The 529545-nt window shown below is 44.6% G+C and overlaps 14 protein-coding genes and 1 long non-coding RNA gene across 20 annotated transcripts; 7 read left to right on the top strand and 8 right to left on the bottom strand.

Annotated features, from left to right (window-relative positions):
• Positions 1 to 4988: 4988 nt before the first annotated feature.
• LOC124127355 (violaxanthin de-epoxidase, chloroplastic-like) lies at positions 4989 to 5804 on the top strand. The gene has a single exon (XM_046490753.2). It carries the CDS (start codon positions 4989 to 4991, stop codon positions 5802 to 5804), a length of 816 nt encoding a protein of 271 aa, XP_046346709.2.
• Positions 5805 to 8404: 2600 nt separating this feature from the next.
• Positions 8405 to 18207, bottom strand: LOC124127354. Its single transcript, XM_048384840.1, has 5 exons — positions 17741 to 18207; positions 10355 to 10676; positions 9625 to 10208; positions 8569 to 9261; positions 8405 to 8501 (listed from the first exon to the last, which is right to left on the bottom strand). Exons 1-5 carry the CDS (start codon positions 18205 to 18207, stop codon positions 8405 to 8407), a joined length of 2163 nt encoding a protein of 720 aa, XP_048240797.1.
• A 1171-nt stretch (positions 18208 to 19378) lies between these two features.
• Positions 19379 to 34875, bottom strand: LOC124127350 (2-aminoethylphosphonate--pyruvate transaminase-like). Its single transcript, XM_046490745.2, has 9 exons — positions 34730 to 34875; positions 29948 to 30095; positions 28909 to 29046; positions 28518 to 28618; positions 26739 to 26979; positions 24697 to 24861; positions 24145 to 24304; positions 22312 to 22472; positions 19379 to 21734 (listed from the first exon to the last, which is right to left on the bottom strand). The coding sequence occupies exons 2-9, from the start codon at positions 30072 to 30074 to the stop codon at positions 21583 to 21585; spliced, it is 1245 nt and encodes a 414-aa protein (XP_046346701.2). The 5' UTR covers positions 30075 to 30095; positions 34730 to 34875; the 3' UTR covers positions 19379 to 21582.
• Positions 34876 to 66639: 31764 nt separating this feature from the next.
• LOC124127167 (muscle-specific protein 300 kDa-like) lies at positions 66640 to 337312 on the top strand. Of its 3 annotated transcripts, XM_048384845.1 has the most exons (142): positions 66640 to 66753; positions 69472 to 69749; positions 93897 to 93958; positions 99533 to 99628; positions 106275 to 106358; positions 106535 to 106627; positions 109769 to 109893; positions 110187 to 110383; positions 111088 to 111176; positions 111586 to 111732; positions 111899 to 112492; positions 112662 to 112755; positions 113634 to 113839; positions 114086 to 114403; positions 114711 to 115487; positions 116487 to 116648; positions 116884 to 117104; positions 117460 to 117568; positions 120912 to 121232; positions 123303 to 123479; positions 124658 to 124798; positions 125532 to 125852; positions 126021 to 126347; positions 126743 to 127054; positions 128893 to 129213; positions 129455 to 130096; positions 130435 to 130755; positions 131325 to 131486; positions 131872 to 132048; positions 132274 to 132591; positions 132747 to 133237; positions 133859 to 134015; positions 134305 to 134457; positions 134587 to 134751; positions 137092 to 137418; positions 138798 to 138938; positions 139421 to 139585; positions 140020 to 140343; positions 141133 to 141279; positions 141417 to 141581; positions 141786 to 142112; positions 143816 to 144133; positions 144456 to 144779; positions 145089 to 145406; positions 147313 to 147639; positions 149623 to 149775; positions 150197 to 150361; positions 150859 to 151182; positions 151544 to 151606; positions 154872 to 155024; positions 156738 to 156902; positions 157348 to 157674; positions 158186 to 158338; positions 158445 to 158609; positions 159057 to 159065; positions 161419 to 161583; positions 161845 to 162003; positions 162144 to 162296; positions 162522 to 162686; positions 163667 to 163993; positions 164299 to 164451; positions 164934 to 165279; positions 165452 to 165597; positions 165803 to 166120; positions 167637 to 167960; positions 168814 to 169131; positions 179096 to 179422; positions 179675 to 179827; positions 180001 to 180165; positions 180542 to 180556; positions 182163 to 182489; positions 182936 to 183076; positions 183600 to 184091; positions 184447 to 184599; positions 185961 to 186125; positions 186311 to 186637; positions 187157 to 187309; positions 188201 to 188368; positions 190840 to 191016; positions 199045 to 199206; positions 199318 to 199488; positions 203889 to 204065; positions 206751 to 207056; positions 239345 to 239463; positions 240114 to 240306; positions 242234 to 242560; positions 242674 to 242794; positions 243529 to 243734; positions 244200 to 244523; positions 246143 to 246448; positions 249899 to 250225; positions 250529 to 250678; positions 251081 to 251254; positions 251557 to 251769; positions 256272 to 256388; positions 256746 to 256931; positions 257331 to 257471; positions 258727 to 258872; positions 260883 to 261063; positions 261175 to 261483; positions 271507 to 271833; positions 275262 to 275567; positions 280073 to 280387; positions 284465 to 284938; positions 287390 to 287461; positions 291048 to 291251; positions 292139 to 292321; positions 293724 to 293888; positions 294742 to 295089; positions 296340 to 296558; positions 296754 to 297038; positions 299491 to 299703; positions 299805 to 299909; positions 300158 to 300184; positions 301654 to 301800; positions 304892 to 305062; positions 306412 to 306884; positions 307267 to 307429; positions 307754 to 308404; positions 308889 to 309221; positions 309433 to 309566; positions 309712 to 309904; positions 310000 to 310632; positions 310782 to 311108; positions 311375 to 311695; positions 312193 to 312507; positions 316943 to 317109; positions 317259 to 317421; positions 317707 to 317894; positions 320122 to 320272; positions 320517 to 320837; positions 321360 to 321554; positions 325233 to 325277; positions 325560 to 325731; positions 325879 to 326054; positions 326864 to 326978; positions 328678 to 328883; positions 328969 to 329298; positions 331108 to 331320; positions 331449 to 331586; positions 331916 to 331968; positions 336175 to 337312. In XM_048384845.1, exons 2-142 carry the CDS (start codon positions 69542 to 69544, stop codon positions 336398 to 336400), a joined length of 32304 nt encoding a protein of 10767 aa, XP_048240802.1. In that variant the 5' UTR covers positions 66640 to 66753; positions 69472 to 69541; the 3' UTR covers positions 336401 to 337312. The 3 variants fall into 3 exon arrangements, with proteins under 3 accessions (XP_048240802.1, XP_048240803.1, XP_048240804.1); XM_048384846.1 differs by lacking the exons at positions 66640 to 66753; positions 159057 to 159065; XM_048384847.1 differs by lacking the exons at positions 66640 to 66753; positions 180542 to 180556.
• Positions 68261 to 83042, bottom strand: LOC124127168. Its single transcript, XR_006859884.2, has 2 exons — positions 82489 to 83042; positions 68261 to 72945 (listed from the first exon to the last, which is right to left on the bottom strand). It is a non-coding gene; the product is annotated as an uncharacterized LOC124127168 (long non-coding RNA).
• Positions 337313 to 344183: 6871 nt separating the features above from the next.
• LOC124126360 (tubulin-specific chaperone C-like) lies at positions 344184 to 346010 on the top strand. The gene has a single exon (XM_046489782.2). It carries the CDS (start codon positions 344323 to 344325, stop codon positions 345334 to 345336), a length of 1014 nt encoding a protein of 337 aa, XP_046345738.1. The 5' UTR covers positions 344184 to 344322; the 3' UTR covers positions 345337 to 346010.
• Positions 346011 to 350396: 4386 nt separating this feature from the next.
• On the bottom strand, positions 350397 to 353270 carry LOC124126362. 2 transcript variants are annotated; one of them, XR_006859772.2, is made up of 2 exons: positions 353167 to 353270; positions 350397 to 351042 (listed from the first exon to the last, which is right to left on the bottom strand). XR_006859772.2 is itself a non-coding variant. In XM_046489785.2 (2 exons), the coding sequence occupies exons 1-2, from the start codon at positions 352353 to 352355 to the stop codon at positions 350719 to 350721; spliced, it is 342 nt and encodes a 113-aa protein (XP_046345741.1). In that variant the 5' UTR covers positions 352356 to 352370; the 3' UTR covers positions 350397 to 350718. The 2 variants fall into 2 exon arrangements, 1 of the variants encoding a protein (XP_046345741.1); XM_046489785.2 differs by lacking the exon at positions 353167 to 353270 and adding an exon at positions 352338 to 352370.
• A 6-nt stretch (positions 353271 to 353276) lies between these two features.
• Positions 353277 to 367418, top strand: LOC124126361 (photoreceptor outer segment membrane glycoprotein 2-like). The gene is made up of 4 exons (XM_046489784.2): positions 353277 to 353916; positions 359050 to 359278; positions 364045 to 364213; positions 365144 to 367418. The coding sequence occupies exons 1-4, from the start codon at positions 353354 to 353356 to the stop codon at positions 365467 to 365469; spliced, it is 1287 nt and encodes a 428-aa protein (XP_046345740.1). The 5' UTR covers positions 353277 to 353353; the 3' UTR covers positions 365470 to 367418.
• A 1406-nt stretch (positions 367419 to 368824) lies between these two features.
• LOC124126363 (uridine diphosphate glucose pyrophosphatase NUDT22-like) lies at positions 368825 to 378277 on the bottom strand. 3 transcript variants are annotated; one of them, XR_007218506.1, is made up of 4 exons: positions 377507 to 378277; positions 373132 to 373337; positions 370909 to 372073; positions 368825 to 370539 (listed from the first exon to the last, which is right to left on the bottom strand). XR_007218506.1 is itself a non-coding variant. In XM_046489786.2 (3 exons), the coding sequence occupies exons 1-3, from the start codon at positions 377981 to 377983 to the stop codon at positions 371875 to 371877; spliced, it is 882 nt and encodes a 293-aa protein (XP_046345742.1). In that variant the 5' UTR covers positions 377984 to 378277; the 3' UTR covers positions 368825 to 371874. The 3 variants fall into 3 exon arrangements, 1 of the variants encoding a protein (XP_046345742.1); XR_007218507.1 differs by having other exon boundaries at positions 371245 to 372073; XM_046489786.2 differs by having other exon boundaries at positions 368825 to 372073.
• A 125-nt stretch (positions 378278 to 378402) lies between these two features.
• On the top strand, positions 378403 to 381387 carry LOC124126364 (radial spoke head protein 9 homolog). Its single transcript, XM_046489787.2, has 5 exons — positions 378403 to 378724; positions 379389 to 379554; positions 379666 to 379795; positions 380608 to 380754; positions 381090 to 381387. Exons 1-5 carry the CDS (start codon positions 378498 to 378500, stop codon positions 381248 to 381250), a joined length of 831 nt encoding a protein of 276 aa, XP_046345743.1. The 5' UTR covers positions 378403 to 378497; the 3' UTR covers positions 381251 to 381387.
• Positions 381388 to 381884: 497 nt separating this feature from the next.
• On the bottom strand, positions 381885 to 388644 carry LOC124126365 (28S ribosomal protein S18a, mitochondrial-like). Its single transcript, XM_046489788.2, has 5 exons — positions 388479 to 388644; positions 387778 to 387809; positions 384358 to 384462; positions 382777 to 382900; positions 381885 to 382355 (listed from the first exon to the last, which is right to left on the bottom strand). The coding sequence occupies exons 1-5, from the start codon at positions 388600 to 388602 to the stop codon at positions 382249 to 382251; spliced, it is 492 nt and encodes a 163-aa protein (XP_046345744.2). The 5' UTR covers positions 388603 to 388644; the 3' UTR covers positions 381885 to 382248.
• A 23825-nt stretch (positions 388645 to 412469) lies between these two features.
• Positions 412470 to 495122, bottom strand: LOC124128217 (ribosomal protein S6 kinase delta-1-like). Its single transcript, XM_048384889.1, has 14 exons — positions 495080 to 495122; positions 439954 to 440149; positions 434642 to 434677; positions 432900 to 433017; positions 431088 to 431203; positions 430217 to 430443; positions 427376 to 428301; positions 426878 to 427002; positions 426256 to 426411; positions 419712 to 421204; positions 415918 to 416045; positions 413959 to 414041; positions 413632 to 413727; positions 412470 to 413076 (listed from the first exon to the last, which is right to left on the bottom strand). Exons 2-14 carry the CDS (start codon positions 440047 to 440049, stop codon positions 412963 to 412965), a joined length of 3714 nt encoding a protein of 1237 aa, XP_048240846.1. The 5' UTR covers positions 440050 to 440149; positions 495080 to 495122; the 3' UTR covers positions 412470 to 412962.
• Positions 495123 to 495311: 189 nt separating this feature from the next.
• On the top strand, positions 495312 to 504843 carry LOC124128216 (ADP-ribosylation factor-like protein 2). The gene is made up of 5 exons (XM_048384890.1): positions 495312 to 495484; positions 496203 to 496313; positions 498756 to 498918; positions 503352 to 503432; positions 504480 to 504843. Exons 1-5 carry the CDS (start codon positions 495420 to 495422, stop codon positions 504612 to 504614), a joined length of 555 nt encoding a protein of 184 aa, XP_048240847.1. The 5' UTR covers positions 495312 to 495419; the 3' UTR covers positions 504615 to 504843.
• A 120-nt stretch (positions 504844 to 504963) lies between these two features.
• Positions 504964 to 513952, bottom strand: LOC124128215. The gene is made up of 7 exons (XM_046491587.2): positions 513792 to 513952; positions 513545 to 513641; positions 511420 to 511719; positions 509152 to 509319; positions 507946 to 508098; positions 507597 to 507731; positions 504964 to 506957 (listed from the first exon to the last, which is right to left on the bottom strand). Exons 1-7 carry the CDS (start codon positions 513905 to 513907, stop codon positions 506826 to 506828), a joined length of 1101 nt encoding a protein of 366 aa, XP_046347543.1. The 5' UTR covers positions 513908 to 513952; the 3' UTR covers positions 504964 to 506825.
• A 13673-nt stretch (positions 513953 to 527625) lies between these two features.
• On the top strand, positions 527626 to 529056 carry LOC125374084 (mucin-5AC-like). Its single transcript, XM_048384839.1, has one exon. It carries the CDS (start codon positions 527626 to 527628, stop codon positions 529054 to 529056), a length of 1431 nt encoding a protein of 476 aa, XP_048240796.1.
• The last annotated feature ends 489 nt before the right edge of the window (positions 529057 to 529545 follow it).

Raw genomic sequence — 529545 nt, 5'->3', positions numbered from 1 at the left:
TAATGAACACGTTATAACTAAACACGTATGTCGGCAATGTAATGAACACGTTATAACTAAACACGTATGTCGGCAATTTAATGAACACGTTATAACTAAACACGTATGTCGGCAATGTAATGAACACGTTATAACTAAACACGTATGTCGGCAGTGTAATGAACACGTTATAACTAAACACGTATGTCGGCAATGTAATGAACACGTTATAACTAAACACGTATGTCGGCAGTGTAATGAACACGTTATAACTAAACACGTATGTCGGCAATGTAATGAACACGTTATAACTAAACACGTATGTCGGCAGTGTAATGAACACGTTATAACTAAACACGTATGTCGGCAATGTAATGAACATGGTATAACTAAACACGTATGTCGGCAGTGTAATGAACACGTTATAACTAAACACGTATGTCGGCAATGTAATGAACACGTTATAACTAAACACATATGTCGGCAATGTAATGAACACGTTATAACTAAACACGTATGTCGGCAATGTAATGGACACGTTATAACTAAACACGTATGTCGGCAATGTAATGGACACGTTATAACTAAACACGTATGTCGGTAATGTAATGGACACGTTATAACTAAACACGTATGTCGGCAATGTAATGAACACGTTATAACTAAACACGTATGTCGGCAGTGTAATGAACACGTTATAACTAAACACGTATGTCGGCAATGTAATGAACATGGTATAACTAAACACGTATGTCGGCAGTGTAATGAACACGTTATAACTAAACACGTATGTCGGCAATGTAATGAACACGTTATAACTAAACACATATGTCGGCAATGTAATGAACACGTTATAACTAAACACGTATGTCGGCAATGTAATGGACACGTTATAACTAAACACGTATGTCGGCAATGTAATGGACACGTTATAACTAAACACGTATGTCGGTAATGTAATGGACACGTTATAACTAAACACGTATGTCGGCAATGTAATGAACACGTCATAACTAAACACGTATGTCGGCAATGTAATGAACACGTTATAAATAAACACGTATGTCGGCAATGTAATGAACACGTTATAACTAAACACGTATGTCGGCAATGTAATGAACACGTTATAACTAAACACGTATGTCGGCAATGTAATGGACACGTTATAACTATAAACACGTATGTCGGCAATGTAATGAACACGTTATAACTAAACACGTATGTCGGCAATGTAATGAACACGTTATAACTAAACACGTATGTCGGCAATGTAATGAACACGTTATAACTAAACACGTATGTCGGCAATGTAATGAACACGTTATAACTAAACACGTATGTCGGCAATGTAATGAACACGTTATAACTAAACACGTATGTCGGTAATGTAATGAACACGTTATAACTAAACACGTATGTCGGCAATGTAATGAACACGTTATAACTAAACACGTATGTCGGCAATGTAATGAACACGTTATAACTAAACACGTATGTCGGCAATGTAATGAACACGTTATAACTAAACACGTATGTCGGCAATGTAATGAACACGTTATAACTAAACACGTATGTCGGCAATGTAATGAACACGTTATAACTAAACACGTATGTCGGCAATGTAATGAACACGTTATAACTAAACACGTATGTCGGCAATGTAATGAACACGTTATAACTAAACACGTATGTCGGCAATGTAATGAACACGTTATAACTAAACACGTATGTCGGCAATGTAATGAACACGGTATAACTAAACACGTATGTCGGCAGTGTAATGAACACGTTATAACTAAACATGTATGTCGGCAGTGTAATGAACACGTTATAACTAAACACGTATGTCGGCAATGTAATGAACACCTTTTGACTAAACACGTATATCTGTGATACAAGTGGAGATACAGTTTCATGATTTGATTTGCACAGAGACGATGATTCGAGCCTCATTATGCAGACATGCTTGTCTGTTTTCTGAATTACGCACGTCAGCACGACATGTTTGGGCTGCAAGAGGCATGGGTGGCCCAGTCGTCGAAGGCGCCGCAATTCGCTGTGCCTATCATCGTGGGTTCGAATCCCGGTTCGCCCCGATAATGTTTCTAGATTTGTCAGCACCATACCCGTGCTCGTGGGTTTCACCAAAGTGGTAAACGTATGAGACCTGCATCACTTCGGGCTTTCCTCCCAAATAAGCTGACACGCCGCGATATAACTGGAATACAGTCCAAAGTGGCATTTAAGCTAACTGACAGAGTGACATTGACTCACTCACTCACTCACTCGCTGACTTGGTTGATGCATGTCATTGTATCCCAATTGCGAGGATTGATGCTCATGATGACAATCACTGGATTGTCTGGTTCAGACTCGATTATTTACAGACCGCCGTCATATAGCTGGAATATAGCTGAGTGCGGCGTTAAACAAAAAACAAACCAATACCAGAGACCCCTCTATTATATGGTCTCTGCCAATACCCACTCACTCACTGTTGGAGGGTCACAGTAACACACTCTGCCCTGGTGAGTGGTATCCTTCCAGCTTATTCCTGACGGTTACGGAACTCGTCCGGATGTTCCAATATGGCCGAGGTGTTATACACATTCCTAGTTATTACACACTGTGTTGCGATACGATGCACGGAACGGTACATATGCACACGTCACCTAATGTCAGGGGAACCAAAGCTTTCTTCATAGATGTCAATCCGAACCTTATTCAAATGCCAATGTCTTGAGGACTCTTAATTGTAAATATCATCAGCAAATAGTATATAAATTCTTTACGTACACCATTTAACAAGTTTTCCTTAACGATCAGTACCCACGTATGTCCTCACTATACCATCACATGTCCTCACTATACCCTCACATGTCCTCATTATACTATCACATGTCCTCACTATACAATCACATGTCATCACTATACCCTCACATGTCCTCACTATACCCTCACGTGTCCTCACTATACCCTCACATGTCCTCACTATATCCTCACATGTCATCACTATACCCTCACATGTCCTCACTATACCCTCACATGTCCTCACTATACCCTCACATGTCCTCATTATACTATCACATGTCCTCACTATACCCTCACATGTCATCAATATACCCTCACATGTCCTCACTATACCATCACATGTCCTCACTATACCCTCACATGTCCTCACTATACCATCACGGGTCCTCACTATACCCTCACATGTCCTCATTATACTATCACATGTCCTCACTATACAATCACATGTCATCACTATACCCTCACATGTCCTCACTATACCATCACATGTCCTCACTATACCCTCACATGTCCTCACTATACCATCACATGTCCTCACTATACCCTCACATGTCCTCATTATACTATCACATGTCCTCACTATACCATCACATGTCATCACTATACCCTCACATGTCCTCACTATACCATCACATGTCCTCACTATACCCTCACATGTCCTCACTATACCATCACGGGTCCTCACTATACCCGTACATGTCCTCACTATACCATCACGGGTCCTCACTATGCTATCACATGTCCTCACTATAATATCACATGTCCTCACTATACCATCACATGTCCTCACTATACCCTCACATGTCCTCACTATACCATCACATGTCCTCACTATACCCTCACATGTCCTCACTATACCATCACATGTCCTCATTATACTATCACATGTCCTCACTATACCATCTCATGTCCTCACTATACCATCACATGTCCTCACTATACCATCACATGTCCTCATCATACCACCACCCTCACTATATCCTCACAAGTCCTCACTATAGCATCACATGTCCTCACTATACCCTCACATGTCCTCACTATACAATCACATGTCCTCATCATACCACCACGGGTCCTCACTATATCCTCACATGTCCTCACTATAGCATCACGTGTCCTCACTATACCCTTACATGTCCTCACTATAGCATCACATGTCCTCACTATACCCTCACATGTCCTCACTATACCCTCACATGTCCTCACTATACCATCACCTGTCATCATACCACCACGGGTCCTCACTATACCATCACATGTCCTCACTACCATCACATGTCCTCACTATACCCTCACATGTCCTCACTATACCATCACCTGTCCTCATCATACCACCACGGGTCCTCACTATACCCTCACATGTCCTCACTACCATCACATGTCCTCACTTTACCATCACATGTCCTCACTATACCCTAACATGTCCTCACTATACCATCACATGTCCTCACTATACCACCACGGATCCTCACTATACCCTCACATGTCCTCACTTTACCATCACATGTCCTCACTATACTATCACATGTCCTCACTATACCATCACATGTCCTCACTATACCATCACATGTCCTCACTATACCCTCACATGTCCTCACTTTACCATCACATGTCCTCACTATACTATCACATGTCCTCACTATACCATCACATGTCCTCACTATACCATCACGGGACCTCACTATACCATCTAGGCTCACAGCATCTGCAGAGATCTTACAAGCATCTCCACGTGGGGAGTCGGGTCAGATATGGTGTCCAGCAACCCATGCTTGTTGTAAGGGCTGTCACAAATTCAGGATTTTTGCTGCCGTCCTTGACAGGACCATTCCCGATTTATATTTGTCAAAAGTGTGATCAAGATCCTGTGATTTGTGGCGGGAAATTCACAAATTTGTAGAAACATTTATTTAATATAAGATTTCATAGACTAAATGTAAGTCTATGCGCTGACGAGCTGTCATTTCGGCTTCAGACCCAGTCTTTCTGTGAACAAAACACATGCAGCTTATTTTTATTTGCAAACACCGTGTGACATTGTTTGAGAAACTGTTGGATTCCAGGTTAGATAATATTTAGATAACCTTACACTATGAGAAACATCACACGCCAGTGTACTGATAGCCTGAAGATTGTCAACCCTCAACAACTCTAGGTCATCATTTCATGAACTGCTTAGTATTGGATCTACTACCGCCATGTCTCCGACGACTCCCCCGATGCTGCTGCTGCTGCTGCTGTTGATGTTGATGTCCTGCCAAGGGGTTACCGGGCAGAACGTGGCGTGCATGACGCTGCGTTGTTTCAGCCAGATGACGAAATGTTTCAGCGATCACGACTGTAGGACAGCTGTCTCCTGTCTGGGCGGGTGCGGCAGCAACCAGTCTTGCGCTCTGCCCTGTCTCGCTACCTACGAGAACGACCTCCTCGACAGCTTCCTGTACTGCGTCATCACCCAACATCACTGCATCACCCTCCCAGCACCGACCCCGCCAGTAGTGTGCTCGCCGCCCACAGAAAAACCCCTCAACAATTTCACTCTGTCCATGTTTGCTGGCGACTGGTACGTCATCCTAGGCCTGAACCGGAACTACGACTGCTTCGCCTGCCAGATGACGGCATACGCTGCTGTCCCCGACACCAACAACTTTACAATGACGGAGAAGTATTTGGCGCCAACACTCAACCAATCACTCCGGGTACGAGTTGCCAACATGAGTGGCGAGGTCAAGGACATCCAACATGGCGGAATCGTGACCTTTTCTGGATTAGAGAACGGTCTGATCCGTGATGAGCAATGGCGGATAATGGTTTACAACAAGGACGCTGGCTACGCCGTCATCTACTACTGTGGGACAACAGGGTCATGGAAATACGAAGGAACGCTGGTGTACTCCCGAACCCCCTCCGTCAGCCTAATGACCATGACTAGTCTCCGAACGGACATGGAGAGAGCCGGCTTCAATGTCAAGGACTTCTGCTCTCCCAGGACCCACAGTTGCGTGTATGCATAAAGTTTGTGACTATCTGACAAAACAATGTCATGTATGTTGAATAATGTTTGCCGTTAGGACACATTGATATTAAAATATTATCTTTGGAATGTCTGTAAAATTGTATATCTAGGGTATATATTCCGCATCTGAACTTCTATAAACATCTGCGTTAACGTATAGATTGAATAGTTGTTAGATACATCTCTGATATGATATCCATCTTAAACATGGAGTAGGCAGGTAGCGACTTTCAACACCTGATATCAGCTGACAGGTCTTGGGCGTGGTCTGTAATCTTTACATCGTTACGTAAAACATTTTTAGGAAAATTTTTGATTTCCGACATCCTGTGATATCCACGCATATGTAAATCCATGCGGAGTCAGAATGTCCCTGACCGCGGGGGCCCAGTACATATCGCCAAAGTAACCAAGGCGTTTTAGCATGTTCATAGCATCCTCTGGAGTATCGTGTATCTGGTTGTCTAGGCAACCGTATCCAGTATGAGACAACTCCTCACTGATAGTTTACAAATAGCGTGTACTTCTGCTGACATTGCCTTATTTGGCGACAGGCAAAGAACAGCGCTTGGATTTTATCGCAAGAAATAAAATTGTCACAGAAAAAACTTGAAAAAAATATTCAGACTGTTGAAAAAAAAGAAAGAAATTCTAAAAAAATAATATTAAAATACAAATATAGTCTCCAGACTACAAAATCCCCAAATTGTCCTTTACTCCAAATTACAATCCATGAAAACACGTTTGGGCAAGAAGACCACCTATGACACATGCTTGAGAAGGAAAACTCTTTCGTCTGGACTAAATAATAAATATTGTACGTTTTGACATATGATCGTATGGGGGCACGGGTGGTTGGTTGTGGATTGTTGGGATGCCGTACACTGCCTGGATCCTATGATAGCGGGTCTGAACCCACATTCGACCCGATAATAATCATAGGTCAACCAGCACCACATCTGTGGACGTGGGATTCACCAAGGTGACAAACGTCAACATCAAGCTAACACCGTGCTTGTTTAACAATAATGGTGTCAATAGAGCGATATACACACTGACAGGTTTTACAGATGATCAACCACCATATTTAAGTCGTTGATGCGATACATATCGATTCATTGCGATCTTCAAACTGGTTTAAGCTGATAATGTTTCCGTATTTTTGTGTAATGGTGTTGTAAGGTTAACGAAGACTCTCCGACCATGGTCAGGTAGATAGAAATCTGGACATCACAAGAGACATGGAAGTTTATTCCTTTCTGTTGGGACGTCAGCATAATCAAGGTTACATGGAATGTCATGTACGGATACCGGGGTTGTAGCCCGTTAAATATATTTCATTATCAGTGACATGGAAGCATGAGTTCATGTCCGGCCAACGTGATCCAAACGGTCCTTAAGATTTTGTACAGTATCAAGTTACACGTTCACTAACAGGAAGATTGTCATGTAGTTTCATTGGGTATTTCATTGTGTATGTTCGTAAAGAAGTAATGCTACGTCTGGTGTGTGTTCCTACAAAACAAATGCTACGTCTGGTGTGTGTTCCTACAGAAGTAATGCTACGTCTGGTGTGTGTTCCTACAGAAGTAATGCTACGTCTGGTGTGTGTTCCTACAGAAGTAATGCTACGTCTGGTGTGTGTTCCTACAGAAGTAATGCTGCGTCTGATGTGTGTTCCTACAGAAGTAATGCTACGTCTGGTGTGTGTTCCTACAGAAGTAATGCTACGTCTGGTGTGTGTTCCTACAGAAGTAATGCTACGTCTGGTGTGTGTTCCTACAGAAGTAATGCTACGTCGTATGTCTTTCCACAGAAGTAATGCCACGTCTGGTGTGTGTTCCTACAGAAGTAATGCTACGTCTGATGTGTGTTCCTACAGAAGTAATGCTACGTCTGGTGTGTGTTCCTACAGAAGTAATGCTACGTCTGGTGTGTGTTCCTACAGAAGTAATGCTACGTCTGGTGTGTGTTCCTTCAGAAGTAATGCTACGTCTGGCGTGTGTTCCTACAAAACAAATGCTACGTCTGGTGTGTGTTCCTACAGAAGTAATGCTACGTCTGGTGTGTGTTCCAACAGAAGTAATGCTACGTCTGGTGTGTGTTCCTACAGAAGTAATGCTACGTCTGGTGTGTGTTCCTACAGAAGTAATGCTACGTCGTATGTGTTTCCACAGAAGTAATGCTACGTCTGGTATGTGTTCCTACAGAAGTAATGCTATGTCTGGTGTGTGTTCCTACAGAAGTAATACTACGTCTGGTGTATGTTCCTACAGAAGTAATGCTACGTCTGGTGTGTGTTCCTACAGAAGTAATGCTACGTCTGGTGTGTGTTCCTACAGAAGTAATGCTACGTCTGGTGTGTGTTCCTACAGAAGTAATGCTACGTCTGGTGTATGTTCCTACAGAAGTAATGCTACGTCTGGTGTGTGTTCCTACAGAAGTAATGCTACGTCTGGTGTGTGTTTCTACAGAAGTAATGCTACGTCTGGTGTGTGTTCCTACAGAAGTAATGCTACGTCTGGTGTGTGTTCCTAACGAAGGATTGCTACGTCTGATGTGTGTTCCTACAGAAGTAAAGCTACGTCTAATGTGTGTTCATACAGAAGTAATGCTACGTCTGGTGTGTGTTCCTACAGAAGTAATGCTACGTCTGGTGTGTGTTCCTACAGAAGTAATGCTACGTCTGGTGTGTGTTCCTACAAAAACAAATGCTACGTCTGGTGTGTGTTCCTACAGAAGTAATGCTACATCTGGTGTATGTTCCTACAGAAGTAATGCCACGTCTGATGTGTGTTCCTACAGAAGTAATGCTACGTCTGGTGTGTGTTCCTACAGAAGTAATGCTACGTCTGGTGTGTGTTCCTACAGAAGCAATGCTACGTCTGGTGTGTGTTCCTAACGAAGTAATGCTACGTCTGGTGTGTGTTCCAACAGAAGTAATGCTACGTCTGATGTGTGTTCCTACAGAAGTAATGCTGCGTCTGGTGTGTGTTCCAACAGAAGTAATGCTACGTCTGATGTGTGTTCCTACAGAAGTAAAGCAACGTCTGGTGTGTGTTCCTACAGAAGTAATGCTACGTCTGGTGTGTGTGTCCACAGAGGTAATGCTACGTCTGCTGTGTGTTTCCACAGAAGTAATGCTACGTCTGGTGTGTGTTCCTACAGAAGTAATGCTATGTCTGGTGTGTGTTCCTACAGAAGTAATGCTGCGTCTGGTGTGTGTTTCCACAGAAGTAATGCTACGTCTGGTGTGTGTTCCTACAGAAGTAATGCTACGTCTGGTGTGTGTTCCTACAGAAGTAATGCTACGTCTGGTGTGTGTTCCTACAGAAGTAATGCTACGTCTGGTGTGTGTTCCTACAGAAGTAAAGCAACGTCTGGTGTGTGTTCCTACAGAACTAATGCTACGTCTGGTGTGTGTTCCTACAGAAGTAATGCTACGTCTGGTGTGTGTTCCTAACGAAGGATTTCTACGTCTGATGTGTGTTCCTACAGAAGTAAAGCAACGTCTGGCATGTGTTCCTACAGAAGTAATGCTACGTCTGGTGTGTGTTCCTACAGAAGTAATGCTACGTCTGGTGTGTGTTCCTACAGAAGTAATGCTACGTCTGGTGTGTGTTCCTACAGAAGTAAAGCTACGTCTGATGTGTGTTCCTACAGAAGTAATGCTACGTCTGGTGTGTGTTCCTTCAGAAGTAATGCTACGTCTGGTGTGTGTTCCTTCAGAAGTAATGCTACGTCTGGTGTGTGTTCCTTCAGAAGTAATGCTACGTCTGGTGTTTGTTCCTACAGAAGTAATGCTATGTCTGATGTATGTTCCTACAGAAGTAATGCTGCGTCTGGTGTGTGTTTCCACAGAAGTAATGCTACGTCTGGTGTGTGTTCCTTCAGAAGTAATGCTACGTCTGGTGTTTGTTCCTACAGAAGTAATGCTACGTCTGATGTGTGTTCCTACAGAAGTAAAGCAACGTCTGGTGTTTGTTCCTACAGAAGTAATGCTACGTCTGGTGTGTGTTCCTACAGAAGTAATGCTACGTCTGGTGTGTGTTCCTACAGAAGTAATGCTACGTCTGGTGTGTGTTCCTACAGAAGTAATGCTGCGTCTGGTGTGTGTTTCCACAGAAGTAATGCTACGTCTGGTGTGTGTTTCCACAGAAGTAATGCTACGTCTGGTGTGTGTTTCCACGGAAGTAATGCTACGTCTGGTGTGTGTTTCCACAGAAGTAATGCTACGTCTGGTGTGTGTTTCCACAGAAGTAATGCTACGTCTGGTGTGTGTTTCCACAGAAGTAATGCTACGTCTGATGTGTGTTTCCACAGAAGTAATGCTACGTCCGGTGTGTGTTTCCACAGAAGTAATGCTTCGCAAGGTTGACGACCCTCGGCCTTTCAGTTGTCTTCATCAGTAGAGTTCAAAGATGTCTGCTCAGTTTTCATTTTCATGCCGGCTTTTTTCCTTTTAACCGCCAATTCCGTGAGCGCCTTCTTCACTTCCCGTGCAGAGAAACGGCTGATGTCTTTGCACACGTCTTCGCCTATGCTTACGACAGCTCTGCTCGGGTCCAGTACGTGCAGGTACTGCATGCAGCGTTTGGTCTGCTCGTCGGGCTCCCGGTGTCTACGTGCCTCCTGACTCCGCCTGATGGACAGCTCCACTGTCAGCAGGATCAAGACACACACAGTGCTCACACAGGCTGCAACGCTGAAGAAGATGGCGGCGAAGTAGTAGTAGTTGGCCACTGTGTAGTGCCCATGCCGTGTGAGACGGAGAGCCCGGTGGTTGGCCCCGAGGGCGAGAGGGCCGAGGACGGGGTTGATGCACGTGGCAAACACACAAAGACTGCCGTACGTCGGTGGGAGGAGCAGCCTGAAACACAGGGCACCGGGTGTTGGAGTGAGTGAGTGTGTTCAAATTTAACGTCGCATCGGCATTATTTCAGCCATATAGCGACGCGAACAAGTTGATATATACACAAGTGAGTCATCAATACAAAGTTATTGATCAATACAAATTTGTCAAACATATTTTGGCATAACAATATTATCTTCAGTTTAAAACACGGGCTGTCCGCCACCAGTAACCACGGCTTGACCACGTCGCTGGGGGTCACGGTGACTTACGGTACCGGGTGTCGGAGAAGACTGTTGTACAGTAACAGTAACACTGAACTATACGATGCAGAGTTTATTATTGTATTACATTGTTGTCATAGTTACTTGCGTTATTGCCCGTGTAAAGTGCCACATTCCCACCTGCAGCTGGGCCCTGTAAATAACAGGGTCAACCTCAGATAAGACATTGATTGATGACTTGTGCATTAGCACTACAACGACCACGCCACAACATATGCATACAATAGTAAATAGGACTGGCGTAACCCCAATATATAGACTTCCGCTAATAGAAGAGCTAGAAAACCGTTTTATGGATGGAGGCCACATAATTTAACCACGAATCCCATTTCAAGACGCTCTTACTGCACGTTAGTCCTGACTTTGGAATTTATATTTTATTTTTTAGGTATTTCTTTTTACTAAAAGCCTAGGCAAGTCTAGTTTGCTTAATTCCACATTGCAGAAGAGGAAAAGTTCTTCCGAAAAGAATTTGTTATATACTCAACAACAAAAGTTCCTGTGACATCAATATTTTAGTGTATTTTAGTGTAGTTTGGTTTTCAATATTGTAGTACTGTAGTATTGTATTGTCGTGGAATCAAGTCACAAAAACGCAACTGCTACAGAAAAGCATGCATTCCATGCAAAATTGACTTTTATGCAAGCCCCATGCATTTCACTACCCAAGAATGGGTATAAAAACATGTGCGTTAACGGGTTCCATATGCATTGTTTAGCATCGTGCCGACAACCACCACTCAGAAAAACAACAAAATTACGCAATAATTTAACATTACGAAATGCCACGCCTGTCCGAAAATGAGCGTCCGCAAGCCATTGGTATGCTTGAAGCAGGATCGAGTCAACGTGATGTTGCAAGACTATTTAACGTCCACAGAAACACCATTTGGTGTTTATGGCAACGTTGGCACTATACGAATGCAGTCAGAGACCATCCTCGGAGTGGCAGGCCACGCGTAACCAATAATCGACAAGACAACTGGATTCGAACAACCTACGAAATCGATTCCAGCCACCAACAGTGACCGCAAGAAGCATCACTGGCCTTCGACGAATATCTTCACAAACCGTACGTCGTCTCCTCAGATGTGCAGGGATTGTCGCCAGAAGACCCGCCAGACGTCCCATTTTGACAAGAAACCACCGCCAAGCACGTTTACAGTGGTGCAGACAGCGTCTACGCTGGACGGCCATGCAGTGGGGACAAGTTCTATTCACTGACGAGTCCCGTTTTCACCTCGGCCACAGCGATGGACGGATTCGAGTGTACCGACGTCGAGGTGAACGTTACATCAATCACTGTGTCATGGAAGAAGATCGGTTCGGGGGCGGCAGCGTTATGGTATGGGGTGGGATTACAGCAAGACAGGGGACCCTTTTGATAGCGGTAGAGGGAAATCTCAATGGACAGCGCCAACGCGACGAGATCATCGGCCCTGTTGTTCTACCGTTTTTGCGTCGTCATGGCCCATGCATAACCTTTCAACATGACAACGCCCGGCCTCATATTGCTCGACTTTTCTTCAACAAAACAACGTGAATGTCATCCCCTGGCCGGCTCGCTCCCTTGATCTCTCACCAATCGAGCATTGGTTGGATGAGATGGATCGGCGCCTTCGACGTCAACCACGTGTTCCACAGACACTCCAGGAACTTCTAAACATGCTCCAGCAGATATGGACCGATATCCCACAGAACTTTTTGCGACGCCTGGTCCATTCCATGAGACGAAGATGTGCTGCTTGCATCGCAACCAGGGGTGGACACACATGCTATTGATTTGTAAATTGATATTTTGGCATGTTCATGTTTATTTTATGAAATCACGCATTTTCTGAAGTCAGTATGGCAAATTAAACCATTTGAACACTTACAGGAGTCTTTTATCTGTTGCAAACAGTCAATGTTACAGGAACTTTTGTTGTTCAGTATATTATTTTAGAGACATGTTGTCACTGACTAAGTGTTAGTCTAACTGCACGTATAATTTACTGAGGGTCTGTTGTGACAGGGGAGACTGGAGTTTGATGGTCATGATCGGGTCACGTGTTGCACAATAACACTACCGGTATAAAGTCAGGACGTATTGTGGAAGTTGATGTGATTTCTGACCCAACACATTCAGACTTGCATCCATGGTTTACATTTTCCTAGTCCTAATTATTAGCTCACCTGACTGAAAGTAAAGTGAGCTAATGTCCTGTCCTGTTTGTCCAGGGTCAGTCTTGCGTCGTCCTTCCTGAACATTGTGTTCTCCGACACCGCCGGGGTGAACTGAAACTTGACATTGTTCCCGCCCCGTCTTCACAAGAGGTTCTTAAATATCCTCTCAAAATTCATCTGTGGCACTCTAAACCTCAGCTCTTCCGAAACTGCTGGACTGAGGACTGATATTTTTTCTCATGGAGACATGTTTTGTTCAACAGTCGAGGCTTTTATAGTATGTTTTTCTTAATAATATTTGAAAATTCAAATATTTGAACAATATTCGAACACTTATTCTCAAGTACCACAAGACTTAGAAAGCTGCACTTTGTATGTGTGATAATTGACAAAAGAAGATTCAAGGCACCAGGAACGGTCACTTTGAGGAACCGTGCTTTTATCTCATGTGTATAGAGGTCAGTGCATGAACACGGGACTTTTATCTCATTTGTATAGAGGTCAGTGCTTGAACACGGGACTTTTATCTCATTTGTATAGAGGTCAGTGCTTGAACACGGGACTTTTATCTCATTTGTATAGAGGTCAGTGCATAAACACGGGGCTTTTATCTCATTTGTATAGAGGTCAGCGCATGAACACGGGACTTTTATCTCATTTGTATAGAGGTCAGCGCATGAACACAGGATTTTTATCTCATTTGTATAGAGGTCAGTGCTTGAACACGGGGCTTTTATCTCATGCGTATAGAGGTCAGTGCATAAACACGGGGACTTTTATCACATGTGTTTAGAGGTCAGTGCTTGAACACGGGGCTTTTATCACATGTGTTTAGAGGTCAGTGCTTGAACACGGGGCTTTTATCTCATGCGTATAGAGGTCAGTGCATAAACACGGGGACTTTTATCACATGTGTTTAGAGGTCAGTGCTTGAACACGGGGCTTTTATCACATGTGTTTAGAGGTCAGTGCTTGAACACGGAGACTTTTATCACATGCGTATAGAGGTCAGTGCTTGAACACGGGGACTTTTGTCTCATGTGTTTAGAGGTCAGTGCATGAACTCGGGGCTTTTATTCCATGTGTATAGAGGTCAGTGCTTGAACACGGGACTTTTATCTCATGCGTATAGAGGTCAGTGCATGAACACGGGACTTTTATCACATGCGTATAGAGGTCAGTGCATGAACACGGGACTTTTATCACATGCGTATAGAGGTCAGTGCATGAACTCGGGGCTTTTATCTCATGCGTATAGAGGTCAGTGCATGAACACGGGACTTTTATCTCATGCGTATAGAGGTCAGTGCATGAACACGGGACTTTTATTCCATGTATATAGAGGTCAGTGCATGAACTCGGGGCTTTTATCTCATGCGTATAGAGGTCAGTGCTTGAACACGGGACTTTTATTCCATGTGTATAGAGGTCAGTGCATGAACTCGGGGCTTTTATCTCATGCGTATAGAGGTCAGTGCCTGAACACGGGACTTTTATCACATGCGTATAGAGGTCAGTTATTGAACATAGTACATGAATTGTGGTGGAGGTACGACGGCTGTGGGAGGCATGCAAGAGCCTGGACTGGCTTCATGGTGCCGTCACGGTCATTTTCCTCGGACTTTTGTATGATATTCGAGATTATATTTTCGCGACCGTTTCATATCAATTGGACAGTTTATATGCCAGAGATACCATGGCAACATGGTTAACATGTAGGAGACACACAACACTGACCATCACATCAAGGTCGACATGTAATTAGAGTAAGCTGCCCTACCTGGTGTTGTGAGAATTGGTCTGGCATTCTGGCCAGGGGGGACAAGTGGTTCTCTCCACCAGCATGGCGGCGTCAGTTGTACACCCAACACCACCAGCACACCATACGACGTCCTGTTGTTATAACAATGTCAGCCGAGCACCATCACTGACAGGCAGGTCGGCGGGGCCATCAGTGCAGGTGCGTGCTCCACAATCACTCCAGCCAGTCATTGTCCCATCCGTATTATTGCAGAGTGCGCACGTCACTCCTGTCATCACTTTGTCAACGAGCTTGCTATAAACACCGCTAATGTAACGCAAACTTAGATATATCGTTTATATCGAGATAAGTTTACTAGTACGTTGAATAAAGAGTTCCCTGAAGATTCAACTGTTGACGACGCGGAGACAACCCGAGACATATATATATGTTCTGTAGCTCACTTACATGACCTTCGCGTGAAGTAATGTAAATCAACACTATGGACTGTGAAACAAGGACTCAAACACGATCAGAATGAACATTCACAAGTAAAGATTCACATAGGATCCGTGTATATTTGTTTAGTTTGTTGTTTTACTCTACACTCAACAATATTCAAGCTATAATATAATCGAATAATATTCGAATCTGGACCAGACAATCCAGTGATTGCCATCATGGGCATCGATGGGATGCAATGACATGCATCAACCAAGTCAGCGAGCCTGACCACCCGATCCCGTTAGTCGTCTCTCACAAACATGGGCTGTTGAAGACCCGGATCTTCACGGGTCGATTCGTGTATTACTGAACTTAGATGGATCAGGCCCATTGTGCATACTTAGCTTACGTGGTTGTATTGTTTCCTAAAACCAGAGCCTGGTGAATCTACAAGGCGGTAAATTTAAGTAGTTAGATGAACTGTTTGACTGGCAATCTAGAAGTTGGTGTGTAAGTAAGAAAGTGTACAGCTTTCTGGATAACAACTTCTGGTTTATTGCATATAGCGACGTTTCGTTATCAAGCTGGAGTGGAGTGGAGTGGAGTGGAAGCTTGATAACGGTGTAATAGACTCTTAGAATCTACATCCAAACGTCCAAATATAAAATTCACCAGAAGTTGTTATCCAGTCAGTTTAACGTTTTCTAACCATTACGTTGCACAACAGTAGCTTAGCAGCATACATTCTGAGATCATCTGAACAAGTTTTAGGCATTTATTAAATGGCAACAATTATAGAATGGCTATTGATTGGCTGGATTGATTCGAGGAATTCATCTATCAAAGGTATACGCTTCGTACACTGCAGTTTCACATGACACTTCAAACTGTGAAACACGGCAAATGACGGCTGCTGTGAGAGTAACAACCCACGATGATGTCACACCATACATATTCATCGCCCTACATCTTCCCGAGGCAAGGGAGTTAACTGACTATAAAAGTCCAGTTTCCACCATTGCCGAACTAGGCTGGTATTATGGAGTTAAATTTTGGCTGGACTAACGAGTCTCTGCATAGTCCAATAAAAATCGCGCACTGAAATCGAAATCCGGTTCGTAAACTGTCATGCAGATTTCGGTCGATTGCAGGATTTGCACAGCATGTGAACCGCCAACTCGTTGTCAACAGATATTTTCCAAATCTTTTTAAGTTTTTAATCAAGGTGCTCACGTGTTGTATTTGGCGATGTAAGACCTGTTTTCTCACAATGTAGATTTTGATTGTCGGTCAGATCGTCTTGACGGGGCGCCGCCATTTTGTTTGAAGCAAATGCAAGCGATACGAGAGGTGGAATCTGATTGGTCCATAGGAGAGGCATAGAAGGGACTTAACTCGTAACAGCCATTGGTGGCGCTACGATCGAGCCCAGGAATTCCAGCCTAGTTCGGCAAGGGTGGAAACTGGACTTTTAAAGTCTGTTAACTCTCTTGCCTCGCGATGATGACACCCTACTGCACATACACCAAATGACAAATGCATACATAAATGTTCAGTCCATGCGTCTAGATGTTCCCGAGGCAGGGGTGTTAACCGACTATAAACGTCTACTATAAAGTCAGCCGAACAAGGCTGGAATTTCGGAGTTACATTTTGGCTGGACTAATGAGTCTATGCTTAGTCCAATCAAAATCGAGTTACGAACTATACATCCGTCATGGATTTCAAGTGCAGGTTTCAGTCGACTGCAGCATTTGCAAAGCATGTGTACCGTCATCTGGGCGTCGACAGATATTTTGTAAATCTTTTCATGTTTTTAATCAAGGTGCTCAAGTAATGTTTCGGCACTTAGCGGGATAAGACCCGTTTACAATATAGATCTTGATTATGGATCAAACCGGCTTGACAGGGCGTCGCCTTTTTTTAAAGCAAATGCAAGTGATATGAGAGATTGAATCTGATTGGCCAATAGGAAGGACTTAGAAGGGACATAACTCGTGTTAGCCACTGGTGGCGCTACGATCGAGCCTGGAAATTCTAGCCTAGTTCGGCAAGCGTGGAAACTGGACTTTTACAGTCAGTTAACGCCTTTGCCTCGGGAAGATGTGCGTCTTGGGCGTCGGATTTCGCTGACGTGGCAGAATGATGGTGGGTTTCACCAAAGTAGTAAATGTTGGAGACCTGCATCAGATCGGGTTTTCCTAAAAGTTTCAGTGACAAGGTGTGATACCACTGAAAGACTGTGCAGAGCGGCCTAAACATCTAACTTATTCACTACAGCTCAGTAATGAACCAAAAGGACTTTTCAATATGGTGGCCATGTCTAGACCTCGATTTGAAGTGTATGAGGGGAGAGAACCACCCCTTCATGTTGGAAGTGTCACGGACCACATCAGATGTGGATAGGTGAACTGTGGCTAGTTAGCAGGGCAATGTGGGGTGCTGACTGTCTGAATGCCCAGAGGGTGATGACCAATGTTGAATGTCCTGAGGATGCTGTCTGAATGTCCGGGGGTGTGTCCCAAGTCTGAATGACCTGAGGGTGCCGACTGTCTGAATGCCCTGAGATTGCTGACTGTCTGAATGCCCTGAGGGTGATGTCCCATGTCTGAGGGGGGTGTCCCATGTCTGGGTGCCCTGAGGGTTTGGTCCCATGTCTGGGTGCCCTGAGGGTTATGTCCCATGTTTGAGGGTGCCCTGAGGATGATGACCCATGTCTGTGCCCTGGGATGATGACCCATGTCTGAGTGACCTGAGGATGATGACCCATGTCTGAGTGCCCTGGGTTGATGACCCATGTCTGAATGACCTGAGGGTGATGACCCATGTCTGAGAGCCCTGAGGGTGATGACCCATGTCTGAGTGCCCTTAGGGTGATGACCCATGTCTGAATGGCCTGAGGGTGATGACCCATGTCTGAGTGCCCTTAGGTTGATGACCCATGTCTAAATGGCCTGAGGGTGATGACCCATATCTAGGTGCCTTGAGAGTGATAATAAATGTCTGGGGGCCCTGCAGGTGATGGCCCATGTCTGGGTGCCCAGAGAGTGCTGACCTATGTTGAGTGCCCTGAGGGTGATGACTCATGTCTGAGTGCCCTGAGGTTGATGACCCATCTGGAGTGCCCTGGGGGTGAAGACCCATGTCTGAGTGCCCTGAGGTTTGATGACCCATCTGGAGTGCCCTGAGGGTGAAGACTCATGTTGAGAGCTCTGAGGGAATGACCGATGCCTGGGTGCCCTGAGGGTGATGACCCATGTCTGAGTGCCCTGAGGGTGAAGACCCATGTTAAGATCCCTGAGGGTAATGACCCATGTATGGGTGCCCTGTGGGTAATGACCCATGTCTGAGTGCCCTGAGGGTGAAGACCAATGTTAAGATCCCTTAGGGTAATGACCCATGTCTGAGTGCCCTGAGGGTGATGACCAATGTCTGAGTGCCCTGAGGGTGATGAGCCATGTCTGAGTGCCCTAAGGGTAATGACCCATGTCTGAGTGCCCTGAGGGTGAAGACCAATGTTAAGATCCCTAAGGGTAATGACCCATGTCTGAGTGCCCTGAGGGTGATGACCCATGTCTGAGTGCCCTGAGGGTAATGACCCATGTCTGAGTGCCCTGAGGGTGAAGACCAATGTTAAGATCCCTAAGGGTAATGACCCATGTCTGAGTGCCCTGAGGGTAATGACCCATGTCTGAGTGCCCTGAGGGTGATGACCCATGTCTGAGTGCCCTAAGGGTAATGACCCATGTCTGAGTGCCCTGAGGGTGAAGACCAATGTTAAGATCCCTGAGGGTGATGACCCATGTCTGAGTGCCCTGAGGGTAATGACCCATGTCTGAGTGCCCTGAGGGTGAAGACCAATGTTAAGATCCCTGAGGATGATGACCCATGTCTGAGTGCCCTGAGGGTGATGACCCATGTCTGAGTGCCCTAAGGGTAATGACCCATGTCTGAGTGCCCTGAGGGTGATGACCCATGTCTGAGTGCCCTGAGGGTGATGACCAATGTCTGTGGCACCTGAAAATGATGACGCGGGTTAGAGGGCCCCTAGGATGGCAACCGCTAAACTACAACAAACACTAGTCTTGTAGGAAAAAGTTGTAAATATTTAATAAATCATTAATATTCAATGACATTAAATTTGTAGAAAATATGATTCTGTATAACAATCATATAATGCAAACATGAATATTTATTTCAAAGAAATAAAGACTGATTATACAATAATGGAAAAAACAACATGATCTTTGCTTCATGAAGAACTGAAAATTATGACATGATTCCTTAAAACTCCATACTGGATGTTGTATTACAACAATATTTGCGTCTGGGCAAAGCAACCCAGTGGTTGACAGCATGAGCAGCGATCCATATCATCAACATACACTCACACACAATCAACCAGGTGAAATCCTGTGTCGTCCACATCATCAGTGAACACACTCACACACAATCAACCAGGTGAAATCCTGTGTCGTCCACATCAACAGTGACCACACTCACACAATCAACCAGGTGAAATCCTGTGTCATCCACATCATCAGTGAACACACTCACACAATCAACCAGGTGAAATCCTGTGTCGTCCACATGCTCCATACCACAACCATAATCTCCAAGTGGGCAACCCATAAAATAAAACTGCCGACCACCTTTTAAACTGATGCAATCTATTTGCCTTCACATGGCAGAAAGTATAGTTCCCTGACTCATCCTTCCCTGAAGGGGATTTGCATATGGCAAACTCGTCAGTTACCATAGAAACAAATTGTGTCTTGCTTCTTAGGAAAACAACATATCATGTAACAGACATGCTGGTAACTGATGTTCCGGTTTAATCTTTGCCCTCATCTAACATTAAACCATTTTACAGAAAGATTGATAGACAAGTACTGAATACTTGTAGTAAAGCTTGCCTTGAACATAGAGCCTTGTCTACCAGGTTTGGCTGGGACATAGAGCCTTGTCTACCAGGTTTGGCTGGGAGATAGAGCCTTGTCTACCAGGTTTGGCTGGGACATAGAGCCTTGTCTACCAGGTTTGGCTGGGAGATAGAGCCTTGTCTACCAGGTTTGGCTGGGACATAGAGCCTTGTCTACCAGGTTTGGCTGGGACATAGAGCCTTGTCTACCAGGTTTGGCTGGGACATAGAGCCTTGTCTACCAGGTTTGGCTGGGACATAGAGCCACCTCTACCAGGTTTGGCTGGGACATAGAGCCTTGTCTACCAGGTTTGGCTGGGACATAGAGCCACCTCTACCAGGTTTGGCTGGGACATAGAGCCATCTCTACCAGGTTTGGCTGGGACATAGAGCCACCTCTACCAGGTTTGGCTGGGACATAGAGCCATCTCTACCAGGTTTGGCTGGGACATAGAGCCTTGTCTACCAGGTTTGGCTGGGACATAGAGCCATCTCTACCAGGTTTGGCTGGGACATAGAGCCATCTCTACCAGGTTTGGCTGGGACATAGAGCCACCTCTACCAGGTTTGGCTGGGACATAGAGCCACCTCTACCAGGTTGGGCTGGGACATAGAGCCACCTCTACCAGGTTTGGCTGGGACCTAGAGCCACCTCTACCAGGTTTGACTGGGACATAGAGCCACCTCTACCAGGTTTGGCTGGGACATAGAGCCTTGTCTTCCAGGTTTGGCTGGGACATAGAGCCACCTCTACCAGGTTTGACTGGAACATAGAGCCTTGTCTTCCAGGTTTGGCTGGGACATAGAGCCACCTCTACCAGGTTCGGCTGGGACATAGAGCCACCTCTACCAGGTTTGGCTTGGACATAGTGCCACCTCTACCAGGCCACAGAGGAGACAGCATCAGTGTGCCACTGGTTGATTCAACAAACATGTTCAATGGCAATAAGCTACAATTTACAAAGTTGTACACCCTGAAAACATCCAAGTGAACACCCAATTGAAGCCCACATGTATGGCTACCCCTCCACCCCTGTGATCATATTAATAGCCTTACCAATTTTGGGTGAGAGAGTGAGTGAGTGAGTTAATACTTAACATCACATTGGCATTTTTCAGCCATATAGAAACAAGAACAAGTTGATATATACACAAGTGAGCCATGAATACAACTTGGTACAAAGACACGCATGCACCCTTATAGAACTGATGGACAATTCTAGGTACAAAGAGGCACAGAAATATCTCTGTAATAACAGAATGACAATAGTTGGCACAAAGACATACAAATACATAATGCCCACAGAAAGTGTCATCTACATGCAGACATTTCCCCTTGGTGCCAGTAGATGGTTGTCATCGCAACGTCTAGTTCTCCAGGGGGACTTGCATGCCCATATCCCTACATACAACTTCTATATTCCTCAACAGTCGTTCAACATCTTCTGGAAACAAATGCCCGATTGTTCCAATACGAAAACAGTCTGCTTTGAGCAACTTGCCTGGGTAAATCACATCATCTGGAAGTCAAAACATACACATTTTGTATTGTTAACAATCCTGAAAACATCATTCATTCAAGTAAACACACCCTACATTTTCCCAGAGACCAGAAACAGGGAAGCAAGGTCTGACAAGAATTTAAAATGTAAATGTAAACTTAATCAGAAAATCACAACATATTATTTGACGGACTACAAACTTACAAGTAACCACAACACCACACAGCACCACCATTCTGCACATTCTAATAAGTGAGTGAGTTGGGTTTATAGAAATATTTCAGCAATATCACAGGGGGGGGGGGGGGGGGGGGAACACCAGAAATTGGCTTCACACATTGTACCCATATCGGGAATTGAACCTAGTCTTCAGCTTGACAATCGAACGCTTTAACCACTAGCCCACCCGACCTCCCTGCAGCTTGCAATCAATGAGGAGATAACAACAAACATCGCACACATGGAAACATATTGAGATATTGAAATTTACACACAAAAAGTCAACCTACAAAAGGATTTTTCATAAAAAAGTTAACCAGGAGATAAATAAAGGTCTGGCCTTGGGATGTGTAAGTCAAGGTTAGACAAGACCCACCTTTGTCATTTAGGCGTCTGTAGAACTCTGGAAAGGAGAAGTTGGGATGTTGCGGGTAGAAGTAGGAAGTGATAATGTAGCCAGCAACGTCGTCCTTCAAATATGGACGGAAGCCAAGACGTGTCATTCCTTCACGTAGGACCCTGCAGTTTTCTGTGTATCTGGAACAGAATAGTCTTTTTCACAAGACTGGAACACTAACCTCACCAGTACCTCCTACTACCTCCAGCCCTCACAGACATGGAACACCTCACTACTACCTCCAGCCCTCACAGACATGGAACACCTCGCTACTACCTCCAGCCCTCACAGACATGGAACACCTCGCTACTACCTCCAGCACTCAGAGACATGGAACACCACTACTACCTCCAGCCCTCACAGACATGGAACACCTCGCTACTACCTCCAGCCCTCACAGACATGGAACACCTCACTACTACCTCCAGCACTCACAGACATGGAACACCTCCCTACTACCTCCAGCCCTCACAGACATGGAACACCTCACTACTACCTCCAGCCCTCACAGACATGGAACACCTCGCTACTACCTCCAGCACTCACAGACATGGAACACCTCGCTACTACCTCCAGCACACACAGACATGGAACACCTCTCTACTACCTCCAGCCCTCACAGACATGGAACACCTCTCTACTACCTCCAGCACTCACAGACATGGAACACCTCTCTACTACCTCCAGCACTCACAGACATGGAACACCTCTCTACTACCTCCAGCCCTCACAGACATGGAACACCTCGCTACTACCTCCAGCACTCACAGACATGGAACACCTCCCTACTACCTCCAGCCCTCAGAGACATGGAACACCTCGCTACTACCTCCAGCCCACACAGACATGGAACACCACTACTACCTCCAGCCCTCACAGACATGGAACACTTCGCTACTACCTCCAGCACTCACAGACATGGAACACCTCTCTACTACCTCCAGCACTCACAGACATGGAACACCTCGCTACTACCTCCAGCCCTCAGAGACATGGAACACCTCTCTACTACCTCCAGCCCACACAGACATGGAACACCTCTCTACTACCTCCAGCCCTCACAGACATGGAACACTTCCCTACTACCTCCAGCCCTCACAGACATGGAACACCTCTCTACTACCTCCAGCCCTCACAGACATGGAACACCTCGCTACTACCTCCAGCACTCACAGACATGGAACACCTCGCTACTACCTCCAGCTCACACAGACATGGAACACCTCCCTACTACCTCCAGCCAACACAGACATGGAACACCTCACTACTACCTCCAGCCCTCACAGACATGGAACACCTCACTACTACCTCCAGCCCTCACAGACATGGAACACCTCTCTACTACCTCCAGCACTCACAGACATGGAACACCTCCCTACTACCTCCAGCCCTCACAGACATGGAACACCTCTCTACTACCTCCAGCCCTCACAGACATGGAACACCTCGCTACTACCTCCAGCCCTCACAGACATGGAACACCTCACTACTACCTCCAGCCCTCACAGACATGGAACACCTCACTACTACCTCCAGCCCACACAGACATGGAACACCTCACTACTACCTCCAGCCCACACAGACATGGAACACCTTGCTACTACCTCCCGCCCACACCCTCATGTAGAATATGACCAACATGGGTACTATTATTTCAAATCCTGCCATTGCATTCTGATGTTGTCAATAGTCTTGTGATATTCATGATATTCTAATCTCCATGAATTTGACTCTCAAGATTCTTAATGAATAAAAGAAATATAACATTAACAGAGGTACCATGGACTGCCAGGTTGCCAAAGTAACACTCACCTCTGTCTGCGGCCATGGACTCCCCCTTCTTGCCGAAACTCATCCAGGGCCTGACTGAACGCCAGCATTGTGTGTGTGGCCGGAGTGAACCGGAACTGACTGGTCTTGTCCAGAGCATCACACTGGTCATACAAGTCCAGACTCAGACTCCGAGAGTTGCCTGAAACAAATCAAGGTCCAGGACAGTTGAAGTCAGTGAAAGTTAAGAGGTAGAACATTGTGAGTCTGAAACATAGTGGACTACTCCCATGACAAGTTTCAGTCTCCATCTTGTCTTGTTCCAGATGAGTCAACTCAGGATGTAAGAGAGGACATAGTGGATATATATCCTGCTAATGCATACCTAATTAATGGGGTAGTTCACTCATAAATTGTATTCAGACACTGTTTCTTAAATCATTTTTAGTGTCTCTAACTTTTATTATCTTAACAATGATATCACATGATAAAGAGATCATAACCCTCACGTGTTTCGTGTAATTATCATAATTAAGAATTGATTATATTACTAATTGATTGTTATATCCGGAGGTGAAGCAATGACTCTCCTACCCTTGCACCGACTGAGCGTGTCCTTCCTGATGACTGCAAACCCAAAACCTGGGACCCCCTGCAGACACTTGTTGGCAGAGCTGACCAAGACATCAATGTTGCCCGTGCTGAAGTCAACTGGAACTGCCCCAAAGCTGCTCATGGCATCCACAAAGTAGGTGCAAGCTGGAACAGATCTCTCAGTGTATGTCGTGCTGGGATCCTCTTTGAAGATATGTATTTATCACTGAGACAGTGTCAGTGTTTGTTGCTTAACATCAACACATAACTCTCTCTATACAGGAGGACTCTCAATATACAGGCAGACTCCCTACATACAGGACACTCAATATACAGGTAGACTCCCTACGTACAGGAGGACTCTCAATATACAGGCAGACTCCCTACATACAGGACACTCAATATACAGGTAGACTCCCTACATACAGGAGGACTCTCAATATACAGGCAGACTCCCTACATACAGGACACTCAATATACAGGTAGACTCCCTACATACAGGAGGACTCTCAATATACAGGCAGACTCCCTACATACAGGACACTCAATATACAGGTAGACTCCCTACATACAGGAGGACTCTCAATATACAGGCAGACTCCCTACCTCCCTACCTACCTACCTACCTACCTACCTACCTACATACCTACCTACCTACATACTGTCTGGCGCTCGGCATTAAGGGGCTAAAACAAGGACTGGTCGGCTCGGAGTCAGTATACTGTGTCTGAGTGGGGTATACCAGTCCGGAATAGTACAAGCAGCCACACACACACACTTGCATGCACGTCGCTATATAAGTGCAATAATCTTGGACCAGACGTTAAACACCATTTCACCTCACCTCACCCTATATATGGGTGAACTCCCTACATATAGAAGTACTCCCTACATCTGGAAGGGCTTCCTACATATGGAAGGACTTCCTACATCGGGAAGGACTCCGTTCATCTGGAAGGACTTCCTACATCTGGAAGGGCTCCCTACATCTGGAAGGACTTCCTACATCTGGAAGGACTTCCTACATCTGGAAGGACTCCCTACATCTGGAAGGACTTCCCATATCTGGAAGGACACCCTACATCTGGAAGGACTCCCTACATCTGGAAGGACTCCCTACATCTGGAAGGACTTCCTACATCTGGAAGGACACCAACATCTGGATGGACTCCCTATATATGGAAGGATTTCCTACATATTGAATGACTCCCTACATCTGGAAGGACCTCCTACATATGGAAGCACTTCCTACATCTGGAAGGACACCCAACATCTGGATGGGCTCCCTATATATGGAAGGACTTCCTACATATTGAATGACTCCCTACATCTGGAAGGACCTCCTACATATGGAAGCACTTCCTACATCTGGAAGGACACCCAACATCTGGATGGGCTCCCTATATATGGAAGGACTTCCTACATATTGAATGACTCCCTACATCTGGAAGGACTTCCTACATCTGAAAGGACTTCCTACATATGGAAGGACTTCCTACATCTGGAAGGACTCCCTACATCTGGATGGACTCCCTACAATATGGGTGAACTCCCTATATATGGCTGAACTCCCTACATCTGGAAGGACTCCCTACATATTGAAGGACTCCTTACATCTGGAAGGACTTCCTATATCTGGAAGGACTTCCTACATCTGGAAGGACTTCCTACATATGGAAGGACTTCCTACAGCTGGAAGGACTCCCTATATATTGAAGGACTCCCTACATCTGGAAAGACTTCCTACATCTGGAAGGACTTCCTACATCTGGAAGGACTTCCTACATCTGGAAGGACTTCCTACATATGGAAGGACTTCCTACATATGGAAGGACTCCCTACATAATGAAGGACTCCCTACATCTGGAAGGACTTCCTACATCTGGAAGGACTTCCTACATCTGGAAGGACTTCCTACATATGGAAGGACTCCCTACATCTGAAAGGACTCCCTACAGACTGCAGCAAAACTTGCTAGAAATGTGGGAAACTTTTTCTGAATTGGTCACATTTTGGAATTGGGAAACTCTATTGAAACTCACAAGGAACGTATTTCTTCACAAGTTTCCCAACACTCTCTACATCGTTGAAGAGTCCAGAGGTTGTTTCGCACTGCACAATTGCGACATGAGTAAAGGAGATGTCTCCCTTTAGGACACTCTCTACACGGCCCAGGTCCACCCTGCTGTCTTCAGGGAAGCTCTCCATGTGAGCCGGGATGGCCAGTGTGTCACAGATTGTCTTCATCCTCCGCCCATACACACCATTCTCCAGGATCAGCACCTGAGGCAAAACACAGTGATACGGTCTCACATCCCTCAACAAGTGATCCCAACAAAGGAACTCTTATTTGAAGATTGTTACACAAGTGGGTAATTTATACAGATATTATGAACATTAGTGTCATAAAAACAATTATATTCCTGCATGTTCCATAAACTTACTAGGCTACACAAACAAACAAATACATCTCTGCCTTGTACATAGTATTTTAACGAACAATAGTGAAGATGTAGTGTCTTAAATGCAAACTGTGTCACCATGACTTCAGAATTGATAGGCTGCCCCGTCTGCAATATTACTGCTACATCATAGCAGCACCTAAATAACTGAGACTGGGCCAGACAAACCATATATTGATTGGAGTTCTTTCTAGAAAACTACACAACAAACACAGAAGCACTCTGGCCCTAGTGAAGCTATCATCTCACCTGTCCCCTAGTGAAGCTATCATCTCACCTGTCCCCTAGTGAAGCTATAATCTCACCTTGGCCCCTAGTGAAGCTATCATCTCACCTTGGACCCTAGTGAAGCTATCATCTCACCTTGGCCCCTAGTGAAGCTATCATCTCACCCTGTCCCCTAGTGAAGCTATCATCTCACCTTGGCCCCTAGTGAAGCTATCATCTCACCTTGGCCCCTAGTGAAGCTATCATCTCACCCTGGTGAAGCTATCATCTCACCTTGGCCCCTAGTGAAGCTATCATCTCACCCTGGTGAAGCTATCATCTCACTTTGGCCCCTAGTGAAGCTATCATCTCACCTGTCCCCTAGTGAAGCTATCATCTCACTTTGGCCCCTAGTGAAGCTATCATCTCACTTTGGCCCCTAGTGAAGCTATCATCTCACCTGTCCCCTAGTGAAGCTATCATCTCACCTTGGCCCCTAGTGAAGCTATCATCTCACCTTGGCCCCTAGTGAAGCTATCATCTCACCCTGTCCCCTAGTGAAGCTATCATCTCACCTTGGCCCCTAGTGAAGCTATCATCTCACCCTGTCCCCTAGTGAAGCTATCATCTCACCTTGGCCCCTAGTGAAGCTATCATCTCACCCAGGTGAAGCTATCATCTCACCCTGGTGAAGCTATCATCTCACCTGTCCCCTAGTGAAGCTATCATCTCACCCTGGTGAAGCTATCATCTCACCCAGGTGAAGCTATCATCTCACCTGTCCCCTAGTGAAGCTATCATCTCACCTGTCCCCTAGTGAAGCTATCATCTCACCCAGGCGAAGCTATCATCTCACCTGTCCCCTAGTGAAGCTATCATCTCACCCTAGTGAAGCTATCATCTCACCTGTCCCCTAGTGAAGCTATCATCTCACCCAGTCGAAGCTATCATCTCACCCTGGTGAAGCTGTCATCTCACCTTGGCCCCTAGTGAAGCTATAATCTCACCCTGGTGATGCTATCATCTCACCTTGGCCCCTAGTGAAGCTATCATCTCACCCTAGTGAAGCTATCATCTCACCTTGGTGAAGCTATCATCTCACCTGTCCCCTAGAGAAGCTATCATCTCACCCTAGTGAAGCTATCATCTCACCTTGGCCCCTGTGTGAGGGACAGTTGTCTGGAAGATGGACTCCACAGCAAATGTTCCACTTCCCTGAAGTAAGACTGACGTGAACTCTGAAGGAGACACCTCTGAAGACAAATACAGCATACAATACTGAGGACCAGGATTAGAGGGAACTTTGTGTCTCAGTAACATCTTGGGCAAGGTACTACTGCAACTACCATGTAATGTTCTTTACAACAGGAGTGTTTATTCATCACGTAATATTGTATATAATATTATGTGGGCAATGTTTAGCCGATCTTACATGGCTTAACAAGACCAATTGAAGTTTTACTTGACTCAATTTTCAAACAATTGAAAGTTACAGTCTGTCATGAATACATGATTCTTAAATGTCAAATCATGGCCACCTTACCTGCTATGTTGAGCAGGTCTGCTCGGATCTTCTTGATGACGTTGATGAAGTTGACATCCCGAGAGCCCAAGTCCTGCAGCATGGCCTGTCTGACCGTCAGCGACGTGCCCAGCGGGCCAGGTGTGAACAGCTTCTTCTCTGAAACAAATTTTCAGTTGCCAAGGATGTACACAAGTTGTGACATAACTAAACCCTGTCAGTACTCACTGGCGATAGATCACTACATTGAATCTTTTGTGACAAAAGAGGCCATTTGCATCTGCTTACCATAATCGCTTTTATTTACAGTCACCATATTGGAACAATATTTTCAAAATGTTGTTTGTAAGTATTTTTTAATAGTTTTAGTATGGTACTTGATTGGGCGGGTCCTGAGTAGGACCCGGGTACCCACAGGACTTCCCGGGCCCGTGTCTAGTCAAGTGATATATTGTTTAATGACAAATATCTTCAGTACTCACCTGCTTTATGTGAATGGGACGTACTCAAGTTGTGATATAACTGTGCCCTGTCAGTAATCACCTGCTTACAATGTTATGTACACTTGCCAATTACCCAAAGCATGCATCCGGAGTGTGCATCCGTGCCTATTTATTGAATGAGTAAACATTATGTTGTACCAGCATCTTGTTTTGTTCCATTTATGAACTTCAATTCATTGTTTCAAATTTCTTCTGAATTCTAAATTTAGAATTATGCAATATATCATGGTACGTATCGCAATACGGCCTTGAGCATCGTAAAATATTGCGATACACTTTAAACCTCCATTACCCATCCCCAGTCAGTACTCACCTGCTTTATTTGAATGGGATGTACTCAAGTTGTGATATAACTGTGCCCTGTCAGTACTCACCTGCTTTATGTGAATGGGATGTACTCAAGTTGTGATATAACTGTGCCCTGTCAGTACTCACCTGCTTTATGCGAATGGGATGTACTCAAGTTGTGATATAACTGTGCCTTGTCAGTACTCACCTGCTTTATGTGAATGGGATGTACTCAAGTTGTGATATAACTGTGCCCTGTCAGTACTCACCTGCTTTATGTGAATGGGATGTACTCAAGCTGCGACATAACCGTCCCATCTCCTCGCTGATGCCAACTTGTGGTCGAAGCAGAGGGACTGACCTCCTTGCTAATCTCACACACAGTCTGAGAGACATGCTTTATCTGATGTTGTTCAACTGAAACATGATGTGTCACCATATCAAGCACTGCCTTTAATAATAATTTGTTATTTATGCAAGTCAGCAATAATTCCAGTTCTATCAATATATTTTGTAAATAATCAAGTCCAGGCGGACAAACCAGTGGCTGATATTATGAGCAACACGCCATGGTGTCAGGGTACAGTGACATCATTAGGAAATTATTCCTCAACATTGCTTCTGTTGAGTAGTAACAGTGTTTTCTGGAAGAATTGAGAAAGGACGCAAATTATTTTCTTTAAAAGGCCTGGGGGATACAAAAATGTTTATCTGTAAAATAAGATCTGTAGATTGCATATTCTATACATAACTGACACTTCGATTCATGTAAGAAGTACAATCAAATGCCAGCATGTCAGATGTTGATGTCCTTCAATGTAACTCCGAGATCCCTATCTATAACATGACCGCCTCCGTGGTCTAGTGGTAGAGCGTCCGCCCGGAGAGCGGAAGGTCTGGGGTTCGATCCCCGGCCGTGTCATACCAAAAGACGCTAAAAGATGGTACTTGTTGTTACCCTGTCTGGCGCTCGGCATTAAAGGCTAAAACAAGGACTGGTCGACTCGGAGTCAGTATACTGTGTGCGAGTGGGGTATTCATGTTAAACTGCGACATGGTATCTCAGTGAGCTAGCACTATAAATCGGCATCAGTCCGGACTAGTACAAGCAGTAACAAACACATACACGTGCATGCACGTCGCTATATAAGTGCAATAATCTTGGTTGCGACGTTAAACCCAATTTTATCTCACCTCACCTATCTATAACAAGCTACAGAGTTCTGAGCGCAATGACATGACAGGTAAACTCACGTGACACATGGCTCCAACCCAGGCCACCAGGCTTTCAACTCTTAAATTATTACTAAGTAAATTAATAATTATAGTAAATTATTACTAATAGCCCCTATGACTCAAAAATAGACGACCCAAATAAATCTGAGAGTAGTGTACAACCTTTTTTATTGAAGGGCATCTGATGGTCTGTATCTGTCAAAACATTTACCTTTATCTAGGCTAGATATTTAGAAACGTATAATCTTCATGTAGCTTCTTCATTTACAGATATATGGGCAATGGTGTGAAATCTATAGTGCCAGGGTGTCAGGAGTCACTTCATAAATTACAAGGCTAGGTAAACAGCTGATGGATGACGAATGACTGGAAGTAAATAAAGTCTTGTGACAAACCACAAAAGACAATTTTGGTGTATCATGCCATATACATAACTGCTCATATGGTATTGATTAAGCAACAGCTGGAAGATAGACTCAATACACGCATGGGAGCAGTAATGCAGAGAGCTATAGGTACTGACACAGCCTTATGGAAAAGGAGGGGAGCATTTCTACAAGTTTAACAAGTGTAAAATGAATGCACATAAACCAGCAAAAACCTTTAATTTGGTTGTCCTAATTTGTTGTAAATATATCCCCAAAGACGTTACAGTATATCCCATCACCTCTAAGTATCAAACTTCCAAAGGAAGAGTTTGCTTGAAAAACAGTGAAAAAAAGACATGTTGCACAACCAATCACAGGTGAGTGTTTTATTTTTTCAGGTAATCATTTTCTTGAAACTATTGTGGTTGTAACCCTGGACCCTGGACCTCAGTCAGCAACCTCTAGTGACCAGAAAGTAGAGCTATGGAGTCCATGGACCCTGGACCTCAGTCAGCAACCTCTAGTGACCAGAAAGTAGAGCTATGGAGTCCATGGACCCTGGACCTCAGTCAGCAACTTCTAGTGACCAGAAAGTAGAGCTATGGAGTCCATGGGCCCTGGACCTCAGTCAGCAACCTCTAGTGACCAGAAAGTAGAGCTATGGAGTCCATGGACCCTGGACCTCAGTCAGCAACCTCTAGTGACCAGAAAGTAGAGCTATGGAGTCCATGGACCCTGGACCTCAGTCAGCAACCTCTAGTGACCAGAAAGTAGAGCTATGGAGTCCATGGACCCTGGACCTCAGTCAGCAACCTTTAGTGACCAGAAAGTAGAGCTATGGAGTCCATGGACCCTGGACCTCAGTCAGCAACCTCTAGTGACCAGAAAGTAGAGCTATGGAGTCCATGGACCCTGGACCCCAGTCAGCAACCTCTAGTGACCAGAAAGTAGAGCTATGGAGTCCATGGACCCTGGACCCCAGTCAGCAACCTCTAGTGACCAGAAAGTAGAGCTATGGAGTCCATGGACCCTGGACCTCAGTCAGCAACCTCTAGTGACCAGAAAGTAGAGCTATGGAGTCCATGGACCCTGGACCCCAGTCAGCAACCTCTAGTGACCAGAAAGTAGAGCTATGGAGTCCATGGACCCTGGACCCCAGTCAGCAACCTCTAGTGACCAGAAAGTAGAGCTATGGAGTCCATGGACCCTGGACCTCAGTCAGCAACCTCTAGTGACCAGAAAGTAGAGCTATGGAGTCCATAATTTTGACCTGATTATAATATATAGTGCTACTCAGCTGTATATAGCAATGCAACCATTATTCAGCCAATAATCAACCAAAATTCAACACTTATATCTGATGTTGTATCATGATATAACATTTATACTAAGTTTTCCTAAAATAATTAGATCCACATCAAGTGCTTAAAAAATTATGAGTTATCATGGTGTAATATTTATACATCATTTCATAGAGGTTATCACGCGAGTGTGTTTGGGGATGGTAAATATCCTGCATTAGGAACAAACATTGTATTTAGCGAGCCTTGGCGAGCTAGATACATAGTGTTTATTCCTAATACAGGATATTTACCATCCCCAAACACACAAGCGTGATAACCTCTTTATCATATAATGTCATTCTGTAATTCTGTGCTTCAAAGTCGCTTTCCCTCTCTCACAAACATTACTGAAACATTGCGAGTTTTTCTGGAATGCGCGCATTAATATTTATTACGTCACTGGGTAATTGATGTGTCAGTCGGACAGTGACAGTAGCCAATATAGTTCCAACTAAAATCTGTTTCTTATACAGTGGCGAAGCAACATATACGCAAAACAACAATTGTTTTTAATTGCCTTTCGCGGCAATCCATCGGTCTGTTCACTAGAGTAACTGCCCTTTGTCAAAAGGGAAGCTACTCTAACCCTAGTCTATGAGACGTCACGGCCACAGTCAGACGTTGTTGACAGTCGGTCTGTCCCGTCATAACGTTAAGAAGTGTAGTCAGATGTACACACAGCGACAAAACGAAACAAGGTAACAATTCAAACATATTTCGGCCAAATCAAACTATTTTAATTTGTGGAGAAGGTTTCGAGCCGCAGAGGTCTACAAGCACAGATATGGCTACTGATCCCGCTTGGCTAGGCCTCATGCCCTCGCAAAATTGTTTCGAAATTTATATCTCCAAAGTTGCCAAAACATATAAAATGCCATAGTTATGTCACAGTTAGAAACTGATTTTCAGTATATTAGACTGTTCTTTTGATAATGATAGCAATTATCCCTGTAGTTTATCCAGATTCCAGATGGTTAATTCTGACTCGATCGCCGAATGACGTGGGCAACGCCATGTTTGTTTATAAACAGTGAAAGTAGTCCCTGCTTGACCTTTGATATTTGCATCTCTATCCGCATATGACCCCAACGGATATCGTTTTTGTCCGTTGGCTTTATCTTGCCGAGAAACCTTCCCATTATATGATAAATATAATTATATGAAATGATGTATAAATATTAAACCATGATAACTCATAAAAGAGTATTACTTGCTAAACTAATTATATGAAATGATGTATAAATATTACACCATGATTACTCATAAAAGCACTTGATGTGGATCTAATTATTATAGGAAAACTTAGTATAAATGTTATATCATGATAACTGATTCAACGTCGACGATTCAACATCATCACAACTTTCAAATCCATCCAGAGATCAATGTTATTACTTGTTGAACCTTGAAGCACGACAATCCTTCAACGTTGACATCCGATGTTGATTAAACACAGACAACTTAAACGTTGTGCCTGCTGGGTGGCGCTCAGAACCAACCATGCAGCCACAAAGTAGTAGTGAGTGAGTGAGTTGGGTTTTACGCCGCTTTTAACAGTATTCCAGTTATATCGCGGCGTGTCAGCTTAATGTGGGAGGAAAGCCCGGAGTGATGGTGCTGACAAACCTAGAAACATAATTGGGGCGAACCAGGATTCCAACCCACAATCATAGGTTTCTGTCGTGCCCAAGGGACGCAACTCTGCACAGCGAATCGCGGCGCCTTAGACGACTGGGCCACCCGTCCCCCCCCCCCCCCCCCCCCCCCCCCCCCCCCACAACGTAGTAAGATGGGTCGGGTGGGCTGGGTGGGGTTGGGTGTGGTGGTTCGTACTGACTAGAACAACCGTTCTAATCTCCGGAAACACTGTTGATCACCCTCCCGGCTCTCAGCTAGGCCACGCCTTCGACCGGTAGATCCGATAACTTCGGCAAACCTCAAATTGAGCTGTGACACGTCGTTGGGTACATGACCTGGGGTATAAAGCTTATATGTCCTATTGTTCGAGCCACGTGTAGAATAGTTGACATGGACATATCACGGCGTAGTCAGCCCGCCTGTCCCCATAGCGTATTGAGTGAAACAAATCAGAATCAGACCCTACCTTACTCGGAAACCCGTTCTACGTTGCCGGCAAGCGTTAGCCCGAACTGGTGCCCGTCGTCTGCTTGATCACATGCAAAGCTGCTGTTGCCTGCACGTGTGAGCACCGCTGACTCAACAAAATACCCGTTTACTATGGATAACTCTTCATAGACTTGCAATTATCTCCCTTTGACCATCTCCTAGTCCTGCGCCGTGTCTGTGTAATTTTAATTGATAATTAAAAATCATAATATTTCGAAATGAGTATGAAATGAAATATTCAGCTCCCACCCGACCCGCTAAATTTAATGATTTAAGGTCTAAAGGAGGGGTAGGGAGGGGAGAGGAGAGGAGTGGCAGGGGTGGCAGCTAGGGGTGGCTGGGAGGGGAAGCGAAGGCCCTGAAAAGGTGGGATGAGGTGAGGGAGGGTGTGATGAGCAGGACAGGTGAGGTGAGGCAGTGAAGAGAAGATATGAAAGGGTGAGGTGAGAGTGAAGAGAAGACATGAAAGGGTGAGGGAGTGAAGAGAAGACATGAAAGGGTGAGGTGAGGTAGTGAAGACAAGACATGAAAGGGTGAGGTGAGGTAGTGAAGAGAAGACATGAAAGGGTGAGGTGAGGTAGTGAAGAGAAGACATGAAAGGGTGAGGTGAGGGTGAAGAGAAGACATGAAAGGGTGAGGTGAGGGAGTGGAGAGAAGACATGAAAGGGTGAGGTGAGGTAGTGAAGAGAAGACATGAAAGGGTGAGGTGAGGGAGTGAAGAGAAGACATGAAAGGGTGAGGTAGTGAAGAGAAGACATGAAAGGGTGAGGTGAGGTAGTGAAGAGAAGACATGAAAGGGTGAGGTGAGGGGGTGGAGAGAAGACATAAAAGGGTGAGGTGAGGGTGAAGAGAAGACATGAAAGGGTGAGGTAGTGAAGAGAAGACATGAAAGGGTGAGGTGAGGGAGTGTAGAGAAGACATGAAAGGGTGAGGTGAGGTACTGAAGAGAAGACATGAAAGGGTGAGGTGAGGGGGTGGAGAGAAGACATAAAAGGGTGAGGTGAGGCGTGAAGAGAAGACATGAAAGGGTGAGGTAGTGTAGAGAAGACATGAAAGGGTGAGGTGAGGGAGTGTAGAGAAGACATGAAAGGGTGAGGTGAGGTAGTGAAGAGAAGACATGAAAGGGTGAGGTGAGGGGGTGGAGAGAAGACATAAAAGGGTGAGGTGAGGGTGAAGAGAAGACATGAAAGGGTGAAGTGAGGGTGAAGAGAAGACATGAAAGGGTGAGGTGAGGGGGTGGAGAGAAGACATAAAAGGGTGAGGTGAGGGTGAAGAGAAGACATGAAAGGGTGAGGTAGTGAAGAGAAGACATGAAAGGGTGAGGTGAGGGAGTGTAGAGAAGACATGAAAGGGTGAGGTGAGGTACTGAAGAGAAGACATGAAAGGGTGAGGTGAGGGGGTGGAGAGAAGACATAAAAGGGTGAGGTGAGGCGTGAAGAGAAGACATGAAAGGGTGAGGTAGTGTAGAGAAGACATGAAAGGGTGAGGTGAGGGAGTGTAGAGAAGACATGAAAGGGTGAGGTGAGGTAGTGAAGAGAAGACATGAAAGGGTGAGGTGAGGGGGTGGAGAGAAGACATAAAAGGGTGAGGTGAGGGTGAAGAGAAGACATGAAAGGGTGAAGTGAGGGTGAAGAGAAGACATGAAAGGGTGAGGTGAGGTAGTGTAGAGAAGACATGAAAGGGTGAGGTGAGGTAGTGAAGAGAAGACATGGAAGGGTGAGGTGAGGGGGTGGAGAGAAGACATAAAAGGGTGAGGTGAGGGTGAAGAGAAGACATGAAAGGGTGAGGTGAGGTAGTGAAGAGAAGACATGAAAGGGTGAGGTGAGGTAGTGTAGAGAAGACATAAAAGGGTGAGGTGAGGGTGAAGAGAAGACATGAAAGGGTGAGGTGAGGGTGAAGAGAAGACATGAAAGGGTGAGGTAGTGTAGAGAAGACATGAAAGGGTGAGATGATGGGCTGAAGAGAAGACATGAAAGGGTGAGGTGAGGGGGTGGAGAGAAGACATGAAAGGTTGAGGTGAGAGAGGGTGAAGATGAGACGTGAAAGGACGAGATGAGAGAGGGTGAAGAGAAGACATGAAAGGGTGAGGTGGGAGAGGGTGAAGAGAAGACATGAAAGGGTGAGGTGGGAGAGGGTGAAGAGAAGACATGAAAGGGTGAGGTGAGAGAGGGTGAAGAGAAGACATGAAAGGGTGAGGGTTGAAGAGAAGACATAGAAGGGTGGGGGAGGGGGGGGGGGGGATAAGATATGAAAGGATGTGATGATGGGCTGAAGAGAAGTCATGAAAGGGTGAGGTGAGGTAGTGAAGCGAAGACATGAAAGGGTGAGGGTTGAAGAGAAGACATAGAAGGGTGAGGTGAGAAGACATGAAAGGGTGAGGTGACGTGTGAGGAGAAGATATGAAAGGGTGAGGCTAGGGAGGGTGTGAGGGGTGAAGGGAAGGAAATGAAAGGGGGAGGGGAGAGGGGTGAATAGAATGACAAGAAAGGGTTGGCTGAGGTGAAGAACATGATAGGGTGAGGGGAAGAGATAGGGTGAAGAGAAGACATGAAAGGGTAGGGGGTGGGGGTGGGTATAGTGGAGGGGTAGAGGGTCGGGAGGGAGTGGAGTGAAGGACATGAAAGGACATGTATGTGTACCTCTTTACACCTACATTCACCTATTTTACAATGCGACAACTGCCATTATCTACATGCTCTCCGTGCAACGGTAGTGACAGTGGAGGGCGAGTCAGTCACCGAGTCCTACCACTATCTCAAGATACACAGGCAGTCAATAAGAGCAGGTATTATTGCTGCGCGCGTACAGCAGCTCCAAGTAGCTTGTACACACAGTTAATTACACGCCATGCATTCTCCACGGCCTTGTGGAATATAAAGTTTATCACTCGGCCATTGTGTGGTTGAATAGCCTCACTATTGCCTGACGTGTATCTATAATTCCCTTGTTGTAGTTAGGAAGGAGGTGGTCTGAGATCCTCGGTCTTCAAGTACGGTCATTCACACAAACAGGGGCCATACACACAAACAGGGGCCATACACACAAACAGGGGTCATAGACACACAAACAGGGGTCATCCACACAGACAGGGACCATCCACACAAACAGGGGCCATACACACAAACAGGGGTCATACACACAAACAGGGGTCATAGACACACAAACAGGGGTCATCCACACAGACAGGGACCATCCACACAAACAGGGGCCATACACACAAACAGGGGTCATCCACACAGACAGGGACCATCCACACAAACAGGGGTCATCCACACAGACAGGGACCATCCACACAAACAGGGGTCATCCACACAGACAGGGACCATCCACACAAACAGAGGTCATTCACGATATGGAACCGGATTGACGTAATATGTAGATATAATGACGTTCCCTCAAGCGCTGTTACATGTCGGAACTAGAGACCGCCTCTGACTGACGTGTAGTGTAGATATCATGACGTTCATGACGTTCCCCATAGCACCTCAAGCGCTGTTACATGTCGGAACTAGAGACCGCCTCAGACTGACGTGTAGTGTAGATGTCATGACGTTCATGACGTTCCCCATAGCACTGTTACATGTCGGAACTAGAGACCGCCTCTGACTTACGTGTAGTGTAAATGTCATGACGTTCCCCATAGCACCTCAAGCGCTGTTACATGTCGGAACTAGAGACCGCCTCAGACTGACGTGTAGTGTAGATGTCATGACGTTCATGACGTTCCCCATAGCACCTCAAGCGCTGTTACATGTCGGAACTAGAGACCGCCTCAGACTGACGTGTAGTGTAGATGTCATGACGTTCATGACGTTCCCCATAGCACCTCAAGCGCTGTTACATGTCGGAACTAGAGACCGCCTCTGACTGACGTGTAGTGTAGATGTCATGACGTTCATGACGTTCCCCATAGCACCTCAAGCGCTGTTACATGTCGGAACTAAAGACCGCCTCAGACTGACGTGTAGTGTAGATGTCATGACGTTCATGAGAGAGAGAGAGAGAGAGAGAGAGAGAGAGAGAGAGAGAGTATCCAAGTAGAGGGTGAGATTAAGTCATGTTTGATCCGCTAGAAAGGGTATGTAATCAGTACATCTGAGGCTCGCAAATCCGCGGGAATATCCGCCTCAGTGGCCTCATTGTGTAAAGCAACTCGGGAACGAGGTGCCCTTTCATAATGTTATTTGCGGCACGCGCCCACACGCTGTCATGCATACCTGTGAGACTTGAATTTTAATTACAGGCAAATACGTTAGCTGGGACTTCCAAGGAATAGCCTGGATATAGCTGCCCATATCTGTCGGACTTCCGAGGCTCACGCTCAGTTCAGATTCTGGTTTCTGGCGCGAGAGCAAACACCTGTAATTGAGAGCCGACATGAAAGGTGGTCAGGTGAGACGGGCAGGTGTCAATGTAAAGCAACAATGCGTTATCGAGGTGTGATCCGACAATTTGATTGTAGCCTTAAAAACCCTGACTGTAGCCAGTGGCGTCATGCAGTGACAACTTGCACTGGGAGAAAGATCTGCAGTTACACTGCCACATTTGCCAGCCAGACAACTCATACCTAATTCGTTTTTTTTATTGCCAATAATTACAACAATCAGACTCGTTCTATGTCCCACAGACTAACTCGGGGGAACCATCTGTGTGTATGTCTTGTGTTGTAGTACTGGATAGAGCTGGTGCAATTATTGGCCAGCTTTCACACTGTGCACCAGTGAAGATCCAGGGTAGAATTGGGGATGCTTGTCACAAGCGGCGACACTAACGGGATCGGGTGGTCAGGCTCGCTGACTTGGTTGATGCATGTCATCGAATCCCCATTGCGTAGATCAATCGATGTCAATCAATGGATTGTCTGGTCCAGGTTATTTACAGACCGCCGTCATATAGCAGGAATATTGCTGAGTGCGGCGTTAAACAACAAACGAACAATTCACACTGTACGTCATTTTACAACCATGAAGTAAACTCATTCCAGAATAGCTTTTAAGCTTACTCTCACGCAAAAAGCTTTCTCTATCAGCACAATTTCAAAGTTTACACATTATCTTTTTTTCCGCATTCAAAACTGTGCACAAATTGAATGATGAATTCCGCATGGTGTGGGAGTCAGCGCTGCTGTGTGTGGAGGCCGCCTTGCCGTGCCCTGGCAGGCTGTGTGCTGGTCGGGCTATCTCTGTACGGATACATGCACACAGTGCACCGACCCCGAAAGGTCGACTCCAGTCGCTGAAGCCAGTCTCCCGGAACTGCTATCATGGGTTCTTTCTCATAATAAAAGTTTCAATTTAAATGTTCCACATCACACCATCCCGCTGAGAGACGGACTAGGGTATTCTGCAACCAATATGTTTCCATGTGAAGATTCTCCTCATTGCTTTTCCAGCTCACTTGCCCACACAGGATATTTGTTAGACTTGTTATGAACAATAATGTCCGTGTTCCTGATCAGCTGACAAGAAGTCTGTCAGACTCCATGTTGGTGACGAGTTGAATTTACACGTGAAGTCCGTGATATCTGCACATACCTGTTTTGTGTCGCATTGTAATCAGTATTATATGTAGGTGAAAATAGATGTTTTATATAACAACATTCTCAGTTATGAAATGCCGTTGACAAGAGGTGACGTGTGATGTGGTCAATATCTACTATCCGTATTCTCATGCATGTCCTCCTGTGCTTCACGATGTATATGCAGGTCTGACAATTCACGAGACCAACGCATCATATCAACATGCACATGTCACAAACACTCACTAGTATACGGGGCGGTCGGGTAGCCTTGTGGTTAAAGCGTTCGCTCGTCACGCCGAAGACCCGGGTTCGATTCCCCACATGGGTACAATGTGTGAAGCCCATTTCTGGTGTCCCCCGCCGTGATATTGCTGGAATATTGCTAAAGCGGCGTAAAACCATACTCACTCACTATCATACCCTCGCCAACTACAGACAATGAATATTTCTCGGAAGAGGATTGATTAGATTGTACCTTAGTGACAGTGTGTGTTGCAAACCTGGGACTGCGTCCTCTGTATTCCCCGGGCTTACATCCAGGTAACCCAGGTACTGGAGCTCACATCCAGGTAACTCAGGTGCAGGGACTCACATCCAGGTAATTCAGGTGCAGAGGCTCACATCCAGGTAACCCAGGTGCAGGGGCTCACATCCAGGTAACACAGGTGCAAAGGCTCACATCCAGGTAACTCAGGTGCAGAGGCTCACATCCAGGTAACCCAGGTGCAGGGGCTCACATCCAGGTAACTCAGGTGCAGGGACTCACATTCAGGTAACCCAGGTGCAGGGACTCACATCCAGGTAACCCAGGTGCAGGGGCTCACATCCAGGTAACCCAGGTGCAGGGACTCACATCCAGGTAACTCAGGTGCAGAGGCTCACATCTAGGTAACCCAGGTGCAGGGGCTCACATCCAGGTAACTCAGGTGCAGGGACTCACATCCAGGTAACCCAGGTGCAGGGACTCACATCCAGGTAACTCAGGTGCAGGGGCTCACTTCCAGGTAACCCAGGTGCAGGGGCTCACATCCAGGTAACCCAGGTGCAGGGGCTCACATCCAGGTAACTCAGGTGCAGGGACTCACATCCAGGTAACCCAGGTGCAGGGACTCACATCCAGGTAACCCAGGTGCAGGGGCTCACATCCAGGTAACTCAGGTGCAGAGGCTCACATCCAGGTAACCCAGGTGCAGGGGCTCACATCCAGGTAACTCAGGTGCAGGGACTCACATTCAGGTAACCCAGGTGCAGGGACTCACATCCAGGTAACCCAGGTGCAGGGGCTCACATCCAGGTAACCCAGGTGCAGGGACTCACATCCAGGTAACTCAGGTGCAGAGGCTCACATCTAGGTAACCCAGGTGCAGGGGCTCACATCCAGGTAACTCAGGTGCAGGGACTCACATCCAGGTAACCCAGGTGCAGGGACTCACATCCAGGTAACTCAGGTGCAGGGACTCACATCCAGGTAACCCAGGTGCAGGGGCTCACATCCAGGTAACTCAGGTGCAGGGACTCACATCCAGGTAACCCAGGTGCAGGGACTCACATCCAGGTAACCCAGGTGCAGGGGCTCACATCCAGGTAACCCAGGTGCAGGGACTCACATACAGGTAACTCAGGTGCAGGGACTCACATCCAGGTAACCCAGGTGCAGGGACTCACATCCAGGTAACCCAGGTGCAGGGGCTCACATCCAGGTAACTCCAGTGCAGGGACTCACATCCAGGTAACTCAGGTGCAGGGGCTCACATCCAGGTAACCCAGGTGCAGGGACTCACATCCAGGTAACTCAGGTGCAGGGACTCACATCCAGGTAACCCAGGTGCAGGGACTCACATCCAGGTAACCCAGGTGCAGGGGCTCACATCCAGGTAACCCAGGTGCAGGGACTCACATCCAGGTAACTCAGGTGCAGAGGCTCACATCTAGGTAACCCAGGTGCAGGGGCTCACATCCAGGTAACTCAGGTGCAGGGACTCACATCCAGGTAACTCAGGTGCAGGGACTCACATCCAGGTAACCCAGGTGCAGGGGCTCACATCCAGGTAACTCAGGTGCAGGGACTCACATCCAGGTAACCCAGGTGCAGGGACTCACATCCAGGTAACCCAGGTGCAGGGGCTCACATCCAGGTAACCCAGGTGCAGGGACTCACATACAGGTAACTCAGGTGCAGGGACTCACATCCAGGTAACCCAGGTGCAGGGACTCACATCCAGGTAACCCAGGTGCAGGGGCTCACATCCAGGTAACTCCAGTGCAGGGACTCACATCCAGGTAACTCAAGTGCAGGGGCTCACATCCAGGTAACCCAGGTGCAGGGACTCACATCCAGGTAACTCAGGTGCAGGGACTCACATCCAGGTAACCCAGGTGCAGGGACTCACATCCAGGTAACCCAGGTGCAGGGGCTCACATCCAGGTAACCCAGGTGCAGGGACTCACATCCAGGTAACTCAGGTGCAGAGGCTCACATCTAGGTAACCCAGGTGCAGGGGCTCACATCCAGGTAACTCAGGTGCAGGGACTCACATCCAGGTAACTCAGGTGCAGGGACTCACATCCAGGTAACCCAGGTGCAGGGGCTCACATCCAGGTAACTCCAGTGCAGGGACTCACATCCAGGTAACTCAGGTGCAGGGACTCACATCCAGGTAACCCAGGTGCAGGGACTCACATCCAGGTAACCCAGGTGCAGGGGCTCACATCCAGGTAACTCCGGTGCAGGGACTCACATCCAGGTAACTCAGGTGCAGGGGCTCACATCCAGGTAACCCAGGTGCAGGGACTCACATCCAGGTAAGCCAGGTGCAGGGGCTCACATCCAGGTAACTCCGGTGCAGGGACTCACATCCAGGTAACTCAGGTGCAGGGACTCACATCCAGGTAACCCAGGTGCAGGGACTCACATCCAGGTAACCCAGGTGCAGGGGCTCACATCCAGGTAACTCCGGTGCAGGGACTCACATCCAGGTAACTCAGGTGCAGGGGCTCACATCCAGGTAACCCAGGTGCAGGGACTCACATCCAGGTAACCCAGGTGCAGGGGCTCACATCCGGGTAACTCAGGTGCAGGGGCTCACATCCAGGTAACCCAGGTGCAGGGGCTCACATCCAGGTAACTCAGGTGCAGGGGCTCACATCTAGGTAACCCAGGTGCAGGGGCTCACATCCAGGTAACTCAGGTGCAGGGACTCACATCCAGGTAACTCAGGTGCAGGGGCTCACATCCAGGTAACTCAGGTGCAGAGGCTCACATCCAGGTAACCCAGGTGCAGGGGCTCACATCCAGGTAACTCAGGTGCAGGGAGTCACATCCAGGTAACCCAGGTGCAGGGGCTCACATCCAGGTAACTCAGGTGCAGGGACTCACATCCAGGTAACCCAGGTGCAGGGGCTCACATCCAGGTAACCCAGGTGCAGGGACTCACATCCAGGTAACTCAGGTGCAGAGGCTCACATCCAGGTAACCCAGGTGCAGGGGCTCACATCCAGGTAACTCAGGTGCGGGGACTCACATCCAGGTAACCCAGGTGCAGGGGCTCACATCCGGGTAACTCAGATGCAGGGGCTCACATCCAGGTAACCCAGGTGCAGGGGCTCACATCCAGGTAACCCAGGTGCAGGGACTCACATCCAGGTAACTCCAGTGCACGGACTCACATCCAGGTAACCCAGGTGCAGGGGCTCACATCCAGGTAACCCAGGTGCAGGGACTCACATCCAGGTAACTCCGGTGCAGGGGCTCACATCCAGGTAACCCCGGTGCAGGGACTCACATCCAGGTAACCCAGGTGCAGGGACTCACATCCAGGTAACTCAGGTGCAGGGACTCACATCCAGGTAACTCTGGTGCAGGGACTCACATCCAGGTAACCCAGGTGCAGGGGCTCACATCCAGGTAACCCAGGGGCAGGGGCTCACATCCAGGTAACTCCGGTGCAGGGGCTTACATCCAGGTAACTCAGGTGCAGGGACTCACATCCAGGTAACTCCGGTGCAGGGACTCACATCCAGGTAACCCAGGTGCAGGGACTCACATCCAGGTAACCCAGGTGCAGGGGCTCACTTCCAGGTAACCCAGGTGCAGAGGCTCACACCTAGGTAACTCAGGTGCAGGGGCTCACATCCACCTACCGTACCCACCGTATCCATTGTACCTTCCGTACCCACCTTAGCTACTGCACGTACCGTACCCACCGCACCTATCGCACCTACCGTACCTATCAACGCTGGTACATTTTCAATCCATTATACTAATCGCCAAACAATGTAAACCAAAACAAACTAGCACCACCCGTGCCTACACTAACCTGTACAATACGGCAGCTCCACCACCACATCCTCGACAAATGACTTCACGTTCTCCTTATTAGCCTCTGGCACGTGACCACAGCTGTAACTTACGTGTTTTGGTCACCCTGTCGTGTGGTGTTTATCATTTGTATTTGTACTTCAAAATGTGTGCCCCGTGTGCGCTGCATGCAGGTAGACTCACATACAACGCCAGGTGCTGGTGACGAGAGTGATGCATGCAGGTAGACTCACATACAACACCAGATGCTGGTGACGGGTGCGCTACAGGCAGGGAGACTCACATACAACACCAGATGCTGGTGACGGGTGCGCTACAGGCAGGTAGACTCACATACAACACCAGGTGCTGGTGACGGGTGTGTTGCATGCAAGTAGACTCACATACAACACCAGATGCTGGTGACGGGTGCGCTACAGGCAGGTAGACTCACATACAACACCAGGTGCTGGTGACGAGAGTGATGCATGCAGGTAGACTCACATACAACACCAGGTGCTGGTGACGGGTGCGCTACATGCAGGGAGACTCACATACAACACCAGGTGCTGGTGACGGGTGCGCTACATGCAGGGAGACTCACATACAATACCAGATGCTGGTGACGGGTGTGCTGCATGCAGGTAGACTCACATACAACACCAGGTGCTGGTGACGAGAGTGATGCATGCAGGTAGACTCACATACAACACCAGGTGCTGGTGACGGGTGTGCTGCATGCAGGTAGACTCACATACAACACCAGGTGCTGGTGACGAGAGTGATGCATGCAGGTAGACTCACATACAACACCAGATGCTGGTGACGGGTGTGCTGGATGCAGGTAGACTCACATACAACACCAGTTGCTGGTGACGAGAGTGATGCATGCAGGTAGACTCACATACAACACCAGATGCTGGTGACGAGAGTGATGCATGTAGGTAGACTCACATACAACACCAGGTGCTAGTGACGGGTGCGCTACAGGCAGGTAGACTCACATACAACACCAGGTGCTAGTGACGGGTGTGCTGCATGCAGGTAGACTCACATACAACACCAGGTGCTGGTGACGGGTGTGATGCATGCAGGTAGACTCACATACAACACCAGGTGCTGGTGACGAGAGTGATGCATTTAGGTAGACTCACATACACCACCAGGTGCTGGTGACGGGTGCGCTACAGGCAGGCAGACTCAAATACAGCACCAGGTGCTGGTGACGAGAGTAATGCATGCAGGCAGACTCACATACACCACCAGGTGCTGGTGACGGGTGCGCTACAGGCAGGTAGACTCACATACACCACCAGATCCTGTTGACGGGTGCGCTAGCTACACATGCAGGTAGACTCACATACACCACAAGGTGCTGGTGACGGGTGCGCTATACATGCAGGTAGACTCACATACAACACCAGGTGCTGGTGACGGGTGTGCTACAGGCAGGTAGACTCACATACAACACCAGGTGCTAGTGACGGGTGTGCTGCATGCAGGTAGACTCACATACAACACCAGGTGCTGGTGACGAGAGTGATGCATGCAGGTAGACTCACATACAACACCAGGTGCTGGTGACGGGTGTGCTGCATGCAGGTAGACTCACATACAACACCAGGTGCTGGTGACGAGAGTGATGCATGCAGGTAGACTCACATACAACACCAGATGCTGGTGACGAGAGTGATGCATGCAGGTAGACTCACATACAACACCAGGTGCTGGTGACGGGTGCGCTACAGGCAGGGAGACTCACATACAACACCAGGTGCTAGTGACGGGTGTGCTGCATACAGGTAGACTCACATACAACACCAGGTGCTGGTGATGAGAGTGATGCATGCAGGTAGACTCACATACAACACCAGGTGCTGGTGACGGGTGTGCTGCATGCAGGTAGACTCACGTACAACACCAGGTGCTGGTGACGAGAGTGATGCATGCAGGTAGACTCACATACACCACCAGGTGCTGGTGACGGGTGCACTACAGGCAGGCAGACTCAAATACAACACCAGGTGCTGGTGACGAGAGTGATGCATGCAGGTAGACTCACATACAACACCAGGTTCTGGTGACGGGTGCGCTACAGGCAGGCAGACTCAAATACAGCACCAGGTGCTGGTGACGAACGTGATGCATGCAGGTATATTCACATACACCACCAGGTGCTGGTGACGAACGTGATGCATGCAGGTAGACTCACATACACCACCAGGTGCTAGTGACGAACGTGATGCATGCAGGTAGACTCACATACAACACCAGGTGCTGGTGACGAACGTGATGCATGCAGGTAGACTCACATACAACACCAGGTGCTGGTGACGAACGTGATGCATGCAGGTATATTCACATACACCACCAGGTGCTGGTGACGAGAGTGATGCATGCAGGTAGACTCACATGCAACACCAGGTGCTGGTGACGAACGTGATGCATGCAGGTAGACTCACATACAACGCCAGGTTCTGGTGACGGGTGCACTACAGGCAGGTAGACTCACATACACCACCAGGTGCTGGTGACGAGAGTGATGCATGCAGGTAGACTCACATACACCACCAGGTGCTGGTGACGGGTGCGCTACAGGCAGGTAGACTCACATACAACACCAGATCTTGTTGACGGGTGCGCTAGCTACACATGCAGGTAGACTCACATACACCACAAGGTGCTGGTGACGGGTGCGCTATACATGCAGGTAGACTCACATACAACACCAGGTGCTGGTGACGGGTGTGCTACAGGCAGGTAGACTCACATACAACACCAGGTGCTAGTGACGGGTGTGCTGCATGCAGGTAGACTCACATACAACACCAGGTGCTGGTGACGAGAGTGATGCATGCAGGTAGACTCACATACAACACCAGGTGCTGGTGACGGGTGTGCTGCATGCAGGTAGACTCACATACAACACCAGGTGCTGGTGACGAGAGTGATGCATGCAGGTAGACTCACATACAACACCAGATGCTGGTGACGAGAGTGATGCATGCAGGTAGACTCACATACAACACCAGGTGCTGGTGACGGGTGCGCTACAGGCAGGTAGACTCACATACAACACCAGGTGTTAGTGACGGGTGTGCTGCATGCAGGTAGACTCACATACAACACCAGGTGCTGGTGACGAGAGTGATGCATGCAGGTAGACTCACATACAACACCAGGTGCTGGTGACGGGTGTGCTGCATGCAGGTAGACTCACGTACAACACCAGGTGCTGGTGACGAGAGTGATGCATGCAGGTAGACTCACATACAACACCAGGTTCTGGTGACGGGTGCGCTACAGGCAGGCAGACTCAAATACAGCACCAGGTGCTGGTGACGAACGTGATGCATGCAGGTATATTCACATACACCACCAGGTGCTGGTGACGAGAGTGATGCATGCAGGTAGACTCACATACAACACCAGGTGCTGGTGACGAACGTGATGCATGCAGGTAGACTCACATACACCACCAGGTGCTAGTGACGAACGTGATGCATGCAGGTAGACTCACATACAACACCAGGTGCTGGTGACGAACGTGATGCATGCAGGTAGACTCACATCCAACACCAGGTGCTGGTGACGAACGTGATGCATGCAGGTATATTCACATACAACACCAGATGCTGGTGGCGGGTGCACTACAGGCAGGTAGACTCACATACAACACCAGGTGCTGGTGACGAGAGTGATGCATGCAGGTAGACTCACATACAACACCAGGTGCTGGTGACGAGAGTGATGCATGCAGGTAGACTCACATACAACACCAGGTGCTGGTGACGGGTGTGCTGCATGCAGGTAGACTCACATACAACACCAGGTCTTGGTGACGAACGTGATGCATGCAGGTAGACTCAAATACAGCACCAGGTGCTGGTGACGAGAGTGATGCATGCAGGTAGACTCACATACAACACCAGGTGCTGGTGACGAGAGTGATGCATGCAGGTAGACTCACATACAACACCAGGTGCTGGTGACGAACGTGATGCATGCAGGTATATTCACATACAACACCAGGTCTTGGTGACGAACGTGATGCATGCAGGTAGACTCAAATACAGCACCAGGTGCTGGTGACGAGAGTGATGCATGCAGGTAGACTCACATACAACACCAGGTGCTGGTGACGAGAGTGATGCATGCAGGTAGACTCACATACAACACCAGGTGCTGGTGACGAACGTGATGCATGCAGGTATATTCACATACAACATCAGGTGCTGGTGACGGGTGCGCTACAGGCAGGCAGACTCACATACAACACCAGGTGCTGGTGACGGGTGCGCTACAGGCAGGCAGAATCACATACACCACCAGGTGCTGGTGACGAGAGTGATGCATGCAGGTAGACTCACATACAACGCCAGATCCTGGTGACGGGTGCGCTAGCTACACATGCAGGTAGACTCACATACACCACCAGGTGCTGGTGACGAGAGTGATGCATACAGGTAGACTCACATACAACACCAGGTGCTGGTGACGAACGTGATGCATGCAGGTAGACTCACATACACCACCAGGTGCTGGTGACGAGAGTGATGCATGCAGGTAGACTCACATACACCACCAGGTGCTGGTGACGGGTGCGCTACAGGCAGGTAGACTCACATACAACACCAGATCTTGTTGACGGGTGCGCTAGCTACACATGCAGGTAGACTCACATACACCACAAGGTGCTGGTGACGGGTGCGCTATACATGCAGGTAGACTCACATACAACACCAGGTGCTGGTGACGGGTGTGCTACAGGCAGGTAGACTCACATACAACACCAGGTGCTAGTGACGGGTGTGATGCATGCAGGTAGACTCACATACAACACCAGGTGCTGGTGACGGGTGTGCTGCATGCAGGTAGACTCACATACAACACCAGGTGCTGGTGACGAGAGTGATGCATGCAGGTAGACTCACATACAACACCAGATGCTGGTGACGAGAGTGATGCATGCAGGTAGACTCACATACAACACCAGGTGCTGGTGACGGGTGCGCTACAGGCAGGTAGACTCACATACAACACCAGGTGCTAGTGACGGGTGTGCTGCATGCAGGTAGACTCACATACAACACCAGGTGCTGGTGACGAGAGTGATGCATGCAGGTAGACTCACATACAACACCAGGTGCTGGTGACGGGTGTGCTGCATGCAGGTAGACTCACGTACAACACCAGGTGCTGGTGACGAGAGTGATGCATGCAGGTAGACTCACATACAACACCAGGTTCTGGTGACGGGTGCGCTACAGGCAGGCAGACTCAAATACAGCACCAGGTGCTGGTGACGAACGTGATGCATGCAGGTATATTCACATACACCACCAGGTGCTGGTGACGGGTGTGCTGCATGCAGGTAGACTCACATACAACACCAGGTCTTGGTGACGAACGTGATGCATGCAGGTAGACTCAAATACAGCACCAGGTGCTGGTGACGAGAGTGATGCATGCAGGTAGACTCACATACAACACCAGGTGCTGGTGACGAGAGTGATGCATGCAGGTAGACTCACATACAACACCAGGTGCTGGTGACGAACGTGATGCATGCAGGTATATTCACATACAACACCAGGTCTTGGTGACGAACGTGATGCATGCAGGTAGACTCAAATACAGCACCAGGTGCTGGTGACGAGAGTGATGCATGCAGGTAGACTCACATACAACACCAGGTGCTGGTGACGAGAGTGATGCATGCAGGTAGACTCACATACAACACCAGGTGCTGGTGACGAACGTGATGCATGCAGGTATATTCACATACAACATCAGGTGCTGGTGACGGGTGCGCTACAGGCAGGCAGAATCACATACACCACCAGGTGCTGGTGACGAGAGTGATGCATGCAGGTAGACTCACATACAACGCCAGATCCTGGTGACGGGTGCGCTAGCTACACATGCAGGTAGACTCACATACACCACCAGGTGCTGGTGACGAGAGTGATGCATACAGGTAGACTCACATACAACACCAGGTGCTGGTGACGAACGTGATGCATGCAGGTAGACTCACATACACCACCAGGTTCTGGTGACGAGAGTGATGCATGCAGGTAGACTCACATACAACGCCAGGTGCTAGTGACGGGTGCGCTACAGGCAGGTAGACTCACATACACCACCAGGTTCATGTGACGAGAGTGGTGCATGCAGGGAGACTCACATACAACGCCAGGTGCTGGTGACGAGAGTGATGCATGCAGGTAGACTCACATACAACGCCAGGTGCTAGTGACGGGTGCGCTACAGGCAGGTAGACTCACATACAACACCAGGTGCTAGTGACGGGTGTGCTGCATGCAGGTAGACTCACACCACCAGCTTACCCGTGAAGATCCGGGTTGGAATACGTCTTCAGCCACCCATACTTGCCATAAAAGGCGACTACGCTTGTCGTAAGAGGCGACTAACGGGATCGGGCGGTCAAGTTCGCTGACTTGGTTGATGCATGTCATTGTATCCCAATTGCGTAAATTGCGTCAATCACTGGGGTGTCTGGTTCAGTTTCGATTATGTACAGACCGCTGTCCTATAGTTGGAAGATGGCTGAGTGCGGCGTTAAACAACAAACAAACAGTTGGTGCGGTGTGATCAACTTGTGGATAACCGGATAACCAGTGAACGAGCTCGTCATGAGAGTGATAACGTCATGGTCCCTCAGCTGCCGCGATCTCGGACGCCATTTCCCATGGCTACCATACTTCCCGTTACCAACTCGGCTTAGCAGCGGGGTCTTGATGTGTGCTGCAGACCACAATGCCCATTGTCTACAGTGTCCGCCCTCCCCACACAGCGTGCACTTGAAGGACGTTATAAACAGAGTAGGCCTTTATTCTACCCATACAGCCGGGGTGGCCACGCCGCTCAGACAGCTAACGTGATTGATTATATATTATATTTACCTCGCCAACCGCGAATGTCCGGCTTCTATGCATGCACACCTGGGCACAGGTCCGGCGTCCGGCACACGGACATGCAGAAACCCGCCCCTTGTACCGGGGTGGTATGGTGGCTTGTCCCACTGACCGGATACGAGGGCTGGTCAGAAAGTTCTAAGCCTGACTAAGTTTCAACTATGGGCCATAACAAAGTGAACGAGTCAATGTAGTACATTGTTCGAGTACTTCATTGCAAGTGCATGGTTGTTTGTCTGTTGAGGCCGTTTATATTTTAGGGACAGCAAGCAGAACGTGATAAGGTTCCAAATGGACACAGAAATGGAAAAGAATGAGAACCGAGCAGTCATCAGGTGTTTTTGACTTAAGAGAAAAGTACTCCCCAAGAAATTCATGACCGCATGTCACAAGTGTATGGGGGGATAAGTTCCCTAGTTATTCCACTGTTAAACGTTGTGCAGATATGTCTAAGGCTGGGAGAACAAGACTTGATGGTGACGCTAGGTCTAGACGTCCCTCAACTTCCATCAGTGAAGATTCAATCAAGGAGACGTATTAACACTGCTGAACTTAAGATAGACACAGGCCTAAGCCATGGATCCATTGAACCTATTATTAATGAACATTTAAAGATGAATAAGATATCTGCTCGTTGGGTGCCAAAGTCTCTAAATTCTGATCTTAAGGGGGAAAAGAACTGACATTGCCAGAGAATTTAGAGCTAATTGGGGAGGATTTCGTCAAATTCAAAACGGGATTAGTAACGGGTGATGAAACATGGGTCTACCACTTTGATCCCGAGTCAAAACGTCAATCCATGGAATGGCACCATTCCACTTCTCCGCCACCAAAGAAACTCAAATCCTCAGTCAGTGAAGAAAGTTATGGCCACTGTATTCTGGGATGGAAAGGGTGTGATCCTTGTTGATTTCTTAGAAAGTCAAAAGACGATCGCCTGAGATTCTTTCAAAGAAAAGCTGCGAGGAATGCTAACTGCTGGAGTTATTTCATGGCAATGCCTCTTCTCACACCTCTCGACCTGCACAGGCTGGTGTACGGCAATATGGGTTCGACGAGCCTCATCACCTCCCATACTCGTCAGACCTGGCACCAAGTGACCTCCGCCTGTTTCCCAAACTGAAAGAGCACCTTTGTGAAAAGCGCTATGACGACAACGATGACCTCAAAGCTGCGTGAATATGTTTTACATGGTGGCTTCAGAAAACGTCTTCCTGACTGGAATTACAAAGCTTCACTGTCGATATGAGGAGTGTATTGAAAAGCAGGGAGATTATGTTGAAAAATACAATTAAAAACACTTTCACAAGTGTTGGTTTTGTTTGTTAGACTTAGAACTTTTTGACCAGCCCTCGTATATCAACACTACAGTGACCACTCCAACCTCAGTGTGCTATACCTCCCTTACGCCACAGAACCGAACTGTATTTACACTCTGGCCGTGAACCACGGCACACGAGGATCACAATACATATGAACAATGTGTGTAAACAAGTTTGCGGACGTCGTGTACCTTGGGTACAATAGCCACAGAAATTGAACTTATCGGGAGGACTTAAATTGTTTTAATATATAGTGCAAAATTTACACAGATTTTTAAGTTTGCTAAATTTTGGGCTCAAGAAGAGAGAACGGAATTTCAGGACATTTGGAAGATATGTGAAGTATGCTGGCAGATATCTAAGGCGTTCGTTACTGAAAAACGTACAGACAAAAATATGGTGGAATTCATCTCCACAAAAATCCCACAGTGGACAGCTTCTTTCATACAATGGTATTTCTTTTACATCTGCCTTTTTCTACTGGGAGCCGATGATTTGATAATCTACATCCAACATATTAAGGTATTGTTCAAGAGATATACAAACTTTACCTAATCTCATAGGAAGAGGTTCTTGATGAGTTTGTAAACGTATTGTTCCAGACATGTAAATATGGACAGGACATAAAGGATCTCTGGTTATTAATATCGAATCCACTTCGTAACAACCACACATCACCAACTCCCAGATCTGCTGGTATTGATTTTACATTAAGAACCCAATTATTTTTACATATACCAGAATTCACCTCATTTAGTAATATACTCTTTAAAAAAAAGAAACGCACAGGTAGTTTTTAGTAAATTTATTGTACCTAACGAAGTCGATATATTTAATTTAATATAATAGATATAAATATGAACTTTTGGAACTCGATAGTCACGTGTTGTCGTTGTACAAAGGCATTGAAAACTGTTCATTGTCACGTCACATAAGGCCACAAAGTTGCGCTGAACTCAGTATATCGTGTGAAAGCCCCGGGCAGCAATCACGGCTCTGCATCTCCTCGGCACTGACTGGATAAGTGTCCGAATTCTGTCCTGCGGAATTCTTCGCCAGTCTGCTTGTAACGCGTTGGCCAGTTGTGGGAGTGTCTGCGGCGTGTTCTGACGTTGACGTACACGTCGATCGAGTTCATCCCAGAGGTGTTCGATTGGGTTGAGATCTTGAGATCTCGACAGCAAGGGCAAGACGTTGATGTTGGCATTATGAAGGTAGTCTACCGTAACACGAGCTGTGTGCGGTGGAGCGTTGTCCTGTTGAAACATCTCCCTCTCGCGGTCAGTGATTGGAAGAAGGTGAGGTTGAAGAATTTGATTCATGTAGCGATTTGCTGTCAAATTTCCCTGAACCACAACCAAGTCAGATCTCGTGGTGTAGGAACAGTCGAAGGTAGCGATCCTGTGCAGGGGTGGTAACTCTTGGTCGGCCGTTTCTCGGACGGTCTGCAATGGAATTGAACTGTGTGTATCGGTCACAAAGGCGGCAAATGGTGGACGTTGAAGTTGCGTGCAACAGAGGACTGCGATTCCCTTCTTTGGACAAGTCCTATGGCGATGTTCCGATCGGCAGCGCTGAGTCTCGGCATTTTCGAACTTGAAATATGTTGACAATCAAATGACTAATTATTGGCTTATGCTTGCCTTTTTATATCCACTACCACAAATTGCGAATGCCATTACTTGCACGTGCATTTTGCTTTACTGTTTTCCTCCAAGATATGGCGACAGATTTTCGTGGGGGTGGGGGTAGGGGTGGGGTGTGGTCGTCTAATGCGCCGCGATTCGCTGTGTAGAGTTGCGTCCCTTGGGCACGCCAGAACCCTATGATTATGGGTTCGAATCCCGTTTCGCCCCTCTTATGTTTCTAGGTTTGTCAGCACCATACCCGTGCTCGTGGGTTTCACTTAAGTCGTAGACGGATGAGACCTGCATTGCTTCGGGCTTTCCTCCCACATTAAGCTGACACGCCGTGATTGAACTGGAGTACTGCTAAAAGCGGCGTTAAACCCAACTCACTCACTCATCCCCAATTGAGAGGGGGAAGAGGTCAGACTAGTTACTTGTATTAAGCACACGTGATTTGATATTTCCAAATAATAAATAACATTGTAACACTTTCCAGAAATAGCATAGGGCAGTAGTTAATGCCAAAGTACAACTCGCCACACATAGGGCAGTAGTTTGTGCCAAAGTACAACTCGCCACGCATAGGGCAGTAGTTTATGCCAAAGTACAACTCGCCCAAACATAGGGCAGTAGTTTGTGCCAAAGTACAACTCGCCACGCATAGGGCAGTAGTTTGTGCCAAAGTACAACTCGCTACACATAGGGCAGTAGTTTGTGCTAAAGTACAACTCGCCACACATAGGGCAGTAGTTTGTGCCAAAGTACAACTCGCTACACATAGGGCAGTAGTTTGTGCCAAAGTCCGACTAGCCACACATAGGGCAGTAGTTTATGCCAAAGTCCGACTAGCCACACATAGGGCAGTAGTTTATGCCAAAGTACAACTCGCCACACATAGGGGAGTAGTTTATGCCAAAGTACAACTCGCACACATAGGGCAGTAGTTTATGCCAAAGTACAACTCGCCACACATAGGGCAGTAGTTTCTGCCAAAGTACAACTCGCCACACATAGGGCAGTAGTTTATGCCAAAGTACAACTCGCACACATAGGGCAGTAGTTTATGCCAAAGTACAACTCGCCACACATAGGGCAGTAGTTTATGCCAAAGTACAACTCGCCACACATAGGGCAGTAGGTTGTGCCAAAGTACAACTCGCCACACATAGGGGAGTAGTTTATGCCAAAGTACAACTCGCACACATAGGGCAGTAGTTTATGCCAAAGTACAACTCGCCACACATAGGGCAGTAGTTTGTGCCAAAGTACAACTCGCCACACATAGGGCAGTAGTTTATGCCAAAGTACAACTCGCCACACATAGGGCAGTAGGTTGTGCCAAAGTACAACTCGCCACACATAGGGGAGTAGTTTATGCCAAAGTACAACTCGCACACATAGGGCAGTAGTTTATGCCAAAGTACAACTCGCCACACATAGGGCAGTAGTTTGTGCCAAAGTACAACTCGCCACACATAGGGCAGTAGTTTGTGCCAAAGTACAACTCGCCACACATAGGGCAGTAGTTTGTGCCAAAGTCCGACTCGCAACACATAGGGCAGTAGTTTATGCCAAAGTACAACTCGCAACACATAGGGCAGTAGTTTGTGCCAAAGTACAACTCGCCACACATAGGGCAGTAGTTTATGCCAAAGTCCGACTCGCAACACATAGGGCAGTAGTTTGTGCCAAAGTCCGACTCGCAACACATAGGGCAGTAGTTTGTGCCAAAGTCCGACTCGCAACACATAGGGCAGTAGTTTGTGCCAAAGTCCGACTCGCAACACATAGGGCAGTAGTTTATGCCAAAGTACAACTCGCCACACATAGGGCAGTAGTTTATGCCAAAGTACAACTCGCCAAACATAGGGCAGTAGTTTATGCCAAAGTACAACTCGCCACACATAGGGCAGTAGTTTGTGCCAAAGTACAACTCGCCACACATAGGGCAGTAGTTTATGCCAAAGTACAACTCGCCACACATAGGGCAGTAGTTTGTGCCAAAGTACAACTCGCCACACATAGGGCAGTAGTTTGTGCCAAAGTACAACTCGCCACACATAGGGCAGTAGTTTATGCCAAAGTACAACTCGCCACACATAGGGCAGTAGTTTATGCCAAAGTACAACTCGCCACACATAGGGCAGTAGTTTCTGCCAAAGTACAACTCGCCACACATAGGGCAGTAGTTTATGCCAAAGTACAACTCGCTACACATAGGGCAGTAGTTTCTGCCAAAGTACAACTCGCCACACATAGGGCAGTAGTTTGTGCCAAAGTACAACTCGCAACACATAGGGCAGTAGTTTGTGCCAAAGTACAACTCGCCACGCATAGGGCAGTAGTTTGTGCCAAAGTACAACTCGCCCAAACATAGGGCAGTAGTTTGTGCCAAAGTACAACTCGCCACGCATAGGGCAGTAGTTTATGCCAAAGTACAACTCGCCACACATAGGGCAGTAGTTTGTGCCAAAGTACAACTCGCCACACATAGGACAGTAGTTTATGCCAAAGTACAACTCGCCACACATAGGGCAGTAGTTTGTGCCAAAGTACAACTCGCCCAAACATAGGGCAGTAGTTTATGCCAAAGTACAACTCGCCACACATAGGGCAGTAGTTTGTGCCAAAGTACAACTCGCCACGCATAGGGCAGTAGTTTATGCCAAAGTACAACTCGCCACGCATAGGGCAGTAGTTTATGCCAAAGTACAACTCGCAACACATAGGGCAGTAGTTTATGCCAAAGTACAACTCGCCACACATAGGGCAGTAGTTTATGCCAAAGTACAACTCGCTACACATAGGGCAGTAGTTTCTGCCAAAGTACAACTCGCCACACATAGGGCAGTAGTTTATGCCAAAGTACAACTCGCCACACATAGGGCAGTAGTTTATGCCAAAGTACAACTCGCCACACATAGGGCAGTAGTTTATGCCAAAGTACAACTCGCCACACATAGGGCAGTAGTTTATGCCAAAGTACAACTCGCTACACATAGGGCAGTAGTTTCTGCCAAAGTACAACTCGCCACACATAGGGCAGTAGTTTATGCCAAAGTACAACTCGCTACACATAGGGCAGTAGTTTATGCCAAAGTACAACTCGCCACACATAGGGCAGTAGTTTATGCCAAAGTACAACTCGCCACACATAGGGCAGTAGTTTATGCGAAAGTACAACTCGCCACACATAGGGCAGTAGTTTGTGCCAAAGTACAACTCGCCACACATAGGGCAGTAGTTTATGCCAAAGTACAACTCGCCCAAACATAGGGCAGTAGTTTATGCCAAAGTACAACTCGCCACACATAGGGCAGTAGTTTGTGCCAAAGTACAACTCGCCACACATAGGGCAGTAGTTTATGCCAAAGTACAACTCGCCACGCATAGGGCAGTAGTTTCTGCCAAAGTACAACTCGCCACACATAGGGCAGTAGTTTATGCCAAAGTACAACTCGCCACACATAGGGCAGTAGTTTATGCCAAAGTACAACTCGCCACGCATAGGGCAGTAGTTTGTGCCAAAGTACAACTCGCCACACATAGGGCAGTAGTTTGTGCCAAAGTACAACTCGCAACACATAGGGCAGTAGTTTATGCCAAAGTACAACTCGCCACACATAGGGCAGTAGTTTGTGCCAAAGTACAACTCGCCACACATAGGGCAGTAGTTTGTGCCCAAGTACAACTCGCCACACATAGGGCAGTAGTTTATGCCAAAGTACAACTCGCCACACATAGGGCAGTAGTTTGTGCCCAAGTCCGACTCGCTACACAGAGTCGAACGCTTTGCTAAAATCAATAAAAGCACAAAACATATTTTTCTTCCTTGCTCTTAACAACTCAATTTGCCCGTACAGTGTTAATATATTGTCTGTGGTTGAGTAATCTGTTTCAGAATCCTGCCTATGTTTCACTAAGGAGCAGCTTTGTTTCCATAAAATTTTAAGTCTATTCTTGATTACTGAAGTTAATAATTCCTCACTCGTCACAAACTATACTGATGTGAAGTCACGGCCGAGGATGTCACTCCTCACAAACCATGCCGCCGTTATCCCCTTTTTAACTGACTGTGTACATGTCTATAAATCAATTACGACTGACATGCAGTTACTTTCAAGGTAGGAACCCCGCGTCAATCTATATGTATGAGCTAGGACCTTCGGCGGTTTACCCGACACCCAACCCACACTTGAAATCAATATGTAATTATGGGTTGTAGATTCCTGACACAATGCTGGTTAACTGGCCCCTGGTATGGTTATAGCTTTTGTAAACAAGTGACACTGCCGAGGAGAAAAGACTAGCATATATCACATCTGCACCCCACACAAACTGGGCCGGGATTGGACGTCATGAATACAAAATGTGGCATTAAGATTTTATCTGAAGAAAAGTCAACAGATTTCTTCAACTCGCGGACAGAGGTGTGTTTACCTGGCATTGCAAACATACCTGTCAACACTGGAGGGCAGCAATGCTCGCCCCTGCCATACCACGTGACCCAGGCACACGGAGATCAGTTGCTGTAAGAGTGAGACACACACTAACATGCCACTTCACCCGTGTACACAACACCACACACGTGTTTTAAATTTCCAAAATAATTCAAGTATATCAAACCAAACACGTCCAACAATCAGTCAAGTATTCCACTTGATATAGGCCTTTACGTTTAGTTTCGCGGCTGTGGCGCAGTGTACAGGCAAGTCGATGTTGGTAGCTCAGTTGCCAGGTCGTTCGCTCGCCAAACGGGAATACCGGGGTCGATTCCCGATATGGTTGCAAGTTTTTCTGCCTCTGGCAGATGGTTAAATAGCTGCATCTGTCTCATATCCGTAGTTATATTGCTGGGGTATTGATGAATGCAGACGTTATATACCAGGGATATTGCTGAGTTCAGGCCGCTGTTATATAGCAGAGATATTGCTGAATGGAGATGTTATATACCAGGGATATTGCTGAGTTCAGGCCGCTGTTATATAGCAGAGTTATTGCTGAATGCAGACGTTATATACCAGGGATATTGCTGAATGCAGACATTATATATCAAGGATAATGCTGAGTTCAGGCAGATGTTATATAGCAGAGACATTGCTGAATGCAGACGTTATATACCAGGGATATTGCTGAGTTCAGGCCGCTGTTATATTGCTGGGATATTGTTGAATGCAGACGTTATATACCAGGGATATTGCTGAATGCAGACGTTATATATCAAGGATAATGCTGAGTTCGGGCCGATGTTATATAGCAGAGATATTGCTGAATGCAGACGTTATATACCAGGGATATTTCTGAGTTCAGGACGCTGTTATATATAGCAGAGATATTGCTGAATGCAGACGTTATATACCAGGGATATCGATGAGTTCAGGCCGCTGCTATATAGCTGGGATATTGCTGAATGCAGACGTTATATATCAAGGATGATGCTGAGTTCAGGCCGCTGTTTTATATAGCAGAGATATTGCTGAATGCAGACGTTATATACCAGGGATATCGATGAGTTCAGGCCGCTGCTATATAGCTGGGATATTGCTGAATGCAGACGTTATATATTAAGGATGATGCTGAGTTCAGGCCGCTGTTTTATATAGCAGAGATATTGCTGAATGCAGACGTTATATACCGGGGATATGGATGAGTTCAGGCCGCTGTTATATAGCATAGATATTGTTGAATGCAGATGTTATATACCAGGGATATTGCTGAGTTCAGGCCGCTGTTATATTGCTGGGATATTGCTGAATGCAGACGTTATATACCAGGGATATTGCTGAGTTCAGGCCGCTGATATATAGCAGAGATATTGCTGAATGCAGACGTTATATACCAGGGATATGGATGAGTTCCGGCCGCTGTTATATAGCAGAGATATTGCTGAATGCAGATGTTATATAGCAGAGATATTGCTGAGTTAAGGCCGCTGTTATATAGCAGAGATATTGCTGAATACAGACGTTATATACCAGGGATATTGCTGAGTTCAGGCCGCTGTTATATAGCAGATATATTGCTGAATGGAGATGTTATATACCAGGGATATTGCTGACTTCAGGCCGCTGTTATATTGCTGGGATATTGCTGAATGCAGATGTTATATATCAGGGATATTGCTGAGTTCAGGCCGCTGTTATATTGCTGGGTTATAACTGAATGCAGATGTTATATAGCAGAGATATTGCTGAATGCAGACGTTATATATCAGGGATATTGCTGAGTTCAGGCCGCTGTTATATTGCTGGGATATTGATGAATGCAGACGTTATATACCAGGGATATTGCTGAGTTCAGGCCGCTGTTATATAGCAGAGATATTGCTGAATGCAGACGTTATATACCAGGGATATTGCTGAGTTCGGGCCGCTGTTATATAGCAGAGATATTGCTGAGTTCGGGCCGCTGTTATATAGCAGAGATATTGCTGAGTACAGGCCGCTGTTATATTGCTGTTATATCGCTGAGTTCAGGCCGCTGTTATATTGCTGGGATATTGCTGAATGCAGATGTTATATACCAGGGATATTGCTGAGTTCAGGACAATGGAACTCTGTGGGTTAGGCTGAACGCCGTCGACTGTCCACTGTTGGTATCGTGAAGACCGACATTCTGTCATGACCATCTGTAGCTCTTCCCGACTGCATCAGATCAGACCACAGCAGGACACTAGAGCATCTGCAACATGCACCTCGTGCCCATCACTGGGGTTTACCGACTGCATCAGATCAGACCACAGCAGGACACTAGAGCATCTGCAACATGCACCTCGTGCCCATCACTGGGGTTTACCGACTGCATCAGATCAGACCACAGCAGGACACTTGAGCATCTGCAACATGCACCTCGTGCCCATCACTGGGGTCTACCGACTGGGATCAACGTTATAGCAGGTTTATTACTGACATCAGTGTCACCCTGACCCGAACCCAACGAAGCAGAGATGCCAGGCGCTCGTCGGCAGATTTGATTCTTCGCTCTCGAGTTACAAACAACGCTCACTTCCTTGAGTGTGGCACCTAGCTTCCTGTGTCGTCTGCCGCCGGGCTTGCTTGCCAAGATTCGATTCACTTGCCCTCACTTAGACTAACATTTAGTCTCTGAAATCTTATATTACACAATATCCTTCTTGACTCTAAAAGTAAAAAACATTCCCTATGCTGATTTCAGAGCTAGCTTGAGCTGGCTAGACTTGCTTTTGTGTGCATTTCTAGATTATTATTTTTTCATAAAATAAATATATTCCACGGTCATGGTGCTGGACTAGCCCTCACTATAAAGTATCGTCTCCAGATGACGTGTCGTCTGTTGCCGCAGTTCTCAGTGTCATGTCTCGCCGAGCCCCATCACTCCTGGTATAACCCCCACTTGTCGGGGTGCACCTAGACTTGCTCCAAGGCCGTTCCAAAAGAAGTCCATGGATGTGTAGTGATTCTATCCTCCTAGTATGCAAGTCTAGATTTGTGGACATCTAAAGACTCCAGTCTCTTATAGGGACAGCTTGTTCTTATTATATACATAATCTAGAAATTATGATTATGCCAGTCTAGGGTGCACCAGTCAGCTGCCGTACACCAGCCAGGTAGTATATCCTTGTGGTAACGGCCGAGTACTTGCGCATGTACGTAACAAGAAGGAAATTAACTAATTAAATTTCTATTAACATTTGGTACTTAATTCAAACTAAAATACAGATAATAACACTCCACCATAGGATCCCACTGGTCGGTGTTACAGGCTGGCGTACAAGGGCAGCCTGTAGACTTACATATTGCCCCTTAATACAAATACAGCTATGTATAAGGCTAACTATATCTATAAAGGGACCCTCAAAATCTGTTTCGAGTAAAACTGATCCAGCCCTTTAATTAGAGTTGAAAGGGGGAGTGTGTGGGCTGTTGGAGCTGAGATAGGGATGAGAGTAGAATGGGGCGAATATCGTACTATGCTACATCCTCCCGTCGTGCTTATCCCCTCCCCCCTGTGCGAGATGAGGTACGTGCATGCCTGACTGAATCCGACCTGTGACGTCACAACGTGTTGTAGACCCTTCTCGTGTCTATCACTGTCTATTACTTACTTACTTACTTACTTACTTTGGAGATTTAACGTGCGCTTTCCGACTGATGCAGTGCAGTATCATTGATATAGCCCGATGAATACACACACGGCGGGGTGCGTCTTGTAACGGCCACGTATGTATCACAATGTTACCTATCTGTTTAACATGGTTAATGAAGGCAGTTGGATTCAACTCAGCTATAAACTCAGGTTTATTTCGGCCCGTGCACGGCCTGTCTACAAACTAAACCCTGTGCCTGTGTTAACTCGTTCTGGTACAGCTGTGACCCGCCCTGCACTGATGCAGCTGTTCCTCCTTGGGTGAAGGGGTCATAGCTGACAGCAGGGGTGAGGCCCGGGGGGGTGTCTGTCAACATACCGAGTGAATATACGTTTACGCCGCTGTTACGTGTTCTTCATGTACATAATTTTATTTTTGTATAAGTTATTATTTTGTTGCATTTTTATTTTGCAGTTGCGCATATTACACATACAGTTACTGTACATTGAGGGAAGAGTAGATGGCAGCTTGACCAGTCTTGTTGAATATCCAATATCATAATTTACATTTGCAATATATTTTGTTAGTAAGTAGTACTATTGAGTACTATTGAGTATTTTGAGTAGCCAGTTTTCCACAGTGGACGGGATGACTTTCTCAAAATAGGTCCGAAATAGTTTCGTTATCCTTTGAGCAATAGTTACACAAGTCACTGTCCACGTATCCCATTTAAAGAATTGAAGTGCAGGTAGAATACGATGAAATGTACATTGCTTTGTGCACCTAAACGGTACAAGATTGTAATGTGAACGATCTGTGTTCGCAGATTTCACTCCTAGCAGGGATTCCCACTTTTGAAAGTGTTGATTCTTGGTAATTTGTTTATTCCATAATTATGTTATAGAAATATTGAGAACCTGTTCTAAGTTTTTTCAGCTTCAGAATGCCCTGTTGCCGACAGTATTGCTGAATAGACTGGATCGGACTTAGATAGTTAATACAATTACTTTAATGTTGTACATTGTATTTCTCCGTGAATTGTACAAATGAGAGAAAGTGTCCCTTTTCATCAATAAAATCTTTAATAAAGATGATGCCTTCTGCAGACAAAGTAGACACAATTTATGGACAACAACTTCTTTAATTACTGTAAAGGCGACGTTTCGGTATAATTTACCGTTGTAAGGATCTATACCGAAACGTCGCCTTTACAGTAATTAAAGAAGTTGTTATCCATAAATTGTGTCTACTTTGCCACCCGTCAACTTCCAAGTAATCAAGTAATGCCTATATAACAATTCCCCCTCTGCAGCCCATGTGGAAGACAGCCGATTCCTTCCCCACATGCATGTTATCATTACTAGACATTTTGTGAAAGAATACCCACGGCAGGAATATTATTATTTTCTAGATCGTCCAAGAAAGCCCACCAAGACATCAGTACATCTTCATAGAACGTGTTGTTACTCTAAATAATATATATGGCTTTTGCCTCAGGCTATTGATCTGGTACACATTTTGACCATTTATTCCTGGGGTAGTTAAAAAGAATAAAAAACACCATTTAGACTGGGTTCTACAGGCTCGTCTTATCGTCGAAATCTTTTGAGATTGTATGACTTCTCTTAGTTTAGGTCATTTAATCCCTCCATCCACAGTGTCACATATTATTTGTGATCTTTTTATTTTGTCCGGTTTACTTCCCCGCAATATTTTGAAACATTTTGTTTGAAATTTATTTATTTCTGTTTAAGGTGGATTTGGAATAGATGAGAACATGTGGTTAAGTTTGGGCAGAACTAGTGAGGTAAAAATAGTGTTCCCACCAAAAGAGGTTAGGTGTCTTATTGACCAAATTGACATCAGCGTTTCACATTGTTTGTACCTGTTTTCATCATCTTCCCGAGGCAAGGGAGTTAACTGACGTGAGTGTAGAAAGTGGGCTTATAAAGTCAGTTAACGCCCTTGCCTCGGGAAGATGGTTTTCAAAGTTTATATCCACCATAGCATTTACTTCAAAACAGATTGTGTCGTCTGCTTATTGTGTCTGAAGATACTCGGTGTCACCAATTTCTACGCATAGGATGAATATAGAAGTAGGAAAGGGATCTCCATGACGGCATCCTCTTGATATGTCAAAGAATGAGGAACTAAAACCATTGACAAGAATGCCATACACGAAGGTGGGATCTAACACCACGTGACTAATATCACTCTGGCGTATAACAGAAACTGAACAAATGAAACTCGGGTGCAGAGAATGACTTCTTTCTGAGCAGACAGACCAGTCCACTCATCTGCGACGACTGTCAGACTACTCGGGGCTATAGCAATCACTGGATTGCCTCGTCCAAACTATGTTACGTGAACGGCTAAGATCCGCGTTATAATTGGTCTTCAGCAACCCATGCTTGTCGTAAGAGGCGACTAACGGACCGGGTGGTCAAACTCGCTGACTTGGTTGATGCATGTCAACTTATCCAAATTACGTAGATCGATTCTCATGATGCCAATAACTGGATTGTCTGGTCCAGATTCGAATATTTACTGACCGCCGTCATATAGCTGGGATATTTGGGATTGCGGCGGAAAACAACAAACAGACAACTTGAACAGGCAATCCTGGTATATATAGCAGAATACTGCTCGCGACCACATGACACATCATTCGCTGTATTCCATTACGTTGATGTGAATAATTACCAGTAGCAGTATGCTTGAGATAGCATGTAACTAAGGCTCCACTCATCGATAATCATCCATCGTTGTGCCTGCTGATGGCGGCGTGTGTTGACCAAGGTGGTCGGTATTTGAACAGTATCACTGTCAGTATTGTGCCAGCGAGACATCAAAGCCTGTGGTCCTGGCGAAGCGTGCCGATCGGGCACCATGCTGGGTTGCTGCAACTGATGCATCGATATCTGATGTCTTCTGCAGACATCCGCCCATGACAGAAACTTGGAGTGGTGGATAGGTGTGCCTGCAGCATAATATACCTTAAACACACCACGTGGATATCTGGCGCAGCGCTCTGAACCAGCGACACCAGTTGTTTCCCTTGTACATATTGAGACGTCATGACATCTGACGACGTCATCATTACGACGTAAATACTAAAGAATGTACCAGGCATTGGGTCTGGACAAGGTCAACCGATGGTCGAAAGTGTGAGCATTGATCGGCGATCTACCTATGTGTACAGAACTACTCAACCAGCTCCATCATACCACCTGTATACTTTATATAAATCCGGGGTAGAAAAGGTCTTCAGCAACCAATTCTTGCCTTAAAAGGAGATAATGTTTGTCGTAAGAGGCGACTAACGGGATCGGGTGGTCAGGCTTACTGACTTGTTTGATGCATGTCATCGTATTCCAATTGCGTGGGTCGACGCTCATGATGTCAATCACTGGATTGTCTGGTCCAGACTCGATTATTTACAGACCGCCGTCATATAGCTGGAATATTGCTGAGTGCGGTGTTAAACTATAAACAAAAGAAAAAAACAAAACAACAACATTGTATATAGTCAGACGTCTCCTACCACACTGCACACGCACAACTACCCGCTCTCGGGGAATATGATTTGTACCCTGAAATAGGTACACTTGTTTGTGCCGGATGTAGGTGACATAACGCTTGTTTGTTGTTTCTGTTGTGAACATGGCCAGATACGAAACGTTAACGAGCTCGGAAACAAGGTAGGTTGAAAGAGACTTTAAACCCTTTGGCATCGAAAACAATCTCTAGGAACTGTGTTTGCAGTTATTTTTAACTACCCCTTTCATATTGAAATAGTTTGAGCAAGTGGTTATACAAAACGCAGCCATCTTTGTGCATTCATGACATGAAATACGCACAAGGTGTTTAAAAGCCTTCCCTTGCACGATATTGATTGACATTGTCAGGTCTGGATCAACCAATACACTATTGTCGCACTTTCCACCACTCGTTCTTCACCCCCCACGGAGTCTATGTAGATGGCCAGCGTTTAGTGCTGGACAACGCTCGAGCTGGACTGACCCATGACACAGTGGGAAGGGGCGACCTATAGAATGTGCATTAGTTTATATTAAGTGTCATATACTGGAGTAAGTATTCATAAAAACTCCCTGGCGCGCTTCCAGTATCACCGCTAGATGGCGTGTTCACGCAGTGGCTAGCTGTTCGGCTGAGCGCGCACATTGAGTTATTTACAGTTGCTAGCGACAGGCAGAAGGCGATAAGGTGAGTTTCTATGTGGATTTAAAACCAACACACGGATTAAACTAGTTATACTTGTAGTTCATGACAAAATTACAATTTACGGAATATCGCAGTAGCGTCGTGCAAGTGAGCCATGTTTGTGAGGTGCATGAAATGTGCACCGCCTCTGTGCATACGCTCTGTGCTTGTGACTCTCAACTGACAAGTGTCTCGGAACATGCACCTGGGACGGGTGGGGCTATGTGGACACATCTATGTACTGTCTGAGACGTGCCAGCTAATACTTATCAGTCGATGGTAGATCCCCTGGTTCTCAACTGACATTGCCGAAGTTAGACAGCAACACGAGCGTTGACAGGGTTAGATTTAGAGGGGCAATTGTCGAGCGTGCCGGTACTTGTTGTCAAATGCCAGCCATTCAGAAAGTATTTACAACTTACATAGGGGGCATCCGGCCAGTGACTTGCACAACTACTTTACACTTAAGTACTAACAACTTCATCAAACGTCAGCCACAACTGATTATGGTAGGTTTTGGACGAAGTTTACATAGTTAGAAACTTGTGTATATGAGAGGGCATACTCCATTGAGACTGGAACATTGTGTATATGAAACAATTATGCACCACTAAGACTGGAACATTGTGTATATGAGAAAGAATACTCCACTAAAACTGGAACATTGTGTATACGAGACAATTATACACCACTAAGACTGGAACATTGTGTATATGAGACAGTATACTCCACTATTACTGGAACATTGTGTATATGAGACAATTATACTCAACTATGACTGGAACATTGTGTATATGAGACAATTATACTCCACTATGACTGGAACATTGTGTATATGAGACAGTATACTCCACTATGACTGGAACATTGTGTATATGAGACAGTATACTCCACTAAGACTGGAACATTGTGAATATGAGACAATTATACACCACTAAGACTGGAACATTGTGTATATGAGACAATTATACTCCACTATGACTGGAACATTGTGTATATGAGACAGTATACTCCGCTATGACTGGAACATTGTGTATATGAGACAGTATACTCCACTATGACTGGAACATTGTGTATATGAGACAGTATACTCCACTATGACTGGAACATTATGTATATGAGACAGTATACTCCACTATGACTGGACAGTATACTCCATTAAGACTGGAACATTGTGTATATGAGACAGTATACTTCACTAAGACTGGAACTTTGTTAAGTGACTTGCAACTTTGTATATGCAAAATTCTATTTTACTCTATTAATCATGGCTATTTTGTGCTGGTATAACTTGTACTGTGTGCATTAGTTAATGGTTAGAGGGACCCAACACTAGGGTTGGTTATCGATATAGATCAAAGAGATTGATAATCGCTGACTAAATATCAATCAAATATCGATAAATATCAACAGATTTCACGCCTCTGGTGAGCTGTGACACATTTAAGCATGGATTACTTTGTAAAACGGTGGCTTTCCGTCTTTGACAATATTGACAATAACAACTCTGTTTTGGTAAATCTAAACTTTATTTTTCATCGCAGTAGTTTATATGAGTTATTATCGATGACAGCAGTTTCATACGATAATCGTTGATATTTCTTCCCATTGATGATAATTTCGATTATCGACTTTTTAGCCAGCCAGACCCAACACTATACATATATATATGTAAGTAAAACAACCTTGATGGGTAGCAGTGTTGGATACTATTCTCAGCAGCTTTGGAACTAACCACTTTGTGTTAGCTGTCGTTGTTGCCAGCATGATCAAGGGACGAGAGACAGGTTACACAATGCTCTGTTGTCCAGTCAGGAAGTGCTGTGTACGTTGCACCACAAATAGCATGTCTGTATTGTACGTGGATATAGGTAGTCATGTGGCTGAAATAAATGTTGTCTCTCATTCCCACCTTGATTGTCAGTCTCCTTGCATGGCTTTTACTTCCATGCGTGACTTTGTTGCACTCTTCGACTTCCTTGTCATCTTTCTCTGATGTCAATAGTTAGTGTGACTTGGAAATACTGGATCCAGAGTGATAGAACATAGACACCTGGTGTTATGACATACCATGTATACAATAAAACAAAACATTATCCAATCATGGCCATTGTTTTATTATTTATGGCAGGTTAATCAACATGAATAAGATGTAAATATATAGCTGAGGTAACGCAAACTTGCCACTTCCAAGTTGTGATCTGACAATGTATGGAGGGCATGGTGTGCCTGTCACGGTACAGAACATGCTCACTATTGCATACAGTTGTCAGTTTCAGGAAGTTAGTTCTAGTTTAGCAAGTGTTAGTGCATTGAATATTTATAAAATAATGGTATTCAAACTAGCTGTTGTCAATCAATTTGCTCTTTCGTGTTGTTGTACATCATAACAACGCAGCTGCAGGGGAGGGGAGTACAAGACGTACCCGACTGGCAACGCCAGGGTAGAATGTTGTATGTCAGTTAACCATGACTGGTTTTGTATTTCCTTCTCCCTGCAAAAGGGGCGGTCGGGTAGCCTAGTGGTTAAAGCGTTTGCTCGTCAAGCCGAAGACCCAGGGTCGATTCCCGACATGGGTACAATGTGTGTCCCCCGTCGTGATATTGCTGGAATATTGCTAAAAGCGGCGTAAAACCAATGTCACTCACTCACTCACTCACTCTCCCTGAAAAGCATGTGAATCCTGGCATCTGGTTGTGACGTGAGTCTGTTTGTTTCAGCCACGTAGAGTAGCACAAGACAGGACGACCATGTGTACATATCTCCACAACTCTCACTGACAACAACAAGATGGCGGACAAAAAGGGGCGTGGCATGAGCCCTGCCAGCTCCTACTCTTCCCTCACTGGCAACTTCAGCCCCCGCAGTGGCAGTCCCAGCCCCGGGATGTCACCCCGGGGCCAGTCCCCTGCCCCAGGCCGCCTGGGGTCCAGTCTTCCTTTGGATGGGCGTGGCATGCCAGGAAAGGGGATACAGATGGCCATACAGAACTTGCAGCGTGAGTACCATTCATTGTTACAGGATGTATACTATTTACCTGAACACTTTTGTCACTTCAGGACAATATGCTACTTACCTAAGTACTGTTGTCATTATAGGAAAATATGCTACTTACCTAAGTGCTGTTGTCATTATAGGAAAATATGCTACTTACCTAAGTGCTGTTGTTATTATAGGAAAATATGCTACTTACCTGAACACTGTTGTCTTTGCAGGACATATACTGCTTATTTGAACACTGTTGTCATACCAGGGCAAGCGTTACATACCTAAACACAGTACCATGAAAAGGTGTTCATTAGAAGTATTTGCTGAATAGAAAGTAACATCATGCAATAGAAGATCCTCACTATGTGAAAACAAGACCAAACTGACCATAACTAACTAACACAAATAGATTTGTGATGGCACTACAGTGATATTCCATTTCTTCTGTCCTGATCACTTCTATGATAACAGATATTATCTACCTGACACCGATACCATGGCAACAGGATCTGCAACTAGTGATCAGTATGGAAATAAGGATGATGTTAGAAGAACATCACTTGTCTGTCAGTGATTCATGGTGACATATTGATGATGGAGAATTATGAAATATTCCTTAATGAGTATGCAACACTACCTCTTTCAATCAATTCATTATTGTATGATTCAAAAGATAATACTGATCCTGTATTTGAATTGCTGAACCTTCATGTAAAATATTTTATATATGTCTCATTATGCAACTACATGTATTAAGTTGTTGGTAGAAAACTATATTACTGATAGTATATAAATATGCAAAGAATATACAAAGAAACAATATCACTATCTTGACAGGTTATTAACTGACCTGCACATTTATTCCTTGTTTTATGTATCATTTGGAACACCAGTTGTCGCTGACCATGTGCACTTGTATACTGTGTTTGAGTAACATGTGAATAAAAATAATTTTTAAAAAAGATACTATAAGGGTTTGGAAAACAAATGGTGACGTATTGTGTAATGTCCTGTGAGTGTTCAGCTCTGACTCATACTGAAACTGAGAGACTGGTGGAGAGTTTCACATGCCGTTTTCGACAGGAAAATGACCTGTTTGTTCTGTGAAACATGTATAACTGATGGTTTGACTAAAAAATAAACTGCTGGTTTTCAGACTAAAAGTTACCTGGTCAGGATTCAGTTTCATGTGTGTCAGGACCGAGGGTCATTGTCATCTTTCAACCAGAAATTGCCTTCATTATGTTCATGTGCTGGTGTAATGATCCAAGAATCCTTCATTTTATGAGATGTTTTGTTGTTGTGATTTGTTGTGTTTGTCACGTTTGTCACATTACCAAATGTTGCATTGCAGATTTGGAACTGTATGTGAAACTTGATTTAGCAATGTAATCGCATGCATAAGCTTGATAAGGAGCCCTTACAGCATATCAATCAGTGTGCTCAATGTGGCTCAAAAGGCAATATAATTGGAAAAAACACAACCCACAAAATATGACATCTCATCCCCTGATTTATACACAATGTAGGGAACCACTTGCATGTGTGTGGTTTGGTTCCTCATGGCGTCTGGCCTTGGTTGGTTTGGAAGTTAAACTACGTCACTGTGGTTTTGTTGGGTGTGACTCCAATTAACCAACCTCGTGACAAGTAGCATGTTCTCCGTCAACACAACATCACCGGCTTCCTGATCAAGGAAGTACTGGCCAGTGTTTTATATTTTCTAACTGTACCACACACCCGTGTGATCTGTCCTTGATATTGTGAATGGCTGTGACTTGTAAATACACTGGGGCAGTGCTTCAACCACTGCCTGTAAGGGAGGCAACTCTGCTTGCCTTGTCCTCCAAATTGTTCAAGAAGTCTGGTTTAACGGGTCATGTCATTGAGAGAATCCTGGCTTAACGGGTCATGTCATTGAGAGAATCCAGGTTTAATGCTATCATGGTTTTATGGGGGTGGTGGGTTAAGCCTAGTGGTTAAAGCTTTTGCTTGTCACACGAAAGGCCAGGGTTTGATTACCCACATGGGTTCAATGTCTGATGCCAATCTCTGTTGTGAAATTGCAGGAATATTGCTAAAAACAGTGTAAAACTCAACTCAACTCACTCACTCACTCACTCACTCCTATTAATTTATGGGATTTGAAAATGCACTGAAAGGTGTTCTTTGATCTTTTTGATTTGGCTTGAACTCTCTGTGAGTTGTATTGTTGGTTGTTTGTGAAATGCCAGTTGTGACTGGTGTGTATTATTGCTGTGTGAGGAATTCCTGGGTGTGAAAGTCAACCAATCGTCTGTAATCATGCCAAGCTTAACTCAAAGCCTTCTCAACTGTTTAAGTATCTCTCCGATCTATGCAAGTAAGTATTCCGCCTGGAGCTTTATGGCTGTTTTTGACAATTTGAATCATTCTAAATAAACATGAGTTACGAGGGAAGGCACTGGGTCACATGAAGAGATCACGGGGTGGAGGGCACCTGCGGTAAGCGTGTACGAGTAAGATGTGACACGGGAGATTGATCACTGCCAGCTGGTCATGTGACCTGTTTTCAACAGCCTTATTTGGTAGTATTGTATAGACCTTGGCATGGTGCCAAGTATTTATACAATGCTTGATCTGTTAATGACGAGAGGTTTATACTGTCATTGAATGAGATACTGTTGTGAATACATTCCTGTAAGTGGCCTCCTTCCCCTGGTCGTGCTTTCAGAAAGTTATAATTGTTGATCTTGGGAAAAAATAACACCTACGGACCAGCACTAAATCAAGTGTTACATTTTTTATAACCCTTTTTAAATATAAATCAGTGAGCTCGATTCAAGTCATATCATAATCATTATGAGTCTGTCTTTTTTCTGTGCTTTCATCAGCTAGCATGGTTGGAGATATCAATATGGCAGATCTAAGCTTTTGCTCATGATACACTTTGAAACAGCTGGTGAGATAAATGAAGTCTGAAAGACACTCCAGTCACGGCTAAGCTGGTTGTTGAGGATCGGTGGATATGCTGCATTTACCTTGTTCTACTGCATCCAAACAGGATGTAGTTAGTGATGGATGTTCAAGGATCTGGCCCCTCCGATTCCTCTGTTTGCCTGGGAGCTACGTCTATGGCTTGGCTCCCCCTCTATGCTTAAGATCCATCTCTGTCTCTGTGGCTCCAGCATTGCATGTAGACACTCTTCAGGGACTCCTCGGACTGTCTGAAAATAACAGAATGCTTATGTTTATAGATAGTTACATAGACATTATTGTTTGTTTGTTAATTTGTTGTTTAACGCTGAACTCAGCATTATTCCAGTTACATGACAGCAGTCTGTAATAATAATAATAATACTAACAATAATACTAACAATAATACTAACAATAATACTAATAATAATACTAATAAAAGTCGGCCATTTATAGTGTGCATATTTCCACACCACACAGGGGCATGTTCAAAGCGCTATTATTATCAAGGTCACTGGATCAGTGTGCACTCAACAATCATTCTCAGCTCCCTGGGGAGTATGCAACCTAAGCTGCCCGTCAGGCGCTAGAAGGTTAACACCCACACTGCCATCTCATCCTACTGGGTACCCATTCACTGCTGGGTGAACAGAGGCACATTTGGGACAAAGACAAAGTATTTAGCATTATGGGGTTTGGTGTAATCATGGTAATAGATGGAACTTAAAACATCATTCAGTGCTTACGTCTCTTAACATCATCATTCAACGGTCATTACGTCTCTTAACATAATCATTCAACAGCAGTAAAGGCTCATAACATCATCACTCAAAAGTGATTATTGAAGTTACAATTGTCTTATCACTAAGATTTTTTTTAAGGAACTGGAAATTTAAGAAATTTATTAATGAGCAATTGAGAGCAGTGGTTCCAATCTTGAAGCTCCTCAGTAGCCTATAATTCAGCATTGTTTGTACCATGGTTGCACAGATTTGGCATTGAGACTATTGATTGTCGAAGGCAGCATGCAACTACACAATCCTGATCGTGACTGCTTATGTTTTAGAACATGCAACCTGGCTCTGTCTTGTGCTGCAGTGTTCAGGTATCACCAGACCCAACGGTTGTGTTAGAATGGTATATAACCTCATATCGTCCTAGCTTTGACGACTACAGGCGGGTTTAACTCAGTGGCACCAAATGTACAGCTGACCGACTCCGTGGGTTCCAATGTGAATGAAGTCAGGCGTGGAAGAATCAGGGAGATATGTCACATTGTCAGGAGTGAGCCTTGTCACGACCGTGTTGTCTCTCTTGACCTCCCTGACCTCTAAGGTAACAATCAGCCGCAATCAGTTTTGGCTCTTGTCAATATTGGGCCGATTTGTTTACCTTCCATACCTAATGTAAGTTTCATTAGGTGACCACTGACTGACCAGCTTGACCGAGCCACACTCCAGGTAGTGATCGTGACTCGCTGGCCACTAGCAGATATTGAAAGTGTGCTTCACAAGGACTCTTGCCCAGGTTTATTGGACCTGGTCACAATATGTGTATGACCGATGGCAATATGAAACAGAACTGTCACTGACAAATTTGTTTGTATCTAGGTTATATGATTAGCCTCTCATAGTAACAAGACCAGGCATCACCATCTACTCTTCCCCTCGTGGTGAAGAAGCAAGCATAGCTACAAACAATCAGATTCCTGGTGGGGAGATGGCTGATGAACCTTCATGGAAGGAAGTCTTTGAGATCAACTGACCTGCGGTGATGGTCTGAGCCAATTCATTTGTTGGTCCAAGATTCAGATAGATTCCAGTCACACGACATCTGACAAGTTCAGTGGCTCCACGTGTGACACCCACAATGGGTGCCACCATGAGGCTGTTCTTGTCATGACACCGATGTTTGTCCAGCAGTATGGGCAGTGGCGACTGAGCATGCCAGGCCAGGCAGTGTGACACATACCTCCCTGTGATTCTGCTGCATCACCATCATGGCTGGAGAGTCGGATACTGTCACTTCACCCCGTCATTGTTTGTGCATGACACTGGTTAATTTTCCAGGAGAGGAGCAACAGTTGCCGTAGTGTGTCCCACAGCGAAGCAGGTCGACATCTTAGATATCACTGGTATTAATTATTCAGACACTGAAGGCTGTGACTGAGGCCGTTGTGTGAGGAGCGTAGGTCTGGGATCCCTAGTGAACCCAGCATATGTCTGGTGCATGTTTGATATTTACCTGTCCTGTACAAACACTGCCCCCCATGCAGACCCTGACCATCCAAGCCTGATGCTGGCACCAGCCTCCACCCCACACAGCCACACAACCATTGGCAGCTCCTCAGCTCTGACACTATGGACAGATTTGTGTGTATCTACACTGGCACATGTATATTTAATGGGTGTCAGACATAGACTGCTGGAGTAGGATGGGATGCACCTGTGGTCAGTCCGTGTGTAGTGTGGTCTTGCTGGCCAGGCCGAAATGATGAAGAGAAATGGTGGACATCGTGTGCAAATATGGACGCTACTTCAATGCAGCATGGGGGGACATTCATCTGTATCAGGGTAAGTACCTGGGTTCAACATACTGGATGGGAGGTCAGGGTGGATGTCCAGTATATGTGGGTGGGAGAGGGTTGGAGGTTGTCAATATGCAAGGGTGGGGGGATCATGGGGTGTTTTATATACCAGGGTGGCAGGATGTTAGGAGAGTTTAATATATATATATACCAAGGTGGGGGATGGTCTTGTGTTTTAAATATTAGCATGGCAGGATGGTAGGACAGTTTAATATATATATACCAAGGTGGGGGATGGTCTTGTGTTTTAAATATTAGCATGGCAGGATGTTAGGAGAGTTTAATATATATATACCAAGGTGGGGGATGGCCTTGTGTTTTCTATACCTGGGTGGCAGGATGGTGGGGGTGTTTAATATACCAGGATGGTGGGGTGTTCAGTATACCAGGGTGGTGGGGTGTTCAGTATACTAGCGTGGTGGGGTGTTCAGTATACCAGCATGGTGGGGTGTTCAGTATACCAGGGTGGTTGGGTGTTCAGTATACCAGCATGGTGGGGTGTTCAGTATACCAGGGTGATGGGTTGTTCAGTATACCAGGATGGCAGGATGGTGGGGTGTTTAATATACCAGGATGGTGGGGTGTTCAGTATACTAGCATGGTGGGGTGTTCAGTATACCAGCATGGTGGGGTGTTCAGTATACCAGGGTGGTTGGGTGTTCAGTATACCAGAATGGTGGGGTGTTCAGTATACCAGGGTGGTTGGGTGTTCAGTATACCAGGGTGATGGGTTGTTCAGTATACCAGAATGGTGGGTTGTTCAGTATACCAGGGTGGTTGGGTGATGGGGTGTTCAGTATACCGGGGTGGTGGGGTGTTCATTATACCAGGGTGGTGGGGTGTTCAGTATACCAGGGTGTCGGGGTGTTCAGTATACCAGGATGGTGGGGTGTTCAGTATACCAGGGTGGTGGGGTGTTGAGTATACCAGGGTGGTGGGGTGTTCAGTATACCAGGGTGGTGGGGTGTCAGTATACCAGGGTGGTGGGGTGTCAGTATACCAGGGTGATGGGGTGTTCAGTATACCAGGGTGATGGGGTGTTCAGTATACCAGGGTGGTGGGGTGTTCAGTATACCAGGGTGGTGGGGTGTCCAGTATACCAGGGTGGTGGGGTGTTCAGTATACCGGGGTGGTGGGGTGTTCAGTATACCAGGGTGGTTGGGTGTTCAGTATACCAGGGTGGTGGGGTGTTCAGTATACCAGGGTGGTGGGGTGTTCAGTATACCAGGGTGCTGGGGTGTCCAGTATACCAGGGTGGGGAAGGGGTGGGGAAGGGGTGGGGAAGGGGTGGGGATGATGAATGGTGTGTCTATGCCTTGTGTTCCATGCTGGACATGAGGTAAAAATGGTTTACATTTTCTGACATCCTTGCACTGTGGACTTGTGATGTTTGCAATCATGTTGCACATTATATCAACCCTTGGTTTGTCAGACCAAGACTGTTAATTGGCCTTTATGATACATATGGAAGATTGTTGACTGAGGCGTTAAACAGCTTTCACTCACTCACATGTGCAGAAAGGGTGAGATATATGCCTACACATACAGTGTTTTATTGGGGTTAGATGGGTGAGATATATGCCTACACATACAGTATGCCATAGTGGTTAGATGCGTGAGATATATGCCTACATATACAGTGTGCCATTGGGGTTAGATGGGTGAGATATATGCCTACACATACAGTGTGCCACTGGGGTTAGATGGGTGAGATATATGGCTACATATACAGTGTGCCATTGGGGTTAGATGCGTGAGATATATGCCTACATATACAGTGTGCCATTGGGGTTAGATGGGTGAGATATATGCCTACACATACAGTGTGCCACTGGGGTTAGATGGGTGAGATATATGCCTACACATAGTTAGTGTTTATTGGGTTTAGATTGGTGAGATATGTGCCTACACATACAGTGTTTTATTGGGGTTAGATGGGTGAGATATATGCCTACATATACAGTGTTTATTGGGGTTAGATGGGTGAGATATGTGCCTACACATAGTTACAGTGTTTATTGGGTTTAGATGGGTGAGATATATGCCTACACATACAGTATGTCATTGGGGTTAGATGGGTGAGATATATGCCTACATATACAGTGTGCCATTGGGGTTAGATGGGTGAGATATATGCCTACAGATGCAGTGTGTCATTTGGGTTAGATGGGTGAGATATGTGCCTACAGATGCAGTGTGTCATTGGGGTTAGATGGGTGAGATATGTGCCTACATATACAGTGTGCCATTGGGGTTAGATGGGTGAGATATGTGCCTACACATACAGTGTGTCATTGGGGTTAGATGGGTGAGATATGTGCCTACACATACAGTGTGTCATTGGGGTTAGATGGGTGAGATATGTGCCTACACATACAGTGTGTCATTGGGGTTAGATGGGTGAGATATGTGCCTACACATACAGTGTGTCATTGGGGTTAGATGGGTGAGATATGTGCCTACACATACAGTGTGTCATTGGGGTTAGATGGGTGAGATATGTGCCTACACATACAGTGTTTTATTGGGGTTAGGTGGGTGAGATATATGCCTACATATACAGTGTGCCATTGGGGTTAGATGGGTGAGATATATGCCTACAGATGCAGTGTGTCATTGGGGTTAGATGGGTGAGATATGTGCCTACTCATACAGTGTTTATTGGGGTTAGATGGGTGAGAAATATGCCTACATATACAGTATGCCACTGGGGTTAGATGGGTGAGATATGTGTCTACTCATACAGTGTTTATTGGGGTTAGATGGTTGAGATATATGCCTACATATACAGTGTGCCATTGGGGTTAGATGGGTGAGATATATGCCTACATATACAGTGTGCCATTGGGGTTAGATGGGTGAGATATATGCCTACATATACAGTGTTTATTTGGGTTAGATGGGTGAGATATATGCCTACACATACAGTGTGTCATTGGGGTTAGATGGGTGAGATATATGCCTACATATACAGTGTTTATTTGGGTTAGATGGGTGAGATATATGCCTACATATACAGTGTTTATTTGGGTTAGATGGGTGAGATATATGCCTACACATACAGTGTGTCATTAGGGTTAGATGGGTGAGATATATGCCTACATATACAGTGTTTTATTGGAGTTAGATAGGTGAGATATGTGCCTACATATACAATGTTTATTGGGGTTAGATGGGTGAGATATATGCCTACACATACAGTGTGTCATTAGGGTTAGATGGGTGAGATATATGCCTACATATACAGTGTTTTATTGGGGTTAGATAGGTGAGATATGTGCCTACATATACAGTGTTTATTGGGGTTAGATGGGTGAGAAATATGCCTACATATACAGTGTTTATTGGGGCTACATGGGTGAGATATATGCCTACACATACAGTGTTTATTGGGGTTAGATGGGTGAGATATGTGTCTACACATACAGTGTTTATTGGGGTTAGATGGGTGAGATATATGCCTACAGATGCAGTGTGTCATTGGGGGTTAGATGGGTGAGATATGTGCCTACTCATACAGTGTTTATTGGGGTTAGATGGGTGAGATATATGCCTACATATACAGTGTGCCACTGGGGTTAGATGGGTGAGATATGTGTCTACTCATACAGTGTTTATTGGGGTTAGATGGGTGAGATATATGCCTACAGATGCAGTGTGTCATTGGGGTTAGATGGGTGAGATATATGCCTACATATACAGTGTGCCATTGGGGTTAGATGGGTGAGATATATGCCTACATATACAGTGTGCCACTGGGGTTAGATGGGTGAGATATATGCCTACAGATGCAGTTTGTCATTGGGGTTAGATGGGTGAGATATATGCCTACACATACATTGTTTTATTTGGGTTAGACAGGTGAGATATGTGCCTACTCATACAGTATGTCATTGGGGTTAGATGGGTGAGATATATGCCTACATATACAGTGTGCCATTGGGGTTAGATGGGTGAGATATATGCCTACATATACAGTGTGCCATTGGGGTTAGATGGGTGAGATATATGCCTACAGATGCAGTGTGTCATTGGGGTTAGATGGGTGAGATATATGCCTACATATACAGTGTGTCATGGTGGTTAGGTAGGTGAGATATGTGCCTACATATGTGGTATGTGATGGCGGTATGAGTGATGTTGAGACATATTCACCTAAGACTGGTCAGTGAGAACAGAATCTTGTGAATCTCTGTTTGAGATATCAGTCAACCAAACCTTGAATGTTGAGTGCAGATGTTGGGAGTGTTTCTCACTGAGTGGTTTTAATACCAATTATTTACTCATCTCCCATACATTTCAGATAGTGTTTATTTGAGGAAGTAGAGTTCTGTTGTTTACATGAAACTAACAGGATCCAATGTAAACATGTACGGCTGACTGTCTCATCACCATCCTCACCAGCACGCATTAGGGTGAGGACTGAGGTGCTGCTAGAGGTGTGGAGCAGCTCGCTGTGTCAGTGCGGAGGACTGAGGTGTCGCTGGAGGTGTTGAGCAGCTCGCTGTGTCAGTGCGACACTAAACAGTCCACTGCATATTACCTCACTGAAATAGATCTCTGATCCATCAATTAAGTTAACACAGTCACGTGCTGTAAATAGCTTGGTAAATGTTGTGTATTAAGGGGTATGTGTGGTTGGAGATATTGATGGCACATTGATTTCAGTGGCAGTGTTTGACAAGCACGTTTTTCTTTGTCACCTTCATGTACCTGACATTCTTGTGTGTGGGATCTATGGGAACCGGCAAACACAGCCTGGTGGGGCAGTCTGGATGTGCAGGATGGGGCAAGTCTCCTCCCATGAACAGCTGAACATTGATATGTGATGTACCTTGAGTCTGTGCAACATGGATAGCCAGTGGGATACGTGGTGTAAATTGTGCCTGGACAGCCGGTAGATACGTGGTGTACCTTGTGTCTGGACAGCCGGTAGATACGTGGCATACCTTGTGTCTGGACGGCTAGCCGGTCCATATGTGGCATACCTTGTGTCTGGACAGCCGGTCCATATGTGGCATACCTTGTGTCTGGACAGCCGGTCCATATGTGGCATACCTTGTGTCTGGACAGCCGGTAGATACATAGTGTACCTTGTGCCTTGACAGCCGGTAGATACGTGGTGTACCTTGTGCCGGGACAGCCGGTAGATACGTGGTGTACCTTGTGTCTGCATCCTGGACAATCAGTAGATACTTGGTGTACCGTGTGTCCGTGCATGATGTCATGTATGTTCCCATGGCGTCAGCTCTGCAGTGGGTCAAGTCAGGTAATACCTTACACACATCAGGACTTAGCAGGTGGGAAGGTTAAATAATGGGAAAATGTCCATGACGGGATGCTGACTGGGGTAGCTGGTGTAAGCTGGATCATGGTATTCCCGGTCTTGTGATTCTCGGAACTACCTTCATGGGTGTCTCCATTGATAGGCTGGTATGTCTGCTGGTGGGGTAAGTCTGTTGTTTGGGGTAGGTCTGTTGGTAGGTCTTTTGAATGGGGTAGGTACCGGGTATATTGGTAGGTCTGTTTGTGGGATAGGTCTGTTGATAGGGGTAGGTCTGTTGGTGATTTATACTTTGTAGCCAGTAATATATGGTCAACAATGAAACCTCATCTCTTAGGGTTTTCAGCATGTCATTTTTCATCTCTTGTGACTGTTGAGTAATTTATGCCTGCTCATGAGTGACTTGTTAGCCTTCGTATCGTTGTTGATATACATTTGGGTGGGTAATGGTGCAGCATGTCGCAGACAACCAACTGGTCATTGCCTGGTCATAGCTCCCCCGATTGTCATCATTGATCAACATCAACCCTGTGTGATAAGGCCATGATGTTGGACAAGTCTGGGACCCAGTAGCTCCCCCCGATTGTGATCATTGATCAACATCACCCCTGTGTGATAAGGCCATGATGTTGGACAAGCCAGATATTCGGGGCTTTCCTCCTGCAGTGACCTGACATGCGCTGGTTTAATTGCATTAACACTGTTGACTGTTTCCTTCCTGCCCTCTGTTGTGAGCTGTGTTTTAACCCTGATGGAGGGGTCAACACCCACCAGAGGTCAAGTGTTACTGCTGTTTTCCTGGTCACAGGGACAGACTAATGATGTATGAATTTCAGTGAATGTGTTGATGTGTGGTTCAGTGATCTACTTTACACACACAACCGAGACGCACCACCTGGTGTCAAGTCCGGACATAATCATTCTTGCCACACAAGGCAGGGAGGTGTGAGATGCTGGTCATGGATTATCGTGGAGGGGTTGAGTTCCTGGGAGGGGAAGGGGGGGATCTCACTGTGTGAAAGAGGGATTACCTCCCTCCACAAAAGGGATTGGGCGGCAGAATATGTCGGGAGCTGAACTCGAGTACTGGCACATTGACTGAGATAATTTGATGTTTCATAGGAAAACGGATATTATTGATGAATGATGCTAAATTTATACTCCACTCAGGAACATATCTCAGAACAAACTTTGTGAAAGGGTACATTAATAACAAAAATACTAATAAGAATGAAAAGAAAACTTATATGAATTCTTGTCTTGAACATCTGTAAATATCAAACAGAAGTCAAGCCCCCAGTACGTCCTGTGTTGTATTCTCAGTGAAGGACATTTCTCTTAATCAGGATAATGGGGTGTATTTTTTATGTTGCTGCTGTGCATTACATGGAGGACTCGCCAGGCTGTGTGCCTGCTGGGATCCAGCTCATCATCCCCCTCCACACAGCACTGCTCCATCTGTCTCTGTAGCTAATGAAGGGTATGCGGAACAAAGACCAACGAGCGCACAAGAAATGATACCTGTCACCCCTACTGACAGAAACCCTCCACGTTGCTGTCCCTACTCGGGCAGCAGTCTCACCATGTACATGCAGACAATTATTAGCAACTGCCATCTTCTGTATGTCAGTGAGTCATCAATGATTATTAAAAGTGGCATCTATTATTCAACAATCAAATGATACTCTTTGTGTTCAGGGTTCAGAGTACGAGGAATCAGCTCGTATCACTGAACTTAGAAATGTCACATGTTTAAAAGTTCAAAGTCAAGGTTGTGACATTTTATGCGCATCATGGCTACTGGTAAATATCTTGTGTGTTACTGTAACACAGTAACACTGTCTGTTCAGACAGCGTGGTAGGGGAGTGACATGATGTCTGGCTAGTTGTAACATGTGACTATTAGAATGATAACAGACTTACTGTCTTCATATTGTTGCCAAGTTGATGTCAATGGGACCGCCTCCGTTTGATGAAGTCACCTTTGTAGCTGAATCCAGCGGCGTCTGTCATCTGTGTCGAAGGGTGACTTCTGAAATTATCATCCCACGTGACACGGTAATTGGTTCTTGTTTCCTATGACCAGCGAAGCATGAACACTGAATATATTATCCTAATAAGCAGACATGTTAATGAAGACTGACAACACTTGAAGTGGGAGATTACTGTAAGACAATCCCTGGTAATGAATCCTGTCAGTATTGATTGTAATGATAACATGCTGGTCCCCTGGCCGGTGGCCGTGAGACTGATGTGATGACCGAAGCAACAGGTGGTGCAGCTTCTGATGTAGGTGGACAATAGGAGGCCGGACTTGTTTGCCTGACCACATCTCTGACAGTCACATCTACAGGAGAGGAGTCCTGCTTGAGGAGGAGTGGGTGTAGTGTGACCCTGGTGACACAGGGCCAATCAAGTGTGCTCCCACCACAGGCAACCCTCCCTCTGTCTCAGCCAGGCCTCTCCACGCGGGAAGACCACCGAGTATTGATCCTGCCCAGATCTGGCAGACGACAACCAACACTTCATGGTTGACTGCCCTACCCTGCAGCAGTGGTGCAGCAGACGTGGAAGATAGTCAGTCTACTTGAGGCGGGCTGTGTTGACGCACCGGTCACACACTCTGGTCACACACTCTGGACACACACTGACTGGACACTGGCCTGGCTGTACACCTGTACATGTGGACGCTCAAAGACTCATGATGTAGTGGTACTCACTGGAGGATACTTACTGTGAACAGAATGAGGTAGCACTGTCCTCTACAACCTGGGATGGCGGGGTACAGGTCTGGGTTTCAGTCCGAAGAGTTCAAAGCAAAAGCCTTCTATGATAGGCTTCACTGTCTGAAAGGTAGGCCATGCATCATTTACCAGGGAGTTGAACATCTCCTAGTTTGTGACATGTCCAAAACGGCCTGCGTTTAGGCGGGTGGCTGCTTTATGACGGGCATTATCTGATCATTAAAAACTGCAGCAGGCATTTAATGACACAGTGCCATGCAGCAGCGACATCAGCAGGACGTACTCATCCTGGTCACTGACACAATACACATATGCATGGGCTGTGAGTGGTGGGGGAGGGGGAGGGGGAGGGGGGAGGGGGAGGTATCTATTGGAGATACTGAACACAGGTTTTGATCATGACTTTCAGTCTGTAAGTCAGTCCTGTCTTCATTAATACCCCAGCTTCTAAATGCCTGATGACATTATGGTAGACGTTGTTATTTGTTATTATGATGCTAGGTGCCATTACTTGTGTGTTGTCGGGAGGCATAGGGCACATGTGTCACCTGTGTAGTGACAGGGCTATGGAAGGTCAAAAGGGACACAAACTATAAGTATTACTGTTTGAATCAAGGTGGTGAAAATATGCAGAAGTGATTAAGTGTGAGTGCATCAATCACACTGTGTTAATTCTGCACTGCCACCGTGACAGCCTGTGAAGGTGGGTTGTCTGTGTTGCAGATCTGGTTGCCATGGAACACAGTGCAGGGGGTCGTGGCGTGTCGCCGTGCAGTCAGTGGTGGACCACAACCTGATATTACCCAAACTTTACGACTTGGGGACACTTTTCAGTTGTCTGGGACTGCCAGCAATAAATCCCAGACCAGTCCAACCTTCGTCTCTGGTTGTTCACCATCACCAGTTTATCATGTCCTCCTGAACATAGACGCCAGATTTCTCTTACGTAATGATCGGTGTTCCAAGTGATTAGCTGCTCATGACTAATTAGTCAATTATAACTGAGTTGACCGCCTGTGTTATCATGGCTGCCTGTGTTATCATGGCCCTGTGGCATTAAGTCTGAAATGACATAAGCTTTAAATTGCTTGATTTGCCGATGTAATGAGGTGAACTGTGGTATTGTCTTCATAAGATCTTGTTGTGAAACTGACCTTTGACCTGTGACTGCTGCCATGAAGGACACTGTCCCATGAGCAATCATAGGTCTTGCTTGCTGTGAAAGGCGACTTTGCTTGTCGTAAGAGGCGACTAACGGGATCTGGTGGTCAGGCTCGCTGACTTAGTTGATACGTGTCATTGTATTCCAATTGCGCAAATTGATGATCATGATGTCAATCACAGGATTGTCTGGTCCAAACTTAATTATTTACCGACCATCGTCATATAGCTGGAATGTTGCTGAGTGCGGCGTTACCCAAACAGTGGAGGGCATATTGACATGATGTTACTACACAGTCCCGGCAGGTTCCTGTTCAGCCCTGTTGTCTGCCCAACAAGTTAAACTTTGGGTATCATAAAGCAATTCTAAATGGTTATGTTGACACAGATATGTGTGGATAATCTGACAAGGAGAGTCTGTAAGTCCCCCTACACACTGATCCTTGGAACAGCTCTGCAGTACCAGCCACACCCCTGCAGGCAGCCACATATTGTACACGGGGGGGGGGGCTCCACGTCCACCACTCTATTTAATCAGGCTATTGGTGGCACTCAGATAAATGTCCATGAACATCATTGGCCATGTGGTACAGAGTGTTGGGTATACCATGTATACCAGACCCCTGCTTATCAGAATCACATTGACCATCCACCCGTCTCTCTCTGTGTGCCTCCCTGCTTCACTCACTCACTCACTTTTTCCTTCACTTACTCTCTCACTCACTCACACATAATCGGAACTACTTTCACCACGGTTTGTAAACTTCTTTCATGTTGTAGCAATTAGGCATGTTTAGTTTCCTCCAGGCAGGGTTGTCTCAAGTATTGCCTAGTCCTGCCTGCCCACGTAAAGCCCTGCCAGTGTCCCCCTACATGTTGTGTGTCCCTGTATGAGACTCGGGACTGTAGGAAGTAGGAAGTGAAAGCTGTACGCTTCCTACTTCATTGGTGTGGTGAGGTTGGGTGAGGTAATTATCCATCCAGCTTCCTTTGAGGAGGCATCACACCTATGTTCTGAATGGTATACCAAGTGTCTATGGTGTCCCCTGTACCGACACACATTGTTTATTTTCTAGAAGGCTCCAGCTCCATACTGATGATTGTCTAATGTTTGTTCATTCCCTCTGAAGACATTGTTTTAATATATGAGTATCTGAAGGCAACCTATTCTGTATGACCTCTGAAATCACTGCAGTGTGATTGACATGCAGCCATGTTGTCGGGAGATTCTCTTCAACAAATGCCTGTTTATTACTACTCGACTTAATCACCTGTTAGTTGGGTAGTTGTCCACGATGAGCACCTGAAGAAGTGCTGATGTTCGTAAAAGCTCTATTCTATTCGTTCATTGTTGTGATCACCTTGCTCGTGTTCTGGTGATTGTCAGGGTGAAATATGATCAGCTATGCCTCTCACTAAACAAGACTATTGACAGTGATGACAGGTATCTAATCACTAACGATGCTTTGAGTAGGATTACCTGTGGATTACCTGAAAGGTGAGAGCCGATGAACCGGCTCTGTTATGCTGGGTGTTGTGTAAACAGGGGGCTTATGTCAATAACAGCCAACATTAATGAGCTCTTGAATGTGACATCAATATGGCACAAACAACCACACATTCATGGGTCATTACTGCATGCTTGACTAATATTTGTACAGGTAATGAAAGTGTTGAACACACTGTGCTGTAGTGTTAGGCCGTATTTACAGTTGTGCGGTTACATCACCTTGTGTCTGTGTGTAGCTGGGAGTTAGCAATCACACGCTGTAATTAACAGTTTGCACATGTTATTTGACTACGTCCCTTATAACCATAATACTAATATTTGAGGAATGTGAATGGTGTTATGAGAAATTATCTAATTCCTCTAATTGTAATGCTCCATCAGTCAACAATTCTCTCTCTCTCTCTCTCTCTCTCTCTCTCTCTCTCTCCTCTCTCTCTCCTCTCTCCTCTCTCTCTCTCTCTCTCTCTCTCTCTCAACTGCATGCATAGTTAGGGAGCTGCCTACATCAGTGGTAAATCAAGGCAACTGAGGTGGCAGGTGCTTCTTCATTTAAGATGTCCAGGTCACAGTGGGAAATGTAGGTCATATGGATTATATTCCCTTTATATCGGCTTATGTTCCCTTCAAGTTTAAGGGCACTCAGCTGGAACCAAACATTCAGGTGATCTGGAGTTTCCATGATCCTCACAATGTCACAGAATGTTTTAGAAATATATGAGGTTACCATGGAGACATCCTCTATAGACCAATACGTTGTCATGGTGATGATTGATGTGTTTCTTCTCAATGCTGAGTGCGCATGTTAGTTGAGGGTGGTTCCGCCTGGATGCACATCACTGACCCGTGTGGGTCGATGTTGCGGAGGCAGGTGACTGAGACACACACGCTGCCGTGCATGAGTAGTTCCGGGCCAGTGATAGACATATTTTTTATCCCCTTATCTGCATCTGTTGATCCAATCATTCATATTTTATTGGCCTCTGCCTAAGAGGTATATTTATCTCAACAGAAGGCTGATGTATATTGCATCAAGGCAACATATTGACAAATAATAATTCCTATTTTCCTGTGGGTTTGGTATCAGTAGTTGGTCCTGACAACCTATTTGCAAGCAATGAACATGGCGCTGAACACTGGGGACAAACATATAATTACTATGTTACTAAGTGAGCGGAACAAAATACTCTGTAAATAGCAACAAACCAGCTTTAGTAACTGATATACTGGCTTCAGTAGACTGGGATATTTATCCCCCTAATAATTTGCCATCCTTGACAATTCTACACATTGATACTGATGGTCAGAAGTCAAGCAACATCAGTAATTCACATTTGAAAATTGCTGCGTGTTTTCCCCATGAGTAGTACAACATGTAGTACAACATGTAGTACAACATGTAGCACAACATGTATGAGGAAACTGATGACCTCAGGAAGTCAGTTAGGAAAGTATGGAACCGGGTCATGTTCAGGAACATCTAGTTGCTGAAGGAATATGGAGTTGAGATGTTGTCAATCATTCAGCTTTCAGGCAACAGTGAAAAGTTCTCTATCTGCCTAGTCGCTCAAAAGTGTCCCAAGTTGGGATGCTGCTTTGTCTGAGAATCAATATGCCCACATTGTCTGTGAAGACAGCCAGGCTGGAGTCCCATGAATGGATTAATTATCTTAGACCCAGGCTCTGTAGGCCTGGATTGACTGGCGGCAAGGTGGGCCTTTTATGGGCATCGCGGGCCTGTTTTCATTGACAGTATCAGTGATGATTTGTTTATGTGTCCTAGGAGAAATCCTGCTGGATGTGCTTCAGTGACAAGTCACATACCATTTTTACTTGTAATGTGCTCCAGTGACAAGTCACATGCCATGTTTACTTGTGATGTGCACCAGTGAAAAGTCACATGCCATGTTTACTTGTAATGTGCTCCAGTGACAAGTCACATGTCATGTATACTTGTGATGTGCACCAGTGACAAGTCACATGCCATGTTTACTTGTGATGTGCACCAGTGAAAAGTCACATGCCATGTTTACTTGTAATGTGCTCCAGTGACAAGTCACATGCCATGTTTACTTGTGATGTGCACCAGTGACAAGTCACATGCCATGTTTACTTGTAATGTGCTCCAGTGACAAGTCACATGTCATGTTTACTTGTGATGTGCACCAGTGACAAGTCACATGTCATGTTTACTTGTGATGTGCACCAGTGACAAGTCACATGCCATGTTTACTTGTGATGTGCACCAGTGACAAGTCACATGCCATGTTTACTTGTGATGTGCACCAGTGACAAGTCACATGCCATGTTTACTTGTAATGTGCACCAGTGACAAGTCACATGCCATGTTTACTTGTGATGTGCACCAGTGACAAGTCACATGCCATGTTTACTGTTGAAGTGCACCAGTGACAAGTCACATGCCATGTTTACTTGTGATGTGCTCCAGTGACAAGTCACATGCCATGTTTACTTGTAATGTGCTCCAGTGACAAGTCACATGCCATGTATACTTGTAATGTGCTCCAGTGACAAGTCACATGCCATGTTTACTTGTAATGTGCACCAGTGACAAGTCACATGCCATGTATACTTGTAATGTGCTCCAGTGACAAGTCACATGCCATGTATACTTGTGATGTGCTCCAGTGACAAGTCACATACCATGTTTACTTGTGATGTGCTCCAGTGACAAGTCACATGCCATGTATACTTGTGATGTGCTCCAGTGACAAGTCACATGCCATGTTTACTTGTGATGTGCTCCAGTGACAAGTCACATGCCATGTTTACTTGTAATGTGCTCCAGTGACAAGTCACATGCCATGTTAACTTGTGATGTGCACCAGTGACAAGTCACATGCCATGTATACTTGTAATGTGCTCCAGTGACAAGTCACATACCATTTTTACTTGTGATGTGCTCCAGTGACAAGTCACATGCCATGTTTACTTGTAATGTGCACCAGTGACAAGTCACATGCCATGTTTACTTGTGATGTGCACCAGTGACAAGTCACATGCCATGTTTACTTGTGATGTGCACCAGTGACAAGTCACATGTCATGTTTACTGTTGATGTGCACCAGTGACAAGTCACATGCCATGTTTACTTGTGATGTGCTCCAGTGACAAGTCACATGCCATGTTTACTTGTGATGTGCTCCAGTGACAAGTCACATGCCATGTATACTTGTAATGTGCTCCAGTGACAAGTCACATGCCATGTTTACTTGTAATGTGCTCTAGTTACAAGTCACATGCCATGTTTACTTGTAATGTGCTCCAGTGACAAGTCACATGCCATGTTTACTTGTGATGTGCTTCAGTGACAAGTCACATGCCATGTTTACTGTTGATGTGCTCTAGTGACAAGTCACATGCCATGTTTACTGTTGATGTGCTCCAGTGACAAGTCACATGCCATGTTTACTTGTAATGTGCTCCAGTGACAAGTCACATGCCATGTTTACTTGTAATGTGCTCCAGTGACAAGTCATGTGCTGTGTTTACTTGTTGTGCACACCAGTGACGACTTACATGCTGTGTTTATACCCGTGTTATGGATTTTCGGACGCTTAAGAAACATTCATAGATTTCTCTCTCATCACATGAACGACTGTAAAACATCACATTCACTTATAAGAGACAACTTTCTCTTAAAGACAAGCCATCATCTGATTATTTAAAATGTCTGTGTGATGCTACACCCCCTGTTATAGCGTGAGTAATAGCAATAAACATGGTCATCCGAAAATGTATGTCCGAAAACCTATGATCCGACAATACTAGTAATGCACACTATTGACGTGTTATGTGCCATGTGCCATGTTTACTTGTAGTTGTAATGCACACTATTGACGTGTCATGTGCCATGTTTCATGTTTACTTGTAATGCATGCTATTGTGTCATGTGCTGTGTTTACTTGTAATGCACACTATTGACGTGTCATGTGCCATGTTTACTTGTAATGCACACTATTGTGTCATGTGCTGTTTACTTGTAATGCCCACTATTGGGTCATGTGTCATGTGCCATGTTTACTTGTAATGCACACTATTGACGTGTCATGTGCCGTGTTTAGAGCGCAGCTCACCTCAGCATGGTCAGTACCACATCAGCAAGGTATTAAGTTGTGGGTGTGATCGGTTTCCATAGAAACGTGGTGCATGATTCACAACATTTGACATTTCGGTGTAGGGTGGAGTTTTATCTACAACTGCTGTGCAAATACCGGAATCAGACAGAAGCTGCATCCATTGTTGCATCCATTGTTGCCTCTGTCAGACAGGGCTGTGTTCTCAGACCTGCCTGCAGCAGTAGGCTCACCTACAGGGCTAGGGTAACGTGATGCCTCTTTAACTGCTGTCTATGATTTATTGACAAAATACACACACACAACCCTGCTTTCTGATTTCATGCCTCCCTATCTCCCCAGTTGTATCACCACTACCCCCACCGGCAGGTGACCTCTCACCTCCCATTGAGAGAGGAGGGTAACAGTAGTACAATAAAGGTTTGGTGGATCTGGTATGAAAGTGTCCTCCAGGTTTCATGTTAATGTTCACAGAAAGGTTGTTAATGAGCTTTTGTAACTGAATGACAATATTCTTGAAGGGGTCTCAGGATTAAGTAAAGAGATTACCTGTAGAAGGGTGTAATCCAGTTGTTTCAAGTCCGAGGGCCAGGAGCTGTTAAAACTGTGTGTACGACCTCTGTCTCCATCACTATCCCCAGCCTTTATGATGGAGACCTGCTCACAGATTCATGTAATGTTTGCGGAGTAAATACTCCCGGACTCCACACCATACAGGTTTTGTTTGGCCCCTCATTTAGAGGTTTGCATCAGGTTGTGACGAGCATTGGGAGAACATGTTGTATGGAAGCAGTGCTCCTCCACCCCTCCTCGGCATCCCAAGCTGGTCTATCTATAGCCAAGTGTAAACACATACCCACTGACATCTGTGGAGGCAGAGGAAACACACACAACTTCTACACTGACGTGATGGTGTCTGTACCCCAACTCTAGCCTCACACCATGCACACAGATTCAGGTGGGTCTTACAACATGTTGTCTTGTCTTCGTGGGAGATAGCTGCTACATCGGCGACCCCACGTTACGACACCGCGGTCAGGTGGAGACCTGGTGGGCCAGGCTGGACCTTACATCGGGCATTGTTAAAAGGTCGATGCATGATTCAGGCCACCTGCATGGAATTCCTTATAGTTCCGTGAATTTCAAGATTGAGATTTGTTTGTGCTTTTGTTGCAAGTAATGTTTAGGTGTGTGAACGCACTGCAGCCATTGTTTTGGCACCTGCCCTGCCTGTTGTCGTGGATAAACCAGATGTTTTCAACATAGAAAACCACTCAGTGTACATATTGCACATATACTGTGTTGCACTGGGTCTGTGTTTTGGGTTATCCTTTTAAGTCCTCGTCAGTCCTCGTCAGTCATTGTCAGTCCTCGTCAGTCCTCGTCAGTCCTCGTCAGTCCTTGTCAATGCGTGTCAATGCGTGTCAGTCCTTGATATTCCTTGTCAGTCCTTGTCAATCCATGTCAGTCCTTGACAGTCATTGTCAGTCCTTGTCAGTCCTTGTCAGTCATTGTCATTACATCCCCTGTAGTCAGTAGCTGGGTCGACCGCCTCAGTGTTCCAGTGGACCAAAAGATGTGATGGTACTTGTTGTTTCCCTGCCTTCTCACCCAACCTCATTGCATCCCATCATTTTAGTTGTTTGGTCATGGTGACCTGTTTACAGTAGTTGGGTCAGGGTGACCTGGGTTTTTTTAGAAGTTGGGCCATTGTGACTTTTTTTCAGTGTGTAGGTGTACTGAAACACACTGAAAACACAGAATCAACTTAACTTGAAATGAATGATGAGAAAATGATTTTTGCAGTACACATTGAATGAGATTTGAACCTGTACAACGACATCGCTGTGTTTGATTGCCTCATGCTTAAATACCCAGAACAACTTATTTTCACTTTTGTGGCCATAGTGCCAGATATTACAAAAAAATGAATATGCACTTTCAAAGTGTGTCAGTATAGTATTAAGAGTGAATGAAGATGGGGATTGTGTGGTCAAGATGGCTGCTGAATATGAAGGGATGGGTGACCTCCAAGAACAAGAACTGGAAGCTTTCTGGTGTAGTAGCAAGGAGTGTTCCTCACACTGTTGACCACCGGCAGCTCTGGGGTTGCACAGATGTTACAGCAGTTGCTTGAATCACACAATTTACATTAATTTACATTCACCTCCATACATGGGGACGATTCAGAGTTCATGGAATGTTTGTAATGTTAAATATTATCTCTGAAGCATTGTCACATTTCCCAATGTGAATCAAGTTTGAAGTGAAAGCAGTCGATTGACAGATGCTGGTGTTGAGACGTGATGTCAAGGGTGATGCTGATGTTGAGGGGTGATGTCAAGGGTGATGCTGATGTTGAGGGGTGATGTCAAGGGTGATGCTGATGTTGAGGGGTGATGTCATTGGTGATGCTGATGTTGAGGGGTGATGTCAAGGGTGATGCTGATGTTGAGGGGTGATGTCAAGGGCGATGCTGATGTTGAGGGATGATGTCAAGGGTGATGCTGGTGTTGAGACGTGATGCTGGTGTTGAGGGATGATGTCAAGGGTGATGCTGATGTTGAGGGGTGATGTCAAGGGTGATGCTGATGTTGAGAGGTGATGTCAAGGGTGATGCTGGTGTTGAGGGGTGATGTCAAGGGTGATGCTGATGTTGAGGGGTGATGTCAAGGGTGATGCTGGTGTTGAGGGATGATGTCAAGGGTAATGCTGATGTTGAGGGGTGATGTCAAGGGCGATGCTGATGGTGAGGGGTGATGTCAAGGGTGATGCTGGTGTTGAGGGGTGATGTCAAGAGCGATGCTGATGTTGAGGGGTGATGTCAAGGGTGATGCTGGTGTTGAGGGGTGATGTCAAGGGTGATGCTGCTGTTGAGGGATGATGTCAAGGGTGATGCTGGTGTTGAGGGGTGATGTCAAGGGTGATGCTGGTGTTGAGGGGTGATGTCAAGGGTGATGCTGGTGTTGAGGGGTGATGTCAAGGGTGATGCTGGTGTTGAGGGATGATGTCAAGGGTGATGCTGATGTTGAGGGATGATGTCAAGGGTGATGCTGATGTTGAGGGATGATGTCATTGGTGATGCTGATGTTGAGGGAGGATGTCAAGGGTGATGCTGATGTTGAGGGATGATGTCAAGGGTGTTGCTGATGTTGAGGGATGATGTCGAGGGTGATGCTGGTGTTGAGACGTGATGTCAAGGGTGATGCTGATGTTGAGGTATGATGTCAAGGGTGATGCTGGTGTTGAGGGGTGATGTCAAGGGTGATGCTGATGTTGAGGGGTGATGTCAAGGGTGATGCTGGTGTTGAGGGAGGATGTCAAGGGTGATGCTGATGTTGAGGGGTGATGTCATTGGTGATGCTGATGTTGAGGTATGATGTCAAGGGTGATGCTGGTGTTGAGGGAGGATGTCAAGGGTGATGCTGATGTTGAGGGAGGATGTCATTGGTGATGCTGATGTTGAGGGGTGATGTCAAGGGTGATGCTGGTGTTGAGACGTGAGGTCAAGGGTGATGCTGATGTTGAGGGGTGATGTCAAGGGTGATGCTGGTGTTGAGACGTGAGGTCAAGGGTGATGCTGATGTTGAGGGGTGATGTCATTGGTGATGCTGGTGTTGAGTGGTGATGTCATTGGTGATGCTGGTGTTGAGGGATGATGTCATGGGTGATGCTGATGTTGAGGCGTGATGTCATTGGTGATGCTGATGTTGAGGGATGATGTCAAGGGTGATGCTGATGTTGAGGGGTGATGTCATTGGTGATGCTGATGTTGAGGGGTGATGTCATTGGTGATGCTGATGTTATCCTTCTTTGTTACAGATGAGCAGGAGAGGGTACAGAAGAAGACTTTCACCAACTGGATGAACACATACCTCAGACAGGTGAGTTACAATGAAAAAACCCTCAGTGAGTTCCTTATCATTTGAATCATTGAATATGCTTAAAATATGGTAAATAAAAGGTACTCCCAATTTCAATTTCAAATTAGTTCCTCATAATACCGAAGTTGACATCCATAAATTCTCTTCCTTAACTTTGTAGTTGATCACTGTGGATGTTCTTTGGAAGACTAGCTCTTTACATGTTTGATTTTTTCATGGTAAAATAGTTATTGATGTTATGAGACATCAATGTGTAATCATCTCTAATGGTTTGCATCATAATGTCGACTTAGAACAGGTTCACGCCACCGTGTAAGAGACCCTGATACCATGTAAATGACTTATTGATCCCTGCAGCTACATGCCATGAAATACCTGCCTACAGTGTTCCCAGTTTGTCAGTGATATGCTTTTTGTCATGAGACTAATTTGACAGCTTTCCCAATCTCGACACTAATGATTTAAATCAGTGATAAACCAATGGTGTTAGGAAGTCGTCAGTTCAGGTAGAATAAGTGAAACAGTTTCTGTATCCTGTGATACCTGTGCTGGGATTGCCGCGTTCACCTGGCCTGTACTGTAATTAGCAGCCCGGGATTACGTTATTGATTGCCGATGATTGGGCACTCAACAGTTCTCTGGGAGAAATTGGCCAGGGTTTTTATTGATGTAGGGACTGAAAGAAAGCCTCTTTAACAGAGAGTAGATGTTGGTTTGAATATGTTCAGAATAAATCACAGGTATAGTTAGCCTCGGTCACCAGTCAGTCAGGAGTCTATTCACTCATCTCATCACTCAGTGTCAGTCATCCATTCATAAAAGTAGCCACATGGGTCGATCACCTGTGCCAATCCACATCCTCCCGTCCTGCAGTTTCAAGGGTTTATGGTGCTGAAGGAGGGAGATGGGTCTGCAGTCATAGTAAAAGCAATATGGGGTCTCCAGTCACTGTGGAGCTATATGGGGTCTCCAGTCACTGTGGAGCAATATGGGGTCTCCAGTCACTGTGGAGCTATATGGGGTCTCCAGTCACTGTGGAGCTATATGGGGTCTCCAGTCACTGTGGAGCAATATGGGGTCTCCAGTCACTGTGGAGCTATATGGGGTCTCCAGTCACTGTGGAGCTATATGGGGTCTCCAGTCACTGTGGAGCAATATGGGGTCTCCAGTCACTGTGGAGCTATATGGGGTCTCCAGTCACTGTGGAGCTATATGGGGTCTCCAGTCACTGTGGAGCAATATGGGGTCTCCAGTCACTGTGGAGCTATATGGGGTCTCCAGTCACTGTGGAGCTATATGGGGTCTCCAGTCACTGTGGAGCAATATGGGGTCTCCAGTCACTGTGGAGCTATATGGGGTCTCCAGTCACTGTGGAGCTATATGGGGTCTCCAGTCACTGTGGAGCTATATGGGGTCTCCAGTCACTGTGGAGCTATATGGGGTCTCCAGTCACTGTGGAGCTATATGGGGTCTCCAGTCACTGTGGAGCTATATGGGGTCTCCAGTCACTGTGGAGCTATATGGGGTCTCCAGTCACTGTGGAGCTATATGGGGTCTCCAGTCACTGTGGAGCAATATGGGGTCTCCAGTCACTGTGGAGCTATATGGGGTCTCCAGTCACTGTGGAGCTATATGGGGTCTCCAGTCACTGTGGAGCAATATGGGGTCTCCAGTCACTGTGGAGCTATATGGGGTCTCCAGTCACTGTGGAGCTATATGGGGTCTCCAGTCACTGTGGAGCTATATGGGGTCTCCAGTCACTGTGGAGCTATATGGGGTCTCCAGTCACTGTGGAGCTATATGGGGTCTCCAGTCACTGTGGAGCTATATGGGGTCTCCAGTCACTGTGGAGCTATATGGGGTCTCCAGTCACTGTGGAGCTATATGGGGTCTCCAGTCACTGTGGAGCTATATGGGGTCTCCAGTCACTGTGGAGCTATATGGGGTCTCCAGTCACTGTGGAGCAATATGGGGTCTCCAGTCACTGTGGAGCTATATGGGGTCTCCAGTCACTGTGGAGCTATATGGGGTCTCCAGTCACTGTGGAGCTATATGGGGTCTCCAGTCACTGTGGAGCAATATGGGGTCTCCAGTCACTGTGGAGCTATATGGGGTCTCCAGTCACTGTGGAGCTATATGGGGTCTCCAGTCACTGTGGAGCTATATGGGGTCTCCAGTCACTGTGGAGCTATATGGGGTCTCCAGTCACTGTGGAGCTATATGGGGTCTCCAGTCACTGTGGAGCTATATGGGGTCTCCAGTCACTGTGGAGCTATATGGGGTCTCCAGTCACTGTGGAGCTATATGGGGTCTCCAGTCACTGTGGAGCTATATGGGGTCTCCAGTCACTGTGGAGCTATATGGGGTCTCCAGTCACTGTGGAGCTATATGGGGTCTCCAGTCACTGTAGGACTTCAGCCACTGTAGGTGCTATTGGGGGACTTCAGCCACTGTAGAGGCTATTGGGGGACTTCAGCCACTGTAGAGGCTATTGATGGACTTCAGCCACTGTAGAGGCTATTGATGGACTTCAGCCACTGTAGGGGCTATTGGGGGACTTCAGCCACTGTAGGTGCTATTGGGGGACTTCAGCCACTGTAGGGGCTATTGGGGGACTTCAGCCACTGTAGGGGCCAATTGGGGACTTCAGCCACTGTAGGGGCTATTGGGGGACTTCAGCCACTGTAGGGGCTATTGATGGACTTCAGCCACTGTAGAGGCTATTGATGGACTTCAGCCACTGTAGGTGCTATTGGGGGACTTCAGCCACTGTAGAGGCTATTGGGGGACTTCAGCCACTGTAGGGGCTATTGGGGGACTTCAGCCACTGTAGGGGCTATTGATGGACTTCAGCCACTGTAGGGGCTATTGGGGGACTTCATCCACTGTAGGGGCTATTGGGGGACTTCATCCACTGTAGAGGCTATTGATGGACTTCAGCCACTGTAGGGCTTATACTAGAAGACCAACCTGTAGGTCCTGTGACCAAATCATGAAAAGAAAGGTTTGAAAGTGTTTTTGAGTTTCCTGATTTTAAAAGTAAAAAGGGTTACTTTGGCCTTGAAAATCGAAAATGGTTGGCTGCATGAAGAATTGTAATGCTTCAGCAAAGTCACAGGATCCTTGGCCAATAATGCAGCATATTTCAGAATCCATTGTCCAGTCATGCTTTTCTAACCTTACTTAAGTGCACAGTTCATCATCCTACTCTGTGTCATACCGATTAGATGCAGAGTCGGAATCACTTTCACTATTACTTGAATCTAGAATCTGCGTCCGATTCTACAGAGCAGTTTGCTCTGGCATCACTCAGATATTGAGGCAGTGCTGGCTGTGAATACTGTATTGGCAAGGAAGCATTTCTGGACAATGGATTCTGAAATATGCTGCGTTATTGGCCAAGGATCCTGTTTCCAATGACTTTACTGAAGCATGGCAACCATTTTCGATTTTCAAGGTCAAGGTAACCCTTTTTACTTTTAAAAGTTGCTTTGTTGAAATTGTCATGTCAGAAAACATATTATTAGACACTAAAATCATGACTATCGGACAATGTTAACTGTGTTTGTGAATTTCACCGACTGCCAAAAGTGCGTTGACCTTTCAACGTTTTTGGCCATAGCTCCCCCATTTAAGGTCGGAAGTATAACAAACTATATATTTCTAGGTTCCCTATGACTGGACGTGTAATTTGATATGCATATTGACACAATTTTGAATTTTGACCCCTGTTTGACCTTTGTTGACCCTTCCCCAAAATGCCCGGGATTTTCAACCGGGCAGCCCAAGTCAAAATTGTTCAGTATACATCAGGAAGCTCAAAAACACTTTCAAACCTTTGTTTCCATGATTTGGTCACGGGACCTACAGGTTGGTCCTTGACTATTATTGGGGGACTTCATCAACTGTAGGGGCTATTGGGGGACTTCAGCCACTGAAGGGCTATTGGGGGACTTCAGCCACTGTAGGGGCTATTGATGGACTTCAGCCACTGTAGGGGCTATTGATGGACTTCAGCCACTGTAGGGGCTATTGGGGGACTTCAGCCACTGTAGGGGCTATTGATGGACTTCAGCCACTGTAGGGGCTATTGGGGGACTTCAGCCAATGTAGGGGCTATTGATGGACTTCAGCCACTGTAGGGGCTATTGGGGGACGTCAGCCACTGTAGGGGCTATTGGGGGACTTCAGCCACTGTAGAGGCTATTGGGGGACTTCAGCCACTGTAGATGCTATTGGGGGACTTCAGCCACTGTAGATGCTATTGGGGGACTTCAGCCACTGTAGATGCTATTGGGGGACTTCAGCCACTGTAGAGGCTATTGGGGGACTTCAGCCACTGTAGGGGCAATGGTGGACTTCAGCCACTGTAGGGGCTATTGGGGGACTTCAGCCACTGTAGGTGCTATTGATGGACTTCAGCCACTGTAGGGGCTATTGGGGGACTTCAGCCACTGTAGGGGCTATTGGGGGACTTCAGCCACTGTAGAGGCTATTGTGGGACTTCAGCCACTGTAGGGGCTATTAGTGGACTTCATCCACTGTAGGGGCTATTGGTGGACTTCAGCCACTGTAGGGGCTATTGGGGGACTTCAGCCACTGTAGGGGCTATTGTGGGACTTCATCCACTGTAGGGGCTATTGGTGGACTTCAGCCACTGTAGGTGCTATTGGTGGACTTCATCCACTGTAGGGGCTATTGGGGGACTTCAGCCACTGTAGGGGCTATTGGGGGACTTCAGCCAATGTAGGTGCTATTGATGGACTTCAGCCACTGTAGGGGCTATTGTGGGACTTCATCCACTGTAGGGGCTATTGGTGGACTTCATCCACTGTAGGGGCTATTGGTGGACTTCAGCCACTGTAGGGGCTATTGGGGGACTTCAGCCACTGTAGGGGCTATTGATGGACTTCAGCCACTGTAGGGGCTATTGATGGACTTCAGCCACTGTAGGGGCTATTGGGGGACTTCAGCCACTGTAGGGGCTATTGATGGACTTCAGCCACTGTAGGGGCTATTGATGGACTTCATCCACTGTAGGGGCTGTTGGTGGACTTCAGCCACTGTAGGGGCTATTGGGGGACTTCAGCCACTGTAGGGGCTATTGGGGGACTTCAACCACTGTAGGGGCTATTGATGGACTTCAGCCACTGTAGGGGCTATTGATGGACTTCATCCACTGTAGGGGCTATTGGGGGACTTCAGCCACTGTAGGGGCTATTGGGGGACTTCAGCCACTGTAGGGGCTATTGATGGACTTCAGCCACTGTAGGGGCTATTGGGGGACTTCAGCCACTGTAGGGGCTATTGGGGGGACTTCAACCACTGTAGGGGCTATTGATGGACTTCAGCCACTGTAGGGGCTATTGGGGGGACTTCAACCACTGTAGGGACCAACTCCTCATCTCAGAATAAAAGTCTTGTTTTCCTTAAACTGTTGTCTAATCTGTCAAGAAATGCCTATGAAACAAAACTTCTTTATGGCATCTGTGAATGCTGTAGACTTTCTACATGTCTCATCCTGTAATCTTGTCGTCATGTCATGCTTAGAATGGCCAACTATTGTTGTTCCAGAGGGATCAGCCATTGAAAGTTGACAACTTGTTTGAAGAGATCAAAGATGGAGTGGCGCTGCTGTCTTTACTGGAGGTGCTATCAGGGGAGAAACTGGTAGGTGTTTAGTAGACGTGAACATCGGGTTCCTGCGAACCTGCACCAAGATGTCCCGGGGTCGTGTACCACGACGCTTACCAGCATGAAGCGCACGGGAAATGTTCTACGATGAGAAACATAAACCACAAGATGCTGCCGAGATATCTCGCATTAAGCACCAAAGGATCAGTTATACTTGTCACAAGGCATCGTGAGACCTTGGTATTGTCCTCTACTCAAAATCCAGAGTGACCTTGATTCAGCAGACATCTGACAAGAAGTGTCTCAGTGTCTTGTCATACAACTGACTAGATGTGTCTTGTAGTACATTTGACTAGATGTGTCCTGTAGTACATTTGACTAGATGTGTCCTGTAGTACATTTGACTAGATGTGTCCTGCAGTACATTTGACTAGATGCGTCCTGTAGTACATTTGACTAGATGTGTCCTGTAGTACATTTGACTAGATGTGTCCTGTAGTACATTTGACTAGATGTGTCCTGCAGTACATTTGACTAGATGCGTCCTGTAGTACATTTGACTAGATGTGTCCTGTAGTACATTTGACTAGATGTGTCCTGCGGTACATTTGACTAGATGTGTCCTGCAGTACATTTGACTAGATGTGTCCTGTAGTACATTTGACTAGATGTGTCCTGCAGTACATTTGACTAGATGCGTCCTGTAGTACATTTGACTAGATGTGTCCTGTAGTACATTTGACTAGATGTGTCCTGCGGTACATTTGACTAGATGTGTCCTGCAGTACATTTGACTAGATGTGTCCTGTAGTACATTTGACTAGATGTGTCCTGTAGTACATTTGACTAGATGCGTCCTGCAGTACATTTGACTAGATGTGTCCTGTAGTACATTTGACTAGATGTGTCCTGTAGTACATTTGACTAGATGCGTCCTGCAGTACATTTGACTAGATGTGTCCTGTAGTACATTTGACTAGATGTGTCCTGTAGTACATTTGACTAGATGCGTCCTGTAGTACATTTGACTAGATGTGTCTCAGTGTCTGACTACATGATGGCCCTGATAGTGGTACTGTTTAGCGTAAAACAACTAAAAACTTTTGTAAACACAAAATGAGTCAAATTATTTGCGGAAAAGCTTACTGTAAAATGTCCATAAAAAACAGCTTAGCGTAAATTAATCGTTGTAATGTTGATCGTAATTATGCTAAATTCTCATAGATGTCATACATAACAATGAGTATTTAATTTGTATTCGGGTGATGGACTCACAACAGTTCTGGTTTCCTTCGGGCAGATGTATTCTGCTGCAGTACAAGGAAAATGTTACTGCATCTCTATATACACTTGTTCATGAAATATTATACCTTTTAGGACACCCTTCAAATTTGCTGACTAAGTATGATGCAGAAAACACGTTTCGCGGCATTTTTACTGACTAAGCTGAAAATTTAATGCCTACAGACGAGATGTGTCTCCATGTCTGCTAATGGGGGAACCTGTGCAACAATGACCCTCCATGACGGGTAGCATTTCACAGCAGATTACAGAAACTTGTCAGGCATGTAAGGGTGTGTTTATTGTAAGTGTACACAGCTCGGTCTGTACAAAGAAAGGCTTGTACACCTGAGTGAACTGTTGGTTTTATACCAAGCTCCCTTCAGGGCTGTTTGCCTCCAATGCTGTAATGAGTTGTACTTGCACTGGGAGTCCATGTGTTTTGACCTGATATCGAGTCAGGATTAGAGAGTCAATTGAAATATAAGCTAGATGAATTCAAGTTCTTGAAATATCACTCTGTGAAGATATCATATGTTGACCGGCCATTCGTCATGTATGTACATGGACTCCTGCTGGAGTGTAGCAGGAGGATTAGACCTACTGATACCATCTTCCTGAGTCAAGGGAGTTAACTGACTGTAAAAGTCCAGTTTCCACCCCTGCTGATCTTAGCATCACCAGTGGATACTGACAATAAGATTCCACCTCTCATATCACTTTCATTTGCTTCAAATAAAATGGTGGCGCCCAGTCAAGATAATCTGATCGATGATCAAGATCTATATTGTAATAAAGCAGGTCTTATCCTTCGAAGTGCATAAAATCACATGAGCACCTTGATTAAAAACATGAAAAGATTTGTAAATATCTGTCAATGCCCAGTTGACGGTACACATCATTTGCATATTCTCGACCGAAATCTGCACGTTGAAATCCATGTTTACGAACTGGAAGTCGATATAGTTATATGCATAGATTTCAGCCTAGTTTGGCAAGGATGGAAACTGGACTTTTATAGTCACTTAACCCCCCTTGGGAACATGACTGATGCCAGTATGTGTGTAGATGGCAGTGTCCCTCATTGGGCCACAGGGACCCGTGTGATGGCAGTGTCCCTCATTAGGCCACAGGGACCGGTGTGTTGGTGAGCAGTATGTGAGTAGATGGCAGTGTCCCTCATTGGGCCACAGGGACCCGTGTGATGGCAGTGTCCCTCATTGGGCCACAGGGACCGGTGTGCTGGTGAGCAGTACGTGTGTAGATGGCAGTGTCCCTCATTGGGCCACAGGGACCCATGTGATGGCAGTGTCCCTCATTGGGCCACAGGGACCCGTGTGCTGGTGAGCAGTACGTGTGTAGATGGCAGTGTCCCTCATTGGGCCACAGGGACCCGTGTGATGGCAGTGTCCCTCATTGGGCCACAGGGACCCGTGTGATGGCAGTGTCCCTCATTGGGCCACAGGGACCCGTGTGATGGCAGTGTCCCTCATTGGGCCACAGGGACCCGTGTGCTGGTGAGCAGTACGTGTGTAGATGGCAGTGTCCCTCATTGGGCCACAGGGACCCGTGTGATGGCAGTGTCCCTCATTGGGCCACAGGGACCCGTGTGATGGCAGTGTCCCTCATTGGGCCACAGGGACCCGTGTGCTGGTGAGCAGTACGTGTGTAGATGGCAGTGTCCCTCATTTGGCCACAGGGACCCGTGTGATGGCAGTGTCCCTCATTGGGCCACAGGGACCGTGTGCTGGTGAGCAGTATGTGAGTAGATGGCAGTGTCCCTCATTGGGCCACAGGGACCCGTGTGATGGCAGTGTCCCTCATTGGGCCACAGGGACCCGTGTGCTGGTGAGCAGTACGTGTGTAGATGGCAGTGTCCCTCATTTGGCCACAGGGACCCGTGTGATGGCAGTGTCCCTCATTGGGCCACAGGGACCGTGTGCTGGTGAGCAGTATGTGAGTAGATGGCAGTGTCCCTCATTTGGCCACAGGGACCCGTGTGATGGCAGTGTCCCTCATTGGGCCACAGGGACCGTGTGCTGGTGAGCAGTATGTGAGTAGATGGCAGTGTCCCTCATTGGGCCACAGGGACCCGTGTGATGGCAGTGTCCCTCATTGGGCCACAGGGACCCGTGTGATGGCAGTGTCCCTCATTGGGCCACAGGGACCCGTGTGATGGCAGTGTCCCTCATTGGGCCACAGGGACCCGTGTACTGGTGAGCAGTATGTGAGTAGATGGCAGTGTCCCTCATTGGGCCACAGGGACCCGTGTGATGGCAGTGTCCCTCATTGGGCCACAGGGACCCGTGTGATGGCAGTGTCCCTCATTGGGCCACAGGGACCCGTGTGATGGCAGTGTCCCTCATTGGGTCACAGGGACCCGTGTGATGGTGAGCCCTGCTTTGGTTGCTATGGGGATTGGATGGTCACATGGTGCTCATTGGGTGGTCACACGGTGCTCATTGGGTGGTCACATGGTGCTCATTGGGTGGTCACACGGTACATTTTGTAGGCTTCTGTGATGACCTTGGCATCAAACTGCATTCACTAGATCCTCCCTCAATACATGCCTGTCCCCAGGCTTCACGGACATAGTGAGTCCATGGTGGGATGTAATTCACTCACTTACACAGACACCCACTCCCCAGCCCACTTTTACGCATATGCGCATACTGTGCATATGCCTGCTTGCACACATGCATGCACACGGACACACATACGCTAGGTTTCAGTTACTTCAAGATGTCAGTGTGTCATGTCTGTTCCCACTTACTAAACCTTTGACAGGCAAATTAGATGTAGTCATATTTTAATCAAGTATTTGGCTGTCCATAACACTTGTCCTTAACCTGTCCTTCACATGCTGCTTGGAAGAGAGTAGATTATAGTTTAATGTTCCAGGAGAGCACTGTAAGTGTCAACAAGTCACAAGCGTGGAAAATGTGATTAATCCCAGGTAGGCAGATTAATCAATAACCTTGGGGGAAAACCATCTTCGTCTCCTCCAGTCATTTAATTATTAAATATCCAAATGATAGTTTCCCGCTGTGGAGAGGACGGGTCTCATCGTGTTGTTGGTGTGGCGGCTGGGTACCTGGTGTGGGTCTATCTGTCCGATAGTCTACACCACACAGTCCACGTACCTGGATTTCTACCACTCACCTGCAGACAACTGGAAACAAGATAGTGACATTGTTTTGTGTGGCAAAAATCACGGAGATTGAGTGAGCATGGAGTGGTTGGCAGCTTGCCAGAGGGGCCAGATTTAGAGGGGGACATTATCACGAAGGGAAACTTGATCTCTGATATCAGGTTCATAGTTATTGATTGTGACAAATCACGACTCACTTCACCACATTCCAGGTCCCCCCCTCAAGTCTAATCACATACCCCCACCTGCCCGATCCAACCAACTGACCGACTTGAGGCAGATTAATGACGGTGCTGATAACAAGTCCACCCCCTTTCAGTGTTCAGTAAACTGCCTTGTGTGTACTACAGCTTGTGTTCAGTAAACTGTCTACCTTGTGTAGTAAACTGTCTACCTTGTGTATACTAAAGCTTGTGGTCAGGAGCTGCAAATATAGCTTGAGCAATAGATTCTTACCATGTTTAAATAACAAGCTTTGTTTTGTGACTTACGTGGAGTTAGATCTTGATAATAGAAGCCAAAGAAAAGCTTTTGTGTTGTTAAGTTTCAAGGCCACAGTATAGAAGCAGTGGCACTAAAACAAACTTATTGTTGACTAATCTCCCCAGCACAATCTTGTGTACCTCAGTTGTAGGACTTTGAAGGCTTAGCTGAGTATAAGCGTTCTGATTTTTTGTGGAAGTGTGAGAACAAATATAGTCATTTTTTTTGGTGTATTCGTCAAAGGTTGAAATTTTTTAATTTGCATCTGACATGTCTTATGATGTATGTTATTTCAAATTCCTGGACTAGTTAATGGTGTTCTGCCTGCAGGAGTGAGACAGATGAATGTAACGGGGAAAGCATGACAATCTGTTTCTGGGAGTAGGCGAGGTGATTCTAATCAACAGATTCGAGTGATTTCTTTGACTTCACCATGTTATGGTTTAATGTTTTCTCTGATAGATTTAATACAGTTTATCAGCTTTACTTGTTAAAATGAATTCCTGGCTCAGAATTGTCTGCAGTAACAATAACGTGCTGTCATCTTCATGGTTTCATGCTTGGGGAAGACTCACGAAGCAGCCTTGGAAATCCCCGCTCAGTAAAACGCCAAGGATGGAAGTCCTCATTGGCTAGAAGCATGAGAGGGCTGCAATCTGAACCAGTTCACAGTGCTATTTTTGTTACAAATTGGAACTGGATAAAACAGAAATATAGACATAGTGAGCGGTTTTGTCTTGTGCAAGCAGGATTTGCTACAAAGACCGAGTGAAATAAAGTTTCCACTAGCCGTCTGGACTCTGTCTTAAAAACAAACACCTTGCTACTGCTGCTGAAGGCCCCAGTGCCCCCCTCCACCGTCACTATTCCGGGCTATATATAGGACAGCACAGAGGGTGTGACACAATGAGTCAGACAAATTCACACTTCCACTGTGGAATCAAGATGGTCCATGTTAGATCTCCCTTTTCTAGTTTCAGCCCCATTGGAAACTTATTTACAGTGTGTCCTGGCATAGAATAGGAACCTGAAAACTATAAAATAACTCGGCTGCATTACGAACATTGTATCAAGATGCAAGATGAGACTAGTGGGACAGGGAGGTACAACTAGATTACTGCAGAATACTGACTTACCAGAATATCACTTTAATTGTGATCCTTTCATGCAACTAATTCTGAAGGAACACTTCAATCCATTTAAAACATATTTGTCAACCATCTTACTTTTGTATCGTATTTACTATCCAAATATTGTATCCAAATATGTAAATGTGTAATGTATCAATGGCAACTAGTGTTCATGTGTGTGATGTATCTATGGCAACCAGTGCCCTGTATGTGTGATTTATCAATGGCAACCAGTGCCCTGTATGTGTGATGTATCTATGGCAACCAGTGCCCTGTATGTGTGATGTATCAATGGCAACCAGTGCCCTGTATGTGTAATGTATCTATGGCAACCAGTGCCCTGTATGTGTGAATGTATCTATGGCAACCAGTGCCCTGTATGTGTGAATGTATCTATGGCAACCAGTGCCCTGTATGTGTGATGTATCTATGACAGCCATTTTCCTGTGGTGATGTATCTATGGCAACCAGTGTCCATGTGTGTGATGTATCTATGGCAATCAGTGCCCTGTATATGCGATGTATCTGTGACAACCAGTGCCTTGTATATGTGACGTTTCCATGGCAGCCAGTGCTTTGTACGTGTGATGTATCTATGGCAACCAGTGTCCTGTACATACATCTGCTTCTGTTCCAGCCAATGGAGAAAGGTCCCCGACTCAAGCGTCCACATCATCTCAGCAACATTTCCACAGCATTATCATTCCTCACGAAGAAAAATGTGAGTTGCTGTTTCCATGACAACATATCTACTTGTTTTCATGCCTATTTGTTACTTTCGTGAAACAATACAATGTCATTGGAAGATACGTCTTCGACCTGAGTGTGAGTGATTGAATGTCACAATATGTATTGGAGATGAGGCTCACTGATCCTGTATTTACCTTTTCTCATCAGATCAAAATGGTCAACATCAACTCCACTGACATCGCAGATGGGAAGCCTTCCATTGTCCTGGGTCTCATCTGGACCATCATCCTGTACTTCCAGGTCAGTGTCCCCTGTGGGGAGTCGGTGATAGAAGTGGTCCCCCGTGGGGAGTCTGTGATAGAAGTGGTCCCCCGTGGGGAGTCTGTGATAGTAGTGGTCCCCCGTGGGGAGTCTGTGATAGTAGTGGTCCCCCGTGGGGAGTCTGTGATAGTAGTGGCCCCCGTGGGGAGTCTGTGATAGAAGTGGTCCCCCGTGGGGAGTCTGTGATAGAAGTGGTCCCCCGTGGGGAGTCTGTGATAGAAGTGGTCCCCCGTGGGGAGTCTGTGATAGTAGTGGTCCCCCGTGGGGAGTCTGTGATCGTAGTGGTCCCCCGTGGGGAGTCTGTGATAGTAGTGGTCCCCCGTGGGGAGTCTGTTATATAAGTGGTCCCCCGTGGGGAGTCTGTGATAGTAGTGGCCCCCATGGGGAGTCTGTGATAGTAGTGGCCCCCATGGGGAGTCTGTGATAGAAGTGGTCCCCCGTGGGGAGTCTGTGATAGAAGTGGTCCCCCGTGGGGAGTCTGTGATAGTAGTGGCCCCCGTGGGGAGTCTGTGATATTAGTGGCCCCCGTGGGGAGTCTGTGATAGTAGTGGTCCCCCATGGGGAGTCTGTGATAGTAGTGGTCCCCCCTGGGGAGTCTGTGATAAAAGTGGTCCCCCGTGGGGAGTCTGTGATAGTAGTGTCCCCCGTTGGGAGTCTGTGATAGAAGTGGTCCCCCATGGGGAGTCTGTGATAGTAGTGGTCCCCCGTGGGGAGTCTGTGATAGAAGTGGTACCCCGTGGGGAGTCTGTGATAGAAGTGGTCTCCCGTGGGGAGTCTGTGATAGTAGTGGTCCCCCGTGGGGAGTCTGTGATAGTAGTGGTCCCCGTGGGGAGTCTGTGATAGAAGTGTCCCCCGTGGGGAGTCTGTGATAGAAGTGGTCCCCGTGGGGAGTCTGTGATAGAAGTGTCCCCCGTGGGGAGTCTGTGATAGTAGTGTCCCCCGTGGGGAGTCTGTGATAGTAGTGGTCCCCCGTGGGGAGTCTGTGATAGAAGTGGTCCCCCGTGGGGAGTCTGTGATAGTAGTGGTCCCCGTGGGGAGTCTGTGATAGAAGTGTCCCCCGTGGGGAGTCTGTGATAGTAGTGTCCCCCGTGGGGAGTCTGTGATAGTAGTGGTCCCCCGTGGGGAGTCTGTGATAGAAGTGGTCCCCCGTGGGGAGTCTGTGATAGTAGTGGTCACCCGTGGGGAGTCTGTGATCGAAGCGGTCCCCCGTGGGGAGTCTGGGATAGGAGTGGTTCCCCGTGGGGAGTCTGTGATAGGAGTGGTTCACCGTGGGGAGTCTGGGATAGGAGTGGTCCCTGTGGGGAGTCTGATATCGGAGTGTCCCCTGTGGGGAGTCTGGGATCGGAGTGGCCCCTGTGGGGAATCTGGTATTGGAGTGGCCCCCATGGGGAGTCTTGGATAGGAGTGGTTCCCCGTGGGGAGTCTGGGATAGGAGTGGTTCCCCGTGGGGAGTCTGGGATAGTAGTGTTTCCCCGTGGGGAGTCTGGGATAGTAGTGGTCCCCCGTGGGGAGTCTGGGATATTAATGGTCCCTGTGGGGAGTCTGGTATCGGAGTGTCCCCTGTGGGGAGTGTGGGATCGGAGCGGCCCCTGTGGGGAATCTGGTATTGGAGTGGCCCCCGTGGGCAGTCTGGGATCAGAGTGGCCCCCATTGGCAGTCTGGGATCAGAGTGGGCCCACGTGGGGAGTCTGGGATCGAAGTGGTCCCCCGTGGGGAGTCTGGGATCGGAGTGGTTCCCCGTGGGGAGACCTGGGTCGGAGTGGTCCCCTGTGGGGAGTCTGGGATCGGAGTGGTCCCCATTTGGGAGTCTGGGAATCGGAGTGGTTCCCTGTGGCGAGTCTGGAATCAGAGTGGTCCCCCATGGGTAGTCTGGGATTGGAGTGGTTCCATGTGGAGAGTCTGGGATCGGAGTGGTCCCTTGTGGCGAGTCTGGGATCGGAGTGGTCCCTTGTGGCGAGTCTGGGATCGGAGTGGTCCCCCATGGGTAGTCTGGGATTGGAGTGGTTCCGTGTGGAGAGTCTGCGATCGGAGTTGTCCCTTGTGGCGAGTCTGGGATCGGAGTGGTCCCCCGTGGGGATTCTGGGATCGGAGTGGTTACCCGTGGGGAGTCTGGGATCGGAGTGGTCCCTTGTGGCGTGTCTGGGATCGGAGTGGTCCCTTGTGGCGTGTCTGGGATCGGAGTGGTCCCTTGTGGGGAGTCTGGGATCTGAGTGGTCCCCTGTGGGGAGTCTGGGATCGGAGTGGTTCTGTGTGGGGAGTCTGGGATCGGAGTGGTCCCTTGTGGCGAGTCTGGGATCGGAGTGGTTCTGTGTGGAAAGTCTTGGATCGGAGTGGTCCCTTGTGGCGAGTCTGGGATCGGAGTGGTTCCCCGTGGGGAGTCTGGGACCGGAGTGGTTCCCCGTGGGGAGTCTGGGATCGGAGTGGTCCCCCATGGGTAGTCTGGGATTGGAGTGGTTCCGTGTGGAGAGTCTGGGATCTGAGTGGTCCCTTGTGGCGAGTCTGGGATCTGAGTGGTCCCCTGTGGGGAGTCTGGGATCGGAGTGGTTCTGTGTGGAAAGTCTTGGATCGGAGTGGTCCCTTGTGGCGAGTCTGGGATCGGAGTGGTTCCCCGTGGGGAGTCTGGGATCGGAGTGGTTCTTTGCGGAGAGTCTGGGATTATAAAGTGATGCCCTGCAACCTTTGCTGGTTGTGAGGGTCTACCAAGTGATCGGGTGGGCTGGCTTTGTGACATTGTTGATAGCTTGCCATCGTTTGCCAGTGGCGTGGATCGATCCTCACAATATCAAACCCTGGATTGTTTTGCCCAGACTTGATCATTTACAGGCCTCTGTCATATAGCTGGAACATTGCTGAGTGTGACGTTAAGTGACAAAAAATTAAACAAGCACTCACGTGCACACACAAACCAGGGGTTTTATCATGTAACCATGGTAACCCTACACTGTAACGCCAATGTGCTACTGAGTATAACTGCAAGCTCCTGTGATAATTTGAAATCAACCTGACTTCCTCTGATGAAGCTGTTAAGTAACTTTCCTACATTAGATATGGTAGAATTTTGAAGTGTAATAGAGACGTCTGTTATGTAACACCTCAGATCATGTGTTCATGTCTATGCAGATTGAAGAGACAATGTCTAATGTGCCAAATATGGGAGACATGGACGGAGATGGGCCGTCCAAAAAGAAGAAGCCTACACTGCCAAAGCAGAGCCTGCTGGCGTGGGCGGACAGCGTGCTGGCCAAGTGAGTGGATGCAAAAACTCATCTCAGTGATGATCAGCATAGGGTAATCGGAAGTGCAGTTTGGATCAGATAGAAATTGCAACATTTAGGAGCATTAGTCAGTAGCTATGAGGCACATACAATCATTGATGGGAGTCAGTCTTCCTTTAATAATAAAGTTGGGTCTGCAGTGAGCGAAGAACTTTCTGCCAGGGAATTCTACATCCTGATTGGTGGAATGGTATGTGTTGGGGGGTTCCTCTGTGTTGTGAGGTATGAGGATGACGGGGTCTGTGTCTGTATGATCATTGCAGGAAATATGGTCTGAAAGTCACCGACTTCGGGAAGAGTTGGCGAGATGGAGTGGCCTTCAACGCGATGATCCACAACATCCGCCCCGACCTGGTGGACATGGAGGAGATCCGCAAGCAGAACGCCCGTGTTAACCTGGAGCATGCCTTCTCCACGGCCGAGAATGAGCTAGGCATCCCCCGGCTGCTTGACCCTGAAGGTGAGACGCTCGTCGTGACACAAGACTTCTGTAGTAACACGAGTCTCCTTTAGTAACAAAAGACTCCTGTAGTGTCACAAGACATCTGTAGTAACACAAGACTCCTGTAGTAACACAAGACTCCTGTATTAACACAAGACTCCTGTAGTGACACAAGACTCCTGTAGTAACACAAGAATACTGCAGTAACACAAGACTCCTGTAGTAACACAAGAATACTGCAGTAACACAAGACTCCTGTAGTGACACAAGACTCCTGTAGTAACACAAGAATACTGCAGTAACACAAGACTCCTGTAGTAACACAAGACTCCTGTAGTAACACAAGACTCCTTTAGTAACACAAGACTCCTGTAGTGACACAAGACTCCTGTAGTGACACAAGACTCCTGTAGTGACACAAGACTCCTGTAGTGACACAAGACTCCTGTAGTGACACAAGACTCCTGTAGTAACCCAAGAATACTGCAGTAACACAAGACTCCTGTAGTAACACAAGACTCCTGTAGTAACACAAGACTCCTGTAGTAACACAAGACTCCTGTAGTAACACAAAACCCTCACATGAGATATAATCTGTAATTCTGATTTTCGAGTAGGTTATTCTGTATATTGTAATCTTTGATTAATCTCATTGAGAATTGCTGAAAATTATTGCAATGATATCCTTGCCCCTATGAATAATATATCAATGATTGTTTTAGATGTTGATGTGGAGAAGCCAGACGAGAAGTCTTTGATGACGTATGTCGCCACCATCCTCAAGGCATACCCCGAGGCTGGCGAGGCCAATGTGAGTAGCTGTCTACATCGTTATGCCTTATTAAACAAAAATATAAAAAAGTATAAAACAAATTAACGGCTGTCAACATGGTCAAAAGTTTTGTTAACTCAGTTTCTCCAAGAAAGATCATTAGAAACTCGCTGTCACAGTTCTTGTCAACAGTTTCTTCAGCTCTTGCCTGAAGCCCGCTGTTTAGAAGCCCGCTGTTTAGAAGCCCGCTGTTTAGAAGCCCACTGTTTAGAAGCCCGCTGAAAGTGAAAATATGGCTACTTATATGGATGATTCCCATTGTACTATTGATAAACAAAACAGACATAAACCTGATAGTTACGTGCATACTGCCGGAGATATGTGTGGGAAGAATCAGATAGTGTCCTCTACATCAGCCAGCTTGCTTCATGTCCCGAGCATGTTCCAGTTCCAGGGTGTTCCAAGTCTGAAGCTTGACACAGCGGACCAGGAGATGCAGGCCTACAGCGCCCTGATGAACTGGCTGAACCAGGACGCCAAGGACACACTGGAAGCAGCCAAACAGCCCGTCACAGACAGGCAGGCGGAACTCAAGGTAGGCCACAAGCTGGCTTCCCACATAAGTTTGACAGTAAGAACTCCTCAATAACTTGCTCCTTTTAAGCATAGCAGCAAGTTTGTTGAAGGTGACACTTTAAAGTTTGTGAGTTGACTGGTTGTTGAGAGCCACATATTTGATTCTGTTTCTCATATTGTTTCAGGATTATTTGTTATTCAAAGCCGAGATGGACAAGCGAGAGCCAGTTTACCGGAAGATTGGGGAGAAAGTGTTGTCTGGGAAAGCTGCCAAGTTGAGCATGTCAGACTGGCAGAAGCTGGACACCAAGTGGCGTGAGGCAGAGGACTTGACCCAGCGCTGGCTGCTGAAGTTGGACTTGAGTTTGCCAGGCCGACTCGGTCAGTTCGGTCAGTGGCTGTACAACGCCGAGCGGCTGCTGGAGAAGCGGGAGCAGCAGGTGGATGAGGCGGAGGAGATGGCTGTGCAGATGAGAAACTTGTTAGGTGAACACAAAGTATTTTTTAAAGACTTGGAATCACAGAAACAGTTCTTCCAACAAATTAAGAAAGCAGGGCGCTATGAGGGTGAGGTTCTGCACCCGCCCCATATGGACTTACTTCATAAGCGGATGGAGCAAGTGGTGAAACATGCGCCAAGACGACAGTGTCGCTTGGAGTACTTGGAAGTGCGGTATCTCCTACTGGCATACTTGCTGGCAGCCGAGGAGAAGGCAGCACTGTGGACAGTCCAATATGGCCGCCTTGAGGAGGTAGAAGCCATGGGAGAAGACTACCAGGTCAGTGATATAGAGAGTTTGTCCTTGTGCATCAGATTAAGTCAGTGATGCTATGTTTCTGTCAGATTAAAACATTCTTCCTATATTGGGCGGTCAGCAGTGGAGAAAGATAATTCTCCATCAAATTTTCTGAACAAACAAAATTGTATGATTTTGATTTCCTTTGCAGGATTTTGTTGTGAATGGGCAACTGTTTGACAACTACAAGAAGACACATGATGATACCAAGAAGAAGGCAGAGGCCTACAAGAACAATGGTGGAGGTTAGTTGCAGAGGACTGGTCCGCCCTTGTTGTGCCCACAGCCCTTGATGTACCCACAGCCCTTGTTGTGCCCACAGCCCTTGTTGTGCCCACAGCCCTTGATGTGCCCACAGCCCTTGATGTGCCCACAGCAATTGTTGTACTCACAGCCCTTGTTGTGTCCACAGCCCTTGTTGTGCCCACAGCCCTTGATGTGCCCACAGCCCTTGTTGTGCCCACAGCCCTTGTTGTGCCCACAGCCCTTGTTGTGCCCACAGCCCTTGATGTGCCCACAGCAATTGTTGTGCTCACAGCCCTTGTTGTGTCCACAGCCCTTGTTGTGCCCACAGCCCTTGTTGTGTCCACAGCCCTTGTTGTGCCCACAGCCCTTGTTGTGCCCACAGCCCTTGTTGTGCCCACAGCCCTGGTGCTGGTCCCTACCTCCACACCTCATGGGTTTCTTTAATGTCTATCGGGGCGGTGGGGTAGCCTAGTGGTCAAAGCGTTCGATCATCACGCCAAAGATCTTGGTTCGATTCCCCATATGGGTACAATATATGAAGCCCATTTCTGGTGTCCCTCGCCGTGATATTGCTTGAATATTGCTAAAAGAGGTGTAAAACTGTACTCACTCACTCACTCACTCACTCACTCACTCACTCACTCACTCACTCACTCACTCACTCACTCACTCACTCACTCACTCACTCACTCACTCACTCACTCACTCACTCACTCACTCACTCACTCACTCTTCTATCTCTATCCCTGTTCAGTTGTTCCTTTTGTTTCACCCTGACACCAAGAACTAACGGTCCAAATGGCAGTGAGCCACTCTCTTACTCTCCTGCTGATTTGGGAAGTTTATGAATTAACGTTGCATGTACATCTCATTCCAGACCCTATTGAAATGAATGACTTGACGAGATTCCTTGGCGATGTGACTGGACGTTGGCAGAAGACATCAGGGGAGATCCGCAGTGTTGGGCAGAGCCTCGGTCAACTCCTGGACTCCTGGAAGTCCTACAACAGCAGTGTGGAGGTGCTGACCGTGTGGCTGACCGAGGGGGAGAAGGTCATGCAGAGGTCACCGGAGGAGAAACAGGTCAGGGTGCACTTCTGTCCAGATTCTGTCACAATTGGTGGATAACTCATGTTATGAATCACTGTATTGTCTGGTCCAGACTACAGAAAATTGCTGACTTGCTGGTTGTAAGAGGTGACTAAGTGGATTGGATGGTCAGGCTCAGTGACTTTCTGTTTTCTTTGACCCTGATTTCATATTGCTGTAATATTGCTGATTATGGTGTTAAGCAGCAAGCAAGTAAACTCACTTTCCTGAATGTTGCAGCTCTACTTTGAGGACCTGGCTGAGTATGAGGACAGGCACCGGACACTGAACCGGAGCGGGGACTACCTGATGGAGACCACCCGGCCGGAGGTGGCGGAGGAGGTGAGGCAGACACTGGCCCTGCTGAACCGGCGCTACACGGAGCTCACCGATGGCTTCACCAACTTCCAGCAGGTGGAGGTTATTGGCCGGGCTCGCGACGAATACTCAGAGGGCATCCGACATATCGAGGGCTGGTTGCAGACCACGGATGAAATAGTGGGGCCCCAGATTCCCTGTGTTCATGCTGCCCTGAAAGAACACTTGCAGCAGCTGGATGTGAGTAGCTCCTCTTCCCTCCCAGCTGACAGAGGTAGAACTGACAAGCTGGTCAAAGCGGCTGACTTACTGACTCGGTGACGGACTCTCCCAATGTCATTACCTTCATAGGCTTGATGTATGTAAGGCACCAGTCTTCATCCTACCAGGAATAGGATGTTTGTTTGCACCCTGAGAACAAATTAATTCACCTTATCTAATTATCAGAATGATTTTTTTCATCTACTCTGAGAGAATGATTTCAGTTTGACTTCAGCAGTCAGTTCTTGATTATTTCCCTCATAGAAAGCTTGGTTTTATGTTGCAGGTGCTTGGCTCCCAAGTGTCGGAGATCGAGGCTGTGTTCAAAACTACAACGAAGACAGCGCAGTCCTTGGTGAAGGACAGCTCCTCCGATGTTGTCAATGACATGTTGAAGACGCTTAATGATCATAAGGAGGTCATCCTGAAGCTGAGGAAGGAGTTGCCTGACCGGAGCAAAGCACTCAAGGCCATCCTGCCCAACGTGGAGTCCCTGGAGACCGGCATCGCTGATCTGGGCCGCTGGCTGGAGCAGGGGGAACAACTCCTACAGACTCACAGACTGGATGGGTCAGGGGAGGCAACTGAAGCCAGACTCGAGAGGCACAAGGCCTATTTCTCTGAGATCACCTACCAAAAATCAATTCTTGAAAGCAAGAACAAAGTCTATCAGAAAGTGAACAGTGCCAAGGGTAAGCTGAAGTCAGTGGACTTCACTCCAGCAGATGAACTGATGAAGTCAGTAAATATGAGATTCCAGAACTGCGTCACATCTGCCAAAAATTGGGAGAAGCGTCTTGAGAATCTTGCACGATTGTGGCGCTTACTTCAGCAGAAGCAGAATGCATTGTCTGAGTGGATGGACAATGCAGAGACTGTGTTAGAAGATAAAGAGGATGACCCTGAGAGTCTCATCCGCAAACACAAACTGTTCTTTGACAGAGTAAACCAGAAGATGCTGCTGGACTATCTGAGTGTAGGGGAGGAGATCCTTGTTCAGTTGGAGGAACAGGACAAGGCAGGGCTCAAGAAGGAGATGACGGCAATAGAGAACCGATGGAAGGTGAGGTCGAGGAAGTCATGTCAAGGGATTGTGGAGAAAGGAATGTCAAGGGATTGAGAAATGAATGTCATGGGGTGGAGAAAGGAATGTGATGGTTTGGAGGAAGAAATGACAGGGTTGGAGGAAGGAATGTCATGGTTTTGAGGAAGAAATATCAGGGGTGGAGAAAGGAATGTTATTGGATGGAAGAAGGAATGTTATGGGGTGGAGGAAGGAATGTCAGGGGTGGAGGAAAGAATGTCAGGGATGGAGGAAAGAATGTCAGGGGTTGAGGAAAGAATGTCATGAGTTGAGGAAGGAATGTAAGGGGTGGAGGAAGGAATCTGATATTCCTTTCTCCACCCTTGACATTCCTTCCTCAACATGGTCGGAGGAAGTAATGTCAGGGGTGGAGGAAAGAATGTCAGGGGTGGAGGAAGGAATGTCAGGGTCGGAGGAAGGAATGTCAAGGTTGGAGGAAAGAATGTCGGGTGGAGGAAGGATTGTCAGGGTCGGAGGAAGGAATGGCAAGGTTTAGAGGAAAGAATGTCAGGTTGAGGAAAGGAATGTCGGGTGGAGGAAAGAATGTCAAGGGTGGAGGAAGGAATGTCAGGGTTGGAAGAAAGAATGTCATTGGGTGGAGAAAGGAATGTAAGGGGTGGAGGAAAGAATGTCAAGGGTGGAGGAAAGAATGTCAGGGGTGGAGGAAAGAATGTCAGGGGTTGAGGAAAGAATGTTGGGTTGAGCAAAGAATGTCATGGGTGGAGAAAGGAATATCAGGGGTGGAGGAAAGAATGTCAGGGATGGAGGAAGGAATGGTATGTGTGGACAATAGGCAGGGTTGAAAGCCTTCCTTTTGGGGTTTTTGCAGTGCTCTTATTGAATTTCTTTATCTTTGTATGGAATTGTCTTGTCATTGATCTTAGAGGCCAGTGTACCAAGTCTAGTTCTGTTTTTATGTAGTTGTCAAAGATGTTTGATAAAATGAACACATAAAAGTAACTTTTTTTCTGTTTTCAGAATATACACTACCATGCACCAATTAAACTCCTCAAGCTGGAGTTTGCAGTCCCAGAAGACAAATTTCTACAGAATGTGACATCGGCGGAGAAATCCATCAAACACCACCAGGAACAGCTTGCTCGGAATGAGGATGTGAAGGCCGCCTTGCTGAAACACAGAGTGAGTCTTAAGCACATTAGTATAGATAACCCAAGGGTATAGGGACAGGGTAGGTCTTAAGCACATTAGTATAGATAACCCCAGGGTATAGGGACAGGGTAGATCTTAAGCACATTAGTATAGATAACCCAAGGGTATAGGGACAGGGTAGGTCTTAAGCACATTAGTATAGATAACCCAGGGGTGTGCAGTAAATATAAGGTGGCACTATACTAACTGTGTCTGTTGTGTGCAGCAACTGTTCCATGAGAGTGACCTGGTCCCCACCTGTGAGAAGTGCCTGGGCAGCATGGACTCCTTGTCCAAGCACCTGCTGGAGCTGTCCCAGGATGAACGCAGCTTGCGGAACCGGTATGACGACCACCTGCAGCGGTGGAAACGTCTCCACTCCATCTCCGACACCACCCACGAGCAGCTGAAGCAGCTCCCGCAGCGATGGAAGGACTACAACACAAAGTGAGTGTGATGTGTGTTAGAGAGAGGTGATACCTGCTGTGTTTTGTCTCTTTGTGATGACCTGTGAACATTCCATTAGAAGCCTTCACCAACTCATGCTTGCAGTAACATGCGACTTTGCTTGTCGTAAGAGGCGACTTACGGGATCAGGTGGTCTGACTTGGTTGTTGCATGTCATCGTATCCCAACTGCGTAGATTGATGTACATGATGTCAATCACTGGATTGTCTGGTGCAGACTATTTTCAGACCGCCGTCAGCTAAGTGGAATATTGGTGAGTGTGGCATTAAACAACAAACAAACAAATGTGTGTGTCATACAGATGTTCCATACACTGCTTGCTTGGCTGTGACAGGTTGGGGGAAGTGAGTCGCTGGATCATGGACGTGGAAGGGCTGATGAAGGAGATGCAGAAGGAGGACCTGACCAGTGACGAGTACAAGGACATGCTGGCCCAGTTCCAGGTGGGTGCCTGGGGCGCGCTTCTGAGGGTAGTGGGGGGGTAGTACCCAGGTGGGGGGTATGGGGGTGTATGGATGTACGCAGTGTGGGTAGATGAGGGCTGGGGGTTCAGAGCTATGCTTGTGGTTGAGTGGATGATTTGCTGAGCTTACGTATTTGGTGTCCAGAAGTGTCCAGAAGTTGGATTTGGAAGGCTGGAGAAAAGCTGTGTTGAAATTAAATAGTCCACACAGAGTTAAATGGCACCAGTTTCTGAAGCCATTTTGTCAGTCAATGTTTATGCCTGTGAATGTTTGTTAGGCCATGAGTGCATACTTTATGCATCAGGTGTTATAAAACTATATATCAGGTCTGTTATAAAGTACATCAGGTGCATTATGGAGGTATGCACCAGGTGTGTTATAATGCTATATATCAGGTGTGTTATAAAGCCGTACATCAGGTGCATTATAAAGCTTTACATCAGGTGTGTTATAAAGCTATACATCAGGTGTTATAAAGCTATACATCAGGTGTGTTATAAAGCTATACATCAAGTGCGTTACAAAGCTATACATCAGGTTTATTATAAAGCTATACATCAGGTGCGTTATAAAGCTTTACATCAGGTGTGTTATAAAACTTTACACTGTGTTGTCTTGCTCCTGCTGGGAATAGTTCAAGGTAATCTGTGTGTAGACTTAGACATAGAAACCACCTCCTACCATTGTTATAAAACTTCATCACTATATTTGGTGTCATTTTCTAATGTGACAGTTTAGACTTCCTTTCCTTCCCCCTATTCATGTCCCCCCAACATCCATTCCTAACTCACCCCTCCCTCTACCTCACCCCTCTCCTACCTCACACCTGCTCCTACCTCACCCACTCCAACCTCACCCACTCCAACCTCACCCACTCCAACCTCACCCACTCCAACCTCACCCCTGCTCTCCTACCTCACCCCTGCCCCCTTTTTCTCCCTCACCCCTGCCCCACCTTTGATCCCTCACACCTGTCCCTTATTGTACCTCACCCCTGCCCCTACCTCACCCCTGCCCCTGATTCTACCTCACCCTGGCCCTGGTTCTACCTCACCCCTGCCCCTGGTTCTGCCTCACCGCTTGCCCCTTATTCAACCTCACCCTACCCCTGATTCCATCTCACCCTGGCCCTGATTCTATCTCACCCCTGCCCGATTCTACCTCACCCTGGCCCTGTTTCTACCTCACCCCTGACCCTGTTTCTACCCCACCCATGACCCTGTTTCTACCCCAGCCCTGACCCTGATTCTACCTCAGCCCTGACCCTGATTCTACCTCGCCCCTCATTGTGCCTCAGTACCCCACCCCATCACCACTGCCCCTACCTCACCCCTGGAACTGCCCCTACCTCATCCCTGGAACTGCCCCTACCTCACCCCTGGAACTGCCCCTACCTCACCCCTGGAACTGCCCTACCTCATCCCTGGAACTACCCCTACCTCACCCCTGGAACTGCCCCTACCTCACCCCTGGAACTGCCCCTACCTCACCCCTGGAACTGAGCCTACCTCACCCCTGGAACTGCCCCTACCTCATCCCTGGAACTGCCCCTACCTCACCCCTGGAACTGCCCCTACCTCACCCCTGGAACTGCCCCTACCTCATCCCTGGAACTGCCCCTACCTCACCCCTGGAACTGAGCCTACCTCACCCCTGGAACTGCCCCTACCTCATCCCTGGAACTGCCCCTACCTCACCCCTGGAACTGCCCCTACCTCACCCCTGGAACTGCCCCTACCTCACCCCTGGAACTGCCCCTACCTCATCCCTGGAACTGCCCCTACCTCACCCCTGGAACTGCCCCTACCTCACCCCTGGAACTGCCCCTACCTCACCCCTGGAACTGAGCCTACCTCACCCCTGGAACTGCCCCTACCTCACCCCTGGAACTGCCCCTACCTCACCCCTGGAACTGCCCCTACCTCATCCCTGGAACTTCCCTGTCCCTCCCTTCCCCATCCCTCCCTACCTCTGCCTCTACCCCACCCTTCATCCCCTCCTCCTCTACGGTGTAACTTGTACTTCATGTTCTAGTTGCCTATCCCTATTAGTGATTTCCTGGCCTTGCCTATGAAGGTGACAGCCAGCTGTAAATAGAAATAATAATAACTTATTCAAGAACCAACATAAATGGAATCCCCATCAATGTTTATCTCGCTTTGGTAATACGTTTGATGACTAGATACATAAAGAGGCCTATTCACATCCTATGTCACTCGTCCATGTCATTAGGATGTCATTTCAATTTCATATCCAGATTACGCAAGTGTTGTTATATGCCAATCCAGAATACACAGGTGTTGTTATATGCCAATCCAGAATACACACATGTTGTTATATGCCAATCCAGATTACACAGGTGTTGTTATATGCCAATCCAGATTACACAGGTGTTGTTATATGCCAATCCAGAATACACAGATGTTGTTATATGCCAATCCAGAATACACAGGTGTTGTTATATGCCAATCCAGAATACACAGGTGTTGTTATATGCCAATCCAGAATACACAGGTGTTGTTATATGCCAATCCAGAATACACAGGTGTTGTTATATGCCAATCCAGAATACACAGATGTTGTTATATGCCAATCCAGATTACACAGGTGTTGTTATATGCTAATCCAGATTACACAGGTGTTGTTATATGCCAATCCAGATTACACAGGTGTTGTTATATGCTAATCCAGATTACACAGGTGTTGTTATATGCCAATCCAGATTACACAGGTGTTGTTATATGCCAATCCAGAATACACAGGTGTTGTTATATGCCAATCCAGAATACACAGATGTTGTTATATGCCAATCCAGATTACACAGTTGTTGTTATATGCTAATCCAGATTACACAGGTGTTGTTATATGCCAATCCAGAATACACAGATGTTGTTATATGCCAATGCAGAATACACAGGTGTTGTTATATGCCAATCCAGAATACACAGGTGTTGTTATATGCCAATCCAGAATACACAGGTGTTGTTATATGCCAATCCAGAATACACAGATGTTGTTATATGCCAATCCAGATTACACAGGTGTTGTTATATGCTAATCCAGATTACACAGGTGTTGTTATATGCCAATCCAGATTACACAGGTGTTGTTATATGCTAATCCAGATTACACAGGTGTTGTTATATGCTAATCCAGATTACACAGATGTTGTTATATGCCAATCCAGATTACACAGGTGTTGTTATATGCTAATCCAGATTACACAGGTGTTGTTATATGCTTATCCAGATTACACAGATGTTGTTATATGCCGTCACCTATTGTGTTGTGCCATATTCCCCATGTCTTCTTGTGGATGCAGAAAGCGATGCGGAACAAGAGCAAGTACATGGATGACGCCAAGTGGCTGTCTGAGAACCTTGACCAACTGCTGAAGGACGAACCAGGTGCTGATGGCAGCAAGGAGAAGAGTCGGCTGAGGGAAATCATGGACAAGTTTGGGAAGCTGGACTCCGGCATGAAGAACACGTCAGAGAAGTCCTCCGTGTTCACGAAGAGCTTTGAGTACCGAGACAACTTGGAGCGCCGTGCCAACTGGCTTGACGAGACTCAGAGGCAGGTGATGGAGCATCCAGCTATAGACAGTCTGGACGACGCTCGGGCGTACCTGCAGGAACATGAGGTGAGATGGGGTCGTGTGTTGTGCAGGTCTCACTGATAGTCTCTGTAACAGCATGGCTTGTCTGTGTCCCGTCACCATGACAACATACACAACCATGGCTACATATCATTGGCCATATGACTTGTGGTTTGTAAATATCCTTCCTGAAATACCCTGAGTTAAGAACTACCTGTGTACGGAGTGAAACTCTGAATGTGTCTTTCTGACATCATCTACACCTCCCATGTCAACTGTCCCCACGTTCCACACGCACACACCATCCCCATACCCCATAATTACACCTCTCCTCACCCACACCCTTCCTCCACCCCAAACCCTCCTCCACCCTCACTTCTCCTCCACCCCCATCCCCTCCTCCACCCCCACCCCACCTCCACTCTCACTTCTCCTCCACCCCCACCCTGCCTTCACCCCCACCCCTCCTCCACCCCCACCCTGCCTTCACCCTCACTTCTCTTCCACCCCAGCCCTGCCTTCACTCCCGACCCTTCTTCACCCACACCCCCCCTTCAACCCCACCCCTTCTCCACCCCCATTCTTCCTCCACCCTCACTCCTCCTCCACCCTCACTCCTCCTCCACCCTCACCCCTCCTCCACCCTCAATCCTCCACTGTCCCCACCCTTTCTATACCCCCCACCCCTCCTCCACCCTCACCCCTCCTCCACCCCCATCCCTCCTCCACCCTCACCCCTCCTCCACCCTCACCCCTCCTCCACCCCCATCCCTCCTCCACCCTCACCCCTCCTCCACCCCCATCCCTCCTCCACCCCCATCCCTCCTCCACCCTCACCCCTCCTCCACCCCCATCCCTCCTCCACCCCCACCCCTCCTCCACCCTCACCCCTCCTCCACCTCACCCCTCATGCCCGACTGCCACCAATGATGACTCTGCTTCTCTACCCAGGGTCGCGGCGTGGGCATCCTGGTAAGTTCTGGCTACTTAACCTGAGTGCGTTACTGTAACCATGTGAGCCGTCCACCTTTACTTATTCCTTCTTGTGTTGCTTGGCCGTCCGGGGCCGCGGTATAGCTGTCTGACATCCGTCTCGTGTTAGCGTGGGGGTGGGATACGACTGGGAATAACTCCTGTGATGTCTGCAGTTGCTTGTTCATTAATCTTAATTCCATCATATTCACCATCATGATTAATAGTACAGGCCACATGGGACAGTCTGCTATGAGTGATGTAGCCATCATATCACCCACAGGGATGTGGCTGCTGTAGAGAGGCACATGGCCTCCATATCAACCATTATACATATCAGCTGGTCTTTTTTGAAGTTGTGTAACTCTCTTAGATAGGTATTTTAATATGTTTATTTTTTCTGAATAAAGTCAGATGTGGTTATTGATTTATTGACGTGTCTTTTCACCACGAGCTGGACACACATGCAGAATGAAGGAGCCAACAGAGCAGCACACTTCTACATATTAGCACAGGCGTAATTGATAGTTAAACATATCATGACCACTTAGTTCAGCAACTGGACAAAACAGGCATTTCCCTTTATCTTCAAATTTCAGTGATTTGGTCATTATGAAAGTGATCTCTCATTAACTCATTGTATCTTAACATCAGGGATTTTTTATGTATGTCACCTGTCCTAAAATTTCATAAAATTTTATTATAATAATTACTATGTTTTCTAGAAAAGCCATCCCTTCAAGGATTTAAGTTTAGTCCTATCCTTCCTGTCTACATTGTTTCCTTTGCTGATATGATGGCTTGACAAGGGCGCTACTGAACCCTAACCCAGCCATCAGACGTGTCACCAGTCCTGCCGTACTTTACAATCAGGATTGTCAACACCAAATATGTAGCCAAGCAGAAATGAGAAAATATGTTAGATCCAAGCATAATAATATATTACGAGAGATTTAGAAATTAATTTTCTATATTTGTAATTTTTGTAAGATAAGTGGCTGTTGTTTTGTTCTGTATTTTACCTGCATGTTGTTTTGTGACGTATGTAGTTGATGTTGTAGACGATGTAGTTGATGTTGTAGACGAGGTGGCAGTGATGTCTACGTGTAAGAGTGGTACTCTCACCTGGGTTGTCTGTTTCAGTCTATCATGAGTCGACTAGAGGCTGAGGCTCCCAACATCAACGCCGACATTGAGGCTGGGAAGAGGCTGCAGAGGGAGCGTAATGCACCGTCCTTCGTCAGCAAGACTGTGGACGACCTCTCACGGAAATGGAAAGACACAAATGAACTAGCACGAGCCAAACTAACCAAACTACAGGTACTGAACTGTATAGGTATTGTCTCACTCCTGATAAGTCCAGACTGTCCATGTGATACATTAACGATGCATCCTTACCTGGCATCCCCCCTCCTCCCCACCCTGGTGCTACAGGTGAAGTTATTGATCTGCTGTAATCACCAACGATCTTGACTGGCAGGGATTATCTCCCTTACATGGAGTCGCAGTGTTTGAGTAGCATCAGGCAGATCAGGGCCCCACTCAGATAGCCAACTTCCAGTGCATGATGACTGCAATGCTAACATCTACAACAGGCAATAGGATGCTGTGGGTTAAGGAAGCTACCTGAATGGGGGAAAATTATCCTTCGGTACAATTGCTCCTGACATAAATAGCTGCCTTGCCGATGGTGCAACACACTGGCAATGACACCGGAAGGTCACACAAGGCCAAGAGGGATATGTCGGGACATTGCTGGACTTGGATAAGCTTAGACTATTATATGTAATGATTCTCTTGTAAGAATTCTAATATTTAGTTTCTCAAGCTGTGCAGCATATGAGGCCGTCATAATGATTGAGTGCTTTCCTGTGATACACTATCAACTGTTAATGGCAGTTAATGGCTGACAATGGCTGACTTGGCTGTACCGTAATGCTGTTGTTGTTTCTTCGAGTGTTGTTGCCTGTACCACTGTTGTTGTTTCTACGAGTGTTGTTGCCTGAGAAAGTTATCCCAAATGTGACAGTTGTTACATTTGACTGCTTTCTAAAATGGCATTGTGTGTTCATAGCTTTCAGCCATGGGAGCCGTGGGAATATACACAATGGTCAGAGAGGAACACAAAGTATGTGATCTAGACTTCCAGTTGTCAGACTTTCATTTTTGTGGAAGCCTCGATGGCTGAGTGGGTTACATCGCTGATTTTGTGTGCTGGCGATTAGGTGCCTCACTCTGGCAGTATGGGTTCGAATCCCGGGTGGAACTCAACCTGAAAAAGTACAAGAATCTGAACCTTACTAAGAAAGTGTTATCCCAAATATAACATTTGTTACCATGGCTGACTTGGCTGTACACCATGGTGCTGTTGGTGTTGTTGTTTCTACAGGAGTTGTTGCCTGTTTGGCTGTTGTTGTTTCTACAGGAGTTGTTGCCTGTTTGGCTGTTGTTGTTTCTACTGGTGTTGTTGCCTGTACGGCTGTTGTTGTTGGTTGCAGAAAACGGTGCACGACTGGGAGCAGTACGAGGGTGAGAAGGGGCAGCTGATGCAGTACCTGAAGCGGGCAGAGGCTGAGCTGGACAAGCCGTCCATCGCCACCGGCCAGGACATGGCTCAGAAGGACCTCCAGGCCAAGAAGGTGGGTGCTTTCTTTGATAGGCATTACTTAAGAGTTGACTGATGACAAAGTCGACACAGTTTATGGATGACAACTTCTTTGTTAACTGTAAAGGAGAGGTTTCGGTATAAGGATCTAGACTGAAAAACGAGGCTGACAATGGCATAAAGATCTATACCCAAAAGCGAGGCTCACAATAGCATAAGGATCTATACCAAAAAGCGAGGCTGACAATGGCATAAGGATCTATACCGAAAAGCGAGGCTGATAATGGTATAAGGATCTATGCCCAAAAGCGAGGCTGATGATGGTATAAGGGTCTATACCGAAAAGCGAGGCTGATGATGGTATAAGGATCTATGCCCAAAAGCGAGGCTGATGATGGTATAAGGATCTATACCAAAAGTTGTTATCCATTAATTGTGACTACTTAGTCAAGAAGGTGGGTGCTTCGGCTCAGCACAGTCAGAACTTGATTACACACAGATCAGAGTTATCAAGATTTAAGATTATGTTATGTAGATGAAACTTATTCTTGTAATTAATTAATGGTTGCAGTAATAATAACAGTATGTCACAGTGTAGGATATATTTGTACCAATCCAAATATTATTCTAAAATGTCAAATAAAACAACTGAATTATCTATATGAAGTGTGTTGTCTCGTGTTCAGTGACTGACTACCAGTGTTTCATGTATGGAGTATGTCTCCCTCCCTGAGCATCAGATGTAGTAGAATGTTGCTTGTCCCCAGGAACTCCACTCGACCCTCAACAAGCTGAAGGGCAGCATCTCTGAGATGCAGAAGCTGAACGCTGCCCTGGTGGAAGGAGCTAGTCGAGAACGTCGTGGACCACTCAAAACTGAGATGTCGGATATTGACAAACGCTTGGAGAATGTATCTGTGCGTCTCAATGCTAAATTGGCTGACCTTGAGGCAACCATTGCAAAGTGGTCAGAGTACTACAAGAGACTAAACAACTTCTGTGATTGGCTGAATGTGAAAGAGACCAGACTTAATGAAGTGTACGAGAATAAGCGGGACTTGCCGGAACAGCAGCTGACGAAGGCCGAGGTAAGGACTACCAGACACACATATATTTAGGAGGGTTACTTACTGTGGGGTGGTTACTTACATTCGCATGGTTACTTGTTATAAATAAACCCAAGATGTACTCTTTCATTGTGTCCCCTTTCTACCTTGTTGGTTATACTGAAGTAATCACCTAGCGCTTGCTTCCAGGCGATCGCGTCAGAGGTGTATGAGAACCACATCACCCTGGAGACACTGGAGAAGGATGCCCGCGGACTGTCCAACAACTTCCGATCGCGGGAGACAGCTGCGCTGAAGTCGAAGCTGACAACCCTGCGGCGGCAGTGGGAGAGTCTGTGTGCCCGGGCCAAGGACCGCAGTACCACCCTGTCGGGCAACGTCATCCACTGGCAGGAGTACCAGCGCCTGCAGGAGCAGCTGTTGCCGTGGATCGTCAAGGCCGAGAAGTACTGTGCCACCGAGCCGCCCAAATGTGGGTCACTGGAGGAGGCGCGCCAGCTGTACGACGTCCACCAGGTCAGATACGTTGCTTCTCTACATGGGGTCTGTTTTATAAATTCAGTTCATATTCAGAAGGGGCGGTGTGGTAGCCTCGTGGTTTAAGCGAGCGCTGGACACACCGATGGCCCAGGTTCAATTCCCCACATGGGTACAATGTGTGAAGCCCATTTTGGGTGTCCCCGCCTTGATATTGCTGGAATATTGCTATAAGTGGTGTAAAATCCAACTCACTCACTCACTCAAATTCAGAAGTATGTATTTATGCACAAGCCAAATCAATCTAGTAACTATCTGGTTTGGTAAATACAGCCTCAGTATGAGCAAGTAAATTAGTTGAAGCTGATGGTGATCACAAATAATCTTCCGTGGACAGGTTTGTGATATCCCTATTCATCTTTTTATGTAACCAGAGCTTCCTTCAAGAGGCGGAGGAGCACCTGCCTCTGTTTGAGAAGATGAACACGGAGGCCGGTTACCTAATGGAGCAGCCCGACATGCCCCGAGAGCTTGAGGTCATTCAAGGTCGATGGGGGAACATTCTTGTTGCCTCAGAGGAACGCACACACCGCATGGACAAGATGTTCGGAGCATGGACAGCCTTCGATGAAGAGCAGGACAACTTCATGGAGACACTACAGAAGTTTCAGAACCGACTGGCCCAGGATCCCAACACATCCACCACAGACATCCAGGTGCTGGAGCACGAGCTGGCCCTGGCCAAGGTAAGCAGTTGACTACAGGCAGCCACAGGGAGGTCTACAATGATGGTGTTTACTGGGGGGATGTTTACTGGGGTGATGGTTACTGGGGGGATGTTTGCTGAGGTGATGGTTACTATGATGGTGTTTACTGGGGTGATGTTTACTATGATGGTGTTTACTGGGGGATGTTTACTTTGAGGGTGTTTACTGGGGGATGTTTACTATGATGGTGTTCACTGGTGTGATGTTTACTATGATGGTGTTTACTGGGCTGATGTTTACTATGATGATGTTTACTGGGCTGATGTTTACTATGATGGTGTTTACTGAGATGATGTTTACTATGATGGTGTTTACTTGGCTGATGTTTACTATGATGGTGTTTACTGAGTTGATGTTTACTATGATGGTGTTTACTGAGGTGATGTTTACTTTGATGGTGTTTACTGGGGTGATGTTTATTATGATGGTGTTTACTGGGGGAATGTTTACTATGATGATGTTTACTGGGGGGATGTTTACTATGATGGTGTTTACTTGGCTGATGTTTACTATGATGGTGTTTACTGGGCTGATGTTTACTATGATGGTGTTTACTGGACTGATGTTTACTATGATGGTGTTTACTGAGGTGATGTTTACTATGATGGTGTTTACTGGACTGATGTTTACTATGATGGTGTTTACTGAGGTGATGTTAACTATGATGGTGTTACTGGGTTGATGTTTACTATGATGGTGTTTACTGAGGTGATGTTTACTTTGATGGTGTTTAATGGGGTGATGTTTACTATGATGGTGTGTACTGGGGTGATGTTTACTATGATGGTGTTTACTGGGGTGATGTTTACTATGATGGTGTTTTCTGAGGTGATGTTTACTGGGGTGATGTTTACTATGATGGTGTTTACTGAGGTGATGTTTACTTTGATGGTGTTTACTGGGGTGATGTTTACTATGATGGTGTTTACTGGGTTGATGTTTACTATGATGGTGTTTACTGGGCTGATGTTTACTATATTGTGTTTACTGGGCTGATGTTTACTATGATGGTGTTTACTGGGGTGATGTTTACTATGATGGTGTTTACTGAGGTGATGTTTAATTTGATGGTGTTTACTGGAGGGATGTTTACTATGATGGTGTTTACTTGGGGGATGTTTACTGAGGTGATGGTTACTTTAATGGTGTTTACTGAGGTGATGTTTAATTTGATGGTGTTTACTGGGGGGATGTTTACTATGATGGTGTTTACTGGGGTGATGTTTACTGGGGTGATGGTTACTGAGGTGATGGTTACTTTAATGGTGTTTACTGAGGTGATGTTTACTTAAGTAATGTTGACTTTATGGTGTTAACTTTAATGGTGTTTACTAAGGTGTTGTTTACTTTTATGGTGTTTACTGAGGTGATGTTTACTTTATGGTGTTTACTTTAATGGTGTTTTCTAAAGTGTTGTTTACTTTTACGGTGTTTACTTTAATGGTGTTTACTGAGGTGATGTTTACTTTAATGATGTTTACTTTACGGTGTTTACTTTAATGGTGTTAACTAAGGTGTTGTTTACTGTTATTATGTTTACTACAATGCTGTTTACTGATGTTATGTTTATTATAATTGTGTTTACTGAGGTGATGTTTACTTTAATGGTGTTTACTGAGGTGATGTTTACTTTAATGGTGTTTAGAGAGGTGATGTATACTATTATGGTATTTGCTACAGCTTTGGTTGCTACAGTTGCCATCGCTACAGCTGGGTTTGCTAAGCTGAGGTTGCTACAGTTTGGGTTACTACAGCTGGATTGGCTACAGTTGGGGTTGCTACAGTTTGCTACAGTGGTATGTGTTTTCCTGCTGCAGGCACTACAGGATGAGGTCCGCAGTCAGCAGCCGCAGATGAATGCGTTGCAGCGGCGGTTTGAGCAGGTGCAGCCGTACGCCAGCCCAGACGGCCTCAACAAGCTCAAGCACAAGCAGGATGACATCAAACAGACCTGGAATGACATCAACACCGGGGTGCTGGAACGGCAGAAGATGTTGACTACAGCCGTACAACATCGACGTGACTTTTACGGTCGCATGCAAGACTTCGAGAAATGGGTGAAGAAAATTCAGAGGAAACTAGATACTGGGAGTGAAATATACTCTGATGAGGTTGCTGATGAACTTGCTAAGCTACAGGTGAGTGTTGAGTACCAACTCTGTCGTGTACCATCTCTGTCGTGTACCATCTCTGTCGTGTACCATCTCTGTCGTGTACTATTTCTGTCGTATAAGGATAAAACAGTTGACATTGTTCAGGTGTGTCATGAAGGAACAGTGGGTGATAAGTGCTGATGATTAGATGCAGTTTCAGATGAGGATGAATGACAATGTTCTACTTTTGTTGGTGAGATGTTGAATGTCGTGTCTTGTGTTCCAGGGTCTGCGAGGAGAGTGTGGTCAGCACGACCCTGTCTTCCAAGCCCTGCAGCAGGAGTTCAAGGAGATGGTGCAAAACTGCTCCAAGGATGAGGCAGCTGTGCTCAGTGACCGGTTTGACCGGATCATGGAAGGTTACACAAAGGTTGAGGACCTGATTCAGAACCGGGAAAATCTATGTGACAACTGGACAAAGTACAACGACGACCACAAGGAGGCCCAGGCCAAGCTGAAGTCTCTTCAGACCCGCCTACAGTCTCCTGACCTCACGGAGGCAGAGGTCAACAATATCAAGAGGGAGATCGCAGAACTGAAGGCCAGCATGAGCGGCTGGAACAAGCAGGCAGACGGGCTGGATGACTTGATGGGAGCTTCCCAGATGATCATCAAAGACCGAGCCACTCAGCGGACGCTGCACTTCAACTCGGAGCTGCAGAGCCTGGAGCATCTGTGTGACACAGTGTCGGAGGCAGCACAGCAGAAGGAGAATCATCTCGGGGAGCTGGCACATCTCAGTGATGACTTTGTGGTCAAGAAGGACAAGCTGGTCCTCAAGCTCCAGGAGATCCAGGACAGGATCGCCTCAGCTGCTGTGGACAAGTCCAGCCTACAGGGGCTGAAAGAACTCATCAGAGAAGTAGAGGTTCGTGTCAGGTTATAACATTAGCATATTTATGATGGGCCAAATCCACACCCTATGGTCAAAGCGATACATTATAACCCTGGTCAGTGGAACAGCACGCAATTTGCATTCCCTGCTCCCTTGGCAGTATACAACTAAAGTTGCCTGTGAGGCGCTAGAAGGTTAATAGTCACATGACAGAGCATCTTACCTACCAGTTCCCATTCTCTGCTGGTGAACAGGCATATCACTGATAATGAGTTCCTGGTATAAGAACAGTAGTTGTATAAGTAAGTAGTTATAAGACAATTATGTCTTGGTACTAACCCTTAGTTGATCATTGATCTTCTTTTTTCAAGGATATTCGAGATGACATGTACGCAAACAATCCTGAGTATGAACAACTGCGCGAACTAGGTCGGCAGATCATGCAGTCTGACCCCAGCAAAGCCGCCGCCCTTCAGACTCAGCTGAGTGAGGTGAACCAGGTATGGGAGGGCGTGCAGGCCACCATCGCTGAAAAACACCAGTACCTCAACTCCGTGGGCAGTCTGTGGCAGCAGTACAACGAGGCCAAGACAGGTGTGGTCAGAGTGTTGGACGACGTCAACCCACTAGTCAATCAACAGATCGCTTTCTCCAACCCAGCAGATGTCAAAAAGAGTCTGGACCAGCACAAGGTAAAGTCAGTTGGGACGGGCTTCTTCTCAGTCTATAACCATACAGGGTACTCATGGGTCTCAGTACATGGGGTGGGCTTCTTCTGAGTCTGTAACCATACAGGGTACTCATGGGTCTCAGTACATGGGGTGGGCTTCTTCTGAGTCTGTAACCATACAGGGTACTCATGGGTCTCAGTTCATGGGGTGGGCTTCTTCTGAGTCTGTAACCATACAGGGTACTCATGGGTCTCAGTACATGGGACGGGCTTCTTCTGAGTCTGTAACCATACAGGGTACTCATGGGTCTCAGTACATGGGGTGGGCTTCTTCTGAGTCTGTAACCATACAGGGTACTCATGGGTCTCAGTACATGGGGTGGGCTTCTTCTGAGTCTGTAACCATACAGGGTACTCATGGGTCTCAGTACATGGGGTGGGCTTCTTATGAGCCTGTAACCATACAGGGTACTCATAATTAGGCCTCAGCGTTTCTTTGATGTATCAACAAACATTACTATCGGAAGAATACTTGCAAAGCAGTCATGTTGTTGTGGTTTCTGTTGTTACTTGGTGTGCTGTGTGTTCCAGAATGCAGAGTTTGAGCTGCATGCCAACCAGACCCAGCTTGACCAAATGAACACGAAGGGCGTGCAACTCCTGGAGGAACTGGCCAAGGTCCCCGGCTTCCAGTGCGAAACTGTGGAGGCCGACCTAGATGATGTCAACCACAAGTGGGAGACTGCCAACAGGGTGGGTCATGGAACAGTCAATAATACAAGACTACCACCATAGGGTAGTGTTTCGCTATGGCGCATGGTCAACACAGGGGAGATAACTCTAATCTACTGAATGAAGTCGTATTCAAATGACTAGGATGTCACTATATATTTTTCACAGTGTGGGTCGTGGAACACGCAGGCTTAAACAGGAAATTAAATACAAGCTACCACCATAGGGTACTGTTTAACCATGGCGCATGGTGAACATAAGGGAGATAACTCTTATCTCCTGTTGAAGTCGTTTCAGATGACTAGTTCATGGCTGTCATGTCACTATATCTTTTCCTCAGAATCAGGAACATGTAAGATTTGTATATAAACTTGGAAATATCATGACATATTTGCCGTTGTCTCAGACCATCATTGATGATCACCGGGAGAACCTGGAAGCACAGCTGGTGTGCTGGGACCAGCTGCAGTCCGGCAAGGACGAGGTTGCAGCTTGGGTCAACTCAATGGGCAACAAGCTGGACGACAGCCTCAAGAACTTTGATGATGCCGTCAGCGTGGAGAGCAGGTTGCTCAAGTTCAAGGTATGTTGTTACATCATGATCTCACTACTAGCCCAATTACTAGACCCAGACACGTCTACATTGTCATTGAGACATGGAGGAAGAGGAATACGATTTATCTTACACTGACCTGGCCTTGAGCCTTGACATTTGTAAAAGATGCTGCAATGATCTCGCTCGCTCGCTCACTCACTCACTCACTCACTCACTCACTCACTCACTATCCCATATTTCATGTGACTGCAGGAAGAAGCTCCCTACTTTCAAGAGGTCCTGAAGGAGATCAACCAGAAGATGAATGACCTTCGTGAGTTGAATGGAGGTCATGACTTGCCTGGCATGGAGCAGGAGATGCGGGATATCATTGCCAAGTTCGAGCATGCATCGGAAACAGCTGGTCAGTTGGAGTCTGTCATGTCCAATTTCTCTGATGAACAAAAGCAGCTACAGGAAGCCATTGATGCTGAAACCGAGTGGATGAACAAGATGAAGGAGAGACTAGCCAAATGTGACGATGTGACTGGCAGTGACGATGACATCATTGCCAGATTCATGGAATCAAAGGTAAGCAATGATTCACTGACAGATTCATGGAAGAAGGTGTGAATTGCATATGGATTATGATTTTGTGTAGATTAGAAACTCTCCAATACTTAGACAGACATAATTATTTGAAGACAATTTTTTCCCTCTTAAGATAAGTATATGTTTGGTTTTAGGAACTACAAGAAGAATTTGCACAGCACAAACAAAGAATGGCTGACATACAAGCCAAGACACGCTCACTTCAAGCCAAATACCCATCCTCAGAAATGTCAAACCTAGCCAAGGATGCCAACGTAATGTCAAAGAAGTTTGATGCTCTGTCAGGCCGCGCTGAGCGGATAGAGGACTCCCTGCAGGGGACTCTGGAACAACACTGTCTAGAGGCCCAGCAGCAGCAGGCGCGATGGCTCAACCAGGCCAAGGAGAAGGTCTCCTGGTGCGACGACATCGGTGGAGACCGCTACAGTGTGGAGGCCAAGCTGTCTACCATCAAGGACCTGATGACAGGACTGGAGGAAGGGGAGGAGAAGAGAGCATCTGCAGCTGCTCAGCTTGAGAAGATCAAGGCCGTCCTGCCCAAGACCAAACAGATGGAGCTGGAGGCCCAGAAGAAGGCCATGGACAGAGAGTGGAACTCCCTGGCGGGACAGATCGGCCAGACTCAGTGAGTACCAGGCTCTGGTGTGGGCGGCCATTTGGTCAAAAAATACAAAGTTAAAATAAAGGACAACAAATTACGGCGCCATCTGGTGTTCTTTATTGTTAACATTGTCCTTTTGTAGTTCGGTGTCCTTTTTGTGAACTGACGTTCTTTGGTACACATTGTTCTTTACATGTGACGTCTTTCGTTTGCGGGTTGTTGTTCGTATTTTGTATTTTGGATTCATTATTCGTGTTTAAATAATGACCTTTATTTGTAACATTCATTCTTTATTGGTAACATTTTACTATTAATGCATACTTTTGTACGTTATTTCAACTTTGTACTTTTTGACTGAATTGCCGTCCATACTCTGGTGCTTCTCATGTTGTTGGGAATAAAAGGTCCTTTTATTGCCCTCTGAGATTGATTCCAACATGTTGTTTTAAGATGGCTGGTTGCAAGTTTACAGGCAATGATGTTATTTATGATGTTATCTCACCAACAAAAGCACAATTAATTTTTCTGGAACCTTATTTTAAAAATATCATTCATATTTGTTCAAGCTTTTTTCAGTATCTTTAAGGCACTGTGAACGTTTAAGTCTTAAGATCCAAGAGTATTCAAGGTGTGTTCTCTGATCAGGAATAAGCTGGAGACATCGATCGACCAGTGGACGGACCACGACGGCCGGTATGAAGAACTGAGCCAGTGGCTGAAGGATGCTGAGTCCCGGATGAGGAACCAGTCAGCCTTGAGGTCAGACCTGGATGGCAAACATGAACAGCAGCAGAACTTCAAGGTCAGTGAAAGGTCACCAAGCAGACAAGCATGTTACCAGATTGTCCTGACCAAGTTACTTCAGACAGTCTGTAATGACACAGTACATGTGTTTTATCTGTCATTTATATAGCAAAGAATCGTTGTACCTTACCCTCTAATTGTTGATAACATGGGTTTTCCGGCTGTAGCCTATACACAATAATCCATCCCTACACAGCCAGGGTGATGAGCCAGTCATGGAACTCGGGCCTGAAACGCCACCAGATGTTGTGTTGTGTTATCTTGATGTATTTGTTTGTCTGTGTCAGGAACTGGAGGCAGAGATTGCAGCTAAAAGGAGAGAGTTTGAGGAACTCCAAGATACTGCTGGTCAGATCTCTCGCTCCACTGGCGACAACCGCACAGCGTCACATGCAGCACAACTGCTCAACAGATTCCAGACACTAACTGAGTCTGTCAAGGTAAGGCCTGACTAACAGTGCTACAATATCTCCTTGTTCAGAACATACCTACTATTTCTATCTACTGAGAACAGTAAAGCATCGACACGACGTGCGGCCACTGACTGCTTGTTTGTTTGCTGTGTTCAGGACCAGAGTGAGAAGTGTGACAGCAACATTGCTGACCATGAGACATTCTCCGACAACATGAAGGATGCGATGGGGTGGCTGGAAGATGCCCAGCGGCAGCTGGAAGACTGTGTGTCCGGGGTCGGAGATGAAGAGGCGCTGCGCCTTAAACTGGCCAAACTAAAGGTACAAAAAGTCTCTTGCTACTCCGAGTTCCTGGATCCACTGTGATAGGATACTGGTATTGCACTCTCGTATGTGCTGCAAGGTATCCTTAGCTTCCTTCTTATGCGGAATGACATCTGTTTCAACTCAAGAAGTATTTTCTGATTTCAATGCAATACTCTGCCTGATGTAACAATAATTTATGAATTATTTGATAGGCATTTCTTAGAAGTCGATGGATGACAAAGTAGACAAAATGTTTGTGTAGTAGCGGGCAAGGCTCCGGTTAGTGCAGTAAACACAGAACAGGCTACTGGGGTGTGAGTTGACAGTTGATTTTATTTGCGCACACGCTAGTTGTTTCTGAACTCTGTACTCTAAAAATACAATGAAAATATCTAATAAATGAAATAAAACATATCATAGTATCAACACACCAATGTATAAACGGCTCATCCAGTTTAATATGCTATGCATACTATAAACATTTACACGTGATATTTTACATTAATGTATCAAACATGCTGAGCAGTAATTACACTTACCATTGTGGTTTTAAGCCAAATTACATATAGAAATACTTAAGACGGTTACACAAATACCGCCTCTACAGATTGCCATGATATAAATATAATATAAACACAATATACACAAAATGTACACATAACTTACCACTGTGTGGCAATGAGCTGGCAACTATGTCAGCGTTGGCAGATCACAGGCATCAATTGCCATATTCTAGAACAAATTTAAACAATAAGGCCGCATAAGAAAAAAGAAATGGCCAATAAAATTAAGAACATGTAAAATGACCTTTTCATATGTATCCATTCAATCATAATCTACACACATACATACTGCATTCACACATGTAGTTAGATGGTATTTCAGTAGTGATTAATAGTTAAATTAGATTATAGATTTAGTTTAGATTTAACTGAAGTGTTTAACAAATTAAGAGGGAAAGTATGGAATATCTGAAGATATCGAGATAACATGTATACTTATGATGAAGTACTAGTTTATGTTTTTAAACTATTTTCAGTTTGACATATATTATAAAATATATATAATTACCAATCAATGCATTACCTTAATGCATCTAATTCATAAAACTAAATACACAGACATATCTACAAGATACATAACTATGAACCAAACACAAACTAACCTTATAGAGATCCTGAACACAACAAATATATCGTCCACTGATTTGAAATCCAGTCCAAAGAACCACTGATATCCTTCAAGTGTAAGTGACCAACTAATTTAGCAAAGTCAGCAAAAAACAGAAGAAACCTTTTACTTACATAACACAGAAGCTGGGAAGGAAAACAAAGCAAGACGCTTGTGCTGTTGGTGACTGTATAGGTGAAAGTGGCTATTGTTATGTTAGTAGTTATGTAAGTACTGGAGCTAGTCTAATTGTTGTTGTTTTCATACTGCTCAAGTAATCTAGCTTGAGACAGAAACAGGCTAAAACAGAAACGAGACAATTAAAAGACTTTACTAAAATATTTACAAAATAGCAATAAAATCAACTCGGCCACATACTACCCCCTCCCAAATAATGACGTCCTCGTCATTTAATACTACCATCAACAATCGAAATAAATGCACGAGATAAATGTTCCAAAACGCCACTGGAAGCAAGTTCCTGGATAGTCCGAGATCTCCTCTCCCTGTCTTGGTCTGGGATCTGGTGACTCATCAGGTATTCCCCTGATGTCATCCAAGAGGGCTTCCGAGTTGATCGATTGGAACGTCTGGCTGCTGTCGGTGGGGTAGGGTGGGCTATAGTGGCTTCTGCAAGTGGCGCAGCAGCTTCATCAGTAGCTTCTAACAATTCCACTGCAGTTAGCTCCTGGTTGTCCTCTATTCTGAGTGCCGTTAAAAGAAGGTCCCACTGCCACAAGAATTCCTTGATCATCACCAGTTTCTTCTTGGGCAGAATCTTCCATCCTGTCAGCAGCTTCACTGTTCATGGCTGTTGAGTCATGATCTTCTGCTAGTACTGGAGCTAGTCTAATTGTTGTTGTTTTCATACTGCTCAAGTAATCTAGCTTGAGACAGAAACAGGCTAAAACAGAAACGAGACAATTAAAAGACTTTACTAAAATATTTACAAAATAGCAATAAAATCAACTCGGCCACATTTGGATAACAACTTCTTAATGCACTGTAATGGCGATGTTTCAGTATTGATCCTTATAAGGCCTTATGCCATTACATAAAAAAAAGACGTTGTTATCCATAGATTGTCTTCTTTGCCAATCTACCTGTTAAAGCTATACATGTTATTCTGATCAAATCAGTTTACATCATGGTGGCATAATTCATTGACATCCATGTTTACTGCAGGATCTTCTGGTCAACAAGGAGGATGGACTGGCCAGATTTAATGCGGCGCTGGAGCATGGGGAGAAGCTGTTCCCCAACACATCGAACCAGGGTCGTGAGAACATCCGGCGGGACCTGCGGGCCTTGAGGGACACTTGGGAGACTTTCCAGGACAAGCTGAACAACACTCAACGCCAGCTAGAGACTTCACGCATGCAGTGGTCCTCCTTTGATGAGAACTTTGATCAGCTCAACAAATGGATCATAGATACCGAGAAGCATGTTGGCGCTGAACCTGAGCTGAAGAACTCACTACAAGAGAAGAAAGCTCTGCTGCAGCAGTATAAGGTGGGTGGAACGTTGTGGGTGGGACGGGGTGGGTGGAACGTTGTGGGTGGGACGGGGTGGCTCGAACCTGGTGGGTGGAACGTTGTGGGTGGGACGGGGTGGCTCGAACCTGGTGGGTGGGACTGGGTGGCTTGAACTAGGTGGGTGGGACGGGGTGGCTGGAACCTGGTGGGTGGGACTGGGTGGCTGGAACCAGGTGGGTGGGACGGGGTGGCTTGAACCAGGTGGGTGGGACGGGGTGGGTGGAACCTGGTGGGTGGGACGGGGTGTCTTGAACCAGGTGGGTGGGACGGGGTGGCTGGAACCAGGTGGGTGGGACTGGGTGGCTGGAACCAGGTGGGTGGGACGGGGTGGCTGGAACCAGGTGGGTGGGACTGGGTGCCTGGAACCAGGTGGGTGGGACGGGGTGGCTTGAACCAGGTGGGTGGGACGTGGTGGCTTGAACCAGGTGGGTGGGACGGGGTGGCTTGAACCAGGTGGGTGGGACGTGGTGGCTTGAACCAGGTGGGTGGGACGGGGTGGCTTGAACCAGGTGGGTGGGACGGGGTGGCTTGAACCAGGTGGGTGGGACGGGGTGGCTTGAACCAGGTGGGTGGGACGTGGTGGCTTGAACCAGGTGGGTGGGACGGGGTGGCTTGAACCAGGTGGGTGGGACTGGGTGGCTTGAACCAGGTGGGTGGGACGGGGTGGCTTGAACCAGGTGGGTGGGACGGGGTGGCTTGAACCAGGTGGGTGGGACGGGGTGGCTTGAACCAGGTGGGTGGGACGGGGTGGCTTGAACCAGGTGGGTGGGACGGGGTGGCTTGAACCAGGTGGGTGGGATGGGGTGGCTTGAACCAGGTTGGTGGGACGGGATGGCTTGAACCCGGTGGGTGGGACGGGGTGGCTTGAACCCGGTGGGTGGGATGGGGTGGCTTGAACCAGGTGGGTGGGACGGGATGGCTTGAACCAGGTGGGTGGGATGGGGTGGCTTGAACCAGGTTGGTGGGTGGGACGGGGTGGTTTGAACCAGGTTGGTTGGATGGGGAGCGGCTTGAACCAGGCTGGTGGGTGGGACAGGGGGTGGAACATTGTGGGGAATCTACAAACTTCAGTGTACACAGTTGCTTTGTTTTATATGAAGGCTAATGTGTTAAGTGTTCCCATACATTAAAATTAGCATTAAAAAAACTTTATGAGATTATGTTCCCTTTCCATAGCCAGCCATGAATAAAGGGTGAGTTTCTGTACCTATGGTTCTTTGGTTCTCCTGGCCATGATTCATCACGTACGCCCTCTTCTATAACCTGCACAGATGTAAATTGCTAAACAATTTAAATGCACAAAATGATGTATTTCCTGTGATAGACGTGTACCTGTGTGTTTCCTTCTCCTTGCAGACTCGACACCAAGACATCCTGTCCCACCAGACCATGGTTGACAGCATCACAGACAAGGGGAGAGCACTTGCCTCCAGCCAAGTACAGAACAGACTCACCCAGCTCAACCAGAAGTACAGCCAGCTTCGCTCTCAGGCCCAGGTGAGTGTCACTGTGAGAAGCCGTCTTCCTCTGATCTGCCCAACTCGTGTTGAGTGTTGATTTGTATGTGTGTGACATGGCAACTATTGAAGTGGGACTTCTGCACAACATCTGCCTCATGAAACTGTTCATATTACACAACCATAATTAGTGTGGAACTACAATATACATGCAGACAATTTGCCGAGGCAGATGATTTGGTATTCTGGTGCCCCAGTGAACTGGGTAGAGTTGTGTCCCTCATGTTGTGGCACAGGATCTGATAGACACAGGCTTAGATTACCCCTGATTATGATAATGTGTTTGTCAGTGCCCTTCCAGTGCTCACAAGGTAGTACAGAACCAGCATCCCTACTTTCCACCCTCTTTGTGCTGACACTGTGATGTTGATCTCTCACGCCCCCTGACAGAACCAGCATCCCTACTTTCCTCCCTCTTTGTGCTGACACTGTAATGTTGATCTCTCACGCTCCCCCTGACAGACCCAGCTACGGCAGGCAGAGCAGCACGTGGACCAGCATCAGCTATACCAGGACAACCACCAACAGACCTGCGACTGGATGATCTCCACCAAGGACAAGCTAGCTGTCTGCTCCGAGGTCAGCGGGGACAGACAGGCGCTGCAGAACAGACTGGACAGAGTAAAGGTACAGTGCTCCTTCTGTGTTCTACTGTAATAAGTGTTTACATTAAGACATATCATCAACAGCATAATCCAATTTTAAGTTTTGAAGAGAACACAATTTCAAACAGGCCGAAAGTTTACATGTATTAATTAATGCTATGCAATGGCGAGTTTGTTTCACAAAGCTATCCCATACCATTAAACAGCTGGAGACTGCTTACTCTATCCCTCCTCATGTCCTATCTGGGGCGGTCGGGTAGCCTAATGGTTAAATCGTTCGCTTGTCACGCTGAAGACCCAGGTTCAATTCCCGACATGGGTACAATGTGTGAAGCCCATTTCTTGTGTGCCCAGCCGTGATATTGCTGAATATTGCTAAAAGTGGCGTAAAACCATACTCACTCACTCATGTCCTATCTACCACAAGTCCACTCTGTGTTATTCTGCCATCCACAGGACCTCCAGTCTAGCCTGAGTGAGGGGGAGTCCAAGCTGCACAGCACACACCAGCACGGGGAGAAGACGCTACCGCAGACCGCTACCCAAGGTCAGAGGAACATCCGGCATGAGCTGGAGACGCTGGACCAGGACTGGCAAGGGCTGCAGGGCAAGATGGGCGACATGCAGCAGGGACTGGTCCAGGCGCTGGAAGCTCTGGAGAACTATGATGGGTCATGTGAGGAACTTGGACACTGGCTGCGGGACGCCGACAGCAAGGTCAAGGACACAGATTTGAAGTCAACTTTAGAAGAAAAACAGAGACATGTTGATGAGCTGAAGGTATGCCATCCTAGCGTCCATTTCTGCCTCTTGTTGTGAGCTGAAGGTATACCGTCCTAGTGTCCATTTCTGCCTCTTGTTGTGAGCTGAAGGTATACCGTCCTAGTGTCCATTTCTGCCTCTTGTTGTGAGCTGAAGGTATACCGTCCTAGTGTCCATTTCTGCCTCTTGTTGTGAGCTGAAGGTATGCCGTCCTAGGGTCCATTTCTGCCTCTTGTTGTGAGCTGAAGGTATGCCATCCTAGTGTCCATTTCTGCCTCTTGTTATGAGCTGAAGGTATACCGTCCTAAAGTCCATTTCTGCCTCTTGTTGTGAGCTGAAGGTATGCCGTCCTAGGGTCCATTTCTGCCTCTTGTTGTGAGCTGAAGGTATGCCGTCCTAGGGTCCATTTCTGCCTCTTGTTGTGAGCTGAAACAGAGGTTGTGAGCTACATACCCTAAGTTGTCATGGAATTCCACAATAGAAAGGGTCCCAGCAACAAATTCTTGTCATGAGAGTCAACTGGTTGTGATTGGGTGGTCAGACTCAATGTCTTTGTTGATTGTGGGACATTCTTCATACATATCAATCCTTTTGGTTGTTGTTTTTTAGGTTTGTTTGGCCGAGCCTGTTATTTTCAGGCTGACCCAGATATTGCAGGGATATTACAACACACATATCCAGAGTCCTAATGCTGGTGCATGTGTCCGTCAGGCTTTACGTGAGATTGAGGCCAAGCATATACTGTCTCTTGTTGTAACATAACCTGTGAGTCCTAAATCATAACGCTCATGCATGACTGTCTGTCAGGCTCTTCAACGTGAGATCGATGACAAGCAGGCCAAGTTTAGCAACCTACAAACCATGGCCTCTCAAGTCCAGGGAGCTGATGCCAGGCAGATCGGCTACAGCACCCAACTCGCCTCCAAGTACGAGACTCTGAAAGCTGGCATCAAGGTAGGAGGTCATCAGAATCATGTCAGATAACTCAACCAAGTAATATATCACACATACATTTCCTTTTGTAAGAACAGTGAGAAAGGTTTGCAGCAGATCGTTGGTGAGCTGATCGTGAGACTTGTCTGCTTGTTCAGGATGCAATCCGGAAGTGGCAGGACAGCGTGGATGAGCAGCAGTCCTATGAGAACAACCTGGCGCAGTGCGATGACTGGATGTCCACGCTACGGAAGAGGCTGGAGGTGTGTGGGGACCTCGCCGGCGACAGACACGACGTCGAGGACAGACTCGCCAAACTGCAGGTAGGACTGGCAGCCCAGCTAGCTCACCGTTGTCTTGTTCACAGAAGTAGTCATGTAGGTCCTAGTTGTAATGCTGGTGATAGTTATCAGGTAACATTGCACCAATCCCTCACTAATGTTTCTGAACTGTGCACAACATTAAGTGAAACATCATGTCACATTACACTTCCTCACATCCTTCATTGCTTGCTTTCCCTTGTACAGCAACTGGCTGCGGAGAAGGACAGCGGCCGCCACAGCATCATGCAGACAATAGATGCCGGGGAGAAGCTGTATCCTACCACTGCCTCGGAGGGCAGAGAGGTGATCCGCCAGGACATCCGGAACCTGCGGGAGAACTGGGACTCACTGTGTGATGAGGTGGCAGCGACCCAGAGGAAGCTGGAGTGCAGCCTGCTAGAGTGGTCCGCGTATGACGACAACTTCGAGCAGTTTCAGAAGTGGCTGCTGGACACGGAAGTCAATCTGAAGGAGGAGGATGAGATGAAGGCTACACTGCCCGAGAAGAAGGCCCAGCTACAGAACCACAAGGTAGGGATGCCAACAGGGGCCTTAGGGGGTGATGTTGGGGAGGGGAGAGACACAGAGACACAGCTACAGACCACATGGTAGGGACGCCAACAGGGGCCTTAGGGTGTGATGTTGGGGAGGGGAGGGACACAGCTACAGACCACATGGTAGGGATGCCAACAGGGGCCTTAGGGTGTGATGTTTTGGAGGGGAGGGACACAGCTACAGACCACAAGGTAGGGATGCCAACAAGGGCCTTAGGGTGTGATGTTTTGGAGGGGAGGGACACAGCTACAGACCACAAGGTAGGGACGCCAACAGGGGCCGATGTTGGGGAGGGGAGGGACACGGCTACAGACCACATGGTAGGGATGCCAACAGGGGCCTTAGGGGTGATGTTGGGGAGGGGAGGGGACACAACTACAGACCACAAGGTAGGGATGCCAACGGGCCTAAGGGGGTGATGTTTGGGAGGGGAGGGACACAACTACAGACCACAAGGTAGGGTTGCCAACAGGGGCCTAAGGGGGTGATGTTTGGGAGGGGAGGGGACACAGCTACAGACCACAAGGTAGGGATGCCAACAGGGGCCTAAGGGGGTGATGTTGGGGAGGGGAGGGGACACAGCTACAGACCACAAGGTAGGGTTGCCAACAGGGGCCTTAGGGGGGGATGCTGGGGAGGGGAGGGACACAACTACAGACCACAAGGTAGGGATGCCAACAGGGGCCTTAGGGGGTGATGTTTTGGAGGGGAGGGACACAGCTACAGACCACATGGTAGGGATGCCAACAAGGGCCTTAGGGGGTGATGTTGGGGAGGGGAGGGGACACAGCTACAGACCACAAGGTAGGGATGCCAACAAGGGCCTTAGGGTGTGATGTTTGGGAGGGGAGGGACACAGCTACAGACCACAAGGTAGGGATGCCAACAAGGGCCTAAGGGGGTGATGTTGGGGAGGGGAGGGGACACAGCTACAGACCACAAGGTAGGGATGCCAACAAGGGCCTTAGGGTGTGATGTTTGGGAGGGGAGGGACACTGCTACAGACCACATGGTAGGGATGCCAACAAGGGCCTAAGGGGGTGATGTTTGGGAGGGGAGGGACACAGCTACAGACCACAAGGTAGGGATGCCAACAAGGGCCTTAGGGGGTGATGTTTGGGAGGGGAGGGACACAGACACAGCTACAGACCACAAGGTAGGGATGCCAACAAGGGCCTTAGGGTGTGATGTTGGGGAGGGGAGGGGACACAGCTACAGACCACAAGGTAGGGATGCCAACAAGGGCCTTAGGGTGTGATGTTTGGGAGGGGAGGGACACAGCTGCTGACCACAAGGTAGGGATGCCAACAGGGGCCTTAGGGGGTGATGCTGGGGAGGGGAGGGGACACAGCTACTGACCACAAGGTAGGGATGCCAACAAGGGCCTTAGGGTGTGATGTTTTTGGAGGGGAGGGACACAGCTACAGACCACATGGTAGGGATGCCAACAGGGTCATCAGTGTGAGATGTTACATCATGACCCTAAGATGTCTATTCAAGACTATAGGGGTTGCAAGTGTCGTGTGGGCCCAGGACTTAATACAGATTCAGGAACTGAGGATAAAGAAATGGGAAGGTGCATGTATTTAGTGATTATTGTAACCTTTATCAAAAGTTGTAAGGACTGATTAAGGGTTTCAGTGCAGCAGTAAGTATACTCCTCCATCTTCCTTGTGCAGGTTCTCCACCAGGATATCGTGTCTCGCCAACACATCATGTCCAACCTCACAGAGAAGGCGCACAGCCTCACACAGTCATCGCCCTCCGCCAAGGTCAACAAGTTTGTCGGAGAGCTTCAGAAGAAGTATGACGGCCTGTGCGACAAGTCCCGGGGGGTGCTTGGGAGCCTGGAGGAGGGGGTCAAGTATCATCAGCAGTTCCAGGATGCCTACCACGACCTTCAGGACTGGCTCAACCTGTCCCGGGAGAAGCTGGACTCGTGTGCTGACCGCTCCGGGGACAGACTCTCTCTGCAGAGCAAGCGAGAGAGACTGAAGGTAGGACTTGCTATATATTAGTTGATGTCAGTTTAGCTGATTCCTTTTAAGATGCGGTTTACTCTTTTTTTCGTCTTTCCCAGTTGAGATGAAAATGTTTCCATGGCCACATATTGGTTTTGTGTCATTTTATGAGGTTTGTCTGAATGTATTTGATTGTCTTTCTTGAATTGAGTTGTCACTGTTATCAGATGCATTCTGTACATCACAACTGTTTTGCCATAGCTGTAAGATTGCTGATATGGCATTAAGCAATAATCGCTCCCTCCCTCTCTCCCTCACTCACTCACTCACTCACTCACTCTCACATTACTGTTGTCAGGAGTTCGAAGCCTCTGTTCCTGATGGAGAGAGGAAGTTGAACAAGACAAGGGAGCTGTGTGAACAGACGGCCAAGCACACATCTCCCCAAGGCTGTGATGTGTTGCGGCGGGAGATCGAGCACCTACAGCGTGAGTGGGAGGACTATGTGGGTGTGATGAGGCAGGTGGGCTCCTCACTGGACCAAGCCATGGTGCAGTGGGGAGACTTCGAGACCAAGTTCCAGTCATGCGCCGATTGGCTGAAGCAGATGGAACAGGCTGTCAAGAACCATGAACTCAAGTCCACGCTCAAGGAGAAGCAGACGCAGGTGGACAAGTTCAAGGTCAGTGTAAAGCTTGTCATAGTTATATATTTGGTTACTTGATGTTGCAAGGTGATTTCCAAATTGAAGCGCAGAGGTTAACCCTAAAATTGGTTCTGTTAAAATCCGGCAATGTCAGCGCTTAATATTTTTCCCCAGAATACAAATCATTTGCTGGCATTAATACAACTACAAATATGTTTACAACAGTTTCCACTGCTGCTAATGTTGCACATAACATTGGCAACTTGAAGTTAAGTTTGGACAATGATTGGAGCATTTTATGCTGTCAATTCCTGTTGAAAACAAGAAATATTTTGTCTGTGACAGAGACAACGTGAAGAGATCCAGTCTCACCAGTCAGAGATCGACCGATTCACTGACGAGGCTCAGAACCTCATGCACACAAGCTCCGATGTGAGGCTGAGCACCCAGGTGTCCCAGTTGACAAACCGCTACCACGGGCTGCTCTCACTCATTAAGGACCTCATCAACAAGTGGGAGAAGTATGTTCACAAACACCAAACATACGACAGTCGCCTCACAGAGCTGCAGCAATGGCTGAACATGGCCAACCAGAGACTGTCTGGATGCCAACAGCCCGTCGGAGACCAGGAGACCATGGAGGAGAAGAGAGCCGTCATACAGGTGGGTGGATGGGGTGGGGAATAAGAGGCCATGCAGGAGAAGAGAGCTGTCATACAGGTGGGTGGATGGGCTGGGGAATAAGAGGCCATGGAGGAGAAGAGAGCCGTCATACAGGTGGGTGGATGGGCTGGGGAATAAGAGGCCATGGAGGAGAAGAGAGCCGTCATACAGGTGGGTGGATGGGCTGGGGAATAAGAGGCCATGCAGGAGAAGAGAGCCGTCATACAGGTGGGTGGATAGGGTGGGGAATAAGAGCCCATGGAGGAGAAGAGAGCCGTCATACAGGTGGGTGGATGGGGTGGGGAATAAGAGGCCATGCAGGAGAAGAGAGCCGTCATACAGGTGGGTGGATGGGGTGGGGAATAAGAGGCCATGCAGGAGAAGAGAGCTGTCATACAGGTGGGTGGATGGGCTGGGGAATAAGAGGCCATGGAGGAGAAGAGAGCCGTCATACAGGTGGGTGGATGGGGTGGGGAATAAGAGGCCATGGAGGAGAAGAGAGCCGTCATACAGGTGGGTGGATGGGGTGGGGAATAAGAGGCCATGCAGGAGAAGAGAGCCGTCATACAGGTGGGTGGATGGGGTGGGGAATAAGAGGCCATGCAGGAGAAGAGAGCTGTCATACAGGTGGGTGGATGGGCTGGGGAATAAGAGGCCATGGAGGAGAAGAGAGCCGTCATACAGGTGGGTGGATGGGCTGGGGAATAAGAGGCCATGCAGGAGAAGAGAGCCGTCATACAGGTGGGTGGATAGGGTGGGGAATAAGAGCCCATGGAGGAGAAGAGAGCCGTCATACAGGTGGGTGGATGGGCTGGGGAATAAGAGGCCATGCAGGAGAAGAGAGCCGTCATACAGGTGGGTGGATAGGGTGGGGAATAAGAGCCCATGGAGGAGAAGAGAGCCGTCATACAGGTGGGTGGATGGGGTGGGGAATAAGAGGCCATGCAGGAGAAGAGAGCCGTCATACAGGTGGGTGGATGGGGTGGGGAATAAGAGGCCATGCAGGAGAAGAGAGCTGTCATACAGGTGGGTGGATGGGCTGGGGAATAAGAGGCCATGGAGGAGAAGAGAGCCGTCATACAGGTGGGTGGATGGGGTGGGGAATAAGAGGCCATGGAGGAGAAGAGAGCCGTCATACAGGTGGGTGGATGGGGTGGGTAATAAGAGGCCATGGAGGAGAAGAGAGCTGTCATACAGGTGGGAGGATGGGCTGGGGAATAAGAGGCCATGGAGGAGAAGAGAGCTGTCATACAGGTGGGTGGATGGGGTGGGGGATAAGAGGCCATGGAGGAGAAGAGAGCCGTCATACAGGTGGGTGGATGGGGTGGGGAATAAGAGGCCATGGAGGAAAAGAGAGCCGTCATACAGGTGGGTGGATGGGGTGGGGAATAAGAGGCCATGGAGGAGAAGAGAGCCGTCATACAGGTGGGTGGATAGGGTGGGGAATAAGAGCCCATGCAGGAGAAGAGAGCTGTCATACAGGTGGGTGGATAGGGTGGGGAATAAGAGGCCATGGAGGAGAAGAGAGCCGTCATACAGGTGGGTGGATGGGGTGGGGAATAAGAGGCCATGGAGGAGAAGAGAGCCGTCATACAGGTGGGTGGATAGGGTGGGGAATAAGAGCCCATGCAGGAGAAGAGAGCTGTCATACAGGTGGGTGGATAGGGTGGGGAATAAGAGCCCATGGAGGAGAAGAGAGCTGTCATACAGGTGGGTGGATGGGCTGGGGAATAAGAGGCCATGGATATTTTGGATTGGGAGATGGGGTGAGGGTCCCCTGGGTGGATCATTGGGAGACAAGATGCCAAGGAAAATCTTTTCTAAATTATAACCAAATGAAAATGGAATAATAACGTTTTATGATACCCAAGAGGCGTTTATTTACGTCTTTATTTGGTTGTTTTAGATCCTGTTCTCTGAGAAGGAGCATGGCCTTCAGAAGCTGAACCTGGCCATAGAAGCGGGGGAAAAACTGTTCCCTGACACCGCCTCACAAGGGCGGGACAAGGTGCGGCAGGACTTGAGGACCGCCAAGGAGGACTGGGAGAAACTGTTCAGTGGTTTGAACGATGCTCAGCGCAAGGTGGACACCTTCCTGATGCAGTGGTCGTCCTACGCTGATGGCCAGGAGCAACTGATGCGGTGGTTGGCGGAGACGGAGGCGTCTCTGAGGGCAGACGTGGATGTGAAGAACACCCTGCAGGAGAAGAGGCTGCAGCTGCAGAACCACCGGGTGAGTAAATCTGCACTTGCAGGAAGGCCCAGATTGTTAGATGTAATGTGTGTACAAGGCCCAGATTGTGAGATGTGATGTGTGTACAAGGCCCAGATTGTTAGATGTGATGTGTGTACAAGGCCCAGATTGTTAGATGTGATGTGTGTACAAGGCCCAGATTGTTAGATGTGATGTGTGTACAAGGCCCAGATTGTTAGATGTGCTGTGTGTACAAGGCCCAGATTGTTAGATGTGATGTGTGTACAAGGCCCAGATTGTTAGATGTGATGTGTGTACAAGGCCCAGATTGTTAGATGTGCTGTGTGTACAAGGCCCAGATTGTTAGATGTGATGTGTGTACAAGGCCCAGATTGTGAGATGTGATGTGTGTACAAGGCCCAGATTGTTAGATGTGATGTGTGTACAAGGCCCAGATTGTTAGATGTGCTATGTGTACAAGGCCCAGATTGTTAGATGTGATGTGTGTACAAGGCCCAGATTGTTAGATGTGCTGTGTGTACAAGGCCCAGATTGTTAGATGTAATGTGTGTACAAGGCCCAGATTGTTAGATGTGCTGTGTGTACAAGGCCCAGATTGTTAGATGTGCTGTGTGTATAAGGCCCAGATTGTTAGATGTGCTGTGTGTACAAGGCCCAGATTGTTAGATGTGATGTGTGTACAAGGCCCAGATTGTTAGATGTGCTGTGTGTACAAGGCCCAGATTGTGAGATGTGATGTGTGTACAAGGCCCAGATTGTTAGATGTGATGTGTGTACAAGGCCCAGATTGTTAGATGTGCTGTGTGTACAAGGCCCAGATTGTTAGATGTGCTGTGTGTACAAGGCCCAGATTGTGAGATGTGCTATGTGTACGAGGCCTAGATTGTGATATGTGTACAAGGCCCAGCTTGAGAGATGGGCTATGAGTACAAGGCCTAGATTGAGAGATGTGCTATGTGTACAAGGCCCAGATTGTGTGATGTGCTATGTGTACAAGGCCCAGATTGCGAGATGTGCTATGTGTACAAGGCCTTGATTGAGTGATGAGCTATGAGTACAAGGCCTAGATTGAGAGATGAGCTATGAGTACAAGGCCCAGATTGTGAGCCGTGCTATGTGAACAAGGCCCAGATTGTGTGATGTGCTAGGTGTACAAGGCCTAGATTGTGAAATGTGATATGTGTACAAGGAGATGTGCTATGTGTACAAGGCCTAGAATGTGAGATGTGCTATGTGTACAAGGCCTAGATTGAGAGATTTTATATGTGTACAAGGCCAAGATTGAGAGATAAGCTATGAGTACAAGGCCCAGATTGTGAAATTTTATATGTGTACAAGGCCTAGAGTGAGAGATAAGCTATGAGCACAAGGCCTAGATTGGGAGATGAGCTCTGAGTACAAGGCCCAGATTGAGAGATGAGCTTTGTGTACAAGGCCCAGATTGTTAGATATGCTATGTGTACAAGGCCCAGATTGTGAGATATGCTATGTGTACAAGGCCTAGATTGTGAGATGTGATATGTGTACAAGGTCCAGATTGTGAGATGAGCTATGTGTACAAGGCCTAGATTGTAAGATGTGATATGTGTACAAGGTCAAGATTATGATATGTGTACAAGGCCTCAATTGAGAGATGAGCTATGTGTACAAGGCCCAGATTGTGAGATGTGATATGTGTACAAGGCCTAGATTGAGAGATGAGCTAAGAGTACAAGGTCCAGATTGTGAGATGAGCTATGTGTACAAGGAGATGTGCTATGTGTACAAGGAGATGTGCTATGTGTACAAGACCTAGATTGAGAGATGAGCTATGTGTACAGGGCCTTGATTGAGAGATGTGCAATGTGTACAAGGCCTAGATTGAGAGACGTGCTATGTGTACAAGGCCCAGATTGTGAGACGTGCTATGTGTACAAGGAGATGTGCTATGTGTACAAGGAGATGTGCTATGTGTACAAGGAGATGTGCTATGTGTACAAGGAGATGTGCTATGTGTTTCAGTCGGTGCTGCAGGACATCACTTCTCACCAGCGTCTTGTGGACTCAGTCGTGGAGAAGGCCCAGGGTGTCCTCCACAGCACGTCTAACTCCGACGTCGCCGCCTTCATCACCACAATCAACTCCAGATATGAGAAACTCGCTGCAGATGCAAAGGTCAGTCACATGGAGCCTGATTGACTTCAGTTTTTAATGAAGTTCTTATCCCCCTAGAATGGAATAGCCAAATGTAACAATCTATGGTCAGTTTCATATGGAACACTTATGAGGTAGTCATGACTGCAGACTTCATTGTCAGTAGGAGGTTCATTGTCAGTCTTGTTCATGTAGCTGTCACAACTGTTTCATTACTGGTAAAACGTGTCACTTAGCTGGCAGGAAGTTGAAGGTTCGAGAACATTGGTTGCTTCTCACAACCAGTACTTTGGTGACAAGTATTTTATGCATGATTTAGGAAATTGTGTAGTGTGTCCGTCTGTCTGTCTCTGTGTGTCTGTCTTTCTGTCTGTGTGTCTCTGTCTGTCTGTCTTGATGATGTCAGTCTGCTGATGTTCACGTGTCTCTGTGACTCTTCCAGACCCTGATCGCCAAGTCAGAGCAGAATGTGGCGCACCACCAGAACTACCAGGACTCCCTGCAGTCTGCGCTGGACTGGATGACTCAGACTAAGGACAAGCAGAGCATGTGTGCCGACACGTCCGGGGACCGACTCACCATCCAGAACAAGCTGGACAGGCTGCATGTCAGTATAGGCCATACATTTGTCCAGGTCTAATTGTCAGTGTTTGTGAAGTAGAAGATATGTTCCTGTATATTTTCCTTCTAAATACAAACAAGACTGGTTTCAAAATACTACAATGAGCTAGCCCTTGACCTCAATGACACTGTGAGCACTGTGTAATGATGCCTGTCAGTACATTGGCCCTATACATAGAGCATTCCTGTGTCACATCATACCAACAGACTTCTCAGTGGAAAAACTCTCGCCATGTAAGATTTCTTTATGAGTAACTCATGCTTTGTCAGGTTTGAATTTAGACAATATGACACAAAAATGTTTATTTTTATGACCACCGAATCCCGTCAGTCGCTTTTAACGTTGCCTTTTATGGCAAGCATGGGCTGCTGAAGACCTGTTCTAGCCCGGATCTTCACGGGTCTGGTTCACAGTCATGAACTAAAATAACCAGGAGAATATTTATTCTTATTCTTTATTATTATTGCTATTTTCTTTTACAGGAGCTGGTGACAACAGTACCGGATGGGGTCTCAAAGGTCAAGGACTGTGAGCGGAATGCCGAGTTGACGATGGACACGACAGCCATGAAGGGTCGTCAGACAATCCAGCAGGAGTTGGATGTCCTTAGGCTGGACTGGGGGGACTACACCTCCAAGTTGTCCTCCCTCAAGGAGAACCTGGAGAGAGCCCTGCACTACTGGGTCATCTATGAGGAGAAGTACGACAAGGTCACATCCTGGGTCAAGGACATGGAGAAGCAGGTCAAGGAAGTGCCGCTGAGATCAACAATCGAGGAGAAACAGGAACAACACTCCGTCTGCCAGGTATGCTGGGATATATCACAGGAAGTGATATCATGGAGGGGGAGATGTCAGCTTTTGTCATTCCATAGTAATTTAAGTTTGAATTTTTTTGTATGTAAGCCTAAATATTGTTTGATAAGTGGCTGTGACCATTAGCTTATTTATGTCAGCTTTTGTTTCACTGCAACAGTGGAGCACTGGACTGATGGAGAGATTGTGTCAATGTTTTGTGACTTGCTTTAATGTTGTATTTTCATTTGGAATGCACACGAACTCTGTAAACTGTGGTAATGTTAGTACTAGCAGTCTGTATGTTCATGTAATACGCTGGCTGAGGTCGGTGTAGGTCGATGTTGCTGACTGATGTTGTTGCCACCTCCAGGACATGATGGAGACAATCTCCCATGAGGTTGATGTAGTTGCAGCGGCCGACCAGCGGGATATCGTAAGCCAGGCTCCCTTCGACATAGTCCAGCTTGGCATGTGGGATTGGGAATGTCATAAACACCTCATTGCTCATTTTGCTTCTTCTTCTGCTGTTGTTGACTTTATGCCAGCTGTATGCACAAGGGCTATCACTGGAAAGCTGTGCTCATGTACTTGTTAAGGTGAAACGACACATCAGTGCACAGATACGATACAGGATACATACCTTCTGTATTTCTGTATTGATATGAGATGATACACTTGCCAAATAAATTACTGACCAGTCATTTAATGGCCCCCAAGCGTTTTTGTCAGTCAAATATTGCAAAGTGTGTACTAATTAGTGCTTCAAGCTCACTCCAAAATATTCCCGCTGCAAACTTGTCTACAGCAAGTTGTTTCTTCCGAACCTGCTCTTCTATATTTCAATGCGATTTGACGTAAATGTGCATATCGTGATACATATCATATCGTGATGCGTATTGTATCGTGACCTATATATACTGATGCATATTGTATTGTGACCTATGTATGGTGATGCGTATCAGATCGTATCCTTTGTATCGTGATGCGTATCGTATTGTGACCTATGAATCATGATGCTATCGTATCGTGACCTATGAATCGTGATGCGTATTGTATCGTGACCTATGTATCGTGATGCATATCGTATCGTGACATATGCTCAATGTTTCACCCCTAGTACTTCTAAATTGTGAATTATCATCAAATAAAATTAAAGTAAAATTCTTAGTGGAGTTTGTAAAAAATAGTCATTGTCTTTCGTCAAATGCTTCCAGGCAGAGTATCAGCACAGCTTTTGAATGATAACCCTTGATAGAGTTGGGGTTACAAACTTGACCAAACTGCTTCCATGTCCCCAAGTCCCTTTAGACTCTCTGTCACTGTTTTCACGTTTCATCTATTCCCAATCATCAGTCCACCAATCACTACTCTTCAGTACCATCCCTACAATAGGTTCTCATCCTGGAGTCCCAACACCCATCCTAGGTCCCCATCCTGGAGTCCCAACACCCATCCTAGGTCCCGTCCTCTGGTGCAACACCCATCCTAGGTCCCCATCCTGGAGTCCCAACACCCATCCTAGGTCCCGTCCTCTGGTGCAACACCCATCCTAGGTCCCGTCCTCTGGTCCAACACCCATCCTAGGTCCCATCCTCTGGTGCAACACCCATCCTAGGTCCCGTCCTCTGCTCCAACACCAATCCTAGGTCCCGTCCTCTGGTCCAACACCAATCCTAGGTCCCATCCTCTGGTCAAACACCCATCCTAGGTCCCGTCCTCTGGTCCAACACCCATCCTTAGTCCCATCCTCTGGTATCAATACCCATCCTCTGGTCCAACACCCATCCTTAGTCCCATCCTCTGGTCCAACACCCATCCTTAGTCCCATCCTCTGGTATCAATACCCATCCTCTGGTCCAACACCCATCCTTAGTCCCATCCTCTGGTCCAACACCCATCCTTAGTCCCATCCTCTGGTCCAACACCCATCCTTAGTCCCATCCTCTGGTATCAATACCCATCCTCTGGTCCAACACCCATCCTTAGTCCCATCCTCTGGTCAAACACCCATCCTTAGTCCCATCCTCTGGTCAAACACCCATCCTAGGTCCCATCCTCTGGTCCCAGTGTATTTATTACCAAGTGTAAATATCTTGAATGCGACATTAAACCCCATTTCACACCCTCACCTCACTCATTCTCAGGTACCCATACCCATCTTCTGATCAACATACACATCTTCGGTCCCATCCTCAGGTACCTATACCCATCTTCTGATCAACATACACATCTTCGGTCCCATCCTCAGGTACCTATACCCATCTTCAGTCCCCATCCTTAGTCCCATCCTCTGGTCCAACACCCATCCTAGGTTCCATCCTCTGGTCCAACACCCATCCTAGGTTCCATCCTCTGGTCCAACACCCATCCTAGGTTCCATCCTCTGGTCCTGACACCTATCTCCACAACCCCGTACCCCCTTCCCTTCCCCCCCCATCCCCCTACCCTCACACAATCCCCCCATCCCCTCAACCCCCTACCCGCTACCCCCTACCCACCCATCCCTGGTGAAGTCAAGCCCAAGGTTTCGTTATGCATGACTGGCAGCACCAGACTGGCGACTGCTGGACGCTTCATCAAGTAGTTCTACATTGTGCATGAGTAGGAGACTGGCGACTGCTGGACGCTTCATCAAGTAGTTCTACATTGTGCATGAGTAGGAGGCCGATGTCTTCATGTTCTAAGACATGGATGGAAAGGCTTGAATTATTCATACTTTGGTCGTACAAATTTTACTTCCTCCTCCTGTCCACTGGAAGAGACCTGCTTCACGCATCTCGTGCCTTCATCTGTTTTGGTTGCCCTGTCCGTCATCTGCATCTGTCACATCTAGCGGTAGTGTAGACAACGGTGGTCCGCCTGCACAGGGACCAGGAATGGCGAGAACAGATATAGTCATGTGTCAAGTTACCATAGAATAGTTTAAAGCAGTGGCATGACAAGTAATATATTGATTCTGTATCAGAGCTGTTACTAATCTCCATCAACTAATTGTCATTGCATTGTATAATGTATGACAACACAGCCTTGTTTGTATAGGGTTCATAGTCACTGACTCCTACTGTCACTCACACTTGCTTATTCACAGTCCAGGGGCGGTGGGGTAGCCTAGCGGTTAAAGCGTTCGCTTGTCACGCCGAAGACCTGGGTTTGATTCCCCACATGGGTACAATGTGTGAAGCCCATTTCTGGTGTACCCCACCGTGATATTGCTGGAATATTACTAACAGCGGCATAAAACCATACTCACTCACTCACTCACTCACTATTCACAGTCCATGAGGACAAAGAGCATATCAATTTATCATCCTTTCACATCAGCTATTCCGTTCTTAATCTCACAACTGTTCCATATCATCCTCATACAGTAATCGCACAGTTCACCATGCATCTGTTGTGAAGGACATGGTAGTGGCCGACTTCCTGGTCTGACTGCAGTCACAGCATGACTCTGCATGTCCCGTATTCCTGCTCCGGCTCTGGCTCCGGCCAGCCTCACCTTGGTTTCATTCGTCTGTAAATGGATAAAAGTTTAACTCTTGAGTAATCTTAGTTTTCCTGCCTTCAGTTGTGTTGATCATGAAAGCACTTTTATTACTACCCACATATTTCTGTAGGAGTGGGGCCAGTATCACTTGTAATGTTATAAGCATGATATTGTCAGTTTATAACATTATTATTTTTGATGGCATTACCAGGAGTTGATGCAGGAGATCCGAGGCAAGCAGCGCGACATCGACAAGTTCTCAGATGATGCCCAGACTCTTCAGCAGCTGACCGGAGAGGCTCGCATCGGGAACTTTGTGTCACAGCTGTCGAACCGATACCAGACTCTGCTCACCAACACAAAGGTAGGTCTGTCAGATATATCATCATGGTCACAACTGGCGCATGTCAGATATATCATCATCGTCACAACTGGCGCATGTCAGATATATCATCATGGTCACAACTGGTGCATGTCAGATATATCATCATGGTCACAACTGGCGCATGTCAGATATATCATCATGGTCACAACTGGCGCATGTCAGATATATCGTCATGGTCACAACTGGCACATGTCAGATATATCATCATGGTCACAACTGGCGCATGTCAGATATATCATCATGGTCACAACTGGCGCATGTCAGATATATCATCATGGTCACAACTGGCGCATGTCAGATATATCATCATGGTCACAACTGGCGCATGTCAGATATATCATCATCGTCACAACTGGCGCATGTCAGATATATCATCATCGTCACAACTGGCGCATGTCAGATATATCATCATCGTCACAACTGGCGCATGTCAGATATATCATCATCGTCACAACTGGCGCATGTCAGATATATCATCATCGTCACAACTGGCACATGTCAGATATATCATCATGGTCACAACTGGCGCATGTCAGATATATCATCATCGTCACAACTGGCGCATGTCAGATATATCATCATGGTCACAACTGGCGCATGTCAGATATATCATCATCGTCACAACTGGCGCATGTCAGATATATCATCATGGTCACAACTGGCGCATGTCAGATATATCATCATCGTCACAACTGGCGCATGTCAGATATATCATCATGGTCACAACTGGCACATGTCAGATATATCATCATCGTCACAACTGGCGCATGTCAGATATATCATCATGATCACAACTGGCGCATGTCAGATATATCATCATCGTCACAACTGGCGCATGTCAGATATATCATCATGGTCACAACTGGCGCATGTCAGATATATCATCATCGTCACAACTGGCGCATGTCAGATATATCATCATGGTCACAACTGGCGCATGTCAGATATATCATCATGGTCACAACTGGCGCATGTCAGATATATCATCATGGTCACAACTGGCGCATGTCAGATATATCATCATGATCACAACTGGCGCATGTCAGATATATCATCATCGTCACAACTGGCGCATGTCAGATATATCATCATCGCGACTGATGCATGTCAGATATATCATCATGGTCACAACTGGCACATGTCAGATATATCATCATCGCGACTGATGCATGTCAGATATATCATCATGGTCACAACTGGTGCATGTCAGATATATCATCATCGCGACTGATGCATGTCAGATATATCATCATGGTCACAACTGGCGCATGTCAGATATATCATCATCGCGACTGATGCATGTCAGATATATCATCATGGTCACAACTGGCGCATGTCAGATATATCATCATCGTCACAACTGGCGCATGTCAGATATATCATCATCGCGACTGATGCATGTCAGATATATCGTCATGGTCACAACTGGCGCATGTCAGATATATCATCATCGCGACTGATGCATGCATGATGTTCCAACATTGTTTCAGGATTTAAGTGACACCTAAAAGCAATTTCAATTTGTAGACCTAGGTAAACAGCAAATGACCAACCACATCAGGCAGTATTTATTTAATCAGAGGCCGCACAGTCTTGAACTGCTTGTACATATATCCACACTGAAAGGATTCTGAAAGGATTTCTGGTTGATGAAGTGAAGTGTGATGCTAATGTATCCCTCCTTGTTTGCAGGACCTGATCAGGAAGACGGGCCAGAATGTGGAGGACCACAAACAGTTCAGGGACAAGTACTCCGACTGCGCCCAGTGGCTTGCCAAAGCAAAGGCCAAGTTTGCCGAGTGTTCCGACTCTGGCGGGTCCCGAGCCGAGCTGGAGACGAGGCTGGAGAGAGCTCAGGTGAGGAATGGAACATACCTCGTTTCCCTCCAGGATTACTGGGATGGGGGGTGGGGAAGGTAACTGAGGGGTTGGGGGGTGTAACTAAAGGGGGCAGGGAGGGACGGGGTGTGAGGCTGTTGGAGTTAGGGGCGGGCCTGGGAAGATAGCTGTGGGAGTAAGGTGGGGGGTCCTGGGAGGATAGCTGGGGAGGGGTGGGGGGCCTTGTGGATAGCTGGAGGGGGGGGAGGGGTGGCTGGGAGGATAGCTGAGGGGTGTAGAGTTCTGTGGTGCTACAACCTGTTTTGCAGTACAGCCCAGAAAAGTGTCTTGGAATATTTAGCATGTGAGGTAATCTGAATATGTAAGGACTGGGTTTATGGAAGGAATTAGGGTCTCAGTACATGCCAATATTGAGAGTACATGATCAATACTGAATATGTTGTAAAGTTCTGTTTTATTGTAGGACCTGCTACGAGAACGTGACGCTGGTTTTGGCAAGCTGAGTGCTGTTATGGAATGTGGCGAGCGGCTCTACCCCACGACTGCACCGGACGGCAGAGAGAGCATCCGACAGGACCTCCGGCGACTCAAGATGGACTGGGAGTCTCTGTTTGATGACCTCTCTGCCGTTCAGCGCAAACTGGAGGTGGCCCTGGTGCAGTGGACGTCCTTCGACGACAGCTACAGCCAGGTGGGCAACTGGCTGCGGGAGATGGAGATGCAGTTGGAGGGGCCGGTTGTCTTCCGGGCCACCCTGGAGGAGAAGAAGTCCCAGCTGCTCCACTACAAGGTGTGTGGAGGGCTTTGCTGAAACTCGGTTTATGTTGATTTCAAGGAGCAACATGTTTGAAATTGTCCATCTCATGGAATATTTCTCCCATCTAGATGTGTCTGTCATATCCTTATGGTGAAATTAGTATAACATAGTTACCTCCTAATTAGTACATAGTTTCTCACATGTTACATATTATCTCCCCTTGTGTTACAGCTTTATTTCCCCTTGTGTTAAAGATTTATCTCCCCTTGTGTAACGGATTTATCTCCTCTTGTTACAGAATTATGTTCCCTTGTTACAGATTTATCTCCCCTTGTGTTACAGCTTTATCTCCTTGTGTTAAAGAGTTATCTTCCCTTGTGTTAAAGATTTATCTCCCCTTGTGTAATAGATTAATTTCCTCTTGTTACAGATTTATCTCCCCTTGTGTTACAGATTTATCTCCCCTTGTGTTATGATTTATTTTCGATTGTGTTTTGTAGTTTTCTCCTTTCGTATTACATAGTTATCTCCCCTTGTGTTTCAGGCCCTCCACCAGGATGTGCTGTCCTACCAGCGTGTGATGGACAGTATCACAGACAAGGCGCAGTCTCTGGCCCAGAGCAGCAGTGATCCCCAGCTGGCGGCGTTCATCTCGCAGACCAGCACTCGTTACAAGAAACTCTGCACTGCCGCCAAGGTAATTACAGACACAAGGATCTAACTTGCCAAATATTCCAGTATAAGATGTCATGCCAAGACCTTCTGTATTCTGAGTTGCTATGAGACTGTTCACATGGTTGCAGGAACGTGTGCAGCAGTACGACACCTTCGTCACAGACCATCAACAGTACAACGACGCCTACAACGCCTGTGTGGAGTGGCTCAACGGTATCCGTGAGAAGCTGTCTGTGTGCTCCGACGTGTCCGGGGATCGCCACGCCATCCAGAGCAGGCTGGACAAGATACAGGTAGGTGTCACGCGTACCATGGTTTACTGAGTCCTTATCTTATTGATGAACGTACAATTGAAAGTTGGGATAGATGTGATTCATAAACACAAAATATTAATTCCTGTTTGAAGAAAGGAATTATTGTCAACATAAAGTCCTTCAATATTTGTAATTTATCAAAGAAAAGTTTTGTTTCTTATGCTACTGACGGAGATGAAAGCTGTGTATGTTTATTTTGTTGGTAGCCGTCATCGGGACACTTAGGTCTATACTGGGAGATGCCTGTAAGACTGCTTGTTGCCTCAGAACACCTGTCCCCATTATTACTTTGATCTGCTGAATTTGACAATAACTGGTGCTGACCAATGGCTTCAATCTGGTGTTAATCTTGTACTGGGTGTTAATGTTTGTGTGTGACTTTTGGCAGTTGACTAATCTATCCCATGATCCTCTCTCTCCTAACAGAGACGATGTGTAAGTGATTTACTGAGTGGTTTTCTATCTAGTTGCTAGGCAACATCTCATCGCGACCCGTCATCTCATTGTGTCCCATCACTAATGTCATCATGCCCCTCATCTAATGACATCCAGGAATTACAACTTAGATGAGATTCGTTTGATTGTTTCTGCTAACTGAGGACTTAGTCCTCCTAACCTAGACGGAGAAACTGGCACTCTACATCTCTGTTATAGACTGAAAATCATACAAAACATTGTTCAGATGACCTTAGGGGCCGTTGATCTGTGGGTACAAGGCCAAGTCTTGGTGTTGCCACTGGTGCCTGGCGTATTGCTGGACGTGCTGTGAGACCATGCAGAATAACTAACTCACACTGGTCACACACCATTCAACATTGATTTCAATATGTTTTGTGTTTATGGATTAACACAAGTGCTCACTGGTATAACTCATAAATGCAAACACATATTGAAGTCAGTTCTTTTAAATACATACATCAGCCATAATAACTTCAAAGACAGCTTACTTACGTGGGCGTGGCCTAAATCGTTTTTAGTTATGGAAATATAATGCCAATCAAATGCCTCAGAATCACATGCAGTCTATTTCTTTACTTGTGAGTAACTGCCATGTTCCATATGAATATGAATATACTTATCTCTCTAGATGTAATGATCCTGACATTCAGATGTAAAGCTGCGACACATCTTCACATTTGCTGCCATTAAATCTGATTCATTCTCTGGCTCAGACACATGATGTAGTTATTGGACCTTAATGTCTCTAGACAGAGTGTGTAGAACAGTTACCTCCCTTGGTGAGCTACTGCACCTGGTAGTCTTAGTTCTAGATGTCAGAGACTAACAAGATACAATCCTATACATGGATTGATTAGGATTTTAACAAACTAGGGAACACTGACTGCATTTGTGCAATAGGAAATTGAAGATCCTGGGTAGTGACAGGGAGGGATGGTGGGCGTCTCCTGTTCCCCTGGTTTGTTCCCTGTAGGGTAGCAGACTCTCTGGTGTTTGGTGGTTCGATCCCCGGTGGCTTCATACCAAAACACGTTAAAAGATGGTACATGTTCTTACCCTGCCTAGTGCTCGTCATTAATGAGATAATACAAGCACTGGTTGGCTCGTTTTCAGTATTTTGTGTCCGTGTGGGGTATTCATGTTATAACTGTGACAGGGTATCTCAGAGGGCAAGGAGGGCAATACACCCATGAAGATCTTGGGTAGAGTAGGTCTTCAGCAACCCATCCTTGCTGTAAAAGGCGACTATGCTTGTCCTAAGAGGCGACTAACGGGATCGGGTGGTGAGACTAGCTGACTTGGTTGACGCATGTCATCATTTCCCAATTGCTGAGATCGATGCTCATGATGTCAATCACTGGATTGTCTGGTCCAGATACAATTATTTACAGACCGCCGTGATATAACTGGAATATTGCTTAGTGCAAAACAAACAAAACAAAGCTGGCACTATAAAACCGCCATTAGTCCAGACTAGTACTAGCAGGCACTCAGAAAATGTGCATGCACATCGCTATAGGTGTAATAGTCTTGTGCGCGACATTTAACCCCATTTCTCCTCACCCCACATCTGGTATCAACTGCTTGTTCTGCTGCTGATGGTGGTGGTGGTGTGGAGTGTCTAGGGTGGGTACAGTAAAGTATGTCTCATCATACACTGCCCAACCCCCCTGCGTACCTCACCTCACTGAAGGCTGCCAGGACAGCACTAACAGTGTGCCCTTGAAACATTTCCACGGTCATGTAGAATCTGTCTGTTGCATGCTATCTATAAATACTATTAATATTATATGCATGACAAGTTCATCAGATACTAATTGTAACTGCATGGTTTATATTATGAGCTACGTCCAGCAGGGGTGAGACGCCACCCTCGTGGTCAGTTTCAACATTATATGGCTGCACCTCTGTCTCAGCGATCAATCTAACCATGCTTGATGCAGTCCTGGACAAGGTGTCCCTTGGTAGAAGTAACAAACAAGTAGAGACTGGCTGATGTCGCCATGATTTAACTGCTAGTCATGTTTGCTTTGTGTGTGTGGTTGCTTTGGCCTACTTCTCTTGGGTGCCCCGTGCTTGTTTGACTTGAGTAGATCTGTCTAGAGAGTACTGCAGAGTGTGTGTTGGAGGGATTGCCATATCAAACTGCATGTGAACAATATCAACTATTAAATGCATTTGTAGCTTCACTAATGGATGTATCGACAAGCTTGTAAAGTGGTTAAAGTGCATGAGTTTGAGTTGCTGTAAGTGGAAGTCCCTACTGCTCTGTAACATTGAATGTTTGGTTTTACTGTGGCGGGCTTCAACTAGTCTCCTTGTCTGATAGGACATTCTGGCAACCAAGATGGAGGGAGAGCCGCGTGTGAAGAACGTGGCTCAGCTCGCGGAGAAAGTGCTGCCAAACACAGCCCCGCAGGGAAAGGACATCATCCGCAGGGAGACAGAAGCCTTGAAGGACGACTGGGAGGCATTCATCACCGCCCTCGCCAAGGTAGGCCAGTTAGACATCCACAGAGTTCACTGTACAGACATAGTGGAACACCATAAGACAGTCTGTATTGTTGTGAGAGAGAACTGAGTAAACAGGTTAGAGTTCCAAGGGTTCTTGTGTTAAGCAGACCAACTGGTAGGACTTCACCCGCTTATGGTGGAATCATCCAGATCCAACCTTTTGATCACATCGCTTTTGTACACTTAACAGTGGCACGTTTCCTACAACACAGCCCATGATGAAATCACTTTATACACACAGACCAAGACTGACCTGGAGACTTGCATGGACCAGTGGAAAGAGTTTGAGTCGTGGCATGATCGCTGTGCTGCCTGGATCAAGGACTCGGAGAGCCGCCTGCGGGATGCTGACCTCAAGGCCACGCTCCAGGACAAACAGACGCAGCTGGAGAAACTCAAGGTCAGTATCAGACTTCACTCTTCAGGACGTGTGCCTCATGTTGCCCCGGGGTGATCAAACTTACTCATTTTGTCCAGTACATGGCATCTCATACGGCTTGTTTGCCGATGGAGGAAACTGATCTCTTACTTCTCCTACAGGCTCTACAGGCAGATGTTGCTGAGCACCAATCAGATCTGGACTCTCTCAGTGACTCCGCCCAGGACCTGGTGAGGCTGAGCACGGACTCTAGAGTTGTGTCCCAGGCCTCCCAGCTTGCCACCAAGTACCACTCGCTCTCGGTCAACGTCAAGGTGAGAACAGATCAGGGTACACGACAACCTCCAGGATAGTCATGAATCAATAATTAAATCAGCGAGATACCTTTGATGAAGATGCCATGAGAACACATTTAATGTTGACCATTTCACCTTAACAATGATAGGAAAGGTGTGGAGGTCAGTAAGACTGTTACAAGTGTAGCTGACTTGTTTGTATCTGAATCAACACATAAGCATAAGGTTGGCCTGTTGTTGCAGGAACTGTGCCGGCGCTGGGAGCAGTATGTCCTGGACCACCAGGCTTACACCCAGTCCTTCCAGCAGTGCAAGAACTGGATCGGTCAGATGAAGGTGAAGGTTGCCGGCGCTGGCGACGTGACAGGTGACAAGGTGACCGTGCAGGACAAGATCAAGGACATCCAGGTAGGGACACTCTGGCAGTTTCTGGTCACTACACACATGGGATTCTGGTCAATATGGAGGTATTGATAACACACATGGGATTCTGGTCAATATGGAGGTATTGATAACAACCATGGGATTCTGGTCAATATGGACGTATTGATAACACACATGGGATTCTGGTCAATATGGAGGTATTGATAACACACATGGGATTCTGGTCAATATGGACGTATTGATAACACACATGGGATTCTGGTTAATATGGACGTATTGATAACACACATGGGATTCTGGTCAATATGGAGGTATTGATAACAGACATGGGATTCTGGTCAATATGGAGGTATTGATAACAGACATGGGATTCTGGTCAATATGGAGGTATTGATAACACACATGGGATTCTGGTCAATATTGAGGTATTTATAACAGACATGGGATTTTGGTCAATATGGAGGTATTGATAACACACATGGGATTTTGGTCAATATGGAGGTATTGATAACACACATGGGATTCTGGTCAATATGGAGGTATTGATAACACACATGGGATTCTGGTCAATATGGAGGTATTGATAACACACATGGGATTCTGGTCAATATGGAGGTTTTGATAACACGCATGGGGTACAAGTCAGTATCTTGGAGGGTCAGGCACGTAAAATGATATACTAGAAAGAATTGAAAAATATTGACTATGTTGTCCTCCAGGTATTTGTGGCAGTACGTTGTGAGCTAAGTTTGTTTGTTGTGTAATGCCACACTCAGCAATATTCCCGTCCTATGACAGCAGTCTGTAGTTAATTGAGCCTGGACCTAGCAATCCAGTGATTGGCGTCATGAGCATCATTTTTTAAAATTTGCATGCGATGACATGCATCAACAAAATCAATGAAGCCGATCCAGTTGGTCGCCTCTTACAACAAGCATGGTTTACTTAAGACACTGATCTTCACTTGGAGAGCTATGTTGTCATGAGTGCATTATGTCCTCCAGAATCTGATGTCCGAGAAGGAGGAAGGTCTGCACATGCTGCAGATAGCTCTGGACAACCTGCAGATTGTGCTGCCCAACACGTCCGTCACGGGCCGGGACAACATGCGGAGGGACATGCAGTCCCTGCAGCAGGAGTTCGACTCCCTCGCCGGCGACCTGAATGAGACAAGGACCAACTTAGAGGGATGTCTAGCTCAATGGACCGTGTACGACGACAGTGTTGACCAACTGCAAAGGTGGCTGTGCGACCTTGAGAACCAGGTGGAGGCAGACTCCCAGCTGCAGAACACGCTACAGGAGAAGAAACTACAGCTGGACAGGGTCAAGGTCAGTCCCTTTGTTTCACCAACGTTGTCGGATTTATTGTGAGCAGAGATTTAGCTGTTTCAGTGTGTGAAGCGCTGTACTAGGGCTGGCTATCGATATAGATCTTAGAGATCGATAATCATTTACTTAATATCTATCAATTATCAATAAACTTTTTCATCACAATTGTTCATGTAAGATATTATCAATAACACAATTTTCATATTGATAATCATTAATGCTTTGTTCCCATCAACTATAATCCAATCATCAATCTTGTTAGCCTGCCCTACACTGTACTGAGTTTACTGTTACGTTGTGTGCAGGTGTTGCAGCTGAACATCAGCTCCCAGCAGAGCACTATTGACAGCATGAACGATAAGGCCAACACACTGAGGCAGACCAGTCAGGATGTCAATCTCAGCGACCAGATCCACCACATTGTTGCTCGTTACGAGACACTGAAGACCAAAGCCAAGGTAATTTACTGTAATAGTACTGCAAAAACAGAAACACGAATACCATACATGTTGGTTAATCTATGACGAATTACTCACAGTCAAGAGATATTACAATTGGTTCGATGCACAAACGAACATACTATTATGTTTCTTGAACCGACGCTCACGACCGCATCACAAGTGACGTTGTGGATCCATGAGATCCATGAGATCCGTGGGATGCACCATTTGTCTCGTGTAGGATTAGCATGTAAAGTTTGGAAATCACATGCAGGATATCGTGATAAGAATAAAGACACTCTGTGGTAACACTTGACTGATTGTTAGTTTTGTCATTTAATTGGTACACATTGGAAACATCTCTTCTTAATGTACATACTTCTCTATATGTTTCTGTGTTTCGTGTTACTTTTGGTGGTGAGTATATGTGCTCATTTGAATATTTACTCACACAGACACAATTTGTGTGAAGGAACTGACATTACTGTCTCATCCAACAGAACCTCCTCCAGACTTGCGAGACCAACCTGCGCGACCACCAGCTGTACCGAGACTCCTACATGGAGGGCACTGATTGGCTGAGTGCCACCAAGGACCGCCTGAACCTGTGCAGTGACGTGCGTGGAGACCGCCATGCCATTGAGGCCCAGCTCCACAAGGTTCAGGAGATCTGGAACACGGTGGAGGCGGGACACAAGAAGCTGAGTGCCGTGCTGGAGAAGGGGAACAAGGTGCTGCCGGAAACGTCCACTCAGGGTCAGGAGCTGGTCAAGCAGGAGCTGGACATGCTGTCTGGGGAGTTCAAGGTGCTGGACACGGATCTACAGGATCTCCTCAACCTCCTTGGTGAGTCTTGGAATTGACTGATACCTGGACTGCCGTGTACATGGTGTTTTAGGCCATGTTTCACAAGAATAACACTATAAGAGATTGCTTTGAGAAACTGATTACATTAATACAGGTTATTGCCCCAAATGTATTAAAGTATTTCTTTTATCATTGCCCTTGTTTTCCACAGAGAACCTGCGAGACCAATGGCACCGCTATGAGGAATACTACGATGACTTAAGTCACTGGATCAAAGACACAGAGGCGGACATGAAGGCCGACTCAGAACAGAAGGCCACGCTGGAGGACAAGGGCATCCAGATGGACAAACAGAAGGTACACATGCAGCATTTATGACCTTCAATGGGATAGAGGGCAGGGAATATTCATGCAGCTCAGATGGAGTTAACTGCTGATTCAATACATAAGGCTGTCAGTCTTGTAGCGAAAATCTGTTTGGGTTTTAACTAATGGTGTCTTTCTCGGAGATAGTTTGTTCAGACTGACCTGTTATATCACACGGATGTGTTGCTTGATGCAGGCAGTGCATGAGGAGATTCTCCGCCATCAGACAGCGTTCGACGGTCTGGCGGAGCAGGCCCAGATCCTGATGCAGTCGTCCAAAGACAGCCGTGTGTCCACCCAGCTGACCCAGATGAGCTCCAGGTACACCGCACTCATCACCCTCTCCAAGGACCTGATGAAGCGCTATGAGCAGCACGTTCAGGACCATGAGCAGTACGCAGATGTTTACAATGACGCCACGTCATGGCTCCAGTCCACGCGGGACAGACTGTCGGTGTGCGCGGACACATCTGGGGACAGATACACCATACAGGCACAGCTGGAGAAACTGCAGGTGAGAGGATCTTAGTGCTAAGATGATCATAAATCCCATTCTTTAACGTAAGCTTATGATAGTCTTAGTGCTAAGATCACTTTGTGCAAGTGGGCCTAGGACACTGAGTGAACCCTCATTAGTCAAGAACATCAACTCGGGAGGATAACATGTTTTCAAAGGGTACTCGGTCAAGAGACTTGGTTATCTGGACAGCTTCAGTATGGACGGTCCAGATAAACAGGCTTTCGCAATTCGTTTGTTCAGTCTTCCCACGTGATGTCCATCAATGGCTGCTGAAGGCTGTCTAGTAAAATATATCGGCTGCTGGCTAGTTCAGGAGGATAGTTTGACGATGTTGTGGATGTTGTAGATAAGCTTTGAGCTAGTTCCGGAGGATAGTTGATGATGTGTGGATGTTGTAGATAAGCCTTGGGCTAGCTCTGGAGGATAGTCTGACAATGTGTGGATGTTGTAGATAAGCTTTGAGCTAGTTCCGGAAGATAGTCTGACAATGTGTGGATGTTGTAGATAAGCTTTGAGCTAGTTCCGGAGGATAGTTGATGATGTGTGGATGTTGTAGATAAGCCTTGGGCTAGCTCCGAAGGATAGTCTGACAATGTGTGGATGTTGTAGATAAGCCTTGGGCTAGCTCCGGAGGATAGTCTGACAATGTGTGGATGTTGCAGATAAGCTTTGAGCTAGTTCCGGAAGATAGTCTGACAATGTGTGGATGTTGTAGATAAGCTTTGAGCTAGTTCCAGATGATAGTCTGACAATGTGTGGATGTTGTAGATAAGCCTTGAGCCAGCTCCGGAGGATAGTCTGACAATGTGCAGATGTTGTAGATAAGCTTTGAGCTAGCTCCGAAAGGATAGTCTGACAATGTGCAGATGTTGTAGATAAGCCTTGGGCTAGCTCCGGAGGATAGTTGATGATGTGTGGATGTTGTAGATAAGCCTTGGGCTAGCTCTGGAGGATAGTCTGACAATGTGTGGATGTTGTAGATAAGCTTTGAGCTAGTTCCGGAGGATAGTTGATGATGTGTGGATGTTGTAGATAAGCCTTGGGCTAGCTCCGAAGGATAGTCTGACAATGTGTGGATGTTGTAGATAAGCCTTGGGCTAGCTCCGGAGGATAGTCTGACAATGTGTGGATGTTGCAGATAAGCTTTGAGCTAGTTCCGGAAGATAGTCTGACAATGTGTGGATGTTGTAGATAAGCTTTGAGCTAGTTCCAGATGATAGTCTGACAATGTGTGGATGTTGTAGATAAGCCTTGGGCTATCTCCGGAGGATAGTCTGACAATGTGCAGATGTTGTAGATAAGCCTTGGGCTAGCTCCGGAGGATAGTCTGACAATGTGTGGATGTTGTAGATAAGCCTTGGGCTAGCTCCGGAGGATAGTCTGACAATGTGTGGATGTTGTAGATAAGCTTTGAGCTAGCTCCGAAAGGATAGTCTGACAATGTGCAGATGTTGTAGATAAGCCTTGGGCTAGCTCCGGAGGATAGTCTGACAATGTGCGGATGTTGTAGGAGTTCACGGTGCTGAAGGAGGAGGGGCAGGCCCTGCTGCACACGGCACACACCTGGGGTGAGAAGACCATGACCAACACATCGGTGACCGGACGGGAGATGATCCGGCAAGACCTTAGTCAACTGCAGACTGACTGGGCCGTCCTGCTGAGCGAGGTGTCCGACACGAAGGTGCTGCTGGAGGCCTGTCTGCTGCGCTGGACAGAGTTCAGTGACAGCAACGACCAGGTCCTCCGCTGGCTGAAGGACATGGAGAAGAAACTGAGGGAGGCACAGCCTAAGGCCGACATTGGAGAGAAGCGGGCCGAGCTTCAGAGAGTCAAGGTGAGACCAAAGAGTGTCCATCGAGTGAGTGTTTGTGGAGAAAGCACACACATCTCCTTGTGCGACAACTTTACCATCAGTTTGATTCATCAGAAAGTCCTCATGGACAGTGACGTTGATTACCCTTCGGGGAGACTTTGTTATGGGTACAGGTCAGTATGTGTCTTTTTATGGATATCAGAAATGGACTAGGAATTGTCAGATGTTGGAGTGTTCCAAGATCTCCTCATTTTGATGATAATGTCTGTCTACTCACTCTAAGATGCGGTGAGGTAGCCTAGATGTTAAGACATTGGCCTGTCACTCACTCAGTCACACTCACTCACTCACTCACTCACTCAGTCAAACTCACTCACTCACTCACTCACTCAAACTCACTCACTCACTCACTCAGTCAAACTCACTCACTCACTCAGTCACACTCACTCACTCATTCAGTCAAACTCACTCAGTCAAACTCACTCACTCACTCACTCACTCACTCACTCACTCACTCAGTCAAACTCACTCACTCACTCACTCAGTCAAACTCACTCACTCACTCAGTCACACTCACTCACTCACTCAGTCAAACTCACTCACTCACTCACTCAGTCACACTCACTCACTCACTCAGTCAAACTCACTCACTCAGTCACACTCACTCACTCACTCACTCACTCAGTCACACTCACTCACTCACTCACTCAGTCTAACTCACTCACTCACTCACTCACTCACTCAGTCACTCACTCACTCACTCAGTCACACTCATTCACTCACTCACTCACTCAGTCACACTCACTCACTCACTCACTCACTCAGTCTAACTCACTCACTCACTCACTCACTCACTCACTCTGTGTTGTTGCAGGTGCTGTACCAGGACATAGTCTCCTATGAGCAGATGGTGGAATCTGTGACCAGCAAGGCCCATGGTTTGGCTGAGAAGAGTTCAGCTAGTCAGGCATCTACCGACACTTCGCAGATTGCATCGCGCTACACCACTGTGAAGGAACAGGCCCAGGACCTGCTGGCCCGGAACGAGCAGTACGTGGCCAACCACCAGGACTACATTGACGCATGCAGCAACTTTGTGTCCTGGCTCCGCACCGCCATTGAGAAGCTGGCCACATGCTCAGACACGTTTGGCGAGCGATCCGTCATCGAGGGCAAAATAGAGAGAGTGCAGGTCAGTGATATACAGTTGCCAGCATGTAGTTTGTTCGTGCAGGTCAGTGATATACAGTTGCCAGCGTGTAGTTTGTTCGTGCAGGTCAGTGATATACAGTTGCCAGCATGTAGTTTGTTCGTGCAGGTCAGTGATGTACAGTTGCCAGCGTGTAGTTTGTTTGTGCAGGTCAGTGATGTACAGTTGCCATCATGTAGTTTGTTCGTGCAGGTCAGTGATGTACAGTTGCCAGTGTGTAGTTTGTTTGTGCAGGTCAGTGATGTACAGTTGCCAGCATGTAGTTTGTTCGTGCAGGTCAGTGATGTACAGTTGCCATCATGTAGTTTGTTCGTGCAGGTCAGTGATGTACAGTTGCCAGCGTGTAGTTTGTTCGTGCAAGGTCAGTGATGTACAGTTGCCAGTGTGTAGTTTGTTTGTGCAGGTCAGTGATGTACAGTTGCCATCATGTAGTTTGTTCGTGCAGGTCAGTGATGTACAGTTGCCATCATGTAGTTTGTTTGTGCAGGTCAGTGATGTACAGTTGCCAGCGTGTAGTTTGTTCGTGCAGGTCAGTGATGTACAGTTGCCAGTGTGTAGTTTGTTCGTGCAGGTCAGTGATGTACAGTTGCCAGCATGTAGTTTGTTTGTGCAGGTCAGTGATGTACAGTTGCCAGCGTGTAGTTTGTTTGTGCAGGTCAGTGATGTACAGTTGCCAGCATGTAGTTTGTTTGTGCAGGTCAGTGATGTACAGTTGCCAGCGTGTAGTTTGTTCGTGCAGGTCAGTGATGTACAGTTGCCAGCGTGTAGTTTGTTCGTGCAGGTCAGTGATGTACAGTTGCCAGTGTGTAGTTTGTTCGTGCAGGTCAGTGATGTACAGTTGCCAGTGTGTAGTTTGTTCGTGCAGGTCAGATATGTACAGTTGCCAGCTTGTAGTTTGTTCGTGCAGGTCAGTGATGTACAGTTGCCAGCGTGTAGTTTGTTCGTGCAGGTCAGTGATGTACAGTTGCCAGTGTGTAGTTTGTTCGTGCAGGTCAGTGATGTACAGTTGCCAGTGTGTAGTTTGTTCGTGCAGGTCAGTGATGTACAGTTGCCAGCATGTAGTTTGTTCGTGCAGGTCAGTGATGTACAGTTGCCAGTGTGTAGTTTGTTTGTGCAGGTCAGTGATGTACAGTTGCCATCATGTAGTTTGTTCGTGCAGGTCAGTGATGTACAGTTGCCAGTGTGTAGTTTGTTCGTGCAGGTCAGTGATGTACAGTTGCCAGTGTGTAGTTTGTTCGTGCAGGTCAGTGATGTACAGTTGCCAGTGTGTAGTTTGTTCGTGCAGGTCAGTGATGTACAGTTGCCAGTGTGTAGTTTGTTCGTGCAGGTCAGTGATGTACAGTTGCCAGTGTGTAGTTTGTTCGTGCAGGTCAGTGATATACAGTTGCCAGCATGTAGTTTGTTTGTGCAGGTCAGTGATGTACAGTTGCCAGTGTGTAGTTTGTTCGTGCAGGTCAGATATGTACAGTTGCCAGCTTGTAGTTTGTTCGTGCAGGTCAGTGATGTACAGTTGCCAGTGTGTAGTTTGTTCGTGCAGGTCAGTGATGTACAGTTGCCAGTGTGTAGTTTGTTCGTGCAGGTCAGTGATGTACAGTTGCCAGCGTGTAGTTTGTTCGTGCAGGTCAGTGATGTACAGTTGCCAGCGTGTAGTTTGTTCGTGCAGGTCAGTGATGTACAGTTGCCAGTGTGTAGTTTGTTCGTGCAGGTCAGTGATGTACAGTTGCCAGTGTGTAGTTTGTTCGTGCACGTCAGTGATGTACAGTTGCCAGTGTGTAGTTTGTTCGTGCAGGTCAGTGATGTACAGTTGCCAGCGTGTAGTTTGTTCGTGCAGGTCAGTGATGTACAGTTGCCAGTGTGTAGTTTGTTCGTGCAGGTCAGATATGTACAGTTGCCAGCATGTAGTTTGTTCGTGCAGGTCAGTGATGTACAGTTGCCAGTGTGTAGTTTGTTCGTGCAGGTCAGTGATGTACAGTTGCCAGCGTGTAGTTTGTTCGTGCAGGTCAGTGATGTACAGTTGCCAGTGTGTAGTTTGTTCGTGCAGGTCAGTGATGTACAGTTGCCAGCGTGTAGTTTGTTCGTGCAGGTCAGTGATGTACAGTTGCCAGCATGTAGTTTGTTCGTGCAGGTCAGTGATGTACAGTTGCCAGTGTGTAGTTTGTTCGTGCAGGTCAGTGATGTACAGTTGCCAGTGTGTAGTTTGTTCGTGCAGGTCAGTGATGTACAGTTGCCAGCGTGTAGTTTGTTTGTGCAGGTCAGTGATGTACAGTTGCCAGCGTGTAGTTTGTTCGTGCAGGTCAGTGATGTACAGTTGCCATCATGTAGTTTGTTCGTGCAGGTCAGTGATGTACAGTTGCCAGCGTGTAGTTTGTTTGTGCAGGTCAGTGATGTACAGTTGCCAGCGTGTAGTTTGTTTGTGCAGGTCAGTGATATACAGTTGCCAGCGTGTAGTTTGTTTGTGCAGGTCAGTGATGTACAGTTGCCAGTGTGTAGTTTGTTCGTGCAGGTCAGTGATGTACAGTTGCCAGTGTGTAGTTTGTTCGTGCAGGTCAGTGATGTACAGTTGCCAGCGTGTAGTTTGTTCGTGCAGGTCAGTGATGTACAGTTGCCATCATGTAGTTTGTTCGTGCAGGTCAGTGATGTACAGTTGCCAGCGTGTAGTTTGTTTGTGCAGGTCAGTGATGTACAGTTGCCAGCGTGTAGTTTGTTTGTGCAGGTCAGTGATATACAGTTGCCAGCGTGTAGTTTGTTTGTGCAGGTCAGTGATGTACAGTTGCCAGTGTGTAGTTTGTTCGTGCAAGGTCAGTGATGTACAGTTGCCAGCATGTAGTTTGTTTGTGCAGGTCAGTGATGTACAGTTGCCAGCGTGTAGTTTGTTCGTGCAGGTCAGTGATGTACAGTTGCCAGCATGTAGTTTGTTCGTGCAGGTCAGTGATGTACAGTTGCCAGTGTGTAGTTTGTTCGTGCAAGGTCAGTGATGTACAGTTGCCAGCATGTAGTTTGTTTGTGCAGGTCAGTGATGTACAGTTGCCAGCGTGTAGTTTGTTCGTGCAGGTCAGTGATGTACAGTTGCCATCATGTAGTTTGTTCGTGCAGGTCAGTGATGTACAGTTGCCAGCGTGTAGTTTGTTTGTGCAGGTCAGTGATGTACAGTTGCCAGCGTGTAGTTTGTTCGTGCAGGTCAGTGATGTACAGTTGCCAGCGTGTAGTTTGTTTGTGCAGGTCAGTGATGTACAGTTGCCAGTGTGTAGTTTGTTCGTGCAGGTCAGTGATGTACAGTTGCCAGTGTGTAGTTTGTTCGTGCAGGTCAGTGATGTACAGTTGCCAGTGTGTAGTTTGTTCGTGCAGGTCAGTGATGTACAGTTGCCAGCGTGTAGTTTGTTCGTGCAGGTCAGTGATGTACAGTTGCCAGCGTGTAGTTTGTTCGTGCAGGTCAGTGATGTACAGTTGCCAGTGTGTAGTTTGTTCGTGCAGGTCAGTGATGTACAGTTGCCAGTGTGTAGTTTGTTCGTGCAGGTCAGTGATGTACAGTTGCCAGCGTGTAGTTTGTTTGTGCAGGTCAGTGATGTACAGTTGCCAGAGTGTAGTTTGTTCGTGCAGGTCAGATATGTACAGTTGCCAGCTTGTAGTTTGTTCGTGCAGGTCAGTGATGTACAGTTGCCAGCATGTAGTTTGTTCGTGCAGGTCAGTGATGTACAGTTGCCAGTGTGTAGTTTGTTCGTGCAGGTCAGTGATGTACAGTTGCCAGTGTGTAGTTTGTTCGTGCAGGTCAGTGATGTACAGTTGCCAGTGTGTAGTTTGTTCGTGCAGGTCAGTGATGTACAGTTGCCAGCGTGTAGTTTGTTCGTGCAGGTCAGTGATGTACAGTTGCCAGCGTGTAGTTTGTTCGTGCAGGTCAGTGATGTACAGTTGCCAGTGTGTAGTTTGTTCGTGCAGGTCAGTGATGTACAGTTGCCAGTGTGTAGTTTGTTCGTGCACGTCAGTGATGTACAGTTGCCAGTGTGTAGTTTGTTCGTGCACGTCAGTGATGTACAGTTGCCAGCGTGTAGTTTGTTCGTGCAGGTCAGTGATGTACAGTTGCCATCATGTAGTTTGTTCGTGCAGGTCAGTGATGTACAGTTGCCAGCGTGTAGTTTGTTTGTGCAGGTCAGTGATGTACAGTTGCCAGCGTGTAGTTTGTTCGTGCAGGTCAGTGATGTACAGTTGCCATCATGTAGTTTGTTCGTGCAGGTCAGTGATGTACAGTTGCCAGCGTGTAGTTTGTTCGTGCAGGTCAGTGATGTACAGTTGCCAGCGTGTAGTTTGTTCGTGCAGGTCAGTGATGTACAGTTGCCAGCGTGTAGTTTGTTTGTGCAGGTCAGTGATGTACAGTTGCCAGTGTGTAGTTTGTTCGTGCAGGTCAGTGATGTACAGTTGCCAGTGTGTAGTTTGTTCGTGCAGGTCAGTGATGTACAGTTGCCAGCGTGTAGTTTGTTCGTGCAGGTCAGTGATGTACAGTTGCCAGCGTGTAGTTTGTTCGTGCAGGTCAGTGATGTACAGTTGCCAGTGTGTAGTTTGTTCGTGCAGGTCAGTGATGTACAGTTGCCAGTGTGTAGTTTGTTCGTGCAGGTCAGTGATGTACAGTTGCCAGTGTGTAGTTTGTTCGTGCACGTCAGTGATGTACAGTTGCCAGTGTGTAGTTTGTTCGTGCAGGTCAGTGATGTACAGTTGCCAGCGTGTAGTTTGTTCGTGCAGGTCAGTGATGTACAGTTGCCAGTGTGTAGTTTGTTCGTGCAGGTCAGTGATGTACAGTTGCCAGTGTGTAGTTTGTTCGTGCACGTCAGTGATGTACAGTTGCCAGTGTGTAGTTTGTTCGTGCAGGTCAGTGATGTACAGTTGCCAGCGTGTAGTTTGTTCGTGCAGGTCAGTGATGTACAGTTGCCAGTGTGTAGTTTGTTTGTGCAGGTCATTGATGTACAGTTGCCAGTGTGTAGTTTGTTCGTGCAAGGTCAGTGATGTACAGTTGCCAGCATGTAGTTTGTTTGTGCAGGTCAGTGATGTACAGTTGCCAGCGTGTAGTTTGTTCGTGCAGGTCAGTGATGTACAGTTGCCAGCATGTAGTTTGTTCGTGCAGGTCAGTGATGTACAGTTGCCAGTGTGTAGTTTGTTTGTGCAGGTCAGTGATGTACAGTTGCCAGCATGTAGTTTGTTCGTGCAGGTCAGTGATGTACAGTTGCCATCATGTAGTTTGTTCGTGCAGGTCAGTGATGTACAGTTGCCAGCGTGTAGTTTGTTTGTGCAGGTCAGTGATGTACAGTTGCCAGCGTGTAGTTTGTTCGTGCAGGTCAGTGATGTACAGTTGCCAGCGTGTAGTTTGTTCGTGCAGGTCAGTGATGTACAGTTGCCAGTGCGTAGTTTGTTCGTGCAGGTCAGTGATGTACAGTTGCCAGTGTGTAGTTTGTTCGTGCAGGTCAGTGATGTACAGTTGCCAGTGTGTAGTTTGTTCGTGCAGGTCAGTGATGTACAGTTGCCAGTGTGTAGTTTGTTCGTGCAAGGTCAGTGATGTACAGTTGCCAGCATGTAGTTTGTTCGTGCAGGTCAGTGATGTACAGTTGCCAGCATGTAGTTTGTTCGTGCAAGGTCAGTGATGTACAGTTGCCAGCGTGTAGTTTGTTCGTGCAGGTCAGTGATGTACAGTTGCCAGCGTGTAGTTTGTTCGTGCAGAGGTACATGTTATTTCCCTGTTGAATTCTGAGTTGGATAAGGTCCCCAGTAACCTATGCTTGTTCTAAGAGGCATTGGATTGGTTTGTCAGGCCAGGCTGACTGTGTCACTACGCCCCCATGACCCTAGTCAGTGGTTTGTCTGGTCCAGACTGACTGTGTGACTACGCCCCCATGACCCTAGTCAGTGGTTTGTCAGGCCAGGCTGACTGTGTCACTACGCCCCCATGACCCTAGTCAGTGGTTTGTCTGGTCCAGACTGACTGTGTGACTACGCCCCCATGACCCTAGTCAGTGGTTTGTCAGGCCAGGCTGACTGTGTCACTACGCCCCCATGACCCTACTCAGTGGTTTGTCTGGTCCAGACTCAGTCTCCACCCGTGACAATAAGGGGTAGAATAGGTCTTCAGCTTCCCATGCTAGCCGTAAGAGGTGACTACCGGGATTGGGTGGTCAGGCTCACTGACTTGGTTGATGCATTGCATCGTGTCCCAATTCCATTGATCAATGCTCATGTTATCAATCCCTGGATTGTCTGTTCCAGATTTGATTATTTACAGACCGCTGTAATATAGGTGGAATATTGCTGAGTGAGGATGAAACAACAAACAAACAAAAAACAGTTAGTCTCATGCCTCCGTGATGAAGCTGGAAACTTGCTGACTGTGCAACAAAAACAACCACATATCATCAATGAGACTATCACCAGCTGGTTACAATGTCTAACCAGGATGATTGTGTTTGGCAGTACATAAATGTCCACTGTACAGTTCTCTGTACAGTCCTCTGTATAGTCCTCTGTACAGTTCTCTGTATAGTCCACTGTACAGTTCTCTGTATAATCCTCTGTATAGGCCTCTGTACAGTTCTCTGTATAGTCCACTGTACAGTTCTCTGTATAGTCCTCTGTACAGTCCTCTGTACAGTCCTCTGTATAGTCCACTGTACAGTTCTCTGTATAGTCCACTGTACACTCCTCTGGACAGTCCTCTGTATAGGCCTCTGTATAGTCCACTGTACAGTCCTCTGTACTGTCCTCTGTATAGTCCTCTGTACAGTTCTCTGTATAGTCCTCTGTACAGTCCTCTGTATAGGCCACTGTACAGTTCTCTGTATAGTCCACTGTACACTCCTCTGTACAGTCCCTTGTATAGGCCTCTGTACAGTCCTCTGTATAGGCCTCTGTACAGTCCTCTGTACAGTCCTTTGTACAGTTCTCTGTATAGTCCACTGTACCATCCTCTGTATAGGCCTCTGTACAGTCCTCTGTACTGTCCTCTGTACAGTCCTCTGTATAGTCTACTGTACAGTCTACTGTAGTCTACTGTACAGTCCTCTGTATAGTCCACTGTACAGTTCTCTGTACAGTCCTCTGTACTGTCCTCTGTATAGTCTACTGTATTGTCCACTGTACAGTTCTCTGTATAGTCAACTGTACAGTTCTCTGTATAGTCCTCTGTAACGTCCTCTGTATAGGCCTCTGTACAGTTCTCTGTATAGTCCACTGTACGGTTCTGTATAGTCCTCTGTACAGTCCTCTGTACAGTCCTCTGTATAGGCCTCTGTACAGTCCTCTGTACTGTCCTCTGTATAGTCTCCTGTACAGTCTACTGTACAGTTCTCTGTACTGTCCTCTGTATAGTCTACTGTATTGTCCACTGTACAGTTCTCTGTATAGTCAACTGTACAGTTCTCTGTAGTCCTCTGTACAGTCCGCTGTACAGTCCTCTGTATAGGCCTCTGTACAGTTCTCTGTATAGTCCACTGTACAGTTCTCTGTATAGTCCTCTGTACAGTCCTCTGTATAGTCTACTGTACAGTCCTCTGTACAGTCCACTGTACAGTTCTCTGTATAGGCCTCTGTACAGTCCTCTGTACTGTCCTCTGTATAGTCTACTGTACAGTCTACTGTACAGTCCTCTGTATAGTCCACTGTACAGTTCTCTGTACAGTCCTCTGTACAGTCCTCTGTACTGTCCTCTGTATAGTCTACTGTATTGTCCACTGTACAGTTCTCTGTATAGTCCACTGTACAGTTCTCTGTATAGTCCTCTGTAACGTCCTCTGTATAGGCCCCTGTACAGTTCTCTGTATAGTCCACTGTACGGTTCTCTGTATAGTCCTCTGTACAGTCCTCTGTATAGTCCACTGTACAGTTCTCTGTATAGTCCACTGTACACTCCTCTGGACAGTCCTCTGTATAGGCCTCTTTACAGTCCTCTGTATAGGCATCTGTACAGTCCTCTGTATAGTCCACTGTACAGTCCTCTGTACTGTCCTCTGTATAGTCCTCTGTACAGTTCTCTGTATAGTCCTCTGTACAGTCCTCTGTATAGGCCACTGTACAGTTCTCTGTATAGTCCACTGTACACTCCTCTGTATAGTCCTCTGTATAGGCCTCTGTATAGTTCTCTGTACAGTCCTCTGTACAGTCCTCTGTATAGTCCACTGTACAGTCCTCTGTATAGTCCACTGTACAGTCCTCTGTACAGTCCTCTGTACTGTCCTCTGTACAGTCCTCTGTATAGTCCTCTGTATAGTCCTCTGTACAGTCCCCTTTATAGTCCTCTGTACAGTCCTCTGTACAGTCCTCTGTATAGGCCTCTGTACAGTCCTCTGTACAGTTCTCTGTATAGGCCTCTGTACAGTCCTCTGTACTGTCCTCTGTACAGTCCTCTGTATAGGCCTCTGTACAGTCCTCTGTATAGTCCTCTGTGCAGTCCCCTGTATAGTCCTCTGTACAGTCTTCTTTACTGTCCTCTGTACTGTCCTCTGTACAGTCCCCTGTATAGTCCACTGTACAGTTCTCTGTAAAGTCCACTGTACACTCCTCTGTATAGTCCTCTGTACAGTCTTCTGTACTGTCCTCTGTATAGTCCTCTGTACAGTTCTCTGTATAGGCCTCTGTACAGTTCTCTGTACAGTTCTCTGTACAGTCCTCTGTATAGGCCTCTGTACAGTCCTCTGTATAGTCCACTGTACAGTTCTCTGTACAGTCCACTGTACAGTTCTCTGTATAGTCCTCTGTACAGTCCTCTGTACAGTCCTCTGTACAGTTCTCTGTATAGTCCACTGTACAGTTCTCTGTATAGTCCTCTGTACAGTCCTCTGTACAGTCCTCTGTATAGTCCACTGTACAGTTCTCTGTACCGTCCTCTGTACAGTCCTCTGTATAGTCCACTGTACAGTTCTCTGTACCGTCCTCTGTACCGTCCTCTGTACAGACTTCAACAATGTAGCACATGATTCACCACATGATTAGATGATCATGATCGCTGTCATGGCCATGTTGTTCAAGCTACCTCTGACCTGACTCACCCAATCTGCTTTTCACACCCATGACTGAGGGTCTGAGGGTTAAGTGTCTTACAGCTGGCCTGAGGATCATGTGGGTGTACTCCAAGGACATGGCAGTCAACTGTTCATGGTGTTTGTTGAGCCTGGGCCAAGGCCTGTATTGGCTGGCAGCCATGCATGTAGGTTATAGGCTGATTATTAGATTACATTCTGATTGGTATGTCACAGTGAGGATTAACCCAGCAGGGTGTCAGAGGGTTATACGTTCTGGGCTGAGATTATCCATGTGGAAATCAGGTCTTGTGTCTCGATACTCGTGAGCTGGTGAATAGTGTCAGCATGTAGCCTGACCACACTCCAGGCCGTCATGCATTCTGAGATGGTGGGGGGCAGCTCTGTGGAGGACTCGTGAACCTTTTGATTCATTGTGAAAAGGAGGAGGAGCAGATATACTACCAGTACCTGTGATTTGTTATGAAGGAGGTGCATCACTGCACCCACAACATGACCTTGGGTATCGACGCTGTTGTTGTGGCCGGGGAGGGTGGGGAGAAGGAGACACCCGCCCCCAACAGACACAGAGGAGGTCACAGTTTGAGAACGTGTGACCTGTCAGACGGGACATCTTCACATCGGGGCTCCCAGGACATTCCTGGAACTGACATTATCATGTCCCAAGATTCTGGTCCATGCAGCTGTACACAGGATGAGATTTGTTACAATGGACTGGATTCATATGTGCCAGATCTAGACCCCATCAGTGCTAAGCTTATAGCTCTGTCACTAGAGATAGGTCCCTACTCCCTGTCCACTGTGTTGAAGGCAAGAATATGTGGAAATTCCTGCTGTTATGTTATATTCAATCGATATCCATGACAAGGTTCCATTCTATGAAATCAAAACCAATGTCTTAACCCTGGTGCGTCTATGAATGAGTTTTCTGTTTCCAGTCCCTGCTGCACAACTTGGCTGAGGGCACCCAGAGACTGTCGCACGCAACCAAGGCAGGGGAGGCCACTCTGCCCAGTACATCCCCTCAGGGTCAGACCAAGATGCGCCAGGAACTGCAAGCCATGCACAAAGACTTTGAGGAGTTCCGTGGTCAGCTGGTGCAGGCGCAATCCGACCTGGAGGTGTGTCTCACGCGCTGGGAGGAGTTCGAGGAGAGCTACCAGACGTTCAGTCAGTGGCTGAAGGACACGGAGAACCAGGTGCGGTCGGAGCTGGACCTGAAGACCAACGTGGAGGAAAAGAAGCTCCAGTGGGAGCTGTACCAGGTGAGACAGCTTCACTTATCCTTACTTGGTACTCCAACTTCTAAATGCCTCTCAAAGTTATTTGTTGTCTTTATGGAGACGTGGCAATGGTCACTTGCTTGATGACAGTGTTAGAACATAAACCAAAACGTCACTCCAAATCGTAATAAAGAAGTTGGTCATCCTTGTATTTTATCCTTACTTATCCCAATGTTACTTAAATCTTTTAGCACCAGATGTATTATTGATAACCATTGCTGTTCCATGTTGCAGCGCCACCTGGAGGAGATTATCTCCCACCAGTCGGCTCTGGACCGTGTCAGCGAGAGAGCCCAGGCCTTGCTTCAGACCAACGCTGATGCCAAAACGTCACACGCCATTACGCAAATCACCACCCGCTACCAGGCTGTCATCGCCCACTGCAAGGTGTGTACATAGCACTTAGATGAAGGACAGTGTAGTACAGAGCTACAGTTATTGCTTAACATTGACACAAGACATCACATAGCTGAGGATGATTGTTATTTGTCAGTGAAAATGTAAAGTATTAAAATGTAGACTATGACGACAGTGTTTCATGCCTGACTGGTTGTTCACAGGACATCGTCTGTAACCTGGAATTCTACTTCACCAACCACATGAACTACAAGGAGAGTCTGCAGCAGTTCCAGGCGTGGCTCAGAGAAACACGACAACGGATTCAGACCCTAGAGGATGACCAGGGGTCGCGGGACAAGGTCACGGCCAGACTGGAGCATGCCGAGGTGAGTCCGCCAGTGTTGTCGACGCCAGTGTGAGACATACTGCAATTGTCATGGAGCCACAATGTGGCATCAACATCGCTTTGTTCATACCTGCATTCCCAGCATCGACATTGCGTTGTTCATACCTGCATGTTTACCTGTGTGTCGACGCCAGTGTGAGACATACTGCAATTGTCATGGAGCCACAATGTGGCATCAACATCGCATTGTTCATACCTGCATTTCCAGCATCGACATTGCATTGTTCATACCTGCATGTTTACCCCTGTGACAGTCCAGCCACACTGATGTCCCATATCTCCCATGTCTGTGACAATCATTCATCCTGTATTCCAGCCCATGTTCTCTAATGATGATGGTTACTGTTGTATTGCAGGGCAACTTTTACCTGGTGAGCATGCTCGTCCCACTTACAGCCTCTTGTAGCATTCTTATCATGTGGCGGTGTTGTAGCATGTCCTTATTTAGACATGTTGTCAAGTGAAAGTATCCATGTCAAGTGAAAGCATGTTGTGTTTTAAGTTTTTGTCAACTGAAACCAGGTCGCTGAGAGAATGCTTGTGGATGAAAGCAGCTGGTGATGTTGAATGAATTCACAGCATCTTGTCAGTGACTCAAACCATGCCATCAAAAGTTACAGTCAATATTTAGGAGATAAACCTGTGTTTTAAAATTTGATGTAGTCTGACTGTAGAGTAGATACCTCTTTACTTTAATTTGGAACCAGGCGAAATTGCCTTTTCCGAGTCTGTTCGCTTTGCACATGTCCCTGACATATTCATAAACATTTCATTTGTATGCAAAAGACATGCCTTTGTAGAGTTTTGTAATCTCATCCCCGAAGCAGTCAGGATTATGGTCTAGAACAACATATCTTGGCCAAAAACATCCGATATCAAACTACAGTATTTCCTCTAATAGACGCTTGGCCATCTATTAGTTTCGTGAGAGGCATTGACTTGGCATGTATTCGAGACCAGGCTTGTATTGGAGAGCCAGCCTGAAATAGAGGAAATATTGATACGTTTTACAGTTCCTGGTGATTGATCGGCAGCCATTTGTTTTTTGAATCAATATGTAGGCTGTCGATGTAATCATGCCCATAGTTTTTGTGTGAAAAGGCTTACTGTATTTTAAAGGGGTTTCCGTAGCAAAAAGGAAACCTCTTTTTAACCAATCAGAATCAAGCATTCTTCAATGTCATGGTAGAATTTCTTTTCAACCTTGTTTACCTCACAGTTTTCCTTTTGCACATGAATGTGACAGTGGTGTCCCGTGTATGACAGTTTGCATGTTCGTGTAGATTGGATAGATGGTTGGATATCTGTGGTAGACTTGACAGTTGTCACTGTCTGTCCGTGGTCTGTTAAATGGACTCCATATATGAAGTGTGCAGACAGTGCTCCCATGTCTCGGCATGTTGTCAGTTGTGTATCCTGTGTATCTGTGTATCCTGTGTACCTGTGTATCCTGTGTACCTGTGTATCCTGTGTACCTGTGGACATGAGTTGAGTATAATACAGCGGCCTTTGCATCTGTTTTAACATAAGCTTCTCAAGGAATAATCATTTATCATCATATTAAATCATCATGACATGTTTATCATCATTGTACCTGGAGACGCCTTCACAGGGTTTCCCATCCATTTATCTTTTCATCCTCATCCGGGGGCAATGGTGGCCCTGTTGACTAAGGTGCAGCAATTCGCTGTGCAGAGTTGCATCCCTCGGGCACACCAGAAACCTATTGGTGGGTTTGAATCCCGGTTCCCCACCCACATTTAGCTGACACGCCATGAAATAACTGACTGATGGATTTTCAGATGTTGTCATATGAATGGTATTTGACCTTGTCTCAGATCTCATTTATTTTTAGGCTTCAATTTTACACCTCAGTATGCATCAGTTTTTAAATATGCTATAATACCTCAGTATTCCTATTGAGAGGTGTTTCAAAGATGTCAAAGAGATACTGATCCAGCGTGTGTGTTCCTGTAGGAGATACAAGGCGCCATGGACCGCGGACACAGCCTGCTGCGGAGCCTGCTGGACACCTGTGAGAAGACGTTGCCATCCACCAGCAACAGGGGCTGTCAGACGCTGCGGCAGGACACTGAGGCAGCCAAGACCGAGTACGAGAACCTGCTGACGGAAATGTCCCAAGCCAAGCGCAGTCTGGAGACTGCCTTGTCCCAGTGGGGAGACTTCGACCGGCTGTATGACCAGCTCAACATCTGGCTCACTGACGTGGAGAACAAGCTTCGGTCTGACTCAGAGTACAAGACGGACCTCCCTGAAAAGAGATCACACATGGAGAAATTCAAGGTGATACAACCTCTTAGTTTATCAGTGATTATGTACTGTATGTCTAACAGTTCTTCAGATATTGTCTGTCTGCTCCCAAGGCAACCCATGAAAATCCGGGTAGAATAGGTCTTCAGCAACCCATGCTTGCCATAAAAGGCGACTATGCTTGTCGTAAGAGGCGACTAACGGGATCGGGTGGTCAGGCTCACTGATTTGCTTGATGCATGTCATCGTATCCAATTTGTGTGGATCGATGTTCATGATGTCAATCACTGGATTGTCTGGTCCAGACTCAATTATTTACAGACCGCCATCATATAGCTGTAATATTGCTGAGTGTGGCATTAATCAACCAACCAACCAACCAACCTCCCAGGGCATTACAGGCAGACATCGCTGCTCACAAAGATTATGTATTGTATGTCTAGAAACAGTTCTTCAGATATTGTGCATCTTCTTCCCAGGCCCTCCAGGCAGACATCGCTGCTCACAAGGACATGCTGGCTAAGCTGGAGCAGAAGGCCGGGCAGGTGAAGGACTCCGGTCCCCGCGGCCATGTGTCCGGACTCTCGGCCAGGTACCAGGCTGTCATCACAGAGAGCAGGGTGAGTGTGGGCTACATGGCATCAGAGAGTCCAGACCTGGTGTCAGGAAAAAAGTGCTGGATTTAATGTATCATAAAGTCTAGTCACTGACCACACCAGATTCTATCATCAAAATCTAGTTAATTCCCATTCTTTAATGTTTGCTTACGATATACGTAGCGCTAAGATCACTTTCTGTGACTGGGCCCAGATTTGTAGATAAGAGATTCTATCATCACTGTGTGTTGTCCATGAATGCCCCGTGTTTCACATCAGACCAGGTCCACAGTACTGCTGGCTGGTCATCAGACTTCAGCAAGATGGAGATAAGTGGTATTGGGTTCATGTGGTCCAAGTCCCCCATCTTCTCTTTTCAAAATCAAAAATGGACCTCAAGTGGCATGATGAAATAACTTTAAATTATTGTAATACACTAGATGTACGTTCCAAATTTGACCTGGAGTTTAAAATTAATAATTTGAAGCCCTTCCTTATATTTTTGAGTGTTTCTCTTTTGGTAATACCATGTCACTTCCTCCTCCAGGATGCCTTTGTCAAGGCTGAGGAGCAGGTCAAAGGTCATGAGGACTATCGTAAAGCATACATTGCTTGTCTGGACTGGCTAGCCAACACCAAGCATCGGCTACAGCGGATGAGCGACTACAGCGGTGACAAGCGCACCCTACAGGACCGGCTGCAGCAGCTGAAGGAGTTCAAGGCCGACTTGCGGCAAGGTCAGGAGATGGTGAACCGGGCTGGTGCTCTGGGAGAGCGTGTCTGTGAGAGCACCTCACCCCAAGGTCGGTCTGTAATCCAGCGGGAAATGGAAGGTCTGCGTGAGGACTGGTCTGTCTTCTCCATGGCGGTGTCAGACGTGGAGACAAACCTGGAGTCGTGTATCGCCAACTGGGTAGAGCTGGACGATGACCATGTCACCATAATGAACTGGATAGACAAGATGGATGCCCAAGTTCGTGGGCTGATGGATCCCAAACCCAACCTCAGCCGCAAACAACAGCAGTACCAAGAAGGGGAGGTAAGTCTTACAACACCAGCAAGAAGGGGAGGTAAATCACACACAGTATCAAGAAGGGGAGGTAAATCTCCCACTATCAGTACCAAGAAGGGGAGGTAAATCTCCCACTATCAGTACCAAGAAGGGGAGGTAAATCTCACATCAAAGAGAAGGACCTTTTTCAAATTCCTGGCACAGGTTTTTGTTTCTGTAAATGTTTAACATGGCCACTATAGTTACTTGTTGTGCAGTTGCCTGTGTATACATCTTACTGGCCAGATTTTTTATAAGCCTTTCTATGAGTTTGTGTTTGTGACGCTGTTATTATGATTATCCGGTATGATAATTTTAATATGACATGTCATCCATTCTCCAGGATGTGTATGATGAGATTGGGAGTAAGAAGGCTGCTCTGGACAAGATTCGAGAGAAAGGGGACACAATTGCCCAGCGGAGCAGTGACCCTCGTCTCTCCAACAGCATGATGCAGCTGTCAACCAAGTTCCAGGCTCTCTGCTCCCTTGCCAGGGTAGGTACAGATACCATAGTGCTGATATAACACAATGCTGAATGTACTCTCTACTGATGAAATGAACCACCCTCTGCCTCCCCATGAACCAGTCTCCCTCTGCCTGTCAGTATCAGTCTCCCTCTGTCTGTCAGTATCAGTCTCCCTCTGCCTCCCAATGAACCAGACTCTCTCTGCCTGTCAGTATCAGTCTATCTCTGCCTGTTAGTATCAGTTTCCCTCTGCCTGTTAGTATCAGTCTCCCTCTGTCTGTCAGTATCAGTCTCCCTCTGCCTCCCCATGAACCAGTCTCCCTCTGTCTGTCAGTATCAGTCTCCCTCTGCCTGTCAGTATCAGTCTCCCTCTATCTGTCAGTATCAGTCTCCCTCTGTCTGTCAGTATCAGTCTCCCTCTGTCTGTCAGTATCAGTCTCCCTCTGTCAGTATCAGTCTCCCTCTGCCTGTCAGTATCAGTCTCCCTCTATCTGTCAGTATCAGTCTCCCTCTGTCAGTATCAGTCTCCCTCTGCCTGTCAGTATCAGTCTCCCTCTGCCTGTCAGTATCAGTCTCCCTCTACCTGTCAGTATCAGTCTCCCTCTGCCTGTCAGTATCAGTCTCCCTCTACCTGTCAGTATCAGTCTACCTATGTCTGTCGGTATCAGTCTCCCTCTGCCTCCCCATGAACCAGTCTCCCTCTGTCTGTCAGTATCAGTCTCCGTGTGTCTGTCAGTATCAGTCTCCCTCTGCCTGTCAGTATCAGTCTCCCTCTGCCTGTCAGTATCAGTCTCCCTCTGCCTGTCAGTATCAGTCTCCCTCTATCTGTCAGTATCAGTCTCCCTCTGCCTGTCAGTATCAGTCTCCCTCTGCCTGTCAGTATCAGTCTCCCTCTGCCTCCCCATGAACCAGTCTCCCTCTGTCTGTCAGTATCAGTCTCCCTCTATCTGTCAGTATCAGTCTCCATCTGCCTGTCAGTATTAGTCTCCCTCTGCCTGTCAGTATCAGTCTCCATCTGCCTGTCAGTATCAGTCTCCCTCTGCCTGTTAGTATCAGTCTCCCTCTGCCTGTCAGTATCAGTCTCCCTCTGCCTGTCAGTATCAGTCTCCATCTGCCTGTCAGTATCAGTCTCCCTCTGTCTGTCAGTATCAGTCTCCCTCTGCCAGTCAGTATCAGTCTCCATCTGCCTGTCAGTATCAGTCTCCCTCTGCCTGTTAGTATCATTCTCCCTCTATCTGTTAGTATCAGTCTCCCTCTGCCTGTTAGTATCAGTCTCCCTCTGTCTGTCAGTATCAGTCTATCTCTGTCTGTCAGTATCAGTCTCCCTCTGTCTGTCAGTATCAGTCTGCCCATGAACCTGGAACTATCAGTCTCCCTCTTCTGTGACAGAGCACCCTACAAAAGCTGAAGGACAACGTCCATGACCACCGAGTGTACGATGACGCCCTGGAGTCGGCCAACAAGTGGTTGGCCATGATGTGTGAGCGTGTGCAGGCGTGCAGTGACACTGCCGGGGACTGGACAGCCATACAGGACAGGATCGCAGACATTAAGGTGAACAAGCCAGAACAAGCCAGACTCTTAGATATTGTTGAGGTCTTTCTTGTATTTGTCTGATCAATTTGGTTCTGATTCATAGCAGATTAATTATGCCAAAGAAAGTTTTGAAAGGTTTACAATTTTCTGGTTTGACAAAGAATGGGAAAGTTCAGTTTGATATTTCTCTTGTTTCTATACAGGATGTGACGGCCAGTATGGACGACGGTCTACAGAAGGTCAACTACGTATGTGATATGGCTGAGAAGATCCTGCCGGTCACCTCCACCAATGGCAAGAGGACCATCGAGAGTCAGGTGACACAGATGACCAATCAGTGGGAGAAGCTGAACTCGTCCATCAATGACTGCACGGCCATGTTGGAGGGAGTTCAGCAGCGCTGGCATGAGTACGAGGAGTACTTCGGCATGATCGTCAAGTGGCTGGCGGAGGTGGAGAGTCAGTTGGAGCTGGACCCCGAGCCGCGGGCACAGCTGGCAGAGAAGAAGACCATCCTGGACAAGTACAAGGTCAGTAGCCATAGTTGCCATGGTGGCGGTGGGGGAGCCGAGTGGTTAAAGCATTTGCCCGTCACCCCGAAGACCCGGGTTCGATTCCCCAAATCGGTACAATGTGTGAACCAAATTCCTGGTGTCCTCCACCGTGATATTGCTGGATTATTGATTAAAAGTGGCGTAAAACAATACTCAATCACTCAGTAGCCATGGTTGCCATGGCAGAAATCACAATAACAAACTGTCCCACCAGAGCTTCCGAGCATTCAGTTTGAAAAGAAGAGACACACATGGTAAGAGTTGGCATCGGAGTAAAACAGGTTTGGGATGATCCAGCATATTTTCATACTTGCCTACTGCCCCTATAATTCCCTCTACCATTTGTCAGTTTTCTCAACTATTTAACATATTCCAAGATACAATGTGAAGATCTTTACCATGTCAAATAATCAAATCACATGCAGTGTAATTGTTTTAGATTTGAAATGACCAATACATGAATTCATAAGGTAAGAATGATTGCTGCTGCTGCAGATGATCCTGGCAGACACCGACCACCGTCAGCGACTTGTGAACGAGCTGGCCGACCGTGTGGCCAACCTGGAGGCGCTGTGCAACAACCCCGACGTTGCCGATTCTCTCACCGATGTCCAGGCTCGCTATGATGCTGTCCGCAACAGAGCCAGGGTATGTCTCACACAGGACCGGGGTTCCACCCTTCCATCTTGTATGTTCACCCCCCCATCTTGTATGTCTCCACTCTCCTCACAGCACCGGGGTTCCACCCCCCCATCTTGTATGTTCCCCCCCCCATCTTGTATGTCTCCACTCTCCTCACAGCACCGGGGTTCCACCCCCCATCTTGTATGTTCACCCCCCCATCTTGTATGTCTCCACTCTCCTCACAGCACCGGGGTTCCACCCCCCCATCTTGTATGTTCCCCCCCCCATCTTGTATGTCTCCACTCTCCTCACAGCACCGGGGTTCCACCCCCCATCTTGTATGTTCACCCCCCCATCTTGTATGTCTCCACTCTCCTCACAGCACCGGGGTTCCACCCCCATCTTGTATGTTCCCCCCCCCATCCTGTATGTTCCCCCCCCCATCTTGTATGTCTCCACTCTCCTCACAGCACCGGGGTTCCACCCCCCATCTTGTATGTTCACCCCCCCATCTTGTATGTCTCCACTCTCCTCACAGCACCGGGGTTCCACCCCCCCATCTTGTATGTCTCCACTCTCCTTACACAGTATCTCGCCTTATGGACTGAAATACTGTTAACACCCAGTTTGTTGATCAAAACATGTTATCTTAAATGCAGTTTTACCATGAATTTGGACATTGCTCATCTCTGATTGATCAGAAAGAGGTATCAAATCAAAATAACCACCTCTGATTGAAACAGTTGATTTGACATTGCACATTTGGTTACGGTTTCTATTTAGCATGGTTAAATCTATAAGTAGTCAATCTCTAAATTGAAGACACAGTATGTTATCTCCTAACTTTGCCAGCAGTTACGATAGTGATGGTTACATTAAATCAACATGCTTATGTCCACTGGTGCTGTGTTGCAGGTGGTGGTGGCCGACCTGCAGGCAATCTATGATGACCACCTTGACTTCCATGAGGCGCAGCAGGATTGTGAGAAGTGGCTGCTGCAGACATCATACCGACTCATGTCTCACAACTCTCTCAATGTCAGCTCCCTGGAGCTCACGCAGAGGCAGATCGACAAACATAGGGTGAGTACGCTCTGCAGTACACCTGGCTGTACACCTGGCAGTTCACCTGGCTGTACGCTCTGCAGTACACCTGGCTGTACACCTGGCAGTTCACCTGGCTGTACGCTCTGCAGTTCACCTGGCTGTACACCTGGCAGTTCTCCTGGCTGTACGCTCTGCAGTTCACCTGGCAGTACACCTGGCAGTACACCTGGCAGTTCTCCTGGCTGTATGCTCTGCAGTTCACCTGGATGTACACCTGGCAGTACACCTGGCTGTACACCTGGCTGTACGCTCTGCAGTACACCTGGCAGTTCACCTGGCTGTACGCTCTGCAGTACACCTGGCTGTACAGTGGGCAGTTCACCTGGCTGTACACCTGGCAGTACACCTGACAGTACACCTGACAGTACACCTGGCTGTACACCTGGCTGTACACCTGGCAGTTCGCCTGGCAGTTCACCTGGTTGTACACCTGGCAGTTCACCTGGCTGTACACCTGGCTGTACACCTGCCAGTTCACCTGGCAGTACACCTGACAGTACACCTGGCTGTACACCTGGCAGTACACCTGGCTGTACACCTGGCAGTACACCTGGCTATATAACGGCTGTACACCTGGCAGTACACCTGCCAGTTCACCTGGTTGTACACCTGGCAGTACACCTGGCTGTACACCTGGCTGTACACCTGGCAGTACACCTGACAGTACACCTGGCTGTACACCTGGTTGTACACCTGGCAGTTCACCTGGCTGTACACCTGCCAGTTCACCTGGCAGTACACCTGACAGTACACCTGACAGTACACCTGGCTTTACACCTGGCTGTACACCTGGCAGTACACCTGGCTGTACACCTGACTGTACACCTGAAGTAAACACCTTTACTGTAAAGGCAATGTTTCGGTGTAGATCCTTATACTGTTGTCAAGCAAGCCTGAATGATGAACATGGTACAGAATATATATAGTAGGTGGAGGATTAACAGTAACAACAATAGCATACATGAGAGAGATTAACATGAGTAGGTTGTCATTATGTTGGATTATTGATGAATTTGAAGTTTATCAGCAAAAACACACACTGAAGTAAACGTCTGGTGAAAAACAGAATGGAGTTGTTAGTTGTAGATGAAGTTGTCAGAGTGAGTGAATATGATTTAACGCCGCTTTTAGCAATATTCCAGCAATATCACGGCGGGGGACACCAGAAATGGGCTTCACACATTGTACCCATGTCGGGAATCGAACCCGGGTCTTCTGCGTGACGAGAGAACGCGTTAACCACTAGGCTACCCGACCGCCCTGAAGTTGTCAGAAGTGATAGTTATGACTGTACACTGACCCTGTTTGATCCTCCGTTACACTGACCCTGTTTGATCCCTCTGGTACACTGACCCTGTTTGATCCCTCCGGTACACTGACCCTGTTTGATCCCTCCGGTACACTGACCCTGTTTGATCCCTCTGGTACACTGACCCTGTTTGATCCCTCCGTTACACTGACCCTGTTTGATCCTCCGTTACACTGACCCTGTTTGATCCCTCCGGTACACTGACCCTGTTTGATCCTCCGTTACACTGACCCTGTTTGATCCCTCCGTTACACTGACCCTGTTTGATCCTCCGTTACACTGACCATGTTTGATCCCTCCTTTAAACTGACCCTGTTTGATCCCTCCGGTACACTGACCATGTTTGATCCCTCCGGTACACTGACCCTGTTTGATCCTCCGTTACACTGACCCTGTTTGATCCCTCAGGTACACTGACCCTGTTTGATCCTCCGTTACACTGACCCTGTTTGATCCCTCTGATACACTACCCTGTTTGATCCCTCCGTTACACTGACCCTGTTTGATCCCTCCGGTACACTGACCCTGTTTGATCCCTCTGATACACTGACCCTGTTTGATCCCTCTGGTACACTGACCCTGTTTGATCCCTCCGGTACACTGACCCTGTTTGATCCCTCTGATACACTGACCCTGTTTGCCTCCGTTACACTGACCCTGTTTGATCCCTCAGGTACACTGACCCTGTTTGATCCCTCCGTTACACTGACCCTGTTTGATCCCTCCGGTACACTGACCCTGTTTGATCCCTCCGTTACACTGACCCTGTTTGATCCCTCCGGTACACTGACCCTGTTTGATCCCTCCCTTACACTGACCCTGTTTGATCCCTCAGGTACCCTGACCCTGTTTGATCCCACCAATACACTGACCCTGTTTGATCCCTCCGGTACCCTGACCCTGTTTGATCCCTCTGGTACACTGACCCTGTTTGATCCCTCCGGTACACTGACCCTGTTTGATCCCTCTGGTACCCTGACCCTGTTTGATCCCTCTGGTACACTGACCCTGTTTGATCCCTCTGGTACACTGACCCTGTTTGATCCCTCCGGTACACTGACCCTGTTTGATCCCTCTGGTACACTGACCCTGTTTGATCCCTCTGATACACTACCCTGTTTGATCCCTTCCCCTGCAGGCTCTGATCCGGGAGATCGAGGACTACCGCCTGACGCTAGACTCGGTGAGCCGGAAGGGGCAGCAGCTAGTGGTGATGGCCCCACGCCTCCCCCGTCTGGCCCAGCAGGTGCAGTCACAACTCCAGAACCTGGAGGAGAGCTACGTCAACCTGCAGTCCACCGCCCAACAGATCAAGGTGAGTGCTCCAGGGGCAGCCGGATGTGGCCAAAGAGGTGGTCCATGTCACTGGTCTTTGTGGAAAACATGGCCAAAGAGGTGGTCCAAGTCACTGGTCTGTGTGGAACGCATGGCTAGCGGGGTGGACCATGTCACTGGTCTTTGTGGAACACATGGCTGAAGGGATGGTCCATCTCACTGGTCTGTGTGAAACACATGGCTAGCAGGGTGGACCATGTCACTGGTCTTTGTGGAACACATGGCTGAAGGGATGGTCCATCTCACTGGTCTTTGTGGAACACATGGCCAAAGGGGTGGTCCGGTCACTGGTCTTTGTGGAACACAAGGCCAAAGGGGTGGTCCATGTCACTGGTCTGTGGACCGTGTCACTGGTCTTTGTGGAACACATGGCTGACAGGGTGGTACATGTCAACATGTCACTGGTCTTGTGGAACACATGGCTGAAGGGGTGGTCCATTTCACTGGTCTTTGTGGAACACATGGCTTGTGGGGTGGACCATGTCACTGGTTTTTGTGGAACACATGACTGACGGGGTGGTCATGTCACTGGTCTTTGTGGAACACATGGCAAGAGGGATATGTTAAGGTGGTCCATGTTTCTGATCTCTGTTAATCACATTCTGATAGCGATGCCGGCCCATGGTGCCATGTAGTGTTAGGTGTAGGGATGACTCCACATTTCTGTTGCCATGGCTGTCTGTTACATGATTTGCATGCTGTTTATAATCATTTACATCTGATGTTTGCGTGTTTGGTCTGCTTACTGGTGTTGCAGATTGCAGTGATTGGCTAACACTGTTAGTTGGGTTAGCTGCGAGATCTCTTGCGTGCTGTGAGATCTCTTGTGTGCCATGAGATTTCTTGCGTGCTGTGAGACTGCTGTGCTGTTATTTCTGTCTGCTGTGAGCTTGCTGCCTGGTTTTGCACTTCTTGAAAATCTTCACACTTTCCTTCTGTTTCCTGAGTGAATTCTAACCGAGTTTCTTTAACACTGTCAACACTTGTTCATCCCTCGGTAGCCCAATGACAAGCTATGACAAGCGGTGTATGATGAGAGGTTTTACTGAAGTAAGATCACCAACTAATGAGAGAAGTGGGATGTCCTGTGTCATCCGTCAAGGCCACCTCACCCATGGTGTCTTGAGGCCAGTTCCGCAGTCCAAGCCCCCATAGTAGCAACATTACATGGGAAATTTGTGTAATATCGGGAATTACAACATCATTATGTGGTAATTGGAATAGAGAAAATGGGAAATTTGTGTAATATGGGTCAATTACAGCAGGATAATTTGGGAATTGGAACAGCATTATTGGGAAATTTGTGTAATATGGGGAATTACAGCATCATTATGTGGTAATTGGAATAGCGAAATTGGGGAATTTGTGTAGTATGGGTCAATTACAGCAGGATAATTTGGGAATTGGAACAGCATTATTGGGAAATTTGTGTAATATGGGGAATTACAGCATCATTATGTGGTAATTGGAATAGCGAAATTGGGGAATTTGTGTAGTTTGGGTCAATTACAGAAGCATAATGAGGGAATTCAAACAGCATTATTGGGAAATTTGTGTAGTAGGGGGGACAGTATAATGAGGGTTTTGGAACAGCATTGATAGTGAGTTGAATCGATGTGAATTGGGACAGCATAAGGGGGAATCTCTGCATCACAGGATGGAATGGGGATGGCATTGTGGGGTGAGCTTCTAACAGTGAGGGAAAAGGAGCGAAAACCTGGGGCATGGAAATTCTTGCTTGATTAACGCGAGTGTAGCTGGTGATTATGTCATAGATGACAGGAGCGCTGGTACAGTCTGACGGTGGGAGGAGGAGGAGGAGGAGGAGGCTACTTGATGTTTGGTGTAACTTGTCATTGGGGACTCTTTAATGTCTACAGCACAGTAACCATGGCGACAGCTGTCCGCTGGCCCCTACAGCAGTGTGGAGTTATCAGGGAGATAGCGGGACTGGAGGGAGTATCACAGTTCCCTGTTACAGTTGGGGATTACTATTACTAAACTTTCACGCTGAGAAAACGACAAGTTGGCACATGGGGCCTTTGGCATCTCCGTTTGGCTTTTTCAAAGAAATTTTGAAACAGAAAGTTATGGAAGGAAATGTTGAGAATCTAAGCTGTGCATGTGGTGCATGCTGCTTCTCTCCTCACTGATGCTTTTTGTCCCTCGCAGATGATCCTGGATCACATAGACCTGTACTGGTACTAGAGTTATCTCCCTTCATCACTTCTCTCCGGCCGCATTCACCCGGCCTCTTCTTGCTTGCCAGAAGTAGTACAATCGCCATGGGAACAGTCTTGTTTGTTTCAAGTGGACTTTGTGCCAGACTGAGATGTGATGAATGCTTGACCTGAATTCCAACATATAAACACATATATACCGATGACTAACAATGCCTAACATGTGTTAAGGGTAGAGGAGATGTTTGTATTGACAAACAGGAAGAAACTCGTGCATGTCAGTGTGGGTGATATTAGAGTGACATTGAGTGATGTGACTTATGTCGTGATGACCTATGACCTATGTTGAGGTGACCTATGTCATGGTGACCCAGACTGCCGAGGTGATGCAGACGGTGGCTGGGCCATGCATGTAGATGTGACCTATGTCATGGTCGTGGTGACCTGCCACGCATATTGATGTTCCGAGATCTTACTGTAGTGTTCTAAGGCAGGCAGACATGGTCTTGCATTTCAGAGGAATATTGAAGTTGAGATTCAGAAATCATCATAATACCCTTTTTTTTACATCAAAATTTTGCCATTTACATTCCTGATCTATTTTACATAAATTTTTGTTTATTTTATTTTGCAGATGGCAAACATGTCACATTACTCGCCATATGTAAAGTTTCGATTTTATTAATGGTTTGCTTTGCTCTTTATTAGTGTGTTTTCTCTGCTTTACTGTGTGAAGTGCAAGTCTGTGTCTGGTGTAGGCCAGGCCTGGTCCCTGGTTGGCCAGGAGGCCAGGGCTGGCTTCATGCCACGTGCTAGTGTTGACTTATGTGCATAGAGTAGTGGATGGCAGGTTGTAGTTACCGGTAGTCTGTAAAGATACTTAACTGCTAGACGATGTTCCTCAGTGTAGGTTAAAGTCTCAAGTGTAGAGACACAGCCCAGGATGCTCGTGTACAACACTGTTCTGAAGGATGAGAATCAGATAGGTAACGGGGACAACTATGCTCAAGCATGTGGCAACTTCCGCTCATTCAAACTATGCCACGTTGAATCATCGAACATTCTGATAGTTTTAAATATGTTACTTTTGAAGTATTTTTTACACGTAACTTTATATTATCTTTTTTATCATATCCCGTACTGATATATGTGTTTTATCAAATCCCGTCCAGATAAATGTGTTGCCATGTAAATGTTGATGTTCTGTCACTAGTAATCAAGTGACAGTTTTTTCCGTCCTCATCTCTCTTGTTATAGGGGAGCAAGTCAGAAGTCTGTGATAATATTTATTTATTTCCATTGTTAATTATGTGATTGTTGTGCACCTTGAGTATTTCTTGTAACAGTTGTATCTCTGTAAGGGCTGTACTCTACCACAAGTATTATTACACGTCTATACACGACCCATGTTGGGGGATTTTATCCCAAATAAATGCTGAATATCAAACGTTGTGTTTCTTCTGTTTCTGCATGGAGCATGATGTGCATGGAGACATATGTATATAGTTGCCATGGTAACAGAATAATGTGGAGTAATCCTTATCTATGCCGTATGAATCGAGTATCTCAGACCAGGTGTATCGGAGTCTTGTCTGCAGCAATGCTGTAAGACATCTTTGACATTAAGTAGGAAGTACACAAATATGCCGTCAACCACTCGGAAGAAATGTAGATGGAGAGTATTTGTGGCATCTTTGACTTTCAGTAACATTACCCTATTCTGACATCTTAAGATCATAAACTACAAATTTGATGTCTCTTCAGTTTATTACTCACAATCAGTTTTGCCAAGGTGTTCCTCAAACACATTTGTATGTTCCTCAAACACATTTGTATGTTCCTCAAACACATTTGTATGTTCCTCAAACAAATCTGATGAAATGCAACATCGCATATTCAGTGCGAAAACATGACCAGTATTTGAGGTGTGTTCTTCCTGGGGAAGTGGTAATAGCGTTACATCCCACCCAGCAATCACTCAGCTACATATCCCCCTGTATGGCTTCATAGGGAGGTTGTTAATCAGAGTTAATCCCACCCAGCAATCACTTTGCTACATATTCCCCTGTATGGCTTCATAGGGATGTTGTTAATCAGAGTTAATCCCACCCAGCAATCACTTTGCTACATATTCCCCTGTATGGCTTCATAGGGATGTTGTTAATCAGAGTTAATCCCACCCAGCAATCACTTTGCTACATATTCCCCTGTATGGCTTCATAGGGATGTTGTTAATCAGAGTTAATCCCACCCAGCTATCACTTTGCTACATATTCCCCTGTATGGCTTCATAGGGATGTTGTTAATCAGAGTTAATCCCACCCAGCAATCACTTTGCTACATATTCCCCTGTATGGCTTCATAGTGATGTTGTTAATCAGAGTTAATCCCACCCAGCAATCACTTTGCTACATATCCCCCTGTATGGCTTCATAGGGATGTTGTTAATCAGAGTTAATCCCACCCAGCAATCACTTTGCTACATATTCCCCTGTATGGCTTCATAGGGATGTTGTTAATCAGAGTTAATCCCACCCAGCAATCACTTTGCTACATATTCCCCTGTATGGCTTCATATGGATGTTGTTAATCAGAGTTAATCCCACCCAGCAATCACTTTGCTACATATTCCCCTGTATGGCTTCATAGGGATGTTGTTAATCAGAGTTAATCCCACCCAGCAATCACTTTGCTACATATTCCCCTGTATGGCTTCATAGGGATGTTGTTAATCAGAGTTAATCCCACCCAGCAATCACTTTGCTACATATTCCCCTGTATGGCTTCATAGGGATGTTGTTAATCAGAGTTAATCCCACCCAGCAATCACTTTGCTACATATTCCCCTGTATGGCTTCATAGGGATGAGGGGCGGTCGGGTAGCCTAGTGGTTAAAGCGTTCGCTCGTCACGCCGAAGACCTGGGTTCGATTCCCGACATGGGTACAATGTGTGAAGCCCATTTCTGGTGTCCCCCGCCGTGATATTGCTGGAATATTGCTAAAAGCGGCGTAAAACCATACTCACTCACTCACTCACTCACTCATAGGGATGTTGTTAATCAGAGTTAATCCCACCCAGCCATCACTTTGCTACATATTCCCCTGTATGGCTTCATAGGGATGTTGTTAATCAGAGTTAATCCCACCCAGCAATCACTTTGCTACATATTCCCCTGTATGGCTTCATAGGGAGGTTGTTAATCAGAGTTAATCCCACCCAGCTATCACTTTGCTACATATTCCCCTGTATGGCTTCATAGGGGTGTTCTTAATCAGAGTTAATCCCACCCAGCAATCACTTTGCTACATATTCCCCTGTATGGCTTCATAGGGAGGTTGTTAATCAGAGTTAATCCCACCCAGCAATCACTTTGCTACATATTCCCCTGTATGGCTTCATAGGGATGTTGTTAATCAGAGTAAATCCCACCCAGCAATCACTTTGCTACATATTCCCCTGTATGGCTTCATAGGGATGTTGTTAATCAGAGTAAATCCCACCCAGCAATCACTTTGCTACATATTCCCCTGTATGGCTTCAAATGGAGGTTGTTAATCAGAGTTATTCCCACCCAGCAATCACTTTGCTACATATTCCCCTGTATGGCTTCATAGGGATGTTGTTAATCAGAGTTAATCCCACCCAGCAATCACTTTGCTACATATTCCCCTGTATGGCTTCATAGGGATGACTTCATGAGGTTTTCAACAGGTCAACTTTTTCACTTCTAGGATTTTCACTTTTCGGATGAAAGAGGTTGAATCAGGCTGTGTAAATTGAATTATTTGAGCACTGAAATATTGGTTGGAGGTGCCAATAATGCATGAGGCTTGAATAGTTATAACATGTATATGTTCTGATACGTTTTGGCCACACCCCTCCCTCCAGAAACGTAATGATGGCAACATGTCCTAGTTATCTCACTGGAAGCAACATGATGTCTTGTGACACATTCGTTATTGGGGGATTAGTCTGTTGTTGCTAGGGAATCTACAGTCAACACAAACTATTGTCAATTCTTCAGAGGACTAAGAATTCAAGAATTAGTCTGCTGTTGCTTGGCTTTGTACAGTCGCCAGAAACTTTCTGAAACCGTTTGGAGGAAGCTGATATTAAATCCTTTGATTCAATTATGTGTTAGTTGTGGACAAAGTACATTGCAGTTTCCTCCTGCATGGATTACGTGTACACAGGGTTAATGAAAACACAACGCAATCACAAAATCAATACACAGCACTATTGCAGGTCAAACACTACATTGACACTGGTTACTGAAAGAATCATTTTACGGTATTACGAAGCCTGAAATTACATGAAATGCAATTTCATTATTTAAATAGGATGGATACAATAGGATGAAAGAAATGGTAGTTGAGGATAATAGGTGTGTTGGGTGGGACACCTGGTGAGATATGGATCCAGGGCTGTAGAACGTTATGTCAAATGACGGTTCGGCTGAGGAGTACATCCATATGCACAGCTGTGTTCACATGGGGGAAGTTTACTGTCAGAGATACCTATTGTGTGTAGTGTGAATTGTCTGGCACAGAACAGGGGCAGCAGTAAGGATATACACACAATGGTAAGATATTCAACTCTGTTCAAAATGTTTCCATATCATTGCTTCAAATCAATGTTGTATCCATTTACAAAATAAACATACCATAATGCTTATCTATTTATTGACTTCTCTTCCCCAAAAGCAGATTCTTCAAGTCCCTATACCTCCTCTTTGCAAATATCACATCTTCCCTCCCTGTACAGCAGTCACCTCCAGACCCATCTCCACATCTTCCCTCCCTGTACAGCAGTCACCTTCAGACCCATCTTCCACATCTTCCCTCCCTGTACAGCAGTCACCTCCAGACCCATCTCTACATCTTCCCTCCCTGTACAGCAGTCACCTCCAGACCCATCACCACATCTTCCCTCCCTGTACAGCAGTCACCTTCAGACCCATGTCCACATCTTCCCTCCCTGTACAGCAGTCACCTCCAGACCCATCTCCGTATCTTCCCTCCCTGTACAGCAGTCACCTCCAGACCCATCTCTACATCTTCCTTTACAGCAGTCACCTCCAGACCCATCTCCACATCTTCCCTCCCTGTACAGCAGTCACCTCCAGACCCATCTCTACATCTTCCCTCCCTGTACAGCAGTCACCTCCAGACCCATCTCTACATCTTCCTTTACCGCAGTCACCTCCAGACACATCTCCACATCTTCCCTCCCTGTACAGCAGTCACCTCCAGACCCATCTCTACATCTTCCTTTACCGCAGTCACCTCCAGACCCATCTCCACATCTTCCCTCCCTGTACAGCAGTCACCTCCAGACCCATCTCTACATCTTCCTTTACCGCAGTCACCTCCAGACCCATCTCCACATCTTCCCTCCCTGTACAGCAGTCACCTCCAGACCCATCTCTACATCTTCCTTTACCGCAGTCACCTCCAGACCCATCTCCACATCTTCCCTCCCTGTACAGCAGTCACCTCCAGACACATCTCCACATCTTCCTGAACAGCAGTCACCTCCAGACCCATCTCCACATCTTCCCTCCCTGTACAGCAGTCACCTCCAGACACATCTCCACATCTTCCCTCCCTGTACAGCAGTCACCTCCAGACCCATCTCTACATCTTCCTATACAGCAGTCACCTCCAGACCCATCTCCACATCTTCCCTCCCTGTACAGCAGTCACCTCCAGACCCATCTCCACATCTTCCCTCCCTGTACATCACTCACCTCCTCTAAAACCTTAGATCACATGTTCCACAAACTGTAATGCAGCAGGTCAGTATGTAACATTTATATTCACTTAGGATCGCCTCCAGGAAGTCTTAGACAAGTGGCAGCAGTATAGAGACTTACTCAACTCCACATCACAGTACCTCCAGCGTGACTTCAAAGATTGGCTCAACCAAAATGAAGCTGATGTTCCAGACACACTTAACGAGGCACAGGAACAAAGGGAGGCAACTCAGGTGGGCATTATACCCATAAATTTAAACATGAATATTTACAAGCAATGTTCACCTTACCATTGCCAAAGTTTCTTCATCTGCCACTCCTGTAAATAACTTCTCACCCAACAGGGAATGCTGGAGAAACTGGTCACCAAAAAGCAGGATCTGGCCGCGTCTGCCCATCGCTGTGAGAACCTTGGCAGTATGGAGAATCTAGACCAGACAGAAGCTGCTGGAGATTCCTCCATCTCCCACCTGGCTGACGGGGTCAACAGAGAGCTCCAGGACGCCATCACTCAGGTGAGCCCATGTTGTGGACATCCACTGGCATAGGTTCTGGAGGGAGATCTGTGATGTAGTGGACAAAGGGATGGGCTCTGGAGGGAGATCCATGATGTAGTGTACAAAGGGATGGGCTCTGGAGGGAGATCCATGATGTAGTGTACAAAGGGATGGGTTCTGTAGGGAGATCCATGATGTAGTGTACAAAGGGATGGGCTCTGGAGGGAGATCCATAATGTAGTATACAAAGGGATGGGTTCTGGAGGGAGATCCATGATGTAGTATACAAAGGGATGGGCTCTGGAGGGAGAACCATGATGTAGTATACAAAGGGATGGGTTCTGGAGGGAGATCCATGATGTAGTGGACAAAGGTATGGGCTCTGGAGGGAGATCCATGATGTAGTGTACAAATTGATGGGCTCTGGAGGGAGATCCATGATGTTGTGGACAAAGGGATGGGTTCTGGAGGGAGATCCATGATGTAGTATACAAAGGGATGGGCTCTGGAGGGAGATCCATGATGTAGTGTACAAAGGGATGGGCTCTGGAGGGAGATCCATGATGTAGTATACAAAGGTATGGGCTCTGGAGGGAGATCCATGATGTAGTGTACAAATTGATGGGCTCTGGAGGGAGATCCATGATGTTGTTGACAAAGGGATGGGTTCTGGAGGGAGATCCATGATGTAGTATACAAAGGGATGGGCTCTGGAGGGAGATCCATGATGTAGTGGACAAAGGGATGGGCTCTGGAGGGAGATCCATGATGTAGTGTACAAATTGATGGGCTCTGGAGGGAGATCCATGATGTAGTGTACAAAGGGATGGGTTCTGGAGGGAGATCCATGATGTAGTATACAAAGGGATGGGTTCTGGAGGGAGATCTGTGATGTTGTGTACAAATTGATGGGTTCTGGAGGGAGATCCATGATGTAGTATACAAAGGCATAGGTTCTGGAGGGAGATCCATGATGTAGTGTACAAAGGGATGGGTTCTGGAGGGAGATCCATGATGTAGTATACAAAGGGATGGGTTCTGGAGGGAGATCCATGATGTAGTATACAAAGGGATGGGCTCTGGAGGGAGATCCATAATGTAGTATACAAAGGGATGGGACCTGGAGGGAGATCCATGATGTAGTGGACAAAGGTATGGGCTCTGGAGGGAGATCCATGATGTAGTGGACAAAGGTATGGGCTCTGGAGGGAGATCCATGATGTAGTGTACAAATTGATGGGCTCTGGAGGGAGATCCATGATGTTGTGGACAAAGGGATGGGTTCTGGAGGGAGATCCATGATGTAGTATACAAAGGGATGGGCTCTGGAGGGAGATCCATGATGTAGTGGACAAAGGGATGGGCTCTGGAGGGAGATCCATGATGTAGTGTACAAATTGATGGGCTCTGGAGGGAGATCCATGATGTAGTGTACAAAGGGATGGGCTCTGGGGAGAGATCCATGATGTAGTGGACAAAGGGATGGGCTCTGGAAGGAGATCCATGATGTAGTGCACAAAGGGATGGGCTCTGGAAGGAGATCCATGATGTAGTGCACAAAGGGATGGGCTCTGGGGAGAGATCCATGATGTAGTGGACAAAGGGATGGGCTCTGGAAGGAGATCCATGATGTAGTGCACAAAGGGATGGGCTCTGGAGGGAGATCCATGATGTAGTGTACAAAGGGATGGGCTCTGGGGAGAGATCCATGATGTAGTGGACAAAGGGATGGGCTCTGGAAGGAGATCCATGATGTAGTGCACAAAGGGATGGGCTCTGGAAGGAGATCCATGATGTAGTGCACAAAGGGATGGGTTCTGGAGGGAGATCCATGATGTAGTGGACAAAGGGATGGGTTCTGGAGGGAGATCCGTGATGTAGTATACAAAGGCATAGGCTCTGGAGGGAGATCCATGATGTAGTGTACAAAGGGATGGGTTCTGGAGGGAGATCCACGATGTAGTGGACAAAGGGATGGGCTCTGGAGGGAGATCCATGATGTAGTGTACAAAGGGATGGGTTCTGGAGGGAGATCCACGATGTAGTGGACAAAGGGATGGGTTCTGGGGGGAAATCCGTGATGTAGTATACAAAGGGATGGGCTCTGGAGGGAGATCCACGATGTAGTGGACAAAGGGATGGGTTCTGGGGGGAAATCCGTGATGTAGTATACAAAGGGATGGGTTCTGGAGGGAGATCCATGATGTAGTATACAAAGGGATGGGCTCTGGAGGGAGATCCATGATGTAGTGTACAAAGGGATGGGCTCTGGAGGGAGATCCATGATGTAGTGTACAAAGGGATGGGCTCTGGAGGGAGATCCATGATGTAGTGTACAAAGGGATGGGCTCTGGAGGGAGATCCATGATGTAGTGGACAAAGGGATGGGTTCTGGAGGGAGATCCATGATGTAGTGTACAAAGGGATGGGCTCTGGAGGGAGATCCATGATGTAGTGTACAAAGGGATGGGCTCTGGGGGGAGATCCATGATGTAGTGTACAAAGGGATGGGCTCTGGAGGGAGATCCATGATGTAGTGTACAAAGGGATGGGTTCTGGAGGGAGATCCATGATGTAGTGTACAAGGAGATGGGCTCTGGAGGGAGATCCATGATGTAGTGTACAAGGAGATGGGCTCTGGAGGGAGATCCATGATGTAGTGGACAAAGGGATGGGCTCTGGAGGGAGATCCATGATGTAGTGGACAAAGGGATGGGTTCTGGGGAGAGATCCATGATGTAGTGGACAAAGGGATGGGCTCTGGAGGGAGATCCATGATGTAGTGGACAAAGGGATGGGCTCTGGAGGGAGATCCATGATGCAGTGTACAAAGGGATGGGCTCTGGAGGGAGATCTGTGATGTTGTGTACAAAGGGATGGGTTCTGGAGGGAGATCCATGATGTAGTGTACAAGGAGATGGGCTCTGGAGGGAGATCCATGATGTAGTGTACAAAGGGATGGGTTCTGGAAGGAGATCCGTGATGTAGTGTACAAAGGGATGGGCTCTGGAGGGAGATCCATGATGTAGTGTACAAAGGGATGGGTTCTGGAGGGAGATCCACGATGTAGTGGACAAAGGGATGGGTTCTGGGGGGAAATCCGTGATGTAGTGGACAAAGGGATGGGCTCTGGAGGGAGATCCATGATGTAGTGTACAAATTGATGGGTTCTGGAGGGAGATCCATGATGTAGTATACAAAGGGATTGGTTCTGGAGGGAGATCCATGATGTAGTATACAAAGGGATGGGTTCTGGAGGGAGATCCATGATGTAGTGCACAAAGGGATGGGCCCTGGAGGGATATCTGCGATGTTGTTGACAAAGGGATGGGTTCTGGAAGTAAATCTGTGATGAAGTGTGCAAACGGATGGGTTCTGGGGAGAGATCCGTGATGTATAGGACAAAGGGATGGGTTCTGGTGAGAGATCTGTGAAATTGCGTCACAATGCTTTGCAGACCATTGTGAAGCATTGGTTACCATGACGTCACAATCAAATGACATCACTAATAACTCTGCTACTGAAGCTGTTAGCAGTACCTTTTACACTTTAGACACTGCTATTGCTCTCTACAAACTGAAAAGGTGGAAGAATGATTTTGAATGATCAATAAAATCTCACCCTTGTGTCTTTTGATATCAAATATATCAACACAAGTTGATAAAAGTGGAAAAACTCAGAGGCTTGCTTTTATCAACTCGTGTTGATATATTTGATATCAAAAGACAAGAGGGTGAGATTCTCTATGTGTACAAAGGGAGGGAGATCCTTGATGTAGTGTACAAAGGTTCTGGAGGGTGATGTAGTTCCCTTTCGTCTTTAGTTGCGGTATGCTGAGTCTGTCAGACACAACTGGAATTTGAGCCCCTAACTAATGACCAGCATGGATGTCAGTATCAAAGGATTTCTAAATTTCCTGATTAACAATAACTAATCTCTTTAACAACATCAGCACAAATAATTCTTGTAGATTTATTAATGTGTATCGAATATCTGAGTCAAATGAATGTATACCTGAAATTATTTGTTTATCAGCCTTCTCACTTGTGTTTAGTACAATGTACTGAAATAGAAATCAGATTGCTTGACAAAGATCAGTGAGTGACCGAACTGTTTCCCCTCCTGACAAGATGGCTATCTCCACAGTCAGGGCCTGCTTGTGTTGGGCTGCATTGTGCTGGACGCTCACTTAAACTTTGATGTTTGTCTGTCAATTACTCAAGTAATCAGTTCATTAGGCTTCGTCAGGGCAGTTATATCTGGTTGTTGAAGGCAAGTGGCACATGCTGGACCATCTGAATGGATGACGGTCAAGATGGTCCAGATCCAGAGTAGTCCTTGCCTCCGTCCAGCGTGATCGAATCGTAACGATCTGTGATTAATGATGGTAATGCTCACCTTGTTTCTGTGACCTACAGGTGGAGGCTCGCCTGGACAGTTTGCGCGACATGATCAGGAAGTGGGAGAATGTGGAGCGAGAGAGAGGCTCGCTCCGTCACTGGCTCCATGCCAAGAAGGAGGAGGTGCAAGAGATGGCACAGAAGCCAGCCAAGCTGCATGCTGAGGCCGCCGAGATTGACATTGACAGGATCAAGGTGAGTCGATCATCATTGATGTATGGAGAGTCAGTGATACCATCACATTATTGATGTATGGAGGGTCAGTGGTACCATCACATTATTGATGAATGGAGGGTCAGTGGTACCAGGACATCATTGATGTATGGAGGGTCAGTGGTACCATCACATCATTGATGTATGGAGGGTCATTGATGTATGAAGGGTCAGTGGTACCATCACATTATTGATGTATGGAGGGTCAGTCGTACCAGCACATCATTAATGTATGGAGGGTCAGTGGTACTATCACATCATTGATGTATGGAGGATCAGTCGTACCATCACATCATTGATGTATTGAGGGTCAGTGATGTATGAAGGGTCAGTGGTACCATCACATTATTGATGTATGGAGGGTCAGTGGTACCATCACATTATTGATGTGAAGAGGGTCAGTCGTACGAGCACATTATTGAAGTATGGAGGGTCAGTGGTACCATCACATCATTAATGTATGGAGGGTCAGTGGTACCAGCACATTATTGATGTATGGAGGGTCGGTGGTACCAGGACATCATTGATGTATGGAGGGTCAGTGGTACCAGGACATCACTGATGTATGGTGTCGGTGGTACCATCACATCATTGATGTATGGAGGGTCAGTGATGTATGGAGGGTCAGTGGTGCTATCACATCATTGATGTATGGAGGGTCGGTGGTACCATCACATCATTGAGGTATGGAGGGTCAGTGGTACTATCACATTGATGTATGGAGGGTCAGTGATGTATGGAGGGTCAGTGGTACTGTCACATCATTGATGTATGGAGGGTCAGTTGTACCATCACGTCATTGATGCATGGAGGGTCAGTGGTACCATCACATCACTGATGTATGGAGGGTCAGTGGTACCATCACATCATTGATGTATGGAGGGTCAGTGATATATGGAGGGTCAGTGGTACTATCACATCATTGATGTATGGAGGGTCAGTGGTACCATCACATCATTGATGTATGGAGGGTCAGTGGTACCATCACATCATTGATGTATGGAGGGTCAGTGGTACCATCACATCATTGATGTATGGAGGGTCAGTCGTACCATCACATCATTGATGTATGGATGGTCAGTCGTACCATCACATCATTGATATATGGAGGGTCAGTGGTACCATAACATCATTGATGTATGGAGGGTCAGTGGTACCATCACATCATTGATGTATGGAGGATCAGTCGTACCATCACATCATTGATGTATGGAGGGTCAGTGATGTATGGAGGGTTAGTGGTACTATCACATCATTGATGTATGGAGGGTCAGTGGTACCATCACATCATTGATGTATGGAGGGTCAGTGGTACCATCACATTGATGTATGGAGGGTCAGTGATGTATGGAGGGTCAGTGGTACCATAACATCATTGATGTATGGAGGGTCAGTGGTACCATCACATCATTGATGTATGGAGGATCAGTCGTACCATCACATCATTGATGTATGGAGGGTCAGTGATGTATGGAGGGTTAGTGGTACCATAACATCATTGATGTATGGAGGGTCAGTGGTACCATCACATCATTGATGTATGGAGGATCAGTCGTACCATCACATCATTGATGTATGGAGGGTCAGTGATGTATGGAGGGTTAGTGGTACCATAACATCATTGATGTATGGAGGATCAGTCGTACCATCACATCATTGATGTATGGAGGGTCAGTGATGTATGGAGGGTCAGTGGTACCATAACATCATTGATGTATGGAGGGTCAGTGGCACCATCACATCATTGATGTATGGAGGGTTAGTGGTACTTTCACATCATTGATGTATGGAGGGTCAGAAATGTATGGAGGGTCAGTGGTACCATAACATCATTGATGTATGGAGGGTCAGTGGTACCATCACATCATTGATGTATGGAGGGTCAGTGGTACCATCACATCATTGATGTATGGAGGGTCAGTGATGTATGGAGGGTCAGTGGTACTATCACATCATTGATGTATGGAGGGTTAGTAGTACAATCACATCATTAATGTATGGAGGGTCAGTGGTACTATCACATTATTGATGTATGGAGGGTCAGTGGTACAATCACATCATTGATGTACGGAGCGTCAGTCGTACCAGCACATTATTGATGTATGGAGGGTCAGTGGTACTATCACATCATTGATGTATGAAGGGTCAGTGGTACCATCACATCATTGATATTTGAAGGGTCAGTGGTACTATCACATTAGTGATGTATGGAGGGTCAGTGGTACCATCACATCATTGATGTATGGAGGGTTAGTGGTACCATCACATTATTGATGTATAGATGGTCAGTGGTACTATCACATTATTGATGTATGGATGGTCAGTGGTACCAGGACATCATTGATGTATGTTGTCAGTGGTACCAGCACAGTATTGATGTATGGAGGGTCGGTGGTACCATCACATCATTGATATATGGAGGATCGGTGGTACAAGAGTGGAAAATGTGTACTGTTGGAAGTTTTCAGAGATATTTTGTTAAAAATGAGGAAAAGTTGATCTGGCTCTCAGCTGTGGCCGATGTTAGTAATTGAACACCCCAGCGTGACACCATTTGTGTTCAAAAGACATCTGTCCTTCTAAAACCCTGACCAGGAATAGGTGTTTCTTTAATGATGTTTGGGGGTCAGTAATACCAGCTTCTTCATTGACCACTTGTTCCTGCAGGCCTTGCGGGATGAGGTCGTGGCTCGAGGTCCAGCCATCGAGACCTTTGTGTCCCAGTACCGGAGTCTCACCCAGCACAACCCAAGCCTGGCCGACCCTGTTGTGCAGGCTGTCCGGGACGACTGGGAGGAGCTGATTGGTCAGCTTGACAACCTCCAGGCCAGCCGGGAACAGGCACTCATCGACACACGGGAACTGCAGAACCACAACGACACGATGGATGAGGACCTGGAGAACTACGCTCGTGCGCTGGAGAGGATCGACAAGTCTGATGCTGCTGTGGAGGACAAGGGGATTCAGATGAAGGTATGTGTGACAGCTGTGGGAGTAGCGTGTAGACCTCACCCGACTCACAGTGTGGACAACATCACTAACACAGTGCTTGATGCATGCATTTTGTCCCGGGGAAGCCTGGAATAGTCTCACCATTCTGAAATCACGGCCCTAGAATAGTAACTGACAAGAGTAAGAGTGTTCATCCCTCCTGGTAGACTCGGCACCTTTCCCGGACACGGTAAGTGTTCACCAGTGCACCTGCAACACAGAAGGAGAAAATGCATGCACAAGTAGGTCTGTTTGGTTTCCCAGAGTAGGTAGTGATGTAGATACTAGTTGCCTACTTGCTTTGCATGCAGTTATATTGTTCAGTTAAATGAATTGTCTTTGATTTCATGAATATGAATCTACTTGTCCTGCCCCCTTCATCCAATCTAACAGATCACATGTCACCATTTCTTTCACCTGAGCTGAGGTTCTGCAATCTCAAGGGTGGTTCAATCAACATTCAGTGGCAGCCCACATACTGGGTTCCATGGTTAGGTATTTCTTCGTATAACCTCTCACCTCCTGTAGGGGACAGGAAAGTGTGACTGAGTCGTGAGGTAACTTGGTACGACTTGTCAGGGATATGTCTCCTGTTGTAGACCGGGGATCCTGCACCCCGGGGGACGAGGGTTTCAGTGTTGGATCAGGGATTGGGATACAACCAGGTGCTGAGGTGGTCGTGGGCAGCTCTGCACAGGTCATGAATCAATTCAGGGCACCTGTTAATGAGCTCTTCGTAGCTACTATATTCAGGGGAACTCCTGTTAGTGTTCTGAATTGCATCATGGCAACTATGCACAGGTGCTGATTCAAGTTAGGGCCCCTGGAGACTGTAAACAGGTCCTGAGTTGGGCCATTGCTTCTGTCTGTGTTACCTGAGATTGGGGGGGGGGGATTAAATCAGCTGAGTGTTGGTAATTTGAGAATGGGTGGGAATTAAAAATCCGAGATGATCCCTTACACCACCATTATGTGGGGATTAGATAAGGATTATCTTGTAATGTGGCGTTGTGTTGTGCGTGATTCCCAGTCTGTGCCTATAATCTTAGTTCACTAGCCTCATTGTCATCTCATTAACCACTTGGCTGGCCAGCTTTCGGATTGTTGTCACCGTATTGACCTTTGCGCGAAGGAAGGGTACGCTGCCTTCCTGGAACTGGCGTTCGCGTGAATACTGCTGTTTCAAGACTTCTCACTGTCAGTGATCGATGTCTGGCTGAAGAGAGACGATGGATGCCAGACAGATGTGTCCAGGTACTACAACTACTACTTCTACTACTACCACTACGACTACTACTATGACTACTACACTCCAGTAGGTGCTGCATGCGGCTTGGTCATCCTCTCCCATGTATGTGTGCCCCCTGCATGCCCCGGTGTCGGCCGACCTGTGTGTGCTTCGTGGGTCGTCTCACGGTGTACCGGTGTAACACTACCTCTGTCCTCCACTTAACACCTGCCTGTGTATCATGTAGTCAGCTTCTGCCTTCCCCTCAGTGGGCCATTGTCATCCCTGTACTCCCCTCCTTTCAACTCACTCACCCTGTGAACTAGTGCAAGAGTCTATGCCTGTACTCTCCCATCCATCCCCCTCCCTCCCTCACTCACTTACCCTGTGGACCAGTCCCAGAGTCCAGCCTGTACTCTCTCATCCATCCATCCCTCTCACTCACTCACTCTCACTCACTCACTCTCACTCACTCACTCACTCACTCACTCACTCACTCACCCTGTGGACCAGTCCCAGAGTCCAGCCTGTACTCTCTCATCCATCCATCCATCCCTCTCACTCACTCTCACTCACTCACTCACTCACTCACTGCCCCTGAGTCCTGTGAACAAGTCGTGGAATGACTCCAGGAGTATTTGTATGTCATGTCAGTAAACTGCTGACGATGCACATTATGTTAAGAAAGTGGAAAAAAGTTTAAAAGGAGCTAATTGAGGATTTTATAAGTTCATTTGGTGTATTTGACAAATTATTTGCATTTCATTGAACAGCCAGTACATTATCAAATATTAAACACTTAAGAATGTAGACGGTTCATTGCTCTAGGCCAGGCAATCCCAACATTTGTAAAGACACTATTCTATAGCTCCTGTGCCTGCAGTCGCCTGGAACATAAATCAATATCAGAGGCAGCTCCTGCTGAATGTTCAATAATCAATAGATCAATGGGTATAGAATGTCCAGCCAGGGTCTTGTGTGCTGCTGTCAAGTCTGCAAGCCCCGGGGCCACATGTACATCGTGTGATACGACTGTAATACTATAACGGCTATTAATACTCCCAGTTATGAATGAGGCTGTGATTACCCAGGACTGGCTGGCAATTGGACTTCCCTCCGCTCAGGTGCGTGTGTACACTTGCACTGGTTCCCGGGATCAGAGGTATTTAGTGGTAGTTGCACCTGGCTAGTGGAGGGTGATGGTCGTGCTCTGTTCTCAGCATCTGGATATGCATTGTGCCTTAGCCTACCCCATAACAGATCTACCCAGGTTAACCACACCCTGACTCCCCAACTACCACCACCCCTCACACCGACCTCCACCTCTTACCCCCACCCCCACCTCTTGCCCCTACCCGTCACCCCTGACCCTCTCCATCACCATGTTTTGCCAACCTCAGCTTGTTGTCATCTCTCACTTTTATCCACCTATCTGTGGTATTGTGACCTGTCTATCTGCCTATCTGTGGTATTGTGACCTGTCTATCTGCCTATCTGTGGTATTGTGACCTGTCTATCTGCCTATCTGTGGTATTGTGACCGCTATCTGCCTATGTGTGGTATGGTGACCTGTGCCCTGTTCTGTTGGCCCACTGCAGTAACCTCTGAATCTGACCAAGCAGGTTAGAATGTAATGCCATCACTTTTACTACAACTACTACCACTACTACAACTACTACTACTCTATGCAAAGCAAGCTTGCAACTGCTGTTCTGCTCATGTTGAGTGTGACAGTGATGTGTTGTGTCGCTGATGTTGCTGTTGTGTGTCTGTGTGCTGCTGTTGATGCTGTTGGAGTTAGCTGCCGCTGTTGAGAGTGGACACCATGTACCTGGCAGTGTCTGTAGGATTGTGAGAGGTGGACAACACAAGTAGGTAGCAGACAACTGCTTGTTTGGTTTTTGATGTTCCATTTCAAATATTTCATTTATACCAGAAAGGTTTTATTGAGATGATTTAAAGTGCTAGCCAGCTTTACAGTACAGTCTGAGCTAGGGCAGTATATATATATAACTTGTGCCCGAGTGTAACTGGTAAAATAATCTCAAGGTAACAGCCAGCATTGCAGGTATTTTTGTCAGTGTGACAGATGGCTAAACATCATGTTTACATTCATGTAACTGTTATTTTTGCTCACAGGTGATATGATTTTTTAATGAACATTCAATATAAGTGTCACTGTTCATAGGACAATCATCACTTGGCAGACTTTGATGTTTGATATTCCTCAGTTGGTATGTTGACATTTGTTACTTGATGATGATTGAGCCTCTGGTTCTCTTGATTGAACCATTGACTGGTATGACTAAACCTCTGACTGGTATGACTGAACCATTGACTGGTATGACTGAACAATTGACTGGTATGACTGAACCATTGACTGGTATGACTGAACCTCTGACTGGTATGATTGAACCATTGACTGGTATGACTGAACAATGGACTGGTATGATTGAACCACTGACTGGTATGACTGAACCACTGACTGGTTTGACTGAACCATTAACTGGTATGACTGAACCATTGACTGGTATGACCGAACCATTGACTGGTATGATTGAACCATTGACTGGTAGGACTGAACTTCTGACTGGTATGACTGAACCTCTGACTGTTATGACTGAACCTCTGACTGTTATGACTGAACCACTGACTGGTATGACTGAACCTCTGACTGGTATGACTGAACCATTGACCCGTCTGACTGAACCATTGACTGGTATGACTGAACCCCTGACTGTTATGACTGAACCACTGACTGGTATGACTGAACCATTGACTGGTATGACTGAACCTCTGACTGGTATGACTGAACCCCTGACTGTTATGACTGAACCACTGACTGGTATGACTGAACCATTGACTGGTATGACTGAACCCCTGACTGTTATTACTGAACCACTGACTGGTATGACTGAACCATTGACCTTTATGACTGAACCATTGACTCGTATGACTGAACCATTGACTGGTATGACTGAACTTTTGACTGTAATGACTGAACCACTGACTGGTATGACTGAACCTCTGACAGGTATGACTGAACCTCTGACTGGTATGACTGAACCATTGACTCGTATGACTGAACCATTGACTGTTATGACTGAACCATTGACTGGTATGACAGAACCACTGACTGGTATGATTAAACCGCTGACTGGTTTGACTGAACCATTGACTGGTATGACTGGACCATTTACTGGTTTGATTGAACCACTGACTGGTTTGACTGAACCACAGACTGGTATGATTGGGCCATTGACTGGTATGACTGAACCTCTGACTGGTATGACTGGACCATTTACTGGTTTGACTGAACCATTGACTGGTATGACTGAACCACTGACTGGTATGATTGAACTGCTGACTGGTTTGACTCAACCACTGACCGGTTTGACTGAACCATTGACTGGTATGACTGGACCATTTACTGGTTTGATTGAACCACTGACTGGTTTGACTGAACCTCTGACAGGTATGACTGAACCTCTGACTCGTATGACTGAACCATTGACTCGTATGACTGAACCATTGACTGTTATGACTGAACCATTGACTGGTATGACAGAACCACTGACTGGTATGATTGAACCGCTGACTGGTTTGACTGAACCACTGACTGGTTTGACTGAACCATTGACAGTTGGTTACAATAGGTTAAAGTGTAAGACATTTGGTTACAGTAGGTTAGACTGCAAGACAGTTGGTTACACTAGGTTAAAGTGGAAGACAGTTGGTTACATTAGGTTAGACTGCAAGACAGTTGGTTACAGTAGGTTAAAGTGTAAGACATTTGGTTACAGTAGGTTAGACTGCAAGACAGTTGGTTACAGTAGGTTAAAGTGTAAGACATTTGGTTTCACTAAGTTAAAGTGTAAGACATCTGGTTACAGTAGGTTAAAGTGTAAGACATCTGGTTTCACTAAGTTAAAGTGTAAGACAGTTGGTTACAATAGGTTAAAGTGTAAGACATTTGGTTACAGTAGGTTAGACTGCAAGACAGTTGGTTACACTAGGTTAAAGTGTAAGACAATTGGTTTCACTAAGTTAAAGTGTAAGACATTTGGTTACATTAGGTTAGGCTGCAAGACAGTTGGTTACAGTAGGTTAAAGTGTAAGACATTTGGTTTCACTAAGTTAAAGTGTAAGACAGTTGGTTACAATAGGTTAGAGTGTAAGACAGTTGGTTACAGTATGTTAGACTGCAAGACAGTTGGTTACAGTAGGTTAAAGTGTAAGACATTTGGTTACAGTAGGTTAGACTGCAAGACAGTTGGTTACAGTAGGTTAAAGTGTAAGACATTTGGTTTCACTAAGTTAAAGTGTAAGACAGTTGGTTACAATAGGTTAAAGTGTAAGACATTTGGTTACAGTAGGTTAGACTGCAAGACAGTTGGTTACACTAGGTTAAAGTGTAAGACAATTGGTTTCACTAAGTTAAAGTGTAAGACATTTGGTTACATTAGGTTAGGCTGCAAGACAGTTGGTTACAGTAGGTTAAAGTGTAAGACATTTGGTTTCACTAAGTTAAAGTGTAAGACAGTTGGTTACAATAGGTTAGAGTGTAAGACAGTTGGTTACAGTATGTTAGACTGCAAGACAGTTGGTTACAGTAGGTTAGAGTGTAAGACATTTGGTTACAGTAGGTTAGACGGCAAGACAGTTGGTTACAGTAGGTTAAAGTGTAAGACATTTGGTTTCACTAAGTTAAAGTGTAAGACAGTTGGTTACAGTAGGTTAGACTGCAAGACAGTTGGTTACAGTAGGTTAGAGTGTAAGACATTTGGTTACAGTAGGTTAGACTGCAAGACAGTTGGTTACAGTAGGTTAAAGTGTAAGACATTTGGTTTCACTAAGTTAAAGTGTAAGACAGTTGGTTACAATAGGTTAGAGTGTAAGACATTTGGTTACATTAGGTTAGACTGCGAGACAGTTGGTTACAATAGGTTAAAGTGTAAGACATTTGGTTACAGTAGGTTAAAATGTAAGACAGTTGGTTAAAATCGGTTAGAGTGTAAGACAGTTGGTTACAATAGGTTAGAGTGTAAGACAGTTGGTTACAGTATGTTAGACTGCAAGACAGTTGGTTACAGTAGGTTAAAGTGTAAGACAGTTGGTTACATTAGGTTAGACTGCAAGACAGTTGGTTACAGTAGGTTAAAGTGTAAGACAGTTGGTTACAGTAGGTTAGACTGCAAGACAGTTGGTTACAGTATGTTAAATTGTAAGACATTTGGTTACAGTAGGTTAGACTGTAAGACAATTGGCTAAAATAGGTTAAAGTGTAAGACATTTTGGTTACAGTAGGTTATACTGCAAGACAGTTGGTTACAGTATGTTAAAGTGTAAGAAAGTTGGTTACAGTATGTTAGACTGTAAGACAGTTGGTTACAATATATAAGACTGTAAGACCGTTGCTTACAATAGGTTAAAGTGTAAGACAGTTCGTTAGAATAGGTTAAATTGTAAAACAGTTGGTTACAATAGGTTAAATTGTAAGACAGTTTGTTACAGTAGATTAAAAGCGTAAGACAGATGGTTACAATAGGTTAAAAGTGTAAGACAGATGGTTACAATAGGTTAAAAGCGTAAGACAGATAGTTACAATAGGTTAAAAGCGTGAGACAGATAGTTACAATAGGTTAAAAGCGTAAGACAGATAGTTACAATAGATTAAAAGCGTAAGACAGATAGTTACAATAGGTTTAAAGTGTAAGACAGATAGTTACAATAGGTTAAAGGCGTAAGACAGATAGTTACAATAGGTTAAAAGCGTAAGACAGATAGTTACAATAGGTTAAAAGCGTGAGACAGATAGTTACAATAGGTTAAAAGCGTAAGACAGATAGTTACAATAGGTTAAAAGCGTAAGACAGATAGTTACAATAGGTTTAAAGTGTAAGACAGATAGTTACAATAGGTTAAAGGCGTAAGACAGATAGTTACAATAGGTTAAAAGCGTAAGACAGATAGTTACAATAGGTTAAAAGCGTAAGACAGATAGTTACAATAGGTTAAAAGCGTAAGACAGATAGTTACAATAGGTTTAAAGTGTAAGACAGATGGTTACAATAGGTTAAAAGCGTAAGACAGATAGTTACAATAGGTTAAAAGCATAAGACAGATAGTTACAATAGGTTTAAAGTGTAAGACAGATGGTTACAATAGGTTAAAAGCGTAAGACAGATGGTTACAATAGGTTAAAGGCGTAAGACAGATAGTTACAATAGGTTAAAAGCGTAAGACATCTGGTTATAGTAGGTTAAAGTGTAAGACATCTGGTTACACTAGGTTAAAGTGTAAGACATCTGGTTACAGTAGGTTAAAGTGTAAGACATCTGGTTACACTAGGTTAAAGTGTAAGACATCTGGTTACAGTAGGTTAAAGTGTGAGACATCTGGTTACAGTAGGTTAAAGTGTAAGACATCTGGTTACAGTAGGTTAAAGTGTAAGACATCTGGTTATACTAGGTTAAAGTGTAAGACATCTGGTTACACTAGGTTAAAGTGTAAGACATCTGGTTACACTAGGTTAAAGTGTAAGACATCTGGTTATACTAGGTTAAAGTGAAAGACATCTGGTTATACTAGGTTAAAGTGTAAGATATCTGGTTACAGTAGGTTAAAGTGTAAGACATCTGGTTACACTAGGTTAAAGTGTAAGACATCTGGTTACACTAGGTTAAAGTGAAAGACATCTGGTTATACTAGGTTAAAGCGTAAGACATCTGGTTACAGTAGGTTAAAGTGTAAGACATCTGGTTACACTAGGTTAAAGTGTAAGACATCTGGTTACAGTAGGTTAAAGTGTAAGACATCTGGTTACACTAGGTTAAAGTGTAAGACATCTGGTTACACTAGGTTAAAGTGAAAGACATCTGGTTATACTAGGTTAAAGCGTAAGACATCTGGTTACAGTAGGTTAAAGCGTAAGACATCTGGTTACAGTAGGTTAAAGTGTAAGACATCTGGTTACACTAGGTTAAAGTGTAAGACATCTGGTTACACTAGGTTAAAGTGTAAGACATCTGGTTACAGTAGGTTAAAGTGTAAGACATCTGGTTACACTAGGTTAAAGTGTAAGACATCTGGTTACACTAGGTTAAAGTGTAAGACATCTGGTTACACTAGGTTAAAGCGTAAGACATCTGGTTACAGTAGGTTAAAGTGTAAGACATCTGGTTACACTAGGTTAAAGTGTAAGACATCTGGTTACAGTAGGTTAAAGTGTAAGACATCTGGTTACACTAGGTTAAAGTGTAAGACATCTGGTTACACTAGGTTAAAGCGTAAGACATCTGGTTACACTAGGTTAAAGTGTAAGACATCTGGTTATACTAGGTTAAAGTGTAAGACATCTGGTTACACTAGGTTAAAGTGTGAGACATCTGGTTACAGTAGGTTAAAGTGTAAGACATCTGGTTATACTAGGTTAAAGTGTAAGACATCTGGTTATACTAGGTTAAAGTGTAAGACATCTGGTTACACTAGGTTAAAGTGTAAGACAGATGGTTACAGTAGGTTAAAGTGTAAGACATCTGGTTATACTAGGTTAAAGTGTAAGACATCTGGTTACAGTAGGTTAAAGTGTAAGACAGATGGTTATACTAGGTTAAAGTGTAAGACATCTGGTTACAGTAGGTTAAAGTGTGAGACATCTGGTTACAGTAGGTTAAAGTGTAAGACATCTGGTTACACTAGGTTAAAGTGTAAGACATCTGGTTACAGTAGGTTAAAGTGTAAGACATCTGGTTACACTAGGTTAAAGTGTGAGACATCTGGTTACACTAGGTTAAAGTGTAAGACATCTGGTTATACTAGGTTAAAGTGTAAGACATCTGGTTACAGTAGGTTAAAGTGTAAGACATCTGGTTATACTAGGTTAAAGTGTAAAACATCTGGTTACAGTAGGTTAAAGTGTAAGACATCTGGTTACAGTAGGTTAAAGTGTAAGACATCTGGTTACAGTAGGTTAAAGTGTAAGACATCTGGTTATACTAGGTTAAAGTGTAAGACAGATGGTTATACTAGGTTAAAGTGTAAGACATCTGGTTACAGTAGGTTAAAGTGTAAGACATCTGGTTACACTAGGTTAAAGCGTAAGACATCTGGTTACACTAGGTTAAAGTGTAAGACATCTGGTTATACTAGGTTAAAGTGTAAGACATCTGGTTACACTAGGTTAAAGTGTGAGACATCTGGTTATACTAGGTTAAAGTGTAAGACATCTGGTTATACTAGGTTAAAGTGTAAGACATCTGGTTACAGTAGGTTAAAGTGTAAGACAGATGGTTATACTAGGTTAAAGTGTAAGACATCTGGTTACAGTAGGTTAAAGTGTAAGACATCTGGTTACACTAGGTTAAAGCGTAAGACATCTGGTTATACTAGGTTAAAGTGTAAGACATCTGGTTACACTAGGTTAAAGTGTAAGACATCTGGTTATACTAGGTTAAAGTGTAAGACATCTGGTTACAGTAGGTTGAAGTGTAAGACATCTGGTTATACTAGGTTAAAGTGTAAGACATCTGGTTATACTAGGTTAAAGTGTAAGACATCTGGTTACAGTAGGTTAAAGTGTAAGACATCTGGTTACAGTAGGTTAAAGTGTAAGATATCTGGTTACAGTAGGTTAAAGTGTAAGACATCTGGTTACAGTAGGTTAAAGTGTAAGACAGATGGTTACAGTAGGTTAAAGTGTAAGACATCTGGTTACAGTAGGTTAAAGTGTGAGACATCTGGTTATACTAGGTTAAAGTGTAAGACATCTGGTTACAGTAGGTTAAAGTGTAAGATATCTGGTTACAGTAGGTTAAAGTGTAAGACATCTGGTTACACTAGGTTAAAGTGTAAGACATCTGGTTACACTAGGTTAAAGTGTAAGACATCTGGTTATACTAGGTTAAAGTGTAAGACATCTGGTTACACTAGGTTAAAGCGTAAGACATCTGGTTACAGTAGGTTAAAGTGTAAGACATCTGGTTACACTAGGTTAAAGTGTAAGACATCTGGTTATACTAGGTTAAAGTGTAAGACATCTGGTTATACTAGGTTAAAGTGTAAGACATCTGGTTACAGTAGGTTAAAGTGTAAGACATCTGGTTATACTAGGTTAAAGTGTAAGACATCTGGTTACAGTAGGTTAAAGTGAAAGACATCTGGTTACAGTAGGTTAAAGTGTAAGACATCTGGTTACAGTAGGTTAAAGTGTAAGACATCTGGTTACAGTAGGTTAAAGTGAAAGACATCTGGTTACAGTAGGTTAAAGTGTAAGACATCTGGTTAGACTAGGTTAAAGTGTAAGACATCTGGTTACAGTAGGTTAAAGTGTGAGACATCTGGTTATACTAGGTTAAAGTGTAAGACATCTGGTTATACTAGGTTAAAGTGTAAGACATCTGGTTACAGTAGGTTAAAGTGTAAGACATCTGGTTACACTAGGTTAAAGTGTAAGACATCTGGTTATACTAGGTTAAAGTGTGAGACATCTGGTTACACTAGGTTAAAGTGTAAGACATCTGGTTATACTAGGTTAAAGTGTAAGACATCTGGTTACAGTAGGTTAAAGTGAAAGACATCTGGTTACAGTAGGTTAAAGTGTAAGACATCTGGTTATACTAGGTTAAAGTGTAAGACATCTGGTTATACTAGGTTAAAGTGTAAGACATCTGGTTACAGTAGGTTAAAGTGAAAGACATCTGGTTACAGTAGGTTAAAGTGTAAGACATCTGGTTATACTAGGTTAAAGTGTAAGACATCTGGTTACACTAGGTTAAAGTGTAAGACATCTGGTTATACTAGGTTAAAGTGTGAGACATCTGGTTACACTAGGTTAAAGTGTAAGACATCTGGTTACACTAGGTTAAAGTGTGAGACATCTGGTTACACTAGGTTAAAGTGTAAGACATCTGGTTATACTAGGTTAAAGTGTAAGACATCTGGTTACAGTAGGTTAAAGTGTAAGACATCTGGTTACACTAGGTTAAAGTGTAAGACATCTGGTTACAGTAGGTTAAAGTGTAAGACGTCTGGTTATACTAGGTTAAAGTGTAAGACATCTGGTTACAGTAGGTTAAAGTGTAAGACATCTGGTTACAGTAGGTTAAAGTGTAAGACATCTGGTTACAGTAGGTTAAAGTGTAAGACATCTGGTTACACTAGGTTAAAGTGTAAGACATCTGGTTATACTAGGTTAAAGTGTAAGACATCTGGTTACACTAGGTTAAAGTGTAAGACATCTGGTTATACTAGGTTAAAGTGTAAGACATCTGGTTACAGTAGGTTAAAGTGAAAGACATCTGGTTACAGTAGGTTAAAGTGTAAGACATCTGGTTATACTAGGTTAAAGTGTAAGACATCTGGTTACACTAGGTTAAAGTGTAAGACATCTGGTTATACTAGGTTAAAGTGTAAGACATCTGGTTACACTAGGTTAAAGTGTAAGACAGATGGTTACAGTAGGTTAAAGTGTGAGACATCTGGTTATACTAGGTTAAAGTGTAAGACATCTGGTTATACTAGGTTAAAGTGTAAGACATCTGGTTACAGTAGGTTAAAGTGTAAGACATCTGGTTACACTAGGTTAAAGTGTAAGACATCTGGTTACAGTAGGTTAAAGTGTAAGACATCTGGTTACAGTAGGTTAAAGTGTAAGACATCTGGTTACAGTAGGTTAAAGTGTAAGACATCTGGTTACACTAGGTTAAAGTGTAAGACATCTGGTTACAGTAGGTTAAAGTGTAAGATATCTGGTTACACTAGGTTAAAGTGTAAGACATCTGGTTACAGTAGGTTAAAGTGTAAGACATCTGGTTACAGTAGGTTAAAGTGTAAGACATCTGGTTACACTAGATTAAAGTGTAAGACATCTGGTTACACTAGGTTAAAGTGTAAGACATCTGGTTACAGTAGGTTAAAGTGTAAGACATCTGGTTACACTAGGTTAAAGTGTAAGACATCTGGTTACAGTAGGTTAAAGTGTAAGACATCTGGTTACAGTAGGTTAAAGTGTAAGACATCTGGTTACAGTAGGTTAAAGTGTAAGACATCTGGTTACACTAGGTTAAAGTGTAAGACATCTGGTTACACTAGGTTAAAGTGTAAGACATCTGGTTACAATAGGTTAAAGTGTAAGACATCTGGTTACAGTAGGTTAAAGTGTAAGACATCTGGTTATACTAGGTTAAAGTGTAAGACATCTGGTTACAATAGGTTAAAGTGTAAGACATCTGGTTACAGTAGGTTAAAGTGTAAGATATCTGGTTACAGTAGGTTAAAGTGTAAGACATCTGGTTACACTAGGTTAAAGTGTAAGACATCTGGTTACACTAGGTTAAAGTGTAAGACATCTGGTTATACTAGGTTAAAGTGTAAGATATCTGGTTACAGTAGGTTAAAGTGTAAGACATCTGGTAACAGTAGGTTAAAGTGAAAGACATCTGGTTACAGTAGGTTAAAGTGTAAGACATCTGGTTACAGTAGGTTAAAGTGTAAGACAGATGGTTACAGTAGGTTAAAGTGTAAGACATCTGGTTATACTAGGTTAAAGTGTGAGACATCTGGTTACAGTAGGTTAAAGTGTAAGACATCTGGTTATACTAGGTTAAAGTGTAAGACATCTGGTTATACTAGGTTAAAGTGTAAGACAGATGGTTACAGTAGGTTAAAGTGTAAGACATCTGGTTACACTAGGTTAAAGTGTAAGACATCTGGTTACAGTAGGTTAAAGTGTAAGACATCTGGTTATACTAGGTTAAAGTGTAAGACATCTGGTTACAGTAGGTTAAAGTGTAAGACATCTGGTTATACTAGGTTAAAGTGTAAGACATCTGGTTACAGTAGGTTAAAGTGTAAGACATCTGGTTACAGTAGGTTAAAGTGTAAGACATCTGGTTACAGTAGGTTAAAGTGTAAGACATCTGGTTACAGTAGGTTAAAGTGTAAGACATCTGGTTACAGTAGGTTAAAGTGTAAGACATCTGGTTACAGTAGGTTAAAGTGTAAGACATCTGGTTATACTAGGTTAAAGTGTAAGACATCTGGTTATACTAGGTTAAAGTGTAAGACAGATGGTTACAGTAGGTTAAAGTGTAAGACATCTGGTTACACTAGGTTAAAGTGTAAGACATCTGGTTACACTAGGTTAAAGTGTAAGACATCTGGTTACAGTAGGTTAAAGTGTGAGACATCTGGTTACACTAGGTTAAAGTGTAAGACATCTGGTTACACTAGGTTAAAGTGTGAGACATCTGGTTACACTAGGTTAAAGTGTAAGACATCTGGTTACACTAGGTTAAAGTGTAAGACATCTGGTTATACTAGGTTAAAGTGTAAGACATCTGGTTACACTAGGTTAAAGTGTAAGACAGATGGTTACAGTAGGTTAAAGTGTGAGACATCTGGTTACACTAGGTTAAAGTGTAAGACATCTGGTTACAGTAGGTTAAAGTGTAAGACATCTGGTTATACTAGGTTAAAGTGTAAGACATCTGGTTACAGTAGGTTAAAGTGTAAGACATCTGGTTACAGTAGGTTAAAGTGTAAGACATCTGGTTACAGTAGGTTAAAGTGTAAGACATCTGGTTACAGTAGGTTAAAGTGTAAGACATCTGGTTACAGTAGGTTAAAGTGTAAGACAGATGGTTACAGTAGGTTAAAGTGTAAGACATCTGGTTATACTAGGTTAAAGTGTAAGACATCTGGTTACACTAGGTTAAAGTGTAAGACAGATGGTTACAGTAGGTTAAAGTGTGAGACATCTGGTTACACTAGGTTAAAGTGTAAGACATCTGGTTACACTAGGTTAAAGTGTGAGACATCTGGTTATACTAGGTTAAAGTGTAAGACATCTGGTTACAGTAGGTTAAAGTGTAAGACATCTGGTTACAGTAGGTTAAAGTGAAAGACATCTGGTTATACTAGGTTAAAGTGTAAGACATCTGGTTACAGTAGGTTAAAGTGTAAGACATCTGGTTACAGTAGGTTAAAGTGTAAGACAGATGGTTATACTAGGTTAAAGTGTAAGACATCTGGTTACAGTAGGTTAAAGTGTAAGACATCTGGTTATACTAGGTTAAAGTGTAAGACATCTGGTTATACTAGGTTAAAGTGTAAGACATCTGGTTACACTAGGTTAAAGTGTAAGACATCTGGTTATACTAGGTTAAAGTGTAAGACATCTGGTTACACTAGGTTAAAGTGTAAGACATCTGGTTACAGTAGGTTAAAGTGAAAGACATCTGGTTACAGTAGGTTAAAGTGAAAGACATCTGGTTATACTAGGTTAAAGTGTAAGACATCTGGTTACAGTAGGTTAAAGTGTAAGATATCTGGTTACAGTAGGTTAAAGTGTAAGACATCTGGTTACAGTAGGTTAAAGTGTAAGACATCTGGTTATACTAGGTTAAAGTGTAAGACATCTGGTTACAGTAGGTTAAAGTGTAAGATATCTGGTTACACTAGGTTAAAGTGTAAGACATCTGGTTATACTAGGTTAAAGTGTAAGACATCTGGTTACACTAGGTTAAAGTGTAAGACATCTGGTTACACTAGGTTAAAGTGTAAGACATCTGGTTACAGTAGGTTAAAGTGTAAGACATCTGGTTACACTAGGTTAAAGTGTAAGACATCTGGTTACAGTAGGTTAAAGTGTAAGACATCTGGTTACACTAGGTTAAAGTGTAAGACATCTGGTTACAGTAGGTTAAAGTGTAAGACATCTGGTTACACTAGGTTAAAGTGTAAGACATCTGGTTACAGTAGGTTAAAGTGTAAGACATCTGGTTATACTAGGTTAAAGTGTAAGACATCTGGTTATACTAGGTTAAAGTGTAAGATATCTGGTTACAGTAGGTTAAAGTGTAAGACATCTGGTTACAGTAGGTTAAAGTGTAAGACATCTGGTTATACTAGGTTAAAGTGTAAGATATCTGGTTACAGTAGGTTAAAGTGTAAGACATCTGGTTACAGTAGGTTAAAGTGTAAGATATCTGGTTACAGTAGGTTAAAGTGTAAGATATCTGGTTACAGTAGGTTAAAGTGTAAGACATCTGGTTATACTAGGTTAAAGTGTAAGACATCTGGTTACAGTAGGTTAAAGTGTAAGACATCTGGTTACAGTAGGTTAAAGTGTAAGACATCTGGTTATACTAGGTTAAAGTGTAAGACATCTGGTTATACTAGGTTAAAGTGTAAGACATCTGGTTACACTAGGTTAAAGTGTGAGACATCTGGTTATACTAGGTTAAAGTGTAAGACATCTGGTTACACTAGGTTAAAGTGTGAGACATCTGGTTATACTAGGTTAAAGTGTGAGACATCTGGTTATACTAGGTTAAAGTGTAAGACATCTGGTTACACTAGGTTAAAGTGTAAGACATCTGGTTACAGTAGGTTAAAGTGTAAGACATCTGGTTATACTAGGTTAAAGTGTAAGACAGATGGTTACAGTAGGTTAAAGTGTAAGACATCTGGTTATACTAGGTTAAAGTGTAAGACATCTGGTTACAGTAGGTTAAAGTGTAAGACATCTGGTTACACTAGGTTAAAGTGTAAGACATCTGGTTACAGTAGGTTAAAGTGTAAGACATCTGGTTACAGTAGGTTAAAGTGTGAGACATCTGGTTATACTAGGTTAAAGTGTAAGACATCTGGTTACACTAGGTTAAAGTGTAAGACATCTGGTTACAGTAGGTTAAAGTGTAAGACATCTGGTTATACTAGGTTAAAGTGTAAGACAGATGGTTACAGTAGGTTAAAGTGTAAGACATCTGGTTATACTAGGTTAAAGTGTAAGACATCTGGTTACAGTAGGTTAAAGTGTAAGACATCTGGTTACACTAGGTTAAAGTGTAAGACATCTGGTTACAGTAGGTTAAAGTGTAAGACATCTGGTTATACTAGGTTAAAGTGTAAGACATCTGGTTACAGTAGGTTAAAGTGTAAGACATCTGGTTATACTAGGTTAAAGTGTAAGACATCTGGTTACACTAGGTTAAAGTGTAAGACATCTGGTTACACTAGGTTAAAGTGTAAGACATCTGGTTACAGTAGGTTAAAGTGTAAGACATCTGGTTATACTAGGTTAAAGTGTAAGACATCTGGTTACACTAGGTTAAAGTGTAAGACATCTGGTTACAATAGGTTAAAGTGTAAGACATCTGGTTACAGTAGGTTAAAGTGTAAGACATCTGGTTACAGTAGGTTAAAGTGTGAGACATCTGGTTACACTAGGTTAAAGTGTAAGACATCTGGTTACACTAGGTTAAAGTGTAAGACATCTGGTTACAGTAGGTTAAAGTGTAAGACATCTGGTTACAGTAGGTTAAAGTGTAAGACATCTGGTTATACTAGGTTAAAGTGTAAGACATCTGGTTACAGTAGGTTAAAGTGTAAGACATCTGGTTACACTAGGTTAAAGTGTAAGACATCTGGTTACAGTAGGTTAAAGTGTAAGACATCTGGTTATACTAGGTTAAAGTGTAAGACATCTGGTTACAGTAGGTTAAAGTGTAAGACATCTGGTTATACTAGGTTAAAGTGTAAGACATCTGGTTACAGTAGGTTAAAGTGTAAGACATCTGGTTATACTAGGTTAAAGTGTAAGACATCTGGTTACAGTAGGTTAAAGTGTAAGACATCTGGTTATACTAGGTTAAAGTGTAAGACATCTGGTTACACTAGGTTAAAGTGTAAGACATCTGGTTACACTAGGTTAAAGTGTAAGATATCTGGTTACAGTAGGTTAAAGTGTAAGACATCTGGTTACAGTAGGTTAAAGTGTAAGACATCTGGTTACAGTAGGTTAAAGTGTAAGACATCTGGTTACAGTAGGTTAAAGTGTAAGACATCTGGTTACAGTAGGTTAAAGTGTAAGACATCTGGTTACACTAGGTTAAAGTGTAAGACATCTGGTTACAGTAGGTTAAAGTGTAAGACAGTTACAGTAGGTTAGACTGTAAGACAGTTGGCTACTATAGGTTAGACTGTAAGACAGTTGGCTACTATAGGTTATAGTGCAAGACAGTTGGCTACTATAGGTTATAGTGCAAGACAGTTGGCTACTATAGGTTATAGTGCAAGACAGTTGGCTACTATAGGTTATAGTGCAAGACAGTTGGCTACTATAGGTTATAGTGCAAGACAGTTGGCTACTATAGGTTATAGTGCAAGACAGTTGGCTACTATAGGTTATAGTGCAAGACAGTTGGCTACTATAGGTTATAGTGCAAGACAGTTGGCTACTATAGGTTATAGTGCAAGAGAGCCTCAAGTAAATTTGGGCATGAGACAACATATACAGATAACATTTAATGTTTTCTGTTTTTCCCAATTAACACCCAGTAAACCAAAGTAAATACAAAGTAAAGTGATATGCACTCCCCCACTGAAGTTGCTGTCAGAGTGGTTTGAGAACTTGAGAACTTGTACAAATATTTAAGGATCTAAACTGGTTCAGTGTACATATTCTAGAATCAGCCATCTATGTCGTCCGATGAAAGGATACCAGGATTACTTCTGGCCTCTCTTTCAGACGATGAATAAATAGAGATGGTATTTAACTTTGAATCAGTTTCTCATCAGAGAATACATAACTTGAGAGACAAATCGTAAATATGAAATTGCTCCAAGGTCCCATACCAGACATTGGTCCTGCAAGTTTGTTTCCTTGACTAGGAACAATAAATGCTTCAAATATTAATTGATTTTAGGCAAATGCTAGTTTGTAGACATCTTATGTAAACTGATTAATAATTATATATTATAAATATTTTCTTTATGAATTAGGTGAATTCATTCTGCAGAAATATCAAATAAAATAAAATTATATGAATCCATTTGTGAAAATCTTGATTATCTGTCAACATCTTTTGAAGTCGTAGATGGAAGGTATAATGCCATAACGAATAGAGGGGAGTCTGTGTTCTGATGTTTATCTTATACTGGCTGAAGGAGTCCTACTCCATGCAGATGCAGAACGCAATGCTACTTGATCATGGACTAAGATTATTTGAAACTGTGAATTACCTCCCTTGAACAATCTGCCAATACCTCGGTCACCAGTGGAGTAGATATGTTTGATTCTGTTTAACAAGTATGTAAGTATCAGAGTTATTTTGTTTAAAGCTGGAAAATAAGGAACCAATAATTTGGATGTTTATCTGTTTTAAGAGCTTCAATTATATAAAAATGTTATAAAAAATGATACACTGCTTGGCACTTGTTCTTGTTCTTACACTGCTTGAGGTTAAGGGACGTCGCACTGCCAGGTACAAGGTTGTTATAAGTGTTGTGTGTCACAGATTTTATGTGTGCTTCAATGACTTTCTTAACATGTGTTTCTTTTTCCCCCAACAGCCGCAGCGCCGACGATGTCGCTCCACACAGACGCCTAATTCATCACGCAATGTCTTTGACTCTTTTGACTCTGACACAGATGGTTTTGACACGTTTGGCCCAAAACGGCCAAGGGGTCCCCCAGGACCGAAAGGTGGTGGATTCCCTGGTACCAAAGGTCGATTGCTACCCACCACTCCCCGTGCACACAATCGCAGTCTGAATCGCAGTCTGAATCGTAGTCTGAATCGTAGTCTGAACCGCTCACGGCGGTTGGACCGGGACTTGAAGAAGGGAGGTGCGTCAGCCCTTGTTGATTCCGACAGTGAGGAGTCTGGCTATGGTGACACGGTCGGGGAGACCATGCACGCATCAAGCTTTGACACGCATCTTGACGAGCCGTCCGATTGGATGGGCTCCGAGACTCTACAGGAGGACCCCTCTGTATTTGCAGACTCAGACTCAGAGTCCAATGCAAGTTTTGTCACAGGAATTTTCCTGCCTGTGAATCCCGAAGATCTCCGTCACCGCAGCTCACAGACTCCAGGTCATGTCCGAACCCAGACGGACAACTCCATGTTTGGTCGTGGTCCCAGGACAGTCGAGACCCAAACAGAGGAAGGATTTGGGAGTCGTGAGATGCAGACTTCCAACACCTCTCTACAGTCCATTGGGGCCCAGACAAAGAAACACAGCCGGTCCCGCACAAACCTCCTGCGGTCCATCCTGTCGGACGTCAAAGAAATAAAGAAGCAACAGGGGTTAAGTTCTGCCAACACGAGCATGCGAGATGACATATCGGTTTCTTCAGCCACAACTATACGCAAAGAAACATTGCAAACTCTCTACAATGATGTCAGTACTCTGAAAAATGCTGGTCGCCATGGAAATGCCACAACCCAGACATCTAACCAACAGAGTACTCAAACATCTGAGCGTCTGTTTCCTGAAGGTGATCACATGCTTCATGCTCGACAAGGACGCTTCCACGATCTCATGGATGAAGTGCGACATATGCGCGGTTCTCAGCGCACTCCAATGAAAGTGGCAGAGTCCAGACAGAGTGTGATGGACTCCCCTAGCACCATCACCCGCACTACCCCTGCCAGGTTTGATTCCCCCCAACCTCTTAGCGCTGAACCAGCTTTAGTTGCGGGTCCTGGAGCTGGTGCTAGTGCCCCAACCGGCGCCTACCTGAACGGATATGCAGGTCTACCCCATCCAGGGCAACAGTCCCAACCCTTCCAAGGAGCCGCAGCCATGCCAGGCCAACAGTTCCAGACTTTCCCCGGAGCCGCAGCCATGGCGGCGCCACCGGGGCCCTACTCTGCCATGGGAAGAAGGCGTGTCACCCAGGATGAACTCAATGCTATCAGCAGTCGCCTTGATCGACTTCGAAGCTATCAGGTGCCTCCAAGGAGAACTCCTTCAGAACACACTGTCACATTCCAGCAGGAGTCTCGTCGAGTATTGCCAGAGCCACCTCGACGCCCACACAGATACCGTGTTCGCGAGTTTGTTCACTCGTATGATGACATGGACTTGATGTCCCAGGACGCAGAGTTCCACCATCACACCCGCACATCACGTTCCCGTCGACATCATTCATCCGCTTACGGAAACTTGATGGGTCGCTATCACCTTGACGACGCCCTCGATGAAGCGGCCGCCACTGCCAGGCAACTCAAAAAGATGTCTTCCAAGATGAAACGAAATCTTCGTGATGAACTAAGTCGATACTGATAGAATCTGTTTACGATGATGATGTGTTGCTGTGACTGACAAGCCATGTTCCTTCCAGGATCAAGACACATACGTTGTAAGCACATCAGCTGTAGAAGAAAGTGATGGACACACTTGTTACAAGATCGCCCGTGAATGTTGACTGTGCTGAAGACTTGAATGTAATAGACTGTGAATGGCGACTATTCTGAAGACTTGAACGTGATCATGTTGTCTATGGTTGAGGAATTCACGACCAAGTTGTCAAAGTCATTCCAGATTGTCTCCCCGGAGTTGCTCCTCAGACCTCGGCTGTTTTCAGGCGAACATGGTGTAATGTTTGAGACATTGTGATTGTTTGATGATTGTTTGTTAATCTTCCTTCGTTACACGATTGTTCAGTCCACCACCGATTGCCATCAAACTTTGCCTGTGATTCCTGTCATTGTTAACTCATTATAAATCTGTGATATGCACTTTATCGTAATCTGTTTGTTTTGAGATAGTCCTCCCCGTCCAGTTGCTCAGTACTTTAGTGTTATTTATCCACCTGACGTCCAGCGTCCATGTTGAATGCTATGTACCTGTTGTGATGGACATTCCGGTTTTATACTCTATGGATGATAGTTGTATTTATAACTGTTAAGTTAAACGTTTTGTATCAGTGCTGGAGTTATCCCCCTTGTCCTTGGAGGATGTAATGTCAGTGTTGCTCGCTGTGACGTATTGTGGACATTGTAACTGTCTCATGCTGAAGAGATCTGATCGTACAATGTACTTCACTATGGGGATATTCTGTGTATTTTCCGTGACCCCACTACATAATCAGTGACCATGTTATCAATAACACATTTGCCAAATACACGTATATGATTGTGTAGTTTCCGATAACGAAATCAAAATATTAGAAGTGTACTCATATACATGTATAGCTATCATAGAGAAAATATTGTAAATCCGTCCAACAGAAGTGTAGACATTTTAGCCCAAATACCTCTACCAACAGCGTTACAACAGCGTTTCATCAGCGATCTGTCTCTCTGAACATGCTTCCACGGCATGCTTCCCCCAGTTACCTCCCCTTTACTAGGGGGCACTGGGCATGATTGTCATCAATGATATACACATATTTATATTTACACATGTATATTTTATGAGTAATTGTCATTTATTTTTACAATTTCACTTAGTCACCATGTTCTTAATTTGTTATGCAATAAATTATTCTCCTACCATCCTGTTTGTTGTTGAAGATGACATGCCATGTGATGGTGATGTGTCAGGCACTTACGGACGGAGGGAATTAACGCACGTAGAACAATGCATGTTTCAATCAATATTGTCTTAAATTTGTGTTTTGAGATCTCCGTAACATTCTCATCATCTCAGTATGTAGTTCTCCTCGCCATCTCAGCACCACACCGTGATTCCCATCTTGAAAGGACTTAACATGGACAATTTGTCTTGAAAGGCCTTTTCCAGGATAAATTGTATTAAAAGGCCTTCATCAGGATAAATTGTATTGAAAGGCCTTAACCAGGATAAATTGTATTGAAAGGCCTTCAAATTGTATTGAAAGGCCTTCACCAGGATAAATTGTATTGAAAGAGCTTGACCAGGATAAATTGTATTGAAAGAGCTTGACCAGGATGAATTGTCTTGAAAGGCCTTTAACAGGATAAATTGTATTGAAAGGCCTTTACCAGGATAAATTGTCTTCAAAGGCCTTTACCAGGATAAATTGTATTGAAAGGCCTTTACCAGGATAAATTGTCTTCAAAGGCCTTTACCAGGATAAATTGTCTTCAAAGGCCTTTACAAGGATAAATTGTAGACCTTTACCAGGATAAATTGTCTTGAAATGCCTTTACCAAGATAAATTGTCTTCAAAGGCCTTTACCAGGATAAGTTGTATTGAAAGGCCTTCACCAGGGTAAATTGTATTGAAAGGCCTTTACCAGGATAAATTTTATTGAAAGGCCTTTACCAGGATAAATTGTATAGAAAGGCCTTCACCAGGATAAATTGTATTGAAAGAGCTTGACCAGGATAAATTGTATTGAAAGAGCTTGACCAGGATAAATTGTCTTGAAAGGCCTTTAACAGGATAAATTGTATTGAAAGGCCTTTACCAGGATAAATTGTCTTGAAATGGCTTTACCAAGATAAATTGTCTTCAAAGGCCTTTACAAGGATAAGTTGTATTGAAAGGCCTTCACCAGGGTAAATTGTATTGAAAGGCCTTTACCAGGATAAATTTTATTGAAAGGCCTTTACCAGGATAAATTGTATAGAAAGGCCTTCACCAGGATAAATTGTATTGAAAGAGCTTGACCAGGATAAATTGTATTGAAAGAGCTTGACCAGGATAAATTGTCTTGAAAGGCCTTTAACAGGATAAATTGTATTGAAAGGCCTTTACCAGCATAAATTGTCTTCAAAGGCCTTTACCAGGATAAGTTGTATTGAACGGCCTTCACCAGGGTAAATTGTATTGAAAGGCCTTTACCAGGATAAATTGTCTTCAAAGGCCTTTACCAGGATAAATTGTAGACCTTTACCAGGATAAATTGTCTTGAAATGCCTTTACCAGGATAAATTGTCTTGAAATGCCTTTACCAGGATAAATTGTATTGAAAGGCCTTTACCAGGATAAATTGTCTTCAAAGGCCTTTACACGGATAAATTGTAGACCTTTACCAGGATAAATTGTCTTGAAATGCCTTTACCAAGATAAATTGTCTTCAAAGGCCTTTACCAGGATAAGTTGTATTGAAAGGCCTTCACCAGGGTAAATTGTATTGAAAGGCCTTTACCAGGATAAATTTTATTGAAAGGCCTTTACCAGGATAAATTGTATTGAAAGGCTTTGACTTGGATAAATTATCCTGAAAGGCAGCGTGTTTGACAGTCAGGGCAGTGGTGATGTGTAAGTGGCATATTGGTGTGAATACAGACAGACAAACCTGTCCATGTTTCCTTGATTTATGACTGTAAGAATTACAGCTGTATGTCTCCCCATGTCATGTATACAGCTCACTCACTCACTCACTCACACATACAGACTGCTACCTATACAAGACCCAGATATAAAGTACACTGACAGGCGCCCCAATCATACTGACTGCTACCTTTAGAAGACAGATATAGAGTACACTGACAGGCGCCCCACACATACAGACTGCTACCTATACAAGACACAGATATAGAGTACACTGACAGGCGCCCCACACATACAGACTGCTACCTATACAAGACCCAGATATAAAGTACACTGACAGGCGCCCAACTCATACAGACTGCTACCTATACAAGACACAGATATGGAGTACACTGACAGGCGCCCAACTCATACTGACTGCTACCTATACAAGACACAGATATAGAGTACACTGACAGGCGCCCAACTCATACAGACTGCTACCTATACAAGACACAGATATAGAGTACACTGACAGGCGCCCCACACATACAGACTGCTACCTATACAAGACACAGATATAGAGTACACTGACAGGCGCCCCACTCATACAGACTGCTACCTATACAAGACACAGATATGGAGTACACTGATAGGCGCCCAACTCATACTGACTGCTACCTATACAAGACACAGATTTAAAGTACACTGACAGGCGCCCCACTCATACTGACTGCTGCCTATACAAGACACAGACATAGAGTACACAGACAGGCGTCCCCACATATACAGACTGCTACCTACACAAGACAGATATAGAGTACACTGACAGGCGCCCTACTCATACTGACTGCTACCTATACAAGACACAGATACAAAGTATACTGACAGGCGCCCAACACATACTGACTGCTACCTATACAAGACACAGATACAAAGTACACTGACAGGTGCCCCACTCATACTGACTGCTACCTATACAAGACACAGATATAGAGAACACTGACAGGTGCCCAACACATACTGACTGCTACCTATACAAGACACAGATACAAAGTACACTGACAGGTGCCCCACTCATACTGACTGCTACCTATACAAGACACAGATATAGAGAACACTGACAGGCGCCCAACACATACTGACTGCTACCTATACAAGACACAGATATAGAGAACACTGACAGGCGCCAAACACATACTGACTGCTACCTATACAAGACACAGATATAGAGAACACTGACAGGCGCCCAACACATACTGACTGCTACCTATACAAGACACAGATATGGAGTACACTGACAGGCACCCCACTCATACTGACTGCTACCTATACAAGACACAGATACAAAGTTTACTGAAAGGCGCCCAACACATACAGACTGCTACCTATTCAAGACACAGATATAAAGAACACTGACAGGCGCCCAACACATACAGACTGCTACCTATACAAGACACAGATACAAAGTACACTTGACAGTTGCCCAACACATACAGACTGCTACCTATACAAGACACAGATATAGAGTACACTGACAGGCGCCCAACACATACAGACTGCTACCTATACAAGACACAGATATAGAGAACACTGACAGGCGCCCCACTCATACTGACTGCTACCTATACAAGACAAGATATAAAGTACAATGACAGGCGCCGCACTCATACTGACTGCTACCTATACAAGACAGATATAGAGTACACTGACAGGCGCCCAACACATACTGACTGCTACCTATACAAGACACAGATACAAAGTACACCGACAAGGGCCCAACACATACTGACTGCTACCTATACAAGACACAGATACAAAGTACACTGACAGGCGCCCAACTTATACTGACTGCTACCTATACAAGACACAGATATGGAGTACACTGACAGGCGCCCCACTCATACTGACTGCTACCTATACAAGACACAGATATAGAGTACCCTTACATGGCCAACACCTCCTGCCTGCTACCTATACAAGACAAAGATATAGAGTACACTGATAGGCGCCCTACTCGTACTGACTGCTACCTATACAAGACACATATATAGAGTACACTGACAGGCGCTCCACTCATACTGACTGCTACCTATACAAGACAGAGATACAAAGTACACTGACAGGCGCCCAACACATACTGACTGCTACCTATACAAGACACAGATACAAAGTACACTGACAGGCGCCCAACTTATACTGACTGCTACCTATACAAGACACAGATATGGAGTACACTGACAGGCGCCCCACTCATACTGACTGCTACCTATACAAGACAGATATAGAGTACACTGACAGGCGCCCAACACATACAGACTGCTACCTATACAAGACACAGATATGGAGTACACTGACAGGCGCCCCACTCATACTGACTGCTACCTATACAAGACACAGATATGGAGTACACTGACAGGCACCCCACTCATACTGACTGCTACCTATACAAGACACAGATACAAAGTTTACTGAAAGGCGCCCAACACATACAGACTGCTACCTATTCAAGACACAGATATAAAGAACACTGACAGGCGCCCAACACATACAGACTGCTACCTATACAAGACACAGATACAAAGTACACTTGACAGTTGCCCAACACATACAGACTGCTACCTATACAAGACACAGATATAGAGTACACTGACAGGCGCCCAACACATACAGACTGCTACCTATACAAGACACAGATATAGAGAACACTGACAGGCGCCCCACTCATACTGACTGCTACCTATACAAGACAAGATATAAAGTACAATGACAGGCGCCGCACTCATACTGACTGCTACCTATACAAGACAGATATAGAGTACACTGACAGGCGCCCAACACATACTGACTGCTACCTATACAAGACACAGATACAAAGTACACCGACAAGGGCCCAACACATACTGACTGCTACCTATACAAGACACAGATACAAAGTACACTGACAGGCGCCCAACTTATACTGACTGCTACCTATACAAGACACAGATATGGAGTACACTGACAGGCGCCCCACTCATACTGACTGCTACCTATACAAGACACAGATATAGAGTACCCTTACATGGCCAACACCTCCTGCCTGCTACCTATACAAGACAAAGATATAGAGTACACTGATAGGCGCCCTACTCGTACTGACTGCTACCTATACAAGACACATATATAGAGTACACTGACAGGCGCTCCACTCATACTGACTGCTACCTATACAAGACAGAGATACAAAGTACACTGACAGGCGCCCAACACATACTGACTGCTACCTATACAAGACACAGATACAAAGTACACTGACAGGCGCCCAACTTATACTGACTGCTACCTATACAAGACACAGATATGGAGTACACTGACAGGCGCCCCACTCATACTGACTGCTACCTATACAAGACAGATATAGAGTACACTGACAGGCGCCCAACACATACAGACTGCTACCTATACAAGACACAGATATGGAGTACACTGACAGGCGCCCCACTCATACTGACTGCTACCTATACAAGACACAGATATAAAGTACACTGACAGGCGCCCAACACATACTGACTGCTACCTGACAAGGATCAATCAGTGTTACCATGATGGTGGGAGGGGGTGGAGCCAGGCTGTACGGAGGGGGTGGAGCCAGGCTGTACGGAGGGGGTGGAGCCAGGCTGTATGGAGGGGGTGGAGCCAGGCTGTACGGAGGGGGTGGAGCCAGGCTGTACGGAGGGGGTGGAGCCAGGCTGTACGGAGGGGGTGGAGCCAGGCTGTACGGAGGGGGCAAGTCCCTAGGTGAGTGGTCCTGTGACAAGGATCAGTGCAGTGTTACCATGACGGTGGGAGGGCATGATGTAGATAGAGTCAGTGATACAACACAAGCAGGAGGAGTGTGTCCCATCTGGGCAACAAGGATGTGACTGTATGGATGGGAAGAACCCCTATCTAGTGTTGTGTGGTGCAGGCCTGGTGTTGTGTGGTGCAGGCCTGGTGTTGTGTGGTGCTGGCCTGGTGTTGTGTGGTGCAGGCCTGGTGTTGTGTGGTGCAGGCCTGGTGTTGTGTGGTGCTGGCCTGGTGTTGTGTGGTGCAGGCCTAGTGTTGTGTGGTGCTGGCCTGGTGTTGTGTGGTGCTGGCCTGGTGTTGTGTGGTGCTGGCCTGGTGTTGTGTGGTGCAGGCCTGGTGTTGTGTGGTGCAGGCCTAGTGTTGTGTGGTGCTGGCCTGGTGTTGTGTGGTGCTGGCCTGGTGTTGTGTGGTGCTGGCCTGGTGTTGTGTGGTGCAGGCCTGGTGTTGTGTGGTGCAGGCCTGGTGTTGTGTGGTGCTGGCCTGGTGTTGTGTGGTGCTGGCCTGGTGTTGTGTGGTGCTGGCCTGGTGTTGTGTGGTGCAGGCCTGGTGTTGTGTGGTGCTGGCCTGGTGTTGTGTGGTGCTGGCCTGGTGTTGTGTGGTGCAGGCCTGGTGTTGTGTGGTGCTGGCCTGGTGTTGTGTGGTGCTGGCCTGGTGTTGTGAGATGTTGCCTGGTGTTGTGTGATGTGGCCTGGTGTTGTGTGATGTGAGCTGATTAGGTGCTGGTTAGCTGCCCCACCTCGGAGAGTACCAGGCCAGATTCGCCGACATGGAATACATTTGATTGTTGGCTGAATTCTGTTCATAACCCAACAAATAGGTTCATTTGCTGATTGAAATACAACCACAATAGCTGCTCCTACGTTACAGACCTGTTATTAACACAAGACCTGTCTCATAATCCTTGCCCAGCGTCTTGTAGAGGGGCGTTCTTATAGCTGCTTGCACACAACAGGGTCTCAACTCAAGGCTTGACACATTTCTAGAGATTGGTCGAGTCTTAGGAAAGACTAAAGTTTCGGAGTCAAGTCTAGCAGTACACGGGACCTCTGAATGTGACAAGAAGGTGGCTGTCAGAGTTCTTGGTTTGAATCTCACAGCTGACACACAGTGCAAGCACTGACAACATCAATCTGTGCTAAGCTGGTGGTGTCAAGTCCTTGTGTGTAACAGTATATGCTTACGTAAGCGAAATCCAGATTAGTCCAGCTGACGGTCACAATACACCTGTCAAGCCCACTGCTGTGGCTCCCTGCAGTCGAGTGGGGTACCGTGGTCACTTTCCTACATTTCAGTCGTGGGGGAAGAGTGCCACTGGACGGACTCCCTGCTCTGGACTAGTTCTGTTCTTGTAATGGATTGTTACCATGGGTGGTGCTAGCTCTTTGCTCAAATGTGCTGGCCGTAGACCAAAAGTACGAAAAAAAAAGGTAAATATTTGAGAACAATATTTATCTGTGTATACAAACATATGTGTATGATATGTCACACACAAGGCACTGGGTAGATATGTCACATGCTGGGGACTGGGTAGATATGTTACACACTGGAGACTGGGTAGATATGTCACACACTGGGGACTGGGTAGATATGTCACACACTGGGGATTGGGTAGATATGTCACACACTGGGGACTGGGTAGATATGTCACACACAAGGGACTGGGTAGATATGTCACACTGGGGACTGGGTAGATATGTCACATGCTGGGGACTGGGTAGATATGTTACACACAAGGGACTGGGTAGATATGTTACACACTGGGGACTGGGTAGATATGTCACACACAAGGGACTGGGTAGATATGTCACACACTGGGGACTGGGTAGATATGTCACACACAAGGGACTGGGTAGATATGTTACACACTGGAGACTGGGTAGATATGTCACATGCTAGGGACTGGGTAGATATGTCACACACTAGGGACTGGGTAGATATGTCACACACTGGGGACTGGGTAGATATGTTACACACAAGGGACTGGGTAGATATGTCACACACTAGGGACTGGGTAGATATGTCACACACAAGGGACTGGGTAGATATGTCACACACAAGGGACTGGGTAGATATGTCACACACAAGGGACTGGGTAGATATGTCACACACTGGGGACTGGGTAGATATGTCACATGCTAAGGACTGGATAGATATGTCACACACTGGGGACTGGGTAGATATGTCACACACTGGGGACTGGGTAGATATGTCACACACTGGGGACTGGGTAGATATGACACACACAAGGGACTGGGTAGATATGTCACACACTGGGGACTGGGTAGATATGTTACACACAAGGGACTGGGTAGATATGTCACACACTAGGGACTGGGTAGATATGTCACACACAAGGGACTGGGTAGATATGTCACACACAAGGGACTGGGTAGATATGTCACACACAAGGGACTGGGTAGATATGTCACACACTGGGGACTGGGTAGATATGTCACATGCTAAGGACTGGATAGATATGTCACACACTGGGGACTGGGTAGATATGTCACACACTGGGGACTGGGTAGATATGTCACACACTGGGGACTGGGTAGATATGACACACACAAGGGACTGGGTAGATATGTCACACGCTGGGGACTGGGTAGATATGTCACACACAAGGGACTGGGTAGATATGTGACATGCTAGGGACTGGGTAGATATGTCACACACAAGGGACTTGATAGATATGTCACACACTGGGGACTGGATAGATATGTCACACACTGGGGACTGGGTAGATATATCACACACTGGGGACTGGGTAGATATGTAACACACTGGGGACTGGGTAGATATGTAACACACTGGGGACTGGGTAGATATGTGACATGCTAGGGAAGGGGTAGATATGTCACACACAAGGGACTGGATAGATATGTCACACACTGGGGACTGGGTAGATATATCACACACTGGGGACTGGGTAGATATGTCATGGGTGACGGGCGGAGTAGACATGACACAGGAATGTATTGGCAGGTTCCAGGAAATAATGAGTTGTTTCCGACTGTTAACAATCAATAAGTATTCAAGAAGTCAGTGGTGTGTGTCCAGGAGGATTGATTTAACAGTGCGGCCTGCTCCAGTAGATATGTACAGAACACAACACTGGCTAGATTGCCGGGGTCAACAAAGGCCACACAAACTATACCATGTATACACTGCTGTTTCCACTTGGTGTTTGGTACATTGAATCAGGATATCATTACTCCAGATATAAAACATGTCATGCTTCATCAGGCATTGTATGAGTTTGAATGTTTAGCATATACGAAACACAGAGGGAAATACAGACTGACACACCTACTGGAATATACAGACTTATACACCTACTGGGAAATACAGGCTTACACACCTACTGGGATATACAGACTTATACACCTACTGGGAAATACAGACTTATACACCTACTGGGATATGAAGTCTTATACACCTACTGGGAAATACAGACTTATACACCTACTGGGATATACAGCCTTATACACCTACTGGGAAATACAGACTTATACACCTACTGGGATATACAGACTTATACACCTACTGGGATATACAGACTTATACAACTACTGGGAAATACAGACTTATACACCTACTGGGATATACAGACTGACACACCTACTGGGATATAAAGACTTATACACCTACTGGGATATACAGCCTTATACACCTACTGGGATATACAGCCTTATACACCTACTGGGATACACAGGCTTACACACCTACTGGGATATACAGCCTTATACACCTACTGGGATATACAGCCTTATACACCTACTGGGATATACAGCCTTATACACCTACTGGGATATGCAGACTTATACACCTACTGGGTATACAGCCTTATACACCTACTGGGATATACAGCCTTATACACCTACTGGGATATACAGCCTTATACACCTACTGGGATATACAGCCTTATACACCTACTGGGATATACAGACTTATACACCTACTGGGATATACAGACTTATACACCTACTGGGATATACAGACTTATACACCTACTGGGAAATACAGACTTATACACCTACTGGGATATACAGACTTATAAACCTACTGGGAAATACAGACTTATACACCTACTGGGATATGAAGTCTTATACACCTACTGGGATATACAGACTTATACACCTACTGGGATATACAGCCTTATACACCTACTGGGATATACAGGCTTATACACCTACTGGGATATACAGCCTTATACACCTACTGGGAAATACAGCCTTATACACCTACTGGGAAATACAGACTTATACACCTACTGGGATATACAGACTTATACACCTACTGGGATATACAGCCTTATACACCTACTGGGATATACAGACTTATCCACCTCCTGGGATATACAGACTTATACACCTCCTGGGATATACAGCCTTATACACCTACTGGGATACACAGGCTAACACCTCCTGGGATATACAGACTTATACACCTACTGGGATATACAGACTTATACACCTCCTGGGATATACAGCTTTATACACCTACTGGGATATATAGATGGAGATACAGGAAATAGGAGAAATAAAACTTGAGAAGAGTGACATGCACGGCATCATGTCTTGTGGTTTGAGTTTCTTTATGCATGAGTGATCAGCAGAATGAGTATCAGAGGAGTTGAACAGAAACAATACCACTCTGATACAGCAGACATGTGGGGGCTGTCTTACAGGGGAGACATGTTCAGTCCTGAAGGTGACATGTAGGAGAGTTGTGGCCTGACACTGGCTCATCTGTACTCGCTCGCTCGCCCGCCCGCCCGCCCGCTCGCTCGCCCACTCACTCGCTCACTCACTCACTAGCTCGCTCACTCGCTCACTCACTCACTCACTCACTCACTCACTCACTCACTCACTCACTCACTCGGTAGATGCAGACACTTATGGACCAGGTAGATACACTCACTCACAGACACACACACATTGTGTCTATACAGAGCAGACACACATCCTCTTACAGACATTATCCTTCTAGAGGCTGCATGTGTGATGGGTTTTCTTCACTTTACGCATCGCGTACGAAGCTTGTTGGAACAAATGTCAGCTGATGTTGGAAGTCTCCAGAATGAAGGATATCATGCTGTTGCTGTTGCTGTATTGTTTTCCGCTGATTTGATAGTGTCTGGCGTAAACAGGTTTAACCACTGTTCTGCTTTTCACATTTATGTCGTGCAACATCATTATTTCAGCGCAAAAATTAAACTGACCTTTGCTTTTACAGAAACATGGAGAGGAGATCAAGAAACGTCGAGCAGATGTGGACATTGCGAAGGTCAAGTCTGTAGAACTGAAGGACAAACTGAGTAATCATGATGCAGACCTTGTGGAGGAAAGAGTCAGGTGAGCTATCATGTAGATCAGTAAGTCAGAAGGGAAGGAGAGAGTCAGGTGAGCTATTATGTAGATCAGTAAGTCAGATGAGGAGAGTCAGGTGAGCTATCGTGTAGATCAGTAAGTGAGAAGGGGAGGAGAGAGTCAGGTGAACTATCATGTAGATCAGTAAGTCAGATGAGGAGGGATCAGGTGAGCTATCATGTAGATCAGTAAGTCAGAAGGGAAGGAGAGAGTCAGGTGAGCTTCCATGTAGATCAGTAGGTCAGATGAGGAGAGTCAGGTGAGCTATCGTGTTGATCAGTAAGTGAGAAGGGGAGGAAAGAGTCAGGTGAGCTATCATGTAGATCAGTAAGTCAGATGAGGAGAGTCAGGTGAGCTATCATGTAGATCAGTAAGTCAGATGAGGAGAGTCAGGTGAGCTATCATGTGGATCAGTAAGACAGGAAGTCCAAGTTTCTTTCCTTGTCCCAGTGCATTCAGAAATACATCTTTTCACTTCAACTCAGTGAAACTTATTCGACATATGCAAGTTACCTAAGATGTGTTCCGACTGATTCCTCAGCAGGCAAGTAATTGCCCGCTCCTTAACTAATCAGATGGGAGTATATCAATGTGAGGTGAGATGAAGTGTCATTGCCTTATGCCTTGTACTGCAGGACGACCGAGCGAAGATATACCGAGCTCCTCACAACAGTCGACAGGAAGCAGCAGCAATACTGCATGCTGGGAGGAAGTCTGGAGGACATCAAGGACGAGGCCAACAAGTACCTGTCATGGCTGCAACAGAAGCAGACTAAGATCAGTGACGACACGGAGGCAGACACACAGACGAAGCTTAAACATCTGGAGGTATGTTCCAAGCATGTGCTTGTCATACATGTGGTAAGAAGAAGACAGAATTGATCAAACAGTTGCAAGATTTGTATTCTTCATAGGGAAATGAGAAAACAAGATCTTTGCACCCTATTTCTTCATCATGTTGTCATGATGTTTCTTAATCTGATATCTTAATGGTCACATTTATAGATTTCATTCATCATTACACATTCATCACTGGTTTGTGTCCTGCCAAGTTGGATGAAGGGTGCCACGGGTAACTCTGCTGCATTCTGTCACTGGACAGTTGATCATGTCTGTTGGATGGAGGGTGCCACGGGTAACTGTGCTGCATTCTGTCACTGGACAGTTGATCATGTCTGTTGGATGGAGGGTGCCACGGGTAACTGTGCTGCATTCTGTCACTGGACAGTTGATCCTGTCTGTTGGATGGAGGGTGCCACGGGTAACTCTGCTGCATTCTGTCACTGGACAGTTGATCATGTCTGTTGGATGGAGGGTGCCACGGGTAACTGTGCTGCATTCTGTCACTGGACAGTTGATCCTGTCTGTTGGATGGAGGGTGCCATGGGTAACTGTGCTGCATTCTGTCACTGGACAGTTGATCATGTCTGTTGGATGGAGGGTGCCATAGGTAACTGTGCTGCATTCTGTCACTGGACAGTTGATCATGTCCGTTGGATGGAGGGTGCCATGGGTAACTGTGCTGCATTCTGTCACTGGACAGTTGATCATGTCTGTTGGATGGAGAGTGCCATGGGTAACTGTGCTGCATTCTGTCACTGGACAGTTGATCATGTCTGTTGGATGGAGGGTGCCATAGGTAACTGTGCTGCATTCTGTCACTGGACAGTTGATCCTGTCTGTTTGATGGAGGGTGCCATGGGTAACTGTGCTGCATTCTGTCACTGGACAGTTGATCATGTCCGTTGGATGGAGGGTGCCATGGGTAACTGTGCTGCATTCTGTCACTGGACAGTTGATCATGTCTTTTGGATGGAGGGTGCCACGGGTAACTGTGCTGCATTCTGTCATTGGACAGTTGATCATGTCTGTTGGATGGAGGGTGCCACGGGTAACTGTGCTGCATTCTGTCACTGGACAGTTGATCCTGTCTGTTGGATGGAGGGTGCCACGGGTAACTGTGCTGCATTCTGTCACTGGACAGTTGATCCTGTCTGTTGGATGGAGGGTGCCACGGGTAACTGTGCTGCATTCTGTCACTGGACAGTTGATCATGTCTGTTGGATGGAGGGTGCCATAGGTAACTGTGCTGCATTCTGTCACTGGACAGTTGATCATGTCTGTTGGATGGAGGGTGCCATAGGTAACTGTGCTGCATTCTGTCACTGGACAGTTGATCATGTCTGTTGGATGGAGGGTGCCACGGGTAACTGTGCTGCATTCTGTCACTGGACAGTTGATCCTGTCTGTTGGATGGAGGGTGCCACGGGTAACTGTGCTGCATTCTGTCACTGGACAGTTGATCATGTCCGTTGGATGGAGGGTGCCACGGGTAACTCTGCTGCATTCTGTCACTGGACAGTTGATCTTGTCTGTTGGATGGAGGGTGCCACGGGTAACTGTGCTGCATTCTGTCACTGGACAGTTGATCATGTCTGTTGGCTGAACCACAATAACCTGCAGACACAAGTGGTTTTCTTCCAAGCTGACAAGTTGTGGTGTATCTGAAATACTACTGAAAGTACCACTCATGCTTGCTGTAAAAAGCAACTATGCTTGTCATAAGATTTGACTAATGGGATTGGGTGATCAGGCTCGCTGACTTGGTTGCCTTATATCGTTTCCCAATTGCGTGGATCGATGCTCAGTCACTGGATTGTCTGGTCCAGACTGCTGTGTTTGGCGTTAAACAACAAACAAACAAACCTATACTCATGTATCTTTGTGCTGTATTGCTGACTGTCTTGTGCTCCAGGAGCTGTGTGGTGAGTTGGATGCCCGACAGGAGACACTTAACACCATCCGGGGCAAGTCAGCGTCCCTGGTGGTGGATCTGCCCATCCCGGAGCGAGACTCAGTGGAGAAGCTGGTAGCAGTGGTACAAACGGAACATGACAAGACGTACACATTGATGTCGCAACAGATGGAGCTCATCCACGGCAAGATGGCAGAGAGAAAGGACTACCAGGTGATGGTGGACAAGCTTGTCTCCTGGCTGGAGGATCGGGAGCGCACTGCGGAGAGGAATGTCACCTTCAGACTCCTGGCCATGGATGTGGACAAACAGGCCGACAAGTGCAAGGTGAGCAGGATTGATTGGCAGTAGGGGAAACTTAACAATCAAATTAAATCTGAAAAGATTGTAACTGTTTTGTGGTTTGACGTTCAGTGTTGGCCTTGATTGATGTGTTACAGAGTTTGTGCTCAGAAGTGCAGGGTCACATGAAGCACCTTGAGCCAGTCAAAGGTCAGGCTGAAACGTTGAAGGCTGAAAGTGGTGAAGACTTGGCAGCCACTATGGACAAGACTCTCAGTGGTATGCCTTAGAGATTCTAAGTGTTATTCTATATAGATTCTAAGTGGTATGCCACCTAAGACCTTCACTGGTATGCTATGTATAACTCATAATAGTATGCTGATAAACCCTGAGAAGGGGGTCTGGACTTCCCCTTTTGAAAGGACAAATTCAACCCTCGGTGAATTTTCGGCAATAATGATGAACACATCACAAAGTTGTGAGCCTCCGTTGTGGAGAGCCTGTGTCCACCCTTCATCCGTCTCTAAATGGCATGTGACCTGTGCAGATTTGAGGTAGAATTGGTCTTTAGCAACCCATTCTTGCCATAAAAGGCGACTATATGTTTGTCATAAGAGGTGACTTACCGGATCGTGTGGTCAGGCTCACTGACATGGTTGATGCTTGTCATCGTATTCCAATTGCATGGATCAAAGCTAATTATGTCATTCACTGGATTGTCTGGTCCAGACTCGATTATTTACAGACCGCCGTCATGTAGCTGGAATATTGCTGAATGCGGCGTTAAACAACAAACAAACAAACAAACAAACAAAGAAACTGAAGAGCTGTGTAGGAGGGAGTGGTGGAAGGGAGAGGACTCTGGTACAATGACATTCCTGGTGGACCACCTGCCCTGCAGCCTACGAAGTTGGGTTAGTTACCTGAATGTTCTAGTAGTTGTCCTGTACAGCTGGCACAGCTAGTTCTCACACCCCTCACAACTGATGCTTGTGATGCTTGTTGCCTGGCAGCGCTGACAGGGAGGTACGAGGGTCTGGTCACACACCTGCAGCACCAGCAGGACATCCTCCACACAGTGGCGGCGGCGCGGAGACAGTTCGAGGGCGACTGTCAGCAGATCGAGCGGTGGTGCGAAGACACTGAGCTGCAGTGTTCCACTGACGTTCCCCTGGATTGTGCTGTGGAAGTGCTGCAGGAACAGATGAACACCTTCCAGGTAGGCACCATTTGTAGTCCCCGGTGTGGAGCTGCTCCAGCACCTGGACCCACTTGCACAAAGCGATCTTAGCACTAGGATTATTGTAAGCCTATGTTAAAGTATGGCAGTTACGATCATCTTAGTGCTGAGATTGCTTTGTGCAAGTGGGCCCAGGAGGGCTGATCATGTTAATACTGGAGCTAACTTGTCATGTCACTTAACAAAGCATTTTGATGTGTGAAGGTTATGGGAAGGTTACTTGAATAGTGAGATAGCAACATCAAACGTTTCTCCAATTTATAGATATTAGTGGACAATTGTTCAAATGGTGTTAAACCAAACTCATTCCTTCACTTAACACTAGCACATGTTACTGGTAACGAAAGATGCAAAGATTTGAGTCACATATTGACGACCCATGAACGTTTCCTAGTATTAATCGTGTTTGAGAATCTGATGGGTAAAACACGTACTGATCCACAGGCCCTGCAGAAGTCCAGTGAAGGACAGGCCGACCTCCTGGCCATGACCCTACAGCGAGGTGAAGGCTTCTACACAAACCTGTATGAAACTGACCGGCCAGTCCTGGACAAACAGCTCGCATCGCTACGTCTACATTTTGACCCCATTGCAACCTCACTCTCAGAACGTGTGGTTGTCTTGGAGACGGCAGTACAGAGCCAGAAAGAGGCTGCTGCCAGCATCTCGCAGACGGAGGTGTGGCTGAAGACCATGCAGATGGAGATGCAGCAGGTGCCCCTTGGAGCATCAGTGGAAGACGCTGAAGATGCCATCACAAGGTTCCAGGCAAGGGATAATAGGGATATGAAAACTGAAATAATGTATTAAATATAGCTTTCATGAAAACTGTTTTCATAATATTTCTATCTTCCCGGGGCAAGGGCTTTAACTGACCAGTTTCCATCTTTGCCTTTGGCTGGAATTTCAAGGCTCCATCGAATGCCAACAGTGACCATTACCAGTTATATCCCTTCTATGTCCCTCCTACTGACCAATCAGATTCCAACTCTCATATCACTTGCATTTGCTTCAAACAAACCGGTGGCACCCAGTCAGGATGATCTGATAGATAATCAAGATCTATATTGTAATGAAACGGGTCTTACCCCGCGAAATACATCAAATCACTTGAGCACCTTGATTAAAAACATGAAAAGATTTGCAAAATATCTGTAGACACCCAGTTGGCGGTACACATGTGTTGCAAATCCTGCAGGCGACCAAAATCTGCATGGTGAAATTTATGTTTATGAACTGCATGTCTAGTTTGTTGTGTGATTGGACTATGGATAGATTCATTATTCCAGCCAAAATGTAACTTGGAGTTCCAGCCCAGTTCGATAAGGTGCAAACTGGACTTTTATAGTCAGTTAACTTCCTTGCCTCGGGAAGATGAATATTTCACATTCAACTATGTTGTTATATTATGTTCCATTCTATCAGCATGCCCTGCACCCATTCACCACCACAGCTTCATCTCTGTTAACTCCAACACAATTTCTCTTGCTCCATCTGTCTCCCCAGTTACCTCCAACACAATATCTCTTGCTCCATCTGTCTCCCCAGTTACCTCCAACAAAATTTCTCTTGCTCCATCTGTCTCCCCAGTTACCTCCAGCACAATTTCTCTTGCTCCATCTGTCTCCCCAGTTACCTCCAACACAATTTCTCTTGCTCCATCTGTCTCCCCAGTTACCTCCAACACAATATCTCTTGCTCCATCTGTCTCCCCAGTTACCTCCAACACAATATCTCTTGCTCCATCCGTCTCCCCAGTTACCTCCAACACAATTTCTCTTGCTCCATCTGTCTCCCCAGTTACCTCCAACACAATTTCTCTTGCTCCATCTGTCTCCCCCAGTTACCTCCAACACAATTTCTCTTGCTCCATCTGTCTCCCCCAGTTACCTCCAACATAATTTCTCTTGCTCCATCTGTCTCCCCAGTTACCTCCAACATAATTTCTCTTGCTCCATCTGTCTCCCCAGTTACCTCCGACACAATTTCTCTTGATCCATCTGTCTCCCCAGTTACCTCCAACACAATTTCTCTTGCTCCATCTGTCTCCCCAGTTACCTCCAACACAATTTCTCTTGATCTATCTGTCTCCCCAGTTACCTCCAACAAAATATCTCTTGCTCCTTCTGTCCTCCCCAGTTACCTCCAACACAATTTCTCTTGCTCCATCTGTCTCCCCAGTTACCTCCAACACAATATCTCTTGATGCTGATTGTAATGTAATTAGATGGCTAATGTTCGCATCATGTCATTCCAATCAGAGTCAAAACAAGCTATGGCATCTCCAAGGTACTTAACACTGGCTAATGAAGTCTGTCACGATCTGTGTGTATATGTTCCTCTAGGACATGTAGTCTGTCACGATCTGTGTGTGTGTGTTCCTCTAGGACGTGGAGCAGAAGTTGGCGGAGTATCAGACATCTGTTTCAAAGTTGAACGAGACGGTTTCAGTCCTGAGGTCTGCCGGCCAGACCAGCCAGGCTGAGGCGGTTGTGAAACTGACCAGTCACTATGAGCAGCTGATTGACCAGGTCTGCCAGCACCAGAACCGAGGTCGCCAGACACTTCAGCTCCGACAGCAGTTCCTGGCCCACATCACCGACCTTGAGAACACCATTAGACAGTGCCAAGACAAGATGGCTGCCGTGACAGAGCTTGGAGTGGATGTCACCACCAGGATTGACAGATACCGGGTGAGTACATGGTCACCTTCTGTGTGCACCGGTGACATGATTGTTCCTCAAACACTGAAGGGGCTTAGGAGTCCATGTGGACTTTAGTTCATCATTGCTTGCCCTGGGGCTGAGGTGTATTTTATGTGTCCCCCTTCATAACATGCAATAGTGTTCAGGCTTAAAAATATAAAAGAATTGGTTCTCAGGCAATGGCTTTTGAAAATATGGTCGGTGTTTTTTTGTTTTTTTAGGTTGTTCAAGCTGGTATGTAACCAAATTTTGTTTACAATAATTTCGGCGAAATCATATGTTTTAGTCTGTTTTCAGTCATACAAATGGGTATCTCATACCTCTAGTCGCACGTTAAAAGGAAGCCAGAAGCTGGAATGTAAACAATAAACTTGTTTCCGTCCGGTTGCGCACGCACTTCCATATGATATGTCACAAATCTCTCAGCGCGCCTCTGAGCTGGTCGCTCGAGAAGGACTTTCGCGATAGACTGCTAGTTTGTTGTCTACTAGTACTTATCGTGTGTCTACAGTTGTTGTTCTAATAAAGTAATGATAATATGTCTTCCCTGTAGACCCCTGGAATGTAATCCTTGGTAATCCATTGTTTGTGTTCAACACGTGTTTCACTGTTTGACTTGATTATACACGTGGCAACATGTCGGGCATTTATGCCTCGTGTCAACGAAAACTGTCTAAAGTAGATCCTCACAAGTATTGTCCTTCCTGCATAATTAAGGACGGGTTTTCAACGTGTTCGTGGGATAAACGTTGTAAAGAATGTGAGCACTTGTCTTCTATCAACTTTAACTTGTATCTTCGTGCATTGGCGGAGCGGGCTACTGACCAGCGCTACAAGCAGAGAAGGTCATCGGGTGGATCCTTGGACTCTGCACCCTCTACATCTGGCCCTGGGGGTGGCGCTTCGGCCACACCCAAGAAATCAGTTGATAAAGACCCGCCTCAGTCAACTTATGTTTTCGACAAGACACGTGACCGTTCGCCTGCTGTTGATACTACCCGCACGACTGATCTTCGTCAATCGGTTGATCAAGAGCGTCACTCAGCCACCCCCGTTACGACGGGACCGGGTGGTGACGAGGACCACGAAGGGACTACGGTCCCCAGTCGGTCCGTCTCTTGTCTTACCAACTACGATAGGAACGTCGTGTGGGTCGACAGTGAACACAGATCCCTCTCTAGAAGTCGTTCCCGTTCACGGGACGACAGGTCAAGGGCCTCATCTAGAGACAGTAAACGACACGAGGACGTTCGTTGCCTTCGTGGACGTCGTGAGTTCGTTTCGGACGATAACTAGGATGGGGATCGTAGTACTTCTACAGTTAGAGATCGTAGCCCTCGCCCCCACGGGGACGTGTGACGCTCTCGAAGGGAGTTTTTTGGAGATCAGCGTCGTCGAGCTGATGACCGATCGACACCCTCGTCTCACTTTCCTATCGACCCGACTTTGATAGCCCAGATCACGGCGGCGGTACTCGCCTCGACGGCGTCGACCAAGAAGGATTCGAAGGAGGTCCATGGACCATCGACCAGTACACCAGTTTTCACCTCTCGATGTCTTCAGAGCCATGGCTCACGATATGGACCAGAACTTTGCCTCTGCTCTACCGGGACAGAGTTTCAACAAGCCGCCTGGTCGATCTAGTTACCCGATCTATGGCATGCCGTTTTCGTCACCCATGAGTAGGGACTTGGATTGGGGGCTACTCTTCGAGACACCAGCGTCCTCCAAGATTCTAGTAGAAGACAGGCATTTGGAATCCATGGACACTGCTGTTCGTCACCAGCTACAACCGCTTGCTATGCTGTCGACAGCGATCGAGGCCCTCTCAGTGTACTTTGAGGAGAAAGACCCCCTCGACAAGGACGAAAGGACGGTGCCATCAATCCTCACCTGTATGCAACGGTGGATCTCGGACGTCCCCACCCAGTCCCGATATGTATCGGGCCAGATTACTACGGCACGTCGTCATGGTTACATCGCCTGCACTGACCTACCTGATTGTCATGGCAGGACACTCTTACGGGCCCCGTGGTCATCGCAACAGTTGTTTGACGGTAGTACCAACGATGTTCTGGACAAGTACTCCAAGGAAGCCGAGCGTGACATCATCATTTCCGCTTCACACAACATGTCCAGGTTTCGAACGCCCCACGACGCCGTTATAGAAACGAGAATGTGCAACAGGCCTTTCGTAGGGACACGCCTCGACAGCCGTCCCGCGAGAGTGATGCGGACAGAAAAGGTCGCCAGGTCTCCTTTTCCAAGTATCCCAGGGGGGGACAGAGCCAGCGGTCGACTCTGGTTGCCTCAAGTAGATCTCTTCGCAGGTTACAATAAAAACTGTTGGTGAATGTACGCACTCTTCTGGACCCAGGTTTTTTGTTGCATGCAGTACTTCGGCTGTTTTATTATGGTTATTCGGTGTATGCATCGTCTTCCCATACTTTATAGTACTGCTCGTATTTTTTAGTTGCCTTGTATACTGCGAGTTGCTCTGTACCTAAATTATGCGCCGACCACACTTCGATCGCAATTCAACTGACGTGTGCAGTTGTCTTGTCGCATCGATACTTACTTGTGGGTCGAAGAGCATTACACATGCTGTTTTAGTTACCTTGTATACTGCTTGTTGCTCTGTAACTAAACTATACGTCGACCACTTCGATCGCGGTTCAACTGACGCGTGCAGTTGTCCTGTCGCATCGATAGTTAGTTGTGTGTCGAGCATTAACCATGCTGTGCGTTCGTGATAAACAATTTGTCTCGTCCGTGCATCTGGTCGAATGTTCTATTGTCACTACAGGGGTGAGGAACTTGGTACATTCGACGTGAAAGAGGTCACTTCCTGATTACTTCCCCGACCCTCCTTCCAGTGTTCCGTCGAATTCTACCCATTTGTACGACTGAAAACAGACTAAAACATGGGTTTTTCAGATTAAAAACGATGTTTTATTGGTCTGTTTTCAGTCGTACGTTCCCACCCAGCCATCCCCACTGGGAAGTAATCCAGTCCAGTCCTGCTTGATGGCTTATTCTTCGAGATTTGTGACATATCATAGGGAAGTGCGTGCGCAACCGGACGGAAACAAGTTTATTGTTTACATTCCAGCTTCTGGCTTCCTTTTAACGTGCGACTAGAGGTATGAGATACCCATTTGTACGACTGAAAACAGACCAATAAAACATCGTTTTTAATCTGAAAAACCCATTGTTCTTAAGTATTGTAGCATTTCACTGAGGGGGTCGTGTGTTCGAGAAGTCGAATATTTAAAGATTTTTTATATTTTTGGGGGAAAATGGAAATAAAAATGAAACGTGGCCTGACTTTATGATAATGCGGGCGGTGCCTGAGAACCAAGACTATTATTTTCTTTAGCCTTATACTGAGTTTTTTAAGGCTGAGCCATCTAATGAAGTATTCCTGTTGTGTTGCAGGAAATCAAGGACAAGCTGGTGAGTCTGGAGCCAGGTCTGTTTGTGGCCAGTGACCAGGCTCAGCAGATGGCTGTCGACATATCGGCTGAAGACGATGCCAAAAACAAACAGAGAGTCCAAGCCGTGCGCGACAAGGTGAAGGACGTTCTGACAGAGGTGGATTCCAGGATGCAACAGTGTGAGCGACTGCAACAGGAACGAGAAGACTTCGAGGACACGATTGGGTCGACCATTGCCTGGCTGGAGCAGAAGGAGGACATCCTGGCATCCCAGGGGACGCTGAACCTCGACTCCGACAAGGTCAACCCTGTCCTCAGGAAACACCAGGTAAGGAGGAGATACTGTAATCTACAACAGGGGGAAGCTCCTGTAAATGAGCCATGCTCACTCCTATACTCATTCAGCATGTCATACTGAAATGTTTGCCCATAGTGTACATAGGTAAAGTTGCTGCCTTGATATGGCTGGAATATTGCAAGTATCAGCACTCATCCACCCACCCACCCACCTTCACTCACTCACTCACTTCATACTCACTCACTCACTCACTCACTCACTCACTCACTCACTCACTCACTCACTCACTCACTCACTCACTCACTCACTCACTCACTCGATTTTGTGTTGTAGGCGATGTCCAGTGAGGCTCTGGAGAAGCTGAGTGTGATCCGGGAGAAGGCGGAGATGGAGAAGCAGCACTACGACGAACTGCAGGAGGTCATCCCCGTTGCCCTCACCGAGAAGCTCGGCCAGATCCACAGCCTGGAGGACTCCATCAAGGTACACCCTCACACTGAGGCCCTCGTGATATGTCTCCTGTGGTGGACCTGCCCACCGCGGAGAGCTATAGGCTGCAGGATGTGGATGGTGGATCAGAAATTGCTGAATAGGACTAGCACAGCTTAAAGTACAACAATAGTGTAGTGTAGAACCTTTTTAGTATAAATCATTGTGAAAATCAACATTGTGAAAACTTGTTTCTTTTAAAGTAAACTCTTGAAAACAGTGAAAAGAAAGAAATGTTTCTCTGAGCAAGTGAAAGTGGGACCCCTCTTCCAACAAGGTTTCAGTAATAGATTGGGTGAGGAAATTTAAGCATTCAACTTAAAAAATCCTCCAGAATAAGAAAGGCACAGGTGATACTGTTGCGTGGTGGCTACTCCTGCATGTGTTCTGTCACAGGACGCAATCGACAAGAAGGAGCAGTACCTGGTGGATGCCAAGGCTGACCGTGTCCAGTACGAGAACTCCATGCGCCAGGTGAACGAGTGGCTGCACGGGGCGGAGGACATGTTGGATTCTGGCTATGATGGCCTGGACTACGACACGATCAACAACACTCTCTCCGAATACACGGTCAGTTAACACAACACGCTGTGAAGCTATGCAGTCTGTTCACACAAAACACTTAAATTAGTAAAAATTATTTGAAAACAAGACAGCTGTTCAATTTTCACTCTGTCACCACAATATTCTTTCAGACAATCATTTCTGTATGAGATTAACAAAACAATTGTAGAGTTAACTCAGCATTCCATCACCAGCCATGTTGGAGATGTAATGGTAATGAACAACAGTAAACAGGTTCCAAGAAAAGGGAGGGAGGAAGATGAAAGTTGTATTACAAATGTGTAAGTAACGTGACCATGTCGGTGTAGGACTACTTCTCGGAGGCGAGCCTCTGCCAGGATGAGATGGAGCAAGTGATGGAGCTGTCAGACAAGCTGATACCCACACTGGACACCAACGACAAGACCACCCTCAAGCAGTCACTCGCCAGCACCAACAAGAAACTGGCGGCCGTCATCTCCACGGCACAGGGCAAACAGGAACAGCTAGAGTGTAAGGCCTCCGAATGGAAGGTGTTCCAGGTGAGTAGAACATTCAGTTGGGTCGCCAGCCTCAGCCAGTGGCTGTGGGGTAGCCTGGTGGTTAGAACGTTCGCTCGTCATTGATCAGTGATTGTAATCTGGTATTCTGTATACCCTGTGTCTGTTTGCTGCATACCCTGTGTCTGTTTGTTGTATACCCTGTGTCTGTTTGTTGTATACCCTGTCTGTTTGTTGTATACCCTGTGTCTGTTTGTTGTATACTCTGTGTCTGTTTGTTGTATACCCTGTGTATGTTTGCTGTATACCCTGTGTCTGTTTGTTGTATACTCTGTGTCAGTTTGCTGTATACCCTGTGTCTGTTTGTTGTATACCCTGTCTGTTTGTTGTATACCCTGTGTCTGTTTGTTGTATACCCTGTGTCTGTTTGTTGTATACCCTGTGTCGGTTTGTTGTATACCCTGTGTCTGTTTGTTGTATACCCTGTGTCTGTTTGTTGTATACCCTGTGTCTGTTTGTTGTATACCCTGTGTCTGTTTGTTGTATACCCTGTGTCTGTTTGTTGTATACCCTGTGTCTGTTTGTTGTATACCCTGTGTATGTTTGCTGTATACCCTGTGTCTGTTTGTTGTATACTCTGTGTCAGTTTGCTGTATACCCTGTGTCTGTTTGTTGTATACCCTGTCTGTTTGTTGTATACCCTGTGTCTGTTTGTTGTATACCCTGTGTCTGTTTGTTGTATACCCTGTGTCGGTTTGTTGTATACCCTGTGTCTGTTTGTTGTATACCCTGTGTCTGTTTGTTGTATACCCTGTGTCTGTTTGTTGTATACCCTGTGTCTGTTTGTTGTATACCCTGTGTCTGTTTGTTGTATACCCTGTGTCTGTTTGTTGTATACCCTGTCTGTTTGTTGTATACCCTGTGTCTGTTTGTTGTATACTCTGTGTCTGTTTCTTGTATACCCTGTCTGTTTGTTGTATACCCTGTGTCTGTTTGCTGCATACCCTGTGTCTGTTTGTTGTATACCTTGTGTCTGTTTCCTGTATACCCTGTGTCTGTTTGCTGTATACCCTGTGTCTGTTTGTTGTATACCCTGTGTCTGTTTGTTGTATACCTTGTGTCTGTTTGTTGTATACCCTGTCTGTTTGTTGTATACCCTGTGTCTGTTTGCTGCATACCCTGTGTCTGTTTGTTGTATACCTTGTGTCTGTTTGCTGTATACCCTGTGTCTGTTTGTTGTATACCTTGTGTCTGTTTGTTGTATACCTTGTGTCTGTTTGTTGTATACCCTGTGTCTGTTTGCTGCATACCCTGTGTCTGTTTGTTGTATACCTTGTGTCTGTTTGCTGTATACCCTGTGTCTGTTTGCTGTATACCCTGTGTCTGTTTGTTGTATACCTTGTGTCTGTTTGCTGCATACCCTGTGTCTGTTTGTTGTATACCTTGTGTCTGTTTGTTGTATACCCTGTCTGTTTGCTGTATACCCTGTCTGTTTGCTGCATACCCTGTGTCTGTTTGTTGTATACTCTGTGTCTGTTTGTTGTATACCCTGTGTCTGTTTGCTGTATACCCTGTGTCTGTTTGTTGTATACCCTGTGTCTGTTTGTTGTATACCCTGTGTCTGTTTGTTGTATACCCTGTGTCTGTTTGTTGTATACCCTGTGTCTGTTTGTTGTATACCCTGTGTCTGTTTGTTGTATACCCTGTCTGTTTGCTGTATACCCTGTGTCTGTTTGCTGCATACCCTGTGTCTGTTTGTTGTATACCCTGTGTCTGTTTGCTGTATACCCTGTGTCTGTTTGTTGTATACCCTGTGTCTGTTTGTTGTATACCCTGTGTCTGTTTGTTTTATACCCTGTCTGTTTGCTGTATACCCTGTGTCTGTTTGTTGTATACTCTGTGTCTGTTTGCTGTATACCCTGTGTCTGTTTGTTGTATACCCTGTGTCTGTTTGCTGTATACCCTGTGTCTGTTTGTTGTATACCCTGTGTCTGTTTGCTGTATACCCTGTGTCTGTTTGCTGTATACCCTGTGTCTGTTTGCTGTATACTCTGTGTCTGTTTGCTGTATACCCTGTGTCTGTTTGTTGTATACCCTGTGTCTGTTTGCTGTATACCCTGTGTCTGTTTGCTGTATACCCTGTATCTGTTTGCTGTATACCCTGTCTGTTTGCTGTATACCCTGTGTCTGTTTGTTGTATACCCTGTGTCTGTTTGTTGTATACTCTGTGTCTGTTTGTTGGATACCCTGTGTCTGTTTGTTGTATACCTTGTGTCTGTTTGCTGCATACCCTGTGTCTGTTTGTTGTATACCTTGTGTCTGTTTGTTGTATACCCTGTCTGTTTGTTGTATACCCTGTGTCTGTTTGCTGCATACCCTGTGTCTGTTTGTTGTATACCTTGTGTCTGTTTGCTGTATACCCTGTGTCTGTTTGCTGTATACCCTGTGTCTGTTTGTTGTATACCTTGTGTCTGTTTGCTGCATACCCTGTGTCTGTTTGTTGTATACCTTGTGTCTGTTTGTTGTATACCCTGTCTGTTTGCTGTATACCCTGTCTGTTTGCTGCATACCCTGTGTCTGTTTGTTGTATACTCTGTGTCTGTTTGTTGTATACCCTGTGTCTGTTTGCTGTATACCCTGTGTCTGTTTGTTGTATACCCTGTGTATGTTTGTTGTATACCCTGTGTCTGTTTGCTGTATACCCTGTGTCTGTTTGTTGTATACCCTGTGTCTGTTTGTTGTATACTCTGTGTCTGTTTGCTGTATACCCTGTGTCTGTTTGTTGTATACCCTGTGTCTGTTTGCTGTATACCCTGTGTCTGTTTGCTGTATACCCTGTCTGTTTATTGTATACTCTGTGTCTGTTTATTGTATACCCTGTGTCTGTTTGTTGTATACCCTGTGTCTGTTTGCTGTATACCCTGTGTCTGTTTGCTGTATACCCTGTCTGTTTATTGTATACTCTGTGTCTGTTTGTTGTATACCCTGTGTCTGTTTGTTGTATACCCTGTGTCTGTTTGTTGTATACTCTGTGTCTGTTTGTTGTATACCCTGTGTCTGTTTGCTGTATACCCTGTCTGTTTGTTGTATACCCTGTGTCTGTTTGTTGTATACCCTGTCTGTTTGTTGTATACTCTGTGTCTGTTTGCTGTATACCCTGTGTCTGTTTGTTGTATACCCTGTGTCTGTTTGTTGTATACCCTGTCTGTTTGTTGTATACTCTGTGTCTGTTTGCTGTATACCCTGTGTCTGTTTGTTGTATACCCTGTCTGTTTGTTGTATACCCTGTGTCTGTTTGCTGTATACCCTGTGTCTGTTTGTTGTATACCCTGTGTCTGTTTGCTGTATACCCTGTGTCTGTTTGTTGTATACCCTGTGTCTGTTTGCTGTATACCCTGTGTCTGTTTGCTGTATACCCTGTGTCTGTTTGCTGCATACCCTGTGTCTGTTTGCTGTATACCCTGTCTGTTTGCTGTATACCCTGTGTCTGTTTATTGTATACTCTGTGTCTGTTTGCTGTATACCCTGTGTCTGTTTGTTGTATACGCTGTGTCTGTTTGCTGTATACCCTGTGTCTGTTTGTTGTATACCCTGTGTCTGTTTGCGGTATACCCTGTGTCTGTTTGTTGTATACCCTGTGTCTGTTTGCTGTATACCCTGTGTCTGTTTGTTGTATACCCTGTGTCTGTTTGTTGTATACCCTGTGTCTGTTTGCTGTATACCCTGTCTGTTTGTTGTATACCCTGTGTCTGTTTGCTGTATACCCTGTGTCTGTTTGTTGTATACCCTGTGTCTGTTTGCTGTATACCCTGTGTCTGTTTGTTGTATACCCTGTGTCTGTTTGCTGTATACCCTGTGTCTGTTTGCTGTATACCCTGTGTCTGTTTGCTGCATACCCTGTGTCTGTTTGCTGTATACCCTGTCTGTTTGCTGTATACCCTGTGTCTGTTTATTGTATACTCTGTGTCTGTTTGCTGTATACCCTGTGTCTGTTTGTTGTATACGCTGTGTCTGTTTGCTGTATACCCTGTGTCTGTTTGTTGTATACCCTGTGTCTGTTTGCGGTATACCCTGTGTCTGTTTGTTGTATACCCTGTGTCTGTTTGCTGTATACCCTGTGTCTGTTTGTTGTATACCCTGTGTCTGTTTGTTGTATACCCTGTGTCTGTTTGCTGTATACCCTGTCTGTTTGCTGTATACCCTGTGTCTGTTTGTTGTATACCCTGTGTCTGTTTGCTGTATACCCTGTGTCTGTTTGTTGTATACCCTGTGTCTGTTTGTTGTATACCCTGTGTCTGTTTGTTGTATACCCTGTGTCTGTTTATTGTATACTCTGTGTCTGTTTGTTGTATACCCTGTGTCTGTTTGTTTTATACCCTGTGTCTGTTTGCTGCATACCCTGTGTCTGTTTGTTGTATATCCTGTGTCTGTTTGTTGTATATCCTGTGTCTGTTTGCTGTATACCCTGTCTGTTTGTTGTATACCCTGTGTCTGTTTGCTGTATAGCCTGTGTCTGTTTGCTGTATACCTTGTGTCTGTTGCAGGCTGCTCACCAGGACCTACACCTGATTCTGGAGGGCCTGGAGACGCAGATAGCGGAGGTGGACAAGATGTCCGTTGTTACTCCCCAGGATCTGCAGCTTGCACTCGACACCACCAAGGTTTGCTGTTTTTTACTTTTTGCCAAATCCATCTTATGCTATGTTTTGATAGCTGTGAAAGTCAACACCAGTCTCTGGGTGTTTGATGACTTTTTCCACACTAAAAAAGAACTTTTTGAATTTTTGCTGGTTTACATTTGCTCCAAGAGTTCAATATATGATTGGCACACAAATGTTTTTCACTTGAAAATACAGGTTGCCACTCATATTGATCTGTACAGTGCTGCGTCAGTGGTCTGTGGACAGTAGTTTGCCTTTTGATATCACACACTGTTAGATGAGTTAGTGGTTCAATGATATCCGTCTTTGTTGTTGTCAACTAGATGATCTGGTCTGATATCTGTGTTCCACTTGTAGAACATTCAGACAGTGATGGAGTCGCAGTGCCGACCTGCGGTGGATGAACTCAATGACCACGCCCGATCCCTGGACCGCGTGGCCAACTCCAACAGCCGCTCCCTCATCAACAAACACACCAACAGCATAAACAGCCGCTGGAACACCCTCGTTGCACAGATGGAGGCCAAACTGCTGAATGTCCAGGTAAACACAGGCCCCATAGCGTCCACGTCTGCAGACATTGTGTTTCTAAGACTAATCCAGAGGACTCGTGTCGACCATTTCACAGAGGTCATGCTTGACCATAATCTTGACTATGTTTACATTTTCTGTGTTTTGTTCAGTTCCAATTTGTAGCATGTAGCTCAGACCAGAATAGTCATGCTTCTGTATCGTGGTTACAACACAAGTATTGATGAGGTTGTTTAGAACTACACTCACATCTGACAAAGATTGAGTGTATAACAGCTAGGGGCCTGAGGTTGTGGTATCATGTTGAGATAACTACACCAGCTACCTGTTTCCAATTGTTTCACAAACATGTTGTGTTGGTGCTGTCTGCTCGTGGTGTAGTGTTGTCACCAGGAGGCGCTTGTGTTGCAGGAGACGGGCAGTCAGTGGACCGACTACACCACGGACATGGAGCACATGGAGACCTCCCTGCAGGAGGTTCAGTCCAAGCTGCACGAGGCGCGGCATGCCCGGGACACCGACGACCTCAACACCTACATCACCATCCTGCAGGTGATCGCTCACTGAAACCCATATAGATAAGGGGAGATAACTGTGGTGTTACTGTCAGTCAGTTATTGTGACCTGGTATCTTGGTTCCCATCTATGCAGGAAGGCACCTCATGACCCGCAGCACTCCAAGCTTAGATTTGCTCCTGGCTCTTTTTTTCAAGGTGTAATTTTAAGGTTTAAGGAGTCACATTTACAAAGAATTTATTATTTTAGAAATTAAATAATAAGACAAGACAAAACAAAGCATTCCAATTGCTCTAATGTCTGCACAACAAACTTTGAAAACTTGCTGCAATGAACACAAGTCATTGCACAGTTCAGCAGCTAGGCTCCGGAGAGTTTCTCGGACTTCAGCCCTGCCCCACACAGAAGCTCACGGAACACATGCAGTGTTCTAGGGCTTCAGTCCTGCCCCACACAGAAGCTCACGGAACACATGCAGTGTTCTAGGGCTTCAGTCCTGCCCCACACAGAAGCTCACGGAACACATGCAGTGTTCTAGGGCTTCAGTCCTGCCCCACACAGAAGCTCACGGAACACATGCAGTGTTCTAGGGCTTCAGTCCTGCCCCACACAGAAGCTCACGGAACACATGCAGTGTTCTAGGGCTTCAGTCCTGCCCCACACAGAAGCTCACGGAAAACATGCAGTGTTCTAGGGCTTCAGTCCTGCCCCACACAGAAGCTCACGGAACACATGCAGTGTTCTAGGGCTTCAGTCCTGCCCCACACAGAAGCTCACGGAACACATGCAGTGTTCTAGGGCTTCAGTCCTGCCCCACACAGAAGCTCACGGAACACATGCAGTGTTCTAGGGCTTCAGTCCTGCCCCACACAGAAGCTCACGGAACACATGCAGTGTTCAAACTAAGCTCATTCCTGTGGGCAGATCTCGTGTCGGGGCCCATAGTTCTTATGGCCTGCAGGACATTTACATGTGGATTTATTTGTCACAATAAGTTTTTTTTAAATGAGGGCGTAAAGAGTTTAGTCAGGGCCAGTAGCTCCATGTGGTCTCTCGTTGTGAAAGTAACTTTGTTCCAAATGTGCCTCACCCAGCAGTGAATGGGTACCCGTAGGATGAGCAATGTGGTTAAGCTTCTGGCGCCTCACAGGCAGCTGGGGTGCATACTCCCAAGGGAGCTGAGAATGATGTTTGGATGCACACTGATCCAGTATAAATAGACCTATTATTATAACTATTATTATGATGATGATGATGATGAACTGAACTGACAAACTGTCTTGTTATTCAGGAATTGAGCCTCACGCTGTCAAGTTCAGAGACCAGGCTTGATGTTCTGCAGAGGTCCGGTATGACGCTGCAGCGAAGTCTGCCCACGGCGGAAGCCAGGGTCTCCAGTCAGAACAGCCTGCTGTCGGCTCAGGAAACCCTAGAGAGGTGAGGAGGAACACGCACACCAAGGGAGATAATCCTGATATGTATAGTGGATGCATGAGTGTAGCTGATTACAGTGTACTGGGTTTTTTTGGGTTTGGTTTGTTGTTTTACGCCGCACTCAGCAATATTCAAGCTATATGACGGCGGTCTGTAAATAATCGAGTCTGGACCAGACGATCCAGTGATTTACATCATGAACATCAATCCACGCAATTGACCTGATCCTGTTAGTCCCCTTTTATGACAAGCATAGTCGCCTTTTACGGCAAGCATGGGTTGCTGAAGACCTATTCTAGCCCGGATCTTCACAGGTCACAGTGTACTGAAGCCTTCACTGAGATTATCAAAGTTAGCCTTGCTGTCTTGTCCCCTTGTATGGGCGGCCATTCGGTCAAAAAATACAAAGTTGAAAACAAGGACAAAAGTATGCAATTAAGGTCAAATATTACGAATAAAGAACTAAATGTTACTACAAAAGGTCAAAATACAATATTAATAGTCAAATGTTACGAAAAGACGTCATAAGAAAAGAAAGAACAATGTGTACGAAAGAACGTCAGTGAGAACGAAAGGACGTTTTCAATAAACTCACCGTCTGACGTCACACATACAAATGTGGATGTAAACAAACAAAATAAATATGGTTTGAAAACGAACGCTGGCGTCATAGATGAAACTCGATTTTCTTTATTTATGGCGAGCTATTTTTCCTAACGAATGTGTAAGTTATACATATGCATACAAATCCATTTGGTATATATATTTGTTGTTCAGATTTTAGGCAGCATTTTGTTCGCACACAGTTTCCGAAAAGCTGTTAAATAAAACAAACTCTCGCACAACGTTCACTTTTCAGATGAAAATGTGCGTCTGAAACAAAACTTGACATCATAGCACCCTCGTGTTGCACCAAGCATGAACAGTTATTGGATCACTGTAGATGAATCCTAGTTTAGCGTTAAGTGAGTGTTTTTTGAAGGTTGTATACAAAATACATGTACCAATTAGGGCTGGGACAAGTCCAAATTTACTACCCGGGTTCCCACCCCTCTATTACCCGACCCTACCCGGGTACCCGCTGCAGAGGTAGGTACAAACTGTCCGATTGGAAAAAGTTTGACCGTAGGTCTGGTAGAATGTGTTTAGATACATGTATGAAACGATCTGGTGTATACATTCACTGAAGTTGACTGAAGTTTTATTTTTATTCAAACATATAAAAGTCAGAAGGAACGGGCATAGTAGTCAGGAAGAACTGCGAACATAAGTGACTTGTAGTTTAAACATAGAGGTTCAGGGTAGTCATGTGGGTACCCGGGTCCTACTTCGTACCCACCCGACCCGAGTACCCGAGTTACCCGTCCAAGCCCTAGTACCAATGTTAGGCAGATTTTGGATTACACAGTATACTGTACTTATGAAAAGGCCCTTAAGCGGTGACAAAGCTAACGCAACATGTTTATAAACAATGTGTACATTATACATTATAAATACATGTATATATATATGTGACGTCAGACGGTGAGTGCACAAGGAATGACGTAATACATTGTGCACCTCGGCATGCAGTTATCATATACTATACACGGTGGAACAAGCCGATTAAACTCGGAATGTTTTACAAATTGCAGCGCCATCTGGTGTTCTTTATTGTCAACGTCCTTTCGTGCTCACTGATGTTCTTTATTGAAAATGTCCTTTCGTGCTCACTGACGTTCTTTCGTACACATTGTTCTTTCTTTTCTTATGATGTCTTTTTCGTAACATTTGACTATTAATATTGTATTTTGACCTTTTGTAGTAACATTTAGTTCTTTATTCGTAATATTTGACCTTAATTGCATACTTTTGTCCTTTTTTTCAACTTTGTATTTTTTTACCAAATGGCCGCCCATACCCCTTGTTCCTGACCATTGTTTCCAAATATTCATGTGTGTGTTCCCAGACTGTGAATATAACGTGCAAGTTTATTTCCATCTGTTGGAGAAATATTATGTCCTTGTGTTGCAGACTGCGGGATGAGGTAAGGAGCGAACTGACGTCTGCACGGGAGGACCAGGAGGATCAACAGTCGTACCTGACCGAGATGATGCAGACCATCACGTGGTTCACTCACACCCAGGACGAGCTGATGCAGCTTCACATGGGCCCCGATCAGACACACGCAGCAGACAGCTTACAGCGATACAAGGTACTATCAAGGAATGCCCTAATCACTCAACAAACAAATCTGTGACACATAGTTGTCATTAAACACAGCCTGACAGTATTTCTGTACTATCTCATCATTCCTATGTTGCAGGTTCTTCAACAAGATGTCAGGACTCGCATCCAGCAATTCAATCGCATTGTGCAGGTGCAGGAGGCTAAATATAGCGCTCAAGGGAAGCAACTGCCCGAGTCGCTGCGTGTCGAGATGACACGGGTCCGGGAACTGGAGGCGAGTATGACAGACACTCTTCAGTCAAAGGAGGAGGAACTTTTGAATCTTCGAGAAGATCGGGAGCAGTACCAGACTCAGCTGGAGCTGGTGACAAGATGGCTGACACGAGCAGACGCCACCTTGAGGAAACAAATACACAACCTAGATGACAGCAACCAGGAGCATGAGGTAGGACCCACTCTCTTCATATGCACTCAACGTGTGACAATGCCTGTTTATTGCAGCAAAGATTCATTCATGACTTCTTATTTCTCGGTCTGATTTGGCCTTTTAAATTCTGGTTTATGGTCAGTGACATGTTATTTTATATAATCTGTATGTTATTGTCAGGAAGTATGTACACTTTTGGCAAATGTGTAACCTCCCTTGGGTGGAAATATTCTACAGAGTTGCCTCCCTTGCCCGTCAGGATCAGCTGCCATGTGTTTCCCTGTCTCCAGGATTATGCTCCTTGGTCTGTCAGTCAGTCAGTCTGTCAGCACCACACCTGTGCTTGTACGTTTCATCAAGTGCTGAGGGAGACTGGGTAGCCTAATGGTTAAAGCATTCCCTTGTCACGCCAAAAAATCAGAATTCGATTCCCCACATGGATACAATGTGTATGAAGCCAATTTCTGGTGTTCCCCGCCATGATATTAACTTGACTGTTGCAACAGTCTCATGAGTAACATCACAAATGATCAACTCCACAGGCTCAAACGTGTACAAAATACAGCAGTACGTATCGTCACGAAGACATCGAAATGGACTCCAGTAACACCTGCTCTGATGTCGCTGCACTGGTTACCACTCAAAGTCAGAATTGAATTCAAAATTCTAACCCTGGCCTACAAATGCTACATGGAAACAGACCCATTATATCTCATCGAACTACTGCCTAAATACAATCCTTCTAGATCTCTCCATTCTAAGAATAACCACCTGTTACAAGTCCCGGAAACCCGTCTCAAAACCTTTGGTCAGAGATCTTTCCAGTTCTGCGCTTCCTCGTTATGGAACAAACTACCATCTGATCTTAGCTGTTGCCATCGCTTTCATCATTTGAGGCTCATCTGAAAACACACCTTTTCAGACAAAACTATCAACTCTACTCCCCTTTCATTAGCATTATTTGCTAAAACTATGTAGCGCCATGAGCATTAACTTGGTGAATGGAATCTGGCGAAGTATAAATGGACTTATTATTATTATTATTTGCTGGAATATTGCTAAAAGCAGCAAGGACATACTCATTCACTCACTCACGCATTGATCAGGTCATCTGACTGCCTGTCATTGACCAGGTCATCTGACTGCCTGTCATTGATCAGATCATCTGACTGTATTAGATCAGATCATCTGACTATCATAGATCAGGTCATCTAACTGCCTGTCATAGATCAGGTAATCTGTTAGTCAGAGATCAGGTCATCTGACTGTTAGTCAGAGATCAGGTCATCTGACTGTATTAGATCAGGTCATCTGACAGTATTAGATCAGGTCATCTGTCTGTCATAGATCAGGTCATCTGTCTCATAGATCAGGTCATCTGTCTGTCATAGATCAGGTCATCTGACAGTATTAGATCAGGTCATCTGTCTGTCATAGATCAAGTCATCTGACAGTATTAGATCAGGTCATCTGTCTCATAGATCAGGTCATCTGTCTGTCATAGATCAGGCCATCTGTCTGTCATAGATCAGGTCATCTGACAGTATTAGATCAGGTCATCTGTCTGTCATAGATCAAGTCATCTGACAGTATTAGATCAGGTCATCTGTCTGTCATAGACCAGGTCATCTGACAGTATTAGATCAGGTCATCTGACTGTCATAGATCAGGTCATCTGACAGTATTAGATCAGGTCATCTGTCTGTCATAGATCAGATCATCTGACTATTAGATCAGGTCATCTAAATGTTGTAGATCAGGTCATCTGACTGTATTAGATCAGATCTTCTGACTGTTGTAGATCAGGTCATCTGACTCCTATAGCAGGTCATCTGACTATGATAGATCAGGTCATCTGTCTGTCATAGATCAGGTCATCAATTGTGGATGACCACAGTTTCAGTTGATACTGTATTAACTCTTCAGTCCGACAGGAGGTCGTTTGATCTGGAGATAAATTAAGTAGGCAAATGTGTTTCGTATTAAAAATGTGGCTGTTAGATTTTAATTATTGGCCCTCTTTATGAATCATTAGCTACAGTGTTAGTTGATGCTTGAGACCATCTCCAAATTGCAAGCAAATATCAATATTTACTACTTTGATTTGACAGATCTATTCCTTACTGGTCAAACCCCTTTTTCGTCAGCTATATACTGTTAATAGGCTTATACGTAATGAGCGCCTTTAGCTATACATTGACAAATGGACACGCTTTTAAAACCATAAAGAGCGAATTAAATGTGTTGTCAGAACTTATATGTCAGGTGAAGTCAGTTGGTCTCAGTCTAGAATGACGTTCTATGTCAGGTGAAGTCAGGTGGTCTCAGTCTAGAATGACATTCTATGTCAGGTGAAGTCAGGTGGTCTCAGTCTAGAATGACATTCTATGTCAGGTGAAGTCAGGTGGTCTCAGTCTAGAATGACATTCTATGTCAGGTGAAGTCAGGTGGTCTCAGTCTAGAATGACATTCTATGTCAGGTGAAGTCAGGTGGTCTCAGTCTAGAATGACATTCTATGTCAGGTGAAGTCAGGTGGTCTCAGTCTAGAATGACATTCTATGTCAGGTGAAGTCAGGTGGTCTCAGTCTAGAATGACATTCTATGTCAGGTGAAATCAGTTCCCTGTTGAATTTCAGGACGTTGATCTTGCTTTGTAACATGAAGACATCTTGTCTTCAACTTCGTCTCTGTCAGCTTGTGTCACTGCTGATATCACAACCTCGATTCTTGATTCTTGTACTACCACAAGTCTGTGTTGTACTGTGCTTAGAGTTAGGACATTGGTAACATGGCTTTGTGGAGTTAAGTGAGCCTTTTAACTTGCTGTCAGGGAACGTTCACCTACCTGGAGTAGTAGGGCCAGCACACTGTTGGTTAGGTTTAACCCTGCTTTGTGCCACACAGAAGTATCAAACCTTATGGCTTCAAGTACTTGATCAAATATTGATGTGATTCGGCAGCGTGACAGTGCCTGTATTGAGATGGCAGCCACAGACTGTATGAAGCTGTTGGTGTGGCCGTGATGTATTCAGTGATCTGTGGAAACAGTTGACATTACTATTAATGTCACACAAAGCACCACGGTAATTCAAGCACCTGCAATGCTCTCTTCCTTTGTGGGATATACATTATTTATGTATGGAGGTAGTATTTGAGCGACCTCACAGGCCTCGGACTCCACACTGACACATTTACAGATCTCCAGATTTCATTAGTGAGTGTGTTGTGTTGACCTCCAGTGGCCCGGTCCTTGCTGCTGGTATTGTAGACCCAACTCACCAACACCTCACATAATGCCACTTTGTATGTGCGTGAAGTAATCCATGGAGTCCCTGTAACCTCACACAAAGCTTCAGTGTCCGTGCATGGATAATCCATTAAGTCCACGGCAGCGGATTACTTCAGTACACCTGCCCCAGCCCTGTGTATACCTGGTTCTGTGTATACCTGGTTCTATGTATACCTGCTTCTGTGTATACCTGCTTCTGTGTATACCTGGACAGTGTGAACTCTGTGTATACCTGGTTCTATGTATACCTGCTTCTGTGTATACCTGGACAGTGTGAACTCTGTGTATACCTGGTTCTATACCTGGTTCTGTGTATACCTGGTTCTGTGTATACCTGCTTCTGTGTATACCTGGTCCTGTGTATACCTGGTTCTGTGTATACCTGGACAGTGTGAGCTCTGTGTATACCTGGCCAGGGTGAGCTCTGTGTATACCTGGCCAGGGTGAGCTCTTTGTATACCTGGCCAGGGTGAGCTCTGTGTATATGTAACCAGGGTGAGCTCTGTGTATACCTGACCAGGGTGAGCTCTGTGTATACCTGTCCAGGGTGAGCTCTGTGTATATGTCACCAGGGTGAGCTCTGTGTATATGTCACCAGGGTGAGCTCTGTGTATACCTGTCCAGGGTGAGCTCTGTGTATACCTGGCCAGAATGATCTCTTACTGATTTCTTTTGTTAGTTAAGTACAAGTGATTTACCTGTGTAAACCTTGCTTTTTTCCCCGATTGTAGTGTTCAAGGAAGTAGAGTGTAAACGTTTCAGTATTTGAATCCCCTCTGGTTGACAAAGGTTTAAGTCTGACGCTGGTGAACAGGTGTTGTTAGTCAAGTAGCACAACAAGCAGTGGCGCCATTGTACAATCTTCAGAAAGGAGTTAACAGCCCCTGTTGTGTAACTTTAGTGGGACTTGTCCAGAAATTTGTGTATCCTTGCTAATCATTTACAATTGAAAAAAAATCCCAATATATTGCACTTGCCAGAACATAGGACTAATTTCCTTGTGCAAATGTGGGCACCTGGTGGGAGGCAATCTGTCTCAATCACCCTCTCATTTCTTGCTGCGGGGGGATCATGGCACCTCCACAGAGATACCCTCTCCCTACCTTCACATTACCTAAACCCAACTCCCCCTCACATCAGTCCACCCTATATCTCCCATCAGTCCACCCTGTATCTCACATCAGTCCACCCTGTATCTCACATCAGTCCACCCTGTATCTCACATCAGTCCACCCTATATCTCACATCAGTCCGTCCTGTATCTCACATCAGTCCACCCTATATCTAACGTCAATCCACCCTATATCTCACGTCAGTCCACCCTATATCTCACATCAGTCCACCCTGTATCTCACATCAGTCCGTCCTGTATCTCACATCAGTCCCCCCTATATCTGACGTCAGTCCACCCTATATCTCACATCAGTCCACCCTATATCTCACATCAGTCCACCCTGTATCTCACATCAGTCCACCCTGTATCTCACATCAGTCCACCCTATATCTCACGTCAGTCCACCCTATATCTCACATCAGTCCACCCAATATCTCATATCAGTCCACCCTGTATCTCACATCAGTCCACCCTATATCTCACGTCAGTCCACCCTATATCTCACATCAGTCCACCCAATATCTCACATCAGTCCACCCTGTATCTCACATCAGTCCACCCTATATCTCACATCAGTCCACCCTATATCTCACATCAGTCCACCCTATATCTCACATCAGTCCACCCTGTATCTCACGTCAGTCCACCCTGTATCTCACATCAGTCCACCCACCCACCCTATATCTCACGTCAGTCCACCATATATCTCACATCAGTCCACCAACCCTAGATCTCACGTCAGTCCACCCACCCTATATCTCACATCAGTCCACCCACCCTATATCTCACATCAGTCCACCCACCCTATATCTCACATCAGTCCACCCTATATCTCACATCAGTCCACCCTATATCTCACATCAGTCCACCCTATATCTCACGTCAGTCCACCAACCCTATATCTCACATCAGTCCACTCTATATCTCCCATCAGTCCACCCTGTATCTCACATCAGTCCACCCTGTATCTCCCATCAGTCCACCCTGTATCTCACATCAGTCCACCCTGTATCTCACATCAGTCCACCCTATATCTCACATCAGTCCACCCTATATCTCACATCAGTCCACCCAATATCTCACATCAGTCCACCCTGTATCTCACGTCAGTCCACCCTATATCTCACATCAGTCCACCCAATATCTCACATCAGTCCACCCTATATCTCACATCAGTCCACCCTATATCTCACATCAGTCCACCCTATATCTCACATCAGTCCACCATATATCTCACGTCAGTCCACCCTATATCTCACATCAGTCCACCCAATATCTCACATCAGTCCACCCTGTATCTCACATCAGTCCACCCTATATCTCACATCAGTCCACCCTATATCTCCCATCAGTCCACCCTGTATCTCACATCAGTCCACCCTATATCTCACATCAGTCCACCCTAAATCTCACATCAGTCCACCCACCCTATATCTCACATCAGCCCTCCCTATATCTCCCATCAGTCCACCCTATATCTCACGTCCACCCTATATCTCACATCAGTCCACCCAATATTCACATCAGTCCACCCTGTATCTCACATCAGTCCACCCTATATCTCACATCAGTCCACCCAATATCTCACATCAGTCCACCCTGTATCTCACATCAGTCCACCCTATATCTCACATCAGTCCACCCTATATCTCACATCAGTCCACCCTGTATCTCACATCAGTCCACCCTGTATCTCACATCAGTCCACCCTATATCTCACATCAGTCCACCCTATACCTCACATCAGTCCACCCAATATCTCACATCAGTCCACCCTGTATCTCACGTCAGTCCACCCTATATCTCACATCAGTCCACCCAATATCTCACATCAGTCCACCCTATATCTCACATCAGTCCACCCTATATCTCACATCAGTCCACCCTATATCTCACATCAGTCCACCATATATCTCACGTCAGTCCACCCTATATCTCACATCAGTCCACCCAATATCTCACATCAGTCCACCCTGTATCTCACATCAGTCCACCCTATATCTCACATCAGTCCACCCTATATCTCCCATCAGTCCACCCTGTATCTCACATCAGTCCACCCTATATCTCACATCAGTCCACCCTAAATCTCACATCAGTCCACCCACCCTATATCTCACATCAGCCCTCCCTATATCTCACATCAGTCCACCCTATATCTCACGTCCACCCTATATCTCACATCAGTCCACCCAATATTCACATCAGTCCACCCTGTATCTCACATCAGTCCACCCTATATCTCACATCAGTCCACCCAATATCTCACATCAGTCCACCCTGTATCTCACATCAGTCCACCCTATATCTCACATCAGTCCACCCTATATCTCACATCAGTCCACCCTATATCTCACATCAGTCCACCCTGTATCTCACGTCAGTCCACCCTATATCTCACATCAGTCCACCCAATATCTCACATCAGTCCACCCTGTATCTCACATCAGTCCACCCTATATCTCACATCAGTCCACCCTATATCTCACATCAGTCCACCCTATATCTCACATCAGTCCACCCTGTATCTCACGTCAGTCCACCCTGTATCTCACATCAGTCCACCCACCCACCCTATATCTCACGTCAGTCCACCATATATCTCACATCAGTCCACCAACCCTAGATCTCACGTCAGTCCACCCACCCTATATCTCACATCAGTCCACCCACCCTATATCTCACATCAGTCCACCCACCCTATATCTCACATCAGTCCACCCTATATCTCACATCAGTCCACCCTATATCTCACATCAGTCCACCCTATATCTCACGTCAGTCCACCAACCCTATATCTCACATCAGTCCACTCTATATCTCCCATCAGTCCACCCTGTATCTCACATCAGTCCACCCTGTATCTCCCATCAGTCCACCCTGTATCTCACATCAGTCCACCCTGTATCTCACATCAGTCCACCCTATATCTCACATCAGTCCACCCTATATCTCACATCAGTCCACCCAATATCTCACATCAGTCCACCCTGTATCTCACGTCAGTCCACCCTATATCTCACATCAGTCCACCCAATATCTCACATCAGTCCACCCTATATCTCACATCAGTCCACCCTATATCTCACATCAGTCCACCCTATATCTCACATCAGTCCACCATATATCTCAAGTCAGTCCACCCTATATCTCACATCAGTCCACCCAATATCTCACATCAGTCCACCCTGTATCTCACATCAGTCCACCCTATATCTCACATCAGTCCACCCTATATCTCCCATCAGTCCACCCTGTATCTCACATCAGTCCACCCTATATCTCACATCAGTCCACCCTAAATCTCACATCAGTCCACCCACCCTATATCTCACATCAGCCCTCCCTATATCTCACATCAGTCCACCCTATATCTCACGTCCACCCTATATCTCACATCAGTCCACCCAATATTCACATCAGTCCACCCTGTATCTCACATCAGTCCACCCTATATCTCACATCAGTCCACCCTATATCTCACATCAGTCCACGCTATATCTCACATCAGTCCACCCTGTATCTCACATCAGTCCACCCTGTATCTCACATCAGTCCACCCACCCACCCTATATCTCACGTCAGTCCACCCTATATCTCACATCAGTCCACCAACCCTAGATCTCACGTCAGTCAACCCACCCTATATCTCACATCAGTCCACCCACCCTATATCTCACATCAGTCCACCCACCCTATATCTCACATCAGTCCACCAACCCTAGATCTCACGTCAGTCCACCCACCCTATATCTCACATCAGTCCACCCACCCTATATCTCACATCAGTCCACCCACCCTATATCTCACATCAGTCCACTCTATATCTCACATCAGTCCACCCACCCTATATCTCACGTCAGTCCACCCTATATCTCTCATCAGTCCACCCTGTATCTCACATCAGTCCACCCTATATCTCACATCAGTCCACCCTGTATCTCACATCAGTCCACCCACCCACCCTATATCTCACGTCAGTCCACCCTATATCTCACATCAGTCCACCAACCCTAGATCTCACGTCAGTCCACCCACCCTATATCTCACATCAGTCCACCCACCCTATATCTCACATCAGTCCACCCACCCTATATCTCACATCAGTCCACCAACCCTAGATCTCACGTCAGTCCACCCACCCTATATCTCACATCAGTCCACCGACCCTATATCTCACATCAGCCCTCCCTATATCTCACAGCAGTCCACCCTATATCTCACATTAGTCCTCCCTATATCTCAAATAAGTTCACCCTATATCTCACATCAGTCCACTCTATATCTCACATCAGTCCACCCTATATCTCACATCAGTCCACCCTAAATCTCACATCAGTCCACCCACCCTATATCTCACATCAGCCCTCCCTATATCTCACATCAGTCCACCCTATATCTCACGTCCACCCTGTATCTCACATAAGTCAACCCTATATCTCACATTAGTCCTCCCTATATCTCAAATAAGTTCACCCTATATCTCACATCAGTCCACTCTATATCTCACATCAGTCCATCCTATATCTCACATCAGTCCACCCTAAATCTCAAATAAGTTCACCCTATATCTCACATCAGTCCACTCTATATCTCACATCAGTCCACCCTAAATCTCACATCAGTCCACCCACCCTATATCTCACATCAGCCCTCCCTATATCTCACATCAGTCCACCCTATATCTCACGTCCACCCTGTATCTCACATAAGTCCACCCTGTATCTCCCATCAGTCCACCCTGTATCTCACATCAGTCCACCCTATATCTCACATTAGTCCACCCAATATCTCACATCAGTCCACCCTGTATCTCACATCAGTCCACCCTATATCTCACATCAGTCCACCCTATATCTCACATCAGTCCACCCTATATCTCCCATCAATCCACCCTGTATCTCACATCAGTCCACCCTATATCTCACATTAGTCCACCTGACATCCTCTCCTTGTACTTGCTGCCAGAACCCTCCTCACATAATCTAGCCAGTTGTCCTCGTAGGGTTACCACTTGAGCCTTTCTGCCCTGATACGTCCCCACCCCCAAGTTATTGTTTGATTGACGGCGGTATGAGCGAGTGTTGGAGTGATTGCTGGTCTATTGATCAGTGACTACCCTCTCCCAGCCATTCACTCTGATAAGGGTCTCCGTGGCCTTTCACTCCCCGACTTTAATGTTTGATCAAGGCTCAGATAAACATGGTTCTTTCTTTACAACAATTGCTAATGTACACACAGTCGCAAGTCAGCATATGCTTAGCATACCAATACACTTTAATTTAAAATTTGAACCTGTCAAGGTATCGATGTATGGTATCGACTTTCAGCCGAGCTTTGGTTTAATGATTTACTGTGAAAGTGTTTGTGCTGTATATGGAGTTCATGATATTGGCACCATGCCAGACTGGGAGGTTTAGATAACGGTGGGTCGGTCTCCATGGAACCTGGGGCCACAGACTGCCAGTACTTCCAGCATTCCCTCCCTGTCTGTATTACCGACTGTGTCCTGCGGAGCTGCCACGGTCTGTGAGCTAGTGTGTCACCTGCCTACCTGTCGGGACTTGCACGCCTGACTTTAAACAACCCACTTCTTGCCACACCAAACCTAGTCTCACCTGCTCTGATTCCCCGCAGATCCTGCTTGGAGAGATCCCAGAGTTCCAGACCCAGCTGGATGCTGTGAGAGCAACAGGCAGCGCCCTCATCCAGCACACCCCCGACCCCGCTGAGAAGACTCGCATCCAGAGCAGTCTTGCAGAGGTGAACCGCCAGTTTTCGGCGACACAGTCCCGAGTCCGGGAGAGGAGCCAGCATTTACAGGAAGCATCACGGTTGACCACGTTGTATGGTGATGGTGCAGCGTCAGTGACGGCATGGCTCGGGGAGGCAGAAGCCATCAGTGGTGCTGAGCTCAGCTGGACTGACTTTGAGACGGTCAACGAGGAATTGAAGACTTTCCAGGTAGGTTACCCTCATGCTGTTACCCTAGTGTTGTTAGAATGCCAGGAAATATCCCAGGCTGTCTCCCACTTTCAGATGTTTGCATAGTTGCAGTAACTAACCTGTTGATAATTGAAACTTTCATGATTGTTTGTTTGTTTATTTATTCATTTATTTTTCATTTGTATTTATCTATTTTGTTTGTTTGTTTGTTTGTTTATATATGAAAATAGTAGCATGTAACAGATCCTCTATGTCCTTAAACCTTGTTAATATTTATTCCTATAAAGTAAATCCAGTCCTATGTCCCTGATTCCTCCAAGCCTGCATTCCTCTGTTTGTGATATGACATGATCCCAAGCTGATTGCCCCATGAAGCATGGTGTTTTGTGTCCGGGGTTATATCTGCTGTTGTACAATGTGTCTAATGATGCGTGTCACCGCCTCCTGGCTTGTCGTGCAAGGGAGATCCTCCCTGCCCCTGTGTCGGGCATAATGGCACATTGCGTGCCTACCTCTTGTCAAACTGTCCGAGCAGGGGCTGTCATTGTAGTTTGTCAGTGGGGTTAAATGCCCGAGTCAAAGATTTGTCAGGTACAGGTGGTACCAGTGATGGCGTGTCGTGAATGTAGGTGAATTGTGGGGAGGGACAGAACTTGGTTTTATTCCACCTTTATTCTGTCCCTGACACAAACTACATAGCTGAGGGACCAAACGATTGTGTAAATTCCAGCCCAAGTGAAATATCTCTTCATGCCATACTAAATGTCGTATTTAGGTGAACAATCTTGTTTCAAAAACATGTCAGTTTCACAAAATTGCACAAATTGAAAACTGTCAACAATGGTATTAAAGTAGACATGTTACTAAAATATTTTTAAAAATCTGTTTATGATTTGATATCAATTGTTCGGCCACCAAGACGGCCGGGAAGAAGAAAATGTCAACACAGAAGATGCCAGAGCATCACGTAGGAGTATAATTCATGTACAGACTGAACAAATTCATGTAACCACCCAACACAGTTCAGGGCTCGATGTAGCAGTGTCAACATGCACCAGTGCATCAAGCATTGCACCCACGGTGCTTTATAAGGTTCGGATCAATCCTTCAGCAATATGTCCGGATTTTAGAAATAATTATTCAATAATGACAGAACCAAAATTTCATCAAAGATACATTTGTTGATTATGATAGAACTTTTGTCATGAAGAGAAAATTCCAGTGGGGACACATACTGGATTAGTTCCCGTTATTTTGTGTCTTCTTTTTTCGTCCCCCTCCAAGACCACACACTTCTTTTTGGACTGCCCCATCAAGAAAACCCCTCTTTTAGACAGTTTTTTAGTATCAATACGACATTCACCACAGAAGGACAAACACACCAACATGTTTTGAGGCCAACCAGTAAGGGAACTAATATTCTGGAAATTTTACACCCTGGAACCAAATGATAGACATGGACAATAAGTTCAGATTTATAGGGGTGCCGGTAGTGCCAGTGATGTTGGTCGTGAATGTAGGTTAACTGTAGGGGAAGGCGTGGAGGGGGACCGGTAGTGCCAGTGATGTTGGTTATGAATGTAGGTGAACTGTAGGGGAAGGCGTGGAGGGGGACCGGTAGTGCCAGTGATGTTGGTCGTGAATGTAGGTGAACTGTAGGGAGAGGCGTGGAGGGGGACCGGTAGTGCCAGTGATGTTGGTCGTGAATGTAGGTGAACTGTAGGGGAAGGCGTGGAGGGGGACCGGTAGTGCCAGTGATGTTGGTCGTGAATGTAGGTGAACTGTAGGGAGAGACGTGGAGGGGGACCGGTAGTGCCAGTGATGTTGGTCGTGAATGTAGGTGAACTGTAGAGAGAGGCGTGGAGGGGGACCGGTAGTGCCAGTGATGTTGGTCGTGAATGAAGGTGAACTGTAGGGGGAGGCGTGTAGGGTGACCGGTAGTGCCAGTGATGTTGGTCGTGAATGTAGGTGAACTGTAGGGGGAGGCGTGGAGGGGGACCGGTAGTGCCAGTGATGTTGGTCGTGAATGTAGGTGAACTGTAGGGGGAGGCGTGGAGGGGGACCGGTAGTGCCAGTGATGTTGGTCGTGAATGTAGGTGAACTGTAGGGGGAGGCGTGTAGGGTGACCGGTAGTGCCAGTGATGTTGGTCGTGAATGTAGGTGAACTGTAGGTGGAGGTGGACCGGTAGTGCCAGTGATGTTGGTCGTGAATGTAGATGAACTGTAGGGGAGGCATGGAGGGGGACTGGTAGTGCCAGTGATGTTGGTTATGAATGTAGGTGAACTGTAGGGGGAGGCGTGGAGGGGGACCGGTAGTGCCAGTGATGTTGGTTATGAATGTAGGTGAACTGTAGGGAGAGGCTTGGAGGGGGACCGGTAGTGCAAGTGATGTTGGTTATGAACGTAGGTGAACTGTAGGGAGAGGCGTCGAGGGGGACCGGTAGTGCCAGTGATGTTGGTCGTGAATGTAGGTGAACTGTAGGGAGAGGCGTGGAGGGGGACCGGTAGTGCCAGTGATGTTGGTCGTGAATGTAGGTGAACTGTAGGGGGAGGCGTGTAGGGTGACCGGTAGTGCCAGTGATGTTGGTCGTGAATGTAGGTGAACTGTAGGGGAAGGCGTGGAGGGGGACCGGTAGTGCCAGTGATGTTGGTTATGAATGTAGGTGAACTGTAGAGAGAGGCGTGGAGGGGGACCGGTAGTGCCAGTGATGTTGGTCGTGAATGTAGGTGAACTGTAGGGAGAGGCGTGGAGGGGGACTGGTAGTGCCAGTGATGTTGGTCGTGAATGTAGGTGAACTGTAGGTGGAGGCGTGGAGGGGGACCGGTAGTGCCAGTGATGTTGGTCGTGAATGTAGGTGAACTGTAGGGGAAGGCGTGGAGGGGGACCGGTAGTGCCAGTGATGTTGGTCGTGAATGTAGGTGAACTGTAGGGGGAGGCGTGGAGGGGGACCGGTAGTGCCAGTGATGTTGGTCGTGAATGTAGGTGAACTGTAGGGGAAGGCGTGGAGGGGGACTGGTAGTGCCAGTGATGTTGGTCGTGAATGTAGGTGAACTGTAGGGGAAGGCGTGGAGGGGGACTGGTAGTGCCAGTGATGTTGGTCGTGAATGTAGGTGAACTGTAGGGGAAGGCGTGGAGGGGGACCGGTAGTGCCAGTGATGTTGGTCGTGAATGTAGGTGAACTGTAGAGAGAGGCGTGGAGGGGGACCGGTAGTGCCAGTGATGTTGGTCGTGAATGTAGGTGAACTGTAGGGAGAGGCATGGAGGATCAGGACATGGAGCTATATATTTGGTCTCCTTCTGGAGGAACTCACTGCCATGTACATATAGGTTTCTGCTGTGTCCTGAACTCCACAGATCCACCGACTCCTACGCTGTTGATGTACATGTATATGTGTTGTGATGTGATGCCGGTATGCTGTCAGACATGCTGTTGTTGTTGCCATAGCGACTGTCGGGGGAGTCCACACAGAGCCAGGCTCATCTGCGAAGTCTCCATGTGACCTTGAAACAGCTCAGTCAGTTCAGCGACACCTCCTCGGCCGCCGCCCAGCTGGATACCATGTCACAGAGGATGTCAAGGGTGTCCGTCACAGTGCAGGACCGTCTGTCCACGTTGGAGGACACACATGCCCGTATCGAAGAGTATGAGACAGAACTCTCGGACATCACACGCTGGCTGGAGCAGACACGAGCACAACTGGCGGACCGGGATCCACCGCTGGATGTCAAGGCCCATCTTGCTGGTAGTGAGGTATGTCAGCAGTTATGTTAAGAAAGATAAATGTCTAAGTAAGTAGGACCTCGTCTTTTCAGTATTAGGGTCCAAGTTAGAAGGACTCTGTCTCTGGAATTGGAATCCAAGTTAGTTGGACTATGTCATGTCAGTATTGAGGTCCAAGTTAAATGGACTCTGTCTTGTTGGCATTGTGTTGGAAGTGTTGAGGTACAAGTCCGATGGACCCTGTCTTGTCAATATTGGGGTCTGAATCAGATGGACCCTGTTTTGGAAGTATTGAGGTCCAAATATTGCGTCCAAGTTAGATGTAAGTCATCAATTGCTCATCATGTTTATTCATCAAATGTAGAAAAAATTGCTTTTACAGACAAACTCTTAATTTACAAGCAGTAGTTATTAATGTAACTTCACTTGAATTCTGTTTTGTAATTTTGGCTAGTTGTAGTCAGTATTGTTCTGGTTGTAGTCAGTATTGTTCTGGTTGTAGTGAGTATTGTTCTGGTTGTAGTGAGTATTGTTCTGGCTGTAGTGAGTATTGTTCTGGTTGTAGTCAGTATTGTTCTGGTTGTAGTGAGTATTGTTCTGGCTGTAGTGAGTATTGTTCTGGCTGTAGTGAGTATTGTTCTGGCTGTAGTCAGTATTGTTCTGGTTTTAGTCAGTATTGTTCTAGTTGTAGTCAGTATTGTTCTGGTTGTAGTGAGTAGTGTTCTGGCTGTAGTCAGTATTGTTCTGGCTGTAGTCAGTATTGTTCTGGTTGTAGTCAGTATTGTTCTGGTTGTAGTCAGTATTGTTCTGGTTGTAGTGAGTATTGTTCTGGTTGTAGTCAGTATTGTTCTGGTTGTAGTCAGTATTGTTCTGGCTGTAGTCAGTATTGTTCTGGTTGTAGTCAGTATTGTTCTGGTTGTAGTGAGTATTGTTCTGGTTGTAGTCAGTATTGTTCTGGTTGTAGTGAGTATTGTTCTAGTTGTAGTCAGTATTGTTCTGGTTGTAGTCAGTATTGTTCTGGTTGTAGTGAGTATTGTTCTGGCTGTAGTGAGTATTGTTCTGGTTGTAGTGAGTATTGTTCTGGCTGTAGTCAGTATTGTTCTGGTTTTAGTCAGTATTGTTCTAGTTGTAGTCAGTATTGTTCTGGTTGTAGTGAGTAGTGTTCTGGCTGTAGTCAGTATTGTTCTGGCTGTAGTCAGTATTGTTCTGGTTGTAGTCAGTATTGTTCTGGTTGTAGTCAGTATTGTTCTGGTTGTAGTCAGTATTGTTCTGGTTGTTGTGAATAGCGTTCTGGTTGTAGTCAGTATTGTTCTGGTTGTAGTCAGTATTGTTCTGGTTGTAGTGAGTATTGTTCTGGTTGTAGTGAGTATTGTTCTGGCTGTAGTGAGTATTGTTCTGGCTGTAGTCAGTATTGTTCTGGTTTTAGTCAGTATTGTTCTAGTTGTAGTCAGTATTGTTCTGGTTGTAGTGAGTAGTGTTCTGGCTGTAGTCAGTATTGTTCTGGCTGTAGTCAGTATTGTTCTGGTTGTAGTCAGTATTGTTCTGGTTGTAGTCAGTATTGTTCTGGTTGTAGTCAGTATTGTTCTGGTTGTAGTCAGTATTGTTCTAGTTGTAGTCAGTATTGTTCTGGCTGTAGTCAGTATTGTTCTGGTTGTAGTCAGTATTGTTCTGGCTGTAGTCAGTATTGTTCTGGTTGTAGTGAGTATTGTTCTGGTTGTAGTCAGTAGTGTTCTGACTGTAGTGAGTATTGTTCTGGCTGTAGTCAGTATTGTTCTGGTTGTAGTGAGTATTGTTCTGGTTGTAGTGAGTATTGTTCTGGTTGTAGTGAGTATTGTTCTGGTTGTAGTCAGTATTGTTCTGGTTGTAGTCAGTATTGTTCTGGTTGTAGTGAGTATTGTTCTGGTTGTAGTGAGTATTGTTCTGGTTGTAGTGAGTATTGTTCTGGTTGTAGTCAGTATTGTTCTGGTTGTAGTCAGTATTGTTCTGGTTGTAGTCAGTATTGTTCTGGTTGTAGTCAGTATTGTTCTGGTTGTAGTCAGTATTGTTCTGGTTGTAGTGAGTATTGTTCTGGTTGTAGTCAGTATTGTTCTGGCTGTAGTGAGTATTGTTCTGGTTGTAGTGAGTATTGTTCTGGCTGTAGTGAGTATTGTTCTGGCTGTTGTGAGTAGTTTTCTGGCTGTAGTGAGTATTGTTCTGGCTGTAGTGAGTATGTCGAATGTGTGGAGAGCTGTTTGAGTGCAGGGGGTTGTGGCTGGAGTGTTTCCCCAACAGCCGACAACATGGGTCAAGTGTTCAATACAACACTGCCCTCTGTACATATATATTCACAGAATGTGCCTGAGACATTGCTGGTCCATGGCTACTGCAGTGTAGAACAATAATTCTTCGTGTTTGTGAAGTGAGATCAGTGCGCTTGGTGTGTTTCTTTCTGGATAATCCTGGCTGATAACACCACATGATTGGTGGTAGTGGAAGGAGAGTCCTGCTGCAGTGGGAGGTGCGGTTTGACATTCCTCCGTTGCTGGTCTGAAGTGCCAGGATGTCTAGAGTAAACACTGCCAGCTAAATGTCATTAAACATGCCTTGGGCGACTATATGACACTACTGCATGTAGTGTGGCTGTGGTGTGCTGACTCGGCACTTCACCTTCCTGGGACAGTGTAATGTTGAGTGGATGTTCCATCATGGGAGATCAGCGATCAGAAGTATGTGCCGATGCTTTCCCCAACAATGTCAATACAACAGGTCTTTGAACAAACACATGGCCTCCCTCATGAAGAACAACAACCTACCTTGACTGAAGACTTCGATGCTTGCACAATGACAGCACTGATTCAGCTGAATGGAAAGACTTGGATTGTATCAGGAGATGGTGGGCTTCCGTGTCTACAAAACAAAATCACTCTCAGAAAATCTGAATAATTTGTGCTTAGACCTTTACATGTAATTCCTTCAGTCCAGACTGCAGGTGAACCTAGCAGGACTGTGTATTATTAGTTATGGTGTCTTTAGTTGCCGTGTACCGTGTCATATTAGGTCAGCAGAACAAATATTGGCAGGGGCGTGTTCCAAGTCCAATATATTTCTGCTAGCCTAATATGACACCACATACAACAAATAGCAAATTTATAATGCCAAAAAGTTTACACTATTTGGTATCTTTATCACACTTACACACCGATATAAATGACAGGACCACTTTAATGTAAACACAAATATTAACAATGGTTTATACAAGGCACTAAATGTGTACATTTAAACAAGTACATGTATTATAACTAAAATGGATAGAATTATTATAGAATCGCCTGCATGTTATCAGACATCTGAGGGCCACTGTAACTTCATAGCAGTCTGCTTTTCCCTAACGATGGGCTGCTATCTAATCTATTGCTATGTGACGTCATTGGCATCACGTTTCTTGTTTGTGAACAATATTATGTTCTATGACGCTGCTCAGTGTAAATCAGTAACCTCCACTTGAGTTTTTTTTCTCTATAATTGTTATTAATAAAGTCACAAATATGGTTATTTTACAAAATAATGTCCTTGCATCTCACAATTAATGATATTAAAACACAAAACATAGTCAAATAACAAATTCCTGTTCCAGAATTTTCATGTGTAATATGTGAGAATGTTGATGGAAAATCCCAAATGGCTGTTACTGACGGTATACAGTCTCTTATTATACCTCCATGTCAGAATGATGAGATCTGATTGGTCCACATGATGATAAAATACTGTATAGCCCATCTTGGAGGGTAATAAATTTCTCAGCGGGAGAATAACTCTCTTATACACTGAGCACTACAGGCTGCACATGCATTTCTGAGAGACAGAATAAATCCCTAATACCCCGCTTTAAAGCAAAAATCTGCACACTTTTTCCGAGTCAATGGAAGTCACGTGACATAGCACCAGCTAACCTCAGCTCAATCAAACAGCTGTTTTCTATCAATTTGGAATTTATTTGAATTATTTTACAGCATCATATTAAAACATGTCGGTAAGATAAATTCATTGTAGCAGGATCACTCGGGGTACCTGGAGTTTTATGAGTCCAACGTTAAGTATTTTACCACCCACCTCCAGCTCGTGGGACGTGGGACTCAAATGGGATTAGTAGTTCTGCTTTCTGATGGGTCAATCTCACTTTGAGGCATAATAATGCGGGATAGAGTTGACTTTAAGAACAAACTCCAAGGGGGTAAAAAATAAATTTGGCCCAACTGCTAAAACCTGATTGTCTGTCTGGTGGATGTTGGATGTGCTGTCTGTCTTGTTGCCCCGTTGTTGGCCTTGTGGGATGTAGACCCGGTGCAATACACGATAATATGTACTTACCTGTAGGGAAGGTGCCAATGTTCGACAACTCCGCCAATGGGCAGGCTCATTAAGGCAAATATCTTAAACAAGGTGTTGAGATAGGGGAGTCTCAACTAGCAGGTTTCCCTGTAAAGGTTTGTATGTAAACCCTGAGATGGGGATGTCTGTTCTGTGACCCAGATTATTGTCACTGACTTTTGTTTCAGCAACTACTTCAAGAGCTGGGAGCCCAGAAGTCGCGGGCTCAGATGCTCCTCCAGCGATACAATGATCTGAGATCCATGGCGGAGGTGTCCACACCCTCTGTCGGCTCACGGCTGCTTGGCGACATCGGACAGCTGGAGGACGCAGCTGCAGAACAGTGCGACCAGCTGCGCAATGTTGTGCAGGAACAGGATCGGAATGATTCCGAGATAAAACAGCTCAATGACGCTATCGGCGAAGCACAAGAAAAACTGCTGGCATCACCAGTCCTTGCCTCCAGCGTGGATACACTGAAACAACAGATAGCTGAACATGACGTACGTAGACTGACTGCAGACACATGGGCAGTCACGTGACACCAGATTCATACCCACGTCCCGACACTAACACACACCTCACCCACTGACTCTATCCTCATCTAACCCAGAGTTTAGTAACTAACACTTGCCCTACTCTGTGTCTGCCCTATATTGAGTCACTCTAACAAAATTGTACAATTTCATGGTTTGGTTGGAAAATATCACTTCCTTTTATGAGACCATGCACAACACACTGAATCGGTTTCACATCTTTTTCATTTCATTTATCAATAATATTTTTATAGCACATTAAAATATCCCTTTTCTAATACCATCAAATGATGTTTGATTAATGACTTTGTTTTTCATGCACCAGTTTTTACCTTTGTTAAAGAAGGATTTTCTTCAATCAATATAATGTAATGTCTGTTTCATCTAAATTATATAGTGATAACAAACAACATTGAAGCATTCATAAAATCTACCATCACTTCTGTATGATACAGTGAAACAGTGCTATGTCTGCCTACTGTTTGCCATGTCTGACTGTATATACCTGTATACCTATATATCTACTGTTTGCCATGTCTGACTGTATATACCTGTATACCTATATATCTACTGTTTGCCATGTCTGACTGTATATACCTGTATACCTATATATCTACTGTTTGCCATGTCTGACTGTGTATACCTGTATACCTGTATACCTATATATCTACTGTTTCCCTTGTCTGACTGTGTATACCTGTATACCTGTATACCTGTATACCTATATACCTATATATCTACTGTTGCTGTGCCTGCTTGTCATCTGAAGCGTGGCTTGTGCTGGTACTGTGTATCTTGTGTTGCATCCTGCCACTGTATAGCTGCTTTGTACGATGTATCCTGTCTGTAGTTAGGCCTGTCAAGCCTCCTCCTGTACACCTGCAGGTGTGTCAACTGAGTGTCCTACCTGCCTGTAGTTAGGCCTGTCAAGCCTCCTCCTGTACACCTGCAGGTGTGTCAACTGAGTGTCCTACCTGCCTGTCCGAGACACATCTGGATCCTTGTCTGGTATTCGCTGTATTTAATTCTCTGTTTCTACTGATCAGTTGGTTCCATGCAACAATTCCTTTTGTGAAGCTCACCTGGTTGTACTAACAAATTACCCATGATTCCTCTGTGAAGCTCACCTGGTTGTACTAACAAATTACCCATGATTCTTCTGTGAAGCTCACCTGGTTGTACTAACAAATTACTCATGATTCCTGTGGGAAGCTCACCTGGGCTGACTACTGCCTGTCTCTGCTACCCTCACTCTACCAACTCCGATGTAGTAGATGGTGTTGCTGCTGCAGTTGGGTAGATGTGAATTTGATGTCTACCATGACTGACTGTGTATCTGTTGCCAGCCTTGCAAACCACGTTTGCCGTACGCCACGTCCAGGTCTCTCACATCTCATGTAGTTGGTGTTTCAGGACAGGCGTGATCTGGACAGGTGGATGCCTACTGGCTCAGTAGACCTTGAGGGAAGTAGGGGGATGTTGTAGGAATGTTGTAGGAATGTTGTACATGGGTTGTAGGGATGTTATAGACTGGTTGTTAGGGGTGTTATAGACTGGTTGTTAGGGATGTTATAGACTGGTTGATAGGGGTGTTATAGACTGGTTGTTAGGGATGTTATAGACTGGTTGTTAGGGGTGTTATAGACTGGTTGTAGGGGTGTTATAGACTGGTTGTAGGGGTGTTATTGACTGGTTGTAGGGATGTTATAGACTTGTTGTAGGGATGTTATAGACTTGTTGTAGGGATGTTATAGACTTGTGGTAGGGATGTTATAGACTGGTTGTAGGGGTGTTATAGACTGGTTGTAGGGATGTTATAGACTGGTTGTAGGGGTGTTATTGACTGGTTGTAGGGATGTTATAGACTTGTTGTAGGGGTGTTATTGACTGGTTGTAGGGGTGTTATAGACTGGTTGTAGGGGTGTTATAGACTGGTTGTAGGGGTGTTATTGACTGGTTGTAGGGGTGTTATTGACTGGTTGTAGGGGTGTTATAGACTGGTTGTAGGGATGTTATAGACTGGTTGTAGGAATGCTGTACATGGGTTGTGGGGATGTTATAGACTGGTTGTAGGGATGTTATAGACTGGTTGTAGGGATGTTATAGACTGGTTGTAGGGATGTTATAGACTAGTTGTAGGAATGTTGTACATTGGTTGTGGGGATGTTATAGACTGGTTGTAGGGATGTTATAGACTGGTTGTAGGGATGTTATAGACTTGCGGTAGGGATGTTAGAGACTGGTTGTAGGGATGTTATAGACTGGTTGTAGGAATGTTATAGACTGGTTATAGGGATGTTATAGACTTGTTGTAGGGGTGTTATAGACTGATCGTAGGGATTTTGTCACAGATGATGTCAACTGAAATGTACACGGAGGAAGATACACCAGGCTGCTTGTAGAGTAGTGTTGTCATGTGTGTGTGCTGCAGTTAGGATGAAATGTGTATAGATGCAGAACTAGCAGTGCGTCGTCAGTGTAGTCGAAGTTAGCTAGGCTGCCTACTGCACTGTGCAGGTTGGAGAGATTTAAGAAGCAAGATGTGTACCAGGTGTAGGTGCCACCATTGTAGTCATGACCTTGGTAGTCTCATTGGTCTACAGAGGTCCGGTATACTGAGGTCAAAACCAAATTTGCATTGATCTCTAGAAGGTATTTTTTTATTATTACATCTCTTATGGGTTCAAGCCTTGCATTAAAATGTCATCCTTTGTTTTGGGGTAGACAAAGTTTATTTGAGCTATCCTGCAATTCTTTGACTTCATTGCAAAGATGTTAGTGTAGGTGAGCACTGTTTTACTGAACCTCTCGGACAATTGACACATGATGGCACCTTGTCTCCTGCATGTTGTGTTGTTTTTGTCGCATGTCATGCACCTGTGTAGGTATGTCCTGCCAGTATCAGCCTGCATCAGTGGCCTCTGTAGTCTGGTGTGGCACTGGCACAGGACACACCTAAAGCTGACTTAAACCACAAGCACATTACTGAGTTTTGTCTTCCTCTTCTTCAGTAGTTGTAGTGCCAACATCACTCTGTGGAAGAACACACAATGGTGCAATGGTTGCTGTGTTATTCCTCAATGTAGGGACACTGACGAATGTAGGGCCACCGATGAATGTAGGGACACTGATGAATGTAGGGACAGTGATGAATGTAGGGACACTGACGAATGTAGGGCCACCGATGAATGTAGGGACACTGATGAATGTAGGGACAGTGATGAATGTAGGGACACTGATGAATGTAGGGACAGTGACGAATGTAGGGACAGTGACGAATGTAGGGACACTGATGAATGTAGGGACAGTTACGAATGTAGGGACACTGATGAATGTAGGGACACTGATGAATGTAGGGACACTGATTAATGTAGGGACAATGATGAATGTAGGGACACTGATGAATGTAGGGACACTGATTAATGTAGGGACACTGACGAATGTAGGGACACTGATGAATGTAGGGACACTGACGAATGTAGGGACACTGATGAATGTAGGGACACTGATGAATGTAGGGACACTGATGAATGTAAGGACAATGATGAATGTAGGGACACTGATGAATGTAGGGACACTGATTAATGTAGGGACACTGACGAATGTAGGGACACTGATGAATGTAGGGACACCAATGAATGTAGGGACACTGATGAATGTAGGGCCACCGATGAATGTAGGGACACTGATGAATGTAGAGACACTGATGAATGTAAGGACATCGTTGCATGACTGCCATATCGACTGCTGCTCCTGCATGTTGATGTGTTCGGGTTGCTCGACAATAGAACTATTGTCTAATGAAAGATTAATTGTTTGTTTAATATGTTGATGTTAGAGTAATGTTGATAGGCTGTATGAGAGAATATGATTGTTACCATGTTACAACATGCCAGGGACGATGGCCGTGGTAGAGGTAAGGTGACTCACAACCAGGATGACGAGTTCTCTGATGCCTGATGGGGCAGGAGCTCTCCCCATGTTGAAGCTTGTATGTCTTGCATGTGTCTAACCTGCATGCCTGTCACCCCTGCTTGCTTTCAGACTCTAGCTGCCCAGATTAAGACCTACCAAGCCCGCCTCAGCCAGATCAATGAGAAGAACCGAGGGTTGTCGGAGCGCAGCCTCCAGCGCAGCCCTACTCTAGTCCGCAGACGCTTCCTAATGAACACTAGTGCTGGTAGTAGTGGATTCTCTAGTGCCCACTTCCGCGATCGTAGTTCACCGTATTTCTCGGGAAGTCACTTTGGCTACACAGACAGTATTGAAGACAGTGGTGCTCACATGTCCGACTCTCTCAACACAATGCCCTCCAGTCTCTCCTGGTCATCACTGTCCAACAGATCGGACCGCACATCAACCACAATCCGCAGTGTGGGACGTCCTCGGGAACAGGTAGACAGCTTTGACAGCTTTCGGTCCCAGAGTCTCACCAGCCTCCGTTCTGAGAGAGGCGGACATGGTGGAGAGAGACCATCACCCTTCCAACCAATCAAAAGTCAGAACGACACCGACAAGGTAGCTCGAAGCGTCGCACGACCGCACGATTCTGTCCAAGCACCATCTTCTCTTCGTGTGGCCAAGGGGAGAACACTCTCACCTTACTCTGCTTCTCTGGAATTTGCTTCTCCACTCACAGACTTGCACGCCCGAAGCCGCAGAGCTTACACTCCTCCACGAATGCGCTCGCTCTCTCCTAAACCCTTCTCCTCCTCCTCCTCTGCACGTTCTACTAACACCACCACCAAAAGTGCCCCACGGCGGGTGGGTCTACTGTTTACAATACTCACATAACTGCTTGTGATGGCTTGGTAGTGTCCATGATTGTAGCATTCTGTGATTGGTCACAGAATGCATCAGTCAGGACAGGCTTGCTTTCAGGGGGATGTTCAGTTGGTACCCTGTCTGTCAACAGCTCGTGTGATTCACAGGGCAAAAGTGTACAGAGAAAAGCATTGTGAGTCTATTCAAGTAATGGGTCTGGAGCTTATTCAAGTAATGGGTCTTGTGTCTGTTCAAGTAATGGGTCTGGAGTCTATTCAAGTAATGGGTCTGGTGTCTGTTCAAGTAACAGGTCTGGAGTCTATTAAAGTAATGGGTCTGGAGTCTGTTCAAGTAATGGGTCTGGAGTCTATTCAAGTAATGGGTCTGGTGTCTGTTCAAGTAACAGGTCTGGAGTCTATTCAAGTAATGGGTCTGGAGTCTATTCAAGTAATGGGTCTGGAGTCTGTTCAAGTAATGGGTTTGGAGTCTATTCAAGTAATGGGTCTGGAGTCTGTTCAAGTAACTTGTCTGGAGTCTATTCAAGTTATGGGTCTGGAGTCTGTTCAAGTAATGGGTCTGGAGTCTGTTCAAGTAACAGGTCTGGAGTCTATTCAAGTAACGGGTCTGGAGTCTATTCAAGTAACGGATCTGGAGTCTATTCAAGTAATGGGTCTGGTGTCTATTCAAGTTATGGGTCTGGAGTCTATTCAAGTAATGGGTCTGGAGTCTATTCAAGTAAAGGGTCTGGAGTCTATTCAAGTAATGGGTATGGAGTCTATTCAAGTTATGGGTCTGGTGTCTATTCAAGTAATGGGTCTGGAGTCTATTCAAGTAAAGGGTCTGGAGTCTATTCAAGTAATGGGTCTGGAGTCTATTCAAGTAATGGGTCTGGAGTCTGTTCAAGTAATGGGTTTGGAGTCTGTTCAAGTAATGGGTCTGGAGTCTATTCAAGTAATGGGTCTGGTGTCTGTTCAAGTAACAGGTCTGGAGTCTATTCAAGTAATGGGTCTGGAGTCTATTCAAGTAATGGGTCTGGAGTCTGTTCAAGTAATGGGTTTGGAGTCTGTTCAAGTAACAGGTCTGGAGTCTATTCAAGTAATGGGTCTGGAGTCTATTCAAGTAATGGGTCTGGAGTCTGTTCAAGTAATGGGTTTGGAGTCTATTCAAGTAATGGGTCTGGAGTCTGTTCAAGTAACTGGTCTGGAGTCTATTCAAGTTATGGGTCTGGAGTCTGTTCAAGTAATGGGTCTGGAGTCTGTTCAAGTAACTGGTCTGGAGTCTATTCAAGTTATGGGTCTGGAGTCTATTCAAGTAATGGGTCTGGAGTCTGTTCAAGTAATGGGTTTGGAGTCTATTCAAGTAATGGGTTTGGAGTCTATTCAAGTAATTGGTCTGGCGTCTATTCAAGTAATGGTTTCCTCGAGACTGTGAGGTATCTTTTGGAAAACAATTGCAGCTTACAGCACATATATTAGCTATATTCCACAGTAAATGGCGTGGATGGGTGGGTGCTGCATCATGTGAGGGTGGGGAGATACATTCGGGGAACCAAGGTCAGGTGACAGGTATTTGGAAGACAAGGACACCCTCATTTCAGCAAACTTTAGGACTGGCACAGATTATGACCCATCTATTCTATAATTAGCATCTGATGTTCAGATGTTGCTCAAGTCACATGAATTACACAAACTGTTGACAGACAGACTAGTTACTTACCGACCTTCCCTGTCAACAATGTACTCTACCTTGACTTGATACTAGTTGATTCTGATTGGTCAATCAGAGGTATCAAACCGTTATATTCCTTACTGAAAACCCATGCCACATGACTCAGCACCAAATATATGAGGTTCATTATTGTCATGGTAGAATACAGATCACCTTCCTGTGTTTGAACCTGATATTATGGATTTGATACCTCTAACATATACAGATGTAACCTTGTGCAAACATATCAAGTCAATGATAACATACCTTTAATTTAGAACACTGTTGGTTTTCACCTCCAATCATGAATCTTGAAGCTTGAGATGCGCTTTGTTATTTATATATATGTTTAGTATCCTTAAAGGCTTGATCTACCATCACACTCTTGCATGCTGTGTGTGGCTGGCTTTACTAACATTGTGTGTTGTGTTACAAGTGTGTCGTGTGTTGCAAGTTAGTGGATCACCAGCTAGACTGACACTGTGTCTTGTGATGTAGGTATCCCAAGGCGCAGGACCAGCCTCCCAGTTGGCGGAACTCAACACGTCCTGGGCCAGTCTACAGGAACAGGTAGGACATGATTGTATCTATTTGTGTATCATGATTGTAAGATGGATGGCAGTTGTACATGCAAAAGAAGGTCAGACACTCTTTTGTCCTGTGTCATGGACGGCAGTTGTACGTGCAATAGAAGGTCAGACACTCTTTTGTCCTGTGTCATGGACGGCAGTTGTACATGCAATAGAAGGTCAGACACTCTTTTGTCCTGTGTCATGGACAGCAGTCGTACATGCAATAGAAGGTCAGACACTCTTTTGTCCTGTGTCATGGACGGCAGTTGTACATGCAATAGAAGGTCAGACACTCTTTTGTCCTGTGTCATGGACGGCAGTTGTACATGCAATAGAAGGTCAGACACTCTTTGGTCCTGTGTCATGGATGGCAGTTGTACATGCAATAGAAAGTCAGGCAGTCCTTGGTCCTGTGTCATGGACGGCAGCTGAGAGTGTAATAGAAGGTCAGACAGTCAGCAAGCTTATTGGTCCTGTGTCATGGACGGCAGCTGAGAGTGTAATAGAAGGTCAGACAGTCAGCAAGCTTATTGGTCCTGTGTCATGGACGGCAGCTGAGAGTGTAATAGAAGGTCAGACACTCTTTGGTCCTGTGTCATGGACGGCAGCTGAGAGTGTAATAGAAGGTCAGACACTCTTTGGTCCTGTGTCATGGACGGCAGCTGAGAGTGTAATAGAAGGTCAGACAGTCAGCAAGCTTATTGGTCCTGTGTCATGGACGGCAGCTGAGAGTGTAATAGAAGGTCAGACACTCTTTGGTCCTGTGTCATGGACGGCAGCTGAGAGTGTAATAGAAGGTCAGGCAGTCCTTGGTCCTGTGTCATGGATGGCAGCTGAGAGTGTAATAGAAGGTCAGACAGTCAGCAAGCTTATTGGTCCTGTGTCATGGACGGCAGCTGAGAGAGTAACAGAAGGTCAGGCAGTCAGCAAGCTTATTGGTCCTGTGTCATGGACGGCAGCTGAGAGTGTAATAGAAGGTCAGGCAGTCCTTGGTCCTGTGTCATGGATGGCAGCTGAGAGTGTAATAGAAGGTCAGACAGTCAGCAAGCTTATTGGTCCTGTGTCATGGACGGCAGCTGAGAGAGTAACAGAAGGTCAGACAGTCAGCAAGCTTATTGGTCCTGTGTCATGGACGGCAGCTGAGAGTGTAACAGAAGGTCAGACAGTCAGCAAGCTTATTGGTCCTGTGTCATGGACGGCAGCTGAGAGTGTAACAGAAGGTCAGACAGTCAGCAAGCTTATTGGTCCTGTGTCATGGACGGCAGCTGAGAGAGTAACAGAAGGTCAGACAGTCAGCAAGCTTATTGGTCCTGTGTCATGGACGGCAGCTGAGAGTGTAACAGAAGGTCAGGCAGTCCTTGGTCCTATGTCATGGATGGCAGCTGAGAGTGTAATAGAAGGTCAGACAGTCAGCAAGCTTATTGGTCCTGTGTCATGGAAAGTTAAATGAGTTGACATGCAGATCTGAGCCGTGCATTGCTGAGTTCAGTCAGGCGTGACGCACACCGTTGAGACCTGTAGCTGCAGTGAATGGAGTTGGAACTGTCAGGCTGTCTCTGAAAGCCACCAGCACCGACCTGCGCAGTCTATTGAAGTCAGGCTGTTGTGGTGTATGAAGTAAATGCTTCAATAACAGCAGAGTTGGTCATATGTCAACCATTTAGCAGAGGAGAGCTTATATGAATAACGTGTCCGATATGAAGTGGTTGTGATTGAAAGAGACATAAACGCTGTATGACAAAACATGGCAGTGGAAATGGCATTAGCAAGAGTGTATGGTGGTGGCGGCAGAGTAGGCACACAATGGTATGTTCCAGACAGTATAGGTGTCTGCCGCACCTTCAGTGGCGTCACTAGTCAAGTTGTCACTTGCTTCCGGACCTCATTCCCCTTCTACCTGTCTGATGAGGTAAGCCTACCTGGTCACATTAAACTACAGTCTACCTGGTCATGTTAAACTACAGTCTACCTGGTCACGTTAAACTACTGTCTACCTTGTCACGTTAAACTACTGTCTACCTGGTCACGTTAAACTACAGCCTACCTGGTCATGTTAAACTACTGTCTACCTGGTCACGTTAAACTACTGTCTACCTGGTCACGTTAAACTACTGTCTACCTGGTCACGTTAAACTACAGCCTACCTGGTCACGTTAAACTACTGTCTACCTGGTCATGTTAAACTACTGTCTACCTGGTCACATTAAACTACTGTCTACCTGGTCACGTTAAACTACTGTCTACCTGGTCACGTTAAACTACTGTCTACCTGGTCACGTTAAACTACTGTCTACCTGGTCACATTAAACTACTGTCTACCTGGTCACGTTAAACTACTGTCTACCTGGTCATGTAAAACTACAGTCTACCTGGTCATGTAAAACTACTGTCTACCTGGTCACGTTAAACTACTGTCTACCTTGTCACGTTAAACTACTGTCTACCTGGTCACGTTAAACTACTGTCTACCTTGTCACGTTAAACTACTGTCTACCTGGTCACGTTAAACTACTGTCTACCTTGTCACGTTAAACTACTGTCTACCTTGTCACGTTAAACTACAGTCTACCTGGTCACGTTAAACTACTGTCTACCTGGTCACGTTAAACTACTGTCTACCTGGTCACGTTAAACTACTGTCTACCTTGTCACGTTAAACTACTGTCTACCTTGTCACGTTAAACTACTGTCTACCTGGTCACGTTAAACTACTGTCTACCTTGTCACGTTAAACTACTGTCTACCTTGTCACGTTAAACTACTGTCTACCTTGTCACGTTAAACTACTGTCTACCTGGTCACGTTAAACTACTGTCTACCTGGTCACGTTAAACTACTGTCTACCTTGTCACGTTAAACTACAGCCTACCTGGTCACGTTAAACTACTGTCTACCTGGTCATGTTAAACTACTGTCTACCTCGTCACGTTAAACTACTGTCTACCTGGTCACGTTAAACTACAGCCTACCTGGTCACGTTAAACTACTGTCTACCTGGTCATGTTAAACTACTGTCTACCTGGTCACGTTAAACTACTGTCTACCTGATCATGTTAAACTACGGTCTACCTGGTCATGTTAAACTACTGTGTACCTGGTCATGTTAAACTACAGTCTACCTCGTCACGTTTAACTACTGTCTACCTGGTCATGCCAAACTACTGTCTACCTGGTCATGTTAGTTGGGATCAGACACAATACTTGTGTTTATCGGGATCAGACACAATACTTGTGTTTAGTGGGATCAGTCACAATACTTGTGTTTAGTGGGATCAGTCACAATACTTGGGTTTATCGGGATTAGTCACAAGACTTGTGTTTAGTGGGATCAGTCACAATACTTGTGTTTAGTGGGATCAGTCACAATACTTGTGTTTAGTGGGATCAGTCACAAGACTTGGGTTTAGTGGGATCAGTCACAATACTTGTGTTTAGTGGGATCAGACACAATACTTGTGTTTAGTGGGATCAGTCACAATACTGATGTTTAGTGGGATCAGTCACAATACTTGGGTTTAGTGGGATCAGTCACAAGACTTGGGTTTAGTGGGAGTAGAAGCTGACGTGAGTTTCCCGCCTTGCAGGTTGTAGCCAAGGAGAAGGAGCTGCACAGTGCCCTGCAGCAGCAGGAGGACTACCAACGCTCCGTACAGGAAGTGACAGCTAAGATGGAGCACGCTCAGAAGAGACTTTCCAGCAGGCCACTCAGGCCACCTGATTACTTCGAAAGACAGCAAGGGCCACTCAGGCCACCTGATTACTTCGAAAGACAGCAAGATGATCACAAGGTCAGTCAAGACTGGTGCTCTAGGATGGATTTGGGTAGTCTAGTAGTTAAAGGGTTAATCCTGGTGATCTATGATGGATCGGGGTAGTCTAGTGGTTACAGGGTTAATCCTGTTCGTCTACGATGGATGGGGGTGGTCTAGTGATTACAGGGTTAATCCTGTTGGTCTACGATGGATTGGGGTAGTCTAGTGGTTAAAGAGTTAATCCTGTTGGTCTACGATGGATTGGGGGTAGTCTAGTTGTGAAAGGGTTAATCCTGTTGGTCTATGATGGATGGGGGTAGTATAGTAGTTAAAGGGTTAATCCTGTTGGTCTACGATGAATGGGGGTAGTCTGGTGGTTAAAGGGTTAATCCTGTTGATCTACGATGGATGGGGATGGTCAAGTGGTTAAAGGGTTAATCATGTTGGTCTACGATGGATTGGGGTAGTCTAGTGGTTAAAGGGTTAATCCTGTTGGTCTATGATGGATGGGTGTAGTCTAGTGGTTAAAGGGTTAATCCTTTTGGTCTACGATGGATGGGTGTAGTCTAATGGTTAAAGGGTTAATCCTGTTGGTCTACAATGGATTGGGGGAGTCTAGTGATTAAAGGGTTGATACAACTGGCAACAGGTTAGGTTTGATTGCGGGGCGGTCGGGTAGCCTAGTGGTTAAAGCGTTCGTTGTCACGCTGAAGACCCGGGTTCGATTCCCGACATGGGTACAATGTGTGAAGCCCATTTCTGGTGTCCCCCGCCGTGATATTGCTGGAATATTGCTAAAAGCGGCGTAAAACCAAACTCACTCACTCATTAGTTTGATTGCTGTCAGTCACATGACATTGATTTGCATATCTTCAATAATATAAGGGACTGTTTCCTGTAAAACGCTCTTGATGATGTTCCAGGAAACTCTCTCCGAGATAGATAGTATCAAGAATGACATTATCCAAGTGCGAGAGCAAAGTCGAATGATCCTGGACAAGTCGGATCCTGAAGGTCGTAAGGCCATGGAGGCAACGTTGACAATGCTGACAGACCGAGCTGAGAGCCTGCAGACGATGGCCGGTGATGCGGGCCGCAAACTGCAGGTAGGGGAAGCTGTTTGAATCAATTTTTGGGAGGGGGAGTATATTGTTCTAGTGCTTTGGAGAAGGTCCCCAGTACCTCATGCTCATCTCCCTGTGGGGATTCCAGGTCAGAATAGATACCCAGTACCTCATGCTTGTCTCCTTCTGAGATTCTAGGTCAGAATAGAACCCATGTACCTCATGCTCATCTCCCTGTGGGGATTCCAGGTCAGAATAGATCCCCGGTACCTCATGCTTGTCACCCTGTGGGGATTCCAGGTCAGAGTAGATCCTCATACCCCATGCTCATCTCCCGGTGGGGATTCCAGGTCAGAATAGATCCCCATACCTCATGCTTGTCTCCCTGTGGGGATTCCAGGTCAGAATAGATCCCCAGTACCCCATGCTTGTGTCCCTGTGAGATTTCAGGTCAGAAAAGATCCCCAGTACCCCATGCTTGTCTCCCTCATGCTTGTCTCCCTGTGAGATTCCAGGGCAGAATAGATCCCCAGTACCTCATGCTTGTCTCCCTTTGAGATTCCAGGGCAGAATAGATCCCCAGTACCTCATGCTTGTCTCCCTGTGAGATTCCAGGTCAGAATAGACCCCCAGTACCTCATGCTTGTCTCCCTGTGAGATTCCAGGGCAGAATAGATCCCCAGTACCCCATGCTTGTCTCCCTGTGAGATTCCAGGGCAGAAAAGAACCCCAGTACCCCATGCTTGTCTCCCTGTGAGATTCCAGGTCAGAATAGGTCCCCAGTACCTCATGCTTGTCTCCCTGTGAGATTCCAGGGCAGAAAAGATCCCCAGTACCCCATGCTTGTCTCCCTGTGAGATTCCAGGTCAGAATAGATCCCCAGTACCTCATGCTTGTCTCCCTGTGAGATTCCAGGTCAGAATAGATCCCCAGTACCTCATGCTTGTCTCCCTGTGAGATTCCAGGTCAGAAAAGATCCCCAGTACCTCATGCTTGTCTCCCTGTGAGATTCCAGGGCAGAATAGATCCCCAGTACCTCATGCTTGTCTCCCTGTGAGATTCCAGGGCGGAATAGGTCCCCAGTACCCCATGCTTGTCTCCCTGTGAGATTCCAGGTCAGAATAGATCCCCAGTACCTCATGCTTGTCTCCCTGTGAGATTCCAGGTCAGAATATGTCCCCAGTACCTCATGCTTGTCTCCCTGTGAGATTCCAGGTCAGAATAGATCCCCAGTACCTCATGCTTGTCTCCCTGTGAGATTCCAGGTCAGAATAGATCCCCAGTACCCCATGCTTGTGTCCCTGTGAGATTCCAGGTACCTCATGCTTGTCACTACAATGGTCCAGACAGAGTTATTTACAAGGCTCCCAAGATGTAGTTGGGATATTGCTGATTGAGGTGTTAAACGTAACTCACTCACTCACCTGTAAAACTCTGTTTGCAGGCAGCAGTCAAGGATCAAGAGAAGCACAATATTCTGCTGGAGGCGTACAAGAAACGTGTGAAGGATGTGGAAACCTGGCTGTCAGAAACCAGAACGAGGCATGTGACGACTGCCCTGCCAACTGACACCATGGACGAGCTCCAGGCTGAGATGAGCAGCACCAGGGTGAGTGTAGGGTCATGAGTGTAGGATGCGTCAGTGTACGGCGCGTCAGTGTAGGGCGCATCAGTGTAGGGCACATTAGTGTAGGGCACGTCAGTGTAGAGCGCGTCAGTGTAGGGCGCATTTGTGTAGGGCGCGTCAGTGTTGGGCACGTCAGTGTAGGGCACATTAGTGTAGGGCACATTAGTGTAGGGCGCGTCAGTGTAGGGCACATCAGTGTAGGGCACATTAGTGTAGGGCACGTCAGTGTAGAGCGCATCAGTGTAGGGCGCGTCAGTGTTGGGCACGTCAGTGTAGGGCGGGTCAGTGTAGAGCGCGTCAGCCACCATCCCTCAAGCCCAGTCTAGTTACATTCCCCCCGGTAGGATCAGCAGATGCCAGTCCACATACTGGAATAATACACTAAAAATGTTGCCAGATACAAGCTCAGACAAGTAGATTTTGGCATAGACTGCACCAAGACTGTCTGTACAATCCTACATTTATATACTCAATGCCAAAAGAAATACCATACATGTTTGTTAATATATGAAGACTCATATTTAAGAGATATTAGAGTGGTTTAATGCACAAATCCGACACTCTTGAACGCATCACATGTGACATCATAGATCCATGACTTGAGATGCACCATTTGTCTGATGTAGGATTAGTGTGTAACATTTGGAAATCACGTGCAGCATATTGTGGTGAGAATAAAGTCACACTGTGGTAACACTTGACTGATTGTAAGTTTTGTCATTAATTGGTACACATTAGAAACATCTCTTCTTAACATACATACTTCTCTAAATGTTTCTATGGTTTGCTTTTCTTTTGGCGGTGAGTATACATGCCTTCGTTCTGACTGACACAGGACTCTGTGGAGGAGGTGAACATCCATCTACGGCTCATGTCGGATCTGGCTGTGCAGTGTGATGCTGTGTGTGAGCAGGAGACGCCCACCAGTGCCGAGAAGCTGAGGACACAGCTGGCCAGCCTGCAGAAGCAGCTCGGGGACTTCAAGCTGGAGACCATCGACAAGCAGAGCCAGCTCCGCAGCGCCATCAAGGCTGCAGACAAGAGGCAAAGGGAGATGACCGACTACGAGGACAATGTTCAGAAGCTGCAGCAGTGGATCAGCGACACAAAGCAGATGACTCTCCCAGCCGTCAGGTCTGCAGACTACACCGCCGCGATGCCTGAATGGCAGCGACTCCAACAGGTACTGCCTACATCATCCCGTCTCCCTGGGAAGTCTCTGATGGATGGTTTATACTGCTGGCTGCAGCACATGTACCATCAAATCCCTGTCTCAAAGATTAACTATAATCCTTTATACAAACAAGGAAGGACTTTCTTTATATTCACAGAACGTATCTTTTAAGATAAGTGGAATTATTACCATGAAGATTCTCAAAAACTCCAAGGATTTGCTTGACTTTTTACAAATCTTTTTCTATTTTTAAACTTTGGCAAACTCATGGCAAACTTAATGGAAAAGCTCATTCCTTGATACATGGGTAGAGCCGCAGATAAGCAGCGTATTTGCGTAAAATATCCCCCAAAAATATTCAAAACTCAATTACTTTCAAATTGACTTCAATTAACTTGCATACAGAAACGCATGCATTAAATGAAAAACTCAAATGTATAATAACAACACGCGTGAATACCTAATAAAGCTTTTTCAGCATGCAGACAAAGCAGCTAATTTCCAAGACATAATTACAAGCTAATTTGCTTTCCAAGTCAAACCTATATATTTCGAACAGTTATATACATCTAAAACATTATTTCATTTTTTTAAATCTAAAAATGTTCATTTATTTTGGGAAAAACTGTCAGATAGACTGTCAGGTCCTTCAGATAGACTCTCAGGTCCTTCAGATAGACTGTCAGGTCCTTCAGATAGACTCTCAAGTACTTCAGATAGACTCTCAGGTCCATCAGATAGACCCTCAGGTACTTCAGATAGACCCTCAGGTCCTTCAGATAGACTCTCAAGTCCTTCAGATAGACCCTCAGGTACTTCAGATAGACTCTCAGGTCCATCAGATAGACCCTCAGGTCCTTCAGATAGACTATCAAGTCCTTCAGATAGACTCTCAGGTCCATCAGATAGACCCTCAGGTACTTCAGATAGACCCTCAGGTACTTCAGATAGACCCTCAGGTACTTCAGATAGACTGTCAGGTCCTTCAGATAGACTCTCAAGTCCTTCAGATAGACTCTCAGGTCCATCAGATAGACCCTTAGGTACTTCAGATAGACCCTCAGGTCCTTCAGATAGACCCTCAGGTACTTCAGATAGACTGTCAGGTCCTTCAGATAGACTGTCAGGTCCTTCAGATAGACCCTCAGGTCCTTCAGATAGACTCTCAGGTCCTTCAGATAGACTCTCAGGTCCTTTTGATACATCATCTGTGGGTTCCTTCTTGTGTGTTCTGATGAGCTATGACTTTATTTACCCAGGACTTGACATCTGGACTAGTGGAACATCGCCAGCTTGTCCAGCAGATCTCAGTGACTGGTCAGCGGTCCCGAGACATGGCCTTGATGTCCGATACGTCTGAGCGGGTTGTTCCCGCTGTAGGAGAAGCTGAGCTTCACCTGAGATGGGAGGAACTGCAGAAGGATCTAGCTCAGAAGAAACAGACCCTGGAGGACTTTGTGAAGACGAGAAAACCTGGGGTGAGTACAACACCACGTACACTGGTGTCAGACACACTAGGCCTATGTGGCAGGTTGTTTGTGGTAAGAAGTGAACCCTGGAGAGAGACTGATATAGAGTAGCCGAGTTGTTCCTGCATTCATTGTCATGCAGAGCACAGGTTTGTGTCCTTGTGACTGCCAAATTTCCCAATTAATGTAAATCTCTCACCCCAGGAGCTGCCAGTGACAAGTTTCCGGTGTCAGAGCCTGTCCCCCGGGGTGGATCCGAGCAGGAACCTGGAGGAGATCCGGCAGATTGTGGGTGAGCTGGGTGAGTGCTGGGAGCAGCTCCAGGGACAGGTGGAGGACAGGCAGGTCCGGGTGGAGCAGGCGCTCTCCTTCCAGCACCAGTACCAGCAGGCCCTTCTCACCATCTCCTCCTGGCTCGACTCCGCCCAACACCGCCTCCTCACCCCCGACATAGGGCGCACCACGCAACAACAGCTGCACGAAAACGAGGTCAGTCATCGGATGACAGCATAGATATGCATCACAGATAACACTCAGAAACAAAGTAGAATTTATGGATAACAACTTCTTTACTACTGTAAAGGCCTTTACAGTATTAAAGAAGTTGTTATCCATAAATTGGGTCTACTTTCTCATCCGTCACCATCTAAGTAATGCCTATCAAACAAAACACTCAGAAACATGGGAATGCATCACATATAACACTCAGAAACATGGGAATTGATCACATATAACAGTCAGAAACATGGGAATGCATCACAGATAACACTCAGAAACATGGGAATGCATCAGATATAACAGTCAGAAACATAGGAATGCATCACAGATAACACTCAGAAACATGGGAATGCATCACAAATAACACTCAGAAACATGGGAATGCATCACAGATAACACTCATAAACATGGGAATGCATCACATATAACACTCAGAAACAGGAATACATCACACATAAGTCAGAAACATGGGAATGCATTACATATAACACTCAGAAACATGGGGATGCATCACAGATAACACTCAGAAACATGGGAATGCATCACAGATAACACTCAGAAACATGGGAATGCATCACATATAACACTCAGAAACAGGAATACATCACACATAAGTCAGAAACATGGGAATGCATTACATATAACAGTCAGAAACATAGGAATGCATCACAGATAACACTCAGAAACATGGGAATGCATCACAGATAACACTCAGAAACATGGGAATGGATCACAAATAACACTCAGAAACATGCATCAGATATAACAGTCAGAAACATAGGAATGCATCACATATAACAATCAGAAACATGGGAATGCATCACATATAACACTCAGAAACATGCATCACATATAACACTCAGAAACATAGGAATGCATCACAGATAACACTCAGAAACATGGGAATGCATCACATATAACACTCAGAAACATAGGAATGCATCACAGATAAGTCATAAACATGGGAATGCATCACATATAACACTCAGAAACATGGGGATGCATCACAGATAACACTCAGAAACATGGGAATGCATCACAGATAACACTCAGAAACATGGGAATGGATCACAAATAACACTCAGAAACATGCATCAGATATAACACTCAGAAACATAGGAATGCATCACAGATAACACTCAGAAACATGGGAATGCATCACATATAACACTCAGAAACATGGGAATGCATCACAGATAACACTCAGAAACATAGGAATGGATCACAAAAAACACTCAGAAACATGGGAATGCATCACATATAACACTCAGAAACATGCATCAGATATAACAGTCAGAAACATGGGAATGCATCACAGATAACACTCATAAACATGGGAATGCATCACAAATAACACTCAGAAACATGGGAATGCATCACAGATAACACTCAGAAACATGGGAATGCATCACATATAACACTCAGAAACATAGGAATGCATCACATATAACACTCAGAAACATGGGAATGCATCACATATAACACTCAGAAACATAGGAATGCATCACAGATAACACTAAGAAACATGGGAAAGGATCACAAATAACACTCAGAAACATGGGAATGCATCACAGATAACACTCAGAAACATAGGAATGCATCACAGATAAGTCAGAAACATGGGAATGCATCACATATAACACTCAGAAACATGGGATGCATCACATATAACACTCAGAAACATAGGAATGCATCACAGATAACACTCAGAAACATAGAAACGCATCACAGATAACTCAGAAACATAGGAATGCATCACATATAACACTCAGAAACATAGGAATGCATCACAGATAAGTCAGAAACATGGGAATGCATCACAGATAACACTCAGAAACATGGGGATGCATCACATATAACACTCAGAAACATAGGAATGCATCACAGATAAGTCAGAAACATGGGAATTGATCACATATAACAGTCAGAAACATGGGGATGCATCACATATAACACTCAGAAACATAGGAATGCATCACAGATAAGTCAGAAACATGGGAATGCATCACAGATAACACTCAGAAACATGGGAATGCATCACAGATAACACTCAGAAAGATTTGTTTGCATTGCGTAAATGATAAATACTAACCTTCAGGTATCTGTTAGACATTATAAAGAAAGGGATTTTCAGATTGAAACATCTTTGAAACTTTTCAAAATGATAACATATAAACTTACTACAAGATATCCATCTGAGTTGTCATACATGACCTGTTTTATTCTGATAGCCTTTATTTCATGTCACCTCAGCCTTGTTATGATAGCCTTTATTTCATGTCACCTCAGCCTTGTTATGATAGCCTTTATTTCATGTCACCTCAGCCTTGTTATGATAGCCTTTATTTCATGTCACCTCAGCCTTGTTATGATAGCCTTTATTTAATGTCACCTCAGCCTTGTTATGATAGCCTTTATTTCATGTCACTTGTGATATATTCAGACTTTTCAACGAGAAATCCAAGGTTTGCAAGGGGAGATAACCACGATGAAGGCCCAAGCACAGAACCTTCTGTCCACGACCAGCGGAGAGAGTCGCGAGCTCATCCAGCAGAGTCTCTCCAACCTCAATGACCGAGTCTCCATGTTAGAAAGCCAGGCCCAGCACCGCGGTGAGGAACTCAGGGTGGTCGACTCTCATTGGCAACAGTATCAGGTTAGTAACTGCCTAACATTACAGAAGACAGTTCTTCATAGGAAGCAGTTTACCGTGAGCGTGTGACAACACACAAATCTTGTCATGTTTCCTTTGTGCAGAACGAGGTGGACAGTCTACAGAAACAGCTGCAAGACACGCAACGCCTCATTCACTCCCGACCCCCATCGTCCGCAACCAGCGATGACCTGGTGGGCACTGTCCAGGTAACGATCTTCTTGCTTGTCTCAAGTCATCTCCGATTCTATATCTGGACCCTGTTCCACAAAGCGATCGTAGCGCTAAGATGATCGTAACTCCCATACTTTAACATTTACTTACAACAGTCGTAGCACTTTGTGGAACAGGGACCTGATAATACAAGTTTTACTGTTTGGTTCGTAATGTTATTGTACTTAGTGCTGTATTCAACTTAAGTCTATGTATGCTGTAGTCATGTTTGTTTGCCGACCAGGCGACTGACCGATGTGAGACCAAGGAGGTAAGAGAATTATTGTATAAGGTGAAGGTCACATGAAATCATTGTCCTGCAGTCTCCGATCCCATCTCCTCCACTCGCCATCACTGTTGACGGCATGCTTGAGTCTCACCTCTAGAGTTGGAGACATATCCCAGGAGCGCTCAAGTCAATGCATGCTTCATAAATCATACAAACTGTCCTGAAAATCGGTAAACTGTGGTATTCTACACACGACACACTTTCTTGTAGAAACTTTCATCATGCTTTAAGCTCACGCTTTGCAGCTGGGACACTATTGTCGTAAAGTCATGTTGGTACATGGACACATCTTGAGAAAGGCAGTGCAGCCACTATTGTCGTAAGTCATGTTGGTACATGGACACATCTTGAGAAGGGCAGTGCAGCCACTATTGTCGTAAGTCATGTTGGTACATGGACACATCTTGAGAAGGGCAGTGCAGCCACTATTGTCGTAAGTCATGTTGGTACATGGACACATCTTGAGAAGGGCAGTGCAGCCACTATTGTCGTAAGTCATGTTGGTACATGGACACATCTTGAGAAGGGCAGTGCGGACATCGCGGGGGTTTGCTACGTGCAGCATGTTCTATAGTTAGCTTCCGTTGATGTAGATGTAGATGTAGATGTAGATGTAGATGAGGTAGAATGGTGATGGTGTTGATGTTACTGACTGGTCACTTCAAACATGTCTCAGCCATGTTCTCTGCTCAACCTGTGCAAGGGGAACACCAGGAGGTATTGATATTCTGTAGATGTTCGCATTCTACCATGATTTGAAAAGCTAATGAACGCGTGTCACACTATATTTGGAAAATACCAGTAGATTGTGTTTTTCAAAAGCATGGATATTTTCATCTGGCAAAGTTGATATAAATGACAAATGAAATGAAATGAAATTCAGATGTTAGCAACTTGATTCCTGGGATCGAAAAAGCAAAACTATTTGCGACCAGCTTACTGTAAAAATGTGTGTCACACAGGCTTTGTGACCATAGCAACAGTCAACAACATGGCGGACAAAGTTGTCAAATAAGTATGATGTATGGGTCCACTTTCATTCACGTTGTTAACAAAAACACAGATGAAAGCACACAGGCAATATATTGTGGTATATATCCCAGTGCGTTGATCAATATGGCAATAAACTGAAATATGAAGGTCAGGGCAATACCCATCACTAGGATTCTGCTCAACCTTCGTGATGGACACACCATTAGGCAGCAGCAGGGGTACGTTTAGGTAACGTTTGCATGTTGCAATGTGACGCTGGCCATTCTGTGCGACCCAGGTCACATGACATGCCTTGACAGAACTCTGTAAGCGTCCAACATCAAGTTGCCTATGATGTGTTCTGTAGTTTGTGTAGGGGACAGGGGGATGTGATAAACAGATGTATTTACTAGACATTGAGAGTTGGATGTACACTAATACACAGTGTGTCACGTGTTATCCCCTGTCTCTTGCTCCAGGAGATGGAAACACACCTCCACCAATGTGAAGGCAAGCTCGACAGCCTCAAGAAGAAGGAGACAGAGTTGTCTGCCCTTTATCCACAAGGTGTCTTTCCCTCTGAGCTGCGAACACTACAGACCAACTACATGGATCTACAGCGCAGGGTGAGTGTCCTCTGAACAGAGCATTATTACAGATTGTAAAATTTGGTTATACCACACTCATTCAATATGACCTGATAATATGGTCAGTACACAACATGGATCTACAGCGCAGGGTGAGTGTCCTCTGAACAGAGCATTATTACAGATTGTAAAAGTTGGTTATACCACACTCATTCAATATGACCTGATAATATGGTCAGTACACAACATGGATCTACAGCGCAGGGTGAGTGTCCTCTGAACAGAGCATTATTACAGATTGTAAAAGTTGGTTATACCACACTCATTCAATATGACCTGATAATATGGTCAGTACACAACATGGATCTACAGCGCAGGGTGAGTGTCCTCTGAACAGAGCATTATTACAGATTGTAAAAGTTGGTTATACCACACTCATTCAATATGACCTGATAATATGGTCAGTACACAACATGGATCTACAGCACAGGGGGAGTGAGTATGGGCAGCCATTCGGTAAAAAAATGCAAAGCTGAAAAAAAAAGAAGACAAATATACGCAATAAAGGTCAGATATTACGAATAAAGAACTAAATGTTACAAATAAAGGTCAAAATACAAAGCAATGAGACGCCAGTAAAAAAATACAAAGTTGAAATAAAGGTCAAAAGTATGCAATATTAATAGTCAAATGTTACGAAAAGACGTCATAAGAAAAGAAAGAACAATTAATACGAAAGAACGTCATTGAGCACGAACGGACGTTTACCATAAAGAATGTCAGTGAGCGTGAAAAGGTGTTGACAATAAAGTACGATTTTATGAAACATTCAGAGTTTAATCAGCTTGTTCCGCCATGTATATGAGAACTGCATGCATGCCGAGGTGCACAATGTATTACGTCATTCCTCGTGCACTTACCGTCTGACGTCTCTCTCTCACACACACACACACAAACACACACACACACACACACACACACACACATTGTGTATATACATGTTGGTTGCGTTTAAGCATCGTCACCACCTTTTCATAAATACAGTATACTGTGTAACTAGTACATGTATTTTGTATAACAACCTTCAATAAACATTCATTTAACACTAAACTAGGATTAATCTACAATGATCCAATAACTGTTCATGCTTGGTGCAACACGGGGGTGCTATTATGCTGAGTTTTGTCTCAGATGCACATTTTCATAACATCTGAAAAGTGAATGTTGTGCAATAATTTGTTTTATTTAACAGTTTTTCGGAAACTGCGTGCGAACAAAATGCTGCCTAATATCTGAACGTCAATAATATATATCAAATAGATTTGTATGCATATGTATAACGTTACACATACATTAGGAAAAATAACTTGGCATACGTGAAACGTGACTTTGTAAACACAATCCAATATGGCGGAAAGTTTGCTTCAGTGTTCGTGTAAGCAAGCATGCAGTTATCATATACACGGCAGAACAAGCCGATTAAACTCGGAATGTTTTACAAATTGCAGCGCCATCTGGCGTTGTTTATTGTTTATTCGTAAACGTAAACGTTAACATTGTTCTTTCTTTTCTTATGACGTCTTTTCGTAACATTTGACAATCAATATTACATGTGATGAACATAACCTGTCACGTGATGAATATTGACTCTTGTCTGCTAGAAAACAACATGGCGTCTGGTAGTACATAGGTTACTGTAATGAAACAGAAGACAGTTTAAAGGCTTCATACATTTTTTAGTAAATTTCATGTACAACAAAATGAATGATTATTTCTAATGTGGTCAGTATGCGACCTTGGTCTGATCAGACCACCCTAGGTGTCAGGTCCAGGGGTCCTTGTTTTCGCATATTGACAATGTCAAGAGTAATAATTTGTTTATAAAATAAAGTTAGTGTGGTGATGTGATGTGATGTGATGTGATGTGATGTGATGTGATGTGACGTGATGTGATGTGATGTGATGTGATGTGATGTGTGGTGATGTGATGTGATGTGATGTGATGTGTGGTGATGTGATGTGACGTGACGTGACGTGACGTGTGGGGATGTGATGTGATGTGATGTGATGTGACGTGACGTGACGTGACGTGACGTGACGTGACGTGACGTGACGTGACGTGACGTGATGTGTGGTGATCTGATGTGATGTAAAATGACGTGACGTGACGTGACGTGTGGTGATGTGATGTGACGTGACGTGTGGTGATATGATGTGATGTGATGTGATGTGATGTGATGTGATGTGATGTGACGTGACGTGACGTGACGTGACGTGACGTGATGTGTGGTGATCTGATGTGATGTGACGTGACGTGACGTGTGGTGACGTGATGTGATGTGACGTGACGTGACGTGTGGTGACGTGATGTGATGTGACGTGACGTGACGTGACGTGACGTGACGTGACGTGACGTGATGTGTCGTGATGTGATGTGATGTGTGGTGACGTGACGTGATGTGATGTGACGTGACGTGTGGTGATGTGATGTGACGTGACGTGACGTGACGTGACGTGACGTGACGTGACGTGATGTGTCGTGATGTGATGTGATGTGTGGTGACGTGACGTGATGTGATGTGACGTGACGTGTGGTGATGTGATGTGACGTGACGTGACGTGACGTGACGTGACGTGACGTGACGTGTGGTGATGTGATGTGATGTGACGTGATGTGTGGTGATGTGATGTGATGTGATGTGATGTGATGTGATGTGATGTGACGTGACGTGACGGGACGTGACGTGTGGTGATGTGTGGTGATGTGATGTGATGTGATGTGATGTGATGTGATGTGATGTGATGTGATGTGATGTGATGTGATGTGATGTGATGTGATGTGATGTGATGTGATGTGACGTGACGTGTGGTGATGTGATGTGACGGGACGGGACGGGACGGGTGGTGATGTGTGGTGATGTGATGTGATGTGATGTGTGGTGATGTGATGTGACGTGATGTGATGTGATGTGATGTGATGTGATGTGATGTGATGTGATGTGACGTGACGTGACGGGACGGGACGGGACGGGACGGGACGGGACGGGACGGGACGTGTGGTGATGTGTGGTGATGTGATGTGATGTGATGTGTGGTGATGTGATGTGACGTGATGTGATGTGATGTGCAGGTGTCGGAGAGGAGGGCCGGTGTGCTGCAGCTAGCATCAGGCCAGGAGCAGTACGAGAAGCTCCTCCAGGACTATGCTCAGTTCATCGAGACATCTGAGGGCAAACTGAGGTCGGAGGAGGTCGCCTCCAGTGACCTGATCCACCTACGGCATCAACTCAACGCACATAAGGTACGAATCTGGTGATGAAATAATAACATAAAATAATCCCTTGTAGTTTTGCTACAAATTAGGTATTATATTTGTTTCAATTGGTGTACAAGACAGCCCTACAAAAAAAACTTAAATTAGAAATGAAATAAAAGACTTTTGATGATTCATTTTTGGGGCCTACGCCTATTTAACAATTAGATGAAATGAAAAAGAAACACAACATTTTATCACTGGTATTCTTAACAAATGGTGAATACTACATTAATAAAAATCTTCATTCAGTACTTCTCTGGAAGTTGAAATTACCTTTTCTTTTCTTTTTCTACTACCTACATTGAATTTTAGGCCAATTTTGTGCTAAAGAACTAATAGGAAATAAAAGGCCTTATCATGGTAATGATGTTCAGTATGCTCCCTAACGTTGACTCTCCCAAACGTTGACTCTCCCTAACATCGACTCTCCCTAACATCAACTCTCCCTAATGTTGACTCTCCCAAACATCGCCTCTCCCAAACGTTGACTCTCCCAAACGTTGACTCTCCCTAACGTTGACTCTCCCTAATATCGACTCTCCCTAACATCGTCTCTCCCTAACATCGACTCTCCTAACATCGACTCTCCTAACATTGACTCTCCCTAACATCAACTCTCCCTAACATCGACTCTCCCTAACATCGACTCTCCCTAATATCGACTCTCCCTAACATCGTCTCTCCTAACATCGACTCTCCCTAACGTTGACTCTCTCTAACATCGACTCTCCCTAACATCAACTCTCCCTAACATCGACTCTCCCTAACATCGACTCTCCCTAATGTTGACTCTCCCTAATATCGACTCTCCCTAACATCGTCTCTTCTAACATCAACTCTCCTAACATTGATGCTTCCTAACATTGACTCTCCCTAACATCGTCTCTCCTAACATCAACTCTCCCTAACATTGTCTCTCCTAACATCGACTCTCCTAACATTGACTTTCCCTAACATCGACTCTCCCTAATATCGCCTCTCTCTAACATCGCCTCTCCCTAACATTGCCTCTCCTAACATCGACTCTCCCTAACATCGACTCTCCCTAATTTCGACTCTCCCTAATATCCACTCTCCCTAACATCGTCTCTCCTAACATCAACTCTCCTAACATTGACGCTACCTAACATCAACTCTCCCTAACATCGTCTCTCCTAACATCAACTCTCCCTAACATCATCTCTCCTAACATCGACTCTCCTAACATTGACTTTCCCTAACATCGACTCTCCCTAACATCGCCTCTCCCTAACATCGACTCTCCTAACATCGACTCTCCCTAATATCCACTCTTCCTAACATCCACTCTCAACATCTGTCATTGTTGTTGCCAGGATTTCTTCAGTGACCTTGAGGTCCACAAGGCCATGCTGGACTCGCTTGCGTCTCAGTGCCCAGTGTCCGTGCGAGACCAACACCAGACCAAGCACAACCACCTAAGCAGCCAGACCCACGTGTTGGTGGACAAGGCGAGCCTGCACGGCCAGCGGCTGGAGCGACTGGTGCGGCAGTGGGAGGACCTGGACGTGAAGCTGACACGGCTCCAGGGCTCCCTGGCCAGCATCGAGCAACAGATTCCAGGAGCCATCGCTAGTGGAGACTCCATGGCAACCATCCAGACCAAGCTGGAAAAATATCAACAGCTACAACGTGAGCTGGCCGAGGAGAAAGGCTGGGTGTTTGAGGTGGTCGACAAGGGAAAGCAGATTCTGCACAGCCTTACTTGCCCCGAACTGGAGAACTCCGTCGCACGACTCGCAGATAGATGGGTAGACCTCAGTACTTCCCTGACTCAGGATCTCAAAAGGTAAAGTTTGTTACAGCTGTCTTATCGCCTGTATCATTTATACACTGTATTTATAGCAATGTTAACGTGTGCACCGAAGATGTTGTCATCCATACACTTACTTGTAGTTACCCTACCGATAAACTGATAGTAGGGAGTCCTTTGTGAGAACATTCACAATAAGAATGCAACATGGCACTGCAATATAGTTTTATCATTCAAATAACAACCTTTATTAGTAACATTCAATACTTTGGTCGTATCATTTGACTAGTATTGCTTACTGGAGACCTATTACAACAGATATACTTTTGGTAGCAAATGGCACCCATAAACACCTTGATCCTACTCCAATGTAATAAAGTCACTCTGCAAAGACCATCACTGTTTTGCCTTCCTTCAGAACTGAAATACTGGGTGACCAACTGCAGACATTTGAAGCAGAGGCGGCCATCTTGAACTCCTGGCTGACGACAGCAACTATGAAGTTGTCAAGTTTGAAGCAGCTGAGTGAGCAGGATCTACAAAGTATGGCTGCCATCCGAGCCAAGGTGGAGAAGTTGCTGGTAGGTCCTGCTTCATCTTTGTGGCCATCTCTGTCAACCAGCTAAGAAAAGCTGGTGCTCAATGTCAAATCCTCTTAAACTGACAATCAAGAAAAAAACTAATGAAAGTTCCGTCCATTAGCCCTGGATCATGTCTGCATAGAAACATTGCAAATTACAAGGTTACATAATATTCTTTAATTTCCTATTTTCATGACATCAAATCCTTATTGCCCCAATCTATGACACCCAATCCATAATACCCCCAACCTGTGACATCCCATCCTATAAAACCCTCATCCAATGACACCCCAACACTTGAAACGGATTTGTTTTATTTTTCAGGAGTTCCAGAAAGAGGTTGAGAACCAGTTGCCTCTTCGTTCTAAGGTGTTAAATGTTGGTCGTCAGTTGATGATGAGCTCATCGTACAACACCACCGGTCTCGGTGAGCGCCTCCAGGGGTACGAGACAGAGTGGGCCCAGCTCCAGCATGACATCGTCCGCACCGAGGAGACGTTGCACCAGGCCCAGATGGACCTGATGCCATCCCGACAGGCCCTGCATGAGCTGGCCGAGTGGCTGGACATCATCCGGACACAGCTCCGGGAGGACAAGAACAAACCAATCCACAGCCTGGCTGACATGGAGGTCCTGCTGAAGAAGTACAAGGGCTACAAGATTGAGTTGAGCAGCAAGCAGCTAACTGTGGACTTTGTCAACCAGCAGGTTCTACAGCCACACATCCCGGAGGAGGACACGGAGAAACTGGACTTTGCGGAGAAGCTGGGCGAGTTCAACCATCAATGGAAGATATTCACGGGAGATGTGAATGACAGGCTAAAGACGCTGGAGAGACTATCGTCCAAGTTTGAGGACTATGAGACGTTTATGTCTCAGCTCCAGGTCTGGTTCAGAGAACAGGAGGACAAGATAAAGAGCTATGGACTTGTTGGTCCCGCGTCTGGCGTCCGGCAGACACTCAATGAATGCAGGGTGGGTTGGGGTGATCAATGGGAGGTTGGTGGGGCTTCTTTTATTTCCAGTCAAGCAGATGGGATTGTAATTCCATGGTATTTGATTGGCTAACCAAGCACTTTGTTTGTGTTTATGTTTTCATCACTAACAGACTACTGTTTCCTGATTGGTTGAGACTGAAGTGGGTGGGACTTTGGTTACATTATTGCGCTGATCGATGTCACTGGTTTCGTATCATTGGCTAACATTTTTTAAATTAATGATTAAAGAAACAGCCTGTGTATTTATTATTTTTAACTTAGATATTTATAAGAATTGTCATCATATTACTTTGCGTTTATAAAGGTATAAACATAACCAACGGTGCATAAATCTACGTGGTGTGCAGACCAGTCTACCTGCTCTGATTTGTTTATGACAGTAAGATGTTTGCTTGTACAGTGCCCATGTGAAATGAACTGTTGTTGCAGTTGCTATAGCTGTGCTGATATATTTTATGCAGGAACTACAGCGTCAGTTGAAGGCCAAGGAATCTGACATATTGGCTGTCAAGTCTCTGGCCGGAAACCTGATGGACTTGAGTGTGGACTCTCCCGGGTGCCGGCGTGGAGTCCAGGACAGCTTGGACGGACTCAACAGACAGTGGCTCCATCTTGAGGAGCAGCTGAGCCAGCTGGAGACCACCCTGGAGGGCATGCTTGGAGAGTGGGGTCACTACTCCACACAGCTCCAGGCTCTCATGCAGGTGCTCACCAACATCGACTACTGCCTCAACAGCTACACCCTAGTGGGCGGTGACATCTCCACGCTCACTGAGCAGGTCAAGAAACTCAGGGTGAGTCATGTCTGTAGTGTCAGGCTGAGTGTCAGCAAGTAGTTGGGGGCAATGGTTGAGTGAGTCAATTGTGACAATAAATAATCTGCAATACCATTGAGTTACTGGAAAGAATTATTGGATGAAGATGTAATGATCATTTTGGACAGTTGAAGATATAGTAATCATGAAATCATTTAGGACAGTTGTTATTGGTTGACTGACCTTGCAGACCCTGGAGGCCGAGCTCCATCACCACGAGAACCAGAGGGACGCCTTCCTTGCCTTGGGTCAGCAGCTCACCACCGTCAGTGACGCCCCCATCTCTGCTGACATCCAGAAGACTGCGGCAGATGTCCAAAACAGGTATGTAAAAGTGTTGTTCACGCTTCATTCCTCTATACCTCAGCCTCAGCTGTGTGTGGGTCTGCCTTGTATCATTCCAATGTTACATAGTTTACACAGATGGATAAGAAGTATTCCTCAAACATTTGACTGCTTCTGACCCCAGATGGCGCCGACTTTCTGCTGATCTGTCAACGCGGCGTAAGCAGTTTGAGCAGTGCTTGCAGCGATGGCAGAATTACGAGTCTGAGTATGACAGTATCAGGCGCTGGCTAGATGATAAGGAGAAGGTGTGCCACGGTCTGACCACCCGCCCCGATGACCCAGCCTCACGCAGTCAGTGTCTGGAGCAGAGCAAGGTAGGGATCAGGCTATGGATGTCATTGAATGTGTACACAACCTCACAAAATATCCAAACTGATGTTTATGAACTAATAATCATCCTTTGTTGTAGAACCTTCAGGCAGAGTTTGACAACATCCAGAGTCGTGTTTCTCAGCTGTGTCGTCTGAGTGATGATCTTGCCAAAAGTATGGAGCCATCCACGATCTTGATGATGACATCCAGACACTCCGGACTTGAGCAACGACTCCTTGGACTTCGCCAGATCCTAGCACAGAACATTGCAGCCCTCCAAGATGACCTGACTTCACTGGACCAGTTCCGGGATGCTTTTGAAGTCCTCCGCATCTTCCTGAATCATGCTGAGACTGTCCTGGAACAGGCCGATCCAAACAAGTCATCAGATGAGATTGATCTGAGAGACCGTCTGAACCAGTTGAAGGACCTACAGTCTCAGTTCACCAACAACTATGTCAAACTTGACAGTCTGAACATCATGGGCTACAAGCTGGCTCTAGGTGACCGGGATGCCAACCAGTTGAGTGAGTTGAACCATCGCTGGCACCGCCTCCACAGCAGCTGTGGGGAGAGAAGCAAGAGTCTACAGGCCAACGTGTTGGTGCAGCAGGACTTCAGTTCCAAATGTGATTCCTGGATGACATTCCTGGCCCAGACTGAGCAGGATCTGGCAGTAGACATAGCCGGGAATCTATTGGACCTCCGGGATCAACAGAGGATGTGCCAGGTAAAGAAAATCTGCTAATAAAGAGAAATATGTGTGATAATGTCTGTGCATACTGTAGGAAATAAAAAATAAACGTTTGTGGCTACTGGAAGAATCTTGTTTCACATATATATGTGGTTGTCTTATGACGAGATTTCCTGCCATTTCAGAAGTTTGAGTCGGAGATGTACAGTCGGCAGCAGGTGCTCCATGCCATTGTCAGCGATGGTGGGAAGATGTTGCAGGTAGGAGACGTTGATGACCCTGCAGAGTTTCAGCAGAAGCTTCACCTCCTGTCTGAGCAGTGGAGGAGTGTCGTGCGCAGGGCCAACCAACGTAAAGCCATCATCGACAGCAGCGTCCAGCAGTGGGACACCTACAACAACCTGAGTCAGCAACTCCGAGTGTGGCTGCAGGAGAAGAACAAGGCTATGAAGGAGTCCGAGTTTGAGGCAGCCTCACTTCAGCAGATCAACAGCATGCTACAGAAGGTCAAGGTCAGGGGAATTTACTACATAGGTTACCGATAAAGTAGAGATAAATATTCATACTTTCAGATGTTCTGGTGGTGAGGTAGTTTAGGGATAATGTGGCAAGATGAAGACCAGACTTGGATTCCGCTGTTAAGTTTAAGTGTCCCCGATTATTGATGTCCCTAACGATTTTACTCACTCACTTACTATATCATTAATGAAAGATACAAGTTCACCATATCATTGATATCAATGAGATGCATTATGAAATCCTTGGTACACTGTGGCAGACAACCCAGCAAGAGTTCCGCCTCCAGGAGCACAGCTTTAAGCAGATCCATGAGATCGGCCGCGACCTCCAACAGCGGGCTGACCCAGCAGCTAGGGACCAGCTGAAGGTCAACATGGACCAGCTGGAGCAAAGCTGGTGTGACAGCTACAGCAGCCTCGAGCACCACCGCACGCATCTGGAGGAGCTCTTGCAGGAGTGGCAGGAGTGTGAGGGGGACATTGACGACATCCTGGCATGGCTCCGGGAAACACGGCAGATCCTGGCATCCGATCTGCCCACAGAGTACGACAGTCTCCAGGCCGACCTGAACAACACCAAGGTAAAATACACATCTAACCCTTCATACCCATCTCCACCATACATATGACCCTTGTCATCCACTGGTTTCAAGGGGTTGCTGAGTGAGAATCAGCTCTGTGATCCTTAAGCACTAAGGATAAACATCATCTTCATCGTCATCATAATCATCTGGGGGTTGCTGTATCATTCCAAACATGAGCACAAGGTGTGAAGCCCATTTCTGGTGTCCTCCGCCATGATATTGCTGGAATATTGCTAAAAAGGGCGAAAACCCAACTCACATTCTCACACACTCACACACTCAGTCACTGGGGGTTGCTAGGAGACTAGATCCCCAGCAGCCCATACATACTAGTCATAGTCCCCTTTCTCTTCTACCAGTTTCCATGTCCAGTGTCCATGTGAGTTAACTATGATATTGCTCACTACGATTAAGAAAAAACCCACCCACCCGCCACCCCACCCAACTTGCTGCCATCAACATGTCACTTATGAGTAGTGTACCTACTTCTACAGGATATAACAACATCATTCGCCAACTCGGAGGACCGCCGCCAACAGCTGTTATCCCGTGAGAGGAATCTGTCCCGAAGGATCCACTCGGAGGACATGAACATCTTGGCCCAGCGGATCCGCCTCCTCAACAAACAGTGGGACGAGCTGGCCAGCCAGGCCCGGGTCCGGGAACAGCGGCTCCGGGATGCCATGTGTCGCTGGTCCGGCTTCTCAGACCGGGTCCAGAAGTTCCTGGACTGGATAAAGGACATGGAGGTCACTGTGACCTCGAGTCGCGAGGTGCATGTTGAGGACCTCCTCAACAGGCTCGAAACTGTGAGTACAACTGTATCCTGATACTGTACCCTCACACTGTACCATTACACTGTACCCTGTCACACATACTGTACCTTGTCTCCAAATAAAGACGTATACAGAAATATTACACATACTAGACATGCACTGGCAGATCCGGGGCTGTAGGGGCTGTGTCCTTGGTTTTAGGGGCTGTGACCCGTGTCTGTAGGGGCTGTAGGGGATGTGTCCCTGGGCTGTAAGAGCTGTGGCTCGTGTCTGTAGGGGATGTGTCCCGGCGCTGTAGGGGCTGTATCCTTGGTTTTAGGGGCTGTGACCCGTGTCTGTAGGGGCTGTGTCCCGGGGCTGTAAGAGCTGTGGCTCGTGTCTGTAGGGGCTGTGTCCCATGGCTGTAAGGGCTGTGTCCCATGGCTGTAGGGGCCGTGTCCTGGGGCTGTAGGGGTTGTGTCCCATGGCTGTAGGGGCTGTTTCCTGGGGCTGTAGGGGCTGTGTCCCATGGCTGTAGGGGCTGTGTCCCATGGCTGTAAGGGCTGTGTCCCATGGCTGTAGGGGCCGTGTCCTGGGGCTGTAGGGGCTGTGTCCCATGGCTGTAGGGGCTGTTTCCTGGGGCTGTAGGGGCTGTGTCCCATGGCTGTAAGGGCTGTGTCCCATGGCTGTAGGGGCTGTATCCTTGGTTTTAGGGGCTGTGACCCGTGTCTGTAGGGGCTGTGTCCCGGGGCTGTAAGAGCTGTGGCTCGTGTCTGTAGGGGCTGTGTCCCATGGCTGTAGGGGCTGTGTCCCATGGCTGTAGGGGCTGTGTCCCATGGCTGTAGGGGCCGTGTCCCATGGCTGTAAGGGCTGTGTCCCATGGCTGTAAGAGCTGTGGCTCGTGTCTGTAGGGGCTGTGTCCCATGGCTGTAGGGGCCGTGTCCCATGGCTGTAGGGGCCGTGTCCCATGGCTGTAAGGGCTGTGTCCCATGGCTGTAGGGGCCGTGTCCCATGGCTGTAAGGGCTGTGTCCCATGGTTGTAGGGGCTGTGTCCCATGGCTGTAAGGGCTGTGTCCCATGGCTGTAAGGGCTGTGTCCCATGGCTGTAAGGGCTGTGTCCCATGGCTGTAAGGGCTGTGTCCCATGGCTGTAGGGGCCGTGTCCCATGGCTGTAAGGGCTGTGTCCCATGGCTGTAGGGGCCGTGTCCCATGGCTGTAAGGGCTGTGTCCCATGGTTGTAGGGGCTGTGTCCCATGGCTGTAAGGGCTGTGTCCCATGGCTGTAAGGGCTGTGTCCCATGGCTGTAGGGGCCGTGTCCTGGGGCTGTAGGGGTTGTGTCCCATGGCTGTAGGGGCTGTTTCCTGGGGCTGTAGGGGCTGTGTCCCATGGCTGTAGGGGCTGTGTTCAATGGCTGCAGGAGCTGTCCCATGGCTGTAGGGGCTGTTTCCTGGGGTTGTAGGGGCTGTGTCCCATGGCTGTAGGGGCTGTGTTCAATGGCTGCAGGAGCTGTCCCATGGCTATAGGGGCTGTGTCCGGGGGTTGTAGGGGCTGTGTCCCATGGCTGTAGGGGCCGTTTCCCATGGCAGTAGGGGCTGTGTGCTGGGGCTGTGTCCTGGGGTTGTAGGGGCTGTGTTCAATGGCTGCAGGAGCTGTGTCCCGGGGCTGTAGGGGCTGTGTCCGGGGGTTGTAGGGGCTGTGTCCCATGGCTGTAGGAGCTGTTTCCCGGGGCTGTAGGGGCTGTGTCCTGGGGTTGTAGGGGCTGTGTTCAATGGCTGTAGGAGCTGTGTCCCGGGGCTGTAGGGGCTGTGTTCAATGGCTGCAGGGGCTGTCGCATGGCTATAGGGGCTGTGTCCGGGGGTTGTAGGGGCTGTGTCCCATGGCTGTAGGGGCTATCACATGGCTGTAGGGGCTGTGTCCTGGGGCTGTAGGGGCTGTGTCCCAGGGCTGTGGGGGCTGTGTCCCAGGGCTGTAGGGGCTCTGTTTCAGACACTTTAAGTGTCAGTCCGTGTCAGTTCTTCTATCAACTTCATGACATGAAGTGTCCATGAATCACAGTTTCCACTGTATGAAGTGTCCAGGTATCATGGTGTCCGCTTTATGAAGTGTCCAGGTATCACAGTATCCACTGTATGAAGTGTCCAGGTATCACAATGTCCACTTTACCAAATGTTCAGATACCACAGTGTCAATTTTATGAAGTGTTTAGGTATCACAATGTCCATTTTACCAAATGTCCAGGTATCACAGTGTCCATTTAATGAAGTGACCAGGTATCACAGTGGCAACTTTATAAAGTGTCAAGTTATGAAAGTGTCCATTTTATGAAGTGTCCAGGTGTCACAGTGGCAACTTTACCAAATGAAGTGTCCAGGTATCACAGTGGCAACTTTACCAAATGTTCAGCTATCACAATATGAAAATATTTAGCTGTCACTATGTCCACTTAACAAAGTGTTCAGTAATCTCAATGTACCATTTACATTATATCTAGATATTCCAATATCCACTTTAAACAGTGTTGAGTTATGTCAGTGTCCACAGTAGAAGGGTCTATGTGTAGCCGCCTGTGCTCCCCCATGGGTGTGGCAGCTGGAGGTGAAGCCAGCCCATGTGGGCACCATATGGCTGCCTTCATCTAAATGGTAGTGGGTCAGCCCTGCCTCTCTATACAGCAACATCTGAGTAGCCAGATGGTTACAACTTCTGAAGTGACAAGGAGTAAGATTTCTGATCTTGTGAAACAGTATTAAGGTGATGGAATTGTCCGACACTTCCTGCCCACCTGTGTTGTGGTAGTGTAGTGCTGTATACAGGGAGGGGGCAGCAGGGGAGGCGCCCTCTGGTGGTCACTGTTGCTCTCACAGAACAAAGTAATGCAGAAAACGTCCCTGCCCACAGGTAGGCGGGTCGATCATTGTGTGGAAGTGTCAGAGTATTGAAGATGTGTGCAAGTAGAATTTCATACTAGTCTAGATGAATGTACTAATTATGAATAATATTGCCACAAATTTTGTCAATCGTGTACACTGGCTGTCAAGATGGATCAGACTAAGAGACTGAAATCACTCTCCTCACATGGAATTGTCAGCTGTCTTCGTGTATTGACAAAGTCTAGTATTGTCTACAGTCTCCCTAGGAAGGCTTATGTCAGCTGTCTTCCTGTATTGACAAAGTCTATTCCTGTCCACTGTCTCCCTAGGAAGGCTAATGTCAGCTGTCTTCCTGTGTTGACAAAGTCTAGTATTGTCCACAGTCTCCCTAGGAAGGCTAATGTCAACTGTCTTCCTGTGTTGACAAAGTCTATTCCTGTCCACAGTCTCCCTAGGAAGGCTAATGTCAGCTGTCTTCCTGTATTGACAAAGTCTAGTATTGTCCACAGTCTCCCTAGGAAGGCATATGTCAGCTGTCTTCCTGTGTTGACAAAGTCTAGTAATGTCCACAGTCTCCCTAGGAAGGCTAATGTCAGCTGTCTTCCTGTGTTGACAAAGTCTAGTATTGTCCACAGTCTCCCTAGGAAGGCTGATGTCAACTGTCTTCCTGTGTTGACAAAGTCTATTCCTGTCCACAGTCTCCCTAGGAAGGCTAATTTCAGCTGTCTTCCTGTGTTGACAAAGTCTAGTATTGTCCACAGTCTCCCTAGGAAGGCTAATGTCAGCTGTCTTCCTGTGTTGACAAAGTCTAGTAATGTCCACTGTCTCACTAGGAAGGCATATGTCAGCTGTCTTTCTGTGTTGACAAAGTCTATTCCTGTCCACAGTCTCCCTAGGAAGGCTAATGTCAGCTGTCTTCCTGTGTTGACAAAGTCTAGTAATGTCCACTGTCTCCCTAGGAAGGCATATGTCAGCTGTCTTCCTGTGTTGACAAAGTCTAGTAATGTCCACTGTCTCCCTAGGAAGGCTAATGTCAGCTGTCTTCCTGTGTTGACAAAGTCTAGTAATGTCCACTGTCTCACTAGGAAGGCATATGTCAGCTGTCTTCCTGTGTTGACAATTCTAGTATTGTCTACAGTCTCCCTAGGAAGGCATATGTCAGCTGTCTTCCTGTGTTGACAAAGTCTAGTATTGTCCACTGTCTCCCTAGGAAGGCTAATGTCAGCTGTCTTCCTGTGTTGACAAAGTCTAGTATTGTCCACAGTCACCCTAGGAAGCCTAATGTCAGCTGTCTTCCTGTGTTGACAAAGTCTAGTAATGTCCACTGTCTCCCTAGGAAGGCTAATGTCAGCTGTCTTCCTGTGTTGACAAAGTCTAGTTATGTCCACAGTCTCCCTAGGAAGGCTAATGTCAGCTGTCTTCCTGTGTTGACAAAGTCTAGTAATGTCCACAGTCTCCCTAGGAAGGCTAATGTCAGCTGTCTCTCTGTGTTGACAAAGTCCAGTATTGTCCACTGTCAATGTCCCTCTGCAGGTTTATGTCAGCTGTTTTCTAGTTTTACCACTGGTCATATTCTCCTCAGTCGGTAAGAATGTAATGTCATCTTTTCTCATCTCCAGGAGGTTCACGACGAGCTAATGGCAAAGGAACGAGAGAAGAACCAGCTGATGGATCAAGGTCATCGGTTGATGAAGGTCAGCAGTGACATCCGAGCCACGGACATTGAACACCGCATGGAGAAACTTGAAGATAGATGGCAGCACTTGCAGTCAATTGTCAGTTTCAGGTGAGACATTTCTATATTAGTCATAAGGAGAAGATCTCTCTCTCTCTCTCTCTCTCTCTCTCTCTCTCTCTCTCTCTCTCTCTCTCTCTTCAATTGTCATCTTCAAGTGTTACCATGGTGATGGCTAATGTGCTCTGCCCATGTTACAGGAAGAGGAAGCTGCACGAGACGGTGCTGGCTGTGAGACAACTAGACATCAGTATGCGCAACCTGAGCCGATGGTTGTCAGACATGGAAAAGGATGTAGGTGGCGCTGTTGTCTACAGTGACTGTGACTGGCAAGAGATACAGACCAAGATTCACCAACAACAGGTAGGCATGCTGCTGCTTCATACAGTCTCCTTGCACCATGATACACCGAGTCATTAACAATAGACCTTTTGGTGGATGGGGTGTGGGTGATGGTGTGTGATGTGTGTGATGTGTGTGATGTGTGTGATGTGTGATGTGATGTGTGTGATGTGATGTGTGATGTGATGTGTGTGATGTGTGATGTGTGTGATGTGATGTGTGTGATGTGATGTGTGTGATGTGGTGTGTGATGTGTGATGTGATGTGTGATGTGTGTGATGTCTGATGTTCCGCTTGTACCTCCAGGAGCTTCAGAAGGACATTGAGCAGCACAGCGCCGGTGTGGCGTCGGTCCTCAACTTGTGTGAAGTGCTGCTCCATGACTCCGACGCCTGCCCAACAGACATTGAGTACAATGCTCTACAGCATGCTCGCAAAACCCTGGACCAGCGCTGGCGGTCCATCTGTCAACTGTCCCCGGAGAGGCGAGCGAGGTGAGAGAGATGTCACACATTTGCAGAATATCAGGGCAAACACTGCAGATTGTGTTGTTTGAAACAGGGTTGAGGACATTTTAGAATTTGTAGCATACAACAAAGACATACATAAATTTGGACCAGTGGGCATACAATATATTCTGATTGCTAAAAGAAACGCAAATCATAGAAACATATAGAGAAGTATGTACGTTAAGAAGATGTGTTTCCAATGTGTACCATGGTGGTTAAAGCGTTCACTCATCAGCCAAAGACCCTGGTTTGATTACCGACGTGGGTACAATGTGTGAAGCCCATTTCTGGTGTCCCCCGCCGTGATATTGCTGGAATATTGCTAAAAGCAACGTAAAACCATACTCACCAACTTACTCAATGTGTAGCATTTTAATGACAAAAATAACAATCAGTCAAGTGTTACCAGAGTGTCTTTATTCTTATCACGATATGCTGCAATGGATTCCAAACTTGACATCTCGTGTCATAGATCACTTCATGAGCATCAGTTCACACAACATACCAGTATGTTCATCTGTGCATCAAACCAATCCAACATCACTTGAATATGAGTAATTCTTCATGTATTAACCAACATGTATGCTATTCACGTTGCTTTTGTAGCTGGGTATATAAACATAGAGTAAGTCACTGATCTGTATGGGTGTTGTAGGATTGAGGTCACTGATCTGTACGGGGTGTTGTAGGATTGAGGTCACGCATCTGTATAGGGTGTTGTAGGATTGAGGTCACTGATCTGTATGGGGTGTTGTAGGATTGAGGTCACTGATCTGTACGGGGTGTTGTAGGATTGAGGTCACTGATCTGTACGGGGTGTTGTAGGATTGAGGTCACTGATCTGTACGGGGTGTTGTAGGATTGAGGTCACTGATCTGTATGGGGTGTTTTGGGATTGAGGTCACTGATCTGTATGGGGTTTTGTAGGATTGAGGTCACTGATCTGTGTGGGTATTATAGGATTGAGGTCACTGATCTGTATGGGGTGTTGTAGGATTGAGGTCACTGATCTGTATGGGTGTTGTAGGATTGAGGTCACTGATCTGTATGGGGTTTTGTAGGATTGAGGTCACTGATCTGTGTGGGTGTTGTAGGATTGAGGTCACTGATCTGTATGGGGTGTTGTAGGATTGAGGTCACTGATCTGTATGGGGTGTTGTAGGATTGAGGTCACTGATCTGTATGGGGTGTTGTAGGCTTGAGGTCACTGATCTGTATGGGGTGTTGTAGGATTGAGGTCACTGATCTGTATGGGGTGTTGTAGGATTGAGGTCACTGATCTGTATGGGGTGTTGTAGGATTGAGGTCACTGATCTGTATGGGGTGTTGTAGGATTGAGGTCACTGATCTGTATGGGGTGTTGTAGGATTGAGGTCACTGATCTGTATGGGTGTTGTAGGATTGAGGTCACTGATCTGTATGGGGTGTTGTCGGATTGAGGTCACTGATCTGTATTGGGTGTTGTAGGATTGAGGTCACTGATCTGTATTGGGTGTTGTAGGATAGAGGTCACTGATCTGTATGGGGTGTTGTCGGATTGAGGTCACTGATCTGTATGGGGTGTTGTAGGCTTGAGGTCACTGATCTGTATGGGGTGTTGTAGGATTGAGGTCACTGATCTGTATGGGGTGTTGTAGGATTGAGGTCACTGATCTGTATGGGTGTTGTAGGATTGAGGTCACTGATCTGTATGGGGTGTTGTAGGATTGAGGTCACTGATCTGTATGGGGTGTTGTAGGATTGAGGTCACTGATCTGTATAGGGTGTTGTAGGATTGAGGTCACTGATCTGTATGGGTGTTGTAGGATTGAGGTCACTGATCTGTACGGGGTGTTGTAGGATTGAGGTCACTGATCTGTATTGGGTGTTTTAGGATTGAGGTCACTGATCTGTATGGGGTGTTGTAGGATTGAGGTCACTGATCTGTATTGGGTGTTTTAGGATTGAGGTCACTGATCTGTATGGGGTGTTGTAGGATTGAGGTCACTGATCTGTATGGGGTGTTGTAGGATTGAGGTCACTGATCTGTATGGGGTGTTGTAGGATTGAGGTCACTGATCTGTATGGGGTGTTGTAGGATTGAGGTCACTGATCTGTATTGGGTGTTTTAGGATTGAGGTCACTGATCTGTATGGGGTGTTGTAGGATTGAGGTCACTGATCTGTATTGGGTGTTGTAGGATTGAGGTCACTTATCTGTATGGGTGTTGTAGGATTGAGGAGAGTTGGCAGCTGTGGGTGGTGTTCAAGCAAGACTGTAAGACCTTCAGTGAATGGCTGGTTGATGTGGAGACGGAGGTTGGCACCTACAGTGTAGAAGATGTGTCGGTGGAGCTAACCAAGGAGGAGATAAGGAAATATGAGGTCAGTCCACTTCATTACAGCTAAAATATCCCTCCCTTCAACACAGTTACCATAAACGCCCGGTGTTTGTTTGTTTTGGAAACTCCTGATACCTGGTGTTTATTCAAGGCAGACATTTAGTTTTTTTTGTTCAAAAGGGGATCACGTCCCTCCAACTGATGTGGTCTTCAGTATGTAACCTTCACAGACATGATTGGTATGATAAATTCCAAGATTTATGTTACCCTCTTCCAATCACTCACAGACCCTCCAGCGCAACGTCCACAACCACCTGGGTGAGCTGGAGCACATCAACAAGCAGTACCGGCGTCTGGCCCGGGAGGGACGCACAGACACCAACGGGAGTCTCCGGGGGAGCATGCAGGAGGTTAATGACCGCTGGGACCATCTGCAGCAACGTGTCACCTCCATCATGAAATGCCTCCGCAACTCCACCAGCATCCGCACCGACTTCACCACCACACGGACGTCCCTGATGACCTGGCTGACAGAGATGGAGACTCAGCTGAACACCACCCAGCGTCTCTCCAGTGCTGACTTGGTCGCACAGCGGGATCAGATCAATGTAAGAGATACAACTATCTGTGAAGATCTGGGGCAGAATAAGTCTCCAGCAACCCATGCTTGCCGTAAAAGGTGATTATGTTTGTCGTAAGAGGCGACTAACATGATCGGATGGTCAGGCTCGCTGACTTAATTGATGCATGCCATTGTATCCCAATTGCATAGATGGATGCTCATGTTGTCAATCAATGGATTATCTGTTCCAGACTTGATTATTTACAGACCACTGTCACATAGCTTGAATATTACTGCGTGTAGCGTTAAACAACAAACAAACAAACAAAAGAGATACAACAATTGTTGTTTGTGGCTGGTGGGTACGGTTGTGTCACAGACAGGGTGAGTGAGGGAACAGTATCAGCTATATAGGAACTGCCCTGTCAGGACGTGTGGCATCACCACTCCAGGCTATAGTAGAAATTAACAATGGTAGATAGTAGAAATGTTTTGGTTTGCCATGATATAGACACTGGTACAGATATTGATGTATCATGGTACACAACTTTGTGCTTTCTGTCTTCAGAGACTGGTGGAGGAGATCAACTCTAGGCGGAGCAGGTTCGAGTACCTGGACCAGTCTGCGGTGTACCTCATGCAGAAGGGCGATGCTGACGAGGTTGTGCAGGTGCAGGGGGAGTTGGAGGAGGTGCGGCGACGCTGGAAACAGGTGCTGGAGCGGGCGACCGTGTACAATGTGCAGGTGTCATCCACAACACAGGTAGGTAGAGGCCGGGACACTAGGTACAACACAGGTAGGTAGAGGCCGGGACACTAGGTACAACACAGGTGGGTAGAGGCCGGGACACTAGGTACAACACAGGTGGGTAGATGCCGGGACACTAGGTACAACACAGGTGGGTAGAGGCCGGGACACTAGGTACAACACAGGTGGGTAGATGCCGGGACACTAGGTACAACACAGGTGGGTAGATGCCGGGACACTAGGTACAACACAGGTGGGTAGATGCCGGGACACTAGGTACAACACAGGTGGGTAGAGGCCGGGACACTGGGTACAACACAGGTGGGTAGATGCCGGGACACTAGGTACAACACAGGTGGGTAGATGCCGGGACACTAGGTACAACACAGGTGGGTAGAGGCCGGGACACTAGGTACAACACAGGTGGGTAGAGGCCGGGACACTAGGTACAACACAGGTGGGTAGAGGCCGGGACACTAGGTACAACACAGGTGGGTAGAGGCCGGGACACTAGGTACAACACAGGTAGGTAGAGGCCGGGACACTAGGTACAACACAGGTGGGTAGAGGCCGGGACACTAGGTACAACACAGGTGGGTAGAGGCCGGGACACTAGGTACAACACAGGTAGGTAGAGGCCGGGACACTAGGTACAACACAGGTGGGTAGAGGCCGGGACACTGGGTACAACACAGGTGGGTAGAGGCCGGGACACTGGGTACAACACAGGTGGGTAGAGGCCGGGACACTAGGTACAACACAGGTGGGTAGAAGGGTGGGGCACTGGGTACAACACAGGTGGGTAGAGGCCGGGACACTAGGTACAACACAGGTAGGTAGAGGCCGGGACACTAGGTACAACACAGGTGGGTAGAGGCGGGGACACTGGGTACAACACAGGTGGGTAGAGGCGGGGACACTGGGTACAACACAGGTGGGTAGAGGCGGGGACACTGGGTACAACACAGGTGGGTAGAGGCCGGGACACTAGGTACAACACAGGTGGGTAGAAGGGTGGGGCACTGGGTACAACACAGGTGGGTAGATGCCGGGACACTAGGTACAACACAGGTGGGTAGAGGCCGGGACACTAGGTACAACACAGGTGGGTAGAGGCCGGGACACTGGGTACAACACAGGTGGGTAGAGGCCGGGACACTAGGTACAACACAGGTGGGTAGAGGCCGGGACACTAGGTACAACACAGGTGGGTAGAGGCCGGGACACTAGGTACAACACAGGTGGGTAGAAGGTTGTGGCATTGGGTACAACACAGGTGGGTAGAGGCGGGGACACTGGGTACAACACAGGTGGGTAGAGGCCGGGACACTAGGTACAACACAGGTGGGTAGAAGGGTGGGGCACTGGGTACAACACAGGTGGGTAGATGCCGGGACACTAGGTACAACACAGGTGGGTAGAGGCCGGGACACTAGGTACAACACAGGTGGGTAGAGGCCGGGACACTGGGTACAACACAGGTGGGTAGAGGCCGGGACACTAGGTACAACACAGGTGGGTAGAGGCCGGGACACTAGGTACAACACAGGTGGGTAGAGGCCGGGACACTAGGTACAACACAGGTGGGTAGAAGGTTGTGGCATTGGGTACAACACAGGTGGTTAGAAGGGTGGGACACTAGGTACAACACAGGTGGGTTGAAGGGTGGGGCACTAGGTACAACACAGGTGGGTAGAAGGGTGGGACACTAGGTACAACACAGGTGGGTAGAAGGGTGGGACACTAGGTACAACACAGGTGGGTAGAGGCCGGGACACTAGGTACAACACAGGTGGGTAGAAGGGTGGGGCACTAGGTACAACACAGGTGGGTAGAGGCCGGGACACTAGGTACAACACAGGTGGGTTCGAAGGGTGGGGCACTGGGTACAACACAGGTGGTTAGAAGGGTGGGACACTAGGTACAACACAGGTGGGTTGAAGGGTGGGGCACTGGGTACAACACAGGTGGGTAGAAGGGTGGGGCACTGGGTACAACACAGGTGGTTAGAAGGGTGGGACACTAGGTACAACACAGGTGGGTAGAGGCCGGGACACTAGGTACAACACAGGTGGGTAGAGGCCGGGACACTGGGTACAACACAGGTGGGTAGAGGCCGGGACACTAGGTACAACACAGGTGGGTAGAGGCCGGGACACTGGGTACAACACAGGTGGGTAGAAGGGTGGGGCACTGGGTACAACACAGGTGGGTAGAGGCCGGGACACTAGGTACAACACAGGTGGGTAGAGGCCGGGACACTGGGTACAACACAGGTGGGTAGAAGGGTGGGGCACTGGGTACAACACAGGTGGGTAGAGGCCGGGACACTAGGTACAACACAGGTGGGTAGAAAGGTGGGGCACTGGGTACAACACAGGTGGGTTGAAGGGTGGGGCACTGGGTACAACACAGGTGGGTAGAAAGGTGGGGCACTGGGTACAACACAGGTGGGTAGAGGCCGGGACACTAGGTACAACACAGGTGGGTAGAAAGGTGGGGCACTGGGTACAACACAGGTGGGTAGAGGCCGGGACACTGGGTACAACACAGGTGGGTAGAAGGGTGGGGCACTGGGTACAACACAGGTAGGTAGAGGCCGGGACACTAGGTACAACACAGGTGGGTAGAGGCCGGGACACTGGGTACAACACAGGTGGGTAGAAGGGTGGGGCACTGGGTACAACACAGGTGGGTAGAGGCCGGGACACTAGGTACAACACAGGTGGGTAGAAGGGTGGGGCACTGGGTACAACACAGGTGGGTAGAAGTGTGGGGCACTGGGTACAACACAGGTAGGTAGAGGCCGGGACACTAGGTACAACACAGGTGGGTAGATGCCGGGACACTGGGTACAACACAGGTGGGTAGAGGCCGGGACACTAGGTACAACACAGGTGGGTTGAAGGGTGGGGCACTGGGTACAACACAGGTGGGTAGAGGCCGGGACACTGGGTACAACACAGGTGGGTTCGAAGGGTGGGGCACTGGGTACAACACAGGTGGGTAGAAGGGTGGGGCACTGGGTACAACACAGGTGGGTAGAAGGGTGGGGCACTGGGTACAACACAGGTGGGTAGAGGCCGGGACACTGGGTACAACACAGGTGGGTAGAGGCCGGGACACTGGGTACAACACAGGTGGTTAGAAGTGTGGGGCACTGGGTACAACACAGGTGGGTAGAGGCCGGGACACTAGGTACAACACAGGTGGGTAGAAGGGTGGGGCACTGGGTACAACACAGGTGGGTAGAGGCCGGGACACTGGGTACAACACAGGTGGGTTCGAAGGGTGGGGCACTGGGTACAACACAGGTGGGTAGAAGGGTGGGGCACTGGGTACAACACAGGTGGGTAGAAGGGTGTGGCACTGGGTAGAACACAGGTGGGTAGAAGGGTGGGGCACTGGGTACAAACTAGGTGGGTAGAAGGGTGGGGCACTGGGTACAACACAGGTGGGTAGAAGGGTGCCTACAGCAGTTACAACCATTAAAGTATTCACCACAGTTCATGCACTATTCATTAATGTAGAGGTAGGATGGAATAATATTGATAATACCTAATGATAACAATAATCTAGGCTGCTGACAGGCAGTAGCTGTGTGATTCAGTGTTGGTAAGGACAGGAACATGATTGACAATCAGAAGAAACTGTATTGTGCCGGATAGTTGGGAGTCTTCTGGCTGTTTTCAGATGGAGGAGACCCGGCTGTTTGAACAGAGGAGTCGTGAGGAAGAGGTAGGTACCCACACTGCAGCTGCTGCTACCAAGGTCTTCTTTCAAAGAAGTTCTGCCTTCTGCTCTTGGCTTGTAATAGAATTGTTCAGGGATAGTGGTAGGAGTAGGTCCAAACTCTTCGGGAACACCTCATGCCATTGTATGTGAGAGACCTTACTGAATTCATCGCTTCCAATTTGTTTGTTTCATTTCAAGTTACTGAAAGATAATATTTAGATTAAAAGCCTGTATGACATTGACACCTCCTCACCTCTCCTTACTTCTTGCTATCTTCATCTGCAGGAGGTGAGCTTCACATCCACTGATGTGCGGCGGAGAGAGATGCGAGATACGTCTGCCACCCTAGACTGGGACGTCCCCGAGCTGGAGTCCTACCTGGCAAGTTCCCCGCCCGACAGCCCCCCACAGAAACGTCGCACAGTGCTGCGATCACCCGCACCCACTGTGGACACAGGTGATGCATAATGTGCTCATATTACTTACTGTGTCACTCAGTGACTTTCACGCTGTACACTGAAATAGGGGCAGAAAATGGTGGGGGTTTTTCTGGATTGACAGGATGCAAGAAGAGAAATATGCTTACATATGTTTTGTGTTACAGATGCCAGCAGGCGAGTTGAGCAGAGACAGAAGATGAAGTCAGAGTTGGGTCGGAAGGGGAAGACGGCGAAGTATGACGCCCTCCTCAACAAGCTCGGGGATGCCATTGAGGATGCAGCAGGGAAACTCCTTGTGGCCGAGCGGCAGATTTCCTCCGGAGCAGACAGCAGTAGTCTGGTATGTCCTTCATACTTCTGCCATGCTTGTCCCTGTAGTCAGTTGTATCTCAAGAATGTTCAGTGTACTTCTTTCTTGTCCAGGGTACCTCTCTTTTGTCCAGGGTACCTCTCTTTTGTCCAGGGTACCTCTCTCTTGTCCAGGGTACCTCTCTCTTGTCCCGGGTACTCTCTCTTGTCCAGGGTACCTCTCTTTTGTCCAGTGTACCTCCGTTTTGTCCAGGATACCTCTCTCTTGTCCAGGATACCTCTCTTTTGTCCAGGGTACAGGGTACCTCTCTCTTGTCCAGTGTACCTCTCTTTTGTCCAGGGTACCTCTCTTTTGTCCAGGGTACCTCTCTCTTGTCCAGGGTACCTCTCTCTTGTCCAGAGTACCTCTCTCTTGTCCAGGGTACCTCTCTTTTGTCCAGGGTACCTCTCTCTTGTCCAGGGTACCTCTCTTTTGTTCAGGTTACCTCTCTTTTGTCCAGGGTACAGGGTACCTCTCTCTTGTCCAGTGTACCTCTCTTTTTTGTCCACGGTACCTCTCTTGTCAAGGGTACCTCTATCTTGTCCAGGATACCTCTCTTTTGTCCAGGGTACCTCTCTTTTGTCCAGGGTACCTGTCTTGCCTTCATTGTATCACTCATTTACTTAGTGTTTCACTTAATCTTTTGAAGGCAGTGGCCAGGGCCTCGTTCCACAAAGCGATCAAAGCGTTGCGACTGCCGTAAGCCTATGTCAAAGTACAAAAATCTTGCTTTGTCGAACAGGGCCCAGCTCACACAAACAGCACTCTTCCCAATGTTCACCTCTATGTCCCTTTTGCAGCATGGCTATCGGTCCGACTGTGAGCGGGCGATTGAGACAGTTCAACGCCTGGAGCAGCGCCTAAAGTCCGAGACAGGCAAGACACGGATGAACTATCTTGACACTCAAGTCAGAAGTAAGTGTCCCTCTTCCAGTTTCACATGTACATATGTCCACTGAATGTCATGTAAGTGTGGGATATGTCCACAGCCACTGACTGTCACGTACATCCACTGTCTGTCACGTACTTCCACTGACTGTCACGTACATCCACTGACTGTCACGTACATCCACTGACTGTCACGTACATCCACTGTCTGTCACGTACATCCCTGACTGTCACGTACATCCACTGACTGTCACGTACATCCACTGACTGTCACGTACATCCACTGACTGTCACGTACGTTCTCCGACTGTCACGTTCGACCACTGACTGTCACGTACGACCACTGACTGTCACGTACATCCACTGACTGTCACGTACATCCACTGTCTGTCACGTACGACCACTGACTGTCAGGTACATCCACTGACTGTCACGTACATCCACTGACTGTCACGTACATCCACTGACTGTCACGTACGACCACTGACTGTCACGTACGACCACTGACTGTCACGTACATCCACTGACTGTCACGTACGTTCTCCGACTGTCACGTACATCCACTGTCTGTCACGTACTTCCACTGTATGTCACGTACATCCACTGTCTGTCACGTACGACCACTGACTGTCACCTACGTTCTCCGACTGTCACGTACATCCACTGTCTGTCACGTACGACCACTGTCTGTCACGTACATCCACTGTCTGTCACGTACGACCACTGTCTGTCACGTACGACCACTGTCTGTCACGTACATCCACTGACTGTCACATACGTTCTCCGACTGTCACGTACATCCACTGTCTGTCACGTACATCCACCGACTGTCACGTACGTTCTCCGACTGTCACGTACATCCACTGTCTGTCACGTACATCCACTGACTGTCACGTACGTTCTCCGACTGTCACGTACATCCACTGTCTGTCACGTACGACCACTGTCTGTCACGTACATCCACTGACTGTCACGTACGTTCTCCGACTGTCACGTACATCCACTGTCTGTCACGTACATCCACTGTCTGTCACGTACGACCACTGACTGTCACCTACGTTCTCCGACTGTCACATACTTCCACTGTCTGTCACGTACATCCACTGTCTGTCATGTACATCCACTGTCTGTCACATACGACCACTGACTGTCACCTACGTTCTCAGACTGTCACGTACATCCACTGTCTGTCTCGTACATCCACTGTCTGTCACGTACATCCACTGTCTGTCACGTACGACCACTGACTGTCACCTACGTTCTCCGACTGTCACGTACATCCACTGTCTGTCACGTACATCCACTGTCTGTCACGGACATCCACTGTCTGTCACGTACGACCACTGACTGTTACCTACGTTCTCCGACTGTCACGTACATCCACTGTCTGTCACGTACATCCACTGTCTGTCACGTACATCCACTGTCTGTCACGTACATCCACTGACTGTCACGTACGACCACTGACTGTCACCTACGTTCTCCCACTGTCACGTACGTTCTCCGACTGTCACGTACATCCACTGTCTGTCACGTACTTCCACTGTCTGTCACGTACGACCACTGACTGTCACCTACGTTCTCCGACTGTCACGTACTTCCACTGTCTGTCACGTACATCCACTGTCTGTCACGTACTTCCACTGTCTGTCACGTACGACCACTGACTGTCACCTACGTTCTCCGACTGTCACGTACTTCCACTGACTGTCATGTCTGTCTTCAGGTGTTGTGCAGCGTTGGGAGATCCTCCAGCTGCGTATCACAGAGCGCGAGTACAAGGTGGTGACTGAGCGCCAGGACCAGACCCAGTTCCGGGTCGACCTGGACAACATGCTGGCCTGGCTAGATGAAGCAGAGGCTCTGCAGTCGGCCCAGCAACCATTGCCGGGAGACATGGCAGAACTGGAAAGTGTCATCAGGCAGTACAAGGTGAGTTGACGTGCAGGAGTCTTAGTGAACTGAGTGATGTTGACGCCAGATCTGTAGATGAACATGAACGTGCCGTGTGTTTCAGGACTTCCTCGTGCAACTGGAGTCCAAGAAAGCTAGGGTGTTGTCAATCAACCTCATCAGCAAGAACTTCATCAACCTCTCCACAGCAGATGGCCGTGACATGCAGGAGAAACTCCGACAGATGAATGAACGATGGGAGGCAGTCAATTCCCGTGCTGATAGTGTCCACCGTGGCCTGCAGGTGGCGTTGCTGCAAAGCCAGGAGTTCCATCACGAGATCCACGACCGCTACATGTGGCTGGAGAGCATCGAGAACAGGATGCAAAAGTGTGAGCCCATCAACCTGAATGCTGACGAGACCCAGCTGTGGCTGCAGTACAACCGACTGATGGTGAGTCATTACAACCCAGACCCGTGAAGATCTGGGGTAGAAAAGATCTTGAGCAACCCTTTCTTGACGTAATAGGCGACTTTGCTTGTCGTATTAAAGAGGCGACAAACGAGATCGGGTGGTCAGGCTCGCTGATATGGATGATGCATGTCATTGTACTCATGATGTCAATCACTGGATTGTCTGATCCAGACTTGATTATTTACAGACCACTGTCATGTAGCTGGAATATTGCTGAGTGCAGCTTTTAACAACGAAGAAAGAAAGAAAGAAACAAACATTACAACTGATTGATGGTGAATCAGTATATGACTATATGATGGTATCCCCACTTCGCGGTACCCTGAACGATGGTACCTGTTTGACTGACTTGTATGATGCTACCTGTATGATGTTTCCTGTTTGACTGTACCTATATGATGCTACCTGTATGATGTTTCCTGTTTGACTGTACCTGTATGGTGTTTCCTGTTTGACTGTACCTGTATGATGCTACCTGTATGATGTTTCCTGTTTGACTGTACCTTTATGATGCTAACTGTATGATGTTTCCTGTTTGACTCTACTTTTTTTATGCTACCTGTATGACTGTACCTGTTTGACTCTACCTTTATGATGCTACCTGTTTGACTGTACCTGTATGATGGTACCCTGTATGATGGTACCCTGTATGATGGTACCTGTATGATGCTACCCTGTATGGTGGTACCTGTTTGACTGTAGCTGTATGATGCTACCTGTTTGACTGTACCTGTATGATGGTACCCTGTATGATGCTACCCTGTATGATGCTACCTGTTTGACTGTACCTGTATGATGCTACCTGTTTCACTGTACCTGTATGATGGTATCCTGTATGCTGGTACCCTGTATGGTGGTACCTGTTTGACTGTACCTGTATGATGGTACCTGTTTGACTGTAGATGTATGATGCTACCTGTATGACTGTACCTGTATGATGGTACCCTGTATGATGCTACCTGTTTGACTGTACCTGTATGATGGTACCCTGTATGATGCTACCTGTTTGACTGTACCTGTATGATGGTACCTGTTTGACTGTACCTGTATGATGCTACCCTGTATGATGGTACCTGTTTGACTGTACCTGTATGATGGTACCCTGTATGACTGTACCTGTATGATGCTACCTGTTTGACTGTACCTGTATGACTGTACCTGTATGATGGTACCTGTTTGACTGTAGCTGTATGATGCTACCTGTATGATGCTACCCTGTATGATTGTACCCTGTATGATGGTCCCCTGCATGATGGTACCTGTATGATGCTACCTGTATGATGGTACCCTGTATGATGGTACCCTGTATGATGGTACCTGTTTGACTGTAGCTGTATGATGCTACCTGTATGACTGTACCCTGTATGATGGTACCTGTATGATGTTTCCTGTTTGACTCTACTTTTTTTATGCTACCTGTATGACTGTACCTGTTTGACTCTACCTTTATGATGCTACCTGTTTGACTGTACCTGTATGATGGTACCCTGTATGATGGTACCCTGTATGACTGTACCTGTATGATGGTACCCTGTATGATGGTACCCTGTATGACTGTACCCTGTATGACTGTACCTGTTTGACTCTACCTTTATGATGCTACCTGTTTGACTGTACCTGTATGATGGTACCCTGTATGATGGTACCCTGTATGACTGTACCTGTATGATGGTACCCTGTATGATGGTACCTGTTTGACTGTAGCTGTATGATGCTACCTGTATGACTGTACCCTGTATGATGGTACCTGTATGATGGTACCCTGTATAATGCGTCTGGCTGTTTCAGGAGCTGCATGGCGAGCTGGAGCGGAACCAGCCGAAGATCCTTGCCATCAAGGACACCACAGACCAGCTGTACATGAACACCGACTCACAGGAGATGGTTAATGCCAAAGACAAAATGCACATCATCGCCAACCGTGTGAGGGCATTACTTCGTCTGACATCGTCCTACATCTCTAGTCTGGAGGACAAGCTTCACATCTCTGCCCGGGCATCGGTAAGTCGCTGGCTGAGGAACACTTGATAACTAAAGGTTCAATTTGAAGAAACATGAGACAGAAATATGTTTTGATATTGTTGAGGATTTATTTTAGGTAATCTTGTGTTTTATTTTGGGTATTCCAGCCAGCAAATTTAGATGTATCGGACGTATCATCAGTGGCGTCGCGAGGTTCAAGGTCAAGTAGTCCAAGGTCATCCTTACTGAGACCAGGGTCCTCCTTGAGAGTGAGGAATCGATCACCCTTTGCCCTCTCACAACAGGTATGCAGGAAATCGGAGTCATGGAAAATTTGCAAGAATCAAAATCAAGGGCATTCAAGTTTATTTGATGTCAAGTTAAATGTTGTATGCTGAGCAGCCTAGACAGCGAGCAGCACTCTGGCCAGAAGCACTAAGTATTTGTTGTGCGCAGGGAGCTCCTCCATACTGTAGACATGTCCTTGTACTGAACATACAATACCGCCAACTTTCTGTGGGTAACTTGTAGTTGTAAACCTTGTAACGCTAGTCCATAACCATCCTACTTCAGTTGTCTCCCCTATAAATATCAGTTATCTCCCCTATAAATATGATTGTGTTGCTTTCTACAGCTTCTGTTTGGAGACACTCGACCCCTGCTCCAGCCAGCGGATGAAACTGACAAGTAAATACCATTCCCCACCCACACCTTCCCCCAGCCTTGGAGGGGGAGGGGAGGGGACCCAGACTTCTGGGTCACGATTCTCAGCATGTTCAATGTTTGCTTTGGTGCATCGTTACTACCTTTGTGCTGCCTCTGACACTCCAACATGGCCGCCAAAGCGGACTGGGTTTAGATAGATCAGTGTGCAGGGGCAATGCATGACATAGCACAGTCTCTCACACTGGGAAGTACAGCATTGCATGGGTGTTGGTAACAACATTAGTATAGAACATCGACAACGACTGGGCTACTGGGCTCATATTGAACTGGTGTGAAATGAAACCCTCCCCATATTACACCAAAAAGGCACTTTTCTGCAGGTACCAGCAATCATACACACAGGCACTATCCTCCACACACAGACACTATCCTCCTCACACAGGCACTATCCCCTACACACAGGCACTATCCTAAAACATAGACACTAACCTCCATACACAGACACTATCCTTATCACACAGGCACCATCTACCACAGACACTATCCTCCACACACTTGCACTATCCTCCACACACAGACACTATCCTCCTCACACAGGCACTATCCCCTACACACAGGCACTATCCTAAAACATAGACACTAACCTCCATACACAGACACTATCCTTATCACACAGGCACCATCAACCACAGACACTATCCTCCACACACTTGCACTATCCTCCATACACAGACACTATCCTCAACACACAGACACTATCCTCCATACACAGACACTATCCTAAAAACATAGGCACTATCCTCCATACACAGATACTATCCTCCACACACAGACACTATCCTCCATACACAGACACTATCCTAAAAACATAGGCACTATCCTCCACACACAGACACTATCCTCCATACACAGACACTATCCTAAAAACATAGGCACTATCCTCCACACACAGACACTATGCTCCACACACACTCTATTCTCAACACACAGGCACTATCCTCCATACACAGACACTATCCTACAAACATAGGCACTATCCTCCATACACAGACACTATCCTCCACACACTTGCACTATCCTCCACACACTTGCACTATCCTCCATACATAGACACTATCCTAAACACATAGATACTATCCTCCATACACAGGCACTATCCTCCATAAAAGACACTATCCCAAAAAAAATAGATACTATCCTCCATACACAGGCACTATCCTCCACACATAGACACTATCCACCACACATATACACTATCCACTACACACAGGCACTATCCACAACTCACAGGCACTATCCTCCACACACAGGCACTATCCACCATTCACAGGCACTATCCTACAAACAGAGACACTATCCTCCACACACAGGCACTATCCACCACTCACAGGCACTATCCTCCACACATAGACACTATCCACCACTCACAGGCACTATCCTACAAACAAAGACACTATCCTCCACATACAGGCAATATCCACCACTCACAGGCACTATCCTCCACACATAGACACTATCCACCACTCACAGGCATTATCCTACAAACATAGACACTATCCTCCTCACACAGACACTATCCTCTACACACAGACACTATCCTCCACACACAGACACTATCCTCTACACACAGACACTATCCTTCACACACAGACACTATCCTCCACACAGACACTATCCTCCACACACAGACACTATCCTCCACACACAGACACTTTCCTTCACACACAGGCACTATCCTCCACACACAGACACTATCCTCCACACACAGACACTATCCTCCACACACAGACACTATCCTCCACACACAGGCACTATCCTCCACACACAGGCACTATCCTACAAGACACCATCCTCCTCACACAGACACTATCCACCACTCATGGGCACTATCCTCCACAGGCACTACCCTAAAACCACACAGCAAGGTATGCATGTCTAACTCCATCACTAATGCGCACATGTCCATACCAAACGACGATGCCCCTAACACACCCATGTCCGCCCCTTGCATCGGTCCACACGTCCCCCGAATGATGTGCGATAGTCAGCATGCATCTGGTGTAGGTGTAGTTGATGACAGCATCAAGCAGAACCTAACTTAGCAGCCATTGGTCTACAGCTCCTACATATGCAGACTATCTGTAGCTAGACACTCACCGTTGCTTGCCTATTTGACCTTGACCTTGACCAGTTCTCTGAGAGTTGTTCCGGTCTGTTGCCATGGTGCCGTGGTGCACAGCCTGTGGCAGACGGCCTCTCAACAGTGGTTTCACTCTGATTTTATGTTTGCTTCAACCTCGACACGTCCGTCATTTGTTGTTCAGTCTTCCTCCTTCCTCTGCGTTCCTGGTGTTGACACCTGGTGTTTGATCCCAGACACCTGAACAACTTCGGAGAACTTCAACTGAGATTCACGCATCTTCTTTTGTTGTTCTTTTATCGTTTTAGTTCAACTTTCAGAAATGAGTTGTCAGTTCCTACAATGTCATTTGTCAACATATTGCTTTGCATGACACTTTTCTTGTTTAGACACCATGCAAAATGTTCACTAGTGTAGGCGTGATATCGTGGACACACTTTACCACTGTGTGTGAGTTATGTGCGAGTGTATCACGTGTGTGCGAGTGTATCACGTGTGTATCATGTGTGTAGAAGTGTCACTTGTGTGTATCACGTGTGTGCGAGTGTATCACGTGTGTCACTTGTGTGTATCACGTGTGTGCAAGTGTAACTTGTGTGTATCACGTGTGTGCGAGTGTATCATGTGTGTAGAAGTGTCACTTGTGTGTATCACGTGTGTGCGAGTGTATCACGTGTGTCACTTGTGTGTATCACGTGTGTGCAAGTGTAACTTGTGTGTATCACGTGTGTGCGAGTGTATCACGTGTGTGCGAGTGTATCATGTGTGTAGAAGTGTCACTTGTGTGTATCACGTGTGTGCGAGTGTATCACATGTGTGCGAGTGTCACTTGTGTGTATCACATGTGTGCAAGTGTAACTTGTGTGTATCACGTGTGTGCGAGTGTCACTTGTGTGTATCACGTGTGTGCGAGTGTATCACATGTGTGTATCACGTGTGTGCAAGTGTCACTTGTGTGTATCATGTGTGTGCGAGTGTATCACGTGTGGATCAGGTGTGTAGAAGTGTCACTTGTGTGTATCACATGTGTACAAGGTAGTGTATCATGTGAGTGATTTTCACATGTGACTGCCCCTGAGTGTCATGTGTATAAATATCACATCACATGTGATTGTCATGTATGGGTATAAGGTGTGTGCGAGTGCCACATGTGTGTGATGCCTGTGTATGTGTGTGTGACACCTGTGTGTGTATCACGTGTGATACCTGTGAGTGTATCGTGTGTGTGACACCTGTGAGTGCATGAGTGTGTGTGTCACCTGTGAGTGTATCACATGTGTGTGACATTTGTGAGTGTATCACGTACGTGTGTGTGACGCCTGTGAGTGCATGAGCACCAGTGTTCTATGTAACAAAAGCACACTTGCCAATAGATTCATAAAAGCTTTTCAATAATTTTCGTAAAAGGATTAACTTTATTTTTTATGAGAATATTAAAACATCACCAGTATCAGCTCTCTGTGGAAGGAGTGGCACTAGTGGAAATACTGTTCAGAGCAGTGTAAAACGGATTTCACTCTCCAGAGCTAAACTTACCAGCTGCCTGGGGTGTATTAAGCTTGCTGTTGTATATATAAGCAATATAACATAGAAGAATATATATATATATATATACATATATACATATTATGTGCTTCTGGAGCTGGTCTAATACAGGAGCAGTAGAGGTGCCAATCACAGGCAGACAATATCACCATGCTGACACTGGGGCAGATGACTGATGTCACCATGGCTCCCGTCTAATCATCAATCATTCCACTTCTAACCTCTCACATACTGACATGCTGCACTCATGCTTTAAAAAAAAGCTTGCCTATTAGTTTTAGATGCCTTCTTTGAAACAATGGTCAGTCAGTTAGGATTCTTCACGATTTCTCCTTTTTAAACTTTCACATTGCTGTTATAATACTTCAGTAGCTCACCTCAAATACTCTTGAATCATGTAAATGTGAATTTTCTTTTCTAATTACTTCATCATTTATCACATCGTAGCATATCCCTGTTCAGTCATCATCACATCATTCAGTCATCAATTATGTATGTTGCCATGGATACCATTTAACACTCTTCTTTCTACTTTCTTCCAGTTTAAATACCGCACGTGATATAGTGTCTCTCCGGCGTCGGCGTCCGCCGCTGTTTGCGCGAGTGTTGCGGACAGCGTTGCCGCTCCAGCTGTTGTTACTGCTGCTGCTGGGCATGGCCTGTCTGGTCCCAATCTGTGAGGATGAGTACAGCTGCGTCCTGGCCAACAACCTGCAGCAGTCGCTGTCGCCGATGTTGCGCTACACACAGGGGCCTCCGCCAATGTAGGTTGCTGCAGTCAGCATCTTCACAGGACACGGAATCATATGTCCCTCACGTGTTGCTAACATTTGATCCTTCAAGTTATACACAAAACCTGCTGCCAGGAACCCAGAGTCACATGGTTGCCATGGCTACTGTTTGAATCTGTGACATGTGTGACTTCTTAGATGGATTATGTGGACTTGAGTGACAAATGGACACATTGGAAATATTGTTAGTCTGATACCTTTGAAAATAATGTATTTCTGAAAATCCGGGAAATAGTGTGCATCCGGAAACCAAGGGAAATAGTGTGTGTCCGGACACCATGGGAAATAGTGTGTATGTGAGGTCCATGTTGGACTCATACAGCTCCGTCTGTCTTCTGTGATATAATCTCTCTAAGGCAGCAGTGTTGGTCGCACAATAGAGGACCTACCATGATGAGATGGCGTCACAGAATGTACAGGCCGTGTGACTGGGAGACTGTCTCAAAGCAGGGACCATAATATGACATAATACTGTTTCACATAATACGGAATTCACAATGAAATATATTCATAATAGTGTACATAATATTTCTTTTGTTTTAAAGTTGTTATCAACTGCCATGCCTTATACACTTCATTATCTAATATTGTATTTCTAGATGTCTTTCTATGCTTGACAAGTCTGTGATAGTCGTGCCTTGTAGCTGGTCATATATCTTACAGGCATCCGAGTGTGTCTACTCACACAAAGCTTGTAGGCATCACCACTACTCCGTAGTCTACTGTAACCATGGAAACTGATCTGAAATATGTACATATATACTCTGATGACTGTCAATAATGTTATGCTATCATTTTGTACAAAACCCAGTTTTCACATCATCAGCGGTTTAGCCAACAATTATCACCTATTTTGCTACCTGTATCAATAAAGTAATTCTATAACAAAGACAGTTTTTGGTGTGTGTCACTGGACTTGCACATGGAGTGGATGAGGAAGTTGGTATGAGCGTACTGTGGCTGAATGTGAGGCAAGCCCTTGTTTAAACCAGGGAACACCCATGGGTACATCCTGACAAACCAGGCAAAACCCACGAGTACAATCCAGATAAACCAAGGATCTCCAACAAGTACAGTCCTGACAAACCAGGGAACATCCACAAGTACATCCGGACAAACCAGGGAACACCCATGGGTACGGTCCAGACAAACCAGGGAACACCCACGAGTATGGTCCAGACAAACCAGGCAACACCCATGAGTACATCCTGACAAACCAGGGAACATCAACGAGTACATCCTGACAAACCAGGGAACACCCATGGGTACATCCTGACAAACCAGGGAACACCGATGGGTACATCCTGACAAACCAGGCAACACCGATGGGTACATCCTGACAAACCAGGGAACACCCACGAGTACATCCTGACAAACCAGGGAACACCCACGAATACATCCGGACAAACCAGGGAACACCCACGAATACATCCTGACAAAGAAGGGAACACCCATGGGTACATCCTGACAAACCAGGGAACACCCATGGGTACATCCTGACAAACCAGGGAACACCCATGGGTACATCCTGACAAACCAGGCAACACCGATGGGTACATCCTGACAAACCAGGGAACACCCACGAATACATCCTGACAAAGAAGGGAACACCCATGGGTACATCCTGACAAACCAGGGAACACCCATGGGTACATCCTGACAAACCAGGGAACACCCATGGGTACATCCTGACAAACCAGGCAACACCGATGGGTACATCCTGACAAACCAGGGAACACCCACGAATACATCCTGACAAAGAAGGGAACACCCACGAGTACACCCTGACAAACCAGGGAACACCCACGAATACATCCTGACAAAGAAGGGAACACCCATGGGTACATCCTGACAAACCAGGGAACACCCACGAGTACATCCAGACAAACCAGGGAACACCCACGAGTACATCCAGACAAACCAGGGAACACCCACGAGTATGGTCCAAACAAACCAGGGAACACCCACGAGTACATCCTGACAAACCATGGAACACCCACGAGTAGGGTCCTGACAAACCAGGGAACACCCACAAGTACATCCTGACAAACCAGGGAACACCAACGAGTACATCCTGACAAACCAGGGAACACCCACGAGTACATCCAGACAAACCAGGGAACACCCACGAGTATGGTCCAGACAAACCAGGGAACACCCATGAGTACATCCTGACAAACCAGGCAACACCCGTGAGTACATCCTGACAAACCAGGGAACACCCACGAGTACATCCAGACAAACCAGGGAACACCCACGAGTACATCCTGACAAACCAGGGAACACCCACGAGTACATCCAGACAAACCAGGGAACACCCACGAGTACATCCTGACAAACCAGGGAACACCCACAAGTATGGTCCTGACAAACCAGGGAACACCCACAAGTATGGTTCTGACAAACCAGGGAACACCCACAAGTATGGTCCTGACAAACCAGGGAACACCCACAAGTATGGTTCTGACAAACCAGGGAACACCCACGAGTATGGTCCTGACAAAGTATCACCCATGAGTATGGGTATGTGCTGACAAACCAGGGAACACCCACGAGTACATCCTGACAAACCAGGGAACACCCACAAGTGTGGTCCTGACAAACCAGGGAACACCTACAAGTATGGTCCTGACAAAGTATCACCCATGAGTATGGGTATGTGCTGACAAAGTACTAGTAAGGATAGTGATTGAGAAAACCAATTGAGACAGGGGACAAATGAGAGACCTTTAGCTGGTTGCTTAAAGTGTTATGATTGAGCAGTCTTCAATGTGCACAACCATGGCCTATCACATTGACACATTTCCCATCAAGTAGACATATGTTGACTATCATACAGATGTACACATCGCATTGTCTGTTATAATACTTGGCCTATCATAGCCTATTACAAGTGGGTGAGGTGAAATTGGGTTTATTGCCCTGATATATATAGATAAACAGTGTGTGTGTGTGTGTGTGTGTGTGTGTGTGTGTGTGAGTGCGTGCGTGCGTGCTAAAGCTTGTGCGCCTGCTTGCTTGTCCTAGACCGCACAAATGCCGGTTTTATGGTGCCAACCCACTAAGATATCATGCTGCAGTTTAACATGAATACCCTACTCAGACACAGTATACTGACTTCTAGCTGACCAGTCCTTATTTTATCCCTTTAATGCTGAGCGCCAAGCAGCAAATAGGGTTAGGAGGGGATTAACCCCTCAACCTTCTGCTCTCAGGGCAGACAACCTATACACTAGACCAGGAGACAGTCCCTATAATATAGACATTACACGTGAAAGCCTACCAACCATGTTGACCTATAGAAAACAGAACTTATTCATTTGAAGACGTTTTCAACAAAGTAACATATAGCTGACTACATTTTGGTTAACAAAATGTTTCCCAAATTATGTGCTAGCACTTGTATGTCAAGTGCAACTCCATTTCCCCATGTTTGTTCCTCCATGGTGGAACTTCCTGCTATACTATACTGCCTAAAAGAGGGCTTTTCTTGATGGGGCAATCTAGAAAATGGGGAGTATTTTGAGTGGGGAAAAAGATTATTAAATAAAAGGAACTGACCGTGTATGTGTGAAAGTTCCCACTCGAATTTTCCAAATAAGCTACAAGTGCCATGTTTAGCCTTTAAATTTCTTTAAAAATTAATCATTCAAATGTTCAAATATTTGTTTTTTCGTAACTTATTAATTCTTGAAATTGTATATAATGTTTAGTTATCCTGGTTATGACACACATTCTAATCAATAAATAAACCAACAAATACTCTTGCAACACAAACACATTAAATGTAATAACATGCAGTAATTGCCATTCTGAGATACTTCACCATGGTAGACAGGCAAGTGTTAAAGTACCTCCAATAATCCATTACTATATGCACATCTCACACTGAGTAAGTAAGTATTGTTTTATGCCACTTTATCAATATTCCAGAAATATCACGGAGGCGGACACCAGCAATGGGCTTCACGCATTGTATGAAGTTGTAGAACCAACATTATATACTGAGCTCCCTTTGTATATTAACTGCTTTGCTCTCTCCTTTAGTCTCTTTGCTCCTTGAAGTAAGATGAGTTCTATGGATGAACAACTTCTTTATTACAATTAGTGCAACGTTTCGGTGTAGATCCTAACATCTTTGTCAAGCAAGTGATGGATAGTGCCAAACAACATAGGAATATATACTTATTAAAATCTAAGTTTATACAGTGACTAGTTGATGGACACAGAGAGCTGATTAAGATAATTGGAAGCCAGTCGATGACTAATGAACACAGAGTAAACAAGCAGACTGATAGAGATGATGGAAGCCACTGGATTAATTTGATGGACAAAGTGATTTAGCAATTAGGTGATGGTAAGCAGGCGGGATGTAATAGCCTTGGTCTCTGTTCATTGCTGGCTGGATCCTTTTGATGTGGATGGCTTCTAGGAGTTTCCTGATTTTGTAGTCTGATTGGTTGTTGGCCAGGATCTTGATGTTGTTCCACTGGATGTTGTGGTAGGGGGTGGGTTTGGGTGTGGTCGGAGATGGCTGAATTTGAGTCATTTTTTTGTACTGAGGTCTTGTGTTCTTTTATTCTAATGGGTAGGGGCCTGGATGATCTCCTACATAGGAGTCGCCACAGTCACATTGTATGTGATATACGGTTCAGCTGGGTCTTCTTTCTTTGATGTAGGGGGCTTGCCATTGGCACTGAGGATGTTCTGGATTGTCCTGCCTCTCTGGAATACTGTATCAATGTTGGCGTGGTGTTTGAGCAGTCTGCGGATCTGGTGGCTGGCTGTTCCTATGTAGGGAAGACTGATGACAAACGGGGCTGTCTGTTGTCGTGGAGGCCGCTCTCTAGGGCTGAGGATGCTGTTGATTGTTTGTTCAACTAGGCTGGTAGGGTAATTGTTGAAGTTAGTGAAGACATGGCGGAGGTGGTTGAGTTCAGTTTGTAGCTGTTGTGGCGTGGAACAGATGTTGACAGCACGTCGGGCTAAGGTGGCGATAATTCCTCTCTTGATTTGTGGTGGGTGGTTAGAGGAATTGTGCAGATACTGATCCGTATGGGTGGGTTTACGGTAGACACTGGTGTGGAGTTTGTTATCGGGGTCTTTCTGTACTCTTACATCTAGGAATGGTAGTTGTCTCAGCTTCTTCTTCCATAGTGAACTGCATCCTGGGGTGTTGGGCATTCAGGTGGTTGAGGAGGGTCTTGGGGTCATGGTCAGGTTGGAGAATGACAAAAGTGTCGTCGACTTTCCTAAACCAGCAGAGGGGGGTGATAGGTGATGTATGGAGGGCGGTTTCTTCTAGGTCCGTCATGTAGATTTCTGTGATGATAGGAGACAGCGGGGATCCCATGGGAAGTCCATGTGTCTGTTGGTAGATCTTGTCTTGCCAGGTGAAGTAGGTGGAGGTAATGCAAGAGGTTATAAGTTTGATGATGCTGTCTGTAGATAGATGGGTGTCAAGGTCCGGGTAAACTGCTTCTATTCTTCTTCTGAGGATGGATAGGGCTTCGTCTCTGGGTACATTTGTGAAGAGATCTACCACATCATAGCTGACGAGTGTGCCTGGTTTGGTGATGGTGCTTATCTTTCTGCAGAATTCTGTGGAGTCAGTGATGAATGATTTGGCTGTTTTCCCCAGGGGGGCAAGAAGGCGGGCGAGGTACTGGGCATTTTTGTAATGGACAGTGTTTCTTGAGCAGACTAGGAGGCGGTCTTTTCTCCTTGTTGGATATTCCCAGTCTGTGACCACCACTGATCATGTGACAGTTGGTGATATGTACACTGTGGGGGATTTTACCACTTCTGTGTGCTTCTGCTGCTGACAACTGTCTCCAAGTGTAAAGTGACAAAAGCCCCATGTATGAGTACAAGGGTCCTGTTCTACATGCTTGGCTGTGTTTAGGCAGCCAAATCTATGATTGTAAAACTCTTGTACCCAGAAGATGAAGTCAAAATCTGAAGTAAAATCGGTGTGATGTAGGCCTATCTAACAAACTACCTACCTGACAAGCTGCAAGAACTATAAGAAGTACAAGTTTGGTTCTTATACACATGACAAGCTGATTGTAACTGACCGCCATCCACCATAATGTGAACACAACCATAGCACCACTGTAACGACCGGCCTGGACGACAAAGCAACAGAGGTAACAGCTACACTACTTTATTAATCCCAATCCCACATGTGTTTCTGCTTGGTTATAATTCCAATGACGTTGCTAATATTGTTTTCTCAGGTCAAACAATTCAATTTATTTAATTTCGTCCTTTAAAAAGTCCTGAAAGAACTGATAAAATCAAGAAATTGTCCTGACTCCAGCAAAATCACTGCAGTTGAGAGAAACTTGAGACTAACTTCACAAACCCAATTCAGGCATGGAAATGAAATCCAGCATTTTATACGGACCTTTAGTACCAGTATCCTATAAAGTCATTATCAGGTATAGTCTGGAAGGTAATTTAAGGTACCAACGTTTACTACAATATCTGAAAAACTATTGGACCTACTCCAGTCAAAGTTGGTATGAGATTATTAAACAGTCATACATAACTGGATATTACATTAAAAGACAATCGGTGCATGAATAAAAAATCTGTCTATTTAGCTATCACTATATTTCATCAACAACCAGACCGCCTCCAAGGTCTAGTGGTAGAGTGTCCGCCCGGAGAGCGGAAGGTCCACGGGAATCACCCACGTTGAGACGCCCAACGCTAACACTGTATCCTGTGCACCCTTTCGAGTTGAGTTGATTGGTTCAACTGTGTCATATGGCCCTGTGACGCAGGGGTAGCATTATGTAGATGGCTGTTTCAATGAATGCTCGTTCCACCCGTGACGAACAGGTCTGGTTGTTGATGAGGTGAGGTGAAATGGGGTTTAATGTCGCGTCCAAGATTATTGCACTTATATAGCGACGTGCATGTACGTGTGGCTGCTTGTACTAGTCCGGACTGATGCCGATTTATAAGGCTAGCTCACTGAGATACCATGCCGCAGTTTAACATGAATATCCCACTCAGACACAGTATACTGACTCTGAGCCGACCAGTCCTTGTTTCAGCCCCTTAATGCCGAGCGCCAGACAGGGTAACAACATGTACCATCTTTTAACGTCTTTTGGTATGACGCGGCCGGGGATCGAACCCAGGACCTTCCGCTCTCCGGGCGGACACTCTACCACTAGACCTTGGAGGCGGTCTGGTTGTTGATGAAATATAGTGATAGCTAAATAGACAGATTTTTTATTCATGCACCAATTGTCTTTTAATGTAATATCCAGTTATGTATGACTGTTTAATAATCTCATACCAACTTTGACTGGAGAAGGTCCGATAGTTTTTCAGATATTGTAGTAAACGTCGGTACCTTAAATTACCTTCCAGACTACGTGAAAGTCCGTTGCTAATGTCAACATGTAGGTACAGAACTTGATTAATCATTACGTTTAAAAAAAGAAACATATAGATATATATATCATCATAGATCTACATGTAAACATATTCTAAAAAGTGTCATGATATGGGTTCGAGCAAACATAGCCGATCAATGACATAAACTAAAACTCTTTCAGGCATGATACAATTCCATCTAAATTTAGCATATGCGTCAACATTCTGACACGCCGGCAGTAAAGGGTCATGGAGTTACCCGCCCCTGGTTGTAATTATCGCTTACAGCAATGTCAGTTAGTATTTTTCAACGTTCAAAGAATACGGTATAATATTAGATCATTTAATATCGTGGTCGTTAAGCGAGATAACCTGTGAACTGGTTTAAATGGCCAAAACCACAGATCCGAGTGAGGAATTATTGTATTTTTATCTTGTTTACATGGGGCATCGGGGTCAATGTGAAATAGCAACGGTCACATATTATCTCAGTCCTCACGTGAAATGGCGACAGTAGGCGAAGTGCCGGTTGAATCCGACCTGCAGGACAACAAGAAAAAGCGTGAAGTTGAAAAACGACTTCAAAAGAGAAACGATGAAAGACAAGCGGAGGTTGAAAGACGGCAAGAGGAGAAGTCATTAACTGAAGCTGCTCAGGAGAGCACTGGCTGCTTCTTAGATACTTTTTCCAAGGAGAGACAGAATATCGAATCACAACTTTCTAAAAGCGAACAGATACCGAAGAATGGACTTGTGGAACATTTTGACAGTGTGTCGTCGCAACTGTCAAAGTTGCAGAAGTACGTGTCCGAGTCCACAATGTTTCTCTCCTCGTATGAAGTCACCAAAGCCCAGCAGACGATGAGTCAACTGCATGCGTCTATCCAGGAAAAGCGAGATGTCATGATTCCAAAGAAAAAGTTTGCTTTCAAGTCAAAGAAGACTGAAAAAGCTAAAGCACCTAAAATAGTAGTTGACCATGCAGCTAACACACAGACCAATCTTGAGGTGGAGTTGGCAGAGTGTAAGTTTGTTGGTGATGTTTCTAAAGTGCTTGAGAAAACATCCGAAGAACTAACCCAGAAGGATGTTGCCCTGGCAGACCTTACTGACTGCACAGTCAAACTGCTGGGCGCACCGTCAGCTATTCATATCAATAAACTACGCAACTGTAGGGTATTCAGTGGGCCTGTGTCTGGTTCAGTGTTTATCAGGGAGTGTGTTGGCTGTACGTTTGTTTTACCATGTCAGCAACTGAGGATCCATACTACTCGAGATACTGATTTTTACATTCATGTCACCAGTAAAGCTATCATTGAGGACAGCAACAAGACTCGGTTTGCCCCTTATAACTGGAAGTATCCTGAACTTGAAGAACATTACCTGGTTGCAGGTCTTGACAGGACAAGGAACAACTGGGATGACGTTGATGACTTCAATTGGTTGGCTGCCAATGATCATTCACCTAACTGGTCAGTGATAGCTGAAGCAGACCGACATCAACATTGGGATGTTTAGTGCCTTTGTTCATGCCTGTGTTGTTACAAGTGACAATATCCACTCAACTTTCAATTATGATTGATATTGACAGTGATTGACACTATTACACACTCGTTGCTATGATATATGCTGTAATTAACCAACATTGTTTGTGTTGAATTTGATGAACCAAAACAGGTTTTCAGGTCGTTTCATTTTCTTGGACATTGACTGATCGTCATCCAAAATGTCCTCAAGATATTTTTCAATTTTGCTAATGATATTGAAGAATGTCCTGTCAGCGAGTGAAAGAAATTTAAAATGTCAATTGCCATTTGTCTCCAACAAAATCACTGAAAAATATACATATTATTATGTTGATATCTAATCTATCATGTTTATCCACCACTTTGCTTCAGAGTGGAAATTTAGCAGACAAGGAACACTCATGATTTGCCAATGATAGATGACGTACATGGTCAATATCATGATTATACTTGCTCTCATGTTGTATGCTACGTGATTTTGTAAGAACTATTACTTATATGGGAGGAGGACATGCTCCTGTTATATGAAAATATATCATTAACACAATACCTATATTTGCCATGAATTAAATTATTATATACTTTACTCCAGCATGCATGATTTATCATGCAATAATAATGTATTATGAGCTGGTTGTCTCTTACTGAATAAATTGTCTGTCTGTCTGTCTGTCTGGATTATTAACTAGTTATGACTTAAATGGACTTTGTTTTGTGAAGGTCTGAGTTAGGGGTGAAATGATACATTGGTATAGGGGTGCATCGTAACTTTTCATGTGACGTCTTCAGCAACCCATGCTTGCCATAAAAGGCAACTATGCTTGTCGTAAGAGGCGACTAACGACTAACAGGATCGGTGGTCAGCCTTGCTGACTTGGTTGTTGCATGTCATCGTATCCCAATTGCGTGAATCGATGCTCATGACATCATTCACTGGATTGTCTGGTCCAGACTTGATTATTTACAGACTCCCGTCATATAGCTGGAATATTGCTGAGTGCGGCTTTTAGCAAAAATCAAACGTGACAAGACGATACATGATACATATTTTTCTGTATCATTACAAGACGATACACTTCCTAAAATAAATTGCTTACTACTTGTTTAATGACCTCCACCCCAGCGTTTTTGTCAGTCAAATATTGCAAAATGTATTGTAATTAGCTTTCCAAGTCCACTACTAAACATGCTAAACAGAGCTGCTACGAACTTGTGTCCTGCTCTGAAATATTTATGGTCAAGATGTTTCCATGTGATTTGACATTGGTTTGTTTGTTGTTTAACGCCGCACTCAGCAATATTCCAGCTATATAACGGCGATCCCTAATCAAGTCTGGACCAGACAGTGATTGACATCATGAGCATCGATCAACGCAATTGGGATACAACAATGACATGCATCAACCAAGTCTGCAAGCCTGACCATCCGATCTTGTTAGTATGTGTATTGCAATATATATCGTATCGTGACCTATGTATCGTGATACTGATGTTGAAAGACTGTTTAGTGAAGTCTCACATGTGCTTGTTTGTCGCTTGATATTGTGCAGAGCCATCTGTATGTAACACCTTTGTGGAAGTCCATGGGGGCTTGGGGGGTTAGTGAAAAGGAAACCTACTCGTCAAATTACTGGTAATCTTTTGGTTTAACATGGAATGTGCTGAATACCATGTATATAAATATATATATATACAGTGATAGAAATTAGCACTGGTCCTATAGTCCTTGCCAAACTGCCCAGTAGTTAAGTAATCATAAGGACTAGTAGAAATTTGCCTTTTTAAGGGGTTTTGCTATATGTTATAAGCACTAGTTGACTAAAAAAGTTAGCTTCTATCTCTGAAATAGTATTACATGTATTATAAAAGCTCTCAAATGTATTATACAAGGCGCCTCAAGTCCTGCATTTGTTTGAATCACTTCACTACAGTAGTGAGAGGGACATGATATATAACTGTCCCCTTGATTCGTTGCCCTGCCTCAAGTCCTGCATTTGTTTGAATCACTTCACTACAGTAGTGAGAGGGGCATGATATATGACTCTCCCTTGATTCGTAGCCCTGCCTCAAGTCCTGCATTTGTTTGAATCACTTCACTACAGTAGTGAGAGGGACATGATATATGACTCTCCCTTGATTCGTAGCCCTGCCTCAAGTCCTGCATTTGTTTGAATCACTTCACTACAGTAGTGAGAGGGACATGATATATGACTCTCACTTGATTCGTAGCCCTGCCTCAAGTCCTGCATTTGTTTGAATCACTTCACTACAGTAGTGAGAGGGACATGATATATAACTCTCCCTTGATTCGTAGCCCTTCCTCAAGTACTGCATTTGTTTGAATCACTTCACTACAGTAGTGAGAGGGACATAATATATGACTCTCCCTTGATTCGTAGCCCTGCCTCAAGTCCTGCATTTGTTTGAATCACTTCACTACAGTAGTGAGAGGGACATGATATATGACTCTCCCTTGATTCGTAGCCTTGCACATAGGCTGGCTTGTGTAAGCTGCCATTCTGTATCAGCCATGTCATGTATCGGCCATGTCATGGTGGATAGTACGTCTGCATACACTGATCATTTCAATCACCCTATGCTTCCTGTCAACTTGTAAAGCCTGTTCTTTCTCACCATATGACAAAAGCATAGGCTTTGAAAAGCAATTACTAACTAAATGAATAGTCTTATGATGTAAGGTAGGGGTGTTAGAAAGAGCATCTTGGTGTTGTGCCTTGTGGCCAACTCTTGCAACAAGAATGAACATCTTTTTCTTCCTAAAGATATTTTATGTTCGCTTCAGTGACTATTGAAGAAATATTGGGTAGATTAACTTTCTGGAAATGTGCAACAGTTTCCTATGTCGATTCCTAATCGATTACTTACAATCTGTTACATAGAAGACCCTGACAACCTATCATACACTGGTTTACGTGCTCCCTAATCGATTACTTACAATCTGTTACATGGAAGACCCTGACAGCCTATCATACACTGGTTTACGTGCTCCCTAATCGATTACTTACAATCTGTTACATGGAAGACCCTGACAGCCTATCATACACTGGTTTACGTGCTCCCTAATCGATTACTTACAATCTGTTACATGGAAGACCCTGACAGCCTATCATACACTGGTTTATGTGCTCCCTAATCGATTACTTACAATCTGTTACATGGAAGACCCTGGCGGCCTATCATACACTGGTTTACATACTCCCTAATCGATTACTTACAATCTGTTACATGGAAGACCCTGACAGCCTATCATACACTGGTTTACATGCTCCCTAATTGATTACTTACAATCTGTTACATGGAAGACCCTGGCAGCCTATCATACACTGGTTTACGTGCTCCCTAATCGATTACTTACAATCTGTTACATGGAAGACCCTGGCAGCCTATCATACACTGGTTTATGTGCTCCCTAATCGATTACTTACAATCTGTTACATGGAAGACCCTGACAGCCTATCATACACTGGTTTACATGCTCCCTAATCGATTACTTACAATCGGTTACATGGAAGACCCTGGCAGCCTATCATACACTGGTTTACGTGCTCCCTAATCGATTACTTACAATCTGTTACATGGAAGACCCTGGCAGCCTATCATACACTGGTTTAGTCCTCCCTAATCGATTACTTATAATCTGTTACATGGAAGACCCTGACAGCCTATCATACACTGGTTTATGTGCTCCCTAATCGATTACTTACAATCTGTTACATGGAAGACCCTGACAGCCTATCATACACTGGTTTACATGCTCCCTAATCGATAACTTACAATCTGTTACATGGAAGACCCTGACAGCCTATCATACACTGGTTTACGTGCTCCCTAATCGATTACTTACAATCTGTTACATGGAAGACCCTGACAGCCTATCATACACTGGTTTACGTGCTCCCTAATCGATTACTTACAATCTGTTACATGGAAGACCCTGACAGCCTATCATACACTGGTTTACGTGCTCCCTAATCGATTACTTACAATCTGTTACATGGAAGACCCTGGCAGCCTATCATACACTGGTTTACGTGCTCCCTAATCGATTACTTACAATCTGTTACATGGAAGACCCTGACAGCCTATCATACACTGGTTTACGTGCTCCCTAATCGATTACTTACAATCTGTTACATGGAAGACCCTGGCAGCCTATCATACACTGGTTTACGTGCTCCCTAATCGATTACTTACAATCTGTTACCTTGAAGACCCTGGCAGCCTATCATACACTGGTTTACGTGCTCCCTAATCGATTACTTACAATCTGTTACATGGAAGACCCTGACAGCCTATCATACACTGGTTTACGTGCTCCCTTATTGATTACTTACAATCTGTTACCTTGAAGACCCTGGCAGCCTATCATACACTGGTTTACATGCTCCCTAATCGATTACTTACAATCTGTTACCTTGAAGACCCTGACAGCCTACCATACACTGGTTTAGTGCTCCCTAATCGATTACTTACAATCTGTTACATGGAAGACCCTGGCAGCCTATCATACACTGGTTTATGTGCTCCCTAATCGATTACTTACAATCTGTTACATGGAAGACCCTGGCAGCCTATCATACACTGGTTTACGTGCTCCCTAATCGATTACTTACAATCTGTTACATGGAAGAACCTGGCAGCCTATCATACACTGGTTTACGTGCTCCCTAATCGATTACTTACAATCTGTTACATGGAAGACCCTGGCAGCCTATCATACACTGGTTTACGTGCTCCCTAATTGATTACTTACAATCTGTTACATGGAAGACCCTGGCAGTCTATCATACACTGGTTTACGTGCTCCCTAATCGATTACTTACAATCTGTTACATGGAAGACCCTGGCAGCCTATCATACACTAGTTTACGTGCTCCCTAATCAATTATTTACAATCTGTGATATGGCAGGAATTTTGCATCCACGTGTCCTCAACAACACAAGTTGCATGATGAAATATTGATGCACAACACAAGTTGATGACAACAGGCACAGTAAAATAGTCATGACACACCACTGCTACAAACTCAGTCGCATTTAAGTAGGTTTATTTGTGAACTATGTTGGTCAATATGTGAAGAGTTTAAAGTCCGTGTGTATGCACGCAGGACACTCGTATGTGTTGACCAGTCTTGTAACGGTACATACACAAAGCTGGATATTGCGGAAGCAATGATAGGGTTTAATCTTATGTTAGTCCTGAGCTCTTATCACATTGTCTGTATTCCAATACACAATATATTCAGATGAGTTGTGGGTAGCTATCCATGTACAGTCACAAAACATCCACATCATTCCCAGGTTCTCTGAAACCAGCAGGAGCTCTACCTCACATGGTCTGTGTGGTGGTATTCTACAGTCGGACCACTCGGGTGAGGGAGGCGCTAGACTTCCTCACTAGAGACGTGGGCTTGTTTCCATGGTGATTTGGTTTGTCCCTGTCTGTAGTAGGTGTAGCACGTGATGTTCCTGCCGCTGAATCCCGTCTGTCATCCAGGAGCATCTGAGGGCGTGTCAGAACCACGTGTTGCTCGACGTTTCTGCTTTCTGTTTCGTCGTTTTCATCCGGTATTGGCGATTCTATGGTAACTCTGGCTTTCTTTGTCGACTTTGATTTAGGTGTTCTGAGCGAGGTGGTGGCTGTGCCCATGGGAGAACGCCGACGGAACGGCCGTAGCTGAAACATAGTGGATGCAGAACGTCAGACACAAGCTGACATACCCAGAGGGAGACACAGTACTACCTGAAGTCTTGTTACAACGCCGCATATGAACTGTCGCGTATCAGTGAATCAATACAATTGCTTAGAATAAATCACACGGGCTTAATAAAACGACTGCTTCCGTTGTCTCTGTGCAGATAAAGGCGTTATGAGACGCGAACAGTCGAGGGAGACCCCAGCATGGGGATTACCATGCCCTTGTGTCCCGGGACGGTGAACCCACCAAGGCATGATGCCTGTCTGTCACCAAACTCTACATTCCTAGCACCTTGAATGTTTTGTTGTAATGAGTTATGTACAGGTGCAGAAGTGTATGTCGACCTATGGTTGGGGTTTGTGGCTGTTTAATACAGGTTCACGTGTTTATAGTATCAACAAGACTCTGCCTGGGAGATAAAGACGTGATTTCCTGTATATATGTTCATTATCGTCCCGTTAACCCGGACACAAGCTCAGAACAATGAAGCCGCCGTCATTACCTGCATATTGAGTGTCGCAGTTTGATCACATGGGATTATCTTTCCCCACAAGATCACATTTATAGACCACTTTGCTATCTCGCCAATACATCACGAGATCAATTGTCTCGCCTAATGTCTGTCAACATTTAAACTTCGTCAGAATCAAAAGAAACTTTGCCTGAGTAAGGCAGCTATTGCCATGTCCAGTTCCCATGGCGTGCAGACTCCCAGGCCGTTCCAGATATCAGTCAACGCCATGTCATTAATAAGTAGGTCTCATTATGCCAAACGGGGGACAAGTTTGTAAATATATTAGAAAGACGGCATAAATAGTTTTTGAATACTGAAAGATATATTGTTAAAGACTAATGTTACAATCCCATCAACTGATTGACTTTCAATGAACAGGTTACTTGATTTGAGACTTCTGCCTTGTTTGAGAAATATCTATCGGCTCAATTCGTATATCACAGACAATTGTGGGCCTCATACATACAACCTACCCGTGAAGATCCGGGGTAGAATAGGTCTTCAGCAACCCATGCTTGCCGTAAAAGGCGATTATGTTTGTTGTAAGAGGCGACTAACGGGATCGGGTGGTCAGGATCGCTGACTTGGTTGATCGATTCCATTTGCGTGGATCCATGCTCATGACATCAATCACTGGATTGTCTGGTCCAGACTCGATTATTTACAGACCGCCGTCATATAGCTGGAATATTGCTGAGTGCGGCGTTAAACAACAAACAAAACAAAACAACAAATACATACAACCGGCACTATACTTACCGAGTCAGAATTAACCATCGGCTTCGGGAATCTGGAGAAACTACTGGGATGATCAAAACAAGTCTAAGAAGCCAAAAATCAGTGTCTAGCTGGGACAGAGCTGAGGCATTTCACAAGTTTTGGCAACTTTGGATATATAAATTGCGAAACAATATTAAGAGAGGTCACTAGCCCAGCGGAATCAGTTTCCATATCTGTGCTTGTAGACTGTAGACCTCTGCGGTTCGGGCCTTTTTCTCCAATTAACAACTGTTGGATTTGGCCGAAATGTCCCATGTATTACTTGTTTCATTTTGTCGCTGTCTGTAAATTTGACTCTGGTCTTCGTAACGTTTTGCCTGGACAGAGAGACTCTAAACAAACGTGACGTCTCATAGAATATGGTTAGAGTAGCTTCCCTTCGACAAAGGGCAGTTACTCTAGCGGGCGCACCGATGGATTGCCGCGAAAGGCAAGTAGAAACAATATGTTTCGGCAATAGTTATTGTTATTGTGCTCATTTGTAGTTATGCCACTGAAACAGGTTTCTGTTAGATCCATAGTGACTGTTGTCACTGTCCGACTGACAAATCACTTACCTTCTGAAGTAATATATATTAATGCTCACATTCCAGGAAAACATGCAAAGTTTAGGTAACGTTTGTGAGAGATGAGAACAGGTTTTTCGGCGAGGTTGTCACGCTTGTGTGTTTTGGAGGCTCGCTAAATACAATGTTTATTCCTAATGCATGATATTTACCACCCAAAACACATTCGCGTGAAAACCCCTATACATGTATGCGTATGTAGATCTACTTGTAGATCTTCAACGTGACATATTGTGACTCACCCGATCTCAACAACAACGTCTGCTTCGCGTTAGGCTGATTGTGACATCATAGTGTATTATTGTGTCATTGGTAGCATTATGACGTCATCGTTCGGGTGTTGTCACGGCGACGTCATAAATGGCGGAAATTATTTGTTTCCGTTCGTTATGTTAGTGTTATGCTTGAAGTAAGATTTGCGGTGCTACCATGTGTGTGAGGTTCAAGTTTAGCGAGACTGTACGTGAGCGTATCTCCATCCTCACCGGAATCCTGCAGCTATTGCTGGCTTTGTTCGGCCTGACACTGATTTGTTTCTCCATCTATATGAAGGTTCGGATTGAAAGCAAGATGCTGTTGTTGGAGAGTTACAGTTCGGGCACGCTCCCGTATTTTCTCATTTCTGTCGGCTGTTTAATGTTTGTCATTCATTCGTTCGGCGCCAAGATATCTTTCGACTGCAGTTCAGTGGAAACCCGTGGACGCTTCCGGAATGTGTTTGTCTGTTTCTTTGTCACCCTCTGTGTTCTCAGCCTGATTGTGATGGCGGCAGGATGCATGTGCTTCGCTCACATGGGTATCATCCAAGACTCTCTCCACCAAGGACTGTACACGGCACTGAAGATGTACAAAAGCGACCAGGGGATCAAAGAGGCGGTGGACAGACTACAGCTTGACTTCCGGTGTTGCGCCAGCAAAACTTACAGAGACTGGTTCCATGTCAGCTGGATCAGCAACAAATACATCAACACGGAACATGAAGATATTAAAAAGTGAGACTATAGTTTAAAGACGTTTACTACAAATGTTCAAGTGAATTCATGCACAGCTCGGTAGGTAGGTCTACAAGACTAGGATGCTCTGGGTCAAATCAAATAAGTTATCATCTTTCCGAGGCAAGAGAGTTAACTGACTTTAAAAGTCCAGTTTCCACCCTTGCCGAGCTGGGCTGGAAGTCCTGGGCTCGATCGTAGCACCACCAGTGGCTATTACGAGTTATGCCCCTTTTAAGCCTCTCCTATGGACCAATCAGATTCCACCGCTCATATCACTTGAAACATAATGGTTTCACCCAGTCAAGACGATCTAATAGATAATCAAGATCTATATTGTGATAAAATGGTTCTTACATCGCGAAGTGCATCAAATCACGTGAGCATCTAGATTAAACCCCCCGCGTGTAGTCTGTGTAAGAAAATACTGAACTGCAGACAGCGTTCGGTAGAAACAATGGCGGCCTTCAAATCCTCGGGCTTCGACCGTAAATATAACGAACTGCGCATGCGTGGAACGTTTTTCACTTGACAACTTCCGGTTTGGGGACCCAAATACTTAAGTCTACCCAAAAACATGAAAAGATTTGGAAAATATCTGTTGACAACGAGTTGGCGGTGCACACATCCTTTGCAAATCCTACAATCGACCGAGATCTGCACGACAGTTTACGAACCGGATTTCGATTTGTTGCGCGATTTTGATTTGACCATGCATAGACTCGTTAGTCCAGCCAAAATGTAACTCCATAATTTCAGGCTAGTTCGGCAAGGGTGGAAACTGGACTCCCTTTAGAATACAGTACCACAACTTCTCGTGAGGACGATCTCTGCCGTAGGTCACATGTCTCTAAGACAAGCAACCAGTTTTAGTGAGAATCCGTCGGACGCGACCTAACCGACTGAGCTACGTCCACACTGTGAAACAAAGTGCAAATTTACCTAGTCATGCATACGACGTTACGGAACTGAACGAAAAGGGTGGAATAGGTGACGGACACTTACGAAGGTTACGGGTAGGCATGGTGTCTCGTGACTTTAGTCTACGGACACTTACGAATGATCCCGATGCCATTTGGCACACTCGTCCCATTCCGTAATCTTCAAGAAACCGAGTGGCGAAGAATGATCCGATATTGTGCGAACTGAAAACGGCTCCAGGCGTCAGACGTCAGACGTCGAACTCGCGAGCACGCATGAATGACATGGTATTTAATAAATCGTCGGGTGGATTTTGTGACAGAAAAGTGTGGTAGGGAAAAGGATGATGTGGATAATAGTAAGGAACGAGGGAGACATGTGCATGGCTAGTGACAACACAACGGTGTGTTCGCTTTTGAATCAGTACTGAAAAAAATGTAGCCGGTGAAAGTGGCTTGTGTGAATGTTCCAGGACAGTTTCCAGTAGCCAAAGTATTCGACACAAAACCATTTCATCCTTTTTACTCGACGTTTTTGTGTGAAGAATATTAGGAGCCGCTATAGAATTTATGATAGCCACTAAACGGGTAGATTTACCGAACCCTAATTATCGTAAAGGGGATCCAAGGGCTAAGGACAGAGTTCGGGTAATCTAATAGCCACTAAACGGGTACCTTACCCTAATGATCGAAAAGGGGTGATTAATCGTAAAGGGGATCCAAGGGCTGATAGAGTTCGGGGTAACCTACGCTAACACTGGCGACATTGATGTGTTCAGCGCCAATATAATATCCCTAATAAATTGCATTCTTGTGCATAATAATGAAAAATAATTAACCGAAAAAATAATATATGTATATTAGTTCTCATTTATAACCATTATAGCCACTTGAATTAAGAGAAAAACGAAATAAAATATATAATTATTTAAAAAAGTGCTTTCGTAAACTAGGGCTGGCTATAAAATGCGCCAGCGCAGGCTATATTTAGTAAAGAAATATTCAAAACTCTAAACACCGCTGGGCGTATTCAAAGACATTGCGTGTAGAGATGATAGATCACTGGGAGGAGCTTATGCACACTCGATGACCCCTGACGTCACATGGCATTGTTTTGCCGGTGTAACTTGCAACAAAATACTACAAATTACGTCATAGGGTATTGTCACGTGTTTGAAATGTTTGTGGTACTGTATTCTAAAGGTAGGCCACTGGACTTTTATAGTCAGTTAACTCTCTTGCCTCGGGAAGATAATCAAATATATTCTGGTAGGTACTCTGCATCGATTACATGACCGCGCGGCGACGTACTGAGCTCAGTCACAAATTATTAGTAGCGTAAAGACATTACTACCTTAGTCGGAGATTGATGATTCCACATCATAATGTCCATTACATCGGGTACAACTAGTTGTCTGCAATTAATTGTACGAACTGAAGTATACAACTCGACATTCACAGGGCGGCGAGTTGCATACAACTCGGATCTCGCGAGATCTCTCACCAAAAGCTTATGATTCACTACATTCCCATTGGAATCATGGTAGACGATTTAATTTTCAGACGCAAAGTTGTGAAAACTGAATGTGAATAGAGCATGTCCTATATTTCATACAACTCGCGTCCAACAAGTTGCATACGTCAAAAGTTGGCCCGACATGCCTGTTCCCACGATGCAATGTGTTGTATGCAACAAATTGTACCTAGCTAGTTGTACCGCGTGAATGCCCATTAAAGGCGCCGCAATTCACTTATCAGAGCGGGTCCCCTGTCTTTACAGGGCACGCCAGAAACCTATGCTCTGTTCGAATCCCGGTTCTCCTCGATTATGTTTCTAGGTTTGTCAGCACCATACCCGTGCTCGTGGGTTTCACCGAATGGTAAACATCAGAGACCTGCATCACTTCGTCATATATACTGAACCGCAAAAGAAACGCCACCCAAAGTAACATTGCATGAAAAGTTGTTATTTAAATATCTGAGTAAGTGTTGTCTAAAAAGTTTTCTAAAATTTAACATTACCTTGTCCGGAAAAATGAAATTTGATGATAAAAAAACAAAAGCAGGTGACAATAAAACCGATCGCCTCACGGCAACGGCCATGGTTACCCAATGCACGTGAGTTCCGTGCAAATTGAAATGCACATGCGTTCCCCCATTTCTTGCCCTATAAAAATCCACCCAGATCGGATAACATTCATTATCCCCCGCCCAACAAAGTTGGCGGGGGATATAGAAACGGGCTCCGTCCGTCCGTCCGTCCGTCACGTTTCGTTTCCGGAGCATAACTCAGAAACCGTTCAATATTTTTTCATGAAACTTTGCAGGTTTGTCAGGTACATGCTGAACTGGTGCCTTTTGCTACTTAGAAATATTAGAAATTTATATATTTTTACGTTTCCATGGCAGCAAGATGGACTTAGGTTCCAAACTCTTCTTTTTTGTACAATTTCCATGACAAGTTCCACCTCGGTTAAAAAAGGTAAGGGTTTGTTTAGATTTAATTATGTCATAAATTCTGTAACAGGGGCGGGGGATATAGCCACATTTGTTCGTTATTGAATTGCTACCACATGCCAAGACTGACAAGAAATCAGCGACACCAAGCCCTTGGACGATTAAAAACTGGACAAACCGCCCGGCAAGTAGCCAATGCATTTCAAGTCCACGTAAGGACCATATACAGGCTCCAGCAATGGTACCAGACCACCAACACTACAGATGACCGATCACGTAGTGGAAGACAAAGGGTCACCACCCGACCTCAGGATCGTCAGATTGTGCGACAGCATCTTCAAGATCGCTTTGTTACTGCTGCGGAAACTGCTCGACAGACCAAGGGGACACACCAGCGACACATTAGTGCGGACACCGTGCGTCGACGATTGACGAGCAGACACCTCCACTGTCACAGGCCACACCGAGGACCCATTCTGACACTACGTCATCGCCGGGACCGTCTTCAGTGGGCAACACAGCACCAGCATTGGCGCCACCAGCAGTGTAGAAGAGTCCTCTTCTCAGACGAGAGCCGTTACTGTATCTCAACAGCGGATGGCAGAGAGTCTGGCGACGCCGCGGGGAACGTTATTCGAATGCTTGTGTTGTTGAGAGAGGCTCATGGGGTGGTCCGAGCATCATGGTGTGGGTAGGAATTGGTCTTGCACAGAGGATCGGCCCTGTTCTCTTCCAGAACATCGGTCCAGGGAGAGGCATTGGTGTCACAGCAGCTCGGTACATTGATCAAGTCTTGAGACCACACGCCACACCTCATTTGGCACGTCGCCGCAACCAGCAGGATAACGCCCGTGCCCACACTGCGAGAGCAACAAGAGACTTCCTCCAGCAGAATGGCATCAGAACCATGCAGTGGCCGGCCCTCAGTCCCGATTTAAATCCCACTGAGCACCTGTGGGACGAGATTCGAAGACGGCTGAATGACGTCCGACCAAGGCCGACAACTGCAGCTGAACTGCGTCAGGCGTTCCTCAGAGTGTGGGCTCAAGTGCCTATGGCCTTCATCAACCGCCTCATCTATTCCATGTATCGACGTTGCACGGCAGTCATCAATGCACATGGCGGACACGCGAGATACTGACTTGTGATGCCATTGTCTCAGAGACTAGTGTTGTGTTTCACTTTAAGAACATTTGACACTTTAATTTCAACCTTGATCAGTTTTGTCAAGTTTCATCTTTTTAAATATATCTCAAATTAAGTTTACAGTGTTTGGACAAATAAGGTCTCTCATAAATATATCTATCCATGGTGACGTTTCTTTTGCGGTTCAGTGTATATATACAACTGAAAGGGACCAGTCTTAATTGACGAATCTTCCTTTCGACGTATTCCGTCATAGCAGTGTGACAGGCTCTGTGGCATATGCTTATTAGGATATTTACTTGCGCACCACCTATATAATTATTCATTTTTCTGCACTCCTACGTATGAATTAAATTGATGCATGGGAAATATAAAGCATACAGACTTGTGTATGTTGGCTAAATCTGAAGCTAACCTGACATAGCTGTGTTTTGGACACCAAATTTTCAGTGTTACGGCAACTGTTACGCCTTGTAACGTTTTGAAAACGTTTGCATTTTTTTGGTGCAAATCGAATTTTCAAGTGTATATTTTCGTTTGCCCGGCAATTTAGTGTACCTGCCACTCATATTCAATATGATGATACTTGATGCCAGAGACTTGGTTGCAGGAATATGCGAGACGGCGAGCTCATCACGGACAGTGTCCCCTTCAGCTGTTGTAGCGTGATGTCGCCTCGCCCGTGCATACACAATCACGTCAACGACAGCAAGGCCAACAACCACTATAGTGACGTCACACTCTACAAAGACGGATGCACGGGTGTCCTCGGGCGTTATTTCTCCGACACAGTGCTGACGCCGGCGGCCAATACAGTTTTTGTCGCATTTGGTGTTGAGGTGGGTAAAAGACACACTATTTAATGTTCTGTCAAGGGCCTCCATATAATTCGGTCACTGCTTCAAACACGCAATTAACACGCAATTAACAGCCAATCCCGTGTCTATTTACTTGATTTCCGCCCGGTATTGACATGAAAACCAGTGTGTTTTCACGTTATTCCCGACCTGTATTGACATGAATACCAGGTGGCGTGTTTTTGACGTTATTCCCGACATGTATTGACATGAATACCAGGTGACGTGTTTTGACGTTATTCCCGACCTGTATTGACATGAATACCAGGTGACGTGTTTTGACGTTATTCCCGACATGTATTGACATGAATACCAGGTGACGTGTTTTGACGTTATTCCCGACATGTATTGACATGAACACCAGGTGGCGTGTTTTGACGTTATTCCCTGCATGTATTGACATGAATACCAGGTGGCGTGTTTTGACGTTATACCCGGCATGTATTGACATGAATACCAGGTGGCGTGTTTTTGACCTTATTCCCTGCATGTATTGACATGAATACCAGGTGGCGTGTTTTGACGTTATTCCCGGCATGTATTGACATGAATACCAGGTGGCGTGTTTTGACGTTATTCCCGGCATGTATTGACATGAATACCAGGTGGCGTGTTTTTGACCTTATTCCCTGCATGTATTGACATGAATACCAGGTGGCGTGTTTTGACGTTATTTCCGCTCCTTAATGACATGAATATATACACTCTTTTAAAAAAGAAACGCACAGGTAGATTTTTCGTAAATTCATTGTACCTAATAAAGTCTATATATTTAATTTAATATCATATACTGAACAACAAAAGTTCCTGTGACATTGAATAAGATTTAATGAAAAGTTATGTTTTTTACCAAATCTGAAACAATTTCGGTTTGCAACAGATAAAAGACTACTGTAAGTGTTTAAATGGTTTAATTTGCCATACTGACTTCAGAAAATGCGTGTTTTCATAAAAAAAAACACATCAACATGCCAAAATGTCAATTTACAAATCAATAGCGTGTGTGTGTGCGATGCAAGCAACACATCTACGTCTCATGGAATGGACCAGGCGTCGCAAAAAGTCCTGTGGGGTATCGGTCCATATCTGCTGGAGCATGTTTCGAAGTTCCTGGAGTGTCTGTGGAACACGTGGTTGACGTCGAAGGCGCCGATCCATCTCATCCCACATGTGCTTGATTGGTGAGAGATCAGGGGAGCGAGGCGGCCAGGGGATGACGTTGTTTTGTTGAAGAGAATCCTGAAGAGAATACCACTATCAAACGGGTCCTATGTCTTGCTGTAATCCCACCCCATACCATAACACTGCCGCCCCCGAACTGATCTTCTTCCATGACACAATGATTGACGTAACGTTCACCTCGACGTCGGTACACTCGAATCCGTCCATCACTGTGGCTGAGGTGAAAACGAGAACTTGTCCCAACTGCATGGCCGTCCAGAGTAGACGCTGTCTGCACCACTGTAGACGTGATTGACGGTGGTTTCCTGTCAAAATGGGACGCCTGGCGGGTCTTTTGGCGACAATCCCTGCACATCTGAGGCGACGACGTACGGTTTGTGAAGATATTCGTCGAAGGCCAGGGATGCTTCTTGCAATCACATTTGCCTGCTATCGATTTCGTGGGTTGTTCGAATCAAGTTGTCTTGTCGATTATTGCTTATGCGTGGCCTGCCACTCCGAGGATGGTCTCTGACTGCATTCGTCTGTTGCCAACGTTGCCCTAAACACCAAATGGTGTTTCTGTGGACGTTAATTTGTCTTGCAACATCACGTTGACTCGATTCTGCTTCAAGCATACTAATGGCTCGCAGACGCTCATTTTCGGACAGGCGTGGCATTTCGTAATGTTGAATAATTGCGTAATTTTGTTGTTTTTCTGAGGTTTTTTTATCGAGCTCCTACAATTTCATATTTGTATCTATACTCAACAACAAAAGTTTCTGTGACACCAATATTTTGGTGTATTCTTCGAACAAATAAAGTTTGGTTTTCAATATAGTAGTACATGTATGGAATCAAGTCACAAAAACGCAACTGCTACAGAAAAGCATGCATTCCATGCAAAAGTTGACTTTTATGCAATCCCCATGCGTTTCACTACCCAAGAATGGGTATAAAAACATGTGCGTTAACGGGATTCCATATGCATTGTTTAGCATCGTACTGACAACAACCACTCAGAAAAACAACAAAATTACGCAATTATTTTGACAGGAAACCCCCGTCAAGCGCGCTGGACGGCCATGAAGTGGGGACAAGTTCTATTCACTGACGAGTTTCGTATCGTGTTCACCTCAGCCACAGCGATCGACGGATTCGAGTGTACCGACGTCGAGGCGAACGTTACGGCAATCCTTGTGTCATGGAAGAAGATCAGTTCGGGGGCGGCAGCGTTATGGTATGGGGTGGGATTACAGCAAGACAGAGGACCCGTTTGATAGTGGTAGAGGGAGATCTCAATGGACCTGTTGTTCTACCGTGTTTGCTTCGTCATGGCCCATGCATTACCTTTCAACATGACAACGCCCGGCCTCATATTGCTCGACGTGTTCAGGATTCTCTTCAACAAAACAACGTGAATGTCATCCCCTGGCCGTCTAGCTCCCCTGATATTTCACCAATCGAGCACATGTGGGGTGAGATGGATCGGCGCCTTCGACGTCAACCACGTGTTCCACAGACACTCCAGGAACTTCGAAACATGCTCCAGCAGATATGGACCGATATCCCACAGGACATTTTGCGACGCCTGGTCCATTCCATGAGACGAAGATGTGTTGCTTGCATTGCAACCAGAGGTGGACACACACGCTATTGATTTGTAAATTGACATATTGGCATGTTGATGTTTTTATATGAAAACACGCATTTTCTGAAGTCAGTATGGCATATTAAACCATTTAAACACTTACAGAAGTCTATTATCTGTTGCAAACCGAAATTGTTTCAGATTTGGTAAAAAACATAACTTTGCATTAAATCTTATTCAATGTCACAGGAACTTTTGTTGTCCAGTATATATTGACGAGACACCTGTCTATATTGACGAGACACGTGTATATATTTACGAAACACATATTTATATTGACGAAAAAACTGTGTATATTGACGAGCCACCCGTGTCTATTGACAAAACACCTGTGTATATTGACGAGACACGTATATATATTGACGAGACACCTGTTTATATTGGCGAGACAACTGTGTATAGTCACGAGATACGTGTATATTGACAGGACACCTGTGTGTATATTGTCGCAACACCTGTGTATATTGATGGGACACCTGTGTATGTTATAAGGGTAACGCTGTTTTTCAGGGCATTATCATTTGCAGTAGCCCGAGGTCTTCCATTAACTGTCCGACGAAGGACGGCAATTGAAAAGAGCGAGGGCTTCTGCAAATGATAATGCCCTGAAAAATAGCGTTACCGTTATTATTGCTAAAATGGAAAGATTTTTTTATCAAATAAAAAGTAACAACAATATCGGGTTTGAAACATTTACTGCAATCAACACGAATGTCACTGACCCACTTTTACAAATAGAACAAACATAGAACAAACCAGATGACGTCACTATTGAACGTGACGTCACCGATCCTATCCCATGACGTCACCTAACGACGGGCGTGATAATGGCCTGTCGTCAAGTAATATGAGGGCATTATCAAGTTACAGTGGCCCGCTCATATAACGGTAACGCTATTTTTCAGGGCATTTTCATTTGCAGGAGCCCGAGGTCTTCCATTAACTGCCCGACGAAGGAAGGCAGTTGAAAAGACCGAGGGCTTCTGCAAATGATAATGCCCTGAAAAATAGCGTTACCGTTATTATAGCTAAAATTGATGGAATTTGTTATCAAATAAAAAGAAACAACAATATCGGTTTTGAAACATTTACTGCAATCGACACGAATGTTACTGACCCACTTTTACAAACATGGAAACGTCATAGAACAAACCAGATGACGTCACTATTAAACGTGACGTCACTTTCCCTACCACACACCGTCGCACTGGTGACTCAGCATAACACCACTGCCACAGGCTAATTTGCATATCACGTGACCGGACTTTTCTCTTGTTTGTAAACAAACGCGCTTTTTCAGAAATCAGTATAGAATGGACTAATGCAAGTATTTGGGGGCGCTTTACATATTATTTTGCATAACTACATGTATATAGATATGCTACTACAACTGCGACAGTGCATGACAATATATATTTATGCATCAAAGTGACCGTGTCGCTAGCTCTCCGTTGGGCTTCGATGACAGCACGTGGAGCCGTACAACCAATGTAAACATAGGATAACTACGCAAAAACAAGTAGATTTTTACGTATTTGCATACTTTCTCAATGAAAGTTAACCATTCTTTGACATTTGTTTATGAAAATGTGTAGACTTGTCAAACATGAAACGGATGAAAAGCATATGCAATATCTTGAATGGACTGTGAAAGATGTGACGAATCGTCACATGGCGCTGGCCTGTGGCAGAGGTACTATGCTAGCTGGCTGCCGGCCGCATGGAACTCTGGGTAGGAGAGTGTTTCCCTACCCTATGACTCACCTAAAAACGGGCGTGATAATGGCCCGTCGTCAAGCAATATGAGGGCATTATCAACTGCAGTGGCCCGCTGATTTCTGATAACATGCGGGTGGTTTAATGATAATTCTATCCATTTTAGCTATAATGACGAAACACCTGAATATATTGACATGACACCTGTGTATATTGACAGGTGTTGGTCATCATCCTGTTCCGGTACCTGCAGACCTCCATCATCAGTGCGTGGGAGGAGGGGGATGATGCGGGCCCGGGGGATGCCTTCTGTATGGATGGCTGTTCCTTGCTGTGTTGTGATGGATCTGACCCCAACAGATACCTCAGAAAACGGGACAGAGATGCAGGTGAGCTTAACTTACATGTCTCCATTTGGTCAGCTCATTAGACTGACCAACACACAAGATGAAACTGGGGAGAGGAATTGGAACTTTTACGAAGTTGGTAAAGACAGGATAATCTAAGGGTGACAACTGGGCACCCAGGTGGGGCCATTAGTACCTTCAGATATGTCACCTATAGACCATTGGGAGCCCCAGTCGTCTAAGGTGTCAAAATTATATGTGTAGAGTTGCGTGCCTAAGACATGCCAGGATCTGCTGGTTTGTCTTGATAGTATGGATCTATGTGTTCATATGAATTTTCTGTAAGTCCATGGCTATCTGCTGACCCCAGGTTTGTTATGTCGATAGTCGAAAACGTTCAGTAGAAACACAATATGATTTCTCAGAACACGTTTTTTTTCATAAAAACTTTGAACCTCATCTGAAATGTGGAAGATATATTGATAATTGGTTGCCATATTGGATTATGCAAATTAGACATATTTCCCAAACTGGGATGGCTTAGGAATTTTAGTATGTTGTTTTTGGGACCTTGCAGAAATGCATTGTGGTGAAATAAATACTGTTGCAATTTGTTCCAAGTGAAAAAATGGTCTAGATTGCCTGGACTAATCTGCTGCTGACCCTTACATTAGTTTAGCCTATGAACCTGGTCAGGATCAACCAATGAAATACTGCAGTCCACAGTCCCTAACACTGGCAGGCACTGGATAACTGGTACCATGGTCCCTGGTGTGGCAGGTGTGGGGTAACCAAGTAAAGGATTCCTAAGATGAAAGGCATGGTCCCTAGAATGGCAAACTTAGGCTAAGCTGGTACCAGGGTCCCTAACAAGGCAATCAGGGTTTGAGGGATTGACGCCAAATATTCACCCGTATCAGGTAGTCATACTGTTTCTCTGATAATGCTGATGATGCTTTTCTGTGTCCACAGAGCTGGCTGAGGACTATGACACGAGCGGCGAAGGTGGTGCAGGAGGCGCCGGGGGTGGTGCAGGAGGGGCCGGGGAAGGGGGAGGACCTGGAGCCGGTGGTGAGGATGATGGAGCGGGCTCGTCTGAGAAGAAGAAAAAAGACCAAAAATCCAAAGGCAAAGAGAAGCAGAAATCAGATAAGAATAAGGATGGAAAAAATAAAAAAAAGAGCAAAGACAGTCCTAAGAAAAAACCCAGCCCCAAATCTGCCAAAAAAGGCGCAAAGAAAGCAAGCCCAAAGTCCAAAGGGGGTTTTAAGGGTAAAATGGGAAGAAAGCGAAAATAGATGTTGATCAAGAGAACCCGTTGCCATCGTCATTAATCATGCCATTTGAGCACATATACCACCTGGGTCGACATTGTCATAACTGCATGTTGAGCATATATACCACCTTGGTCGACATTGTTATAACTGCATGTTGAGCATATATACCACCTGGGTCACCATTGTCATAACTGCATGTTGAGCATATATACCACCTGGGTCGACATTGTCATAACTGCATGTTGAGCATATATACCACCTGGGTCGATATTGTCATAACTGCATGTTGAGCATATATACCACCTGGGTCACCATTGTCATGACTGCATGTTGAGCATATATACCACCTGGGTCGACATTGTCATAACTGCATGTTGAGCATATATACCACCTGGGTCGACATTGTCATAACTGCATGTTAAGCATATATACCACCTGGGTCACCATTGTCATGACTGCATGTTGAGCATATATACCACCTGGGTCGACATTGTCATAACTGCATGTTGAGCATATATACCACCTGGGTCAACATTGTCATAACTGCATGTTGAGCATATATACCACCTGGGTCGACATTGTCATAACTGCATGTTGAGCATTTATACCACCTGTGTCGACATTGTCATAACTGCATGTTGAGCATATATACCACCTGGGTCACCATTGTCATAACTGCATGTTGAGCATTTATAACACCTGGGTCGACATTGTCATCACTGCATGTTGAGCATATATACCACCGGGGTCACCATTGTCATAACTGCATGTTGAGCAAATATACCACCTGGGTCGACATTGTCATAACTGCATGTTGAGCATATATACCACCTGGGTCACCATTGTCATCACTGCAGGTTGAGCATATATACCACCTTGGTAACCATTGTCATAACTGCATGTTGAGCATATATACCACCTGTGTCGAGATTGTCATAACTGCATGTTGAGCATATATACCACCTGGGTCACCATTGTCATAACTGCATGTTGAGCATATATACCACCGGGGTCACCATTGACATAACTGCATGTTGAGCATATATACCACCTGGGTCGACATTGTCATAACTGCATGTTGAGCATATATACCACCTTGGTCACAATTGTCATGACTGCATGTTGAGCATATATACCACCTGGGTCGACATTGTCATAACTGCATGTTGAGCATATATACCACCTTGGTAACCATTGTCATAACTGCATGTTGAGCATATATACCACCGGGGTCACCATTGACATAACTGCATGTTGAGCATATATACCACCTGGGTCGACATTGTCATAACTGCATGTTGAGCATATATACCACCTGGGTCACCATTGTCATCACTGCATGTTGAGCATATATACCACCTTGGTAACCATTGTCATAACTGCATGTTGAGCATATATACCACCTGGGTCGACATTGTCATCACTGCATGTTGAGCATATATACCACCTGGGTCACCATTGTCATAACTGCATGTTGAGCATATATACCACCTGGGTCACCATTGACATAACTGCATGTTGAGCATATATACCACCTGGGTCGACATTGTCATGACTGCATGTTGAGCATATATACCACCTGGGTCACCATTGTCATAACTGCATGTTGAGCATATATACCACCTGGGTCGACATTGTCATCACTGCATGTTGAGCATATATACCACCTGGGTCACCATTGTCATAACTGCATGTTGAGCATATATACCACCTGGGTCACCATTGACATAACTGCATGTTGAGCATATATACCACATGGGTCGACATTGTCATGACTGCATGTTGAGCATATATACCACCTGGGTCGACATTGTCATCACTGCATGTTGAGCAAATATACACAACTCTTAAGTCACGGGGGGGGCACGGGTGGCCCAGTCGTCTAAGGCCCCGCGATTCGCTGTGCAGAGTTGTGTCCCTTGGGCATGCCAGAAACCTATGATTGTGGGTTCGAATCCCGGTTCGCCCCAATTATGTTTCTAGGTTTGTCAGCACCATACCCGTGCTCGTGGGTTTCAACGAAGTGGTAAACGTCTGAGACCTGCATCACTTCGGGCTTTCCTCCCACATTAAGCTGACACGCCGCGATATAACTGGAATACTGTTAAAAGCGGCGTTAAACCCAACTCACTCACTCACTCACTTAAGTCACGCCTCAGGGCGCTGGTGTAGCCTAGTGGTTAAAGCGTTCGCTCATCATGCCGAAGGCCTGAGTTGATTCCCCACATGGGCACAATGTGTACCATTTCTGGTGCAGTTATGTTGCTGGAATATCGCCTAGGCTGGCGTAAAACCTACTGGCTCACTCACTCACTCACACTTCTTGCAATTTGGCCATGACAATGCTCAGTCAGTTTCAGTCACATGCTGACATTCTCTACCAATACTCACACAATCTCCACTGCCACATCACACAGTAATCAGGAGAGTAACTGTGAGCTTGTTGATATGGATATACCTATAGATAAAATCAGTAATAAATTTTACCCTTAATATGTAGACTCAAGTATTGCCAAATAAACAGGTTGGAAGTCATCGTTGTCCTGTTAGTACATGCCCTGTGACCTCTCAGTAATAATGACCTTGACCTTGCATCAGAACTAGAACAAGGTCAACTCTTACCCCCAAGCATTGTCATGGCAGCTCATTGGAGGGGTTTAGATTCACACATAGCTCACACAGATCATGGGGGACTTGTTTCCTTGGCAGTTTTTGTTCCTGCTTGTAGCTTGTCTTCCACTTTCCTGCTGGCTCTGTAGACAGGCCAGGTAGCTATGCGTAACCATGGTAACTTGTGTTTATCTCCTCACTCTATTTCACACTCATTCAATCTCACATTAACTCAATCTAACTGTCTCACACTTACTGTATCTCACACACTCACTGTCTCACACTCATTCTTTCTCATACACACTCTTTCTCACATGCTCTCTGACACACTATCTCACCCATTTACTCTAGATCACACACTGTCTCACACTCACTGTCACACTCTCTCACACACACTGTCTCACACTCACTATCTCACACAGTCACATTCACACTATCTTACACACACACACACTATCTCACACTCACTGTCACACTATCTTACACACACACACTATCTCACACTCACTGTCACACTCTCTCACACTCACTGTCTCACACTCAGTCACACACACACACTATCTCACACTCACACACACACTGTCTCACACACAGTCACACACACACTATCTTACACACACACACACTATCTCACACTCACTGTCACACAAACACTATCTCACACACACTCTGTCTCAGACATTCTCATTTCTACAAACATTAATCATCTGTCTTTGGGAATTTCATCTCATGTGTCATATTTCTGAAAAACTGTCAACAAAATTTGTCAGTATGGTACGTTTTATTTATATGTATACATCCACGTAGAAAATAAATATATAATAATTCCAAAACATTAACAAGGTCCATGAAACACGTTGATGAAATGATCCCACAAGGTCCGTGACGTGATGATGAAATGATCCCACTAGGTCCATGACGTGATGATGAAATGATCCCACAAGGTCCATGACGTGATGATGAAATGATCCCACTAGGTCCATGACGTGATGATGAAATGATCCCACTAGGTCCATGACGTGATGATGAAATGATCCCACAAGGTCCATGACGTGATGATGTAATGATCCCACAAGGTCCATGACGTGATGATGAAATGATCCCACTAGGTCCATGACGTGATGATGAAATGATCCCACTAGGTCCATGACGTGATGATGAAATCGATCCACACAAACATTAATTTATAGCGATATATATAGATTACTTTTGAAATACACAAGTTGTAATATAAACAGTATCTAATGTGGTTGTGTGTGATAATTTATTTATTACTCACTTATCGAAATTGTAGGTTGAAATCTGATGTCACCGGTATAAAAGTGTGGTGTATGAATACAACATTCACAGCTGATGATTCAGTCAGGAACTGTCCTCTCAACAAGCAGCCTGGAAATAACGTGCAGCTTTCTCTGATATTGATTGCACGAAAAAATAAGATGCAGATTAAAAAAACTGTTAAGAACAGCATTAAGACAAACATATACGAGTTACAAATATTTACATTCAATGGAAGAATTTGGCTTCATAATATCAAACATGGTTCAGTGTTGTCATGGGAGCCTGGGGATGAATGACACCAAGATACAGGAAGTGACCCACATTAGTAAAAAACATGATATATGATTTGATCCACATGATTAAATTCCATGATACAGGAAGTGACCCACATTAGTAAAAAACATGATATATGATTTGATCCACATTATTAAATTCCACGATACAGGAAGTGACCCACATTACTGAGTCCACGATACAGGAAGTGACCCACATTAGTAAAAAACATGATATATGATTTGATCCACATGATTAAATTCCAAGATACAGGAAGTGATCCACATTACTAAATTCCACGATACAGGAAGTGACCCACATTAGTAAAAAACATGATATATGATTTGATCCACATGATTAAATTCCACGATACAGGAAGTGATCCACATTACTGAGTCCAAGATACAGGAAGTGATTCACATTACTAAATTCCATGATACAGTAAGTGACCCACATTAGTAAAAAACATGATATATGATTTGATCCACATTATTAAATTCCAAGATACAGGAAGTGACCCACATTACTGAGTCCACGATACAGGAAGTGACCCACATTAGTAAAAAACATGATATATGATTTGATCCACATGATTAAATTCCAAGATACAGGAAGTGATCCACATTACTAAATTCCACGATACAGGAAGTGACCCACATTAGTAAAAAACATGATATATGATTTGATCCACATGATTAAATTCCACGATACAGGAAGTGATCCACATTACTGAGTCCAAGATACAGGAAGTGATTCACATTACTAAATTCCATGATACAGTAAGTGACCCACATTACTGAGTCCAAGATACAGGAAGTGACCCACATTAGTAAAGTACATGATATATGATTTGATCCACATTACTAAATTCTATGATACAGGATGTGACCCACATTAGAAGAGTACATGATATATGATTCGATCCACCTTACTAAATTCCACGATACAGGAAGTGATCCACATTACTGAGTCCAAGATACAGGAAGTGATTCACATTACTAAATTCCATGATACAGTAAGTGACCCACATTACTGAGTCCAAGATACAGGAAGTGATCCACATTAGTAAAGTACATGATATATGATTTGATCCACATTACTAAATTCCATGATACAGGATGTGACCCACATTAGAAGAGTACATGATATATGATTCGATCCACATTACTAAATTCCACGATACAGGAAGTGACCCACATTACTGAGTCCACGATACAGGAAGTGACCCACATTAGTAAAAAACGATATATGATTTGATCCACATGATTAAATTCCAAGATACAGGAAGTGATCCACATTACTAAATTCCACGATACAGGAAGTGATCCACATTACTGAGTCCAAGATACAGGAAGTGACCCACATTACTGAGTCCAAGATACAGGAAGTGATTCACATTACTAAATTCCACGATACAGTAAGTGACCCACATTACTGAGTCCAAGATACAGGAAGTGATCCACATTAGTAAAGTACATGATATATGATTTGATCCACATCACTAAATTCCATGATACAGGATGTGACCCACATTAGAAGAGTACATGATATATGATTCGATCCACATTACTAAATTCCACGATACAGGAAGTGACCCTCATTACTGAGTCCAAGATACAGGAAGTGATCCACATTACTAAATTCCACGATACAGGAAGTGATCCACATTACTAAATTCCACGATACAGGAAGTGACCCTCTATACTGAGTCTAAGATACAGGAAGTGATCCACATTACTAAATTCCACGATACAGGAAGTGACCCACATTAGTAAAGTATATGATATATGATTTGATCCGCATTACTAAATTCCACCATACAGGAAGTGACCCTCATTACTGAAGTAAATGATATATGATTTGATCCACATTACTAAATTCAACGATACGGGAAGTGACCCATATTAGCAAAATGTACTTAATTGTAACTAACATAGAAATAATGGCAACCCGCAATGTGATCAGATGATCATATGTATGAAAAGTCCCTTGCATCAAAGTGCCAACATGAGATATTCCTCGCAGAGTACCTCATGCAGCAGTGTCCCATCATACATTCTGTATAGCTGCCATTGCAGACATTGTTAAACAACCTCACTCACTGTACAAGATGTAAATCTCTACAGCATGGTTCAAAATACATGTGTAATAAACACTATGACAGCAGGTTAGCTGTCTGTGACCTGAGGCAGTGAAGGAAGGCACATTCCAACTTGTTGCTAGACAACACCAGCCGAGGCGTGTGGGGCGACACTCATTGGACTAACTACTGTTTGTTAACCCGTAAAGAATGAAACACCCTTTGCCAGAAGGGGCCAGTTTCCCCCACAAGTCAGGATTCTTTGTTTTCAAGACAACAGCGTCTTCTAGAGGGAGCATCTTGATGCTGGTGGACTCGTCAGCCTCGGCCTGGCTGCCCTGCCGGTACCGAGACACCACCTCCTCCGACGTCAGACTGCACCTGCAGATAGACATCTTATGACCTCACTTCCTCTTCACATTTCACACTGTACAACACAGAGCTATAGATAGATAGGCTTTGGTTATTGGGGTATTTTACCCTATGGTTTGATATTGATTGGGTATCCACAATTTTCAGAGGGTATTCAAATATTCTTTACCCGCCTGTTTCTTGACATTTGGGTATTTTAACTTGAAAACCTGTTTCGTAACAATCCCCTCAAATCTTAAAAAACTATGTGAATAGTAGTACACCTGTCTGCATCTGCTTGTGGCTCCCTCTCCAGGAATCCATTTTTGTTTGCAAAACCTAGCATTGTGTGAAAGGCGCTTTAAGTCACCAATCAGCGACTGTTTAAGATACATGTACATTGACTTGGCACGATGTGCTTTTCAACTGGCATCTATCAGCATGGTTGTCACACAAGCTTTTCCAAATGTAACTGTTGTTAAGTGAATTTCGCGATCAACTGATACACAATCATTTTATCTAACAGTAGTAATATACGCAACCATTTTATATAATGGTTGTAATATATGCATTAATTTTATTTCATAGCGTATTTATAGTTTTTGTTGCGTATTTGATTTGTCAGCGTATTTCAGTTTATTTAATGTGTATTTTACGCAAATACGCAACTTATCTCAAGCTCTGCAGCAGATACAGATGTATACAATCATCACTCACTTGTAGCTTTACCCAAGGACAACACTATACATCTCCATACCTGACAAGAAACTCCATGCTGGGTCTGCCTGCACTAGTGGTGTTCCGAGCTTTACACAAGGACAACACTATACATCTCCATACCTGACACGAAACTCCATGCTGGGTCTGCCTGCACTAGTGGTGTTCCGAGCTTTACACAAGGACAACACTATACATCTCCATACCTGACAAGAAACTCCATGCTGGGTCTGCCTGCACTAGTGGTGTTCCGAGCTTTACCCAAGGACAACACTATACATCTCCATACCTGACAAGAAACTCCATGCTGGGTCTGCCTGCACTAGTGGTGGTCCGAGCTATACCAAGGACAACACTATACATCTCCATACCTGACAAGAAACTCCATGCTGGGTCTGCCTGCACTAGTGGTGTTCCGAGCTATACCAAGGACTTCAGGATCGGACAAGGATGACTGTGGCAGATTAACCTCATCCCGAATCTCACGCAGGATGGAGTCAAAGATTTCCTCAGTGACAGCTTGAGAATCCATGGAGGACACATCTATTTCCTCAAACGGTTTCTTCCCAACCAACTCCTGACAGACAACAGTAAACAGTACTTAAGTAGAAAATTTAGTCTACACCTTGATGAAATAACCGACATTAACTATGGTGAGAAACCTAAATCATGTAAAACTCGTTTTCATCTTACCTAATCCACCAGATAATGTCATTAATAGTTTTCAAAATAATGCTTTAACTTTGTTTGGAGAAATAAGCCCAGTAAGATAAAAAGGAACCAAATAATTTGTTGCACAAAAGACGGAGGATTCAAACTCCCCAAAATCAAAGGATTAATTCAAGCTCAAAAGTTGTCAATATTACAAGACAAGATCAAAATGGTGTGCCTTGTTTGAAAACAATATAACAAAGTCAAATTTGTTCGATAGAAAAGGAATTCAACTGTAACCAGTCAAAACCAAATATTCTCCCAAATAAAAGACGCACATTTTATTATAAGGAAGAGAATTGATGGATATCAACTTCCTCACAATAAAGAAGTTGACATCCATAAATTCTCTTCCTTATGTGTATCACTCCTAAATGCTTTTCAAAGACTTCACACTTTATTATTATCTTATTTTAGCTTGGTTTGACTTCGCTGAAGGTATTCTTTCAGTACACAATGAAGACATTCTCGGTCACATGACTTAGCACTACCACATCGGACTTGATAAGGAAAGTATATGTCATGAAAGATGCAACATACGGGGGTCCGGTTCATTAACGATTTAATAGATAAAAATGGCCATTTTCTTGCCTTTCCAAAATTCAAAGAGATTTATGATTCCAACACCATTTTTCTCAAATACTAATAAGTTCTGTATTAACATATTTCCAAACTGTGTCGTAACCTAAGACTGAACTCTCCTTCACTTCCACCCAATGTATTTCATCTACTAGCAGAAGACGAGGGGTCACGTCATCTCTACACAACATTACTTAAGCGTTGAATGTGTTTACTGTGTTGTCATACTTCCAGGACACCAATGCTGAAAGAACAGGGTGGGTTGCGCAGGGGCGTTCATAGCTAGAGGAAATTAAAATGTAAGCAATCATATTGCAGTACCTATTTTTCTTAAACCCTCATAACGTTTATCAAACACAAACACCAGCAGACTAGAGCAACATATCTAAAACAGATATCAAGAAATATCTTCACCACATTCTCTACATAACACATTTCAAGTACAAAACACTTTGATTATTGTGATCAAACCCAGATATCCTCATATAATATTAACTGTCATGGCAACAGAATAACCACTCTGCATTATCCCCAGATTCCATTTGGTGAAAATGGCAAAATGGCTGTGAACAATAAATCAATGCCCACTGAAAATCAGTTAATATGACACCAGGTGTTTGCGGGTAAAGGAATGTAACAAGCAAACAACAACAGCGGACAAACTCATCAACGACAATATTGGCACTGGTTGGCGGGTCAACCTGTATATTAACAAAAGATCATGTAACTATAACGAATGACTGCATATAGAACACACTAAAACACTTTTTAAAAATTTATTAATTTAATTTTTGTAAATATTTCACATTGTAAGCACTTGCCACTGCCATAACTGTGTCAGCAGGACTGTACACACGGTACACGGAGGCTGCCCACCTACGTTTTCTAGAATACAAAACCCAGCAAACAATGCAAGAGAATCAATCTCATTAAAATCAAATCTTTAACTCTGATATGACACCTCTCCTCGTGAAGATCTGACAAGAATCTAGGCAGTAAAGAAAGGAAGCTGACCTCTGATTGGCTTGAAAAAGCCATGCATCCTTCATTTAGATTCAGTGATCAATAATTCTTCAGGGTTCACATGACACAATATCATCTAGCCCTGATAGTGATAACTAAGGCTGGGACGGGTAACTCAGGTAACTCGGGTACTCGGGTCGGGTGGGTCATGAGTAGGACCTGGGTACCCAAAGGACTACCCGGACCTGTGGTTAGTCACGTGATATATTGTTTAATGACAAAAATTATCTAAAACTCTATGGTTACACTATAAGTCACTAATGTTCCCATTTCTTTCTGACAATGCACCCATTTATTCTGACTTTTATATGTTTGAATAAAGATAAAACTTCATGAAGTAAACTTCAGTGCATGCATGACCAGATCACTTTACACATATATCTAAATACATTTTGCAAGGGCTAAGGTCAAACGTTTCCAAATCAGACAGTTTGTACCTATCTCTAAATATCTACAGCAGGTACCCGGGTAGGGTCGGGTGGTGGGTACCTGGGTAGTAAATTTGGACTCGTCCCAGCCCTAGTGATAACACATTTAGGCTAGCAGGCTACTGCTAATTTCCACCCCTAATTTCTGTCCAAGCTTTACCAGATTTGGAGCATTCATACTTTGTGTGGCTGCCTTGTTCACAAATTTGGATGACCCATACATAAATCTGGATGATCTGTACACAAATTTGGAGGAATTGTACCCATATATTTTCATATTCAATCATTATTTGTTGCATTTGAAACGAGCTGGTATTAAAGCAAGTTGTCCAAAACCAGACTGGGTTAACCAGTACAGACCATAAAAACATCATTTATTAACAGCACATTGAAACATTTGGAGCACATTTAATTCAATAAACTACAGACAATCATTCCTCATACATTTGAACATTCAATCCAACTCCAAGAGTGCTATGCTGATTGGGACAAATGGTGATTACCCTTTAGATGAAGCACCACATAACACATTCAGCATCCCCCACAAGCAGCTGACACTCATCTCGGACCTCATGGAGAGTATCCCTTAGACAGAGAAATCCTCCAACACAAGCTGGTCCAAATGTGCGGTGGTGCCAGCTTTTGCTGACACCGTCGCACGGCAACCCACGTTCACTTTCACGGGTTCGAATCATTAAGTTGATTAGGTACGGTGTTACCCAACATTTGTGTGTGAGTCTAATATACTAATATACAAGGTACGAATCTGTGGATACAGGTTATCTAGTTGATAAGATACAGGTAGGCACAGGTTATCCAGTTGATTAGATACAGGTGGGTACAGGTTATCTAGTTGATTAGATACAGGTGGGTATGAGTTATCCAGTTGATTAAATACAGGTAGGTACAGGTTATCTAGTTGATTAGAGATACAGGTAGGTACAGGTTATCTAGTTGATTAAATACAGGTGGGTACAGGTTATCCAGTTGATTAGATACAGGTAGGTACAGGTTATCTAGTTGATAAGATACAGGTAGGTACAGGTTATCTAGTTGATTAGATACAGGTAGGTACAGGTTATCCAGTTGATTAGATACAGGTAGGTACAGGTTATCAAGTTGATTAAATACAGGTGGGTACGAGTTATCCAGTTGATTAGATACAGGTAGGTACAGGTTATCCAGGTAATAAGATACATGTGGGTATTGGTTATCCAATGTGTGAAAGAGTCTAACAAACTATACAAGGTACAGGTTGTCCAGTATTCATTTAACCTGTTTCATTGCACATTTCAAAAAATATTGTAAATAACATGGTAAAATGATAAGATATTCACGCCAATAGTTTGATTTTCAAGTACTGTGTTTTGTGAAAAATGCATTATCAGACAACAACATAATCTACACAAATATGTCCAGACAGATTTCTCAGAGTGACCATGCTATTTAAAGGGAGATGACTGTCCATTCACCTTTAGTCTGCAATGGGCTCAGAGAGACAATGTGTGTCTGAGGTTATCCTTGGTGCTACTACAATGACGCTCACAATTTAATGTTTTGCAAGTTACCATGGTTACAATACGAACTATTTCATCCTCACAAAGAGCTTGTAGTCATTATTTGAAATGAAATTCACAGTTTTTAGTTTGTGGAACATTAAATGGTAAAGGAGGTCTAAGACACTGAAGGCATGAGGACAAGGTGCAGACAAAATGGCTGTCCAAGCAAGTCTGAGTCATGCTGTTGAAACACTGCCTTTTCTGCACACACAAATCTTGTGATGTACATCAATCTCACAATACTCGTTATATTTCCGGATGACCCTCCCCAATGTCCTTGTACATTTCTTTCATGAAGACTTCTTTTGCAATAAAACAATTAGATTTGCATTGACAAGGATGGATACGAAGCTTTATCTTTACCCGTTCTAATGCATTTTCAATAATTGCTTGTTTTAAGTACAAAAAGAGTGTTACTGCTAGCTAGCGCATCAATGTGTGTATACCTCAGGCTCTGCATGTCCACCTGGGACGTCCCACAGACCAGGAGCCTCGCCACAGTGTACACTTCTCCTCAGCAGGATCACACGATTATCACTTGTCAGTACAAACGACCCGACGCCAAGAGGATCTGACAGGTGCACCTGAGGGTTGTTACTTTGCTGACGACCCACAGTTTGGTATTGCCCTACTCTAGGAGACCAGTTGCTCCCTATATATTCCTTGTAACACGTTACCCCGAGATTTAACGTTAGTATGTCGCCATGAAACGATACAGAATCTATCCTGAACTTGGTACCATTATACAACTTCGGGTTTTTGGACACTCGATCACTCCATACAAGTTCAAGATCGTTTTCCATTGCTTCAGGAAGTTTTGTTCGGTTGTACGTTTCAGACATAATCACTCGCACTTGAGAACGTGATACTAAATTCGACCGACACACATACATGATTTCAATATCAGGATCAAAAGCTGCCATTTTCGGATGATTGTGGGTGAAGTTTATCTTACACACGTGTCAGTTCCCGGTTCATAAAAATTAATGTAAACAGAGGAAGTCAATCACATGTGTTCTGGGAAACGGATATTTACTGGTTCCGCTGTTGGTACGCGCAAATGTTTTTAAGCGTTTGTAGACAGTGGCCCAGTGAAAAGATAGTATACAAAACTATTCTCAGTTTGCGACAAATTGATTGTTATTTTTGGCAATTATCATCAGTCTTTCTGCATGGATATTTGTCAATCTCTTTAATTTCTTAATTTGCATTATACATGTCTTATGTTAGCTCTAAATATCATGAATGCCATGATTATTTTAATAATACAAAAATAATACAACGTTAGTTGCAGGGAAATATTATCATGTGCCTTAGCAACGGAAGTTATCGTATGCGCATGTTCCACTTACATAGTAACGTCGTAAACAACCATTACCCTCGACAAAGATCACCTTCTCCACATTTGTGTTAACGGTGACCACAAGAAAACACGAAATGGAATCCGAGGGCCTACATCTGAATATTGACTACGTTGGCAGCAGTGGCGTTATTCTGAGTCCAGAACAGAAAGCAGCCCTTCAAACGTCACTAGTGATTTTACAGAATGAAAACAAATTTCACAAAGTGTACTTCTGGGGGAAAATCGTCGGAGTGAAGGAAGATTATTTTGTTGCCCAAGGATTCGACAAAGATGAATTTGCCGGAAGAAAAACATTTTACAGGTAAGAAATCGAAGAAAATGATCTATACTTAATTAACGCCCTTGCAAAATTACTGTTATGTCCTTGTCGACCGTGATGCAACATTAAGGTGTTTGTTCGATGAGAACCTTTTCTTGGGAGACGTACTATGCGGGTTCCTGCCCTTTCAAATGTACCATTCTTTTCCAATACAATAATAAAAACGGATGCCAGGGCTGGGTAGGGTCTCAATACCTCAAGCAAATTGCCGATGTAAAGGTTCAAACGACTTTTGATCTCATGATATGGTCGTGATATATTTTGTGCTCTATTTTACTCACACATGGTTTTGAAAATAGGTATTTATCAGTTTCAGATGTTTACTGAAATCGGTTATCAAATTTAATTCTGTGTTTGTAAGCCAACAGAAGCTAGTAGCACAACCATATATTGTTGGTGAGTTTGGTTTTACCAAGCTTTTAAGTAAATCATTTGTTATAATGTCATGTCTCTTTTAAGTGAGTATAAGTGATTATTTCAGTTATATCACAGCATGTCAGCTTAATCTGGGAGGAAAGTGCATCAGGTTCACTACGAGAACATTCAAAATCACATAGTGCATAGGTATATATGTATATGCATATGTACCTGCTTTTTATATGCAAAGATTAGCATCACACCTTATGCTGCTGTTCTCATCTTGTAGCAAGGACTGTATCCACTGGGGCCTCCTCCCACCAGCAACACAGATGATGCGAGATCAGAGCAAGCTTGCTAAGGGTCGCTTTACTGGAGACCCTTCATACGAGTACGAACATGTGGAGACCAAGAAAGTAGGAGAGGGCGACGATGCCACAGAGGAAGAAGAAACGGTCAGTGCTGCTCAAATATCTGCTATATCTAGAATATCTTGTCAGAAAAAATGAATGAAGTTGACTGGGAAGTGGCGAGTGTGAGACAGGTTGTTTAATTTTTGTTATTAGCTGACAATCAAGGAGGAGGATCGTCTGGCATCTGTCATCACTGAGATTGATGAAGATGTCCGCATTGTCCCACGTGCTGCTTTCATCAAAACTCCAACTGGACAAGTCATCTCTAACAGGAGCTTTGAAGGTCTATTTCTTTTTAAAATAAATTGTGAATCTTTTCTGCATACATGTAATTTAACACCATGAAAGATGTACATATGAGGAATTATTGTTAAACCAGGTGGTTTCAACGTTCACATATTGTCATACGGCAAAGATATTTGCTGTCAGGAAATTACATTTTAACTTGCTCACTGAACATTAGCAAGCAGATTACCATAACTTTAGCAGGAACAAAATGCATAGTCCAATGTACATACAATCTCAGTGATAACACATTGCATATTCGTTTGTGTGATCATACAGTCAGGTTTCTTGTCTTAAATATGTTTAGTCTTTTGGGTGTAGTGATATCTACATTCTGCAAAAAATGAAACCCTGCTTACAAAAAACATTATATTGCCACATAAAATAAGTCACTTTCTTAAATCCTATCCATTTCGTATTTCAGAACAAACCACACATTTTTGTTTATAAAGAACCAAAATCAATTATCATATGAGATTTTGTAACTGCTCCACTGCACTAGTTATTGAACTACCCATTCTATCACTTCTTTCTATCCTGTGCCCTCGTACTTGCAACCACCTGGAGCAACAGAGGGTTTTTACCAACTGCCTGAGAGATATTTGTTGTAGTTTAGTCATTTATCAGATGAGATCAATGTACATATTTCCAAAAGATACATGGAATGTCTGGATATATGAAAATAGAGAAGAGGTGATGCTTAACGTTTTTCTTGGTGTATACTTGTTTCACAACACGTTTTCTTATAGAGTAAGTGAACTTTCTATTAAATTGAGCCTCAGTAAGCAACAAGTTGAACAATGTGTGCAGGTCTGTCTGTGTCGGAGGCAGCCAAGCTGTGCAACTACTTCCACTTCCGTGAATCCCAGCGGATCAGCGAGAAGAGCATCCTCCAGCGGGCGAGTCTGGACAAGGCCATTGACTTCATGGACTCGGTGGAGGAGGACATTCCCCGAGGTGAGCCAAAATGAAAACACTAATAAACACCAGTAACAATTACTATGCTGGAGGAGGTACCCAAGGTTAGAAAGTTATCTTTTGGCTGGACTAACGAGTTTATGCACAGTCCAATCAAAATCACGATACTAAATCAACAACCGGCTCATGATATGCAATGCAGATTTCGTTCGATGCAGGATTTGCCCAAAATGTGTCCCATCAACTTAGCTTCAACAGATATTTTCCAAATCTTTTCATGTTTTTAATCAAGGTGCTCACATGATTTGAAGCACTTAGCGAAGTAAGACCCGTCTCTGGTGTCTGGGACTACATGGTGTGTTGTTTTGTTGCAGGCTCCTGGAGTCTACAGTTTGAGCGTGGCAGTGGCCTGGTGACTCTGCGGAGTCTGCTGTGGCAGGGCTACATCTTCTGCAACGTCCCAGGACAGCGCAGGTTTGGCTCGGTATACTTCGGCACTGGAGAGAAGAACTTGGACCTGCCGTTCATGTTGTAGGCCGCCCGGAATCATCTGTACATAGCATCACCTGTCTACATCATCTCTGTGTTCTCTGCCTCTCTCACATAATTTATATATCGTAGAAGATTCAAGTAATACCTGTTGTTAAATATAATAAAACAATATTCATGAAACACTGTAGTTTTTTCTTAATAGTTTGCCTATCAAAGAAGTCATACCATTCACTTGCTTGATAACAGTGTTAGAAACTACACCGAAACTTTGCTCTTAATTAGTTGTTCATCCATAAATCTTATCCTTACTTAGTTTGGTATGAGTTGCTACATGGTAAAGATATTGGGACAACATACCTCAAGAAGGGGGAGAGTTCAGTCATATCACTTTTTGTCAATATTTTGTGGACTAAAATGTAAAGTTAATAAAATATTCAGTGAATAATGAGTCTCAGTCTTCATAGGCTAAGTGAAACATTCAACACTGTGTATCATAAATATGCCTGGAAACGAGCAGGATTATCTGGAGGCAGTGGTCACGTGACCCACTTCAGTCTGCGCCAGATGTGACTGGTCTCCTGGACCTCACTTTGCTTCACACAACTGTCGAGTTGCTTACTGAAGCAGACAACTCTCTGGTCCAGCTGAACCCAAAACAAACTGGACAACAGGCAAACAACATCTTGATTCTTTATTAGCCCCTACTCTGCATACACACCATCTTCCAATGCCCCAACTCAGCACACACACTATCTGCCAGTCCTGATGTCACCTGGGGCTATATCACACAGCAAGCTACACACAGTGTGACATCACACAGCGAGCTACACACAGTGTGACATCACACAGCGAGCTATACACAGTGTGACATCACTCCGTTCACGACGATGGAGGTAGTAGCGTTCAGAACAGGGAGCTACACACAGTGTGACATCACTCCGTTCACGACGATGGAGGTAGTAGCGTTCAGAACAGGTTCATGTCAGGCACTGTGTTTTCTGCCATCACATTATGTAATTGTTTGGACCAGGGACATCCTCATCAATCCTCCTCGTAATATATTTTGTATTGTTTCCACTTGAACTGGGAGCGTAGGTGAGTCCTCGGCTTCCCGCCGGGCAGATCAGGTCGATATGTTGGCAGTAGGCCTGGAATACAGAATACACAGCCTATGTGAGGGTTTTACCGACGCCAAATATTGTGTCTTATAGGCTTACAAACTGAGAATAGATGCACATAATTTAATCATTAAATGTACATTATTACTGTACTGATCGGAAGGAAACACAATCAAACTAAGAGTGTTTGTGGTTGATTTGCAGTGAAATCCCCATTCATAATAGATTCAAGTACAGTTCCTGGAAACTGAGTGACGCATGCCACACGTCACAAGCCTTGGACGCCAAAACATTATCACTGAGTCCCCTGGACTCGACAATAGATAGACCCTGGTACATCCCTGCAGTGTGTAGGAGAGGTCGAGTATCTCTCATGCATCTTGGTTGTATACTCCCCAGGGAAACATGCACACTATAAATAGCCTATTGCTATATCACCCACGTGACCTACCTGCCCTCTGAGCCTGGTGTACCAGCTTCTCCAGAGATACCTGCTGCTTCTTACACACGCCTGTCACCCGCCGGGGGAGGAGGCAGCCATCGGGGCGTAGGAACTGACTGAGGATGAGCACATCCTGAAACAACAGATGCAACCCCCCGACAAAGTGAATCTCCGTGTTGTCTACTGACATCAGATATGTCAACACGTACCTAGAAGTATAAAACCCCAGAGGCTTATAAGTTTGTAATCAGTAGTAACCAGTGTCTTCAGTGTCAATAGTACAGCTAACCTGCTTCAATGGCAGAGAGATTAGTGATCAGTAGTAACCAGTGTCTTCAGTGTCAATAGTACAGCTAACCAGCTTCAATGGCAGAGAAATTAGTGATCAGTAGTAACTGGTGTCTTCAGTGTCAATAGTACAGCTAACCAGCTTCAATGGCAGAAAGATTAGTGATCAGTAGTAACCGGTGTCTTCAGTGTCAATAGTACAGCTAACCAGCTTCAATGGCAGAGAGATTAGTGATCACCTAGGAGATATCTCCGCCAAACGATATCTCCTGTGGAAGCCTGTTTTGGATGATAAAGTGAAGCACTGACATTAAGTTAGAATAGTATTTGGCTGTTTGATAAAAAGATATTTTCATGAAAGAGTTCACAAGAAGACAAAACTGTGAGGGAAATACCGACCTCACGTCACAATAAGATGTCAATGACGTCAACAATGCTGTCTGGATGACAGAAACAATACACTGTTGTGTCTTGATATGACACATATGATTTTTATGAACCCCGATATGTTTGTCCTCGTAGGTAATAAAAACAAATATCACTATGTTCAGTCATAACCTGGCAACTGATGAAAGCAGACATATTAACACAGTGAGTGAGTGAGTTGGGTTTAACGCCGCTTTTAACAGTATTCCAGTTATATCGCGGCGTGTCAGCCTAATGTGGGAGGAAAGCCCGAACTGATGCAGGTCTCAGACGTTTACCACTTTGGTGAAACCCACGAGCACGGGTATGGTGCTGACAAACCTAGAAACATAATCGGGGCGAACCGGGATTCGAACCCACAATCATAGGTTTGTGACTCGCCTAAGGGACGCAATTCTGCACAGCGAATCGCAGCGCCTTAGACGACTGAGCCACCCGTGCCCCCAGATTAACAAAGAAACTTCTAACACGACTAAGATTTCAACTCTAAGGAGGAGATACTGAGGAACTAGTCCCACTTACTTTGGCTACTACTTTAAATTAAAAATATATTAATTTTCCTCAAGTGTACACATCCTTCCAATATATGAAGTCCTGTGTTTCAAGGAATTGCTATGTCAGCATTACATATGTTTGTCATGAGAACATCGCAAGCTGAGTGAGTGAGTGAGTGAGTATGGTTTTATGCTGCTTTCAGCAATATTCCAACAATATCACGACGAGGGACACCAGAAATGGCTTCACACATTGTACCCATGTGGGGAATCAAACCCGGGTCTTCAGCGTGACGAGCGGACGCTTTAACCACTAGACTACCCCACTACCCCCATCACACGCTGAGTTTCCTACACAGGAGAACACACACATCCTACTGACCGTGTATTTGAGATCTGTATGAACCCTGCATAGCGGGCACTTGACCTCCATGTTGCCTGGCAACAGGTAATCAGTTCGACTGGACGGAATCTTGACCCCTTCAATCTGGAAACAAAAAACATTAGACACCATGAGCTGAATCTATCTTGTCCACAGCTCATTTCAAACAACATTAGACACCATGAGCTGAATCTACCTTGTCCACAGCTCATTTCAAACAGTAGACACCATGAGCTGAATCTACCTTGTCCACAGTGCATTTCAAACAAAAGTAGACACCATGAGCTGAATCTACCTTGTCCACAGATCATTTCAAACAACATTAGACACCATGAGCTGAATCTACCTTGTCCACAGCTCATTTCAAACAACATTAGACACCATGAGCTGAATCCACCTTGTCCACAGCTCATTTCAAACAGTAGACACCATGAGCTGAATCTACCTTGTCCACAGCTCATTTCAAACAGTAGACACCATGAGCTGAATCTATCTTGTCCACAGCTAATTTCAAACAACAGTAGACACCATGAGCTGAATCTACCTTGTCCACAGCTCATTTCAAACAGTAGACACCATGAGCTGAATCTACCTTGTCCACAGCTCATTTCAAACAAGAGGGGTGATACACAGTCAAAGTTTGGGAGAAAGCAAGTCTCAAGACTCCTATCTGAACCTCAGCTATGAATGTGAGTATTCTGATCTGTAGACATGGCCTCCTACATAGTCACAGTGTCTGTAAGGATGTCTTCATAATCCAAGGTACCAGATGCACTCTTCACCCGATTCACACACTCACTGGGATTTGCCTCATCTTTATGTTTGTGAGTTTTCTGGACTCTAAGAATATATTTTGGGGTTTCACTCCTGGACACGGGGGTTCCAGAGAGATGCTCTTTCATGACATGGGGATCATGGAGAATTGCTTGTCTGAATTGAGACAGTGATTGAGTGAAGACAATTGGACACTGACTGTCCAAACTTGGATTGTAACTCTAATCAGAATTGGCACATAAGATTAGATTGAATTGGATATTATTGGTGTCCATTTTATGTATACGACTCAAACAATTTTTAAGGATCATCCAATTCTTTTATATAACTATACGTATGTTATGGCATGACAGATTTAACTGTCGTCATATTAAAGAATCGGATGAGCCTTAACTTGTTTTGAGTAGTATCTATATTTGCCTCCAGTAACACCCAGCATCCATCTTATACCTATTGCCCCAGAATGTACTGAACAAATATTCCACCTGTCAAGAATAGCCGGGTTTGATTGGCTGGTTATTGGAAAGATGAGAATGACAAGCTCCCAACATAACCACGAAACATTCAGGTATAGAGAGGAAAGTAATGTATATCTCTGACTGACACCAGTTACAGGCAGTAATGAGCAAGTGGCTTGATGTGTGTGTAAACATGAGGCAGTAAGGGCGTTTATCAATATTTAGTGTATGGATCTTCACTGATGGCCAGAGGTTGGTATGGTGAAGCTGGTCAAGCCCTTTCATATACAGTGATTCCTTGATATACCGCTGCCATCAGGGTCCAAGATCCCGACACCGTGTCATACAGATATTCTTTGCTGGTGATCAACACATTATGCAATGATGACAGTCAATGGAACATAATTATTTCACAGTGGCATGAGACATGTAGATCTATGTAACCTTGATTGTAGACGATGGTTCAAAATGTCACTTTATTTGCATTCACATGATTTTTAGGGAAATTCTCCTTGAAGTTTTGGGAGCCAAGGTTTACCCCATGCTGCATCAGGCTAGCGGTACATTGAGGAGCTTTATGCCGAGACATCACTGTACTGACTTCCAGGATCTGCCAGGTTTCTTGCCATACAACCCCCCTGGTTCTTGGATTGGAAAAATATAAACCTATATACAGCTGCATGTCTGTCCAGGATGAAGGCAGAGCTATGCTAGTTCTTAATCTAGAGTATCCCTGGGTTCATATTTCGGGGGAGATAAGGAACACCTTCAGACTGATGGTTGTCAATAAGAAACACCTTCAGACTGATTGTTGTCAATGAGGAACACCTTCAGACTAATTGTTGTCAATGAGGAACACCTTCAGACTGATGGCTGTCAATAAGGAACACCTTCAGACTGATGGTTGTCCTTAAAGAACAGCTTCAGATTGATGGTTGTCAATAAGGAGCACCTTCAGATTGATGGCTGTCAATAAGGAACACCTTCAGATTGATGGCTGTCAATAAGGAAAACCTTCAGACTGATGGCTGTCAATAAGGAACACCTTCAGACTGATGGCGGTCAATAAGGAACACCTTCAGACTGATGGTTGTCAATAAGGAACACCTTCAGACTGATGGCTGTCAATAAGGAATACCTTCAGACTGATGGCTGTCAATAAGGAACACCTTCAGACTGATGGCTGTCAATAAGGAACACCTTCAGACTGATGGTTGTCAATAAGGAACACCTTCAGACTGATGGCTGTCAATAAGGAACACCTTCAGACTGATGGCTGTCAATAAGGAACACCTTCAGACTGATGGTTGTCAATAAGGAACACTTTCAGACTGATGGTTGTCAATAAGGAACACCTTCAGACTGATGGTTGTCAATAAGGAACACCTTCAGACTGATGGTTGTCAATAAGGAATACCTTCAGATTGATTGTTGTCAATAAGGAACACCTTCAGATTGATTGTTGTCAATAAGGAAGACCTTCAGATTGATTGTTGTCAATAAGGAACACCTTCAGACTGATGGCTGTCAATAAATAATACCTTCAGACTGATGGCTGTCAATAAGGAACACCTTCAGACTGATGGTTGTCAATAAGGAACACTTTCAGACTGATGGTTGTCAATAAGGAACACCTTCAGACTGATGTTTGTCAATAAGGAATACCTTCAGATTGATTGTTGTCAATAAGGAATACCTTCAGATTGATTGTTGTCAATAAGGAACACCTTCAGATTGATTGTTGTCAATAAGGAACACCTTCAGATTGATTGTTGTCAATAAGGAACACCTTCAGATTGATTGTTGTCAATAGGGAACACCTTCAGGTTGATGGCTGTCAATAAGGAACACCTTCAGGTTGATTGTTGTCAATAAGGAAAACCTTCAGATTGATTGTTGTCAATAAGGAACACCTTCAGATTGATGGTTGTCAATAGGGAACACCTTCAGGTTGATGGCTGTCAATAAGGAACACCTTCAGATTGATGGTTGTCAATATCTATAAGAGGCATCTTTAGAATTCAGCTCCACAACTTATCATGAGGATGATCTCAGCCATTAGGTCACATGTCACTAAGACAAAACCCTTGGACCTGAACTCGTGACCTTTAGCTTACAGAAATTGGGTTACAGGATTGGGGACATATTATTTTTGGTTTAAAAAGATCACAACCAGTTACATACTCACCACAGTTGCATTCTCTGTCTGTGTTTGCCTGACTGCAATACAAAGGACAAGGAAACATGAAGCAAAGGAAAGAGTCTATATAAATACTTACTTACATGTTCCGTGACATAACAGGATTGGGTGGCCTGGCTACCATCTCAAGAAAAATGGATACCTATCCTTTCAAGATGCATCTAAAATATTTGACAGTGGTGTCGTTCCAAACTTGTGTTACAGAGCTGAAGTTTTGGAAATAATGTGCTTTCATAAACTAGTGCTTGCCATAGAATATTCAAAACTCTCAACATGTGGAACTTTTATATGTAAACGATATGCCACGCAGCTAATGCAAACAGGTGAGAATTCATAATATGGGTTAATAGTAAATAATACTCAGGATACTTTGTGTGTGTGTGTGTGTGTGTGAAAGAGAGAGAGAGAGAGAGAGAGAGAGAGAGAGAGAGAGAGAGAGAGAGAGAGAGAGAGAGAGAGACCCTTCATTGATTGACACAACAGTACATTAAGTTGTTATCAGATAATGATTCTGTTTACTTTTGCTGGGTTTTTTAACTAAAAGACCACTAAATGGCACTGATTTTTCTATTTTTTCCTTAGAATACACAGCATGAAATCCCAGTCTAATGCGTTACTTGGCTGATCGAAATCTGAACAGCATGTGTATGTTGAGGTTCTGTCTGTGAACCACAAAAAATAATGATTACCTTCTTTCAACTGACTGTTGTTTGTTGTAGTAAACAATCTACACATTGCAGCCGCCGGTGACCCGTTCACTGTGGCGTGACGGCTGGATCTCAAAACACACGTCAAAACACTTCCCCACAGCATGGCTACCTTCCACTCAAAGGGACGTAACTGCTGCGGAACTACTATTCTAAACTTTCCACATTCGACGTCAGCTGCCTATAGTCTATTAGATCAAGCCCTTGTGTTCGTTCATTCGTAATAATTTCTTATATTTTGTGAACTGATTTTTAGTTAATAAATTAATTTTGTGAATCCGAATCTTTTCTTCACAGGCATAAACTGTCTAATACTTGTACTTAAGTGCTTGTTTTTCTTATACAAACACGAAGTATTCTCGCCACCCCCACCCCCCTCTAGTACGTTTGTTATTATTTCTGTTGTGGCTGGGTTTTTTTGGTGTCCATTTTGACTATGGGTTTGTGGCCATTTTGACTTTTTTTGTGGCCATTTTGACTTTTTAGTATTGAGGTCGTTCCGACTACAGCCTCTTAAATTAGCACTGTACTAAGAAATATTCCATCTCTATTATGACAGCATGAAAATAATAAAGTCTATGCCAGACAATCTCATTGATTGATATTATCAGTAACATCAGGGTACGATGTCTCACAATCAACTGAGACAAGCCTTCATGACGCCAATCAAATCCACTAGATATCTGACATTTTCCAACCTATGACACAATAGATGCTCCTGCACATCCATCTAATCTGAGCAAGCGAGGTTTGGATGTCACTCTTCTGCCTCGTTAACTTTGCCCCCCCCCCCCCCCCCCCCCCTACCCCTCTCCTCGAGCAACACAGCGATACCGTTGTTCACAGGGAGATGACGTCAACAGAACTGATGTCATCTACACCACGACATGTTCCAATAGTGTTTTAATTCTGCCACAGTTGAGATAATCAGCCAAAAACTAGATACCCTCCTGCATGCAGATCTTCTATAGAGTCCTTACATACACGCCTGCCACCACAGCATTCATTCACAATCAGTCCTTACACACATGCCTGCCACCACAGCAAACATTCACAATTAGTCCTTACATACATGTCTGCCACCACAGCATACATTCACAATCAGTCCTTTCATACATGCCTGCTACCATGGCATACATTCACAATGAGTCCTTACATACATGTCTGCCACCACAGCATACATTCACAATGAGTCCTAACATACATGCCTGCCACCACAGCAAACATTCACAATTAGTCCTTACATACATGCCTGCCACCACAGCAAACATTCACAATTAGTCCTTACATACATGTCTGCCACCACAGCATACATTCACAATGAGTCCTAACATACATGCCTGCTACCACAGCATACATTCACAATGAGTCCTTACATACATGTCTGCCACCACAGCATACATTCACAATGAGTCCTAACATACATGCCTGCCACCACAGCATACATTCACAATCAGTCCTTACATACATGTCTGCCACCACAGCATACATTCACAATTACTCCTTACATACATGTCTGCCACCACAGCATACATTCACAATGAGTCCTAACATACATGTCTGCCACCACAGCATACATTCACAATGAGTCCTAACATACATGCCTGCCACCACAGCATACATTCACAATGAGTCCTTACATACATGTCTGCCACCACAGCATACATTCACAATGAGTCCTTACATACATGTCTGCCACCACAGCATCTATTCACAATTAGTCCTTACATACATGTCTGCCACCACAGCATACATTCACAATGAGTCCTTACATACATGTCTGCCACCACAGCATACATTCACAATCAGTCCTTACATACATGTCTGCCACCACAGCATACATTCACAATCAGTCCTAACATACATGCCTGCCACCACAGCATACATTCACAATTAGTCCTTACATACATGTCTGCCACCACAGCATACATTCACAATCAGTCCTTACATACATGTCTGCCACCACAGCATACATTCACAATGAATACTAACATACATGCCTGCCACCACAGCATACATTCACAATCAGTCCTTTCATACATGTCTGCCACCACAGCATCTATTCAAAATGAGTCCTTACATACATGTCTGCCACCACAGCATACATTCACAATGAGTCCTTACATACATGTCTGCCACCACAGCATACATTCACAATGAGTCCTTACATACATGTCTGCCACCACAGCATACATTCACAATGAGTCCTAACATACATGCCTGCCACCACAGCATACATTCACAATCAGTCCTTTCATACATGTCTGCCACCACAGCATCTATTCAAAATGAGTCCTAACATACATGTCTGCCACCACAGCATACATTCACAATTAGTCCTTACATACATGTCTGCCACCACAGCATACATTCACAATCAGTCCTTACATACATGTCTGCCACCACAGCATACATTCACAATGAGTCCTAACATACATGCCTGCCACCACAGCATACATTCACTATCAGTCCTTTCATACATGTCTGCCACCACAGCATCTATTCAAAATGAGTCCTAACATACATGTCTGCCACCACAGCATACATTCACAATGAGTCCTTACATACATGTCTGCCACCACAGCATACATTCACAATCAGTCCTTACATACATGTCTGCCACCACAGCATACATTCACAATGAGTCCTAACATACATGCCTGCCACCACAGCATACATTCACTATCAGTCCTTTCATACATGTCTGCCACCACAGCATCTATTCAAAATGAGTCCTAACATACATGTCTGCCACCACAGCATACATTCACAATGAGTCCTTACATACATGTCTGCCACCACAGCATACATTCACAATGAGTCCTTACATACATGTCTGCCACCACAGCATCTATTCACAATGAGTCCTTACATACATGTCTGCCACCACAGCATCTATTCAAATTGAGTCCTAACATACATGTCTGCCACCACAGCATACATTCACAATGAGTCCTTACATACATGTCTGCCACCACAGCATACATTCACAATCAGTCCTTACATACATGTCTGCCACCACAGCATCTATTCACAATGAGTCCTTACATACATGTCTGCCACCACAGCATCTATTCACAATGAGTCCTTACATACATGTCTGCCACCACAGCATACATTCACAATTACTCCTTACATACATGTCTGCCACCACACCTTACATTCACAATTAGTCCTAACATACATGTCTGCCACTACAGCATCTATTCACAATTACTCCTCACATACATGTCTGCCACCACAGCATCTATTCAAAATGAGTCCTAACATACATGTCTGCCACCACAGCATGAATTCACAATGAGTCCTAACATACATGCCTACAACCACAGCATACATTCACAATCAGTCCTTACATACATGTCTGCCACCACAGCATACATTCACAATGAGTCCTAACATACATGTCTGCCACCACAGCATACATTCACAATCAGTCCTAACATACATGCCTGCCACCACAGCATACATTCACAATCAGTCCTTACATACATTTCTGCCACCACAGCATACATTCACAATGAGTCCTAACATACATGCCTGCCACCACAGCATACATTCACAATTACTCCTTACATACATGCCTGCAACCACAGCATACATTCAAAATAAGTCCTTACATACATGTCTGCCACCACAGCATACATTCACAATGAGTCCTAACATACATGCCTGCCACCACAGCATACATTCACAATGAGTCCTAACATACATGTCTGCCACCACAGCATACATTCACAATGAGTCCTAACATACATGTCTGCCACCACAGCATACATTCACAATGAGTCCTAACATACATGCCTGCCACCACAGCATACATTCACAATCAGTCCTTACATACATGTCTGCCACCACAGCATACATTCACAATGAGTCCTTACATACATGCCTGCCACCACAGCATACATTCACAATGAGTCCTAACATACATGTCTGCCACCACAGCATACGTTCACAATTACTCCTCACATACATGTCTGCCACCACAGCATACATTCACAATGAGTCTTAACATACATGTCTGCCACCACAGCATACATTCACAATGAGTCCTAACATACATGCCTGCCACCACAGCATACATTCACAATTACTCCTCACATACATGTCTGCCACCACAGCATACATTCACAATGAGTCCTAACATACATGTCTGCCACCACAGCATACATTCACAATTACTCCTCACATACATGTCTGCCACCACAGCATACATTCACAATGAGTCCTAACATACATGTCTGCCACCACAGCATACATTCACAATCAGTCCTTACATACATGTCTGCCACCACAGCATACATTCTCAATGAGTCCTAACATACATGCCTGCCACCACAGCATACATTCACAATTACTCCTCACATACATGTCTGCCACCACAGCATACATTCACAATTAGTCCTTACATACATGTCTGCCACCACAGCATACATTCACAATTACTCCTTACATACATGTCTGCCACCACAGCATACATTCACAATCAGTCCTTACATACATGTCTGCCACCACAGCATACATTCACAATTACTCCTTACATACATGTCTGCCACCACAGCATACATTCACAATGAGTCCTAACATACATGCCTGCCACCACAGCATACATTCACAATGAGTCCTTACATACATGTCTGCCACCACAGCATACATTCACAATGAGTCCTTACATACATGTCTGCCACCACAGCATCTATTCACAATTAGTCCTTACATACATGTCTGCCACCACAGCATACATTCACAATGAGTCCTTACATACTTGTCTGCCACCACAGCATACATTCACAATCAGTCCTTACATACATGTCTGCCACCACAGCATACATTCACAATGAGTCCTTACATACATGCCTGCCACCACAGCATACATTCACAATCAGTCCTTTCATACATGTCTGCCACCACAGCATCTATTCAAAATGAGTCCTTACATACATGTCTGCCACCACAGCATACATTCACAATGAGTCCTTACATACATGTCTGCCACCACAGCATACATTCACAATGAGTCCTAACATACATGCCTGCCACCACAGCATACATTCACAATCAGTCCTTTCATACATGTCTGCCACCACAGCATCTATTCAAAATGAGTCCTAACATACATGTCTGCCACCACAGCATACATTCACAATGAGTCCTTACATACATGTCTGCCACCACAGCATACATTCACAATGAGTCCTTACATACATGTCTGCCACCAGAGCATACATTCACAATTACTCCTCACATACATGTCTGCCACCACACCTTACATTCACAATTAGTCCTAACATACATGTCTGCCACTACAGCATCTATTCACAATTACTCCTCACATACATGTCTGCCACCACAGCATCTATTCAAAATGAGTCCTAACATACATGTCTGCCACCACAGCATGAATTCACAATGAGTCCTAACATACATGCCTGCCACCACAGCAAACATTCACAATTAGTCCTTACATACATGTCTGCCACCACAGCATACATTCACAATCAGTCCTTACATACATGTCTGCCACCACGGCATACATTCACAATGAGTCCTTACGTACATGTCTGCCACCACAGCATACATTCACAATGAGTCCTAACATACATGCCTGCCACCACAGCATACATTCACAATCAGTCCTTACATACATGTCTGCCACCACAGCATACATTCACAATGAGTCCTAACATACATGTCTGCCACCACAGCATACATTCACAATTAGTCCTTACATACATATCTGCCACCACAGCATACATTCAAAATTAGTCCTTACATACATGTCTGCCACCACAGCATACATTCACAATCAGTCCTTACATACATGTCTGCCACCACAGCATACATTCACAATGAGTCCTAACATACATGTCTGCCACCACAGCATACATTCACAATTACTCCTCACATACATGTCTGCCACCACAGCATACATTCACAATCAGTCCTTACATACATGTCTGCCACCACAGCATACATTCACAATGAGTCCTAACATACATGCCTGCCACCACAGCATACATTCACAATCAGTCCTTTCATACATGTCTGCCACCACAGCATCTATTCAAAATGAGTCCTAACATACATGTCTGCCACCACAGCATACATTCACAATGAGTCCTTACATACATGTCTGCCACCACAGCATACATTCACAATCAGTCCTTACATACATGTCTGCCACCACAGCATACATTCACAATGAGTCCTAACATACATGCCTGCCACCACAGCATACATTCACAATCAGTCCTTTCATACATGTCTGCCACCACAGCATCTATTCAAATTGAGTCCTAACATACATGTCTGCCACCACAGCATACATTCACAATGAGTCCTTACATACATGTCTGCCACCACAGCATCTATTCACAATGAGTCCTTACATACATGTCTGCCACCACAGCATCTATTCAAATTGAGTCCTAACATACATGTATGCCACCACAGCATACATTCACAATGAGTCCTTACATACATGTCTGCCACCACAGCATACATTCACAATGAGTCCTTACATACATGTCTGCCACCACAGCATCTATTCACAATGAGTCCTTACATACATGTCTGCCACCACAGCATACATTCACAATTACTCCTTACATACATGTCTGCCACCACACCTTACATTCACAATTAGTCCTAACATACATGTCTGCCACTACAGCATCTATTCACAATTACTCCTCACATACATGTCTGCCACCACAGCATCTATTCAAAATGAGTCCTAACATACATGTCTGCCACCACAGCATACATTCACAATGAGTCCTAACATACATGCCTACAACCACAGCATACATTCACAATCAGTCCTTACATACATGTCTGCCACCACAGCTTACATTCACAATGAGTCCTTACATACATGTCTGCCACCACAGCTTACATTCACAATTACTCCTTACATACATGTCTGCCACCACAGCATACATTCACAATGAGTCCTTACATACATGCAAGCCACCACAGCATACATTCACAATGAGTCCTAACATACATGTCTGCCACCACAGCATATATATTACTCCATTATTACCTTGGTCAGTGCATCAGTGTGCACTCCATTATTACCTCGGTCAGTGGATCAGTGTGCACTCCATTATTACCTCGGTCAGTGCATCAGTGTGCACTCCATAATCACCTTGGTCAGTGCATCAGTGTGCACTCCATTATTACCTTGGTCAGTGCATCAGTGTGCACTCCATTATTACCTTGGTGGAGTGCATCAGCGTGCACTCCATTATTACCTTGGTCAGTGCATCAGTGTGCACTCCATTATTACCTTGGTCAGTGGATCAGTGTGCACTCCATTCTTACCTCGGTCAGTGCATCAGTGTGCAATCCATTACTACCTTGGTCAGAGGATCAGTCTTGCCCTCCATTATTACCTTGGTCAGTGCATCATTGTGCACTCCATTATTACCTCGGTCAGTGCATCAGTGTGCACTCCATTATTACCTGGGTAAGTGAATCAGTGTGCACTACATTATTACCTCGGTCAGTGCATCAGTGTGCACTCCATTATTGCCTCGGTCAGTGCATCAGTGTGCACTCCATTATTACATTGGTCAGAGGATCAGTCTTGCGCTCCATTATTACCTCAATCAGTGGATCAGTGTGCACTCCATTATTACCTCGGTCAGTGCATCAGTGTGCACTCCATTATTACCTCGGTCAGTGCATCAGTGTGCACTCCATTATTACCTTGGTCAGTGCATCAGTGTGCACTCCATTATTACCTTGGTCAGTGCATCAGTGTGCACTCAATTATTACCTCAGTCAGTGCATCAGCGTGCACTCCATTATTAACTCGGTCAGTACATCAGTGTGCACTCCATTATTACCTCAGTCAGTGCATCAGTGTGCACTCCATTATTAACTCGGTCAGTACATCAGTGTGCACTCCATTATTACCTCAGTCAGTGCATCAGTGTGCACTCCATTATTAACTCGGTCAGTGCATCAGTGTGCACTCCCATTATCATCTGGGTCAGTGCATCAGTGTGCACTCCATTATTACCTCGGTCAGTGGATCAGTGTGCACTCCATTATTACCTCGGTCAGTGCATCAGTGTGCACTCCATTATTACCTCGGTCAGTGCATCAGTGTGCACTCCATTATTACCTGGGTCAGTGGATCAGTGTGCACTCCATTATTACCTCGGTCAGTGCATCAGTGTGCACTCCATTATTACCTTGGTCAGTGCATCAGTGTGCACTCCATTATTAACTCGGTCAGTGCATCAGTGTGCACTCCCATTATCATCTGGGTCAGTGCATCAGTGTGCACGCCATTATTACCTCGGTCAGTTGATCAGTGTGCACTCCATTATTACCTCGGTCAGTGGATCAGTGTGCACTCCATTATTACCTTGGTCAGTGCATCAGTGTGCACTCCATTATTACCTCGGTCAGTGGATCAGTGTGCACTCCATTATTGCCTGGGTCAGTGCATCAGTGTGCACTCCATTATTGCCTGGGTCAGTGCATCAGTGTGTACTCCATTATCACCTCGATCAGTGCATCAGTGTGCACTCCATTATTACCTTGGTCAGTGGATCAGTGTGCACTCCATTATTGCCTTGGTCAGTGCATCAGTGTGCACTCCATTATTACCTTGGTGAGTGCATCAGTGTGCACTCCATTATTACCTCGGTCAGTGGATCAGTGTGCACTCCATTATTGCGTGGGTCAGTGCATCAGTGTGCACTCCATTATCACCTCGGTCAGTGGATCAGTGTGCACTCCATTATTACCTCGGTCAGTGGATCAGTGTGCACTCCATTATTACCTTGGTCAGTGCATCAGTGTGCACTCCATTATCACCTCAGTCAGTGGATCAGTGTGCACTCCATTATCACCTCGGTCAGTGCATCAGTGTGCACTCCATTATTACCTCGATCAGAGCATCAGTGTGCACTCCATTATTACCTTGGTCAGTGCATCAGTGTGCACTCCATTATTGCCTGGGTCAGTGCATCAGTGTGCACTCCATTATTACCTCGGTCAGTGCATCAGTGTGCACTCCATTATTACCTCGGTCAGTGGATCAGTGTGCACTCCATTATTGCCTGGGTCAGTGCATCAGTGTGCACTCCATTATCACCTCGATCAGTGCATCAGTGTGCACTCCATTATTACCTTGGTCAGTTCATCAGTGTGCACTCCATTATTGCCTTGGTCAGTGCATCAGTGTGCACTCCATTATTACCTTGGTCAGTGCATCAGTGTGCACTCCATTATTACCTCAGTCAGTGGATCAGTGTGCACTCCATTATTACCTCGGTCAGTGCATCAGTAAGCACTCCATTATTACCTCAGTCAGTGCATCAGTGTGCACTCCATTATTACCTCGGTCAGAGGATCAGTGTGCACTCCATTATTACCTCGGTCAGTGCATCAGTGTGCACTCCATTATTACCTCGGTCAGTGGATCAGTGTGCACTCCATTAATACCTCGGTCAGTGCATCAGTGTGCACTCCATTATTACCTTGGTCAGTGCATCAGTGTGCACTCCAACACACCTCGGTCAGTGCATCAGTGTGCACTCCATTATCACCTCGGTCAGTGCATCAGTGTGCACTCCATTATTACCTCGGTCAGTGCATCAGTGTGCACTCCATTATTACCTCGGTCAGTGCATCAGCGTGCACTCCATTATTAACTCGGTCGGTACATCAGTGTGCACTCCATTATTACCTCAGTCAGTGCATCAGTGTGCACTCCATTATTAACTCGGTCAGTACATCAGTGTGCACTCCATTATTACCTCAGTCAGTGCATCAGTGTGCACTCCATTATTAACTCGGTCAGTGCATCAGTGTGCACTCCCATTATCATCTCGGTCAGTGCATCAGTGTGCACTCCATTATTACCTCGGTCAGTGCATCAGTGTGCACTCCATTATTACCTCGGTCAGTGCATCAGTGTGCACTCCATTATTACCTGGGTCAGTGGATCAGTGTGCTCTCCATTATTACCTCGGTCAGTGCATCAGTGTGCACTCCATTATTACCTTGGTCAGTGCATCAGTGTGCACTCCATTATTAACTCGGTCAGTGCATCAGTGTGCACTCCCATTATCATCTGGGTCAGTGCATCAGTGTGCACTCGATTATTACCTCGGTCAGTTGATCAGTGTGCACTCCTATTTTACCTCGGTCAGTGGATCAGTGTGCACTCCATTATTACCTTGGTCAGTGCATCAGTGTGCACTCCATTATTACCTCGGTCAGTGGATCAGTGTGCACTCCATTATTGCCTGGGTCAGTGCATCAGTGTGCACTCCATTATCACCTCGATCAGTGCATCAGTGTGCACTCCATTATTACCTTGGTCAGTGGATCAGTGTGCACTCCATTATTGCCTTGGTCAGTGCATCAGTGTGCATTCCATTATTACCTTGGTCAGTGCATCAGTGTGCACTCCATTATTACCTCGGTCAGTGGATCAGTGTGCACTCCATTATTGCCTGGGTCAGTGCATCAGTGTGCACTCCCTTATCACCTCGGTCAGTGGATCAGTGTGCACTCCCTTATCACCTCGGTCAGTGGATCAGTGTGCACTCCATTATTACCTTGGTCAGTGCATCAGTGTGCACTCCATTATTACCTCAGTCAGTGGATCAGTGTGCACTCCATTATCACCTCGGACAGTGCATCAGTGTGCACTCCATTATTACCTCGGTCAGAGCATCAGTGTGCACTCCATTATTACCTCGGTCAGTGCATCAGTGTGCACTCCATTATTGCCTGGGTCAGTGCATCAGTGTGCACTCCATTATTACCTCGGTCAGTGGATCAGTGTGCACTCCATTATTACCTCGGTCAGTGGATCAGTGTGCACTCCATTATTGCCTGGGTCAGTGCATCAGTGTGCACTCCATTATCACCTCGATCAGTGCATCAGTGTGCACTCCATTATTACCTTGGTCAGTGCATCAGTGTGCACTCCATTATTACCTTGGTCAGTGCATCAGTGTGCACTCCATTATTACCTCGGTCAGTGCATCAGTGTGCACTCCATTATTACCTCGGTCAGTGCATCAGTGTGCACTCCATTATTACCTTGGTCAGTGCATCAGTGTGCACTCCATTATCACCTCGGTCAGTGCATCAGTGTGCACTCCATTATCACCTCGTTCAGTGCATCAGTGTGCACTCCATTATTACCTCAGTCAGTGCATCAGTGTGCACTCCATTAGTACCTCGGTCAGTGCATCAGTGTGCACTCCATTATTACCTCGGTCAGTGCATCAGTGTGCACTCCATTATTACCTTGGTCAGTGCATCAGTGTGCACTCCATTATTACCTCGGTCAGTGCATCAGTGTGCACTCCATTATTACCTTGGTCAGTGCATCAGTGTCCGCTCCATTATTACCTGTGTCAGTGGATCAGTGTGCACTCCATTATCACCTCGGTCAGTGCATCAGTGTGCACTCCATTATTACCTCGGTCAGTGCATCAGTGTGCACTCCATTATTACCTCGGTCAGAGGATCAGTGTGCACTCCATTATTATCTCGGTCAGTGCATCAGTGTGCACTCCATTATTACCTCGGTCAGTGCATCAGTGTGCACTCCATTATTACCTTGGTCAGTGCATCAGTGTGCACTCCATTATTGCCTGGGTCAGTGCATCAGTGTGCACTCCATTATCACCTCGATCAGTGCATCAGTGTGCACTCCATTATTACCTTGGTCAGTTCATCAGTGTGCACTCCATTATTGCCTTGGTCAGTGCATCAGTGTGCACTCCATTATTACCTTGGTCAGTGCATCAGTGTGCACTCCATTATTACCTCAGTCAGTGCATCAGTGTGCACTCCATTATTACCTCCGTCAGTGCATCAGTAAGCACTCCATTATTACCTCAGTCAGTGCATCAGTGTGCACTCCATTATTACCTCGGTCAGAGGATCAGTGTGCACTCCATTATTACCTCGGTCAGTGCATCAGTGTGCACTCCATTATTACCTCGGTCAGTGCATCAGTGTGCACTCCATTAATACCTCGGTCAGTGCATCAGTGTGCACTCCATTATTACCTTGGTCAGTGCATCAGTGTGCACTCCAACACACCTCGGTCAGTGCATCAGTGTGCACTCCATTATCACCTCGGTCAGTGCATCAGTGTGCACTCCATTATTACCTCGGTCAGTGCATCAGCGTGCACTCCATTATTACCTCGGTCAGTGCATCAGCGTGCACTCCATTATTAACTCGGTCGGTACATCAGTGTGCACTCCATTATTACCTCAGTCAGTGCATCAGTGTGCACTCCATTATTAACTCGGTCAGTACATCAGTGTGCACTCCATTATTACCTCAGTCAGTGCATCAGTGTGCACTCCATTATTAACTCGGTCAGTGCATCAGTGTGCACTCCCATTATCATCTCGGTCAGTGCATCAGTGTGCACTCCATTATTACCTCGGTCAGTGGATCAGTGTGCACTCCATTATTACCTCGGTCAGTGCATCAGTGTGCACTCCATTATTACCTCGGTCAGTGCATCAGTGTGCACTCCATTATTACCTGGGTCAGTGGATCAGTGTGCACTCCATTATTACCTCGGTCAGTGCATCAGTGTGCACTCGATTATTACCTTGGTCAGTGCATCAGTGTGCACTCCATTATTAACTCGGTCAGTGCATCAGTGTGCACTCCCATTATCATCTGGGTCAGTGCATCAGTGTGCACTCGATTATTACCTCGGTCAGTTGATCAGTGTGCACTCCATTATTACCTCGGTCAGTGGATCAGTGTGCACTCCATTATTACCTTGGTCAGTGCATCAGTGTGCACTCCATTATTACCTCGGTCAGTGGATCAGTGTGCACTCCATTATTGCCTGGGTCAGTGCATCAGTGTGCACTCCATTATCACCTCGATCAGTGCATCAGTGTGCACTCCATTATTACCTTGGTCAGTGGATCAGTGTGCACTCCATTATTGCCTGGGTCAGTGCATCAGTGTGCACTCCATTATTACCTCGGTCAGTGCATCAGTGTGCACTCCATTATTACCTCGGTCAGTGCATCAGTGTGCACTCCATTATTGCCTGGGTCAGTGCATCAGTGTGCACTCCCTTATCACCTCGGTCAGTGGATCAGTGTGCACTCCCTTATCACCTCGGTCAGTGGATCAGTGTGCACTCCATTATTACCTTGGTCAGTGCATCAGTGTGCACTCCATTATTACCTCAGTCAGTGGATCAGTGTGCACTCCATTATCACCTCGGTCAGTGCATCAGTGTGCACTCCATTATTACCTCGGTCAGAGCATCAGTGTGCACTCCATTATTACCTCGGTCAGTGCATCAGTGTGCACTCCATTATTGCCTGGGTCAGTGCATCAGTGTGCACTCCATTATTACCTCGGTCAGTGCATCAGTGTGCACTCCATTATTACCTCGGTCAGTGGATCAGTGTGCACTCCATTATTGCCTGGGTCAGTGCATCAGTGTGCACTCCATTATCACCTCGATCAGTGCATCAGTGTGCACTCCATTATTACCTTGGTCAGTGGATCAGTGTGCACTCCATTATTGCCTTGGTCAGTGGATCAGTGTGCACTCCATTATTACCTCGGTCAGAGGATCAGTGTGCACTCCATTATTACCTCGGTCAGTGCATCAGTGTGCACTCCATTATTACCTCGGTCAGTGCATCAGTGTGCACTCCATTAATACCTCGGTCAGTGCATCAGTGTGCACTCCATTATTACCTTGGTCAGTGCATCAGTGTGCACTCCATTATCACCTCGGTCAGTGCATCAGTGTGCACTCCATTATCACCTCGTTCAGTGCATCAGTGTGCACTCCATTATTACCTCAGTCAGTGCATCAGTGTGCACTCCATTATTACCTCGGTCAGTGCATCAGTGTGCACTCCATTATTACCTCGGTCAGTGCATCAGTGTGCACTCCATTATTACCTTGGTCAGTGCATCAGTGTGCACTCCATTATTACCTCGGTCAGTGCATCAGTGTGCACTCCATTATTACCTCGGTCAGTGGATCAGTGTGCACTCCATTATTGCCTGGGTCAGTGCATCAGTGTGCACTCCATTATCACCTCGATCAGTGCATCAGTGTGCACTCCATTATTACCTTGGTCAGTGGATCAGTGTGCACTCCATTATTGCCTTGGTCAGTGCATCAGTGTGCACTCCATTATTACCTTGGTCAGTGCATCAGTGTGCACTCCATTATTACCTCGGTCAGTGCATCAGTGTGCACTCCATTATTGCCTGGGTCAGTGCATCAGTGTGCACTCCCTTATCACCTCGGTCAGTGGATCAGTGTGCACTCCCTTATCACCTCGGTCAGTGGATCAGTGTGCACTCCATTATTACCTTGGTCAGTGCATCAGTGTGCACTCCATTATTACCTCAGTCAGTGGATCAGTGTGCACTCCATTATCACCTCGGTCAGTGCATCAGTGTGCACTCCATTATTACCTCGGTCAGAGCATCAGTGTGCACTCCATTATTACCTCGGTCAGTGCATCAGTGTGCACTCCATTATTGCCTGGGTCAGTGCATCAGTGTGCACTCCATTATTACCTCGGTCAGTGCATCAGTGTGCACTCCATTATTACCTCGGTCAGTGGATCAGTGTGCACTCCATTATTGCCTGGGTCAGTGCATCAGTGTGCACTCCATTATCACCTCGGTCAGTGCATCAGTGTGCACTCCATTATTACCTTGGTCAGTGGATCAGTGTGCACTCCATTATTGCCTTGGTCAGTGCATCAGTGTGCACTCCATTATTACCTCGGTCAGAGGATCAGTGTGCACTCCATTATTACCTTGGTCAGTGCATCAGTGTGCACTCCATTATTACCTCGGTCAGAGGATCAGTGTGCACTCCATTATTATCTCGGTCAGTGCATCAGTGTGCACTCCATTATTACCTCGGTCAGTGCATCAGTGTGCACTCCATTGTTACCTTGGTCAGTGCATCAGTGTGCACTCCATTATTACCTCGGTCAGAGGATCAGTGTGCACTCCATTATTATCTCGGTCAGTGCATCAGTGTGCACTCCATTATTACCTTGGTCAGTGCATCAGTGTGCACTCCATTATTACCTCGGTCAGTGCATCAGTGTGCACTCCATTATCACCTCGGTCAGTGCATCAGTGTGCACTCCATTATCACCTCGGTCAGTGCATCAGTGTGCACTCCATTATTACCTCGGTCAGTGCATCAGTGTGCACTCCATTATTACCTCGGTCAGTGCATCAGTGTGCACTCCATTATTACCTCGGTCAGAGGATCAGTGTGCACTCCATTATTACCTTGGTCAGTGCATCAGTGTGCACTCCAATATTACCTTGGTCAGTGCATCAGTGTGCACTCCATTATTACCTCGGTCAGTGCATCAGTGTGCACTCCATTATCACCTCGGTCAGTGCATCAGTGTGCACTCCATTATTACCTCAGTCAGTGGATCAGTGTGCACTCCATTATTACCTCAGTCAGTGGATCAGTGTGCACTCCATTATTACCTCGGTCAGTGCATCAGTGTGCACTCCATTATTACCTCGGTCAGTGCATCAGTGTGCACTCCATTATTACTTTGGTCAGTGCATCAGTGTGCACTCCATTATTACCTCGGTCAGTGGATCAGTGTGCACTCCATTATTACCTTGGTCAGTGCATCAGTGTGCACTCCATTATTACCTCAGTCAGTGGATCAGTGTGCACTCCATTATTACCTCGGTCAGTGCATCAGTGTGCACTCCATTATTACCTCAGTCAGTGCATCAGTTTGCACTCCATTATTACCTCGGTCAGAGGATCAGTGTGCACTCCATTATTACCTCGGTCAATGCATCAGTGTGCACTCCATTATTACCTCGGTCAGTGCATCAGTGTGCACTCCATTATTACCTTGGTCAGTGCATCAGTTTCCGCTCCATTATTACCTGTGTCAGTGGATCAGTGTGCACTCCATTATCACCTCGGTCAGTGCATCAGTGTGCACTCCATTATTACCTCGGTCAGTGCATCAGTGTGCACTCCATTATTACCTCGGTCAGTGCATCAGTGTGCACTCCATTATTACCTCGGTCAGAGGATCAGTGTGCACTCCATTATTATCTCGGTCAGTGCATCAGTGTGCACTCCATTATTACCTTGGTCAGTGCATCAGTGTGCACTCCATTATTACCGTGGTCAGTGCATCAGTGTGCACTCCATTATCACCTCGGTCAGTGCATCAGTGTGCACTCCATTATCACCTCGGTCAGTGCATCAGTGTGCACTCCATTATTACCTCGGTCAGTGCATCAGTGTGCACTCCATTATTACCTCGGTCAGTGCATCAGTGTGCACTCCATTATTACCTCGGTCAGAGGATCAGTGTGCACTCCATTATTACCTTGGTCAGTGCATCAGTGTGCACTCCAATATTACCTTGGTCAGTGCATCAGTGTGCACTCCATTATTACCTCGGTCAGTGCATCAGTGTGCACTCCATTATCGCCTCGGTCAGTGGATCAGTGTGCACTCCATTATTACCTTGGTCAGTGCATCAGTGTGCACTCCATTATTACCTCAGTCAGTGGATCAGTGTGCACTCCATTATTACCTCGGTCAGTGCATCAGTGTGCACTCCATTATTACCTCGGTCAGTGCATCAGTGTGCACTCCATTATTACCTCGGTCAGTGCATCAGTTTGCACTCCATTATTACCTCGGTCAGACGATCAGTGTGCACTCCATTATTACCTCGGTCAGTGCATCAGTGTGCACTCCATTATTACCTCGGTCAGTGCATCAGTGTGCACTCCATTATTACCTTGGTCAGTGCATCAGTGTCCGCTCCATTATTACCTGTGTCAGTGGATCAGTGTGCACTCCATTATCACCTCGGTCAGTGCATCAGTTTGCACTCCATTATTACCTCGGTCAGTGCATCAGTGTCCGCTCCATTATTACCTCGTTCAGTGCATCAGTGTGCACTCCATTATTACCTCGGTCAGAGGATCAGTGTGCACTCCATTATTGCCTGGGTCAGTGCATCAGTGTGCACTCCATTATTACCTCGGTCAGTGCATCAGTTTGCACTCCATTATTACCTCGGTCAGACGATCAGTGTGCACTCCATTATTACCTCGGTCAGTGCATCAGTGTGCACTCCATTATTACCTCGGTCAGTGCATCAGTGTGCACTCCATTATTACCTTGGTCAGTGCATCAGTGTCCGCTCCATTATTACCTGTGTCAGTGGATCAGTGTGCACTCCATTATCACCTCGGTCAGTGCATCAGTTTGCACTCCATTATTACCTCGATCAGTGCATCAGTGTGCACTCCATTATTACCTCGGTCAGTGCATCAGTGTGCACTCCATTATTACCTCGGTCAGAGGATCAGTGTGCACTCCATTATTATCTCGGTCAGTGCATCAGTGTGCACTCCATTATTACCTTGGTCAGTGCATCAGTGTGCACTCCATTATTACCTCGGTCAGTGCATCAGTGTGCACTCCATTATCACCTCGGTCAGTGCATCAGTGTGCACTCCATTATCACCTCGGTCAGTGCATCAGTGTGCACTCCATTATTACCTCGGTCAGTGCATCAGTGTGCACTCCATTATTACCTCGGTCAGAGGATCAGTGTGCACTCCATTATTACCTTGGTCAGTGCATCAGTGTGCACTCCAATATTACCTTGGTCAGTGCATCAGTGTGCACTCCATTATTACCTCGGTCAGTGCACAGTGTGCACTCCATTATCACCTCGGTCAGTGGATCAGTGTGCACTCCATTATTACCTTGGTCAGTGCATCAGTGTGCACTCCATTATTACCTCAGTCAGTGGATCAGTGTGCACTCCATTATTACCTCGGTCAGTGCATCAGTGTGCACTCCATTATTACCTTGGTCAGTGCATCAGTGTGCACTCCATTATCACCTCGGTCAGTGCATCAGTGTGCACTCCATTATTACCTCGGTCAGAGGATCAGTGTGCACTCCATTATTATCTCGGTCAGTGCATCAGTGTGCACTCCATTATTACCTCGGTCAGTGCATCAGTGTGCACTCCATTATTACCTCGGTCAGTGCATCAGTGTGCACTCCATTATCACCTCGGTCAGTGCATCAGTGTGCACTCCATTATCACCTCGGTCAGTGCATCAGTGTGCACTCCATTATTACCTCGGTCAGTGCATCAGTGTGCACTCCATTATTACCTCGGTCAGAGGATCAGTGTGCACTCCATTATTACCTTGGTCAGTGCATCAGTGTGCACTCCAATATTACCTTGGTCAGTGCATCAGTGTGCACTCCATTATTACCTCGGTCAGTGCACAGTGTGCACTCCATTATCACCTCGGTCAGTGGATCAGTGTGCACTCCATTATTACCTTGGTCAGTGCATCAGTGTGCACTCCATTATTACCTCAGTCAGTGGATCAGTGTGCACTCCATTATTACCTCGGTCAGTGCATCAGTGTGCACTCCATTATTACCTCGGTCAGTGCATCAGTGTGCACTCCATTATCACCTCGATCAGTGCATCAGTGTGCACTCCATTATTACCTCGGTCAGTGCATCAGTGTGCACTCCATTATTACCTCGGTCAGAGGATCAGTGTGCACTCCATTATTATCTCGGTCAGTGCATCAGTGTGCACTCCATTATTACCTTGGTCAGTGCATCAGTGTGCACTCCATTATTACCTCGGTCAGTGCATCAGTGTGCACTCCATTATCACCTCGGTCAGTGCATCAGTGTGCACTCCATTATCACCTCGGTCAGTGCATCAGTGTGCACTCCATTATTACCTCGGTCAGTGCATCAGTGTGCACTCCATTATTACCTCGGTCAGAGGATCAGTGTGCACTCCATTATTACCTTGGTCAGTGCATCAGTGTGCACTCCAATATTACCTTGGTCAGTGCATCAGTGTGCACTCCATTATTACCTCGGTCAGTGCACAGTGTGCACTCCATTATCACCTCGGTCAGTGGATCAGTGTGCACTCCATTATTACCTTGGTCAGTGCATCAGTGTGCACTCCATTATTACCTCAGTCAGTGGATCAGTGTGCACTCCATTATTACCTCGGTCAGTGCATCAGTGTGCACTCCATTATTACCTTGGTCAGTGCATCAGTGTGCACTCCATTATCACCTCGGTCAGTGCATCAGTGTGCACTCCATTATTACCTCGGTCAGAGGATCAGTGTGCACTCCATTATTATCTCGGTCAGTGCATCAGTGTGCACTCCATTATTACCTCGGTCAGTGCATCAGTGTGCACTCCATTATTACCTCGGTCAGTGCATCAGTGTGCACTCCATTATCACCTCGGTCAGTGCATCAGTGTGCACTCCATTATCACCTCGGTCAGTGCATCAGTGTGCACTCCATTATTACCTCGGTCAGTGCATCAGTGTGCACTCCATTATTACCTTGGTCAGTGCATCAGTGTGCACTCCAATATTACCTTGGTCAGTGCATCAGTGTGCACTCCATTATTACCTCGGTCAGTGCACAGTGTGCACTCCATTATCACCTCGGTCAGTGGATCAGTGTGCACTCCATTATTACCTTGGTCAGTGCATCAGTGTGCACTCCATTATTACCTCAGTCAGTGGATCAGTGTGCACTCCATTATTACCTCGGTCAGTGCATCAGTGTGCACTCCATTATTACCTCGGTCAGTGCATCAGTGTGCACTCCATTATCACCTCGGTCAGTGCATCAGTGTGCACTCCATTATTACCTCAGTCAGTGGATCAGTGTGCACTCCATTATTACCTCAGTCAGTGGATCAGTGTGCACTCCATTATTACCTCGGTCAGTGCATCAGTGTGCACTCCATTATTACCTCGGTCAGTGCATCAGTGTGCACTCTATTATTACTTTGGTCAGTGCATCAGTGTGCACTCCATTATTACCTTGGTCAGTGGATCAGTGTGCACTCCATTATTGCCTGGGTCAGTGCATCAGTGTGCACTCCCTTATCACCTCGGTCAGTGGATCAGTGTGCACTCCATTATTACCTTGGTCAGTGCATCAGTGTGCACTCCATTATCACCTCGGTCAGTGCATCAGTGTGCACTCCATTATTACCTCGGTCAGTGCATCAGTGTGCACTCCATTATTACCTCGGTCAGTGCATCAGTGTGCACTCCATTATTACCTCGTTCAGTGCATCAGTGTGCACTCCATTATTACCTCGGTCAGAGGATCAGTGTGCACTCCATTATTACCTCAGTCAGTGCATCAGTGTGCACTCCATTATCACCTCGGTCAGTGCATCAGTGTGCACTCCATTATTACCTCGGTCAGTGCATCAGTGTCCGCTCCATTATTACCTCGTTCAGTGCATCAGTGTGCACTCCATTATTACCTCAGTCAGTGCATCATTGTGCACTCCATTATTACCTCGGTCAGTGCATCAGTGTCCGCTCCATTATTACCTCGTTCAGTGCATCAGTGTGCACTCCATTATTACCTCGGTCAGAGGATCAGTGTGCACTCCATTATTGCCTGGGTCAGTGCATCAGTGTGCACTCCATTATTACCTCGGTCAGTGCATCAGTGTGCACTCCATTATTACCTCGGTCAGAGGATCAGTGTGCACTCCATTATTACCTCAGTCAGTGCATCAGTGTGCACTCCATTATTACCTCGGTCAGAGGATCAGTGTGCACTCCATTATTACCTCGGTCAGTGCATCAGTGTGCACTCCATTATTACCTTGGTCAGTGCATCAGTGTGCACTCCATTATTACCTCGGTCAGTGCATCAGTGTGCACTCCATTATTACCTCGGTCAGTGCATCAGTGTGCACTCCATTATTACTTCGGTCAGTGCATCAGTGTGCACTCCATTATTACCTTGGTCAGTGCATCAGTGTGCACTCCATTATTACCTCGGTCAGTGCATCAGTGTGCACTCCATTATTACCTTGGTCAGTGCATCAGTGTGCACTCCATTATTACCTCGGTCAGTGCATCAGTGTGCACTCCATTATTACCTCGGTCAGTGCATCAGTGTCCCCTCCATTATTACCTCGTTCAGTGCATCAGTGTGCACTCCATTATTACCTCGGTCAGTGCATCAGTGTGCACTCCATTATTACCTCAGTCAGATGATCAGTGTGCACTCCATTATTACCTCAGTCAGTGCATCAGTGTGCACTCCATTATTACCTCGGTCAGTGCATCAGTGTGCACTCCATTATTACCTCGGTCAGAGGATCAGTGTGCACTCCATTATCACCTCGGTCAGTGCATCAGTGTGCACTCCATTATTACCTCGGTCAGAGGATCAGTGTGCACTCCATTATTACCTCAGTCAGTGCATCAGTGTGCACTCCATTATTACCTCGGTCAGAGGATCAGTGTGCACTCCATTATCACCTTGGTCAGTGCATCAGTGTGCACTCCATTATCACCTCGGTCAGTGCATCAGTGTGCACTCCATTATTACCTCGGTCAGTGCATCAGTGTGCACTCCATTATCACTTCGGTCAGTGCATCAGTGTGCACTCCATTTACTGAGAACATCATGGTGCCAAAAAGAAACTTTTTATCAATATCATCTACAGAAGATTTTCATTTCAATCTGTCCCCCCCAAGCACCACACACACACACACACACACACACACACACACACAAAGAAGCTAAATTCTTCATTTAGATGTCCGTTTAAATCTAATGCTACACATCCTACCACAATACCATCTCCTCAGTCTCAAGATAGTAGAGGCAGTGAAGATTCCTCGTTGTTGAAGTGTTGTTTGGCTTTGACCTCCAAACATGGGTACCCTGACTGTGTGAAGCTAATTCTTGGTGACTATGGGTGTGTTATTATAGATTACCATTTATTGACTAGTGCCACATTTAATCTTAATTCCATTTGTGATGTTCTTTTTTATTTGGATATGTTTATCAATAATCAAGACCTTGTGCTAATGTAACCCAAATTTCCTTCAGGATAATAAAGTGTGATCTTATCTTAAAATGGTGTAAAACCCAAATAACTCACTCAATCTAGCTTGTACAAATCATTCTAAAAACACTTGAAAATTTTACCTGTATATAGACAGTGCAATTTTCTTGAAATATCATTTCCCAACTGTAAAGAAATAATGCCAGTAGCTCGGTGTTAGATGTTGATGTTACATGTACACCAGCACAATATCAACTACAGCGCAAGTCTGGCCTCAGATTTCCAATTAAAGTTGATATTGACAAACAGACAAAGACACACAATTGTTGAAGATATTTATTAATACCATCACAGGTTTGGTGTATTGAACATGGTAGATAGGTAAGTAGCATCAGCACTTGCGTTGTTGCCTGGGCAGTTTTAGATACAGGAGACAACATGGAAGGGCGGCGGGACAGGGGTGGGGGTTTGGGAGGGCAGTGGTGCGGCAATTCAGATTGGGGGGCAGGGGCGTCTCTTTGATAGTGGTATTTCACAATGTAGCAAACCTGTCTATACATCACACACACAACACATAGTTTATGAGTATGATCTTCCACTGCACTAGCATGGCCTTGCAGCAACCCCGCCGTGGCTGGTACCAACTGACACACTGCTGCTAGGTTGGGGTGACGATTGTTGTTAGGAGAATAATATCAATACTAAATGGTAAACATAACTGATGTGAGTCACTTCCATGCATCTCTCATCTTGCCTGGGTTATGCACAAGGTCACAGTAAGTCCTTCACTTGGCCTTTGGTCAAGTCATTCAGCCTGTGGTCAAGTCACTCAGCTTTTGTTCAAACCACATAGCTTGTCCTCTTGGAATATGGTAAAAATTCACAGCTCATCTTGTACATCTGCCATGTCCTAACTGTAGTACTACACGACGTGCACCATGATGCACAACAATCTGACAGGTAGACATGGAATCTGTGTCAAGTGCATACATAAAGGCATGAGACGGAGTATATACATTCATTCACATTTCTTTCCTATAGTTGAGGGTATCACCAGTGTATTATGTAACGTGGTGTGTTAATAAAGCGACTGTGTGTATGGTGGTGTGGAGGACATTGTGGAGATACATCATATAATGAGGTAAAGATATTGTGACGTACACCCTTAATTATCGTATATAAAAATATGTTTTGATTATAATCCATTACATATTAGTTCCATACAGTTATGTTCCTGCTGAGGACATCTTCCTGAGGCAAGGGAGTTCACAGATTATAAAAGTACAGATTCCACCCTTGCCAAACTAGGCTGGAATTATGGAGTAATATTTGGCTGAACTAACGAGTCCAATAATGCACAGTCCAATCAAAATCACTTAACAAAACCGACATCCAGTTTGTAAACTGCTGTGCAGACTTCGCTCGATTGAAGGATTTGAAAAGCATGTGTACTGCCAACCTGGCGTCACCAAATATTTTCCAAATCTTTTCATCGTTTAAATCAAGCTGCCCACGTTATTTGAAGCACTTAGCCACTGGTGGTGCTACGATCGAGCCCAGAAATCCAGCCTAGTTCGGCAAGGATGGAAACTGGACTTTTACAGTCAGTTAACTCCCTTGCCTCGGGAAGATGGACGAGGACAGACTGTGACAGTACGGCTGAGGATGCTGCTGCTGTGACTGAGGTGGGAACACTCCATGGCCATCGGACTCAACAACACGCTCCTCATCTTTCAGTGATACAGCCAAACATCATATTGCACGGTCTTGTAATAAAACAACACACATCACACCAACACACATCACATGCATACAGGTAGCATGACACAGTATCATCAAGTCCATCACCATCAGAACATAAACTGTACACGTCCAACACATCATCTCTCGCGTACATATAGGCTTTGTTTGTTCGTTTGTTGTTTAATGCTGCACTCAGGAATATTCCAGCTATAAATAATCGAGTCTGGACCAGACAACCCAGTGATTGACATCATGAGCATCTACCTACGCAACTGGGATACAATGACATGCATCAACCAAGTCAGCAAGCCTGACCACCCGATCCAGTTAGTCACCTCTTACGACAAGCATAGTCGCCTTTTACGGCAAGCGTGGGTAGCTGAAGACCTATCCCCTAACCGGATCTTCACGGGTCCATACACCCACATCGGGTGTAAACCCCTCAGCAGCTCATCCTCCGCATCATCACAGAGGGTGTCCTTTTCCGAAGTACCTGGTGTTGAGACGTGTTGCTTGTATCGCAAGATGTCCTCCCCCTGCTGTCCTCAGCATGGTTCCATGGCCTGACCAACGCCGGGACATCACATCAAGAACATCACAGCCCTCAACGATTCATTCACTATCACAGTTGTACCATAGATAGAAGACAGCCATCAACGATTCATTCACTTTCACAATCAGATCCAGTGCCGATAAACATTCAGAGTGAAATTTACATGTGAATCAACACGAATAACATCTCGATTTGTAATTCATTAAATCAGCATATATTCCTGTGGGTGAGGTTCAGCCATTTTCTATGGTGTTCCAGTTGATGCAGGAGAAGAAAGGGTGTGCCTTCAGCGCCTCCGCCCCATCCAGCCCTGAGCCCAGCCGCTCCCGGGGGTCGAAACACAGTAGCTGCAACACGACAAAACAACACCTGTAGGACACTGTGCGTTACCATAGGAGCAGGTATGTGGCACACTGCAATACACTGCACTGCATGAACTATTGAAGCAGGTGAGGTGAGGTGAAATAGGGTTAATCGTCGCGCCCAAGATTATAGCGCTTATATGGCGACGTGCGTGCATGCGTGCGGGCGGGTGGGCGGTACTAGTCCGGACTGATGCCGATTTATAGTGCTAGCACACTGACCGTGCAGCAGTTTTTAAACGAATGCCCCACTCAGACACAGTATACTGACTGTAGAGCCAGCCAGTCCTTGTTTTAGCCCTTAATGCTGAGCACCAGACAGGGTAACAACAAGTACCATCTTTTAACGTCTTTTGGTATGACGCAGCCAGGGATTGAACCCCGGACCTTGGGTACCACTAGACCACAAAGGCGGTATGAAGCATGAGAGAACACAGGATGGACACTATTACGAGATGCTGGTCTGTGACAGCTTGATGGTCCTAACACTGGCCTTTCTTCTGTCAGTTGGAAACGTGGAATAGGAGACAGTGGTCTTACCTCCTTGAGAAGGGCCTGTCCCTCTGGAGACACGTGGCTGGGGATGTGTAGTTGTGTGTGTGAGTTGATTCCCCCTGGGTGGTAGCTGCTCAAAGTCTGCAAGTGGAGGGACACTATGTATAACTCCATATCTGTTCAACTGTGATTATACAGAAACGTGTGGTGCACAAATGTAAATATAACTGAAATCAGATATTTCATAGCTAGTAATAGCAAAGAAGTATGAGAAAGAGTTTGAATTCACAGTATCTGTTACACCAATCAGTCAACACACGAGGCATGAAACAGAATGTTACCAGTATATAGAATATATATAAACAAACCCACCTTCCCAGTGAGGAGTTCATAGAGCAGCGCACCAAGGCTCCACCAGTCACACACTTCGGAGTAGCCTGTGATGGAGCACACCTCTACAACAACAACAACAACAACATCAGATGTAGTGAACAGCTCTACAACAACAACATCAGATGTAGTGAACACCTCTACAACAACATCAGATGTAGTGAACACCTCTACAACAACAACATCAGATGCAGTGAACACCTCTATAATATCAGACATAGTGAACACCTCAACAACATCAGATGTAGTGAACACCTCTACAACAACAACAACATCAGATGCAGTGAACACCTCTATAATATCAGACATAGTGAACACCTCTACAACAACAACATCAGATGCAGTAAACACCTCTATAATATCAGACATAGTGAACACCTCAACAACATCAGATGTAGTGAACACCTCAACAACATCAGATGCAGTGAATACCTCTATAACATCAGACATAGTGAACACCTCAACAACATCAGATGCAGTGAATACCTCAACTACATCAGATGCAGTGAACACCTCAACTACATCAGATGCAGTGAACACCTCTACAACATCAGACATAGTGAACACCTCAACAACATCAGATGCAGTGAACACCTCTACAACATCAGATGCAGTGAACACCTCAACAACATCAGATGTAGTGAACACCTCTACAACATGAGTGTAGTGAACACCTCAACAACAACATCAGATACAGTGAACACCTCAACTACATCAGATGCAGTGAACACCTCTACAACAACATGAGTGTAGCGAACACCTCTACATCAGATGAAGTGAACACCTCTACAACATCAGATGTTGTGAACACCTCTACAACATCAGACATAGTGAACACCTCAACAACAACATAAGTGTGTTGTGAACATCTCTACAACATTGGATGTAGTGAACATCTCTACAACAACATGAGTGTAGTGAACACCTCTACAACATGAGTGTAGTGAACACCTCTACAACATCAGATGCAGTGAACACCTCTACAACATCAGATGTAGTGAACACCTCTACAACAACATGAGTGTAGTGAATACCTCTACAACAACATGAGTGTAGTGAACACCTCAACAACATCAGATGCAGTGAACACCTCTACAACATCAGATGTAGTGAACACCTCTACAACAACATGAGTGTAGTGAACACCTCTACAACATCAGATGTAGTGAACACCTCTACAACATCAGATGCAGTGAACGCCTCTACAACATCAGATGTTGTGAACACCTCTACAACAACATGAGTGTAGTGAACACCTCTACAACACCATGAGTGTAGTGAACACCTCTACAACATCAGATGTAGTGAACACCTCTACAACAACATGAGTGTAGTGAACACCTCTACAACATGAGTGTAGTGAACACCTCAACAACATCAGATGTTGTGAACACCTCTACAACATGAGTGCAGTGAACACCTCTACAACATCAGATGTTGTGAACACCTCTACAACATCAGATGTAGTGAACACCTCTACAACAACATGAGTGTAGTGAACACCTCTACAACAACATGAGTGTAGTGAACACCTCTACAACATCGGATGTAGTGAACACCTCTACAACAACATCGGATGTAGTGAACATCTCTACATTAACATGAGTGTAGTGAACACCTCTACAACATCAGATGTTGTGAACACCTCTACAACATCAGATGCAGTGAACGCCTCTACAACATCAGATGTTGTGAACACCTCTACATCAGATGTAGTGAACACCTCTACAAAATCAGATGCAGTGAACACCCCTACCAACCCCCACCCATCCACCCTTTTAACCCCAACCAAACCACCCTGACTACCCACCCTTCCAACCCCCACCCATCCACCCTTCGAACCCCAACCAAACCACCCTGACTACCCACCCTACCAGCCCCAACTGATCCACCCTGACTACCCACCCTACCAACCCCAACCCATCCACCCTGACTACCGACCTGGTGCGACATACAGGTGGTCGACTGCCTCCGGGTCGACCTGCTTGTCGATCTGACTCATCTGACTGAAGTAGGACAGCAGGATGTGGCCCTGGTCACCCAGGAGAACGTTGTCAGGTCGCAGATCTCTGGAAATACACATCACACATATCACAATCTGACTGTAACCATGGTAACAGCCACACACAAATGGATCAAATACTGTAAATCGGGGTAGTATTGTGCCATGAAATTACTGTGAGTGGATAACAATAGCCTTAACTGTGAACACACAATGCCATTTAGAAAGTGGTCAAATGTAACAAATGTTATATTTGGGATAACACTAGGGCTGGTGATTTAGATCGATAATCGTAATTATCATCGATGGAAGAAGGTTGTGACGATTATCGATATGAATATAATGCTATCGATAATGACATGTATTTTTTCGACAAATAAAAGTTTTTACTGCAACACATTTGACTTATTTGTTTTGCTATCCTTGTAATTATCGCTAGATATAAACAGACAGATTCACCCTAACATACAGTTTTCTCCCCTTCGCTTGATGTTTAGTCGCAAATAAAAATCAAATGTTTGAAAAAGTAAAAAGTTCTGCTTTGAATCGAACGACGACGCCATTACGTGTTGATAGTGGGTAATTACAAATGTAGTCACAGGCATCTAAATGCGGAGTCAGGATTTTAGAAAATATGTATATTTTCGAAATAGTATGAAGTATCATGATTAAAATAGGTTTCATAATACTTTAATTCTTAAAAAGAATTCTTCCCATTCTATTTCCTAAAATTTCAAATTTTATGTCTATTTGGTAACTACGTATTCCAGTCTGTTTCGATTTTTTCAATGATCATGGTTTTCGTTTTTGCCGGTATTCTCAACTCACAGCCCACGTGAGGTCCACGTGGGGTTTGACATTTTTACGATATGGCAGCAAAAATTCCTAATTTCCCCGTTATAATCGCACGATGTTTGTTTAATATCAGTCTGCCACCCAATCTATTACGTATCACACCTGTGAACCTAGTACAACCTACTACGTAGCACACACCTGTACACACCTGACATTCACAATGGCGGAATATTTGATGATTTTTTATCTGAATAGTTTCGTGAATACTGTACATAAATGACAAACGACTATATCAGGTGAAATTACATTTAATTTCTCAATTACCGTATTTTCTTGAGTACAGTGCGCACCCATGTATAATGCGCACCCCCCTCTAGCGGGTTCAATATTTTGGAAAAAAAGAAATTTGAATATTATGCGCAGAAAAAAATTACACCGTACCCTTTCAGCGAAGTCCGGCACACGAACGGGTGATGAGAAACTTCGTCAGTACAAATTCGAAATTTGAGAAAAAAAATCACCAGACATGTTTATTTACCGTTTAAATAGTATTTATTGTTCTGCTAGGCATTGTTTTATATCCCGGGATTAAGATTACCTTGTGTATTTTCTCGTAAACTAAGCCGGAAACAGCAATCAGCTGTACACACGTTTTCTTGGAATCGACCGGTGATTCGGTCAAGACACACCCAATGAAATAACTTAATAGGATTTTTAATGCAAGGATCGGCAAAAATTGTATATGAAACTATTTTTTTTATCAAGAATAATATATTCCATTATTTTCTTAATTATATACAGCCTTTACTAAACATATTTAAAATAGATAATAACCCTAAGCGAAGCAGCTGATCGCTATTCCCGGGTATTACTTTTTACATGGACTCAGTCTGACCAGTCACCGTCAAGGCTCACGCGCACGTGATCGCGAGAATTTCATGTTGACATAGAATCGTCAAACAAAAACAAATATGACTTTTAACGAGTCAAAGTATGTCATTTATGATATATGTATCCATTCTCTGTCAACTAAAGTTCGTTTCAAGACGTCAATAGCGGTATTCTGACCGTGGTTGCTGTTAATAACGGTGAGTTGTGCGATCTTCCGATCGCTTCACACACGATTTCGCCGAAATTAATAAAAACAATATTAAAAGGAATACTCAAGAAAATACGGTATTCTCACTTTATAGAAATAATAATTGTCTTTGACGACATGAATCTTAAACTCAAATTGTTCATCGCTAAAAATGCGATGTAACGTGCGTACGTATTGTTGAAACACTGAGTCTCCGGAGAAGTGAAATGCCATTTTTCTGTAATGTCATTTTACCAAAATAGAATTCTTTGATATTTATCGATTATTGATCGATATGTGACTACCGATAATCGATCTGAGTAATCCATATCGATAACCAGCCCTAGATAACACTTTAGTAAAGTACGGATTCTACTACTTTTTGGGGTTTGTCCCATCCGGTATTCAAGCCAACATTGCCAGAACGAGGCACCTAATTGCCAGCACACAAAGTCAGCGATGTAACGCACTCAGCCACCGAAGCTTCCAAATGAAAGTCTGACAACTGGTAGTCTAGATCACATACATTGTGTACCCCTCTTACATAGTAAACTGACACAGTATACTGACTCCGAGCTGACCAGTCCTTGTTTTTCCCGCTTAATGCAATGCCGAGCACCAGACAGGGTAACAACAAGTACCATTTTTTAACGTCTTCTGAAAGCTATGAACCCACAATGCCATTTAGAAAGTGGTCAAATGTAAAAAATGTTATATTTGAGATAACACTTTCTCAGTAAAGTACAGACTCTACAGGACTATGGCCAATTTCTAATGCTGCTGCCCCTAACAACACACATTACTGTCCCTAACAACAAACATTATTGTCCCTAACAACACATATTATTGTCCCTAACAACAAACATTATTGTCCCTAATAACACATATTATTGTCCCTAACAACAAACATTATTGTCCCTAATAACACATATTATTTTCCCTAACAACACACATTACTGTCCCTACCAACAAACATTATTGTCCCTAATAACACATATTATTGTCCCTAACAACAAACATTATTGTCCCTAACAACACATATTATTGTCCCTAACAACAAACATTATTGTCCCTAATAACACATATTATTGTCCCTAACAACACACATTACTGTCCCTACCAACAAACATTATTGTCCCTAACAACACATATTATTGTCCCTAACAAACATTATTGTCCCTAACAACACATATTATTGTCCCTAACAACACACATTACTGTCCCTAACAACAAACATTATTGTCCCTAACAACACATATTATTGTCCCTAACAACACACATTACTGTGTTACTAATTTTTAACACCAATTCCAAACACTACTCAATATCACTGCAATGGTCACATCTTCTGCCAACCTCCCAAGCATACTGCTCCATAAGAACACAAGACTATTAAATAACAGCTGGAAGAACACCTGACTAGGGAATACAAGACTATTCAATGAACACAGGAAGAACACCCGACTAGGGAATACAAGACTATTCAATGAACACTGGAAGAACACCCGACTAGGGAATACAAGACTATTCAATGAACACTGGAAGAACACACGACTAGGGAATACAAGACTATTCAATGAACACTGGAAGAACACCCGACTAGGGAATACAACACTATTCACTGAACACTGGAAGAACACCCGACTAGGGAATACAACACTATTCACTGAAAACTGGAAGAACACCCCACTGTGGAATACAACACTATTCAATGAACACAGGAAGAACACCCGACTAGGCAATACAACACTATTCACTGAACACTGGAAGAACACCCAACTAGGGAATACAAGACTATTCAATGAACACTGGACAACACATAGCTGAGGGGAACACTGTACTATTTGTCGCTGTACATACCTGCAGATGACACCCAAGGCATGGAGTCGCGAGATGGCACAGACTATTTCCGCAGCCCAAGTTTTGATGCAGGACTCAGGCAGCTTGAAAATCTCGGGATTTCTGGAGTCCAGCTCATCAAATAAATCTGTCATGGCCCGGGCTCGGTTCTTTGTTGGTGATTTGAGATCACATTCAAAAGAGGCTGATTGGGTGAGATCTTTGGAGGCCATGCGCTTCAAGCTGACCTTCCTTTTAGGGGTGGATGTGGGTAGTGGTGACGTGGGGGTCGGGATAGGGGCTGGGGTTGTCTTGGCAGTACCTGCTACATCAGGAGTGGGTACAGAGGACCCCTTGCCACCCACAACACCTGATTCACTCACATCACTGTCATTGGAATGTTGGCAGTCATAGATACTGGGTTCGGTCGAGTCGTGGGAGTTGGAGGACGTGCTATCCCCTTTAGCAGTTACGTGGTCAGCTGACTCTATCACAGAACCGTCCAAACTCCCTGACTCGGACAGCACACGGTCAACTAGTTTGATCAGTTCCTTTGAACTCTGAACAATTCTCTGTGCATCGAGACTTAGGTCTCCTTCTGTTAAGCTGGGAGAGCTATCCTGCTGTGAGTCCAGCCTGTCACTCCGCGACGTGTCGTCACTCCCAAACACATCATCCGCTGTGCTGTTGCTTGTATCAACATGTGGCTCACCCTGGTGGTCAGACTGAGACGTCGCAGTTGTCTCCCCTGCCTCTTCTGGAATGCTCTCTATGTGGTCTGACATGTTGCTATCAAGGCGGGACATGGCGTCACTGTCAAAGCTGTTGATAGAGAACTGCTCCAGAGTTGGTCTGGTCTGATCCAGCATCTCCTGGAAGTCATGGCTGTCACCCAGACTGATCTTACTTGAGTTTGCGGCACCAACACCATCTGCACCTACTACAGCATCGCTGACTGACCTACCCTCGTCCGACGACAGACTAGATAGTCTTAGGTAGTCAGGTTTCAAGGCGGAGGCACTAGCCGGAGCTTCAGGATCAGATGCATCAGGACCCGGGGGGTCTGGATCAACTTCATTGGGGGACATCACCTGGTTGGAGAAATGAACAACCCGTCCAGCACTGGTACTGGGACCTATTGCAATCTGGGTTGGCTTCTTGCTGTCCTTGCTGTCCTTGTTGTTGGGCGTGTCAGAGGGCGTGTCAGAGGGCGTGGCAGTAGGTGGGGGTGTGTCAGCATCCTCAGTGTTGTGCACCTTCTGTCCCGAGTACACGTTGCTGCTATTGTGTGGGTAGAGTCCGACGGGAGAGTTGTCTCCCCCTGTGATGGTGTCCTGACTCTGGAGGAAGCTGCTGATGTGCGTCCATAGTTTGCCGCCGCTGGCGTATTGCAACAACAGATAGATGGCATTGTGGGTCTCATAGAACTTGTACAGGCTGACCATATATGGGCAACTGGTCGGCAGGATGGAAGGCAAACGGGTTGTCGGGGGGACCGCTGCTTTGTGAATTGTCTGGGAAAATAAAAACATCTAAAATTAAAACTTGTTGGTTTAATGGATTCATAATAATAATAACTGCATTTCTATTTCACCTCATTGAACAGATCTTTCACGAATACAGAACCTCTCCATATGAAGATCTGACGACTTATCATTGGTTCCACCAGGGGAACGACCAATCTAAATGGACAATGTGTAGGTTCTTCAGCTAATTTAGCTTTCTGAATCGTTACAGCTTCAATTCTTTACCACCTCAATGTGGAGATATTCCTTCAATGGTATTGGCTTTTGAGTGTAGATGTCATGGTGCTCAGAAAAGACAGACTGTAGGCCACATCCACACCAGTATAACAGCACAACCTCCTATGAACATGATGTCAGATCTTCATCCAGAGAGGTATCATATCGGAGTTAAACATCAGAATCTCATCTGACACCACACCAAGTATGTGCCAAAATGAAGAATGTGAGAATTCATTGAGCATTGATAAATACATCTTTTTTTTTAAATCAGACCTTCACAAACCAATCATGACCTAAACAGCTGAATGACAGGAACTGACAGGATATAACAGATTATGACAGGAAATAACAGAAACTGAGATATATGACAGGAATGACAGGAAATAACAGATAATGAAGGAAATGACAGAAACTGAGATATATGACAGGAATGACAGGAATGACAGAAACTGAGAGATATGACAGGAATGACAGGAATATATGCCAGGAATATATGCCAGGAAATGACGAAACTGAGAAATATGACAGAAATGACAGGAACTGAGAGATATGACAGGAATGACAGGAAATGATGAAACTGAGAGATATGACAGGAATGACAGGAATGACAGGAATATATGCCAGGAATATATGACAGGAAATGACGAAACTGAGATATATGACAGGAATGACAGGAAATAACAGATAATGAAGGAAATGACAGAAACTGAGATATATGACAGGAATGACAGGAATGACAGAAACTGAGATATATGACAGGAATGACAGAAACTGAGAGATATGACAGGAATGACAGGAAATAACAGATAATGAAGGAAATGACAGAAACTGAGATATATGACAGGAATGACAGGAATGACAGAAACTGAGAGATATGACAGGAATGACAGGAAATAACAGATAATGAAGGAAATGACAGAAACTGAGAGATATGACAGGAATGACAGGAATATATGCCAGGAATATATGACAGGAAATGACGAAACTGAGAAATATGACAGAAATGACAGGAACTGAGAGATATGACAGGAATGACAGGAATGACAGGAAATGATGAAACTGAGAGATATGACAGGAATGACAGGAATATATGCCAGGAAATGACGAAACTGAGATATATGACAGGAATGACAGGAAATAACAGATAATGAAGGAAATGACAGAAACTGAGATATATGACAGGAATGACAGGAATGACAGAAACTGAGATATATGACAGGAATGACAGGAATGACAGAAACTGAGAGATATGACAGGAATGACAGGAAATAACAGATAATGAAGGAAATGACAGAAACTGAGATATATGACAGGAATGACAGGAATGACAGAAACTGAGAGATATGACAGGAATGACAGGAAATAACAGATAATGAAGGAAATGACAGAAACTGAGAGATATGACAGGAATGACAGGAATATATGCCAGGAATATATGACAGGAAATGACGAAACTGAGAAATATGACAGAAATGACAGGAACTGAAAGATATGACAGGAATGACAGGAATGACAGGAAATGACGAAACTGAGAGATATGACAGGAATGACAGGAAATAACAGATAATGAAGGAAATGACAGAAACTGAGATATATGACAGGAATGACAGGAATGACAGAAACTGAGAGATATGACAGGAATGACAGGAAATAACAGATAATGAAGGAAATGACAGAAACTGAGAGATATGACAGGAATGACAGGAATATATGCCAGGAATATATGCCAGGAAATGACGAAACTGAGAAATATGACAGAAATGACAGGAACTGAGAGATATGACAGGAATGACAGGAAATGATGAAACTGAGAGATATGACAGGAATGACAGGAATGACAGGAATATATGCCAGGAATATATGACAGGAAATGACGAAACTGAGATATATGACAGGAATGACAGGAAATAACAGATAATGAAGGAAATGACAGAAACTGAGATATATGACAGGAATGACAGGAATGACAGAAACTGAGATATATGACAGGAATGACAGGAATGACAGAAACTGAGAGATATGACAGGAATGACAGGAAATAACAGATAATGAAGGAAATGACAGAAACTGAGATATATGACAGGAATGACAGGAATGACAGAAACTGAGAGATATGACAGGAATGACAGGAAATAACAGATAATGAAGGAAATGACAGAAACTGAGAGATATGACAGGAATGACAGGAATATATGCCAGGAATATATGACAGGAAATGACGAAACTGAGAAATATGACAGAAATGACAGGAACTGAAAGATATGACAGGAATGACAGGAATGACAGGAAATGACGAAACTGAGAGATATGACAGGAATGACAGGAAATAACAGATAATGAAGGAAATGACAGAAACTGAGATATATGACAGGAATGACAGGAATGACAGAAACTGAGATATATGACAGGAATGACAGAAACTGAGAGATATGACAGGAATGACAGGAAATAACAGATAATGAAGGAAATGACAGAAACTGAGATATATGACAGGAATGACAGGAATGACAGAAACTGAGAGATATGACAGGAATGACAGGAAATAACAGATAATGAAGGAAATGACAGAAACTGAGAGATATGACAGGAATGACAGGAATATATGCCAGGAATATATGACAGGAAATGACGAAACTGAGAAATATGACAGAAATGACAGGAACTGAGATATATGACAGGAATGACAGGAATGACAGGAAATGACGAAACTGAGAGATATGACAGGAATGACAGGAAATAACAGATAATGAAGGAAATGACAGAAACTGAGAGATATGACAGGAATGACAGGAAATGATGAAACTGAGAGATATGACAGGAATGACAGGAATGACAGGAAATGATGAAACTGAGAGATATGACAGGAATGACAGGAATGACAGGAATATATGCCAGGAATATATGACAGGAAATGACGAAACTGAGATATATGACAGGAATGACAGGAAATAACAGATAATGAAGGAAATGACAGAAACTGAGATATATGACAGGAATGACAGGAATGACAGAAACTGAGATATATGACAGGAATGACAGGAATGACAGAAACTGAGAGATATGACAGGAATGACAGGAAATAACAGATAATGAAGGAAATGACAGAAACTGAGATATATGACAGGAATGACAGGAATGACAGAAACTGAGAGATATGACAGGAATGACAGGAAATAACAGATAATGAAGGAAATGACAGAAACTGAGAGATATGACAGGAATGACAGGAATATATGCCAGGAATATATGACAGGAAATGACGAAACTGAGAAATATGACAGAAATGACAGGAACTGAGATATATGACAGGAATGACAGGAATGACAGGAAATGACGAAACTGAGAGATATGACAGGAATGACAGGAAATAACAGATAATGAAGGAAATGACAGAAACTGAGAGATATGACAGGAATGACAGGAATATATGCCAGGAATATATGACAGGAAATGACGAAACTGAGAAATATGACAGAAATGACAGGAACTGAGAGATATGACAGGAATGACAGGAATGACAGGAAATGACGAAACTGAGAGATATGACAGGAATGACAGGAATATATGACAGGAATATATGACAGGAAATGACGAAACTGAGAGATATGACAGGAATGACAGAAAATGACGAAACTGAGAGATATGACAGGAATGACAGGAAATGACGAGACAGAGAGATATGACAGGATTGACAGGAAATGACGAGACTGAGAGATATGACAGGAATGACAGGAAATGATGAAACTGAGAGATATGACAGGAATGACAGGAAATGACGAGACTGAGAGATATGACAGGAATGACAGGAAATGACGAAACTGAGAGATATGACAGGAATGACAGGAAATGACGAGACTGAGAGAAATGACAGGAATGACAGGATATGAAAAAACTGAGAGATATGACAGGAATGACAGGAAATGACGAGACTGAGAGATATGACAGGAATGACAGGAAATGACGAAACTGACAGATATGACAGGAGCTGACAGGAAATGACGAGACAGAGAAATGACAGGAAATGACGAGACTGACAGATATGACAGGAGCTGACAGGAGCTGACAGGAATGACAGATATGACAGGAACTGAGAGATATGACAGGAATGACAAGAAATGACGAGACTGACAGATATGACAGGAGCTGACAGGAGCTGACAGGAGCTGACAGGAATGACAGATATGACAGGAACTGAGAGATATGACAGGAACTGACAGGAGCTGACAGATTTGACAGGAGCTGACAGGAATGACAGATATGACAGGAACTGAGAGATATGACAGGAACTGACAGGAGCTGACAGATTTGACAGGAGCTGACAGGAATGACAGGAGCTGACAGGAGCTGACAGGAGCTGACAGGAATGACAGATATGACAGGAACTGAGAGATATGACAGGAACTGACAGGAGCTGACAGATTTGACAGGAGCTGACAGGAATGACAGGAGCTGACAGGAGCTGACAGGAGCTGACAGGAATGACAGATATGACAGGAACTGAGAGATATGACAGGAACTGACAGGAGCTGACAGATTTGACAGGAGCTGACAGGAATGACAGGAATGACAGGAACTGACAGACATGACAGAAATGACAGGAAACAACAGAAACTGAGAGGAATTGACAGAAACTGGGAGGTATGACAGGAACTGACAGACATGACAGAAATGACAGGAAACAACAGAAACTGAGAGGAAATGACAGAAACTGACAGATACGACAGGAATGACAGGAAATGACAGAAACTGACATACTACAGGAATGACAGGAAATGACAGGAATGACAGGAAATGTTGGTGTGACGTGACGCCTGTATTACCTTAATGACTACGGTCTCGTCCGAGGAGCGGTCCATCACCAGCACAACACGGTCCACTGTACCCAGCACCTTGTAGCTCCGCAACTCAGACATCGACCCTTGGATGAAGGCCAGCGATGGGTCAAGGTCAAGTGAGGGTGACAGGGTGATGTCAGTCTATCAAAGCCGATAGTCTCAACTTAGTAATGTAGACACCCAGGATCAATAACTATATATTCGTATCTTACATAACCATGGTAACTAAATCATGTCAAAATCAGGTTTCCCCCCTTAGAGACATCTTTGCATGTATTTTGTTTCCATAACTTGAAACAAATTATTTTTCTCATCTTAACCATTACACACACATTTTGCTTATTATCCAAATTACGCATTGTCATGGTATATGATGTCAAACAGTGCTTAGGGAGTGAGTCAATGACTTATGTCACAAGCTGCAATGTGCTAGTTAAGCTATGATGGCCTGCAAACAATTAGGACAAAACAAATGGTTGACAGCATGAGCATCAATCCAATATATCAGGATATGGCACACAATGAGTCAGGAGACACAATCAGCCAGGACACAGAGCCATGAGTGTGGTCTGTGTTTCCCTGGTACACTAAGTACATCTGTACTCACTGCTGCCCACCGCCTCTCGTCTGCCGTGTCCTGTGCCATGTGGAGATTGTACAAATCTTCCGCCTTCATCAGGTACTGGGCCGTCTTCCTCCGCACCGCGTCACGCCGACTCTTGTTGCTGTCCCCTTCAATCAACAACCAACACAGGCTCACATCCTTCTCAAAGTCATCTTAAGGATCCTGTTCTGATGTCAACAGGTATTTGAGGTACCTTACACAATTTGTTTTATTTCTCTAAATGTTTCTTCAACTTATATACTGGACGACAGGAGACTGATATTTCTTTGAAAATTAACCCTCTCTATCACTGGATACAAGAAACTTCAGGACTTTTGAAGAATGTTTTCGTGAACAGTATTTATTTCTCTATAGAGCTAACACACACCAACAATTGCTTGTTACTTTTTAGTTACGAGCAGGAAAATAACTTTGGAACTTGTCAGTTATTAAGGCTGAGCTTACAAGATACTGTGAAGGACTACCAAGCTGACCACTCACCCTGCACGCCCTGCAGCAACATTCCAACTCCAGTCTTGTAACAAGCAAAGGACATTTCATAGTTGGCGTTGGCTTCATGCTCTTGGGCCAGGCAGATCTGCTGTGCAGCCAGGTAGATGTAGTCGTCCTTATCTCCTAAATCCATGCTTGACACGCTGGAATGCGTCCCGGCACGGCTCTTCCGGGCGGGGCTTGGGGTGTTACTTCGGATCCGATGTGCAGGACTTGCCGATAATGATTCAGATTTCCTGGCAGGACTCACAGACTCTGATGTCGTCTTGTGCGCCGGACTTGCAGACACTGAGCCAGATTTTGTGGGACTTGAGGCTACGGAGCCAGATCTGTGTATTGGACTTGCTGACGCTGATGTTGGTGCTGATGCTGACACTGATGCTGACGCCGATGCTGTCCTGATTGATGAGGAATACTGTGAGCTGGTTGTTGAGCTGACACTTCCTGTTCTGAATGAGGGAAGAGACAGGTCGATATCTCCCTTTCCACATTCCACCTTTGACTCACCTCGACTCCGCAGAGGATCAAATTCTCCAATTTCAAAAGTGACATATTCCTCTCCCTGACATAAATCTTGTGACTCCTCCACATCTGCCGTGGATGGAATTGCTGTCTCTTCCTCCTCCTTCCCACCCTCTGTCCCCACCCCCTCTTCCTTGTCCTCCTCCCCCAGCTGGGCACATGTATGGAGGGCCTTGACCAGCCAGCTGTTGCTGCGAGTCATGCCCCCCTCCACCTCCGCCACCAGCTCCGGAGCCAGGGGGTCAAACATGCTGATGTCTGTGTCAGGGAGGGAGGTGCCAAGGGGGGAGTCGAGGTCTGTGTCCCCCGCCTCGCCAAATGAGGCACAGGAGTCCAGGCTGATTGTGTCCGGGGGCTGTGGGAAGTTCCAGGTGCCGGCCAACACTCGACCCCTGAAACCAACATCAGGCAACTCATCACTACAATCTCCAGAACTGCTCCAGATCCAACTGATCCCCTGTGTTGTAGAGTATCTTGGTCAACAAGAAGCAGGCAGAAAACAGAAGACATAAAGAAAGTTGCCATGTTTGACTTGAGGATAACATTGTTAAGTCCTTAGAAGCTCATAAAATATATGTTTATAAACAAAAAGACGTGTTAGAAAATTCATTTTAAAACAACTGTGACAGTTAGAAACATCTAGATAGGTTTGTCAATTAAACAGAAAAAACAATTGTCTGGCCTCATGTCCTTGTTGTTTTGTTTTTTAATACCACTGGAGTCAGCAATATCCCAGCTAAATCCCAGTAGCTGAATCTGGGCCACACTAATCAGAGGCTACCCTCAACATCCACCTCTGCTGGAGAACAATGACACACAATCAATCTAGTCACCGAGTCCAACCTCCCAGTACAACATTCGGCGAAACCGCATTATCAGTGGTTCATATTGGGAAAGGGAGGTCACTCTAATTTCAAACGGGAGCTATCTCCGTTGTTTTCGTATTTGCGACAAATGGCGTCACCCACGCTGCATGTTGTTGGTCCAGCTATTAAATGCCCAGTTTATCCATAAGGTAAAACGTAAGGTAATTAAATGTTTGAATGCATTATATATTTATGTTTCCATCAGTACATCTTCTAAGATTGGTTTAGTGGTGATAACCATTTTCTAAAATGTGGGCCCACATTTTTCCCGTCATCTATGGTGATCGAAACAAGTGGGCCCACATTTGTATTTCGCCTAGCTTCGTTAGGTTGTTTCGTCAGTTCTGATAATCAATCCCTAAATATGGGCAGACGTTCTTCCGTCATATTGATTGCAACAGGAGGGACCACATTTATTAATCGCGAAATTCTACTTAAATATTGATAATCATTTTCTCAAATGTGGGCCCACATTGTTCCCGTCATATATGGTGATCGAAACAAGTGGGCCCACATTTGTATATCGCCTAGTGGGTAGACGTTCTTCCGTCATAGTGATTGCAAAAGGAGGGACCACATTACAAAATCGCTAGCTTCATTAGCTTGGCTTACTTATAACCATTTTCTAAAATGTGGGCCCACATTGTTCCCGTCTTATAGTGATCGAAACAGGTGGGCCCACATTTTTAAATCCCTAGGTTTCATAAGGTTGACGAAGTCATTTAGGCTAGTGGGCTCACGTTTGTCATTATGTGACATTTTATATTATTCATATTTTGTAATATTGATGGGAAATATCTTTATAAATCATTTCGTGTGACATTAATTCCATAAAAGGCACAAAAGTCTTTGAAGTTTGAATAACTGCGTCATAGCTGACCACACTAGTTTTACAAAAATAGCTACCAAGCAAGAAACTTAAATCTACTTCAAATTAAAATTACAGAGGCAATACCACTCATTCTACTTTTTCCAATATAACACATCAATCTAATCATAAGTGTTGGTGGCGATATAAGCCTGAACATATGTCTACACTTGAACTGATCTCGGACATGATACAAGCCTCAGACGTTTCCGAGAACTTGTTCCATAAAAGGAATAACTCATGAATATTAATGACCCCACGACCTAGTTTGGCGATGTTCGTAGAAGTGAGTTCTGCTGTATTGCCATCTTATTTGTACATTTTAATCCAATTATAAGTCATAATACTTATTTTAAATAGACAAATTATGAGTTCGTTATGCGGGTTTGTTTACGTAGTATATATTCTCAACAACAAGTGTGTTTAGTTTCGAATGTGGGCCCACCTCGAACTTTCGATTAGGCAAACGGAGTTAGCTCCCTTCTCGAACCACCGATAATGCGGTTTCGCCACATTCAAACTGGTGACCTGTTCAGGGAGAATGTCATGGTGAAAAAACAACTTGAATCTTACTCCTCTCTCCTGCCATTGACTGTCACTGTGACCGACTGGTCCGAGCCCGCTTCAGCTTCTTCTGAGGTGGAAGCAGGGTCGCTGGGGCACTTCGAGTCATGGTCGTGTGCCATCACGGGGACGACGTCGGGAGGTGGGTTGCTGTCCGTGTCATCACTGGAGAGGATGTCCAGCTTCGTCGGCCGCAGGGCGGGTGGTCCACCAGAGCCTTGGGATGTCTTCCCACCCTTCACAGCAACAAGAGGAAAGTCATTGTACCCGAGTCCTCACCCTTTCTCCACCCCCTTCTACATAGCTCTTCAGTTTGTTTGGTTGTTTGTTGTTTGTTGTTTAACTCCGCACTCAGCACTATTCCAGCTATATGACGGCGGTATGTAAATAATCAAGTCTGGACCAGACAATCCAGTGATTAACATCATGAGCATCGAGCCACGCATTTGGAATATGATGACATGCATCAACCAAGTCAGTGAGTCTGACCACCCGATCCCTTTAGTCGCCTCTTATGACAAGCATAGTCGCCTTTTACGGCAAGCATGGATTGCTGAAGACCTATTCTACCCCAGGTCTTCACGGGTCCAAATATGGGCTTATGTTCTTTCTTCACTCGGGACAAATAATCCACTACTCTGAGTTCCGAGGAGGTTATTTTCTGTACTCCCTATTCTCTCACAATATGGAATATGTCGCCTACTGTCCTGTGAACAACAGTCATGACTTGGGTTGTACAATCACCTCAGCAGTAGAAACAAACAGTTTTAGTCCACAGGACCTTATAATGATAACATATAACAAAACCCTTAAATATGGCAAATGTATTGGGTAGTTTGGCAAGGACTACAGGACTAGTGCCAATTTCTAACACTGTTACCTGCCAGAATTTCTCAAAAATGTGAGACTTGAACAGATGTGGTTGTTTGCTGATGAAGTTTAAGAGGTCAAGGCCACTCTGTCTTCTTTCTTCGATTACAGTGTCATCAAAACGACCTGTCAACAAATATACATGATATACAAAGTGTTGTGTAAGTATCAGCCCATGAGAGCATGACACGATGATACGTCAGTGTAACCCACATGTGTTGGGACTTCGGCTACATTGTACCTACATGTGTTGGGACTTCGGCTACATTGTACCTACATGTGTTGGGACTTCGGCTACATTGTACCTACATGTGTTGGGACTTCAGCTACATTGTACCTACATGTGTTGGGACTTCGGCTACATAGTACCTACATGTGTTGGGACTTCGGCTACATTGTACCTACATGTGTTGGGACTTCGGCTACATTGTACCTACATGTGTTGGGACTTCAGCTACATTGTACCTACATGTGTTGGGACTTCGGCTACATAGTACCTACATGTGTTGGGACTTCGGCTACATTGTACCTACATGTGTTGGGACTTCGGCTACATTGTACCTACATGTGTTGGGACTTCGGCTACATAGTACCTACATGTGTTGGGACTTCGGCTACATTGTACCTACATGTGTTGGGACTTCGGCTACATAGTACCTACATGTGTTGGGACTTCGGCTACATTGTACCTACATGTGTTGGGACTTCGGCTACATTGTACCTACATGTGTTGGGACTTCGGCTACATAGTACCTACATGTGTTGGGACTTCGGCTACATTGTACCTACATGTGTTGGGACTTCGGCTACATAGTACCTACATGTGTTGGGTGACAACCATCAGCAGATTCATCATGATTGTCAATTGATAAACAATCTTAACATCTATCTTAACATAGTATACAGTATACAGTATCATTAAACTTTAATCTTAACATGGCGTACAATTCAAGTACAGTGGACTGAAGAACTGTCCATGGATTGTCCTTAACTTGGTGGATGCAACACTGTGTGGTGTTTTCAGTGTGTATGGGAGGAACATTTAGGATAACTGTCCAGTGACTGTTTGTTTACATATTTATTTTCAGGAAATGAACTGTCGCAAACACATTCAGCTTCGAGGAAAGAACATTAATACGCACATGCTTTCCTGAATGTTTGTCTTATACAAGTTAGTATGCTGGTTGATCTTTACAAGAGTCTATCTTCTACCATAGTGGTGACTAGACATAAGAACGTCTTGTTGGACTGACGGTGTTCATCCTAGTCGGCATGACATCGTTGTGTAGAGTTTAATCTTCAGGAAATACTAGTATTTTCCTGTAGTGTTCTGCCTTCAATTGGTTTGTATGTAAATATGTACTTGTGGTGTACTAAATGTTGAATAAAAATCTTTAGCATTTATTTTCATTCCACTGTGAAACATACAGAATTGTTGGACTTTAATCTTAACATGGCGTACAATTGTGTTTCTATATTTTGATTTATATATTCATTGTGATACCTTGATGCAATAAAACCTCCCCTTGGGATAACAATGTATTATCTTAGTTGTGTCAACATAGCTCCTGTCATGCCTGACACAATGACACAATGACACAATGACCACACTGGTTAACTGAACTGAATAAACATTTTCTGTAGTGGAGCCAAGATTGCGGAGTCATCACAAGAGGGTTTGACTGTGGTCATATTTCCTAACTAGCCTGAACTAAAGTGAACATATCAACTTGATGCCCTGAGTGTCCCAAATAAGATGTATATTTTGTATATTTATCCATTCACTTGAAGCTCCAACCTATGTAGAATATTGCAGTCTTACCAAACAGTTTGGGTTTAGCAAACGGTGGGAACTCCTCCCTTCTGTGAAGTGCCCTGTGAAGATTAAACATGGCTTTGTGCAGCTGCTTGAAGTCATTGTAGCGTTTCCAGATGATTGTCTGCCAAATACAAGAAATTGTCCACTCAGCTAACACACAAACAACGATAAAGCATATCAACCTCTTGGAGCTATATATGCCAATAAACCCCACCCACAAGCTACAGCGCTACCATGCTACAGCTCTACAGCCCTAACAAGAACTGCACTACATCTGCCCCACCCACATGCTGCACTACATCTGCCCCCCCCCCCCCCCCCCCAACACACACACACACATGCTGCAGCCCAACTCAACACTCTATATCTGCCCCACCCATATGCTGCACTACATCTGCCCCACCCATATGCTGTACTACATCTGCCCCACCCACATGCTGCACTACATCTGCCCCACCCATATGCTGCACTACATCTGCCCCACCCATATGCTGTACTACATCTGCCCCACCCACATGCTGCACTAAATCTGCCCCACCCATATGCTGCACTACATCTGCCCCACCCATATGCTGTACTACATCTGCCCCACCCACATGCTGCACTAAATCTGCCCCGCCCACATGCTGCACTACATCTGCCCCACCCACATGCTGCACTAAATCTGCCCCACCCACATGCTGCACTAAATCTGCCCCACCCACATGCTGCACTACATCTGCCCCACCCACATTCTGCACTACATCTGCCCCACCCACATGCTGTACTACATCTGCCCCACCCACATGCTGCACTAAATCTGCCCCACCCACATGCTGCACTACATCTGCCCCACCCACATGCTGCACTAAATCTGCCCCACCCACATGCTGTACTACATCTGCCCCGCCCACATGCTGCACTAAATCTGCCCCGCCCACATGCTGCACTAAATCTGCCCAACCCACATGCTGCACTAAATCTGCCCCACCTACATGCTGCACTAAATCTGCCCAACCCACATGCTGCACTACATCTGCCCCGCCCACATGCTGCACTACATCTGCCCAACCCACATGCTGCACTACATCTGCCCCACCCACATGCTGTACTACATCTGCCCCACCCACATGCTGCACTACTTCTGCCCGACCCACATGCTGTACTACATCTGCCCCACCCACATGCGGTACTACATCTGCATCACCCACATGCTGTACTACATCTGCCCCACCCACATGCTGCACTTACTGCACTAACAAGCACTCTATATCTATACTACACTACCAAGCACTCTATATCTATACTGCACTAACAAGCACTCTATATCTATACTGCACTAACAAGCACTCTATATCTATACTGCACTAACAAGCATCCTATATCTATACTGCACTAACAAGCACTTGATATCTATACTACACTAACAAGCACTCTATATCTATACTGCACTAACAAGCACTCTATATCTATACTACACTAACAAGCACTCTATATCTATACTACACTAACAAACACTCTATATCTATACTGCACTAACAAACACTCTATATCTATACTGCACTAACAAGCACTCTGTATCTATACTACACTAACAAGCACTTTATATCTATACTGCACTAACAAGCACTCTGTATCTTTACTACACTAACAAGCACTTTATATCTATACTGCACTAACAAGCACTCTGTATCTATACTACACTAACAAGCACTTGATATCTGTACTGCACTAACAAGCATTAATCACCTCTTTTAAACTCTCACCTCTTTTAAACATTCAGGGCAGCTTATCGGGAACACCTGAAAATAGAAGTGTTCCAACTAATAACAGCATCAACTCAGCAGCATGGTCAACATACATGAAACACACTCTGTAGTCAACATCAACTTTGTCAACGTGTTCAACAAATCCATGTGTGGGTGTGTCCCACTCCCTGTTTGTCAAAATATCAAGCTTGCCCTTGCGTTACATAACTTCCAGTGACCATGATGACAGAGACACAGCTATGATTCCTCACAAACTAGTGAAGGGTATTTGGCCTAGTTCAACAAAACAAACCTGGCAACACTAAAATCATCAGAATTTGTCCAAGTAACATGAATAGGAGATAATACCAAATAATGCTTGTTGGAATCATATCCTGGGTAGAATCTGAGGAAAACTGCTGCAGTTCTATCAATAATCCAGTCTGATCCAGTCTGATCCAGGTTAACCATGCTAACCAGTGGCTAAAAACATGAGCACCTATCCACCCCCGTGAGTCATCAGCCAAGTCACAGAGTATGACATCCAGTCTACAACAGTATCTTCTACAAGGGACAGTTGGGTGCTGGGGTCTAGTTTAACCTTGGTCCCCACAACAGAACATGACACCCAGTCTACAACAGTATCTTCTACAAGGGACAGTTGGGTGCTGGGGTCTAGTCTAACCTTGGTCCCAACAACAGAATATGACACCCAGTCTACAACAGTTGGGTGCTGGGGTCTATTCTAACCTTGGTCCCCACAACAGAGTATGACACCAATCTACAACAGTTGGGTGCTGGGGTCTAGTCTAACCTTGGTCCCCACAACAGAACATGACACCCAGTCTACAACAGTATCTTCTACAAGGGACAGTTGGGTGCTGGGGTCTAGTCTAACCTTGGTCCCAACAACAGAATATGACACCCAGTCTACAACAGTTGGGTGCTGGGGTCTAGTATAACCTTGGTCCCAACAACAGAGTATGACACCAATCTACAACAGTTGGGTGCTGGGGTCTAGTCTAACCTTGGTCCCAACAACAGAGTATGGCACCAATCTACAACAGTTGGGAGCTGGGGTCTAGTCTAACCTTGGTCCCCAAAACAGAATATGACACCCAGTCTACAACAGTTGGGTGCTGGGGTCTAGTCTAACCTTGGTCCCCACAACAGAGTATGACACCAATCTACAACAGTTGGGTGCTGGGGTCTAGTCTAACCTTGGTCCCAACAACAGAGTATGACACCAATCTACAACAGTGTGGTGCTGGGGTCTAGTCTAACCTTGGTCCCCACAACAGAGTATGACACCAATCTACAACAGTTGGGTGCCGGGGTCTAGTCTAACCTTGGTCCCAACAACAGAGTATGACACCAATCTACAACAGTTGGGTGCTGGGGTCTAGTCTAACCTTGGTCCCCACAACAGAGTATGACACCAATCTACAACAGTTGGGTGCTGTTGTCTAGTCTAACCTTGGTCCCCACAACAGAGTATGGCACCAATCTACAACAGTTGGGTGCTGGGGTCTAGTTTAACCTTGGTCCCCACAACAGAGTATGACACCCAATCTACAACAGTTGGGTGCTGGGGTCTAGTCTAACCTTGGTCCCCACAACAGAGTATGACACCAATCTACAACAGTTGGGTGCTGTTGTCTAGTCTAACCTTGGTCCCCACAACAGAGTATGGCACCAATCTACAACAGTTGGGTGCTGGGGTCTAGTCTAACCTTGGTCCCCACAACAGAGTATGACACCAATCTACAACAGTTGGGTGCTGGGGTCTAGTCTAACCTTGGTCCCAACAACAGAGTATGACACCAATGTACAACAGTTGGGTGCTGTTGTCTAGTCTAACCTTGGTCCCCAAAACAGAGTATGGCACCAATCTACAACAGTTGGGTGCTGGGGTCTAGTCTAACCTTGGTCCCAACAACAGAGTATGACACCAATCTACAACAGTTGGGTGCTGTTGTCTAGTCTAACCTTGGTCCCAACAACAGAGTATGGCACCAATCTACAACAGTTGGGTGCTGGGGTCTAGTCTAACCTTGGTCCCAACAACAGAGTATGACACCAGTCTACAACAGTTGGGTGCTGTTGTCTAGTCTAACCTTGGTCCCCACAACAGAGTATGGCACCAATCTACAACAGTTGGGTGCTGGGGTCTAGTCTAACCTTGGTCCCCACAACAGAGTATGACACCAATCTACAACAGTGTGGTGCTGGGGTCTAGTCTAACCTTGGTCCCCACAACAGAGTATGACACCAATCTACAACAGTTGGGTGCTGGGGTCTAGTCTAACCTTGGTCCCCACAACAGAGTATGACACCAATCTACAACAGTTGGGTGCTTGGGTCTAGTCTAACTTTGGTCCCAACAACAGAGTACGACACACAATCTACAACAGTAATCTTGTACAAGGGACAGTTGGGTGCTGGGTCTAGTCTAACCTTGGTCCCCACAACAGAGTATGACACCAATCTACAACAGTTGGGTGCTGGGGTCTAGTCTAACCTTGGTCCCCACAAAAGAGTTGGAACTGATGGTCTAGGTGACCACGGAGGTCCTAGGCTAGCAAGTTTGGATTCAAGGGGCAACCTCTGGAATTCTATACCACATACCCTGTGATGTAATTTATGAAATTTTGTTGCAAGATACACCAGCAAATAATGCCCTGTGATGTCAGCATACATAGCATTAGGTTTGTTGGGGTCATGGAGAACGCATGAACTCCTCTCAGTGATCTATCATCTCTACACGCAATGTCATTGAATAAGCCCAGTGATGTTGAGATTTTTCAATATTGGTATATTAAACAAAGCCCGTGGCAACTCATTTCATAACAAGCGCCAGTTCATGAAAGCATTCTTATTTTCTATTTTCAACAAAAAAAATTATTTTTTTTATTCCTTACTTTCAACCTCATTCGCAGGGCTAAAGGGATTAGAAATGAGAACTTCTATACATCATAACAAACACTATTTTTTCTATTTAATAATTTTCAATATTCTGCTCAGGAATGCAGTTTATTAGGTTTTTATTTATAGACACTTTGCAAAGGATAAAGGTTTGTAATGACAAGGATGGATAAGAACTGTGTAGAGGGTCTACGGGGGTTGTATATCTTCTCAAAGTGTTGAAGCTTCCAAGTAGGCAAAGCTTCAATTGCATTCACTTTTTTACATAAAAATGCAGTCTTTAATAGTTTAATATTATAATATATTAACCAAGGACACTGCCATGGAACTTTCACTCGCTGCATTAGCTCTGATATGATTTTTAAGCTGACTCACCCTCGTTGTGTCAGCTCATGATGTTCCTTGCTACAATCCCTAACAATTATCATCCTTACAATGTTCCCTACCACAATTTTCTGTCACAAAACCATCCCCCTGATAGCTGTAAGCCAAATGACATTGTGACCTCTCGTAAGCGTCCATTACCTGAAGTCTTGCAACACCATGGCTTCCCATAACCTTTTTAAGTGTCTGTCCCCACTCTGTCCCTTTTCATTCATTTCAGTAATCTTTAGGCATGACTACATATAGAGCAAACTATGTTTATAACGAACACGCATATAATCATGATCATGAACTGGCGGATATAACAAACTGATTTTATGGTCCCGGCCATTTGCTGTATATATGCTTATAATAAACTAGGGTTTAGTGGTGTAACGATACATCGAACTATCGATTGATTGCGATTGCTTGTCTCACGATAGTGCACTATCGATTGCAACTTGAAACAATCGATACTATTGGCGATAGTTTGTCTAACTATCGATAGTTTCGATAGTTAATTTGTTTGGTACATTTACTTTCTTAAAAAACATAGAAACAACTCCTATGATCATCTAACCTCTGTCGTGCTTTCGTTTGGATTGCAATAGTATCGCAATAGTAAAAAATGCCTCAATAGTCACCCCTACTACGGTTATAACAAACTAAAATTAGTGGTCACTTTGAGTTTGTTATAATTGTAGTTTTCAGAGATGCCTTCTAACTACAAGGTAGGTAATTATCACACTCAAATCACTGTATGCCTTGTAATCACAAGGCAAAGAACATGAGGAAGGCAACTTTCAGACACATTTTCTCTGTTAAGAGTACAAAAGCCATGATGAGGTAATGATTTAACTGGTTTATCTGGATCCTCTGATATCATATTGCAATAAATTGTAAATTAGCCTGCAACCTCGGGGTATTGTGGTACTTGTCATGTACGCTAAACGGAACAAAATGCACTCACTAACCTTTATGATTATTTGTGTTCTCTATATCAGGTGTCATTTATTTTATCTAAATATGCAGATTTTACTGATAAAAGTTCATTATTACACCAGTCGCGCCGAGTAAAAGCCGGGCCTCGTGGTCAGTTTGACAAGGGGAAAAGTTGTGTATGAAGGTCCGAATTGGACAAAAACGGGACATAATTCTTCCAACCACTAAAGTATGATGATGCCAGACTTCTGTGATTTGTGCAAAGTACAAAGACAGCACAAGCAAAATTCTGAATGTGTTATCAGTAATAGGTATCCAATGCATATTTATCATTTGGCTACTTGTGAAGAACGTATTTCTAAGTATGGCACTATGGCCCTTTTGAGCTCCTAATAGACTCCAGCCACAAAGGGGGAAAAAATGTGCTGACTATGTAACTTCTGCAGATGATATAGTTCAGATATAGAGAAAGCTTACTTGGGAAACTGGGGGTTATATCGTTGGCCATTGATAGATGGGGATAAGGCAATATTAAAAAAGATGACAGAAGCAAGTATCATTGTGTTAATAACTCCTTACTTACAGCAGATGGAACATTCCAAGGAAATTGAAATTGTTTACGAAGTGAGCACTTCCTGGTTACTGATTTGCATTTATAGACAGCCACTAAGAGGCGTGTCCCACATGAACTTTTGGAAATCACAAATGCCGCGATACCGTGAATGCAGCGGTACCATGGGGTCCGAGTATAAATTTTCTGAAAATTTATTTGGTATTTGGTAGATATGTACAAGGTGTAATAATATTCCAAGCCTATGGCAAATCTCAATAATAAAAGAGAGTAATGGTTGAAATGACAAACGTCGAGTAATTTGAGAGGGGCACTGAAATTTAGGTACTCCTTGAAATGTGGTGCTGCCGCCAGACCTGGTGCCATAACTAACCGCAAGCCACCGCTAGTTGTCCTTATTAGCTGAGCCCGGTAATGTGCAGTGTTGCCCAATTTACTATGTCATTGTTGTACCTGTAGGCTACCTCATAAGAGTTGGGTTTGTTTAATGGGCTTCTCATTGAGTTGATACAATCGCAGTGTCACTTACTTTGCACGTCACTTTGTAAATAGTAAACCCTTTAGGGTGTAACTGGGGATCCGACACCTCGAAGAACCAGATGTAATCAACTTTGGTTGTAGCCATGGTGCTTAGTTACTACATCTAAATGTAAAAGATACACGGAAGGACTTGTCCATTTTCTTTTCCGTTTTCATTTTACACCATATTTTAATCCAGGTGTCATTTTCGTGGTCGAGTCAGTATACGTCCCTTTCCCAGACCAGGCCTCAGAGCTACGTTTATCGAGAGGTATGCCTGTTATACTCGCGCGTGTAGTTCAACTATACTGTATTTAAGCTTCCGCACGACAATACGAAATGCGCGGCTATCTATAGACAAATCCCAGTCAAATTATAACAATTCCATACATTTTTGTCTGAATAAATATTATGAACGCAGTATTCTTTTATATATAATATGTATATATACTTACTCGATCAAGCTCACTCAATTTTAACACATTTAAAGCCATTATTTTTTTTATCTGTACTGTTAATGAGGTGACGATTGAGATCATCTGTGGTTTGATTCAGTCTCTTTAGACATCGTGGTAATGTATCACACTACCCTAAACTAATAAATACATGCATGTTTGTAAAATCCGTTTGTCTAGGTACTAGAACGGACATATACATACATATTCATTATACACATTCTCGCAATCTCACAAATATAGCTGACAAACGATAGCCGAACTTTCTTTTCAGAACACAGGCCACTTTAATTTACTCTGATCCCTTATTTTTTGCTATCAAGTCATCAGAGAGGTAAACAGATATGTTTAAACTGGTTAGCTCACTTTTTTTATACAATATTTTCTTTTGACAATCGGATTTAAATAATTTCTATCAAAGGGGAATCTCGACTTAACATAAGCTTTACCACTATATCCTATATCGTCGAATTCACAGATAAAAAATATGGAAAAATACATGCTTTGGCATATTCGAATCCAGTGCCATTTATGCTGACTCACTTTAATCTAGTCAACGTTCTTCAGAATGTATTCTTTGTAGCCACCCTACACATAGGTTATGAAATAGAGCTTTGCGTATTTTCGTTATTTTATAAACAACTACAGACAACTACAGACTCTTCATATTGCCTTGTATATAGCGTGTGCGTAAATCATCGCCGCTACCCCTACAACTAGTTTAATACAATTATTTTTTGTATACTCAAGCCACTGACTGGTCACTCTACACATTACTATTATATAAAAGAAACATCCTTGTGTATTTTCCCCATCAATTAAACGAGAGGCGTACGTTGGTCTGGGAAAGTGACAACTACAGAGTCTTCATATTGCCTTTTTTAGATATGTAAAAATCCTCATGGCTACCCCTACAATGGGTATAATACAGTGCTTTTTTATTCGGTCCACTGAAACGTCACTCTTACACATTATTATGAAAAAAGAGCATTGCGTATGTTTCATATTATTTTATACGGGGCGCGAACATTGGTCTGGGAAAGGAACAACTGCACACTGTTCCTATTGCCTTGCATTGGCTGTGGGAAAATCATCGCCACAATACCCCCATAACTAGTATTATACAATTATTATTTGTACGGGGGACGGGCATTGGTCTGGGAAACTGGGACAACTTGTTGCACGAATGGCCTTGTATATACATAACAGGATTCTCTACTCCAGTATAACAATATCTACTCTACTGTATAAACATTGCTTCCGACTTGTATATACTTGTCAACCAGGCTCTGTATATCACTTTGATAACGGCTTTAGAACCTACACCGAAAAGTCGCTCTTAATTGTAATAAATAAGTTGTTCATCCATAAATTCTTATCCTTACTTAACATGTGATTCTCAATAAACCCTCAGTAAAGTCAAGGTACCCCGTACAGCATCCTGAGCGAAGAACCGAACACAGTGATCAAATAATTATATTGGTCTGGGAAAGGGACAACTACAGACTGTTCATGTTGCCTGGTGTGGGAACAATAACCCCACTACCCCACAACTATTATAATACAAATATGTTTTTTTATATTTACGCCACTGACATGTCACACTGCACATTATCATATAAAGGAAACATCCTTGTGTAGCGTGTGTGTAAATAATCGTCGCTACCTCCACAACTGTTGTAATGTATATATATATATATATTTATATGTATGACCCCTACTGGTCACTCTACACATTATTAGTTAAAAGAAACATCCCTGTGTGTTTTACATTATCCATTTAGCGGGAGACGAACAGTGGTCGCGGAAAGGGACAAGTACAGACTTTTCATATTGCTTGTGTATAGAGTGTATGTAAATAATCGTCGCTACCTCCACAACTGTTGTAATATATTTATTATTCGCACTATGTATGACCCCTACTGGCCACACTACACAGTATTAGATAAAAGAAACATCCCTGTGTGTTTTCCATTATCCATTTAGCGGGAGACGAACAGTGGTCGCGGAAAGGGACAGCTGCAGACTTTTCCTATCACTTGTACATAGCGTGTGTGTAAATAATCGTCGCTGCCTCCACAGCTGTTGTAATATATCTATTATCTTTACTATGTATGACTCCTACTGGCCACACTACACATTATTAGATAAAAGAAACATTTCAGTGTGTTTTCCATTATCCATTTAGCGGGAGACGAACAGTGGTCGCGGAAAGGGACAGCTACAGACTTTTCCTATTGCTTGTATATAGCGTGTGGGTAAATAATCGTCGCTGCCTCCACAATTGTTGTAATATATTTATTATTCGCACTATGTATGACCCCTACTGGCCACACTACACATTATTAGATAAAAGAAACATCCCTGTGTGTTTTCAATTATCCATTTAACGGGAGACGAACAGTGGTCGCGGAAAGGGACAAGTACAGACTTTTCATATTGCTTGTGTAAAGAGTGTATGTAAATAATCGTCGCTACCTCCACAACTGTTGTAATATATTTATTATTCGCACTATGTATGACCCCTACTGGCCACACTACACAGTATTAGATAAAAGAAACATCCCTGTGTGTTTTCCATTATCCATTTAGCGGGAGACGAACAGTGGTCGCGGAAAGGGACAGCTGCAGACTTTTCCTATCATGCACTTGTACATAGCGTGTGTGTAAATAATCGTCGCTGCCTCCACAACTGTTGTAATATATCTATTATCTTTACTTTTCATCACTCCTACTGGCCACTCTACACATTATTAGATAAAAGAAACATTTCAGTGTGTTTTCCATTATCCATTTAGCGGGAGACGAACAGTGGTCGCGGAAAGGGACAGCTACAGACTATTCCTATTGCTTGTATATAGCGTCTGGGTAAATAATCGTCGCTGCCTCCACAACAGTTGTAATATATTTATTATTTGTACTACGTATGACTCCTACTGGCCACACTACACATTATTAGATAAAAGAAACATCCCTGTGTGTTTTCCATTATCCATTTAACGGGAGACGAACAGTGGTCGCGGAAAGGGACAGCTACAGACTTTTCATATTGCTTGTGTATAGAGTGTGTGTGTAAACAATCGTCGCTGCCTCCACAGCTGTTGTAATATATTTATTATCTTTACTATGTATGACTCCTACTGGCCACACTTCCCATTATTAGATAAAAGAAACATCCCTGTGTGTTTTCCATTATCCATTTAACGGGAGACGAACAGTGGTCGCGGAAAGGGACAGCTACAGACTTTTCATATTGCTTGTTTATAGAGTGTGTGTGTAAATAATCGTCGCTGCCTCCACAGCTGTTGTAATATATCTATTATCTTTACTATGTATGATTCCTACTGGCCACACTTCCCATTATTAGATAAAAGAAACATCCCTGTGTGTTTTCCAATATCAATTAAACAGGAGACGAACAGTGGTCGCGGAAAGGGACAGCTACAGACTTTTCATATTGCTTGTGTATAGAGTGTGTGTGTAAATAATCGTCGCTGCCTCAACAACTGTTGTAATATATCTATTATTTTTACTATGTGTGACTCCTACTGGCCACACTACACATTATGAGATAAAAAAACCCCCATCCCTTTGTGTTTTCCAATATCAATTAAACAGGAGACGAACACTGGTCGCGGAAAGGGACAAGTACAGACTTTTCATATTGCTTGTGTGTAGAGTGTATGTAAATAATCGTCGCTACCTGCACAACTGTTGTAATATATTTATTATTTTTACTATGTATGACTCCTACTGGCCACACTACACAGTATTAGATAAAAGAAACATCCCTGTGTGTTTTCCATTATCCATTTAGCGGGAGACGAACAGTGGTCGCGGAAAGGGACAGCTGCAGACTTTTCCTATCACTTGTACATAGCGTGTGTGTAAATAATCGTCGCTGCCTCCACAACTGTTGTAATATATCTATTATCTTTACTTTCCATCACTCCTACTGGCCACACTACACATTATTAGATAAAAGAAACATTTCAGTGTGTTTTCCATTATCCATTTAGCGGGAGACGAACAGTGGTCGCGGAAAGGGACAGCTACAGACTTTTCCTATTGCTTGTATATAGCGTGTGGGTAAATAATCGTCGGTACCTCCACAACTGTTGCAATATATTTATTATTCGCACTATGTATGACCCCTACTGGCCACACTACACATTATTAGATAAAAGAAGCATCCCTGTGTGTTTTCAATTATCCATTTAACGGGAGACGAACAGTGGTCGCGGAAAGGGACAGCTACAGACTTTTCATATTGCTTGTTTATAGAGTGTGTGTGTAAATAATCGTCGCTGCCTCCACAGCTGTTGTAATATATCTATTATCTTTACTATGTATGATTCCTACTGGCCACACTTCCCATTATTAGATAAAAGAAACATCCCTGTGTGTTTTCCATTATCCATTTAGCGGGAGACGAATAGTGGTCGCGGAAAGGGACAGCTACAGACTTTTCATATTGCTTGTGTATAGAGTGTGTGTGTAAATAATCGTCGCTGCCTCAACAACTGTTGTAATATATCTATTATTTTTACTATGTATGACTCCTACTGGCCACACTACACATTATGAGATAAAAAAACCCATCCCTGTGTGTTTTCCAATATCAATTAAACAGGAGACGAACACTGGTCGCGGAAAGGGACAAGTACAGACTTTTCATATTGCTTGTGTATAGAGTGTATGTAAATAATCGTCGCTACCTGCACAACTGTTGTAATATATTTATTATTCGCACTATGTATGACCCCTACTGGGCACACTACACAGTATTAGATAAAAGAAACATCCCTGTGTGTTTTCCATTATCCATTTAGCGGGAGACGAACAGTGGTCGCGGAATGGGACAGGTACAGACTTTTCATATTGCTTGTTTATAGAGTGTGTGTGTAAATAATCGTCGCTGCCTCCACAGCTGTTGTTATATATCTATTATCTTTACTATGTATGATTCCTACTGGCCACACTTCCCATTATTAGATAAAAGAAACATCCCTGTGTGTTTTCAATTATCCATTTAGCGGGAGACGAATAGTGGTCGCGGAAAGGGACAGCTACAGACTTTTCATATTGCTTGTGTATAGAGTGTGTGTGTAAATAATCGTCGCTGCCTCAACAACTGTTGTAATATATCTATTATTTTTACTATGTATGACTCCTACTGGCCACACTACACATTATTAGATAAAAAAACCCATCCCTGTGTGTTTTCCAATATCAATTAAACAGGAGACGAACACTGGTCGCGGAAAGGGACAAGTACAGACTTTTCATATTGCTTGTGTATAGAGTGTATGTAAATAATCGTCGCTGCCTCCACAGCTGTTGTAATATATCTTTTATCTTTACTATGTATGACTCCTACTGGCCACACTTCCCATTATTAGATAAAAGAAACATCCCTGTGTGTTTTCCATTATCCATTTAGCGGGAGACGAACAGTGGTCGCGGAAAGGGACAAGTACAGACTTTTCATATTGCTTGTGTATAGAGTGTATGTAAATAATCGTCGCTACCTGCACAACTGTTGTAATATATTTATTATTCGCACTATGTATGACCCCTACTGGCCACACTACACAGTATTAGATAAAAGAAACATCCCTGTGTGTTTTCCATTATCCATTTAGCGGGAGACGAACAGTGGTCGCGGAAAGGGACAGCTGCAGACTTTTCCTATCACTTGTACATAGCGTGTGTGTAAATAATCGTCGCTGCCTCCACAACTGTTGTAATATATCTATTATCTTTACTTTTCATCACTCCTACTGGCCACTCTACACATTATTAGATAAAAGAAACATTTCAGTGTGTTTTCCATTATCCATTTAGCGGGAGACGAACAGTGGTCGCGGAAAGGGACAGCTACAGACTTTTCCTATTGCTTGTATATAGCGTGTGGGTAAATAATCGTCGCTGCCTCCACAACTGTTGTAATATATTTATTATTTGTACTACGTATGACTCCTACTGGCCACACTTTCCATTATTAGATAAAAGAAACATCCCTGTGTGTTTTCCATTATCCATTTAACGGGAGACGAACAGTGGTCGCGGAAAGGGACAGCTACAGACTTTTCCTATTGCTTGTGTATAGAGTGTGTGTGTAAATAATCGTTGCTGCCTCCACAGCTGTTGTAATATATTTATTATCTTTACTATGTATGACTCCTACTGGCCACACTTCCCATTATTAGATAAAAGAAACATCCCTGTGTGTTTTCCATTATCCATTTAGCGGGAGACGAATAGTGGTCGCGGAAAGGGACAGCTACAGACTTTTCATATTGCTTGTGTATAGAGTGTGTGTGTAAATAATCGTCGCTGCCTCAACAACTGTTGTAATATATCTATTATTTTTACTATGTATGACTCCTACTGGCCACACTTCACATTATGAGATAAAAAAACCCATCCCTGTGTGTTTTCCAATATCAATTAAACAGGAGACGAACACTGGTCGCGGAAAGGGACAAGTACAGACTTTTCATATTGCTTGTGTATAGAGTGTATGTAAATAATCGTCGCTACCTGCACAACTGTTGTAATATATTTATTATTCGCACTATGTATGACCCCTACTGGGCACACTACACAGTATTAGATAAAAGAAACATCCCTGTGTGTTTTCCATTATCCATTTAGCGGGAGACGAACAGTGGTCGCGGAAAGGGACAGCTGCAGACTTTTCCTATCACTTGTACATAGCGTGTGTGTAAATAATCGTCGCTGCCTCCACAACTGTTGTAATATATCTATTATCTTTACTTTCCATCACTCCTACTGGCCACACTACACATTATTAGATAAAAGAAACATTTCAGTGTGTTTTCCATTATCCATTTAGCGGGAGACGAACAGTGGTCGCGGAAAGGGACAGCTACAGACTTTTTCTATTGCTTGTAAATAGCGTGTGGGTAAATAATCGTCGGTACCTCCACAACTGTTGCAATATATTTATTATTCGCACTATGTATGACCCCTACTGGCCACACTACACATTATTAGATAAAAGAAACACCCCTGTGTGTTTTACATTATCCATTTAGCGGGAGACGAACAGTGGTCGCGGAAAGGGACAAGTACAGACTTTTCATATTGCTAGTGTATAGAGTGTATGTAAATAATCGTCGGTACCTCCACAACTGTTGTAATATATTTATAATTCGCACTATGTATGACCCCTACTGGCCACACTACACATTATTAGATAAAAGAAACATCCCTGTGTGTTTTCAATTATCCATTTAACGGGAGACGAACAGTGGTCGCGGAAAGGGACAGCTACAGACTTTTCATATTGCTTGTTTATAGAGTGTGTGTGTAAATAATCGTCGCTGCCTCCACAGCTGTTGTAATATATCTATTATCTTTACTATGTATGATTCCTACTGGCCACACTTCCCATTATTAGATAAAAGAAACATCCCTGTGTGTTTTCCATTATCCATTTAGCGGGAGACGAATAGTGGTCGCGGAAAGGGACAGCTACAGACTTTTCATATTGCTTGTGTATAGAGTGTGTGTGTAAATAATCGTCGCTTCCTCAACAACTGTTGTAATATATCTATTATTTTTACTATGTATGACTCCTACTGGCCACACTACACATTATGAGATAAAAAAACCCATCCCTGTGTGTTTTCCAATATCAATTAAACAGGAGACGAACACTGGTCGCGGAAAGGGACAAGTACAGACTTTTCATATTGCTTGTGTATAGAGTGTATGTAAATACTCGTCGCTACCTGCACAACTGTTGTAATATATTTATTATTCGCACTATGTATGACCCCTACTGACCACACTGCACAGTATTAGATAAAAGAAACATCCCTGTGTGTTTTCCATTATCCATTTAGCGGGAGACGAACAGTGGTCGAGGAAAGGGACAGCTGCAGACTTTTCCTATCACTTGTACATAGCGTGTGTGTAAATAATCGTCGCTGCCTCCACAACTGTTGTAATATATCTATTATCTTTACTTTCCATCACTCCTACTGGCCACACTACACATTATTAGATAAAAGAAACATTTCAGTGTGTTTTCCATTATCCATTTAGCGGGAGACGAACAGTGGTCGCGGAAAGGGACAGCTACAGACTTTTCCTATTGCTTGTATATAGCGTGTGGGTAAATAATCGTCGGTACCTCCACAACTGTTGCAATATATTTATTATTCGCACTATGTATGACCCCTACTGGCCACACTACACATTATTAGATAAAAGAAACACCCCTGCGTGTTTTCCATTATCCATTTAGCGGGAGACGAACAGTGGTCGCGGAAAGAGACAGCTACAGACTTTTCATATTGCTTGTGTATAGAGTGTATGTAAATAATCGTCGCTGCCTCCACAGCTGTTGTAATATATCTATTATCTTTACTATGTATGACCCCTACTGGCCACACTACACAGTATTAGATAAAAGAAACATCCCTGTGTGTTTTCCATTATCCATTTAGCGGGAGACGAACAGTGGTCGCGGAAAGGGACAGCTGCAGACTTTTCCTATCATGCACTTGTACATAGCGTGTGTGTAAATAATCGTCGCTGCCTCCACAACTGTTGTAATATATCTATTATCTTTACTTTTCATCACTCCTACTGGCCACTCTACACATTATTAGATAAAAGAAACATTTCAGTGTGTTTTCCATTATCCATTTAGCGGGAGACGAACAGTGGTCGCGGAAAGGGACAGCTACAGACTTTTCCTATTGCTTGTATATAGCGTGTGGGTAAATAATCGTCGCTGCCTCCACAACTGTTGTAATATATTTATTATTTGTACTACGTATGACTCCTACTGGCCACACTTTCCATTATTAGATAAAAGAAACATCCCTGTGTGTTTTCCATTATCCATTTAACGGGAGACGAACAGTGGTCGCGGAAAGGGACAGCTACAGACTTTTCATATTGCTTGTGTATAGAGTGTTTGTGTAAATAATCGTTGCTGCCTCCACAGCTGTTGTAATATATTTATTATCTTTACTATGTATGACTCCTACTGGCCACACTTCCCATTATTAGATAAAAGAAACATCCCTGTGTGTTTTCAATTATCCATTTAACGGGAGACGAACAGTGGTCGCGGAAAGGGACAGCTACAGACTTTTCATATTGCTTGTTTATAGAGTGTGTGTGTAAATAATCGTCGCTGCCTCCACAGCTGTTGTAATATATCTATTATCTTTACTATGTATGATTCCTACTGGCCACACTTCCCTAGATAAAAGAAACATCCCTGTGTGTTTTCCATTATCCATTTAGCGGGAGACGAATAGTGGTCGCGGAAAGGGACAGCTACAGACTTTTCATATTGCTTGTGTATAGAGTGTGTGTGTAAATAATCGTCGCTGCCTCAACAACTGTTGTAATATATCTATTATTTTTACTATGTATGACTCCTACTGGCCACACTACACATTATGAGATAAAAAAACCCATCCCTGTGTGTTTTCCAATATCAATTAAACAGGAGACGAAAACTGGTCGCGGAAAGGGACAAGTACAGACTTTTCATATTGCTTGTGTATAGAGTGTATGTAAATAATCGTCGCTACCTGCACAACTGTTGTAATATATTTATTATTCGCACTATGTATGACCCCTACTGGCCACACTACACAGTATTAGATAAAAGAAACATCCCTGTGTGTTTTCCATTATCCATTTAGCGGGAGACGAACAGTGGTCGCGGAAAGGGACAGCTGCAGACTTTTCCTATCACTTGTACATAGCGTGTGTGTAAATAATCGTCGCTGCCTCCACAACTGTTGTAATATATCTATTATCTTTACTTTCCATCACTCCTACTGGCCACACTACACATTATTAGATAAAAGAAACATTTCAGTGTGTTTTCCATTATCCATTTAGCGGGAGACGAACAGTGGTCGCGGAAAGGGACAGCTACAGACTTTTTCTATTGCTTGTATATAGCGTGTGGGTAAATAATCGTCGCTACCTCCACAACTGTTGCAATATATTTATTATTCGCACTATGTATGACCCCTACTGGCCACACTACACATTATTAGATAAAAGAAACACCCCTGCGTGTTTTCCATTATCCATTTAGCGGGAGACGAATAGTGGTCGCGGAAAGGGACAGCTACAGACTTTTCATATTGCTTGTGTATAGAGTGTATGTTAATAATCGTCGCTGCCTCCACAGCTGTTGTAATATATCTATTATCTTTACTATGTATGACCCCTACTGGCCACACTACACAGTATTAGATAAAAGAAACATCCCTGTGTGTTTTCCATTATCCATTTAGCGGGAGACGAATAGTGGTCGCGGAAAGGGACAGCTGCAGACTTTTCCTATCATGCACTTGTACATAGCGTGTGTGTAAATAATCGTCGCTGCCTCCACAACTGTTGTAATATATCTATTATCTTTACTTTTCATCACTCCTACTGGCCACTCTACACATTATTAGATAAAAGAAACATTTCAGTGTGTTTTCCATTATCCATTTAGCGGGAGACGAACAGTGGTCGCGGAAAGGGACAGCTACAGACTTTTCCTATTGCTTGTATATAGCGTGTGGGTAAATAATCGTCGCTGCCTCCACAACTGTTGTAATATATTTATTATTTGTACTACGTATGACTCCTACTGGCCACACTTTCCATTATTAGATAAAAGAAACATCCCTGTGTGTTTTCCATTATCCATTTAACGGGAGACGAACAGTGGTCGCGGAAAGGGACAGCTACAGACTTTTCCTATTGCTTGTGTATAGAGTGTGTGTGTAAATAATCGTTGCTGCCTCCACAGCTGTTGTAATATATTTATTATCTTTACTATGTATGACTCCTACTGGCCACACTTCCCATTATTAGATAAAAGAAACATCCCTGTGTGTTTTCCATTATCCATTTAGCGGGAGACGAATAGTGGTCGCGGAAAGGGACAGCTACAGACTTTTCATATTGCTTGTGTATAGAGTGTGTGTGTAAATAATCGTCGCTGCCTCAACAACTGTTGTAATATATCTATTATTTTTACTATGTATGACTCCTACTGGCCACACTACACATTATGAGATAAAAAAACCCATCCCTGTGTGTTTTCCAATATCAATTAAACAGGAGACGAACACTGGTCGCGGAAAGGGACAAGTACAGACTTTTCATATTGCTTGTGTATAGAGTGTATGTAAATAATCGTCGCTACCTGCACAACTGTTGTAATATATTTATTATTCGCACTATGTATGACCCCTACTGGCCACACTACACAGTATTAGATAAAAGAAACATCCCTGTGTGTTTTCCATTATCCATTTAGCGGGAGACGAACAGTGGTCGCGGAAAGGGACAGCTGCAGACTTTTCCTATCACTTGTACATAGCGTGTGTGTAAATAATCGTCGCTGCCTCCACAACTGTTGTAATATATCTATTATCTTTACTTTCCATCACTCCTACTGGCCACACTACACATTATTAGATAAAAGAAACATTTCAGTGTGTTTTCCATTATCCATTTAGCGGGAGACGAACAGTGGTCGCGGAAAGGGACAGCTACAGACTTTTTCTATTGCTTGTATATAGCGTGTGGGTAAATAATCGTCGCTACCTCCACAACTGTTGCAATATATTTATTATTCGCACTATGTATGACCCCTACTGGCCACACTACACATTATTAGATAAAAGAAACACCCCTGCGTGTTTTCCATTATCCATTTAGCGGGAGACGAACAGTGGTCGCGGAAAGGGACAGCTACAGACTTTTCATATTGCTTGTGTATAGAGTGTATGTTAATAATCGTCGCTGCCTCCACAGCTGTTGTAATATATCTATTATCTTTACTATGTATGACCCCTACTGGCCACACTACACAGTATTAGATAAAAGAAACATCCCTGTGTGTTTTCCATTATCCATTTAGCGGGAGACGAATAGTGGTCGCGGAAAGGGACAGCTGCAGACTTTTCCTATCATGCACTTGTACATAGCGTGTGTGTAAATAATCGTCGCTGCCTCCACAACTGTTGTAATATATCTATTATCTTTACTTTTCATCACTCCTACTGGCCACTCTACACATTATTAGATAAAAGAAACATTTCAGTGTGTTTTCCATTATCCATTTAGCGGGAGACGAACAGTGGTCGCGGAAAGGGACAGCTACAGACTTTTCCTATTGCTTGTATATAGCGTGTGGGTAAATAATCGTCGCTGCCTCCACAACTGTTGTAATATATTTATTATTTGTACTACGTATGACTCCTACTGGCCACACTTTCCATTATTAGATAAAAGAAACATCCCTGTGTGTTTTCCATTATCCATTTAGCGGGAGACGAACAGTGGTCGCGGAAAGGGACAGCTACAGACTTTTCCTATTGCTTGTGTATAGAGTGTGTGTGTAAATAATCGTTGCTGCCTCCACAGCTGTTGTAATATATTTATTATCTTTACTATGTATGACTCCTACTGGCCACACTTCCCATTATTAGATAAAAGAAACATCCCTGTGTGTTTTCCATTATCCATTTAGCGGGAGACGAATAGTGGTCGCGGAAAGGGACAGCTACAGACTTTTCATATTGCTTGTGTATAGAGTGTGTGTGTAAATAATCGTCGCTGCCTCAACAACTGTTGTAATATATCTATTATTTTTACTATGTATGACTCCTACTGGCCACACTACACATTATGAGATAAAAAAACCCATCCCTGTGTGTTTTCCAATATCAATTAAACAGGAGACGAACACTGGTCGCGGAAAGGGACAAGTACAGACTTTTCATATTGCTTGTGTATAGAGTGTATGTAAATAATCGTCGCTACCTGCACAACTGTTGTAATATATTTATTATTCGCACTATGTATGACCCCTACTGGCCACACTACACAGTATTAGATAAAAGAAACATCCCTGTGTGTTTTCCATTATCCATTTAGCGGGAGACGAACAGTGGTCGCGGAAAGGGACAGCTGCAGACTTTTCCTATCACTTGTACATAGCGTGTGTGTAAATAATCGTCGCTGCCTCCACAACTGTTGTAATATATCTATTATCTTTACTTTCCATCACTCCTACTGGCCACACTACACATTATTAGATAAAAGAAACATTTCAGTGTGTTTTCCATTATCCATTTAGCGGGAGACGAACAGTGGTCGCGGAAAGGGACAGCTACAGACTTTTTCTATTGCTTGTATATAGCGTGTGGGTAAATAATCGTCGGTACCTCCACAACTGTTGCAATATATTTATTATTCGCACTATGTATGACCCCTACTGGCCACACTACACATTATTAGATAAAAGAAACACCCCTGTGTGTTTTACATTATCCATTTAGCGGGAGACGAACAGTGGTCGCGGAAAGGGACAAGTACAGACTTTTCATATTGCTTGTGTATAGAGTGTATGTAAATAATCGTCGCTACCTCCACAACTGTTGTAATATATTTATTATTCGCACTATGTATGACCCCTACTGGCCACACTACACATTATTAGATAAAAGAAACATCCCTGTGTGTTTTCAATTATCCATTTAACGGGAGACGAACAGTGGTCGCGGAAAGGGACAGCTACAGACTTTTCATATTGCTTGTTTATAGAGTGTGTGTGTAAATAATCGTCGCTGCCTCCACAGCTGTTGTAATATATCTATTATCTTTACTATGTATGATTCCTACTGGCCACACTTCACATTATTAGATAAAAGAAACATCCCTGTGTGTTTTCCATTATCCATTTAGCGGGAGACGAACAGTGGTCGCGGAAAGGGACAGCTGCAGACTTTTCCTATCATGCACTTGTACATAGCGTGTGTGTAAATAATCGTCGCTGCCTCCACAACTGTTGTAATATATCTATTATCTTTACTTTTCATCACTCCTACTGGCCACAGTACACATTATTAGATAAAAGAAACATTTCAGTGTGTTTTCCATTATCCATTTAGCGGGAGACGAACAGTGGTCGCGGAAAGGGACAGCTACAGACTTTTCCTATTGCTTGTATATAGCGTGTGGGTAAATAATCGTCGCTGCCTCCACAACTGTTGTAATATATTTATTATTTGTACTACGTATGACTCCTACTGGCCACACTACATATTATTAGATAAAAGAAACATCCCTGTGTGTTTTCCATTATCCATTTAACGGGAGACGAACAGTGGTCGCGGAAAGGGACAGCTACAGACTTTTCATATTGCTTGTGTATAGAGTGTTTGTGTAAATAATCGTTGCTGCCTCCACAGCTGTTGTAATATATTTATTATCTTTACTATGTATGACTCCTACTGGCCACACTTCCCATTATTAGATAAAAGAAACATCCCTGTGTGTTTTCCATTATCCATTTAACGGGAGACGAACAGTGGTCGCGGAAAGGGACAGCTACAGACTTTTCATATTGCTTGTTTATAGAGTGTGTGTGTAAATAATCGTCGCTGCCTCCACAGCTGTTGTAATATATCTATTATCTTTACTATGTATGATTCCTACTGGCCACACTTCCCATTATTAGATAAAAGAAACATCCCTGTGTGTTTTCCATTATCCATTTAGCGGGAGACGAATAGTGGTCGCGGAAAGGGACAGCTACAGACTTTTCATATTGCTTGTGTATAGAGTGTGTGTGTAAATAATCGTCGCTGCCTCAACAACTGTTGTAATATATCTATTATTTTTTCTATGTATGACTCCTACTGGCCACACTACACATTATGAGATAAAAAAAACCCATCCCTGTGTGTTTTCCAATATCAATTAAACAGGAGACGAACACTGGTCGCGGAAAGGGACAGCTACAGACTTTTCATATTGCTTGTGTATAGAGTGTATGTAAATAATCGTCGCTACCTGCACAACTGTTGTAATATATTTATTATTCGCACTATGTATGACCCCTACTGGCCACACTACACAGTATTAGATAAAAGAAACATCCCTGTGTGTTTTCCATTATCCATTTAGCGGGAGACGAACAGTGGTCGCGGAAAGGGACAGCTGCAGACTTTTCCTATCACTTGTACATAGCGTGTGTGTAAATAATCGTCGCTGCCTCCACAACTGTTGTAATATATCTATTATCTTTACTTTCCATCACTCCTACTGGCCACACTACACATTATTAGATAAAAGAAACATTTCAGTGTGTTTTCCATTATCCATTTAGCGGGAGACGAACAGTGGTCGCGGAAAGGGACAGCTACAGACTTTTCCTATTGCTTGTATATAGCGTGTGGGTAAATAATCGTCGGTACCTCCACAACTGTTGCAATATATTTATTATTCGCACTATGTATGACCCCTACTGGCCACACTACACATTATTAGATAAAAGAAACACCCCTGTGTGTTTTACATTATCCATTTAGCGGGAGACGAATAGTGGTCGCGGAAAGGGACAAGTACAGACTTTTCATATTGCTTGTGTATAGAGTGTATGTAAATAATCGTCGCTACCTCCACAACTGTTGTAATATATTTATTATTCGCACTATGTATGACCCCTACTGGCCACACTACACATTATTAGATAAAAGAAACATCCCTGTGTGTTTTCAATTATCCATTTAACGGGAGACGAACAGTGGTCGCGGAAAGGGACAGCTACAGACTTTTCATATTGCTTGTGTATAGAGTGTGTGTGTAAATAATCGTCGCTGCCTCCACAGCTGTTGTAATATATCTATTATCTTTACTATGTATGATTCCTACTGGCCACACTTCCCATTATTAGATAAAAGAAACATCCCTGTGTGTTTTCCATTATCCATTTAGCGGGAGACGAATAGTGGTCGCGGAAAGGGACAGCTACAGACTTTTCATATTGCTTGTGTATAGAGTGTGTGTGTAAATAATCGTCGCTTCCTCAACAACTGTTGTAATATATCTATTATTTTTACTATGTATGACTCCTACTGGCCACACTACACATTATGAGATAAAAAAACCGATCCCTGTGTGTTTTCCAATATCAATTAAACAGGAGACGAACACTGGTCGCGGAAAGGGACAAGTACAGACTTTTCATATTGCTTGTGTATAGAGTGTATGTAAATACTCGTCGCTACCTGCACAACTGTTGTAATATATTTATTATTCGCACTATGTATGACCCCTACTGACCACACTGCACAGTATTAGATAAAAGAAACATCCCTGTGTGTTTTCCATTATCCATTTAGCGGGAGACGAACAGTGGTCGCGGAAAGGGACAGCTGCAGACTTTTCCTATCACTTGTACATAGCGTGTGTGTAAATAATCGTCGCTGCCTCCACAACTGTTGTAATATATCTATTATCTTTACTTTCCATCACTCCTACTGGCCACACTACACATTATTAGATAAAAGAAACATTTCAGTGTGTTTTCCATTATCCATTTAGCGGGAGACGAACAGTGGTCGCGGAAAGGGACAGCTACAGACTTTTCCTATTGCTTGTATATAGCGTGTGGGTAAATAATCGTCGGTACCTCCACAACTGTTGCAATATATTTATTATTCGCACTATGTATGACCCCTACTGGCCACACTACACATTATTAGATAAAAGAAACACCCCTGTGTGTTTTCCATTATCCATTTAGCGGGAGACGAACAGTGGTCGCGGAAAGGGACAGCTACAGACTTTTCATATTGCTTGTGTATAGAGTGTATGTAAATAATCGTCGCTGCCTCCACAGCTGTTGTAATATATCTATTATCTTTACTATGTATGACCCCTACTGGCCACACTACACAGTATTAGATAAAAGAAACATCCCTCTGTGTTTTCCATTATCCATTTAGCGGGAGACGAACAGTGGTCGCGGAAAGGGACAGCTGCAGACTTTTCCTATCATGCACTTGTACATAGCGTGTGTGTAAATAATCGTCGCTGCCTCCACAACTGTTGTAATATATCTATTATCTTTACTTTTCATCACTCCTACTGGCCACTCTACACAATTTTAGATAAAAGAAACATTTCAGTGTGTTTTCCATTATCCATTTAGCGGGAGACGAACAGTGGTCGCGGAAAGGGACAGCTACAGACTTTTCCTATTGCTTGTATATAGCGTGTGGGTAAATAATCGTCGCTGCCTCCACAACTGTTGTAATATATTTATTATTTGTACTACGTATGACTCCTACTGGCCACACTTTCCATTATTAGATAAAAGAAACATCCCTGTGTGTTTTCCATTATCCATTTAACGGGAGACGAACAGTGGTCGCGGAAAGGGACAGCTACAGACTTTTCCTATTGCTTGTGTATAGAGTGTTTGTGTAAATAATCGTTGCTGCCTCCACAGCTGTTGTAATATATTTATTATCTTTACTATGTATGACTCCTACTGGCCACACTTCCCATTATTAGATAAAAGAAACATCCCTGTGTGTTTTCAATTATCCATTTAACGGGAGACGAACAGTGGTCGCGGAAAGGGACAGCTACAGACTTTTCATATTGCTTGTTTATAGAGTGTGTGTGTAAATAATCGTCGCTGCCTCCACAGCTGTTGTAATGTATCTATTATCTTTACTATGTATGATTCCTACTGGCCACACTTCCCATTATTAGATAAAAGAAACATCCCTGTGTGTTTTCCATTATCCATTTAGCGGGAGACGAATAGTGGTCGCGGAAAGGGACAGCTACAGACTTTTCATATTGCTTGTGTATAGAGTGTGTGTGTAAATAATCGTCGCTGCCTCCACAGCTGTTGTAATATATCTATTATCTTTACTATGTATGATTCCTACTGGCCACACTTCCCATTATTAGATAAAAGAAACATCCCTGTGTGTTTTCCATTATCCATTTAGCGGGAGACGAATAGTGGTCGCGGAAAGGGACAGCTACAGACTTTTCATATTGCTTGTGTATAGAGTGTGTGTGTAAATAATCGTCGCTGCCTCAACAACTGTTGTAATATATCTATTATTTTTACTATGTATGACTCCTACTGGCCACACTACACATTATGAGATAAAAAAACCCATCCCTGTGTGTTTTCCAATATCAATTAAACAGGAGACGAACACTGGTCGCGGAAAGGGACAAGTACAGACTTTTCATATTGCTTGTGTATAGAGTGTATGTAAATACTCGTCGCTACCTGCACAACTGTTGTAATATATTTATTATTCGCACTATGTATGACCCCTACTGACCACACTGCACAGTATTAGATAAAAGAAACATCCCTGTGTGTTTTCCATTATCCATTTAGCGGGAGACGAACAGTGGTCGCGGAAAGGGACAGCTGCAGACTTTTCCTATCACTTGTACATAGCGTGTGTGTAAATAATCGTCGCTGCCTCCACAACTGTTGTAATATATCTATTATCTTTACTTTCCATCACTCTTACTGGCCACACTACACATTATTAGATAAAAGAAACATTTCAGTGTGTTTTCCATTATCCATTTAGCGGGAGACGAACACTGGTCGCGGAAAGGGACAGCTACAGACTTTTCCTATTGCTTGTATATAGCGTGTGGGTAAATAATCGTCGGTACCTCCACAACTGTTGCAATATATTTATTATTCGCACTATGTATGACCCCTACTGGCCACACTACACATTATTAGATAAAAGAAACACCCCTGCGTGTTTTCCATTATCCATTTAGCGGGAGACGAACAGTGGTCGCGGAAAGAGACAGCTACAGACTTTTCATATTGCTTGTGTATAGAGTGTATGTAAATAATCGTCGCTGCCTCCACAGCTGTTGTAATATATCTATTATCTTTACTATGTATGACCCCTACTGGCCACACTACACAGTATTAGATAAAAGAAACATCCCTGTGTGTTTTCCATTATCCATTTAGCGGGAGACGAACAGTGGTCGCGGAAAGGGACAGCTACAGACTTTTCATATTGCTTGTGTATAGAGTGTGTGTGTAAATAATCGTCGCTGCCTCAACAACTGTTGTAATATATCTATTATTTTTACTATGTATGACTCCTACTGGCCACACTACACATTATGAGATAAAAAAACCCATCCCTGTGTGTTTTCCAATATCAATTAAACAGGAGACGAACACTGGTCGCGGAAAGGGACAAGTACAGACTTTTCATATTGCTTGTGTATAGAGTGTATGTAAATACTCGTCGCTACCTGCACAACTGTTGTAATATATTTATTATTCGCACTATGTATGACCCCTACTGACCACACTGCACAGTATTAGATAAAAGAAACATCCCTGTGTGTTTTCCATTATCCATTTAGCGGGAGACGAACAGTGGTCGCGGAAAGGGACAGCTGCAGACTTTTCCTATCACTTGTACATAGCGTGTGTGTAAATAATCGTCGCTGCCTCCACAACTGTTGTAATATATCTATTATCTTTACTTTCCATCACTCCTACTGGCCACACTACACATTATTAGATAAAAGAAACATTTCAGTGTGTTTTCCATTATCCATTTAGCGGGAGACGAACACTGGTCGCGGAAAGGGACAGCTACAGACTTTTCCTATTGCTTGTATATAGCGTGTGGGTAAATAATCGTCGGTACCTCCACAACTGTTGCAATATATTTATTATTCGCACTATGTATGACCCCTACTGGCCACACTACACATTATTAGATAAAAGAAACACCCCTGCGTGTTTTCCATTATCCATTTAGCGGGAGACGAACAGTGGTCGCGGAAAGAGACAGCTACAGACTTTTCATATTGCTTGTGTATAGAGTGTATGTAAATAATCGTCGCTGCCTCCACAGCTGTTGTAATATATCTATTATCTTTACTATGTATGACCCCTACTGGCCACACTACACAGTATTAGATAAAAGAAACATCCCTGTGTGTTTTCCATTATCCATTTAGCGGGAGACGAACAGTGGTCGCGGAAAGGGACAGCTGCAGACTTTTCCTATCATGCACTTGTACATAGCGTGTGTGTAAATAATCGTCGCTGCCTCCACAACTGTTGTAATATATCTATTATCTTTACTTTTCATCACTCCTACTGGCCACTCTACACATTATTAGATAAAAGAAACATTTCAGTGTGTTTTCCATTATCCATTTAGCGGGAGACGAACAGTGGTCGCGGAAAGGGACAGCTACAGACTTTTCCTATTGCTTGTATATAGCGTGTGGGTAAATAATCGTCGCTGCCTCCACAACTGTTGTAATATATTTATTATTTGTACTACGTATGACTCCTACTGGCCACACTTTCCATTATTAGATAAAAGAAACATCCCTGTGTGTTTTCCATTATCCATTTAACGGGAGACGAACAGTGGTCGCGGAAAGGGACAGCTACAGACTTTTCATATTGCTTGTGTATAGAGTGTTTGTGTAAATAATCGTTGCTGCCTCCACAGCTGTTGTAATATATTTATTATCTTTACTATGTATGACTCCTACTGGCCACACTTCCCATTATTAGATAAAAGAAACATCCCTGTGTGTTTTCAATTATCCATTTAACGGGAGACGAACAGTGGTCGCGGAAAGGGACAGCTACAGACTTTTCATATTGCTTGTTTATAGAGTGTGTGTGTAAATAATCGTCGCTGCCTCCACAGCTGTTGTAATGTATCTATTATCTTTACTATGTATGATTCCTACTGGCCACACTTCCCATTATTAGATAAAAGAAACATCCCTGTGTGTTTTCCATTATCCATTTAGCGGGAGACGAATAGTGGTCGCGGAAAGGGACAGCTACAGACTTTTCATATTGCTTGTGTATAGAGTGTGTGTGTAAATAATCGTCGCTGCCTCAACAACTGTTGTAATATATCTATTATTTTTACTATGTATGACTCCTACTGGCCACACTACACATTATGAGATAAAAAAACCCATCCCTGTGTGTTTTCCAATATCAATTAAACAAGAGACGAACAGTGGTCGCGGAAAGGGACAAGTACAGACTTTTCATATTGCTTGTGTATAGAGTGTATGTAAATAATCGTCGCTACCTGCACAACTGTTGTAATATATTTATTATTCGCACTATGTATGACCCCTACTGGCCACACTACACAGTATTAGATAAAAGAAACATTTCAGTGTGTTTTCCATTATCCATTTAGCGGGAGACGAACAGTGGTCGCGGAAAGGGACAGCTGCAGACTTTTCCAATCACTTGTACATAGCGTGTGTGTAAATAATCGTCGCTGCCTCCACAACTGTTGTAATATATCTATTATCTTTACTTTCCATCACTCCTACTGGCCACACTACACATTATTAGATAAAAGAAACATTTCAGTGTGTTTTCCATTATCCATTTAGCGGGAGACGAACAGTGGTCGCGGAAAGGGACAGCTACAGACTTTTTCTATTGCTTGTATATAGCGTGTGGGTAAATAATCGTCGGTACCTCCACAACTGTTGCAATATATTTATTATTCGCACTATGTATGACCCCTACTGGCCACACTACACATTATTAGATAAAAGAAACACCCCTGTGTGTTTTACATTATCCATTTAGCGGGAGACGAACAGTGGTCGCGGAAAGGGACAAGTACAGACTTTTCATATTGCTTGTGTATAGAGTGTATGTAAATAATCGTCGCTGCCTCCACAACTGTTGTAATATATTTATTATTCGCACTATGTATGACCCCTACTGGCCACACTACACAGTATTAGATAAAAGAAACATCCCTGTGTGTTTTCCATTATCCATTTAGCGGGAGACGAACAGTGGTCGCGGAAAGGGACAGCTACAGACTTTTCCTATTGCTTGTGTATAGCGTGTGGGTAAATAATCGTCGCTGCCTCCACAATTGTTGTAATATATTTATTATTCGCACTATGTATGACCCCTACTGGCCACACTACACAGTATTAGATAAAAGAAACATCCCTGTGTGTTTTCCATTATCCATTTAGCGGGAGACGAACAGTGGTCGCGGAATGGGACAGGTACAGACTTTTCATATTGCTTGTTTATAGAGTGTGTGTGTAAATAATCGTCGCTGCCTCCACAGCTGTTGTTATATATCTATTATCTTTACTATGTATGATTCCTACTGGCCACACTTCCCATTATTAGATAAAAGAAACATCCCTGTGTGTTTTCAATTATCCATTTAGCGGGAGACGAACAGTGGTCGCGGAAAGGGACAAGTTCAGACTTTTCATATTGCTTGTGTATAGAGTGTATGTAAATAATCGTCGCTACCTCCACAACTGTTGTAATATATTTATTATTCGCACTATGTATGACCCCTACTGGCCACACTACACAGTATTAGATAAAAGAAACATCCCTGTGTGTTTTCCATTATCCATTTAGCGGGAGACGAACAGTGGTCGCGGAAAGGGACAGCTGCAGACTTTTCCTAGCATGCACTTGTACATAGCGTGTGTGTAAATAATCGTCGCTGCCTCCACAACTGTTGTAATATATCTATTATCTTTACTTTTCATCACTCCTACTGGCCACTCTACACATTATTAGATAAAAGAAACATTTCAGTGTGTTTTCCATTATCCATTTAGCGGGAGACGAATAGTGGTCGCGGAAAGGGACAGGTACAGACTTTTCCTATTGCTTGTATATAGCGTGTGGGTAAATAATCGTCGCTGCCTCCACAACTGTTGTAATATATTTATTATTTGTACTACGTATGACTCCTACTGGCCACACTTTCCATTATTAGATAAAAGAAACATCCCTGTGTGTTTTCAATTATCCATTTAACGGGAGACGAACAGTGGTCGCGGAAAGGGACAGCTACAGACTTTTCATATTGCTTGTGTATAGAGTGTGTGTGTAAATAATCGTCGCTGCCTCCACAGCTGTTGTAATATATCTATTATCTTTACTATGTATGATTCCTACTGGCCACACTTCCCATTATTAGATAAAAGAAACATCCCTGTGTGTTTTCCATTATCCATTTAGCGGGAGACGAATAGTGGTCGCGGAAAGGGACAGCTACAGACTTTTCATATTGCTTGTGTATAGAGTGTGTGTGTAAATAATCGTCGCTGCCTCAACAACTGCTGTAATATATCTATTATTTTTACTATGTATGACTCCTACTGGCCACACTACACATTATGAGATAAAAAAACCCCATCCCTTTGTGTTTTCCAATATCAATTAAACAGGAGACGAACACTGGTCGCGGAAAGGGACAAGTACAGACTTTTCATATTGCTTGTGTATAGAGTGTATGTAAATAATCGTCGCTACCTGCACAACTGTTGTAATATATTTATTATTCGCACTATGTATGACTCCTACTGGCCACACTACACAGTATTAGATAAAAGAAACATCCCTGTGTGTTTTCCATTATCCATTTAGCGGGAGACGAACAGTGGTCGCGGAAAGGGACAGCTGCAGACTTTTCCTATCACTTGTACATAGCGTGTGTGTAAATAATCGTCGCTGCCTCCACAACTGTTGTAATATATCTATTATCTTTACTTTCCATCACTCCTACTGGCCACACTACACATTATTAGATAAAAGAAACATTTCAGTGTGTTTTCCATTATCCATTTAGCGGGAGACGAACAGTGGTCGCGGAAAGGGACAGCTACAGACTTTTCCTATTGCTTGTATATAGCGTGTGGGTAAATAATCGTCGCTACCTGCACAACTGTTGTAATATATTTATTATTCGCACTATGTATGACCCCTACTGACCACACTACACAGTATTAGATAAAAGAAACATCCCTGTGTGTTTTCCATTATCCATTTAGCGGGAGACGAACAGTGGTCGCGGAAAGGGACAGCTACAGACTTTTCCTATTGCTTGTATATAGCGTGTGGGTAAATAATCGTCGCTGCCTCCACAACTGTTGTAATATATTTATTATTCGCACTATGTATGACCCCTACTGGCCACACTACACATTATTAGATAAAAGAAACATTTCAGTGTGTTTTCCATTATCCATTTAGCGGGAGACGAACAGTGGTCGCGGAAAGGGACAGCTACAGACTTTTCCTATTGCTTGTATATAGCGTGTGGGTAAATAATCGTCGCTGCCTCCACAACTGTTGTAATATATTTATTATTTGTACTACGTATGACTCCTACTGGCCACACTTTCCATTATTAGATAAAAGAAACATCCCTGTGTGTTTTCAATTATCCATTTAGCGGGAGACGAATAGTGGTCGCGGAAAGGGACAGCTACAGACTTTTCATATTGCTTGTGTATAGAGTGTGTGTGTAAATAATCGTCGCTGCCTCAACAACTGTTGTAATATATCTATTATTTTTACTATGTATGACTCCTACTGGCCACACTACACATTATGAGATAAAAAAACCCATCCCTGTGTGTTTTCCAATATCAATTAAACAGGAGACGAACACTGGTCGCGGAAAGGGACAGCTACAGACTTTTCCTATTGCTTGTATATAGCGTGTGGGTAAATAATCGTCGCTGCCTCCACAACTGTTGTAATATATTTATTATTTGTACTACATATGACTCCTACTGGCCACACTTTCCATTATTAGATAAAAGAAACATCCCTGTGTGTTTTCCATTATCCATTTAACGGGAGACGAACAGTGGTCGCGGAAAGGGACAGCTGCAGACTTTTCATATTGCTTGTGTATAGAGTGTGTGTGTAAATAATCGTCGCTGCCTCCACAGCTGTTGTAATATATCTATTATCTTTACTATGTATGACTCCTACTGGCCACACTACACATTATTAGATAAAAGAAACATCCCTGTGTGTTTTCAATTATCCATTTAACGGGAGACGAACAGTGGTCGCGGAAAGGGACAGCTACAGACTTTTCATATTGCTTGTGTATAGAGTGTGTGTGTAAATAATCGTCGTTGCCTCCACAACTGTTGTAATATATCTATTATCATTACTATGTATGACTCCTACTGGCCACACTTCCCATTATTAGATAAAAGAAACATCCCTGTGTGTTTTCAATTATCCATTTAACGGGAGACGAACAATGGTCGCGGAAAGGGACAGCTACAGACTTTTCATATTGCTTGTGTATAGAGTGTGTGTGTAAATAATCGTCGCTGCCTCAACAACTGTTGTAATATATCTATTATTTTTACTATGTATGACTCCTACTGGCCACACTTCCCATTATTAGATAAAAGAAACATCCCTGTGTGTTTTCAATTATCCATTTAACGGGAGACGAACAGTGGTCGCGGCAAGGGACAAGTACAGACTTTTCATATTGCTTGTGTATAGAGTGTATGTAAATAATCGTCGCTACCTCCACAACTGTTGTAATATATTTATTATTCGCACTATGTATGACCCCTACTGGCCACACTACACAGTATTAGATAAAAGAAACATCCCAGTGTGTTTTCCATTATCCATTTAGCGGGAGACGAACAGTGGTCGCGGAAAGGGACAGCTGCAGACTTTTCCTATCACTTGTACATAGCGTGTGTGTAAATAATCGTCGCTGCCTCCACAACTGTTGTAATATATCTATTATCTTTACTTTTCATCAGTCCTACTGACCACACTACACAGTATTAGATAAAAGAAACATCCATGTGTGTTTTCCATTATCCATTTAGCGGGAGACGAACAGTGGTCGCGGAAAGGGACAGCTACAGACTTTTCCAATTGCTTGTATATAGCGCGTGGGTAAATAATCGTCGCTGCCTCAACAACTGTTGTAATATATCTATTATTTTTACTATGTATGACTCTCACTGGCCACACTACACATTATGAGATAAAAAAACCCATCCCTGTGTGTTTTCCAATATCAATTAAACAGGAGACGAACACTGGTCGCGGAAAGGGACAAGTACAGACTTTTCATATTGCTTGTGTATAGAGTGTATGTAAATAATCGTCGCTACCTGCACAACTGTTGTAATATATTTATTATTCGCACTATGTATGACCCCTACTGACCACACTACACAGTATTAGATAAAAGAAACATCCCTGTGTGTTTTCCATTATCCATTTAGCGGGAGACGAACAGTGGTCGCGGAAAGGGACAGCTACAGACTTTTCCTATTGCTTGTATATAGCGTGTGGGTAAATAATCGTCGCTGCCTCCACAACTGTTGTAATATATTTATTATTTGTACTACATATGACTCCTACTGGCCACACTTTCCATTATTAGATAAAAGAAACATCCCTGTGTGTTTTCCATTATCCATTTAACGGGAGACGAACAGTGGTCGCGGAAAGGGACAGCTGCAGACTTTCATATTGCTTGTGTATAGAGTGTGTGTGTAAATAATCGTCGCTGCCTCCACAGCTGTTGTAATATATCTATTATCTTTACTATGTATGACTCCTACTGGCCACACTACACATTATTAGATAAAAGACACATCCCTGTGTGTTTTCAATTATCCATTTAACGGGAGACGAACAGTGGTCGCGGAAAGGGACAGCTACAGACTTTTCATATTGCTTGTGTATAGAGTGTGTGTGTAAATAATCGTCGTTGCCTCCACAACTGTTGTAATATATCTATTATCTTTACTATGTATGACTCCTACTGGCCACACTTCCCATTATTAGATAAAAGAAACATCCCTGTGTGTTTTCAATTATCCATTTAACGGGAGACGAACAGTGGTCGCGGAAAGGGACAGCTACAGACTTTTCATATTGCTTGTGTATAGAGTGTGTGTGTAAATAATCGTCGCTGCCTCAACAACTGTTGTAATATATCTATTATTTTTACTATGTATGACTCCTACTGGCCACACTTCCCATTATTAGATAAAAGAAACATTTCAGTGTGTTTTCCATTATCCATTTAACGGGAGACGAACAGTGGTCGCGGAAAGGGACAGCTGCAGACTTTCATATTGCTTGTGTATAGAGTGTGTGTGTAAATAATCGTCGCTGCCTCCACAGCTGTTGTAATATATCTATTATCTTTACTATGTATGACTCCTACTGGCCACACTACACATTATTAGATAAAAGAAACATCCCTGTGTGTTTTCAATTATCCATTTAACGGGAGACGAACAGTGGTCGCGGAAAGGGACAGCTACAGACTTTTCATATTGCTTGTGTATAGAGTGTGTGTGTAAATAATCGTCGTTGCCTCCACAACTGTTGTAATATATCTATTATCTTTACTATGTATGACTCCTACTGGCCACACTTCCCATTATTAGATAAAAGAAACATCCCTGTGTGTTTTCAATTATCCATTTAACGGGAGACGAACAGTGGTCGCGGAAAGGGACAGCTACAGACTTTTCATATTGCTTGTGTATAGCGTGTGTGTAAATAATCGTCGCTGCCTCCACAACAGTTGTAATATCTTTATTATTCGCACTATGTATGACCCCTACTGGCCACACTACACATTATTAGATAAAAGAAACATCCCTGTGTGTTTTCCATTATCCATTTAGCGGGAGACGAACAGTGGTCGCGGAAAGGGACAGCTACAGACTTTTCCTATTGCTTGTATATAGCGTGTGGGTAAATAATCGTCGCTGCCTCCACAACTGTTGTAATATATTTATTATTTGTACTACATATGACTCCTACTGGCAACACTTTCCATTATTAGATAAAAGAAACATCCCTGTGTGTTTTCCATTATCCATTTAACGGGAGACGAACAGTGGTCGCGGAAAGGGACAGCTGCAGACTTTCATATTGCTTGTGTATAGAGTGTGTGTGTAAATAATCGTCGCTGCCTCCACAGCTGTTGTAATATATCTATTATCTTTACTATGTATGACTCCTACTGGCCACACTACACATTATTAGATAAAAGAAACATCCCTGTGTGTTTTCAATTATCCATTTAACGGGAGACGAACAGTGGTCGCGGAAAGGGACAGCTACAGACTTTTCATATTGCTTGTGTATAGAGTGTGTGTGTAAATAATCGTCGTTGCCTCCACAGCTGTTGTAATATATCTATTATCTTTACTATGTATGACTCCTACTGGCCACACTTCCCATTATTAGATAAAAGAAACATCCCTGTGTGTTTTCAATTATCCATTTAACGGGAGACGAACAGTGGTCGCGGAAAGGGACAGCTACAGACTTTTCATATTGCTTGTGTATAGAGTGTGTGTGTAAATAATCGTCGCTGCCTCAACAACTGTTGTAATATATCTATTATTTTTACTATGTATGACTCCTACTGGCCACACTTCCCATTATTAGATAAAAGAAACATTTCAGTGTGTTTTCCATTATCCATTTAGCGGGAGACGAATAGTGGTCGCGGAAAGGGACAGCTACAGACTTTTCCTATTGCTTGTATATAGCGTCTGGGTAAATAATCGTCGCTGCCTCCACAACAGTTGTAATATCTTTATTATTCGCACTATGTATGACCCCTACTGGCCACACTACACATTATTAGATAAAAGAAACATCCCTGTGTGTTTTCCATTATCCATTTAGCGGGAGACGAACAGTGGTCGCGGAAAGGGACAGCTACAGACTTTTCCAATTGCTTGTATATAGCGCGTGGGTAAATAATCGTCGCTGCCTCAACAACTGTTGTAATATATCTATTATTTTTACTATGTATGACTCCTACTGGCCACACTACACATTATTAGATAAAAGAAACATCCCTGTGTGTTTTCCATTATCCATTTAGCGGGAGACGAACAGTGGTCGCGGAAAGGGACAAGTACAGACTTTTCATATTGCTTGTGTATAGAGTGTATGTAAATAATCGTCGCTACCTCCACAACTGTTGTAATATATTTATTATTCGCACTATGCATGACCCCTACTGGCCACACTACACAGTATTAGATAAAAGAAACATCCCTGTGTGTTTTCCATTATCCATTTAGCGGGAGACGAACAGTAGTCGCGGAAAGGGACAGCTGCAGACTTTTCCTATCACTTGTACATAGCGTGTGTGTAAATAATCGTCGCTGCCTCCACAACTGTTGTAATATATCTATTATCTTTACTTTTCATCACTCCTACTGGCCACAATTCCCATTATTAAATAAAAGAAACATCCCTGTGTGTTTTCAATTATCTATTTAACGGAAGACGAACAGTGGTCGCGGAAAGGGACAAGTACAGACTTTTCATATTGCACGCTTGTTTATAGCGTGTGTGTGTGTAAATAATCGTCGCTACCTCCACAACTGTTGTAATATATCTATTATTTTTACTATGTATGACCCCTACTGGCCACACTACACAGTACTTTATCAAAGAAACATCCCTGTGTGTTTTCAATTATCTATTTAACGGAAGACGAACAGTGGTCGCGGAAAGGGACAAGTACAGACTTTTCATATTGCACGCTTGTACATAGCGTGTGTGTGTGTAAATAATCGTCGCTACCTCCACAACTGTTGTAATATATCTATTATTTTTACTATGTATGACCCCTACTGGCCACACTACACAGTACTTTATCAAAGAAACATCCCTGTGTGTTTTCAATTATCTATTTAACGGAAGACGAACAGTGGACGCGGAAAGGGACAAGTACAGACTTTTCATATTGCACGCTTGTATATAGCGTGTGTGTGTGTAAATAATCGTCGCTGCCTCCACAACAGTTGTAATATATCTATTATTTTTACTATGCATGACTCCTACTGATCACAATACACATTATCAGATAAAAGAAACATCCCTGTGCGTTTTCCATTATCCATTTAGCGGGAGACGAACAGTGGTCGCGGAAAGGGACAGCTGCAGACTTTTCATATTGCTTGTATAAGGCGTGTGGGTAAATAATCGTCGCTACCTCCACAACTGTTGTAATATATTTATTATTTTTACTATGTATGACTCCTACTGGTCACACTACACATTATCAGATAAAAGAAACATCCCTGTGTGTTTTCCATTATCCATTTAGCGGGAGACGAACAGTGGTCGCGGAAAGGGACAGCTACAGACTTTTCATATTGCTTGTGTATAGCGTGTGGGTAAATAATCGTCGCTGCCTCCACAACTGTTGTAATATATTTATTATTCGCACTATTTATGACTCCTACTGGCCACACTACACATTATGAGATAAAAAAACCCCATCCCTTTGTGTTTTCCAATATCAATTAAACAGGAGACGAACACTGGTCGCGGAAAGGGACAAGTACAGACTTTTCATATTGCTTGTGTATAGAGTGTATGTAAATAATCGTCGCTACCTGCACAACTGTTGTAATATATTTATTATTCGCACTATGTATGACTCCTACTGGCCACACTACACAGTATTAGATAAAAGAAACATCCCTGTGTGTTTTCCATTATCCATTTAGCGGGAGACGAACAGTGGTCGCGGAAAGGGACAGCTGCAGACTTTTCCTATCACTTGTACATAGCGTGTGTGTAAATAATCGTCGCTGCCTCCACAACTGTTGTAATATATCTATTATCTTTACTTTCCATCACTCCTACTGGCCACACTACACATTATTAGATAAAAGAAACATTTCAGTGTGTTTTCCATTATCCATTTAGCGGGAGACGAACAGTGGTCGCGGAAAGGGACAGCTACAGACTTTTCCTATTGCTTGTATAAGGCGTGTGGGTAAATAATCGTCGCTACCTGCACAACTGTTGTAATATATTTATTATTCGCACTATGTATGACCCCTACTGACCACACTACACAGTATTAGATAAAAGAAACATCCCTGTGTGTTTTCCATTATCCATTTAGCGGGAGACGAACAGTGGTCGCGGAAAGGGACAGCTACAGACTTTTCCTATTGCTTGTATATAGCGTGTGGGTAAATAATCGTCGCTGCCTCCACAACTGTTGTAATATATTTATTATTCGCACTATGTATGACCCCTACTGGCCACACTACACATTATTAGATAAAAGAAACATTTCAGTGTGTTTTCCATTATCCATTTAGCGGGAGACGAACAGTGGTCGCGGAAAGGGACAGCTACAGACTTTTCCTATTGCTTGTATATAGCGTGTGGGTAAATAATCGTCGCTGCCTCCACAACTGTTGTAATATATTTATTATTTGTACTACGTATGACTCCTACTGGCCACACTTTCCATTATTAGATAAAAGAAACATCCCTGTGTGTTTTCAATTATCCATTTAGCGGGAGACGAATAGTGGTCGCGGAAAGGGACAGCTACAGACTTTTCATATTGCTTGTGTATAGAGTGTGTGTGTAAATAATCGTCGCTGCCTCAACAACTGTTGTAATATATCTATTATTTTTACTATGTATGACTCCTACTGGCCACACTACACATTATGAGATAAAAAAACCCATCCCTGTGTGTTTTCCAATATCAATTAAACAGGAGACGAACACTGGTCGCGGAAAGGGACAGCTACAGACTTTTCCTATTGCTTGTATATAGCGTGTGGGTAAATAATCGTCGCTGCCTCCACAACTGTTGTAATATATTTATTATTTGTACTACATATGACTCCTACTGGCCACACTTTCCATTATTAGATAAAAGAAACATCCCTGTGTGTTTTCCATTATCCATTTAACGGGAGACGAACAGTGGTCGCGGAAAGGGACAGCTGCAGACTTTTCATATTGCTTGTGTATAGAGTGTGTGTGTAAATAATCGTCGCTGCCTCCACAGCTGTTGTAATATATCTATTATCTTTACTATGTATGACTCCTACTGGCCACACTACACATTATTAGATAAAAGAAACATCCCTGTGTGTTTTCAATTATCCATTTAACGGGAGACGAACAGTGGTCGCGGAAAGGGACAGCTACAGACTTTTCATATTGCTTGTGTATAGAGTGTGTGTGTAAATAATCGTCGTTGCCTCCACAACTGTTGTAATATATCTATTATCATTACTATGTATGACTCCTACTGGCCACACTTCCCATTATTAGATAAAAGAAACATCCCTGTGTGTTTTCAATTATCCATTTAACGGGAGACGAACAATGGTCGCGGAAAGGGACAGCTACAGACTTTTCATATTGCTTGTGTATAGAGTGTGTGTGTAAATAATCGTCGCTGCCTCAACAACTGTTGTAATATATCTATTATTTTTACTATGTATGACTCCTACTGGCCACACTTCCCATTATTAGATAAAAGAAACATCCCTGTGTGTTTTCAATTATCCATTTAACGGGAGACGAACAGTGGTCGCGGCAAGGGACAAGTACAGACTTTTCATATTGCTTGTGTATAGAGTGTATGTAAATAATCGTCGCTACCTCCACAACTGTTGTAATATATTTATTATTCGCACTATGTATGACCCCTACTGGCCACACTACACAGTATTAGATAAAAGAAACATCCCAGTGTGTTTTCCATTATCCATTTAGCGGGAGACGAATAGTGGTCGCGGAAAGGGACAGCTGCAGACTTTTCCTATCACTTGTACATAGCGTGTGTGTAAATAATCGTCGCTGCCTCCACAACTGTTGTAATATATCTATTATCTTTACTTTTCATCAGTCCTACTGACCACACTACACAGTATTAGATAAAAGAAACATCCCTGTGTGTTTTCCATTATCCATTTAGCGGGAGACGAACAGTGGTCGCGGAAAGGGACAGCTACAGACTTTTCCAATTGCTTGTATATAGCGCGTGGGTAAATAATCGTCGCTGCCTCAACAACTGTTGTAATATATCTATTATTTTTACTATGTATGACTCTCACTGGCCACACTACACATTATGAGATAAAAAAACCCATCCCTGTGTGTTTTCCAATATCAATTAAACAGGAGACGAACACTGGTCGCGGAAAGGGACAAGTACAGACTTTTCATATTGCTTGTGTATAGAGTGTATGTAAATAATCGTCGCTACCTGCACAACTGTTGTAATATATTTATGTTCGCACTATGTATGACCCCTACTGACCACACTACACAGTATTAGATAAAAGAAACATCCCTGTGTGTTTTCCATTATCCATTTAGCGGGAGACGAACAGTGGTCGCGGAAAGGGACAGCTACAGACTTTTCCTATTGCTTGTATATAGCGTGTGGGTAAATAATCGTCGCTGCCTCCACAACTGTTGTAATATATTTATTATTTGTACTACATATGACTCCTACTGGCCACACTTTCCATTATTAGATAAAAGAAACATCCCTGTGTGTTTTCCATTATCCATTTAACGGGAGACGAACAGTGGTCGCGGAAAGGGACAGCTGCAGACTTTCATATTGCTTGTGTATAGAGTGTGTGTGTAAATAATCGTCGCTGCCTCCACAGCTGTTGTAATATATCTATTATCTTTACTATGTATGACTCCTACTGGCCACACTACACATTATTAGATAAAAGAAACATCCCTGTGTGTTTTCAATTATCCATTTAACGGGAGACGAACAGTGGTCGCGGAAAGGGACAGCTACAGACTTTTCATATTGCTTGTGTATAGAGTGTGTGTGTAAATAATCGTCGTTGCCTCCACAACTGTTGTAATATATCTATTATCTTTACTATGTATGACTCCTACTGGCCACACTTCCCATTATTAGATAAAAGAAACATCCCTGTGTGTTTTCAATTATCCATTTAACGGGAGACGAACAGTGGTCGCGGAAAGGGACAGCTACAGACTTTTCATATTGCTTGTGTATAGAGTGTGTGTGTAAATAATCGTCGCTGCCTCAACAACTGTTGTAATATATCTATTATTTTTACTATGTATGACTCCTACTGGCCACACTTCCCATTATTAGATAAAAGAAACATTTCAGTGTGTTTTCCATTATCCATTTAGCGGGAGACGAATAGTGGTCGCGGAAAGGGACAGCTACAGACTTTTCCTATTGCTTGTATATAGCGTGTGGGTAAATAATCGTCGCTGCCTCCACAACAGTTGTAATATCTTTATTATTCGCACTATGTATGACCCCTACTGGCCACACTACACATTATTAGATAAAAGAAACATCCCTGTGTGTTTTCCATTATCCATTTAGCGGGAGACGAACAGTGGTCGCGGAAAGGGACAGCTACAGACTTTTCCTATTGCTTGTATATAGCGTGTGGGTAAATAATCGTCGCTGCCTCCACAACTGTTGTAATATATTTATTATTTGTACTACATATGACTCCTACTGGCCACACTTTCCATTATTAGATAAAAGAAACATCCCTGTGTGTTTTCCATTATCCATTTAACGGGAGACGAACAGTGGTCGCGGAAAGGGACAGCTGCAGACTTTCATATTGCTTGTGTATAGAGTGTGTGTGTAAATAATCGTCGCTGCCTCCACAGCTGTTGTAATATATCTATTATCTTTACTATGTATGACTCCTACTGGCCACACTACACATTATTAGATAAAAGAAACATCCCTGTGTGTTTTCAATTATCCATTTAACGGGAGACGAACAGTGGTCGCGGAAAGGGACAGCTACAGACTTTTCATATTGCTTGTGTATAGAGTGTGTGTGTAAATAATCGTCGTTGCCTCCACAGCTGTTGTAATATATCTATTATCTTTACTATGTATGACTCCTACTGGCCACACTTCCCATTATTAGATAAAAGAAACATCCCTGTGTGTTTTCAATTATCCATTTAACGGAAGACGAACAGTGGTCGCGGAAAGGGACAGCTACAGACTTTTCATATTGCTTGTGTATAGAGTGTGTGTGTAAATAATCGTCGCTGCCTCAACAACTGTTGTAATATATCTATTATTTTTACTATGTATGACTCCTACTGGCCACACTTCCCATTATTAGATAAAAGAAACATTTCAGTGTGTTTTCCATTATCCATTTAGCGGGAGACGAATAGTGGTCGCGGAAAGGGACAGCTACAGACTTTTCCTATTGCTTGTATATAGCGTGTGGGTAAATAATCGTCGCTGCCTCCACAACAGTTGTAATATCTTTATTATTCGCACTATGTATGACCCCTACTGGCCACACTACACATTATTAGATAAAAGAAACATCCCTGTGTGTTTTCCATTATCCATTTAGCGGGAGACGAACAGTGGTCGCGGAAAGGGACAGCTACAGACTTTTCCAATTGCTTGTATATAGCGCGTGGGTAAATAATCGTCGCTGCCTCAACAACTGTTGTAATATATCTATTATTTTTACTATGTATGACTCCTACTGGCCACACTACACATTATTAGATAAAAGAAACATCCCTGTGTGTTTTCCATTATCCATTTAGCGGGAGACGAACAGTGGTCGCGGAAAGGGACAAGTACAGACTTTTCATATTGCTTGTGTATAGAGTGTATGTAAATAATCGTCGCTACCTCCACAACTGTTGTAATATATTTATTATTCGCACTATGCATGACCCCTACTGGCCACACTACACAGTATTAGATAAAAGAAACATCCCTGTGTGTTTTCCATTATCCATTTAGCGGGAGACGAACAGTAGTCGCGGAAAGGGACAGCTGCAGACTTTTCCTATCACTTGTACATAGCGTGTGTGTAAATAATCGTCGCTGCCTCCACAACTGTTGTAATATATCTATTATCTTTACTTTTCATCACTCCTACTGGCCACAATTCCCATTATTAAATAAAAGAAACATCCCTGTGTGTTTTCAATTATCTATTTAACGGAAGACGAACAGTGGTCGCGGAAAGGGACAAGTACAGACTTTTCATATTGCACGCTTGTTTATAGCGTGTGTGTGTGTAAATAATCGTCGCTACCTCCACAACTGTTGTAATATATCTATTATTTTTACTATGTATGACCCCTACTGACCACACTACACAGTACTTTATCAAAGAAACATCCCTGTGTGTTTTCAATTATCTATTTAACGGAAGACGAACAGTGGTCGCGGCAAGGGACAAGTACAGACTTTTCATATTGCACGCTTGTATATAGCGTGTGTGTGTGTAAATAATCGTCGCTACCTCCACAACTGTTGTAATATATCTATTATTTTTACTATGTATGACCCCTACTGGCCACACTACACAGTACTTTATCAAAGAAACATCCCTGTGTGTTTTCAATTATCTATTTAACGGAAGACGAACAGTGGTCGCGGAAAGGGACAAGTACAGACTTTTCATATTGCACGCTTGTACATAGCGTGTGTGTGTGTAAATAATCGTCGCTACCTCCACAACTGTTGTAATATATCTATTATTTTTACTATGTATGACTCCTACTGGCCACACTACACAGTACTTTATCAAAGAAACATCCCTGTGTGTTTTCAATTATCTATTTAACGGAAGACGAACAGTGGACGCGGAAAGGGACAAGTACAGACTTTTCATATTGCACGCTTGTATATAGCGTGTGTGTGTGTAAATAATCGTCGCTGCCTCCACAACAGTTGTAATATATCTATTATTTTTACTATGCATGACTCCTACTGATCACAATACACATTATCAGATAAAAGAAACATCCCTGTGCGTTTTCCATTATCCATTTAGCGGGAGACGAACAGTGGTCGCGGAAAGGGACAGCTGCAGACTTTTCATATTGCTTGTATAAGGCGTGTGGGTAAATAATCGTCGCTACCTCCACAACTGTTGTAATATATTTATTATTTTTACTATGTATGACTCCTACTGGTCACACTACACATTATCAGATAAAAGAAACATCCCTGTGTGTTTTCCATTATCCATTTAGCGGGAGACGAACAGTGGTCGCGGAAAGGGACAGCTACAGACTTTTCATATTGCTTGTGTATAGCGTGTGGGTAAATAATCGTCGCTGCCTCCACAACTGTTGTAATATATTTATTATTCGCACTATTTATGACTCCTACTAGCCACACTACACAGTATTAGATAAAAGAAACATCCCTGTGTTAATTCCATTATCCATTTAACGGGAGACGAACACTGGTCGCGGAAAGGGATAAGTACAGACTTTTCATATTGCTTGTACATAGCGTGAGTGTAAATAATCGTCGCTACCTCCACAACTGTTGTAATATATCTATTATTTTTACTATGTATAACTTTTACTGGTCCTTCTACACATTATTACATAACAGAAACATCCCTGTGTGTTTTCCATTATCAATTAAACGGGGGACGAACACATGGGATACAAGTGTCAATACAATTTAATAAATTGATGATTTAATTACCGCACAAGACTGAAGCAATGACTGTTTGTTTATAATATCTGTGAGATAGGAAGATCCAGCGCTCAATGAATGTGACCCCCGAGTCACATCGTTAACTCCTAATTAAGAACTGTCGATTTAAATTTACATCATCATTATAATTACAGAAAACACCGGCGTTGCATTGGCCCTTGATGACAGGTCTTTCACCACGATGCCAGATGTCAGCGATACTATCAAAATTTCACAGGCAGCTATTTCTGAATGAAATAATCCAGAAAGGTGATGGTCTTTAACCAACCAGATTGCTACTTACTTTGCTTAAGCGCCGCCTTTTTCAGTGAGTGACTCTTTTCCAAATACAGCAACAACCAATAAAAGATGTTGAATAATGCCTTATATGGCTTAAGATAGAAAAGTCACCATTGAAAATACAGGGCAAAACTTATAAAAATTATAAAAAGATAAATTATAACATAAACTGTAAGTAAAGAATCGGATACCATACACTGAACAGTTGTAATATTTATTATGTGTTAAAATTATAATAGACAGTGCATAACTGTAATATTATAAGAATGGTATAATTTGTTTCCGACAAGTAAGTTTTAAGTAATAAAACTTGTCATAAGTAAAGTTTCTCGTTAGGAACTAAGAAACGTCTTTGAAGTAATATATATTTTTTATTCTTATAGATATACCTACTGCGTCCGATAATGCACGGGTAATGCAAAATGGCAAGAATGAGGACATTAGACCCATAGATGGTTCCCTGTTTGTGATTGTGTCTTCACAAACATGGCTCTGCAAGTACGCGCATACATCTGTGAGGCAAAAGAAGGTAGTTGTCATGCCATTTGAGTATTGAATAGAATTGCATGCTTCTACTAAATTTACAATTGTCTACAGTTTATTATACTACAGAGAACAGAAGACCTTACTGAAACAAATGTCGGTCCAGTAGGATTCATACATAGTAAAAATAATCATGATATTTCAACAGTTGTGGAGGTAGCGACGATTATTTACCCACACGCTACATACAAGCAATATCAAAAGTCTGTAGTTGTCTGTAGTTGTCCCTTTCCGCGACCAGTGTTCTTCTCCTGTTTAATTGATATTGGAAAATACAAAGGGATGTTTCTTTGATCTAATAATGTGTAGAGTGACCAGTAGGAGTCATACATAGTAAAAATAGAAAAGATCTTACGACAGATGTAGAGGTAGCGACGATTATTTACCCACATGCTATATACAAGCAATATGAAACGTCTGCAGTTGTCCCTTTCCGCGACCAGTGTTCGTCTCCTGTTTAATTGATATTGGAAAACACACAGGGATGTTTTTGTTAAATAATAATGTGTAGAGTGACCAGTAGGAGTCATACATAGTAAAAATAATAAATCTATTACAACAGTTGTGGAGGTAGCGACGATTATTTCCTACACTGAATAGACAAGCAATGTGAAAAGTCTGTAGTTGTCCCTTTCCGCGACCAGTGTTCGTCTCCTGTTTAATTGAAATTGGAAAACACACAGCGATGGTTCTTTTATATAATAATGTGTATACTGACCAGTAGGAGTCATACATAGTAAAAATAATCATTATATTACAAAAGCTGTGGAAGTAGTGACCACTATTTAACCACACGCTATAAGCAAGCAATATGAAAAGTCTGTAGTTGTCCCTTTCCGCGACCAGTGTTCGTCTCCTGTTTAATTGATATTGGAAAACAAACAGGGATGTTTCTTTTATATAATAATGTGTAGACGGTCCAGTAGGAGTCATACATAGTAAAAATAAGAAAAAATATTACAACAGTTGTGGAAGTAGTGACCACTATTTACTGACACGCTATAGCCAAGGAATATGAAATGTCTGTAGATGTCCCTTTCCGCGACCAGTGTTCGTCTCCTGTTTAATTGATATTGGAAAACACACAGGGATGTTTCTTTTATATAATAATGTGTAGACGGTCCAGTAGGAGTCATATCATTATGTTTCAACAGCTGTGGACTTAGTGAACACTATTTACTGACACGCTATATCCAAGCAATGTGAAAAGTCTGTAGTTGTCCCTTTACGCGACCACTGTTCGTCTCCTGTTTAATTGATATTGGAAAACACACAGGGATGTTTCTTTTATATAATAATGTGTAGACGGTCCAGTAGGAGTCATATCATTATGTTTCAACAGTTGTGGAGGTAGTGACCACTATTTACCCACATGCTATAAGCGAGCAATATAAAAAGTCTGTAGTTGTCCCTTTCCGCGACCAGTGTTCGTCTCCTGTTTAATTGATAAGAGAAAACACACATGGATGTTTCTTTGATATAACAATGTGTAAAGTAACCAGTAGGGGTCATCCATAGCAAAAATATTCTATATATTACAACAGCTGTGGGGGTAGTGACCATCATTTACCCACGCGCTATATCCAATCAATATGAAAAGTCTGTAGTTGTCCCTTTCCGCGACCAGTGTTCGTCTCCTGTTTAATTGATATTGGAAAACACACAGGGATGTTTCTTTGATATAATAATGTGTAGAGTGACCAGTAGGAGTCATACATAGTAAAAATAATAAATATATTACAACAGTTGTGGTGGTACCGACGATTACTTCCTACACTGAATAGACAAGCAATGTGAAAAGTCTGTGGTTGTCCCTTTCCGCGACCAGTGTTCGTCTCCTGTTTAATTGATATTGGAAAACACACAGGGATGTTTCTTTTATATAATAATGTGTAGACGGTCCAGTAGGAGTCATATCATTATGTTTCAACAGCTGTGGACGTAGTGACCACTATTTACTGACACGCTATATCCAAGCAATGTGAAAAGTCTGTAGTTGTCCCTTTACGCGACCACTGTTCGTCTCCTGTTTAATTGATATTGGAAAACACACAGGGATGTTTCTTTTATATAATAATGTGTAGACGGTCCAGTAGGAGTCATATCATTATGTTTCAACAGTTGTGGAGGTAGTGACCACTATTTACCCACATGCTATAAGCGAGCAATATAAAAAGTCTGTAGTTGTCCCTTTCCGCGACCAGTGTTCGTCTCCTGTTTAATTGATAAGAGAAAACACACATGGATGTTTCTTTGATATAACAATGTGTAAAGTAACCAGTAGGGGTCATCCATAGCAAAAATATTCTATATATTACAACAGCTGTGGGGGTAGTGACCATCATTTACCCACGCGCTATATCCAATCAATATGAAAAGTCTGTAGTTGTCCCTTTCCGCGACCAGTGTTCGTCTCCTGTTTAATTGATATTGGAAAACACACAGGGATGTTTCTTTGATATAATAATGTGTAGAGTGACCAGTAGGAGTCATACATAGTAAAAATAATAAATATATTACAACAGTTGTGGTGGTACCGACGATTACTTCCTACACTCAATAGACAAGCAATGTGAAAAGTCTGTGGTTGTCCCTTTCCGCGACCAGTGTTCGTCTCCTGTTTAATTGATATTGGAAAACACACAGGGATGTTTCTTTTACATAATAATGTGTAGACGGTCCAGTAGGAGTCATACATAGTAAAAATAATAAAAATATTACAAAAGTTGTGGAGGTAGCGACGATTATTTCCTACACTGAATAGACAAGCAATGTGAAAAGTCTGTAGTTGTCCCTTTCCGCGACCAGTGTTCGTCTCCTGTTTAATTGAAATTGGAAAACACACAGCGATGGTTCTTTTATATAATAATGTGTATACTGACCAGTAGGAGTCATACATAGTAAAAATAATCATTATATTACAACAGCTGTGGAAGTAGTGACCACTATTTAACCACACGCTATAAGCAAGCAATATGAAAAGTCTGTAGTTGTCCCTTTCCGCGACCAGTGTTCGTCTCCCGTTTAATTGATATTGGAAAACACACAGGGATGTTTCTTTGATATAATAATGTGTAGACGGTCCAGTAGGAGTCATACATAGTAAAAATAATAAATATATTACAACAGTTGTGGAGGTAGCGACGATTATTTCCTACACTGAAAAGACAAGCAATGTGAAAAGTCTGTAGTTGTCCCTTTCCGCGACCAGTGTTCGTCTCCTGTTTAATTGATATTGGAAAACACACAGGGATGTTTCGTTTGTATAATAATGTGTAGACGGTCCAGTAGGAGTCATACATAGTAAAAATAATAAATATATTACAACAGCTGTGGACGTAGTGACCACTATTTACCCACGCGCCATATCCAATCAATATGAAAAGTCTGTAGTTGTCCCTTTCCGCGACCAGTGTTCGTCTCCTGTTTAATTGATATTGGAAAACACACAGCGATCTTTCTTTTATATAATAATGTGTAGACGGTCCAGTAGGAGTCATATCATTATGTTTCAACAGTTGTGGAGGTAGTGACCACTATTTACCCACATGCTATAAGCAAGCAATATGAAAAGTCTGTAGTTGTCCCTTTCCGCGACCACTGTTCGTCTCCCGTTTAATTGATATTGGAAAACACACATGGATGTTTCTTTGATATAATAATGTGTAGAGTGACCAGTAGGAGTCATACATAGTAAAAATAATAAATATATTACAACAGTTGTGGAGGTAGCGACGATTACTTCCTACACTCAATAGACAAGCAATGTGAAAAGTCTGTAGTTGTCCCTTTCCGCGACCAGTGTTCGTCTCCTGTTTAATTGATATTGGAAAACACACAGGGATGTTTCTTTTACATAATAATGTGTAGACGGTCAAGTAGGAGTCATACATAGTAAAAATAATAAAAATATTACAACAGTTGTGGAGGTAGCGACGATTATTTCCTACACTGAATAGACAAGCAATGTGAAAAGTCTGCAGTTGTCCCTTTCCGCGACCAATGTTCGTCTCCCGTTTAATTGATATTGGAAAACACACAGGGATGTTTCTTTTATATAATAATGTGTAGACGGTCCAGTAGGAGTCATACATAGTAAAAATAATAAATATATTACAACAGCTGTGGACGTAGTGACCACTATTTACCCACGCGCCTTATCCAATCAATATGAAAAGTCTGTAGTTGTCCCTTTCCGCGACCAGTGTTCGTCTCCTGTTTAATTGATATTGGAAAACACACAGCGATGGTTCTTTTTTATAATAATGTGTATACTGACCAGTAGGAGTCATAAATAGTAAAAATAATCATTATATTTCAACAGTTGTGGAGGTAGCGACGATTTTTTACCCACGCGCTACATACAAGCAATATGAAAAGTCTGTAGTTGTCCCTTTCCGCGACCAGTGTTCGTCTCCTGTTTAATTGATAAGAGAAAACACACATGGATGTTTCTTTGATATAACAATGTGTAAAGTAACCAGTAGGGGTCATCCATAGCAAAAATATTCTATATATTACAACAGCTGTGGGGGTAGTGACCATCATTTACCCACGCGCTATATCCAATCAATATGAAAAGTCTGTAGTTGTCCCTTTCCGCGACCAGTGTTCGTCTCCTGTTTAATTGATATTGGAAAACACACAGGGATGTTTCTTTGATATAATAATGTGTAGAGTGACCAGTAGGAGTCATACATAGTAAAAATAATAAATATATTACAACAGTTGTGGTGGTACCGACGATTACTTCCTACACTCAATAGACAAGCAATGTGAAAAGTCTGTGGTTGTCCCTTTCCGCGACCAGTGTTCGTCTCCTGTTTAATTGATATTGGAAAACACACAGGGATGTTTCTTTTACATAATAATGTGTAGACGGTCCAGTAGGAGTCATACATAGTAAAAATAATAAAAATATTACAAAAGTTGTGGAGGTAGCGACGATTATTTCCTACACTGAATAGACAAGCAATGTGAAAAGTCTGTAGTTGTCCCTTTCCGCGACCAGTGTTCGTCTCCTGTTTAATTGAAATTGGAAAACACACAGCGATGGTTCTTTTATATAATAATGTGTATACTGACCAGTAGGAGTCATACATAGTAAAAATAATCATTATATTACAACAGCTGTGGAAGTAGTGACCACTATTTAACCACACGCTATAAGCAAGCAATATGAAAAGTCTGTAGTTGTCCCTTTCCGCGACCAGTGTTCGTCTCCCGTTTAATTGATATTGGAAAACACACAGGGATGTTTCTTTGATATAATAATGTGTAGACGGTCCAGTAGGAGTCATACATAGTAAAAATAATAAATATATTACAACAGTTGTGGAGGTAGCGACGATTATTTCCTACACTGAAAAGACAAGCAATGTGAAAAGTCTGTAGTTGTCCCTTTCCGCGACCAGTGTTCGTCTCCTGTTTAATTGATATTGGAAAACACACAGGGATGTTTCGTTTGTATAATAATGTGTAGACGGTCCAGTAGGAGTCATACATAGTAAAAATTATATATATATTACAACAGCTGTGGACGTAGTGACCACTATTTACCCACGCGCCATATCCAATCAATATGAAAAGTCTGTAGTTGTCCCTTTCCGCGACCAGTGTTCGTCTCCTGTTTAATTGATATTGGAAAACACACAGCGATCTTTCTTTTATATAATAATGTGTAGACGGTCCAGTAGGAGTCATATCATTATGTTTCAACAGTTGTGGAGGTAGTGACCACTATTTACCCACATGCTATAAGCAAGCAATATGAAAAGTCTGTAGTTGTCCCTTTCCGCGACCACTGTTCGTCTCCCGTTTAATTGATATTGGAAAACACACATGGATGTTTCTTTGATATAATAATGTGTAGAGTGACCAGTAGGAGTCATACATAGTAAAAATAATAAATATATTACAACAGTTGTGGAGGTAGCGACGATTACTTCCTACACTCAATAGACAAGCAATGTGAAAAGTCTGTAGTTGTCCCTTTCCGCGACCAGTGTTCGTCTCCTGTTTAATTGATATTGGAAAACACACAGGGATGTTTCTTTTATATAATAATGTGTAGACGGTCCAGTAGGAGTCATACATAGTAAAAATAATACATATATTACAACAGCTGTGGACGTAGTGACCACTATTTACCCACATGCTATAAGCAAGCAATATGAAAAGTCTGTAGTTGTCCCTTTCCGCGACCAGTGTTCGTCTCCCGTTTAATTGATATTGGAAAACACACAGGGATGTTTCTTTGATATAATAATGTGTAGAGTGACCAGTAGGAGTCATACATAGTAAAAATAATAAATATATTACAACAGTTGTGGAGGTAGTGACGATTACTTCCTACACTGAATAGACAAGCAATGTGAAAAGTCTGTAGTTGTCCCTTTCCGCGACCAGTGTTCGTCTCCTGTTTAATTGATATTGGAAAACACACAGGGATGTTTCTTTTACATAATAATGTGTAGACGGTCCAGTAGGAGTCATACATAGTAAAAATAATAAAAATATTACAACAGTTGTGGAGGTAGCGACGATTATTTCCTACACTGAAAAGATAAGCAGTGTGAAAAGTCTGTAGTTGTCCCTTTCCGCGACCAGTGTTCGTCTCCTGTTTAATTGATATTGGAAAACACACAGGGATGTTTCGTTTGTATAATAATGTGTAGACGGTCCAGTAGGAGTCATACATAGTAAAAATAATAAATATATTACAACAGCTGTGGACGTAGTGACCACTTTTTACCCACGCGCCATATCCAATCAATATGAAAAGTCTGTAGTTGTCCCTTTCCGCGACCAGTGTTCGTCTCCGGTTTAATTGATATTGGAAAACACACAGGGATCTTTCTTTTATATAATAATGTGTAGACGGTCCAGTAGGAGTCATATCATTATGTTTCAACAGTTGTAGAGGTAGTGACCACTATTTACCCACATGCTATAAGCAAGCAATATGAAAAGTCTGTAGTTGTCCCTTTCCGCGACCAGTGTTCGTCTCCCGTTTAATTGATATTGGAAAACACACAGGGATGTTTCTTTGATATAATAATGTGTAGAGTGACCAGTAGGAGTCATACATAGTAAAAATAATAAATATATTACAACAGTTGTGGAGGTAGTGACGATTACTTCCTACACTCAATAGACAAGCAATGTGAAAAGTCTGTAGTTGTCCCTTTCCGCGACCAGTGTTCGTCTCCTGTTTAATTGATATTGGAAAACACACAGGGATGTTTCTTTTACATAATAATGTGTAGACGGTCCAGTAGGAGTCATACATAGTAAAAATAATAAATATATTACAACAGCTGTGGACGTAGTGACCACTATTTACCCACGCGCCATATCCAATCAATATGAAAAGTCTGTAGTTGTCCCTTTCCGCGACCAGTGTTCGTCTCCTGTTTAATTGATATTGGAAAACACACAGCGATGGTTCTTTTTTATAATAATGTGTATACTGACCAGTAGGAGTCATAAATAGTAAAAATAATCATTATATTTCAACAGTTGTGGAGGTAGCGACGATTTTTTACCCACGTGCTACATACAATCAATATGAAAAGTCTGTAGTTGTCCATTTCCGCGACCAGTGTTCGTCTCCGGTTTAATTGATATTGGAAAACACACAGGGATGTTTCTTTGATATATTAATGTGTAGAGTGACCAGTAGGAGTCATACATCGTAAAATTAATAAATATATTACAACAGTTGTGGAGGTAGCGACGATTTTTTACCCACGTGCTATATACAAGCAATATGAAAAGTCTGTAGTTGTCCCTTTCCGCGACCACTGTTCGTCTCCTGTTTAATTGATATTGGAAAACACACAGGGATGTTTCTTTGATATATTAATGTGTAGAGTGACCAGTAGGAGTCATACATAGTAAAAATAATAAATATATTACAACAGTTGTGGAGGTAGCGACGATTACTTCCTACATTCAATAGACAAGCAATGTGAAAAGTATGTAGTTGTCCCTTTCCGCGACCAGTGTTCGTCTCCTGTTTAATTGATATTGGAAAACACACAGGGATGTTTCTTTTACATAATAATGTGTAGACGGTCCAGTAGGAGTCATACATAGTAAAAATAATAAAAATATTACAACAGTTGTGGAGGTAGTGACGATTATTTCCTACACTGAATAGACAAGCAATGTGAAAAGTCTGCAGTTGTCCCTTTCCGCGACCAGTGTTCGTCTCCTGTTTAATTGATATTGGAAAACACACAGGGATGTTTCTTTTATATAATAATGTGTAGACGGTCCAGTAGGAGTCATACATAGTAAAAATGATAAATATATTACAACAGCTGTGGACGTAGTGACCACTATTTACCCACGCGCCATATCCAAGCAATATGAAAAGTCTGTAGTTGTCCCTTTCCGCGACCAGTGTTCGTCTCCTGTTTAATTGATAAGTGAAAACACACATGGATGGTTCTTTTATATAATAATGTGTATACTGACCAGTAGGAGTCATAAATAGTAAAACTAATCATTATATTTCAACAGTTGTGGAGGTAGCGACGATTTTTTACCCACGCCCTACATACAAGCAATATGAAAAGTCTGTAGTTGTCCCTTTCCGCGACCAGTGTTCGTCTCCGGTTTAATTGATATTGGAAAACACACAGGGATGTTTCTTTGATCTAATAATGTGTAGAGTGACCAGTAGGAGTCATACATAGTAAAATTAATAAATATATTACAACAGTTGTGGAGGTAGCGACGATTTTTTACCCACGCGCTACATACAAGCAATATGAAAAGTCTGTAGTTGTCCCTTTCCGCGACCAGTGTTCGTCTCCTGTTTAATTGATATTGGAAAACACACAGGGATGTTTCTTTGATATAATAATGTGTATAGTGACCAGTAGGAGTCATACATAGTAAAATTAATAAATATATTACAACAGTTGTGGAGGTAGCGACGATTACTTCCTACACTCAATAGACAAGCAATATGAAAAGTATGTAGTTGTCCCTTTCCGCGACCAGTGTTCGTCTCCTGTTTAATTGATATTGGAAAACACACAGGGATGTTTCTTTTACATAATAATGTGTAGACGGTCCAGTAGGAGTCATACATAGTAAAAATAATAAAAATATTACAACAGTTGTGGAGGTAGCGACGATTATTTCCTACACTGAATAGACAAGCAATGTGAAAAGTCTGCAGTTGTCCCTTTCCGCGACCAGTGTTCGTCTCCTGTTTAATTGATATTGGAAAACACACAGGGATGTTTCTTTTATATAATAATGTGTAGACGGTCCAGTAGGAGTCATACATAGTAAAAATAATACATATATTACAACAGCTGTGGACGTAGTGACCACTATTTACCCACGCGCCATATCCAATCAATATGAAAAGTCTGTAGTTGTCCCTTTCCGCGACCAGTGTTCGTCTCCTGTTTAATTGATATTGGAAAACACACAGGGATCTTTCTTTTATATAATAATGTGTAGACGGTCCAGTAGGAGTCATATCGTTATGTTTCAACAGTTGTAGAGGTAGTGACCACTATTTACCCACATGCTATAAGCAAGCAATATGAAAAGTCTGTAGTTGTCCCTTTCCGCGACCAGTGTTCGTCTCCCGTTTAATTGATATTGGAAAACACACAGGGATGTTTCTTTTACATAATAATGTGTAGACGGTCCAGTAGGAGTCATACATAGTAAAAATAATAAAAATATTACAACAGTTGTGGAGGTAGCGACGATTATTTCCTACACTGAATAGACAAGCATTGTGAAAAGTCTGCAGTTGTCCCTTTCCGCGACCAATGTTCGTCTCCTGTTTAATTGATATTGGAAAACACACAGGGATGTTTCTTTTATATAATAATGTGTAGACGGTCCAGTAGGAGTCATACATAGTAAAAATAATAAATATATTACAACAGCTGTGGACGTAGTGACCACTATTTACCCACGCGCCATATCCAATCAATATGAAAAGTCTGTAGTTGTCCCTTTCCGCGACCAGTGTTCGTCTCCTGTTTAATTGATATTGGAAAACACACAGCGATGGTTCTTTTATATAATAATGTGTAGACGGTCCAGTAGGAGTCATATCATTATGTTTCAACAGTTGTGGACGTAGTGACCACTATTTACCCACACGCTATAAGCAAGCAATATGAAAAGTCTGTAGTTGTCCCTTTCCTCGACCATTGTTCGTTTCCTGTTTAATTGATATTGGAAAACACACAGGGATGTTTTTGTTATATAATAATGGGTAGAGTGGCCAGTAGGGGTCATGCGTAGTAAAAATAACACATATATATATTACAACAGTTGTGGACGTAGTGACCACTATTTACCCACGCGCCATATCCAATCAATATGAAAAGTCTGTAGTTGTCCCTTTCCGCGACCAGTGTTCGTCTCCTGTTTAATTGATATTGGAAAACACACAGCGATGGTTCTTTTATATAATAATGTGTATACTGACCAGTAGGAGTCATAAATAGTAAAAATAATCATTATATTTCAACAGTTGTGGAGGTAGCGACGATTTTTTACCCACGCGCTACATACAAGCAATATGAAAAGTCTGTAGTTGTCCCTTTCCGCGACCAGTGTTCGTCTCCGGTTTAATTGATATTGGAAACACGCAGGGATGTTTCTTTGATCTAATAATGTGTAGAGTGACCAGTAGGAGTCATACATAGTAAAATTAATAAATATATTACAACAGTTGTGGAGGTAGTGACGATTTTTTACCCACGCGCTACATACAAGCAATATGAAAAGTCTGTAGTTGTCCCTTTCCGCGACCAGTGTTCGTCTCCTGTTTAATTGATATTGGAAAACACACAGGGATGTTTCTTTGATATAATAATGTGTAGAGTGACCAGTAGGAGTCATACATAGTAAAATTAATAAATATATTACAACAGTTGTGGAGGTAGCGACGATTTTTTACCCACGCGCTACATACAATCAATATGAAAAGTCTGTAGTTGTCCCTTTCCGTGACCAGTGTTCGTCTCCTGTTTAATTGATATTGGAAAACACACAGCGATGTTTCTTTGATATAATAATGTGTAGAGTGACCAGTAGGAGTCATACATAGTAAAAATAATAAATATATTACAACAGTTCTGGAGGTAGCGACGATTACTTCCTACACTCAACAGACAATCAATATGAAAAGTCTGTAGTTATCCCTTTCCGCGACCAGTGTTCGTCTCCTGTTTAATTGATATTGGAAAACACACAGGGATGTTTCTTTTACATAATAATGTGTAGACGGTCCAGTAAGAGTCATACATAGTAAAAATAATAAATATATTACAACAGCTGTGGACGTAGTGACCACTATTTACCCACGCGCCATATCCAATCAATATGAAAAGTCTGTAGTTGTCCCTTTCCGCGACCAGTGTTCGTCTCCTGTTTAATTGATATTGGAAAACACACAGCGATCTTTCTTTTATATAATAATGTGTAGACGGTCCAGTAGGAGTCATATCATTATGTTTCAACAGTTGTGGAGGTAGTGACCACTATTTACCCACATGCTATAAGCAAGCAATATGAAAAGTCTGTAGTTGTCCCTTTCCGCGACCAGTGTTCGTCTCCCGTTTAATTGATATTGGAAAACACACAGGGATGTTTCTTTGATATAATAATGTGTAGAGTGACCAGTAGGAGTCATACATAGTAAAAATAATAAATATATTACAACAGTTCTGGAGGTAGCGACGATTACTTCCTACACTGAATAGACAAGCAATGTGAAAAGTCTGTAGTTGTCCCTTTCCGCGACCAGTGTTCGTCTCCTGTTTAATTGATATTGGAAAACACACAGGGATGTTTCTTTTACATAATAATGTGTAGACGGTCCAGTAGGAGTCATACATAGTAAAAATAATAAAAATATTACAACAGTTGTGGAGGTAGCGACGATTATTTCCTACACTGAAAAGACAAGCAATGTGAAAAGTCTGTAGTTGTCCCTTTCCGCGACCAGTGTTCGTCTCCTGTTTAATTGATATTGGAAAACACACAGGGATGTTTCGTTTGTACAATAATGTGTAGACGGTCCAGTAGGAGTCATACATAGTAAAAATAATAAATATATTACAACAGCTGTGGACGTAGTGACCACTATTTACCCACGCGCCATATCCAATCAATATGAAAAGTCTGTAGTTGTCCCTTTCCGCGACCAGTGTTCGTCTCCTGTTTAATTGATATTGGAAAACACACAGGGATCTTTCTTTTGTATAATAATGTGTAGAGTGACCAGTAGGAGTCATATCATTATGTTTCAACAGTTGTAGAGGTAGTGACCACTATTTACCCACATGCTATAAGCAAGCAATATGAAAAGTCTGTAGTTGTCCCTTTCCGCGACCACTGTTCGTCTCCCGTTTAATTGATATTGGAAAACACACATGGATGTTTCTTTGATATAATAATGTGTAGAGTGACCAGTAGGAGTCATACATAGTAAAAATAATAAATATATTACAACAGTTCTGGAGGTAGCGACGATTACTTCCTACACTCAACAGACAATCAATATGAAAAGTCTGTAGTTATCCCTTTCCGCGACCAGTGTTCGTCTCCTGTTTAATTGATATTGGAAAACACACAGGGATGTTTCTTTTACATAATAATGTGAAGACGGTCCAGTAGGAGTCATACATAGTAAAAATAATAAATATATTACAACAGCTGTGGACGTAGTGACCACTATTTACCCACGCGCCATATCCAATCAATATGAAAAGTCTGTAGTTGTCCCTTTCCGCGACCAGTGTTCGTCTCCTGTTTAATTGATATTGGAAAACACACAGCGATCTTTCTTTTATATAATAATGTGTAGACGGTCCAGTAGGAGTCATATCATTATGTTTCAACAGTTGTGGAGGTAGTGACCACTATTTACCCACATGCTATAAGCAAGCAATATGAAAAGTCTGTAGTTGTCCCTTTCCGCGACCAGTGTTCGTCTCCCGTTTAATTGATATTGGAAAACACACAGGGATGTTTCTTTGATATAATAATGTGTAGAGTGACCAGTAGGAGTCATACATAGTAAAAATAATAAATATATTACAACAGTTCTGGAGGTAGTGACGATTACTTCCTACACTGAATAGACAAGCAATGTGAAAAGTCTGTAGTTGTCCCTTTCCGCGACCAGTGTTCGTCTCCTGTTTAATTGATATTGGAAAACACACAGGGATGTTTCTTTTACATAATAATGTGTAGACGGTCCAGTAGGAGTCATACATAGTAAAAATAATAAAAATATTACAACAGTTCTGGAGGTAGCGACGATTATTTCCTACACTGAAAAGACAAGCAATGTGAAAAGTCTGTAGTTGTCCCTTTCCGCGACCAGTGTTCGTCTCCTGTTTAATTGATATTGGAAAACACACAGGGATGTTTCGTTTGTACAATAATGTGTAGACGGTCCAGTAGGAGTCATACATAGTAAAAATAATAAATATATTACAACAGTTCTGGAGGTAGTGACGATTACTTCCTACACTGAATAGACAAGCAATGTGAAAAGTCTGTAGTTGTCCCTTTCCGCGACCAGTGTTCGTCTCCTGTTTAATTGATATTGGAAAACACACAGGGATGTTTCTTTTACATAATAATGTGTAGACGGTCCAGTAGGAGTCATACATAGTAAAAATAATAAAAATATTACAACAGTTGTGGAGGTAGCGACGATTATTTCCTACACTGAATAGACAAGCAATGTGAAAAGTCTGCAGTTGTCCCTTTCCGCGACCAATGTTCGTCTCCCGTTTAATTGATATTGGAAAACACACAGGGATGTTTCTTTTACATAATAATGTGTAGACGGTCCAGTAGGAGTCATACATAGTAAAAATAATAAATATATTACAACAGCTGTGGACGTAGTGACCACTATTTACCCACGCGCCATATCCAATCAATATGAAAAGTCTGTAGTTGTCCCTTTCCGCGACCAGTGTTCGTCTCCTGTTTAATTGATATTGGAAAACACACAGCGATGGTTCTTTTTTATAATAATGTGTATACTGACCAGTAGGAGTCATAAATAGTAAAAATAATCATTATATTTCAACAGTTGTGGAGGTAGCGACGATTTTTTACCCACGCGCTACATACAAGCAATATGAAAAGTCTGTAGTTGTCCATTTCCGCGACCAGTGTTCGTCTCCGGTTTAATTGATATTGGAAAACACACAGGGATGTTTCTTTGACATATTAATGTGTAGAGTGACCAGTAGGAGTCATACATAGTAAAATTAATAAATATATTACAACAGTTGTGGAGGTAGCGACGATTTTTTACCCACGTGCTACATACAAGCAATATGAAAAGTCTGTAGTTGTCCCTTTCCGCGACCAGTGTTCGTCTCCTGTTTAATTGATATTGGAAAACACACAGGGATGTTTCTTTGATATATTAATGTGTAGAGTGACCAGTAGGAGTCATACATAGTAAAAATAATAAATATATTACAACAGTTGTGGAGGTAGCGACGATTACTTCCTACATTCAATAGACAAGCAATATGATAAGGTATGATAAGTTTGTGTGAAGTATTACAGTGTAAAGGAACTGCTGGACATATAGAGCACCATATTGTGTTTACAGGCTGTTGTCAGGGATTCCGTAAATTCAGATCAACAACCCACTCAAAATACTGGACTCAACCCATGCCACTTCACTCAATATATTTTTGTATTACAAAAGAGTTGGCATTTTATTTAGTCGTGGTAGAATGGAGATTTAATATTTGAAACCTCATGCTGCGCTTTTGGTTCCAAATTCAATTTAGCATGGTTAAATCTACAGGTAACCTAGCTCTACATTGAAAACACAGTATGTTTATGTCCTAAATATGATGCGCTGCCCTTTTGAAGCTTTTAGGTCAGGGGTATAAAAATATTTCTAAGTTGAAAACATGAAACAAGATACGGGTATATTTTCTGAGAAATTCCACTTATCAAACTGTGCACTGCACCTCCTCTATTTTAGTATGGAAACTGTTCCCTAAATTTCAAAAGAATGCATGCAGTGCTTAAAATGTTTAAGTAGAAAAAATATAAGTAACCCAATGAAAAACAGCTGTATTTTTTCAGAAAATCCAAAAATTGAAATCAAACCTCACACAGCACCTGTCCTATTAATACACAAAGTTTGAGAAGAATCTATGCTGTAGTTTTCAAGTTATAAGTCACACTAGAAAATGTCCTCGGAAAGATTAAATCCCCGACCTTTTATGGTTAAGAAACCATTAATTTCAAGCAGGGCTCATGGAAATAACATTAAGGTTGCCTGACTGGCTAACTTAATTTTCTTGTGAACTATAACACATTATTCAGTTGACAAATGTGAAACGAGAATATCATGTTAAAATTGTCACAAGCTAGATATGATAAATAGCTGAGTTCTGATATTAAGGATGTACTTGTCATGCTTGAGATGATCCATTGTTGTAGTTCTGCAAGTGACAGAAACCCAATTGATTTTGACTGTATTTCTAACAAAAGTAACATTCACTGAAACTTGAATACCAGATTTTATTCCTTGTATTGGGAAGTGTAAAAGTGCATTAACACTGTCACACACGCTTTATTTGTAAATTTAAGTTTAAAGCACAGATGGAATGAAATTAAGACTTAAAACTAAGTACCATACCACAATAAAACTTTTCACAGTTTGCAGTTATTGAAGCATTTATTTTGTGATATATTTACAGTAGGGCTGGGACGAGTTCAAATTTACTACCCGGTTACCCGATCCCCTATTACCCGGGTACCCACTGTAAGTCTCAAGAGTAGGGAACAAAATGTCAGATTGGTAATTGTTTTACCGCAGCCCTGGCTAAAGCTATTCAGATACATGTATCAAACAATCAGATCATGCATACACTGAAGTTGACTGAAGCTTTATTTTTACTCAAACATTTACAAGTCAAAAGGAATGAGTGCATCGTCAGAAAATAATCTTAACATTAGCGACTTGTAGTGTAACCATTGAGCTATAGTATGTTTTTGTCTTTAAACAAAATATAACGTGACTAACCACGGGTCTGGGTAGTCCTGTGGGTACCCGGGTCCTATTCAGGGCCCACAAGACTCGAGTACCCGAGTCACCCGTCCCAGCCCTAATTTGCAGTGTTAAATGGTAGTGTTTTCTATTTTGGAAACAGAACACAAACTCAACATATGAGTGTTAGAACATAGAGACTTTCAACACATCCTTTTGTCTAACATTGTGCATGATACACAAAAAATAATAACGGGTGGTATAAAATGATTTCACAAGGTTTGGTTGAAAAGCAGTGCCGCTTATTATTAATGGCTAAAATGACAATACATGAGCAAACTCGATTATTTACAGACCGCCGTCATTTAGTTGAGTTGAAATATTGGTGAGTGCTTCGTTAAACAACAACAAACAAACAAATCTGACACAACTAACCCAAAGGATCTAAGAGGCACGCGTGGATAACATAAGATACTAAAAGATATGTCTTGAGCCATATCGATTTTAATCATACTTGGTGGCAAACAAATTTAGCATTCGCACTGTTGACACAACCACAATAAAACCGACCATAACCCACCTAAGAGACTTCCTGGCAGTTATAGTTAGCGATCTGTACGTTAATATAACAACAAGCCGACCTTCGACAGTAAACAAATGCGTAAACAGATCCGCCATGACAGTAGCACTGAGCGCAAGTAATTAATGGGAAGAGTCGCGTCCCTTGCAAGATGTATACCACTCGATAAACGTAGCGCTGTGGCCTGGTCTGGGAAAGGGACGTATACTGACTCGACCCATTTTCGTTAGGTTACGCCGGAAGTACAACCCAAACAGGAAATGGACCATTACAAAACTTAAACTCCAGTCGGGAATTGAAATAACGCTCAAAGTCATCAAACGCAATTATATAGAGAGATTAAAAACAAAATGGCGTTACTTTTTGATAGTTTGAAATGTCAACGAAAGACAATGCTAATCTTAAATAAATGTCATTCCGTGTTCCGTATATGTATTATTTGTATACACCCATTATGTTCACTCCTCCAAGTCGAGAGAGTTCCCTTTCAAAATAGCTATGATTCACGAAGAATGACTGAAATCTAGGTGTTATTTATTGGATTATTACTTCAAATTAACGATGGGGCTATTGACAATTCTGAAGAAAATGAAGCAGAAAGAAAAAGAAGTTCGTCTGCTTATGCTGTATCCTTTTTGACAATGATCCAGTAGATCTATAGCACCCCCTGACTATGGCCTAGCTCGGTAACTGTTTAGGCCTATAAATCTTGTTCGTTGTCACACGTCTTTTGAACCTTCTTGTTATTGCAATATTCCAAAAGTGGTTTGGTTGAACAATTGAACAAGAGACACTGTTCAGAGTTACACCCCTTTACCTTGCAAGGATCCGGTGCTTTATCTTAAACTCTTCGTCGCTAGTTACGACATCCTGGTCAGTCACCATACACATGATCTTGGGTTTCACCAGCATGGCAAACCTCTCATGGTCACATAAATAGTATTTTTAATGATTTGTATTTAAAGTAAAATGAAACCTTAACAAAAGACTGACTTTTGGAAATACAGCTATGAACAAGCTGACCCGTGAAGATCCGGGGTAGAATAGGTGCTTGCCATGAATATGATGAATGGTGACTATGCCTGTCGTAAGAGGCGACTAACAGGATCGGGAGGTCAGGCTTGCTGACTTGGTTGATGCATGTCATTGCATCCCAATTGCGTGGATTGATGCTCATGATGTCAATCATTGGATTGTCTTGTCCAGACTTGATTATTTACAGATTGCTGAGTGCGGCATTAAACAACAAACATGAGCAAGCAGTGTATTAATTGAGGAGGTTCTCTGGCCGTTCAGCCATGTACAATTGTTGAAATTATGTCAAAATACCTTGACGGTTGTCAGAGGTTTGGACAATGCTGGGAAGACAACCATCTTGAAGAAATTCAACGGTGAAGACATTGACACAATATCTCCAACACTTGGCTTCAATATCAAGACATTGGAACATAGAGGGTAGGTATACAGTTAGGGTGGCCTCTTCCCCGCGCGGCAATTCAATTCCCATAACTCAGTGTAGAAATTCAGTTTGGCCTGTTTTTACATTTTTTCCCCCTTTTTCGTATCAAAAGAGTATTAATTTGCGTGAAGAAAGACACAAATAGTAACATACATTCATAATGTTTGTATTAGTGTACTTTTGAAAAAAAAATTAACAGTAATCTTGACTTAGAAAGGGAAAATGTTAAAAAAAATGATGCAAAACAGTAGGGTAATTTCAATTGGCAACTGCAAACTTCATGTGATGAATTTTGTAATAAAACTTATATCATTAGAATCACAAATGCACAAGGAATACTATAACGCACCGTAACGCGATGTTTTTCCCCAACTTCCATGCATAACGCGGTGGCGAAAAAATATCAAAAGCAGGAGAAATGTGTTGGAATTGGTGGGCAAGCCGTTCGGGTGCGTTCAAGGGAGATAGCCGAGTGCGGCTTATTTACCATCAGCTGCCAAGAAGAAGAAGCACCAATAAAATATACACCTATAAGTACATCGTCATTATTAAGCGTAATACAATGTTGCCTTCAACCAAAAAGACATTGGAGAGAGAATAAGGAAATTCTCAAGAGCTTTGACTGTCTTAGGTATCCAAGAAAAGACTTTTCGTCACATTTTGAGAGCTCCTTTACGGGAGGTGCAGACCACTTGAGAGTTCTTCGACCGGATCAGCTGACTACATGTGCCTAATGTCAGGTCTCATCGTATTGTCAACGCAAGTTACACCATGTGAATTAATTATGGTAATTCCTACAAATACAATCGTGATCTTTGCTGTAACACACAGGAAATGTTATGTAATGAGAATGTCGGGCAGGTGTTCTGTTTATGTAATAAACTTGTCAGTGTCACCAAGTTGTTTATACAGTGATTTATGGCACCTCATTAAAAAATCAAAGCCAGCATTTCCTCGAACCCACGAATTTTGCACGAGAATTTTTAGTTGTTTATACAGGGAATTATGGCATTTTCTTGAATCCATGAATTATGTATGACAATTTTGATAACATGAGAATCGCAAATGCTTACGGAACACTGTAACGCAGTGGCGAAAAAAAAGGAGAAATGTGTTGGAATTGAGACAGCAAATTTCAATATATTAAAACAAGATAACGCGGTTGGTTTCCGTGGATATCGCCTGACAAACATGTATGTGGGATTTTATTATATATAAATCTGCCGCCACACAATTGAATCGAAAATTACATTCCCCAAGAAAATACATTTTCAGAAAGATTGAAAGCAGGAGAAATATGTTGGAAATTGGGGGAACATGTGGTATTTTATTAGCGATTTTAATTGTGAACTGGTGAAAGCATATATATGTGTGTGTGATGGCGATACTCACCTCAATGTTCCCTTCCGCTACTTTATTATGTGGCGATACGGTACGGAATAATTTGAGCATGCGAAAGACGTTCGTGGGATGTTAGTCATGTCAGTCGGCATTTGTCACCTTGAGTTATTGGCACGGACACGTTGTTTAATGCCAGAATATATACATGAGAAATCTTTGTCACATGTGGTAACCAAGCACGATATGTCCACGAAGTTCAATATTTTTAACACCCGCGCGATTTCCATCTGAAAAACGGTACCCATTGTTGTAATCTGACAAACCATGATCCGGCAAAAGGATGACGGACAAAAAGCTAATTTCCGGCGCAGTGGTGACGTGGCATTACACCTAATTTGCATATCATGTGACACAACATTTCGTAAACAAATTATTTACCAAAACTATTTAGACTGTATTGCTACTGGCTATAAATTATCGCCAACTCCCCGTTGTCGCACAGGATATCATTTTAATTTTGCTCGTTTTCATTGGAAGAGAGAAAGATTTATCCGAAAATGACAAAACACTTGTGAGGATAATATCTGGAACATTTGGCTTTATTATCAAAACATTAGAACAGAGAGAGTACAGACTGCTGGCAACTATTATACCGTACTCTTCAGTAGTGTACTGGGCACTGGTGGCACAGTGGTCTGTCCAAGGCACTGGAATTCATTGTGCAGAGTTGGGTTCTAATCCCGAGTTCACCTTGATTCTTGATCTGTCAGCACCATAATTGTGCTTTCTGGTTTCACCAAAGTAGTAAATGTTGAGGACGTGTCACTTTTGCCTTTCCATGTAAGCAGACATGCCTTGAAATAAATGTAATTAAGTTTAAACGCAACTTTAAAACTTAATTACATTTATTTCAAGGCATGTCTGCTTTAAAAGTTTTAAAGTTGCGTTTAAACTGAACTCACTCCCTAACTGTTGTCATGGTGACATTTTATGGTCCATTTATACTGGTCTTGTCCAGGGATTTGCTTCCTTGATAGTCATATTAGCAGCTGTTGAATAAATCTGAGTAGAATCATGAATGTGTACTTTTATTGCAGGTTTAAACTAAATGTCTGGGATGTGGGCGGACAGAAATCATTACGCTCGTACTGGCGGAACTACTTTGAGAGCACTGATGGCCTGATCTGGGTGGTAGACAGTGCAGACAGGATGAGACTTCAGGATTGTAAGCAGGAGCTGCAGGCACTGCTCCTCGAGGAGGTTAGTGGAAGATCAGCTACTGGAGTAGGTGGAGGCTCAGGATAAGCTACTGGAGTAGGTGGAGGCTTAGGATAGGCTACCGGAGGAGGAGAGGCTTAGGATAGGTTACCAGTGGAGGTGAGGCTTAGGATAGGGTACCGGAGGAGACGAGGCTTAGGATAGGCTACTGGAGGAGACGAGGCTTAGGATAGGCTACCGGAGGAGACGAGGCTTAGGATAGGCTACTGGAGGAGGTGAGGCTTAGGATAGGCTACTGGAGTAGGTGGAGGCTTAGGATAGGCTACCGGAGGATGTGAGGCTTAGGATAGGCTACCGGAGGAGGTGAGGCTTAGGATAGGCTACTGGAGGAGGTGAGGCTAAGGATAGGCTACCGGAGGAGACGAGGCTTAGGATGGGCGACCGGAGCATGTGAGGCTTAGGATAGGCTACTGGAGGAGACAAGGCTTAGGATAGGCTACCGGAGGATGTGAGGCTTAGGATAGGCTTGTGGAAGTGAGGCTTAGGATAGGCTACTGGAGGAGGTGAGGCTTAGGATAGGCTTGTGGAGTTGAGGCTTAGGACAGGCTTGTGGAGTTGAGGCTTAGGATAGGCTACTGGAGGATGTGAGGCTTAGGATAGGCTACTGGAGGAGATGAGGCTTAGGATAGGCTTGTGGAAGTGAGGCTTGGGATAGGCTACTGGAGGAGGTGAGGCTTAGGATAGGCTACTGGAGGAGGTGAGGCTTAGGATAGGCTACTGGAGGAGGTGAGGCTTAGGATAGGCTACTGGAGGATGTGAGGCTTAGGTTAGGCTTGTGGAAGTGAGGCTTAGGATAGGCTACTGGAGGAGTTGAGGCTTAGGATAGGCTACGGAGGATGTGAGGCTTAGGATAGGCTACCAGAGGAGACGAGGCTTTGGATAGGCTACTGGAGGATGTGAGGCTTATGATAGGCTACTGGAGGATGTGAGGCTTAGGATAGGCTACTGGAGGAGATGAGGCTTAGGATAGGCTTGTGGAAGTGAGGCTTGGGATAGGCTACTGGAGGAGGTGAGGCTTAGGATAGGCTACTGGAGGAGGTGAGGCTTAGGATAGGCTACTGGAGGAGGTGAGGCTTAGGATAGGCTACTGGAGGATGTGAGGCTTAGGTTAGGCTTGTGGAAGTGAGGCTTAGGATAGGCTACTGGAGGAGTTGAGGCTTAGGATAGGCTACGGAGGATGTGAGGCTTAGGATAGGCTTGTGGCAGTGAGGCTTAGGATAGGCTACTGGAGGAGGTGAGGCTTAGGATAGGCTTGTGGAAGTGAGGCTTAGGATAGGCTACTGGAGGAGGTGAGGCTTAGGATAGGCTTGTGGAAGTGAGGCTTAGGATAGGCTACTGGAGGATGTGAGGCTCAGGTTAGGCTTGTGGAAGTGAGGCTTAGGATAGGCTACTGGAGGAGTTGAGGCTTAGGATAGGCTACGGAGGATGTGAGGCTTAGGATAGGCTTGTGGAGTTGAGGCTTAGGACAGGCTTGTGGAGTTGAGGCTTAGGATAGGCTACTGGAGGATGTGAGGCTTAGGATAGGCTTGTGGAAGTGAGGCTTAGGATAGGCTACTTGAGGAGGTGAGGCTTAGGATAGGCTACTGGAGGATGTGAGGCTTAGGTTAGGCTTGTGGAAGTGAGGCTTAGGATAGGCTACTGGAGGAGTTGAGGCTTAGGATAGGCTACGGAGGATGTGAGGCTTAGGATAGGCTACCGGAGGAGACGAGGCTTTGGATAGGCTACTGGAGGATGTGAGGCTTATGATAGGCTACTGGAGGATGTGAGGCTTAGGATAGGCTACTGGAGGATGTGAGGCTTAGGATAGGCTACTGGAGGAGATGAGGCTTAGGATAGGCTTGTGGAAGTGAGGCTTGGGATAGGCTACTGGAGGAGGTGAGGCTTAGGATAGGCTACTGGAGGAGGTGAGGCTTAGGATAGGCTACTGGAGGAGGTGAGGCTTAGGATAGGCTACTGGAGGATGTGAGGCTTAGGTTAGGCTTGTGGAAGTGAGGCTTAGGATAGGCTACTGGAGGAGTTGAGGCTTAGGATAGGCTACGGAGGATGTGAGGCTTAGGATAGGCTACCAGAGGAGACGAGGCTTTGGATAGGCTACTGGAGGATGTGAGGCTTATGATAGGCTACTGGAGGATGTGAGGCTTAGGATAGGCTACTGGAGGATGTGAGGCTTAGGATAGGCTACTGGAGGAGATGAGGCTTAGGATAGGCTTGTGGAAGTGAGGCTTGGGATAGGCTACTGGAGGAGGTGAGGCTTAGGATAGGCTACTGGAGGAGGTGAGGCTTAGGATAGGCTACTGGAGGAGGTGAGGCTTAGGATAGGCTACTGGAGGATGTGAGGCTTAGGTTAGGCTTGTGGAAGTGAGGCTTAGGATAGGCTACTGGAGGAGTTGAGGCTTAGGATAGGCTACGGAGGATGTGAGGCTTAGGATAGGCTTGTGGAAGTGAGGCTTAGGATAGGCTACTGGAGGAGGTGAGGCTTAGGATAGGCTTGTGGAAGTGAGGCTTAGGATAGGCTACTGGAGGAGGTGAGGCTTAGGATAGGCTTGTGGAAGTGAGGCTTAGGATAGGCTACTGGAGGAGGTGAGGCTTAGGATAGGCTACCGGAGGAGGTGAGGCTTAGGATAGGCTACCGGAGGAGGTGAGGCTTAGGATAGGCTACCGGAGGATGTGAGGCTTAGGATAGGCTACTGGAGGATGTGAGGCTTAGGATAGGCTACTGGAGGAGATGAGGCTGAGGATAGGCTACTGGAGGATGTGAGGCTTAGGATAGGCTACGGAGGATGTGAGGCTTAGGATAGGCTACCAGAGGAGACGAGGCTTTGGATAGGCTACTGGAGGATGTGAGGCTTATGATAGGCTACTGGAGGATGTGAGGCTTAGGATAGGCTACTGGAGGATGTGAGGCTTAGGATAGGCTACTGGAGGAGATGAGGCTTAGGATAGGCTTGTGGAAGTGAGGCTTGGGATAGGCTACTGGAGGAGGTGAGGCTTAGGATAGGCTACTGGAGGAGGTGAGGCTTAGGATAGGCTACTGGAGGAGGTGAGGCTTAGGATAGGCTACTGGAGGATGTGAGGCTTAGGTTAGGCTTGTGGAAGTGAGGCTTAGGATAGGCTACTGGAGGAGTTGAGGCTTAGGATAGGCTACGGAGGATGTGAGGCTTAGGATAGGCTTGTGGAAGTGAGGCTTAGGATAGGCTACTGGAGGAGGTGAGGCTTAGGATAGGCTTGTGGAAGTGAGGCTTAGGATAGGCTACTGGAGGAGGTGAGGCTTAGGATAGGCTTGTGGAAGTGAGGCTTAGGATAGGCTACTGGAGGAGGTGAGGCTTAGGATAGGCTACCGGAGGAGGTGAGGCTTAGGATAGGCTACCGGAGGAGGTGAGGCTTAGGATAGGCTACCGGAGGATGTGAGGCTTAGGATAGGCTACTGGAGGATGTGAGGCTTAGGATAGGCTACTGGAGGAGATGAGGCTGAGGATAGGCTACTGGAGGATGTGAGGCTTAGGATAGGCTACTGGAGGAGGTGAGGCTTAGGATAGGCTTGTGGAAGTGAGGCTTAGGATAGGCTACCGGAGGAGGTGAGGCTTAGGATAGGCTACTGGAGGATGTGAGGCTTAGGATAGGCTACTGGAGGAGACGAGGCTTAGGATAGGCTACTGGAGGATGTGAGGCTTAGGATAGGCTACTGGAGGAGATGAGGCTTAGGATAGGCTTGTGGAAGTGAGGCTTGGGATAGGCTACTGGAGGAGGTGAGGCTTAGGATAGGCTACCGGAGGATGTGAGGCTTAGGATAGGCTACTGGAGGAGATGAGGCTTAGGATAGGCTACCGGAGGATGGTCGAGTAGCCCAGTGGTTAAAGCATTCGCTCATCACGCTTAAGACCCGGGTTCGATTTCCGACATGGGTACAATGTGTGAAGCCCATTTCTGGTGTCCCCTGCCGTGATATTGCTGGAATATTGCTAAAAGTGGCGTTAAACCATACTCAGTCAGTTCAGTTTAACGCCACACTCAGCAATATTTCATCAATATGACAATTGGGATACGACACCCGATCCCGTTAGTAGCCTCTTACGACAAGTATAGTTGCTTATTATGGCAACCATGGGTGGCTGAGGACCTAGTCTAACTCGGATCTCCACAGGAGAAGCTACTAGAGGTGGAGGAGGCTTTGGATAGGATACTTGAGTAATATGATTTATTTTTGCCACTGGCTTTAAAAAATAGTGACTTTCTTAGTCTGTGCTAATTTTCCTCAAAATGGGATTGATAATTTTGGCTCATCCAATAGCAATGATTTGTCCCAGATGGTTACTGAAGAGTTCAAAGTTGGTGCCTTTCTAACTGATTTAACTATTGTAAGCATAATCAGGTCAGGTCTTGTTTCTGCGTGTATATTTTCTTCATGTATGTTTCAGAGACTAGCTGGAGCAACACTTTTGGTGTTTGCAAACAAGCAGGACTTGCCTGGTGCACTGACATCAGATGAAATCCGGAAGGTGAGTATGGCCTCTGATGCGTTGTTGGTCATCGTCGCAATGCTTTAAGTGATAGGTTTTGAAGACAAGAACGACCTGTGGTGTGTTCAGAAACCTATAAATAATCTTGTTTCTAGGTTTGTCAGCACCATACCGGTGCTGGTTGGTTTCACCAAAGTGGTGAACATATAAGACCTGTATCACTTCTGACTTTTCTCCCACATCAACCTGACATGCTGTGATGTAACTGGAATACTGTTCAAAGCTGCGTTAAACCCAACTCACTCAAAGTAGACACAATTTATGGATAACAACTTCTTTAATACTTTAAAAAGTGATGTTTGGGTACAGATCCTTATACCGTTGTCAAGCAAGACTGAATGAGGGACATTGTACAGAAAATATATAGTAGGTGGAGGATTAACAGTAGAGGATTAACAGTAACCACAATTGTGTACATGAGTGGGATAACATGAGTAAGTGTTGACAACAGAAGGATAATACTGTTAAAAAGGCGATGGACAGAGAACACATAGGTGGAAGCCAATAAAACAGTGATTATTTCTTGATGAGTTCATAGTAGGCGGATGGGATGAAAAAGCCTTGGTCTCTGTTGATTGATGGCTTGTGGCGGCAAATATGGACTGCTTCTGTTAGTTTTCTTTTAGTTAAATCATGGAGGTTGTTGGTGAGGATTTGGATGTTGTCCTGGTTGATGTTGTGATCAGGACAGTTGCTGATATGCTCCGAGATGGTTGAGGTTTTGTGCTCTTTTATTCTGGTGTTGATGGGGCGGGATATTTCCACCTCCACCTACTATATATATTCTGTACAATGTCCCTCATTCAGTCCTGCTTGACAACGGTATAAGGATCTACACTGAAACGTTGCTTTTTACAGTATTAAAGAAGTTGTTATCCATAAATTGTGTCTACTTTGTCATACATTAACTTCTAAGTAATGCCTATCAAAACACTCACTCACTTGATATGTTGATGTGACACTGTTATTTTGTAGAGTGTTATTGTGTTGTCACTTGTTACCATGTTTACTGGTATTGTGTGTCAGGCTCTGGAGCTGGACAACATCAAGACGCATCACTGGCTGATCCAAGACTGCAGTGCTGTGACTGGTCAACACCTGCTGGAAGGAATCGACTGGGTCATCGATGACATTGCCTCGCGGATCTTCACCATGGACTGACACAGCTTCTGTGACAGATACACTGACACTATTTGAACAGAGTGGTCCGCAGACTTGCTTAGATGGCAAGATAGGCTGGACACCAAGGGAGACATGTTGATCAGGATGCTATGTGATTCATGCAGGCTGATGCTGGAGTTTATGATTCATTGGTTATTAACGCTGCAGTTATGTCCATCATGTTAGTTGTCCATCATTGAAATATGCCTGTGGGGTCCATGGGCGTCTTGACCTAATACAGTTGCAGATTTGTTTTTAAAAAAAATGTTTCTTGTTATATCAGCTAAAACAGTATGGAACTGTTCCATATTTGTACAGCACAGCCACACAACTCGACAATATGACAAGATGACAAGATGACAATATTTATAGAGCAAAAAGTCAACATAAAAAAGATTTTCAGTAATAATATATTTGCTGTCCATGTTTTGGTCCCCCCAAAACACCCATTCATATAAATCACAGGATTTAATGGACACACACGGACACACACAGTGTGTCTTTCATCAACCTCTTACATGCATATTACACAACTCACTACAAAGTCATGATCACAACTGGCAATACACAATAGTTCCGATACCCGCTGGCACATCAGTTCCTGTTTGGTGACAACCCAGTTAGCAGTATACCACCCACATCATACCAGCCACAACATGGCGGCCTGCAATCAAACCTGGGACAGACAAAACCATCTGCAGCCGTGGAATCAGGGAGGAGGACACGCAACACCTGATCCTTGTAGCCACCATCACTCAGGACAAGCAGTTCTCACCAGGGACCTGTTCTCACCAAGGTTGGGACACTGATCTTGTCACAGTAGTAGTACATAGCAGTACACTGTAGTACACTGTAGTACATAGCAGTACACTGCAGTACACTGTAGTACACAGGAGTACATAGCAGTACACTGTAGTACACTGTAGTACACAGGAGTACATAGCAGTACACTGTAGAACACTGTAGTACACTGTAGTACACAGGAGTACATAGCAGTACACTGTAGTACACTGTAGTACATAGCAGTACACTGCAGTACACTGTAGTACACAGGAGTACATAGCAGTACACTGTAGTACACTGTAGTACACAGGAGTACATAGCAGTACACTGTAGTACACAGGAGTACATAGCAGTACACTGTAGTACACTGTAGTACACAGGAGTACATAGCAGTACACTGTAGTACACTGGAGTACATAGCAGTACACTGTAGTACACTGGAGTACACTGTAGTACACAGGAGTACACTGTAGTACACAGGAGTACATAGCAGTACACTGTAGAACACTGGAGTACATAGCAGTACACTGTAGTACACTGGAGTACATAGCAGTACACTGGAGTACACTGTAGTACACAGGAGTACACTGTAGTACACAGGAGTACATAGCAGTACACTGTAGTACACTGCAGTACACAGTACTGGTAGCACATATACTCAAAGGCAAAAGGTTTTGCGACTTGAACTTTTTTCACTTACAAATCTTGAAGTTTTGGATTTGAACCAGGAAAAAGGTTTATGAAAAAGCTTGAAGAAAAACAACCAATTGTTGCTGGTATATTTCAGAGAAATTGCTTCACATGTTCATTATAAAGTGCCATATAACTAATCCCATTCATTGTCACTCTAAGCAATCTTTGGAGTTCAGAAATCACCACTTTTTCAGCGTTTTGAGGAGATTGAAACATGACACACATACTTCACCACAGGCAACACAGATGTAGCTTTAAGGAGAGTCCAGTGACGGCTACACATCTACAGCATATGTGTGATGCACCAGCCATCTGACGTAAAACATCTACTAGGACGTCTCCAGTGGTGGAGACGACACCTGCAGTGGACAGCCAATCAGTGGAGAAGGAGCTAGAGTTGCTCGCGTAATGCTACTGTGTTACCTGGGCCTGCAACATCCCTTGATAAGTCACCAATCATGTCCAGGATAAGTGGAGCAACATTGACGATGTCTTCCAAAACATTGCAGGAGTTCTGTTTCTTTCCTCAGATATGGAATGCCCTTCCCTGGACTTTCTCGACTGTTTAGTGGCCTGAATGAGGCAAAGGTGTGAGTCCTGCGCTGATGCACACGGTGCACACACTGGCTACTGACTGTGAACTTGCCTTAGACTCCCCTCGTGTGGTACGACTCATTTGCATACGGCAGGAGTGCTCTTCATATGCACTGTAGCTAGTTACCCTACCATCAGACATCAGGAGAGTATCTTAATAGCATGCACAGAGTGATCTAGACAGCCAACTACGGCCTCTGCAACACCATCATTGTCAATGTCTGCCACCGCCAGGCTGTTGATCCAGTCCGGAGTTGGGAATTCAGCCACCAGCTGAAACAGGGACACACGGACATGACTACAAGCATCTACCGTACCATGCTGGGATGGGATATTTGTGTTCATGATAACCAAAATACTGTTAATTCAGGACATTAGGATGTTTGATTATCCATGGGTAATACAGATTTTCAGCCACCAAGTTTAAGGTCTTATTTAAGAGTTTTATAGTTTGTAGGTCCATATATCAAAATGACTTGACTTCAATGCAGCAAAAGGTTCCTGCAGGTTGTTGAGCATAATGCACACAAAAAAACCACCTGTGTAGAGAATGTACATAGTATACAGGACCACCTGTGTAGAGAATGTACATAGTATACAGGCAGGCAATGAGTTTTAGTAAAATCTAAATATTCTTTACATTTGTTTACTTATCCTGCATCACTCCTTAATGCATCTACTGCTTACCTTATGGCAGAAATAAAATGTCTGCCGCTGAGACCATCGCACAGCTAAGACCATCGCAAGCTTCGTTTCTGTCATAAGGTAAGCAGTAAATGCAATAAGGAGTAATGCAGGATGAGTTGTAAAAACTATTTTTTTGCCCCCAAATTGAAAAGATTACAATAGCCTTAACACTGGCAGTACGCTGAAGACGAGACAGCCAGACGGCAGGAGAAATCCGCTACTCACCTGTCCATCATGGTAGGTGTTGAGGTGGTTGAACTGCCCACAGCACAGCAGCATGTCGGTGTCGGAGTCCGGCCGACTCAGTGTGGCAATGTTGGTCACTTGACTCTGGGCGTTGGCAAATTCATCAACAGTTATCTGACAACAGATGGTACAACTACAATTATTTAATTTATCACTAACCTGTGTCATCAGCCCACCTTGAAACCTAATCCTCTTTTAACAGGACAACATCTTGTCACTTTCATACTCAATGTTCTCCTGTGTCAAAGCTTTTATATAATTCCAGAAAAAGTACATAAACCCTTTTTAAGCAATGAAGAGACACACAATGCAAGAAAGGGTGACTTACAGTAAAATTGTGGAGGAGATAGATGGCGCCAGTTTGTGTGCCTAGCGCCACCTGGTGGCAGTGTTTAGAGGTGACTGCGGGAGTGGGCAGGGCATCTTTCCCTGGGGGTGACAGATCCAGCTTGTCCACCGCGACAAAGCGGCCTTCACACATCTGATGAAAACAAGTCATAGGATTTAAGATAATGAGTTTCATATATCACTATTGGTGTGTACCATGAGCTGAAGTGAGTGAGTTGGATTTAACACAGCTTTCAACAGTATTCCAGTTATATTGCGGTGTGTCAGCTTAATGTGGGAGGTAAGCCCGAAGTGATGAAGGTCATAGACATTTACATGTTGTCACTAGTGGGGTGTATTACATGTGTCACTAGTGGGGTGTATTCCATGTGTCACTAGTGGGGTGTATTACATGTGTCACTAGTGGGGTGTATTACATGTTGTCACTAGTGGGGTGTATTACATGTGTCACTAGTGGGGTGTATTCCATGTGTCACTAGTGGGGTGTATTCCATGTGTCACTAGTGGGGTGTATTACATGTGTCACTAGTGGGGTGTATTACATGTGTCACTAGTGGGGTGTATTCCATGTGTCACCAGTGGGGTGTATTACATGTGTCACTAGTGGGGTGTATTCCATGTGTCACTAGTGGGGTGTATTACATGTGTCACTAGTGGGGTGTATTACATGTGTCACAAGTGGGGTGTATTACATGTGTCACTAGTGGGGCGTATTACATGTGTCACTTGCGGGTTGTATTACATGTGTCACTAGTGGGGTGTATTACATGCGTCACTAGCGGGGTGTATTACATGCGTCACTAGTGGGGTGTATTTACATGTGTCACTAGTGGGGTGTATTACATGTGTCACTAGTGGGGTGTATTACATGCGTCACTAGTGGGGTGTATTACATGTGTCACTAGTGGGGTGTATTACATGCTTCACTAGCGGGGTGTATTACATGCGTCACTAGTGGGGTGTATTACATGTGTCACTAGTGGGGTGTATTACATGTGTCACTAGTGGGGTGTATTACATGTGTCACTAGTGGGGTGTATTCCATGTGTCACTATTGGGGTGTATTACATGTGTCACTAGTGGGGTGTATTACATGTGTCACTAGTGGGGTGTATTACATGTGTCACTAGTGGGTTGTATTACATGTGTCACTAGTGGGGTGTATTCGGTGGAGTATGTTACTCACAGCGGTGACTGGTGCTGGTGCAGTGAGCACCATGATGACCACGCCCTGGTTCAGGATGAAGATGTGACAGGCATTGTCAGCCACCAGGACGTAGTTACACTCCCGGCCCTGCTGGTCCACCAGCTCCGCTGTCAGCAGCGACGTCACCGCCAGAGGGGAGACTGAACTCTGTGAAACATCACTGCCACATCAACATTACTGAGACACCAACATTATTGCCACATCAACATTACTGAGACACCAACATTACTGCCACATCAACATTACTGAGACACCAACATTATTGCCACATCAACATTACTGAGACACCAACATTACTGCCACATCAACATTACTGAGACACCAACATTATTGCCACATCAACATTACTGAGACACCAACATTATTGCCACATCAACATTACTGAGACACCAACATTATTGCCACATCAACATTACTGAGACACCAACATTATTGCCACATCAACATTACTGAGACACCAACATTACTGCCACATCAACATTAGTGAGACACCAACATTACTGCCACATCAACATTAGTGAGACACCAACATTACTGCCACATCAACATTACTGAGACACCAACATTATTGCCACATCAACATTACTGAGACACCAACATTATTGCCACATCAACATTACTGAGACACCAACATTATTGCCACATCAACATTACTGAGACACCAACATTACTGCCACATCAACATTACTGAGACACCAACATTATTGCCACATCAACATTACTGAGACACCAACATTATTGCCACATCAACATTACTGAGACATCAACATTTCTGCCACATCAACATTACTGAGACACCAACATTATTGCCACATCAACATTAGTGAGACACCAACATTACTGCCACATCAACATTACTGAGACACCAACATTACTGCCACATCAACATTACTGAGACACCAACCTTACTGCCACATCAACATTACTGAGACACCAACATTACTGCCACATCAACATTACTGAGACACCAACATTATTGCCACATCAACATTACTGAGACACCAACATTATTGCCACATCAACATTACTGAGACACCAACATTACTGCCACATCAACATTACTGAGACACCAACATTATTGCCACATCAACATTACTGAGACACCAACATTACTGAGACACCAACATTATTGCCACGTCAACATTACTGAGACACCAACCTTACTGCCACATCAACATTACTGAGACACCAACATTACTGCCACATCAACATTACTGAGACACCAACATTATTGCCACATCAACATTACTGAGACACCAACATTACTGCCACATCAACATTACTGAGACACCAACATTATTGCCACATCAACATTACTGAGACACCAACATTATTGCCACATCAACATTACTGAGACACCAACATTACTGCCACATCAACATTACTGAGACACCAACATTATTGCCACGTCAACATTACTGAGACACCAACCTTACTGCCACATCAACATTACTGAGACACCAACATTATTGCCACATCAACATTACTGAGACACCAACCTTACTGCCACATCAACATTACTGAGACACCAACATTACTGCCACATTAACATTACTGAGACACCAACATTATTGCCACATCAACATTACTGAGACACCAACATTATTGCCACATCAACATTACTGAGACACCAACATTATTGCCACGTCAACATTACTGAGACACCAACATTACTGCCACATCAACATTACTGAGACACCAACCTTACTGCCACATCAACATTACTGAGACACCAACATTATTGCCACATCAACATTACTGAGACACCAACGTTACTGCCACATCAACATTACTGAGACACCAACATTATTGCCACATCAACATTACTGAGACACCAACCTTACTGCCACATCAACATTACTGAGACACCAACATTATTGCCACATCAACATTACTGAGACACCAACATTACTGCCACATCAACATTACTGAGACACCAACATTATTGCCACATCAACATTACTGAGACACCAACATTATTGCCACACCACACACAACTATTGAATGCAGGGTTTACAACGAAACAGAACAAAATAATATATTACATCCTGAGGGATACAATAATATTTATTTACCAAATTCTCGTCAAGAAACAAAAAGATCCGTTAATTAGAGTAATTATCAAATCTTACAGGGCAGTACACTACACCATTCCATTACAGGACCCTAGAAATTAACAGTTGCTGGTCCCCTGGACCTCTAGTTAAGTAAGTCAAGGTCAAACCCTGTGTATGTTTTAATGCTTACCACAGGGACACCAGCAGTGCTATTGAGATCAACCCTCCACTGTTCGCTAGAGGGCAGGACTGCTGATACCAACCCCGAGTCATTACACATGATGACTGATGATGTCCCCGCTGTGTCGTGGTACACCTGGAGGGTGCTGATGCTGCTGGGGGAGACGCTCTGTCGACTCAGTATCTGCTGGTTACAGATGACAGTCAGGGCACCCAGGGAGTCGCCCACGATCAGGTCGTTGTTATAGAACTTGGTCATGTCATGGATAACCATGGTCTGAATGGGCCCACTCTTGGTCTCCAATGTAATCTGAAAGCATCCACAGGCTAACAAGTTATATGGGAGGTAAATGGCACCCTCCAACAAAAAGTAGCTTGTTGCATTGGATATTTTAATACACCTGTGACAAACAAACTTTTGAAATTACATTTGACAAACTCATGATATTAGTCTCCATATGAACACACTTAATGAACAGCAAAATTTACAAATAAACCTGGGGATTCAGAAGTTAAAGGGAGATAACCTACGGGGCCAACTTTTTATATCCACTTGCCAATGTATTCGACACCAAACCACTGAATTGTTTATTTACTGATAAATTCACCTTTTATTTTCCTTAAACCTTGGCCTTGAGATACCCCGCACTGAAAAATGCCAGTGATCTGATTGGCTATAAATAAAATATCCACGAAGAAATTTTCTCCTCAAATTGTCTGACGCGACATTTTTCAGTGCAGGGTATGTCGAGGCCAAGGTCGTCTATGGTGGGCGGTGCCAAGGCAAAGGCAAAGGGTTATTAAGACGATTAAATGAACATAAACTCATTATGCCATCAGGCCTCTGTGTCGCGGAAAGAATGGCGATGGGCAGACTGATGGGAGCCATCGATTCAACATGTTTTGGAGCAGGCTATTTGTGTACACGATCTAATAAACAAACAAAACCAGTAAATCGGTGGAACAATGTCTAAGCAGGGATTTTGGCTCGGAATTGGAACATCATGATATTTTGAGCTTCTGAAGACACTTGTTCCCAAAGTATGGCTTCATTTTTTTTTCATCCATGTCTCATTGTGTAGCTAAATGTGTTGGCTTGAAATGAGTGTATAGTTTTATAGAGGCATTAACTGTGGACATTGTTGAATTCGTCCTCGAACTAAGTTGATGAGTTGGCTTCATTACATCCCTTTCCTTTTATATAGTACTGACACTGGGTGTGACCATAGATGGTGTAGCTGCTATTTTTTGTGTTACAAGACCCTGAGCCTATTACACATCGTCACATCTTACACACTTCATTCATGTATTTTCCTTTTGTTTCATTTTAGGACGAGTCTCCACATTTAGAAAAAAATATGTGGTCATTATGACCCTACAGAGAGCTAGTTATATGGTTACTTGGATGTGTGAAGCTATAGTCATACACCTCACTGTTGCAGTTGTTGTAGTATGCAAAACAATATGTAAAGCTCACCGAAAGGCTTGCATTAGACCCAGTTGTTATTTCAGAATAAGTGTGTTTGTTTACAAACAAGAGAAAAGTCCGGTCACAGGATAAGTCTACACCCGCAGTGTGCTCCCTGGAGCAGAAACAGGCCTACCTTTAGAATCCAGTACCACTAACTTTTCAAACACGTGACAATACCCCATGACGTAATTTGTAGTATTTTGTTGCCAGTCACACCAGCGAATTAATGCCCTGTGACGTCAGGGGTCACTGAGTGTGCATAAGCTCATCCCAGTGATCTATCATCTCTACACACAATGTCATTGAATACACCCAGTGCTATAGTTTACAAAAGCACTTTCATTTTTTATATATTTTTTATTTCGTTTTTCTTGTAATTGCACTTTGTTTCACAGTGTGGACATAGCTCAGTCGGTTAGCTGTGGTACTGTATTCTAAAGGTGCTCGCAGAACCTGAATAAGGCTAGCAGAACCGACAGAGTAAGCTCAGGAGTTATTCTTTAGAAACAAACCTTCAGAACGGTCGACGTCAAATCCCTTTATGACAAGCATACTGGGGCGTATTCCGCATAGGAATACCCTCAAGGACAACTTTGAATGGAATAGAGATGGCCACGAACCCTGTCGGCTGATGTGATCTTACAAAGGTTCAGGGTTTGCCTACCTGTGGGACAAGGGAAGCCAGGCTCCCTGATGGTGTCAGGTTGTAGCATCGCACAATCGCATCCTCTCCCCCTGTCACCACAGCCATGCCATTCTGTCTGCAAGAGAAGTGAACCAGTAAGCATTCACCATCGACTGATATTACATGTTGTCACTCGGCAATGTCAGTCTGTGCTTAACCGGTGCCATGTTTGCCTAATTATATTGACAGACTGCTCTTCTGTAGTATAAAACGCATTTGTCATTACCTGAACAGAGCGCCAACACATATCACATTGAAACTTTCTTTACAATTCAGTTCCCATAGCCTTTTTATTTCTACTTTATCGGGGCAGCTCTCTCCATCTTTCGGCTTCAGTTTCATCTTGGCGCTTCCTTTTTCTTAAAAACACTGGTTTCACGCGAGAAGAGCTTTAAAGGGGAGATGACTCTACATGAACCCACCTAGGACGTGACACTGAAAGAAGCGGATGGCAAATCTGTTCAGACAAGACAACCACACCCGTCACATCCCCGCAGGCAGGATGCCCTTCAAATTATATTGAGCGCGACCTTAAATGAGTATTTTTTTTTAAAAACCCATTTTACTTATTTCTGATGGGCGGAATGAAAAACGCTGCTTTCAATTTTTTTTTAACATTTCAATTTGTTAGAGTCGACGGATTCGTGAACCAAGTTGAAAAAATGTCTGTCATGGGCAGAGTGTGTGTGAAGCACTCGTTTTGGATCATAAAGCGTACGGCAAAGTCATCGACAAGGGCGGTTTCGGGTTATTGGAAAAGGTGGGGGTGCATTCATTCGTATTGGGTAGAAGAGTATATGTGTTGTGATATCACCACATGAGTTTACACTTGCACGCGCCCTGAAACCACGTGGCTTGTGTGGATTCGGCTAGGCAGTGCCGTCTGACGCCTGTATGTCGGAGGGCAATGTATCCTTACATCTATGTCACAGTGTTTCCCATGTATATATGTTATCCCACATCTATGTGACAGTACAGCCTACATATGTGTGGTGTTATCCTGTACCTTTTGTTTGTTTGTTGGTTTGTTGTTTAACGCCACACTCCGCACTATTCCAGCTATATGACGGCGGTATGTAAATAATCGAGTCTGGACCAGACAATCCAATGATTGACATCATGAGCATCGATCAACGCTATTGAGATACGATGACATACATCAACCAAAACAGCAAGCCTGACCACCCGATCCCGTTAATCGCCTCTTACGACAAGCATAGACACCTCTGACGTCAAGAATGGGTAACTGAAGACCTATTCTACCCCGGATCTTCACGGGTCAGCTTGTTCATAGCTGTATTTCCAAAAGTCAGTGTTTTGTTAAGGTTTCATTTTACTTTAAATTCAAATCATTAAAAATACTATTTATGTGACCATGAGAGGTTTGCCATGCTGGTGAAACCCAAGATCCCGGATCTATGTTGTGTTATCCTCTACCTATATGGTGTTATCCTAAACCTATGTGGTGTTATCCATCTAAATGACAGTGTAGCCTACATAAATGTGGTGTGATCCTATACCTATGTGGTGTTATCCTATACCTATGTGGTTTTATCCTATACCTATATGGTGTTATCCCACATCTGTGTGACAGTGTATAGTCTACATATATACATATATGTTATTTGTGTTATCCTATACCTATGTGGTGTTATCCCACATCTGTGTGACAGTGTAGTCTACGTATATACATATATGTTATTTGTGTTATCCTGTACCATCTATATCACAGTGTATACAAATTCTGGTCACGGTGACCCGTCACGCTCCATCTTGTAGGGCCAACATTTCCGTATTTACAGTTTTCACCGTGCATCCCCTGTGAAGCCTGGCGACGGGTCAAGAGTTCAGGTTCGAGTCAGCTGTAACGCACCTATCAACTCCATCTACTACACCGTCATGTTACGTCATGTTACGTCACGCCACGCGCCTGGTGCTACTTGGCGTCCATTACCGATAAACTGACGGCCAACGCGGGTGCGGCGCGTGCAGTTATGTAACATTACATGCTTCGATTTTTCTATATTTGAGTGACCTTAGTTTACCGAGGTTACCACAATTCTGGCAGGGTTGACAAGACTCAGCTTGAGTTATCCAGTGTTAATCAAGAATAACAGAGCAGTGCCCGAAATAACACACATTAAACACAACCTTAGATGCAATTCAAACTATCTACTGGGAGAAACACAACCTCCATGACTATAACACACACCTTTGAGAGGTTAACAAGTAAGTTATTTCTTGACGAAGTTGCCATTGCATATTTTCTATTTGAAGCATGTACACGACAAGAAAGTTCACACTAACGCGTGGAACATCAACACAGATGCCAAATCATCATCAAAGTTGCATTATTGATAGTAAAGTACGTATATCAACACTCGAATGTAAAATGTCCCTGACACATACAGGTATATAGAAATACATATATATATATATATACCCCCCTGGATCCGCCTATGATATATACTGTCAATACTTTCTTTTTTATAATGGCTGAATAAATATACGAAACTAATTACTTTGAGCGATGACGTCAGATGGGGGCTGCTGCCCCGAGCACCGCACCCCAGGGGTTCAGTATAGACAATTCAGGTCAACCAAAGTAGGACGTAAATCAGTTAACATGGGCTAACGTTGTAAACATAGGTTAACTTGGGTTATACCATGGTCAATCAGGGTTCACCTGGGCCGTGCAGGGGTTTGAAATCGAACGCAAGACTTGCTGCAACTCCCTTAGGGCCCAGGCCACGTGCATGGTGTGTTGTCATGACAACAGGTAAACAGCGTACCATTGAGTGTAGCTGTAATAAACGACACACACCTCTTCTCCCTTCACCCACGTCCGCTGGTGTTGTGCATGTCCGCTGGTGATGTGCATGTCCGCTGGTAACGTGCATGTCCGCTGGTAACGTGCATGTCCGCTGGTGATGTGCATGTCCGCTGGTGATGTGCATGTCCGCTGGTAACGTGCATGTCCGCTGGTGATGTGCATGTCCGCTGGTGATGTGCATGTCCGCTGGTGATATGCATGTCGGCTGGTGATGTGCATGTCCGCTGGTAACGTGCATGTCCGCTGGTGATGTGCATGTCCGCTGGTGATGTGCATGTCCGCTGGTGATGTGCATGTCCGCTGGTAACGTGCATGTCCGCTGGTGATGTGCATGTCCGCTGGTGATGTGCATGTCCGCTGGTAACGTGCATGTCCGCTGGTGATGTGCATGTCCGCTGGTGATGTGCATGTCCGCTGGTGATGTGCATGTCCGCTGGTGATGTGCATTTCCGCTGGTAACCTCCACTGGTAATGTGCGCTGGTGACGTCTTTGTCACACAACAAACTGCACCGCAACAACATCTTGGTCATGCGCAATGCATGCTTACACTACACTTACACGTAAAGGTAATTCAATCGATTGTTCAATTCCCAATATTGTTTAAAAACATACTTTTAATGATCAATGGCCAAACATAACATTGGACAGTACTATAAATTCACATGCCTCCTAGAAAAAAATCTTTTCCTCTGTTATTAAGGACCAACAATCAAAATGTACAGAAATAATCCACTTATCTCTTCGAGATAAACCCAATAAATTGAATTCAAGAAACATACCAAGAACATATAGAAAATTTGAATCAGAAATTAAACTTGAACACTGCAAGATATAAAAAAAACCACCGTACCCACTTCCCCAAGCTAAGACATCGATCACAGACTAACACTGAACCACCTAACAAGACCACCTTCACCTTTGGACGAACGCCACTGTGATCATCACTGCTCAGTCCTTGAAGATGAAGAACACTATCTGATGTCTTGTAGTAAATATTCAGGTGTAAGGCACTCCCTGTTTAATTCTCTTTTCTTAAAAACATAATTATTTTCAAAGCCTTAACATCACAGAAATATTTAGTCTACCTCTTTCAAATAATGAACCAGGTAACACAGAACTAATCTGCTATCATGTAAAATCTGAAATACATACGATAGAAAATGCAAGGTCATAACATAATATCTTGTTTTGGTACTTTGAATAGTTATCCTGACTTATATTTTACATAGTTTATTGAAAATTGTCACTATTTCTACGTGGCACGTTTGCGCAATAAAACCGTGTATTTTGTATCACTCGACCCAAATGTCACGTGGTTTGGGTCACAGTGACCTTAACCTCAAACAAAGCTGGACCTTTAGGGTGGACGGACATACAGCCATTTTGTTCATATTAGAAAATATAATCATGTAAAACGTTTAATATAAATAATTCTGTAAAGGAACCCTTGAGTATAAAAGGACACCTTAAGTCGATTAATATATGATACTCAAGAGAAGTTAAAGAACACTGACTATTTTTCATGCGAATATAGTTAATCTGTCGTGGCTGGTGGGTAGGTATTGCACTCTGTCGTGGCTGGTGGGTAGGTATTGCACTCTGTCGTGGCTGGTGGGTATTGCACTCTGTCGTGGCTGGTGGGTATTGCACTCTGTCGTGGCTGGTGGGTATTGCACTCTGTCGTGGCTGGTGGGTATTGCACTCTGTCGTGGCAGGTGGGTATTGCACTCTGTCGTGGCTGGTGGGTATTGCACTCTGTCGTGGCAGGTGGGTATTGCACTCTGTCGTGGCTGGTGGGTATTGCACTCTGTCGTGGCTGGTGGGTATTGCACTCTGTCGTGGCTGGTGGGTATTGCACTCTGTCGTGGCTGGTGGGTATTGCAACACACATCCTTCCAATTGTGGGAGATCTTAAACTTGTTTCGAGTTGTATACCTAATATCAGAGAATGGAATGCTACATAGCTAAGAACAATGGGGTGATTGTTTAATAAAGTTCATAGTATACAGTAAGAGAGACTAATTTGGGGGCTCCACGGCATGTACGAGTTGCTCGGCCGTTGTTGCCCAAGTCCCACTTGTGACGGGGGATGCGGGATGTGGGAAGCGGCTTACGGCTATTAAGTAACTAAGGTTACACGATCAATCAATATTTGGTGTTATCACACCATTACCAGAATATGGTTGTATTTATAACAAGAACATTTTCTTGGTGAGAGCTTCTACAATACTTTATAAACACATGCATCCCGCCAGTGTCCCGTCCAACCCGGGGGTAAGGCCAGAGGGGGGTCGAGTTAGGGACATCCCCACCCAGCGGTCTCTCCCCCCTCCCCCCGACCTCCACCCGCACCCCCGAACACGCCCATTTCCGTATCAGCTGCATGGTTGCGTAATTAGCACGAGGGAACAAAGACCCGCCGCGACCCACTGACCACACGGTGAACCAACTAATTTGCATAGGATGAGGCCATATTGCGCATGTCCAAACAGATACGGTACCGTGGGAAGCCTCTCGTGATTTGTAAGTATTGCACAAGACGGGTCAGACAAGGCCAGGCGAACAACTAGCTCTCCAATTGTCGCCATCGAGGATCAGTGATTTTGATTTATGCATGGTATAATTTAGATGGTATTGAATTGAATTAGCTGAATATAAACAACTTTGCATTAATGCCGTGTGAGGTTCTGTATAATATGCAAAGTTTGTGTTCGGGGATCCTACCGGGGACTTCTTCAATGCATGAAAACCCACTTCTTACAAAGTTCATGCCGCTATTTGTTCACATGCGCTTTGTTACAACCAAACTGACGGTGAACTTTAAACAAGAGAGGAATTCGCCCGCTCTTTCAGCACCTCGCCGCGATGACGATCTCCCCAGATCGAGGCACAAACACTCACCTTCAATCGGACTTTAATGGTTCCAGAAGGATTAACGTTTGCCAATATGTCATAAAAGTTGAAAAGCGTGTTCAGCCCAGCGTAATAACGTCGCGGTCAGCCGGGGGTGAACGATGGGGACATGAGTGACCCAGGTCATCCGGCGTTCCGGCCCATCGCCCTCCGACCCTAACGCCGTCACGCAACAGGCGGGCTGCGATCCGTGACTGGCAGTTGGGTCATGTGTAGGCCCGTGACAGCTCCGTTATCTAAGATAGGAAACATTCCCATTTTCAGCTGCGTGAAAACAGGATGGGCTGACCTGAGATCGCGGTCACCTCATCGCTGTACCTACATATACCGGAGCTTATTAATATATAATTAACAATATCAATTAAAGTGATTATAAAGTGATAGTTATATTTATTCCATATGTAGTTAGTTTGTACCCTGCCCTACGAGGGTGTTCCGTACAATAAAAATTCTTGATTCTTGATTCTTGATTCTTGATTAAAATCGTTTAGCTTCTCGTGTCTCTTCTTTTATATTTATGTGCTACAGATCAAAGCCCATATATCGGGGGGTGGGGGGGGGGGGGGGGGGGGGGGGGGGGTGAGAACCAAATGTAGTATGTTGTAGGCAGAGAGTTTTTTGATATGTTGGACCCCTCCCTTGTACAAATGCTGGATCCGCCCTTGAACATGATTCAGTGCAACATCTATCAGCTTGTATCTAGCGGAGAAAGTGTGCTACTCACCCAGTGATGGAGTACGGGAATACGTAGACTAACACTTAGTCGATGGAAATATGTCTTTGAAATAATATATTTTTTTAAATTCGGAAGAACCTTTCCTCTTCTGCTGTCATCAAGCAAACTAGACTTGGTTTGATCTAAACTTGCCTAGGCTTTTAGTAAAAAAAATACCTTAAAATGGTGCAGGACTAGGGAACACGAGTTAGAGGGGGATGCTGTGCGCTACTGACTGATGTACCATTGCTAGCGGAACATGAGGGGAGGGGGAGATGGGAGGGGAACGCTGTGCGCTACTGACTGGAGTGGCAGATGTTGACTCAAACACCAGGTCAACACTGATAATTTTTTTAATTGTTGCTTTGCGGCCGTCTGGTCAGTGACGGTGATGTGATGGCCGAGGTCAGGCCCTGGTCATCTCGCTGTTACACTACAGATGATGTATGGCTCCCGCACAACGCTCACAGACCGGAGGGCACTGTTGCCAGGGTTACGCAGTCATCGGCAGGGCACACATTATATTTAACACTTACAGAAGTTTTATGAAATGTGTCGTGCTACAACAGTGGCGTCTGGTAGTGTCTGTGTGACCGAGACAAGACATGATCGCCGATGTTGATGACATGTGACGGTTAGGCATCTGACAATCACACCTAGTGTTAGAAGCACCCAGTTCCAAGCACCATGTATTGTGATACGCCCTCTGTCCACTGTCCAACCTGTTTCTGAGAATCCCAAATTCCTGGCGTCCTGGAATGGGACCACTTTTATGCTGATTCAGACGACATCGACATGGTAGCATATTTCAAGCAATATCATGTGGTACATTAAGAATAACTTGTCTTCACATGGTATCCATGGAAACAACGAAGCCAGGTCTTAGGCGTGACAAGCCAGCGCTTTAACCATAGGGGTATTCCAACATCCCAGAACAGACAGGATTCATATGTATGGGAGAGTGGTAATTGACGCTTATGTTTTATATGGGATAGAGGTAGAGGATAGAATGTAATGAAAAAGTAAAGTGAACCCCTAACAGAGAAAGTAAACAGTGGTTTGACTGGGAATGTGAGTTGTTAAAGAAGGAAAGATGCACTCTCTTAAACAATTTCAGGAAATTAAAGGATAAAGACTCACTTGCTAAGTACACTGATTCGAAAAATAATTATAAAGCTTCTTGCAGAAAAAAGAAACAAAATTTCATGGATAGAAGCAGAAAAAAACTAGAAGAAAGTATCAGCTCATCAAAACAGATTTTGACGACCTTGAAAAGCATCAGCAAAGAGAAGGAAACTAAAAGTAACATAGAAATGCATGAGTGGTTTAACTACTTCAAAAATCTTTTCAGGGTGATGATTCCACAAATAACTTCCATTTGAACTCTTTTGATAATGATGAAACCAATTTCGCAACGGAAATATTAGATTTCCCAATCTCAAAAGAAGAAATTAAATCTGCTATTCAAAATCTGAAAAACTTGAAAAGCCCTCGATTTGATAGACTTATAACAGATTTCTTTAAATACTCTCTTGATAATACCCTGTCGTATTTGGAAATATTTTTAATACAATAATGGATACCTCTTACTTTCCAAAAGGTTCCAATTCACAAAAAAGGCTCAGTGACAGATGTTGACAATTACAGGGGGATTACACTTACCAGTATATTCAGTAAGATATTTCTTAGCATTGTTAATAAACGCTTGGTATTGTGGTCGGAAACACTTGATAAGATTGAGGAAGAGCAAGCGGGTTTCCAACAAGGTTATTCAACCACTGATGATATGTTTATCCTCCAGGCTCTTATAGATAGGTATATTCAACGTAAACGTGGAAAATTGTACGCTATATTTGTAGACTTTTCTAAAGCATTCGATTCAGTCTGTAGAGATAAGTTATGGTATCTATTTAATTCACATGGTGTCAGTAATAAATTGGGTAAATTGTTATGTGGTATTTATAAGGAAGTTAAATCATGTGTTAAACAAAACGGTATGTATTCAGATTCTTTTATCTGCCATACTGGTGTACGCCAAGGATGTTTATTAAGCCCTTTTTTGTTCTGTTTTTTTTTATTAATGAGCTTGCAGCCCAAATCAAAAGAAATTTTGATGATGGTATACAATTACATCCTGAACTTATAAAAAATGTTTATGTTACTATTTGCAGATGATATAATCATATTCTCAAGTACTGTAAAAGGTTTGCAAACTTTGATAAATCGGCTAGAATTGTACTATGATACGTGGAAACTTAATGTTAATCTAGATAAGACAAAAATTGTTGTATTTAGCAAAGGAAATACGCTGTCAAAAAAAGAAAAGTGGTACTTTCGGGGACAATTTCTTCAAACTGAAACCTCATATAAATATCTTGGTGTAATATTTTCAAGTAAATTACCATGGAACCGACCAGCAATGTAGCAATCCAAGCTAAAAAGATGCTATTGGGAATTTTACAAACGTTTGAACATATTAGCGAATGTGCTTATATTTCTTTCTTCAAAATGTTTGACACAAAAATAGCTCCTATTCTTTCCTATGGTTCGGAAATATGGAGTTTTGCAGAGGCCAAAGAAATTGAATCCGTACATTTATACGCATGCAAAAGATTTCTTGGTGTTAAACATAGTACGTCTAACGTAATGGTTTATGGTGAATGTGGTAGCATGCCCTTGTATATATATCACTACTTAAAAATCATAAGATATTGGTTAAAATTACTAAAAATGCCAGTAAGTAGATTGCCAAAAACATGTTATATTATGATGCTATTGTATGAAAAGAATGGAGATCAAAATTGGGCATACAATGTTAAATGTCTACTGTATAAATGTGGGTATGGTTACATCTGGGACAACCAATGTTTCGTAGAGAATCATGCCGTGTTCATATCGAAAATAAGGCAGACGCTTTTTGACATGTACTCTCAAACATGGAGATCTACTGTAGATGTTTCTAGCAAATGCGAATATTATAGATATTTTAAAAAGCAAATATGCGCAGAAAAATATTTAACTGATGTAAATATAAGAAAATGCAGAATATCATTAACACAATTTAGATGCAGCTTACACAGGTTAATGGTTTAAGTTGGCAGGCGCTTAGAAATTTAACATGGAAATTGAGACCTAATAGATGTATAGCGAGAGCAGCGAACGAGGACCCGAGCTTCGTATTTAAGTCCTGGATGGTCGAGTTTCATGTTGGCTGTTCCCCAGGGATGCTGCTGTTTCTGCTTCAGTCTCGAAGTTGGGATTTAGTTTATTAATTTGGACCGAGGTTATAGATGTTTCTAATTTATAAGTGTTTCCACTTTGCCCGGAGGACTTGCGAAAACTACTTTCAGGGTGACGATAAGGTACCCGATTTGTAGATGTTAAGATGCAATACAATGACGTCATCGATGCGGTATAGCGCGTGAATGTCTTAAGAAATCATTCCTTATACTCCTCTTGTATCCCCCTCCCCTATCCCCCCATCTCTCTCCCCGGCGTTCCGCCCCATTAGTCCAGATTGCACATTGGAAACCGCTTATAGATCACGTGGTCCTTGTGAAGATTCTCTGATGGACGGCCTGCTGAGACATCGATGGCGTCATTAACTTCAAATTTTAAGAAGAAAACGTGATTACAGTGAGAGCGGCACTAAACATCTGCACCGGTGCGTTACTGCGGGGTCGAAAGGTCAGCCATATTGCACCACTCTCTGACCGCCGTTCTTTGTCCGGGACTGACCGTGATCGGTCTTCACACCCCCTGATACCCGGTCATCGTGACATCCCCTTGCGGCGGCGTTACACGGCACAGACATCGTCACAGGCAACCCGGTCTCACCGGGAGATGGGGGAGGTTGCAACACTAAGTAACGTTTAGATTGGATTGTTTGTTTGTTTGTTTGTTGTTTAACACCGCACTCAGCAATACTCCAGCTATTTGACGGCGGTCTGTAAATAATCAAGTCTGGACATGGATGTTGGACAATCCAGTGATTGACATCATGAGCATCGATCAACGCAATTAGGATACGATGACATGCATCAACCAAGTCAGCGAGTTTGACAACCTGATCCCAGTAGTAGCCTCTTACGACATAGTCGCCTTTTACGACAAGAATGGGTTGCTGAAGACCTATTCTAACCCGGAATACAATCCATTACAGAACTGATGCAATGTACAAGACGCACACTAACGCATCAGATTTGAATACATACATCTTATTAAGGATGAACTTAAGCGTACCTCTTATCAGTAAGCTGCGTGGATCACAGATTATGCTTAACAAGGTGACGCCTCAGCGGCCATGATCTTCCCACTGAAAGGGGCAGGTACACCCCTCCTGCTGAACAAAGATTCTGTCACCTCTGCAACAAACATCATATAGAAGATGAAATTCACTTTCCTTCTTCCCCTTTACCTCTCTGAAAGAAAATTACTACTGCAGATAATTAATGCTGACAACTTAAAGGACGAAGCCAAAACTGTGGCAATGATACTAAATCCTAGCCATGTCACTGCCAACATATCTGCCTTCATTCATACATAACCTGTGGGTACTCAGTTCCTGTAAATGCTGTCATTAACCCACATATTTACTGTATGCTTTTATGTTAGTCTTACTATGTTGGTTTTCTGTGCAACATGCTGTATTTGTAGTATAGATTGGTACCTGCCCCTTGAATAAATATCTTGAATCTCAAATCTTGAATCTTACAAGACGAGGAGAGAGCAGAATAAAGTAATCCATGAACTTTACAATGGGTAAATTGATGTGTCATGATCTATGTTGTGGGGTGGGGAATGATGACTATGTAGGTGTGTTATTTTTTTGTTTGTTGTGTTTTTGTTGTTGTTGTTTTTGTGAGGGGGGGTATATTTTGTTAGTGTTTTATTATATGTTTGTGCGTGGTTTTGGAGAGGGATTGTTGGTAGGGGGTCCCACCACGCCGGGGTGAGGGAGGGGACAGAACGCCAGCTGCCCGCTTGAGGCTGCGCTGCATTACATTCCTCATCATTTTCCGCTCGACATGTCATATTCATTATAAAACAATTTAGTTTTCTGTGAGTCAATAGCTTCTTTGAGGTGTACAATGCCAGGCCAAGTCGGCCGCTCGCGCGTCAATGCTGTCAAACACACCGACTAATGGTGCCGTTTACAATGTTTTTTCTGCTCTCTTGTTCCCAGTTATGGCTGTATTATTTTGTGTCCACGCCGCGGGATTTGATTTAAAGGCGCACGTGCCACGTTTATTGAAAGTTCACGTGCAAGTGTGTACCAGGGTAAGAAAGAAGTAAATAGGTATTGTTCTGAAGGCGCTGGGGTCCGGCTTGTGCCCACGGGTCACGTGACCCGGGGTCAGGCAGCTCCCTCCCCGCAGGTAATTAGTTTACTGTAGAACAATGAGGGTGATATATAAACAGGTGAGTGGGAGGCAGCAGGGGAGGGGGAGAGGTGGTGGGGTGGGTAGCCGTGCGTTTTGGTCTTGAGGTGGCAAGAACATTAATTTATTACTTTTTATGAAGACTTAAATTGGTATTTGCCTTCCATTAGGGCCTAGGGCATCCTGTTGCTTTGTGTAGAGCTCCCGCAGTCTGACAGTCGGAAACTGAAGACATTACTGACGAAGTATTCCATATGAACTCATTTGATTGCAGTGAACATGTAATTTGCCCTCAACTGTAAAACAGGAACACTCACCAAAACAACTCTTCAAGTGTTCAACAATGAACAAAAAATAAACAAACCTTTTAGGAAATATGGACCCAAATACGTGAATACTGTAGTTTGTCTAGGAATAAAGTCAAAGGTTGACCACAAGGAACTCTAGGTATAAGAGTGGCTACGACACATACATACGGAAATGCTTCGACTGTCGTAACTCCCATACTTTAACATAGACTTTCGGATGTGCTTCGACTGTCGTAACTCCCATACTTTAACATAGACTTTCGGATGTGCTTCGGCTGTAGTAAGTAGTGTACCCAGTCACCATTGCGTCTTTTTCAAAGATTGCGGCACTTCCGGTTCGGGTGCATGCTTGGATACACCGCAACCGAAAGTGCCACTATCTTGGAAAAAGACGCCCTATCACGACAAGATGACGGCACGTCCGGTCACGATGCGGCGCCATCTTGAAGGGATATCGCCGGAAGCGACGGAATCACGTCGGAAGTGACGGGAACTCGCCGGACGGGACGGGATTAGGTTGGGGCGCATGCGCATGCGCAGAGAGAGGGAGGCGGGTAATGTCGGTCGGTGTGGGGCGATACGGAGAGATGGATTGGCGAGCTGGATAAAAAACAAACACTGCAGTGAACATATCACTTTGACGGAATTATTGTCATACAAGAGTTATCTCCACTTAAATTGTCTCCCTTTGTCGTAAGTGACGAGCCCGTACACAAACAGTTGACGTTCTTTTTGCGCTAGGTCCACATTGGCAAGGCAAAATAATGACAGACGGTCGTTTATGGAGTTAATATCACTTTTTTACCGTTTGTTATTCTCTCGAAAATGTTTCCTTATAAACTGTAAATGTCTCATTTAACTCATCAATCGAGACTATTCGTTTCGCAAAGCGCCATTTTTGTTACTTGACCAGCGTATATTCTTTCGCTTCCAACAGCGGTCTCCTCGTTTTCAAGAATATTTTTTGTTAAAGTTGATTTTGTATATAATCAATGTATGATAAAGAATTTTCGTGACCCTAAATATTTTTTGATACTTTTGTATATATTTTTTAAGATTTTGTAATCACGAAACAACTTTGTAAGTCGCAAATACAAGGGGTGGTGAACTGTCCTTGTGAGTCTGTTAGGGAGAATTTACATTTCAAATTTTTACATTTGTTATGAAATATTTTCATTTTCTGGTAGACAACTACACAAAAAGTATATAATAAATAGGAGATTCCATGTGTCGAGTGAAATATGTTTTTCTCATCTCGTGAGTAGCTCTCTATATAGCTTGTTCATAACGTTATCGGCGCCATCACGTCATGCCAATAACGCCATCACCTCACGTTACGTCATAGAGTCCTATATAAACCCGGCTAAGGCTGGCCTTGTCGGTTGCAGCCAGGCCGTCTCCAGCAGGAAGCAGAAAAATGGAAGAAAAAGTTGAAGAGGACCCAGTGCTGTACTAGAGCGGACCAGCAAAGTAACAGCGACTTGCATGTGGATGAAGAAATGTAGATCAACTTATTTCATGGAGAAGATCCAGACCATATAGGAGAGGGGCATGGGCGACCAAGTAATATTCCAGGGTTGACTTCCTTCCTGAAAAGAAACAATGCATTGTACAAATCAAGAATGAAGAGCACCTCTGCTTTTCACGGGCTCTGGTGGTTGGCGGTCATCATGCACACAAACCCGATCCTGTGACGCCAGAATGCACCAAAGAATGGAAATACTTACGTGACCATCATACACCAGCACAGCACAATGCGACCAAGGACTTATCTCGTCATTTGAACATCCCAGAAGGTCCTTGTACAGGTTGTGCCACGTGGGATCAATTTGTTCAGCGTTTGTCTCCATACTAGCAGCTGAAGCTTTTTTTTACCAAGATGTACTGAATCATCTCCTGTACAAAAGTGATGTACCTCATCCTACCAGGCTCCTCCACTTGTACCATCACGACCATACCAGCCTTTACCATCACGACCATACCAGCCTTTACCATCACGACCATACCAGCCTTTACCATCACGACCATACCAGCCTTTACCATCACGACCATACCAGCCTTTACCATCACGACCATACCAGCCTTTACCATCACGACCATACCAGCCTTTACCATCACGACCATACCAGCCTTTACCATCACGACCATACCAGCCTTTACCATCACGACCATACCAGCCTTTACCATCACGACCATACCAGCCTTTACCATCACGACCATACCAGCCTTTACCATCACGACCATACCAGCCTTTACCATCACGACCATACCAGCCTTTACCATCACGACCATACCAGCCTTTACCATCACGACCATACCAGCATTTACCATCACGACCATACCAGCCTTTACCATCACGACCATACCAGCCTTTACCATCACGACCATACCAGCCTTTACCATCACGACCATACCAGCCTCTACCATCACGACCATACCAGCCTTTACCATCACGACCATACCAGCCTTTACCATCACGACCATACCAGCCTTTACCATCACGACCATACCAGCCTTTACCATCACGACCATACCAGCCTTTACCATCACGACCATACCAGCCTTTACCATCACGACCATACCAGCCTTTACCATCACGACCATACCAGCCTTTACCATCACGACAATACCAGCCTTTACCATCACGACCATACCAGCCTTTACCATCACGACCATACCAGCCTCTACCATCACGACCATACCAGCCTTTACCATCACGACCATACCAGCCTCTACCATCACGACCATACCAGCCTCTACCATCACGACCATACCAGCCTTTACCATCACGACCATACCAGCCTTTACCATCACGACCATACCAGCCTCTACCATCACGACCATACCAGCCTCTACCATCACGACCATACCAGCATTTACCATCACGACCATACCAGCATTTACCATCACGACCATACCAGCCTTTACCATCACGACCATACCAGCCTTTACCATCACGACCATACCAGCCTCTACCATCACGACCATACCAGCCTTTACCATCACGACCATACCAGCCTTTACCATCACGACCATACCAGCCTTTACCATCACGACCATACCAGCCTCTACCATCACGACCATACCAGCATTTACCATCACGACCATACCAGCATTTACCATCACGACCATACCAGCCTTTACCATCACGACCATACCAGCATTTACCATCACGACCATACCAGCCTTTACCATCACGACCATACCAGCCTTTACCATCACGACCATACCAGCCTTTACCATCACGACCATACCAGCCTCTACCATCACGACCATACCAGCCTCTACCATCACGACCATACCAGCCTTTACCATCAAGACCATACCAGCCTTTACATAACGTGCTTATTATTGTGAAGCTTGTGACAAAGGATTCGACAAAGCTGAAGATCACCCCTGCACACGAGAGTTTTGCTGTGACGGGAGTCGACGTCCTGGATCCTGTGGAGATGTGATGAATGAAAGGCTTTTCTGCCTAAAGTGCCGATGTTGGTTTCGAAACCTTCACTGTTTCCAGCGCCACTTGACTGTGTATGACGGGCATCTGTTCCACAAGTCAAACCCGCAGTCGATGGGCTATAGTCGACCTGAAACCTAACCACAGCATGGACAACCACATCCGTGGTATGGGTCAAGGCTGCAAGATTTGTAAAGAGCCCATGCATGGCCCCCAACCACCAGTGGTACACGTCAGTTATCACTCCAAGCACCGAAGACGATGTAGACAAAGAACGACAGCAAGTCCAGTTTGTCTGCTATGACCGAGGTAGACATGTTCCCAACTTCTGTGTTGTGTCTGGAGTGCGGAAAATGCATTGCTGAGTCCCCT

This window comes from Haliotis rufescens, unplaced genomic scaffold, assembly GCF_023055435.1.
Source record: "Haliotis rufescens isolate VD_foot unplaced genomic scaffold, xgHalRufe1.0.p SCAF_51, whole genome shotgun sequence".
Classification (NCBI taxonomy): Eukaryota; Metazoa; Mollusca; class Gastropoda; order Lepetellida; family Haliotidae; genus Haliotis; species Haliotis rufescens.
The sequence above is the reverse complement of the archived record's forward strand: the minus strand, read 5'-3'. Positions and strand labels throughout refer to the sequence as shown.

Bases quoted from the DNA above. Each gene is read 5' to 3' on its own strand.
- LOC124126363 (XM_046489786.2), bottom strand. From the start codon at position 377,983: ATGGCAGCTTTTGATCCTGATATTGAAATCATGTATGTGTGTCGGTCG. The intron at 373,338-377,506 runs GTATACACACAT...GTTGTCTGTCAG, and splicing joins GTGGACATGCAGAGCCTGAG to GAGTTGGTTGGGAAGAAACC. The intron at 372,074-373,131 runs GTATGGAGATGT...GTCTATCTGCAG, and splicing joins AGCATGGAGTTTCTTGTCAG to GTGCAGTCTGACGTCGGAGG.
- LOC124127354 (XM_048384840.1), bottom strand. From the start codon at position 18,207: ATGGGTCATCACCCTCAGGCCATTCAGACATGGGTCATCACCCTAAGG. The intron at 9,262-9,624 runs ATACATCAGACA...TTCGTTAGGAAC, and splicing joins AGCATTACTTCTGTAGGAAC to ACACACCAGACGTAGCATTA. The intron at 8,502-8,568 runs ATACACCAGATG...TTTTGTAGGAAC, and splicing joins GGCATTACTTCTGTAGGAAC to ACACACCAGACGTAGCATTA.
- LOC124127167 (XM_048384845.1), top strand. From the start codon at position 69,542: ATGGCGGACAAAAAGGGGCGTGGCATGAGCCCTGCCAGCTCCTACTCT. The intron at 311,109-311,374 runs GTCAGGGGAATT...ACACTGTGGCAG, and splicing joins GCATGCTACAGAAGGTCAAG to ACAACCCAGCAAGAGTTCCG. The intron at 325,732-325,878 runs GTGATGCATAAT...TTTGTGTTACAG, and splicing joins CGCACCCACTGTGGACACAG to ATGCCAGCAGGCGAGTTGAG.
- LOC124126360 (XM_046489782.2), top strand. From the start codon at position 344,323: ATGGCGACAGTAGGCGAAGTGCCGGTTGAATCCGACCTGCAGGACAAC.
- LOC124127355 (XM_046490753.2), top strand. From the start codon at position 4,989: ATGTCTCCGACGACTCCCCCGATGCTGCTGCTGCTGCTGCTGTTGATG.
- LOC124128215 (XM_046491587.2), bottom strand. From the start codon at position 513,907: ATGAAACTGAAGCCGAAAGATGGAGAGAGCTGCCCCGATAAAGTAGAA. The intron at 513,642-513,791 runs GTAATGACAAAT...CTTCTCTTGCAG, and splicing joins TGTGTTGGCGCTCTGTTCAG to ACAGAATGGCATGGCTGTGG. The intron at 509,320-511,419 runs GTAAGCATTAAA...GATGTTTCACAG, and splicing joins GCACTGCTGGTGTCCCTGTG to AGTTCAGTCTCCCCTCTGGC.
- LOC124126365 (XM_046489788.2), bottom strand. From the start codon at position 388,602: ATGCTGTGGGGAAGTGTTTTGACGTGTGTTTTGAGATCCAGCCGTCAC. The intron at 384,463-387,777 runs GTGAGTATGTAA...TTTTGTTTCCAG, and splicing joins AGACAGAGAATGCAACTGTG to ATTGAAGGGGTCAAGATTCC. The intron at 382,356-382,776 runs GTAGGTCACGTG...TCTGTATTCCAG, and splicing joins ACACCAGGCTCAGAGGGCAG to GCCTACTGCCAACATATCGA.
- LOC125374084 (XM_048384839.1), top strand. From the start codon at position 527,626: ATGTACCTCATCCTACCAGGCTCCTCCACTTGTACCATCACGACCATA.
- LOC124126364 (XM_046489787.2), top strand. From the start codon at position 378,498: ATGGAATCCGAGGGCCTACATCTGAATATTGACTACGTTGGCAGCAGT. The intron at 378,725-379,388 runs GTAAGAAATCGA...CTCATCTTGTAG, and splicing joins GGAAGAAAAACATTTTACAG to CAAGGACTGTATCCACTGGG. The intron at 379,796-380,607 runs GTCTATTTCTTT...CAATGTGTGCAG, and splicing joins CTCTAACAGGAGCTTTGAAG to GTCTGTCTGTGTCGGAGGCA.
- LOC124128216 (XM_048384890.1), top strand. From the start codon at position 495,420: ATGGGGCTATTGACAATTCTGAAGAAAATGAAGCAGAAAGAAAAAGAA. The intron at 498,919-503,351 runs GTTAGTGGAAGA...TGTATGTTTCAG, and splicing joins AGGCACTGCTCCTCGAGGAG to AGACTAGCTGGAGCAACACT. The intron at 503,433-504,479 runs GTGAGTATGGCC...ATTGTGTGTCAG, and splicing joins CATCAGATGAAATCCGGAAG to GCTCTGGAGCTGGACAACAT.
- LOC124128217 (XM_048384889.1), bottom strand. From the start codon at position 440,049: ATGGCTACAACCAAAGTTGATTACATCTGGTTCTTCGAGGTGTCGGAT. The intron at 433,018-434,641 runs GTGAGAGTTTAA...TGTATTTGGCAG, and splicing joins GCCCTGAATGTTTAAAAGAG to ACAATCATCTGGAAACGCTA. The intron at 421,205-426,255 runs GTAATACAGGCG...TTATTTTCCCAG, and splicing joins ACGAGACCGTAGTCATTAAG to ACAATTCACAAAGCAGCGGT.
- LOC124127350 (XM_046490745.2), bottom strand. From the start codon at position 30,074: ATGTCTCTCAGACTGTGTGTGAGATTAGCAAGGAGGTCAGTCCCTCTG. The intron at 28,619-28,908 runs GTAAGGTGGCCA...ATTTGTCTTCAG, and splicing joins AGACCTGCTCAACATAGCAG to AGGTGTCTCCTTCAGAGTTC. The intron at 21,735-22,311 runs GTGGGTCTTGTC...TTTGACTTCCAG, and splicing joins CAGACGCCTAAATGACAAAG to ATGATGTGATTTACCCAGGC.
- LOC124126361 (XM_046489784.2), top strand. From the start codon at position 353,354: ATGTGTGTGAGGTTCAAGTTTAGCGAGACTGTACGTGAGCGTATCTCC. The intron at 353,917-359,049 runs GTGAGACTATAG...ACTTGGTTGCAG, and splicing joins GAACATGAAGATATTAAAAA to GAATATGCGAGACGGCGAGC. The intron at 359,279-364,044 runs GTGGGTAAAAGA...GTATATTGACAG, and splicing joins TTGTCGCATTTGGTGTTGAG to GTGTTGGTCATCATCCTGTT.